This window comes from Hemitrygon akajei, chromosome 3 (assembly GCF_048418815.1).
Source record: "Hemitrygon akajei chromosome 3, sHemAka1.3, whole genome shotgun sequence".
Classification (NCBI taxonomy): Eukaryota; Metazoa; Chordata; class Chondrichthyes; order Myliobatiformes; family Dasyatidae; genus Hemitrygon; species Hemitrygon akajei.
This window is the reverse complement of record NC_133126.1, coordinates 100,067,594-100,644,309: the sequence shown is the minus strand read 5'-3', so window position 1 is coordinate 100,644,309 and position 576,716 is coordinate 100,067,594. Positions and strand designations below refer to the sequence as shown.

Here is a 576,716-nt window from a genome sequence, read left to right as displayed (position 1 = left end):
CACATTGCATATTTAGACAGAGACATAACGTAAAGATTTTTACTCATGTATGTGAAGGATGTAAGAAATAAAATAAATTCAATACAATTCTGAGATTCTTCTCCAGATAGCCACAGAACAAAGAAATCCATGGAGGTCAGATTCAAAGAGAAACAACAAACCCAACCCCACCCCCTGCACAACTAAAAGATCCCCACCACCCAGGACAAGCACTCTTCTCATTACTGCCATCAGGGAGAAGGTACAGGAGCCTGAAGGCACACACTCAAACATTCAGGAACAGCTGTTTACCCTCTGCCATCAGATTTCTGAATTAACATTGAACCCATGAGCACCACCTCACTATTTTTTCCTTTTTTTACACTAGTTTAATTTAATGCACTACTTAATTTAACTTCCCAATGTTCCTGTTTGGCTGAGCACTAAATTATGATAACCCTAGATGAGTATTGCTTATGAAAGTTGGCATTCTCGCTGCTTAGTCACATGGCTGTAAGCAGAGTCAGCTAACAAGTGAAGATGGTGTACAAGAGCCGGTGAGAGGGTTACATTTGTGGGGGCTCATCTGGGATTTTGGATGCTGTGTGAATGCTGTTTAAGAATTGATTAAGCTGTATACTGTGTTACGTACCCCATAACTGGGTGTCTTACCAGCAAAAATAGAAGTATCCGTTGGAGTCTGGTACTATTTTCAAAACAGTGTTTATTAGTAAAATATACAAATCAGTATCAACAATGCAAATATACAGATAATACACGTTAGCAATACTAAACCTAAAAGTGTGGGTATAATAATAATCAATAATAAACAAGCTCTATCGTTGTCTAGGGGATAAGGAATTATCATGGGAAAGTATAAAATTCAGTTCAGTTCATGTAGGCTGAGGTAGTTGTTGGTCGATGTGTTGTAATCGTTGGGGAGAGAGAGAGAGAGAGAGAGAGAGCGAGCAAACAGTAACAACTATTGTCTTGCAAACCTTCCTTTACGATCTTAATCCGTCGATGTGTTGTTGTGGCCATTCAGGTATGACCCCTCTGTCCTTTAGCTAGACCGTTCTTCTATGGTGGACTCGTCACCCAGGCAAGGGTGGACACACACACATGCCCCCACCGGCCTCGCTATAAACACTGAGAGTTAAAATTGAGCGATCCTTCGTTCGGTCTCCGATGCCCCACACTTTTCTCATGGATTCCAACACTTAAACAGTGCTCACTAGTGTGTCTCTTGGTGCATCTCCTGGTGTGTGAGGGGTGTCTCCCCAGACCTCACTTTTATTCCTACTCACGGGGTCTCAGGTGTCAATCAGTTTTGAATGGCTTAGCCCATCAAACCAGCCCACTCCGGCTGTCCACTGAGGAATTTTAATGAACAGAATAGTACCAAGTAAACAGCCCTCTCTGGAGCTGTGGGTCTTACAGGAGTCATAATATGGTCTCTCTCCCCCGGTGTTATCAGCAGTAGATGTTCCCACTTGTTTTCCTCTCATCTGTGTCTCTCTCTCTCATGAGCAGCGTGGTAACAGTAACAGTTTGTGATTCTCCCAGGGGAGGGGGACATGGGCAACTTTGCACCCTTCTGCCCATCAGAGCTGTTCATCCTTCGTAACAATTGTGTGTTTATTTATGTGTTTAAGCAGTGTTTAAACTAGCGGTTGGGGAAAAAGAGGTGTGTCATAATTAAGGTAATTTATTATGGATGTCACAGGGATTAAGGTTTGGTGTGATTCAAAGCCGTTATCCACAAGTCATGCCTGTATTTTGAGTGGGATGGATATTAGAATTCCTGACCAACTGCTACTTAGAGTGCTGAGTTCTGTAAAAGGATTGGGGAAAGTTATACTGGTTGAACAGCATTTTGACCAAACAGCATGTTAGTTCAGGCTACCAGTAACAAAACTGAAGTCTCGCTGCCTGATAAGATGGGGCACCCGGAGGGGTGGTTCATATCTTTAGAAAAAGAGGGGGAATGTAGTTGAGGGTGAAGACTTTAAATACAAGTTGTTATTGTTTCTGCAAAGTGAGGGAAAGAAATTGTCTGATGTGAAGTTCAGCAGCTGATTTAAATTCTTTGGAGTCAAGCCCACCCCCAATGGGGAAGAAGAATGAGGCTTAGGTGGAGCAGGTATCTCAGTTACTAGATGAGAGGCAATGCTCAGATAATATAAAAATACAGTGACTGGTAGAAAGTTTAAGAGGTCAGGCTGCTGAGGCGGTGAGGTTCTTAAAGGCAGTAAACCCATTGGTCACGTCCATGGGCTACATGCAAGTGTTAGAAAATGTTTTTGGCATGACAGACAGCCCCGCTGATCTTATGATGGAGTTTAAGTATACATTCCAAGAGAAACTTTCTGCCTACATTTTCAGGCTAGAGAGTCAACTGCATTGCTTGTGCCATAAAAGGGCCATTCAGTTGGCTACGATAAATCAATTAAAGGAAAGTGGTAAAAATTGTGCTGTCAGTCACATGATATGATTGCTTTAAGCATTCAAATGACTTACAAGATGCTCCCTCATTTGTTAAGCTAATCAGAGGAGCAAGAGGAGGACAATATGATGGAGGAATGAGAGGCCTCCGCCGGTCAGCAATGTCCTTAGTCGTAGCCTCTGTTGCTGAAGCAATCCCTGATGCCACACAGTAGGTGTTTTGCCAAATGAAGTGAAAACCCTGCAAGCCAAGGTATCTCAATTGATATCAATTAGTGCTGCCACCAAGTGTAATGAGTCCAATAGGAAATCTGACCCACCAGAAGGTTGTACGAAGTAGAGGAATGCTGCTGAAAGGGGTCTTCTGATGAAGGAAGCGACTAGTATTTTCTGTTACAATTCTGGAGAGGATGGTAGTTTCAAATGGGACAAGAAAACCTTCGGAAAGTAAGGTTGCTTAAACAGAAAAGAAAATCGGGAACTTTGGAGGGACACAGTTAGGGAGTGGGCTGAGAGAGAACACATTTCATCAAGGGAAACACTAAAGTGCAAAATCCTATTCTTGGAGGCCTAGTGGGACTCCAGAGATCCTTTTACAACCGGTACCTGATGCATTTACCATTGACATCACTTAGTGCCCTAGAATTTGGGGCATTAATATTGATGATTACTTATATAATAGCTCATTGAAGCTGGAGTTTTCACAAGATGTTGGAGTAGCTGAGACCCTTGACATATTTAGTGTTGGTCCGTTAGAATCCAGTTGAAAAAGGAGAAGCTTCCATTATTGTGGGGACAAATAATGCTATTGTGAGAAAGCTCATGGGGGCATGCAAGGAGAGAAATGGGGGAAAAAAATTTAAAAACCTTGTCCATTCTCCTGGTGCTCAGAGTAGCTTTTGAGAAAGTGCAAGTTCCTCCTAAGCAGAATAATGAGCATAAATAAGGAAGTGTGTGGTACACCCAGTCCAAACCCATCATGCTACGTCCTGTGGAGGTAGCTAGAGTGACAGGAAACTCCAAATTCCCAGAAATGTCAAATGCAGAGGCCCTCTTGGTGGATGCTCCGGATGATCACAAAGTAAAGTCACACTTACCTGCTAAAGTGCTGGTGAGACCTGAACTGCAGAAACCTTCAGCAGTCCATGCAAATATGATATAAGTGATTGTCAGGAACATCTCAGGGAGAGAGGGTACCCTCAGATGTGAGATGTCCATGACACATCTTTTCCCTGCAAGGGTAATGTCTAGTTTACCAATGAGAAAACCAAGAGAAGGACAGACAGTCTCCTGGATTGGGAAAGTTAACAGCAAAGTCATTCAACTTTGGTGACTCCCCAAAAACCAGAGGAATGGGAATGGGAAAGGAGACTAGCTGAGAAGATATTGAAGCTCAAAGATGTCTTTTCCACTAACAAATTTGATGTAGGTTGCTCCAAGAGTACTCGCCATGCTACAGTGATGGAGGATACCCCTTTCAGAGAGGGATTTTGATGGTTAGCAACTCTGGCAAGGTCTGCAAGACATTGCTTCCTACAAAGCGAAATCCAATAGCATAAATGGCAGTGACTTTGAAAGGGAGAACACAACTACAGCTGTGAAGATCCCTGCTGCACTTGATAACCCTGTGATCTCCATCACAGAGGTTGATGTTAGGCTGTCTTTAAAGATAGTGAAACTTCGTAAGGCGGAAGGTGGCAATGGAGTACCTGGTAAGGCTCTAAAAACCTGTGCCAACCAACTAGCGAGAGTATTCAAGGACACTTTCAACCTCTCACTATGGGTGGAAGCTGCTACTTGCTTAAAAAAAAATGCAACAATTATACCAGTACCTAAGAAGAATAATGTAGGCTGCCTTAATGACTATCGCCCGGTAGCACTCACACTGACAGTGATGAAATGCTTTGAGAGGTTGATCATGACTAGACTGAACTCCTGCCTCAGCAACGACCTGGACCCATTGCAATTTGCCTGTCACCACAATAGGTCAATGGCAGATGCAACCTCAATGCTCTCCACACAGCTTTAGACCACCTGGACAACACGAACACCAACATCAGAATACCGTTCATTGACAATAGCTCAGCATTTAATACCATCATTCCCACAATCCTGATTGAAAAGTTGCAGAACTTGGGCCTCTGTACCCCCCTCTGCAATTGAAACCTTGACTTCCTAACCAGAAGACCACAGCCTATGCGGGTTGATGATAACATATCCTCCTCACTGATGATCAACACTGGCGCACCTCGGGGGGGTGGGGGGTGTGCTTATCCCACTGCTCTACTCTCTATATACCCATGACTGTCTGGCTAGGCATAGCTCAAATACCAACTACAAATTTGCTGATGATACAACCATTGTTGGTAAAGTCTCAGGTGGTGACGAGAGGGCATACAAGACTGAGATGTGTCAACTAGTGGAATGGTGCCGCAGCAACAACCTGGCACTCAACATCAATAAGACGAAACAGCTGATTGGGGACTTCAGGAAGGGCAAGACAAAGCAACACATACCAATCTTCATAGAGGGATCAGAAGTGGCAAGAGTAAGCAGCTTCAAGTTCCTGGGTGTCACAATTTCTGAGGATCTAACCTGGTCCCAACACATCAATATAATTATAAAGAAGGCAAGACAGCGACTATACTTTATTAGGAGTTTGAAGAGATCTGGCATGTCAACAAATACGCTCAAAAACTTCTATCGTTGTACCGTGGAGAGCATTCTGACAGGCTGCATCACTGTCTAGTATGGGGGGGGGGGGGGGGGGGACTACTGCACAGGACTGAAAGAAGCTGCAGAATGTGCAGGATAATTTTTTGCAGCAATACACAGAGGTACCAACTAGAGAAGGGGCAGTGTTGGCTCTCCTGTTAGGGAATGAGATAGGTCAGGTGACAGAGGTATGTGTTGGGGAGCACCGGGTCCAGTGATCTCAATGCCATCAGTTTCAATATAATTATGGAGAAGGATAGGACTGGACCCAGGGTTGAGATTTTTGATTGGAGAAAGGCTAACTTTGATGAGATGCAAAAGGATTTAGAAGGAGTGCATTGGGACAATTTGTTTTATGGGAAGGATGTAATAGAGAAATGGAGGTCATTCAAAGGTGAAATTTTGAGGGTACAGAATCTTTATGTTCCTGTTAGGTTGAAAGGAAAGGTTAAAAGTTTGAGAGAGCCATGGTTTTCAAGGGATTTTGGAAACTTGGTTCGGAAAAAGAGGGAGATCTACAATAAATATAGGCAGCATGAAGTAAATGAGGTGCTTGAGGAATATAAAGAATGTAAAAAGAATCAAGTGAGAGAATTCTTTTAAATGTTGAAAGAATCTTTAACACTTTAAGTGAGACAAGCGGATATGACATGTGACATTATTACACAATAAATTATTTAAACAAAGGATGTTTAATCAAACAACATTACAAGATTCACACACAAAATGCTGGTGGAACACAGCAGGCCAGGCAGCACCTATAGGGAGAAGCGCTGTCGACGTTTCAGGCCGAGACCCTTCGTCAGGAAAGTGTAGTTGGGATGTAATGTTAAAATTGTACAAGACATTGGTAAGGCCAAATTTGGAGTATTGTGTATTGTTCTGGTCAACGAATTATAGGAAAGATAACAAAATAGAGAGAGTACAGAGGAGATTTACTACGATGTTACCTGGGTTTCAGCACCTAAGTTACAGGGAAAGGCTGAATAAGTTAAGTCTTTATTCTTTGGAGTGTAGAAGGCTGAGGGGGTACTTGATAGAGGTATTTAAAATTATGAGGGGGATAGATAGAATTGACGTGGATAGGCTTTTTCCATTGAGAGTAGGGGAGATTCAAACAAGAGGACACGAGTTGAGAGTTAAGGGGCAAAAGTTTAGGGGTAACACGAGGGGGAACTTCTTTACTCAGACAGTGGTAGCTGTGTGGAATGAGCTTCCAGTAGAAGTGGTAGAGGCAAGTTCGGTATTGTCATTTAAAGTAAAATTGGATAGGTATATGGACAGGAAAGGAATGGAGGGTTATGGGCTGAGTGCGGGTCAGTGGGACTAGGTGACAGTAAGTGTTCAGCACGGACTAGAAGGGCCGAGATGGCCTGTTTCCGTGCTGTAATTGTTATGTGGTTGTAAGGTTGTAAATCTAGTCAGCTCCACCTACAAAGTACCCAGATCATCTTCCAAGAGCAGTGTCTCAGAAAGGCAGCATTCATTATTAAGGACCTCCAGCACCCAGGGTATGCTCTTTTCTCACTGTTACCATCAGGTAGGAGGTACAGAAGCCTGAAGGCACACACTCAGCAATTCAGGAACAGCTGCTTCCCCTCTGCCATCCGATTCCTAAATGGACATTGAATCCTCGGACACGACCTCATTTTTAAAAAAATATACAGTATTTCTGTTTTTGCACGTTTTTTTAATCTATTCAATAAATGTAATTGATTTACTTGTTTATTTATTATTATTTTTCCCTCTGCTAGATTATGTATTGCATTGAACTGCTGCTGCTAAGTTAACAAATTTCACGTCACATGCCGGTGATAATAAACCCGATTCTGATTCTGAGGTGGAAGATGTTCAACAGCACCTGCTAAAACCCAAGGAAGCTGGAATTTTCAGTGAGTTGAGAAGTACCTATGCATCACCCACATTCGTGGTGAGTAAGAAGAATGAGAAGGTACAAATGTGCATTGATTATCGGACACTGAACAGGCGTACAGTCTAATACCAATATGGTGCTCTGCAGGGGTCAGTGTTGGGATCGCTTCTTTTTATTTTGTACATCAATTATTTAGATGATGGAACAGATGGCTTTGTTGCCAAGTTTGCAGATCATACGAAGATTGGTGGAGGGGCAGGTAGTGTGGAAACAGGTAAGCTGCAGAAGGCTTAGACATGTTAGGAGAAAGGGCAAGAAAGTGGCAAATGAAATACAATGTTGGAATATACATGGTCATACACTTTGGTAATAGAAATAAATGTGCAGACTATTTTTTTTTTAAAACAGTGAGAAAATCCAAAACTCTGAGATGCAAAGGGACTTGGGAGTCCTTGCACAGAACACCCTAAAGGTTAACTTGCAGGTAGAGTTGGTGGTGAGGAACGCACATGCAATGTTAGCATCCATTTCAAGAGGTCTATAATACAAGAACGGGAACGTGATGCTGAGGCTTTATAAGGCTGGTGAGGCATCACCTTGAGTATTGTGAACAGTTTTCAGCTCTTCATCTGAGAAAAGACGTGCTGGCATTGAAAGGGGTTCAGAGGAGGTTCATAAAGATTATTCCAGAAATGAACGGGTTATCATACAAGGAACATTTGATAGTTCTAGGTCTGTACTTGCTGGAATTTAGAAGGATGGGGAGGATCTCACTGAAACCTTTTGAATGTTGAAAGGCCTAGATAGAGTAGATATGGAAAGGATGGTCTAGGACAAGAGGGCACAGCCTCAGGGTAGAGGGGTATCCATTTAAAACAGTTGTGGAGAAATTTCTTTAGCCAGAGGGTGGAGAATTTTTGATATTTGTTACCACAAGCAGCTGTGGAGGCCAGAGGTTGGGTGTATTTAAGGCAGAGCTTGATAGGTTCTTGATTGGACACAGCATTACAATTTATGAGGAGAAGGCCGGGAGTGGGGCTGAGAAGTGGAAAAAAGGATTAGCCATAATTGAATGGCGGAGCAGACTCAATGGGCCAAATGGCCTAATTCTGCTCCTATGTCTCACGGTCAATACACTGTCCCCCGGATCAAGGATGATCTAGCCTGCCTGAGTGGAGCAATATGATTCAGTGTGTTGGATCTGAAGAGCAGGTATTATCAGATATACATGACTGAAGCTGATAAAGGGAAGATGGCATTCATATGTCCACTTCGATTCTTTCAGTTTGCCCCAGCTACTTGGACATGAATTTGCTTGAGGTAATTGTGTTCTTGGATGATCTCATAGTGCTAAGAGTCCACACTGGAGGAGCACAAGACAGGCTAGCCCCTATTAACAACAATGGGTGTGGGGTTGAGAGGGTGAACAGCTTCAAGGTCCTCGCCATAAACATCACCGAGGACTTCACATGGTCTGCACATACTGGCTGTGTGGTGAAAAAGGCACAACAGTGCCTCTTCAGAGGGTGCTGTGGACAGCCCAGTGCATCTGTAGATATGAACTTCCCATTATTCAGGACAGGTGTGTAAAAAGGGCCCAAAGGATCATTGGGGACCCAAGTCACCCCACCCACAAACTGTTCCAGCTGCTACCAACTGCAAAACTGTACTGCAGTATAAAAGCCTGGACCAACAGTCTCCGGGACAGCTTCTTCCACCAGACCATCAAACTGCTTAATTCATGCTGACATAACTGTATTTCTGTTATATTGACTATCCTGTTGTATATATTTATTATAAATTACTATAAATTGCACATTTAGACAGAGACATAATGTAAAGATTTTTACTCCTCATGTATATGAAGGTTGTAGGTAGTAAAAGTCAATTCAATAGGATATTGAAGGTGCCAGACCTCCTGAAAGGTTAAAATTGTCACTGAACAAGTGCCAGTTCTGTAAGACATCAGTCAACTATGTCGGACACAGTTTCACAGGATGGAGTGGCTACAGATCCGTCCAAGATAGAGGTGGTGACCACATGACCAAGGCCCAAGAATTTGAGTGCCCTACATTCATTCCTTGGATTCTATGGGTACTACCAGAGATTTATGTCAGACTACTCTGGAGTAAGCTACCCTCTGAATCAGCTTCTGTGTGGTTATCCACTCTTGGGGAAGAAAGGGAGGAGAACAAAAGTTGAAGGTGGTAAGGTTTATCTTGGCCCTTTGTAACCTTTCAGAGTAATATGGGATGTAAAATGTGAAGAGGCCTTTCAGCTGCTGAAATAGTTGCCGACTGAAGCACCTGTGCTGGGCTTTGCAAACCCCCAGTTGCTGAATGTAATGCATACAGATGCCAGCTGTGAGGACTTAGGCTGTGTTCTATATCAGGACCAAAGTAAAGGGTTGAGACCTGTTGCTTTCATCAGCCGGAGTCTGTCACCACCCTACACACAAACTGGAGTTTCTGGCATAGAAATGGGTCGTGGTGTACAAGTTAACTAACTGTCTATATGGTGCCAAGGATTGACAGCAATTCACTGACTTATATCCAGACCTCAGCAAAGCTGGATATCACGGGTCATCGTTGGTTGGCAGCATCGTCTGTTTATGATTTCAGCCTCAAATATCAGTCGAGGAGTCAGACATGCTTGGAATCTGGATGTCAACAAAAAGAACAGGTGGAGCCAGCATACTGGATATTTGGTATAATGCTACAACTGTAGACAGAATGAAGCCACTGGCTACCCACCATACTATCTGATATTTGGACATGAAGTGAGATCACCTGTAGATCTCTGTTTTGGAACCAGTGGTGAAGACTTTCTGCAGAAGATGCATCTGAAGTATTATCTGACAATAGACAGTAGGTGCAGGCGTAGGCCATTTGGCCCTTCTAGCCAGCACTGCCATTCACTGTGATCATGGCTGATCATACATAATCAGTACCCCGTTCCTGCCCTCTCCCCATATCCCTTGACCCCACTATCTATAAGAGCTCTATCTAACTCTCTCTTGAATGCATCCAGAGACTTGGCCTCCACTGCTTCCTAGGGCAGAGCATTCCACATATCCACCACTCTCTGGGTGAAAAAGTTTTTCCGCATCTCTGTTCTAAATGGCCTACCCCTTATTCTTAAACTGTGGCCTCTAGTTCTGGACTCACCCATCAGCAGGAACATGCTTCCTGCCTCCAGCGTGTCCAATCCCTTAATAATTTTATATGTTTCAATCAGATCCCCTCTCATCCTTCTAAATTCCAGTGTATACAAGCCCAGTCGCTCCAATCTTTCAACATATGACTGTCCCGCCATTCCTGGAATTAACCTTGTGAACCTATGTTGCACTCCCTCAATAGCAAGAATGTCCTTCCTCAAATTTGGAGACCAAAACTGCACACAATACTCCAGGTGGGGTCTCACCAGGGCCCTGTACAGCTGCAGAAGGACCTCTTTACTCCTATACTCAATTCCTCTTGTTATAAAAGCCAGCATGCCATTAGCTTTCTTCACTGCCTGTTGTACCTGCATGCTTGCTTTCATTGACTGATGTACAAGAACACCTAGATCTCGTTGTACTTCCCCTTTTCCTAACTTGACTCCATTTAGATAGTAATCTGCCTTCCTGTTCTTGCCACCAAAGTGGATAACCTCACATTTATCCACATTAAACTGCACCTGCCAAACATTTGCCCACTCACCCAACTTGTCCAAGTCACCCTGCATTCTCATAACATCCTCCAGACATTTCACACTGCCACCCAGCTTTTTGTCATCAGCAAATTTGCTAATGTTACTTTTAATCCCTTCATCCAAATCATTAATGTATATTGTAAACAGCTGAGGTCCCAGCACCGATACTTGCGGTACCCCACTGGTCACAGCCTGCCATTCCAAAAGGGACCCGTTAATCACTACTCTTTGTTTCCTGTCAGCCAGCCAATTTTCAATCCATGTCAGTACTCTGCCCCCAATACTATGTGCTCTAATTTTGCCCACTAATCTCCTATGTGGGACTTTATCAAAAGCTTTCTGGAAGTCCAGGTACACTACATCCACTGGCTCTCCCTTGTCCATTTTCATAGTTACATCCTCAAAAAACTCCAGAAGATTAGTCAAGCATGATTTTCCCTTCATAAATCAACATGAGGAAGGAACTATCACAAGGCTTATGAGCTTTCAGTGGTCTCTGCTACCAAGCAAAACAAAGGAAACGAGAGATGATCAAAAGATTAGGTTCTCTCAACTGATGCCTGGAGACAGAGTTTTAGTAAGAAATATGGAGCTACCAAAAAAGCACGTTGGACGACCACTATACCTTATGGATGTCTATACCTTACATAGTGGACAGCCAGATGCCAAATTTGCCGGTTTTCTGGGTGAAGCTACATGATGGGAATGGTCCTGTCAAAATTCTCCATCAGAATCATCTTCTACCTAGGGTAGGAAGTACGTGTTGACCCAGACCTAGCATCAAACCTACACCTAGTAAAACTCTATACAGGAGGAGGAGAACAGAAAGGCAACTCGCTGACAATAGTGTGATTTCACTGGAAAGACACAAAGAGGGACCAACCGAGTACTGTACAGACTCAGTGTATAAAGAAATGGGAGTATAGTATGCTTTGTCTTACACAAACTCCCCAAGAATTGAAGAGATTTCTGAATCTCCCAGCCCTGTCTCAGATGTAAAGGACAGAACTACCAGTGGACAAGCATACATGATAATAGACAATGAGGGAAAAACTGGGCTCCAATAAAAATGGGGATAAAGATGAGTTCAGTCAGGTGGCCAGGGGACCCGAGTCACCAGAAGATACAAGTGATAGACAAGGAGAAGCATCCCCAAGTAAACGGGAACAATCACAAGTACCACCTCAGGCTGAAGAACCTGACAATGACATAAGAAAGCCTGAGAGTCAGGAAACGCCCAGATGGGCTGGCATATCATGCACAAGAGAAACAGTGTTGCGTCCATCCCAATGGTGAGATATATTACTGGCATGGGTGGGAAGAGTTTTCTGTAGGACAGTAGTTTGCTTTGGGGTCTTTTGGCAGGAGAAGAGCACCAGGGAAGGTGCCTGGAGGATCCCATCCAAAGGGGAGACCCTATTACAAGGAGTGCTTCGTGAAGTGGAAGATTCCAAGGAGGAATTGAGAATTATGCAGGGGGATATCATTGAAACCTATCGAATGTTGAAAGGACTAGATAAGGTAGACATGGAGGTGGGGGTGTCCAAAACTAGAGGGCACAGCCTCAAAGCTGAAGGGCAACCCTTTAGAACAGATGTATGGAGGTTTTTTTTTACTAAGACTCTTGACTAAATACTCTACCTCTTGTCAACTATGGCTTCTTTACCCTATCATCACTTCTCTAACTCAATAAAACAAACCTATGAGGAATGCTATGCGAGTGCTTCCTAAAGACCTTTCAAATTTCCATTGTGCATTTTCCTGAGAAAATCTGCTCCCAAGTTCCTATCTTATAGCATCATAATTAGGCCTCCCCCACTTAAGTACTCTCCTATACTATATGCTCCTAACCTTGTCCAAGGCAATGTTGAAGATCAGGGAGTTGTGGTCATTGTTTCCAAAATGCTCACCTGCCAAGAGAGCTGTCACCAGAATAGGTTCATTACATAGTACTAGATCGAGTATGGTCTCACTTCTCATCAGCCTGTCTGCACACTGTGAAAGGAATCAACCTTAGACACACCTAACAATTTCCACCCAATCTAAACCTTTTGCACCAAAAAGGTGTAATCAATTTACAACCCTGTTATTTTTGCACCATTCCAAAATCTGCCGACATATACGTTCTTCAGTGCACCTGTTGCTTTGGGGGGTGGGGGTGGGGAAAGAAGGAAAGTGATATCATACTCCGAATAGAGTGATTGCTCCCTTCTTGCTTCTGACTTCATCCATACTGATTCAAATGATTAACTTACCATTCCTTCAGCTGGGTTACTATCTCTGATTAGCAATGCCCCTCCCCCATCTATTTTGAAACATTTACACCCCAGAACATGGGCAAACAATTCCATCCTTGTGACAGCCAAGTCATCGTAATGTCTACAATAGGCCAGGAAAAGGCTAGGAATCCTGCAGCATGTAACTCACCTCCTGACTCCCTAAAGCCTGTCCACCATTTACAAGGTTCAGATCAGGAGCGTAATGGAATGCTTGCCACTCACCTGGATAAGTGCAGCTCCATCAACACTCAAGAAGCTTGACACCATCCAGTACAAGGCAGCCCACTTGATTGCTACCCCTTCCACAAGCTTCCAATCCCTCCACCACCAATGCAGCAGTGTGTACTACCTTCAAGATGCACTGCAACAACACACCAAATTGCCCAAGGCAAACACGAGGAAATCTGCAGATGCTGGAAATTCAAGCAACACACACAAAATGCTGGTGTAACACAGCAGGCCAGCCAGCATCTATAAGGAGAAGCACTGTCGACGTTTCGGGCCGAGACCCTTCATCAGGACTAACTGAAAGGAAAGATAGTAAGAGATTTGAAAGTAGTGGGGGGAGGGGGAAATGCAAAATGATAGGAGAAGACCGGAGGGGGGTGAGATGAAGCTGAGAGCCAGAAAGGTGATTGACAAAAGGGATACAGAGCTGGAGAAGGGAAAGGATCATGGGACGGGAGGCCTAGGGAGAAAGAAAGGGGGAGGGGAGCACCAGAGGGAGATGGAGAACAGGCAGAGTGATGGGCAGAAAGGAGGGGGGGAAAACTAAATATATCAGGGATGGGGTAATTGAGACGTGGAATTAAAATATGTGGCCATGGGATATCCTGCTTTCTCTGGCGGACAGAGCGTAGGTGTTCAGTGAAACAGTCTCCCAGTCTGCGTTGGGTCTCACCAATATATAAAAGGCCACACCAGAAGCACTGGACGCAGCATACCACACCAGCCGACTCACAGGTGAAGTGTCACCTCACATGGAAGGACTGTCTGGGGCCCTGAATGGTGGTGAGGGAGGAAGTGTAAGGGCAGGTGTAACCGCACTTGTTCTGCTTGCAAGGATAAGTGCCAGGAGGGAGATCAGTGGGAAGGGATGGGGGGGATGAATGGACAAGGGAGTCGCGTAGGGAGCGATCTCTGCGGAAAGCGGGGGGGGGGGGGTAGAGAAGATGTGCTTGGAAGTGGAATCCCGTTGGAGGTGGCAGAAGTTAAGGCGAATAGTACGTTGAATCCGGAGGCTGGTGCAGTGGTAGGTGAGGACAAGGGGGACCCAATCCCAAGTGGGGTGGTGGGCGGATGGGGTGAAGGCAGAAGCGCGGGAAATGGGAGAGATGCGTTTGAGAGCAGAGTTGATGGTGGAAGAAGGGAAGCCCCTTTCTTTAAAAAAGGAAGACATCTCCTTCGTCCTGGAATGAAAAGCCTCATCCTGAGAGCAGATGCGGCGGAGACAGGGGAATTGTAAGAAGGGGATAGCATTTTTGCAAGAGACAGGGTGGGAAGTGGAATAGTCCAGGTAGCTGTGAGAGTCTGTAGGCTTATAGTAGATATCAGTAGATAGGCTGTCTCCAGAGGTGGAGACAGAAAGATCAAGAAAGGGGAGGGAGGTGTCAGAAATAGAACAGGTAAATTTGAGGGCAGGGTGAAAGTTGGAGGCAAAGTTAATGAAGTCAACGAGCCCAGCATGCGTGCAGGAGGCAGCGCCAATGCAGTCGTCGATGTAGCGAAGGAAAAGTGGGAGACAGATACCCGTATAGGCTTGGAACATGGACTGTTCCACAAAGCCAACAAAAAGGCAGGCATAACTGGGACCCATGCGGGTGCCCATAGCTACACCTTTGGTTTGGAGGAAGTGGGAGGAGCTAAAGGAAAAATTATTGAGATTAAGAACTAATTCCACTAGACGGAGGAGAGTGGTGGTAGAGGGGAATTGGTTAGGTCTGGAATCCAAAAAGAAGCAGAGAGCTTTGAGACCTTCCTGGTGAGGGATGGAGGTATATAGGGACTGGACGTCCATGGTGAAAATAGGCGGTGGGGGCCAGGGAAGTAAAATCATTGAAAAAATTCAAAGCGTGAGAAGTGTCACGAACATAGGTGGGAAGGGATTGAACAAGGGGGATAAAACAGTGTCAAGGTATGCAGAAATGAGTTTGGTGGGGCAGGAGCAAGCTGAGACAATGGGTCTACCTGTACAGGCAGGTTTGTGGATCTTGGGTAGAAGGCAGAAACGGGAAGTGCGGGGTGTGGGAACAATGAGGTTGGTGGCAGTGGATGGGAGATCCCCAGAGCTGATAAAGTTGGTGATGGTATAGGAGACAGCGGCCTGGTGCTCCTTAGTGGGGTCATGATCAAGGGGTAAATAAGAGGAAGTATCAGAGAGTTGTCGCTGTGCCTCGGCCAGGTACAGGTCAGTACGCCAGACTACAACAGCTCCCCCCTTATCAGCAGGTTTTATAGTAAGGTTGGGATTGGTGTGGAGGGAGCGGAGAGCAGTGCATTATGAAGGAGAGAGGTTGGAATTGGAACACGGTGTGGTGAAGTCAAGACGGTTGATGTCCCATCGGCAATTAGCAATAAAGAGATCCAGAGTAGGCAGAAGACCAGAGCGGCAGGACCTTTCAGACCCACAACCACTACCATCTAGAAGGACGAGAACAACAGATACCTGGGAACACCACCCCTTGGAAATCCCCCTCCAAGTTACTCACCATCCTGACTTCGAAATATATCGCCATTCCCTCATTGTCGCTGGGTCCAAGTCATGGAATTCTCTCCCTAAAAGCACTGTGAGTGTACTACACCTCAGGCACTGCAGCTCATTACCACCTTCTCAAGAACAACTAGGGATGGGCAATAAATCCTGACATCCACATCCCATAAATGAATAAATTTTAAAAATGTATCATAATTCCATGTTCTAATTCATGATATTCGAGTTTTCCCTCACTTGCCACATGCTGCAAGAACAGCATACCACTGTCCCAGCTGTCATTCCAACTTCTCTAACCGCAATAAAAAAGAATGAAAAATTTACTAGAACCTCATCTTAGCGTCTGCCTCTTCTCACTAAAGCTTCGAGCTACAACTTCAGCTCCCTACTCCAACACTGGAAATTTCTCTTCATGCTAACTTTCTACTGACTACTGCCAATTAACCAATCAATTTTCACTTATTTGCAAATGTGCTTTTTTTTTTAAGCTCCTAGCTGAAATTGCACAGAAAGCCCCGAAATTCACCTTTTAGAAACTCCTGCCTCTCACTCCAAGTCCCAGTTCCCACTAACTGAAATTGACAAGAAAGCCCAATGACTCATTAAAAACTCCAGCTTCGAACCTGACCACAGCCTCCACATCCTGCAATAATTCCCAACCTGGTGACTTAGCAACCACATTCGGTCATGGCTATCAGATCAAAACTATTTGTGTTGTTCTATTCTGAGGTTATGCTTCTGATCTGAGACTCTCTACTATTGAAAACATCCACTGCCCTGAGCCAAATGCTGATATGTTAACTCTTTTGTTCCTGGAATCATTCTTGTAAACCTCCTTTGGGCCCTCTCCAATGCCCGCAAATCTTTTCTAAGATAAGGGACACAAAACTGCTCACAATACTCCAAATGCAGTCTATAAATCCTCAGCAGTATATTCTTTGATTTTCTATTCTTGAAATGAATGCTAACATTGCATTTGCCCTCCTCACTATGTGCTCAACCTGCAAGTTAATCTTTAGGAAATCTGGCATCAGTCCCTTTGTACTTCCGATTTCTGAATTTGCTCTGTTTAGAAAATAGTCTGCACCTTTATTTCTTCTATTAAAGGATATTAACATACACTTCTCTACACTGTATTCCATCTGCCACTTCCTTGACCATTTTCTGAATCTGTCCCAGTCTTTCTGCAGACACCCTGCTTCCTCAACATTACCCGCTCCTCCACCTATCTTTGCATCATTTGCAAACTTGGCCACAAGGCCAATAATTCCATCATGCAGATTATTAACATATAACATAAAAATTGGACACAGCTGCAACCCCCGAGGAATACCACTAGCCAACCAAAAAGGACCCCTTTATTCCCACTGCTTGCCTTCTGCCCATCAGCCAATCTTCTCCCTGTACTAGTATCTTTCTTGTAATACCATAGGCCTTTATCTAGTTTAGCAGCCTCAAAACACCTTCTGAAAATCCAACTGAACAACATCCATTGATTCTTCTTTATCTATCCTGCCTGTTATTTCCTCAAAGAATTCCAACAGATTTGTCAGGCAAGAGTTCCCTTTTAAGAAACTGTGTGAACTTCAGCCCATTTTATCATGTGTCTCCAAGTACTCCAAAACCTCATCCTTAATAATGGACTCTAACATCTTGCCAACTACTGATCAGGATAACTGACCTATAATTTCCTGTCATTTGCCTCCCCCTCTTAAGAGTAGAGTGATATTAAAGATTTTTGAGTCCTTGGGTGGTCGTAGGTGCTTGCTGAAGAACGCCAGGGGTTGCCAGCGCCCCTCGATGAGTTGCTCCAGCACCCCACCGACTGCTGTGTCAGATGCATTCACTGTGAGGCGGTTGGAACATCCATTCTGGGGTGCACCAGCATCGCGGCATCTGCCAAGGCTTCCTTGGCTTTAACGAAAGCGGCTGCGGCCTCATCGTCCCAAGTAATGTCCTTGCCTTTACCCAACATCAGGGTGTACAAAGGGCACATGATACGGGCTGCCGAGGGGAGGAAACGGTGGTAGAAATTCACCGTACCAACGAACTCCTGCAGGCCTTTGACTGTGTTGGACCGGGCAAAGTGGCAGATCATGTTTACCTTGGCGGGCAGAGGTGTTGCTCCGTCTTTGGTAATCCTGTGGCCCAGGAAGTCGATGGTGTTGAGACCGAACTGGCATTTGGCCGGGTTGATAGTGGGGCCGAAATCACTCAGGTGGGGTAGAGCTGGCGGAGGTGGGACAGATGCTCCTGACGACTACTGCTGGCTATTAAGATGTCGTCCAAATAGATGAATGCAAAGTCCAGGTCGCGTCCCACCACGTCCATTAGCCGCTGGAACGTCTGTGCAGCATTCTTCAGGCCGATCGGCATTTGGAGGAATTCAAACAGGCTGAACGGGGTGATGAGTGCTGTTTTGGGGATGTCTTCAGGGTGTACCTGGATTTGATGGTATCCCTGGACGAGGTCTACTTTAGAAAAGAATCTTGCCCCGTGCAGGTTTGCTGCAAAGTCCTGTATGTGTGGCATGGGGTAGCGGTCTGGAGTTGTAGCCTCGTTCACCACCGCATGGTCTCCAGCCCCTGGCTGCTTTGGGCACCATGTGCAGGGGGAGACCCATGGGCTGTCAGATCACCGTACGATCCCCAATTCCTCCATCCTCTTGAACTCCTCCTTCGCCAGGCGGAGCTCTTCCGGGGGGAGCCTTCATGCGCAGGCGTGGAGGGGTGGTCCCTGGGTCGGGAGGTGGTGCTGTACCCCGTGTCTGGGCATGGCTGCCGTGAACTACGGTGCCAGAATCGATGGAAAGTCCACCAGGATTCTAGTGAATTCGTTGTCCGACAGCGTGATGGAGTCCAGGTGCGGGGCCGGCAACTTGGCTTCACCCAGGGAGAACGTCTGGAAAGTCTCGGCATGTACCAGTCTTTTCCCTTGCAAGTTGACCAGCAGACTGTGAGCTCGCAAGAAGTCTGCACCCAGGAGTGGATGGGCCACGGCGGCTAGTGTGAAGTCCCACGTGAACCGGCTGGCGCCAAACTGCAGCTGCACTGCGCGGGTGCCCTAGGTCCGTATCGTGCTGCCGTTTGCGGCCCTCGGGGTGGGTCCTGGCTTCCTGTTGTGGGTGTCGTACCCCATCAGGGGTAAGACGCTGATTTCCGCTCCGGTGTCGACCAAGAAGTATCCCGACTGTTTATCCCAGACGTACGAGAGGCTGTCCTTATGGCCAGCCGCCATAGCCATTAGCGACAGCTGGCCCTGGCCCTTGCAGGGTGGGCGACAACAGCGGGCTTCTGTGCCCCACCGCTGGTAGTAGGAACACCACTGTTCACTGTCCTCCTCACTCCTGCCTCTGGGTTATGTGCGCCCCCTTGCCGGGCCTAGTCTGGTCTGCCGTGGGGCGCCTGGCTCGGTAATCTGACCGACGGACGCCACGCTCTCCCTCTTGGCTTTCCACAGCACGTCTGCCCAGGCCGCCACCTTCCGGGGGTCACTGAAATCTGCATCGGCCAGCAGCAGATGTATGTCCTCGAGCAGTTGCTCCAGGAATGCTTGCTCAAACATGAGGCAGGGCTTGTGTCCGTCAGCCAGGGCCAGCATCTCGTTCATTAATGCTGACGGCAGCCTGTCTCCCAAACCGTCCAGGTGCAACAGGCGGGCACCTCGCTCATGCCGTGAGAGGCCAAAGGTCCCAATGAGCAGCGCATTGAGCGCTTCATATTTCCCTTCTTCCGGGGGCGACTGTATGAAATCCGCAACTTGGGCAGCTGTCTCTTGGTCAAGGGAGCTCACCATGTAATAGTAACGCATGGAATCAGAAGAAATCTGCCGATTCTGGAACTGGGCTTCTGCTTGGCTAAACCACACGCGTGGTCGCAGCGTCCAGAAAGTCGGCAGTTTTAGCGAAACTGCGTGAACAGATGAAGAGTCGGTCATCTTTGGTTCAAATCCCGTTTGGACCATCGGGGTCACCAATGTAGCGATGTACTACATACAGAGCTAGAAACAATGACACGCAGTCGGTACGTCGTTTTGAGACTAGTTTATTCAAACTTTGCGGCGCTGGCTTTTAATCCCTAGTTCCCACCCTCTCCGGGCGGAAATGACGTCAGAGGTGCACTACCAAAGTCTCTTCCCACGCGCAGGCTATTCGTGAGCCGGTTTGCCTGCGCAGAAAGTGGGTCGCCACAGTGTTTCTTTTGTTCCATGGGTGCCTGCAAGAAGATGAATCTCAAGGTTGGATGTGGTATACATACTCGGGTAATAAATTTGGTTTGAACTTAAATTGGATTCGACACTGTCTGGCGGGAGAAGCCAGACAGTGATTGTAGATGGTTGCTGCAGGAAATAGGTGCTGTCCCATTGTTGATTGTCATCTATATTAACAATCTGGGTAATAATGTGAATCAGCAAATTTACAGATGACACCAAGGTTGATGGTGTGGTAGACAGGGAGCTTGCAGCTGGATCTAGACCAACTGGAAAAATGGGCTGATATATGGCTGATGGTATGAAATGCATACAAGTGTGAAGTGTTGCGCTTTAGGAGGACAAAGCAGTGTGAGGCTTATACAGTCAATGGTGGCACTGAGAAGTACAGTACAGATCCATAATTCCTTTAAAGTGGTGTCACAATAGATAGGATCATAAAGGGAGCTTTTGGTACATTGGCTTTCATAAATCAAAGTATTTAGTACAGGAGTTAGGATGTTATGTTGAAGCTGTATAAGACAGTGAAACCTAATTTGGAGTATTTTGTGCAGTTTTTGGTCACCTACCTACATGAAAAATATCAATAAAATTAAAAGAGTAAAGAGAAAGTTTACAAGGATGTTGCCAGGACTTGAGGGCCTGAGTTATAAGGAAAGACTGAATAGGTTAGGACTTTATTCCCTAGAACATAGAAGTCTGAGGGGAGATTTGATAGAGATATACAAAATTATGAGGAATATAGGTAGGATAAATGCAAACAGACTTTTTCCATAGGGGTTGGGTGAGACTACAACTAGAGCTCATAGGTTCAGGGTGAAAGGTGAAATATTTAAGAGGAGCACAAGAGTGAGCTTCACTCAGAGGTGGATCGAGCTGACAGAAGTGGTGGATGGATGTGGTTTCTATTTCAGTATTTAAGAGAAATTTGTATGAGTACATGGATAGGAGGGGTATGGAGGGCTACGTTCAGGTGCAGGTCGATATGGCTAGGCATAATAACCAAGCACAGACTAGATGGGATGAAGGGTCTTTTTCTGGACTGACCCTCTCCATAACTTCCTGACCCCCCCCCCCCCCCGCCTGTCCCCATGACTCAGAGATATGGAGAAATTGAGGGGAGATTTCTCTGATAGGATGAGTGCATTCAGAATTTACTTTTGGATTTACAGCACTTGCATCTTTTTTGTTCTATTTAATACTATCTCACCATTATTTTATTTTTAAGTCAACTCTGGGAGTTGACTTAATAAAATTGCCACTACATTCCTCATGTTACAAGTTAATATATTTTCCAAGTGTTTTGGATCAGCTTGTCCAAGATTGAGAGATGCACAAATTTAAATGCAAGTTAATAGATACAGACAGATATCACAATAGATGTAACTGTCATATATAAACATAGTAATAAGAATCAGACGCTCAAGATTGGAAGTGAAAGAAAATCCAAAATATCCCAGTCACACAGCAGTAAAATGTGAATACAAGTTCACCCACACGGAAGGATGAATTGTTCAGCTTCATTACAAAACTGAATGATACAATATCAGACAGTTTCATGATGTCTATACTTCAAAAAAAATCCGAAATTAATCAACATTCATAGAAAATGATAGCCCTTGCATCAGCAACACCTTAGAGCTTTATATTGATTTTAGTCAAAAACATCTGTATAGTTACTGCTTTTCTTCCTACGTTATACAGCAATCAATCTCAACTGTCACTGTGCTAGTGAAAGGAAATAGAATTTATAAACTGTGCTCCATTCTGGCATCAAAAAGTAGCTTGTTGAGGCCTGGATAGATATCCCTGTGCCTCTAGCTTCAGGCAATGTCACAGGACTGGAGAATAACCATTGTTTCTTTGTTCAAGGGCAATAGGGATCATTCAACATTTTATAGCCCAGCAAGCCTGCCAACAGTGGTAAGGAAATTATTACCCAAGAGCATTAGGGATAGAATATACTCACATCTGGAAAAGCATTGACTTAAAGGGACATTCAGCTCAGCGTGGCTGTATAGGAGAGGTCCTGTTTTATAAACTTAGTCAAAGCTTTTGAGAAAGTAACAATAATTGATGAGGGAGGGGCAGTGAACATTGTCCCTGATGAAGATGGCAGAGTTTGTCATCGAAGCATCGGTTATAATCGATACTTGTACTGGGCTAGAAGCTAGAGGAGAGTTTATTCACCATATACGCCTAGAAAGCACAAGTTCCTTTTTCAAGATCTCTCATAAGACAAATGGTGACATGGTAGATTAGATTCAAAATCACTGTGGCCAAGGAGGACAGTGGGCAGTGGGCAGTGGTACAGAGATGTTATTGTGACTGGATGTTTGTGACCAGATCAGTGCAGGGACCTTATATTTAATTTGGATGGAAATATATGTGGACTGATTAGTAAGTTTACAGCCAACACAAAATGTGAGAGAACTGTGGACAGTGCAGAAAGTTGTCAAAGGATTTAGGAGGATACAGATCAGCTGGAAATACAGATGAAGAAATGGAAGGTGGAGTATACAGTATGTAGCAGAAACCTGGGGAAGCACTGATATTCGGAGGAACCTTGGTATGTAAATCCATAGCTCCCTGAAAGTGACAATAGGGTGATAAAGGTGGTGTACAGAATTGTTATTGTTCAAGTGCCTTGCCGTTTGGCATGGGCAATCATCTCTCTCCATCTCATGTCCCTCTCATGTCCCTGACCCTCCGAATTGTAGTTGTTGCCTCCCCTGTTTCTAACCATGATGTTAATCCATCTATCATTTTCATTCTCTGACTGCCTCTGCTTCTTTTCCTTCCAGTTTTCCAGTTGTAACTAAATGTTCTAATGTCTCTCTTTTCATGTGTCCAAAGAATTTTGATTGCTGTTTTCTGATTTTTTTTTAAAGTAATGTACGTTTTGTTTTCGTTCTCTGTAGAACTTCTTCATTGGTTATCCTGTCTACATATGATATGCATAGCATTCTTCTGAGGTACCACATCTCTGCTGCATTGATTCTTTTTTCCATTGAATTTGTGATGGTCCATGACTCGCAGCCATACATCAATATAGAAAGAATGTAGCAGCTGAGAGTTCTAAGGCGGATGTCAATTGCTACTTTCTTGTTCGTTAGGATGTTTCTCATTTCTGTAAATGCTGTTCTTGCTTTTATGTCTGTTTCGCATTTGCCATCAGATGTTACCCATAATCCAAGGTACTTGAAGCTGTGAACTTGCTTCAGGATTTCATTTCCCAATACAATCCTACAGTTTGGGATATCAGGTTTCTTTGATATTACCATTACTTCAGTGTTCTTTTTGTTTAAGGTTGCAAAATCAATAAAAGGCTATTGGACAATATCAGACTGAACGTTACTTGTGAAACTACATGCAAAACCTTTTGACGTTAACATAGTTCAAGTTTATGTCCCAACAGCAGACAGCCATGAAGAAAACATCGAACAATTTTAAGACAAACTAGAAACAGGATTAAGACAATGTAAAAGCTCAGAAAATACCATTATTCAAGGTGAATTCAACACAGAAGTAGGCAAGACCAGGGACGAGGACAATATTGGGCATTACGGCCTAGGTGAGAGAAATGAGAGAGGTGAACATAGGTCACAGAAAAGGATTCTATAATTGGTAATACCATCTCCAAGCAATACCCAAGAAAACTATGGACATGGAAGAGCCCAGGGGATAACACCAGAAACAAGACTGATTATGTGCTTATAAGGAGAAGGTATAGAAATGCTCTGAAATCATGCAAAACATGTCCGGGTGCAGACTGCTACAGTAATCATGTACCAATAATCAGCATGGTGTACCTGAGACTCAGAAAGCTTAAAAGACTAAGAGTAGAGCCAAAGCTGAATTTAGGACTTTTTTTTTGAGAAAAAACAGTGATATCAAAATTGAATTCCAAATAACAGTGAAGAACAAATTTGAGGCTCTACAAAACATCGCTATTATAGAACAGCAATGGGAAAACCTCACAGTCAGCACAGAATTAGTCAAGTACAAAAGCAGCAATTCATGTTGCAGCTGTATAAAACTTGGCAAGGCCAAATTTGAAATATCATGTGTCAGAGCTGAGAATCAACCTGGTAAAAAATGTATAAGCAGCATAGATTGGGTAAGTAGTCAGAGTCTTTTACCCAGATTGGAAGTGCCAAATACTCTACAGCTTAATTTTGAGAGGAGGAGCAAGTTTAAAGATTTACATTGCAAGCTTAATATACACACACACACACACACACACACTTGTAGGTGCCTGGGATATAGTTCCAGGGAGATAGGGGAAGTGGATACAATAGGAATAAGCAGCATTTGGACAAACACATAAACAGGTCAAGAACAGAGGGTTGTGGCTATACAAACTGATGGGATTAGTTTAAATAGGCACCATTGGTGTCAGAGGCATCATGGGCAATGAGCCCATTCCTGGACACTCTATCCATTGCATTGTGTCAAATTTATTCAGTTTGTTCCGCTAAATTTTCTAGAAGCAGCACAATTCTCCGTTGAAGTCAAAAGGTTCCAAGATTGGGTAGACACAACTGGCAGACTTGTGTTTACAACCTAAACATTTAGTACTATGACTAGATTACAAAGAGTTAATAGGCATTCTACCATCAGGTAGGAGATACAGAAGCCTGAAGGCACACATTCAGTGATTCAGGAACAGCTTCTTCCCCTCTGCCATCCAATTCTTAAATAGACTTCCAAGCTTTGGACACTACCTAACTTTTTTTAAATATACAGTATTTCTTTTTCTTTTTTCAATCTTTTTATTGATTTTATTTAAAATGTATACAAGAGGAGAATATCTCTGGTATAGATGTCAATAGCAGTACATACAGAGGGTAAAATAAACAATATCAGAATCACACAATGTTAATCTACAAAGTATAATTTTGATATAGAATGCATAGTTCTCGTCTTATCAATTTATGAAGAAAGGAAGGACTATTACAATTTTTTTATATAGAGGGAAAAGAACACTATTCTAAACAGAAAAAAAAAGGACTGGGCAGTCCATCCTGAGAGAGAAACCAAGAGAAGAGAAACTCTCCGATCAAATCCAAAGTTCTGAAAAAATAGCTGGATGAGAATCAGTACAAAAAAAATCAGATATGAAAATATTGAATAAAAGGGCACCAGATTTCTTCAAATTTAAAGGATGTATCCAATGTCCGATTTCTTATTTTCTCTAGACTTAAACAGGACATGATAGAGGAAAGCCAATAAAAGGCGCTAGGAGGGTTAGAGTCCTTCCATTTAAGTAAAATGGCTTTCCTTTTCCTTGAAAAAGCTATCATCCGCTGAGCGGAGGCAGGAATATATCCTGCTTCCCATGGAATAATCCCAAAAATAGCTATAAATAAGTTTGGTTTTAAATCCAGCTCCAGCACTTTAGATAAAGATTTTAAAAACACCTTTCCAGAAATTCTCCAACTTTATGCAAGACCAAAACATGAGTTAAAGTGGCCATCTAACTATTATATCTATAACAAATAGGATTAATATTGGGAAAAATATGTGCTAGTTTATCCTTTGACATATGTGCCTGATGCACTACCCTGAACTGTATCAAGTTCTGTATCAAGATGGGCACAAATAGATGAAGTATTTACCAGATCATAAATTTTACTCCATTGATTATCTGAAAGTAACTCTTGAAATTCCAATTCCCAGGTGGCTTTAATTTTATTGTTAGATATCATTTGTAAATTCAATAACCATTTATAAACTGTAGCTATTGATCCTTTTTGGAGTGGTTTAACCTGGAAGAGGATATCTATTATATTAGATGGATAAGCAGAGGGATAATTTGGAAGCAAAGTAAGTAAAAAATTCCTAATTTGTAAAACCTAAAAAAATGTACATAGGATAAGTCAAATTTATCCGCTAGCTGAGCATAAGACATTAAACAATCCCCTATAAACAAAACCGAAAAAGTTATTATACCTTTTGTTTTCCAAATTTAAAAAAGCCTGATCTAACATTGATGGTTTTTTAAAAATAGTTAACTACATACTTAACTAGAAAGGACAAAATTATTTAATTCAAAAAATCTGCAAAACTGAAACCAAATTCTTAATATATGTTTAATATTAGGATTAAGGTCTTGTCTACCAAACCTAGAGAGCAGAAAAGGAAGAGGAGATCCCAGTAAAGAGGTGAGTTTTTCTCCAATTCCACCCATAAAGGACCGTCATATATGTCTGAATAATGAATCCAACAGGTAATATATCAAAGATTAATTACCCAATAGTATAGTCTAAGATTTGGCAAAACCATACCATTGTCCTTTTTTAATTTCTGCAATAAAGGTTTACTCAATCTAGGACTTTTATTGTCCCAAATATAGGATAAAATTCTAGAGACTATTCTGTCAAAAAACCGTTTAGGAACAAATGAAAGAACTGGTTGAAATATATATAAGAATTTCAGTAGAACTATCGTTTTAATAGCATTAATTTGACCAGTTAATGATAGTGTCATAGCAGACCATTTAGAAAGTGTTTGTTGAGTATAATCAATTAATGGGAGAAAATTATATTTATACAGATCTTTAAAATTCTTAGTAACTTTAATATCAAGATAAGTAAATTGATTTTTAGCAATACTAAAGGGTAATTGGTCATACTGATCCAAATGATTATTAATAGGAAATAATTCACTTTTGTATAAATTTAACTTGTATCCAGAAAAACTACTGAATTTGGAGAATATGGATAACATGGAAGGAATAGATTTCTTAGGATCCGAAATGTAGACTAACAAATCGTCTGCATACAACGAAACCTTATGCATTTTATCCCCTCTCTTAATACCCTGAATACTACTGGCATTCCGAAGAACAATAGCAAGAGGTTCTAGAGCCAAGTTAAATAACAAAGGACTAAGAGGACAGCCCTGCCGGGTACCTCTGTGTAGTCTAAAATAGGGAGATTTTTGATTGTTAGTTATAATCGCAGCCATAGGAGCTTGATAGATCCATTTGATCCAGGAAATGAAACCCGGACCAAAATTAAATCTTTCTAAAATTTCAAATAAATAAAACCACTCCACCTTATCAAAGGCTTTCTCTGCATCAAGGGAAACAACACATTCAGGTTAGAACATAGAATATTACAGAACAGAAACAGGCCTTTTGGCCCTTCTTGGCTGTTCTTTGCATGGAGAGGAATAAATAATGTTCAATAGTCTCCAAATATTACAGTATGAATATCTATTCTTCATAAACCCAGTTTGACAGACAGACATACTTTATTGATCCCGAGGGAAACTGGGTTTCGTTACAGTCACACCAACCAAGAATAGTGTAGAAATATAGCAATATAAAACCATAAATAATGAAATAATAGTAAGTTAATCATGCCAAGTGGAATTAAGTCCAGGACCAGCCTATTGGCTCAGGGTGTCTGACACTCCGAGGGAGGAGTTGTAAAGTTTGATGGCCACAGACAGGAATGACTTCCTATGACGCTCAGTGTTGCATCTCGGTGGAATGAGTCTCTGGCTGAACGTACTCCTGTGTCTAACCAGTACAGTATGGAGTGGATGGGAGACATTGTCCAAGATGGCATGCAACTTGGACAGCATCCTCTTTTCAGACACCACCATCAGAGAGTCCAGTTCCACCTCCACAACATCACTGGCCTTACGAATGAGTTTGTTGATTCTGTTGGTGTCCGCTACCCTCAGCCTGCTGCCCCAGCACACAACAGCAAACATGATAGCACTGGCCACCACAGACTCGTAGAACATCCTCAGCATCGTCCAGCAGATGTTAAAGGACCTCAGTCTCCTCAGGAAGTAGAGACAGCTCTGACCCTTCTTGTAGACAGCCTCAGTGTTCTTTGACCACTCCAGATCGTTAGAAATAACTTTAGGTAAAATATTCTCGATCCTATTAGCCAAAATTTTTGGAAGGATTTTAGAATCCACATTAAGTAAAGAAATTGGTCTATAAGAGGCACATTCAGATAAATCTTTTCCTTTTTTAGGAAGTAGTGAAATTAATGCCTCATAAAAAGCTTTCGGGAGAGTCCCAGAGGATATAGAATCAGTGAAAACTTGACATAAATGAGGTGCAAGTAAAAGTCTTTAAAAATTCCACTGTATATCCATCTGGTCCCGGAGCCTTACCTGATTGAAGAGAGGATATAGCCCTTATTATTACCTCTTGTTTAATAGGCGCATCTAATGTATTCATATCTTGAGTAGAAATTTTTGATATATTCAGCTTTTGCAAAAATCTATTCATAGAAGTAGTATTGTCTGAAAAGTCAGATTTATGAAGGTTAGAGTAGAAATCCAGAAATACCTTATTAATTTCCTGAACATCTGACATTTCAATTCTATCAGCTCTTCGTATTTTCAAAATCTGACTTCTAGCCATACCTGCTTTTAATTGACCAGCCAACAATTTGCCTGACTTATCCCCATGTATGTAAAATTGACTTTTAGATTTGAGAAGTTGCTGCTCAATGGGATAGGTCAAAAGCAAATCATGCTGTGCTTGAAGTTCCACGCTTTCCTTATAAAGACCTTCATTAGGTGTTGCTGAATAAACTTTACCTATTTCTTTAATCCTATTAGTAATCACTAAAAGTTCCACTTTGGTTTTCCTGCTTAAACCTACTGAATAAGAAATTATCTGTCCCCTGACAAAAGATTTCATTGTACCCCAAATAACCAAATTTGACATTCCCTCAGTTGTATTTAATTCAAAAAAATAAAGAAATTTGTTCTTTAATAAAACTTACAAAAGCTAAGCCCTGTAATAATGCAGTATTAAATCTCCACTAAGAATTTAAAATGTCATCAGGAAATCTAAATGTTAATTTCATGGGTGCGTGGACCGACGTGATGACATCATACATGCAATCAGCAACAAAAGGCACCAATTGCGTGTCCAGCAAAAAATAATCAATTCTTGAGTATTTATGATAAACATGAGAAAAGAAAGAAAGTTCCCTATCTTTAGAATGTATAAATCTCCAGATATCAACCAAAGTGTATTCCAATAAAAAAGAGTTAATACAAGTTGCCAGCTTATTAGGAAGCAACGGGTTGGTTGCTGACCTATCAAAGGATTTAACCAACAATTGAAGTCACCACCCATAATCAACTTGTATTCATTTAAATTTGGAAACGCAGAAAATAGTTCCTTAAAAAATTCAGGACTATCTATATTAGGTGCATAAACACACACTAAAGCCACCTTTTGACCACATAATAGACCAGTAACAATTAAATATCTTCCAATTGGATCAGTAACAGTATTAAAATGTATGAAAGGGATTTTAGATTTAATAAAAATAGACACCCCTCTAATTTTAGTTACTGATAAAGAATGAAATTGATAACCTCTCCAAAATTAAAAACAATTTTCATCTTCCCTACAAATTTGGGTCTCCTGCGCAAAAATAATGTCAGCCTGAAGTGTTTTTAATTTCTTAAAAATCTTTTTCCGCTTAATAGGTTGGTTCATACCATTCAAATTCCAAGATATTATATTAATTTTATTGACATCCATATTTAAACTTTAATATAAGATTTTGTAAAGTAAGTTATTGCATAAGCACAAATCAAATCCAGCAGGAAAATCAAAGCATGAACTCAAAGATAAAAAAAACCCAACATGATTGACAGAAAAACCTCAAGATTGCCCAGTCGGAAAACACCTAATCTAATAACCCCACCCCCCTCCCCCAGAGCCCGAAAACCGTCCAATAGGCAGACAGCATGCTAAACTACTATCCCCGATCCCGTCTCTGATTGGCAGGCTCTTCTCAGACAGTTATGTATTGACACCACTAGCTAAAGACAAAACAAAAGAAAAATGAAGTAAACAATTTCAAATATTTTGATATTAAGTCTAACAAAGGTTAGAACCTAACTAACGTTGGCCATCTTAAATTCATTTAAAATAAGTTAGTCATATATTCAAAAAAGAATAAATCCAACCAATTAATGTGTTATGACTAGTGCTAGCCACTTACAAGTCAATAAAAAAGTAAGTAAATGTGTATATTAAATCCAAAACTATATTAAGTATTAAAGTTTTCTCATTTCAACGACTCCCAGCTAAGGATTAATTGTTCAAATTGCTTGCAAGATGGTTTTGAACTCCTTTATGAATTTCCAACCTTCTTCTGGAGAGTCAATCCATTTGCGGCGATCATTAGGTGGAGAGATTCTCAAACGAGCTGGGAAGCGCAAAGAAGGACGACAATTATTCTTACAAAGTTCAGCCATCATTTCCCAATATTTAACTCTTTCAGCATAAACCTCTGGAGCAAAATCTTCAATTATGCAAATGGCTGCCCATTAAAGATTAGCTTCCCTCGCTTCCTTGCATCTGGGAAAATCGCTTCTTTAGTTGTAAAATAATGCAGGGTTAGTATCACATGGTGAGGTTTCATCTCAGGTGAAGGCTTTGGGCAGAGGGAGCGATAGGCTCTATCTATCATTGGAGGGGCTTCAAGTATCTCACTAAAAAGTGAATGTAACATATCTGTAAAATATTTTAATGGCTCACCAGATTCCGTATTTTCAGGCAAACCCAGTATGCGTAAATTCACCCTGCGGTTTCTACTTTACAGATCAACCGTTTTCTTAATTCTCTATATTTCCAAAGTAGCCTCACTAATTTTCTTTTCCATAGCCGATATCTTTAATTCTTGTTGTTTAATAACTTGATTCATTGCCTCCTATTCTCTTTGGATTCTGTTCATAGTCTTCTTGAGCACCTCGGATTGGATTTCCAGATTGCCACAAGATTCCTGGACCACGGAGATAATTTTTTCAAACTTTTCATTAGCCTTCACCAAGCTATCAATCTTAGAATTCATATCTTCCATTAAAGAGAGCATTCTTTCTGAAGTAAGGACTTCCACTGGTTGCTCTGTTGGGTCGGTTTCAGCAACAGTTTTTCCAGGTTTTTTTAAAAATCCCTGCCATTGTAAAACCTTCAGTAAAATTAATAAATCTTCAAACTTTAAACGAATCTAGCAATGTGAAGTAGGTTATCAACCTTAGGAGCAGCGCACACACGTCTTATTCCATGGACTGTCAACGGTTTGACTGCACAGTATTTTTGTTTTTGCACCTTTTAATAATCTATTCAATATACCTAATTGATTTACTTGTTTATATATTGTTTTATTTTATTATTTCCCTCTCTCTGCTAGATTATGTATTGCATTGAACTGTTGCTGCTGCTAAGTTAACAAATTTCATGTCACATGCCGGTGATAATAAACCTGATTCTGATTAACTATAGTACGTGTAACTATTGAGCTGTTTCTCAGAAAGGTTTTTTTTAAGTTTTCTTTTTAATCTTTCTTTTTATCCTCTTTCAATTCTGCTTCCGAAAAACTTCCACTCAAAAGTGAAGAACATAAGAGTAGACGAAAATTAAAAATTTCAGCAAAGCAGCCTTAATCCCCTTGTATAGAGAATTCCCAGAACCCAGTAGTCAATGGGTGAAGAAAATTCTCACATCACCATCCAATATAGCTGACCGCTTAATTTGTGACTGTGATCTCCGTCTCTTAGGAAACAACTCTTATCCTTCTAAATTCAACATTATATGACCAATATTATTAAAATCGCTTCTTATATAACAATTCTCCCATCCTAGGTGGGGTCAGCCTTGTGGAAGTTCACTGCACAGCTCTATTGCAAGTATACCCTTCCTGAGGAAGGGAGAACTCTGCACGATCATCTGGTTGCAACCTCATCAAGGCCCTAGACAATCATAGTAGCTGATTTCCTTTTATAAAAGCCATGTAACGTCTGCCTTCTAATTTGCTTGAGGACCTGTCCGTTAACTTCCAAATCCCTGCGAATACCAGCACAGATAAATTCTTTAGCACTTTGCTTTTTTTCTCTACTAAATTAGATTAATTTTATTTATGCTCTTCATTTAGCTTATCTATATTCATCCAAGACCTTCACTGCACCTTCTAATAACCCACACCAGCTCCTAGCTTTGCATCATCAGCAACCTTAATATATTACATGGAATTTCTTAATCATTGATAATACATTACAAAATCCTGGAGCCCCAGCACTTACCCGTACGGCACCCCACTAATCAAAGCCTCTAATCTTTAAAAAAAATGGCCTATTTATTCCAACAGTTTCTGTTCACTAATAATCAGTACAAACATTTATATTATACACACTAACTTCTAATAACTTATGCTGTAACACCTTTTCAAAACTCATCTGAAAGCTCAAGTGTACTATAACAAAAGGCTTCCCATCTTTTCCTATGATTAGTAGGTTATCAAATGACTTATTTTTCATAAATAGATGTTAATAGTAACAGAAACAAAAACACAAAATGCTGGCAGAACTCAGCAGGCTAGACAGCATCTATGGGAGGAGGTAGTGACAATGTTTCGGGCTGAAGCCCTTCATCAGGAGTGAAGTAACATGGGATGGTCGAGGGGGGGATAAGAAGTGGGGGGAGGGATAAAGTAGAGAGCTGGGAAGTAATAGGCTGGAGGGAAATGGGCTAGGGGGAAGGTGGAGAATTATGGGAAATAAAAGAGAAAGAAAGGTAGGGCTGGGGGGAAATTATAGTGAGGGGGGAAAAAGAGAGAGAAAGAGAACCAGACTAAAATAATAGATAGGGATGGGGGTAAGGGGGGGGCAGGGGTATCAACGGAGGTCTGTGAGTTGGATGTTCATGCTGGCAGGTAGGAGGCTACCTAGGCGGGAGATAAGGTATTGCTCCATCGACCTGCGTGTGGCCTCATCTTGATGGTAGAGGAGGCCATGGACAGACATGTCGGAGTGGGAGTGGTCTGTGGAATTGAAGTGTGTGGCCACAGGGAGATCCCGCCACTGCTGGAGGACTGAGCGCCGGTGTTCAGCGAAACAGTCTCCCAGTCGGCGGCGGGTCTCCCCAATGTATAAATGGCCACATCAGGAGCACTGGATACAGTATATCACCCCAGTTGACTTGCGGGTGAAGTGGTGCCTCACCTGAAGCAACTGTCTGGGGCCTGGGATGGTGGTGAGGGAAGAAGTGTGGGGGCAGGTGTAGCACTTCTTCCGTTTGCAGGGATGAGTGCCCGGAGGGAGGTCGGTGGGGAGGGGTGGGGATGAATGGACAAGGTAGTCGCATAGGGAGAAATCCCTGCGGAAAGCCGAGATTGGGGGGGAGGGGAAGATGTGGCTGGTGGTGGGATCACGTAGGAGGTGGCAGAAGTTACGGAGGATTATACATTGGATCTGTAGGCTGGTAAGGTGATAGGTGAGGACCAGGGGGACTCTATCCCTGGTGGGCTGGCGGGGGAATGGGGTGAGAGCAGAGGTGCGTGAAATACGGGAGACGCGATGGAGGGCAGAGTTGATAGTGGATGCAGGGAAGCCCCTTTCTTTAAAAAAGGAAGACATCTCCTTTGTCCTAGAATGAAAGGCATCATCCTGAGAGCAGATGCGGCGGAGGCGGAGGAATTGAGAGAAAGGGATAGCATTTTTGCAGGAGACAGGGTGGGAGGAGGAATAGTCTAGGTAGCTGTGGGAGTTAATAGTAACAGAATTGAGTAGAGTCAAAATGCCCCATTACCACTTAATAATAAAATCAGTTTTTTCTTACCACTAACAACAGGTTTACTGACATATCCAATTTTCTTTCACCCTCTTCTCAAAACAGTGGGTAAATTCATCCCTTTCCAATTGGTGGAAACCATTCGAGAATCTATAGAACTTTGTAAACTGACAACCAATGCACTCAGTATTTCCATTGCTGCTGCTTTTAAAACTGAGACACAAGGCCCAATTTATCACCTTTCAGTCCTGTTAATTGCTTCAATATATTTCTTTAATCAAATTTATTTTAGCTCCTCATCGACATTTTCCTTCACAGAAACAGACAAAATACAGTGGATACCGGTTAATTGGGTAGCCACTTATTTGGGATAACTCAAAGAACAAAATCTAATCAAGAGAACTGGTATCTTTTCATTTATTTGGGACACTACTCCACTTAACTGGGACAAGAGACTGTTGCCAAAATGTCTGACTACAGTCAGATGCATGCACTTGTGGGGCTGTGAAACACTATACCATGATTAGAGCAAACTGTTTTTAAAAACAGCGTGAGTTGTGTGTGTCTGTTCAAAAAGCAGTGAGTTTTGTCACTGATAGTTGGTGAGAACTATACAGTAAGACAATTCTGAACTGTCTTGCTCACTGCAGTTCCAAGCATTCAGGTTTGGAGATGCGAGAAACAGGCGGGTGTGAAAAGGAAACAAATCCCCTACTTCAACAAGTTAGGGACCACAAAGAATTAAGATATCAACAGTCATCTTGAATGTTACAATGAAAATGAGGATTTGGAAGATGCAATTGTCAAAAGCATTGCATGAAGACAGTCCATTTTCTGCACTAGGTCTCTGGCTGGTTTTGTTCATTTACAGTTAATCAAAAACACACAGCATACACTCTGCCAATATCCACAGCGGCATGCAAAAGTTTGGGCACCCCTGGTCAATATTTCTGTTACTGTGAATAAAAGATGACCCGATTTCCAAAAGGCATAAAGTTAAAGATGACACATTTCTTTAATATTTTAAGATTACTTTCTTATTTCCATCTTTTACAGTTACAAAAAAGGAAAAGAGCCCGAAGCAAAAGCTTGGGCACCCTGCGTGGTCAGTACTTAGTAACACTCCCTTTGGCAAGTATCACAGCTTGCAAACACTTTCTGTAGTCAGCTAAGAGTCTTTCAATTCTTGTTTGGGAGATTTTTGCCTATTCTTCTTTGCAAAAGGCTTCTAGTGCTGTGAGATTCTTGGGCCGTCTTGCATGCACTGCTCTTCTGAGGTCCACAGATTTTTGATGATGTTTAGGTCGGGTACTGTGAAGGTCATGGCAAAACCTTCAGGCTGCGCCTCTTGAGGTAGTCCATTGTGGATTTTGAGGTGTGTTTAGGATCAATATCCTGTTGTAGAAGCCATCCTCTTTTCACCTTCAGCTTTTTTTTTTAAACAGATGGTGTGATGTTTGCTTCCAGAATTTGCTGGTATTTAATTGAATTCATTCTTCCCTCTACCAGTGAAAAGTTCCCCGTGCCACTGGCTGCAACACAAGCCCAAAGCATGATCGATCCACCCTCGTGCTTAACAATTGGAGAGGTGTTCTTTTCATGAAATTCTGCACCCTTTTTTCTCCAAACATACCTTTGCTCATTGCAGCCAAAAGTTCTATTTTAACTTCATCAGTCCACAGGACTTGTTTCCAAAATGCATCAGGCTTGTTTAGATGTTCCTTTGCAAACCTCTGACGCTGAATTTTGTGGTGAGGACACAGGAAAGATTTTCTTCTGACGACTCTTCCATGAAGGTCATATTTGCGCAGGTGTCACTGCACAGTATAACAGTGCACCACCACTCCAGAGTCTGCTAAATCTTCCTGAAGGTCTTTTGCAGTCAAATGGGAGTTTTGATTTGCCTTTCTAGCAATCCTACAAGCAGTTCTCTCAGAAAGTTTTCTTGGTCCAGACCTCAACTTGACCTCTACTGTCCCTGTTAACTGCCATTTCTTAATTACACCACGAACTGAGGAAACAGCTATCTGAAAACACTTTGCTACTTCTTATAGCCTTCTCCTGCTTTGTGGGCATCATTTATTTTAATTTTCAGAGTGCTAGGCAGCTGCTTAGAGGAGTCCATGGCTGTTGATTGTTGGGACAAGGTTTGAGGAGTCAGGGTATTTATAAAGCTTTGAAATTTGCATCACCTGGCCTTTCCGAACGATGACTGTGAACAAGCCATAGCCCTAACAAGCTAATTAAGGTCTGAGACCGCGGTAAAAGTTATCTGAGAGCTCAAATCTCTTGGGATGCCCAAACTTCTGCATGGTGCTCCTTTCCTTTTTTCAATCTAAAATTGTACAAAACAAAAATAATACTTGCTTAAAATGTTGAAAAGAATGCTTCATCTTTAACTTTGTCTTTTTGAGATCAGTTCATCTTTCACAGTGACAGAAATTTTGACCAGGGGTGCCCAAACTTTTGCATGCCACTGTTTTAGGAAATAATACAGTTTTATTGTATTGCTAGTGTTCGATTTGTTCTGTATTCCATTGCTTACTGAGTTTAATAGTAGTTTGTCCTTTTTTTAAAATGCATTTTTAACCAATCCTATTAAACTTTAGCTAATTGGGGCAGCTGCTTAATTGGCCCAAAATGTACTGGTGCCAATTATCCGGAATCCATTGTATTTATCTGCCACTTCCTTACTTCCCAATATATTTTTTCTATCTCAGTCTGCATTAACTTTTGTTAATTTTTCCTTTTACATATCTATGGATACATGCTTGCTATTCCATTTCCTTTCCTATTTGTCTCTCCTTTACCAAATTCTAAACTTTTCTCAACCTTTAGGCGTGCTGCATTTTCCTCTGATTAGCTTCTCTTATTAGCTACAGCCAAGTCATATTTCCTCAGATATCTGAGCCTTAAATGTTTCCAATTCTTTAAAGTTTAGCTACTACCTGTTTACTACCTTATCTTTTCATGAAATTTTCTAATCTATCAGGCCAATTCACAACTCATGCTTCTGTATTTTGTTTATTTAAAGTCCTGGTTTCAGATTGAACAAAATAATCTTTAATTGTTTTATGAACTTCTATCATATTATGATCACTATTCCCTAAAGACCTCTTGTATCCAAGTTATGAATTATCCTCTTCTCATTGTATGATACTAGATATAACATAGCACTTCCCTGGTTGGTTTTCAACAAAAAGATCTACAAAACCATTTCTTGTAGCCTATGAATTTACCCGTCACATAATTTCATTTACTCAGTCTATATATATGTATGTTGGTGCGTGGCCAAGTGGTTAAAGCTTTCACTTAGTATTCTGAAGGTTGCTAGTTCGAGCCTTGGCTGAGGCTGCGTGTGTGTCCTTGAGCAAGGCACTTAACCACACATTGCTCTGCGACGACACCGGTGCCAAGCTGTAGGGGTCCTAATGCTCTTTTCTTGGATAACATCAGTAGCATGGAGAGGGAAGACTTGCAGCTTGGGCAACTGCCGGTCTTCTATAAAAAAACTAGGATGTCTAAGACTTTTGCATAGTACTGTAGTACTTTTATGTATTGCACAGTACAACAGAAAAACAAATTTCATGACATATGCAAGTTTTTGATAAACCTGTGTGTGCGTCTATTGTGGCTTGAAAGTGGGAAGGGATAGGGAGAGGAGAATCATGGTGCGAAAAGGAAAAGGAAGAGGGGATGGAATGGGAAGCACCAGAGAGACTTTCTGTAATAACCAATAACGATTCCAGCGAAACCCTTCCTAAAGGGTCAGCTCCCACCTCCTCCATTACTTACGCCATGCCCACTGAATCAAAACCTATTTCTCATACCAAACATAACATCATGTATTCAAATTCCCTTCTTGTGACCCTAGCTCAGAAAGTTATCTACAAATTACTCGCTTTGTGACCTGCATTTTACTTTGGATGCTGGCTGCTCCTTGAGCAGAAACTCTTTCATCCTTCCCATCACATTGCTCTAGCTCCATGGAGATACTGTTGACCTTAGTACAACTCAGGTAATAAAACCTTTGGGACTCATGCAGATGGCTGCAGGAAACAGTACTCTGCTTCCAAATATAATGTCCCCTATCACAATAACTTTTCTCACTTCTCCAACTTTTATAGCCCCTATACTATGGTCTTGTAGTCAATTTGCTCAGCCTGCTTTCAGTCTCTGCTTTTCCACCCACATTTCTTGTTGGGTTTTGCTTCAATTCTACCCTTAAATAGAACTGAAACTCCTTCACATGCAATTAAATACTATAGTCCCTTTGAACGATCAATCTGATGACTTATTAAAACAAGATATCCCAGTAATTTTCCCTTTCCCTTATGAGTCCCAGTATCCAAGTCTTGAAATCTAGCACATCAATTCCAAATAGAAGTTCTTCACATTACCTGCAATAATTTTCTGTGTGGATGCCAAAAGTCACCAGCTCCCACATACTAGTTACAACACCAGTCTTTAAATTTAAAGTAATTAAGTTTTACTATAATATAAAGAAATGGTAGAAGTCTTAATATTTACACATAACACTGCTGAATTATCACTCAACTAGGAGTCATGCTGGATATGTTGAAATCTATTTCTATTCCCTTGCACTGGGAATGTTTCCATTAGCCAGCAGTTCAAACAAGGATTTTTAATTCCAAACAACTAATCTAACAGAGAACTGAATTTCACCAAGCCACTGATTATCAGTTTAATATTTCTCACTGGATATCTGCATGCCTCAGCTCCAAAGAGATTTTGGATTGCATAGAGGGAGATGGATTTCAAAAGAAGCAAATGAGGCAGTTGAGACATTCTGTGCACTGCCATTCCTGATGAGACTTTGGATTGTGCATAATTAGGCACAAGGGCCAATAAAAAGTTAGGCATAAATGGGGCAGCCATTGTATGAGTGGGAAGTTCAGGCTTAGGCTCAGTGAGGAGAGGCAAAGACCATAGGTAGATTTTTTTTGTTTAATTTTTCTTTCTTTCTTATTGCTGTGTTAAGAGCAGTGAGGATGACAAGTAGGATAGTGGAATGCTCCTCTTGCAGGATCTGGGAAGGAAGGCAGACCTCCAGTGTCTGGGACGACTACAGCTACAAGAAATGCAGTTTCTTTCAGACTGTGTTAAGGAATTAGAGCAGGAGCTAGATGAACTTTGGATCATTTTGGAGGCTGAGGGATTGATCAACAGGTCAGACGGGGAGGTAGTTACTTCTACAGTGCAGGGCACCAGTAACTGGGTGACTGTCAGGAGGTGGAAAAGAGATAAGCAACCAGTGCAAAGTACCCATATGGTCATTCCTCTTAACAACAAGTATACTGCTTTGCATGATGTTGAGGGTGGGCTATTAGCTAGCTACATAGCCAGAATCTGTGCCAGAGACCTGATCTATGTGGCTCAGATGGAAAGAGGGGAAAGAGGCAAGCTGTAGTGATAGGGAATTTAATGCTAGGTAAACAGCTGTGTGAATGAAAGTGAGATTCTAGGATGGCATGTTGTATGCAAGGATGCCAGGATCAGGAAGATTTCAATCAAGTCCACAGCATTCTTAAGTGAAGGGGAACTGCCAAAGGTCATGGTCCACATCAGTACCAATGACATGAATAGGAAAAGTGATGAGGTCCTGCAAAGTGAGTTTGGGCAGTTAGGTGCTAAGGGACAGGACCTCCAGGGTTGTGACCCCAGGACTGTTGTACATGCCATGTTCTAGTGAGGCCAGAAATAGGAAGATCATACAGTTTAACACATAGCTAAGGAAATGGTGCTGGAGGGAAAGCTTCAGATTTTTGGATCATTAGACTCTCTTCCAGGAAAGAGAGGGGCAGGGGGAGCATTCTAAAAGTGGAAGGTGAGCAGCCAGAAGTCTTGGTACATATTGGTACTAATGACATTGGTAGGAAAAGGGAGGAGGCCCTGAAAAGAGAATTTAGGTAGTTAGGTAGAAAGCTGAAAAGAATGCCCTCCAGCATAGCGATCTCTGGATTGCTGCCTGTGCCACATGCCAGTGAGGGCAAGAATAGGATGATTTGGCAGATGAATGTGTGGCTGAGGAACTGGTTCAGGGGGCAGGGCTTCAGATCACTGGAATCCCTTCTGGGGAAGGTATGACCTGTACAAAAGGAATGGGTTACACCCGGAGCCAAGGAGCACCAATTTCCTCCAAATTAGGAGGGAGTTGGGAATCAGAGTGATGAGAATGTGGCAGTTGGCATACAAGCAGCTTCAATGAGACCGTCAGGAAGGACAGGCAGAAAATAGGGCAAATTTGCAGTCAGTGAGGATGAGTTGCCATATAACGTGGAGAAAAACCCAAAAGGGTGATGAATACTGGGCTGTGGATGTTAAATTTGAATGCACACAAAATACAGAATAAGGTAGATGATCTTGCTGCACATTTAAGAGATTGGCAGGTATGATGTCATGGGTATCTCTGAGTTGTGGCTGAAAGATTATAGGTCGGAGCTTAACATCCAAGAATACATATTGTATTGAAAGGACAGGCAAGTAGGCGGAGAGGGTGATGTAACTCTGTTGGTAAAAAATGAAATATTACACAGGTAACCATGGCTGAACAGGGGAGTCAAAGACAACATTAAAAAAAAATCAAAACAGAGGGCATATAGGTAGAGGATTGGGAAGCTTTTGAAAACCAATGGAAGAAACTAAAAAAAACCATTACGAAGGAAAAGATTAAATATGAAGGTAAACTGGCCAATAATAGCAAACAGGATACCAAAAGTGTTAAGATACATAAAGAGTGAAAGAGGGCAAGAGTAAATATCGGACCGCTAGAAATTGCACTGGAGAGGGATAAATTAACAGCAGACAAACTAAATATTTGTCATCAGTCTTCACTGTGGAAGACGCTACCAGTACACAGGAAGTTCAAGAGTGTTGGGGGCAGAAGTGAGTGTAGTTACTATTGCTATGGGGAAGGTGCTTGGACAGCTGAAAGGACTCAAGGTAGATAAGTCAACTAGACCAAATGGACTTCACCACAGTGTTCTGAAAAAGATAGCTGAAAGTGACTGTGGAGGCATTAGTAATGATCTTTCAAGAAACAAGAGATTCTGGCATGGTTCTGGAGGACTGGAAAATTCCAAATGTCACTCCACTCTTCAAGGAGGCAGGGACACAGAAGAAAGGAAATTATAGGTCAGTTAGTCTGACCTCAAGTGTTGGAAAGATGTTGGAGTCAATTGTTAAGGAGATCTCAGGGTACTTTGAAGTACATGATTTAATAGGCCAAAGTCAACACTGTTTTCTTAAGTGAAAATTTTGCCTGGCACATCTGTTGGAATTTGTTGAGGAAAAAACAGACAGGATGAACAAAGGAGAGTCAGTGGATGTTGTTTACTTAGATTTTCAAAAGGCCTTTGACAAGTTGCCACATATGAAGCTGTTTAACAAGATAAGCGCCCATGGTATTACAGGAGAGATATTAGCATGGATAGCAAATTAGCTGATTGGCAAATTAGCAGAAGGTAGAGTGGGAATAAAGTGAGCTTTTTTCTGGTTGGCTGCCAGTGACTAGTGGTGTTCCAAAGGGGTCAGTGTTAGGACCACTTCTTTTTACATTATATGCCAATGACTTAGATAATGGAATTGATAGCTTTGTGACCAAGTTTATAGATGATACGAAAATAGGTGGAGGGGCAAGTAGTGTTGAGGAAGCAGGGAGGCTGCAGGACTTAAACAAACTAGGAAAATGGGCAAAGAAGTGGCAGATGGAACACAGAAGGGAAGTGTACGGTCATGCACTCTGGTAGAAGGAATAAATGGTCTAATTCTGCTCCTAGGTCCCATGAAAGGTGGAACCTGTACAGAAGGGACAGTTTGTACCTGAACTAGAAGGGGAATGAATATGCTTGCGGGAAAATTTGCTGGTGCTGCACAGGGCTGGAAACCAGAGCCAGAGTTGTATGTGGATGGTAACCAGAGCAGATAGTGGAATGGCTGTGGAGACAGATGGTATCAAACCTACATACAAAGTCAGGAATCGAAAGGTTGAGCATGGTAAGAGTATTGTTCAGGGCTGTGTATATTTCAATGCAATCAGTATTGCCGGAAAGGCAAATGAGTTAGGGTATAGATCAGCATGTAGAAACATGACACTGTAGCCAAGCGTCAGTCGCAGGAGGTTCAGGACTGGCAGCTTATTGTTCCAGAGTTCTGTTGCTTTAGATACAGCGGGAGGGACTAAAGGGAGAGGGGTGGCATTAGTAATCAGGGAAAATGTCATGGCAGTGCTCACACAGGACTGACTGGAAAGCATAGATACTGAGGCTATATGGGTGGAATTGAGGAATAAGAAAAGGATACTATAGACCGCTCCCCCCCCCCCCCCCCCCCAATAGTCTTTGGGATATAGAGTAGCAAATTTGTATAGAGATCGCAGACTGTGGCAAGAAACACAAGGTTGTGATAATAGCTATTTTTAAACTTTCCACATGTTGCCTGGGATTCCCACACTATAAGAATAGGCTGGATGGGATAGATTCTGCCAAATATGTTCAGTAAAGTTTCCTTAATCAGTATGTATAGGCCCCAAGTAGAGAGAGTGTGATACTAGATTGATAGGGAATGAGTCAGGGCAAGTGACAGAAGTTTGTGTAGGGGAATATTTTGCATTTTGTGATCATAATGCCATTAGTTTCAAGAAAATTATGAAGGATAGGTGTGGTACTCAGTTTGAGATTTTAAATTGAAAGAAGTCAATTTTAATGGTATCAAAAAGGATTTGGCAATATGGATTGAGATGGGCTGTTTTCTGTTGATGTCTACTTGGTAAGTGGGAGGCCTTTAAAAGTGAAATTATGAGTGTACAGATTTTGTATGTTCCTGCCAGAATAAAAGGCAAGGATAAGAGGTTATTGAATGAGTCCCTGGGTAATGAAAAGGAGCTGCAGGTATAAGCAAGGAACAAACGAGGCACTTGAGAATAAGAAATGCAAGAGGCACTTAAGGAAATCAAGAGGACTAAAAGGTAAAAGGCTACTCTAGCAGACAAGGTGAAAGAGAATTCCGAGGGCTTCTACAAATATATTAAGAGCAAAAGGATAGCAAGGGCCAGAACTTGACATCAGGAAGATCAGAATGGTAATCTATACATGGAGCCAAAAGTGATGGGCAGGATCTTAGAGAGAATGTTTGCATCTGTATTTACCTGGGAGAAAGGCACAGAGTCTATAGAAGTGAAGCAAAGAAGCAGTGAAATCATGGACCATATACAGATTTCAGAGGAGGTGGCGTTTGCTGTCTTGAGGAAAATTTAAGTGGATAAATCCTGGGCCTGGCAAGGTGTTCCCTCCAACCCTGTGGAAAGCTAGTGCAGAAACTGCAGGCGCCCTAGCATGGATATTTAAAATAACCTTAGCCACAAGTGAGGTACCAGAGGATTGGAGGACTTGGGGAAATGAGTTACAGGGAAAGGTTGAACAGATTAGGACTTAATTTGCTGGAAAATATGAGAAAGAAGAGAATTAATAGAAGTGTACAAAATTATGAGGGATGGAGATACTGTAAATGCAAGCAAACTTTTTCCACGGAGATTTGGTGAGATGACAACTAGAGTTCATGGGTTATGAATGAAAGATGTAAAGCTTAAGGGGAACATCAGGGGGAACTTCTTCACTCAGAGGCTGGTGAGAACGGAACAAGATGCAGTGGAAATGGTGGGTGTGGGTTCAACTTCAACATTCAAAGGAAATTTTGATAGGTACATGGATGGGAGGGATATGGCGGGCAGTGATCGGGGAGCAGGTTGATGGGACTAGGCAGATTAATAGTTCAGCACAGAGTAGAATGACTAGGGGCCTGTTTCTGTGCTGTCTTCCATGACTCTATGCAGTATAGAACATCTGAATTTTTTGCGGAACAAAATGAGTAATATACCTATTGTTTAATCATAGCAATTATAATAAAGAATGCTTCCAAAAAAAATCACTGTATTCTACTCAAGCCCAGTAGTATAATACGATATTAAATTTCAGTAATTGATGCAATTAAAGCCCATCATCATTACTTCCCATTCCAGTGCCATAACAACATTTTACACAAACACAAGCACTTAACTCATCAACATTGTTCAAAATTTGCAAAACATCACAAAATTATTTATGGTATATTCATGTCCTGTCTCATGGACATAGAAGAAGAAAGGGACAAGAAATGTTCACTCTTTTTAAAATCCTGTCTCATTTTCAGCTTGGCTTATTTAGTAGTATTCTTGTCAAAGCCAAATGATTACAATATGGATTTGTGCAGCTATCACTACAGCACAGTAACTGAAATCAGTGCTGCATTTTAGATGGCACATTAAACTCATGACCCCTCAAACGCACATGAAACATTTTCTAGCACCAAGGAAGAGCAGGATGCTCTCAGCACTAAATAAATCTCCCTGAACCAGCACCGAAAAGTAGGTTATTTTCCTTTGGGATTCACATGGGGTTTGTAAAACCATGTTAAGCATAAAATTTGATGCCTTTCTTTTTAAGTAATCTATCAAATGTAATTACACACACACACACTGTACATAACTATATCTACACTGCGCTGGCCTTTTATTCCCTTTAAAGTTAACAAGATTGCATCTTACAATTAATTTCCACATCACTGCATTATCCTATAACAATGTCAGTGGAACTAACAGTATGTTTATTACCAGAATCATTAAAAACCACAGTCTTGGTTTAAATTTCTATGGAACGATTACCAAATTATTTCAATAACTATTCACCTACTTCAACCAACTATTATCTTTTTTCCTTCTAGACTTCAAAATACTGATCATCCTCCACAGATTAACAACCAAAGCACATGGGTTCAATAATATTGTAATTCTGGACCTGCTGGTTACAAAGATCTTTGTAGTTAAGTTCATGAAAAATCATATTTATAGACCTTCATGAAATTAGTGAGTTGGCCCTCATTATAACTTGAGCTTTCAAAAAAGCAGCTCAGTTACAAATTGCTAGAAAACACGGCAAACCATTGAGTACTGTAAACAAATGCGGTGCAAGTCAAATCCCACTGCCAACCAACAATGATGCTGTTTCTGCCCTCAGACAGCCATCTAATTTTTGTTAAAGTACAGCTCAGTAACAATGCTCATTTGTACTTCCTATGCTCTTTGAGATTTCTAATTTATACCAACCACTGCATTAATTTCAACTTTAAGAATACGCGAATGTAAAAAATTAGTCTTCTATTAGTGTTCTTACTGCTGCCAATACACAAAAAATACATCCTAAGCACTCATGGGTACTAAATACAATGGAGGCATAATACTGAAAAAAATCTGTGAAATATCCAGTTTAAACAAAACTAAAAAAAAATCACATTTCCTGTTACCATTTTTCTTGTCAGAACAATTACATACATATGAAAACTAAAAATTTACCCATTAAAATACCCTTGTAAGAAACCACAAAAACTGTTCCAAGATCACTACATAAATCTGATCAATTAACTTCACTGTAGATTCCTGTTGATGATTCACAACAGATCTTAGCTAAAGAACAATGGATTTCATTGTAATAATAAAATCACCCTTACACTGAGGAAATTATTTTTATTTGTTTGACTAACAGTCACCTCATTTTCAAAATATACATTTTCTCTAGACCACTGTTAAAAAGTTCAGAAACCACAATGAATGTTAAAAGAATGAAAGTGAAAGCAGTTTTCTGTATTGTCCACACCTTTCAATGACCAATCAGGTTACAGTCCCTACAACAATGCTTATTTATACAATCCCTGAATCTTATAATAAAATGAAAAGAAAGTGCAAATCAATTCATCTATCTCACTAATTCACTATCACAAACAAGTTACTTGCCTCAACTCAAGTGGTTAAATGCAAATTCATTTTTTAATTTAAATTCAGTAACTATTACCCTTCAAATCCATAATTGACGTTATCTGTGCATCATTTTACATATATAGATTATCTAAATTCACAAATCCTTGAAAGCCACAAGGAAATCCCTTACCACAAAACAATACAAACCTGTGTAAATAAGACCTCGTTTTCTAAATAAAGAATCCAAGTAAAACCCACTTACTTAAAAAAACATCAGGTATTGAACACACAAAAATAAATGCCTCTGCACATATTAGTGACGCAAAGGCATGAACAGAATACACCATGAGGCAATAAATATTAGTGGGATTGCATTTTCTGCAGCATCGCCAAAAGCTGCTCTATCACTGTTATTTCGTCGATCCATTCTGTCAGAGCCAAATGATGCTCTCCAACAACAAAAAAAACCGCGCCGCTTATATCCACCGGGTTTCAAACAAATGCTTCTGCGTTCTTTCAAGGTCAATGCCATCTTCCAAAAAAAATTGTAAACTAAAACAAACCCCTAAATGGTATCTAGAAGAGGAAACAATCTTGCAAATCGTATTTCTGTGAGGCCTTCATAACATACACTGCAAATAATGCCCACGTTTGGAGATTACCATGGCCGACTGGTTCCCGAGGATGTTCAGTAAAATGCTGACTGCCTACAGCGCCTGTGTCAAAAGCAGGCGTGATGAAATTACAATCAGTCAGAAAGTGCAGATCAATCAGTCGTGTTTTTCTTCCGCGGATCCGTTCAACTATCCGGCACTATCATATAAATGATTCAGCTTAAAAGGGCCAGGTGGGAAAATGGAAATCTGCTCAGAACTTGGCCAGGCAACCAAATGAATCACACAAATCCCAATCAGTAGAGTAGAACCGGCGCCCTCCACTCTGCCCACAATCATTCCCTGCTAACGGGACGCCCCGCCTCGGCCCCCTGTCCCACCCCGACCACTGGCAGGTCGTTGCAGAACGGCTGCAGCTTCGCTCACCCACTGCCCTGGTGTGAAGAAACAGTTGTTCAGGCAGTGCCTGAGGCTTACCTGTGAAACAGCTCGACACCTCCAACACCATCACCCCTCCTCTTGCTGTAATTCACCCCTTCGACGGCTGCCCGCTTTTGCCCCCGCCGCCCGCTCCTAACGTTACAAGCGGCGGGGTCTTTTGTGCCGTCCCTGTTTCATCGCCCAGCGAGGGGGCGAAAAGAGGGTAAAGGACACCCCGGGGTAATCAGTAGATGGAAGTCCCCCTCAATCAGAAGGCGGCTCCGGCTGCAGCTCCTCCTCCCTCCATGGTTGCCGCAACCTCTTACGTCGCACTGTACCATCGCAACCGGCCGATTCAACTCAAGCCACAAAGCACGCGCCACGCCCACCCGCTCGTTTCCTAGTCTCCTTCTGCCATTGGACGGTGCCCGACACCGTAGGCGGGACACCGCCCTCCACTCGCTCTGATTGGCGTAGTTTGACGCTCGAGCTGACGAGAAAATCCTTCATTCATCACCGCGCAAGCGCGCCGCATATATTCTGGGAATTGAAGTTTCCAATGGTAAAGTTTGTTTCACTGTCTTCGCTATTTGATGCTTTGTTTCAAACCCCGCTTCAAAATTAAAGCTTAGTAGCAGGAAAGATCTATAATATAGAATGTAACAATATAATACCTCGAAAAGAATAATAGAGAACAATGGAGTTATGAAACGGGCATCAAGTTTGACTCTTTCACTGGAGTTCTTTGAGGATGTGACTAAGAGTTCATAGCTCCTTGAAAGTGGCTACGTAGGCCGATAAGGCGGTTAAGAAGGCTTGCGGAATTATTTGCTTTTATTAGTCCAAAACTTAGGAGGTTATGCTGCAACTTTATAAAACTCGGTTAGGAACACATCTGGAATATTGCATACAGTTCTGTTCGCCCCACTACAGGAAGGATGTTGAGACTTTGGAGAGAATGTCGAAGTGACTTACCAGGATGCTGCCTGGTTTAGAAAGCATGTGCAATCATGAGAGGCTGGACAAACTCGATTGTTTTCTCTAGAGGTTGAGGGGAGATCTGACAGAGGTTTGCAGTATTATGAAAGTGGACAGGGAGTATCTGTTTCCCAGGGTTGAAATATCTTATACCAGAGGGCATATAATGAAGGTGAGAGGGGGTAGGTTCAAGGGGGATGTGAGGGGTAAGTTATTTATTCAGGGAGCCGTAGATGCCTGGAATGTGCTGGTAGAGGCAAATACTTTAGAGACATTTAAGAGATGTTTAGATAGGCGCATGGATGTAAGGAAGATGGAGAAATATGGGCATGGTGTAGGTGGGAGGGATTCATGTTTGCATGTTTAACTGGTTCAGCAGAACACTGCGGGCTGAATCAACTTTTCCTGTGCTGTACTGTTCTGTGTTCTAGAAAAGATAAGGAAGAGCTGGTTGATGTGGTATATTTACATTTTCAGAGGGTTTTCTATCAGGTCTTCCATTAGAGATTGGTCAGCAAGGAACTGGGAATGATATACTGTCTTGGATTATGAACTGGTTAACAGACAGAAGGCAAAGAGTGGGGATGAAGGGATCTTTTGCAGATTTAAAACCAAAGGTTGGCTACATCAAATTGAATACTGCTATAATTGATGTTTAGGTGCAGTTATTCATAACCTGTCATAACAATTTGACTGAGAAGATTGAGTTTATCAATGATACAACACTTGGTGGCATTGTGAGCAGTGTGGAGTATGTTAAGCAGCTTCAAGAGGATATAGACATGCCAAGTGTGTTAGCAAGAATGTGATGGAGGGAATCCAAAGTAGAAGATCCAGCATATCCCATTTGGCGACAAAACAGAAAACCAGATTTTTTTTTTAATTATGAGAGATTGGGAAAAGTTTATTCCAAAGGGAACATCCTTTAGGAGGGTAAACCCACAGAAAGCATCCGGCGCAGGTGGGGTACCTGACCAAGTAATGAAGACCTGTGCTATTCAACTGGTTAGACAATCACTGATATTTCTAACCTCTTGCTTTGACAGACTGAGGTACCTATCCTCTTCAAGTAGGCTTCAACTATAGTGGTGCCCAAGAAGAACGAGGTGACATGCCTCAGTGACTATCATCCAGTAGCACTTGCATCCACTGTGACAAAATGCTTTGAGAGGTTGGTGATGAAATTTACCAACTCCTGCCTGAGGAGTGACTTGGATCCACTCCAATCTGCCTACTGTCACAATTCATCAACATCGGATGCCATTTCACTGGCTCGTCACTCAACCCTGGAACATATGGACAGTGAAGATGCATACATCGGGATGCTCTTCATTGACTACAGTTCTGCATTCAATGCTATCATCCCCCCAAAACTAATCAATAAGCTTCAAGACCTTGGTCTCAATACCTCCTTTTGCAACTGGATCCTCAATTTCCTCACTTGCAGACCCCAGTCAGTTCTGATTGGTAACAACATCTCCACCAAATCTCCATCAGCACAGGTGCACCACAAGGCTGTGTGCTTAGCCCCCTGCTCTACATGCTTTATACTTATGACTATGAGGCTAAGTACAGCTCCGATGCTATATTTATGTTTGCTGATAACACCATTGTTGTGAGCAGAATCAAAGGTGGTGATGAATCAGTATATAGGAGGGAGATTGAGAATCTGGTTGAATAACAACATCTCTCATTCAATTTCAGCAAAAACAAATTTAAATTCCTCAGTGTTATCATCTCAGAGGATCTGTCCTGGGTCCAGCGTGTATCTACCATTATGAAGGGATGCAGTAATGCCTTTACTTTCTTAGAAGTTTGTGCAGATTCGGCATGTCATCTAAAACTTTGACAAACTTCTATAGATACGCAGTAGAGAGTGTACTGATTGGTTGCATCACAGCCTTGTATGGAAAGACCAATGCCCTTGAATAGATAAAAATTATAAAAAGTAGTGAATACAGTCCAGCCCATCACAGGTAAAGCCATCCTCGTCATTGAGCAGATCTACAAGGAAAGCAGCATCCATCATTGTGGAACCCCACCATCCTTGCAGCTGCCATCAGGAAGGAGGTACAGGAGCCCCAGGTCCCACACCACCAGGTTTAGGAACAGTTGTTACACCTCAATTATCAAGCTCTTAAACTAGAGGGGATAACATCACTCACCCCAACACTGAACTGATTCCACAAACTATAGACTCACTTTTAAGGACTCTAGAACTCATGGTCTTGATATTTATTGCTTTTTTTTCTTATTGTATTTGCAGAATTTGTTGTCTTTTGCACACTGGCTGTTTGTTTCTGTCATGTATGGTTGTTTATTGATTCTATCATGTTTCTTTGTATATACTGTGAATGCCAGCAAGAAAATGAAAATCAGGGACCTACTTTTATGTACTTTGATAATAAATCTTCTTTGAACTTAGCTGTTGAACTCTAACATGCAAGCATTTGAACTCTGATGCACAGTTTCAACCCAAAACATAGATAATTCTTTCCTCCCACAGGTGTTGCTCAACCCAGTGCCTCCACCAGATTGTTTGTTGTTCCAGATTCCAGCGTCTGCAGTCCCTTCCATCCCTGTCTTTGAAATCTAATATCAAGTGATTTGGAAGAGAAATGGTATTTATGATTATTTTCTTCTTCTTCTATATTATGTATTGCTTTGAACTGCTGCTGTGAAGTTAACAAATTTCACAACACATGCCAGTGATAATAAACCTGATTCTCATTCTGATTCTGATACCAATATGTCAGATACCCTAGAGTGGAAAGCCTCGTCCTGAGGACAGTTGTAGCATACACAGAGGAACTAAGAGAGAGGAATGACATCCTTACAGGAGGCAGGGTGGGTGGAGCTATGGGCAAGATTGCTGCAGGAGCCAGTAGGTTCATAGTAGATATTGGTGGATAGTTTATCAGCTTGAATGAAACCAGAGGATCTAGAAAAGGAGGAGAAGTGTCTGAGGCAGTCCAGGTAAATTTGAGGGCTGGGTGGAAGTTGGAGGCAATTGAGAATTCCACATGAATGCAGGAAAAAGCAATAGTTCAAAGCTATGTGTAACTCTACATGTGGATAGAAGGGAGAAATTCTGACAATGTTGTTTCGCTACAGAACAGGCACAGATGAATATAAACACAGAAAACTGGAGACATTGGAAGTCAGAAGAGAAAATGCTAGGGATTATCAGCAGGTCAGACAGTATCTGCCAGAGAGAAACAGGTTTAGTGATTCAATTCTGATTAAAGATAATCGATCAGAAATATTTATCCTGTATCTCTCCCTACACAGGTGCTGAGTGACCAGCTGATCTTACATCCCATTTCAAGCATGTTCTGTTTTCATTTTGGATTTCTAGCATTTGTACAATTTTTACCCCATTTTGAATTATGCAGTGTGTTGATTTGTAACCGCACAACATTGTCAAATGCATTCAATTTGCTTTGATAGCTTAAAGACAAAGACTAAAAAGGGGTATAAATCGGATGGATAATAAGAAATTCCATCCAAGAACAGAAACCAAAGGACAGAGATTTAAGGAAAGGAGTGAGAGAGTTAGAGGAGATCTGGGGGTCAGAATCTACTTGAGAAGGTGGTGGAGGCAGGTGTTCCCACAACCTCTGAGAAGCGTATAGACAAGAACATGAATTGCCAAGGCTCTGACCAAGCGCTGATAAATGGGGTTAGTATAGAAAGGTACTTCATAGTGTAACACCATGGGAAAGGTTTCACTGCTAATGTAATGGTCTTTCTGTAGAAGCAGTGTTTGGGTTATGGTGAGAGATAACGGGTGCTTTGGAATGTGAGTCGTCCAATGACGGGAGGGTGATTTCATGCCGTGTGCCTGACACCAGGGTGACCTGGGTCTTTTGTATGGTGGGAAATAAAGATAGAAGACGTCGGAGTGGAGCCATGATCCGACGAAGGAGGATCAGCAAAGGGGAAACCGTGAGCTCTAGCCTGTGCACGTTAGATTGTTTCATTAAAATGGACCCTGTTCTTTTTGTTTTTCTTCACTAATCTGTTAGTCAAATTAAGAATTATAAAGCTAAATCGTTTAATGGCATATGGCATACTGTTTGTTATTTCGTAGTACTGTACTGATTTGTAAAAGGATAACACATCACGCAGCAGCCACACAAGCAGGAGGCTTTGCACCTCCATCTCATACATTTGGTGGGACCAAAGATCGTCTTCCTAGACTTACGCAGCCAACAGAACCTGAGGGTTACAATTGTGGGGTTTGTCCGGGATTGATTTCATTGGATGCTGTGTGACAGCCCTGAGCAGTGGGTTGTGTGTGCTAAACTATTGCCCGGTAAAGCGATTACAATGGATGCTGCCGGGGTTGAGCAGTGGTGTGCAGCCATGGGGATACCGGTAACAAAAGTGAGCGTGTTAAGTGGGGTAGATATTCGTACTCCTGATGAATTGTTAATTTGACTTTTAAGTGCTGTTAAAGCTGTAGGGAAAGTTATAATTGTGGTTTAACAAAATGGCAGGCACAGACTTTGTTTTAGTTCAGATAGCGCTAACGTAACAGCAGTGGAACTGCCTGGTACTACTGGGGCCCCAGGAGGGGGGTGGGTCTGTGGGCTATCCATACTTTCCGGGAGGAGGTGAGTGTAGGGGAGTGGGCCAAATCGCAAGTTGAGTCTGCCGTATCTGTGGACGGAGACTTCAAAGACAGGGTGCTCTCGTTTCTGTGGAGCGAGGGGAAGGAGCGGTCTGATTTGGAATGTCTAATGAGTCCCCGTCTCCCAGTGAAGAATGAGAATTCTGAGTTAGTACCTGCCCTTATTTCTCTGGTGAATAAAGGGGAAAATGCCCAGGTTCAAAATCCCAGCTATCGTAGCCTGTTCTCGGGAATGAAGTCCACCCCTAAAGGGGAAGAGGAGAATGGCACAAAATACTGGGCAGATGCTGGGGTCAAAGCAACACGCACAACATGCTGGAGGAACTCAGCAGGTTGGGCAGCATCCGTGGAAATGAACAGTTAACGTTTCGGGCCGAGACCCTTCATCAGGACTGAAGAGGGAGGCGGCAGGGGCCCTATAAAGAAGGTGGGGGGAGGGTGGGAAGGAGAAGGCTGGCAGGTGTCAGGTGAAGAACCAGTAAGGGGAAAGGTCAAGGGGTGGGGTAGGGGATAGGCAGGAAAGGTGAAGAAGGAATGTAAGGGGAAGGCACTATGGGTAATAGGAGGCGGAACCATGAGGGAGGTGATAGGCAGCTGGAGGAGGAGACAGAGTGAAACTGGGATGGGGGAAGGGAGGGGGTGTGAATTACTGGAAGATGGAGAACTCAATGTTCATACCAAGGGGCTGGAGACTACCCAGACGGTATATGAGGTGTTGCTCCTCCAACCTGAGTTTGGCCTCATCATGGCAGCAGAAGAGGCCATGTATGGACATATCCGAATGGGAATGTGAAGCAGAGCTGAAGTGGGTGGCAACCGGGAGATCCTGTCTGTTGTGGCGGATGGAGCAGAGGTGCTCGATGAAGCGGTCCCCCGATCTGCGTCGGGTCTCACCGATGTAGAGGACGCAGCACCGGGAACACCGGATGCAATAGATGACCCCAACAGACTCCCAGGTGAAGTGTTGCCTCACCTGGAAGGGCTGTTTGGGACCCTGAATGGTGGTAAGAGAGGAGGTGTAGGGACAGGTGTAGCACTTACGCTTGCAGGGATAAGTACCAGGTGGGAGATCCGTGGGGGGGGATGTGTGGACCAGGCAGTCACGAAAAGCAGAGAGGGGTAGAGAGGGAAAGATGTCCTTAGTGGTGGGGTCCTGTTGAAGGTGGCGGAAGTTGCGGAGGATAATATGCTGGATGTGGAGGCTGGTGGAGTGATAGGTGAGGACAAGGGGAACATGGTCCCTGTTGTGGTGACGGGAGGATGGGGTGAGGGCCGAAGTGCAGGAAATGGAGGAGATGCGGGTGAGGGCATCATTGATGACGACTGAAGGGAAACCACAATCCTTAAAGAAAGAGGATATTTCAGATGTCCTGAAACGGAAAGCCTCATCCTGGGAGCAGATGCTAGAATGCACAGAATGCTCACATATTAGGTGGAATGCACAGAAAATGCAAAGACTTGGGCGGAGCAGACCTTTCAGTTGTTAGACGAGTGGCAGTGCTCTGATGACGTAAAACGACAGCGATTGGTTGAGAGATTGAGGGGACTGGCTGCTGACTTAGTGACAGCCATAAAGGCACGGAACCCCCTTCCACTTCTGCAGCCTACCACATGCAAGCACTAGAGAAGGTGTTTGGAGCAACAGGAAGCCCAGTGGAACTCATGGTGGGGTTTCAGAACATGTGCCAAGAGAAGGGGGAGAAGCTTTCTGTCTCTATCTTTCAGCTGGAGAGGCAGCTAAATTGCTTGCGGTGCAGAGGGGCCATTCAGACGGCTGAGGTGGATCAGTTAAGAATGGACCAAATAGCGAAAGGCGCCCAGTCCCAGAATCTGTTCATTTGGGGTCTCCGACTGTCTCGTAAGATGTGTACCCCTCCCTCGTTTGTTGAGTTGATCAGAGAAGTACGAGAGGAGGAGAATGCGTTGGAGGTGTGGGAGGCCTCCATCAGCAGGGTACAGTCCTCGGTAGTGGTCCCCTGAGATGAAGTGACCATGGATAGCCTGCCCCAGGGAGTAGTAGAGGAGACTGTGGCAGAGTTAAGAACTGAGATGTCCCGATAGTTATCAACGATATTCCTGAAGGCTTAGTGGGGCCAAGCTCCAGTGTATCGTTAAAGATAAGAGGGTATTTATGCTAGAGCCATACTTGACACAGGGTCCCAGGTCACTTTGCTGTACCGTTCATTTTACAACCAGTATTTGACGCATTTACCATTGACACCAATCAGTGCGCTAGAGATCTGGGGTCATAGTATAGGTGATTATCTGTATGATGGTTATTTGTCAGTGAAGCTGGAGTTTTCGGAGGCCGATAAAGGTCCTTGATACATTAGCGCTAGTTTGTCCGGACCCCGTTGAGAAGGGCAGCATTTCAATTCTTGTGGGGACCAACACTCCTATTGTAAGGAAGCTCAAGGCAGCCTGCAAGGAGAAAGCTGGAGAGAGCTTCCTGAGAACATTCTCCATTCACCCGGTGTTTTGAACTGCTTTTGAGGAAGTGCGTGGCTGCATTGGGCCAGATAACAAGTTTAGATGAGGAACTGTGTGGTTCACCCAGTCAAAGCCAATCATGTTATGGCACAGGGAAGTAGAGAGAGTAATGGGAAACCAAATTTCCCAGAATGCCGGCGGCGAGGAGGCCTGTACTGCAGAAACCCTCGGTTGTACAGATGAACATGATGGCAGAGATTGTCAGGAATACTACAAAGAAGGAGATCACCTTCAAGCAGGGTTGCCCCAGCACATCTCTTCCCAGTGATGGTAATGTCTAGTGTCCCTGTGAGACAAACCGTGGAGAAACTATCTGAAAAAAGGGGGAAAGTTGACTACTGAGTCATTCAACTTTGGGGACTCCCCAGTACCTGCGGGTTGGAAGAGGAAGTTGATAGAGAAGATGTTGAAGCTGGAAGATTCTATTCCACTGACAAGTTTGACATGGGTTGATCCAAGAGCACGCGTCACGTTATCTGGGTGACTGGGGATACCCCGTTCAGAGAGAGGTTGTGGCAACTGGCCCCTGCAGAGGTGGAAGGCGTTTGGCAGCATTTGTGTAAGTTGAAGGAACCTGGGATCATCACCAAGTCCCAAAGCTCCTATGCATCCCCATTAGTAGTGGCCAGGAAGAAGAATGGAAAGGTACAGATGTGTGTGAACTATAGGACTCTGAACAGGCGCACCATCCCCGACCAGTATACAGTCCCGAGGATTGAAGACGTGCTGGCTTGTCTGATTGGTGCAAAGTGGTTCAGTGTGCTGGACTTGACGAGTGGATATTAGGAAATTCCCATGAGTGAAACTGACAAAGACAGCATTTATACGTCTACTGAGATTCTTCCAGTTCAAAAGGATGCCCTAGGGCCTATTGGGAGCCACTAGGACATTCCAGCGTGTCATGGAGAAAACGGTGGATGATAAAAACTTGCTTGAGGTATTGGTGTACCTGGATGACCTCAAGGTGTTTGGGTCAACCTCGGAGGAAGATGAAGTGAGGCTACCGAAGGTGCTGGACCACCTGAAAGCTGAAGGGTTAAAACTTTCCCTGGACAAGTGCCAGTTCTACAAGACGTCTGTCAGCTATGTTGGACACATAGTCTCATGGGATGGAGTAGCTAAAGATTTGTCTAAAGGCTGATTTATACCTCTGCATAGTAGCCTATGCTGCAGCTTTTGTAAGTGGCCTGTGCTGTTGTGAGCATTTATACCTGTGCGTTGGTGTGTCTGCGTCGCTCTGCAATTCACCGCCAAAACGCTAGCTGGCGGTGGGGTTTCTATGCCACTGTGTAGAGTTTCTTCATGTACTTCAAACAATGACAACTGAGCGCATCATGTTGGCGTTGGAGCTAATAAATGTTAAGCAAAGGTTACTTTTATTGAAATTACTGTAACGCAGAAAAGAGAGAAGACATCGGAGGAGATGGTATGTACGACCATTGAATGGATTGAGGCAGAAGGAGGGAGAATTTTCTGTGCTTATTCGGCCACTAAGAGACATGGACGAGGAAATGCATTTCAAATATTTTCAGATGTCGGCATTTGACGATTTGGTTTATCATCTCCAACCGTTTATTTTGCATCACTGTATGCATAGTATGCCTATAGACAGGAGGAAATGCGATGCTACCAAGCGGACCAATCACAAGTATTGCAGTCTGCGTCGCCACGACACGCAGTTACATCTTTGGAGAGGTGTGCATCAGGCTAGGGCGTAGGGTACAGCTTAGGTTACGCGGCTACGCTGTACCTACAGCGTTCATTTGATGCAGAAGTATAAATCAGCCTTAGGATAGAAGCGGTGACCACATGGCCAAGGCCCCAGACTGTGAGCGCCTTGTGCTCATTCCTTGGGTTCATTGGGGACTATCAGAGGTTTGTGAAGGGCTACATGAAACTGAGTCACCCTTTAAATCAGCCGCTGTGTGGTTACCCTCGGAGAAAGGAGGAGAACAAAAGGGGAGGAGGGTAAAGAATACCTTGGCCCTTCGGAGCCATTTGGACCGAGGTGGGATGCAAAATATGAGGAGGCCTTTCAGTCGCTGAAGGAGCTGCTGACCCAGGCACCGGTGCTGGCTTTTGCAGATCCTCGACTGCCGTATGTACTGCATAAGGATGCCAGCAGAGAGGGCTTCGGGGGTGTCGTGTATCAGGATTAGGGCACCGGATTGAGACCAGTTGTCAGCCAGAGTCTGTCACCCTCTAAGTAAAACTAGCCCATGCACAAGTTGGAGTTTCTGGCATTGAAATGGGCTGTGGTGGATAAGCTGAGTGACTACCTCTATGGTTCCAAGTTTGATGTGCAGATGGACAATAATCCCCTAACTTAATATCCTGACCTTGATGAAATTGGATGCCACAGGCCATTGGTGGTTGGCAGCATTGTCTGTCTATGATTTCAGCCTGAAGTACCAGCCGGGAAGTAGGAACATTGATGCTGATGCTTGAAGGGCTGGACAGGGATGAAGAGTGGGACAGCGTTCCTGTCTCAGGGGTGAAAGCCATGAGCCTGTTTGTCATCAAGGAGAAGGCAGAGGGAAGGCAAGGGCAGGATCAAGTGGTAGATCAACTGGGAGTTTCTGATGACGCCATTCCACAAGTTTACTGTAACCTGACTGCTCTGAAGACAAACCAGTTACCAGAATTGAGAGCTGCTCAGCGAGATGACCCAGGCATTGGTACCATTTGGTCAGTGGTCGAAAAGGGAGACGTGGTCAAAGTGCAGAAGACAAAACATGCTGCAGTGCATCCATTACTGAGAAAATGGCCCAGACTGGAGTTGAGGAACCGGATCCTATACTGGGTCATGTTACCTCTGGAGTGGCCTCGACATTCTCAGCTGGTTCTGCCTGAGAAATATCAGAAATATTGTGTTGAAGTCACTTCATGATGATTTTGGACATTTGGGGTATGAAAAGACCTATGGGTTGCTCAGAGACCGGTTTTACTGGCCCCGAATGAAGCTGGAGGTTGAAGAATACTGCAAGTCGTGCATTCGATACATACGGAGCAAGATGCTGCCTATGAGGGCAGCTCCCTTGTCCCACTTGCAGATTGCGGAGCCCCTTGACCTGGTGTGTATGGATTTCCTGTCAATAGAGCCAGATGCCAGCAACACGGCGAATGTCTTAGTCATCACAGACCACTACACTAGATATTCGCAAGCTTTTCTTACCAAGGATCAGAGGACATCCATGGTGCCCAAAGTGTTATGGGAGAAGTATTTCATTTATATTGGCCTTCCCAAATGGATACATAGTGATCGGGGATGGGATTTCGAGAGTAGGCTCTGTGGTGAACTACATATACCTGTCTGGACACGCCCCCCTGCTGACTGTTCCTGTGGCTCCTCCCACAGACCCCTGTATAAAGGCGATTGGAGGACTTCCGGTAAGATGGCGATTGTTTAGCTGCTCCGAACTTTTGTTCCGTTACTGTCGCTACCTTTGCACTAAATGTCTCCATTTTTTAAACCTTAGTTAGGAATTATTTCGGTATCTCTTACTTGCCTGTGAATATATCTAACTTACAATGTCTAGCAAGAGTTCTAAATCCGGGAGAAAAGAAGCTATGACCGCGTCGGACGAGACGCTGGTTGCGCTGGGAAAGCTCCGAGACGAAATCTTAAAGGAATTTAAAACCACTTTCAAACAGTTAGAAGACAAACTGGATCAGATCAACGATAAAGTGGACAAACATGCTGAACACTTATCTCGCATCGATTCGACTTCTGAAGATTTAGAAAGTCGTGTTCGATACTTGGAGACTCTCTGTTCCAGCTTAGAGGAAAAATCTAATAAACTTCTTTCCAAAATGGTGGATCTCGAAAATCGTAGCAGACGCTGCAACATCATAATTCTGGGATTACCAGAGGCGACTGAAAAGGGACCAACCGCGAAGTTTTTCACCGAGTTTCTCTGTGAGTTATTCAGGAAAGATTTGCTTCCGAAGCCGCCCGAGCTCGAACGGGCCCACAGGGTTTACGTTCCCCCCGGAATTCTGGGTTCCCGTCCGCGACCAGTAATCTTGTGTTTCCATCAATACCAGGTAAAACACAGTCTGATTGTGGAGGCACGTTGCAGAGGCTCTTTTTCTTTCCAGGATACAACCATTCGCTTTGTGGAAGATTTTGCACCCGAGACCTTAAAGATGCGCGCTGAGTTTAAAGGTGCAATGAAAGTGCTTTTTGATCGTGGTTTCAAACCTTCCCTTCGTAACCTTGCTGATCTACAAATCAAGCTTAATACCGGGGAATTCAAGTGGTTCAAATCAGCAAAGGAAGCTGAAGCGTTTGTGGCAAGTCTTCCGGCTATCCAGTCATCTTCGGAATCTGATCGGACCTCCTAAAATGGTGGATAAGTACTCCTCGTAGTAAAATTACTTTCTCTGGACTTGGAATTCACTTGAATCACTCAGACATTATTTATTGAAACTTTAAGGGCTGTTGACAATCTCTCCCGGGATTTGGTGTGTGTGTAACCTATCTTTATTCTTGTATAACTTTACCTACAGAGTTCTACAACTAATTCTAACTTGTTTTGGAGGTTCGAAGTCTTTAGTGAAAGCCTCCCTGTTTGTCGGTTCACAGTTCAACTGCTGATTTATTTTTCCTTTGCTTTAAATATTTATCTATTTTATCTTTTTCTTTTCTTCACCCCTTTTTTCTAATCTCTGAATTTTTCTCTCCCTTCTCTGTAAATGGTTGATAAATACTCGTCTTGAATTTATAATTTTCCCCTTCCCCTTCTTTTTTCTTTTTCCTTCTTACCTTTTTTTTTCCCTTTCTCTTACTTTATTCTTCTATAATTTTTCGCGGGTAGGTTAGTTTTGGTTTTCTTCCGATTTTCTCTGTATTAAGTTGTATATTTCTGCAGAAGGTGTTCTAATCTGTAGTTATGTTTTCTAGTGCGTAAACTAGTTATTATTTGCTACAGTATTTATACGGAACTGTTGTTAATGACACAGATCTGGAAGTTGTATTTGGGTTAATTTTTTTGGTAGAGCTAGCTACTTGTTTTGGTAGCTGTCTAGTTTTGGGTTGTGCAGGTGGGGTGGATTTTCCAGTTCCAACATCTCTTTATTGCTTAGGACATGTTTATATTTTGACCTTACGAATCTATGTTTACATCTCTGCTCCCAGACTGCTACTGTACTGCTTGACTTTTTATATGCCTGCTGCCTTTTATGCATTAGTAACTGATAATGGCTAGTGCACTTAAATTCGTGAGCTGGAATGTAAAGGGACTGAACCACCCTGTTAAAAGGAGGAAGGTATTCGCACATATTAAACAACTCAAAGCTGACATTGCTTTCCTCCAAGAAACTCATATTCGTTGTTTTGATAACTCCCGGCTTCTGTCAAAGTGGGTGGGTCAGCATTTTCATTCATCCTTTGCCGCTAAAGCTAGGGGAGTTTCCATTCTTATTAACTCAAATATTTCTTTTGAACTCCATAATAAAATATCTGATACAAATGGCCGTTTTATTATTGTTTCTGGTAAACTATATAACACTAAAGTTGCACTAGCAAACCTGTATGCCCCCAACTTTGATGATGTTAACTTTTTTGAACGTTTTTTTTCCTCACTACCAGACTTAAACTCATACTCTCTTATATTGGGTGGTGACTTCAACTGTTGGTTGGATCCTAAACTGGACCGATCGTCCTCTGTTACCAGATCACCTACTAAATCTGCCTTAGCTATTCAATCGTTTCTCTCTAATTTTGATATCCCTGATATATGGCGTTTCCTCCATCCTACGGAGAGAGATTATTCTTTTTTCTCACATGTTCACCATACCTTCACTAGAATTGACTATTTCTTACTCGATAACCAACTTATCCCATTTGCCCACTCTTGTGACTATCAGAGTATACTGATCTCTGACCATGCCCCAATTACCCTCTCTCTGAACTTTCCTGGTCTCCCTCAGAGGAACAAACACTGGCGGTTCGATTCAACTTTACTATCGGATGATGATTTCATAAAATTTATTAAGGACCAGATAACCTTTTATTTTAACACTAATACATCACCTGAAGTGCCATCCCAGATTGTCTGGGATGCCATGAAAGCATATCTGAGGGGTCAAATAATCTCTTACACAGCAAATCTCAATAGAAGATCCCGTGCAGATCGAGCAGACCTCATTAACCAGATTAAAGATTTGGATCAAATATATGCCCAAACTAAGAACCCTGAATTATACAAGAAGCGTGTTGAGCTCCAAACTAAATTTAACCTTCTGTCCACTCAACCTGTCGAACGCCAACTTCTCGAAAGCAAGAGCCGCTTTTACATTCATGGGGATAAGTCTGGTAAATTCCTAGCCAATCAGCTGAGGCGTTCCAAAGCCAAACAACATATTACAAAGATCCGGAAGGAGAATGGAGAGTTTACATCGGATCATTTAGAAATTAATGACGCATTTAAAAAAATTTATTCTCGGCTTTATTCCTCTGAATCCCTGAATGACAATATCTCTGTGGATCAATTTTTACAGAATCTGAATATCCCCTCATTTTCATCAGATTTCAAAGCCAAACTCAATGCGCCTATATCACCAGAAGAAATATCTTTTGCAATTTCTGCACTGTCCTCAGGGAAATCTCCTGGACCTGATGGGTTCCCTGCGGAATTTTATAAATCATTCTCCTCACTTCTTTCTCCTCAGTTACTTTCAGTATTATCTGACTCGTTTAATTACGGCAAATTGCCACCCTCTTTCAATGAGGCATCTATTATTCTTCTTTTAAAAAAGGGCAAAGATCCAACAGAGTGTTCCTCGTACAGGCCGATCTCTCTGCTCAATGTTGATGTAAAGATCTTAGCTAAAGTGTTGGCTCATAGATTAGAAACCGTTATTCCCTCCATTATCTCTGATGACCAAACAGGCTTTATTAAAAACCCTCTCCCTTTTTTTAACATTCGGCATCTATTTAATATTTTATACTCAGTTCCAACTGGGACTCCTGAATGTGTTATCTCCCTTGATGCGGAGAAAGCATTTGACCGTATAGAGTGGAACTACCTTTTTGCAGTCTTAGAAAAATTTGACCTCGGCCAAAGTTTCATCTCTTGGATCCAATTGCTGTACCTGTGTCCTACTGCTTCTGTTCTAACTAATTTTAAGAAATCCCAAGTATTTAATCTCAAACATGGCACCTGTCAGGGATGCCCCTTAAGTCCCTTTCTCTTTGATTTGGCTATAGAACCTCTGGCGATAGCATTTCGAAATTGTCCTGAATTGACCGGGATTTGGAGAGGGGGTGTTGAGCATAAAGTTTCTCTCTATGCTGATGACTTATTACTCTTTCTCTCAAATCCATCTACATCCTTACCTCTAATGTTTTCACTTCTTGACCAGTTTAGCCAGATCTCTGGCTATAAACTCAACTTACATAAGAATGAACTTTTCCCAATTAATAAAGAAGCACAAGAACTAATATTTCGTGATCTCCCTTTTAAAGTAGTCCATAATCAATTTACTTATCTTGGAATTACAGTCACAAGGAAGTTTAAAGATCTCTTTCGTGAAAACTTTGTCAATCTTTCATATGCTATAAAACAGAGTCTGGTACAATGGTCACCTCTATCTATGTCCTTGGTAGGTCGTATTAATGTTGTTAAAATGTATGTTCTCCCCAAATTTTTATACTTATTTCAATCTTTTTCAATTTTTATTCCTAAATCTTTTTTTGATTCCTTAGACTCTATTATTTTGTCATATCTGTGGCAGAATAAGCGCTCTAGAATTAATAAAATCCACCTCCAAAAATCTAAAAAAGAGGGTGGCATGGCTTTACCTAACTTTCGCTTATATTACTGGGCAGCTAATATACGTTGTGCTGCCTTCTGGTCTTTCTTCCACGGTCAACCCGAGTGCCCTAACTGGGTGGCAATGGAGTTGAGCTCCACTAAAGAATTATCTATATCTGCACTTCTTGGCTCTGCACTCCCTAGCAGCCTGCCCAGATCAATAGCTAATCCTCTGGTCAGACATACTTTGCGTATATGGGCTCAGTTCAGGAAATGCTACGGTTTCCAGGGGTTTTCCGTTTCTAGCCCTGTCGCACATAATCACCTTTTTTTTACCTACTACGTACGATTCAGCATTCCATGTTTGGTACAGGAAGGGCATTAGACATTTTGAAGATCTCTTCATTAATAATCGCTTCGCTTCTTTTCAGGAGCTCTCCGTTAAGTTCAATCTGCCTAACGCTCACTTTTTCAGATATCTCCAAATCCGACACTTTACTGCTCCTTTAATTCCTAACTTTCCTGAAATGCCTGCGAAAAATGCTATGGACCTATTTCTTTCCATTAATCCATTAGGTAAAGGTTTAATTTCAATTATCCGAGATAAACTAGCAGCCTTACGACGGGCCCCTGTGGATAAAATTAAAATGGCCTGGGAGCAGGATTTAAATATCTCCTTATCCGAGGAGAGCTGGGACTCAGTTCTCAAATCGGTCAACTCAACCTCCCTCTGTGCTCGCCATTGCCTCTTACAGTTTAAGATTGTTCATAGAGCCCATATGTCTAAATCTAAACTATCTCGATTCTACCCTGGCATTAGTCCGCTCTGTGATAAATGCAAGAGGGGCGTGGCCTCTCTCATCCACATGTACTGGTTCTGTCCTAGCTTGGAGAAATTCTGGAAAGATGTCTTCACTACATTATCGGGTATTCTGAATCAGCACCTAGAACCTAACCCCTTAATTGCTCTGTTCGGTTTTTGGGGCGAGACAGATTTATGTCTGGGTCCGACCAAATGCTGAATACTATCCTTTGCCTCTCTCCTGGCGAGACGCTTGATCCTCCTCAGATGGAGAGATGTTGCCCCGCCCACACATGCGCAATGGCTTAATGACATTATGGCCTGCTTGGACCTCGAAAAAATTCATTATTCAGTTCTTAATTCGGATCTAAAGTTCCATAAGGTCTGGGGACCTTTTATCGAGTACTTTCATAACCTTCCTCTTGACTAGGGTTTTTTTTTTCTCTTTTTTTTTCTTCTTTTCGGTCCCTTGCTTTCAGCTCCCTTTTTTTTCTGGTAGTAGGCATTATTATCCTCTGTTACTAAGTGTATTCACAGTCTGGGAGTTTGACTGTCCTGACTTATACTCTCTATATTGTGTTGTGGTTGGTCTGGAGTTGTTGTTGTTTTTTTCTTGTGTTGTGGGGATTGGGGAGGACACTAAGCTCACTTGTCTTTAATTTAGGTGCTTTTTTGTTAAATTCTCTTCGTTTGTAGCATATTGATATTGTATGCATAATCTTGCACTGTATTAATGCTCCCCACTGGGATTTGGGGTTTTTAATTTTGTAAAATGTTTTGAAAAACTAATAAAAAAATTTAAAAAAAAGGCGATTGGAGGCACTGCTCCTCCTTTAGTCTCCAGGATGTTGTGTGATGGTCTCTTGCTGCCGACAGTGCTTTCTTCCAGCTAATAAAAGCCTATCTCTCGCCTCACGTCTCCGAGAGTTATTGATGGTGCATCAGGCTCATACTTGAGTTACTGGGCATGCTTGGAGTCAAGAAGTCGAGGACTATTCTTTGTCACCCGCAGGGTGATCCCCAGCCAGAGAGGTTTAATCAGACCTTGATAGACATGCTCGGAACCTTGGAAATCAGCAAAAGAACACATGAAGTCAACATATTGGACATCTAGTCCACTGCTACAACTGTACCAGAAATGAAGCTACCAGGTACTCACCATATTACCTGATGTTTGGGTGTGAGGCGACCTTTGTTTTGGGTCTGATGAGGAAGACCTACCACTGATGACTTATCGGAAGTATATGTCTGATATGAGAAGGGAGCTGAAAAAGGCTTAAGAATTAGCTCGCAGCTGGTAAGCAGAGTCAAGGAAATAAGAGAAGGCATGATCAAAAGGATAGGTTCTCCCAACTTAGGCCAAAAGACCAAGTCCTCATAAGGAATTTGGGGCTACCTGGGAAGCATAAGTTGGCTGTCCGCTGGGCGGCTACACCCTATGTGGTGGAGAGTCAGTTGCCGGATGAAACCAGAGGATGGGAATGGGCCTGTCAATACTCTCCATCAGAACCATCTCTGCCTCTAGAACAAGAGGTGTGTGTTGGCCCAAAGCCCGACCTGGAAGGACCAGCAGCAGGAGAGATTAGACCAGCTCCCACCACTGATGGGATACGGACTCGGAGGATAAGGAAATGGAGGTGTGGTATATGCTGCCTTTTGCAAACTTCCCACTGATTGAGGAAGAGATTCTCATGCTGAGCCAGGTGAAGTCAGGGGAGCTACCTGTGGACAGACTGGGTTTCAGCAGGAGCCTGAAAAGGATGAAGTGGGGCTCAGTCAAGGGACAGAGGGGTCCGAGTTGCAGGAGGGTACGAGTGATAGACTGAGGGAGGCCTCGCAGGTAGACCAGAAGTATCCACAGTAGTGTTGACACCTGAAGAAGTAGATGAGGGGGTAAGGAGGTCTGAAAGAATCAAGAGACCACTGGATAGGCTGGCCCTTGTAGCACCAGGGTAATCGTATGTGGCACCTATCGCCTTGGGGAGATATGTCACTGCCTTTTACACCTGGGTTTGACTTTGTGCTTTGTATGAAGGGTTGGCAAATTATCTCAATGTCATGAGGGCATGGCTAAGTTTGGTGGGGGGATAGTGTAACACGCTGGGAAAGGTTTCACTGCTGATGTAATGGTCTTTCTGTAGAGCTGTCCAATGACAACAGTGTGATTTCATGCCATGTGCCTGACTCCAGGGTGATCTGGGTCTTTTGTTCAGCAGAAACGAAGAGAGGAGATGCCGGATCTGAGCCATGACCCGACCAAGGCCGGGGAGATCGAAGGAGGATCAGTGAAGGGAAACTGTGAGCTCCAACTTGTGCATGTTAGACTGTTTCATTAAATGGGCCATTTTCTATTTGTTTTTCTTTGCTAACCCTTTAGTCAAATTAAGAATTATAAAGCTAAATTGTTTCATTGCATCTAGTGTACTGTCTGTTATTTTGTGGTACTGATTAGTAACAGGGTAGCAGATCACACTGCATCCACACAAACAGAAGGTTTTGCACCTCAATTTCACACATTTGGTGGGGTCAGAGATTGTCTTCCCTAGACTTAGGCAGCTGACAGAACCTGAGGGTTACAATAGTTAGCACAAACAAGATGAGCCAAAGGACCCACTCCTGTGCTATTTGACTCTACAACTCAATATGTAATAGTCAAAGTGCTTTGTCCCAGTGTGCTTGTCATGTAATTACAAATGATTAGAAAGGGTGACATGATCTTGTCTGAGGGAAGGCTTGTGTGGGGTCTAAACACCAGGGGAGACTTTTTGTGCCGAATGGCCCATTTCTGTGATATATCACGTGAAATAAATCCCTAAATTTATTTTGCTACAAAGGCTGTAAAATGTGTTGATTTACACTTTAAAAAGGTTTGACACAACAAAGGTTTGAGGTGGAGTAATGATGATGCTAAATTACAACTCCTTTGTGTTCATTTATGAAAACAGCTTAATTTCTGCCTTTGATGTCTCTCCTTTTCACTTTCAGGGTGGATGGGATTCTGTTGAAGACCCTGACCTGGAGTTACACTCAGACTTCAGCTCTTTGCTGTGGTGGGACCTGCTCCCGAGGTTTCGTGGCCTAGTGGACAGGTTGATTCTATGTCGGTGCCACTGACTGAGGTGTCACAGAAGAAAACGGAACATTAGAAACAGCGGATCAGCTGTCAGAGACTGTGTACTTGGTGAGTTGTGCTCTCTCTTTATCTTTCTCTCTCTGTTGCCGAGAGGGTGAGATTGTTGCTGATTCTCGGGTCACAGAATTTGGGGGAGAAAAACGATGTGACAGACTTTCAACACTGTAAATCAGTGTGTTGTTTTGTTATGGCCCCCTCCTCCCCGCTGTGAAAGGGGACACCTTGTTTTCCCTTTATTAGTGAGAGAGAGCTTGTGGCAGGTTGAATTGTTGGGCAAACAATTAGTTTCTGTTGTACTGCATATCATGGTCTTTATTGGGGGCCTTGCTACTGCATGTTTGGTGGGTGGAGGTTGCTGATGCTTTTTTGCGGAAGCGGTTGCGGGTGGGAGGGGTTGTTGCTTTTCATAGGAGTGGGGGGCTTTGGGGTTCTAATATTTTAACTGTCACTCATTCTTTGGGGCACTTTTCTGTTTTTGTGGATGTCTGTGAAGAAAAAAGAATTTCAGGATATAAATTGTATACATTTCTCTGATATTAAATGGAACTATTGAACTATTGAATAGGAAACACATTCATACTACTAAGAAAACTGATGAACAGGTGGAAAAGAAATTTGCCAAAGCTCTCAAAAACTAAGTCATCAGCTAGAGAATTACTGATCCAGAGACAGCCCTGAATAAAGGTCATGTCAATAAAGGTGATTAAGTGTTCTTGGATTCTTGGATTCAAGATGAATAGAATTAATAGTTTTAGTAGAAAAGACATCTTTGCAGGGCATATTTGCAAGATGTAAAATAAAATCATGTGTTGGTGTTTTCTAAATCTCTAATGTGGAACAGTATCTTTCAATGGCAAATGTATAAATTATTGAATGGAATCAGATATCAGAGGAAACAGTGCTTTGCTTGACCATGTTCAATTCAAACAAAAAGCAGCCATCGAATCCCACATTCCCTCTTGCATCCCAATCATCTATCTTCCCATACTCTCTTGCCACCCACCTACATGACAAACAGATTTCACTAGCCAATCAGACTAACAACTAGCATAACCTTGACTATAGAGAAGACGTAAAGGCCATCAACAGCACCCATGATCAGGATGTAACCTGGGCCTTTGGTGCTCTGAGGCAAGAAACTAGCTGCAGTGCTACTATGTTGACCTGATTGTTGATGATGCAATAATTATTCAATAAGGAGACTAGGACTCTCTAACAAATCCTGTGGGAAATCTCTCTATTCCGGATTTAAAATTAACTCTGCACTTGCTGCCAATGCCCATTTGTGAGAGGAAGTTTCAACTTCCTATCATCCATCCATATTTCCCAGCTTCATTCCTGAAAGGCCCAGTCTAACTTCTAGACTGTGCTCCTTTTCCTAGATCTCTGGTCAGGCCATATGCACATAGTCACCAAGCCATATGACTGCATCCTCACTGGCAATGTGAAGCTCCTATTGCCTCAAACAGCTCTTGGCACAATGCATTGCAATTGGTGTTTTGCCACTGCTGTGTTTGGGTTAATAAAAAGACATCTAGCTCGAAGATATGGGAGCATTCTGTGGGATCTGTGATAGGGCACCTTTTTGATGACAATACAGATGATGCCAAAGACCTTTGCATCTGAATTGATTATTGATTTGGTCAGGAAATCAGCTGAATAACAGGTATAAAGCAAGCACACGGTAAGATTGTCACATAAACACTGTGTGCCCAATATTATCCTCAAGAAGCTAGGTCAAGGCCGTAACTATTCAATAACAATCAGATAATGAGGTGAAAAGCAGTCACGTGGCTGAATTTGCTGATGACGCTAAAAGGGCAACTTTGCAAGTAACTTGGATGGAAACATTCAACATATTAATAGATTTGGTGTGTAGAAGATCCAATAGCAAATGGATTTCAATGCTACAAATATGAACTGAAATGTCTGCATATACCACTAAACTGTCATGGATATTAAAGAAAAAATCATAAAGCAACTGGAACACAAGAGGGGTGGAATAGTGCGGTGGGTACATAAGACACTGGTTAGACCACACCTTGAGTGCAGATCCAGGCGCTACATCCAACAAAGGAGAGATTACCTTGGAGGGATGGCAGCACCAATTTCCAAAAATGATACTTGCACTCAGTGAATTTCAGTATATTTCTTGTACTTTGAGCAGACAAAGGTGGTTTAGATGAAGTTTTCAAGAGGGATTAGAACATAGAACATTACAGCAAAGTACAGGCCCTTCAGCCCACAATGCTGTGCTGACTCTTTAACCTACTATCAATATAGCCCTTCACTCCAACACAGCCCTTCATTTTTCTATCATCCGTGCTCTATTATCTAAAAGTCTTTTAAAAGCCACTATATATCTGCCTTTACCACCACCACCACCTCCTGGCAGGGTGTCCCACACACCCACCACTCTCTGTTTAAACAAAACGCCTCTCATATTCCTCCTATACTTTCTTCCAATCACCTTAAAATTTTGCCCCCTTGTATTAGTCATTCCTGCCTTTGGAAAAAGTCTCTAGCTATCCATATTATGTCTCTAAAGATCTTGTACAGCTCTATCAAGTCACCTCGTACCCGCCTTCATTCCAGAGAGAGTATGGCTGAGCAGACTCAGTGAGTTAAATGACCTAATTCTGCTCCTATATCTTATGTTCTTAAAAGCCTTAGCTTGCTCAAGCTAGCTTCATTAGACATGCCCTGTACTCTGGGCAGCATCCTGGTAAATCTCCTTTGCACCCTCCCCAAAGCTTCCATTGCCATTGACCAAAACTGAGCACAATATTCCAAGAGTGGTCTAAGCAGAATTTTATACAGCTGAAACATTACCTCGTGACTCTTGAACTCAGCCTCATGACTAATAAAGACCAACACACCATATGCCTTCTTAGCAACCACATCAACTTACACGACAACTTTGAGGATCTATGGGTGTGGATCCCACAATCCCTCGGTTCTTCCAGACTGCCAAAAATCCTGTCATTAACTCTGTATTCTGCCTTCAAATCCAACCTTCACACTTTTCCAGATTGAACTCCATCTGCCACTTCTCAGTCCAGCTCTGCATCCTGTCAATGTCCTGTTGTAACCTACAAGCCTCCACACTACCCACAGCTCCACCATTGTTCATTTCATATGCAAACTTACTAACCCACCCTTCCACTTCCTCATCCAAATCATTTATAAAATTGACAAAGAGCAGGGGTCCCAGAACAGATCCCTGTGGGACACCACTGGTCAGAATCTGCTCCATGTATGGGCAAATCAACTCTGCACCCACACAGCCATGTTTCCCTAGATCTCATACCGCTTGACTTTCTGAGCAAACCTACCACCGGAATGTTATCAAGCACCTTATTGAAATTCATATACACCTCATCCACTGCTCTACTTTCATCACCGTGCTTTGTCACATTCTCAAAGAATTCAATCAGGCTCTTGAGGCATGAGCTGCCCCTCATAGAGCCATGCTGGATCTTCTCTAATAATTTGTCCACCACTGAAGTAAGACTCATTCATCTATAATTCCCAGCGTTATCTGTACTCCCTTTTTTGAACAAATGAATATATTTGCCTTCCTGCAATCATCTGGTACTACTCCAAAGGCCAGTGAAGATGCAAAGATAATTCCCAAAGATGCAGCAATCTCTTCCATCACTTCCCATTGTAACCTATGGTATATCTCATCTGGCCCCGTGATCTATACATCCCAATGTTTTTCAAAAGTTCCTGCACATTCGCTTTCTTTTCATTGACATGTTCAAAACTATCAGCCTATTTTGCATTGAATTCACAAACATCATGGTCCTTCTCATTGGTGAGGGGTAACTAGAGAGAATCTACTTCAGCTGGTCTTTTAAATGCACCTGCTCCATATCAAACCCTCTGCAGTCCAGTGTGCCATATACCTTATATACTTTGTCATAAGGTGACATCATCACAGACTTCACAGTCTGCCCTCAGTAATTATATAATTAATTCAGCTTCACCTTCAGTTGGTAACATCTAATGAGGGACTTCATCAAATACCTTTTGGAAATTCATATAAGATCATCCATAGGTGTTTCCCTGTCCATTGCTTTTGTTACCTTTACAACAATTTCAACAAGTTTATCTAAAAATGCCTATCCTTTACACTTTCTTGCTGCCTTTTTCTATCCAAATCAGCTCCTTTGAGGCATTTTGATCTTAACTATCATTTAGTCTCCTCCAACAACTGATGTTAAGCTAACCGTTCAATAGTTCCTGCTTTACTATCTCCTTTCTTAAAGAGAAAATCAGTATGTGCAATTTTCCAGTCTAAAGGAGCACAACAAAAAAATAGAGAGAGCTTTGGAAAATCACAGGATGTGTAACCAAAATGTTCACCTGGAAATGAGGTCCTGGAAACTATCTCATCCTTGGGAGTTGGGGCACTATATTGCAGTTGTACAAGTCATTGGTGAGGCTGCACTTGGCATACTGTGTAGAGTTTTGGTTTTGAATTATAGGAAAGACATGGTTAAATTGAAGAGTGCAGAAAAGATTTGTGAGGATGTTGTCAGAATCAAAAAACCTGAGTTATAGGAAGAGGTTAGCCAGACTGGGTCTTTATTCCTTGGAATGTCAGACAATAAGGGGTGAACTCATAGAAGTGTTTAAAATTACAAGAGGCATGGTGGACAGTATGGCCTTTTCCCAAGGTTAGGTGAGCCCAGACCTAAGGGGCTTAGATTTATTGTGAAAGGGGAAAGATCCCAAGGGGCAACTTCTTCATGCAGAGGTTGGTGAAGAAATTGGCCAGAGGAAGAGATGGAGGTGGGTTCAATAGAATCTTTAAAGAAGTACTTGGATAAGGACATGGAGAGGCAGGGCTTGTGCTGAATGCATTCATTCCTCAACAACTAAGTACTTCTGAAAAATGGAACTTTCTTTACTCTTGGATATAAACTTGTTCTGTGTTTCACTGATATTTTTCTTGCCAATATTCCTTTAAATTTAGCAAACTTACCAGGTTTACAATGATAGTCTCTGATTTATCAAGTTTCATAGTTTTCCCTCTCAACCACTATATTGAATTCTAGTGTATTTTGAAAACTATTAGATAAATGTTCACATACTTTTGGACTGTTAACTGAAACTGTTGCACTGTTCAATTCTCCCTTATGGTTCCAGGGCAGGGCATTTGTCGCATTAAGCTACCTTGTGCACACTCCATAAATTCACTCCCTTTCAGACAATGAACTCATTGTTTATTTTCATCCATATGCTAGACAAAACTTCCTATTAAATCAGAGGGGTGAAAGATCTTGGGTTCAAGCTCCTTTCCTAAAATTAAAGGTGAAACTCCTGTGTAAAACAGATGGAGGTGCTGTCTTCCAAAGAGCTGTGAAACAAAGTTATTGTCTGCCTTCTTAATGGTGAAAGTAAAGGCTCAATGTTGAAAGTAATAACAGAAAATGCTAGAAATACTAGGTTAGTCAGGCCACAGCTGTTGGAAGGCAAAGGAAACAAGGATACTGCTTCTTAAGATCCTGAGGCTATTTTAAAGCTGAGATAGTGAGCAAAATACTCTTGAAGAAGTCTCATAAGTTCTCCTCAAAGTCTCTTATGATATTTGTCCTTCAACTAACAGCAATTAAAGCAGAGTCTTTAGTCATTGCAATTGGCTTCTTCTGTGCACAGCTTATCCCCAGAATGACGGCAGTGATTCTACTTTTTCTTCTACTTTTAAACCCACAGATACAGGAATTCTGAAATGAACTGGAAAATTCTCAGGGCTCGGGCAATATGGTGAACAAGAAATGGACTACGCATTTCAGCTCACTGATATTCTTGCCTCAACTGGAAGAGTTTAAGAACAAGAAAAATCTTTAGCAATACACACAAAATGCTGGAGGAGCTCAGCAGGCCAGGCAGCATATAGGAAAAGAGTACAGTTTATATTTCGGGTCTCGGCCCAAAACATCAACTGTACTCTTTTCCATAGATGCTGCCTGTCCTGCTGAGTTCCTCCAGCATTTTGTGTGTGTTGCTCAGATTTCCAGAATTTGCAGATTTTCTCTTGTTTGTGAAAAATCATTAGCATCTGGATTCTTGCCAGAGAGATTCCACACAGAAGAAAAACTTACAGTGAATTAAATGCTAAAATAATATCCTCCAGATGCTGGAAACTTACTGAGTGTTTCCACCCTCTCTGTCTTTACTTCTCACAGACTGCATAGACTATGAAGTGCTTTGTATTGTTCTGGAGTTGCAACTCTTGTGCTGAAATATCAGCCTTGTGCACAAGTCCCTGGCTGGATCTTGAACCAGCTAATTCAAGTAATTAGGAATTAAAATAGTGAGAGCTGATATTTGCTATCAACTGATTTATGCTGGCATACCAAGTTAATGTTACATAATCAAACATATTTTTTAGTGATAGCCCACACCACCTGTTACACACACGTGACCAATTAGCTCACTAACTCATATCGCCTTGGAGTGTGGGAGGTAACTGGAGCATCTGGAAGAAATCCATGCAGTCATAGGGAGAACATACAAACTCCTTACAGAAAGTGGCAGAATTTAATCTGGCTAACTACAATGCAGCCTTGCCACCCTAACCACTTAGAATCTCCTCTAAACAAATTTAATATAAATATTTCCATATATTTTCTTATATTCTCCTGAGGAAATATGATTCTGTACACTACCTAAGAGAACGTTCAACATTCTTGAACCCTGAACACATTGCAAATCAAAGAAAAACTACAGCTGCCAAAAATCTGAAATAGAATCTGAAAATGCTGGAAATACTCAGCAGGTCAGGCAGCATCTGCAAAAAGAGAAACAGTTAACATTTAGGGTCTGCAAACCTGCAACCATACTAGGTAAGTGAGATAAAGCTAGTATTCAATAGGAAAGAAGGCCGGGAAGGGATGTGTAGAAAATGACCATGATGTACTCAAGTCCCTAAGACTTATGCACAGTACTGTGATAATTTTATGTATTGCACTGTACTGCCGCTGCAAAATAAAACAAATGTCCTGATATATGTGAGCGATGATAAACCTGATTCTGATATGAGATTCTATTGTGGACTAAGACTGGGAAGGGGGCAGGGAGAGGGGTATCACAGTTGGGAAAAGGAGGAAGGAGAGGGAGGAAGCAGGAAGCACCGAAGAGACCTTCGGTAATGATCAGTAAACCAATTGTTTGGAATCAAATTACCTTTCCTGGTGTCTCAGGGCTGAATGTGTCTGCAACTGTGCCAACCCCACAACCCGGCATTCCTTCTCAGTCACATGCCCCACAGCCCTCCTGTGGCACACCACCTTCACCATTCCAACATCCTTTGCTCCCTCCAGATTTACAAACTTGCTCTCTGCTCCACATTGACAAAGTCACCCTAGTTATGATGTACGTACTGTACAGTACTGTGCAAAAGTCATGGACACTGTATGTATCTTCGACTCTTGCACGGTACTGTACACATGCACATCTGTAATTTCCAGCTGTGGGCCAAAGGACAGGGAGCAAACCATTTCTCAGACTATAGTATGTTGTCAGATATTGCAACTTCAGATCAATCATGACAACAACCTGCATTTATATGCAATCTTCTTTTCTTGTAGAATAATTCAATGAGCTTCAGGCAGTATGAGTTGACAAAAAATTGACACAGAGGCAAAAGAGGAAATATATTTGAGAAAGTTTGGTCCAGCAGGTAGGACAGGAGAGGCAAGAAATTTCCGGAAGGGTTTTCCAGAGTGTATGTCCCGGGCAACTGTTTGCCCTATAACAGGGCAGGGAAAATACATGCAAAGTCGGGTGATGGAATCTGGCAAAGTGATGGAGAGAGGCAATGTGGACAATGACCTGATTGTAAAAAGCACAGCGTATCAGCAGGAGCTGTGGTCACATATATAGATCTTTCAAAGTGGCAGAATTAGCGAGAGGGTAGCTGGCAGACCATATGGATTGCTGGACTTCTTAAATTAAGGTAATGTAGCAAGAAGTTATACTGAAACACCACTAATCTACCAACAGGATATTTGTTCCAGAGGTAATCTCGCACTTTGGCCCCAGCAATGAAAAAATTCAATTACAAAGATTGGTTTGAGCAACAATCACTGTCAGTAAAACTCAGTAACTGATTGTCGATGATAGGAATGGGAAGAAGAGCAAGCACACATCAATCTGTACTGGGGGATCAGGGATGAAGAGGGTCAGCAACTTTAACTTCCTGGGCATTACTACTAAGGATGATGTCCTGAGCCCAGCACAGAGACTGCAATCACAAGGAAGGCATGCCAACATCTCGACTTTCTCAGACGGTTAAAGAGGTTCAGCACGTCACCAAACACTCTAACAAACAAACATGAGGAAATCTGCAGATGCTGGAAATTCAAGCAACACACACAAAATGCTGGTGGAACTCAGCAGGCCAGGCAGCATCTATAGGAAGAAGCACTGTCGACGTTCCCACACATTTTAATTCCACGTCCCGTTCCCATTCTGATATGCCTATCCAACTGTCAAGATGAAGCCACACTCAGGTTGGAGGAACAACACCTTATATACCGGCTGGGTAGCCTCCATCCTGATGGCATGAACATTGACTTCTCGAACTTCTGTTAATGCCCCTCCTCCTTACCCCATCCCTGATATATTTAGTTTTTCTCCCCCCTCCTTTTTTTCTCTTTCTGCCCATCACTCTGCCTGCTCTCCACTCCCTCTGGTACTCCCCTCCCCCTTTCTTTCTCCCTAGGCCTCCCGTCCCATGATCCTTTCCCTTCTCCAGCTCTGTATCCCTTTTGCCAATCACCTTTCCGGTTCTCAGCTTCACCCCACCCCCCTCCGGTCTTCTCCTATCATTTTGCATTTTCCCCTCCCCCTCCTACTTTCAAATCTCTTACTACCTTTCCTTTCAGTTAGACCTGACGAAGGGTCTCGGCCCGAAACGTCGACAGTGCTTCTCCCTATAGATGCTGCCTGGCCTGCTGCGTTCCACCAGCATTTTGTGTGTGTTAATCTAACAAACAGATGTATAGTTTACAGATGTGATAGGGAGTCTGGTATGGCAGCTCAGGTGTACAGGAACATAAGAAACTGCAAAGGGCAGTGCATTCAGCCCAAAGCATCACGCCCACATCCTACCCCTCCATCTACAAAAGATGCCACCTCAAGAAGACAATATCATCAAAAACTCCCACTATCCAGGCCATGTCATCTTCTTAGAATTACCATTGATTGGGAAGAACAGAAGTCTGAGGTTTTCTATCAACAGTTTCAATTACAGCTACTTCCTTTCAACCATTTGGTTCTTGAATCAACTGGCACAACCAATGTTCCCTTGAATTTTTTCTACTGCTGTGCGGACTAACCATTGCTCTGAGCAGGAAATTTTTACACGACCTGAAAACTGTGTGGTGCTCTAAAGGTGATGTGCGCGGGAGCATTTCAGTTACTGTGCGGCTGCAGTAGAGCGGATAGCAGGCACAGCCCTCATCACTGTAGTGCAACACTTTGCACTAAAATTGACTTTTTATTTCATTCCATTTGTGTTCTTCCCTGTAAAACTTGAGTACAATTTATGTTTAACAAATCTTCTTCTTGTGAATGCTGTTTATATGATGTTATGTGCCTGTAATACTGCTGCAGGTAAGGTTCTCATCACACCTGTGCAGACGTCCTTGTAATTATGATGCTAAACTCAACTTTGACTAGAGGAACTGGGGGTGGAGAATAGAAGGTTGGGAAGAGATTTGATAGTGGTGTACAAGATTATAACATGCTTGAATGAGATGAGCAAAGTAAACGGTTTCCATCAGTTGAAGGTGTAGACTTAAGGTTTTAGGCAAGAGATATTTAGGACAGAGTGGGATAGCTAATGGCATGCTGATAGCTAGTGGCATGCTGACCTTGTGTGAAGTTTGTGTGCAGTTAATATGTTCTCCCCATGACTGTATAGGCTCTCCCGAGGTGTTCTAGTCCTTTCACATCTCACAAGTGTGCAGGTTGTGAGGTAATTGGACACTAAGTTATCCCTGTAGCATAGATGAATTAATGGGAATGTGGGGTGGTTAAAAATAGGATTAGTGAAGGATTTGTACATGTGGTGCTTGGTGTTCAGCGAGCACCTAGATTGCTGAAGAAACTGTTTCTGAGCTATGGACTGGAATTGGCAGGATTTCGCTACAGAATGACTGGCTTTGTTCTGTTCTTTATTGTGGGAGTAAAGAACAGTGGTTGTGGTGCTCTATTACTAATAAGATAGTAAGACCACGAGACATAGGAGCAGAATTAGACCATTTGGTCCATTGAGTCTGCTCCACCATTCAATAATGGCTGATCCTCCTCAATCCCACTCCCCAGCCTTCTCCTGCTTCTCCTGGTAACCTTTGATGCCATATCCAATCAAGAACCTATCAAGCTCTGCCTTAAGTACACCCAACGACGTGGCCTCCACTGTTATATGTGGCAACAAACTCCACAAATTCACCACCTTCTGGCTAAGGAAATTTCTCCACATTTCTGTTTTAAATGGATGCCGCTTATTCTTGAAGCTGTGTCCTCTGTCTAGGACCTTCAACATTCAAAAGGTTTCAATGAGATCTCTCCTCATCCTTCTGAATTCCAGTGAGTACAGGCCCAAAGCCATCAAATGATCCTCATAAGATAACCCTTTCATTCCTAGAATCATCCTTGTGAACCTCCTCTGAACCCTCTCCAATGTCAGCACACCTTTTCTAAGATAAGAGGCCTAAAATTTCACAATACTCAAGGTGAGGCCTCATCAGTGCCTTATAGTGCCTCAGCATCACATCTCTGCTCTTGTATTCTAGTCTTTTTAAAATAAATGCTAACATTGCATTTGCTTTCCTCACCACCTGCAAGTTAACCTTTAGGGTGTTCTGCACAAGGACTCCCAAGACTCTTTGCATCTCAGACTTCTGGATTTTCTCACCGTTTAGAAAATAGTCTGCACATTTATTTCCACTACCGAAGTGCATGACAGTGTATTTTCCAACATTGTATTTCATTTGCCATTTGCCCATTCCTCTAATCTGTCTAAGTTCTTCTGCAGCCTACCTGTTTCCTCAACACTACCTGCCCCTCCACCAGTCTTTGTGTCATTAACATTCTGGGCAACGACTTCTGGTAAGATGGTGATTGTTTAGCTGCTCCAAACTTTTGTTCCGTTACTGTCGCTACCTTTGCACTAAATGTCTCCATTTTTTTAAACCTTAGTTAGGAATTATTTCGGTATCTCTTACTTGCCTGTGAATATATCTAACTTACAATGTCTAGCAAGAGTTCTAAATCCGGGAGAAAAGAAGCTATGACCGCGTCGGACGAGACGCTGGTTGCGCTGGGAAAGCTCCGAGACGAAATCTTAAAGGAATTTAAAACCACTTTCAAACAGTTAGAAGACGAACTAGATCGGATCAACGATAAAGTGGACAAACATGCTGAACACTTATCTCGCATCGATTCGACTTCTGAAGATTTAGAAAGTCGTGTTCGATACTTGGAGACTCTCTGTTCCAGCTTAGAGGAAAAATCTAATAAACTTCTTTCCAAAATGGTGGATCTCGAAAATCGCAGCAGATGCTGCAACCTCAGAATTCTGGGACTACCAGAGGCGACTGAAAAGGGATCAACCGTAAAGATTTTTCGCCGAGTTTCTCTGTGAGTTATTCGGGAAAGATTTGCTTCCGAAGCCACCCGAGCTCGAACGGGCACACAGAGTTTACGTTCCCCCCGGAATTCTGGGCTCCCATCCGCGACCAGTAGTCTTGTGTTTCCATCAATACCAGGTAAAACACAGTCTGATTGTGGAGGCACGTCGCAGAGGTTCTTTTTCTTACCAGGATACAACCATTCGCTTTGTGGAAGATTTTGCACCCCAGACCTTAAAGATGTGCGCTGAGTTTAAAGGCGTAATGAAAGTGCTTTTTGATCGTGGTTTCAAACCTTCCCTTCGTAATCCTGCTGATCTACGAATCAAGCTTAATACCGGGGAATTCAAGTGGTTCAAATCAGTAAAGGAAGCTGAAGCGTTTGTGGCAAGTCTTCCGGCTATCCAGTCATCTTCGGAATCTGATCGGACCTCCTAAAATGGTGGATAAGTACTCCTCATAGTAAAATTACTTTCTGTGGACTCGGAATTCACTTGAATCACTCAGACATTATTCATTGAAACTTTAAGGGCTGTTGACAATCTCTCCCGGGATTTGGTGTGTGTGTAACCTATTTTTATTCTTGTATAACTTTACCTACAGAGTTCTACAACTAACTCTAACTTGTTTTGGAGGTTCGAAGTCTTTAGTGAAGGCCTCCCTGTCTGTCGGTTTACAGTTCAACTGCTGATTTATTTTTCCTTTGCTTTAAATATTTATTTATTTTATCTTTTTCTTTTCTTCACCCTTTTTCTAATCTCTGAATTTTTCTCTCCCTTCTCTGTAAATGGTTGATAAATACTCGTCTTGAATTTATAATTTTCCCCTTCCTCTTCTTTTTTCTTTTTCCTTCTTACCTTTTTTTCCCTTTCTCTTACTTTATTCTTATATAATTTTTTCGCGGGTAGGTTAGTTTTGGTTTTCTTCCGATTTTCTCTGTATTAAGTGGTATATTTCTGCAGAAGGTGTTCTAATCTGTAGTTATGTTTTCTAGTGCATAAACTAGTTATTATTTGCTATAGTATTTATACGGAACTGTTGTTAATGACACAGATCTGGAAGTTGTATTTGGGTTAATTTTTTTTGGTAGAGCTAGCTACTTGTTTTGGTAGCTGTCTAGTTTTGGGTTGTGCAGGTGGGGTGGATTTTCCAGTTCCAACATCTCTTTATTGCTTAGGACATGTTTATATTTTGACCTTACGAATCTATGTTTACATCTCTGCTTCCAGACTGCTATTGTACTGCTTGATTTTTTATATGCCTGCTGCCTTTTATGCACTAGTATTTGACAATGGCTGGTGCACTTAAATTCGTGAGCTGGAATGTAAAGGGACTGAACCACCCTGTTAAAAGGAGGAAGGTATTCGCACATATTAAACAACTCAAAGCTGACATTGCTTTCCTCCAAGAAACTCATATTCGTTGTTTTGATAACTCCCGGCTTCTGTCAAAGTGGGCAGGTCAGCATTTTCATTCATCCTTTGCCGCTAAAGCTAGGGGAGTTTCCATTCTTATTAACTCAAATATTCCTTTTGAACTCCATAATAAAATATCTGATACAAATGGCCGTTTTATGCGCAATGGCTTAACGACATTATGGCCTGCTTGGACCGCGAAAAAATTCATTATTCAGTTCTGAATTCAGATCTAAAGTTCCATAAGGTCTGGGGACCTTTTATCGAGTACTTTCATAACCTTCCTCTTGACTAGGGTTTTTTTTTCTTTTTTTTTCTTCTTTTCGGTCCCTTGCTTTCAGCTCCTTTTTTTTTCTGGTAGTAGGCATTATTATCCTCTGTTACTAAGTGTATTTACAGTCTGGGAGTTTGACTGTCTGGACTTATACTCTTTATACTGTGTGGTGGTTGGTCTGGAGTTGTTTTTTTCTTGTGTTGTGGAGCTTGGGGAGGACACTAAGCTCACTTGTCTTCAATTTAGGTGCTTTTTTGTTAAACTCTCTTCCTTTGTAGCATATTGTTATTGTATACTTAATCTTGCACAGTATTAATGCTCCTCATTGGGATTTGGGGTTTTTAATTTTGTAAAATGTTTTGAAAAACTAATTAAAAAATTTAAAAAAAAACAACAAAAAAAAAAACATTCTGGGCAACAAAGACATCTATTCCATCATCTAAATCATTAATATACAGAATAAAAAGAAGTGGTCCCAATACTGACCCCTGTGGGACCCCACTATTCACTGGCGGCCAACCAGAAAATGATCCTTTTATTGCCACTTGCTGCTTCCTACCAATCAGCCAATGCTCTAACCATGTTAGTAACTTTACTGTAATACCATGGGCTCTTGTGATTGTCTAATCACAAGTTATGAGAAAAACAATCTGGAGATATGTGTTGAAATAGAGCAAAGTTATGATGGCATTAAGGGCGACTCCTTTGCTTGCATCTTCGGAAACAGCTCTATTTCTGTCCTTTGTATCTCTTACACCCTGACTTTGGTTCTTTGCAGGAATGGGACCCGCTCTCGGTGCCTCACAACTGGCTGCTTTTTGATATGCCAAGGACACAACCTGGATAACTAGGGTGCCTTCAGGGTGCCGGATTTCTGTGGCTCTGGAGTCGGGCTGATTCAATGCCAGTGTCCCTGACTAAAGTGTCGTAGGAGAACACGGAAAATTGGGAGCAGCGGGTAAGCTGCCATGGGCCGTGTGCCCAGAGACCTGAGCCTTTCCGATGCCGATTCTCTGGGCACAGAGCTCGGGAAAAGCGACGCAACAGACTTTTAACGTCATAAATCAACGAGTTGTTTGTTATGTCTCCCCTCTCGCTATGAAACAGGGCACCTCTTTTTCCCTTATTAGGGGGAAAAGAGAGCCTGTGGTATGTCGAATACTGGGTGAACGAGTAGTCTTTGGGTACTGCAGGTCTGTGTCTTCATTGATGCTTTGCTGCACACTTGAGTGCTCGGTGGAGGTCATTGATGCTGTTTTGCTGGTGGGGGAGGGATTGTTGCCTTGCTGCTGGCATTACATTACATGTACCTCCTTAAACCTATTGAGACAGCTGAGGAGTTAATGTTAAATCATGAAAAAAAATCTGGGCTAACATGCTGGCATCTATAAGGGAGACAATGACTGTGGTTGATGAGTTACTGTTTAAAAACCCACCCAATTTATTTTGGGCACAGGAGGTACTGCAGATGCTGGAAATCTAGAGCAATACACCTAGTGTGCTGGAGGAGCTCAACGGGTCAGGCTGCATCTATGGATGAGAATATACAGTCTACGTTTTGGGCCAAGACCCTTCATCAGGACTTTATTTACTTCGGATCCTGAAGCGTATATGACATTAGTTATGAACTTTCATTACTTTAAGGCTGTCTCCTTTTAAGGACTGCAGTACAGGACTAAAGGCTCATTAACTTGCATCAATGTTTTGTAGAAAGCTTCAGAGTGGCAATTTTTAAAATCTCTTAAATAAACGAGCTCCTTGTGCCTCCCGTGTAACGCTACACATTCTACAGAGGTTTAGAGTGCACTGAAGGTTCATTGCTCACCGCTGTAGACCCACAGTAGTCTTTGGTTGATCTCCAAGTTCTGAAGTTGTTGAGCAAACTATTTGGCACTATGGCATTTAGGGAGAGACGGTTAAAATGAGCATGCCTGGTGTATTTCAGGCTAACTGTCTAGATTGGCAAGTTACTAGTTTTCACAAGTTCCCGTGGCCTGCAAATCCATGTTCATCATTATACAATGGTGTAAAGCAGTTTTCTCCACTGATGTGCTCCATTTCAGTATTTCAATTGCACAAAAGTTGCAGCTTTGTCTCTGGTTGGTTTGATTCCACTGAACTATACTGTTCACTGCTTGGGAATCTTCATTTTTGGCTCTCTAGAAGTTTTCAGGTGGATAGTTGCTCCTTGGCACGTGGTTCCACGCCAGTGGACTTGGACTTCCTTTGTCCAGACAAATGATGCTCAGCTGTTGGATATCCAGGGAGTTTTCTGGATGAAATGTTGAACCAAGGTCCTCTCTGCTCTGTTAGTTGACATCATTTTGGAGAACAAGATAGTTGTTCAGACCACCAAATAAAAACAAAGAATCTTGTAAATACTCAGCAGGTAAGATGGCATCAGTGAAGGGAGAAAGAAAGTTAATGTTTCAGGTGATGGCTTTCAGGGATGTTCTTAGTATCCTTGTTGATATTCATCCCAAACTCAACATCATTGAGGAATGTTCTAGTTGTTAACATTTTGCTGTGTGTAAATTGGCTACTGTGTTCATACATTAGCTTCAATAATGTCTGGTAACATTAGCTATGTTACACCAAAGTCTACACTAAGGGGCTTTGGTATGTTATAGAGTCATACAGCATGAAAATAGGTTCTTTGACTCAATTCGTCCATCTAGACACCTCCTACCTTCTCAACTGGAATGCAAACATCTGCAAACATTCTGCCAAGCTCTGTGGTCAACCAAACTTCCAAATAGTCAACTGGAGCTTCTAACATTCCTCAATATTTCAAACCTCCTATCCATATACTCATCCAGTTGGCTTTTAAATGTTGGTAATGTGCTCATTCCAACTACATACCACTCTTCTCATGAAGAAGCTGCCCATGATGGCTCTCTTAAATCTCTCGCTTCTGATCTTAAACCTATACCCTCTTGTTTTTAGCATTCCATTGCCCCTCCCCCGGAAAAGAGTTATAAGCTCAATCACTTAGTGTCAGGAGTGGACATGGAATGGACCCAAATGCAGGACGCAGGCAGAGCAGGATTCCAGAGTTCTGGCGAGGCAGACGGAGCAGGTAGGCAGAGCAGGATTCCAGAGTTCAGGCAGGGCAGGAGGATCCCAGAGTTCGTGGCAGGCAGAAGAGCCCCCTGGGGTGGGCGCATAACTCCTGGGCAGGGCCGCCTCCCAGACAGGAACACGGAGGCCCGGGCAAGACGCGGAACCCTGGGCAGGTGCAGGCACAACCCGTAGGGAGCAATGGGTGGAAAGGGTCGGAGTCCTCAGGGCGGGCCGCATCCTGGGCAGGACCGCCTCCCAGGCAGAGACACGGAGGCCTAGGCAAGGCGCGGACACCTGTGCAGGTGCGGGGCGCAACCCATCTGAGGTGAGGGGTAGGAAGGGAATGGAGTCCCTCCGCCGGGCAACGGCGGACGGCCTGTCTTCCCCGACAGAGGCAAGGGACAGAACCACTCGAGAGGTAATGGCGACGGCCTGGCTTGCCTGACTGAGGCGAGGGAACAGAAGGGAGCTGGGTCCAGGGTGAGCAGCAGGACTACCGTGATACACCAGTAAATTGGGAAAGGCAACCGACAGCGTGACATCGCAGGCAAGGAGAATAAGGCAGAACAGCGGGACGAGAGAAGCAGGGGAACAAGACCAACCAGACAGAACAGATACAGAGCAGGGCGGCAACTGGGGCAGAACCGGATACGGAGCAGGGCGGCAACTGGGGCAGAACCGGATACGGAGCAGGGCGGCAACTGGGGCAGAACCGGATACGGAGCAGGGCTGCAACTGGGGCAGAACCGGATACAAAGCAGGGCGGCAACTGGGGCAGAACCGGATACGGAGCAGGCCGGCAACTGGGGCAGAACCGGATCCGGAGCGGGCGGACCAGGTACGGACAGGATTCAGAGCCGGCGGACCAGGTATGGAGCAGGATTCAGAGCCGGCGGACCAGGTACGGACAGGATTCAGAGCCGGCGGACCAGGTACGGACAGGATTCAGAGCCGGCGGACCAGATATGGAGCAGGATTCAGAGCCGGCGGACCAGGTACGGACAGGATTCAGAGCCGGCGGACCAGGTACAGAGCAGGATTCAGAGCCGGCGGGCCAGGTACGGACAGGATTCAGAGCCGGCGGACCAGGTACGGACAGGATTCAGAGCCGGCGGACCAGGTACGGACAGGATTCAGAGCCGGGGGACCAGGTATGGAGCAGGATTCAGAGCCGGCGGACCAGGTACGGACAGGATTCAGAGCGGGCGGACCAATACGGACAGGATTCAGAGCGGGCGGACCAATACGGACAGGATTCAGAGCGGGCGGACCAGGTACGGAGCAGGATTCAGAGCCGGCGGACCAGGTACGGAGCAGGATTCAGAGCCGGCGGACCAGGTACGGACAGGATTCAGAGCCGGCGGACCAGGTACGGACAGGATTCAGAGCCGGCGGACCAGGTACGGACAGGATTCAGAGCCGGCGGACCAGGTACGGACAGCAGGTACGGACAGGATTCAGAGCCGGCGGACCAGGTACGGAGCAGGATTCAGAGCCGGCGGACCAGGTACGGACAGGATTCTGAGCCGGCGGACCAGGTACGGAGCAGGATTCAGAGCCGGCGGACCAGGTACGGAGCAGGATTCAGAGCCGGCGGACCAGGTACGGAGCAGGATTCTGAGCCGGCGGACCAGGTACGGAGCAGGATTCAGAGCCGGCGGACCAGGTACGGAGCAGGATTCAGAGCCGGCGGACCAGGTACGGACAGGATTCAGAGCCGGCGGGCCAGGTACACAGCAGGATTCAGAGCCGGCGGACCAGGTACGGAGCAGGATTCAGAGCCGGCGGGCCGGGTACGGACAGGATTCAGAGCCGGGGGACCAGGTATGGAGCAGGATTCAGAGCCGGCGGACCAGGTACGGACAGGATTCAGAGCCGGCGGGCCAGGTACGGACAGGATTCAGAGCGGGCGGACCAATACGGACAGGATTCAGAGCGGGCGGACCAGGTACGGAGCAGGATTCAGAGCCGGCGGACCAGGTACGGACAGGATTCAGAGCCGGCGGACCAGGTACGGACAGGATTCAGAGCCGGGGGACCAGGTATGGAGCAGGATTCAGAGCCGGCGGACCAGGTACGGACAGGATTCAGAGCCGGCGGGCCAGGTACGGACAGGATTCAGAGCGGGCGGACCAATACGGACAGGATTCAGAGCGGGCGGACCAGGTACGGAGCAGGATTCAGAGCCGGCGGACCAGGTACGGAGCAGGATTCAGAGCCGGCGGACCAGGTACGGACAGGATTCAGAGCCGGCGGACCAGGTACGGACAGGATTCAGAGCCGGCGGACCAGGTACGGACAGGATTCAGAGCCGGCGGACCAGGTACGGACAGGATTCAGAGCCGGCGGGCCAGGTACGGACAGGATTCAGAGCCGGCGGACCAGGTACGGACAGGATTCAGAGCCGGCGGACCAGGTACGGACAGGATTCAGAGCCGGCGGACCAGGTACGGACAGGATTCAGAGCCGGCGGACCAGGTACGGACAGGATTCAGAGCCGGCGGACCAGGTACGGACAGGATTCAGAGCCGGCGGACCAGGTACGGACAGGATTCAGAGCCGGCGGACCAGGTACGGACAGGATTCAGAGCCGGCGGACCAGGTACGGAGCAGGATTCAGAGCCGGCGGACCAGGTACGGACAGGATTCTGAGCCGGCGGACCAGGTACGGAGCAGGATTCAGAGCCGGCGGACCAGGTACGGAGCAGGATTCAGAGCCGGCGGACCAGGTACGGAGCAGGATTCTGAGCCGGCGGACCAGGTACGGAGCAGGATTCAGAGCCGGCGGACCAGGTACGGAGCAGGATTCAGAGCCGGCGGACCAGGTACGGACAGGATTCAGAGCCGGCGGGCCAGGTACACAGCAGGATTCAGAGCCGGCGGACCAGGTACGGACAGGATTCAGAGCCGGCGGACCAGGTACGGACAGGATTCAGAGCCGGCGGACCAGGTATGGAGCAGGATTCAGAGCCGGCGGACCAGGTACGGACAGGATTCAGAGCCGGCGGACCAGGTACAGAGCAGGATTCAGAGCCGGCGGGCCAGGTACGGACAGGATTCAGAGCCGGCGGACCAGGTACGGACAGGATTCAGAGCCGGCGGACCAGGTACGGACAGGATTCAGAGCCGGGGGACCAGGTATGGAGCAGGATTCAGAGCCGGCGGACCAGGTACGGACAGGATTCAGAGCCGGCGGGCCAGGTACGGACAGGATTCAGAGCGGGCGGACCAATACGGACAGGATTCAGAGCGGGCGGACCAGGTACGGAGCAGGATTCAGAGCGGGCGGACCAGGTACGGAGCAGGATTCAGAGCCGGCGGACCAGGTACGGACAGGATTCAGAGCCGGCGGACCAGGTACGGACAGGATTCAGAGCCGGCGGACCAGGTACGGACAGGATTCAGAGCCGGCGGACCAGGTACGGACAGGATTCAGAGCCGGCGGGCCAGGTACGGACAGGATTCAGAGCGGGCGGACCAATACGGACAGGATTCAGAGCGGGCGGACCAGGTACGGAGCAGGATTCAGAGCCGGCGGACCAGGTACGGAGCAGGATTCAGAGCCGGCGGACCAGGTACGGACAGGATTCAGAGCCGGCGGACCAGGTACGGACAGGATTCAGAGCCGGCGGACCAGGTACGGAGCAGGATTCAGAGCCGGCGGGCCAGGTACGGACAGGATTCAGAGCCGGCGGACCAGGTACGGAGCAGGATTCAGAGCCGGCGGACCAGGTACGGACAGGATTCAGAGCCGGCGGGCCAGGTACACAGCAGGATTCAGAGCCGGCGGACCAGGTACGGAGCAGGATTCAGAGCCGGCGGGCCAGGTACGGACAGGATTCAGAGCCGGGGGACCAGGTATGGAGCAGGATTCAGAGCCGGCGGACCAGGTACGGACAGGATTCAGAGCCGGCGGACCAGGTACGGACAGGATTCAGAGCCGGCGGACCAGGTACGGACAGGATTCAGAGCCGGCGGACCAGGTACGGAGCAGGATTCAGAGCCGGCGGGCCAGGTACGGACAGGATTCAGAGCCGGCGGACCAGGTACGGAGCAGGATTCAGAGCCGGCGGACCAGGTACGGACAGGATTCAGAGCCGGCGGGCCAGGTACACAGCAGGATTCAGAGCCGGCGGACCAGGTACGGAGCAGGATTCAGAGCCGGCGGGCCAGGTACGGACAGGATTCAGAGCCGGCGGACCAGGTACGGACAGGATTCAGAGCCGGCGGACCAGGTACGGACAGGATTCAGAGCCGGCGGGCCAGGTACGGACAGGATTCAGAGCGGGCGGACCAATACGGACAGGATTCAGAGCGGGCGGACCAGGTACGGAGCAGGATTCAGAGCCGGCGGACCAGGTACGGAGCAGGATTCAGAGCCGGCGGACCAGGTACGGACAGGATTCAGAGCCGGCGGACCAGGTACGGACAGGATTCAGAGCCGGCGGACCAGGTACGGAGCAGGATTCAGAGCCGGCGGGCCAGGTACGGACAGGATTCAGAGCCGGCGGACCAGGTACGGAGCAGGATTCAGAGCCGGCGGACCAGGTACGGACAGGATTCAGAGCCGGCGGGCCAGGTACACAGCAGGATTCAGAGCCGGCGGACCAGGTACGGAGCAGGATTCAGAGCCGGCGGGCCAGGTACGGACAGGATTCAGAGCCGGGGGACCAGGTATGGAGCAGGATTCAGAGCCGGCGGACCAGGTACGGACAGGATTCAGAGCCGGCGGACCAGGTACGGACAGGATTCAGAGTCGGCGGACCAGGTACGGACAGGATTCAGAGCCGGCGGACCAGGTACGGAGCAGGATTCAGAGCCGGCGGGCCAGGTACGGACAGGATTCAGAGCCGGCGGACCAGGTACGGAGCAGGATTCAGAGCCGGCGGACCAGGTACGGACAGGATTCAGAGCCGGCGGGCCAGGTACACAGCAGGATTCAGAGCCGGCGGACCAGGTACGGAGCAGGATTCAGAGCCGGCGGGCCAGGTACGGACAGGATTCAGAGCCGGGGGACCAGGTATGGAGCAGGATTCAGAGCCGGCGGACCAGGTACGGACAGGATTCAGAGCCGGCGGGCCAGGTACGGACAGGATTCAGAGCGGGCGGACCAATACGGACAGGATTCAGAGCGGGCGGACCAGGTACGGAGCAGGATTCAGAGCCGGCGGACCAGGTACGGACAGGATTCAGAGCCGGCGGACCAGGTACGGACAGGATTCAGAGCCGGGGGACCAGGTATGGAGCAGGATTCAGAGCCGGCGGACCAGGTACGGACAGGATTCAGAGCCGGCGGGCCAGGTACGGACAGGATTCAGAGCGGGCGGACCAATACGGACAGGATTCAGAGCGGGCGGACCAGGTACGGAGCAGGATTCAGAGCCGGCGGACCAGGTACGGAGCAGGATTCAGAGCCGGCGGACCAGGTACGGACAGGATTCAGAGCCGGCGGACCAGGTACGGACAGGATTCAGAGCCGGCGGACCAGGTACGGACAGGATTCAGAGCCGGCGGGCCAGGTACACAGCAGGATTCAGAGCCGGCGGACCAGGTACGGAGCAGGATTCAGAGCCGGCGGGCCAGGTACGGACAGGATTCAGAGCCGGGGGACCAGGTATGGAGCAGGATTCAGAGCCGGCGAACAAGGTACGGACAGGATTCAGAGCCGGCGGGCCAGGTACGGACAGGATTCAGAGCGGGCGGACCAATACGGACAGGATTCAGAGCGGGCGGACCAGGTACGGAGCAGGATTCAGAGCCGGCGGACCAGGTACGGACAGGATTCAGAGCCGGCGGACCAGGTACGGACAGGATTCAGAGCCGGGGGACCAGGTATGGAGCAGGATTCAGAGCCGGCGGACCAGGTACGGACAGGATTCAGAGCCGGCGGGCCAGGTACGGACAGGATTCAGAGCCGGCGGACCAATACGGACAGGATTCAGAGCGGGCGGACCAGGTACGGAGCAGGATTCAGAGCCGGCGGACCAGGTACGGAGCAGGATTCAGAGCCGGCGGACCAGGTACGGACAGGATTCAGAGCCGGCGGACCAGGTACGGACAGGATTCAGAGCCGGCGGACCAGGTACGGACAGGATTCAGAGCCGGCGGACCAGGTACGGACAGGATTCAGAGCCGGCGGACCAATACGGACAGGATTCAGAGCGGGCGGACCAGGTACGGAGCAGGATTCAGAGCCGGCGGACCAGGTACGGAGCAGGATTCAGAGCCGGCGGACCAGGTACGGACAGGATTCAGAGCCGGCGGACCAGGTACGGACAGGATTCAGAGCCGGCGGACCAGGTACGGACAGGATTCAGAGCCGGCGGACCAGGTACGGACAGGATTCAGAGCCGGCGGACCAGGTACGGACAGGATTCAGAGCCGGCGGACCAGGTACGGACAGGATTCAGAGCCGGCGGACCAGGTACGGAGCAGGATTCAGAGCCGGCGGACCAGGTACGGACAGGATTCTGAGCCGGCGGACCAGGTACGGAGCAGGATTCAGAGCCGGCGGACCAGGTACGGAGCAGGATTCAGAGCCGGCGGACCAGGTACGGAGCAGGATTCTGAGCCGGCGGACCAGGTACGGAGCAGGATTCAGAGCCGGCGGACCAGGTACGGAGCAGGATTCAGAGCCGGCGGACCAGGTACGGACAGGATTCAGAGCCGGCGGGCCAGGTACACAGCAGGATTCAGAGCCGGCGGGCCAGGTACGGACAGGATTCAGAGCGGGCGGACCAATACGGACAGGATTCAGAGCGGGCGGACCAATACGGACAGGATTCAGAGCGGGCGGACCAATACGGACAGGATTCAGAGCCGGCGGACCAGGTACGGAGCAGGATTCAGAGCCGGCGGACCAGGTACGGAGCAGGATTCAGAGCCGGCGGGCCAGGTACGGACAGGATTCAGAGCCGGCGGACCAGGTATGGAGCAGGATTCAGAGCCGGCGGACCAGGTACGGACAGGATTCAGAGCCGGCGGGCCAGGTACGGACAGGATTCAGAGCGGGCGGACCAATACGGACAGGATTCAGAGCGGGCGGACCAGGTACGGAGCAGGATTCAGAGCCGGCGGACCAGGTACGGACAGGATTCAGAGCCGGCGGACCAGGTACGGACAGGATTCAGAGCCGGCGGACCAGGTATGGAGCAGGATTCAGAGCCGGCGGACCAGGTACGGACAGGATTCAGAGCCGGCGGACCAGGTACGGACAGGATTCAGAGCCGGCGGACCAGGTACGGACAGGATTCAGAGCCGGCGGACCAGGTACGGAGCAGGATTCAGAGCCGGCGGACCAGGTACGGACAGGATTCTGAGCCGGCGGACCAGGTACGGAGCAGGATTCAGAGCCGGCGGACCAGGTACGGAGCAGGATTCTGAGCCGGCGGACCAGGTACGGAGCAGGATTCAGAGCCGGCGGACCAGGTACGGAGCAGGATTCAGAGCCGGCGGACCAGGTACGGAGCAGGATTCAGAGCCGGCGGACCAGGTACGGACAGGATTCAGAGCCGGCGGGCCAGGTACGCAGCAGGATTCAGAGCCGGCGGACCAGGTACGGAGCAGGATTCAGAGCCGGCGGGCCAGGTACGGACAGGATTCAGAGCCGGGGGACCAGGTATGGAGCAGGATTCAGAGCCGGCGGACCAGGTACGGACAGGATTCAGAGCCGGCGGGCCAGGTACGGACAGGATTCAGAGCGGGCGGACCAATACGGACAGGATTCAGAGCGGGCGGACCAGGTACGGACAGGATTCAGAGCCGGCGGACCAGGTACGGACAGGATTCAGAGCCGGCGGACCAGGTACGGACAGGATTCAGAGCCGGGGGACCAGGTATGGAGCAGGATTCAGAGCCGGCGGACCAGGTACGGACAGGATTCAGAGCCGGCGGGCCAGGTACGGACAGGATTCAGAGCGGGCGGACCAATAAGGACAGGATTCAGAGCGGGCGGACCAGGTACGGAGCAGGATTCAGAGCCGGCGGACCAGGTACGGAGCAGGATTCAGAGCCGGCGGACCAGGTACGGACAGGATTCAGAGCCGGCGGACCAGGTACGGACAGGATTCAGAGCCGGCGGACCAGGTACGGACAGGATTCAGAGCCGGCGGACCAGGTACGGACAGGATTCAGAGCCGGCGGACCAGGTACGGACAGGATTCAGAGCCGGCGGACCAGGTACGGGCAGGATTCAGAGCCGGCGGACCAGGTACGGAGCAGGATTCTGAGCCGGCGGACCAGGTACGGAGCAGGATTCTGAGCCGGCGGACCAGGTACGGAGCAGGATTCAGAGCCGGCGGACCAGGTACGGAGCAGGATTCTGAGCCGGCGGACCAGGTACGGAGCAGGATTCTGAGCCGGCGGACCAGGTACGGAGCAGGATTCAGAGCCGGCGGACCAGGTACGGACAGGATTCAGAGCCGGCGGGCCAGGTACGGACAGGATTCAGAGCCGGCGGGCCAGGTACACAGCAGGATTCAGAGCCGGCGGACCAGGTACACAGCAGGATTCAGAGCCGGCGGACCAGGTACGGAGCAGGATTCTGAGCCGGCGGACCAGGTACGGAGCAGGATTCTGAGCCGGCGGACCAGGTACGGAGCAGGATTCAGAGCCGGCGGACCAGGTACGGACAGGATTCAGAGCCGGCGGGCCAGGTACACAGCAGGATTCAGAGCCGGCGGACCAGGTACGGAGCAGGATTCAGAGCCGGCGGGCCAGGTACGGACAGGATTCAGAGCCGGGGGACCAGGTATGGAGCAGGATTCAGAGCCGGCGGACCAGGTACGGACAGGATTCAGAGCCGGCGGGCCAGGTACGGACAGGATTCAGAGCGGGCGGACCAATACGGACAGGATTCAGAGCGGGCGGACCAGGTACGGAGCAGGATTCAGAGCCGGCGGACCAGGTACGGACAGGATTCAGAGCCGGCGGACCAGGTACGGACAGGATTCAGAGCCGGCGGACCAGGTATGGAGCAGGATTCAGAGCCGGCGGACCAGGTATGGAGCAGGATTCAGAGCCGGCGGACCAGGTACGGACAGGATTCAGAGCCGGCGGACCAGGTACGGACAGGATTCAGAGCCGGCGGACCAGGTACGGACAGGATTCAGAGCCGGGGGACCAGGTATGGAGCAGGATTCAGAGCCGGCGGACCAGGTACGGACAGGATTCAGAGCCGGCGGGCCAGGTACGGACAGGATTCAGAGCGGGCGGACCAATACGGACAGGATTCAGAGCGGGCGGACCAGGTACGGAGCAGGATTCAGAGCCGGCGGACCAGGTACGGAGCAGGATTCAGAGCCGGCGGACCAGGTACGGACAGGATTCAGAGCTGGCGGACCAGGTACGGACAGGATTCAGAGCCGGCGGACCAGGTACGGACAGGATTCAGAGCCGGCGGACCAGGTACGGACAGGATTCAGAGCCGGCGGACCAGGTACGGACAGGATTCAGAGCCGGCGGACCAGGTACGGACAGGATTCAGAGCCGGCGGACCAGGTACGGAGCAGGATTCAGAGCCGGCGGACCAGGTACGGACAGGATTCTGAGCCGGCGGACCAGGTACGGAGCAGGATTCAGAGCCGGCGGACCAGGTACGGAGCAGGATTCAGAGCCGGCGGACCAGGTACGGAGCAGGATTCTGAGCCGGCGGACCAGGTACGGAGCAGGATTCAGAGCCGGCGGACCAGGTACGGAGCAGGATTCAGAGCCGGCGGACCAGGTACGGACAGGATTCAGAGCCGGCGGGCCAGGTACACAGCAGGATTCAGAGCCGGCGGACCAGGTACGGAGCAGGATTCAGAGCCGGCGGGCCAGGTACGGACAGGATTCAGAGCCGGCGGACCAGGTACGGACAGGATTCAGAGCCGGCGGACCAGGTACGGACAGGATTCAGAGCCGGCGGACCAGGTACGGAGCAGGATTCAGAGCCGGCGGACCAGGTACGGACAGGATTCAGAGCTGGCGGACCAGGTACGGACAGGATTCAGAGCCGGCGGACCAGGTACGGAGCAGGATTCAGAGCGGGCGGACCAATACGGACAGGATTCAGAGCGGGCGGACCAGGTATGGAGCAGGATTCAGAGCCGGCGGACCAGGTACGGACAGGATTCAGAGCCGGCGGGCCAGGTACGGACAGGATTCAGAGCCGGCGGACCAGGTACGGACAGGATTCAGAGCCGGCGGACCAGGTATGGAGCAGGATTCAGAGCCGGCGGACCAGGTACGGACAGGATTCAGAGCCGGCGGACCAGGTACGGACAGGATTCAGAGCCGGCGGGCCAGGTACACAGCAGGATTCAGAGCCGGCGGACCAGGTACGGACAGGATTCAGAGCCGGCGGACCAGGTACGGACAGGATTCAGAGCCGGCGGACCAGGTACGGAGCAGGATTCAGAGCCGGCGGACCAGGTACGGACAGGATTCAGAGCCGGGGGACCAGGTATGGAGCAGGATTCAGAGCCGGCGAACAAGGTACGGACAGGATTCAGAGCCGGCGGGCCAGGTACGGACAGGATTCAGAGCGGGCGGACCAATACGGACAGGATTCAGAGCGGGCGGACCAGGTACGGAGCAGGATTCAGAGCCGGCGGACCAGGTACGGACAGGATTCAGAGCCGGCGGACCAGGTACGGACAGGATTCAGAGCCGGGGGACCAGGTATGGAGCAGGATTCAGAGCCGGCGGACCAGGTACGGACAGGATTCAGAGCCGGCGGACCAGGTACGGAGCAGGATTCAGAGCCGGCGGACCAGGTACCTTCGTAACCTTGCTGATCTACAAATCAAGCTTAATACCGGGGAATTCAAGTGGTTCAAATCAGCAAAGGAAGCTGAAGCGTTTGTGGCAAGTCTTCCGGCTATCCAGTCATCTTCGGAATCTGATCGGACCTCCTAAAATGGTGGATAAGTACTCCTCGTAGTAAAATTACTTTCTCTGGACTTGGAATTCACTTGAATCACTCAGACATTATTTATTGAAACTTTAAGGGCTGTTGACAATCTCTCCCGGGATTTGGTGTGTGTGTAACCTATCTTTATTCTTGTATAACTTTACCTACAGAGTTCTACAACTAATTCTAACTTGTTTTGGAGGTTCGAAGTCTTTAGTGAAAGCCTCCCTGTTTGTCGGTTCACAGTTCAACTGCTGATTTATTTTTCCTTTGCTTTAAATATTTATCTATTTTATCTTTTTCTTTTCTTCACCCCTTTTTTCTAATCTCTGAATTTTTCTCTCCCTTCTCTGTAAATGGTTGATAAATACTCGTCTTGAATTTATAATTTTCCCCTTCCCCTTCTTTTTTCTTTTTCCTTCTTACCTTTTTTTTTCCCTTTCTCTTACTTTATTCTTCTATAATTTTTCGCGGGTAGGTTAGTTTTGGTTTTCTTCCGATTTTCTCTGTATTAAGTTGTATATTTCTGCAGAAGGTGTTCTAATCTGTAGTTATGTTTTCTAGTGCGTAAACTAGTTATTATTTGCTACAGTATTTATACGGAACTGTTGTTAATGACACAGATCTGGAAGTTGTATTTGGGTTAATTTTTTTGGTAGAGCTAGCTACTTGTTTTGGTAGCTGTCTAGTTTTGGGTTGTGCAGGTGGGGTGGATTTTCCAGTTCCAACATCTCTTTATTGCTTAGGACATGTTTATATTTTGACCTTACGAATCTATGTTTACATCTCTGCTCCCAGACTGCTACTGTACTGCTTGACTTTTTATATGCCTGCTGCCTTTTATGCATTAGTAACTGATAATGGCTAGTGCACTTAAATTCGTGAGCTGGAATGTAAAGGGACTGAACCACCCTGTTAAAAGGAGGAAGGTATTCGCACATATTAAACAACTCAAAGCTGACATTGCTTTCCTCCAAGAAACTCATATTCGTTGTTTTGATAACTCCCGGCTTCTGTCAAAGTGGGTGGGTCAGCATTTTCATTCATCCTTTGCCGCTAAAGCTAGGGGAGTTTCCATTCTTATTAACTCAAATATTTCTTTTGAACTCCATAATAAAATATCTGATACAAATGGCCGTTTTATTATTGTTTCTGGTAAACTATATAACACTAAAGTTGCACTAGCAAACCTGTATGCCCCCAACTTTGATGATGTTAACTTTTTTGAACGTTTTTTTTCCTCACTACCAGACTTAAACTCATACTCTCTTATATTGGGTGGTGACTTCAACTGTTGGTTGGATCCTAAACTGGACCGATCGTCCTCTGTTACCAGATCACCTACTAAATCTGCCTTAGCTATTCAATCGTTTCTCTCTAATTTTGATATCCCTGATATATGGCGTTTCCTCCATCCTACGGAGAGAGATTATTCTTTTTTCTCACATGTTCACCATACCTTCACTAGAATTGACTATTTCTTACTCGATAACCAACTTATCCCATTTGCCCACTCTTGTGACTATCAGAGTATACTGATCTCTGACCATGCCCCAATTACCCTCTCTCTGAACTTTCCTGGTCTCCCTCAGAGGAACAAACACTGGCGGTTCGATTCAACTTTACTATCGGATGATGATTTCATAAAATTTATTAAGGACCAGATAACCTTTTATTTTAACACTAATACATCACCTGAAGTGCCATCCCAGATTGTCTGGGATGCCATGAAAGCATATCTGAGGGGTCAAATAATCTCTTACACAGCAAATCTCAATAGAAGATCCCGTGCAGATCGAGCAGACCTCATTAACCAGATTAAAGATTTGGATCAAATATATGCCCAAACTAAGAACCCTGAATTATACAAGAAGCGTGTTGAGCTCCAAACTAAATTTAACCTTCTGTCCACTCAACCTGTCGAACGCCAACTTCTCGAAAGCAAGAGCCGCTTTTACATTCATGGGGATAAGTCTGGTAAATTCCTAGCCAATCAGCTGAGGCGTTCCAAAGCCAAACAACATATTACAAAGATCCGGAAGGAGAATGGAGAGTTTACATCGGATCATTTAGAAATTAATGACGCATTTAAAAAAATTTATTCTCGGCTTTATTCCTCTGAATCCCTGAATGACAATATCTCTGTGGATCAATTTTTACAGAATCTGAATATCCCCTCATTTTCATCAGATTTCAAAGCCAAACTCAATGCGCCTATATCACCAGAAGAAATATCTTTTGCAATTTCTGCACTGTCCTCAGGGAAATCTCCTGGACCTGATGGGTTCCCTGCGGAATTTTATAAATCATTCTCCTCACTTCTTTCTCCTCAGTTACTTTCAGTATTATCTGACTCGTTTAATTACGGCAAATTGCCACCCTCTTTCAATGAGGCATCTATTATTCTTCTTTTAAAAAAGGGCAAAGATCCAACAGAGTGTTCCTCGTACAGGCCGATCTCTCTGCTCAATGTTGATGTAAAGATCTTAGCTAAAGTGTTGGCTCATAGATTAGAAACCGTTATTCCCTCCATTATCTCTGATGACCAAACAGGCTTTATTAAAAACCCTCTCCCTTTTTTTAACATTCGGCATCTATTTAATATTTTATACTCAGTTCCAACTGGGACTCCTGAATGTGTTATCTCCCTTGATGCGGAGAAAGCATTTGACCGTATAGAGTGGAACTACCTTTTTGCAGTCTTAGAAAAATTTGACCTCGGCCAAAGTTTCATCTCTTGGATCCAATTGCTGTACCTGTGTCCTACTGCTTCTGTTCTAACTAATTTTAAGAAATCCCAAGTATTTAATCTCAAACATGGCACCTGTCAGGGATGCCCCTTAAGTCCCTTTCTCTTTGATTTGGCTATAGAACCTCTGGCGATAGCATTTCGAAATTGTCCTGAATTGACCGGGATTTGGAGAGGGGGTGTTGAGCATAAAGTTTCTCTCTATGCTGATGACTTATTACTCTTTCTCTCAAATCCATCTACATCCTTACCTCTAATGTTTTCACTTCTTGACCAGTTTAGCCAGATCTCTGGCTATAAACTCAACTTACATAAGAATGAACTTTTCCCAATTAATAAAGAAGCACAAGAACTAATATTTCGTGATCTCCCTTTTAAAGTAGTCCATAATCAATTTACTTATCTTGGAATTACAGTCACAAGGAAGTTTAAAGATCTCTTTCGTGAAAACTTTGTCAATCTTTCATATGCTATAAAACAGAGTCTGGTACAATGGTCACCTCTATCTATGTCCTTGGTAGGTCGTATTAATGTTGTTAAAATGTATGTTCTCCCCAAATTTTTATACTTATTTCAATCTTTTTCAATTTTTATTCCTAAATCTTTTTTTGATTCCTTAGACTCTATTATTTTGTCATATCTGTGGCAGAATAAGCGCTCTAGAATTAATAAAATCCACCTCCAAAAATCTAAAAAAGAGGGTGGCATGGCTTTACCTAACTTTCGCTTATATTACTGGGCAGCTAATATACGTTGTGCTGCCTTCTGGTCTTTCTTCCACGGTCAACCCGAGTGCCCTAACTGGGTGGCAATGGAGTTGAGCTCCACTAAAGAATTATCTATATCTGCACTTCTTGGCTCTGCACTCCCTAGCAGCCTGCCCAGATCAATAGCTAATCCTCTGGTCAGACATACTTTGCGTATATGGGCTCAGTTCAGGAAATGCTACGGTTTCCAGGGGTTTTCCGTTTCTAGCCCTGTCGCACATAATCACCTTTTTTTTACCTACTACGTACGATTCAGCATTCCATGTTTGGTACAGGAAGGGCATTAGACATTTTGAAGATCTCTTCATTAATAATCGCTTCGCTTCTTTTCAGGAGCTCTCCGTTAAGTTCAATCTGCCTAACGCTCACTTTTTCAGATATCTCCAAATCCGACACTTTACTGCTCCTTTAATTCCTAACTTTCCTGAAATGCCTGCGAAAAATGCTATGGACCTATTTCTTTCCATTAATCCATTAGGTAAAGGTTTAATTTCAATTATCCGAGATAAACTAGCAGCCTTACGACGGGCCCCTGTGGATAAAATTAAAATGGCCTGGGAGCAGGATTTAAATATCTCCTTATCCGAGGAGAGCTGGGACTCAGTTCTCAAATCGGTCAACTCAACCTCCCTCTGTGCTCGCCATTGCCTCTTACAGTTTAAGATTGTTCATAGAGCCCATATGTCTAAATCTAAACTATCTCGATTCTACCCTGGCATTAGTCCGCTCTGTGATAAATGCAAGAGGGGCGTGGCCTCTCTCATCCACATGTACTGGTTCTGTCCTAGCTTGGAGAAATTCTGGAAAGATGTCTTCACTACATTATCGGGTATTCTGAATCAGCACCTAGAACCTAACCCCTTAATTGCTCTGTTCGGTTTTTGGGGCGAGACAGATTTATGTCTGGGTCCGACCAAATGCTGAATACTATCCTTTGCCTCTCTCCTGGCGAGACGCTTGATCCTCCTCAGATGGAGAGATGTTGCCCCGCCCACACATGCGCAATGGCTTAATGACATTATGGCCTGCTTGGACCTCGAAAAAATTCATTATTCAGTTCTTAATTCGGATCTAAAGTTCCATAAGGTCTGGGGACCTTTTATCGAGTACTTTCATAACCTTCCTCTTGACTAGGGTTTTTTTTTTCTCTTTTTTTTTCTTCTTTTCGGTCCCTTGCTTTCAGCTCCCTTTTTTTTCTGGTAGTAGGCATTATTATCCTCTGTTACTAAGTGTATTCACAGTCTGGGAGTTTGACTGTCCTGACTTATACTCTCTATATTGTGTTGTGGTTGGTCTGGAGTTGTTGTTGTTTTTTTCTTGTGTTGTGGGGATTGGGGAGGACACTAAGCTCACTTGTCTTTAATTTAGGTGCTTTTTTGTTAAATTCTCTTCGTTTGTAGCATATTGATATTGTATGCATAATCTTGCACTGTATTAATGCTCCCCACTGGGATTTGGGGTTTTTAATTTTGTAAAATGTTTTGAAAAACTAATAAAAAAATTTAAAAAAAAGGCGATTGGAGGCACTGCTCCTCCTTTAGTCTCCAGGATGTTGTGTGATGGTCTCTTGCTGCCGACAGTGCTTTCTTCCAGCTAATAAAAGCCTATCTCTCGCCTCACGTCTCCGAGAGTTATTGATGGTGCATCAGGCTCATACTTGAGTTACTGGGCATGCTTGGAGTCAAGAAGTCGAGGACTATTCTTTGTCACCCGCAGGGTGATCCCCAGCCAGAGAGGTTTAATCAGACCTTGATAGACATGCTCGGAACCTTGGAAATCAGCAAAAGAACACATGAAGTCAACATATTGGACATCTAGTCCACTGCTACAACTGTACCAGAAATGAAGCTACCAGGTACTCACCATATTACCTGATGTTTGGGTGTGAGGCGACCTTTGTTTTGGGTCTGATGAGGAAGACCTACCACTGATGACTTATCGGAAGTATATGTCTGATATGAGAAGGGAGCTGAAAAAGGCTTAAGAATTAGCTCGCAGCTGGTAAGCAGAGTCAAGGAAATAAGAGAAGGCATGATCAAAAGGATAGGTTCTCCCAACTTAGGCCAAAAGACCAAGTCCTCATAAGGAATTTGGGGCTACCTGGGAAGCATAAGTTGGCTGTCCGCTGGGCGGCTACACCCTATGTGGTGGAGAGTCAGTTGCCGGATGAAACCAGAGGATGGGAATGGGCCTGTCAATACTCTCCATCAGAACCATCTCTGCCTCTAGAACAAGAGGTGTGTGTTGGCCCAAAGCCCGACCTGGAAGGACCAGCAGCAGGAGAGATTAGACCAGCTCCCACCACTGATGGGATACGGACTCAGAGGATAAGGAAATGGAGGTGTGGTATATGCTGCCTTTTGCAAACTTCCCACTGATTGAGGAAGAGATTCTCATGCTGAGCCAGGTGAAGTCAGGGGAGCTACCTGTGGACAGACTGGGTTTCAGCAGGAGCCTGAAAAGGATGAAGTGGGGCTCAGTCAAGGGACAGAGGGGTCCGAGTTGCAGGAGGGTACGAGTGATAGACTGAGGGAGGCCTCGCAGGTAGACCAGAAGTATCCACAGTAGTGTTGACACCTGAAGAAGTAGATGAGGGGGTAAGGAGGTCTGAAAGAATCAAGAGACCACTGGATAGGCTGGCCCTTGTAGCACCAGGGTAATCGTATGTGGCACCTATCGCCTTGGGGAGATATGTCACTGCCTTTTACACCTGGGTTTGACTTTGTGCTTTGTATGAAGGGTTGGCAAATTATCTCAATGTCATGAGGGCATGGCTAAGTTTGGTGGGGGGATAGTGTAACACGCTGGGAAAGGTTTCACTGCTGATGTAATGGTCTTTCTGTAGAGCTGTCCAATGACAACAGTGTGATTTCATGCCATGTGCCTGACTCCAGGGTGATCTGGGTCTTTTGTTCAGCAGAAACGAAGAGAGGAGATGCCGGATCTGAGCCATGACCCGACCAAGGCCGGGGAGATCGAAGGAGGATCAGTGAAGGGAAACTGTGAGCTCCAACTTGTGCATGTTAGACTGTTTCATTAAATGGGCCATTTTCTATTTGTTTTTCTTTGCTAACCCTTTAGTCAAATTAAGAATTATAAAGCTAAATTGTTTCATTGCATCTAGTGTACTGTCTGTTATTTTGTGGTACTGATTAGTAACAGGGTAGCAGATCACACTGCATCCACACAAACAGAAGGTTTTGCACCTCAATTTCACACATTTGGTGGGGTCAGAGATTGTCTTCCCTAGACTTAGGCAGCTGACAGAACCTGAGGGTTACAATAGTTAGCACAAACAAGATGAGCCAAAGGACCCACTCCTGTGCTATTTGACTCTACAACTCAATATGTAATAGTCAAAGTGCTTTGTCCCAGTGTGCTTGTCATGTAATTACAAATGATTAGAAAGGGTGACATGATCTTGTCTGAGGGAAGGCTTGTGTGGGGTCTAAACACCAGGGGAGACTTTTTGTGCCGAATGGCCCATTTCTGTGATATATCACGTGAAATAAATCCCTAAATTTATTTTGCTACAAAGGCTGTAAAATGTGTTGATTTACACTTTAAAAAGGTTTGACACAACAAAGGTTTGAGGTGGAGTAATGATGATGCTAAATTACAACTCCTTTGTGTTCATTTATGAAAACAGCTTAATTTCTGCCTTTGATGTCTCTCCTTTTCACTTTCAGGGTGGATGGGATTCTGTTGAAGACCCTGACCTGGAGTTACACTCAGACTTCAGCTCTTTGCTGTGGTGGGACCTGCTCCCGAGGTTTCGTGGCCTAGTGGACAGGTTGATTCTATGTCGGTGCCACTGACTGAGGTGTCACAGAAGAAAACGGAACATTAGAAACAGCGGATCAGCTGTCAGAGACTGTGTACTTGGTGAGTTGTGCTCTCTCTTTATCTTTCTCTCTCTGTTGCCGAGAGGGTGAGATTGTTGCTGATTCTCGGGTCACAGAATTTGGGGGAGAAAAACGATGTGACAGACTTTCAACACTGTAAATCAGTGTGTTGTTTTGTTATGGCCCCCTCCTCCCCGCTGTGAAAGGGGACACCTTGTTTTCCCTTTATTAGTGAGAGAGAGCTTGTGGCAGGTTGAATTGTTGGGCAAACAATTAGTTTCTGTTGTACTGCATATCATGGTCTTTATTGGGGGCCTTGCTACTGCATGTTTGGTGGGTGGAGGTTGCTGATGCTTTTTTGCGGAAGCGGTTGCGGGTGGGAGGGGTTGTTGCTTTTCATAGGAGTGGGGGGCTTTGGGGTTCTAATATTTTAACTGTCACTCATTCTTTGGGGCACTTTTCTGTTTTTGTGGATGTCTGTGAAGAAAAAAGAATTTCAGGATATAAATTGTATACATTTCTCTGATATTAAATGGAACTATTGAACTATTGAATAGGAAACACATTCATACTACTAAGAAAACTGATGAACAGGTGGAAAAGAAATTTGCCAAAGCTCTCAAAAACTAAGTCATCAGCTAGAGAATTACTGATCCAGAGACAGCCCTGAATAAAGGTCATGTCAATAAAGGTGATTAAGTGTTCTTGGATTCTTGGATTCAAGATGAATAGAATTAATAGTTTTAGTAGAAAAGACATCTTTGCAGGGCATATTTGCAAGATGTAAAATAAAATCATGTGTTGGTGTTTTCTAAATCTCTAATGTGGAACAGTATCTTTCAATGGCAAATGTATAAATTATTGAATGGAATCAGATATCAGAGGAAACAGTGCTTTGCTTGACCATGTTCAATTCAAACAAAAAGCAGCCATCGAATCCCACATTCCCTCTTGCATCCCAATCATCTATCTTCCCATACTCTCTTGCCACCCACCTACATGACAAACAGATTTCACTAGCCAATCAGACTAACAACTAGCATAACCTTGACTATAGAGAAGACGTAAAGGCCATCAACAGCACCCATGATCAGGATGTAACCTGGGCCTTTGGTGCTCTGAGGCAAGAAACTAGCTGCAGTGCTACTATGTTGACCTGATTGTTGATGATGCAATAATTATTCAATAAGGAGACTAGGACTCTCTAACAAATCCTGTGGGAAATCTCTCTATTCCGGATTTAAAATTAACTCTGCACTTGCTGCCAATGCCCATTTGTGAGAGGAAGTTTCAACTTCCTATCATCCATCCATATTTCCCAGCTTCATTCCTGAAAGGCCCAGTCTAACTTCTAGACTGTGCTCCTTTTCCTAGATCTCTGGTCAGGCCATATGCACATAGTCACCAAGCCATATGACTGCATCCTCACTGGCAATGTGAAGCTCCTATTGCCTCAAACAGCTCTTGGCACAATGCATTGCAATTGGTGTTTTGCCACTGCTGTGTTTGGGTTAATAAAAAGACATCTAGCTCGAAGATATGGGAGCATTCTGTGGGATCTGTGATAGGGCACCTTTTTGATGACAATACAGATGATGCCAAAGACCTTTGCATCTGAATTGATTATTGATTTGGTCAGGAAATCAGCTGAATAACAGGTATAAAGCAAGCACACGGTAAGATTGTCACATAAACACTGTGTGCCCAATATTATCCTCAAGAAGCTAGGTCAAGGCCGTAACTATTCAATAACAATCAGATAATGAGGTGAAAAGCAGTCACGTGGCTGAATTTGCTGATGACGCTAAAAGGGCAACTTTGCAAGTAACTTGGATGGAAACATTCAACATATTAATAGATTTGGTGTGTAGAAGATCCAATAGCAAATGGATTTCAATGCTACAAATATGAACTGAAATGTCTGCATATACCACTAAACTGTCATGGATATTAAAGAAAAAATCATAAAGCAACTGGAACACAAGAGGGGTGGAATAGTGCGGTGGGTACATAAGACACTGGTTAGACCACACCTTGAGTGCAGATCCAGGCGCTACATCCAACAAAGGAGAGATTACCTTGGAGGGATGGCAGCACCAATTTCCAAAAATGATACTTGCACTCAGTGAATTTCAGTATATTTCTTGTACTTTGAGCAGACAAAGGTGGTTTAGATGAAGTTTTCAAGAGGGATTAGAACATAGAACATTACAGCAAAGTACAGGCCCTTCAGCCCACAATGCTGTGCTGACTCTTTAACCTACTATCAATATAGCCCTTCACTCCAACACAGCCCTTCATTTTTCTATCATCCGTGCTCTATTATCTAAAAGTCTTTTAAAAGCCACTATATATCTGCCTTTACCACCACCACCACCTCCTGGCAGGGTGTCCCACACACCCACCACTCTCTGTTTAAACAAAACGCCTCTCATATTCCTCCTATACTTTCTTCCAATCACCTTAAAATTTTGCCCCCTTGTATTAGTCATTCCTGCCTTTGGAAAAAGTCTCTAGCTATCCATATTATGTCTCTAAAGATCTTGTACAGCTCTATCAAGTCACCTCGTACCCGCCTTCATTCCAGAGAGAGTATGGCTGAGCAGACTCAGTGAGTTAAATGACCTAATTCTGCTCCTATATCTTATGTTCTTAAAAGCCTTAGCTTGCTCAAGCTAGCTTCATTAGACATGCCCTGTACTCTGGGCAGCATCCTGGTAAATCTCCTTTGCACCCTCCCCAAAGCTTCCATTGCCATTGACCAAAACTGAGCACAATATTCCAAGAGTGGTCTAAGCAGAATTTTATACAGCTGAAACATTACCTCGTGACTCTTGAACTCAGCCTCATGACTAATAAAGACCAACACACCATATGCCTTCTTAGCAACCACATCAACTTACACGACAACTTTGAGGATCTATGGGTGTGGATCCCACAATCCCTCGGTTCTTCCAGACTGCCAAAAATCCTGTCATTAACTCTGTATTCTGCCTTCAAATCCAACCTTCACACTTTTCCAGATTGAACTCCATCTGCCACTTCTCAGTCCAGCTCTGCATCCTGTCAATGTCCTGTTGTAACCTACAAGCCTCCACACTACCCACAGCTCCACCATTGTTCATTTCATATGCAAACTTACTAACCCACCCTTCCACTTCCTCATCCAAATCATTTATAAAATTGACAAAGAGCAGGGGTCCCAGAACAGATCCCTGTGGGACACCACTGGTCAGAATCTGCTCCATGTATGGGCAAATCAACTCTGCACCCACACAGCCATGTTTCCCTAGATCTCATACCGCTTGACTTTCTGAGCAAACCTACCACCGGAATGTTATCAAGCACCTTATTGAAATTCATATACACCTCATCCACTGCTCTACTTTCATCACCGTGCTTTGTCACATTCTCAAAGAATTCAATCAGGCTCTTGAGGCATGAGCTGCCCCTCATAGAGCCATGCTGGATCTTCTCTAATAATTTGTCCACCACTGAAGTAAGACTCATTCATCTATAATTCCCAGCGTTATCTGTACTCCCTTTTTTGAACAAATGAATATATTTGCCTTCCTGCAATCATCTGGTACTACTCCAAAGGCCAGTGAAGATGCAAAGATAATTCCCAAAGATGCAGCAATCTCTTCCATCACTTCCCATTGTAACCTATGGTATATCTCATCTGGCCCCGTGATCTATACATCCCAATGTTTTTCAAAAGTTCCTGCACATTCGCTTTCTTTTCATTGACATGTTCAAAACTATCAGCCTATTTTGCATTGAATTCACAAACATCATGGTCCTTCTCATTGGTGAGGGGTAACTAGAGAGAATCTACTTCAGCTGGTCTTTTAAATGCACCTGCTCCATATCAAACCCTCTGCAGTCCAGTGTGCCATATACCTTATATACTTTGTCATAAGGTGACATCATCACAGACTTCACAGTCTGCCCTCAGTAATTATATAATTAATTCAGCTTCACCTTCAGTTGGTAACATCTAATGAGGGACTTCATCAAATACCTTTTGGAAATTCATATAAGATCATCCATAGGTGTTTCCCTGTCCATTGCTTTTGTTACCTTTACAACAATTTCAACAAGTTTATCTAAAAATGCCTATCCTTTACACTTTCTTGCTGCCTTTTTCTATCCAAATCAGCTCCTTTGAGGCATTTTGATCTTAACTATCATTTAGTCTCCTCCAACAACTGATGTTAAGCTAACCGTTCAATAGTTCCTGCTTTACTATCTCCTTTCTTAAAGAGAAAATCAGTATGTGCAATTTTCCAGTCTAAAGGAGCACAACAAAAAAATAGAGAGAGCTTTGGAAAATCACAGGATGTGTAACCAAAATGTTCACCTGGAAATGAGGTCCTGGAAACTATCTCATCCTTGGGAGTTGGGGCACTATATTGCAGTTGTACAAGTCATTGGTGAGGCTGCACTTGGCATACTGTGTAGAGTTTTGGTTTTGAATTATAGGAAAGACATGGTTAAATTGAAGAGTGCAGAAAAGATTTGTGAGGATGTTGTCAGAATCAAAAAACCTGAGTTATAGGAAGAGGTTAGCCAGACTGGGTCTTTATTCCTTGGAATGTCAGACAATAAGGGGTGAACTCATAGAAGTGTTTAAAATTACAAGAGGCATGGTGGACAGTATGGCCTTTTCCCAAGGTTAGGTGAGCCCAGACCTAAGGGGCTTAGATTTATTGTGAAAGGGGAAAGATCCCAAGGGGCAACTTCTTCATGCAGAGGTTGGTGAAGAAATTGGCCAGAGGAAGAGATGGAGGTGGGTTCAATAGAATCTTTAAAGAAGTACTTGGATAAGGACATGGAGAGGCAGGGCTTGTGCTGAATGCATTCATTCCTCAACAACTAAGTACTTCTGAAAAATGGAACTTTCTTTACTCTTGGATATAAACTTGTTCTGTGTTTCACTGATATTTTTCTTGCCAATATTCCTTTAAATTTAGCAAACTTACCAGGTTTACAATGATAGTCTCTGATTTATCAAGTTTCATAGTTTTCCCTCTCAACCACTATATTGAATTCTAGTGTATTTTGAAAACTATTAGATAAATGTTCACATACTTTTGGACTGTTAACTGAAACTGTTGCACTGTTCAATTCTCCCTTATGGTTCCAGGGCAGGGCATTTGTCGCATTAAGCTACCTTGTGCACACTCCATAAATTCACTCCCTTTCAGACAATGAACTCATTGTTTATTTTCATCCATATGCTAGACAAAACTTCCTATTAAATCAGAGGGGTGAAAGATCTTGGGTTCAAGCTCCTTTCCTAAAATTAAAGGTGAAACTCCTGTGTAAAACAGATGGAGGTGCTGTCTTCCAAAGAGCTGTGAAACAAAGTTATTGTCTGCCTTCTTAATGGTGAAAGTAAAGGCTCAATGTTGAAAGTAATAACAGAAAATGCTAGAAATACTAGGTTAGTCAGGCCACAGCTGTTGGAAGGCAAAGGAAACAAGGATACTGCTTCTTAAGATCCTGAGGCTATTTTAAAGCTGAGATAGTGAGCAAAATACTCTTGAAGAAGTCTCATAAGTTCTCCTCAAAGTCTCTTATGATATTTGTCCTTCAACTAACAGCAATTAAAGCAGAGTCTTTAGTCATTGCAATTGGCTTCTTCTGTGCACAGCTTATCCCCAGAATGACGGCAGTGATTCTACTTTTTCTTCTACTTTTAAACCCACAGATACAGGAATTCTGAAATGAACTGGAAAATTCTCAGGGCTCGGGCAATATGGTGAACAAGAAATGGACTACGCATTTCAGCTCACTGATATTCTTGCCTCAACTGGAAGAGTTTAAGAACAAGAAAAATCTTTAGCAATACACACAAAATGCTGGAGGAGCTCAGCAGGCCAGGCAGCATATAGGAAAAGAGTACAGTTTATATTTCGGGTCTCGGCCCAAAACATCAACTGTACTCTTTTCCATAGATGCTGCCTGTCCTGCTGAGTTCCTCCAGCATTTTGTGTGTGTTGCTCAGATTTCCAGAATTTGCAGATTTTCTCTTGTTTGTGAAAAATCATTAGCATCTGGATTCTTGCCAGAGAGATTCCACACAGAAGAAAAACTTACAGTGAATTAAATGCTAAAATAATATCCTCCAGATGCTGGAAACTTACTGAGTGTTTCCACCCTCTCTGTCTTTACTTCTCACAGACTGCATAGACTATGAAGTGCTTTGTATTGTTCTGGAGTTGCAACTCTTGTGCTGAAATATCAGCCTTGTGCACAAGTCCCTGGCTGGATCTTGAACCAGCTAATTCAAGTAATTAGGAATTAAAATAGTGAGAGCTGATATTTGCTATCAACTGATTTATGCTGGCATACCAAGTTAATGTTACATAATCAAACATATTTTTTAGTGATAGCCCACACCACCTGTTACACACACGTGACCAATTAGCTCACTAACTCATATCGCCTTGGAGTGTGGGAGGTAACTGGAGCATCTGGAAGAAATCCATGCAGTCATAGGGAGAACATACAAACTCCTTACAGAAAGTGGCAGAATTTAATCTGGCTAACTACAATGCAGCCTTGCCACCCTAACCACTTAGAATCTCCTCTAAACAAATTTAATATAAATATTTCCATATATTTTCTTATATTCTCCTGAGGAAATATGATTCTGTACACTACCTAAGAGAACGTTCAACATTCTTGAACCCTGAACACATTGCAAATCAAAGAAAAACTACAGCTGCCAAAAATCTGAAATAGAATCTGAAAATGCTGGAAATACTCAGCAGGTCAGGCAGCATCTGCAAAAAGAGAAACAGTTAACATTTAGGGTCTGCAAACCTGCAACCATACTAGGTAAGTGAGATAAAGCTAGTATTCAATAGGAAAGAAGGCCGGGAAGGGATGTGTAGAAAATGACCATGATGTACTCAAGTCCCTAAGACTTATGCACAGTACTGTGATAATTTTATGTATTGCACTGTACTGCCGCTGCAAAATAAAACAAATGTCCTGATATATGTGAGCGATGATAAACCTGATTCTGATATGAGATTCTATTGTGGACTAAGACTGGGAAGGGGGCAGGGAGAGGGGTATCACAGTTGGGAAAAGGAGGAAGGAGAGGGAGGAAGCAGGAAGCACCGAAGAGACCTTCGGTAATGATCAGTAAACCAATTGTTTGGAATCAAATTACCTTTCCTGGTGTCTCAGGGCTGAATGTGTCTGCAACTGTGCCAACCCCACAACCCGGCATTCCTTCTCAGTCACATGCCCCACAGCCCTCCTGTGGCACACCACCTTCACCATTCCAACATCCTTTGCTCCCTCCAGATTTACAAACTTGCTCTCTGCTCCACATTGACAAAGTCACCCTAGTTATGATGTACGTACTGTACAGTACTGTGCAAAAGTCATGGACACTGTATGTATCTTCGACTCTTGCACGGTACTGTACACATGCACATCTGTAATTTCCAGCTGTGGGCCAAAGGACAGGGAGCAAACCATTTCTCAGACTATAGTATGTTGTCAGATATTGCAACTTCAGATCAATCATGACAACAACCTGCATTTATATGCAATCTTCTTTTCTTGTAGAATAATTCAATGAGCTTCAGGCAGTATGAGTTGACAAAAAATTGACACAGAGGCAAAAGAGGAAATATATTTGAGAAAGTTTGGTCCAGCAGGTAGGACAGGAGAGGCAAGAAATTTCCGGAAGGGTTTTCCAGAGTGTATGTCCCGGGCAACTGTTTGCCCTATAACAGGGCAGGGAAAATACATGCAAAGTCGGGTGATGGAATCTGGCAAAGTGATGGAGAGAGGCAATGTGGACAATGACCTGATTGTAAAAAGCACAGCGTATCAGCAGGAGCTGTGGTCACATATATAGATCTTTCAAAGTGGCAGAATTAGCGAGAGGGTAGCTGGCAGACCATATGGATTGCTGGACTTCTTAAATTAAGGTAATGTAGCAAGAAGTTATACTGAAACACCACTAATCTACCAACAGGATATTTGTTCCAGAGGTAATCTCGCACTTTGGCCCCAGCAATGAAAAAATTCAATTACAAAGATTGGTTTGAGCAACAATCACTGTCAGTAAAACTCAGTAACTGATTGTCGATGATAGGAATGGGAAGAAGAGCAAGCACACATCAATCTGTACTGGGGGATCAGGGATGAAGAGGGTCAGCAACTTTAACTTCCTGGGCATTACTACTAAGGATGATGTCCTGAGCCCAGCACAGAGACTGCAATCACAAGGAAGGCATGCCAACATCTCGACTTTCTCAGACGGTTAAAGAGGTTCAGCACGTCACCAAACACTCTAACAAACAAACATGAGGAAATCTGCAGATGCTGGAAATTCAAGCAACACACACAAAATGCTGGTGGAACTCAGCAGGCCAGGCAGCATCTATAGGAAGAAGCACTGTCGACGTTCCCACACATTTTAATTCCACGTCCCGTTCCCATTCTGATATGCCTATCCAACTGTCAAGATGAAGCCACACTCAGGTTGGAGGAACAACACCTTATATACCGGCTGGGTAGCCTCCATCCTGATGGCATGAACATTGACTTCTCGAACTTCTGTTAATGCCCCTCCTCCTTACCCCATCCCTGATATATTTAGTTTTTCTCCCCCCTCCTTTTTTTCTCTTTCTGCCCATCACTCTGCCTGCTCTCCACTCCCTCTGGTACTCCCCTCCCCCTTTCTTTCTCCCTAGGCCTCCCGTCCCATGATCCTTTCCCTTCTCCAGCTCTGTATCCCTTTTGCCAATCACCTTTCCGGTTCTCAGCTTCACCCCACCCCCCTCCGGTCTTCTCCTATCATTTTGCATTTTCCCCTCCCCCTCCTACTTTCAAATCTCTTACTACCTTTCCTTTCAGTTAGACCTGACGAAGGGTCTCGGCCCGAAACGTCGACAGTGCTTCTCCCTATAGATGCTGCCTGGCCTGCTGCGTTCCACCAGCATTTTGTGTGTGTTAATCTAACAAACAGATGTATAGTTTACAGATGTGATAGGGAGTCTGGTATGGCAGCTCAGGTGTACAGGAACATAAGAAACTGCAAAGGGCAGTGCATTCAGCCCAAAGCATCACGCCCACATCCTACCCCTCCATCTACAAAAGATGCCACCTCAAGAAGACAATATCATCAAAAACTCCCACTATCCAGGCCATGTCATCTTCTTAGAATTACCATTGATTGGGAAGAACAGAAGTCTGAGGTTTTCTATCAACAGTTTCAATTACAGCTACTTCCTTTCAACCATTTGGTTCTTGAATCAACTGGCACAACCAATGTTCCCTTGAATTTTTTCTACTGCTGTGCGGACTAACCATTGCTCTGAGCAGGAAATTTTTACACGACCTGAAAACTGTGTGGTGCTCTAAAGGTGATGTGCGCGGGAGCATTTCAGTTACTGTGCGGCTGCAGTAGAGCGGATAGCAGGCACAGCCCTCATCACTGTAGTGCAACACTTTGCACTAAAATTGACTTTTTATTTCATTCCATTTGTGTTCTTCCCTGTAAAACTTGAGTACAATTTATGTTTAACAAATCTTCTTCTTGTGAATGCTGTTTATATGATGTTATGTGCCTGTAATACTGCTGCAGGTAAGGTTCTCATCACACCTGTGCAGACGTCCTTGTAATTATGATGCTAAACTCAACTTTGACTAGAGGAACTGGGGGTGGAGAATAGAAGGTTGGGAAGAGATTTGATAGTGGTGTACAAGATTATAACATGCTTGAATGAGATGAGCAAAGTAAACGGTTTCCATCAGTTGAAGGTGTAGACTTAAGGTTTTAGGCAAGAGATATTTAGGACAGAGTGGGATAGCTAATGGCATGCTGATAGCTAGTGGCATGCTGACCTTGTGTGAAGTTTGTGTGCAGTTAATATGTTCTCCCCATGACTGTATAGGCTCTCCCGAGGTGTTCTAGTCCTTTCACATCTCACAAGTGTGCAGGTTGTGAGGTAATTGGACACTAAGTTATCCCTGTAGCATAGATGAATTAATGGGAATGTGGGGTGGTTAAAAATAGGATTAGTGAAGGATTTGTACATGTGGTGCTTGGTGTTCAGCGAGCACCTAGATTGCTGAAGAAACTGTTTCTGAGCTATGGACTGGAATTGGCAGGATTTCGCTACAGAATGACTGGCTTTGTTCTGTTCTTTATTGTGGGAGTAAAGAACAGTGGTTGTGGTGCTCTATTACTAATAAGATAGTAAGACCACGAGACATAGGAGCAGAATTAGACCATTTGGTCCATTGAGTCTGCTCCACCATTCAATAATGGCTGATCCTCCTCAATCCCACTCCCCAGCCTTCTCCTGCTTCTCCTGGTAACCTTTGATGCCATATCCAATCAAGAACCTATCAAGCTCTGCCTTAAGTACACCCAACGACGTGGCCTCCACTGTTATATGTGGCAACAAACTCCACAAATTCACCACCTTCTGGCTAAGGAAATTTCTCCACATTTCTGTTTTAAATGGATGCCGCTTATTCTTGAAGCTGTGTCCTCTGTCTAGGACCTTCAACATTCAAAAGGTTTCAATGAGATCTCTCCTCATCCTTCTGAATTCCAGTGAGTACAGGCCCAAAGCCATCAAATGATCCTCATAAGATAACCCTTTCATTCCTAGAATCATCCTTGTGAACCTCCTCTGAACCCTCTCCAATGTCAGCACACCTTTTCTAAGATAAGAGGCCTAAAATTTCACAATACTCAAGGTGAGGCCTCATCAGTGCCTTATAGTGCCTCAGCATCACATCTCTGCTCTTGTATTCTAGTCTTTTTAAAATAAATGCTAACATTGCATTTGCTTTCCTCACCACCTGCAAGTTAACCTTTAGGGTGTTCTGCACAAGGACTCCCAAGACTCTTTGCATCTCAGACTTCTGGATTTTCTCACCGTTTAGAAAATAGTCTGCACATTTATTTCCACTACCGAAGTGCATGACAGTGTATTTTCCAACATTGTATTTCATTTGCCATTTGCCCATTCCTCTAATCTGTCTAAGTTCTTCTGCAGCCTACCTGTTTCCTCAACACTACCTGCCCCTCCACCAGTCTTTGTGTCATTAACATTCTGGGCAACGACTTCTGGTAAGATGGTGATTGTTTAGCTGCTCCAAACTTTTGTTCCGTTACTGTCGCTACCTTTGCACTAAATGTCTCCATTTTTTTAAACCTTAGTTAGGAATTATTTCGGTATCTCTTACTTGCCTGTGAATATATCTAACTTACAATGTCTAGCAAGAGTTCTAAATCCGGGAGAAAAGAAGCTATGACCGCGTCGGACGAGACGCTGGTTGCGCTGGGAAAGCTCCGAGACGAAATCTTAAAGGAATTTAAAACCACTTTCAAACAGTTAGAAGACGAACTAGATCGGATCAACGATAAAGTGGACAAACATGCTGAACACTTATCTCGCATCGATTCGACTTCTGAAGATTTAGAAAGTCGTGTTCGATACTTGGAGACTCTCTGTTCCAGCTTAGAGGAAAAATCTAATAAACTTCTTTCCAAAATGGTGGATCTCGAAAATCGCAGCAGATGCTGCAACCTCAGAATTCTGGGACTACCAGAGGCGACTGAAAAGGGATCAACCGTAAAGATTTTTCGCCGAGTTTCTCTGTGAGTTATTCGGGAAAGATTTGCTTCCGAAGCCACCCGAGCTCGAACGGGCACACAGAGTTTACGTTCCCCCCGGAATTCTGGGCTCCCATCCGCGACCAGTAGTCTTGTGTTTCCATCAATACCAGGTAAAACACAGTCTGATTGTGGAGGCACGTCGCAGAGGTTCTTTTTCTTACCAGGATACAACCATTCGCTTTGTGGAAGATTTTGCACCCCAGACCTTAAAGATGTGCGCTGAGTTTAAAGGCGTAATGAAAGTGCTTTTTGATCGTGGTTTCAAACCTTCCCTTCGTAATCCTGCTGATCTACGAATCAAGCTTAATACCGGGGAATTCAAGTGGTTCAAATCAGTAAAGGAAGCTGAAGCGTTTGTGGCAAGTCTTCCGGCTATCCAGTCATCTTCGGAATCTGATCGGACCTCCTAAAATGGTGGATAAGTACTCCTCATAGTAAAATTACTTTCTGTGGACTCGGAATTCACTTGAATCACTCAGACATTATTCATTGAAACTTTAAGGGCTGTTGACAATCTCTCCCGGGATTTGGTGTGTGTGTAACCTATTTTTATTCTTGTATAACTTTACCTACAGAGTTCTACAACTAACTCTAACTTGTTTTGGAGGTTCGAAGTCTTTAGTGAAGGCCTCCCTGTCTGTCGGTTTACAGTTCAACTGCTGATTTATTTTTCCTTTGCTTTAAATATTTATTTATTTTATCTTTTTCTTTTCTTCACCCTTTTTCTAATCTCTGAATTTTTCTCTCCCTTCTCTGTAAATGGTTGATAAATACTCGTCTTGAATTTATAATTTTCCCCTTCCTCTTCTTTTTTCTTTTTCCTTCTTACCTTTTTTTCCCTTTCTCTTACTTTATTCTTATATAATTTTTTCGCGGGTAGGTTAGTTTTGGTTTTCTTCCGATTTTCTCTGTATTAAGTGGTATATTTCTGCAGAAGGTGTTCTAATCTGTAGTTATGTTTTCTAGTGCATAAACTAGTTATTATTTGCTATAGTATTTATACGGAACTGTTGTTAATGACACAGATCTGGAAGTTGTATTTGGGTTAATTTTTTTTGGTAGAGCTAGCTACTTGTTTTGGTAGCTGTCTAGTTTTGGGTTGTGCAGGTGGGGTGGATTTTCCAGTTCCAACATCTCTTTATTGCTTAGGACATGTTTATATTTTGACCTTACGAATCTATGTTTACATCTCTGCTTCCAGACTGCTATTGTACTGCTTGATTTTTTATATGCCTGCTGCCTTTTATGCACTAGTATTTGACAATGGCTGGTGCACTTAAATTCGTGAGCTGGAATGTAAAGGGACTGAACCACCCTGTTAAAAGGAGGAAGGTATTCGCACATATTAAACAACTCAAAGCTGACATTGCTTTCCTCCAAGAAACTCATATTCGTTGTTTTGATAACTCCCGGCTTCTGTCAAAGTGGGCAGGTCAGCATTTTCATTCATCCTTTGCCGCTAAAGCTAGGGGAGTTTCCATTCTTATTAACTCAAATATTCCTTTTGAACTCCATAATAAAATATCTGATACAAATGGCCGTTTTATGCGCAATGGCTTAACGACATTATGGCCTGCTTGGACCGCGAAAAAATTCATTATTCAGTTCTGAATTCAGATCTAAAGTTCCATAAGGTCTGGGGACCTTTTATCGAGTACTTTCATAACCTTCCTCTTGACTAGGGTTTTTTTTTCTTTTTTTTTCTTCTTTTCGGTCCCTTGCTTTCAGCTCCTTTTTTTTTCTGGTAGTAGGCATTATTATCCTCTGTTACTAAGTGTATTTACAGTCTGGGAGTTTGACTGTCTGGACTTATACTCTTTATACTGTGTGGTGGTTGGTCTGGAGTTGTTTTTTTCTTGTGTTGTGGAGCTTGGGGAGGACACTAAGCTCACTTGTCTTCAATTTAGGTGCTTTTTTGTTAAACTCTCTTCCTTTGTAGCATATTGTTATTGTATACTTAATCTTGCACAGTATTAATGCTCCTCATTGGGATTTGGGGTTTTTAATTTTGTAAAATGTTTTGAAAAACTAATTAAAAAATTTAAAAAAAAACAACAAAAAAAAAAAAACATTCTGGGCAACAAAGACATCTATTCCATCATCTAAATCATTAATATACAGAATAAAAAGAAGTGGTCCCAATACTGACCCCTGTGGGACCCCACTATTCACTGGCGGCCAACCAGAAAATGATCCTTTTATTGCCACTTGCTGCTTCCTACCAATCAGCCAATGCTCTAACCATGTTAGTAACTTTACTGTAATACCATGGGCTCTTGTGATTGTCTAATCACAAGTTATGAGAAAAACAATCTGGAGATATGTGTTGAAATAGAGCAAAGTTATGATGGCATTAAGGGCGACTCCTTTGCTTGCATCTTCGGAAACAGCTCTATTTCTGTCCTTTGTATCTCTTACACCCTGACTTTGGTTCTTTGCAGGAATGGGACCCGCTCTCGGTGCCTCACAACTGGCTGCTTTTTGATATGCCAAGGACACAACCTGGATAACTAGGGTGCCTTCAGGGTGCCGGATTTCTGTGGCTCTGGAGTCGGGCTGATTCAATGCCAGTGTCCCTGACTAAAGTGTCGTAGGAGAACACGGAAAATTGGGAGCAGCGGGTAAGCTGCCATGGGCCGTGTGCCCAGAGACCTGAGCCTTTCCGATGCCGATTCTCTGGGCACAGAGCTCGGGAAAAGCGACGCAACAGACTTTTAACGTCATAAATCAACGAGTTGTTTGTTATGTCTCCCCTCTCGCTATGAAACAGGGCACCTCTTTTTCCCTTATTAGGGGGAAAAGAGAGCCTGTGGTATGTCGAATACTGGGTGAACGAGTAGTCTTTGGGTACTGCAGGTCTGTGTCTTCATTGATGCTTTGCTGCACACTTGAGTGCTCGGTGGAGGTCATTGATGCTGTTTTGCTGGTGGGGGAGGGATTGTTGCCTTGCTGCTGGCATTACATTACATGTACCTCCTTAAACCTATTGAGACAGCTGAGGAGTTAATGTTAAATCATGAAAAAAAATCTGGGCTAACATGCTGGCATCTATAAGGGAGACAATGACTGTGGTTGATGAGTTACTGTTTAAAAACCCACCCAATTTATTTTGGGCACAGGAGGTACTGCAGATGCTGGAAATCTAGAGCAATACACCTAGTGTGCTGGAGGAGCTCAACGGGTCAGGCTGCATCTATGGATGAGAATATACAGTCTACGTTTTGGGCCAAGACCCTTCATCAGGACTTTATTTACTTCGGATCCTGAAGCGTATATGACATTAGTTATGAACTTTCATTACTTTAAGGCTGTCTCCTTTTAAGGACTGCAGTACAGGACTAAAGGCTCATTAACTTGCATCAATGTTTTGTAGAAAGCTTCAGAGTGGCAATTTTTAAAATCTCTTAAATAAACGAGCTCCTTGTGCCTCCCGTGTAACGCTACACATTCTACAGAGGTTTAGAGTGCACTGAAGGTTCATTGCTCACCGCTGTAGACCCACAGTAGTCTTTGGTTGATCTCCAAGTTCTGAAGTTGTTGAGCAAACTATTTGGCACTATGGCATTTAGGGAGAGACGGTTAAAATGAGCATGCCTGGTGTATTTCAGGCTAACTGTCTAGATTGGCAAGTTACTAGTTTTCACAAGTTCCCGTGGCCTGCAAATCCATGTTCATCATTATACAATGGTGTAAAGCAGTTTTCTCCACTGATGTGCTCCATTTCAGTATTTCAATTGCACAAAAGTTGCAGCTTTGTCTCTGGTTGGTTTGATTCCACTGAACTATACTGTTCACTGCTTGGGAATCTTCATTTTTGGCTCTCTAGAAGTTTTCAGGTGGATAGTTGCTCCTTGGCACGTGGTTCCACGCCAGTGGACTTGGACTTCCTTTGTCCAGACAAATGATGCTCAGCTGTTGGATATCCAGGGAGTTTTCTGGATGAAATGTTGAACCAAGGTCCTCTCTGCTCTGTTAGTTGACATCATTTTGGAGAACAAGATAGTTGTTCAGACCACCAAATAAAAACAAAGAATCTTGTAAATACTCAGCAGGTAAGATGGCATCAGTGAAGGGAGAAAGAAAGTTAATGTTTCAGGTGATGGCTTTCAGGGATGTTCTTAGTATCCTTGTTGATATTCATCCCAAACTCAACATCATTGAGGAATGTTCTAGTTGTTAACATTTTGCTGTGTGTAAATTGGCTACTGTGTTCATACATTAGCTTCAATAATGTCTGGTAACATTAGCTATGTTACACCAAAGTCTACACTAAGGGGCTTTGGTATGTTATAGAGTCATACAGCATGAAAATAGGTTCTTTGACTCAATTCGTCCATCTAGACACCTCCTACCTTCTCAACTGGAATGCAAACATCTGCAAACATTCTGCCAAGCTCTGTGGTCAACCAAACTTCCAAATAGTCAACTGGAGCTTCTAACATTCCTCAATATTTCAAACCTCCTATCCATATACTCATCCAGTTGGCTTTTAAATGTTGGTAATGTGCTCATTCCAACTACATACCACTCTTCTCATGAAGAAGCTGCCCATGATGGCTCTCTTAAATCTCTCGCTTCTGATCTTAAACCTATACCCTCTTGTTTTTAGCATTCCATTGCCCCTCCCCCGGAAAAGAGTTATAAGCTCAATCACTTAGTGTCAGGAGTGGACATGGAATGGACCCAAATGCAGGACGCAGGCAGAGCAGGATTCCAGAGTTCTGGCGAGGCAGACGGAGCAGGTAGGCAGAGCAGGATTCCAGAGTTCAGGCAGGGCAGGAGGATCCCAGAGTTCGTGGCAGGCAGAAGAGCCCCCTGGGGTGGGCGCATAACTCCTGGGCAGGGCCGCCTCCCAGACAGGAACACGGAGGCCCGGGCAAGACGCGGAACCCTGGGCAGGTGCAGGCACAACCCGTAGGGAGCAATGGGTGGAAAGGGTCGGAGTCCTCAGGGCGGGCCGCATCCTGGGCAGGACCGCCTCCCAGGCAGAGACACGGAGGCCTAGGCAAGGCGCGGACACCTGTGCAGGTGCGGGGCGCAACCCATCTGAGGTGAGGGGTAGGAAGGGAATGGAGTCCCTCCGCCGGGCAACGGCGGACGGCCTGTCTTCCCCGACAGAGGCAAGGGACAGAACCACTCGAGAGGTAATGGCGACGGCCTGGCTTGCCTGACTGAGGCGAGGGAACAGAAGGGAGCTGGGTCCAGGGTGAGCAGCAGGACTACCGTGATACACCAGTAAATTGGGAAAGGCAACCGACAGCGTGACATCGCAGGCAAGGAGAATAAGGCAGAACAGCGGGACGAGAGAAGCAGGGGAACAAGACCAACCAGACAGAACAGATACAGAGCAGGGCGGCAACTGGGGCAGAACCGGATACGGAGCAGGGCGGCAACTGGGGCAGAACCGGATACGGAGCAGGGCGGCAACTGGGGCAGAACCGGATACGGAGCAGGGCTGCAACTGGGGCAGAACCGGATACAAAGCAGGGCGGCAACTGGGGCAGAACCGGATACGGAGCAGGCCGGCAACTGGGGCAGAACCGGATCCGGAGCGGGCGGACCAGGTACGGACAGGATTCAGAGCCGGCGGACCAGGTATGGAGCAGGATTCAGAGCCGGCGGACCAGGTACGGACAGGATTCAGAGCCGGCGGACCAGGTACGGACAGGATTCAGAGCCGGCGGACCAGATATGGAGCAGGATTCAGAGCCGGCGGACCAGGTACGGACAGGATTCAGAGCCGGCGGACCAGGTACAGAGCAGGATTCAGAGCCGGCGGGCCAGGTACGGACAGGATTCAGAGCCGGCGGACCAGGTACGGACAGGATTCAGAGCCGGCGGACCAGGTACGGACAGGATTCAGAGCCGGGGGACCAGGTATGGAGCAGGATTCAGAGCCGGCGGACCAGGTACGGACAGGATTCAGAGCCGGCGGGCCAGGTACGGACAGGATTCAGAGCGGGCGGACCAATACGGACAGGATTCAGAGCGGGCGGACCAGGTACGGAGCAGGATTCAGAGCCGGCGGACCAGGTACGGAGCAGGATTCAGAGCCGGCGGACCAGGTACGGACAGGATTCAGAGCCGGCGGACCAGGTACGGACAGGATTCAGAGCCGGCGGACCAGGTACGGACAGGATTCAGAGCCGGCGGACCAGGTACGGACAGCAGGTACGGACAGGATTCAGAGCCGGCGGACCAGGTACGGAGCAGGATTCAGAGCCGGCGGACCAGGTACGGACAGGATTCTGAGCCGGCGGACCAGGTACGGAGCAGGATTCAGAGCCGGCGGACCAGGTACGGAGCAGGATTCAGAGCCGGCGGACCAGGTACGGAGCAGGATTCTGAGCCGGCGGACCAGGTACGGAGCAGGATTCAGAGCCGGCGGACCAGGTACGGAGCAGGATTCAGAGCCGGCGGACCAGGTACGGACAGGATTCAGAGCCGGCGGGCCAGGTACACAGCAGGATTCAGAGCCGGCGGACCAGGTACGGAGCAGGATTCAGAGCCGGCGGGCCGGGTACGGACAGGATTCAGAGCCGGGGGACCAGGTATGGAGCAGGATTCAGAGCCGGCGGACCAGGTACGGACAGGATTCAGAGCCGGCGGGCCAGGTACGGACAGGATTCAGAGCGGGCGGACCAATACGGACAGGATTCAGAGCGGGCGGACCAGGTACGGAGCAGGATTCAGAGCCGGCGGACCAGGTACGGACAGGATTCAGAGCCGGCGGACCAGGTACGGACAGGATTCAGAGCCGGGGGACCAGGTATGGAGCAGGATTCAGAGCCGGCGGACCAGGTACGGACAGGATTCAGAGCCGGCGGGCCAGGTACGGACAGGATTCAGAGCGGGCGGACCAATACGGACAGGATTCAGAGCGGGCGGACCAGGTACGGAGCAGGATTCAGAGCCGGCGGACCAGGTACGGAGCAGGATTCAGAGCCGGCGGACCAGGTACGGACAGGATTCAGAGCCGGCGGACCAGGTACGGACAGGATTCAGAGCCGGCGGACCAGGTACGGACAGGATTCAGAGCCGGCGGACCAGGTACGGACAGGATTCAGAGCCGGCGGGCCAGGTACGGACAGGATTCAGAGCCGGCGGACCAGGTACGGACAGGATTCAGAGCCGGCGGACCAGGTACGGACAGGATTCAGAGCCGGCGGACCAGGTACGGACAGGATTCAGAGCCGGCGGACCAGGTACGGACAGGATTCAGAGCCGGCGGACCAGGTACGGACAGGATTCAGAGCCGGCGGACCAGGAACGGACAGGATTCAGAGCCGGCGGACCAGGTACGGACAGGATTCAGAGCCGGCGGACCAGGTACGGACAGGATTCAGAGCCGGCGGACCAGGTACGGAGCAGGATTCAGAGCCGGCGGACCAGGTACGGACAGGATTCTGAGCCGGCGGACCAGGTACGGAGCAGGATTCAGAGCCGGCGGACCAGGTACGGAGCAGGATTCAGAGCCGGCGGACCAGGTACGGAGCAGGATTCTGAGCCGGCGGACCAGGTACGGAGCAGGATTCAGAGCCGGCGGACCAGGTACGGAGCAGGATTCAGAGCCGGCGGACCAGGTACGGACAGGATTCAGAGCCGGCGGGCCAGGTACACAGCAGGATTCAGAGCCGGCGGACCAGGTACGGACAGGATTCAGAGCCGGCGGACCAGGTACGGACAGGATTCAGAGCCGGCGGACCAGGTATGGAGCAGGATTCAGAGCCGGCGGACCAGGTACGGACAGGATTCAGAGCCGGCGGACCAGGTACAGAGCAGGATTCAGAGCCGGCGGGCCAGGTACGGACAGGATTCAGAGCCGGCGGACCAGGTACGGACAGGATTCAGAGCCGGCGGACCAGGTACGGACAGGATTCAGAGCCGGGGGACCAGGTATGGAGCAGGATTCAGAGCCGGCGGACCAGGTACGGACAGGATTCAGAGCCGGCGGGCCAGGTACGGACAGGATTCAGAGCGGGCGGACCAATACGGACAGGATTCAGAGCGGGCGGACCAGGTACGGAGCAGGATTCAGAGCCGGCGGACCAGGTACGGAGCAGGATTCAGAGCCGGCGGACCAGGTACGGACAGGATTCAGAGCCGGCGGACCAGGTACGGACAGGATTCAGAGCCGGCGGACCAGGTACGGACAGGATTCAGAGCCGGCGGACCAGGTACGGACAGGATTCAGAGCCGGCGGGCCAGGTACGGACAGGATTCAGAGCGGGCGGACCAATACGGACAGGATTCAGAGCGGGCGGACCAGGTACGGAGCAGGATTCAGAGCCGGCGGACCAGGTACGGAGCAGGATTCAGAGCCGGCGGACCAGGTACGGACAGGATTCAGAGCCGGCGGACCAGGTACGGACAGGATTCAGAGCCGGCGGACCAGGTACGGAGCAGGATTCAGAGCCGGCGGGCCAGGTACAGACAGGATTCAGAGCCGGCGGACCAGGTACGGAGCAGGATTCAGAGCCGGCGGACCAGGTACGGACAGGATTCAGAGCCGGCGGGCCAGGTACACAGCAGGATTCAGAGCCGGCGGACCAGGTACGGAGCAGGATTCAGAGCCGGCGGGCCAGGTACGGACAGGATTCAGAGCCGGGGGACCAGGTATGGAGCAGGATTCAGAGCCGGCGGACCAGGTACGGACAGGATTCAGAGCCGGCGGACCAGGTACGGACAGGATTCAGAGCCGGCGGACCAGGTACGGACAGGATTCAGAGCCGGCGGACCAGGTACGGAGCAGGATTCAGAGCCGGCGGGCCAGGTACGGACAGGATTCAGAGCCGGCGGACCAGGTACGGAGCAGGATTCTGAGCCGGCGGACCAGGTACGGACAGGATTCAGAGCCGGCGGGCCAGGTACACAGCAGGATTCAGAGCCGGCGGACCAGGTACGGAGCAGGATTCAGAGCCGGCGGGCCAGGTACGGACAGGATTCAGAGCCGGCGGACCAGGTACGGACAGGATTCAGAGCCGGCGGACCAGGTACGGACAGGATTCAGAGCCGGCGGGCCAGGTACGGACAGGATTCAGAGCGGGCGGACCAATACGGACAGGATTCAGAGCGGGCGGACCAGGTACGGAGCAGGATTCAGAGCCGGCGGACCAGGTACGGAGCAGGATTCAGAGCCGGCGGACCAGGTACGGACAGGATTCAGAGCCGGCGGACCAGGTACGGACAGGATTCAGAGCCGGCGGACCAGGTACGGAGCAGGATTCAGAGCCGGCGGGCCAGGTACGGACAGGATTCAGAGCCGGCGGACCAGGTACGGAGCAGGATTCAGAGCCGGCGGACCAGGTACGGACAGGATTCAGAGCCGGCGGGCCAGGTACACAGCAGGATTCAGAGCCGGCGGACCAGGTACGGAGCAGGATTCAGAGCCGGCGGGCCAGGTACGGACAGGATTCAGAGCCGGGGGACCAGGTATGGAGCAGGATTCAGAGCCGGCGGACCAGGTACGGACAGGATTCAGAGCCGGCGGGCCAGGTACGGACAGGATTCAGAGCGGGCGGACCAATACGGACAGGATTCAGAGCGGGCGGACCAGGTACGGAGCAGGATTCAGAGCCGGCGGACCAGGTACGGACAGGATTCAGAGCCGGCGGACCAGGTACGGACAGGATTCAGAGCCGGGGGACCAGGTATGGAGCAGGATTCAGAGCCGGCGGACCAGGTACGGACAGGATTCAGAGCCGGCGGGCCAGGTACGGACAGGATTCAGAGCGGGCGGACCAATACGGACAGGATTCAGAGCGGGCGGACCAGGTACGGAGCAGGATTCAGAGCCGGCGGACCAGGTACGGAGCAGGATTCAGAGCCGGCGGACCAGGTACGGACAGGATTCAGAGCCGGCGGACCAGGTACGGACAGGATTCAGAGCCGGCGGACCAGGTACGGACAGGATTCAGAGCCGGCGGGCCAGGTACACAGCAGGATTCAGAGCCGGCGGACCAGGTACGGAGCAGGATTCAGAGCCGGCGGGCCAGGTACGGACAGGATTCAGAGCCGGGGGACCAGGTATGGAGCAGGATTCAGAGCCGGCGAACAAGGTACGGACAGGATTCAGAGCCGGCGGGCCAGGTACGGACAGGATTCAGAGCGGGCGGACCAATACGGACAGGATTCAGAGCGGGCGGACCAGGTACGGAGCAGGATTCAGAGCCGGCGGACCAGGTACGGACAGGATTCAGAGCCGGCGGACCAGGTACGGACAGGATTCAGAGCCGGGGGACCAGGTATGGAGCAGGATTCAGAGCCGGCGGACCAGGTACGGACAGGATTCAGAGCCGGCGGGCCAGGTACGGACAGGATTCAGAGCCGGCGGACCAATACGGACAGGATTCAGAGCGGGCGGACCAGGTACGGAGCAGGATTCAGAGCCGGCGGACCAGGTACGGAGCAGGATTCAGAGCCGGCGGACCAGGTACGGACAGGATTCAGAGCCGGCGGACCAGGTACGGACAGGATTCAGAGCCGGCGGACCAGGTACGGACAGGATTCAGAGCCGGCGGACCAGGTACGGACAGGATTCAGAGCCGGCGGACCAATACGGACAGGATTCAGAGCGGGCGGACCAGGTACGGAGCAGGATTCAGAGCCGGCGGACCAGGTACGGAGCAGGATTCAGAGCCGGCGGACCAGGTACGGACAGGATTCAGAGCCGGCGGACCAGGTACGGACAGGATTCAGAGCCGGCGGACCAGGTACGGACAGGATTCAGAGCCGGCGGACCAGGTACGGACAGGATTCAGAGCCGGCGGACCAGGTACGGACAGGATTCAGAGCCGGCGGACCAGGTACGGAGCAGGATTCAGAGCCGGCGGACCAGGTACGGACAGGATTCTGAGCCGGCGGACCAGGTACGGAGCAGGATTCAGAGCCGGCGGACCAGGTACGGAGCAGGATTCAGAGCCGGCGGACCAGGTACGGAGCAGGATTCTGAGCCGGCGGACCAGGTACGGAGCAGGATTCAGAGCCGGCGGACCAGGTACGGAGCAGGATTCAGAGCCGGCGGACCAGGTACGGACAGGATTCAGAGCCGGCGGGCCAGGTACACAGCAGGATTCAGAGCCGGCGGGCCAGGTACGGACAGGATTCAGAGCGGGCGGACCAATACGGACAGGATTCAGAGCGGGCGGACCAATACGGACAGGATTCAGAGCGGGCGGACCAATACGGACAGGATTCAGAGCCGGCGGACCAGGTACGGAGCAGGATTCAGAGCCGGCGGACCAGGTACGGAGCAGGATTCAGAGCCGGCGGGCCAGGTACGGACAGGATTCAGAGCCGGCGGACCAGGTATGGAGCAGGATTCAGAGCCGGCGGACCAGGTACGGACAGGATTCAGAGCCGGCGGGCCAGGTACGGACAGGATTCAGAGCGGGCGGACCAATACGGACAGGATTCAGAGCGGGCGGACCAGGTACGGAGCAGGATTCAGAGCCGGCGGACCAGGTACGGACAGGATTCAGAGCCGGCGGACCAGGTACGGACAGGATTCAGAGCCGGCAGACCAGGTATGGAGCAGGATTCAGAGCCGGCGGACCAGGTACGGACAGGATTCAGAGCCGGCGGACCAGGTACGGACAGGATTCAGAGCCGGCGGACCAGGTACGGACAGGATTCAGAGCCGGCGGACCAGGTACGGAGCAGGATTCAGAGCCGGCGGACCAGGTACGGACAGGATTCTGAGCCGGCGGACCAGGTACGGAGCAGGATTCAGAGCCGGCGGACCAGGTACGGAGCAGGATTCTGAGCCGGCGGACCAGGTACGGAGCAGGATTCAGAGCCGGCGGACCAGGTACGGAGCAGGATTCAGAGCCGGCGGACCAGGTACGGAGCAGGATTCAGAGCCGGCGGACCAGGTACGGACAGGATTCAGAGCCGGCGGGCCAGGTACGCAGCAGGATTCAGAGCCGGCGGACCAGGTACGGAGCAGGATTCAGAGCCGGCGGGCCAGGTACGGACAGGATTCAGAGCCGGGGGACCAGGTATGGAGCAGGATTCAGAGCCGGCGGACCAGGTACGGACAGGATTCAGAGCCGGCGGGCCAGGTACGGACAGGATTCAGAGCGGGCGGACCAATACGGACAGGATTCAGAGCGGGCGGACCAGGTACGGACAGGATTCAGAGCCGGCGGACCAGGTACGGACAGGATTCAGAGCCGGCGGACCAGGTACGGACAGGATTCAGAGCCGGGGGACCAGGTATGGAGCAGGATTCAGAGCCGGCGGACCAGGTACGGACAGGATTCAGAGCCGGCGGGCCAGGTACGGACAGGATTCAGAGCGGGCGGACCAATACGGACAGGATTCAGAGCGGGCGGACCAGGTACGGAGCAGGATTCAGAGCCGGCGGACCAGGTACGGAGCAGGATTCAGAGCCGGCGGACCAGGTACGGACAGGATTCAGAGCCGGCGGACCAGGTACGGACAGGATTCAGAGCCGGCGGACCAGGTACGGACAGGATTCAGAGCCGGCGGACCAGGTACGGACAGGATTCAGAGCCGGCGGACCAGGTACGGACAGGATTCAGAGCCGGCGGACCAGGTACGGACAGGATTCAGAGCCGGCGGACCAGGTACGGACAGGATTCAGAGCCGGCGGACCAGGTACGGACAGGATTCAGAGCCGGCGGACCAGGTACGGAGCAGGATTCAGAGCCGGCGGACCAGGTACGGACAGGATTCTGAGCCGGCGGACCAGGTACGGAGCAGGATTCAGAGCCGGCGGACCAGGTACGGAGCAGGATTCAGAGCCGGCGGACCAGGTACGGAGCAGGATTCTGAGCCGGCGGACCAGGTACGGAGCAGGATTCAGAGCCGGCGGACCAGGTACGGAGCAGGATTCAGAGCCGGCGGACCAGGTACGGACAGGATTCAGAGCCGGCGGGCCAGGTACACAGCAGGATTCAGAGCCGGCGGACCAGGTACGGAGCAGGATTCAGAGCCGGCGGGCCAGGTACGGACAGGATTCAGAGCCGGCGGACCAGGTACGGACAGGATTCAGAGCCGGCGGACCAGGTACGGACAGGATTCAGAGCCGGCGGACCAGGTACGGACAGGATTCAGAGCCGGCGGACCAGGTACGGGCAGGATTCAGAGCCGGCGGACCAGGTACGGAGCAGGATTCTGAGCCGGCGGACCAGGTACGGAGCAGGATTCAGAGCCGGCGGACCAGGTACGGAGCAGGATTCTGAGCCGGCGGACCAGGTACGGAGCAGGATTCTGAGCCGGCGGACCAGGTACGGAGCAGGATTCAGAGCCGGCGGACCAGGTACGGACAGGATTCAGAGCCGGCGGGCCAGGTACGGACAGGATTCAGAGCCGGCGGGCCAGGTACACAGCAGGATTCAGAGCCGGCGGACCAGGTACACAGCAGGATTCAGAGCCGGCGGACCAGGTACGGAGCAGGATTCTGAGCCGGCGGACCAGGTACGGAGCAGGATTCTGAGCCGGCGGACCAGGTACGGAGCAGGATTCAGAGCCGGCGGACCAGGTACGGACAGGATTCAGAGCCGGCGGGCCAGGTACACAGCAGGATTCAGAGCCGGCGGACCAGGTACGGAGCAGGATTCAGAGCCGGCGGGCCAGGTACGGACAGGATTCAGAGCCGGCGGGCCAGGTACGGACAGGATTCAGAGCGGGCGGACCAATACGGACAGGATTCAGAGCGGGCGGACCAGGTACGGACAGGATTCAGAGCCGGCGGACCAGGTACGGACAGGATTCAGAGCCGGCGGACCAGGTACGGACAGGATTCAGAGCCGGGGGACCAGGTATGGAGCAGGATTCAGAGCCGGGGGACCAGGTACGGACAGGATTCAGAGCCGGCGGGCCAGGTACGGACAGGATTCAGAGCCGGCGGGCCAGGTACGGACAGGATTCAGAGCGGGCGGACCAGGTACGGAGCAGGATTCAGAGCGGGCGGACCAGGTACGGAGCAGGATTCAGAGCCGGCGGACCAGGTACGGACAGGATTCAGAGCCGGCGGACCAGGTACGGACAGGATTCAGAGCCGGCGGACCAGGTATGGAGCAGGATTCAGAGCCGGCGGACCAGGTACGGACAGGATTCAGAGCCGGCGGACCAGGTACGGACAGGATTCAGAGCCGGCGGACCAGGTACGGAGCAGGATTCAGAGCCGGCGGGCCAGGTACGGACAGGATTCAGAGCCGGGGGACCAGGTATGGAGCAGGATTCAGAGCCGGCGGACCAGGTACGGACAGGATTCAGAGCCGGCGGGCCAGGTACGGACAGGATTCAGAGCGGGCGGACCAATACGGACAGGATTCAGAGCGGGCGGACCAGGTACGGAGCAGGATTCAGAGCCGGCGGACCAGGTACGGACAGGATTCAGAGCCGGCGGACCAGGTACGGACAGGATTCAGAGCCGGGGGACCAGGTATGGAGCAGGATTCAGAGCCGGCGGACCAGGTACGGACAGGATTCAGAGCCGGCGGGCCAGGTACGGACAGGATTCAGAGCGGGCGGACCAATACGGACAGGATTCAGAGCGGGCGGACCAGGTACGGAGCAGGATTCAGAGCCGGCGGACCAGGTACGGAGCAGGATTCAGAGCCGGCGGACCAGGTACGGACAGGATTCAGAGCCGGCGGACCAGGTACGGACAGGATTCAGAGCCGGCGGACCAGGTACGGACAGGATTCAGAGCCGGCGGGCCAGGTACACAGCAGGATTCAGAGCCGGCGGACCAGGTACGGAGCAGGATTCAGAGCCGGCGGGCCAGGTACGGACAGGATTCAGAGCCGGGGGACCAGGTATGGAGCAGGATTCAGAGCCGGCGAACAAGGTACGGACAGGATTCAGAGCCGGCGGGCCAGGTACGGACAGGATTCAGAGCGGGCGGACCAATACGGACAGGATTCAGAGCGGGCGGACCAGGTACGGAGCAGGATTCAGAGCCGGCGGACCAGGTACGGACAGGATTCAGAGCCGGCGGACCAGGTACGGACAGGATTCAGAGCCGGGGGACCAGGTATGGAGCAGGATTCAGAGCCGGCGGACCAGGTACGGACAGGATTCAGAGCCGGCGGGCCAGGTACGGACAGGATTCAGAGCCGGCGGACCAATACGGACAGGATTCAGAGCGGGCGGACCAGGTACGGAGCAGGATTCAGAGCCGGCGGACCAGGTACGGAGCAGGATTCAGAGCCGGCGGACCAGGTACGGACAGGATTCAGAGCCGGCGGACCAGGTACGGACAGGATTCAGAGCCGGCGGACCAGGTACGGACAGGATTCAGAGCCGGCGGACCAGGTACGGACAGGATTCAGAGCCGGCGGACCAATACGGACAGGATTCAGAGCGGGCGGACCAGGTACGGAGCAGGATTCAGAGCCGGCGGACCAGGTACGGAGCAGGATTCAGAGCCGGCGGACCAGGTACGGAGCAGGATTCAGAGCCGGCGGACCAGGTACGGACAGGATTCAGAGCCGGCGGACCAGGTACGGACAGGATTCAGAGCCGGCGGACCAGGTACGGACAGGATTCAGAGCCGGCGGACCAGGTACGGACAGGATTCAGAGCCGGCGGACCAGGTACGGAGCAGGATTCAGAGCCGGCGGACCAGGTACGGACAGGATTCTGAGCCGGCGGACCAGGTACGGAGCAGGATTCAGAGCCGGCGGACCAGGTACGGAGCAGGATTCAGAGCCGGCGGACCAGGTACGGAGCAGGATTCTGAGCCGGCGGACCAGGTACGGAGCAGGATTCAGAGCCGGCGGACCAGGTACGGAGCAGGATTCAGAGCCGGCGGACCAGGTACGGACAGGATTCAGAGCCGGCGGGCCAGGTACACAGCAGGATTCAGAGCCGGCGGGCCAGGTACGGACAGGATTCAGAGCGGGCGGACCAATACGGACAGGATTCAGAGCGGGCGGACCAATACGGACAGGATTCAGAGCGGGCGGACCAATACGGACAGGATTCAGAGCCGGCGGACCAGGTACGGAGCAGGATTCAGAGCCGGCGGACCAGGTACGGAGCAGGATTCAGAGCCGGCGGGCCAGGTACGGACAGGATTCAGAGCCGGCGGACCAGGTATGGAGCAGGATTCAGAGCCGGCGGACCAGGTACGGACAGGATTCAGAGCCGGCGGGCCAGGTACGGACAGGATTCAGAGCGGGCGGACCAATACGGACAGGATTCAGAGCGGGCGGACCAGGTACGGAGCAGGATTCAGAGCCGGCGGACCAGGTACGGACAGGATTCAGAGCCGGCGGACCAGGTACGGACAGGATTCAGAGCCGGCAGACCAGGTATGGAGCAGGATTCAGAGCCGGCGGACCAGGTACGGACAGGATTCAGAGCCGGCGGACCAGGTACGGACAGGATTCAGAGCCGGCGGACCAGGTACGGACAGGATTCAGAGCCGGCGGACCAGGTACGGAGCAGGATTCAGAGCCGGCGGACCAGGTACGGACAGGATTCTGAGCCGGCGGACCAGGTACGGAGCAGGATTCAGAGCCGGCGGACCAGGTACGGAGCAGGATTCTGAGCCGGCGGACCAGGTACGGAGCAGGATTCAGAGCCGGCGGACCAGGTACGGAGCAGGATTCAGAGCCGGCGGACCAGGTACGGACAGGATTCAGAGCCGGCGGGCCAGGTACACAGCAGGATTCAGAGCCGGCGGACCAGGTACGGACAGGATTCAGAGCCGGCGGACCAGGTACGGAGCAGGATTCAGAGCCGGCGGACCAGGTACGGACAGGATTCAGAGCCGGCGGACCAGGTACGGAACAGGATTCAGAGCCGGCGGACCAGGTACGGACAGGATTCAGAGCGGGCGGACCAATACGGACAGGATTCAGAGCGGGCGGACCAATACGGACAGGATTCAGAGCGGGCGGACCAATACGGACAGGATTCAGAGCCGGCGGACCAGGTACGGAGCAGGATTCAGAGCCGGCGGACCAGGTACGGAGCAGGATTCAGAGCCGGCGGACCAGGTACGGACAGGATTCAGAGCCGGCGGGCCAGGTACACAGCAGGATTCAGAGCCGGCGGACCAGGTACGGACAGGATTCAGAGCCGGCGGACCAGGTACGGACAGGATTCAGAGCCGGCGGACCAGGTATGGAGCAGGATTCAGAGCCGGCGGACCAGGTACGGACAGGATTCAGAGCCGGCGGACCAGGTACAGAGCAGGATTCAGAGCCGGCGGGCCAGGTACGGACAGGATTCAGAGCCGGCGGACCAGGTACGGACAGGATTCAGAGCCGGCGGACCAGGTACGGACAGGATTCAGAGCCGGGGGACCAGGTATGGAGCAGGATTCAGAGCCGGCGGACCAGGTACGGACAGGATTCAGAGCCGGCGGGCCAGGTACGGACAGGATTCAGAGCGGGCGGACCAATACGGACAGGATTCAGAGCGGGCGGACCAGGTACGGAGCAGGATTCAGAGCCGGCGGACCAGGTACGGAGCAGGATTCAGAGCCGGCGGACCAGGTACGGACAGGATTCAGAGCCGGCGGACCAGGTACGGACAGGATTCAGAGCCGGCGGACCAGGTACGGACAGGATTCAGAGCCGGCGGACCAGGTACGGACAGGATTCAGAGCCGGCGGGCCAGGTACGGACAGGATTCAGAGCGGGCGGACCAATACGGACAGGATTCAGAGCGGGCGGACCAGGTACGGAGCAGGATTCAGAGCCGGCGGACCAGGTACGGAGCAGGATTCAGAGCCGGCGGACCAGGTACGGACAGGATTCAGAGCCGGCGGACCAGGTACGGACAGGATTCAGAGCCGGCGGACCAGGTACGGAGCAGGATTCAGAGCCGGCGGGCCAGGTACAGACAGGATTCAGAGCCGGCGGACCAGGTACGGAGCAGGATTCAGAGCCGGCGGACCAGGTACGGACAGGATTCAGAGCCGGCGGGCCAGGTACACAGCAGGATTCAGAGCCGGCGGACCAGGTACGGAGCAGGATTCAGAGCCGGCGGGCCAGGTACGGACAGGATTCAGAGCCGGGGGACCAGGTATGGAGCAGGATTCAGAGCCGGCGGACCAGGTACGGACAGGATTCAGAGCCGGCGGACCAGGTACGGACAGGATTCAGAGCCGGCGGACCAGGTACGGACAGGATTCAGAGCCGGCGGACCAGGTACGGAGCAGGATTCAGAGCCGGCGGGCCAGGTACGGACAGGATTCAGAGCCGGCGGACCAGGTACGGAGCAGGATTCTGAGCCGGCGGACCAGGTACGGACAGGATTCAGAGCCGGCGGGCCAGGTACACAGCAGGATTCAGAGCCGGCGGACCAGGTACGGAGCAGGATTCAGAGCCGGCGGGCCAGGTACGGACAGGATTCAGAGCCGGCGGACCAGGTACGGACAGGATTCAGAGCCGGCGGACCAGGTACGGACAGGATTCAGAGCCGGCGGGCCAGGTACGGACAGGATTCAGAGCGGGCGGACCAATACGGACAGGATTCAGAGCGGGCGGACCAGGTACGGAGCAGGATTCAGAGCCGGCGGACCAGGTACGGAGCAGGATTCAGAGCCGGCGGACCAGGTACGGACAGGATTCAGAGCCGGCGGACCAGGTACGGACAGGATTCAGAGCCGGCGGACCAGGTACGGAGCAGGATTCAGAGCCGGCGGGCCAGGTACGGACAGGATTCAGAGCCGGCGGACCAGGTACGGAGCAGGATTCAGAGCCGGCGGACCAGGTACGGACAGGATTCAGAGCCGGCGGGCCAGGTACACAGCAGGATTCAGAGCCGGCGGACCAGGTACGGAGCAGGATTCAGAGCCGGCGGGCCAGGTACGGACAGGATTCAGAGCCGGGGGACCAGGTATGGAGCAGGATTCAGAGCCGGCGGACCAGGTACGGACAGGATTCAGAGCCGGCGGGCCAGGTACGGACAGGATTCAGAGCGGGCGGACCAATACGGACAGGATTCAGAGCGGGCGGACCAGGTACGGAGCAGGATTCAGAGCCGGCGGACCAGGTACGGACAGGATTCAGAGCCGGCGGACCAGGTACGGACAGGATTCAGAGCCGGGGGACCAGGTATGGAGCAGGATTCAGAGCCGGCGGACCAGGTACGGACAGGATTCAGAGCCGGCGGGCCAGGTACGGACAGGATTCAGAGCGGGCGGACCAATACGGACAGGATTCAGAGCGGGCGGACCAGGTACGGAGCAGGATTCAGAGCCGGCGGACCAGGTACGGAGCAGGATTCAGAGCCGGCGGACCAGGTACGGACAGGATTCAGAGCCGGCGGACCAGGTACGGACAGGATTCAGAGCCGGCGGACCAGGTACGGACAGGATTCAGAGCCGGCGGGCCAGGTACACAGCAGGATTCAGAGCCGGCGGACCAGGTACGGAGCAGGATTCAGAGCCGGCGGGCCAGGTACGGACAGGATTCAGAGCCGGGGGACCAGGTATGGAGCAGGATTCAGAGCCGGCGAACAAGGTACGGACAGGATTCAGAGCCGGCGGGCCAGGTACGGACAGGATTCAGAGCGGGCGGACCAATACGGACAGGATTCAGAGCGGGCGGACCAGGTACGGAGCAGGATTCAGAGCCGGCGGACCAGGTACGGACAGGATTCAGAGCCGGCGGACCAGGTACGGACAGGATTCAGAGCCGGGGGACCAGGTATGGAGCAGGATTCAGAGCCGGCGGACCAGGTACGGACAGGATTCAGAGCCGGCGGGCCAGGTACGGACAGGATTCAGAGCCGGCGGACCAATACGGACAGGATTCAGAGCGGGCGGACCAGGTACGGAGCAGGATTCAGAGCCGGCGGACCAGGTACGGAGCAGGATTCAGAGCCGGCGGACCAGGTACGGACAGGATTCAGAGCCGGCGGACCAGGTACGGACAGGATTCAGAGCCGGCGGACCAGGTACGGACAGGATTCAGAGCCGGCGGACCAGGTACGGACAGGATTCAGAGCCGGCGGACCAATACGGACAGGATTCAGAGCGGGCGGACCAGGTACGGAGCAGGATTCAGAGCCGGCGGACCAGGTACGGAGCAGGATTCAGAGCCGGCGGACCAGGTACGGACAGGATTCAGAGCCGGCGGACCAGGTACGGACAGGATTCAGAGCCGGCGGACCAGGTACGGACAGGATTCAGAGCCGGCGGACCAGGTACGGACAGGATTCAGAGCCGGCGGACCAGGTACGGACAGGATTCAGAGCCGGCGGACCAGGTACGGAGCAGGATTCAGAGCCGGCGGACCAGGTACGGACAGGATTCTGAGCCGGCGGACCAGGTACGGAGCAGGATTCAGAGCCGGCGGACCAGGTACGGAGCAGGATTCAGAGCCGGCGGACCAGGTACGGAGCAGGATTCTGAGCCGGCGGACCAGGTACGGAGCAGGATTCAGAGCCGGCGGACCAGGTACGGAGCAGGATTCAGAGCCGGCGGACCAGGTACGGACAGGATTCAGAGCCGGCGGGCCAGGTACACAGCAGGATTCAGAGCCGGCGGGCCAGGTACGGACAGGATTCAGAGCGGGCGGACCAATACGGACAGGATTCAGAGCGGGCGGACCAATACGGACAGGATTCAGAGCGGGCGGACCAATACGGACAGGATTCAGAGCCGGCGGACCAGGTACGGAGCAGGATTCAGAGCCGGCGGACCAGGTACGGAGCAGGATTCAGAGCCGGCGGGCCAGGTACGGACAGGATTCAGAGCCGGCGGACCAGGTATGGAGCAGGATTCAGAGCCGGCGGACCAGGTACGGACAGGATTCAGAGCCGGCGGGCCAGGTACGGACAGGATTCAGAGCGGGCGGACCAATACGGACAGGATTCAGAGCGGGCGGACCAGGTACGGAGCAGGATTCAGAGCCGGCGGACCAGGTACGGACAGGATTCAGAGCCGGCGGACCAGGTACGGACAGGATTCAGAGCCGGCAGACCAGGTATGGAGCAGGATTCAGAGCCGGCGGACCAGGTACGGACAGGATTCAGAGCCGGCGGACCAGGTACGGACAGGATTCAGAGCCGGCGGACCAGGTACGGACAGGATTCAGAGCCGGCGGACCAGGTACGGAGCAGGATTCAGAGCCGGCGGACCAGGTACGGACAGGATTCTGAGCCGGCGGACCAGGTACGGAGCAGGATTCAGAGCCGGCGGACCAGGTACGGAGCAGGATTCTGAGCCGGCGGACCAGGTACGGAGCAGGATTCAGAGCCGGCGGACCAGGTACGGAGCAGGATTCAGAGCCGGCGGACCAGGTACGGAGCAGGATTCAGAGCCGGCGGACCAGGTACGGACAGGATTCAGAGCCGGCGGGCCAGGTACGCAGCAGGATTCAGAGCCGGCGGACCAGGTACGGAGCAGGATTCAGAGCCGGCGGGCCAGGTACGGACAGGATTCAGAGCCGGGGGACCAGGTATGGAGCAGGATTCAGAGCCGGCGGACCAGGTACGGACAGGATTCAGAGCCGGCGGGCCAGGTACGGACAGGATTCAGAGCGGGCGGACCAATACGGACAGGATTCAGAGCGGGCGGACCAGGTACGGACAGGATTCAGAGCCGGCGGACCAGGTACGGACAGGATTCAGAGCCGGCGGACCAGGTACGGACAGGATTCAGAGCCGGGGGACCAGGTATGGAGCAGGATTCAGAGCCGGCGGACCAGGTACGGACAGGATTCAGAGCCGGCGGGCCAGGTACGGACAGGATTCAGAGCGGGCGGACCAATACGGACAGGATTCAGAGCGGGCGGACCAGGTACGGAGCAGGATTCAGAGCCGGCGGACCAGGTACGGAGCAGGATTCAGAGCCGGCGGACCAGGTACGGACAGGATTCAGAGCCGGCGGACCAGGTACGGACAGGATTCAGAGCCGGCGGACCAGGTACGGACAGGATTCAGAGCCGGCGGACCAGGTACGGACAGGATTCAGAGCCGGCGGACCAGGTACGGACAGGATTCAGAGCCGGCGGACCAGGTACGGGCAGGATTCAGAGCCGGCGGACCAGGTACGGAGCAGGATTCTGAGCCGGCGGACCAGGTACGGAGCAGGATTCTGAGCCGGCGGACCAGGTACGGAGCAGGATTCAGAGCCGGCGGACCAGGTACGGAGCAGGATTCTGAGCCGGCGGACCAGGTACGGAGCAGGATTCTGAGCCGGCGGACCAGGTACGGAGCAGGATTCAGAGCCGGCGGACCAGGTACGGACAGGATTCAGAGCCGGCGGGCCAGGTACGGACAGGATTCAGAGCCGGCGGGCCAGGTACACAGCAGGATTCAGAGCCGGCGGACCAGGTACACAGCAGGATTCAGAGCCGGCGGACCAGGTACGGAGCAGGATTCTGAGCCGGCGGACCAGGTACGGAGCAGGATTCTGAGCCGGCGGACCAGGTACGGAGCAGGATTCAGAGCCGGCGGACCAGGTACGGACAGGATTCAGAGCCGGCGGGCCAGGTACACAGCAGGATTCAGAGCCGGCGGACCAGGTACGGAGCAGGATTCAGAGCCGGCGGGCCAGGTACGGACAGGATTCAGAGCCGGGGGACCAGGTATGGAGCAGGATTCAGAGCCGGCGGACCAGGTACGGACAGGATTCAGAGCCGGCGGGCCAGGTACGGACAGGATTCAGAGCGGGCGGACCAATACGGACAGGATTCAGAGCGGGCGGACCAGGTACGGAGCAGGATTCAGAGCCGGCGGACCAGGTACGGACAGGATTCAGAGCCGGCGGACCAGGTACGGACAGGATTCAGAGCCGGCGGACCAGGTATGGAGCAGGATTCAGAGCCGGCGGACCAGGTATGGAGCAGGATTCAGAGCCGGCGGACCAGGTACGGACAGGATTCAGAGCCGGCGGACCAGGTACGGACAGGATTCAGAGCCGGCGGACCAGGTACGGACAGGATTCAGAGCCGGGGGACCAGGTATGGAGCAGGATTCAGAGCCGGCGGACCAGGTACGGACAGGATTCAGAGCCGGCGGGCCAGGTACGGACAGGATTCAGAGCGGGCGGACCAATACGGACAGGATTCAGAGCGGGCAGACCAGGTACGGAGCAGGATTCAGAGCCGGCGGACCAGGTACGGAGCAGGATTCAGAGCCGGCGGACCAGGTACGGACAGGATTCAGAGCCGGCGGACCAGGTACGGACAGGATTCAGAGCCGGCGGACCAGGTACGGACAGGATTCAGAGCCGGCGGACCAGGTACGGACAGGATTCAGAGCCGGCGGACCAGGTACGGACAGGATTCAGAGCCGGCGGACCAGGTACGGACAGGATTCAGAGCCGGCGGACCAGGTACGGAGCAGGATTCAGAGCCGGCGGACCAGGTACGGACAGGATTCTGAGCCGGCGGACCAGGTACGGAGCAGGATTCAGAGCCGGCGGACCAGGTACGGAGCAGGATTCAGAGCCGGCGGACCAGGTACGGAGCAGGATTCTGAGCCGGCGGACCAGGTACGGAGCAGGATTCAGAGCCGGCGGACCAGGTACGGAGCAGGATTCAGAGCCGGCGGACCAGGTACGGACAGGATTCAGAGCCGGCGGGCCAGGTACACAGCAGGATTCAGAGCCGGCGGACCAGGTACGGAGCAGGATTCAGAGCCGGCGGGCCAGGTACGGACAGGATTCAGAGCCGGCGGACCAGGTACGGACAGGATTCAGAGCCGGCGGACCAGGTACGGACAGGATTCAGAGCCGGCGGACCAGGTACGGACAGGATTCAGAGCCGGCGGACCAGGTACGGAGCAGGATTCAGAGCCGGCGGACCAGGTACGGACAGGATTCAGAGCTGGCGGACCAGGTACGGACAGGATTCAGAGCCGGCGGACCAGGTACGGAGCAGGATTCAGAGCCGGCGGACCAGGTACACAGCAGGATTCAGAGCCGGCGGACCAGGTACGGACAGGATTCAGAGCCGGCGGACCAGGTACGGAGCAGGATTCAGAGCCGGCGGACCAGGTACGGACAGGATTCAGAGCCGGCGGACCAGGTACGGAACAGGATTCAGAGCCGGCGGACCAGGTACGGACAGGATTCAGAGCCGGCGGACCAGGTACGGACAGGATTCAGAGCCGGCGGACCAGGTACGGACAGGATTCAGAGCCGGCGGACCAGGTACGGACAGGATTCAGAGCCGGCGGACCAGGTACGGACAGGATTCAGAGCCGGCGGACCAGGTACGGACAGGATTCAGAGCCGGTGGACCAGGTACGGACAGGATTCAGAGCCGGCGGACCAGGTACGGACAGGATTCAGAGCCGGCGGGCCAGGTACACAGCAGGATTCAGAGCCGGCGGACCAGGTACGGACAGGATTCAGAGCCGGCGGACCAGGTACGGAGCAGGATTCAGAGCCGGCGGACCAGGTACGGACAGGATTCAGAGCCGGCGGACCAGGTACGGAACAGGATTCAGAGCCGGCGGACCAGGTACGGACAGGATTCAGAGCCGGCGGACCAGGTACGGACAGGATTCAGAGCCGGCGGACCAGGTACGGACAGGATTCAGAGCCGGCGGACCAGGTACGGACAGGATTCAGAGCCGGCGGACCAGGTACGGACAGGATTCAGAGCCGGCGGACCAGGTACGGACAGGATTCAGAGCCGGTGGACCAGGTACGGACAGGATTCAGAGCCGGCGGACCAGGTACGGAGCAGGATTCAGAGCCGGCGGACCAGGTACGGACAGGATTCAGAGCCGGCGGACCAGGTATGGAGCAGGATTCAGAGCCGGCGGACCAGGTACGGACAGGATTCAGAGCCGGCGGACCAGGTACGGACAGGATTCAGAGCCGGAGAACCAAGTACGGACAGGATTCAGAGCCGGCGGACCAGGTACGGACAGGATTCAGAGCCGGCGGACCAGGTACGGACAGGATTCAGAGCCGGCGGACCAGGTACGGAGCAGGATTCAGAGCCGGCGGACCAGGTACGGACAGGATTCAGAGCCGGCGGACCAGGTACGGACAGGATTCAGAGCCGGCGGACCAGGTACGGACAGGATTCAGAGCCGGCGGACCAGGTACGGACAGGATTCAGAGCCGGCGGGCCAGGTACACAGCAGATTCAGAGCCGGCGGACCAGGTACGGACAGGATTCAGAGCCGGCGGACCAGGTACGGACAGGATTCAGAGCCGGCGGACCAGGTACAGACAGGATTCAGAGCCGGCGGACCAGGTACGGACAGTATTCAGAGCCGGCGGACCAGGTACGGACAGGATTCAGAGCCGGCGGGCCAGGTACACAGCAGATTCAGAGCCGGCGGACCAGGTACGGACAGGATTCAGAGCCGGCGGAGCAGGTACGGACAGGATTCAGAGCCGGCGGACCAGGTACGGACAGGATTCAGAGCCGGCGGGCCAGGTACGGACAGGATTCAGAGCCGGCGGACCAGGTATGGACAGGATTCAGAGCCGGCGGACCAGGTACGGACAGGATTCAGAGCCGGCGGGCCAGGTACACAGCAGATTCAGAGCCGGCGGACCAGGTACGGACAGGATTCAGAGCCGGCGGAGCAGGTACGGACAGGATTCAGAGCCGGCGGACCAGGTACGGACAGGATTCAGAGCCGGCGGACCAGGTACGGACAGGATTCAGAGCCGGCGGACCAGGTACGGACAGGATTCAGAGCCTGCGGACCCGGTACGGACAGGATTCAGAGCCGGCGGGCTAGGTACAGAGCAGGATTCAGAGCCGGCAGACCAGGTACGGACAGGATTCAGAGCCGGCGGACCAGGTACAGAGCAGGATTCAGAGCCGGCAGACCAGGTACGGACAGGATTCAGAGCAGGCAGACTAGGTACGGACAGGATTCAGAGCCGGCGGACCAGGTACGGACAGGATTCAGAGCCGGCGGACCAGGTACGGACAGGATTCAGAGCCGGCGGACCAGGTACGGACAGGATTCAGAGCCGGCGGACCAGGTACGGACAGGATTCAGAGCCGGCGGGCCAGGTACGGACAGGATTCAGAGCCGGCGGACCAGGTACGGACAGGATTCAGATCCGGCGGACCAGGTACGGACAGGATTCAGAGCCGGCGGACCAGGTACGGACAGGATTCAGAGCCGGCGGGCCAGGTACACAGCAGATTCAGAGCCGGCGGACCAGGTACGGACAGGATTCAGAGCCGGCGGAGCAGGTACGGACAGGATTCAGAGCCGGCGGACCAGGTACGGACAGGATTCAGAGCCGGCGGACCAGGTACGGACAAGATTCAGAGCCGGCGGACCAGGTACGGACAGGATTCAGAGCCTGCGGACCCAGTACGGACAGGATTCAGAGCCGGCGGGCTAGGTACAGAGCAGGATTCAGAGCCGGCAGACCAGGTACGGACAGGATTCAGAGCCGGCGGACCAGGTACAGAGCAGGATTCAGAGCCGGCAGACCAGGTACGGACAGGATTCAGAGCAGGCAGACTAGGTACGGACAGAATTCAGAGCCGGGGGACCAGGTACGGACTGGATTCAGAGCGGGCAGACCAGGTACGGACAGGATTCAGAGCCGGCGGACCAGGTACGGACAGGATTCAGAGCCGGCGGACCAGGTACGGACAGGATTCAGAGCCGGCGGACCAGGTACGGACAGGATTCAGAGCCGGCGGACCAGGTACGGACAGGATTCAGAGCCGGCGGACCAGGTACGGACAGGATTCAGAGCCGGCGGACCAGGTACGGACAGGATTCAGAGCCGGCGGACCAGGTACGGACAGGATTCAGAGCCGGCGGACCAGGTACGGACAGGATTCAGAGCCGGCGGACCAGGTACGGACAGGATTCAGAGCCGGCGGACCAGGTAAGGACAGGATTCAGAGCCGGCGGACCAGGTACGGACAGGATTCAGAGCCGGCGGACCAGGTACGGACAGGATTCAGAGCCGGCGGGCCAGGTACACAGCAGGATTCAGAGCCGGCGGGCCAGGTACACAGCAGGATTCAGAGCCGGCGGACCAGGTACGGACAGGATTCAGAGCCGGCGGACCAGGTACGGACAGGATTCAGAGCCGGCGGACCAGGTACGGACAGGATTCAGAGCCGGCGGACCAGGTACGGACAGGATTCAGAGCCGGCGGACCAGGTACGGACAGGATTCAGAGCCTGCGGACCCGGTACGGACAGGATTCAGAGCCGGCGGGCCAGGTACGGACAGGATTCAGAGCCGGCGGACCAGGTACGGATAGGATTCAGAGCCGGCGGACCAGGTACGGATAGGATTCAGAGCCGGCGGACCAGGTACAGAGCAGGATTCAGAGCCGGCGGACCAGGTACGGACAGGATTTAGAGCCGGCGGACCAGGTACGGACAGGATTCAGAGCGGGTAGACTAGGTACGGACAGGATTCAGAGCAGGCAGACTAGGTACGGACAGGATTCAGAGCGGGCAGACTAGGTACGGACAGGATTCAGAGCCGGCGGACCAGGTACGGACAGGATTCAGAGCCGGCGGACTAGGTACGGACAGGATTCAGTGCCGGGGGACCAGGTACGGAGCAGGATTCAGAGCCGGCGGACCAGGTACGGAGCAGGATTCAGAGCCGGCGGACCAGGTACGGACAGGATTCAGAGCCGGCGGACCAGGTACAGAGCAGGATTCAGAGCCGGCGGACCAGGTACGGACAGGATTCAGAGCCGGCGGACCAGGTACGGACAGGATTCAGAGCCGGCGGACCAGGTACGGACAGGATTCAGAGCCGGCGGACCAGGTATGGAGCAGGATTCAGAGCCGGCGGACCAGGTACAGAGCAGGATTCAGAGCCGGGGGACCAGGTACAGAGCAGGATTCAGAGCCGGCAGACCAGGTACGGACAGGATTCAGAGCCGGCGGACCAGGTACGGACAGGATTCAGAGCCGGCGGACCAGGTACAGAGCAGGATTCAGAGCCGGCAGACCAGGTACGGACAGGATTCCGAGCCGGCGGACCAGGTACGGACAGGATTCAGAGCCGGCGGACCAGGTACGGAGCAGGATTCAGAGCCGGCGGACCAGGTACGGACAGGATTCAGAGCCGGCGGACCAGGTACGGACAGGATTCAGAGCCGGCGGACTAGGTATGGACAGGATTCAGAGCCGGGGGACCAGGTACGGAGCAGGATTCAGAGCCGGCGGACCAGGTACGGACAGGATTCAGAGCCGGCGGACCAGGTACGGACAGGATTCAGAGCCGGCAGACCAGGTACGGACAGGATTCAGAGTGGGCAGACTAGGTACAGAGCGCATTAAACCAGCTTCAGAGCAGGACAACCCCCCAACTAGGCTCAGTCCCCGAGCCCCTTATAAACACCTGCCCCCTAATAGGCGGCAGGTGTACCTCCTTAAGCCAAGATGATCCAAAGGCTCTGGGTGACAGGAGGGCTGGCTGCAAGGCCTGGAGACAGCGGACCAGAGCAAGACCCGGAAGGTGGGCTCCGGACAGGAGTTACACTTAGGGACCAGTGACATTGCTCCCACAGCTCTCACCACCCTCAGCTGCATTACTCGTCTGTTCCATGCATGCGTAATGCACTCCCAAGCTTCTTCTATCTGTTCTCTCTGTCCAGCCTTTTCAGGTGTGCTGAGCCACTATCGATTTCCATTTAGAGAGCTGCCTGATATGTTGCTTCCCGACACCAACAATGGGGCCTAATGGGCCCTTTTCCTGTGTTTCCCCAGACCTATTAGTCATAGTCAGAGTTTTACAGTGTGGAAACAGGTCTGTCAGCCCAATTCAGCCATGCTGAAGGTGCTGCCCAGCTACCTATGCCATTCTGCCGTTTTTGGCCCATAGTCTACTAATCATCCCCTACCCCAGTAATTATCTAGCTGTCCTTCTATGTTCCATCTCAACTATTATTTCTAGAACTCAATCCAGATACACACCATTCTTTGCATGAAGAAGATGCCCTGATCTGAAACCCATGACCTCTTAGTTTTAGCAAACCCTAGCTGGGGAAAAAGGATTATGTGCTTTGCTCTGGACTGTGTTCTGGTTTCATTTTAATTTCATGATTCTTTTAATTTGCACATGCAGACTGTTTGTCCTAAGATGAAAGAATAGACTGTCTTTTGTTTTATCTCACAGTACACTGACTTGTAGAGGAGAAGCAAAAATGCTGGGGATGTGATGGGTGGATGGAATGGACAAATCTGAAACTCAAAACGAAAATACAGATGTGGTCCTGCTGAAGACTCTCTATTTAAAATCAGAGAATGTATATAGTATGTAACCTGAAATTCTTACTCTTCACAGACATCCACGAAACAGAAGAAAAAAACCAAAGGATGAATGACAGAAAAACGCAGAACCCCAAACCCTCCTCCCTGCACAAGAAGCAGCAAAGCACTGACCCCTCCCTTCCCCCTTCCTCCACTTACTCCAGCACAAAGCACTGGCCCTTCTCCTGGCAAAGAAAAGAAGATATGATACTTCAATATTTCAGGCACAGAGAAACAAAGACTAAAAGATTCAGCCAAGTTAAGAGTGCAAGTACTGTCTCAATGGGGAAGAGGGTGTGAGTGACCTCAGGGTGAGATGCACCATCTGTCAACCCAGGGTGGGTGACTATCGTGAGTGTCAACCGCACAGGCCTGGGGCAGACACCCGCTTCTACCCTGTACTGCTTCAGCAAATTGAACACTTTTAAATGCTGGAATAAACAAATATAATGTTTTCTGTGCTCCTTGGAGTCACGGTTCCTTGATGACTGGAGTTGTTAGGTAGTAATTCAGTGATGATTTTTACTGGCCTATCTCTTCACCAAATATATTGAAGAACAATGAAATTTTGCACATGTACAAAAAGGGTGAATCTAACATTAAGTTGGATGTAGTAAGAGAAACAAAGAGGTGTACAGAAAAATTGGAATAAAGATCACAGAAAAAGAGGTGAGGTGCAATTAAAAGTAGGATGTCACTCGGGACTAGTAATATTTCACTTCCAGGGCAAGTCCACTTGACTGATTATAACGCACTCATGTAGTCGGCAGGGTGACTAGACGAGAAAGGGAAAGTTTAGTCCAAATCTGTTGGATGCATTCAATTCATATCATTCATTGCACGTCAGTAGTGAGGCCGAAATGCTATTTCCACAAAGCAAATGGCAGGGTGGTGCATCACGGGAGCTAGGCACTTTAATGCTTGCCGTTACTGCACCATCTGTGCATAAACAATAATGAAAAACATTAGTCTCCTCCTTGTTTGCCAAAACATTCTGGGCTATTAAGCAACATTTTTCTCATCGATGGAATACTGCAGCAGGAGCAAAGATAGACTGAAGGTCACCATCAGTCTCCAAAGCTGAGTGGTATTGATCCTACAACTTATGGTAACACTTGAGCGGTGTGCTGATCATTGCTGAAATATTATAACCTGAAACATGATATGAGGACAGGAACACAATTGACAAGATGGATTGTGAGTGGCTTAGTTTTCAATAATTTACGAAGAATTAGAAAATGGAGTATTCTGTAAGAGAGAAGTCTGCGGCCATTTTAGGAGTTACTGGGAAACTGTGCTCAGACATTATCGCAGCCAGAGCATCTTCCAAGTACCATAGGACCCATGCTATTTTGCCAGACAAACTTAAATACATACTTCACTCCTGTTTGAATCATTTCTTTTAGGACGCAGGGCCCAATTAACTGAGGAATAGCCATTTAAAATCTGGTACCATCCATCAAGAATTGGACTCCTGAGCAAAAAAAAACAAACTGCTAGAAGACACAGAAAATGCTGGAGGAACTCAGCAGGCCAGGCAACATCTATGTCAAAGAGTACAGTCGATGTTTCAGGTCGAGACCCTTCATCAGCACTAGAAAGAAAGAGGAGAAATCAGGGTAGGGTAGAGAGAGGATGAGGAAGTACAAAGTGATAGATGAAACCTGGAGAGAGGGTGGGGGTGAAGTAAGGGGATGGGAAGTTGATTGGTGGAAGAGATAAAGGGCTGGAGAAGAGATAATCTGATAGGAGAGGACAGAAGACCTCACAGTTCCTCTGTCTCCACCACATCTGCTGTCTTGAAGAGGCTTTTCATTCCAGAACTACTGAGATGCTCCTCTTCAACAAAAGGGGCTTCCCTTCCTCCACCATCAAAGCTGCCCTCACTTACATCCATTTCATGCATGACTGCCCTCACCTCATCCTCCTACCCCCCCCCCCACCAGGGAGAGGGTTCCTCTTGTCCTCACCTACCACCCCACTAGCCTCTGTGTCCAGCACATAAGTCTCCGTAACTTCTGCCATCTCCTATGGAATCCCACCATGAAACATGTCTTTCCCTCCCCCACACTTTCTGCTTTAGAAACATAGAAAACCTACAGCACAATACAGGCCCTTCGGCCTACAAAGTTGTGCTGAACATGTCCCTACCTTAGAACTACCCATAGCCCTCTATTTTTCTAAGCTCCATGTACCTATCTAAAAGTCTCTTAAAAGACCCTATTGTATCCGTCTCCACCACTGCTGTTGGCAGCCCATTCCATGCACTCACCACTCGCTGAGTAAAAAACTTACCCCTGACATCTCCTCTGTACCTACTCTCCAGCACCTTAAACCTGTGTCCTCTTGTGGCAACCATTTCAGCCCTGGGAAAAAGCCTCCGACTATCCACATGATCAATGCCTCTCATCATCTTATACACCTCTATCAGGTCACCTCTCATTCTCTGTCGCTCCAAGGAGAAAAGGCCGAGTTCACTCAACCTATTATAAAAAGGCATGCTCCCCAATCCAGGCAATATCCCTGTAATTCCGTAGGGATCGTGTCCGTATATGTCTTCCTTTTTCACTCGTCCCTCCCTCCTGGAACTTATCCTTGCAGGTGGAACAAGGGCCCTGCCTGCCCCTACACCTCCTCCCTCACTACCACTCAGGATCCCAAACTGTCCTTCCAGGTGAAGAGACACTTCACCCGTGAGTCCATTGGGTTCATCTACTGTTTCTGGTGTGGCTTCCTGTATATCGGTGAAACCTGCTGTAGATTGGGTGACCGCTTCGCCAAGCACCTACACTCTGTACACCAGAATAAGCAGGATCTACCAGTAGCTACCCATTTCAATTCTACTTCCCATTTCCACTCCCATTCCAGCATATCCTCTACTGCTGTGATGAGGCCACACTCAGGTTGGAGGAGCACCACCTTATACTCCGTCTGGGTAGCCTCCAACCTGATGGCACGTACATCGATTTCTTAAACTTCCTGTAATTACTCCCTCTCCTTTCCTGCCCATCACCTCTCTCTAGTGCTCTTCCTCTTTCCCTTTCTTCAATGGTCTCCTGTCCTCTCACCAATCAACTTCCCAGCTCTTTACTTCGGCCCTCCCTCTCCCAGTTCACCTATCACCTTGTTTCTTCCTCCCCTCACTCCACCTTCTTGTTCTAACTTCTCCCTTTCATTCGTGTTGCTTTGGATTTCCAACATCTGCAGATTTCCTCGTGTTTGTGAGACTGCTAGAGAAACTCAGCATCTGTGAAGGGAAGTGAACAGTCTACATTCGGGTCTCAGGTCAAGACTCTTCTAGACTGAAAGATAGCAGGGAGATAGCCAATAAAGAGGTGGAGGCAATGAATGGAGAAAGAACTGGACAGGTGGATGGGTAGCAGGCATGCAGAGGAGAAGAGAGTGGAAATACCAACAGAGGCTGGGAGGTGACAAAGGACTGAAGATCATGGAATCTGATAGGAGAGAAAGGTGGAACAGGGAACCAAGGGCACACACCAAATGCTGGAGGAACTCAGCAGGCCAGGCAGCATCAATGGAAAAGAGTAAACAGTCATCGATTCAGGCTGAGACCCTTCAGCAGGACTGGAGAAAGAGATATATGAGGAGAAGGGTTAAAAGGTGGGAGGAGAGGAGGATGAAACACAAGGTGATAGGTAAAATCAGAGCGGGGTGGTGCAGTGAAGTAAAGAGCTGGGAAGTGGATTGGTGAAAAAGATATACAGGGCTGGAGACGGGGGAACCTAACAGAAGAGGACAGAAGGCATTGGAGCACTGCGCAGATGCAATAGGAGGGTTCCTGCGCAGGTCCGACAAAGCTTGAAAGAGAGGTACCGTCTGGTGGAGCGGTCTTCGTCGGAGCAGTCTTGAGTCAGAGTAGTAAGGCTTTGGCTCAAGCAGGTCTTTGGTGAGAACAAGTGGAGGCAAGGTAAGTAAGTGAATCCATTCCTTATTTCTTATTTAACTCTTCAGAGAATAGGGGATAGGTCTACAGAGCCAGTGTTCTGTTCTGGGTGTCAGATGTGCGATTTTCAGGAGACTCCCAGCCACATCTGCACCAGTTGCATCAAGATGTAGCACCTTGGAGACCATGTTAGGAAACTGGAGCTGCAACTTGATAGGGAAAGTGAGGCAGTAACAAGCAACGTGGACAAAGGAGAGGCAGTGGATATCATTTACTTGGATTTTCAGAAGTTGTTTGATAAGGTGCCACACATGAGGCTGCTTAACAATATAAAATCCAATGGAATTACAGGAAAGATACTGGCATGGACAGAATAATGGCTGACAGGCAGGAGGCAGGAGGCAGTGAGTGGGAATAAAAGGAGCCTTTTCTGGTTGGCTGCCATTGACTAGTGGTGTTCCACAGGAGTCAGTATTGGGACCACCACTTTTCACATTGTTTGTCAATGATTAAGATAATGGTATTGATAGCTTTGTGGCAGAGTTTGCAGATGATACAAAGATAGGTGGAGGGGTAGGTAGTGCTGAGGAAGCAATGCAATTGCAGCAGGACTTAGACAAATTGCAAGAATGAGCAAAATAATGGCAGATGGAATACAATGTTGGAAATGTATGATAATGCATTTTAGTAAAAGGAACAATAGTGCAGACTGTTATCAAAATGGGGAGAAGGTTCAAACATCAGAGGTGCAGAGGGACTTAGGAGTCCTCATGCAAGCCTCCCAGAAGGTTAATTGACAGGTTGAGTCTGTGGTAAAGAAGGCAAATGCAATGTTGGCATTTATTTCATGGGGAATAGAATACAAAAGTAAGGAGATAATGCTGAGCCTTTATAAGACACTAGTCAGGCCACATTTGGAGTACTGCCAACAGTTTTGGGCCCCATATCTTAGAAAGGATGTGTTATCACTGGAGAAAAACCAAAGGAGGTTCACGAGGATGATTCCGGAATGAAGCGGTTAATGAGTGTGTGGGGATCTCATTGAAACCTATCAAATGTTGAATGGACTAGATAGGGTGTGGAGTGGGTGTTTCCTATGGTGGGGGTATCCAAAACTAGAAGGCACATCCTCAAAAATTGAGGGATGACCCTTTAGAACAGAGATAAAGAGGGATTTTTTTTAGCCAGAAAGTAGTAAATCTGTGGAATGCTCTGCCATAGACCATGGTGGAGGTCAAGTCCATGGAAATATTTAAGGTGGAAATTGATTGTTTCCTGATAGGTCAAGGCATCAAAAGATGTGACAAGAAGGCAGGTGTATGAGGTTGAGTGGGATCCGGGATCAGCCATGGTGGAATGGTAGAGCAGACTTGAAGGGCTGGATGACCCAATCCCACTCCTATGTCTTATGGTCTAAAGAAAAGGGGGAGGAGCACCAGTGGAGGCATTGGGCAGGTAAGGAGATAAGGTGAGAGAGGGAAAAGGGAATGGGAAATAGTGAAAATGGGGTGAGGCCATTCCCAGAGGTCAAAGAAATTGATGTTCATGCTCTCAGGTTGGAGGCTACCCAGATGGAATACAAGGTATTGTTCCTCCAACCTGAGTGTGGCCTCATTGCAACAGTAGAGGGGGCCATGGATAGACATATGGGAATGGGAATGGGAAGTGGAATTAAAATGGATGGCCACCGAGTGATCCTGCTCTTCTGGCAGATGGAGTGTAGGTGCTCAGCGAAGCAGTCTCCCAATCTACATCAGGTCTCACCAATATACTGGAGGCCACACCAGGAGCACCGGACACAGTAAATGACCCCAACAGACTCACAGGTGAAGTGTCGCCTCACCTGGAAGGACAGTTTAGACCCCTGAATGGTAGTGAGGGAGGAGGTGTAGCATTTATTCTGCTTGCAAGGATAAGTGCCAGGAGGGAGATCAGTGGGGAGGGATGAATGGACAAGGGAGTTGTGAGTTGCATAGGGAGCAATCCCTGCAGAAAGCAGAGAGTGGTGGGGGGGGGGGGAGTAGGAAGAGAAAGGTGTGTTTGGTGGTGGGATCCAGTTGGAAATGGCGGAGGTTACGGAGAATTATGTGCTAGATGCGGAGGCTGGTGGGGTGGTAAGTGAGGACAAGAGGAACCCTATCCTTGGTAGGGTGGCAGGAGGATGGGGTAAGAGCAGATGTGTGTAATATAGAGCGATGCAGTTGAGGGCAGCGTTGATGGAGGAAGGGAAGCCCATTTCTTTGAAAAAGGAAGATATCTCCTTTGTTCTGGAATGAAAAGCCTCATCCTGAGAGCAGATGCAGCAGAGACGGAATAATTGAGAGAAAGGGATGGCGTTTTTACGAGTAGTAGGGTGGGACGAGGTGTAGTCTAGGTAACTGAGAGTTCAGTGGGGCAGGAACAAGCTGAAATTATGGGTCTACCTAGACAAGCGTGTTTGTGGATCTTGGAAAGTAGGAGATGGGAAGAGTAGATGAGAAAACTATGGAGAGACTGATCTCAGTGGAAAGCAGAGAGGGGTGGGAGGTGAAGATGTGGATGGTGGTATGATCATACAATACTACTGATCATGTTTTATTTTGCTTTACCATAAATCTCCAATTTTCCATTAAAGTATCCATCATAAAATATATAAAAAACCACCATTTCACTCTGTTGAAGGTTATCTATTAACATCTTTACTTCAGGACTCCTCCCCCCCCCCCCCCCATTCGAACCTCGTGCCCTCTGTGCAATGCCCTCCAATTTCTGCACTAATCCCAGCCTCATTTTTGCAGACAAAGGGTTGCTGTTGTAGTCTGGCAAGCTAACCTCTACCTTGCTGAGACCAGGCAGCAACTCTCAGACACCTCTTCTTACTTACCCCTTGAACAGGACCCCACTAAGGAGCATTAGGCCACTGCTTTCCACACTTTCACCAATCTCATCAATTCTGGAGATCTCCCATCTGCTGTCACCAATCTCATAGTTCCCTTAACCCAAACTGCTTATTTCGACCTCCTATTCAACTTGAGTGTCTGGGTAGGCCCATTGTTTCTGCCTGCTCCTGCACAGCTGAACTTGGAGTCAACAGACCTCTACTCCATTCTGTCCCCCTTTGGTTCAGTCCTTCCTATCTACATCTGTGACAGTCACACCCTCTCGCTCACTTCAATCACTTTTAAGTTCCCTGGCCCTGTTGCCTCATTTTCACTATGGATGTGCAGTCCCTATACACTTCTCTTCCCTCATCAGAAAGACTTTTAAAACTCTTTGCTTCTTTCTGGACAACAGAGGTAACCAGTTCCCTTGCACCACCACCCTCCTCTGTATGATGGAACCGGTCCTGACACTCAACAATTCCTCCCACTTACTCCAACCCCATACTTTTGTATAGATCATACCTTCCACAGAAGAGATCCCAATGATACAGAAAACGGAAATCCTGAGCCCTGAACCAATTCCTCTGCCAGACATTCATCTGGCAAATCATCCTATTCTTACTCTCATTGACACATGGCACGGGCAGTGATTGAACCTGCATCCACCATTCCCATTGGCTGCTCATTCAACACTCTCACTAACCTCTGAGTGAAGAAGTTTTCCCTCAGGTTCCTGTTAAATATTCCCTCTTTCACCCTAAACCTAGAGGTCATAGGTTAAGGTTAAAGGTGAAATATTTAAGAGGAACTTCATCTTCACTTAGAAGCTGGTGAAAGTGTGAAACGAGCTGCCAGTGGTATTCATGGATGTGGGTTCATCTGCAAGTGAAGAGAATTTTGTATAGATACAGTACATGGATGCGAGTGGTATGAAGTGCAATAGTCCAGGTACAGAATGATAGGATTAGGCAGAATACCAGTTGGCATGGACAGAATGGGTCAAAGGGCCTGTTTCTGTGCTGTAATGTTCTATGACTTTATGACCGAATGGCCCAATGCTTCTCCTATATTTTATGGTCTTATGGACTTTAGGTAGCAACTATAGAGGAAATTGGACACTCAGTGTTTCAAAGTTCAAAGTAAAATTTTTAATCAAAGAACTATGTCACCATTCTACAACACTGAAATACAAAGAAATATAATAGAATCAATGGAAGACTACACCCAACAGGATGGACAAACAACCACTGTGCAAATACAAAAGGAAAAACAAACAAACAAGTAAATAAATAAATAAATAAATAAATAAGAAAACTATAAATATCAAGAACGTGAGATGAAGAATCCTTGAAGGTGAGTCCATAGGTTGTGGGAACAGCTTAGTGCTAGGGTGAGTTAGTTCAGGAGCCTGATGGTTGAGGGGTAAGAACTGTTCTTGAGCCTGGGGCTCCTGTACCTCCTTTCTGATGGCAGCAAAAAGAGAGCATGGCCTAGATGATGGGTGGAGGGCTTTACCCATGATGGACAGGGCTGTATCTACTACTTTTTGTAGGCTTTTCCATTCAAGGGTATTGGTGTTTCCATACCAGGCCATGATGCAACCTGTCAATATACTCTCCAATGTATATTTACAGTACAGAAGTTTGTCAAAGTTTAGATGACATGCCGAATCTTTGCAAACTTTTAAGAAAGTAGAGGCACTGCCTTGCTTTCCTTGTAATGGCACTTATGTGCTGGACCCCGGACAGATCCTCTGAAATGATAACACTAAGGAATTTGAATTTGATGACCCTCTCCACCTCTGGACCCCAAAGAGGACTGGTTCCGCTTTCCTCCTTCTGAAGTCAATAATCAGCTCCTTGGCCTCCTTTGCATTGAGTGAGAGATTGTTGTTGTGGCACCATTCAACCAGATTTTCATTCTCACTTCTATATTCTAACTTGTCACCACTTTTGAAATGGCCAACAACTGTGGTGTCATCATCAAACTTAAGTATAGCATTGAAGCTGTGTTTTGCCTCCCAGTCATAAGTACAATGAGTAGAGCAGAGGGCAAAGCACACAGTCTCATGACGTACCTGTGCTGATGGGGATTGTGTAGATGATGTAGTTGCCAATCTAAATTGACTGGGGTCTGCAAATTGAGGATCCAGTTGTACAAGAAGTTACTGATGCCTAGGTCTTAGAGCTTATTGATTAGTTTTGAGGGGATGATAATTTTGAACACCAATCTGTAGTTGATGAAGAGCATTCTGATTTATGCATCTTTGGAGTCCAGATGTTACACGGTTGAGTGTACTGCCATTGAAATGGCACCTGCTGTTGATCTGCTGTGATGGTAGGCAAATTGGTGTGGATTCAAGTTGTTTCTCTGGCTGGAGTTGATATTTTTCATCACCCACTTCTCAAAACATTTCATTTCTGTGGATGTATAATTAAAGCCTGCTTGAAGAAGTTGGGTAACTCAGACTGCCCACTTGGATCAAGACCCATCATTAGGCCTTTGAATATTGCTCCAAGTTTCCAGGATGTGCAGTCTCTAAAGTCTCTGAGATAAACTCTCGTCCTGGTAAGAGTGGAAAGACCAGTATCAGACTGACATTAACAGAGACTGGGGGGGAGATGAAATGTTCATTTATGCAGTGGACTGCTGTGATCTGGAATCCACTGCTTTGGGATACTAGAGCAGCAATTGTGATAATAACTTGCCTGAGGAGGTGAAATGAGAGGAGGGTTGGGTATTTGAAAAAGGGTGGGTGGGTTTAACTTCACAAATTTGGAGCAATAAAACTAAACTGAATCATTTTTTTCAGCTGAACTTACAGTGTGCTGAAACTGGAAAATGACAGGAATACTCAATAGGTTAGGCAGCATACATAGTGAGAGACCCGTCATGGTTTTTAATTACACTGTGAGCTGATGACATTAATATCTTGTTATAAATATACAAGTCACTTAGTCCCAGTAGAACTAAAAGAAATTCCCCCTCATCTCCGTTTTAAAAGGACGTCCCTCTATTCTGAGGCTGTGTCCTCTGGTCTTAGACTCTCCCACCATAGGAAACATCCTCTCCATATTCACTCTATCAAAACCTTTCACCAATCGATAGGTTTCAATGATGTCACCTCTCATTCTTCTGAATTCTACTGAATACAGGCCCAGACCATCAGACATTCTTCATATGACAAGTTATTCAATCCTGGAAACATTTTCGTGCATTTCCTTTGAACCCTCTCCAGTTTCAGCACATCCTTTCCAAGATAAGGAGCCCAAAACTGTTCACAATACTCCAAGTGAGGCCTCACCAGTGCTTTATAAAGTCTCAACATTACATCCTTGCTTTCATATTCTAGTCCTCTTGAAATGATTGCTAACAATGCATTTGCCTTCTTCACCACAGACTCAACCTGAAAATTAAACTTTAGGAAATCCTGCACAAGGACTCCCAAGTGCATTTACACCTCAGTTTTTTTATATTTTCTTTCCATTTAGAAGATAGTCAACCCTTTCTTTTCTTCTACCACAGTGTATGACCGTACACTTCCCAACACTGCCATTTCCCACCTGCCATTTCTTTGCCCATTCCACATCCAAATCATTGACATATAACATAAAAAGAATTGGTTCCTACACAGACCCCTGTAGAACAGCACCAGTCACTGGCAGCCAATCGGAAAAGGTTCCCTTTATTCCCTCTTTGCCTCTTGCCAATCAGCCACTGCTTTATCTATTCTAGAATATTTCCTGTAATACCATGTGCTCTTAGCTTGTTAAGCAGCCTCATGTGTGGCACCTTGCAAAGGCCTTCTGAAAATCCAAGTACACAACATCAATTGATTTTCCTTTGTCTATCCTGCTTGTTATTTCTTCAAAGAATTCCAACAGGTTTGTCAGACAAGATTTCCCTTGAGGAAACCATGCTGACTACAACCTATGTGCCTCCAAGTACCTTGAGACCTCATTCTTAATAATCGACTTCAACATCTTCCCAACCACTGAGATTAAACTAACTGGCCAATAGTCTCCGTTCTTCTGCCTCTCTCCCTTCTTGAAGAGTGGAATGACATTTGCAATTTTCTAGTCTTCCAGAGCCATTCTAGAATGGAAAAATCATTACTAATGCCGTTATAACCCTAAGAGAAGACAAACTCTGGCTCTGCCAAACGGGTGAGATTGAGATGCTAGTCCAGCCCGAAAACCCCCTTGTGTGGAAGGTGCGTGATTTGGTACCCTGTTAGCCTGTGAGAATGGTTGGAAATCTCTTCCTCAATCAGTGGGAAGTTTGTGTGGCAGCATAGCCACATCCCCATTTCCTCATCCTACAAGTCAGTATCCCATTCAGGGGTGGGGGCTGATTTAATCTTCCCTGCTGTGGTCCTTCAGTCTCCCCGTGTTGTCGCAGAGTCCTCTTACCAGGGATAGGCTCCAGGTTGGGCTCTGGGTCAACCTGCACCTCTTGTCCCAGAGGCAGAAGGTGATTCCGATGGAGAATCTTGACAGGCCCATTCCCATCCTTTGGTTTCACCCCGAAACCTTTGGCATCTGACTCTCCACTACATAGGGCGTAGCTGCCCAGCGAACAGCTAATTTATCCTTCCCAGGTAGCCCCAAATTCTGTATGAGGACTCAGTTGCCTGGCAGGAGTTGGAAGAACCTCACCTTTTGATCATACCTCTTTTTATTCCCTTGATTCTGCTTGGCAGCCATGACCCCAGCTAATTCATAAGCCTTTTTCAGCTCCCTTCTCATATCAGACACATACTTCCGATAAGTCTTCGGTGGTAGGTCTTCCTTGACAGCCCTAAAACAAAGGTCAATGGGCAACCTCGCCTGATACCCAAACTTAAGGTGATATGGCAAGTACCCGGTAGCTTTGTTTCATCTACAGTTGTAGCAGTGGACCAGATGTCCAATATGTTGACTCCATTTGTTCTTGCTGATTTCCAAGGTTCTGAGTGTGTCTAGCAAGGACTGATTAAACCTTTCTGGCTGCAGATCACCCTGCACGTAATAAGGCATAGTCCTCGACTTCTCGACTCCAAGCATGGCCAGTAACTCACATATGAGCCTACTCTCGAAATCCCATCCCTGATCATTATGTATCCATCTGGGGAGGCATAATAAATTAAATACTTCTCCCATAACACTTTGGTCAAGGACACCCTCTGGATCTTGGTAGGGAAAGCCTGTGCATATCTGGTGTAGTGATCCATGATGACTAAGACATTCGCCATGTTGCAGGCATCTGCCTTTATTGACAGGAAATCCATACACACCAAGTCAAGGGGCCCTGCACTCTGCAAGTGGGACAATGGAATGGCCCTCGTAGGCAGTATCTTCCTTCATATGCATCGAATGGACAACTTGCAGTATTCTTCAAGTTCCAGCTTCATTCGGAGCCAGTAGAACCAGACTCCGAGCAGTCCATAGGTCTTTTCAACTCTCAAATGTCCAGAATCATCATGAAATGACTTCAACACAATCCTCCAATAATTCTCAGGCAGAACCAACTGGGAACGGCAAGGTTGGTCCAGAGGTGATGTAACCCGGTAAGAGATCTGGTTCCTCAACTCCAACCTGGTCCATTCTCTCTGTAATGGAGGCACCGCAGTGTGTTTTGTCTTCACCACCTGAGTGATGGCTCCCTTTTTGATCGCTGATCAAATTGTACCGATGCCGGGGTCATCTCGCTGAGCAGCTGCCACTTCCCCAGGACTCAATTCTGGCAACTGGTTTGTCTTCAAAGCAGTCAGGGTACAGTAAACTTGTGGAATAGCGTCATCAGAAGTTCCCAATTGATCTACTGCTCAATCCTGCCCTTGCTTTCCATCTGCCTTCACCATGATGGCGAACTGGCACATGGCTTTCACCCCCAAGACAGTAATGCTCTCCCACTCTTTGTCTCTGTCCAGCCCTTCATGTGCACATTGGGACAAAGCATCAGTGTTCCTCCTTCCTGGCTGGTACTTCAGGCTAAAACCATAGGCAGACAACACCACCAACCACAGATGGCCTGAGGCAATCATTTTCGCCGAGGTCAGGGTATAAGTTAGGGGATTGTTGTCCGTCCTCACCTCAAACTTGGCACCATAGAGGTAGTCACTCAACATCCACCATTGCCCATTTCAATGCCAGAAACTCCAACTTGTGCATGGGATAGTTTTTCTCGGAGGGCGACAGACCCCAGCTAACAAACGCAACAGGTCTCAACCCGGTGCCCTGATCCTGATACAGGGTACCCCCTAAGCCCTCTCTCCTGGCATCCATATGCAGTACATATGGCAATCAGGGGTCTGCAAAAGCCAGCACTGGCACCCGGGTCAGCAGCTCCTTCAGCGACTGAAAGGCCTCTTCACATTTTGCATCCCACCTCAGTCCAAAAGGGTCCAAAGTGCTAAGATACTCTCTACCCTCCTCTCCTTTTGTCCTCCTCCCTTTTTTCCCCAAGGGAAGGACACCACACAGAAACTGATTTAAAGGGTGATTCACTTTCACATAGCCCTTCACAAACTTCCGATAGTAACCACAGAACCCAAGGAATGAGCGCAGAGCGCTTACAATCTGGGGCCTTGGCCATGTGGTCACTGTCTCCATCATAGACGGATCTGTAGCTATTCCATTCCGTGAGACTATGTGGCCAACATAGCTGGCAGATGTCTTGCAGAACTGGCACTTGTCCAGGGAAAGTTTTAACCCTTCAGCTTTCAGGCGGCCCAGCACTTTCAGAAACTTTGCTTCATGTTCCTCCAAGGTGGACCCAAACACTATGAGGTCATCCAGATACCCCAATACCTCAAGCAAGTTCATACCCCCCCACTGTTTTCACCATGACACACTGGAAGGTCGCATAGGCTCCTGATATGCCCTGGGGCATCCTTTTGGACTGGAAGAATCCCAGCGGACATATAAATGCTGTCTTTTCTTTGTCAACCTCACTCATGGGGATCTGGTAATATCCACTCCTCAAGTCCAGCATACTGAACCACTTCACACTAATCAGAAAGGCCAGCACATCTTCAATAGTTGGGGCCGTATACTGATTGGGGACAGACACCTGTTTAGAGTCCTATAGTCCACACACATCTGTACCTTCCCATTCTTCTTCCTGGCCACGACTATTGTGGATGCAATAGGGGCTTCTGTACTCAGTGATGACCCCAGCTTCCTTCAACTTACACAAATGCTGCCGAACGCCTTCCACCTCTGCAGGGGCCAGTCGCCACAACCTCTCTCTGAACGTGGTGTCCTCGGTCATCTGGGTAGTGTGATGAGCGCTCTTGAAACAACCCACATCAAACTCATCAGTAGAAAAGACACCTTCCAGCTTCAACATCTTCTCTACCAACCTCCTCTTCCAACCCACAGGAACCAGGGAGTCCCCAAAGTTGAATGATTCAGCAGACAACTTTCTGCCTTTTGCAGATAGTTTCTCCATGGCTTGTCTCACAGGGACACTAGACATTAACGTTACTGGGAAGAGATGCACCAGGGAAACTCCCTGCTTGAAGGTGACCTCCCTCTTCGTAATGTTCCTGACAATCACTGCCATCCTGTTCGTCTGTACAACTGAGGGTTTCTGCAATTCCGGCCTCACCAGAATTCCGGCCTCACCAGCAGCCATTCCCAACTCCTCTTCGTGTTCTTCCGGAGCATCCACCAAGAGGGCCTCAGCCTCTGGCATTCTGGGAAATTTGTGGTTTACCATTACTCTCGCTACTAGCACTAATGTATCAAGGACCTCAGCCACTCCCACATCAGCCTCGGAAAACTCAAGCTTCACTGAGAAATAACCTTCATGTGAATAATCACCCACACAAAGACCCCAGATCTCTCATGCACTTAATGGCATCATTGGTAAATGTGTCAAATAATGTTTGTGAAATGAACAGTATAGCAAAGTGACCTGCCACCCTGTGTCAAGTATGGCTCTAGCATAAATACCCTCTATCTGTAGCGATACACTGGAGCTTGGCCCCACTAAGCCTTCAGGAATATGGTTCCTTGCTTTAGGGTGTGCCTTGATATATTGCTGGGAATGTGTTCCCCCATTACACCAGTCCGTCCCCTCACTGGGTCTCTTTTTAAGTTTTCCCCCTTTTTTGAAATGTCTTTAAAACTTTATCAAAAGTCTTGGATCTGGACCCACAACCAAATTTACTTAGAGCAATTTTTGGGATTATTCGATCGGAAGCAGGATACATTCCTGTTTCCGCTCAGCGGATGATAGCCTTTGCAACTTTATTGGCTAGAAGAGCCATTGGAAGGATCCTAATCCACCTACTGTTTTTATTGGCTTCCCTCTATCATGTCCTGTTAAGTTTAGAGAAAATAAGAAGTTGGACATTTGATAAATCCTTTAAATTTGAAGAAATCTGGTGACCTTTTATTCAATATTTTCATATGACTTGATTTATGGCGGTCAGCAAGAGAAGCTCATGGAGTGAGCACTGTTTCAGATTTGCTCCATAACCTTTACTTTTTTTAACCTATGATCACCCTTATTTAACTTACTTTTACCTACACCAAAAGATTCTTGCTACTTTTTTGGACTTACCTTTAAGAGTCTATTGTGAATTTTGAAGAAATGAGTACAGAAACGGCTTTGAGATCTAAAGGGCGAGACTCTGGGAAAGATTCTAACGGGAATGGAAGGAAAAAAAAGACCGATCCTAAACGCACTGAATTGACTTATGAAATGTTATTGGAGCTTTTAAATGAAAAATTCGAAGAACAACAACAAATTTTCAAACAAGATATAAAGGCTTTTCAGGATTATATGGATAAGACTGATTCAGTAGTTAACCAGCAGTAAGCTCTAATCACAACTTTGCAAGAGGACGCTCAGAAGCGAGACTTGATAATCAAAAAACTGGAGCAGAAATTATCTTCGACGATTAAACAGGTGGAAACACTTAAAGCCAAGAGTGTCGACTTCAAAAATCGGTCCAGAAGACAGAACTTACGCATACTCGGTCTCCCAGAAGGTATTGAACAAGGGGGCCCCTCGAAGTATTTTGCTCAACTTTTAAAGGATGTGTTCCCTTCTGTATTCCCAGACAGTCCTCTGTTACTTGATCGCGCCCACAGAATTATGCGCTGATCACCAAGTTCTTCATCTAAACCACTGGTTGTAATTGTCCGATTTCACTATGTGCATGTCAAAGAGCAACTTATTCGTGTGGCTCGGCATTTAGGGATGGTCTGTTACGTACCCCGTAACTGGGTCACTTACCAGCAAAGATAGAGAGGTCCGGTGAAGTCTGATGGTACTGTTTTTAACAGTATTTATTGATAAAAATACACAAAAATAACATCGATGCAAACATACAGATAATATACATCATCAATACTAAATCTAAAAGCGCGGGTATAATCATAATCAGTAAGAAATAAGCTCTATCGTTGTCTAGGGGATAATGTATTGTCCGATGGAAATATAAAAGTCACTCAAGTTCATTCAAGATGCAGCTTTTGGTTGGAGAGAGAGACAGATTAAAACTTGCCCATTCCTTTTATGATGTCAATCCTTCGAGAGTCGTTGGGGCTAATTTCTCCTTTGTTGTTAGCTAAAGCCGTTCTTCTGCGGCAAGGCCCACCAATTCCGAGGCAAATGGAAAAGGACGCACGTGGCTTTCCACCGGCTTTCGCTATTACGCTGTTACAGGATTTCTAGCGTTTCTTCTGGTGCATCTGAGGGGCTGTTCCCACAGACCCTCTTTTATTCCCACTCATGGAGTCTCAGATGTCAATCAGGGTGGAATGATGCCATCCCCCAACCAGCCCACGTTGCCTGAGGGCTTCCACGAAGCACAGTACTCAATACACAATTCCGTCTCCAAGAGACAATGGCCGTTTCCCGTAGCTTTATATCGCCGAGGGGCCAAGACATTCCAAACGTCTCTCTCTCATTTCCTGGGTCTCCTGACCTGACTTAATAGCGATCTTGCGATTCTCAAAAAGGAGGGGGCACAGGCGTAACAGGTCAAATTCCAAGAATTCGACTTTCGATTAGTGGAGGATTTTAGCCCAGAAGTAATGAAGGCAAGGCTTCTTTTGAAACCTCTGATGTCCGAATGTTATGAGAAAAATCTAAACCCTGCGCTCTTATACCCTGCGTAGCTCAGAATCTCGCCTCCGAATGCACCACGGCGTGTTTTTCTCTCCACATCTGAAGCTCGAAGCTTTCTGGATGAGCATTATTCTACTGTTTGACTCTCGTTTTTAATAAATGAGTGATTTTGATCGTTACAAAACAGTTTTTGTTTCCAAAACCAGATTTTGTTTCTGGCTATTGGTGTAGGTTTACTCTATATTTTATATTCTAATTAAAGTTTTTTTTTCGATGTATTAATCTTTTTATTTTACTTACTTTAACCACTGTACTTTATCTTTGGTCATTATTATTAATCCTTCGAAGGTGAATTTTTTTTACTAAGATGGCGGTTTCTTCTCTAAAATATTTTTTGCTTTTTTTTTATTTCACCATTTTTTTCTCTCTCGTCTTCTTCCTATAATGCATTTCTTACCATAGTTTAAATTTTTTTTGGTTTGTTTGGGTTTTAACCCAATTTATAAGTTACTAGTGATTATATTCTTTTGGGGTTTTTTTTACTAGCAATTATATAAAGAAGTTTGTTTTAGTATAGTGATCATTATTTTTTTGGCATTTGGGTGGATCTTTTTTTTTTCCTTTATATACGGAGTTGCCTTCTGCCAATATGGGGGTAGATTTAGTTTCATTCCTCTTTCTTCCCTGCCTTCTCCTGGCTTGGGAGAACCTTTCTCTTCTTGGGTGGGGCTGGTTTTTTTTTTCCTAAATCTATTGTTCTTTTTATCAGTTTTTTTTAGTTTTTTCATTTGGGCTGATTTTAAACTACTAAAATGTCCCCGATGTCATCACTTCTGGGTCCGCCCCTTATTTTTTGTTCCTCTTCCGGGTGCATGAGTTCATAAATTGGTTAACCCTTTATATACTAAAGGGTTGATTTCAGAAATATGGCTCAGACCATTAATTTTGTCTCTTGGAATACTAATGGCTTAAACCATCCGATTAAACGGAAAAAGATTTTCAAAGTATTCCGAAGACTGAATGCACATATTATTTTTGTACAAGAAACTCATGTGATGAAAGAGGATAATCATCATTTTTTTAGGTTTTGGAAGGATCAACAGTACCATTCGAATTTGAATGCTAAAGTAAAGGGAGTTTCAATTTTTATTGACTCCTCTATTGCATTTGTCCAACACGATATTATTTTGGATCCGAATGGTAGATTTTTGTTAATTACTGGGTTACTTTTTAACAAAAAGGTTGCTATGGTTAATGTTTATGCTCCAAATGTGGATTATCCCAATTTTTTTAAGTCCTTATTTACTTCTCTACCTCTACCTATAATGAATATAGGTTAATAATGGGTGGTGACTTTAATTGTTGTTTAAATCCTTTGTTGGACAGATCTATATCTACTCAGATATAATAAGTCGGCCACTTATATTAATTCTTTTTTGACTGATAATGGAATTTTTGATATTTGGAGATTTCGGCATTCTAAGGACAAAGAGTTTTCATTTTTCTCACATGTTTATCATTTTTACTTGAGAATTGATTATTTTTTATTGACTCTTGTTTTATTCCATTGGTAATTGGTTGTAATTATGATATTATAGCCATTTCTGACCATGCTCCACTAAAACTTTCTATTAAATTTATGGATACAGCTTCTAGTGCTAGACAATGGCGATTTGATTCTACCTTACTGCAAGATCCGGATTTCATTAAATTTATGAAGGAACAGATCGATTTCTTCTATTCAACTAATTCCATGGATGATATTTCTTGTGGAACACTTTGGAACACTTTTAAAGCATATATACATGGACAGATTATCTCCTATTCCGTTGGTTTGAGAAAACGCATTAAGAAGGAAACTCTGTTATTGGTTGATAAAATTAAAGAGATTGACAAGAAATATTCGACTGCTCCTAGTAAGGAGCTTTACAAACAAAGGGTTGAACTTCAAATGGAACATAGTTTATTACTTACATCTTTGATTGAAAATCAATTAATGAAAACCAGATCTGATTTTTATATACATAGTGATAAATTGGGTAAACTGTTAGCTAATCAATTGAAGAATGCTTTGGTTAAACGCCAAATTATTAAGATTCGTCAGCAAAATGGTGATTTGACAGTTAACCATGATGAGATAAACAAATCTTTTCAAGATTTTTATACCTCCCTGTATCATTCTGAATTCCCTCATGATTATAATATCATGTATGATTTTCTTGGGAAATTGAATTTTCCAAAATTATCATCAGATGATCTTTCAATATTAGAAACTCCTATTACGGATGCAGAAATTAAAGGGGTTATTTCCTCTATGAATTCTGGGAAAGCACCAGGTCCAGATGGGTATACAGTAGAATTTTTAAAATGTTTTTCCTCTACTCTTTCTCCTTGGTTATGCAGGGATTTTGAAGAAGCAATTAGATTGGGTAATCTGCCACAATCTTTTTAAAGAGCTTCCATTTCTTTGATATTGAAGAAAGATAAAGACCCTACTGACTGTGCATCCTATAGACCAATATCCTTATTGAATGTAGATTCCAAGATCTCGACTTCCGGTAAGATGGCGACTGCTTAGCTGCTTCGAACTTTTGTTCCGTCATTCTTCCTATCTTTGCACTACATGTCTCCATTCTTAAACCTTAGTTAGGTATTTTATTGGGTTTCTTTTACTTCCCTGCGAACACATCTATCTTATAATGTCTAGCAAAAGTGCTAAAACCAAGAAAAAAGAAATTTCTACGACTTTGCTGGTTGACATTCTCGCTGCTTTGGAACAGCATCAACAAGATATTTTAAAGGAATTTAGAACTTATTTCAACCAGCTGGATGCCAAATTGGATCGGATCAACGCTAGAGTGGACGAACATGCTGAACATTTATCTCGCATCGACTCAACTTCTGAAGATTTAAAACGCCGTGCTCAATATCTGGAAACTCTCTGCTCCAGTCTAGAGGAAAAGCATTGTAAACTTTTTTTCCAAAATGGTGGATCTTGAAAACCGTAGCAGACGTTGTAATCTACGAATTCTTGGTTTGCCAGAGGCCACCAAACAGGGCTCTCCCGTGGAATTTTTTTCCGATTTTCTCTGTGAGATTTTTGGGAAAGAATTTCTTCCGGTCCATCTGAGCTTGAAAGGGCACACAGGATCTATGTTCCCCGTGCAAATCTGGGTTCCCGCCCATGGCCGGTAATTTTGTGCTTTCATCAATACCAGGTGAAAAACCGTTTGATTATGGAGGCACGCCGCAGAGGTACTTCTGCGTTTCAAAATACAGTCATTTGTTTTGTGGAGGATTTTGCCCCCCAGGTTCTGAAGATGCGTGCTGAGTTTAAAGGTGTAATGAAAGTGCTTTTTGATCGTGGTTTCAGACCCTCCCTTCGTAATCCAGCCGACCTGCGAATTACGCTTACTACTGGAGAATATAAGTGGTTTAAATCAGTGAAGGATGCTGAGGCATTTGTTGGAAGTCTTCCGGCCAGCCCGTCTCATTAGGAACCCGGTCTGACCTTCTAAAATGGTGGATAAGTACTTCTCGTAGTAAAGCTATTTTTTCCGGACTCAGACTTTTTTTGAATAATTCAGACATTATTTTTTGAAATTCTAAGGGCTGTAGACAATCTCTCCCTGGACTTGGTGCGTTTTTTCTAAATAGATAATCCGAGTTTAATGTTCCCCTGCGGACGTTTAGATTGTACGTGTGTAATCCATTTTATTAACCATATAACCATATAACAATCACAGCCGGAAAACAGGCCATTCCGGCCCTCCTAGTCCATGCCGAACTCTTAATCTCACCTAGTCCCACCTACCCGCACTCAGCCCATAACCCTCCACTCCTTTCCTGTCCATATACCTATCCAATTTTACCTTAAATGACACAACTGAACTGGCCTCTACTACTTCTACAGGAAGCTCATTCCACACAGCTATCACTCTCTGAGTAAAGAAATATCCCCTCGTGTTTCCCTTAAACTTTTGCCCCCTAACTCTCAAATCATGTCCTCTCATTTGAATCTCCCCTACTCTCAATGGAAACAGCCTATTCACGTCAACTCTATCTATCCCTCTCAACATTTTAAATACCTCGATCAAATCCCCCCTCAACCTTCTACGCTCCAATGAATAGAGACCTAACTTGTTCAACCTTTCTCTGTAACTTAAGTGCTGAAACCCAGGTAACATCCTAGTAAATCGTCTCTGCACTCTCTCTAATTTATTGATATCAAAGTTATTCTTGTATAACTTTATCTATAGAGATCTACAAGCGACTTTAACTTGTTTTGGAGGTTTGGAGTTTTTATTGAAGGCCTCCCTGTTGGTTGATTCATAGTTTAAGTTTTGCTCCCTTTTTTTTCTGTAAATGGTTGATAAGTACTCTCTTCGAATCTACAATTTCCCCCTTTTCTCCCTCTTTTTTTTCTTTTAATCTTTTATAATTTTTCGCGGGTAGGTTAGTTTTGGTTTTCTTTTGATTTTCTTTGTATTAAGTCTTATACTTCTGTTGAAGTTGTTCCTATTTGTAATTATGTTTTCTAGTGCATAAACTAGCTACCATTTGCTATAGTATTTATACGGAACTGTTGTTAATGACACAGAACTGGAAGTCATATTTGGGTTAATTTTTTTGGTAGAGCTAGCTGCTTTTTTTGGTAGCCGTCTAGTTTTGGGTTGCGAGGGTGGGGCGGGGCGGGTTCTCCAGTTCCAACACTACTCACTGTTTCCTTTGCTTTCCTTTGTAACTCAGGACATGTTTCTGTTTTGATTCTACGAATCTATGTTTACATTTTTGCTCCCAGACTGTTATTGTACTGCTTGACTTTTTATATGCCTGCTGCCTTCTACGCACTAACAATTGATAATGGTTAATACACTTAAATTTGTGAGCTGGAATGTAAAGGGATTGAATCACCCTGTTAAAAGAAGGAAGGTCTTCTCACATATCAAACAACTCAAAGCGGACATTGCTTTCCTTCAAGAAACTCATATTCGTTGTTTTGATAACTCCCGGCTTTTGTCAAAGTGGGCAGGTCAGCATTTTCATTCATCCTTTGCCGCCAAAGCTAGGGGGGTCTCCATCCTTATTAATTCAAATATTCCTTTTGAACTTCATAATAAGATATCTGATACAAATGGCCGTTTTATTATTGTTTCTGGTAAACTATATAATACTAAAGTTGTACTAGCAAACCTGTATGCCCCCAATTTCGATGATGTTAATTTTTTTGAACGTTTTTTCTCCTCACTACCAGACTTAAACTCATACTCTCTTATACTGGGTGGTGATTTCAATTGTTGGTTAGATCCTAATTTGGATTTATCGTCCTCTGTTACTAGACCACCTACTAAATCTGCCTCAGCTATTCAATCGTTTCTCTCTAATTATGGTATCTCTGATATATGGCGTTTCCTTCATCCTACTGAGAGAGATTATTCTTTTTTTTCACATGTTCACCATACCTTTACTAGAATTGACTACTTCTTACTCGATAATCAACTCATTCCATTTGTCTATTCTTGTGATTATCAGAGTATACTGATTTCTGACCATGCCCCAATTACTCTGTCTTTAAATTTTCCTGGTCTCCCTCAGAGGAATAAACACTGGCGGTTTGATTCGACTTTATTATCGGATGATGATTTTCTAAAATTTATTAAGGATCAGATAACCTTTTATTTTAACACCAATAGATCACCTGAAGTGTCATCCCAGATTGTCTGGGATGCCATGAAAGCATATTTGAGGGGCCAAATAATCTCCTATACAGCAAATCTTAATAGAAAGTCCTGTGCAGATCGATTAGACCTCATTAATTAGATTAAAGATTTGGAATGTAAGTATTTAATTAAAGTATTTACATGCTTTCTCAATTATCTTTCTTTGTATCATATTATTATTGTATGTTTATTTTTGCACTGTATTAATGTTCATTTTGATCTGGGGTTTTTTTTTATCTGTAGCTATGTAGAAAATGTATAAAAAAACTAATAAAAAAAAAGATTCCAAGATCTTAGTTCTCAAACTAAGAACCCTGAACTATACAAGAAGTGTGTAGAACTTCAAGCTAAATTTAACCTCCTGTCTACTCAACCTGTCGAACGCCAACTTCTTGAAAGTAAGAGTCGCTTTTATATCCATGGCGACAAATCTGGTAAATTTCTAGCCAATCAGTTGAGGCGTTCCAAAGCCAAACAACATATTACAAAGATCCGGAAGGAGAATGGTGACCTTACATCGGATCACCTAGAAATCAATGACGCATTTAAAAATTTCTACTCTCGACTTTATTCTTCTGAATCTTTGAATGACAATATCTCTGTTGACCATTTTTTAAATAATCTGAATATTCCTTCGCTTTCATCTGATTTTAAAGCCAAACTTAATGCGCTTATATAACCTTCCTCTTGACTAAGGTTTTTTTTCGGTCCCTTGCTTTCAGCTCCTTTTTTTTGCTGGTAGTAGGCATTAATATCTTCTGTTACTAAGTGTATTTACAGTTTTGGGGGTTTGATTGTCCTGATTTATATTCTCTATATTGTGTTGTGGTTGGTCTGGAGTTTTTTTTGTTGCGGGGCTTGGGGAGGATACTAATTTTACATGTCTTCAATCTGGGTGCTTTCTCAATTATCTTTCTTTGTATCTGATGCACCATCAATAACTCACGCTGAGACTTAGGAAGCGAGATATCGGCTTTTATTGACTGGAAGAATAAACAACACTACATCCTGGGGAAAATGAGGGAGAGCAGCAGCCCACAGTCGCCTTTATACAGGGGTCTGTGGGAGGAGCCACAGGAGCAGTCAGCAGGGTCTGTGGGAGGAGCCACAGGAGCAGTCAGACAGGTATTTCTAGTTCACCACATTCACCCCCCCCTTTGTTTTAAAAGAGTCCCCAAGTATATTTACAGGTTAAGTCTATCAGGTGGTCGAATCGTTCGCTGCGATCTACGTAGCTCCGGCTGCAATTGCACAGGTGCCGGAGGTGATGATGGCACAGGTGCCGGAGGTGGTGTTTGCACCGGAGGCGGAGAGTGGGTTGGTTCTGTCCCAACTGGAGGTGTCAGGGATCCCTCACGTGTGTGCGAGGTCCCCGGAATAGACGCGTACGAGATGCCCGGTACATGAGCGTCGTGAGGAGTCTGGGTGTGGCACGGTGTGTGCGGTGTCACCTCGGGTACAGGGTTCATAGTTACCGTGGAATGCTCGGGGTAGTGGTCTGCTGCTCCGGCGGGCGCCAGGTCGCGGACAGAGACCGTGTCCTCCCACCCATCAGGCAAGACCACGTAGGCATACTGGGGATTAGCATGCAGGAGGTGAACCCTCTCGACCAGCGGGGAGTACTTATTACTCCTCGCATGTTTACGTAGCAGCACTGGCCCCGGGGACGTCAGCCAAACTGGTAGGGTTGTCCCAGTGACAGACTTCCTGGGAAAAGAGAATAGGCGTTCGTGAGGGGTGGCATTAGTGGACGTACACAACAGGGAGCGGATAGAGTGGAGTGCCTCAGGGAGGACCTCCTGCCATTGGGAGACCGGCAACCCTTTTGACTTAAGGGCTAAAAGTGTGGCCTTCCACACTGTGGCATTCTCCCTCTCCACCTGGCCATTCCCCCGGGGATTATAACTCGTGGTTCGACTAGTAGCAATGCCCCTAGCTAGCAGGAACCGGCGCAACTCGTCACTCATAAAGGAGGACCCTCTATCACTGTGGACATAGCAGGGATATCCGAACAGAGTGAAGAGCTGGCGCAGGGCTTTTATGACCGACGTGGTAGTAGTGTCGGGGCAGGGAACGGCAAAGGGGAATCGCGAGTACTCGTCAATAATACTGAGAAAATAGACATTGCGGTCGGTGGAGGGAAGGGGGCCCTTAAAGTCAACACTCAGTCGCTCAAAAGGGCGGGTGGCCTTGACAAGCTGCGCAGTGTCAGGACGGTAGAAGTGCGGTTTGCACTCAGCGCAGATCTGGCAGACCCTGGTCATCGTCCTGATGTCCTCCAGGGAGTACGGCAGGTTCCGGGCTTTAATGAAATGGTAAAATCGGGTGACCCCCGGATGGCAAAGATGGGCATGAAGGGCATACAGCTGGTCGAGCTGTGCACTAGCACACGATCCCCGGGATAGGGCATCAGAGGGTTCATTGAGTCTGCCAGGCCGGTACAGGATATCATAAGTGTAGGTGGAGAGTTCTATTCTCCATCGCAAAATTTTATCATTTTTGATTTTGCCCCGCTGTTGGTTGCTGAACATGAATGCAACCGAGCGCTGGTCGGTCAGCAAGGTGAACCTTTTGCCGGCGAGATAGTGCCTCCAGTGCCGAATAGCTTCCACTATGGCTTGGGCTTCTTTCTCCACCGTGGAGTGCCGAAGTTCAGAGCCTTGAAGGGTACGAGAAAAAAACGCCACTGGTCTGCCTTCCTGATTGAGGGTAGCAGCCAGCGCGACGTCAGAGGCGTCACTCTCTACTTGGAAGGGAATGGTCTTGTCCACCGCATGCATCGTTGCTTTGGCAATGTCCCCTTTAATGCAGCTGAAGGCCGCGCAGGCCTCGGCAGAGAGGGGAAAAGTGGTAGACTTGACCAGGGGGCGGGCCTTGTCTGCGTAATGGGGGACCCATTGGGCGTAATAGGAAAAAAAACCCAGGCACCGCCGGAGGGCCTTGAGAGTGGTGGGAATAGGGAGTTCTAACAGGGGGCGCATACGGTCAGGGTCAGGGCCAATGACCCCGTTCTCCACGACATACCCAAGGATAGCGAGTCGTGTGGTTCTGAACACACACTTGTCCCTGTTATAAGTGAGGTTCAAAGCTTCGGCCACTTGGAAAAATCGTTGGAGGTTGGCGTCGTGATCCGACCAGTCGCGACCACAGATGGTGATGTTATCTAGATAGGGAAATGTGGCCTTCAGTTTGTACTGGTCCACCATCTGGTCCATCTCCCTCTGGAAGACTGAGACCCCATTTGTGACACCAAATGGGACGCGCAGGAAGTGATAGAGCCTGCCACCCGCCTCGAAGGCGGTGTAGGGGCAGTCCTCTGGGCGGATGGGGAGCTGGTGATAAGCGGATTTTAGATCTATTGTCGAGTACACCTTGTACTGAGCTATCTGGTTGACCATATCTGCGATGCGGGGTAGGGGGTACGCGTCAAGCTGCGTGAATCTATTGATGGTCTGGCTATAGTCCACAACCATCCTATTTTTCTGCCCAGTCCGAACAACAACCACCTGGGACCGCCATGGGCTTGTGCTCGGCTCAATGATTCCCTCCCCGAGCAGCCGCTGCACCTCTGAATGAATAAAGGCCCTGTCCCCTGCGCTGTACCTCCTGCTTTTAGTCGCCACCGGTTTACAGTCGGGGGTCAGGTTGGTGAACAGCGATGGGGGAGGGATCTTGAGGGTGGAGAGGCTGCAAGTAGTGTCAGTAGCACAGCTATCGGCATGGTGCTGGGCGGGATGTGTGGTTCGGTGTGTATGTGCGTGTGGTAACGGAGTATATGGCGAAGTCCCACCAAACTGAGGATTCCTGACAGTGAGTGGTGGGAGGGGTCCGTCATATGCCATAGTCACACTTTTGAGATGGCTCTGGAAGTCGAGCCCTAACAGCACAGGTGCGCACAGTCGAGGCATGACCAGGAACGCAAAGTTCCGATATTCTGTGCCCTGCACCACCAATGTCACTACACAACCCACCCGGATGTCTGTGGAATGCGACCCAGAAGCCAAGGTGATCTTCTGACGTACCAGCCATGTCACGAGTCCACAGCGTTGCACTGTGGCCGGGTCAATAAAACTCTCAGTGCTGCCCGTGTCAAACAGGCAGCTAGTCCTGTGTCCCTGCACCAGGATGTCCATCATCGACCTTGCGAGCTGGTGCGGAGCGCTTTGATCGAGGGTCATGGTAGCCAGCGTTGAACGGGGCGAGTCAGGGGCGGGGCCTGGTGACGCCGGCAAAGATGGCCGCTCACATCCGGGCATACAAGATGGCGGCTCCCAGGTCGCACACGGGTAGGTAGGGGCGGGGCATGGCGACGCCGGCAAAGATGGTTGTCCACATCTGGGCATGCAAAATGGCGGCCCCCAGGTCTCAGACGCAGCGCTGCTTGACCCCGGGCGCGGTTTAGATTTACAGACCTTGGCGAAATGGCCCTTCTTCCCGCAGCTGGAACAAGTCGCTTCGCGAGCCGGGCAGCTGTTTCTGGAATGTTTCCGAAGCCCACAAAAGTAACAGAGTTTTATGCCTGGCGAGTTCGAGGAGTTCATGATACCGCGACTGGCAGCGGCGTTGGCGAATTCGCTCGGAACCGGGGAATCGCGCGGCTGGACCGCCTCGGCGTACAGCTGTGCAGCCTCCAACGTATCAGCCGTCTCTATCGCTGAGCGTAAGGTCAGATCAGCTTTTTCCAGCAACCGCTGGCGCAAATACACTGACTTGACTCCGGTCACAAAGGCGTCTCGGACCAAGAGTTCCGCATGCTGTTCCGCTGTGAGCGTTTTGCAGTCACAAGTCCGCACGAGTGCCTGTAGAGCTCGGAGAAATTCAGCAGTCGACTCCGTAGGCCGCTGTTTTCGTGTTGCCAAGCGATGCCGGGCATAAACTGCGTTCACCGGCCGCAGGTACTGTCTTTTGAGGGCGTCAAGCGCCCCCTCGTAGGTCGAGAGGTCCCTGATGAATGAATAAACTTTTGGGGCGACCCTCGAGAGGAGAAGTCTGAGCCTAACAGCTGGGTCGGTGGCACGAACCTCCTCCAAGTATGATTGGAAGCATACAAGCCAGTGTTCAAAGGCAAGAGCTGCTTCAGGGTCTTGGGGGTCCAAATCTAAACGTTCTGGGTGTAAAACGGTTTCCATGTTTTAACTTCCAGTCAATAAAATTGATGCACCATCAATAACTCACGCTGAGACTTAGGAAGCGAGATATCGGCTTTTATTGACTGGAAGAATAAACAACACTACATCCTGGGGAAAATGAGGGAGAGCAGCAGCCCACAGTCGCCTTTATACAGGGGTCTGTGGGAGGAGCCACAGGAGCAGTCAGACAGGTATATCTAGTTCACCACATTATCATATTATTATTGTATGTTTATTTTTGCACTGTATTAATGTTCATTTTGATCTGGGTTTTTTTTATCTGTAGCTATGTAGAAAATAGTAAACTAGTAAAAAAAAAGATTCCAAGATCTTTTCCAAGTTACTGGCATCCAGGCTGGAGAAGGTATTACCTCAAATAATCTCGGAAGATCAAACTGGTTTTATTAAAAATTGCTATTCTTTTTTCAATGTTAGGAGATTATTGAATATTGTTTATACTCCTTCACATAGCACCTCAGAATGTGTCATTTCATTAGATGCAGAGAAAGCATTTGATAGAGTTGAATAGCCATACTTATTTACTGGCTTGAGAAGTTTAATTTTAGTCCGACATTCATTTCCTGGATTAAACTGATATATCATACTCCTGTAGCCTCGGTTTTTACTAACAATCAAAGATCTCCCTTTTTTCGTTTATTTCGGGGTACTAGACAAGGCTGTCCTCTTAGTCCATTATTATTTGATATTGCTTTAGAACCTTTGGCAATTGCTATTAGAGAATCACCGAACATTTTTGGCATTACTTGTGGTACGGATATACATAAGTTATCATTATATGCAGATGATTTATTATTATTTATTTCTGATACTGAGAAATCCATTCCTGCAGTTATATCATTGTTGGCTCAATTTAGTAATTTTTCTGGGTATAAATTAAATCTTAATAAGAGTGAATTGTTTCCTTTAAATAGACAGGTTCCAATTTAGGGAAATTTACCTTTTAAATTAGTTAATGACTGTTTTATATACTTAGGGATTAAAATCACAAAAAATTATAAGGACTTATTTAAGGTTAATTTTTTACCCTTAATCGATCAGTTTAAATGTTTGTTCACTAAATGGTCACCATTATCTTTATCTCTGATAGGTCGGATTAATGCTATTAAGATGATTATTTTACCCAAGTTTTTATATATATTTCAAGCGGTACCAATTTTTATTCCGAAATCTTTTTTTGCTAACGTTGATTCAAAAATTTCCTCATATATATGACAGAATAAAAATCCTAGATTAGGTAAAAAATGTTTACAGAAGGTGTGCTGCCTTTATGGCAGTTAGTTAGTTTATAATATTTTTGCTTAGTAATTTGTTAGCATTTTTTTTAGTTAAAGTTAGGATTGTTTAAATCAATTTATTTGTCTGTAATACATCGCGGCTGTGATGACGTCACATCCGGGTTCACCGCGTCTTGTGGGAAAATACTGGTTTGAGATAAACGCAAGGGTGGGGGTCGCTCACATGTGCCGCCACAGCGCTGGTTAAGTTTTCTCTACGCACCAAAGACACAGTGAAAGCAACGCTGTAAGTCATTAGATAATCGATATGTTGAGTTAAAATGTTAACGCCGATTCTGTTAAAAGTAACGACGGTCGGTAAGGTTTATGTTTTCGTTAGTTAAAGAGTCGGGATAGTTTGTATTGAAGTGTATTTAAAGCAGTCAATGGAGCAGCTAGATTCTGACTGTATGCTGCACTTTAATGTAATGTAGTTATTGTAGTTTTACCTTTGCAAGTATTCACAATGTAAATGTGATATTTAGAAGGAAACACTGTACCAATCTTGTATTGTTTTATCAACAGTTTTCACCATACGTTAATGTGAAGAGTGAACAGTAAATGGTTAATCTTACTGCGACCTTGTTTTCATTGACTCCGGTTTATCTCGACATTTACCTCGGCGTTACGTCACACCCGAGCGAGAATGTTACAGAAGGCAAGGAAGGAAGGTAGATTGGCATTGCCTAATTTTAGATTTTATGATTGGGCAGTTAATATCCGATATTTGATATGTTGGTTAAAGGATTGGGATTTATCTTTTAGCCCTCATTGGGTAAACCTGGAAATTAAATCTGTACAAGGATTTTCATTGGGTTCTATTTTAGGGTCTTCTCTTCCCTTTGCTCTTTCTAAATTGCAGAAACGAATTGACAATCCGATAGTTAAACATACTTTACGTATATGGTTTCAATTTCGGAAATTTTTTGGGTTGACTCAGTTTGTTTTAAATATTCCTATTGTATCCAATTTCTTTTTTTATCCTTCTATTATAGACCAAGCTTATTCAGCTTGGAAGACTAAAGGATTACTACGATTTTCCGATTTATTTTTGGATAATTGTTTTATGTCTTTTGAACAATTATCTAATAAATATAATTTGCCTAGATTTCTTTTTTTTTAGATATTTACAGATTAGGAATTTCTTAAATACTGTACTTCCTACCTTTCCAAATCTTGAGTCTTCGGGTATTTTGGAGAATTTGCTAGAACTAAATCCTTCTCAGAAAGGGGTAATATCAAAACTCTACAATATAATTATGAAGATACGTTCAGAGCCCTTCCATAAGATTAAAAATGATTGGGAAAGAGAACTTAACCTTACTATCCCTATTGAGAATTGGGATAAAATTCTTCAATTAGTCAATTTATCATCTATATGTGCTAAACATTCATTAATACAGTTTAAAGTTGTGCATAGGGCTCATATGTCCAAGGATAAATTGGCTCATTTTTATTCCTATATAAATCCTATTTGTGACAGATGTCATTCTGAGATAGCGTCTTTAACTCATATATTTTGGTCTTGTCCGCTTTTGAAAAAATATTGGAAAGACATTTTTGATATTATTTCCACGGTATTGAACATTGCTTTACAACCTCATCCTATTACTGCAATTTTTGGTTTACCAATAATGGACTCAGTCCATTTATCTTCTTCTGCTTGTCGAATGATTGCATTTCTTACATTAATGGCTAGAAGATCTATTTTGTTGAATTGGAAAGAAATTAATCCCCCTACCGTATTTCATTGGTTTTCTCAAATTATGTTATGTCTAAATTTAGAAAAAATTAGAAGTGTTGTATTTGACCCTTCTATTAAATTTGAAAAGATATGGAGACCATTTATTCAATATTTTCATATGATGTAATGTGACCCTGTTCCAAGCCTATTTGTTTTTCCAGTTTTGATTTTACATACGTTGAGAGGATCGGAGTTGACGACACTGATGATTTTGTATTTTTGTTAGATATTATAAATAGCCCATTTTTTTCATCATTATTTTTTTCCTTTTTATTTCTTTTTTCTTTTTTTTCTTTTTTTTTCCTTATTAGTTATTAGGTTGTTAGATTAGTTTTTCTAGCATAATGTTTTTTTCTTTTTCTCTTTTCTTTTTTTTAATATATATTATGATATACCTAGTTTTGCTTTGTTTATATGTTACTTGTATCGTCCATGATTTGGGAAGACTCATTTATATTGTAACTATTGCTTATGTATCCTTTCATGTTCAGTTTAAATTTGTATGTTTGTAATCCCATTACCTATGTATTAATCTTATTATGTTGATATTAATAATAATAATAATAATAATAATAATAATAATAATAAAAAGATTGGAAAAGAAAAAAGAAAGAGTTGATTTATTGATTTTTGTACTGATTCTCTTCCAGTTATTTTTTCAAAGTTTTGGATTTGATCAGAAAGTCTTTCTTTTCTTGGTTTTACTCTCAGGATGGACTGCCTAGTCCTTTTTTTATTCCTTTTTGTTTTTGTTTGTATAGAATAGTGGGGTTTTTTTCATATAAAAAATTCAAAGTCTTTTTTCTTTTTATGAATTTATAAGAGGGGAACTAATTATCCTTTTCATTATTATACATTCTACATCAGATTAATAATTTGTATGATTTTGATCATGTTTATTTCACCTTCTGTATTTATTGTTATTGATATATATGTATTTGAGATAATTCTCCTCTTGTTTGTATGTATGTTCTTTTTAAATCAATAAACAGATTGATAAAGAAGAAGAAGAAAGAAAGTTTTCCCCACGACTCTCTCTGCTTAGGAACCTGAAGGTTCACTCTCAGAGGGGTTTCCCATCGTTCACACTCCCATCTGAGGCGTTCCTCTTCACCACAGTTGTAACAGTCAATACTGACCACTCCCCTTCTCGTGTGACACTGGCTGTTAGCAGCCCTCCACATAGTCTGTCCCCTTAGAGCATATATGTCAAACTCAAGGCCCGCGGGCCAAATCCGGCCCGCGGTGGAATTATCTTTGGCCCGCGAGATAATATCTAATTACTATTAAAGCTGGCCCCAGTAATCGAAGCGCCTATGGTGTATGATATGGCTAATGCTGAGTTTATTCAGGTACCAGGTTTTCAGGGTTTTTAGTGTTTATTCGGCAGTCTTGTTCGGCAGTCTTCTTCATAAGAAACGGAATTTGTAAAGTGAAACACTTTGTAGTTATAGCAGAGACTGAGACACATGAGAGCAGGCTGAAAAAACGGAGGCAACGAAAGCTGCGTTCACACGCGTCTGACTGATCCAGCCCGCATGAAGCTGCATTTTGCTCAATCCGGCCCGTGACCTAAAATGACTTTGACACCCCTGCCTTAGAGGATCCACCTCCCTATCAGCTCCATCATATGGGGGGGGCACTCCCACTGATAACAACTGGGACATCTCAGTTCTCAACTCTGCCACAATCTCCTCTACTACTCCCTGGGGCAGGCTATCCATGGTCACTTCATCTCAGGGGACCACTACCGAGGACTGTACCCTGCTGATGGAGGCCTCCCACACCTCCGACACATTCTCCTCCTCTCGTACTTCTCTGATCAACTCAACAAACAAGGGAGAGTGTGTGTCTTATGAGACTGTTGGAGACCCCAAATAAACAGATTCTGGGACTGGGTGCCTTTCACTATTTGGTCCATTCTTAACTGATCCACCTCAGCCGTCTGAATGACCCCTCGACACCGCAAGCAATTTAGCTGCCTCTCCAGCTGAAAAATGTAGGCAAAAAGCTCCTCCCCCTCCTCCTGACACATGTTCTGAAACCCTGTCTTGAGCTCCATTGGGTTTCCTGTTGCACCAAACACCTTTTCCAGTGCTTGCATGTAGGGTGCAGAAGTAGCAAGGGGTTTCTGTGCCTGTACAATTCTCACTAAGTCAGCAGCCCGCCTTCTCAAACATTCAACCAATCGCTGTCACTCTATGTCATCGGAGCACTGCCACTCATTTAACAAATGAGAGGTCTGCTCCGCCCAAGTCTCGTACTCCTCTTCCCCTTTAGGGGTGGGCTTCGTTCCTGAGAACAGGCTGAGCCTACGATAGCTGGGACTTTGAACCTGGGTATTTTTCCATTTATTCACCAGAGAGGTAAGGGCCGCTACTAATGCGCCCTATGCTGGGGAACTAATTAGACATTCCAAATCAGACCACTCCTTCCCCTTGCTATGCAGAAACGAGAGCACACTATCTTTGAAGTCTCCGCCCCCAGCTATGGGAAACCCGACTTACGATTCAGCCTGCCCTCCTACACTCGCCCCCACCTGAAAGGTATGGACAGTTCATGGCCCCCCCTCTCCTGGGGCCCCAAGATTACCAGGCAGTTCCACTGCCATTACGTCAGTGCTAGTCTGAATTAAAACAAAGTCTGTGCCCACCATTTTATCAAACCTCCGCCCCATAATCGTAACTTTCCCTACTGCTTTAACAGCACTTAAAAGTCAAATTAACAATTCATCAGGAGTACAAATACACACACGCATTTGTTACCAGTAACCCTGTGGATTCACACCACTAGTCATCCGGCAGCATCCATCCCCATGTATTGTAATCACTTTATCAGACAATAGTTTGGCACAGACTTGAGCACACAACCCACTGGTTCAATGCTCAGGTCAATCACACAGCAGGCAATGAAATCAATCCCGGATGAGCCCCCTCAATTGTAACCCTCAGGTTCTGTCGGCTGCGTAAGTCTAGGGAAGACAATCTCTGGCCCTACTAAATGGGTGAGATTAAGATGTGAGTCCACCCTGTAACCCCCGTTTGTGTGGATGTTGCGTGATTCGTTACCCTGTTACAAATCAGTACCATGAAATAACAGACAGTATACCACATACAATTAAACAATTTAGCTATATAATTCTTAATTTGACTACAGGGTTAGTGAAGAAAAAGCAAAAAAAAAGAAAAAAGTCCATTTTCATGAAGCTGTCTAGTTTGCTCAAGTTGGAGCTCACGGTTTCCCCTTCACTGATCCTCCTTCGATCTCCCTGGCCTTCATCGGGTCATGGTCCCGTTCCAGCATCTTCTCTCTTCATCTCCACTGAACAAAAGACCCAGATCACCCTGGAGTCAGGCACACGGCATGAAAACATCCTCCCGTCATTGGACGGCTCACATTCCAAAGCACCCAAATATCTCTAAACATAACCCAAACTCTGCTTCTACAGAAAGATCATTACATTAGCAGTGGATCCTTTCCCAGGTGGTTCCTGACACCCCCACAATCTCTTCAGCCACCTTTTTCAGAACTCTGGGGTGTACACCATCTTGTCCAGTTGACTTACCTACCTTCTGACCTTTCAGTTTCCCAAGAACCTTCTCTCTAGTTGTGGTAACTTCAGTGGAGTAGAGACATTTGGGATGGAACTGAGCTGGGGAGCATACAGAGGCCCTTGAGCAAGTGATAGGAGGAGTGCAGCAGTTCACCAACAATCCCCAGCCCTGCAGAGTTGCTGTTCCCGCTTTGGCCTCGTCAGAGCTTGCATGGAAGCAGATGATCTCAGGACAACCTAAGGGTTACGCTAAGTGGCAGCAGGAAGTCAGAGTTTGCATGGAATGCATGTCAACCGTTTAGATGTAGCTGCTGCAGAAACCCTCTTCCCAGTGATCACACAATGGGTCAATATGTGGAAGCAAGATGGCAACATTCTCCTCTAAAATGGAGTCCCTTGTAGGACTGGGGCTTTAGGGAATTTGTGACATTAAACAGTTCCTGTGAGGATACTCCTTTCACGTCACCATTGCTGGTTGTTGGCAGGAATGGGACTCGGAGTCCAGGGTCAGCGGGATGTGGACAGACGGAAGGTGCCATGTGTTGTGTGTTTAATGTTTCAGTAATATTTGAATAATACTGTGAATATGTTGTTTGATTAAGCTTTTTTTGGTTAATTAATACATTACAGTACATATGTAATAGTATGTGAATTGTATATGTCATCACACCCCCACATCACATGCATGTGCCTAAAGTAAAAACGAAGGTGTAAGTTCTCCCAGTTTCCCCCTGTCCTTATCCCAATTAGTTTTATGTTTTGGACTTACAAAACATAGCAGTGATGAGGAAGTTTTAAATGAACCCGAGATGACTACTTACCTGTTGAAGCGCAATAAGATATTAGAGTTTTTGAAAAAGCAGAAACGGGATCAATTCAAGGGTTCCATATAATCATAAATAAAACAAAAGATTAGAGATAGCTGGCCTCATTGGAAAGATTACTGCCAGTGTCTTCCACAGTGAAGACTGATGCAAAATATTCAGTTTGTCTGCCATTTTATTGTTCCCCCCCATTACTACCTCTCCAGCATCATTTTTCAGTGGTCCGATATCCACACTCGTCTCTCTTTTACACTTTATGTATCTGAAGAAACTTTTGGTATCCTCTTTAATATCATTGGCTAGCTTACTTTTATATTCCATCTTTTCCTTCTTAATTACTTTTTTAGTTGCCTTCTGTTGATTCTTAAAAGCTTCCCAACCCTTTAACTCCCCACTAATTTTTGCTCTATTATATGCCCTCTCTTTGGCTTTTATGTTGGCTTTGACTTCTCTTGTTAGCCACAGTGTGTCATCTTGTCTTTAGAATACTTCTTCCTTTTTGGATGTATATATCCTGTGCCTTCCAAATTGCTTCCAGAAATTTCAGATCCCTGCCATTGTTCTTTTCCAATCAATTTTGGCCAACTCTTTTCTCGTTCCTCTGGAATTTCCTTTACCCCACTGTAATACTGATACATTTGACTATCTTCTCCTTCTCAAATATCAGGGTGAATTTGATCATGTTATAAGAACTAGAACTAGAACTAGAACACTACAGCACAGTACAGTCCCTTCAGCCCTCGATGTTGTGCCGACCCATATATTCCTTAAAAAAAGTACTAAACCCACACTACCCCATAACCCTCTATTTTCCTTTCATCCTTTCATCCATGTGCTTGTCCAAGAGGCTTGTAAATACCCCTAACATTTTAGCCTCCACCAGCATCCCTGGCAAATCATTCCAGGCACCCACAACCCTCTGTGTAAAGAAACTTACCCCTGATGACCCCCTTAAATTTCCCTCCCTTAACTTTGCACATATGCTCTCTGGTGTCTGCTATTGGTGCCCTGGGAAACAGGTACTGACTATCCACCCTATCTATGCCTCTCATAATCTTGTAGACCTCTATCGAGTCCCCGCTCATCCTTCTACGTTCCAAAGAGAAAAGTCCCAGCTGTGCTAACCTTACCTCATAAGACTTGTTTTCCAATCCAGGCAACATCCTGGTAAATCTTCTCTGCACCCTCTCCATAGCTTCCACATCCTTCCTATAGTGAGGCGACCAGAACTGAACACAATACTCTTGAAGAGTTACCTCACGTGTTTCATCAGCCACAGTTCCCTTTTCCTACCATTTTTTCCTTGTCTCAGTGGGACAAACCTATCCTGAACCCAGCTCAAGTGGTTCCTAAACTTCTTCCACATTACTTCTGTGCTTTCACCCTTGACAATCTGTTTCCAATTTACTCTCACTAGTTCCTGGCTCATCCCTTCAAAGTTAGCCTTTTCCCAGTTAAGCACTTTCCCATTTTGTCTGTTTTTATCCTTTTCCATAGCTATGCTGAAGCTAAGGGAGTTGTAGTCACTCTCACCAAAATGCTCCCCCACCAAGAGGTCTGTCACCTGACCAGGTTCATTACCCAGCACTAGATCCAGTATGGCCTCTCCTATTCCTTTCAACACACCTAAACCCCGGTTCCTGCATCAGCCAATCTTGCCCTTCCTCCAGCCAAGTTTCAGTAACGGCCACAACATCATAGGTCCACGTACTGATCCATGGTCTAAGTTCATCCCCTTTATTCCTAATATAGCACTGAAATAGACACATTTCGACCCCTCTAACTGGTTACATTTATGTTTTGTCCCCTGCCTGTCTTTCCTCAGAACACATAGCATCATGCCCTTGTCCTTCTACCCTAATCTCTGCACTCACATTCTGATTCCCACACCCATGCCAAACTAGTTTAAACCCTCCCCAACAGCTCTAGCAAACCTACCCGCCAGGATATTGGTCCCTTTCCAGTTCAGGTGCAGCCCGTCCATTTTGTACAGGTCAGACCTTCCCCAGAAGAGATCCCAATGATCCAGAAATCTGAACGCCTGCCCCCTGCACCAACTCTTCAGCCACACATTCATCTGCCATAACTTCCTGTTCCTACCCTCTCTGTCTCGTGGCACAGGCAGCAATCCCGAGATTATCACCTTGAGGTCCTGCTTTTTAACTTCTTTCCTAACTCCCTATATTCCTTCTTCAGGACCTCATCCCTACTCCTATCTATGTCATTGGTCCCAACAAGGACCACGACATCTGGCTGCTCACCTCTCTCCTGAGAATACTGAGAACTCGATTTGAGATATCGCGGACCCTGGCACCAGGGAGGCAACAGACCATTCAGGGTTCTCAATCTCTCTCACAGAACCTCTTATCTGTCCCCCAACTATCGAATCCCCTATCACTACTGCTCTCCTCTTTTCCCTCCTTTCTTTCTGAGCTGAGGGTCCAGTCTCAGTGCCAGAGACGCGACCACTACAACTTGTCCCTGGTAGGTCGTCCCCACCAACAGTATCCAAAACAGTATACTTATTGTTGATGGGAACGGCCACAGGGGTGCTCTGCTCTTCCTGTCTATTTCCCTTCCCTCTCCTGACAGTCACCCAGTTACTTGTCTCCTGACTTTTAGAGGTGAACTGTCTCCCTGAAACTTCGATCTATTACTGCCTCTGCCTCCCGAATGATTCGAAGTTCATCCAGCTCCAGTTCCCTAACACGGTTTGTCAGGAGCTGCAGCTGGATGCACCTTTTGCAGGTGTAGTCATCAGGGACAATTGTGCTCACCCTGACTTCCCACATACTACAATCGGAGCACCCGACTGCCCTAACTGCAGCCTCCATTACATACTTCTGTTAATTAAATTAATTTTGATTGCCCAATCAACTGCTTTCTGCTGAGTCTGAGCTATTCAAATCTTGATTAACTTGATTGCACAATCCAACTGCCAAAACCTCTCGAGCCAAAGCCAAAGCCAAAGACTCCTTCACTGGCCCACTCACTCACTGGCCACTCTCCACTGGCTGCTCCGCTTGAGTGATCTTATGATCACTCTCCCCTACAGGTTCTTTTACCTTAAGCTCTCTAACCATTTCAGCTTGACTGCACAACACCCGATCCAGAATAGCTGATCCCTTAGCCACAGCCACGAACTGCTCTAAAAAGCCATTTCATAGGCATTCTAGAAAATCCCCCTCTTGGGATCCAGCACCAACCTGGTTTTCCTACTCTATCTACATATTGAAGTCCCCCATGACTATTGTAACATTGCCCCTTTGGCATACATTTTCTGCCTCCCATTGTAATTTGCAGGCCACATCCTTACTACTGTTTGGGTGTCTGTATACAACTCCCATCAGGGTCTTTTTACTCTTGGCTCTGTTCACAATCATACAACATCTTCCGATCCTATGTCACCTCTTTCTAATGATTTGATTTCATTTTTTACCAACAGACCCACACCACCCCTCTGTCTGTCTGCCTGTCCTTTCAATACAGTGTGTGTCCTTGGACATTAAGCTCCCAGCTATAATCGTCTTTCAGCCAGGATTCAGTGATGTCTAAAACATCATACATACCAATCTGTAACTGCGCTACAAATTCATCTACCTTATTCCGTATACTGCACACATTCAATTATAACACCTTCAGTCCTATATTCACCCTTTTCGATTTTGTTTGCCTTTTACATTGCAACTCATTCTGTTGACTGTAAGTTTGCCCTATCATCAGCCTCTCCTTGTTAGGAGTCTCATTACAGGTTGCCTTTGTCTGTAAACCAACTATCTCATCCTCAGCACTATCACTCTGGTTCCTACCCCCCTGCCAAATTAGTTTAAAACCTTCCAAATATTACAGATTCAGCAACAACAAATATATATGTGAGGCAGGGTTTTTTTTATAACAAATAAAACATTTATTAAACACTGAAAAACAAACCCCCAAAAGTAAACAAACCACTAACGCAACCGGAAATCAGCTGCTGTGCGGTAGCTTAAACAGTTCTTAAAGGAATAAAGCGAAAACAGTTCTTAAAGCGATGTTGCAAAAACAGTTCTTCAAAGTAGTACTGCGAAAGTTCAAAATGCATATAGTCCATTAAAGGAGAGACTTTTTAGACGATTTAAATTCTCTTTCACGTCGTGTTGTTGCGGTTCCCAGTCGAACTATACCTTTCCCGGAGAATTTACGAAGATGAAAATGAAATGGCTTAAAGGCACTGACCTTTCCTTGACGAAACTGTGCAGCAAACCCTTTCTGCTCTCAGCGCAGGGGCTAACGCGGGCACAGCCAACGAATTCCTTCCAAATGAGGATCAAACAAGGTCAAACCTGTTTCACCGTCGAAATCGACTTTCCTCGATATTTTAGCTCCCGAACTCCGATCTTCACTCTCCACTGATTCTTAACTGGCAGTATTATAAACAAACTGCTGGCAATGACCTTTTAAACTTGGCATTAAATAAAACTCCATCTTTCAATGGAACTGCGTCATAATATTGGACCACGCAGTAGCATGGAGTCAGAATGGCAAATCCAGCCACAAACTGCCCCTCCACACAGGGAGGGGTCCTCCTTTTATACCCTGTAAAAAAAAACTGTCACATGACCTCTACTGGCAGGAAAATGACGTCACTCCACCATCACAAGACCATTACCTTAAGTCCAGTATAGCTTCAACACCACTGTTCCGTGACAAGTACAAGATACCCACGGGTACGTAACACGAACAACTCTAGCAAATCTACCCACAAGGATATTGATCCCTCTCAGGTTCGGATGTAACTTGTTCCTTTTGTACTGATCGTACTTTCCCCAGAAGAGATCCCAATGATCCAGAAATCTGAACCCCTGTCCCCTGCACCAGTTCCTCAGCCACGCATTCACTTGTCAAATCATCCTATTCTTACCCTCACTGGCACACGGCACAGGCAGCAATCCAGAGATTACTACGCTGGAGGTCCTGTTTCTCAGCTTTCTGCCTAGCTCCCTAAAATCTCTTTTCAGGATCTCCTCTCCTTGCCTGTCTATGTCATTGGTGCCAATATGCTCCAAGTCCTCTGGCTGCTCACCCTTGTCTTTAAGAATGCCTCAGACCCGATCCGAGATATCCCTGACTCTGGCACCAGGGAGGCAACATACCATCCTGGTGTCTCTATCACAGAATCTTGTCTCTATTCCTCTGACTAAGGAATCTCCTGTCTACACTGCAGCCCTCTTCACCTCTCTGCTCTACCGAGCCACTGCACTACGGTTACTGTGGCTCCCCTCGGTAGGTCTACCCTACAACAGTATCTAAAGTTATATACCTATTATTGAGGGGACCAGCCCCAGGGGCACTCTGTACTGGCTGTGCATTTCCCCTGCTTCTCCTGATAGTCACCCAGTTACCTGTCTCCCTCAATCTAGGGGTGACTACCTCCCTGTAGCTCCTGTCTATCACCTCCTTATGAGTCAAAGGTCATTGAGCTGCAGCTCCAGTTCCTTAATACATTCTCTCAGAAGCTGCAGGGTAGTAATCTCTGGATTTCTGCCTTTGATACGTGCCTGTGAGGGTAAGAATAGGATGATTTGGCAGGTGAACATGAGGCTGAGGAACTGGTACAGCAGTCAGGAGTTAAGAACAAAAGAGAAAGTTACCTCACCCAAGCCTGATGAGCCAAAGCCACTCTAAATACCGGTACATACTGGTACATACCGGTACACGCAAAAGAATGGCCACTCCGCTTGCACCTGCATTACTTTTATTTGCCCTTTCAAATGAATCCCTCTCTGTTGATTGGTTGCCACATAACTCAGAGAAACTGCTGTGAAGCTCTGCCTGTTAAACCTTGATCACAAAATTAAGAAAGGTACTGGATGATCTTCAAGTATGTCATTGAAAAACTCAAACATTTCAAGGGTAAAATAGGGAAATGAAAATGCCACAAAGTTTTACAAGGTCTGTCTGGTTCCTGATACCATCTGTGATAAAGTAGCCAGTGAGCCAGATCACATGGAGGCTGAAGGAATTATTTCCGAGGTTGACTGGAGCCCACGGGCAATGCCAATGACGATCTGTGGTGTGGCATCTGTTAGTCTTGTGAGACCATCGATCTGCACCCTCTCCAGGACGCAGGCCTGGGCAAGGTTTTTGTGTGGAAAACCGGCAGTTGCCCATGCAGTGAGTCTCCCCTCTCTGTTGTCCAAGGGAAGGGCAAGGGCCGATACTGTCAGGATCTGTGGTAATTTTGTGGTAATCAACTAATTAACAAAGGTAGATCAATACCCTCTGCCTACGGTAGAGGATACCTTGGCAAACCTTTTTGGAGGAAAACTCTTTGACAAAGTGGACTTAGCTGAGACCTATGTACAGATGGAGATGGAATAATACTCCAAAGTGTTTCTCACCATCAACACTCACAAAGGGCTTTATTGCTATAATTGGCTTATTTCTGGAGTAACATCTGCACCTGCACTCCGGCAGAAAGCTATGGACCAGGTGCTGCAAGGCTGCCCAGGAACTCAGTGTTACCTGGATGACATCATTGTTACTGGAAAGATGACAAGAAACTTCTCCACAATCTCGAAACAGTGTTAAAAAGATTAGAAGATTATGTAATCAGAACACTTTGCAACAAGTGTTAATTCTTTAAACCAAACATCACTTACTGTGGTCACACCATTGTAGCACAAGGATTGCACAAGACTTCTCAGAAAATTCAAGCAGTGGTGGATGCCCCTAGGGCAAAATATGTGTCACAGTTGTATTCCTTTTTATTATTTATCAATTACTACAACAGGTTTCAGCCAGACCTGGCCACTGTGCTCCTCTTCTTGAACTCATTACTACAGGTCAGGAACAAATAGCAATGGACGAAGCTGTGTGAGGTGGTTTCCAAAAGGTAAAGGAAATGATGTTGTACTTAACTTGTCCTGTAAGGTTTGCTCTGCACTGTTCTGGATGCCAATGGATCCAGAAGAAAGAACCACTTCCTGCAGTCCCAGAGTCAACACCTACAACCCAGGAGGAGGTCCCAGAGCCTGAGGGTGTTTCACAAGTCTCACCTGCCATCAGTGTGGTCCTCTTGTCAGGAAAGGCATTACCCCACGAGAATAAGAAATCCTCCACGATGAGTAGATCTCGAGGCCTGAATGGGACAATTTAAAGTTTAATATGCTGTGGATGTCTGTATAGTAGTTGAATTACTGAATATATACTGAATGTACATAGGTTGACAATCCTGATAAAGGATCTAGCCCAAAACATCCACTGTTTATTCATTTCCATAGCCACTGCCTGACCTGCTGAGTTCTTACAGCAATTTTTGTATGTGTTGCTTCAGATTTCCAGCATCTGCAGATTTTAAAAACAAGAATCGAGCAATACACACAAAATGCTGGAGGAACTCTACTGACGTGATGAGGACACCCTCAGGTTGGAGGAACAACACCTTTTATTCCATCTGGGTAGCCTCCAACCAGATGGCACGAACATCATTTTGCAAACTTCAGGTAATGCCCCCTCCCCCTTCACCAGTCCTCATCCCTTTTGTTTTTCTCACCTTATCTCTTTGCCTGCCCTTTGCCTCCCTCTGGTACTTCCCTCCCCCCTCTTTCTTCCATGGCCTTCTATGCATATCAGACCTGTATCTCTTTCACCAATCAACCTCCCAGCTCTTTACATCATCCCTCCCCCCTCCCGGTTTCACCTGTCACCTGGTGTTTCTCTCTCATCTCCCCCCACCTTTCAAATCTACTCCTCAGCTTTTTTTCTCCAGTCCTGCCAAACTGTCTCAGCCCCAAGCATGGACTGTACCTTTCTTCCATAGATGCTGCCTGGCCTGCTGAGTTCCTCTAGCAAAATATTATCTGCAGATTTTCTCGTTTTTCTGCATTCTATGTTGAGTTGGAGTTTATAGCTAAGCAAGGGGGAGTGTTGTGTATTTAATATTTCAGTAATATTTGAGTAATCTTGTAAATACACAAACACGAGGAAATCTGCAGATGCTGGAAATTCAAGCCACACACACAAAATGCTGGTGGAACTCAGCAGGTCAGGCAACATCTATAGCAGTGGTTCCCAATGTGGGGCGTATGCCCCACAGGGGGGTAATTTGATTTTTAAGGGGGGCAATTCGAGAATGAGTTATTAACAGTGAATTTTTTCTAGTAAGTCTGTGTGAGTATGAGTGTGTGTGCGAGTTAATACATGTGTGTATATACAGTATGCATACATAAAAATACTTGTGTATGTACATGTGTAATTGCATATGTACTGTATATATAGTGTATCACCATCATTACAACCATCAAATGGCTTTCATAATTAAATTAATGAATTGACTGATGTAGGAAGGAACGAATGAACAAGTCCAAACGCGTAAGAAACTCGTACGAGGTCGCGCCAATGCTGCTTTTTGCAGTAGCTTTCGGTTCTTGGTGGTGTGAAGGTGTGTACATTGTGTCATCTCTTTTAAACGGTGTATCTGTCTTTGTATGCTGTAGAAACAAATCGGCATTGTTTTATTTATTTATTATTATTATTATTTTAATATCACTTAATGTTCTTTTTTTTACAATTTCTTAGTAATTTCTTCCTTAGAACTTTAACAGTCCTTTGGTTCTTTTATTTTTCTCTTTCATGAATGCCATGTTCTTTGGAAGCTTGTTTAAACCAAGTTAATGGTCTTTTAGGCTTCCTCCAGGTGAATAGGAGTTCACTTTTTGAATAATAAGAATTATATATCACCACAGAGGGCATCAGGATTTTAGAGGTGATTAGGTGGGGCATGGCCAAAAAAAGGTTGGGAACCACTGATCTATAGGGAGAAGCACAGTTAGTCCTGACGAAGGGTCTCTGCCTGAAACATCGACAGTGCTTCTCCCTATAGATGCTGCCTGGCCTGCTGTGTTCCACCAGCATTTTGTGTGTGAATCTTGTAAATATGTTGTTTGATTAAACATCCTTTGTTTAAATAATTCATTGTGTAATAATGTCACACGTCATATGCGCGCGTCTCACTGAAAGTGTAAAGGAAGCTCACAAGTTCTCCCATGTTTTTCTTCCAGTTAGTTTGATGTTGTAGAGTCACATCGCTGAGGCGCGGCACCCGAACGGGTAAAACGTTAAAGGCACTTCCAGGGAAGCGGCAGTATCGTCATCGCAATTGAAACTTGCATTTATGAGCCGGGAGACCAAACGTTCAAAGCTTCTCCTGAAATTCCGCAGCCCGTCACTTAAGAAAATCACGGGGGAGGGGGTGGCATTACGGGAAAGGAGGGAAGGGCAGGTAAATGTGAGAGGAAAGGACGGGAGAATTGTGAGTGGGAATGGATAGGAGGGAGGAGGAATTTCAGTAGGGAAGGGGAACAAGAATATGCGGAAACTGGTAGGAGAGGGGCAGGATGCGGAATAACTGCGGTTGGGGAGGGGTGGGATGCAGGGGAACTGCGGTTGGGGAGGGACGGGATGCAGGGGAACTGCGGTTGGGGAGGGGTGGGATGCAGGGGAACTGGGGTTGGGGAGGGACGGGATGCAGGGGAACTGGGGTTGGGGAGGGGTGGGATGCAGGGGAACTGGGGTTGGGGAGGGGTGGGATGCAGGGGAACTGGGGTTGGGGAGGGGTGGGATAGCGGGGGAACTGGGGTTGGGGAGGGACGGGATGCAGGGGAACTGGGGTTGGGGAGGGACGGGATGCGGGGAAACTGCGGTTGGGGAGGGGTGGGATGCAGGGGAACTGGGGTTGGGGAGGGACGGGATGCGGGGGAACTGGGGTTGGGGAGGGACGGGATGCGGGGAAACTGCGGTTGGGGAGGGGTGGGATAGCGGGGGAACTGGGGTTGGGGAGGGACGGGATGCAGGGGAACTGGGGTTGGGGAGGGGTGGGATAGCGGGGGAACTGGGGTTGGGGAGGGACGGGATGCGGGGGAACTGGGGTTGGGGAGGGACGGGATGCGGGGGAACTGGGGTTGGGGAGGGACGGGATGCGGGGGAACTGGGGTTGGGGAGGGACGGGATGCGGGGGAACTGGGGTTGGGGAGGGGTGGGATAGCGGGGGAACTGGGGTTGGGGAGGGACGGGATGCGGGGGAACTGGGGTTGGGGAGGGACGGGATGCGGGGGAACTGGGGTTGGGGAGGGACGGGATGCGGGGGAACTGGGGTTGGGGAGGGGTGGGATAGCGGGGGAACTGGGGTTGGGGAGGGACGGGATGCGGGGAAACTGCGGTTGGGGAGGGGTGGGATAGCGGGGGAACTGGGGTTGGGGAGGGACGGGATGCGGGGGAACTGGGGTTGGGGAGGGGTGGGATAGCGGGGGAACTGGGGTTGGGGAGGGACGGGATGCGGGGGAACTGGGGTTGGGGAGGGGTGGGATAGCGGGGGAACTGGGGTTGGGGAGGGGTGGGATGCAGGGGAACTGGGGTTGGGGAGGGGTGGGATAGCGGGGGAACTGGGGTTGGGGAGGGGTGGGATGCAGGGGAACTGGGGTTGGGGAGGGACGGGATGCAGGGGAACTGGGGTTGGGGAGGGGTGGGATGCGGGGGAACTGGGGTTGGGGAGGGGTGGGATAGCGGGGGAACTGGGGTTGGGGAGGGGTGGGATAGCGGGGGAACTGGGGTTGGGGAGGGACGGGATGCGGGGGAACTGGGGTTGGGGAGGGACGGGATGCGGGGGAACTGGGGTTGGGGAGGGACGGGATGCGGGGGAACTGGGGTTGGGGAGGGACGGGATGCGGGGGAACTGGGGTTGGGGAGGGACGGGATGCGGGGGAACTGGGGTTGGGGAGGGGTGGGATAGCGGGGGAACTGGGGTTGGGGAGGGACGGGATAGCGGGGGAACTGGGGTTGGGGAGGGACGGGATGCGGGGGAACTGGGGTTGGGGAGGGACGGGATGCGGGGGAACTGGGGTTGGGGAGGGACGGGATAGCGGGGGGAACTGGGGTTGGGGAGGGGTGGGATAGCGGGGGAACTGGGGTTGGGGAGGGGTGGGATAGCGGGGGAACTGGGGTTGGGGAGGGGTGGGATAGCGGGGGAACTGGGGTTGGGGAGGGGTGGGATAGCGGGGGAACTGGGGTTGGGGAGGGGTGGGATAGCGGGGGAACTGGGGTTGGGGAGGGACGGGATGCAGGGGAACTGGGGTTGGGGAGGGGTGGGATAGCGGGGGAACTGGGGTTGGGGAGGGGTGGGATAGCGGGGGAACTGGGGTTGGGGAGGGGTGGGATAGCGGGGGAACTGGGGTTGGGGAGGGGTGGGATAGCGGGGGAACTGGGGTTGGGGAGGGGTGGGATAGCGGGGGAACTGGGGTTGGGGAGGGGTGGGATAGCGGGGGAACTGGGGTTGGGGAGGGACGGGATGCAGGGGAACTGGGGTTGGGGAGGGGTGGGATAGCGGGGGAACTGGGGTTGGGGAGGGACGGGATGCAGGGGAACTGGGGTTGGGGAGGGACGGGATGCGGGGAAACTGCGGTTGGGGAGGGGTGGGATAGCGGGGGAACTGGGGTTGGGGAGGGACGGGATGCAGGGGAACTGGGGTTGGGGAGGGGTGGGATAGCGGGGGAACTGGGGTTGGGGAGGGACGGGATGCAGGGGAACTGGGGTTGGGGAGGGGTGGGATAGCGGGGGAACTGGGGTTGGGGAGGGACGGGATGCAGGGGAACTGGGGTTGGGGAGGGACGGGATGCGGGGAAACTGCGGTTGGGGAGGGGTGGGATAGCGGGGGAACTGGGGTTGGGGAGGGACGGGATGCAGGGGAACTGGGGTTGGGGAGGGGTGGGATAGCGGGGGAACTGGGGTTAGGGAGGGACGGGATGCAGGGGAACTGCGGTTGGGGAGGAGTGGGATAGCGAAAGGGACCCCAGAGTCCCACGAAGTGAAAAATAAAAACTGAAATTCCGAAACAAAAACGGAAAAGTCCTGATGAAAGTTCTCCGGGTGAGACGTCTGTTGATACCATCTAACTTGCTGAGTTCCTCCAGTATTTTGTTTGTGTTGGTCAAAACCGGAAAATATCCTCGACCTGAAACGTTGATGCAGTTTTTCGAGGCCTGACCTGAGTACTGCCGACATTTTCTGTTCATTTCCGGCTGGATACAACTGCATAACAATTGAATTTAGGACTTGAACGTGTTCCCCTAATGCCGCCAGTAATACAGTGTGTATGTAAACGAGAGATATCCTGTCCCCGTTGGTGTCTCCTCTCGGGGTGAAGACGGGATGTTGCCTGCTTCGCTCTTTAAAACCCAGGGATTTGAAGCCTCTGGGTTCATACGGATTCTGTCCAAATTAATATTAGTAAGATTAGTTTAACGCTTTTGATTTTCTATACTCAGTGAACGAATATATCACCTTAAATACAATAATGATAGAGTCAACTCTTCTATTAAGCGCGGTTACAGTACGTTTGAAAGGAAGTCAGGAATCTTCCGAATCACATGTGGTTCCGCGTTTGTTTCTGGAGGATTACGGCAGTGGCAGAAGGCGTTCCATTTTAATCCATTAACCCTAGGGCCGGCCAGGAGACCAACTCCGTCCGCTTGACAAATGCCACTGCCAACGGCTTCATCCGCAGCCGTTCCGGAGCAGCCCCGCAGCAGCGGAACCGCCGTTCCCCCTCGAAGGTTTGTGCTTTAAAGTATTGGAATGGCTCCAGGAGCGACGCACTTCGGTGGGCGGACGGATGGGCCGCCCAGTCCGTAACCGGAGAACATTCGACCAAAGTACGGTTTTCATTCGCGACCGGAATGTGATAGCAAGAAAGAAGCCGGGAGGTTAGATGACGATGACATGTTATGATTCGTCCCAGATACATTGTTCGTAGCAGTTTTGTTCCTTGTCGTGAGCTGCTGTTAGGTTTTAGGAAAGATGCAGTTAAACTGAAAAGACGTACAAGAATGTTGCCAGGATTCGAGGGTTGGGTCCTTGGAGCAGAAGAGTCCTATAGGCGATCTTAGAAGTGTTTAAGATCACGGGAGGGGCATAAGTAAGTTTGATGCACGCAGTCTTTTTCTCCAGGATTTGGAGAAACAAAAAACGAGAGGACATAGGCTGAAGATGAGACTTACTGGAAAGCTGAAGGGCAAGTTGTTCATGCAGAAGCTGGAACAAGCTGCCAGAGGAAGTGGATAGGAGAGGTTTATGGTGTGCAGGGACGGCCATCTTGATCGGTGTGGACTGGTCTGAACTGAGATAGAACAAAGTTTGGTCAGACCCAATGCAAACAGCTCACAGAAATGTTGGGAACACAGCAGGTCAGGCAGTGTCTGGGGTGGGGGGAGAGGGATAAGTAAGCCATATCCTACCTGCAGATCTGGGTGGAGGTGGAGAGCTGCCAGCGGGCTGCAGCATTTGGGTTGGGATGGGTACCCTTGCCCACACTCCCTGCACCCACTGTCCTTAATCACCACCTTCCTTTGCTCCACTAACCTTGGCCACTGAAACACTGCTGCCTCCCACCCCCTTGGCTGTAAACCCTTTCATGGGCCTGGAAAGGAACTACCCGCACCCCCTCCACAGTGGCTGCCCAACCTACTGAGTGTTTATTGTGGACGTTCTGCTAAAGTTTAAGCATTTGAGGTGGTTCTTGGGGTGTGTCAGTGATGAATGTGCCTTTTACAGGAAGGTCTTCCCGTGATCTGCACTGGGGCCAAGTCTTCATGTGGTGTCAGCCATGGCTGTTCTGGGAGTGCGGTTCACCAGGAGACAGAGAGACAAACTGGCCCAGACGCTGCGGATGTTGAACTGGGTGTTGGTGCTGATGGGGATGGTTTTGATCAGCCTAGGGATCTACCTGACCCTGGAGATGAGGAAACGCAGTGAGGTAATGGTGATCAGTGGAGCAATCTCTCTCCCCAACATGCTGGTGGCGGTGGGAGCCATCGCCTGTGGCATCAACCTGCTGGGGAGCAAAATCTGCCATGACTGCTGGGACAACAAATTCTCCCACTGGAGGCTGCTCATGCTTCCCTACATCACCTGCACCACCTTCTTAACCTTCTTCATCCTGGTGGGGGCTTTGATGTGCTACAGCATGAGGAGCACACTGGAGGAATCCCTCTTCTTGGGCCTCCAGCATGCCATGAGGTTCTACAGGGACACCGACACCCCGGGCCACTGCTTCCTCAAGAAGACCATGGATGAGCTGCACATGGAGTTCCGTTGCTGTGGCAACAACGGCTTCAGGGACTGGTTTGCGATCCAGTGGATCAGCTCACGCTATCTGGACATGAACTCCAAAGAGGTCCAAGAGTAAGTGGAAGGGAGGGGTGGGATATGATAGGATAGAAAAGAGAAGCTGGGTTGCAGCATCAACAATATCAACCCTGCTCCCCATATCCTGTGATTTCCCCCTTGGCATTAATGTATCTACCCTCATCTCTAATATATTTATTGAATGTGGCTGCTTGGAGATTCAATTGAAACCAATAAATCAAGACATTTCCATTTTCTCTCCCCGCCCCCACCCCAATCCTAATATTTGACTCAATATACTAACCCGCAAATACCCTTCTTCCTGCTCCATTCTATCTTCAGTCCAGTTTATGTTCGGTTTAATTCAAGAATCTCAAATCCCTCATTCCCAAACCATTGTGAATTCTTAGATGAATGCACTTTGCCTCACGGGACCGGGTTACAGAACTTGGGCCCAAACTCTCAAAAAGCCATCACTTGCCGTTCTCACCGGCTGCCCTCCCAATGCAACATCTGTTGTAAGCAGTTCTGGCTGCTGTGGGTATGAATTCTTCAGACTCAGAGGCTTTCCCAGGACACCACACTGAGAAGGAAGTGGGCAAAGATAGTTGTACAAATGGTCTACTGTTGCAAAATCTTTCCATCTGCAATAGATTAGGTTACTGTTGCTAAATAGAAATTTTTAAAGAACCGATGCTGAAAATCTTGAATAAAAACAGGAAATGCTGGAGATGCTCAGCAGCTTAGGCAGTATCTTTGGAGAGAGGCGTTCACTTAGACAATGAGTCTTCAACTTGAAAGGTTAACCCTGTCTCAGTCTGCCTGTCATTTACTGAACGTTGAAATATGGATGGAGTGGGGCAGGTTAACAGGAGCAACAAAGCTGTGATGACATTGTAAGTGGAGCCACAACTGGATTCTTGAGTTAAATGTACTGGCGGTGAGAAGGGCGTGGGGAAATGCATACGAAGGGTTTGAGGAAGCACGAGCAAGGAAGGAGTGAAAGTGGTGTTCGAACAAAAACAGAACACAACTAGTGAATGGCCACCTTTGACACGTTGGGTGATGAGCTAAACATCCACTCTTCACATGTCTGAACTCCAGCAAGGTCATTCACATTACTTGATGAGATTACTGATACAAGGTGGAGAAGCTGGGGGAAGGAAGGGGTTAATGAAGGAGGACCTGGAGGGGTGGAAGAGGGAGAGGACAAGGGTGGGGATCTGAGGAAGGTGGTATGGGAGAAAGTGGGATCGATGTGTGTGTGGTTAGTACAGGGTGGCATTGTGCAGTCGGCATCTGTGTGCACAGGGGGAGTGGGGGGGGGTGTGTGCAGAGATTGGAAACGTCTGTGGGGGTTTGGATGTCTGTGCGTAACATACTGTAATAAAATGAATGTGAATAAAACCAATGAGTAAATAAGGTAGAGTTATAAGGATCGGTGTTAAGTTCTTGTCCTCTGTATGCTGCAGCATGTCTCCCAGAAACATAGCTCAACAAGAAACACAGTATAGCTTAAAAATATAATGACATTCTAACACTGTGTAGAAATCAGAATAATTAATTTTTGTTAAACTTATTGCTCATTATCAAAGAAGTGTCTCATAAACTGCTTCTGTCAGTATCACACAAAGCTCTGAAGGAACTTGGTCAGGCAGCATCTGTGGAGGAAAGTGGACAGTGAATATTTAGAGTCAATCCTTGACCTGGTCCAGATGAATCTTCAAAGGTGGGATAAACTGGGAGTGTGAAATGTTCACTAATTATGAACCATTGTTATTACTGAAAATGTGCAATCCCCATTAAAATATCAAATAATTCATACCATACTAAATATATTTATATTTTTCCTGTAAAAAGCAGCACTTTGATAATTGATCCCACAGTTGGTGGGGGGGGGGGGGGGGCAAATATAATTGGCAGCACTTGATTGATGCCCGGACAAGAGTGACTCTGTGCCCATCGTAGCTCAACATGTTTGGGAGTCTAACTTGCACTATTACACATTCTAAGAGCGTGGTTCTCTTGGCTTGTTTGTATATTTAGCGATACAGCGCTGAGTAGGCCGTTCCAGTCCTTCGAGCCACCCCGCCCCTGCAAACCCTGATTAATCCTAATCCTAATGCCCTGACTGGTAATAGCATCTGAAATTTGAATGGAGTAAAGCTGCAGGGAACTCTGGAGGAAGCAGAGAGCAAGAATGGTCTCTGGCACTTATTGCTCTGTGGGTCTGTAGGATAGAGGCAGTGTCCTGAATGCAGGAAAAGATTAACCATAAATGCATCGGGTTCTTCAGCTGCTAATTACAATGTAATTTAATGGAATCATCTGCAAGCCAAGTAGCAAGACACAATCAAAGGGAATAATATCACTACCAACTGGCTTCAGAGTTCTTTGCATTTTGGTCTGATCAGTAATCCTAACAGTTGTCAATCAAAAGATTAAGAAACACGTTAGTGCCCCAAGGATGCAGATGTCACATTGACAGAACACACATGGGAAATAAAGATGGCAATTTGGAAAAATGTTACAAAAGCCATAGAGCTGTGGAGGCAGATTGGTTCTTGCCTTTCAAAAGCATATTAGATATACAAAAAGTATTTCCAGCCATGAGGAAGGAGAAAGGAATGGGTCTAATGGAATAAGTCTTTCAAAGAACTTGTCTGGTTAACTGGCTGAATGGGTTGTCTCTGAGAGTCCATTGACTTATTCTTTGGGTTAACTGAAGTTAAATCAGTGTTGTATTATGTTCACGTGTGAGCTGTTCTCCCACTGTAGTCGCCTGAGGAGTAACGTGGATGGGAAGTATTTGTTGGATGGCATTCCCTTCAGCTGCTGCAACCTCAACTCGCCCCGTCCTTGTATCCAATTACAACTCACCAACAATTCAGCCCATTACAACTACGACTACCTGACTGAAGAGATGAACCAGTGGATGACAGGCTGTCGACAGGCACTATTGGATCATTACACCCCGATTATGCAGTCTATCGGGCTCTGCATGCTGTTCATCTGGCTCTTTGAGGTAAGCCATCACAGCAGAGTATGCGGTAACTCCCTTCCTCCCCTTTCTGTCATTGCTGGCTGCACTAAGCTGCAAACTTAGAACTATTTTTTGAAGACTCCAGCTTCTCAGTCAGAAAGTTGTGGGGAAAAGCCTATTCATGGAATTGAGTACGAAACCCTGAGCTGATGGCCTAAGGGCACACTGTAACTCTGTACGCTGTAACAAATGCTTCTTTCAGGTGAGATGATAAACTGAGGCCTTACCTGGCCTCTCAGTCTGTGGAGGAGGAAATGTTAAGTTCCACTCTGTCTGAGCTAATATTTTCTTCTGACTTACAGAGAGTCCCCGGTTATGACAAAGTTCTGTTTCTGAGCAGAAATGAATAGAAACAGTGTGTGGGAGAGGATCATAGAAACAGCTGTGGTGGAGAGCAAGATCCATCTTCTTGCATCCAACATTAATTTGTATGTAGAGGGTTGTACATGTGTGACCCAGGGAGAATCTGTACCCATCAGTGTGAAATCCTACTATGTGCAGATTTTCTCAGTCCATGTCACCATAGTTTCAAAAATACCTAACGGATTGCAGTGTGCATTTATGTTGGCTATAGAGATGCGTCTGTCTGTCTTTGCTAACAAAATAATTACTGTTTGGCTGCAGATTTTGGTTCTGATTGGTGTCAGGTATCTACAGACTGCAATGGAGAACACTCAGATCCAGGGTGACCCAGACAGTGCGTCGGAGGGTTGGCTACTGCAGAACAACTTTGTGGAAAAAGCCACAACAAACTTCAACATCGTTAAAAACCTGCACAAAGTTGATCAGATATCCACGATCTCAGGAGTGGAAGATCTCAATAACATTGCCAAGTATGGACCGGACAATATTCTGCCCCAAATTATCACCACCAGTTAACATTGGTGGCACCTCTCTTGGCTCTTTAAGCTCCTGCTTCAGAATGATGTGAATTTTAGTTTCAATGTGATTGAGTGTATGGCTGTGGAGAGGTAACTACTCTAACAATGCTGTGACTGAGTATTTATAATGGACATCTTTGAGTAATATACCTTTAATACAGCCTTCAACTAATGATCAACCATTGATATTGTGGGAACTTAGGTTAGTTTCAGTAGAAATCTCAGCACCCTCTGGTAGAGAAATAGATAAACCTATTTTCCTTTAAAGAATTAACATTTAAGGATTGAAATCCAAAATCATTATAGACCATCACAGGAAATCTATAGTGTCGACTGGAATCTGTTTTTGTTCAAAAAATTGCATTAATTAGGACGATTTTAAGTTGGAAATATGGAAACAACAGCAAGCTGCACGACATTTCTCTTCCCCCTTAGAGAGAGAGAGAGAGAGAGAGAGAGAGACTGGCATGTCAAGTTTGCTGTGGCGAATGATTTGTTTTTGTTGGATTGCAGATCACAGTCCCTCTTTGGGGGCTTTGCTGTTGCTTCCTTTGTGAGTGATGAGTGCTGATGCTTCCTGTTGAAATAAGTGTGGAGGAGGAGAGGGGTTGTTAAAGCTTTGCTGCTGTTTGTGCATGGGAAGGGGGAGAAGAGGGCTTTGGGGTTCTAATGTTTTACAGTTGCTCATTCTTTGGGGTGCTCTTCTGTTTTTCGTGGATGCCTGTGAAGAGCAGGGAATTCCAGTTGTATAATGCATATGTTCTCTGATATTAGATGGAACCTCTAGAACCATTTTGAACATTGGTCTACCAGGCAGAATCCTAGTCCACTGATTCAGATCCAGGAGTTCAAATCCCAACAAGGCAGTGGGGAGATAATCAAAATCACATTAAAAATATGGAAATACAAAGTAAACCCAGATCAGCGAATAGACATGCACAAATACCTCAATAATGGACATCCAAATGATTTACTACCTAGTACCTTGTGCATGCACAACTGAAATCCTTAAAAAAAATCTTTTTATTCCACTCCTCTCCCTGGTGAAATTGGAGACAGAACCAAACTGTTGCAACTTTGGCCTATGGCTGTGCGACGTGTGAGCTATTGAGGATACATTAGGGTTAAGATCACAAGTTATGTTACCAATTCTGTCTAGAATCAGAAGTCCAGGCTGGGAGTGACAATTAGTTTTAAGGACTGAAACGACTTACTAAAATTTAATAAGTGGAGATATAACTGGCCAATTAAATTCAATATATAAATGTGATGTGAGACATTTGCCAAAGAAAAGCAAGGATGTCTATTATTTAGGAAAAAAAACATCTAAATAGAGAAGGAAAGGCACCTGAGAGAACAAATTTGGATGGAATTCACTAAGGCCACAACAAAATTGGATTTATTTTGTGAAAGCCCTTTTTACTGGGTGTCTATAGAAACTCAGCTTGTTAGCCTCTCGGTAAAGTCACTGGACTCAGTGGTGAGAAAACCACCTTTCTTGATCTCTGTGCATCTAGGGTCAGCACGACTTGGGGTTCCACCAAAACCATGAAGTTAGGATGTTTCAACAATCCAAACCCCGGTCTGTGTAAATACTGCCCCCGTACAATTAGCCGTCAGCAAGAAATAACAGATTATATACTATTGAATTATAAACAAAGTATATTTACAAATTTCAGCTTTATTGAACAGTTAGCAGGAAAAAAAGAAGAGAAAAAATAAATAAAAGGGCCCATTACTGTTAACCCAGTCCAAATGTGCACATAAAGTTGGAGATCTTGTTGAAGTTGTCTTTAACTCACACACTGGACCCATGGTCACACACCATCTTCTGGACATCACTCAAAATCCATCTCAAACAAATGGGCTCTCCCATGAGAGTATTGGCCCTTCCTCCTTGTAGCCATTCATCAGCAAAAAAGGACCGTGTGCAATCGAAATGGCATCCTCAGCCATCTTCTCACCAGTCTTCTCCCAGCTCCTGCCAAAAAGACTTCAATTCACTCTAGTGTCCATCACAAAACCTCTCTGCCCAGCTTTCTCTAGAACCTTCTCTCAATTCCACCATCCTGATTAGCTGAGCTAACATTCTTAAGTTGAACATCACAACCCCTTATCTCAAACTGAAACCCAAACAATCAGCAGACTCTACACAAACTCTATTAAATGAAATACCCTGCAGCATTAGCAATAAGATATTAACCAGGGCTCTGCACTTGTAAGAGGGGTGGGTTAGAGATGGAGGTTACACCGTATTTGAACTTTGGATGAACCTCACTTCTGATGGCTGTGCCATGTAAAGAGGATATCAGTTCTCTAGAGGAGGTGACATCTGCAAAGGAAGCACAAATCCGCTGGGTCTGGAGTTCAGCCCTTGGAATAGTGCTGAGAAAACCAAAAAGGGTCTTTAAAATGGTGGTAGTGTAGACAGTGATTTCACAAGGGAAAGAGGAAACAACTAGTGAACTAGGCAAGGTAGTCATCCATGAAATCAAGTCAGAAATGTAAGAAAGCTTAAAATATGGTGCCTGGAATTGGACAGTACACAGCAGCTGAGGCTTAGTGTTTTACAGATGGTTACCATAGCTTCCTCCTATACTGCCTATTCATCAATCTGTCATTCCAATAAGCAACTTGGCCAACCACTTGCAAAGTCCAAAACATGAGATTCTGCAGATGTTGGAAATCTTGAACAACACACAGGAATGCAGAGGAGCTCAGCAAATCAGGCAGCATCTGTGAGAGGGAATAAACAGGAGATATTTCAGAATGAGACCCATCATCAGGATAAAGTCTCCAGTATATTATGTGTGGTGCTGCTGGAGTCTTTACTTGTCTTGTGTTGATATAGACAAGGAGCAGATTGATGTTAGTCACTGTCTCTTCACAGGCAATAAATTATGACCTTGAAAGTGATACCATATCCTAAAACTTCACTAGGTAAAAACAAATGACAACAGAAATACCAAGAATGAGAGATGCCCAAACTGATAATCTTGTATTTTACAGAAAGAAGGTGAAGTTTTTCCACTCATGGAAATGGTTTCTATGGTATGTTAAATGGTGAATTAGGCTTTGAACGGTGCAAGAATCAAATCAGGACTTGAATTGACACTAATCTCCCATTCAGTTAAATGCAAGATGTTGTAGGGACTCCTTAATTTCATTAGGCAAAATTTGCTCAGGCTGAATGGCCTAATTCTGCAACTATGTCTTAGGGTCTTATAAAGAAAGGTTGAATAAGTTAGGACTTTATTTCCTAGAACATAGGAGAATGAAGGGAGATTTGATAGAGGCATACAAAATTATCAGGGCTATAGACTGGGTAAATGCAAGCAGGCTTTGGGTGAGACTAGAACTAGAGGTCATGGGTTGAGGGTGAAAAGTGAAATGTTTAAGGGGAACCTGAGGGAGAACTTTTGCTCAGAGGGTGGTGAGAGTGTGGTCCAAGTTGCCAGTGAAAGTGGTGCATGCAGGTTTGATTTCAACATTTAAGAGAACATGGATAAGTACATGGATGGGACGGGTGTGGAGGTTTAAGGTCCGAGTGCAGGTTGATGGGACTAGGCGGAGTGATAGTTTGCCATGAACCAGATGGGCTGAAGGGCCTGTTTCAGTGCTATAGTGTTTATGACTAGTTACTATCCCAGTAGGTTTCTTATTCTTCCATCAGCACCTTTCCCTTGATTCTTGGGACTTCACCTCGACTGAGGAATCACGATCGATAGATGCTGAGGACGATCCAGGGTGATCTCTTGAGTCAGAATTTGGAATTTCTTCCAACAACAGCGGCATTCGAGTGGTGGCTGAGAATTGTGAACACTGGAATCTTTGTAACTTACTATGTAGTATTTAGTGTGGTGTATTTGTGCTTTCTGTTTTATGAAAATAAATTAGGCTTCTTACTTTATTGTGCTTGTGTTCTTATTATAGCATTTCATTGAAAACTCCAATTGGTTTGGGTCTTCTGGACCTAATTGCCCAAGCCCAGTACAAAGAAGCAGAATTAGGCCATTCAGCCCATTGAGTCTGCTCTGCCATTCTATTATGTTTGATCCTGGATCCCACTCAACCCCATACACCTGCCTTCTCACCATATCCTGTGATGCCCTGACCAATCAGGAAACAATCAACTTTCGCCATGGACTTGGCCTCCACTTGAGCCTGTGGCAGAGCATTCCACAGATTTGCTACTCTCTGGCTAAAGAAATTCCTCCTTTCCTCTGTTTTAAAGGATGACCCCTCAATTTTGAGGCTGTGCCCTCTAGTACTGGATACCCCCACCATAGGAAACATCCTTTCCACATCCACCCTACCTAGTCCATTCAACATTCAGGAGGTTTCAATGAGATCCCCCGCATTCTTCTAAATTCCAGTGAGTACAAGCCGAAAGCTGCCAAATGCTCCTCATATGTTAACCCCTTCATTCCTGGAATTATCCTTGTGAACCTCCTCTGGACTCATCCTTTCTGAGAATTGGAGCCCAAAACTGTTGACAATACTCCAAGTGTGGCCTGACTAGTGTCTTATAAAGCCTCAGCATTATCTCCTTGAAATTCCCTTGAAATAAATGCCAACTTCATTTGCCTTTTTTTACCACAGACTCAACCTGTAAATTAACCTCCTGGGAGTCTTGCATGATGAGGATTCCTAAGTCCCTCTGCACCTCTGATGTTTCAACCTCCTCCCCTTTAAGATAATAATTCACACTATTACTCCTTTTACCAAAATATATTATCATACATTTCCCAACACTGTCAAAATCTGTAAATTTTTTGCCCATTCTTCCAATTTGTCCTGTTGTAATCACATTGCTTCCTCAGCACTACCTACCCCATCCACCCTTCTTTGTATCATCTGCAAACTTTGCCACAAGGCCACCAATTCAATTATCTAAATCATTGACAAAGTAAAGTAGCGGTTCCTGTAACACCATAGGATTTTATCTTGTTAAGCAGCCTCATATGAAGCACTTTATCAAATGCCTTCTTAAAATCTAAGTATATGACATGAACAGCCTCTCCTTTGTCCACCCTGCTTGTTACTTCATCGAAGAGCTCTAACAGATTTGTCAGGCAAGATTTCCCTTAAAAACCATGCTGTCTTTGACTTATTGTATCATTAGTCTCCAAGTACCCTGAAACCTCATCCTTAGCACTGGACTCCAACATTTTTCCAACCACTGAGGTTAGGCTAACTGGCCCAAAAATTCCTCTCTTTTGTCTTCCTCCCTTCTTAAGGAGTGGAGTGCCATTTGCAATTTTACAGTTCTCTGGGACTATGCCAGAATCAAGTGATACTTGAAAAATCATGACCAATGCATCCATTCTCTCTTCAGTAACCTCTTTCAGGACATTAGGATGTAGTCTGTGGTAGAAATGGTTAAAACTAGTGTATGCTGGCATACTTGACCATTCTAGTACAGCTGGGCTTAAAGACAGCTGATGTGGGTCAAGAATAACCTTGGATGATAAGCTCAGTACCAGGAACTCCAATTAATAAGATAATAGGCCCCTGGAACCAGGAGGTAGGATGTGTCTGGGGGTAAGTTATGAGTCCTGAAACAGGAAGCAAGACGTACTGTTAGACTCATGCTGAGAGATAATTGATATGTCTTTTGGACGATTGATCATATACTGACCATGGGATGCCAAACAAAGTTATGTGAAGTTGTTTGTCTTGCTGTATAAATATGAGCTCTATATAACCTAAAAATCAGGGTTCTGGTGGCAGTGGAGACTGTTGCAGACTCTCTATGATATCATGTTAATAAACTCTTAAAATGAAACTCAAAGTCACTCTGGTGTTCTTAGTGTTTCCATGACAAGTCCATCTGGTCCAGGTGACTTATCCTGCTTAAGACCTTTGAGTTTGCCTAGCACTTTTTCCTTTGTAATAACAATGACACTCACAGACCTCTGCCATACATTTAGTGTCTTCCACAGTAAAGACTGAAACAAAGTACTTATTAAGTTGATCTGCCATTTCTTTGTCCCTCATTGCTACCTCACCAGTGTCATTTTGCAGTGATCCAATATCAACTTTCACTTCCCTCTTACTCTTCATATAACTAAAAAAACTGCTGGCATCCTGCTTTATATTATTGGCTAGATTGCCCTCATATTACATCTTTTCCCTCCTTATAGCTTTTTAGTTGCCTTTTGTTGGATTTTAAAAGCTTCCCAATCATTCAACTTCTCACTCATTTTTGCTACCTTATATGCCCTTTCCTTAGCTTTTATGCAGTCCTTAACTTCCCTTGTCAGCCATGGTTGCCTAGCCCTGCAGTTTGAGAATTACTTCTGTGGGACATATCTATCCTGCATCACTGGCATGTGACATGAAATTTGTTAACATAGCAGCAGCAGTTCAATGCAATACATAATCTAACAGAGAGAGAAAAAATATTAATAAATAAAATAAAACAATAGTAAATAAACAAGTAAATCAATTATATATATTGAATAGATTATTAAAAAATGTGCAAAAATAGAAATACTGTATATTAAAAAAGTGAGGTAGAGTCCAAAGCTTGAAAGTCCATTCAGGAATTGGATGGCAGAGGGGAAGAAGCTGTTCCTGAATTGCTGAGTGTGTCCCTTCAGGCTTCTGTATCTCCTACCTGATGGTAACAGTGAGATCTCCTGGGTGCTGGAGGTCTTTAATAATGGATGCTGCCTTTCTGAGACACCACTCCCTAAAGATGTCCTGGGTACTTTGTAGGCTAGTGCCCAAGATGGAGCTGACTAGATTTAAACTTCTGCAGCTACTTTTGGTCCTGTGCAGTAGCCCCTCCATACCAGACAGTGATTCAGGCTGTCAGAATGCTCTCCACGGTACAACTATAGAACTATAGCCTTTCCTCTAGTAGGCTTTAGCACAAGCTGCTCTAAAAAGCCATCTCATAGGCATTCAACAAGTTCCCTCTCTTGCAATCCAACACCAACCTGATTTTCCCTATTCCCTTGCATATTGAATTCCACATTACTGTGAGTTGCTGCCTCACCCTCCACTCTATCATACTGGTTCTCATCATGCTGCCATATTAGTTTAAACCACTCCAACAACTTGAGTAAATCTGCCCGCAAGAATATTGGTCCCCCTCAGATTAAAGTACAAACTGGCCCTTTTGTACAGGTTATGCCTGCCCCCAGTGACGTATCTAAGGTATGGCAGGTATGGCACATGCCCTGGGTGCCAATTAAAGGGGGGGGGGGTGCCACTGAGCAGTTTCTATTAAAGTCAGACAAACCATCCTCGGATAGTGAAAAAAGAATTTTCTTCAGAAGTATGATCTGTCTTTGATTATCATGGGTGAGAAGCACTAGGATGGCCTTATTTCAGAGCATTGTGTAGGAAGACCATGAAACGTTTCTTCACGAAGAAGGAAAGTGGAGCTGAAGGACGGAAGAGATGAAAGTTGGAGGCGGAGGAAGCCAAGAAGTTGAGCAAGTTCTTCATGCCCTTCTTTGAAAAGCCCAAAACAAGTATTTCGACACGTTCCATGGAGTCGCCTGCACTAGCTACAAGTTTGTTAGAATCCGATGGTGGATCAAATACAAATGTGTCATAAGTCGAGGAGGAAGTCAAGTCAGATAAATCCGAGTGTGACGAGATTAAGAGTGAGGCTGCCACAGAGAACATGGACATGACAGGAGGGGAAGACGATGGTGATGGTGGTGGTGGTGATGTTGAGTTTATTGATGAGATTTTACCTGACGAGATTGAACCTGACGACACTGAACCTAGTGAACTAGATGGTGTCAAAGAGCCTCAAACTGTCAGACCAGAAGTGATTGAACAGCATGACATTGGACTTCTGAAGTTCGACAAGGATACTGGAAAAGCAATTCTGCCTGACGTGTTGAGAACAGAAATAATAAAGCTGGGTTTGAAGTATTTCCAGAACAGTGAGGGGCCTTTCCTACCAACAAATAACCACTCAATGAACAAAACTTGGTTAAAGAGAATATTGGGAAATGGTCATGGTGAGGAAGTGACTCGCTCATGGCTGGTCTATTCCCCTTCTAAAAAGTCTGCATTTTGTATCTGTTGTCTTCTCTATTCTCGGTCAGACCATCAATCCTCATTGGAGCAGGAAAGTGGATTCAACCAGTGGAAAGCACCTGAAAGGATTAGTGTTCATGAAAATGCCAAGAATCATCGGGAATGCTTCACACAGTGGAAAAAAATGGAAAGAAATTTAGCTGAAAACAGAGGAGTTATTGATGTGGTATTTCAGTCACAGATTGAGAAGGACAAGCAGAAGTGGTGTGATATCTTGACGAGAATCCTTCACTGCATAGAATTCCTTGCGACTCAGAACCTGGCTTTGCGAGGACACAGAGTCACTTCAGCTAGACGATGACTCCAATGTGGGAAATTTCCTTGGCTCACTGAAACTACTGGCTATCTTTAACCCTGTCATAAAAGAACACCTCACTCATTTGGGAAGTCATCCTGGATCCACGTCTTACCTTTCACCAGGTGTCCAGAATGAATTCATCCGCATAATGGCATCCACTGTTTGCCAGAGTTTACCGAGAAGCATTCGTAAAGCCAAATACTATGGCCTCACGTTCGACTCGACTGCTGATCAGGCACACTGTGTGAACAGATGTCAGAAGTAGTGAGGTATGTGGAAGTTGATTTTGAGAGGAAAACAGTCCATGTAAGAGAGTCCTTCCTTGGTTTTATCCAGATAAGCCTGAAGGATGCTGAAAGCTTAGTTGAAGACCTCTTGAAACAGCTAGAGAAGGAAGAAATGGAGCTACAAGATTGTTGGTCACAGTGTTATGATAATTCTGCTGTGATGGCTGGACACAGAAGTGGTGTTTATCAAAGAATAAGTGAGAAGAACAACCTGGCAGTGTTTGTGAATTGCAACAATCACTCACTCAACTTGGTGGGTGTACGTGCAGCCAAGTAGGATGGTCACGTTTTTTGGAACCATTGAAGCTCCCTACATTTTTTTCTCTTGTTCAACACAGTATTGGGAAAAACTCAAAAACACCGTGCCTGTGGTTGTTAAGTCGGAGTCTGAAACCAGGTGGAGTGCAAAGACAGAAGCAGTGAAGCCTGTCAACAAGTGCCTTGAGGAGATGCTTCAAGTTCTCCAGGACATGATAGACAATGAAAATGAGCTCAGTGAAACAAGAAGTGATGCAAGGCAGATGTACAACCGCATGTTGATTTACGATTTTCTGATTTTGCTAAGATTTTGGAACAAAGTACTCATTCACATTGATCATATTCAAAAGAGGCTGCAGGATCCTAGCATGAACTTCCACGATGCTGCCCTGGATTTGAAAGCCCTCCAAGATCATTTTTATGATGAAAGAGAAGTGTTGGTCAGTGAGTCACTCAAAGAAGGAGTCGGTCTCTGTCAAGAATGGAATACTGAAGTTGAAAGGCATCAGAGATGAAAGAAATGAATAGTTGATGAGAACTCGAGAGACACAGAGTTAACAGCTAAGGAAGAAATGGAAAGAGTCATGAAGGGAACACTCGACCATCTTCACAGAGAAATGGATGAAAGGTTCATTCGTTTGCACGACACTGACGCCAAGTTTGGGTTCCTTCTCGATGTCAAGGGACTGTGTTACAGCGCTGACAGTAACGACCTAAAGAAGAAGTGCAAAAATTTGGGCAAATTGTACAGCTCTGAGGTTGATGGGCAGCAGCTATACGAAGAAATTTTGGATTGCAGAACGTTGTTAACAAGGCCGATTAGCATATATATTAGCATGAAAATATCAAGACCTGAAGAGCTTCTTGAATTTATTGTTTAGTATGGAGATGAGAGCATCTTCCCCAATCTTCGCATTGCTATTCAGATAATGCTAACTATTGCAGTTTCCATCGCCAGCTGTGAGAGATTATGCAGCAAGTTAAAACTAATACTTCCATATTTGAGAGCCTCCATGGGTAGTCTCAAGGCAGACTCTGTGATCTTGCTCTGCTGAGTGTAGAAAGAGAAGAAACTGAAAAAACTGACTTTGATCACATCATAGACCGATTTGTCTCAGTGAAAGCAAGGAAGGTGCAGTTATAATTTTTGTGTAGTGCCATAATTTGTTAATTAAAAGATTAACGAGCTTGACTCGTGTTTTTGAGCTGATATTATGGTAAAGTTATCTAAAAGATGGGTGTCAGATGTTTGGACAGGGGCGCAGTTTCAGAGCTTGCCATAGGCGCTATTTTCCATAGATACACCCCTGCTTTCCCCAGAAGAGGCCCCATTGATCCAGAAATCTGAATCCCAGCCCCCTGATCCAATTCTTCAGACACCCATTTATCTGTCACCTCATTCTAGATTCTAGAACATAACATAAGAAATAGGAGCAGGATTAGGCCATCTGGCCCATTGAGCCTGCTCCACCATTCAATAAGGCCATGTCTGATCTGGCCATGGACTCATCCTCATAACCCTCAATTCCCCTACTATGCAAACATCTATCCAATCTTGTCTTAAATATATTTACTGAGGTACCCTCCACTGCTTCATTGGGCAGAGAGTTCCACAGATTCACCACTCTCTGGGAAAAGAGTTCCTTCTTATCTCTGTCCTAAATCTACTCCCCTGAATCTTGAGGCTATGTTCTCTGGTTCTAGTCTCACCTACCAGTGGAAACAACTTTCCTGACTCTAACTGACCCTTTCATTATTTTATATGTTTCTGTAAGATCACCTCTCATTCTTCTGAATTCCAGCGAGTACAGTCCCAGGCGATTCAATCTCTCCTCATAGTCTAACTCCCTCATCTCTGGAATCAACTGGATGAACCTCCCCTGCACCACCTCCAAAGCCAGTATATCCTTCCTCAAGTGCGGCCTCACCAGTACCCTGTACAGTTGCAGCATAACCTCCCTGCTCTTAAATTCAATCCCTCTAGCAATGAAGGCCAACAGTCCATTTGCCTTCTTGATAGCCTGCTGCACCTGCAAACTAACCTTTTGTGATTCATGCACAAGCACTCCCAAATCCCTCTGCATAGCAGCATGTTGCAATCTTTTACCATTTAAATAACAATAATCTGTGCTTTTAATTTTCCTGGCATTTACCAACATTGTATTCCATCTGCTAGATCCTTGCCCATTCATTTAACCTATTTATAGCTTTCTGCAGACTCTCCGTATCTTCTCTGCAATTTGCTTTACCACCCAATTTACACATTTGTAGTATCATCAGCAAACTTAGATACAGTACACCCGGTCTCCTCTTCCAGATTGTTAACGTATATTCTGAACAGTTGCGGGCCCAGCACTGACCCCTGAAGCACACCACTCACCTCTGATTGTCAACCAGAGTAACACCCATGTCTCCCAACTCTCTGCTTTCTATTAGTTAACCAATCCTCTATCCATGCTAATACATCACCCCTAACTCTATATATCCTTATCTTATCAATAAGTCTTTTATGCGCCACCTTATCAAATCCTTCTGTAAATCCAAGTAAATAATGTCCATCTGTTCCCCTCTATCCACTGTGCTTGTTATATACAAATGTGTAGAACCATAGAACCATAGAACATTACAGCACAGAAACAGGCCTTTTGGCCCTTCTTGGCTGTGCCAAACCATTTTTCTGCCTAGTCCCACTGACCTGCACCTGGCCCATATCCCTCCATACACCTCTCATCCATGTACCTGTCCAAGTTTTTCTCAAATGTTAAAAGTGAGCCTGCATTTACAACTTCATCTGGCAGCTCATTCCACACTCCCACCACTCTCTGTGTGAAGAAGCCCCCCTTTATGTTCTTTTTAAACTTTTCTCCCTTCACACTTAACCCATGTCCTCTGGTATTTTTCTCCCCTGGCCTCAGTGGAAAAAGCCTGTTTGCATTCACTCTATCTATACCTATCATAATTTTATATACCTCTATCAATTCTCCCCTCATTCTTCTACGCTCCAGGGAATAAAGTCCTAACCTATTCAACCTTTCCCTGTAACTTTGTTTCTCAAGCCCCGGCAACATCTTTGTAAACCTTCTCTGCACTCTTTCAACCTTATTAATATCCTTCCTGTATTTTGGTGACCAAAACTGTGCACAATGCTCCAAATTCAGCCTCACCAATGCCTTATACAACCTCACCATAACATTCCAACTCTTATACTCAATACTTTGATTTATAAAGGCCAATGTACCAAAAGCTCTCTTTACTACCCTATCTACCTGTGACACCACTTTTAGGGAATTTTGTATTTGTATTCCTAGATCCCTCTGTTCTAATGCACTCCTCAGTGCCCTACCATTTACCTTGTATGTTCTACCTTGGTTTGTCCTTGCGAAGTGTAATACCTCACACTTGTCTGTATTAAACTCCATCTGCCATTTTTCAGCCCATTTTTCCAGCTGGTCCAGATCCCTCTGCAAGCTTTGAAAACCTTCCTCACTGTCCACTACACCTCCAATCTTTGTATCATCAGCAAATTTGCTGATCCAATTTGCCACATTATCATCCAGATCATTGATATAGATGACAAATAACAATGGACCCAGCACTGATCCCAATGGCACACCACTAGTCACAGGCCTCCACTCAGAGAAGCAATCCTCCACTACCACTCTCTGACTTCTCCCATTGAGCCAATGTCTAATCCAATTTACTACCTCACCATGTATACCTAGCAACTGAATCTTCCTAACTAACCTCCCATGCGGGACATTGTCAAAGGCCTTACTGAAGTCCATGTAGACAACATCCACTGCCTTCCCTTCATCCACTTTCCTAGTAAACTCTTCGAAAAACTCTAATAGATTTGTTAAACATGACCTACCTTACACAAAGCCGTGTTGACTCTCCCCAATAAGTCCCTGTCCATCCAAATACTTGTAGATCCTATCTCTTAGTACTCCTTCCAATAATTTATCTACTACCGATGTCAAACTTACCAGCCTATAATTTCCTGGATTACTTTTAGAGCCTTGTTTAAACAACAGAACAACATGAGCTATCCTCCAATCCTCTGGCACCTCACCCGTAGATACTGACATTTTAAATATGGGCCCCTGCAATTTCAACACTAGTCTCCTTCAAGGTCTGAGGGGATTTATCTACTCTGATTTGCCTCAAGATAGCAAGCACCTCCTCCTCTTCAATCTGTATAAGTTCTATGACCTAACTACTTGTTTGCCTCATTTCCATTGACTCTATGCCAGTTTCCTTAGTAAATACAGACGTAAAAAACCCATTTAAGATCTCCCCCATTTCTTTTGGTTCCATACATAGCCGACCACTCTGATCTTTAAGAGGACCAATTTTATCCCTTACTATCCTTTTGCTCTTAATATACCTGTAGAAGCTCCTTGGATTATCCTTCACCTTGACTGCCAAGGCTACCTCATGTATTCTTTTAGCCCTCCTGATTTCTTTCTTAAGTATTTTTTTGCACATTTTATACTCCTCAAGTACCTTATTTTCTCCCTGTTTCCTATACATGTCATACATCTCTCTCTTCTTCTTTATCAGAGTTCCAATATCCCTTGAGAACCAAGGTTCCTTATTCTTATTCATTTTGCCTTTAACCCTGACAGGAACATACAAACTCTGCACTCTCAAAATTTCTCCTTTGAAGGCCTCCCACTTACCAATCACATCCTTGCCAGAGAACAACCTGTCCCAATCCACGCTTTTTAGATCCTTTCTCATTTCTTCAAATTTGGCCTTTTTCCAGTTTAGTACCTCAACCTGAGGACCAGATCTATCTTTATCCATGATCAAGTTGAAACTAATGGTGTTATGATCACTGGAACCAAAGTGTTCCCCTACACACACTTCCGTCATCTGTCCTAACTGGTTTCCTAATATTGCAGAGGATCCTAATATAGAGAGGATCTAATATTGTCTTTCCTTTCAGTTAGTCCTGACGAAGGGTCTCGGCCCGAAACGTCGACAGTGCTTCTCTCTATAGATGCTGCCTGGCCTGCTGTGTTCCACCAGCATTTTGTGTGTATTGTTTCAATTTCCAGCATTTGCAGATTTCCTCGTGTTTACAAACTCTAACCCGTCTAGACCTTTAACAGTATGGGAGTCCCAATCAATACGCAGAAAATTAAAATTGCCTATTATCACAACTTTATGTTTCCTGCAGTTGTCTGTTATCTCTCTGCAGATTTGTTCAATGAACTCCAGAAAGTTTGTCAAACAGGAGCTGCCTTTGTTGAATCCATGCTGTGTCTGCCTGATAAATCCATTTCTTTCCAGATGCCTCGCTATTTCTTCTTTAATGATAGCTTCAAGCATTTTCCCAACTACAGATTACAAAGTTTTTAGTTTGATGCCTTCCTTTATTTCCTTAGTTATCCAAGGCTGGCTCTCCCCACTCTTACTGTCCTTGCTTTCAACTGGAATATACCTTTGTTGAGCACTGTGAAAAATCTGTTTGAAAGTCTTCCACTGTTCCTCAACTGTCCCACCAAATAGCCTGTGTTCCCAGTTCACAGTAGCCAAATCTTCCCTCATCCCATTGTAGTCTCCATTGTTTAGGTACAATACACTGGTTTTAAGTCGAACTATTGCACCCTATATTTGTATGAGAAACTCATTCATACTGTATCACTCTTTCCAAGAGGATCCCTAACTACAAGATCACTAATTTTACCTGTCTCATTGCACAGGACCAGATCTAAGATAACAGTTCCCTTGTAGGTATAGTAACATGCTGTTCAAGAAAGCCATCACAGCCATTCTATGAAGTCCTCCTTGAGACTGCCTCAACCAACTTGATTCACCCAATCTATGTCCAAGTTAAAGTCCCCCGTGGTAACGGCTGTTCCATTCTTACATGCCTCAGATATTTCTCTGTTTATTGCCTGTGCCACTGTAATGTTATTATTCAGTGGCCGATAACCAGATGGATTCAACATTCTGCTCCTTAGATCTTATATGGTCTCTCACTATCGCCCTGATCTCATCTTTAATTAAGAGCGCTATGCCACCTCCCTTACCTTCCTGCCTATCCTTCTGTATTACTTGATATCCTTGGATATTGCCAATCCTCTCCACCCTGCAACCACGTCTCTGTAATGGCCACTAAATCATACCCATTTGTACTGATTTGTGTCACAAGTTCACTGACCTTCTTTCGAATACTATGGGCATTCAAATAAATTGCCCTTATACTCACTGTGCTTTTAAAATCATGTAATCTTTTACTCTTTTGCACTTGACTTTTCTTCACCACTCTTACTTTTCTCTTTTTATCTTTTGTTTTTTTCCTTTATCTTTATCCACACCTTTCTTTTTTACTTTATCCAGACTTGGGAGGGAAAAAATAAAACCCAATGTGTCGGTTTTTCAGTGGTAGAAAGGAAATTACAATGGCAAGAGAGAGGAACTGTCTGAAGTTGACTGGAAAGGGACATTTGCAGGAAGGACAGCAGAGCAGCAATGGCTGGAGTTTCTGCAGAAAATGAGGGAAGTGAAAGACAGATATATTCCAAATAAGAAGAAATTTTCAAAGGGAAGAAGGAACTACCGTGGCTGACAAGTGAAGTCAGAGACAAAGTGAAAGCAAAAGAGAGGGCATACAACAAATCCAGAGCCAGAGGGAAGATAGAGGATTGGGAAGCTTTTAAAAACTTGCAAAAGGAAACTAAGGAGGTCATTAGGAAGGAAAAGAAGAATTATGAAAGGAAGCTGGTGACTAATATCAAAGAAGATATTAAAAGCTTTTTTAAGTATATAAAAGGTAAAAGGGAGTCGAGGGTAGATACAAAATGACACTGGAGATATTGTAATGAGAGATGCAGAGATGGCAGAGGAACTGAATGTGTATTTTGCATCAGTCTTCACAGTGGAAGATGTCTGCTGTATACCGAACATTCAAGAGTGTCAGGAAAGTGAAGTTTGTGTAGTGAAAATTACAACCGAGAAGGTGCTCAGGAAGCTTAATGATCTGAGGGTGGACAAATCTCCTGGACCTGATGGAATGCACCCTTGGGTTCTGAAGGAAGTAGCTGGAGAGATTGTGGAGGCATTAACGATGATCTTTCAAGAATCGATAGATTCTGGCATTATACCGGCTGACTGGAAAATTGCAAATGTTATTCCGCTATTTAAGAAGGGTGGGAGGCTGCAAAAAGGAAACTATAGACCTTTTAGCCTGACATCAGTGGCTGGGAAGTGGTTGGAATTGATTGTTAGGGATGAGATTACGGAGTACCTGGAGGTACATGACAAGATAGGCCAAAGCCAGCATGGTTTCCTGAAAGAAAAATCCTGCCTGACTAACCTACTGCAATATTTGGAGGAAATTACAAGCAGGGTAGACAAAGGAGATGTAGTAGCTGTGGTGTACTTAGATTTTCGGAAGGACTTTGACGAGGTACCGCACATGAGGCTGCTTAGCAAGATAAGAGCCCATGGAATTACAGGGAAGTTACGAGCATAGGTGGGGCATTGGCTGATCAGCAGAAAAGGAGTTCCACAGGGGTCGGTGTTGGGACCGCTGCTTTTTACGAAGAATGTCAATGATTTGGACTAGGGGATTAATGGATTTGTGGCTAAATTTGCCAATGATACCAAGATAGGTGGAGGAGCAGGTAATGTTGAGGGAACAGAGAGCCTGCAGAGAGACTCAGATAGTTTAGGGGAATGGGCAAAGAAGTGGCAAATGAAATACATAGAACATAGTACAGCACCATACAGGCCCTTCAGCCCACAATGTTGTGCCCACCCTTAAACCCTGCCTCCCATATAACCTTCCACCTTAAATTCCTGCATATACCTGTATAGTAGTCTCTTAAACTTCACTAGTGTATCTGCCTCCACCACTGACTCAGGCAGTGCATTCCACACACCAACCACTCTCCATCGAAGGCTGCCACCATCGTCCCCATGCCAAAGAAGTCTTCAGTGTCCTGCCTAAATGACTACCACTCACATCCATCATCATGAAGTGGTTCGAGAGGCTCGTCATGAGGCATATCAAGACCCTGCTGCCCCCCCTCACTGGACCCCCTGCAGTTTGCATACCGTCCCAACCGCTCAACAGATGACGCCATTGCCATCACCCTCCACCTGGCCCTAACCCACCTGGACAAAAAAGACACATACATTCGGATGATGTTCATAGACTTTAGTTCATCATTCAACACAATTATCCATCAGAAACTGATTGGAAAGCTGAGCCTTCTGGGCCTGAACACCTCCCTCTGCAACTGGATCCTAGACTTCCTGACTGGGAGATCTCAGTCAGTCCAGATCGGGAGCAGCATCTCCAACACCATCACACTGAGCACAGGGGCTCCCCAGGGTTGTGTGCTCAGTCCACTGCTGTTCACTCTGTTGACCCATGACTGTGCCGCAACACACAGCTCGAACCACATCATCAAGTTCGCCGATGACACAACTGTGGTGGGTCTCATCAGCAAGAATGATGAGTCAGCTTACAGAGAGGAGGTGCAGTGGCTAACGGACTGGTGCAGAGTCAACAACCTGTCTCTTAATGTGAACGAAACAAAAGAGATGGTTGTTGACTTCAGGAGGGCACAGAGCGACCACTCCCCACTGAACATCGACGGCTCCTCAGTAGAGATCGTAAAAAGCACCAAATTTCTTGGTGTTCACCTGACGGAGAATCTCACCTGGTCCCTCAACACCAGCTCCATAGCAAAGAAAGCCCAGCAGCGTCTCTATTTTCTGTGAAGGCTGAGGAAAGTCCATCTCCCATCCCCCATCCTCATCACATTCTACAGGGGTTGTATTGAGAGCATCCTGAGCAGCTGCATCACTGCCTGGTTCGGAAATTGTACCATCTCGGATCGCAATAGTGAGGTTGGCTGAGAAGATCATCGGGGTCTCTCTTCCTGCCATCACGGACATTTACACTACACGCTACATCCGCAAAGGAAACAGCATTATGAAGGACCCCATGCACCCCTCATACAATCTCTTCTCCCTCCTGTTGTCTGGGAAAAGGCTCCGAAGCATTTGGGCTCTCACGACCAGATTATGTAACAGTTTCTTCCCCCAAGCTATCAGACTCCTCAATACCCGAAGCCTGGACTGACACCAACTTACTGCCCTACTGTCCTGTTTATTATTTATTGTAATGCCAGTACTTTATGCACTTTATGCAGTCCAGTGTAGGTCTGTAGTCTAGTGTAGCTTCCTCTGTGTTTTTTTAAATTATGTAGTTCAGTCTAGTTTTTGCACTGTGTCATGTAAACCATGGTCCTGAAAAATGTTGTCTCATTTTTACTATGCACTGTACCAGCAGCTATGGTCGAAATAACAATAAAAGTTGACTTGACTTGACTTGACTCTGAGTAAAAAACCTTCCTTTAATATCCCCCTTGAACTTCCCACCCCTTATCTTAAAGCCATGTCCTCTTGTATTGAGCAATGGTGCCCTGGGGAAGAGGCACTGGCTGTCCACTCTATCTATTCCTCTTAATATCTTGTATACCTCTATCATGTCTTCTCTCATTCTCCTTCTCTCCAAAGAGTAAAGCCCTAGCTCCCTTAATCTCTGATCATAATCCATACTCTCTAAACCAGGCAGCATCCTGATAAATCTCCTCTGTACCCTTTCCAATGCTTCCACATCCTTCCTATACTGAGGCGACCAGAACTGGACACAGTACTCCAAGTGTGGCCAAACCAGAGATTTATAGAGCTGCATCATTACCCCGCGACTCTTAAACTCTATCCCTCGACTTATGAAAGCTAACACCCCATAAGCTTTCTTAACTACCCCATCTACCTGTGAGGTAACTTTCAGGGATCTGTGGACATGTACTCCCAGATCCCTCTGCTCCTCCACATTACCAAGTATCCTGCCATTTACTTTGTACTCTGCCTTGGAGTTTGTCTTTCCAAAGTGTACGACCTCACACTTCTCCGAGTTGAACTCCATCTGCCACTGCTCAGCCCACTTCTGCATCCTATCAACATCTTTCTGCAATCTTCGACAATCCTCTACACTATCCATAGCACCACCAACCTTTGTGTCGTCTGCAAACTTGCCAACCCACCCTTCTACCCCCACATCCAGGTCGTTAATAAAAATCATGAAAAGTAGAGGTCCCAGAATCAATCCTTGTGAGACACCACGAGTCACAACCCTCCAATCTGAATGTACTCCCTCCACCACGACCCTCTGCTTTCTGCAGGCAGGCCAATTCTGAATCCACCTGGCCAAACTTCCCTGGATCCCATGCCTTCTGACTTTCTGAATAAGCCTACCGTGTGGTACCTTGTCAAATGCCTTACTGAAATCCATGTAGATCACTTCCACTGCACTACCCTCATCTATATGCCTGGTCACCTCCTCAAAGAACTCTATCAGGCTTGTTAGACGTGATCTGCCCTTCGCAAAGCCATGCTGACTGTCCCTGATCAGACCATGATTCTCCAAATGCCCATAGATCCTATTTCTAAGAATCTTTTCCAACAGCTTTCCCACCACAGACGTAAAGCTCACTGGTCTATAATTACACGGACTATCTCTACTACCTTTTTTGAACAAGGGGACAACATTCGCCTCCCTCCAATCCTCTGGTACCATTCCTGTGGACAACAAGGACATAAAGATCCTGGCCAGAGGCTCAGCAATCTCTTCCCTCACCTCGTGGAACAGCTTGGGGAATATTCCGTCGGGCCCCGGGGACTTACTTATCCTAATGTATACAATGTTGGAAAGTGTATGGTCATGCACTTTGGTGGAAGAAATAAACGGGCAGACTATTATTTAGATGGGGAGTGATGCACCATCAATAACTCTCTGAGATGTGAGGCGAGATATTGGCTATTATTGACTGGAAGAAAGAACAAGCAGTAATTGACCACCATGCTACATCCTGGAGACTGAGGGCAGGGCTCAGGCCTCAATTGCCTTTATACCGGGGTCTGTGGGAGGAGCCACAGGAGCTGTCAGTGGGGGGGGGGGGGCGTGTCCAGACAGGTATATGTAGTTCACCACAGGGAGAGAATTCAAAATGCAGAGATGCAAAGAGACTTGGGAGTCCTTGTGCAAGATACCCTAAAGGTTAACCTGTAGGTTGAATCATTTGTGAAGAAGGTGAATGTAATGTTGGCATTCATTTCTGGAGGTATAGAATACAAGAGCAGGGATGTGATGTTGAGGCTCTATAAGGCACTCGTGAGACCTCAGTTAGAGTATTGTGTGCATTTTTGGGCTCCTTATTTTAAAAAGGATATACTAACATTGGAGAGGGTTCAGAGAAGATTCACAAGAATAATTCCAGGAATGAAAGGCTTACCATATGAGGTACGTTTGGCAGCTCTTGGGCTGTATTCCCTGGAGTTCAGGAGAATGAGGGAGGATCTCATAGAAACATTCTGAATATTAAAAGGCCTGAACAAATTAGATATGGCAAAGTTATTTCCTGTGGTAGGGGATGCTAGGACAAGAGGGCATGACTTCAGGATTGAAGGACGCCCATTTAGAACAGAGATGCAGAGAAATTACTTTAGTCAGAGGGTGGTAAATCTGTGGAATTTGTTGTCATGAGCAGCTGTGGAGGCCAAGTCATTGAGTGCATTTAAGGCAGAGATGGATAGGTTCTTGATTAGCCAGGGCATCAAAGGCTATGGGGTGAAGGCAGAGGAGTGGGGATGACTGGAAGAATTGGATCAGCCCATGATTGAATGGCAGAGCAAACTTGATGGGCCAAATGGCCTGTCTATGCTCCTATATCTTATGATCTTCTGGTCTTCTCCAATCTGTTGTACCTTCCCCCCTACTATTTAGTTTAAAGCCCTATCCACAGCCCTTGTCGAGCAATTCGCCAGGATCCAGGTCCCATCACAGTTCAGACAGAGCCTGTCGCATGGGTACGCTCCCTCCTTCCCCAATACAAGTGCCAATTTCCCATGAATTAAACCCACTTCTCTCACACCAATCCTTGAGCCATGCATTTAACTCTCTAATCTTCTTAATCCAGTGCTAATTTGGATGTGGCTCGGGTAGTAATCCAGAGATTACCAGCTTTTTGGTTCTGCTTTTTAATTTAGTCCCTAGTTGCTCAAATTCCCTCAGCAGAACCTCTTTCCTCATTCTACCAATGTTGTTGGTACCCACATGGACCACAACAACTGGATCTTTCCCCTCCCAGGCACCAGGCAGGTAACACAGCCTTTGGGATGCTCTATCCTCATGAGAGAGAACTCTCTCTATTCCCTGACTATACTATCCCCAACTACAACTACACTTCTCTTTTCTCCCCCCTCTTGAATGGCTCCCTGAACTACAGTGCCACAGTATTCTATTCCTGGCCTCACTGTCACATGGCACAGGCAGCAATCCCAAGATCACTACCCTCAAGTTCCTCGCTTCTCAGCTTCCTTCTTAACTCCCTGTATTTTGTCTTCAGGATGTCTCCCTGTTTCTACCTACCATGACTTCTGGCTGCTCACCCTCCCTTTGCAGGATATTGTGAACATCAGTTCTTCCTTTCTCCACATACACTAAGAGAGCTGCTGAGTATTTCCAGCACTCTATCTTTTTCCAGATTTTCAGCAGCAGTTTTCACTTTTCCTTGTTTTAGAGAATTTATTTTCAAATGGCTCAAGTGATTGATCACCATCAAATAAGCAGAATTCCTTCATGATTAACAGTGACAAGGAATACTGACAAGTTCTGATCTTTATCACCAGCTGCATTGACTGAACTGTAAATGTCTACATAGCAATTAACTAAATTAACCTTACATGAGATTTTCATTTAACCAGATGCTTGGTTAAAGTATTGGCCAAAATTGAGCTGCCACTCTGCACATTTATCAAGCTGCCTATTGTCTCTAGCAAAACAGCACATGCAACATGCCCGTGAACTGCATTAATGCAATTAATTTAATTGGTCTATTAAGTTGCAGCCATTAACTAGATTGAATTTTGAGCCGGATCTCTGTCTGCCCCCTATCCAGCATTGACTGCTTGACCCTTCCTCTTTCTCTAATCATTATTCTTTTCCAATATTTTTATTAAATTTCATATACACAAATATAGAATTCATAAGGATACTTCTTATCAATCGAAATAAGATAGCACAAAATGCACAATATATAAATCACACTGATACAATCACGGTATCCCATATTCATGATCAATCAAATAAAATAAATTGAATAATGAGGTACAATAATACGGTTAATTATATTGTAAAAAAAATCTACACCCACTACCAAGACAAAGCCGGTTGGTAAAAAAAACAAGAGAAAAAAAAGAGTACTTTACCATATAGTGTTTTATAATAATAGCCCAGGTCTATATTTTAATAACAATAACAACTTATAGATTTTTTACATAGGTCAGAAAAGGTCCCCATAGCATTTGAACATCTTGGTTAGAATCAGAAATCGAACAACGAATTTTCCCTAAATTTAAACATGACATAATGACATCATGACATGACATCATGAGTCTCATGAGAGACTCATCCAGAAAGTCATGAGGCATGGGATAAGTGAAACCTTGGCTGTTTAGATAAAAAATTGGCTTAAAGGAAGAAAGCAGAGGGTAGTTGTGGAAGGAAAGTATTCTGCCTGGAGGTCGGTGACTAGTGGAGTGCCGCAGGGATCTGTCCTGGTACCCCTGCTATTTGTGATTTTTATAAATGACCTGGATGTAGAGGCGGAAGGATGGGTGAGCAAGTTTGCAGATGACTCGAAGATTGGAGGAGTTGGGGATGGAGCTGTAGGTTGTCAAAGGTTACAAGAGGATATAGACAGGCTGTAGAGTTGGGCAGAAAAATGGCAGATGGAGTTCAATCCGGACAAGTGTGAGGTGATGCATTTTGGAAGGACAAACCAGAAGACTGAGTACAGGATTAATGGTCAGTTATTTTAGAGTGTGGATGAACAAAGGGACCTTGGGGTTCAAATCTATACATCCATCAAGGTCGCTGCGTAGGTTGATAGGGTAGTTAAGAAGGCCCATGGGATGCTAGGCTTCATTAACAGGGGGATTGAGTTTAAGAGTAGAGAGGTCATGTTGCAACTCTACAAATCTCTGGTGAGACTGCACTTATAGTATTGTGTTCAATTCTGGTCACCTCATTATAGGAAGGATGTGGAAGCTATGGAGAGGGTGCAGAGGAGATTTACGAGGATGTTGCCTGGTTTGGAGAACAAGTCATATGAAGCAAGGTTAGCAGAGCTGGGACTTTTCCCTTTGGAGCGTAGAAGAATGAGAGGGGACTTGATAGAGGTCTACAAGATTATGAGAGGCATAGATAGGGTAGATAGTCAGTACCTGTTTCCCAGGGCACCAATAGCAAATGCCAGAGGGCATATGTACAAAATTAAGGGAGGGAAGTTTAGGGGAGACATCAGGGGTAAGTTTTTTACACAGAGGGTTGTGAGTGCCTGGAATTACTTGCCAGGGATGGTGGTGGAGGCTAAAACATTAGGAGTATTTAAGAGCTTCTTGGATAGGCATATGGATGAAAGAAAAATGGAGGGTTACGGGGTAGTGTGGGTTTAGTAATTTTTTTAAAGGAATATATGGGTTGACACAACATGGAGGGCTGAAGGGCCTGTACTGTGCTGTAGTGTTCTATGGTTCTATGGTTCTATAACATCACATAACCATTGAGCATGTGTGGGGGGGGGGGGCAACCTCCTTCCATTTAAGCAAAGTTGCCCTCTTAGCCATAAGAGAAATAAAAGCCAGTACCCGCAAATGAGAAGGGCTCCAAAATTATAGCTCTTTCCTCAACAATACCAAATAAGGCAGTCAAAGGATTGGGCTTAAAATTAACTTTAAAAATACAGAAAAGGTTTGGAATACATCTTTCCAATATTTTTCAAGGCTCGAACATGACCAAAACATATGAATTAATGAAGCCTCCCCATTATTACATCTGCCACAATAAAGAGATATATCTGCAAAAAAATGAGAGATCTTGCCTTTAGATATATGAGCCCTATGTACCACTGTAAATTGTAGGAGGGAATGACAAGCACATAATGATGAAGAATTAACCATTTTTAAAATAGCCCTCCAGGTCTCATCAGATAATGAAGTCTGTAAATCCTTTTCCCAATCTTTTTTAATTTTGTCTAAAGGAGCCATTCTCAATCCCAACAACAGACCATAAATATAAGATATTGAGCCATTATCAAAAAGTTTCAAATTAAAAATGACATCTATTATGTTCTTATCTGGGCTGGTAGGAAATATATGTCCTTTAGATGTTAAAAAATATCTAATCCGTAGATATAGAAAAAAGTGGTTATTTGATAGGTTGTATTTCACCGAGAGCTGCTTGAAAGAAGAAAGATTCCCTCCAACAAACAGATCCTGAAATCATTTAATGCTTAATCTATCCCATTCTCTAAAAAACATCGGTTGTAGATGGCTTAAAAATTTAGAAAAAATAGGACTAGAAAGGGAAAATCTCAATAAACTGAAATGTTTTCTAAATTGTAGCCAGATCCTCAAAGTGTGTTTAACCACCAAACTGTCAGTTAATTTATTTAAAGATAAAGGAAGAGAGGATACAAGAAGATAAATAATAGAAAATTTCGTTACAGAGTTAGAAACATAGAAAATAGATGCAGGAGTAGGCCATTTGGCCCTTCGAGCCTGCATCACCATCCAGTATGATCATGGCTGATCATCCAACTCAGAACCCTGTACTTGCTTTCTCTCCAAACCCCCTGATCCCTTTAGCCACAAGGGCCATATCTAACTCCCTCTTAAATATAGCCAATGAACCGGCCTCAACTGTTTCCTGTGACAGAAAATTCCACAGATTCTCCACTCTCTGTGTGAAGAAGTTTCTTCTCGTCTCGGTCCTAAAAGGCTTCCTCTTTATCCTTAAACTGTGACCCCTCGTTCTGGACTCCCCCAACATTGGGAACAATCTTCCTGCATCTAGCCTGTCCAATCCCTTTAGAATTTTATATGTTTCAATAAGATCCCCCCTCAATCTTCTAAATTCCAGCGTATAAGCCCAGTCGATCCAATCTTTCTTCATATGACAGTCCTGCCATCCCAGGATTCAATCTGGTGAACCTTCTTTGTACTCCCTCTATGGCAAGAATGTCTTTCCTCAGATTAGGGGACCAAAATTGCACATAATACTCCAGGTGTGGTCTCACCAAGGCCTTGTACAACTGCAGTAGAACCTCCCTGCTCCTGTACTCGAATCCTCTTGCTATGAATGCCAACATACCATTCGTCTTTTTCACCGCCTGCTGTACCTGCATGCCCACTTTCAATGACTGGTGTACAATGACACCCAGGTCTCGTTGCACCATTCAGATAATAATCTGTTTTCCTGTTCTTGCCACCAAAATGGATAACCTCACATTTATCCACATTAAATTGCATCTGCCATGAATTTGCCCACTCACCTAACCTAACCAAGTCACCCTGCATCCTCTTAGCATCCTCCTCACAGCTAACACCTCCGCCCAGTTTCGTGTCATCCGCAAACTTGGAGAAGCTGCATTTAATTCCCTCGTCTAAATCATTAATATATATTGTAAACAACTGGGGTCCCAGCACTGAGCCTTGTGGTACCCCACTAGTCACTGCCTGCCATTCTGAAAAGTCCCGTTTATTCCCACTCTTTGCTTCCTGTCTGCCAACCAATTCTCTATCCACATCAATACCATACCCCCAATACCGTGTGCTTTAAGTTTGCACACTAATCTCCTGTGTTGGACCTTGTCAAAAGCCTTTTGAAAATCTAAATATACCACATCCACTGGTTCCTCCATCTTACTAGACCCTCAGTCCCTTACTATTTCCAGAAGATTATTTATGTCCTCCTTAGTGAAGACAGAACCAAAGTAGTTATTCAATTGGTCTGCCATGTCCTTGTTCCCCATGATCAATTCACCTGTTTCTGACTGTAAGGGACCTAACATTTGTCTTAACCAATCTTTTTCTTTTCACATATTGTTATGTACCCCGTAACTGGGTCACTTACCAGCAAAGATAGAGAGGTCCATTGAAGTCTGATGGTACTATTGTTAACAGTATTTATTGGTAAAAATACACAAAAATAATATCAATGCAAACATACAGATAATATACGTTGTCAATACTAACTCTAAAAGTGCGGGTATAATAATAATCAATAAGAAATAAGCTCTATCGTTGCCTAGGGGATAATGTATTGTCCGATGGAAATATAAAAGTCACTTTAGTTCATTCAGGCTGCAGCTTTTGGTTGGAGTCAAGAGAGGGATTTTTGAAACTTGCCAGCTTTTCCTTTTTATGATGTTGATCCTTCGAAATTTCGTTGGTGGTGGTCTCTTCTTTAGCTAAACCGTCTTCAGTGGTAAGGCCCGCCAATTCCGAGGCAACTGGAAAAGGACGCATGCGGGCCCCCCACCGGCTGTCGCTATTAAACGCTGTCACGGGATTTCTAGTGTTTCTCCTGGTGCGTCTAAAGGGGTTGTTCCCCAGACCCTCTTTTATCCTTACTCACGGGGTCTCAGATGTCAATCAGGTTGGGATGATGCAATCCCTCAACCAGCCCACTCTGGTCATTCCCTGAGGGCTTCAATGCATAGTACAGTACTCAATACACAATTCCGTCTCCAAGAGACAATGGCCGTTATCCGTGGCTTTATCTCGCTGAGGGCAGGACACACATTCCAAACCCTTGAGGATTCTCTCTCATTTCCTGGGTCCCCAGACCTGAATTAATAACGATCTTGCGATTCTCAAAAAGGAGGGGGCTACTTTGTACCCTTCGGCCCCTCAGAGTTGTGGCACATTCGTAACACCCCCTTTCTTCAAAGCGTTTTTACCAGCGGTGAAAACGAAGTAATACAGAGTCTTACAGGATTTTAGAATCTAACACAATACAAAAGTTTTTTTTCTACAGAGTAATACAGTTATACATTCAATTCAGCATCTAAATAGTTAACGATTATATTGTCACTTCCTTTAATATCTTAACATCTTGTACCTTACTAAAGTCTTGTAGCATCAGACTCCAATTTAATAACCACCTATTTTTATTTCTTTCCTTCAGCAAACAAAAACTAAAGAGTTGTGATCTTAGCTTATGTGTATACTACAAAAGTTCAGGCAACTACTAATCTTTATGTTACTTTCAAACTTAACAGTCAGTCTTCCATGGGTGTTGTCTTTATTATTCACATCCTTTGTCGAAATCCCTTAAAACCGGCTTCTGCTATTTACAAATGGTATCCCATCAACCCTCGCCTCTTTTCCAGTTAACTCCCACGTGGTGAGCTTGTGCCCCATGGCAAAATAGGCTTTCGCCCGCTCCTTTCATAGGAGTTATTTTATCAGCAATGTGTTCCAAACTTAGACCATTTTCCGAATCTCCGCACAATTCTTTAATTTTACGCAAGTTGCTAGTTTTCTCTTCAGGACCCTTCATGCGATTAATTCTCAATTTAAAATCTGAAAGTGATCCCTCTTTGTTCAAACAGCATTCCGAATTCTGCTTTTTCACACCCACCACACTCTTGAATAACAATAGCGTGTGGGGCACCTTTACATTCCAAATCAAACTGTAATTGATTCGCAGGCACCGTGTTAACAAGCCATTGTCCCTTCAGCCTGGTTACTGCTTCTGACACCAGTCCAGACTTTAAATTTTCTTCATTCAATTTTGGAACTACACTTTTCCCTTTCCCGTCAATAATAATATTCACCTCACCACTTTTTATCTCCTCACTAACCTTTAACACACCTTCGAGCACAAACAACTGGGAATTCTCACTTCCCACTATTACCAAGGTTAACCCTTTCTTCACTGAACCAAGTCCATCTGACCCACAAGGACTGCATTCGTTTTCAACTGAATCAAATACCTCAGACTTTTTCTGAGCTCCCTTACTAGGTTCAGTACCACATGCATCCACATCTTGGACACACTCAAATGGGACATTTGCCTCTTCCAGGCTTTCAATACCCTTTTCAAATTCTAAATTCCCTTGATCCTCCCAGCTACTCTCTGGGCAACTCCCTTCCGGAGTAAACTCAACCCCGCGGGCTGAAACAACCTCGTCTGCCAACTCAGCAGACTTCTTCAAGGTAATGGCATCCTTTTCATCTAGGACTGCCCTCATTTCATTATCGGGAACACCTTTTGAATTTTCAACTTCTTCAAACAGTTCTGCCAAACCAGACAGATCATCCATGTCCAACTCTGGACCTTTTAACAGCCTTAGCTGTTTCTCATCTTTATTTTGTGCCTCTATAACTTTTCTCCTCGCTAAGGGAAGGTCTACCTCCTCTCCCTTACTCTCTTTCACTTTACTACTCTCCGGTTTACCACCCTCTAAACCCTCGTGGTATAGGGTCGGTAAAAACGTCTCGGCCAAATCGATACTGGCCGGATTTAAACTGCTCTCTGTCTCAGCTGCCTTTCTCGACATGCTGTGAGTGATCGCGCATGCGGGATAGATCTTGGAATCTAGGGGTGGGACCTCAACACTCACAGGCTGGCTCGTCAGCTTCATTGTTGACCAAACCTTACCACCGGCTAAATCATTACCCAGAAGGACGTCCGCGTCAGTTCTCGGGAATTCTGATGGCACCCCCATTTCAACTGGTCCAGATACTAGCTCACAATTTATAATGATCCTATGCAAGGGCACCGTTTCTGTCCCTTTTCCTATTCCTTTCAAAGCTACCATTCCCATCTTGCGACCAAAATCCAGTACCTTACTGCCAATCAATGACAGTTCAGCTCCCGTGTCTCTCCAGATCGACACAGGAACTGATGGGTACCCCTCTCTTAGGGACACGGTTCCATTTGACATACATGCCTCAGACCCTTCTCGTACTCTGTCTACCCGGGGCTCTCTTGTCGATTTACTGATCACCACGACACATCCTATAGGGACTGCTGCTTTCCATTTTCCTGTCTCCTTCCTCGGAGCAAGGCACCTAGATGCAATATGTCCCCCCTTTCCACAATTAAAACAGGTCAAGTCTGGAAATCTCTGGCCGTCTTGCCTCTCCTCCTCAATCTTACCACTAGCTCCCGGCGGGACCTCTGCCTCAGCCAGCGGGCTTTCTCTATCGTTCCCACGGTCTCTCTGGTAACTTTTATTCGAGGAAAACTTTGTCTTGTGGGTTAGGGCAAATTCATCTGCGAACCTAGCAAATTCGGAGATGGCCTTATTCGGCTTCTCATTCAAATACATCCGGATATCCTCTGAAACACAACCTTTAAATTCCTCAATCAGAATTAACTCCCTGAGATGCCAAAAAATCCTCTTCCACTATTTCTGCTGTACACCAGCGATCCAAGAGCACACCCTTCTCATAGGCAAACTCAGTATACATCTGATTCCACCCTTTCTTTAAATTTCTGAACTTTTGTCTATACGCTTCAGGTACCAATTCGTACGTCCGGAGAATGGCCTCCTTTACTTTGGCATAATTCTCCGCCTCTTCCTCCTCCATGGACAACGCCGCATATGCTCGTTGTGCCTTCCCTTTTAACACACTTTGTAACAACGCCACCCACTGCTCTTTGGGCCACTTCTGATTCACTGCCACCTTTTCAAAAAGCAAGAAATAACTATCAACATCCGTCTCCTCGAACGGAGGTACTACCCTCAACTCCCGACTAACATTAAACCGCCCCTCTCGGTCTGACCCTTGAACTCTTCGCTCTTGCCTTAACTTCTCCATATCCAAGTCATGTTGCCTCTGTTTCTCTGCCTCCCTCTCCTTCTCGGCTCTTTCCCTCTCTTTTTCAGCTGCTTCCAGCTGTTTTAACTGAATTTCATGCTCCCTTTGTTTCTCAGCTCTTTCCTGCTCCTTTTCCTTTAGCTGGAGCTCATGCTCCCTTTGTTTCTCAGCTCTGTCCTGCTCTCTCTTCACCTCCAACTCCTTTAGCTGGAGTGCATGCTCCTGCTGCTTTTCAGCTCTTTGCTGCTCTTTTTCCTTTTTGGCTCTCTGCTTTTCTCTCTCGGCCCTTTCTTTTTCTTTCTCGGCTCTGTCTTTTTCTTTCTCCTTCTCAGCTGCTTCCAGCTGCTTTAATTTAATTTCATGTTCCAACCTTAATTTCTCCAACTCTAACTGAGCTGTCCCACTAGCTGGTACCTTTTCAGGGATATTTTCCAATACCTCAGCTGAAAACACATTCTTCACAATATAATACTGAGTTATGGCCCTCTGCACCTCCCGCTTTTTCATCGACAACCTCACCTCTGCGAGGCTTAGTCCTTTCACAATATTTATTAATTCCGACTTGATGGCCGCCTCTAGCACTTCCAGAGTCGGGTTTTCTATAAATTCATCCACGTCCATCTTTGCTGGTTTCCCGTCTGGCTACCCACGTAACTAGATCCAAGTTTGGACTTACAAGCCCGATTCACTGGCCCCCCAATTTGGTATCAAATCCCGAGATGAGAACCCCAAGTTGTTACGTACCCCGTAACTGGGTCATCTACCAGCAAAGATAGAGAGGTCCATTGAAGTCTGATGGTACTATTTTTAACAGTATTTATTGGTAAAAATACACAAAAATAATATCAATGCAAATATACAGATAATATACGTTGTCAATACTAACTCTAAAAGTGCGGGTATAATAATAATCAATAAGAAATAAGCTCTATCGTTGCCTAGGGGATAATGTATTGTCCGATGGAAATATAAAAGTCACTTTAGTTCATTCAGGCTGCAGCTTTTGGTTGGAGTCAAGAGAGGGATTTTTGAAACTTGCCAGCTTTTCCTTTTTATGATGTCGATCCTTCGAAATTTCGTTGGTGGTGGTCTCTTCTTTAGCTAATCCATCTTCAGTGGTAATTCCGAGGCAACTGGAAAAGGACGCATGCGGGCCCCCCACCGGCTGTCGCTATTAAACGCTGTCACGGGATTTCTATTGTTTCTCCTGGTGCGTCTAAAGGGGTTGTTCCCCAGACCCTCTTTTATCCTTACTCACGGGGTCTCAGATGTCAATCAGGTTGGGATGATGCAATCCCTCAATCAGCCCACTCTGGTCATTCCCTGAGGGCTTCAATGCATAGTACAGTACTCAATACACAATTCCATCTCCAAGAGACAATGGCCGTTATCCGTGGCTTTATCTCGCTGAGGGCAGGACACACATTCCAAACCCTTGAGGATTCTCTCTCATTTCCTGGGTCCCCAGACCTGAATTAATAGCGATCTTGCGATTCTCAAAAAGGAGGGGGCTACTTTGTATCCTTCAGAGTTGTGGCACATTCGTAACAATATCTATAAAAGCTTTCACAGTCAGTTTTTATGTTCCCTGCCAGCTTTCTCTCATAATCTTTTTTTCCTTTCCTAATTAAGCACTTTGTCCTCCTCTGCTGGACTCTGAATTTCTCCCAGTCCTCAGGTGTGCCGCTTTTTCTGGCTAATTTGTATGTTTCTTCTTTGGACTTGATACTATCCCTAATTTCCCTTGTCAGCCACGGGTGCACTACCTTCCCTGGTTTACTCTTTTGCCAAACTGGGATGAACAATTGTTGTAGTTCATCCATGCAATCTTTAAAAGCTTGCCATTGCATATCCACCATCAACCCTTTAAGTATCATTTGCCAGTCTATCTTAGCTAATTCACGTCTCATACCTTCAAAGTTACCCTTCTTTAAGTTCAGAACCTTTGTTTCTGAATTAACTATGACACTCTCCATCTTAATGAAGAATTCTACCATATTACGGTCACTCTTACCCAAGGGGCCTCGCACGACAAGATTGTTAACTAATCCTTCCTCATTACTCAATACCCAATCTAGAATGGCCTGCTCTCTAGTTGGTTCCTCAACATGTTGGTTCAGAAAACCATCCCGCATACATTCCAAGAAATCCTCTTCCTCAGCACCCTTACCAATTTGGTTCACCCAATCTATATGTAGATTGAAGTCACCCATTATAACTACTGTTCCTTTATTGCACGCATTTCTAGTTACATGTTTAATGCCATCTCCAACCTCACTACTACTGTTAGGTGGCCTGTACACAACTCCCACCAGCGTTTTCTGCCCCTTAATGTTATGCAGCTCTACCCATATTGATTCTACATCCTCCAGGCTAATGTCCTTCCTTTCTATTGCGTTAATCTCCTCTCTAACCAGCAATGCTACCCCACCTCTTTTTCTTTCCTGTCTATCCCTCCTGAATATTGAATATCCCTGGATGTTGAGCTCCCATCCTTGGTCACCCTGGAGCCATGTCTCAGTGATCCCAACTATATCATATTCATTAATAACTATCTGCACATTCAAATCATCCACCTTGTCATCCACCAAATCATACACCCTTCTGTCTCTCTGCACTTGTTCCCATCCCCCTGCCACATTAGTTCAAATCCTCCTGAACAGCAGGACCTCCTTGACTTATTTCTATTTTCCTCTTCCTCGACCCTAACATCCTGGTTTCCTTCCCCTTGCCAACTCAGTTTAAACCCTCCCTAACAGGTATATTAAACAATCCCACCAGGATATTAGTACCCTTTGAGTTCAGGTGTAACCCATTGTTTCTGTATAAGTCTTGCCTTCCCCAAAATAGATCCCAGTGATCTAAGAGTTTGAAGCCCTGTCCTCTGCACCAGTTACTTAGCCACACATTCATCTGCTTAATTCTGCTATTCTTACCATCATTAGCGCGTGGCTCAGGCAGTAATCCTGAGATTATTACTCTGGAGGTCCTGCTTTTCAACTTCCTTCCTAGCTCCCAGTAATCTTCCTTCAGGACCTCCTCTCTTTTTCTGTCTATGTCATTGGTACCAACATGTACCAAGACTTCTGGTTGCTCGCCCTCTCTCCTCAGAATACTCTGGACCTGATCCGAGATATCTCGTACCCTGGCACCAGGGAGGTAAGACACCATCTGGGTATCCTTGTCCAGCTCGCAGAATCTCTTGTCTGTTCCCCTCACGATGGAATCCCCTATAACGATGGCATTTCTCCTTGCCCTCTTGATCATGGCACTGGGCAGAGTGCCAGAGTCCCGTTCGTTGTGGTCTTCTTCTGTCTGGTCAACCTCTCCAACAGTATCTAAAACTATATATCGATTCCTGAGGGGGACTGTCACAGAGGTGCTGTCAACTATTTCTCTATAGGTACTATCGATCACCTCCTCACTTTCTCTAATTAGCTGAAGGCCATCAAGTTGTTGCTGCAGATCCCTCGCACGATCCCTAAGGAGCTTCATCTCATTGCATCTGGAGCAGATGTATTCCTGGGGGAGGCTGGGAGTCTCCCAAGATCCCCACATCTGGCACTCCAGGCACAACACTAATCCTAAATGCATAATCCTAATGCTACTGTTAGCTCTAAATAAATAAACCTGTAACCTACCACTTAACTGTAAGACTCAATGGTCGCAGAAAGCCTCTTCCCGTTTTCACCTAAGCCTGTCGAGCCAAAGCCCTATCACTCTGTACCCGTTCACTCCGCTGCCCGCTACGACGCTGCCCGTTGGATATGGCGGTGTTCTTTTTAAATCTTCCGCACTCTGAGGTCACGCGGCTGTGCAGTCGTGCCTCTTTTATCCCAAGTAGTTTGAAAAAAAATCTGAACTTTTGCCCGAAAACCGGCGACTTACTCCTCTGCCTGCTTGCTGTGATTCAGAGTTGTCTTCCATAAAGACCAATATTGGACAATCCTCACAATTAATATAATATAACCAGAATGTAAGATTTTGTGTGTTAATTGCCCAATGATATAACCTAAAATTGGGTAGAGCAAGGCCTCCATTCTTTGTAATTTTTTGAAGGTGGGCTTTATTTAATCGGGGTTTTCTGTTCTTCCATATATATATGAAGAAGGAATCAAATCTAAAGGATCTAATCACTATTAACTGAATTGTAATTTTCTGTAGCTTATGCCTGAATCAATTACTCCCATAGAGCTGTGGAGTTGTAAAGGATGAAGAAAGGTCCTACTTGTCCATTCCAACCAGAATGTGCATTCAAGCTCATCCCATTTTGCAGTATTCGGCCCACATTCCTCCAAACTAAACTCTTGTTATCCATGTAGATGTTTGTGTGCTTCTTAAATGTATCCCATGCAGCTGCCTCCACTACTTCCTTTGGCAGTTGGTTCCTTGCACTATGTAATAGTAGTGTCCCTCAGGTTCTTAACAAACCTTTCACCTCTAACCTTAAAACTATGTCCTCTAGTTTTTGATTCCCAACCCTGGAAAAATGACTGCTCACCCTGTCTATGCTCCATGTGATCTTATACACTTTCACGAGATGTATATACCTCAGTCTCCTAAACTCCAACATGTAAAGGCCCAGCTAGTCCAACATTCAGTCCCTCGAGTCCTGACAACATGCTGGTAAACATTGTTGCACTCTTTTCCAGTCTAATCACATCCTTCCAAGAACAGAGTGACCAAAATCGAACACGATATTCCATGTACAACGAACTACTGGCAGAAATCACTCACAACAACCTCAGTATCAACGAACTTCTAATCTCCTTCCACAGTTAGGATTTTTCCATCCATCCATCTATATATGAAGTTATGAATATATATTCCAAACTGCAGCATTACACCATTTCAGCAAATCTGTACAAAAGATGTTCTCTACATTGCTTGAAATAGCCATATAATTTGATTTTAAATGCTTGTTGAAGGATTGACCAGGAGATGATGAGAACATGTCTGGTTTTCCTGAAACGTATACTGGGCCACACCTCAAGTTCTCATTCCAAAATATTCTCAATTGTGCTGAAACCCTCCTCCCCCATGAGCCACAAAGGAGTTGTAAGACTTGAGTCCATTGCATTCAGCTTAGGAACAACAGAAGAAGGAGGAAAGATACTGAAGAGGGACAATGGGTCTGCTTAGAGAAGTATTGGATATGCAGCATGTTAATACATTTTAAGTTTTATAAACCAGCTTAACATCTATAACTTAAGGCTGCAGCTTCCCGATCTTACAAGGGTGTTCTGTCAGAACAGCAAACTTTGCAACTTTAGGTTTTTGCAGGTAAAATGGCGGAGGTATTTTATGTTTCAGAAAAGCCATAGCTACTCATTTATTGAACACTAACATCCTGAACTCAAAGCATGCTAGAACTCCTTATGTAATTACATCACCACGTCTGACCAGCTTCTTAAAGTGAAACTCCAACTCAGTGTCGGTGGTTGTGAATTATGTTCATTTCTCCCATTTACGTAACCCTACACAAGACACCCCCCACCCCCCCCCCCCCCAGAATTCACTAAAACTGACAATGTGAGCCAGTCTGAAGCTCAGACGAGTCACCCAGCTCAGGTCCTATGTTCCATGGGTGGAGGAACAACAGGAGCCTCTGGCTTGTTCAGAGGTGTGTTCACATGCACATGGTCATGTTGTGACGTCAGGGGCATGGTCGCGGAATTCTTCAAATCTTGGTGGGCTGGTTTAAGGTGAACTACCGAAATACATTCAGGTTTACCCCTCGTATCTATGATAAAAGTCAAATACAGAACAGGCCATTGTAAGCGGGCCTAAGGGGATGTTGGTGTGCATCATGGTGGACAAAAGGCATGAAGTGGAATGCAGGTCAACAGGAACCCAAGAATGCTGATGGGAGGTAGGAATTGAATTTACTGAGGAGGGTGGAGCGCTGTAGAGGCGGTCATGGTGGGAAATCATCTGACACTCATAATTGTTAACTGTATACCAATTCAGCCACTGACAACTACAGGTTCTCTTCTGGAGCAGTTCTGAGCCCCAGCAGGACTCACGAGAGATAACCATGCCAACGCTCATCGGTCAGAGAAATCCTCAGAACAGTCTTTAAGGAGTGATGAAGCTACTTGCATAGACCATTGGGCTGCAGCCTTGGACTGTGCTGTGATGTATCTTAATGCTGAGGTTCTGGACCACCACAGCCCAGAGGTCTGATATGAATTGGGGACCATGGTCAGAGGAAATATCAAATGGGGCACCAAATTGAGCAACCCAGGTGCTGATGACTGCCCGAGACACGTCTGTGGCCATCGTCGATGCTGGAGACACAACCTCTTGACGCCTGGTGGTGTGGTCCACCGTGGTAAGGAGGTGTGTGAAACCACGGGAGGGGAGAAGAGGACCAACTAGGTCCACATTGACATGGTCAAACCATTGCTCAGGAACCTCAAAAGGCACAAACATGACAGTTAATATTTGCCCACTGGCACTCTACACAGGCTGCAGTCCAATCGTGCACATTTTTTTGGGCCAAACTTCAGCGCAACCAGTTTCTGTGAGGCCTTCAGGCCTGAATACAAAAGGCCATGTATAGAGTTGAAAACAGTCTGTTTCCATTTTGGGGTGAGGGCGACTGTGGAGACATCGCACAGGAGTGGAACCCCACCTTAATGTCAGCCAACCTCAAGTCTGTGACTGCTCTTTGGTAAGCCTGGTAAGTAACCACATCAGCAGAATCAACCCACATGTGTACTGCCTCAATGGCTGGCTGTGAGAGGCAATCAGTCACGGCATTATTTTTGCTCTTGTTGTGAACTCGGATATGTAGGTCAGGTGGCATTGCTGCTCTGCAGACTGATGGTCTGATATTTTGGCCACCGTGTGCACGAAGGGTTTATGGTCAACGAATGATATGAAATGTGACCGTCTAGAAGAAAACAAAAATGAGGGACAGCAAGATACAGACCGAGAAGCTCACAGTCATCGTGCTGTACTTCATTTTGGGGGGATGGAGCCTCCGGCTGAAGAAGACGAGCTGCTGCCTCACGCCTCCAAACAACTGTTGATGCATAGCACCCACGGCGCAGTCTGAGGCATCAATAGCAATGGCTATGGGTGTGTTGGAGAGTGGGAGCGGCCATCGGGTTGCATTGGAAAGAGATCGCTTGGTGTCATCAAATGCCCTGGTCATGTCCGCTGACCAGTCAAGCACGTGATGGGGGTATTACCTTTAAGCGCACTCTACAGGGGGAGCATAAGTTCAGCATCTTGCAGAGTGAAGTTGTGAAAGGTATTCACTGTGCCTAAAAGCTCCTGTCGTTTTTCAGTAGTGTGGGGCAGTGGGAAATTTATAATAACGTCTGCTTTGAAAGGAGGTGTTTCACACCTTCTGTAGAGATGCGATGGCTGAGACAATCAATGGTTGACAACCCAAACTGGATGTTCAACCCATGTTGGCTGAAGCGCTTGAAAAGTGTGCGGAGTTGAGATACATGTACAGAATTATGTCATGTGAGTAAACAAAAAGAACATCTAAGTCCATTAATACAGAGTCCATCAGCCGTTGGAAAGTCTGTGCTGCATTTTTCAGTCCAAATGGCATGCACAGAAACTGAACAAGGCTGAATGGGATTGGTTCCCTTTGTGCACACAGCCACCTCATGGTAGCCTTTATCTAGATCAACTCTGGAATACTAACTTTCCAGCTAAATGTGTCAAAAGGTCTTGGATGTGTGGAACTGGGTGACAACTGGAGGAGGTGGTCTTGTTAAGGTGTAGGGAACAACCGCCATCGGACTTCGGGATCGTATGGAGGGGTGAAGCCTGGGGCTATTCGACTGGTATACAATGCCAAGTCTGTCCATGTTGGCAAACTCAGCCTTTGTGGTTGCCAGCTTTTCTGGGTCCAGTCTATGCACACGGGCATGGACTGGTGGGCCAATTGTAGAAATGTGGTGCTCGACTCCATTATTTGCGACTGTAGTGGAGAAAGTGGGCTTGCTGAGGTCTGGGAGTTCACCCAGCAGTTGTGTAAACTCACATGCAGTGGTGCATGTGCTTGACAGAGTCATTGTGGGGAACAAACTGGAGGAGCAGGGTAATGACCCAAGGTCCTTGACACCCACAAGCTTAAGATCGAACAACAGTCCTTGGGCACACAGGAAATCTGCACCAAGCAGAGGTCTGGCCACTTTAGCCACAACGAAGTTCCATGTGTAATGTTACCCACTGAAGCAAAGCATCACCCATTGTGTCCCGTAAGTCTGGATCCTGCTGCTGTTGGTGGCCTCCAACAAGGTTTCCTCACTCTTTGCCTGTCCATCAACAGGATGCTGGCAGCTCAGTCACTTGAGCACCTGTGGTACACAGGAAGCATCACCCTGAAAGGGTGTCCATAATGAACAGTAGACAACCCTGGCAGCTGGAACCCACGGTGTTCACAGACCTCTGATGTCCCGATGTGGTGGCACTGTCGAAGCTGCAAGGTGGTCAGCATTTTCTAGCATTTCTACCAAAGCACGTGTGGTAAAAACACAGACTTAGCATGGTCTGTTTCTCAGACACTTCATCCTTATGTTGTGGGACCTTACTGATCAGGCTTACTGAGGTAGAGAAAGGAGGAGGAATGATGCATCACAGCCTGGTGGGATGCAGACTATCAGCCATCTTAGCAAGCCCCCTATAGTCCATCACGGGTACATTAGTGAGGGCTATGCGAACTTGATCAGGCACTTGCTACATGAAGAGTTCTTATTGGTGTTGTGTTCTGAGGCATGGCAGAAGCAGAAACATCGAAGACAGCGAGAATGGCTCAGTACTCGGTAACTGATTTGCCAATTCTTGAGTCGGGGATCTCGAAATAAAAAGCAATGCTTCAGACTGACTTTAACATCAGAATAGGTACTGTTGTTTCCCTGTTGCTGTGGAAGGAGGGATATCCATCTCTCCCTTGTTAGTGAGAGAGAGGGAGAGCCGGTGGGAAGTCGAAATGTTGGAGTGAACAATTAGTTCTGATGGACTGTAGACCATGGTCTCTCTTTGGGGGCTTTGCTTTTGCTGGCATGGTGGGTGGTGGGAACGCTGACGCTTTCTGCTAGAATAAGTGGGGGTGGGTTGATGCTGCTTGAGCACGGGAGGGAGATAGGGAGCTTCGGAGTTCTTATGTTTTTTTCTGCTATTCATTCTTTGGGGGGGGGGGTTTCTGTTTTGTGGATGTCTGTGGAGAGTAAGAGTTTCAGGCTCTGTATTGTATACATCCTCTGATATTAAATGGAACCATTGAACTATTCAACAACAACACACACAAAGTGCTGGAGGAACTCAGCAGGCCAGGCAACATCAGTGGAAAAGAGTACAGTCGGCATTTCAGGCTGAGACCCTTCATCAGGACTGGAAAGGAAAGGGAGAATTCAGAATAATAAGGTGGGAGGAGGGGACAAAGGTGGGTAGGTGATAGGTGAAACCAGGAGAGGAGGAGGAAGTGAAGTAAAGAGCTGGGAAGTTGTTTGGTGAAAGAAATAAAGGGCTGGAAAAGGGGGAATCTGTTATTTAACCACACACAGTACTTAAAATTTTAATTATAATGGAACTGTAATTAAATAATTCCCTCAATTATTTTGAGATTCCATATTTTAAATTAAATATTTTGTGTTGTTTCATATTTCATAATCCATTTATTGGTATTTTTCATTTTCTCTAAATTCAGTTAGTTGAGAATTAGAAAGAAAGGTGCAAAAGCGCGAACTGAAAATTCTTCCGTGTGATTGCTTGCTCAGCCTCTATGATGTCGACAGTCATTCTGCACACCAGGGATTCTCCACAACAACAACTGATATTACATGTTCAAAGTTCCAGGTAAAGTTATTATCAAGGCATGTATATATTACCAGGTATGTACTTTGAGATTCATTTTCTTTCAGGTATTTACAGGGGAGAAAAGAAGTACAATAGAAATTTATGAAATTTTATAAATAAACAAAGGCTGACAAACACCAACATGCAAAAGAAGGCAAACTGGACAAATAAATATAATACTTACAATGCATATGGAGTTGTAAAGAGTTCTTAAAAATTAGTCTGTAGATCATAGAATAAGTTTGTGAACTTGTTTTATGATTTACAGACTCATTTTCAAGAAATGATGGTCAGTGGTGGTCAATGAAATTGTCCAGGCCAGTTCAGGAGCTGTAGGGTTATAGGGTCATCACTGATCCTGAACCTGATGATGTGGGACCTGAGGCTTCAGTACCTCCTACCCAACGGCAGTAGCAAGAAGAGAACGTGACCTGGATGATGGAGGCTGCTATCTTGTGACAATGCTCCATGTAAACGAACTGAATGGTGGGGAGGGCTTTGCTGGTAATGAACTAGATTATTTCTACCATTTTCTGCAGCCTTTTCTGTTCCTGGGCATTGGTATTTTCATTCCAGGCAGTGATGCAACCAGTTAGGATACTCTCTACTGCACATCTATAGAAGTTTGTCAAAGGTTTTGGTGACATGTCAAATCGATGCAAACTTCTAAGAAAGTGGAGGTGCTGATATGGTTTCTTTGTGATGGTACTTGTGCTGGGCCCAGGAAAGATCCTCTCATATGTTAACTGAAAGGAATTTAATGCTACTGACCCTAAAGTGAACTGGCTCATGGACCTCTGGCTTCTTCTTGCTGTAATCAATAATCAGCTCTTTGGTTTTGCTGACATGGAGTGAGAGGTTGTTGTTGTGACACCACTCAATCAGATTTTCAATCTGCTTCAATATTAGGATGTGAACTTATTCTTTCTGTGTTCGCTAGATGTTTCTAAGAACAGCAACACGGCACCCTTAAAGACATATTGCTTCTTGAAATGTCAATTAATTGATTTGCTATTAGGGTCAGGGTCGACTGTGGATGTTGCGTCCTAGTTGTCTAGGTACATAAGCCCGGGCAGTACAATATGGAGAGTATTCTCAAACACGAGGAAATCTGCAGATGCTGGAAATTCAAACAACAGACACAAAATGCTGGTGGAACACAGCAGGCCAGGCAGCATCTATAGGGAGAAGCTCTGTCGAAGGGTCTCGGCCCGAAACGTCGACAGTGCTTCTCCCTATAGATGCTGCCTGGCCTGCTGTGTTCCACCAGCATTTTGTGTGTGTTGTTGGAGAGTAAGCTGTTGCCCATGTAGCAGGTTGCCCCTCTCCATGCAGCTGTTAAACCAAAGGACTGGCAGAGACTGATGCTGTTTGGTACCAGCAGAGTTGCAGGAGTTGCCAGTCAGCTTTGAACTCAATGTAGAACTGTCTTAGGGACTCCAGTTCTGGATTTTCCCTCTGGATTTACTCCCAAAGCCTTCCCCATGAGTGGGTATAGCCGCAAGGCAGCAGAGATTTGAGATCAGAGATTTCCTTCTCCTAGATTGGCTGCCAACCATGGCTGACGAGCCCCATCTGCCTAAAGGTGTCAGTAACCCACCTTTGCCCCTTCTTCTGACAGTAGAAATGGTTCTGCTGGGTTTAGTAACTAAGCCAGGAGTTGGACTTGGTTGTCAGAGTCTAGTTGAGCTGCAAGTCACTGGGAGCATTTAATAAGTAGAGGGAGTTTATCCCCACTGCCACCCCTGGCTATAACTGCCTTAAGGAAGCAATTAGCAGCTTAATCAGACAGAGATCAAGACTATCATGAATTTCAAAGCAAACGTTGATACCTGCATGATGCTTAAAATGGGCTGTCTGGAGTCACGACATACATTTTAAAAATGTAATTAACATTTTGCAGCACTTTGTGATCGGGACAGAGCTTTGGTTTTGAGGACAGCAGCATTATCGTGAGCAAAACAAAATGCAAGTGTTAATCTGTGGTTTCAGAGGTCTTTGAAAATAAATTATATATGGAAGGTAACGCAGTGGAGGCAGGTCATTCTAGTCACATTTTTGAAGAATGATCTTGCTACAGATCACTGGGTTAAAGATTATACACAAGACTGAGGAAAACAATTCAGCTTGCACTTGTCTTTTGAAATACAATTGTAAAAACTCAAAGCCCAAAATACAAAAAGACAAAGTCCCTGAATTAACTGCCCACTCAAGGAGATGTGATTGTAAATGCAAGTTTCTGTTTGTTCTTGCAATAATATGAGACTCTACTCTTACTCACTTTAGTGGAAGTGAAGCCATAGGTGGAGATCAACACATATCAGAATCAGGTTTATTATCACCGGCATGTGACCTGAAATCTGTTAACTTCACAGCCGCAGTTCAAAGCAATACCTCAACTATCAGAGAGAGAAAAAATAAATAAAATTTAAAAAATAATAAATAAACAAGTAAATCAATTACATATATTGAATAGATTTTTAAAAATGTGCAAAAACAGAAATAAGTGAGGTAGTGTCCAAAGATTCAATGTCCCTTTAGGAATCAGATGGCAGAGGGGAAGAAGCTGTTCCTGAATTGCTGAGTGTGTGCCTTCAGGCACCTTCATCTTCTCCTAACTGATGGTAACAGTGAGAAAAGAGCATGCCCTGGGTGCTGGAGGTCTTTAAGGACACTGCCTTTCTGAGACACCGCTCCCTAAAGATGTCCTGGGTACTTTGTAGGCTAGTGCCCAAAATAGAACTGACTAGATAGTATTTCCAGATAGCATTAGTGGAGCAGATTTCAGAGTGATGAAAGAGGGGATTTTCAGACAATACTGTACCCATTTCTCACAATAAATAGCAAGCTGAAAAGCAATGTAACTAGCATCCACTTCACATTTACCTTACAAATGGTCAGGCTACAATATAAATTGTGATGAAATATGATCTCAATTGCTAGGAAAGTTGATGTGAACACTGGTTATTGAACTTCACAGGCAAAACTGAAATCATCTTGCAGTAGGGTTTTCTTGAATAGTAACCAGAGGTGAGGTTTCATTTTCTCTACCCTCACTCCAGTGAAATCTGACAGACTGGAATTGTACCTAACTAGACTACAACAGCAGGACAGGCCCTTCAGCCCATGATGCCAATCCTACCCAATCCCATCTGACTGCGTATGATCCCTCCATTCCCCATGTGCCTGTGTATCACACCATATTGTTATTTTTTCTTTCAGCAGTGAGCGCAGAACCTTGACGTTTGCAAGGACAGAGTAAAACAGGCTGATATGCTGGAACCTGTCAACGTTACGAAAGAGGATGTGCTGGAACTTTTGGAAAACTTTAGAATAGATAAGTCACAAACAAGAGAAAATCTGCAGATGCTGGAAGTCCAAGTAACACACACAAAATACTGGAGGAATTCAGCAGGCCAGGCAGCATCTCTGGAAAAGAGTACAGTCGACGTTTTAGGCTGAGACCCTTCAGCAGGACCAATATATTCTTATTGCAAGAGGACTTGAGACAGGAGCAAAGATGTCTTACTGCAATACTACGGAGTCTTAATGAGTGGGAATGCAGATTCAGTCTCCTTACCTAAAGCAAAGGATATATGTGGAATAGAGGAAGTGTAGCAAAGATTTGCTTTACTGCTATCAGGGACAGCAGCTTTACTGTACAAGATAAAGTACAAAATGAGTAGTGTACCAACCAGAGTTTAGAAGAGTGAGGATATCTCATTGAGACTCAGCAAATTCTTATTGGACTTAACAGGCTGGATGCAGGGAAGATACTTCTCCTGCCTGAGAAGTCCAGGACCAAGATAATAATTGTAGAATAAATTAGAACTGTTTGTGATTGAGGCAAGGATGAAAATCATCAATCAGGCAGTGGTTAAATAACAACACTGGCTAAGCAACATTATGACCACTTTGCTCTACAATGGAATTTGTGTTTTTATGGATCTAATTATGCTCTTTCTTGTACAATTTTGCTTTGTAATTTATCATTTTCTTGTGAATGCTGCGTACCTTGAGCAAAGTATTTGTGATGCTGCTGTAAGGAAGTTTTTAATTGCATCTGTGCATACATGTAAATAAGCTAAATTGTCCAGTTGGTACAGTGAAAAATCTGTCTTGCACACTGCTCATACAGATCAATTCATTACAACAGTTTGTTGAGGCAATAGAAGTTAAAACAACAATGGATTACAGGATGAAGTGTTACAGTACAGTGCAGATAGACAGTAAGGTGCAAGGCCAAAGCAAGATTGGAAGGTCAAGAGTCCATCCAATCATACTGTGGAACCATTCAGTTGTCTTTTAACTGTGGGGAGTTGTCCTTGAGCCTGATATAACATACTTTCAGGCTTTTGCCCAATGGAGGTGAGAAGAGAGAATGTCTTGGATGGGTGAAATATTTCATTATGCTGGTTGCTTTACTGAGGCAGTAAGAAATGCAGATTGAGTACATAGAAGGAAAAGAGTAAAATGCAGCTTTGTGGGGCACCAGTGTTGAGAATAATATGGTGGAGGTATTGTTACCAATCCTTACAAATTGCTGTTCTTGGTTAGGAAATCAAGGGTCTAGGTACAAAGGGAAGTGTTGAGCCTCAGGTGGAGGAGTTTGGAGATGAGTATGCATGATTTTATCAATTTTGAAGGCGGAGCTACAGGCAATAAACTATAGTCTACCGTCAGATACTGCAGAGATGAATGTAGGCCCAGTGAGATGTCCTGCTATAGACCTGTTTCGGCAGTAGGTCAAGATTATGAGAGGCTGGAACTAATATGGGCCATGACAACCCTGTCATGTCACTTCACGATGATGGGTGTCAGAGCCACCAGGTGGTAATATTTAAGCAGGTTATCTTGTCTTTCCTGGGCAATGATTTTTTTAAATGCAGCTGAGAATCTTAGAATAAAGTATAGAGAAGATAAAAATTATCTGCAAATATCACCAGCAGCAGATTGGCGCAGGGTTGAAGAGCAGAGTCAGGGACACCATCCTTCTGCAAGTTGACTCAACAGAAGATTGACACAATGGTGATAGATTGAAAGCTGTAATAGAAGGTTACAGGAACATGGATCATTGTAGTAGACCAGCATCATCTCAAAGAACGTCTGAAGGGCTTGATGACCCTCTTCTTCTAAATATAACCTTTCATGTCAACTGGGGAATCACATCCACTGGTTTAACAAAAGTTCCTACATCTAACCAATTACTGAAGATAAAGGAAAATTCATTGCTAATGGAGAAACAAGAGACCGTTGGTTGCTCCAGATTCCAGCAAATGCAGTCTTAGTGGATCCAGCAGCATCCATGGGAGGAAAGTTGCAAGAACCCTGATGCAGGAGATTTGACCTAAAATGTTAACAGTTCCTTTCCTCATAAATGCAGCTTGACCCTCTGAGTTCCTCCAGCAGATTGTTTGTTGCTCCAAATTAAGATGATGTTTGTTAACAGAACAATGTAATCTACATGATCAGTGTTGGGGAGGCATACGTGTGCTCATGACAAATTTGGTCATTAACTTCCAGAAGTACTTGACTTCTGGCACACTTTTCCTGTGAGAAAATGTTTTGTTCACTATGTCAAATCCTCCACAGATGTTGAACACCTGCTGGGCTTCCCCATCATTTTTTTCTGCTTTTATTTCACAACCTCTGGGTAGCTCTGCAGTTTACTAGGCACTAGGACATTGTATCAAAACACTGTGCACGTAGGCTGCTCCACACAATATGACCCTGGTAACTTTTATTAAAAGATACATAACCAGATTCTGGTTGGTGACAATACTGTTAAACTCCTTTTCCCCAATAGTGACTAACCTCAAATATGAGTTGTATTTGCTACACGAAGCAGCCAAATGAAAAAGTAGGCCATTGGGTGAGGTGGTCACTTTACAGGACTGTGATCCAAATGTGAACTGTCAGTAACTACTATCACACTGGTTGTCAACAATTCACTTTCACATCATCTGCATTTGCACAATTCACTTTTTACTTCACTAGTTCCTGAAACACCAATTCCAGTTTTAAATCGGTGTGCAATGTCTTAAAGCACAGCTCACCGTATTCTTGCTAATGTCCCTATTCCTGATACGAGGGTATACATACATACATACATAAATGCAAGCAGGCCTTTTCCACTGAGGTATGGTGAGATGAGAACTAGAAGCCATGGGTTAGGGGTGAAAGGTGAAACATTTAAGGGGAGCATGAAGGGGAACTTCACTTTGATGGTGGTGAGAGTGTGGAATGAGCCAGCAGAATTGTTGGATGAGTGATCAATTGCAACACTTGAGAAATTTGTATAGGTACATGATGGGAGGTGTATGGAAGGCTATAGTCTGATTGTAGGTTCGGCATGGACTAGATGGGCCAAAGGACCAATTTCTGAGCTGTATTGTTCGATGACTCTGACTTCCTAATAGTCCCGAGGAGAACTGAATTGTTGTAGGATAAACAAAAATCACAGTGGCACTGAATGAACTACAACAAATGGTCCATGCCATGTGTGTGAAATGTAACAAGCCATTGCAACTTACAACAGCATGATTGTTGAAACACAAATGTTAGTGATCATCACCAGCAATTCACCAATAAACAATTCAGAAATACACAGTGTTTTATTTATTTAGTAACCATGTCATTTATTACACAGTCCCACTCCAAAAATAAAAACAGAAAATACACTACATTTGGTATATTCTTTATTTGTAATTAACTTTATAAAATATTTGTTTAAACTTGGTAGACCTATTACTAGGTCACATAGCTCTATTAAGACAGAAACAGAATTAAGTGAAAAATCAGATACCTACAATGGAGCTCAGAGAAGATAAAAATCTTCCTTGTTCCAACAATTCTGTTTTCACCATGCTAAAGAGCATCACAATTCACTGTAAAGCATTATATGAAACAGGGCAGGCACATACAGATCCCACAACTTCCATTGTATTCTAATCACCAAATGTCCTTTTACATGAACTTTCAGCAATTACGCACATTTTCAGCTCTCTCAAGTTCAATATTGCAGTGTCTCCACTGAAAGTTTTCACATTTAATATTCAAGGATAAGATAAAAATTTGCTTCTCTTCAAAAGAAAACACACACAAAATGCTGGTGGAACACAGCAGGCCAGGCAGCATCTATAGGGAGAAGCACTGTCGACGTTTCGGGCCGACGTCAGGACGAAGGGTCTCGGCCCGAAATGTCGACAGCGCTTCTCCCTATAGATGCTGCCTGGCCTGCTGTGTTCCACCAGCATTTTGTGTGTGTTGTTGTTTGAATTTCCTGCATCTGCAGATCTCGTGTTTTCTCTTCAAAAGCTTTTTTTCCCATCATTACTACTCACACTTAAACCCTTGACTGATTGAAGACATTTGCATTGTTTCGAACTAGAAGACACAGGGTCAGTCATGACATTATGAATGAGGCGGCAAACTTGGGAGGTGGGGCAGATGGTAAACTTCTGCGATTACATATAATTTTCATATAAACTTCATACATTCAAGTGTGGATAATAATTTCTGCATTCATAAAACAATGTTATTTACAGATAGAGATTAAGCAAAAACAAAACAGAATCTGTCAAGTACTGTTAATTCCTGGCTGATGTCAAATACATTGACTAAAATTATGGAACAAAGCAAATTTTATGGAGATAAATGTGTTTTTTAAATCCCTATGACCAAAATGTGTATATCTGGATCCCTGATGCATCCCGAACATGGTTAAGGGCAGTAATTCTGTAAAAAATATTTAGCGCAAGCAAGGTAGAGTGGTATATAGATGAATGGCCATGATCACAGCTCACTAAATGTTTATCCGCCAACTGTTCTTCAAATGGGTACGGCTACACCAATTCAAATATCAGTGCTTGGACTGATCTGACCTCTTGAGGGCTGGAAAATTACTTACACAACAAAGGTGGCGGTGCTGGGGAAGAACTCAGGTTGGAAGAAATATAACCATCAAGTTGAGTTTCTAACTTCCCTCTCCAATTAGTTTTCCTTTTCTACTCCAAGGTCTCCATGTAAGACATATGGTCGAAAGGCATTTTAAGAAAATGTGGAGGCCTGAAACTACAAGTTATTGGCTTCCTTGCTGGTATGAGCTGGCTGCACTGTAACCAGATTATAGCCACAGCCGATCAGAAACAGCGCTCTTCAACTTAATCAGCTCCGAGAAACTAACCGCTGATGTGATACAAATAGCAAGGTGCAGTGATATTGCTGATCAACAGTGTTCAAAGCTGCTCCCAATCAAAGATGATTTGATTTACATCTTGGTTCCTCGTGATTTCTTCGAGAATGCGGTGCTGCAGCCAAAGCTGTTGGAATTTCTTGTATCGCTCAGTGCACAGATGCAGTGGGTTGCCTCTCCTTTTAAAAAATGTAACAAAATTCAGTATGCAGTTGGAAATATTAACCACACAAGGTTTCAGGTGGTAAATGCAATTAGCTCACAGAGATAATGTCTGTAAATACAAAGGGATTTGAAAAACCCAACATGACTGTGGAAAAAGGAAACATGTTGATGGAAATATAAATATGCAAGCTATCAATGAATCAGGTTCATAAATTTAAAAAAATCCTTCCCATTCGTCAACCACAGTCGTAAACAATTCATTCCTCTTTATAGGGGTAGAACTCTTACACCACATTCAATCACCATGCAGTACATTTTCGAGTAAACTTGGAAAATTAAATTCCCTGGAAATCAGACATCCTTTTGGTTAACCCCATCACATTTAGTAAACTGCCCCATTGTGCTTCTCAGAGCAAAGAATGGGGAGTGAAAGCAGAAATTTACCATAACTTTAAAAATGGGGAAGAGAAAGAACAGATCAGGCACAAATAAAACTGAAGGCTTCAGGTGGATTTGAAAGGCAAGGGAGCAGTAAGATCAGAAAGTGAGTACAGTATTCGATATACCATCTATGGACACAATTAATCACAATGGAAAATTTAGGTAGCAAAAGCATAGGTAAGTTGTAAAGACGGTTCCACAAACAATATCTTCAACCAGCAAGACAGGGCTTTTGCGATCTAAGGATGAAGCAAATGTGATCCTTTAAAAGTTGCCAGGAAGGAGGATGGATCCTGTACCTGATATTCTTTAGCGGTTTGTTGTCTTGTATGTGTGAGAACTGGGCCTCTAGTCACAGTGTCACCTGACTGGGGAGGGGCACTGGCATGTGGCATGGTGTCCAGGTAGGAGCTGTGCTGCCCCCCCAAGGCTCACTTGGTGGGAGACTGGATCTATTGTGGTCAACAGTGGACTGATGGTGCGAATTTTGAAGTCTTTTATTGTGTGATTGTGATACCGTTTGGGCTTGCTATTTTGTGTGTGCTTCTGCTATGTGTGACTGTTGGTACTGTGTTTTGCACCTTGGCCGCAGAGGAACGCTGTTTCATTTGGCTGTTTTCATGGGTGTTCATGTATGGTTGAATGACAATTAAACTTGGATTGCATTAGTTTGAATTGAAAAGGCAGTGTTTGTGAGACTGTCTGTCGATAATGGCTTGATTCTAAACATGAAGAACAAAATTTCATCTCAAGTACTAGATTGCTCAAAGTAGCAGATGCAGATTAACAGAAATTTATATCAGAGATACCAAACAACACTTTCCAACTCTCCTTCCTTAGTCCTGTTACTGGTGTTCAAGTTCTCTTCAGAAGGGTTTCTGCCAACTCAGTATTGCCAGTCTTTCCATGTAACTCACTCCCTGTCCTAGGTTACAGCTCTTGAGGACAGTATGATTACAGCAGTAAACTAGGATTCAGTGCAGAGGTAACTTGGAGTAATTTGCACTGGAATACTGATACAGACACACTGTTCTGAGCACTGTCATAGGAAGGGAAATTACAAAGAGAACAAGTACACAATATGAAGTCAGTCAGACCATTAAACTTGCTCTAATATGATCATGGTTGATCTATGGTGGCTTCAACTTCTCTTCAAAGCTAATTCCACATAACACTTACTCAGGAAATGGAAACAAAATCTAGAGAAGAGATGAAAAGCAGCAGCAATGTCATGGACCATATACAGATTACAGAAGAGAAGGTGGACAAATCCTCACGTTCTTCTGTTGTTTAAGAAAGGCTCCAAAGGTAAGACAGAAATTAGGCTGGCGAGCCTGACATCAGTGGTGGATAAGTTATTGACAGGTATTCTAAGGGATCTGATATATAAGTATTTGGATAGACAAGAACCAATTATGAATAGTCAGCATGGCTTTGTGCATTGTAAGTTATATCTAACCAATCTTTTAGAATTTCTTGAGGTTGCTAGGAAAGTTGAAGGAAAGGCAGTGGATGTTGTCTACATGGACTTTAACAAGGTCTTTGACAATATCCCACATGGGAGAGTAGTCAAGAAATTTCAGTTGCTTGGCATCCAGTAGAAGGTAATACATTGGCTTTGTGGGACTAATCCAAAAAAGAAAGCCAGAGATAGTTGGAGGCCTGTGACAAATGGTGTACCACAGTGATTGATGTGATGTCCATTGTTGGTTGTAATCAGTATCAATTATCTGAATGATAATGTGGTAAACTGGATCAGCAAATTTGTGGATGACACCAAGGTTGGAGCATAGTGGACAGTGAGGAAAACTTTCAAAGCTTGCAGTGGGATTGGGATCAGCTGGAGAAATAGGTTGAAAAATGGCAGATGGAATTTAATGCAGTCAAGTGTGAGGCATTGCACTTTGGGAGGACAAACTAGAGTAGGACTTTAAAAGGTAAGTGGCAGGGAACTGAGGAGTGTGGTAGGACAAAGGGATCTGGGAGTACCAGTACATAATTCCTTGAAAGTGGTGTCACAGGGTCATAACAAACTTTTGGCGCACTGGCCTTCACAGATCAAAAAATTGTGGTGGGATGTTATGTTTAAGTTGTCTAAGACATTGGCGACGCCTAATTTGTAGTAGTGTGTCCAGTTCTGGTTAAGAATATCAATAAGATTGAAAGAGTACAGAGAAAATTGCTCTAATGGAACATTTGTGTGCAAATAAGCTGCAATGTTTCATGAATTACAACAGAGCCCACGCTTCAGAAATAATTCAATAGCCAAGGAATCCTTCAGACATTCCAAGATTGCGAGAAACATTATATAAACTTTTCTATGTACATCTAATACTTGAGATGAATAAACGGTCTACCTTTGGTGTATCAAACCTTCACTGATTATAAACTCTCTAGTCTCAGTATTCTTACTTTGCTTTCTCACTGAAACACAGCATTCATTGAAGAATTTTTACAGAATCTAGTTATTCTGTAAGATTCATGCAATCCTTAATAACTCAGTTTTAAATTGGATGCTATTCAGGCTATACATTAACTATTCTATCATAGCACGGAAAGAAATTTCTTTGAAATAATCATACCTGAGATTCTGATCTGTCTCTCCGTAATCATCCAAGTATGGCGCAGGTATGAAACATCCTCTGTTTTTTCCTGCCAGCAACAGGACATCACACTCCCGTATCCTGGTGGTAAATTGGTTTATTACTTACATGCACTGATGTATAGTGAAAAGTTTTGTTTTGCATATAGATCTTTTCTCATGAGTACATTGAGGCAGTACAAAGGGAAACAATGGAAGGAATGCCAATGGTGGAACAGCAACAAATTTTCTGATGATTTACTACGGTATCATGTTTGCTAAGGTGAATTTTCCAACTAGCTTTAAATATTGCAGTGGATAAAATAAATTCACATTTACTATTTCTTTGTAGTAGAGTTTAAACTTTACATCTGCTATCTTAAGGCTTAAAAGAATAGATTTTTTACTGAACTGTTATATTAGGGAAGAGTTGTTGAAGTCTAGGTTTTTGTTTATTGTTCGAATGGTTCCTAGGATCCTTGGAAGTGCTACAACTCCAAGATGTTGGAGTCTGCCTTCTTCTGGTGCCGCCTGAGCACTGAACCCTCAACCCACAAGCGAGTCAGTATGTGGACTGAATTGCAAGTGTAAGCAGGCAACTGGGAATTCAGCTCTGAAAACACATTAGGTCTGGGTCACTAGACCCCAAGATGATTGTTCACTATAACATACAAGATGTTGAAGGAACTCAGCGTGTTAGGCAGCATCAGTGAAGGGAAATGGATAATTGATGTAAAGGGGAAGCAAAAATTTGTAAGCAATGGGTGGATCCATGTGAAAGGGGTGTGTGATAAGGGATGGGAAACTGGCAAGAACACCAGAAGCTGGGATGTGATAGGTGGAAGTGACACAAGGACTGAAGGTGATGGAATCTCATAGGAGGGGAAGGAGGAGCATGGAATAAAGAGAGCGAGGTGGGGAGGGCAGAGAGGAACCAGTGGGAGGAGTATATGAGTAATGGGCAGATGAAGAAGGTTGGAGAGGGGAAAGAGATCTGGATCACGAAGAGAGAGAAGGGAACAGAGCTGGAGCAGTTAACCAGAGGTTGGAGAATTCAAAGCTTATGCCACCAGGTTATAGACTCCCCAGGCTGAATACAAGGTGCTGTTCCTCTAGTTTGCATTTAGCCTGATCTTGGCAGTAGAGGCAGCTGAGGAAAGATGTGTCAGTGTAGTAACGAGAAGTTATCTCCAGATTCCAGCATGGGGAGGAACTGCTGAAGAAGCTGCAGTCCCCTGTTTTTGTTCTGACTGTCAGATATAGCTGTAACATTGGAATCACTGCCCAGAGCAGTGAACCTGTGGAGTTCGTCACTTATCAAGCTTACTGGTTATCATTAACTCACCCAACTGAATGGAATGAATGATTATCATAGTGCTGAATACAGCATCTGAAGAATAAATTTATCAGACATAATTAAAAATGGATTTAAATCCCCAAAAAAGGTGAGGAAATTGAAATGTGTTGAAGGAACAGTGAAGTATGCCTCTTTCAAAGGGGCATACTTGCAAAAAGAAAGCTCTTTCAGACATACAAAACCAATTCCTCATGACATGATTCCATGATATGTTTGTGTTTAATTAACTAATCAAATCAATCATGGTGCTATGCACCTGTGATACAGCTACAATTTTTTTTATTGCATACATGTAATTGTGTATCTGACAAAAGAAAACTTGACTTTGGCTTTGATCACAAATTAGTTTGCAGAAGATACCTGAGGAACATTCCCAATCCGGACCCATAGTTCATAGTGTGAGCTACACATGCACCGAACTCTTCTCCATTCACTTCTTCCCTGCAACACTGACTCTGTGAACACAGCATCACTCCACAGAACATGCAAAGGGCAAGGTTCTTGGGTTCATCATCTGACGATCTGGGGCAACTGAAGAAAGTGCTGAAATTAGCTCTAGGTTCTGGCACTTAATTTTACATACACATTGTTTAGCATACAGTACTGTGCACAAATCTTATTTGTCAATGCAGAGTGGAAAGTGAGTTTGTAAATCTGGCAGGAGCAAAGGATGCTGTGAATAGAATCAGAATCACCAGAATGTGCCATGAAATTTGTCAACTTACATAGAAAAAAAATAAAATATAAGCAAATCAATTACAGTATACATATAGTGAATAGATTAAAAATCATGCAAAAAACCAGAAATAATATATACTGAAAAAGTGAGGTAGTGTCCAAGGGTTCAATGTTCACTTAGGAATCAGATGGCAGAGGAGAAGAAGTTGAATCACTGAGTGTATATCTTCAGGTTTCTGTACCTCCTGCCTGATGGTAACAGTGAGAAAAGGGCATGCCCTGGGTGCTGGGGGTTTTTAATAATGGACGCTGCCTTTCTGAGACACTGCTCCTTGAAGATGTCCTGGGTACTTTGTAGGCTAGTGTCCAAGATGGAGCCAAATAAATTTACAACTCTCTGCAGCATCTTTTGGTCCTGTGCAGTAGTTCCCCCATACCAGACAGTGATGAAGCCGGTCAGAATGCTCTCCACGGTACATCTATAGAAGTTTGAGTGCATTTGTTGACATACCAAATCTCTTTAAACCCCTAATGAAGTATAGTTGCTGTCTTGCCTTCTGCATCGATATGTTTGGACCAGGTTAGCTCCTCAGAGATGCTGACACTCAGGAACTTGAAACTGTTCACTCTCTCCACTTCTGATCTCTCTATGATGATTGTTCCTTCGTCTTACCCTTCCTGAAGTCCACAATCAGCTCTTTCATCTTACTGACATTGAGTACAAGGTTGTTGCTGTGACACCACTCCACTAGTTGGCCTATCTCGCTCCTGTACGCCTTCTCATTACTATCTGAGATTCTACCAACAATGATTGTATCATCAGCAAATTTATAGATGGTGTTTGAGCTATGCCTCGCCACATAGTCATGTGTATATAAAGAGTAGAACAGTGGGCTAAACACACACCCGAGGTACACCAGTGTTGAATCGTCAGCGAGGAGATATCACCAATTCACACAGATTGTGGTCTTCCATTATGAAGTCGAGGATCCAATTGCAGAGGGAGGTACAGAGGCTCAGATTCTGCAACTTCTCAAACAGGATTGTGGGAATGATGGTATTAAATGCTGAGCTATAGTCGATGAACAGCATCCTGACATAGGTGTTTGTATTGTCCACGTGATCTAAAGCTGTGTGAAGAGCCATTGAAATTGCATGTGCCATTGACCTATCTGCGAGGGTGAGTGCTGCGAGATGGTGTGGGACAGGTGGCAAAGGAGGAGTGCCAGGATGGGGGTGGTGGGTTGCAGACATACCCAGTGAAACACCAGGCAAAGTCATTTGATTACAATCAATTGGTTTATTGAGCTTGTCATACTCTCTGGTGTTTTCCACTCTCTCTCACTTCTCCCTTCCCCCTTTCCCAAACATTATTCCCCTTTCTCTGCCCTCTTTCTATTCTCAGTCTACAAAAGAGAATCAGGTTTATCATCACTCACATATGAAATTAAATTTGTTTATTTGAGACAGCAAAACAGAAAATTACTACAGTACTATAATTGGCAAGAACATGGGAAAAGTGCTTTTTAATATAGTGACCAGTTTTGATTTGGAATGTCTAATAACATGAAAGCATTTTGAACAGTAATGAACTGATGAATAGATTTTGTTCTTATTCTTGAACAGCTGCATGAGTGGTAAGTGCTCTGATATGCTCCTGTAAAGGAATCTGATAATAACACAGGGCCAAAAGAGACCAACTGGTCAATCTCCCTTCAGATGAACATTTGCTAGTTATGGTAATTTCCCTTAAAATCTACATCATTCATACCAAAGGGCTGGAGACTAACCAGACAGTATATGAGGTGTTGTTTTAAAAAAAAAGAGGCGGAGATCACAGAGGGCGAGCAGTGAGAAAGGGTCTCACTGAACTCCTGTCAAAGAGAAGATTTAAACTTCTTCAGGGTAGGCATACCTCGAAGAGACTTCGCAGCAGAGTAATGAATAGTAAACACAAAGTACACTGCAGATGCTGTAGTCTCCAACCCCCTGGTATGAACATTGAATTCTCCAACTTCCGGTAATTCCCTCCCCCTCCCTTCCCCCATCCCACTTTCACTCTGCCTCCTCTTCTAGCTGCCTATCACCTCTCTCATGATTCTGCCTTCTACTACCCATAGTGCTTTCCCCTTACATTCCTTCTTCACCTTTCCTGCCTGTCCCGTCCCCCACCCCTTGATTTTTCCTGATTGATTTTTCATCTGGCACCTACCAGCCTTCTCCTTCCTACCCTCCCCCCATCTTCTTCAGTCCTGACGAAGGGTCTCGGCCCGAAACGTTGACTGCTCGTTTCCACGGATGCTGCCCAACCTGCTGAGTTCCTCCAGTGTGTTGTACGTGTTGCAGGTGAAGTGTTGCCTCATCTCGAAGGACTGTTTGGGGCTCTGAATGGTGGTGAGGGAGGAAGTATAGGGGCAGGTGTAGCATTATCCCACTTGCAGGGTTAAGTGCCAGAAGGGAGTTCAATGGGGAAGGAGGAGTGGACAAGGGAGCTACATTGAGTATGATCCCTGTGGAAAGTGGAGATCGGGTGGGGGAGAGTGGTAGAGGAGGGAAAATGTGCTCAGTGGTAGGATTGCACTGTAGATGGTGAAGTTACGGAGGCTGATGTGCTGGTTACAGAGGTTTGTGGGTGGAAGGCAAGGACAAGGTGGACATCTGATATGTTCTAGAATGGAAAGCCCCATTCGGAGAACAGATGCGGCAGAGCTGCTGGAATGAGAAAAGGGAATAGCATTTTTACAAGAGACAGGATGGGAAGAGGTATAGTCAAGATAGCTGTGGGAGTCTGTAAGTTTATAAAAGACATCAGTGGATAGTCTATCTTCAGATATGGAGACGGAGATTGAGAAAGGGGAGGAAGTGTTAGAGATGGACCAAGGGCACGGTGGAAGTTGGAGGCAAAATTGATGAAATTAATGAGCTCAGCATGGGTGCATGAAGCAGTTATCAGCTCTACTTGCTTCATACTTATGACTGTGAGGCTAAGTACAGCTTCAATGCCATAGTTAAGTTTGCTGATGACACCACTGTTGCTAGTAGAATCAAATGTGACGTAACAGCATATAGAAAGGAGATTGAAATCCTGGATGAGTGGTGCCACAACAACAACCTCTCACTCAATATCAGCAAGACCAAGGTTCAAGAGGAGGAAATCTGGAGGTCCATGAGTCAGTCCTCATCTTAGAATCAGAGGTGGAGAAGGTCAGCAACTTTAAATTCCTTTATCATTTCAGACTATCTGTCCTCGGTCCAGCATGCTAAGCACCATTACAAAGAAATCATGGCAGTGTCACTACTTTCTTAGAAGTTTGTGAAGATTTGGCATGTCATCTAAAGTTTTGACAAACTTCTATAGATGTAAAGTGGAGAGTATATTGCATCTGGTTGCATCATGGCCTGGTATGGAAACACCAATGCCCTTGAAGGAAAATGCCACAAGAAGTAGTGAATACAGCCCAGCACTTTGCAGAAAAGTAGCATCCATTATCAAAGACCCCCACCATCCAGGCCATGCTCTCTTCTAGCTGCTGCCTTCAGGAAAAAGATACAGCAGCCACAGGACCCACACCATCAGGTTCAGGAACAGGTACTACCCCTCAACCATCAGGCTCTTGAACCAAAGACGATAACTTCACTTGTCCCATCACTGAACTCTTACCAAAACCTATGGACTCACTGTCATGTTCTTGATATTTATTGCTTACTTCTTATTATTTATTTTTTCTTTCTTTTTGTATTTGCAGTTTGTTGTCTTTTGCCCACTGGTTGTTTGTCTGTCCTGTTGGGTGCGGTCTTTCATAGATTCTATTGCGTTTCCTATACTTACTGTGAATGCCCACAAGAAAATGAATCTCAGGGTTGTACATGATGACAAACATGTACTTTGGTAATAAATTGAATTTAAACTTTGAAATGGAGGGAGCCAAAAGAGAAATCATTGAGGCCGAGAACCAGTTCCACCAGACAGAGGAGGAAGGTGGTGGAGTGGAACGGGTTAGGTCGGTTGTCCAGAAAGAAGCAGAGAGGCCTAAATCCTACCTAATGGGGGACAGGTGTTTATAGGGACTGGACATCCAAGGTAGTGGGATCTTGTCTCATGCTATTGGCAAAGCCAGTAATTGCACTTGCCGCTTCTGGTCACAGATCTCTTCTGATGAGAGGATATAGATAGGTCAGCAGCACGCCAGAGGATGACTTCTTTGAGCTTCGAGCTTTTTTGCGAAACAATGCTTCAATTCCTTTCTTTAATGTATCTTTTCTCACTTTCAAGGTGCCTGGAGTCCTGTCATAGACCATGATCTACAGCTGCACTCAAACTGTGGTTGCTCATGGCGGTGCATTCCTGCTTGTGGAGCTCACCAAATGGCCATTTTTGATGTACCCAGGAGTGGACTGGAAGACGTGCACCTTCAGGGTGCAGCCCCTGTGGACCGAATTCCTCGCCAGTGTTGTCAACTGAGACATCACGAGAGATCAGAACACTAAGACAGTGGTTGCGGCTGTCAGTGGCCTCTGCACTTGAGAGTTAACTCTCTCTCTCAGTGGGGTGAGGGGAAGTCTGCTGGCTCTTGAGTCAGGCGAGCTCGAATAAGGGTCACTTCAGACTGTAACATCAAAACAGCAATCTGTCGGTGTCCTCTCCTGCTGTGGAAGGGTTGACACCTCTTTGTCCCTTGTTAGTGAGAGAGTCTGTGGCTTGCTGAAGTGCTGAGTTATGGACTGTAGTTTTTTATATACCACGATCATGGACTCTTTGGGGGATTTGTTATTGCTTGCTTGGGGATTGCTTCCTGCTGGAACAAGTGAGGGGAGGGGAAGGGTTGATGCTTTGCTGTTGCTTGTGCATGGAAGGGGTGGGGGGCTTTGGGGTTTCTAATGTTTTTCTGTCATTCATTCTTTGCGGTTTTCTTCTGTTTTGTGGATGTCTGTGAAGAGCAAAAATTTCAGGTTGTATACTGTATACATTCTGATATTAAATAGACCAACTGAACATGAAGCACAAAAAATGGAATAAAATGAGGATATTGTGATCCAGGTCCATTTCTATCCAGGTTGTCCTGCTTGGTTTGAATTGAAAGTTGTTTTGGGTTATATTGTTCTTTGCAATTAGAGGTACATACACCTGTAGCTTTGCTCTCCCTCAACTTCTATTACAGCACATTCCAAAGGAAGTGCACAATATAGAGTACCTATAAAACGTATTCGCCCCATTTGGAAGTTTTCATGTTTTATTGTTTTACAACATTGAATCATAGTGGATTCAATTTGGCTTTTTTGACACAGGTCAACAGAAAAAGACTTTTGTGTCAAAGTGAAAACAGATCTCTACAAAGTGATCTAAATTAATTATAAATGTAAAACACCAAATAATTGATTGCATAAGTATTCAATTCCTTTAATATGATACACCAAATCATCACTGGTGTAGCCAAATTGGTTTTAGAAGTCACATAATTAGTTAAATGGAGATCACCTGTGTACAGTCAAGGTGTTTCAATTGATTGTAGTAAAATAGACCTGTATCTGGAAGGTCCAACTGCTGGTGAGTCAATATCCTGGTAGAAACTATGCCATGAAGACAAAAGAACACTCCAAGCAACTCCACAAAAAGGTTATTGAAAAGCACAAGTCAGGAGATGCATACAAGAAAATTTCAAAGTCACTGAATATCCTTGGAGTACAGTTAAGCCAATCATCAAGAAATGGAAAGATTATAGCACAGCTGTAAATCTGCCTAGAGTAGGCCGTCCTCAAAAACTGAGTGACCATGCAAGAAGGGAACTAGTGAGGGAGGCCACCAATAGATCTATGACAACTCTGGAGAAGTTACAAGCTTCAGTGTGTGAGATGGGAGAGATAGCACATATAACAGCTGTTGCCCGGGTGCTTCAGCAGTCACAGCTTTATAGGAGAGTGGCAAAGAGAAAGCCGCTGTTGGAAAAAAAACTTCACTTGATCAGAGTTTGGCCGGAAAGCATGTGGGACACTCTGAAGTCAGCTGGAAGAAGGTTGTATGGTCTGATATCAAAATTGAACTTTTTGGCCATCAGACTAAACAGTGCGTTTGGTATGATTCAAACACCACACATCATCAAAAACACACCATCCCTATCGTGAAGCATGGTGGTGGTTGCATCATACTATGGGGACCTTCACTGTAGCAGGCCCTGGAAGGCTTATGAAGATAGATAATAAAATGAATGAAGCAAAATACAGGGAGGTTCTAGAGGAAAACCTGGAGGAGAAAAACAAGAGAACTGCAACTTGGGAGATTTGTTTTCCACAACACAATGACCCTAAGCACAAAGCCAAAGCTACACACAGGAATGGATTAAAAAAATATAAAGTTAATGTCCTGGAGTGGCCAGGACAGAATCCAGACCTCAATCCAATTGAGAATTTGTGGCTGGACTTGAAAAGGACTGTTCACTCACAATCCCCATGCAATCTGACAGAGCTTGAGCAGTTTTATAAAGAAGAATTGGGAAAAATTGCAGTGTCCAGATATGCAAAGCTGGTAAAGACCAATCCACACAGACTCAAGGCTATAATTGCTGCCAAAGGTGAATCTACTAAATACTGACTTGAAGGGGGTGAATACTAATGCAATCAATTATTTTGTGTTTTATATTTGTATTTAATGTTGATCAGTGTCAAAAAAGCCAAATTAAATCCACAGTGATATAATGTTGTAAAACAATAAAACATGAAAACTCTTGGGGGGGAGGGGGGGGTGTGAATACTTTTTATAGGCACTGTGAGCCCTTGTGATGTCATCATATCTAGTAGTTTCCAAATATCAGCTCAAGAATCAAACTGTAGAAATGCCAATTTTAAAAATTCATTTTAAAAACCCCACCCCAGACACACTGTTCCAGTAACATCAAAGTACACAATAAGATAAATTAGAAATATTGCTGAATGAACTCACCTGTGCTGACTACCCTGATTCAGAAGTGAACTGTAATCCTCCGGGAGATGTATTAACTGATTTCTTTCCCTAGGATATCTTTAAGAAAGTATTTGTCAAGCATCAAAGGATATTGTTTGAAGAACATAATTTTAAATGTACAATGACACAGCTTTAGTAGGAGTCCTATACTGTGTTTAATTCATCCTCCAAAGAAAGGCTAATTTTTCACTGGTTCTTGCAAACTCCAATACAGAAAAATGGAGGGCTATGAGGGAGGAAAGGATTAGATTGTTCTCAGAATAAGTTAAAAAGGTTAGTAGAACATCACAGGCAAAGGGCCTGTACTCTGCTGTACAATGTGTGTATGCTCTAGCTGGATAGAGATACAGCATCAGATGTGCTAGTCGTTGCTTAGGATCCTGTTGAGATTCATAGAGCTATACAAGACAGAAACAGGCACTTCAGCTCAACTTATCCATGCTGTGCAAGATGCCTATTTATGCTAATCCTGTTTGCCTGTGTTTGGCCCGGAACCCTCTCTACACCTTCTCTATGCAAGTGCCTGCCCAAATGTCTTTTAAACATTCTAACTGCATCCTCCTCCATCACCTCCTCGAGTAGGTCATTCCATATTCTCACTACCCTGTCTGTGGGAAAAATGTGCCCCTCGGATTTCCTTTAAATCTTTACCCTTGCACCTTAAACGTAGTTTTAGGTTCCTCTACCATGGGGGCAAAAGGTCATCTACCTGATCTATGCTCCACATAGAAACCATGTGAGGTCACATTTTAGTTGCCTCCACTCTCAGCTTATGCAACCTCTCTTAGAACTCGAGTCCAAACAACATTGCTGTGAATTACTTCTGCACTTGTTCCAGCTTACTCACATCCTTCCTACAGTGTGGTAACCTGAGCTGTGCACAATACTCCTAGTGCCCTTTAACCAATAATTTGTACATCTATCACCATGGCTTGGTCAATGAAAGCAAGAACACTTTAAAGCCTTCTTCATCACAATCTACCAATATTGCCACTTTCAGGCGAGTTGATTATGAAATTTGAACTGAAGTTTAATTGACTTTCTGAAAATCCACATTGGCAGCAACATACCTTCCCTGTCTCAAATGATTTAAGAAAACCCACTAGATTGGTATTATAGAACAAAATACAACTGGGTGATACAACCCTTCGAGCCTGTTCCATCATTCAATATGATCATGGGTGATCATCCAAATTCAGTCTCTATACCTGCTTTCTCAGAACATTTAACATATCTTTAAATATATTTAATGATTTGACCTCAACTGATTTCTGTGGTGGTGAATCTTGTAGGGATCACAGAGGAATGGCTTCCCCCTTATCCTTTACTCTGACCCTGGCTTACCTGGCCATTGGGAACATCTTTCCTGCATCTCATCTGTTCAGTCACGTTTGACGTTTTGTAGAATTCTTTGAATTCCAATGCTCATTCTTTTAAATATAGTAAAACTTAAAAGGCATGATTAAGTGAAAAACCATTGATGGCCCATTCGAAATCCTCTTCAGCCTCTACCTCGCTATAAAACTTGCTGTTTTTTCCACTAATCCTTTTATTCAAACATTTCTACAGAAGCTTTCAGTCAGCTTTTATGTTCTACGCAGACTTACTTTCATACAGTACTTTCCCCTTCTTAATCAATTCTTTGTCATCTTTGCTGAATTCTAAACAGCTCCAAATCTGGTTTGATATTTTGACTAACCATTTTATCTTTCTCCTCTTTGGATCCAATACGATCCCCAACTTCTTTTGTAAAGCACAGTTAAATCACATTCAAAAGAGTTGCTAATGCATGCATCAACTAGTTAATAGTAGAAACCTTTCCATCTCCCACTGGCTTCCTTTAGTTCAAGTAAAGGACTGTTCATTGTTGATCAAGCCAGAACTGGGTTCAGACAGACAACCTCAATGCAAGCAGTCTCAGTTACTTACTATTAGGTGTAAGAGCTACAATGCCTTACTGTTCTCAGTGTGGTACCACATTTTATAAAAACCCAATCCTTCATGACACTATATGTACATAGGTTACTCCTCCAGTGATTTCCCATCTGCCCATCTTTATAACTACCTGCACAATCCTCCAAGATCTCAATCACATTCCCACCCAATTATGGATTGTGAATGCCATGTCAAAGAGAAAACACAACAAATTAAGTTTTAAGACATACTGACCGGACTGATGTTCTCTGCCCCTTGAGAAAACTTTGCACTGAAGAATCAGAACACCATCTGTAATAAAAGAAAAAAATCAAGAGAATGTTTAGTTTTAACAAGTGTAGTCAGGTGCTTATGCTCCGAAATAAGGGAAGTTGTTTTTTCATTTAAATAGATCTAAAGGCCCAAGCCACTATGTCTATCTTACACTTATTTTAACCCAGAAGATGTTGTGCAGTAATCAAAGGACTCAATAAATTTTTAGTGTGCTAAATATAATGTTAATTTGACACAAATCTATGCAACTAATTGTGTTTGTTGTCATATATATATATATGAATTTCACTTCTGAAATTTTACTTTATCAGGACAACAGATTGTAAAAGCCCAAATAATTTGAACAAGTCATAGAAATTTGGAAGTGTAACATGATTAGAAAAGGAAAGGTGGACATGACTGTACAGAAGCATCTCTGAGTCTCATCAAAGCCCCGCACAATGGTAGCAAGACTCCTTTACCGCTCTATTCAATTTCATTTCAGTGAAAGATGCAAGGTCCTAAAATATCTTGATAGGTTAGATGTGACCGGATATTTGCTGTTATAGGAGCCACTGTTTAAAAAATATTCAGCCATTTAAAGCTGACATATGGGAAAACGTTTACTCCCTGAGGGTTGAGAGTCGTTTGAATTCTCACCGTCGAAGTCAGTGGGAGCAGAGTCTTCAATCATTTTTAAGGAAATGATTGTGGTAAAGCAAAGGTGAGTTGAGGTTAAATCAGATTAGTCATAAGCTTGTTAAATAGTAAAGCATACTCAAGAGGCTGAATGGTCTACTCCAGTGCCCAATTGATTAGTTTGGTCTATTTCTGTTCCTACAGGTCCTCCTCAGATTAAGGCAGAACTTCATTCTCGTGAACTGTTCATATCTTGAATGGATTGTAAGTTGGCCAGAAAATCCATCCCTCCGATCTCTCAAACACTCACTTCTGTACAGCATAAGCTGAACACAAGTCAGGCATTTAGAAGATCATAAGATATAGGAGCAGAATTAGGAGATTTGGCCCAGCGAGTCTGCTCTGCCATTTCATCATAGCTGATCCATTTTCTCGCTCAGTTCCAATCTCCTGCCTTGTACCTATATCCCTTCCATGCCTTGACCAATCAAGAATCAATCAATTTCTGCCTTAAATATACATAAAAGAATGGCCTCCATAGCTGTCTGTGACAATGAATTCCACAGATTCACCACTCTCTGGCTAAAGTAGTTCCTCCTTATCTCCATTCTAAAAGGATGCCCCTTCAATACTACGGCTGTGTCCTCTGACCTTAGACTCTTCTCATCGTAGGAAACATCCTCTTTACATGCACTCTATCAAGGCCTTTCACTATTTGATATGCTTCAATGAGTTCTAGTGAATACTGGCCTAGAGCTATCAAACGTTCTTCATATGACAAGCCATTCAATCCTGGAAACATTTTCGTGAACCTCCTTTTAACCCTGCCCAGTTTCAAATTCTTTCTAAGATAAGGGACCCAAACCTGCTCACTATACTCCAAGTGAGGCCTCACCAGTGCTTTGTAATTTGTCAGCATTTCATCCTTCCTTTTATATTCTAGCCCTCTTGAAATGAATGCTAACATTGCATTTGCTTTCCTCACCACAGGCTCAACTTGCAAATTAACATTTATGGAATCATGCACAAGGATTCCCAAGTCCCTTTATACCTCAGATCTTTGTATTTTCTCTCCAGTTAGAAAATAGAAAATATTTCTTATACCCAAGTACGTGACCATACACTTCACAACACTGTATTCCAACTGCCATTTCTTTAACCATTCTACTAATTAAAGTCCTTCTGGAACCTCTCTACCACCCCCTCCACCTATCTTCATATTGTCTGAAAACTTTACAACAAAGCCATCAATTCCATAGTCCAAATCATTAATATATAACGTAAAACACAGATCCCTGTGGAACACCACTACTCAGTGGCACCAACCAGAAAAGGCTCCCTTTATTCCCACTATTTGTCTCCTGCCAATCAGCCACTGCCTTATCCATGCCAGAATCTTTCCTGTAATACCATGGGCTCATTACTTGTTAAGCAGCCTCATGTGTAGCACCTTGTCAAAGCCTTCTGAAAATCTCCTTTGTCTATCCTGCTTGTTATTTCTTCAAAGAATTCCAAAAGTTTTGTGAGACAAGATTTTCCCTTGAGGAAAGCATGCTGACTACAGCCTATTTTGACATGTAGCCCCAAGTACCCCAAAACCACATCCTAACAATCAACTCCAACATCTTCCCAGCCACTGAGGTAAGACTAACTGGGCTATAGTTTCCTTTATTCTGCCTCTCTCCCTTCTTTCCAGAACCATTCCAGAATCTAGTGATTCTTGAAAGATCATTACTAATGCCTCCACAATCTCTTCAGCCACCTCTTTCACAATCCTGCGGTGCACACCATCTAGTCCAGGTGACTTACCTACCTTCAGACCTTTCAGTTTTCCAAGAGTCTTCTCCCTAGTAATGGTAACTTCATATACTTCATGACCCCTGACAGCTAGAACTTCCATCATACTGCTAGTGAAGATTGTCGCAAATTACTTATTCTGTTTGTTCACCATTTCCTTGTCCTTCATTACTACCTCTCCAGCATCGTTTTCTATCAGACAATACTCACTCGCACGTCTCTTTTACACTATATGTAAAACTGTGACCAGTGGTGTGCCTCAGGGATCTGTTCTAGGACCCTTACTCTTCATGATTTTTATAAATGGCCTGGATGAGGGATGGGTTAGCAAGTTTGCTGATGACACAAAGGTTGGAGATGTTGTGGATAATGTGGAGGGCTGTCAGAGGTTACAGTGGGACATTGATAGGATGCAAAACTGGGCTGAGAAGTGTCAGATGGAGTTCAACCCACATAAGTGTGAAGTGGTTCATTTTAGTAGGTCAAATATGATGGCAGAATATAGTATTAATAGTAAGACTCTTGGCAGTGTGGAGGATTAAAGGGATCTTGGGGTCTGAGTCCATAGGACTCTCAAAGCAGCTGCGCAGGTTGACTCTGTGGTTAAGAAGCCGTACGGTGTATTGGTCTTCATCAATCATGGAATTGAATTTAAGAGCCGAGAGGTAATGTTGCAGCTATATAGGACCCTGGTCAGACCCCACTTGGAGTACTGTGCTCAGTTCTGGTTGCCTCACTACAGGAAGGATGTGGAAGCCATAGAAAGGGTGCAGAGGAGATTTACAAGGATGTTGCCTGGATTGGGGAGCATGCCTTACGAGAATAGGTTGAGTGAACTCGGCCTTTTCTCCTTGGAGCGAAGCAGGATGAGAGGTGACCTGATAGAGGTGTACAAGATGATGAGAGGCATTGATAGTGTGATAGTCAGAGGCTTTTTCCCAGGACTGAAATGGTTGCCACAAGGTGCTGGGGAGTAGGTACAGAGGAGATGTCAAGGGTAAGTTTTTTACTCAGAGAGCGGTGAGTGTGTGGAATGGGCTGCCGGCAACGGTGGTGGAGGTGGATATGATAGGGTCTTTTCAGAGACTTATGGATAGGTACATGGAGCTTAGTAAAATAGAGGGCTAAAGGTAAGCCTAGTAATTTCTAAGGCAGGGACATATTCGGCACAACTTTGTGGGCCTAAGGGCCTGTATTGTGCTGTAGGCTTTCTATACTTCTATGTATCTAAAGAAACTTTTGGTATCCTCTTTAATATTACAAGCTGGCTTATTTTCATATTCCATCTTTACCTTCTTAATGATTTTTTGTTGTTGACTGCAGTTGATTTTTAAAAGCTTCCCAATCCTCTACTTCCCACTAATTTTTGCTCTATTATATGCACTCTGGCTTTTATGTTGGCTTTGAATTCTGATGGCCACAGTTGCATCATCTTGCCTTCAGAATACTTCTTCCTCTATGGGATGTATATATCCTGTGCCTTCCGTATTACTTCCAGAAATTCCAGCCATTGCTGCTCTGCTGTCATCCCTATCAGCGTTCTTTTCCAATCATTTCTGGCCAACTCCTCTCTCTTGCCTCTGTAATTCCCGTTACTCCTTTGTAAATCTGCTACATCTGACTTAAACTTCTCCTTCTCAAATTTCAGCGTGAATTCAATCATATTATGATCACTTGCTCCCAGGGTTTTTTTTATCTTAAGGTCTTTAACAAGATAAAATCCTATGATGTTACAGAAAGATACTGGCCTGGATAGAGGAATGTCTGACAGGCAGGAGGCAGCGAGTGGGAATAAAAGGAGCCTTTTCTGGTTGGGTGCCATTGACTACTGGTGTTCCTCGGGGGTCAGTATTGGGACCACCACTTTTCACATTGTTTCTCAATGATTTGGATAATGGAATTGATGGCTTTTTGGCAAAGTTTGCAGATGATATAAAGATAGGTAGAGGGATAGGTAGTGCTAAGAAAGCAATGCGATTACAGCAGACTTGGACAAATTGGAAGAATGGGCAAAAAGGTGGCAGATGGAATACAGTATTGGGAAATGTATGATGATGCATTTTGGTAAAAGGAACAATAGTGTGGACTATCATCTAATAGGAGAAGGTTCAGACATCAGAGGTGCAGAGGGACTTATAACTCCTTGTGGAAGGTTAATTTACAGGTTGTGTCTGTGGTAAAGAAGGCAAATGCAATGTTGGCATTTCTTTCAAGGGTAATGGAACATAAAAGCAAGGAGAGACTGCTGAGCCTTTTTAAGACACTAAGGACACACTTGGAGTACTGTCAACAGTTTTGGGCCCCATATCTCAGAGAGGATGTGTTGTCATAGGAGACAGTCCAGAGGAGGTTCACAAGGCTGATTCCAGGAATGAAGAGGTTAATATATGAAGTGTGTTTGGTAGCTTTGGGCCTGTACTCACTGGAATTTAGAAGGTTGTGGGGGGGGGGATCTCATTGAAATCTACCAAATGTTGAAAGGACTGGCTAGGGTAGATGTGGAGAGAATGTTTTCTGTGGTAGGGTATCCAGAACCAGAGGGCACAGCGCCCTCTGGTTGATGAGGGATGACCTTTTAGAACAGAGGTAAGGAGGACATTTTTTTTAGCTAGAGAGTAGTGTATCTGTGGAATGCTCTGCCACAGACTGTGATGGAGGATATGTTTGTGAGTATATTTAAGGCAGAAGTTGATAGTTTCCTGATTGGTCAGGGCATCAAAGGATATGGTGAGAAGGCAGGTGTATGGGGTTGAGTGGGATCCAGGATTGGCCATGATAGAATGGTGGAGTAGACTTGATGGCCTCATTCTGCTCCTATGTCTTATGGTCTCCAATCAATTCCATTCATTGCACAACAACCAATCCAGCTGATTGTAGGCTCAACCACAAGCTGCTCTGAAAAGCCATCTCATAGGCATTCTAGAAAGACCCCCTTGGGATCCACCACCTGATTTTCCCAATCTATATGGATATTGAAATCCCCGTAACTATTGTAACATTGCTCCTTTAGCATGCATTTTCTATCTCCCATTGTAATTTGTGGACTACATCTTTACTAGTGTTTGGGGGTATGACTCCCACCAGAGTCTTGTTACTCTTGCAGTTCCTTAGGTCCAACCACAATGATTCAACACCTTCTGACCCTATGTCAGCTCTTTTAGTGATTTGATGTAATTTTTACCAACAGAGCAATGCCACCATCTCTGCTTACCTACCTGTCCTTTCGATACAATATGTATCCTTGGACTTTAAGCTCTCAGCTATAATCTTATTTCAGCCATGATTCAGTGATGACTACAACATCATACATGCCAATCTTTAACTGTACTACAAATTCATCTACCTTATTCTGTATACTGTGCATATCCAAATAGCACCTTCAGTCTTACATTCATCCTTTTCGATTTTGTCTGCTTTTTACATAGCAACTCATTCTGTTGACTGTAATTTTGCCCTATCATCAGCCTCTGCTTGCAAGGAGTCTCACTACATAATGCCTTTGTTTGTAAACCAAATACCTCATCCTCAGCAGAATCACTCAGTTCCCATCCCCCTGCCAAGTTAGCCTAAACCCTCCCAAACAACTCTAGTCAACCTGCCTGCAAGGATATTGGACCTCTCAGGTTCAGATGTAACCTGTTCCTTTTGTACAGGCCATACCTTCCTAGAAGAGATCCCAATGATCCATAAATCTGAACCCCTGCCCCCTGCACCAGTTCCTCAGTCACACATTCACCTGCCAAATCATCCTATTTGTACCCTCACTGGCATGTGGCACAGGCAGCAGTCCAGAGATTACTACCCTGCAGGTCCTATTTCTCAGCTTTCTACCCAGCTCCCTGACATCTCTCTTCAGGACCTCCTCACCTTGTCTACCTATGTCATTGGTGTCAATATATACCAAGACCTCTGGCTGCTGACAAGCCAGAGAGGACAATAATTGATTTGTTATGTTTAATCCTGCCCCTTGCGTATAATCATATGTTTAGATTAGCCATGGAACTGTCAATTTAGGCATATCCTGGGAAAGACACATTTTCAGTTGCCAAAGGTCTATGGCTAGGAATTGAAGGCCCAGGTTGAAGGAGTTGGGCCTCCAGGCTTCTGATAAGAGAGACTTCATAATAGAAAGAAAATACATGAAGATGCATTTTGATCTTAAAAATGTATCAAAATGTTTTTCTTTGTAAACTGATGATTTTTAGTTGGCACTAATTGGAGGCCTGATCAGATAATTCTAGTCTCATTACCCTCCTTACTGAATTAAAGTAGAAACACAAGAAACATAGTAGATTAGGCAGCATCTGTGGAGTGAGAAAAGCAGGTTTTAATATTTCCAAGTCAATAGTTCAGATAAAGTTAAAAATAAAACAAGTGGGTGGGTGGGGTGGGTGGAGGAGGGAGGGAGAGGGAGAGGGAGAGAGGGAGAGGGAGAGGGAGAGGGAGAGGGAGAGGGAGGGAGAGGGAGAGGGAGAGGGAGAGGGAGAGGGAGAGGGAGAGGGAGAGGGAGAGGGGGAGAGGGAGAGGGAGAGAGAGAGAGAGAGAGAATCATTCTGAATTGTTTTCTCTGCTCCTCTCTGCAGATGCTACCTAAGCTGCTGATCACCTCCAGAATCCAGGCCATGCTCAATTCTCACTGAGGAGGAAAGCAGAGGGGCCACAAGACCCATACCACCAGGTTCAGGAACAGCTATTAGGGCCATCAGGGCCTTGAACTAGAAGGGATAACTTCACTCACTTCATCAGTGAACTGTTCCTACAAATGAAGGACTTTTCATCTCAAGCTCTCAGTAAGCATTGCTTATTTATTATTTTTCTTTTTTCTTTCTTTTGTATTTGCAGTTTGTTGTCTTTTGCACATTGATTGTTTGTTCATCCTATTGAACATGGTCTTTTAGTGATTTTATTGTGTTTCTTTTACTTACTGTGAATGTCTGCAAGTAACTGCATCTCAGGTTTTTTATAAGGTGGCAAATATGTACTTTGGTTAAAAAAACTGAACTTTCGAACTTTGAGCTGAACTTCAAAACTGAAAAAAATCTCAATTACCAGAATTTCATTTGAGTTGCTATAATAACAGAAACAATACCTTTGCAGTAAAGGGTTCACTATGTCCTTATAATCATGAAAAAGCTTGAAAAGATTGGTAGGCAAAGCCAGATAATAACACAAGGCCTCAAAATGCCCTTCTGAAGTACCTAGGAAGAAAGGGAAAACTGATGAGATGCTAGATTAGTACTTTTAAAAATTAAACAGCAGGTTTATACAGAAGTTGCTTGCTGATAATTGGAAGGGATTTAACTAATTTTAAGCAAAAATGTTTACCATAATCTCACAAAGGGGCAGGAGTTTCGGCTCGAAACGTTGTCACTACCTCCTCCCATAGATGCTGTCTGGCCTGCTGAGTTCTGCAGGCATTTTGTGTTTTTAATTAAAATTGTGTTTTTGTAAAAGGGCAATTAAAATAATGTACACTTTTTGGTTACTGATCCTCAATTAATGCTACAACTATATAAAAAAGTCATAACAATTAACAAAAAGTTAACCAGTTGCTAAATTTAAAGTTGGTAGTTTTATAATTATGGGGACTTCCACCACAGTATACATCCATAGTCACTTGGGGACTTCAGGATGCACAACCATATTTGCTGATGCCTTTGTGGTGGACCCAAGATTCAAAATGTGAACCCTTGGGGGGGGGGGGGGGCTGTCATTCCACAGCTGAAGAACATGCAGGTAATAGGTAATGAGACAAGACAAGCTACACAGAAATCCACAGAGCATTTTACTCTCAAATTGGTACTCAACTTTGAATACTGAAGATAGTAATTCTCTGCCAATAGGAGTCCAATGCACTATGGAAAGCTCTGCTGTCAAAGGAGGGTGCAGGTACATATGCATTTCAGCAACGGCAGGCACATTACCTGCCCAGTCAAAGATGTCACTGAATGGCTGCAGAACATTCTGATGTTGTGGTGGGAGTAGTGCAGAGAGGTGAACATAGGTTGTGGAATATGTTAGAATCAATGACATCGACTGAAAGAGTCATTAGATCTTTTTTTTTGTAATTTACTTTTTACTGAAGTTCATCATCAAACAAACATTTCGATAAGATGTATTTCAGATATTGTACATATATATCATAGTCATATATGCCCCAAATCTCCAGATAATATTTATCTGAGGTATACACTTATAGAAAAGAGAGGAAAGAAAGAACAAGTGAAAGAAAAAAACTTCGTACAAGTAGGGAGTGATCTTTTTTTTTTACAACATATTCATTGATTTGTGAAGATAAAATCAGGCCTATGAGATGTAATGTAGTTAAACCATTTTTCCCAGTATGAATCAAATTGTTCCAGCTTATGATTAACAGATGCTGTTATCTTCTCCATTTTGTAAAAGTCATTGTAATATCCATCCATGCATTTAACGTTGGGCTCTCCTGTGATAACCATTTCCTAGTAAGAGTATTTTTACCAGCAACCAGCAGTACATTCATTAAATGTTTATCTCTTTTCAACCAATCTTGAAGTATATACCCAAAATATATGGTCTTACTTTCTAAGCGTATTTCACATTTAAAAATGTCTTGTAGGGCATAGTGTATCCCACTCCAATAGTCTTTGATAATGGGCCATTCCCAGAAAATATGATAATGGTTTGCATTTTGGTTTCCACAATTTCTCAGGCAAGCAGGGAGGTTACTATCATAATGGGATTTCTGAGAAGGTGTAATAAAATATCAAGTTTTTCCACCCGAACTTCCTCCATTTCTGTGAACTGGTACACTTTCATTGATACTCCATACTATTGTCCGTTCTTCCTCAGATATAATTATCCCTCTTTCCTTCTCCCATTTTGTTTTAATGTATGAAGTCAAATGTATTTTAAGATTTGACAAACCTTTATACATGCTTGAAATGATTCTATTACCGTTATTTGAATTATATGCTTTTCTAAATAGCTCTATCAAACATGTTCTTGCCTTAGTTACATTTTTAACTGTCCTATTAACATATTGTCACTTCTGTAAATACCGATAAAAGTCTTGTTTTTCTAACAAGCGTTGCTCTTTAATAACTTCAAAACTGAACGGTGTTCCTTCTTTCATTATGTAGCAAAGAACTGTTATTCCTTTAGCTGACCAGTCCTTAAATCTAGCATCCAGTTTATTCGGAGTAAAATCCGAGTCATATGCACACCATTTAAGAATTGCAATATCTCCCTCTAGTTTATATTCTTTTATAATACTTTCCCATATTTTAAGAGTCCATTTCACCCATGGGTTATCAATAGTATTTATGTACCTTTGCAGGTTGTTATCAGCCAGAATTGCTTGTATGGGGATAGAAAGTATCCGCTCCTCAATGTTTTTCCATTGAGTGTCATATGATGGGTTGCACCAACATATCACAGCTCTCAACTGTGCTGCAAAATAATAATCTCTAAGAGAAGCTAGGCCCCATCCCCCCCTTTCCTCGGCTAATTGCAAAGTTTTGAGATGAACTCTAGGCCTTTTACCTTGCCAAATATACCTCGATAACATTTTGTTCCATTCATTGAATTAATTTTGATTAATCTCTATTGATAGGGTCTGAAAGAGATATAATAGTCTGGGCAGTATATTTATTTTAATAGATTCAATCCTTGAACTGAGACTAAAAAAGGAATTAGGTTCCATCTTGTTATATCTTCCTTAATTTTTTTATATATAGGCTGATAATTGCAATCTGATCATTTTGCAAAATCTTTTGGCATAATGATGCCCAAATATTTGAAAGACTCTGTTTGCCATGCCCAGGTTTATCTACTTTTAATTTCTTTTGGTGGGCTATAGTTATATGAAAGTAATTGGGTTTTATCAATATTAATCTTGTATCCTGATAATTGACCATATTGTTCAAAGGACTGCATCAATTTAAGTAAAGAGTATGTTGGTTGCCCTAGATAGATCAAAATGTCATCCGCATAACAAGCCAATTTATGCTCTGTCCCTTTAACAGTAATTCCCGATCACTTCATTTTGTCTGATGTATTAAGTTAATGGTTCCAGATATAATGCAAAGAGTAGTGGTGACCATGCACAACCTTGTCTCGTGCCCCTTTCTAGGGTAAAATGATTTGATAAATATCCATTGATTTTAATCCAAGCAGTAGGATTGTCATATAGTGCCAGTATAGTTTTAATAATTGTGTCATGGACACCAAATCTATGTAAAACTCTGTAAAGAAAATTCCAATCAATCAATTCCAATTGTCCTTCATATATTGTCTTGTGTTTGACGTTGTGGTATAAAACCTGTCTGATCATTATGTATCAGTAGGGGTAGAAACTCTTCTAATTGTTTAGCCATGATGGAGGTAAATAAACTATAATCTACATTAAGAATGGATTTTGGTCTAAATGACCCACATTCCATTTTATCCTTGCCTTCTTTCGGTATAGCTGAGATTATCGCTTCCTTCCAGCTGGGTGGCATTTGTGCCTTTTTTAGAGCCCAGTTCAGTGTGGGGAGTAAAATAGGAATGAACTCATTTTTAAATTCTTTGTACCACTCTGCCGTATACCCATCTAATCCTGGTGACTTGCTTAATTTAAGCCTACTAATTGCAGCTTTTAGTTCAACTTCAGTTATGTCAGCAGTCATCGTTCTATTTTGTTCTTCGCTTAAAGTGGGTAACTCTAGAGAATTCAAGAAGGTGTCAATTTGGGTTATGCTTCTCCCTGGAACTTTGGAATATAGAGTTTTGTAAAAAACTTCAAAAGCTTCTTGAATTTCACTTAGCTTAGTTTTTTAAAATCATTTTAGTTCTTGGATCTCTAATTCTATGAATTGTATTTTCTGCTATCTTTTTTTTTCAGTTTCCACGCCAGTATATTCATAGACTTAGATCCACTTTCAGAATGTCCGTTTCAGAAACATTAAATTTTTCCTGATTTCTTTATAGCCAAACTATTAATTTCATTACTAATTTTTAAATTTCCTCTAATGTATCCTGTGCCAAATTCAATTTCTGTTTTTTTCTCTAGTTCCTTCAGCCTATTTTGTAATTCCTGTAATATTTTATTCCTTATTTTTTTCTTATATGAAGATATCGCTATAAGTTTCCCTCTTAAAACAGCCTTCAGAGTATCTCATAGAATGGGAGGTAAAACCTCTCCATTATCATTGAATTCTAAGTAAAGACCAATTTCTTTTTTAATTTGTTTCTTAAAGTCTTTGTTTCCACATTGAGTAGACTTGAATTTAGTTTCCAAATAGTATTCTTTGGTTGTAGGTCAAAATCAACAGATAAATATATAGGTGCATGGTCACTTACACCTACTGTCCCAATTCCACAGGTGTTTATTCTGTCTTTGTCTTTTCCAAATGTTATGAAATAGTCTATTCTTGTATATACAGAATGGGGGACAGAATAATGAGTGTAATCCCTTCTGTTAGGGAAAAGGTCCCTCCATATATCAATTAGACCAACATCCTCAAAAAGTGTATTAACTTTCTTATGGAAAGATTTTGTTTCATAGGTTTCTCTATTGGAAGAGTCTAACTTTGGTTGTAATTGTAAATTTAAGTCTCCCCCACATATCAGGAGACCTTCTGTTTCCGCTACCATAATATTAGTAATTTTCTGGAAGAAACCAATATCACTTCCTGGGGGTGCGTATATATTCAATAGAGTAACTGATTTTCCGTCTATATTCCCCCTTACCAAAATATATCTGCCCTCATCTCCCATTTTGAATACTTTTTCAAAATTTAGCTTGCTTGAGATAAGAATAGCAACTCCTCTCCTATGTCCTGATTTATATGAGGAGAAAAACAGATTAGTGAAGCCCATTCTCTTTAGTTTCCCATGCTCATTATCACTTAAGTGAGTTTCCTGTAAATATACTACATGGGCTTGTTCTTTTTTCATTTTGGATAGAATTCTACTACGTTTGATTGGATTTAACAGCCCATTGACATTAAAAGAAATGAATTTTACTTTGTCCTTAGCCATGTGTATTTATCTGTCAATATATCATTGAAATTAGCAGAATAAAACTTAATCTACTCCCTGAACAAATAAGAACAAAGAAATGCAAATAATAAAAAAGGCAACAAAGGCTGAGGTCTCTAGTAGATGACCCTGGGTTGAGCTAGAGGAAATGTCTAGCTGTGAGGGATAGCCCCTCCTACCTGTGAGTTGAGGGCCCCCATTGCAGTACCCATAAAAGTAAGTGATAAAGTAATATCCATTACACAGAAAAGATTTCCTTGTGTATTCCTCCTTTATATATATATTCTCATTTAGAGTGAATGAATGAATAAGTGAAGGAGTGAATGAATGAATAAAAATGAATAATTGAGTAATATAACATCCACATTATAATAAGTATTTCTTGAGATAGGTATAGCACCGTCTATTTTTGCTTCAGTTTAGGTTATCAACATTTTTAAAGTTAGCCAAACCTTATGGCTCTTCTGATGGCTGTCTTCGGAAAACTCACAGTTTCTTCCTGATACATTTCTCTCACCCTCCTCCTGTCCCCTGCTTTCATAATCCTCTTACTATTTCCCAAGCAGAGTGGGATAACTGCTCAGCCAGGCTTTCCCTCAGATTGATCACGCTGACGGGTGACCCTCTGGCCTTCATGTCTGTAGTCGCCTCTTCCACTGTCTAATATAGTTGCATCCCATCTTCATAAAACACCCACAGTTTAGCAGGGTATGGAGTTTGGAATCTAATCCTCCCTTGCTTTAATATTCGCTTTACTTCAGAGTATTCTTTACATTTCTGCAGGACCGCTGGGGGGTAATCTTGATTGAAATATATTAATTTACCATTCATAAAACACCCTCTTCTTTCTCCAGGCCCTTTGTAGAATCTCCACCTTGGTATTGTATCGAAGGGATCTAATTACTATTGAGCGTGGCTTACCTTCTCTGTCTCCAGTAGGCCGCAGGGCGAGCGCACAATATGTCCTCTCAGTTTCAAGCTCCATAGTCAAAGGAATCTCTAGTGTGTCCCGCAGCAACTTTCATACAAACTCCATCATAGACAAACCCTCTGCTCCTTCAGGAACATTGTATATCCTGATATTTTTCCACCGTGATCTTCCCTCCTGGTCAAGCAGCTTACTTTGTTGATTTAATATTTTTATCATCTTACTTAGTATCCGTTTCACGTTTTGCACGCAATCTTCCACCTTCTCAGTTTGCATCTCTGCCACCGTTATTTTTTGATTTTTTTTGAGCTCTGACTTGATATCATTTAGTTGCTGTTTTATATCCTTTTGGAATCCCCATATCTCTTCCAGAATTTTTATCATATTTGCCGCTTCACCTGAATGAAGCTCATCGTCAGCCTTGCTACCACACGTTTGGATAGGAGAGCTGCTCGCTGCGCCCCTCTTGTCCACAGGCTCCGCAGTGATGCTTTTTTTACCTCCATTCTTTTTCCGCATTCTTGCCCCTCTTATCAATTCAAATATTTTCGAAAGATCTTATATTTGATGGATTAACAGGGCAAAATACGTGTTTTTCCAGAGAAGCTATTGACTTAAGCTGCCATTCTGGAAGATGACGTCACTGGAACCTCGTCATTAGATCTTGTTGACGTTTTATAAAGTGTTAGGAAATCAACTGAAAAGCAAGTCCTCACTAACTATCTCTGAATAATTTGTGGTGCTAGGGAATAGTAAATATGGAAACAGGAGAACACATGGCTGAAGGTGCAAGAGGGAGAGCTTTAGGTTCCTAGGTATTGGGAGTGGTTCTGCTGAAGGTGTGCAATTAGGGCAGATTAATGTGCAAACTTAAAGCACATGGTATTGGGGGTATGGTATTGTATGGTATGTGGACAGAGAATTGGTTGGCAGACAGGAAGCAAAGAGTGGGAGTAAATGGGACCTTTTCAGAATGGCAGGTGGTGACTAGTGGGGTACCGCAAGGCTCAGTGCTGGGACCCCAGTTGTTTACAATATATATTAATGATTTAGACGAGGGAATTAAATGCAGCATCTCCAAGTTTGCGGATGACACGAAGCTGGGCGGAGGTGTTAGCTGTGAAGAGGATGCTAGGAGGATGCAGGGTGACTTGGATAGGTTAGGTGAGAGGGCAAATTCATGGCAGATGCAATTTAATGTGGATAAATGTGAGGTTATCCGCTTTGGTTGCAAGAACAGGAAAACAGATTATTATCTGAATGGTGGCCGATTAGGAAAAGGGGAGGTGCAACAAGACCTGGGTGTCATTGAAGGTGGGCATGCAGGTACAGCAGGCGGTGAAAAAGGCAAATGGTATGTTGGCATTCATAGCAAAAGGATTTGAGTACAGGAGCAGGGAGGTTCTACTGCAGTTGTACAAGGCCTTGGTGAGACTGCACCTAGAGTATTGTGTGCAGTTTTGGTCCCCTAATCTGAGGAAAGACATTCTTGCCATTGAGGGAGTACAGAGAAGGTTCACCAGATTGATTCCTGGGATGGCAGGACTTTTATATGAAGAGAGACTGGATCGACTAGGCTTATACTCACTAGAATTTAGAAGATTGAGGGGGGATCTTATTGAAACGTATAAAATTCTAAAGGGATTGGACAGGCTAGATGCAGGAAGATTGTTCCCGATGTTGGGGAAGTCCAGAACGAGGGGTCACAGTTTAAGGATAAAGGGGAAGCCTTTTAGGACCGAGATGAGGAGAAACTTCTTCACACAGAGAGTGGTGAACCTGTGGAATTCTCTGCCACAGGAAACAGTTGAGGCTGGTTCATTGGCTATATTTAAGAGGAAGTTAGATATGGCCCTTGTGTTAAAGGGATCAGGAGGTATGGAGAGAAAGCAGGTACAGGGTTTTGAGTTGGATGATCAGCCATGATCATACTGAATGGCGGTGCAGGCTCAAAGGGCCGAATGGCCTACTCCTGCACCTATTTTCTATGTTTCTATGTTTCTAAGGTGGTACTTGAACTAGCTGGATGGGTTGCATCACTGGGATCAATAACGTTACAGGGATATTTATTTGTGCTGTCAAAGAGGGTTCTAACTAGTTTTGCACAAGGCATTGCAGAAGTATCAAAAGGGAGAAAGGCAAAATTAGATACAGAAGCTGGAATTTAGTAAATGTTTGAAGAAAAAGGTCCAAAAACAAACTGTTGTAGGAACTCAGAGGCTCAGGCAGCATCTGTGAAGGGAAATGGACCATCAATATTTCAGACTGAAACCCTTCATCTGAATTCTAACCCAGTGAGTTCCACTAGCAATTTTTTTTATAACAAAGGACAGTGCAGCATAGTATGGGGCCTATCGGTCCCTAGCGTTGTGCTGAACTATTAAACTGCTCTAAGACCTAATCTAACCATTCCTTCCTACTTAGCCTATAACCCTCCATTTCTCTTCTATTGAAGTTGTCATCATCATCCCTAAATCTTCCTCTATGCACCTTAAAAGGATGGCCCGTAATAGTCACTGGCTGCCCCTATATCTATCTCTCTATCAAGCTGCCTCTCATCCTCCATCACTTTAAAGAGAAAAGCTCTAGCTAGCTCGACCTTTCCTTATAAGACATGTTCTCTAATCCAGGTAGCGTCCTGGTAAATCTCCTCTGCACCCTCTCTAATGCTTCCACATCCTTCCTATAGTGAGGTGACCAGAACTGAACAAAATACTCAAAGTGTGGTCTATAGAACTGCAACATTACCTCATGGCTCTTGAATTAAACCGCTTCTAATGCAGACCAATACACGTGCACCTTTTTAACCACCCTGTCAACTTGCACAGCGACTTTGAGGGATCTACTGACTTGGACCCGAAGATCTCTCTGTCCGTCCATACTTCTGAGAATCCTGCAATTAACCTTGTACTTTGCCCTCAAGTTCGAACTTCAAAGGTGTATCACTTTGCACATTTCCAGGTTTAACTTTGTCTGCCACTTAGCTCTACATAGTGTTTATGTCCTCTTGCAACCTACAACAATCTTCTATCCACAACACCACCAACTCTTGTGCCATCTACAAACCTACTAATTCACCCTTGCACTTCCTCAATGAAGCCCTGCAAAAAGTATGAAAAGTGGAGGGTTATGGGCAGTATAGTGCAGTAGGGTCAGATTGATCTTGGAGTAGGTTAAAGGGTCAGCACAACATCGTGATCTGAAGGGTACGTACTTTACAGTTCTATGTTCTAAAACAAACTGCTGGAGGAACTCAGAGCAAGGGTTTCAATCTGAGAGTCAGCAGGTTTTGCTGCAGATTCCAGCAGCTGCCATCTCTTGTGGCTCTATTTGAAGAATTAGTTTGGAAGGCAGAGAAACAAAGAGTAGAAGAAAAATAAAAACATAACCACTCTGATATTTATCGACACAGGAATAGTATAGAATTCTTAATTTTTTAAAAACCATTTTTACAATGCAAGACCAACAAGGGAGGGATGAAAGAAAATCAACAGAATGCAGAAGCAAAAAAATAATGCTGAAAACATTCCACCGAGGAGTTGGCATTTGTGAGAAGAGAAGCAGTTACTACATTTCAAGTCCAGGAGTCTTCATCACAACACTTGAAATGTGTATAAAGAAATCACAGGATCATTATAAGTACTCAGCCCATTGAGTTTATGCCAGTCCTGTACAGCAAACCAATCCTCAATGGTTCACAATAGCCCTGCAATTTTATTTCCCTCAAGTATTTATTTAATTGTCACAACTGAACTAACAAATCCCAGTTTCAAGCACTTCACAAAAAAAAGCCTAAAATCACATGAAAGCCTGTTACTATAAATCTATGTATTCTGTTGCTTGGACCATCTATTAATGGTAAGTTACTGAATAGTTTTCTTTTCTAAAACACCACTACTTTCTTCTCAGCTTCTCATTTAATGACTGAAGACTAATAGAATCAGAGTCACAGAGGAGTCAAGCACAAAAACCAGCTCATCTAGTCCATGCTGAAACCTTTAAAACTGCTTGCTCCCATCAGCCTCCACAGGAACCATAGTCCTCCATACGCCTACCATCCATGTACCTATTCAAATTTCTCTTAAATATTGAAATCGAGCTTGTATGCACCACTTGTGCTGGCAGCTCATCCCACATACTCACAACTCTCTGAGTGAAGTGTTTTCCTCTCATGTTCTCATTAAATTTTTCACTTTTCACCTTTCACCCTTAATTAATGACCTCCGGTTGTAGTCCCAGCTAAACTGAGTGGAAAAAGCCTGCTTGCATTAACCCTCATAATTTTGTACACCTAGCAAGTATAAGTGAAACCATTCCAGAAACTCCTTTCTGCACTCTTTCTGGGACCTTCACAGCTTTCTGAAAGGGCAGAACCAATACAATTCTTCAAGCAGCCCACATTTTGATGACAGTAAACATAATATAAATTGATTGAGCAAAGTTATAGAAGGGGACAATGATAATCATCACTGGAGCCAAGCCCAAATTTATTAGACTAAGATTTGAGTTTGCAAAAGCAGACTGGAATGAGTGACTTGACGTGTCACAGTGGTGAAAGGGGTTCACAGAGAAGCCAGTGAAGATTCAGAGCAAAGATGCTTCTATTAAGAAAAAAGGTGAAATCCAAAGCTAGACATCTCTTGGATATGTTAGACTACCACCTAGGATTTGATGATGTGAATGAGGGAAGCTTATTTTAGCTATGAAGGCCTCAAAATCTGTAGAAAATGCAGGTGCAGCTTCTAACACTCCATGTCCACAATATCCTGAACGGGAGGGTGAGCAGCCAGAAGTCATGGTACATATTGACATAGGAAGAAAAAGGGAGGAAATCCTGAAAAAATGGAGTTAGGAAGGAAGCTGAGAAACAGGACCTCAAAAGGTAGTAATCTCGGGATTACTATCTGTGCCATGTGACAGTGAGGATAGGAATAGAATAAGGTGACAGATAAATGCATGGCTAAAGAATTGGAGAAGGGGGCAGGGATTCAGATTTCTGAATAATTGGGGCCTCTTCTGGGGCAGGTGGGACTTGTACAAAAGGGACAGATTGCATTTGAATCTCAGGGGGACCAATATTCTTGTGGGCAGACTTACTAGAACCGTTGCAAGTGGTTTAAACTAATATGGCATGGTGATGGGAACCAGTACAATAGAGCTGAGGATGAACCAGTAGGTTTACAAGTAGTTGATGCAATATGTAATATGAATGTAAGGAAGGACAAGCCAATGATTGGGTACAATGAATGGGTAACTATGATGTTGTTGGGATAACGAAGACATGGCTGCAGGGAGATCAGACCTGGGAAATGAATGTACAAGGGTATACGTGCCATCGTAGGGACAGAAATGTGGGCAGAGGGGGTGGGGTGGCCCTGTTGGTGAGGAATGAGATTCAGTCCTTTGCAAGGGGGGACATAGGATCAGGAGAAGTAGAGTCTGTGTGGATAGAACTGAGCAACAGTAAGGGCAAAAGAACCCTAATGGGTGTTGTCTACAGACCACAAACAGTAGCATGGATATTGGGTGCAAGTTGAATAGGGAGTTAACATTGGCATGTGGCAAAGGTAATGTAGTTATGGGGGATTTCAACATGCAGGTGAACTGGGAGAATCAGGTTGGTGCTGGACCCCAGGATAGGGAGTTTGTAGAGTGCCTACGGGATGCATTCTTGGAACAGCTTGTACGAGAGCCGACCAGGGACAAGGCTATTCTGGATTTAGTGTTATGTAATGAACAGGATTTGATAGGCGATCTTGAAGTAAAGGAGCCATTAGGAGGTAGTGATCATAATATGATGTTTTTATCTGCAATTTGAGAAGGATAAGGGCAGCTCAGAGGTGTCAGTGTTGCAGTTGAACAAAGGAGACTATGGAGCCAAGAGGGAGGAGCTGGCCAAAGTTAACTGGACGAATATCCTAGCAGAAAAGACAGTGGAACAGCAATGGCAGGTATTCTTGGGAATAATGCACAAGGTGCAAAATCAGTTCATCCCCCAGAGAAGGAAGAATTCAAAGGGGATAAAGGGGCCACAGTGGTTGACAAAGGAAGTCAGAGATTGCATAGCATTAAAAAAAAGGAAGTATGACAGAGCTAAGGTGAGTGGGAGGACAGATGATTGGGAAGTTTTTAAGGAACAACAGAACTTAACTAAAAAGGCAATACGGGGAGAAAAAATGAGGTACGAACGCAAGCTAGCCAGGAATATAAAGGAGGATAGCAAAAGCTTTTTTAGGTATGTGAAGAGAAAGAAGATAGTTAAGAACAATGTTGGGCCCTTGAAGAATGAATTGGGTGAAATTGTTATGGGAAACAGAGAAATGGCAGAAGAATTTAATAAGTACTTTAGATCTGTCTTCACTAGGGAAGACACAAGCAATCTCCCAGATGTATGGATGGGCCAAGGACATAGGGTAACAGAGGAAATGAAACAGATTGACATTAGGAAGGAAACGGTGGTGAGTAGACTGATGGGACTGAAGGCTGACAAATCCCCAGGTCCAGATGGTCGCATCCTAGGGTACTAAAGGAGGTGGCCCGGGAAATTGCGGATGCATTGGTAATCATTTTCCAATGTTCCTTAGATTCAGGATCAGTTCCTGAGGATTGTAGAATAGCTAATGTTATTCCACTTTTTAAGAAAGGAGGGAGGGAGAAAACAGAGAACTATCGACCTGTCAGCCTAACATCAGTAGTGGGGAAGATGCCAGAGTCCATTATTAAAGATGAAATAGTGGCATATCTAGATAGCAGTGATAGGATTGGGCCGAGCCAGCATGGATTTACCAAGGGCAAATCATGCTTGACTAATCTATTGGAGTTTTTCGAGGATGTAACCAGGAAGTTAGACAAGTGGATGTAGTGTACCTCGATTTTCAGAAGGCATTTGATAAGGTCCCACATAGGAGATTGGTAGGTAAAATCAAAGCTCATGGCATTGGGGGGAAGACATTGACATGGATAGAAAACTGGTTGGCAGATAGAAAGCAAAGGCTGGCGGTGAATGGGTGTTTCTCGGAATGGCAGGTGGTGACTAGTGGGGTGCCACAGGGCTCGGTATTGGGACCACAGCTGTTTACGATTTACGTCAACGATTTAGATGAAGGCATTGAGAATAACATCAGCAAGTTTGCTGATGATACTAAACTGGGTGGCAGTGTGACATGTGATGAGGATGTTAGGAGAATTCAGGGTGACTTGGATAGGCTGGGTGAGTGGGCAGATACTTGGTAGATGATGTTTAATGTGAATAAATGTGAGGTTATCCACTTTGGGAGTAAGAACAGGAAGGCAGATTATTATCTGAACGGTGTAGAGTTAGGTAAGGGAGAAATACAAAGAGATCTAGGAATCCTTGTTCATCAGTCACTGAAGGTGAATGAGCAAATGCAGCAAGCAGTGAAGAAGGCTAATGGAATGTTGGCCTTTATTACAAAGGGAATTGAGTAATACTCTTGCATTTGTACAGAGCCCTGGTGAGACCACACCTGGAGTATTGTGTACAGTTTTAGTCTCCAGGGTTAAGGAAGGACATCCTGGCTGTAGAGGAAGTGCAGCGTAGATTCACAAGGTTAATTCCTGGGATGTCTGGACTGTCTTACGCAGAGAGGTTAGAGAGACTGGGCTTGTACACGCTGGAATTAAGGAGATTGAGAGGGGATCTGATTGCAACATATAAGATTATTAAGGGATTGGACAAGATAGAGGCAGGAAATATGTTCCAGATGCTGGGAGAGTCCAGTACCAGAGGGCATGCTTAGAGAATAAGGGGTAGGTCATTTAGGACAGAGTTAAGGAAAAACTTCTTCTCCCAGAGAGTTGTGGGGGTCTGGAATGCACTGCCTCGGAAGGCAGTGGAGGCCAATTCTCTGGATGCTTTCAAGAAGGAGCTAGATAGGTATCTTATGGATAGGGGAATCAAGGGATATGGGGACAAGGCAGGAACCGGGTATTGATAGTAGATGATCAGCCATGATCTCAAAATGGCGGTGCAGGTTCAAAGGGCCGAATGGTCTACTTCTGCACCTATTGTCTACAAATGTAAACACAGAAAAGAGTTAAGTTGTACCACAGAGGCAAAATTCAAAAGGGTTAAGAATGCAGGTGCTGTACTTAAATGAGTGTAGCTTTCGGGTAAAGGTGGAAAAATTTGTGGTACAATTAGAGATTGGTCAATATGATGTTGTGGGCATCACTGAGTCATGGTTGAAAGACAACCATAGTTGAGACCTTAACGTCAAAGGATAGACTTTGTACTGAAAGGCCAGGCAGAAACATATAGGTGGTGGTGTGGCTCTGTTGGTAAGAGATGGAATTACATTTTTATAAAGAGGTGACATAGGGTCAGAGAATGTCAACTCTTTGTGGGTGGAATTGCAAGGGTTAAAAAACCGTTATGGGAATCATATATAGGCCTCCAAATAGTAGCCAAGATGTGGGGTTGAGATTGCAAAGGGGGGCTGGAAAAAGCATGTAGTAAGGGTAATGACTCAATTGACGTGGGAGACTTCAATATGCAAGGGGTTTGGGAAAATCAGGTTGGTGTCAGATCTCAGAGGGAATTTGTTAAATGCCTATGAGATTACTTTTAAGAGCAACTTGTGCTTGAGCCTACTCAGGGAAAGGTCATCTTAGATTGGGTGTTGAGTGATTACCTAGATCTTATTAGGGAACTTAACGTAAAGGAACCCTTAGGAGGCAGTGATCATAAAGTGATTGAATTCATACTGCAATTTGAGGGGGAGAAGCATAGCTCACATGTATCAGTATCAGAATGGAATAAAGGGAATTAGAGGCATGAGAGAAGAGCTCGCCCAAGTGGATTGGAGAAGGATACTGACGAGGATGACGGCAGAGCAGAGATGGCTGAAGTTTCTGGGAATAGTTCACAAGGTGCTGGATAAATATATTCCCACAAAAGAAGTTTCTCTTATATGGATGGGGTAGGCAACCATGGATGACAAAGGTCATTAAAGGCTGCATAAAAGCCAAGGAAAGGGCATATTATGTAGCAATGGTGAATGGGAAGTTGGAAGATTGAGAATCTTTTAAAGTCCAACAAAAGGCAACTAGAAAAGCTATAAGAAGGGTAAAGATGAAATATAGAGCAAACTAGCCAATAATATAAAGCAGGATACCAAAAGTTTTTTCAGTTCTATAAAGAGTAAAAGAGAGGACAGTTATTATTGGACCACTGGAAAATGGTGCTGGTGAGGTAGTAACGGGGGACAAAGATATGGCAGAAAAACTTAATTGGTACTTTGCACCTGTCTTCACTGTGGAAGACACTGGCAGTGTGCCAGAGGTCCATGAGTGTCAGGGAACAGGAGTGAGTGCCATTGCTATTACAAAGGAAAAAGTGCGGGGCAAGCTCGAAGGTTTTAAGGTGGATAAGTTACCTGGACCAGATGGGCTACATCCCAGACTCCTGATAGAGTTTGCTTAAGAGACAACAGATGCATCAGTTATGATCTTTCAAGAATCACTTGATTCTGGCATGATCCCGGAGGACTGGAGTATTGCAAATTTCACTCCATTCTTTAAGAAGTGAGGAAGGCAAAAGATAGGAAATTATAGGCCAGCTAGCCTAACCTCAGTGGTTGGGGAAGTGTTGGAGCTTATTATTAAAGATGAAGTTTCAAGGTACTTAGAGACTAATGATAAAATAAGTCAAAGTCAATATGGTTTCTGTAAAGGGAAATCTTGCCTAACAAATCTGTTGCAGTTCTTTGAGGAAGTAACAAGTAGGATGGTCAAAGGAGATGCAGTGGATGTCACTTACTTGGATTTTCAGAAGGCATTTGATAAAGTGCCACTGCTTACAAGATAAAATCCTATGGCTTTACAGGAAAGATATTGGCGTGGACAGACAGGAGGCAGCAACTGGGAATAAAAGGGACCTTTTCTGGTTGGCTGCCAGTGAATAGTGTTGTTCCTCAGGGGTCAATATTGGGACTGCTACTAGTAGAATTGATGACTGTGGCAAAGTTTACGGATGATATGAAGATAGGTGGTGGGCAAGGTAGTGCTGAGGAAGCAATGCGATTGCAGCAGGACTTAGACAAATTTGAAGAGTGGGAAACATGTGGCAGATGGAACACAGTGCTGGGAAATGTACAATAATGAACTTTGGTAAAAGGAACAACAAGGCGAACTATTATCCAAATAGGGAGAAAGTTCAAGGGTTCAAAGGTACATTTAATGTCAGAGAAATTATACAATATGCATCCTGAAATGCTTTTTCTTCGCAATCATTCATGAAAACAGAGAAGTGCCCCAAACAGCAGAGGTACAGAGGGACTCAGGAATCCTCATGTAAGACTCCCAGAAGGTTAATTTACAGTTTGAGTCTGTGGTAAAGAAGGCAAATACAATGTTGGCATTTATTGCAAAAGAAAATAGAATATAAAAGCAAAGAGATAATGCTGAACCTTTATAAGACCCTAGTCAGGCCACACTTGTCAACAGTGTTGGGCCCCATATCTCAGAAAGGATGTGTTGTCATTGGAGAAAGTCCAGAGAAGGTTCACAAGGAAGATTCCGGGAATGAAGGCAGAACAGACTTGGAACCATAGAATATTACAGCACAGAAACAGGCCTTTTGGCCCCTCTTGGCTGTGCCAAACCATTTTTCTGCCTAATCCCACTGACCTGCACCTGGACCATATCCCTCCATACACCTCTCATCCATGTACCTGTCCAAGTTTTTCTTAAATGTTAAAAATGAGCCTACATTTATCACTTCATCTGGCAGCTCATTCCACACTCCCACCACTCTCTGTATGAAGAAGCTCTCCCAATGTTCCCTTTAAACTTTCCCCCCTTCACCCTTAACCCTTGTCCTCTGGTTTTTTTCCTCCCCTAACCTCAGTGGAAAAACCCTGCTTGCATTCACTCTATCTATATCCATCATAATGTTATATACCTCTATCAAATATCCCCTCATTCTTCTATGCTCCAGGGAATAAAGTCCTAACCTATTCAACCTTTCTCTGCAACTCAGTTTTTCAAGTCCTGGCAACATCCTTGTAAACCTTCTCTGCACTCTTTCAACCTTATTAATATCCTTCCTGTATTTCGGTGACCAAAACTGTATACAATACTCCAAATTCAGCCTCACCAATGCCTTATACAACCTCACCATAACATTCCAACTCTTATACTCAATACTTTGGTTTATAAAGGCCAATGTACCAAAAGCTCTCTTTACGACCCTATCTACCTGTGACACCACTTTTAGGGAATTTTGTATCTGTATTCCCAGATCCCTCTGTGATCCCACTGCTCTCCTCAGTGCCCTACCATTTACCTTGTATGTTCTACCTTGGTTTTTCCTTCCAAAGTGCAATACCTCACACTTGTCTGTATTAAACTCCATCTGTCATTTTTCAGCCCATTTTTCTAGCTGGTCCAAATCCCTCTGCAAGCTTTGAAAACTTTCCTCACTGTCCACTACACTTCCAATTTTTGTGTCATTAGCAAATTTGCTGATCCAGTTTACCACATTATCATCCAGATAATTGATATAGATGACAAATAACAATGGACCCAGCACTGATCCCTGTGGCACACCACTGGTCACAGGCCTCCACTCAGAGAAGCAATCCTCCACTACCACTCTCTGACATCTCCCATTGAGTCAATGTCTAATTCAATTTACTACCTCACCATGTATACCTAGTGATTGAATCTTTCTAACTGACCTCCCATGCAGGACCTTGTTAAAGGCCTTACTGAAGTCCATGTAGACAACATCCACTGCCTTCCCTTCATCCACTTAACTCGTAAATTCCTCAAAAAAACTCTAATAGATTTGTTAAACATGACCTACCACACACAAAGCCATGTTGACTCTCCCTAATAATAACTTGATGGGCTGAATAGCCTAATTCTGCTCCTCTGTCTTACGGTTAAGGAGTTGGAGCTGGAACTGGAATAACTCTGTTGTTAAATCCAAGGTGCAGGACACAGGAAACTAGGTGACAAAGTCAAACAGCCAGTGTAGAGCAACTCTGTGGCCATCCCCGTCAATAACAGGTATAACAATTTGGATACTGTTTTTGGGGGGACGGTTGCAGGGGAATGCCCAAGCAGAGGAAAGTCACAGCTGTCAGTTCTCAGATACTGAGTCTGGCCCCGTAACTCAGTGGGAATGGAGGACAAGAGGCAAGCTGTGGTGATAGGGGATTTATTAGCTAGGGGAACAGGAAGGAGGTTCTGTGGACGAGAACAAAATTCCAGTATGCTATGTTGCCAGGGCACAGGACATCTCAGATCAAGTCTTTAGCATTCTGAAGTGGGCGGTTGAGCAGCAAGAGATCATGGTCCATGTATGTACCAGTGACATACTAGGGAGAGTGATGAGGTTCTGCAAAGTGGATTCAGGAAGTTAGCTGCTAAGTTAAAGGACAGGACCTCCGGGGTTGTGATCTCAGGATTGCTACCCATGCCATGTGCTAGTGAGGCCAGAAGTAGGAAGATTATACAATTTAACAAATGGCTAATGAGTTGGTATAGGAGGGAGGGCATAAGATTTTTTGATCATTGGGCTCTCTTCCAGGGAAGGTGGGACCTGTACAGAAGAGACAGTTTGCATCTGAACTGGAAGAGGACTAATATCCTAGTGGGAAGGTTTGCTATTGCTGCACAGTGGGGTTTAAACTAGAGTTGCAGCGGGATGGGAACCAGATTACCAGAACAGTTAATGGAGAGGTTGTGGAGACAGATGTTGCTAAGACCTCAGACAAAGTTGGGAACCAAAATGTTGAGCATGGTGTGACTAGTGTCATGAGCTGTGTATATTTCAATGCAAGAAGTATTGTAGGAAAGATAGATGAACTCAGGGCATGGATCAACACCTGGAATTATGATATTGTAGCCTTTACCGAGACTTGGTTGCAGGAGGGGCAGGACTGGCAGCTCAATATTCCGAGATTCCACTGTTTTCGAAGCAAAAGTGTGGGAAGGATTAAAAGTAAGAGGGATGGTGTTACTAGTCAGGAAAAAAAATCATGGCAGTGCTCAGTCAGGACAGACTGGAGAACTTATCTAGTGAGGCATTATGGGTGGAACTAAGCAATAAAAAAGGTATGACCATATTAGTGGAGCTATATTCCAGTCTGAGGGATTTAGAGGAACAAATTTACAGAGATCGCAAAGTGTTTTAAGAAACATAAGGTTTAGTATGTGATTTTAACTTTCCACATATTGACTGGGACTCCTATACTGTGAAGGGACTAGATGGGATAGAGTTTGTTAACTGTGTTCAGGAAAATTTCCTTAATCAGTATAATTGAAGTCCCAATGACAGAGTGTGTGATACTTGAACTGCTTTTCAGGAATGAGACAGGGCAGATGATAGAAGCTTGTGCAGGGAAACACTTTGCATCTGGTGATCACAAAGCCATTAATTTCAAAGTAAATATGGAAAAAAGATAGGTCGGGTCTGTGGCTTGAGGATTTGTCAAGTGTGGATTGGGACAGGCTGTTTTCTGGCAAAGATGTACATGGTAAATGGGAGGCCTTCAAAAGTAAAATACCAGAGTACAAAGCTTGTATGTGCTTGTCAGAATAAAAAGTAAAGATAACAGGATAGGGAACTTTGGTTTTCAAGATATATTGAGGCCCTGGTAAAGGGAGAAAAAGAAGGTGCATAGCAGGTATAGATAAGTAGGAACAAATGGCGTACTTATGGTGCATAAGAAATACAAGAAAACACTTAGGAAAGAAATCAGGAGGGCTAAAAGAAGCAATGAGGTTGCCCAAGCAGACAAGATGAAGGAGAATCCTCAGGGATTCTACAGATAACATTAAGAGCAAAAGGATTGCAAGGGATAAAACTGGTCCTTCGGAAGATCAGAATGGTAATCCATCAGAATGTGTGGAGCCGAAAGAGACGAGGGAGATCTTAAGTAAATCTTTTGCATCTGTATTTACTCAGACAATGAACACAGAGTCTACAGAAGTGAGGCAAAGTGGCATTCACTTCATGGACCCTGTACAGATTACAGAGGAGGAAGTGCTTGCTGTCCTAAGGCAAATCAGGGTGGATAAATCCCCAGGGTCAAACAAAGTGTTCCTTCAGACCCTGTGGGAGGCAAGTACAGAAATTGCTGGAACCCTAGCAGAGATATTTAAATCATCCTTCATGACGTTGAGGTACCAGAGGATTGGAGGATAGCCAATGTTGTACTGCTGTTCAAGGAAGGATCTAAAAATAAACCAGGAAATTATAGGCCAGTGAGCCTGGCATCAGTAGTGGGAAAGGTATAGAAAGTATACTGAGTCACTGGATATACAAGTACTTAGATAGACATGAACTGATTAGGGCGATTCAGCACAGCTTCGTTGATGGTAGGTCATGTCTAACCAATCTTACGAAGTTTTTCAAGGAAGTTACCAGGAAAGGTGATGAGGCAAGGCAGTGGAAGTTATCTACATGGACTTCAGTAAGGTATTTAACAAGGTCTCACATGGGAGGTTGATCGAGAAGGTCAGTCACTCAGCATTCAAGATGATGTAGTAAATTAGATTAGGCATTGGCTTTGTGGGAGCTGTGAGAGAGTGGTAGCACAGATGGTTGCCTCTTGACTGGAGGCCTGTGACTTGTGGAGTGCCACAGGGATTGGTGTTGGGACCGTTGTTTGTTATCTATATCAACAATCTGGATGATAATGTTGTTAACTGTATCAGCAAATTTGCAGATGACACCATAATTGGAGGTGTAGTGGACAATGAGGAAGACTATTAGAACTCTCAGCAGGATCAGGACCAGCTGGTAAAATGGCAGATGGAATTTAATCCAGATGTGCGAGATGTTACAGTTCAGTAGGACCAATCAGGGTAGGTCTTGCACAGTGAACGTTAGACCTGATTGTGATTGTGGCAGAATGAAGGGATCTATGAATACAGGTCCATAATTCATTGAAAGTGATGTCTCAGGTAGATGGGGTCATAAAGAAAGCTTTTGGCATATTGGCCTTCATAAATCCAAGTTTTGAGTACAGGAGCTGGGATGTAATGTTGAAGTTGTAAAAGACATTGGTGAGGCCTAACTTGGAATATTGTGTGGGGCTTTGGTCACTTATCTACAGGAAAGATGCCAATAAGGTTGAAAGAGTACAGAGAAAATTCACAAGGATGTTACAGAGTCTGGGAGTCTGGAAGAGCTGGGTTATAAGGAAAGATTGAATCTGTTACTTTATTCCTTGGAACGTGGAAGATTGAGAGGAGATTGACAAAGGTATATACAAAATTATGCGGGGTACAGTTAGGTCAAATGCAAGCAGACTTTTTCACTGAGGTTGGGTGGTACTATAACTAGAGGTTATGGGTTAAGGGTGAAAAGTGAAAAGTGTAAGGGGAACATGAAGGAAATTTCTTTACTCAGAGAGTCTTGAGAGTGTGGAACGACCTGCCAATGGAATTCAAGCTTGATTTCAACGTTTAAGAAGAATTTGGGATAGGTACATGGATAGTTGGGGTATGGTCATGGAGCAGTGTAAATGGTTTTGCATGGACTAGAGGGGCCAAAGGGCCTGTTTCCTTACTGTACTTTTCTATGACTCCATGCAAAATTAGAAGGGAAATGAAACACTTAAAAAACAAAGGCACATAAAATCAGTGAAAGACTTGGCTCCAGTAAAATCCAAAAAGCTGTATGTGATGTGGAGGACCAGTTGTGCTGATGAGGTGTGTTCTGCACAGAGGTGCTCCATCCTCTCCCATTTGTGGGCAAGCCATTTCTGAATCCTTGCAGCCATCCCCATGGATCCCATCACTTTCAAATGAGCCTACCATGGGGAACCTTGTCAAATACCCTACTAAAATCCATATACTTCATTTCAACATTTTGTCACCTCTTTGACAAACTCAATTAGGCTCATGAAGCACAACCTAACCTTCAACAAAACTATGTTAATTATCCCTCATAAACCTATGCTTCTTCAAATGCTTGAAAATTATGCACCTAAGAATCCTATTGAATAGTTTGCCCACTAGTGATGTCAGAATCACTGGTCTGTAATTCCCAGTATTATCCTCATTAACTTTATTACAACAGAACAACATTTGCCATCCTCCAATCCTTTGGTACCACTCCTGTGGCCAGGGAGGATGCAAATATCAAGGTCCACCAAATTTTATTCCTTGCTTCCCATAGTAACCTGCGGTAAATATCTCATCTGGCCCCATTAACTCGTTTATCCTAATGTTTTTCAGAAGTTCCAACACTGACTCGTTCTCAACTGCGACATATTCCAGCACAATAGCTTGTTCTCACATTTGTCCAAGTCCTCCTCCTTTGATGAACACAGAAACAAAGTATTCATTAAGGACCTCCCTTACCTCTTCTGCCTTCAGGTGTTTCCCCATTTTATTCCCGACAGTTCAAACCTCACTCTAATCATCCTCTTGTTCTTCATGTACATGAAAAATACTGCCTTGGGGTTTTCCTTAATCTTTCTTGTATCTCTTTCTGGTTTTCCTAAGTCCCTAGATCTCTTCTTAAGCTTCTTTCCAGCTACCTTATAATTCTCAGGAGCCCTGCCTGACCTTTGCTTCTGAAATCTTAAGTCGGCCATCTTCTTTCTCTTGACTAAATATCCCACTCTTCATGTCAATCATGGTTCTTAACTCTACCATCATTCTCCTATGAGTGGGAAAAATCTGTTTCAAAATCTGTTCTCCCATCTTTAAAGCTATGCCTTCCTCCCCTCTAAAGGACTTAAAAACAACAGTTGTGACCAAACATTGGGTCGCCTACCTCTTAAGGTGATTTAGGTGGGATATTTTGTTTGGCAGTTCACATAAAATTGCTGGGGATTAGTTAACAAGTTTAAAAATAGTTATTGCTTATGAAACCCCACTGGTTTCCTTGGCTGTGTACGTCTAGGGAATACACACTCCAGTCCTGCCAAACCCGTGAGATTGAGATGGCTCTCCCACCCCAAACCTAGGTTTGTGTGGATGCTCTTTAATTAACAACCCTGTTACAACACTGTGCCAAGAAATAACAGACAACACACTGCATATGATTAAAGGAATTATAATTATGTATCTTAACTTAATTAAAGGGTTAGTGAAGAAAGAATACAGAAAATGGCCCATTATAATTAAACAGTCAAATGTGCACAAGTTGGAGCTCAACTCTTCCAAACGTCATACATATTCACCGATCCTCAGTAGACCCTGACACCTTGCTCCATTGAATCATGTTCCCCATCCTACAACCGGTTCTCTCCAGTGTCGTCTCTCTTTATCTTCCCTCACTGGAAGGCTCACATTCCAAAGCACCCGTTATCTCTACCACAACCCAAACACTGCTTCTACAGAAAGACCATTAGATTAGCAGTGAAACCTTTCCCAGGTGTTACACTTCGCTTTCAGATTGGGATTTTGTGTGTGTTTTTGCCCTTTCTTTTTTCTTACACAAATGTATGTTAATCAAAATGGCTTCTTTGTTTGTTAAAAGTAAAAATGTTTCTTTGTTATGCTAACTGGTGAGAGAGTGCTTTTTCTTGCAGAGCACTCTTGAAGCTTGTTTGGGTTATAGTTACTGATAACGAGAATTGTATTCATTTGTTAACCAATTGGGATAGATGTTATTCTCTCTTGTGGATCTGTGAGCTGTTATTGTGCGGGTCTTTTGGGGAGTCGGAAAGGAGACCACGAGGAAGGTGGGCGGGTGCTGGAGGCGCTGCTGGTCGATCACCGAGGGTGGTCCCAGTGCGCGGGTCGTGGAGGTCAGAGAAGATCGAAGAGTGGACGTAAGAATCAATGGTTGAGCTCCAATGATGTGCACTAATTGACTGAACCCTGACAAGTTCTGGCACCTTTTTCTTTACTTTCATATATATTGTATTGTTATTAATCACTTAGTTCTAGTAAGATTTATAAAGTGTATTCTGTAAACGTACATGGTGAGTGCGAATTTGTATTAGTGTGCATTTCACAGCATCCACGTATACGGGAGGCGCAGTTTGGCGGGTGGACGAATCTTCCCCTAGACATACGCCAGCTGATCATGTAAGCGTTACACAAACTAGACTTCCTATTCACTAAAACAGTGGTCCCCAACCACCGGACTGAGGAAATGATATGATTTGGCGATATGAAACAATATGATTCAGCTGCACCTTTCCTCGTTCCCTGTCACGCCCACTGTTGAACACACGCGAGGCCATTATGCATGCGAGGTCATTACCCACGCGAGGTCATCAATCTGTCATTAACCTACAACTACTCAATGAGTAAAAAACGAACGTCGCTTGAGAGTTTCTTTGGAAGAGGTGGTAGGGGACATAAAAGGCCTGATGATGATGATAATGCAGAGACAGCTGAGGCCGAGACTGCAAAAAAAAGCTTCCTTCAACAGAAAATACGATGAATTGTACCTAAAATATGGCTTTATTGCGACCGATGACTCGCACGCTCCAAGCCCCCTGTGTATGATATATGAAGACAAGTTGTCTAATGAGGCAATGAAGCCCTCAAAACTGCTTTGGCACCTTGAGTCCAAGCACCATGCACTTAAAGACAATCCCATTGAATTTTTTGAGCGGAAAAAACATGAGCAAGCAAGACAGAAGCAAGTGCTAAGAGCCACCATCTCCATAAATGCTGCTGCTCTGAGAGTGTCATACTTAGTGGCTAGCCGTATTGCTAAGGCTAAGAAGCCTTTCACTGTTGGTGAAGAATTGATTCTGCCTGCTGCCAAGGACATGTGACGTGAACTGTAGGGAGAAGCTGCAGCTAACAAGATGCACAGGTTTCTCTTTCAGCTACCACAATTTCAAGAAGAATCAATGACATAGTGGAGGACATCAAAGCACAGCTGTTGGAATGGCTTAACGAGTCACCATGGTATACTATCCAGGTCGACAAGTCTACCGATGTTGACAACAAGGCAATTCTGCTGGTTTCTATGCAATATATATTTCAAGACGATGTGCACGAGGATATGTTGTGTGCAGTGCTGCTGCCAACTAACACAACTGGGCAGAACTATTCAAGTCTTTGAATGACTACATGTCAGGCAAAGTGGACTGGTCATTCTGTGTTGACCACAGCATCTGCAGTGCACTTTGTGGTTAACATTCTGTGTTGGAATATGCATAGACGGGCTGCAGCTATGACTGGACTGCTGTCTGGTTTCACTACCCGAGTCAAAGAGGTTGCTCTTGAATGCCAGTCTACACACTGTGTCATACACAGGGAAATGCTGGCCAGACAAAAAATGTCACCTGATCTTAACAGTGTATTGAGTGACGTCGTTGAAGTTATCAATCACATCAAAGCAAAAGCCCTTAACTCACGTCTGTTTGAGCAGCTTTGTGAGGAACTGGATACAGAGCACAAACGCCTTCTCTTACACACTGAAGTCAGGTGGCTTTCAAGGGAGAGAGCCCTGGCCAGGGTTTTTGAGTTAAGAGAGCCGTTACAGAGATTTCTTTCAGGAAAAAAGTCACCACTGGCAGCACACTTCAGTGACGAGGAGTGGATAGCAAACTTGCTTATCTGTGTGACATCTTCAACCTGTTCAATGAACTCAATTTGTCACTTCAGGGGAGAATGACAACTGTCTTCAAGTTGGCAGGTAAAGTGTCTGCTTTCAAAGCCAAACTGGAACTGTGGGGATGGCGAGTAGACAGGGGCATATTTGACATGTTCCCAACATTAGCTGGGATTTTGGGAGAGACTGAGGCTGCACTGTCCTTCTCACAGCTAGTGCGTGATCATCTATCTTTGCTGTTGACAGAATTCGAGCGTTACTTCCCAACCGCAAATGACCCAAGATGTGCAAAGGAATGGATCCGTGACCCATTTGTGAATGTCCCCGGTGAATCATCCATGTCAGCACGAGAAGAAGATCAACTCCTCCAGCTTGCAAATGACAGTGGGCTGAAAAGTATGTTTGACATTAACATCTCTGCCAGCATTCTGGATCAAAGTCAAGGCTGAATATCCTGAGATACCCACAAAAGCACTGAAAACATTGCTTCCATTTCCAACATCATATCTCTGCGAAGCGGGGTTTTCTGCAATGAATGCAACGAAAACTAAATTGTGGAATAGACTAGACATAGGGAACCCCCTTTGAGTATCGCTGTTTCTCATCACCCCTTGATGGGACCGTCTTGTTGCAGGGAAACAAGCCCAGGGCTCCCACTGATTCAGCGATATTGGTGTGTTGCAATGATTTTATATGTTCATATGAGGAAAATATGTGCTGTGTGTTTAATATCCAAACGTTACTTAAAATGTTATGATGCTATTGACTTATGAGTTATAATTGACTTATCACTATATTCATGTAAGGAAAATATGCCCTGTGTGTTTAATATTAAATTCGTTAGATAAACCCATTTAGAAATTAAATTAAGTGTATTAGGCACTTATAAGTGAATTATAGTTGACTTATCACCTATATTCTGGTCATGATTAACACCACCTCACTCCCGTCGGCTGGTTTGCAAGAATTTTGCAGTGCAAAAAAGGTTGGTGACCCCTGCACTAAAACATACTTCCCCAAACTTGTAATAGTCTTTCACTTACCTTTTGAAAGATCCCCAGGTGGTGGCACACCAAGCAGGTAGTTGAAGAACAAGGCAGAACAGCGGAGGAATGGAGTGATGCCACACTTCACACAATTCCACAAGTACCAGCCATGGGGCTTACTTTCTAAACATCTATTAATAAGTGCAAGTTATTCCAATGTATTTAGCACAAAGTAAACAAAACCTTTGCTTTGCTGCACAAACAATAGAAAATCTGCAGATGCTGGAAATCTGAGCAACATACACAAAATACTGGAGGAACTCTGTAGGCCAGGCAGTATCTAGTGTCCTGCCGAAGGGTTCTGGCCTGAAACATCAACTATACTCTTTTCCTAGATGCTGCCTGGCCTGCTGAGTTCCTCCAGCATTTTGTGTACATTGCTTTGCTGCAACCTGAATTCCAAGAGAGAATAAGCAAAATTACAGTAATTCACATTAAAATATTAAGTGACTCAAACACTGCACTGAATTCCCCTTTCAATAAATGAAATGACAGATATAAAAGGAGAACAGTTTTATGCTAATAAAACATGGCAGAGTGCTACGATAAAAGTAGACCTTAAGAGAGAGAAGTCTTATGAAACCAAGACCAAATTTAGAAGGCATGGAATTTGTTGTTGTGGCAGCAGTACAGTACAAATGAAGGAGACTGGGGCTGGCCACATTTTGACCTGGAGTTAAACAGACTGGGGCTGGCTACAAGGAGAATGGCAATGATCGAATGAAGGTGACTGAAGGGCACCAATGAAAGAGATCAAGGTGATTTAGCCCATGCTCCATCTTAGTTCAATTTTTTTTAATTGACTTCAATTCTCCTCCAAGGTTAAGATATTATCTCACATATTCAAACAAAATAAAAGGCATGCTGCTTCTGGTAAGAGATTCCAACTTCTAATACATTCAAATTTCTCCTCGGTGACTAGTAGAAGTAAATTTCAAAGACTAAGATTGACTGACATTATTATTAATCTTCATACACTGGATGAAGATTCCTAAAACATTGCGCTGATGATTTAATACCTTGGTTGGTTATTGATTAAGTCCCGTCAGGAACACCATGCCTGCTGAAAGTTATACAGATCAAGAAGCCATTCGACCACAATCATTTTTTCCTCCTGATGTTGCATACCTGCCTGTGTATTCTTGAAGAGTTTCATAAAGTTCTGCTGCTGAATGGGTCTCCTCACTTTCCTCTCCTTCCTTCTCCATGGGACAGTCTGTTCATTAAAAATGTGCCATTACATTTCATACTAGTGTCTTCAATTGTCATCAGGTAAATTATTTGGTTTAGAAAGGGATCCAAATAAAATGGACAAACAAAATCTTGGTGAGTTTATATGCCAATACACGTTGCATCATGTGCTTCAAGAACTTGTGACACCTAAAGGCCGATAAGCAGAAAGGTCAAACAATTCCAACCAAATGAGAATTCAATTCTCAGAACCCTACTATCGGCGATTTGGACAGAGCACAGATATTGCTTGCCAAGATATTATGGTATTTGGAACTATAGTTCTCACAGATCAAATCTTTTATTCAGGTCAAATACTCCCATATTGAATGAAAAACACTCATCTGGAGTATGCAGGACACACTAGTCCTACACTCTCTCAAAAAAACTAGCAACATCACCACTCTTTTGCACTTATACCCATTAATTCAAAGGCTGTTGTATATCTAGTCAAGAAGAAAAGACAAGCTTACAAATGGTTCAAAAAACTAGATAACGATAGAGATCTAGAAGGGGCCATGAGAAGGTCTTGGCAGATAGGATTAAGGAAAACCCCCAGGCATTCTACAGGTATGTGAAGAGCAAGAGGATAAGATGTGAGAGAATAGGACCAATCAAGTGTGACAGTAGAAAAGTGTTTATGGAACTGGAGGAGATAGCAAAGGTAACTTAATGAGTACTTTGCTTCAGTATTTACTATGGAAAAGGATCTTAGCAATTGTTGGGATGAACTACAGCAGACTGAAAAGCTTGAGCATATAGATATTAAGAAAGAGGATGTGCTGGAGCTTTTGGAAAGCATCAACTTGGATCATCCGCCCTGCTCTGCTGGGTGAGAAGCTGATAGTGATGCAGGTGGATGCTTCCCTGGTGTCATGGATTACTGACTACCTTACTGGCAGACCACAGTACGTGCGCTTGCAACAGTGTGTGTCAGACAGAGTAGTCAGCAGCACTGGGGCTCCACAGGGGACCGTCCTGTCTCCCTTTCTCTTCACCATCTACACCTCGGACTTCAACTACTGAACAGTCTTGCCATCTTCAGAAGTTTTCTGATGACTCTGCCATAGTTGGATGCATCAGCAAGGGAGATGAGGCGGAGTACAGGGCTACAGTGGGAAACTTTGTCACATGGTGCAAGCAGAATCATCTGCAGCTTAATGTGAAAAAGACTAAGGAGCTGGTGGTGGACCTGAGGGGGGCTAAGGCACCGGTGACCCCTGTTTCCATCCAAGGGGTCAGTGTGGACATGGTGGAGGATTACAAATACCTGGGAATACGAATGGACAATAAACTGAACTGGTCAAAGAACACTGAGGTTGTCTACAAGCAGGGTCAGAGCCGTCTCTACTTCCTGAGGAGACTGAGGTTCTTTAATATCTGCTGAACGATGCTGAGGATGTTCTACGAGTCTGTGGTGGCCAGTGCTATCATGTTTGCTGTTGTGTGTTAGCGCAGCAGGCTGCAGGTAGCAGACACCAACAGAATCAACAAACTCATTCGTAAGGCCAGTGATGTTGTGGGGGTGGAACTGGATTCTCTGACGGTGGTGTCTGAAAAGAGGATGCTGTCCAAGTTGCATGCCATCTTGGACAATGTCTCCCATCCACTCCATAATGTACTGGTCAGGCACAGGAGTACATTCAGCCAGAGACTCATTCCACTGAGATGCAACACTGAGCGTCATAGGAAGTCATTCCTGCCTGTGGCCATCAAACTTTGCAACTCCTCCCTCAGAGTGTCAGACACCCTGAGCCAGTAGGCTGGTCCTGGACTTATTTCCACTTGGCATAATTTACTTATTATTATTTAATTGTTTATGGTTTATATTGCTATATTTCTACACTATTCTTGGTTGGTGCGACTGTAACGAAAACCAGTTTCCCTCGGGATCAATAAAGTATGTCTGTCTGAATAAGTCACCGGGACCAGATGAGATGTACTCCAGGCTACTGTGGGAGGCGAGGGAGGAGATTGCTGAGCCTCTGGCGACGATCTTTGCATCATCAGTGGGGACGGGAGAGGTTCCGGATGTTGCTCCATTATTCAAGAAAGGGAGTAGAGATAGCCCAGGAAATTATAGACCAGTGAGTCTTACTTCAGTGGTTGGTAAGCTGATGGAGAAGATCCTGACAGGCAGGATTTATGAACATTTGGAGAGGCATAATATAATTGGAATAGTCAGCATGGCTTTGTGAAAGGCAGGTTGTGCCTTACGAGCCTGACTGAATTTTTTGAGGATGTGACTAAACACATCGATGAAGTTAGAGCAGTAGATGTAGTGTATATGGATTTCAGCAAGGCATTTGACAAGGCACCCCATGCAAGGCTTTTTGAGAAAGTAAGGAGGCATGGGATCCAAGGGGACATTGCTTTGTGGATCCAGAACTGGCTTGCCCACAGAAGGCAAAGAGTGGTTGTAGACGGGTCATATTCTACATGGAGGTTGGTGACCAGTGGTGTGCCTCAGGGATCTGTTCTGAGACCCCTTCTCTTCATGATTTTTATAAATGACCTGGATGAAGAAGTGGAGGGATGGGTTAGTAAATTTGCTGATGACACAAAGCTTGGAGGTGTTGTGGATAGTGTGGAGAGCTGTCAGAGGTTACAGCGGGACATCGATAAGATGCAAAACTGGGCTGAGAAGTGGCAGATGGAGTTCAACCCAGATAAGTGTGAGGTGGTTCATTTTTGTAGGTCAAATATGATGGCAGAATATAGTGTAAATGGTAAGACTCTTGGCAGTGTGGAGGATCAGAGGGATCTTGGGGTCTGAGTCCATAAGACAGTCAAAGCTGCTGTGCAGGTTGACTGCATGTTAAGAAAGCATATGTACAGGCCGATCTCTCTGCTCAATGTTGATGTAAAGATCTTAGCTAAAGTGTTGGCTCATAGATTAGAAACCATTATTCCCTCCATTATCTCTGATGACCAAACAGGCTTTATTAAAAACCGTCTCCCTTTTTTTAACATTCGGCGTCTATTTAATATTTTATACTCAGTTCCAACTGGGACTCCTGAATGTGTTATCTCCCTTGATGCGGAGAAAGCATTTGATCGTATAGAGTGGAACTACCTTTTTGCAGTCTTAGAAAAATTTGACCTCGGCCAAAGTTTCATCTCTTGGATCCAATTGCTGTACCTGTGTCCTACTGCTTCTGTTCTAACTAATTTTCAGAAATCCCAAGTATTTAATCTCAAACATGGCACCCGTCAGGGAAGCCCCTTAAGTCCCTTTCTCTTTGATTTGGCTATAGAACCTCTGGCGATAGCATTTCGAAATTGTCCTGAATTGACCGGGATTTGGAGAGGGGGTGTTGAGCATAAAGTTTCTCTCTATGCTGATGACTTATTACTCTTTCTCTCAAATCCGTCTACATCCTTACCTCTAATGTTTTCACTTCTTGACCAGTTTAGCCAGATCTCTGGCTATAAACTCAACTTACATAAGAGTGAACTTTTTCCAATTAATAAAGAAGCACAAGAACTAATATTTCGTGATCTCCCTTTTAAAGTAGTCCATAATCAATTTACTTATCTTGGAATTACAGTCACAAGGAAGTTTAAAGATTTCTTTCGTGAAAACTTTGTCAATCTTTCATATACTATAAAACAGAGTCTGGTACAATGGTCACCTCTATCTATGTCCTTGGTAGGTCGTATTAATGTTGTTAAAATGTATGTTCTCCCCAAATTTTTATACTTATTTCAATCTATCCCAATTTTTATTCCTAAATCCTTTTTTGATTCCTTAGACTCTATTATTTTGTCATATCTGTGGCAGAATAAGTGCTCTAGAATTAATAAAATCCACCTCCAGAAATCTAAAAAAAGAGGGTGGCATGGCTTTACCTAACTTTCGCTTATATTACTGGGCAGCTAATATACGTTGTGCTGCTTTCTGGTCTTTCTTCCACGGTCAACCCGAGTGCCCTAACTGGGTGGCAATGGAGTTGAGCTCCACTAAAGAATTATCTATATCTGCACTTCTTGGCTCTGCACTCCCTAGCAGTCTGCCCAGATCAATAGCTAACCCTCTGGTTAGACACACTTTGCGTATATGGGCTCAGTTCAGGAAATGCTATGGTTTCCAGGGGTTTTCCGTTTCTAGCCCTGTCGCACATAATCACCTTTTTTTACCTACTACGTACGATTCAGCATTCCATGTTTGGTACAGGAAGGGCATTAGACATTTTGAAGATCTCTTCATTGATAATCGCTTCGCTTCTTTTCAGCAGCTCTCCGTTAAGTTCAACCTGCCTAATGCTCACTTTTTCAGATATCTCCAAATCCGACACTTTACTGCTCCTTTAATTCCTAACTTTTCTGAAATGCCTGCGAAAAATGCTATGGACCTATTTCTTACCATTAATCCACTAGGTAAAGGTTTAATTTCAATTATCCGAGATAAACGAGCAGCCTTACGACGGGCCCCTGTGGATAAAATTAAAATGGCCTGGGAGCAGGATTTAAATATCTCCTTATCCGAGGAGAGCTGGGACTCAGTTCTCAAATCAGTCAACTCAACCTCCCTTTGTGCTCGCCATTGCCTCTTACAGTTTAAGATTGTTCATAGAGTCCATATGTCTAAATCTAAACTATCTCGATTCTACCCTGGCATTAGTCCGCTCTGTGATAAATGCAAGAGGGGCGTGGCCTCTCTCATCCATATGTACTGGTTCTGTCCTAGCTTGGAGAAATTTTGGAAAGATGTCTTCACTACATTATCGGGTATTCTGAATCAGCACCTAGAACCTAACCCCTTAATTGCTCTGTTCGGTTTTTGGGGCGAGACAGATTTATGTCTGGGTCCGACCAAATGCCGAATACTATCCTTTGCCTCTCTCCTGGCGAGACGCTTGATCCTCCTCAGATGGAGAGATGTTGCCCCGCCCACTCATGCACAATGGCTTAACGGCATTATGGCCTGCTTGGACCTCGAAAAAATTCATTATTCAGTTCTTAATTCGGATCTAAAGTTCCATAAGGTCTGGGGACCTTTTATCGAGTACTTTCATAACCTTCCTCCTGACTAGGGTTTTTTTTTCTTTTTTTTTCTTCTTTTCGGTCCCTTGCTTTCAGCTCCCTTTTTTTTTCTGGTAGTAGGCATTATTATCCTCTGTTGCTAAGTGTATTCACAGTCTGGGAATTTGACTGTCCGGACTTATACTCTTTATACTGTGTGGTGGTTGGTCTGGAGTTGTTATTGTTTTTTTTCTTGTGTTGTGGGGCTTGGGGAGGACACTAAGCTCACTTGTCTTTAATTTAGGTGCTTTTTTGTTAAATTCTCTTCCTTTGTAGCACATTGTTATTGTATGCTTAATCTTGCACTGTATTAATGCTCCTCATTGGGATTTGGGGTTTTTAATTTTGTAAAATGTTTTGAAAAATTAATAAAAAAATTTAAAAAAAAGAAAAAAAAAAAAAAGCATATGGTGCACTGGCCTTCAGCAAATTTAGGAGCCGAGAGGTAATGTTGCAGCTATATAGGACCCTGGTCAGACCCCACTTGGAGCACTGTGCTCAGTTCTGGTCTCCTCACTATAGGAAGGATGTGGAAACCACAGAAAGGGTGCAGAGATTTACAAGGATGTTGCCTAGATTGGGGAGCATGCCTTATGAGAATAGGTAGAGTGAACTCAGCCTTTTTTCCTTGCAGCGACAAAGGATGAGAGATGACCTGATAGAGGTTTATAAGATGATGAGAGGCATTGCTCATGTGGATAATCAGAGGCTTTTTCCCCAAGGCTGAAATGGCTAGTACGAGAGGGCACAGTTTTAAGGTGCCTGGAAGCAGGGACAGAGGAGATGTCAGGGTTAAGATCTTTTTTTACGCAGAGGGTGGTGGGTGCGTGGAATGGGCTGCTGGCGACGGTGGTGGAGGCATGTACGATAGGGCCTTTTAAGAGACTCCTGGACAGGTACATGGACCTCAGAAAAATAGAGGGCTATGGGCAACCCTAGGTAATTTCTAAGATAAGGACATGTTCAGAAAAGCTTTGTAGGCCGAAGGATCTGTATTGTGTTGTAGGTTTTCTATGTTTCTAATTCAAACCCTCTGAGCTAAATCACAAAGAACATTCTTCCACCCATCATCTTATGGCCAACCAACATGTTTCTCTGAGTAAACATATCAACTTAGTGACCTGCACTGATTCCTGGTTCTAAAACACACCCCTCTTAAAATTCTCCTTCTCAAGTCCATGGCCTCATTATATCCCGTCATTAAACTCTCCAATTTCTCCACCCCCCCGAAGTGTTTCCATCTGGTCCATAATCTCCTACTTGTTTGCCTCCACTTTATACCTTCTTAATTAGACTCCAGCATTTGTAGCATCTTGTGTCTCTACTTCACACTTTCAATCCAATCCTCTACCTTCACCCTCCCCTTCCCCCCTCCCCCTGCATCTATCTCTACCCTATCACCCACCATTTCCCAACTCCAGTGCTTGCCCTTCTGGCTCCGTCAGCCTTTCATCCCCCTCCTCACCTGGTTCTACCCATCACCTACCAGGTCCCATTTCACAACCCTCTCAATCTCTTTATAATGGACGTCTCCTATCTAAACTCTCTTTGATGCAGAGTCTTGTCCCAAAACATTGAGTATCTTTTTGCCTCCCAGGAAGTTCCTCTAGCAGTTGTTTTCTTTTTGCTCTAAACTCTTCCAGATTTGGAAATACTCTAAGAATGTGAAATTCTTTGGATTCTTCTTGGAACAATATTCACCTGGTCCCATCAATGTTTGTCCATAAGGTCTTGGTTTTGTATTCCAAAACTTATACCCCACTTCTTCTTTGTTTCACTCTACTAATATTGCTGCCTTTAGCATTAATTTTTGTTAGCTTGCACTTTTGTCTATTGTCTTTGCATATTGTGCCACATCAAAAGGTATTACATAAATCCATGAGCACCATGGTAGTTTAGCAGTTAGCATGATGATATTACAGCTCAGGGTGTTGGAGTTAAATCATGGTGTCCTCTATAAGGAGTAAATCCTCCCTGTGGAATGCATGGATTTTCTCCAGGTCCTCTCGTTTCCTCCCACAGTCCAAAGACATACTGGGTCAATTAAATGGTTATTGTAAATTGTCCTGTGATTAGGTTATTGTTACACTGGGGTTGTCAGAGGTTGCTGGGTAGTGGTTGCTGTGATATTTCTCAAAATAAATAAGTGCAGTAGCAGTAGCTAAGCATGTTTTAGCGTGGGTAGGGAGTAAAATTTGTTGATGCAATTACTCCAAAAGTTATTTTGAGGTGTTCCAACAATTAGTGGCCATCTCTAATTGTTTAGATATTAACTCCAACAACTAGACATTGAAATGAGAAAAAACAAGAATGCTGATACTAGTTTAGTTTCATTCACATTAGAGGAACACAGGAAATTCTCTTAAAGGTAGGTATGACCCACATTTGTTTAAATGTATAAAAATGTAAGTGTCTTCTAGGTTTCAACCTGTATATTGGCTGAAAAAACTACAGAATGTGTCTGAGGGATTTAAGATTTTAAAAATATAATGCAGTCAAAGACAAAATTTATGTTGAGATGCTAAATGTTAAGAATATCAGAAGACTTCATTTAATACACTGCCCTGACGATTTTCCACAATCACTCAACTATGTAGATGAAGGAAAGAGCAGGCATGAAACTTAGGAAATATCCATTATTACCCTCCTTCACCTTTAGTGTTCAGGAACACTAAAGGATTTACAGAAATGGGAGTTAACTCTTATTTTATTTACTATCAATTTACTCCACCATTCTTTCCAATTTAATGGTTAATAACTTATTTGCTGCTAGTATTGATGAGTCGTAGAATCCAGAGGGGAATGTAGAGAGAATAAAAAGGAATAGGTGTAGACTGATTATAGACTAGGTGTGAATGCATGCTTCATGGTTGGCACAGATTCAATGGACCTGTTTCTGTGCTGGATGACTATGAATTTCTAAACACTACAAAAGTATGTCTCATTCTGTGGGGGAGAAAAAGACATTGAGATAATTCTATGTTTATAATCCCATTTATGTTGACAGTAACGCTTGGATTATAGTGACTCTTGTAGTATTTGTATTTGTAAGTCTCACCTGTTGTTGAGGTAAAAAGTATCTGCACGATATGTGCCATGGTAACCAGATGGAAGAGGTAGAGGTTGTTGAAAGCACAGCTAATATCCGAGGGTTGCAGCTCCACAGTCTCTTCCCAATACAATGAAGGAAATGCTAAGACTAGACTTACCTTGAAAAAAAAAAATCACATGAAACAAACCCTTTAGAATTAAACTAATAGATTCTTTAAAAAAAAAGCATATCATTAAACATACAAACCAAGCAACTACTTGCAGCTTAAGCATGGAACTCATTCACATATTTGAAGAGAAAACTCCAAGACTTTTGGCACTGAGATGAGATGAGATTAGATTAGATTCAACTTTATTGTCATTGTGCTGAGTACAGATACAAAGCCAATAAAATGCAATTAGCATCTGACCAGAAGTGCAAAAGAATAGAGTTATTTACAAAATATTTGTGAATAAAAAGTAAGTGCTACAGCATACAAATATAAAAGTACTGAGACAGTACAATGAGGGTGCAATACTGCTTAGTGCTGTGATGTGAGGTTCAGCAGGGTCACAGCCTCAGGGAAGAAGCTCTTCCTGAGCAGAAGCAGAGGCTCCTGAAGCGCCTACCGGATGGGAGGAGAGTAAAAAGTCCATGGTTAGGGCGAGATGCATCCTTGATAATGCTTTTCGCCCTGCCCAGGCAGCATTTATGATAAATGTTCTTAATGGTGGGCAATTGGGTGCCGATAATCTGCTGGGCAGTTTTCACCACCCGCTGGAGTGTTTGCGGTCCGATACAGGACAATTACCATACCATACTGAGATGCAGTTGGTGAGTATGCTCTCAACTGTACAGCGGTAAAAGTCCGTCAGTATCCTGGGAGAGTGGTGAGCTTTCTTGATGCTCCATAGGATGGAGGAGTTCAGGGACCAGGTGAGATTATTGGAAATGTGGACACCAAGAAATTTGAAGCTTGATGCAAGCTCCACTACAGCTCCATTAATGTAGATGGGGACATGAGTGTGGCTCCTTGCATGCCTGAAGTCCACAATGATCTCCTTGGTCTTCTGGGTGTTAAGGGCCAGGTTGCTGTTGGCACATCACCCGGCCAGGTGCTGAATCTCAACCCTGTAGGCTGGTCAGAGATGTGGTCAAAGAAAACCAATCATAAGAATAGTGTTGGATGACCTCCTTTGTCTCAATCTGTGACCAGGATTTAGTTAAAAACCTTTAAAATGTCAAGGTCAGGTACACAGGCTGAGGAAAGAAATGAATGTTATATATTATGTTTGAACTGCTTACACAGTTCTTCCCACCAGCACTTGAGGTAAAAGGCATGAATTTTTGGTTAAGTCACCAGAACAAGAGATCAATTCCTAATGGATAAGCTCCATAAAATATGTAGAATTGTAAAAATATTTGGTCAGCGTGGACATATTGGGCCGATGAGCTTGCTTCCATGCCATGTAATTCTATAACTCTCAAGAAAAGGCTGAGAACAATGAATTTAGAGGTTCAAAACCTCCTGATTGATTCTGCATTTGAGGTATTTAAAGTACTGTATCATCCTATTAATTCTATAAATCCTATTCATTTGATTAATTCTTAAAACAAACACTAGTTTTATCAACATTCAATGATCAGACCATATTGCATTCACATTCCTTCACAGCATACACAAGGTTCCAATGTCACCTCTGGCAGCTGACATCAAAAACAAAGAGTTAATCAGACCATAGATGACAGATGGATTTGTGCTTCAGAACATGATATTTATAGTTTCACTATAATTAGGGAGAAGGATAGGACTGGACCAAGGGTTGAGAATTTTGATTGGAGAAAGGCTAACTTTGAGGAGATGAGAAAGGATTTAGAAGGAGTCGATTGGGACAATTTGTTTTATGGGAAAGATGTAATAGAGAAATGGAGGTCATTTAAAGGTGAGATTTTGAGGGTACAGAATTTTTATGTTCCTGTTAGGTTGAAAGGAAAGGTTAAAAGTTTGAGAGAACCATGGTTGAAAACTTGGTTCAAAAAAATAGAGAGATCTATAATAAATATAGGCAGCATGGCTGGACTTCTGGTAAGATGGCGATTGTTTAGTTGCTCCGAACTTTTGCTCCATTATTCTTCTTACCTTTGCACTATGTGTCTCCCTTTTTAAACCTTAGTTAGGTATTTTATTAGTTCTCTTCTACCTGCTTGCGAACACATCTATCTTATAATGGCTACCAAAAGTACTAAAACCGGGAAAAAGGAAATTTCTACGGCTTTGCCGGCTGACATTCTCGCTATTCTGGAACAACATCGACAAGATACTTTAATGGATTTTAGAACTGAATTTAGAACTTCTTTCAACCAGCTGAATGTCAAACTGGATCAGATTAATGCTGGAGTGGATGATCATGCTGAACATTTATCTCGCATTGACGTAACTTCTGAAGATTTAAAACACTGTGTTCAATAACTTGAAACTCTCTGCTCCAACCTAAAGGAAAAGAATAGTAAACTTTTTTCCAAAATGGTGGATCTTGAAAATCGGAGCAGATGTTGCAATCTACGAATTCTTGGTTTGCCAGAGGCCACCGAAAAGGGCTCTCCCGTTGAATTTTTTTCCAAGTTTCTCTGTGAGATTTTCAGGAAAGAATTTTTTCCGACTCCACCTGAGCTTGAAAGGGCACACAGGATCTATGTTCCTCGAGCAATTCTGGGTTCCCGCCCACGGCCGATTATTTTATGCTTTCATCAATACCAGGTGAAAAACCGTTTGTTGATGGAGGCACGCCACAGAGGTACTTTTGCCTTTCAAAATACGGTCATTCGTTTTGTGGAGGATTTTGCCCCCAGGTTCTGAAGATGCGTGCTGAGTTTAAAGGTGTAATGAAAGTGCTTTTTGATAGCGGATTCAGACCCTCTCTCCGAAACCCAGCCGATCTTCGAATTACGCTTACTACTGGAGAATATAAGTGGTTTAAATCAGTGAAGGAGGCTGAGGCGTTTGTTGGAAGTCTTCCAGCCACCTTGTCTTCTTCGGAACCGGCCTGACCTTCTAAAATGGTTGATAAGTACTTTTCGAAGTAAAACAATTTTTTCCGAACTCAGACTTTACTTGAATAATTCAGTCATTATCTATTGAAACTCTAAGGGCTGTAGTCAATCTCTCCCTGGACTTGGTGCGTTTTTTCTAAATAGATAACTTAAGTTTAATGTTTCCCTGCGAACTTTTAGATTTTACCTGTGTAATCTATTTTATTTTTGTAGAACCTTATCTATAGAGAACTACAATTGTCTTTAACTTGTTTTGGAGGTTTGGAGTTTTTATTGAAGGCCTCCCTGTTGGTTGATTCATAGTTTAAGTTTTGCTCCCTTTTTTTTCTGTAAATGGTTGATAAGTACTCTCTTCGAATCTACAATTTCCCCCTTTTCTCCCTCTCTTTTTTTTCTTTTAATCTTTTATAATTTTTCGCGGGTAGGTTAGCTTTGGTTTTCTTTTGATTTTCTTTGTATTAAGTCTTATACTTCTGTTGAAGTTGTTCCTATTTGTAATTATGTTTTCTAGTGCATAAACTAGCTACCATTTGCTATAGTATTTATACAGAACTGTTGTTAATGACACAGAACTGGAAGTCATATTTGGGTTAATTTTTTTGGTAGAGCTAGCTGCTTTTTTTGGTAGCCGTCTAGTTTTGGGTTGCGAGGGTGGGGCGGAGCGGGTTCTCCAGTTCCAACACTACTCACTGTTTCCTTTGCTTTCCTTTGTTATTCAGGACATGTCTCTGTTTTGATTCTACGGATCTATGTTTACATTTTTGCTCCCAGACTGTTATTGTACTGCTTGATTTTCTATATGCCTGCTACCTTCTATGCACTAACAATTGATAATGGTTAATTCACTTAAATTTGTGAGCTGGAATGTAAAGGGATTGAATCACCCTGTTAAAAGAAGGAAGGTCTTCTCGCATATTAAACAACTCAAAGCTGACATTGCTTTCCTTCAAGAAACTCATATTCGTTGTTTTGATAATTCTCGGCTTCTGTCAAAGTGGGCAGGTCAGCATTTTCACTCATCCTTTGCTGCCAAAGCTAAGGGGGGGGTTTCCATCCTTATTAATTCAAATATTCCTTTTGAACTCCATAATAAGATATCTGATACAAATGGCCGTTTTATTATTGTTTCTGGTAAATTATACAATACTAAAGTTGTACTAGCAAACCTGTATGCTCCCAATTTTGATGATGATAATTTTTTTGAACGTTTTTTCTCCTCGCTACCAGATTTAAACTCATACTCTCTTATACTGGGTGGCGATTTCAATTGTTGGTTAGATCCTAATTTGGATCGATCGTCCTCTGTTACTAGACTACTTACTAAATCTGCCTTCGCTATTCACTCTTTTCTCTCTAATTATGGTATCTCTGATATATGGCGTTTCCTTGATCCCACTGAGAGAGACGATTCTTTTTTTTCACATGTTCACCATACTTTTACTAGAATTGACTACTTTTTACTCGATAATCAACTTATTCCATTTGTCTATTCTTGTGATTATCAGAGTATACTGATTTCTGACCATGCCCCAATTACTTTGTCTTTAAATTTTCCTGGTCTCCCTCAGAGGAATAAACACTGGCGTTTTGACTCGACTTTATTATCGGATGATGATTTTCTAAAATTTATTAAGGATCAGATAACCTTTTATTTTAACACCAATACATCATCTGAAATGTCATCCCAGATTGTCTGGGATGCCATGAAAGCATATTTGAGGGGTCACATAATCTCCTATACAGCAAATCTTAATAGAAAGTCCTGTGCAGATCGATTAGACCTCATTAATCAGATTAAAGAATTGGATCAACTGTATGCTCAAACTAAGAATCCTGAATTATACAAGAAGCGTGTAGAACTTCAAACTAAATTTAATCTTCTGTCTACTCAACCTGTCGAACGCCAACTTCTTGAAAGTAAGAGTCACTTCTATATTCATGGTGACAAATCTGGTAAATTTCTAGCCAATCAGCTGAGACGTTCCAAAGCCAAACAACATATTACAAAGATCCAGAAGGAGAATGGAGACTTTACATCGGATCACTTAGAAATCAATGACGCATTTAAAAATTTCTATTCTCGACTTTATTCCTCTGAATCTTTGAATGACAATATCTCTGTTGATCACTTTCTAAATAATCTGAATATTCCTTCGCTTTCATCTGATTTCAAAGCCAAACTTAATGTGCCTATTTCATCAGAAGAAATATCTTTTGCAATTTCTGCATTGTCTTCAGGGAAATCTCCTGGACCTGATGGGTTCCCCGTAGAATTTTATAAATCATTCTCTTCACTTCTTTCCCCTCAGTTATTCTCAGTATTATCTGACTCGTTTAATTACGGTAAATTGCCATCCTCTTTTAATGAGGCATCTATTATTCTTTTATTAAAAAAGGGTAAAGACCCAACAGAGTGTTCCTCGTATAGGCCGATTTCTTTGCTCAATGTTGATGTTAAAATCTTGGCCAAAGTTTTGGCTTATAGATTAGAAACTGTTATTCCCTCTATTATTTCTGATGATCAAACTGGTTTTATTAAAAACCGTCTTCCTTTTTTTAACATTTGGCATTTATTTCACATTTTATATTCACCTCCAACTGGGATTCCTGAATGTGTTATTTCCCTCGATGCGGAGAAAGCATTTGATCGTATAGAATGGAACTACCTTTTTGCAGTTTTAGAAAAATTTGACTTCGGTCAAAGTTTTATCTCTTGGATCCAATTGCTGTATTTGTGTCCTACTGCCTCTGTTTTGACCAATTTTCAGAAATCCATTATTTAACCTCAAACGTGGCACCCACCAGGGATGCCCTTTAAGTCCCCTTCTCTTTGATTTGGCTATAGAACCTCTGGCGATAGCATTTCGAAATTGTCCTGAATTGACCGGGATTTGGAGAGGGGGTGTCGAGCATAAAGTTTCTCTTTATGCTGATGACTTATTACTTTTTCTTTCAAATCCGTCTACATCCTTACCTCCAATGTTTTCACTTCTTGATCAGTTTAGCCAGTTCTTTGGCTATAAACTTAATTTACATAAGAGCGAACTTTTCTCAATTAATAAAGAAGCACAAGAATTAACATTTCGTGATCTCCCTTTTAAAGTAGTTCATAATCAATTTACTTATCTTGGGATTACAGTCACAAGGAAGTTTAAAGATCTCTTTTGTGAAAATTTTGCCAATCTTTCATATACTATAAAACAGAGTCTGTTACAATGGTCACCTCTATCTATGTCTTTGGTAGGTCATATCAATGTTGTTAAAATGTATGTTCTCCCTAAACTTTTATATTTATTTCAATCAATCCCAATTTTTATTCCTAAATCTTTTTTTGATTCCTTAGACTCTATTATTTTGTCATATCTGTGGAAGAATAAGCGCTCTAGAATTAATAAAGTTTATCTCCAAAAATCTAAAAAAGAGGGTGGCATGGCTTTACCTAACTTTCGTTTATATTATTGGGCAGCCAATATACGTTGTGCTACCTTTTGGTCTTTTTTCCATGGCCAACCCGAGTGCCCTAATTGGGTGGCAATGGAGTTGAGTTCCACTAAAGATTTATCTATCTCTGCACTTCTTGGCTCTGTACTCCCTAGTAGTTTGTCCAGATTAATTGTTAATCCTTTTGTTAGACACACTTTGCGTATATGGGCTCAGTTTAGGAAGTTTTATGGTTTCCATGGTTTTTCCTTTTCTAGCCCTATCTTACATAATCACCTTTTTTTACCTACTACGTATGATTCAGCATTCCATGATTGGTATAGGAAAGGCATTAGACATTTTGAAGATCTTTTTATTGATAATCGCTTCGCATCTTTTCAACAGCTCTCTGCTAAGTTCAATCTGCCCAATGCTCATTTTTTTAGATATCTCCAAATTAGACACTTTATTAATCCTTTAATTCCTAACTTCCCTGAAATGCCTGAGAAAAATGTTATGGATTTCTTTCTTTCTATTAATCCACTAGGTAAAGGTTTAATATCATTTATTCGTGATAAATTAGCATCCTAAATTAGCCCGTGGATAAAATTAGATTGGCTTGGGAGCATGATTTAAATATCTCCTTATCTGACGAGACTTGGGATTCGATTCTCAAATCGGTTAATTCAACCTCTCTTTGTGCTCGCCATTGCCTTTTACAGTTTAAGATTGTTCATAGAGCCCATATGTCTAAATCTAAACTATCTCGATTTTACCCTAACATTAGTCCTCTCTGTGATAAATTCAAAAGGGGCGAGGCCTCTCTCATTCATATGTACTGGTTTTGTCCTAGCTTGGAGAAATTTTGGAAAGACGTCTTCATAACATTATCTTGTATTCTGAATCATCACCTAGAACCTAACCCTTTAATTGTTTTGTTCGGTTTTTTGGGTGAGACAGATTTACCTCTGAGTTCGACTAACTGTCGAATATTATCTTTTGCTTCTCTCCTGGCTAGATGTTTAATCCTCCTTAGATAGAGGGATGTTGCCCCGCCCACGCATGCTCAATGGCTTAATGATATTATGTCCTGCTTAGACCTTGAAAAAATTCATTATTCAGTTCTTAATTCGGATTAAGTTCCATAAGGTCTGGGGACCTTTTACTGAGTATTTTCATAACCTTCCTCTTAACTAAGGTTTTTTTTTCGGTCCCTTGCTTTCAGCTCCTTTTTTGTTGGTAGTAGGCATTAATACCTTCTGTTGCTAAGTGTATTTACAGTTTTGGGGGTTTGAATGTCCTGATGTATACTCTCTAGATTGTGTTGTGGTTGGTCTGGAGTTCTTTTTTGTTGCGGGGCTTGGGAAGGATACTAATTTTACATATCTTCAATTTCGGTGCTTTCTCAATTATCTTCTTTTGTATTATATTATTATTGTATGTTTATTTTTGCACTGTATTAATGTTCTTCATTTCGATCTGGGTTTTTAAAAATCTGTAGCGATGTAGAAAATGTATAAAAAAAAACTAATTAAAAAAATAAATATAGGCAGCATGGAGTAAATGCGGTGCTCGAGGAATATAAAGAAAGTAAAAAGAATCTTAAGAAAGAAATTAGAAAAGCTAAAAGAAGATACGAGGTTTCTTTGGCAAGTAAGGTGAAAATAAATCCAAAGGGTTTCTACAGTTATATTAATAGCAAAAGGATAGTGAGGGATAAAATTGGTCCCTTAGAGAATTAGAGTGGACAGCTATGTGTGGAGCCAAAAGAGATGGGGGAGATTTTGAACAATTTCTTTTCTTATCCAGATATTCACTAAGGAGAAGGATATTGAATCGTGTAAGGTAAGGGAAACAAGTAGGGAAGTTATGGAAACTAGAATGATTAAAGAGGAGGAAGTACTGGCGCTTTTAAGGAATATAAAAGCGGATAAGTCTCCGGATCCTGACAGGATATTCCCTAGGACCTTGAGGGAAGTTAGTGTAGAAATAGCAGTGGCTCTGTCAGAAATATTTCAAATGTCATTAGAAACGGGGACAGTGCTGGAGGATTGGCGTATTGCTCATGTTGTTCCATTGTTTAAAAAGGGTTCTAACAGTAAACCTGCCAATTATAGGCTTGTAAGTTTGACATCAGTGGTGGGTAAATTAATGGAAAGTATTCTTAGAGATGATATATATAATTATCTGGATAGACAGGGTCTGATTAGCAACGGTCAACACGGATTTGTGCGTGGAAGGTCATGTTTGACAAATCTTAGTGAATTTTTTGAAGAGGTTACTACGAAAGTTGAGGAGGGTAAAGCAGTGGATGTTGTCTATATGGACTTCAGTCAGGCCTTTGACAGGGTTCCACATGGAAGGTTCATTAGGAAGGTTCAATCGTTAGGTATTAATATTGAAGTAGTAAAATGGATTCAACAGTGGCTGGATGGGAGATGCCAGAGAGTAGTGGGGGATAACTGTTTGTCAGGTTGGAGGCCGGTGACTAGTGGTGTGCCTCAGGGATCTGTACTGGGTCCAATGTTGTTTTGTCATATACATTAATGATCTAGATGATGGGGTGGTAAATTGGATTAGTAGGAATGCAGATGATACTAAGATAGGTGGTATTGTGGATAATGAAGTAGGTTTTCAAAGCTTGCAGAGAGATTTAGGCCAGTTAGAAGAGTGGGCTGAAAGATGGCAGATGGAGTTTAAAGCTGATAAGTGTGAGGTGCTACATTTTGGTAGGACTAATCAAAATAGGACATAGATGGCAAATGGTAGGGCATTGAAGAATGCAGTAGAACAGAGTGATCTAGGAATAATGGTGCATAGTTCCCTGAAGGTGGAATCTCATGTGGATAGGGTGGTGAAGAAAGCTTTTGGTATGCTGGCCTTTATAAATCAGAGCATTGAGTATAGGAGTTGGGATGTAATGTTAAAATTGTACAAGGCATTGGTAAAGCTAAATTTGGAGTATTTGTGTACAGTTCTGGTCACCGAATTATAGGAAAAATGTCAACAAAATAGAGAGAGTACAGATAAGATTTACTAGAATGTTACCTGGGTTTCAGCACCTAAGTTACAGAGAAAGGCTGAACAAGTTAGGTCTTTATTCTTTAGAGTGTAGAAGGTTGAAAGGGGACTTGATAGAGGTATTTAAAATTATGAGGGGGATAGATAGAGTTGATGTGGATAGGCTTTTTCCATTGAGGGTAGGGGAGATTCAAACAAGAGGCCATGAGTTGAGAGTTAGGGGGCAAAAGTTTAAGGGTAACATGAGGGGAAATTTCATTACTCAGAGTGTGGAAGCTGTGTGGAACAAGCTTCCAGTAGAACTCATAGAGGCAGGTTCAGTATTGTCATTTAAAGTAAAATTGGATAGGTATATGGACAGGAAAGGAATGGAGAGTTATGGGCTGAGTGCGGGTCAGTGGGACTAGGTGAGAGTAAGCGTTCAGCATGGACTAGAAGGGCTGAGATGGCCTGTTTCCATGCTGTAATTGTTATATGGTTATAGGCACAAAACTCCAAGTTTAACCCATTAGAATAGAAGGAAGTTATTTAATGCTCCCAACCCTATTAAGGCATTCAATTAGATCATGGTCAAACAACATCATAACTCCATAATCCAATTTTGCTCCATAACTATATTCTATAATAAAATAATTATAAATAAAATATATCAACTCAGTTTTGAGGTAAGAGATTTCTGCCCCCTTCTGTGTGAAATCTTCCTATACAAGATGAAGTTCATAAATTTACCAAAGAAACATACCATGAGGTGGAAGAAGTCAATATCCAAAAAAGACCAATTGTCTTCAACATCCAAGTGGGGCACAAAAACTAAAAGTAAAAGACAAACCATATGATATAAAAACACTTTTCTTGGCAAGGTTGATCATCAAAAGTGAATGAATATGAATGCAATTGAATATGAAGTTACTCTCAATAAAATAATATTCATAAAACCAAACTACCTAACACTCCACTGAATTAGTTTCAACATGCAGGCATACATATGCACAATTCCTTTGCTGGAATCCTTTACTGAACATGACTGAGAAGGCATTGATGTGCCAGGTTTGAGGAAAACCAGGAAGGAAGATAACTTGCCTTCAGCTAGCTGTGTAATACATGTCAGCATCATTTCTATTCAAAGTCCCAGCCATGATCATGATAATCACAATGCTGGTGGGGAAAACGGCAATCAGTTGAGTACATCATTTCAGATTAGGGAACAGACAACTTTTCCTTTTGACACAACCTCCAATTTACCAAACAAAGGTTGCTGTGTGTGGATTATGAGATTGGTGTCTCACAAACTGTTTCCCATTTACCATGAATGACACAATAACCTTTAACTTTATATTTCATGTTATATTTATAGAAGGCTATGCCATGTAATTGTAACTGAAGTCTTGCCTGAATCTTCATTTACAATGGCAATGGTGCTTTAGTTGTTGACTTAACATTGCAGTATAATAATAATAGTACAAATTCTACTGGAACTTCCAATTTTGATTTGATAATTTCTCTACCTACTTCTGAGTAGGCACTGCTACAAGCTATCATGGACTTTAGAAGCAAATGTGTTATGACTGATGAATACTAGCATGATATATAAAATAAAGTGTCAGATATCAGCAAGGTCAAAGTACATAGAATTTCCCATTCTGACATGTCAGTCCTCTACTGTCATGATGAGGGCACACTCAGGTTGAAGCACCAACACTTTGTATTCTGTCTGGATAGCCTCCAACTTGATGGCATGAACATCGATCTCTTGAACTTCAGGGAAATGTACCCCCCTCACTCCTTCACTTTTCCCCATTCCAATTTCCCTCTCTCACCTTATCTCCTTACCTGCCCATCACCTCTGGTGCTCCTCCCCCCTTTTTTTCTTCCATGGCCTTCTGTCTTCTCCTATCAGACTCCCCCTTCTCCAGCCATGTATCTCTTTCATCAATCAACTTCCCAGCCCTTTACTTCAAACCCCCCCCCCCCCCAGTTTCATTCATCACCTACCATCTTGTACTTTTTCCTTCCCTCCCCCACCTTCTTACTCTGACTGCATCTTTTTTCTAGTCCTGATGAAGGGTCTCAGCCCAAAACGTCGACTGTTTACTCTGTTCCATAGATGCTGTCTGGCCTGCTGAGTTCCTCCAGCAATTTGTGAATTGCTCCCTCTACAACTCCATTTTCTAAGACTCTATCCTTCTCCCTGTAACTAACCAGACTACCACGTACACGGAGTTCGGTTCACACATCATCCATGAACCCCAATTTTAACTAACCTCTTATTAAGCAACATATAGATTACAAAATTCTAAACCTTCTTTCAATCCTCTCCACAGCCTCCTTCCTCCTGACTTCTAGCCTCCTCCAGGACTACGATCTTTAGTTCTTGTCTGAATTTACCCAATTGGTATTATGTTGTGAAGTGTCAAGGACCAAGTGGTCGTCTCACTATAGGAAGGATGTGGAAGCATTGGAAAAGGTACAGAGGAGATTTACCAGGATGCTGCCTGGTTTAAAGAGTATGCATTATGATCAGAGATTAAGGGAGCTAGGGCTTTACTCTCTGGAGGAGGAGGATGAGAGGAGACATGATAGAGGTATACGATATTAAGAGGAACAGATAGAGTGGACAGCCAGCGCCTCTTCCCTAGGGCACCACTGCTCAATACAAGAGGACATGGCTTTAAGGTAAAGGGTGGGAAGTTCAAGAGGGATATTAGAGGAAGGTTTTTTAATCAGAGAGTGGTTGGTGCGTGAAATGCACTGCCTGAATCAGTGGTGAAGGCAGATACACTAGTGAAATTTAAGAGACTACTAGACAAGTATATAGAGGAATTTAAGGTGGGAGTTATATGGGAGGCAAGGTTTAAGGGTTGGTACAACATTGTGGGCTGAAAGGCCTGTACCGTGCTGTATTGTTCTATGTTCTAATACAACTTCATATCCCATGACATACTTGGTGGAACTGCTATTGTACTGTAAAAGAAATGTAACAATGACCCTTAACAATTTTTATTGATGCAACTTAGAAAGCAGAAAATTCAGTTCTCAGCCTATTGGAAGTTTGCAATTCTGCCCACATTCAAGAATCCTGAGGTTTGGTCCTGTTAAGTGCTTAAAATTTAGCAGGTCAGAGCAGAATTGCTAGCTTTTAAATTAGGGGGTGTGTTGCCCTTAAGGTATTTGTTTAGCTTTACTACATTTTTGCTTTAGTAATTCATTTGTAATTATTTTCTAGTTAAAGTTAAAGTTGTTGAAAGTAAATTCATTGTCTGTGATGTATCGCGGCATGCGATGACATCACACCTGGTTTCGCCACATCTTGTGGCAAAATACCGGTTTGGAGAAACGGGAAGGAGGGGGCTTGTGTGTGCAGGATCAGCGCGAGAAAAGATTTTATTCTACGCACTAAGAAACATCATAGAAGCAACGCCATAAGTTTAGTAGATAATCGATATGTTGAAGTAAAAATGTTCATGCTGATTCTGTTAAAAGTAATGATGGTTGATAAAGTTTATTTTCTTTGTTATTGAAAGCATTGCTGGATAGTTGTGTGGTGTATTTAAAGCCAGTTGATGGCGTAGGTAGATTCTGACTGTATGTTGTACTTTAATGTAATACAGTTTGTTGTAGTTTTACTTTTACAAGTATTTATGATGTAAATGTGATGTCAAGAAGGAAACTGTATATATTTTGTATTGTTTTATCAACAGTTTTCACCATACATTAATGTGGAAGAGTGTACAGTAAACGGTTAATCTTACTGTGATCGTGCCCTCATTGACTACGGTTTAAACTTGGTGTTTAGTTCAGAGTTCTTACACCTGTACGAGAACACTACAGGGGCTTTTGCTTTCTTGCTCAGGAAATTAAAACAGTTAATGACAGAACAAAGAACCTGTAGTTAGCTAAATTCACAATGAAGCATTCACAATATGCAGGGCCAGTATGACATTTCACTCATTATACTGGAATGGACCAGCAATCAAGTTCATAGACTACAACCTCTCAACTGTGCCATATTTCCCTTGTATAAGATTTAAGGCAGAACCCTTTCTACAATACTCAAAAATAAACCAGGATTCTTCCTAGTGCCTGTTCGATATTGATGCCTCACCTATGAGGCAGTAAAACAAATATTCTGACCAGTTTCATTGTTGTTCATTGAACCTTACTGTGCTAATCAGCTGCCATTACAACAATCACTACAGGACAGATGTATTTAGTGCCTATGTAGTACACTACAGTACTTAGACAAGCTAGGTTGTGAATGGTTCCATTTAATACGTCTTTCTTTTCCAAGGATAGTTTGTACCACTTAGAACTAGGCTGATATCTTAATTAATATATAATGTGCAGAGACACCAAAGCGTCATCTTTAACCAATATTTCCAACCTGAAATCACATGTACTCCTTCAGTACCAATCTTCCATCCTGTTTTGCAACAAGCAGTGCATTTCCAAGAAAAAAAGTTAACATAAGCAATGTTATGAGAGTGACTAGCATCAGTATAAAAACTCTCCACTAGAAACCTGAGAATGTAAATGGAAACCAGACCCTTTCACATAGAGGATATTATTGAAAGGTTATTATTGAGATATTATTGACCCTTTCACATAGAGGTTTATTATTGTCACATGTACTCAGATATAATGGAAAAGCTCAGCTTAATGTCATCCATACAAAATCAATAACAGAATGTAGAATAGAATGTTACAGAGTGAGTGGCCTTGAAATTATATCGAATACACAATTGATTTGGACATACAACCATGAAAATTGTTCACATCGCAACTAAAAATTTCATCTTTACTTGTCACTCATGCCATACTCACCAGACAGTAAGCGAGTTAGGTGCTTCTGGATAACTTTGGCTGAGGTCACCACTCTCTGAGAAGCAGCAAATTGTAGAACTGCCTTCAGGCTTATACCCTAAAATAAACATAACTAGTCATTGTTCAAATTCTGTTCATCAACAGCAACACCACTTCTAAAGTTATAGATCAAGAAAATAAAATGCCCAACGTACTATTTCTCATATCTTCCTGCACTATCAGTGGATATTTTCAGCTTCTTTGGAGAATTGGTGACAATTCATTAACTGAGCAGCTGTCCTTTTAGGACACCTTCCTGCAAGGAAGGTATTAACTCATCTAGAAAGTTGATCTTGGGTTTCTCCAATTAAGAACTTAGAACCTTATTTTCTTGTGAAATTACATACAGAATGTGGAATAATATTGAACTTGCCAGCAGGACGTGAAGGTGAGATGAAAGGAAAGTTGCAGCTGAGAATGTGCTTTGAGAAAATAGTACATAATGTGAAAAGCTGTTAGGAAAGTCTCAATAGACAAGGTGTAATGAAAGCTGAAGAAAGTAGTTAGAGAGGTCTGGTTGGAGGTGTGAAATGTAAACAGCAATACCACAGCAACGAATGCCAAAAACCCTGCTCTTTTATAAAATGATCAGCTAAAGAGGCTGTAGAGTGATGGGGGTTAAAAATATAATTTAATTGAACTGAATATAAATCTCCGCTTCTTTTTAGATTCCAGACCTAACCAATTCCCCTCTACCACCACTCTCCTCCGTCTAGCGGAATTAGTTCTTACTCTCAATAATTTCTCCTTTGGCTCCTCCCACTTCCTCCAAACTAAAGGTATAACCATGGACACCCATATGGGTCCCAGCTATGCCTGCCTTCTTGTTGGCTTTGTGGAACAGTCCATGCTCCAAGCCTGTACAGGTATCCGTCCCCCACTTTTCCTTCGCTACATCGATGACTGCATTGGCGCTGCCTCCTGCACACATGCTGAGCTCGTTGACTTCATTAACTTTGCCTCCAACTTTCACCCTGCCCTCAAATTTACCTGGTCCATTTCCAACACCTCCCTCCCCTTTCTTGATCTTTCTGTGTCCATCTCTGGAGACGGCTTATCTACTGATATCTACTATAAGCCTATGGACTCTCACAGCTACCTGGACTATTCCTCTTCCCACCCTGTCTCTTGCAAAAATGCCATCCCCTTCTTGCAATTCCTCCGTCTCCACCGCATCTGCTCTCGGGATTAAGCTTTTCATTCCAGGATGAAGGAGATGTCTTCCTTTTTTTAAAGAAAGGGGCTTCCCTTCTTCCACCATCAACTCTGCTCTCAAACGCATCTCTCCCATTTCACGCACATCTGCTCTCACCCCATCCTCCCACCACCCCACTAGGGATATGGTTCCCCTTGTCCTCACCTACCACCCCACCAGCCTCCAGGTCCAACACATAATTCTCCGTAACTTCCGCCACCTCCAACGGGATCCCACTACCAAGCACATCTTTCCCTCCCCCCTCTTTCTGCTTTCTGCAGGGATTGCTCCCTATACAACTCCCTTGTCTATTCGTCCCCCCCATCCCTTCCCACCAATTTCCCTTCTGGCACTTATCCTTGTAAGTGGAACAAGTGCTACACCTGCCCTACACTTCCTCCCTCACCACCATTCAGGGCCCCAGACAGTCCTTCCAGGTCCAAGTTGCATGCCATCTTGGACAATGTCTCCCATCCACTTTATAATATATTGGTTAGGCACAGGAGTACGTTCAGCCAGAGGCTCATTCCACCAAGATGCAATACTGAGCATCACCTCCTCCCTCAGAGTGTCAGACACCCTGAGCCAATAGGCTGGTCCTGGACTTATTTCCACTTGGAATAACTTACTTATTATTATTTAATTATTTATGGTTTTATATTGCTATATTTCTACACTATTCTTGGGTGGTGCAACTGTAACAAAACCCAATTTCCCTTGGGATCAATAAATATGTCTGATTCTGAGGCGACACTGCACCTGTGAGTCGGCTGGTGTGATATACTGTGTCTGATGCTCCCGGTGCGGCCTTCTATATATTGGTGAGTCCCAACGCAGACTGGGAGACTGTTTCGCTCAACACCTACGCTCTGTCTGCCAGAGAAAGCAGGATCTTCCAGTAGCCACACATTTTAATTCCATGTCCTATTTCCATTCTGATATGTCTATCTATGGCCTCCTCTACTGCCAAGATGAAGCCACACTCAGATTGAAGGAATAACACCTAATATTCTGTCTGGGTAGCCTCCAACCTGGTGGCATGAACATCGATTTCTCTAACTTCTGTTAATGCCCCTCCTCCCTTTCTTACCCTTTATTTGTAATCCCCCCCCACTTTTTTCTCCCCTTTTTCTTCTCTCTGCCCCTCTCACAATCACTCCTTGCCTGTCCTCCATCTCCCTCTGGTGCTCCCCTCCCCCTTTCTTTCTCCCTAGGCCTCCCGTACCATGATCTTTCCCCTTCTCCAGCTCTGTATCCCTTTTGCCAATCAACTTTCCAGCTCTTAGCTTTATCACTCCCCCTCCTGTCTTCTATCATTTTGGATTTCCCCCTCACCCTCCTACTTTCAAATCTCTTACTATCTTTTCTTTCAGTTAGCCCTGACAAAGGGTCTCAGCCCGAAACATCGACTGTACTTCTTCCTATAGATGCTGCCTGGCCTGCTGCGTTCCACCAGCATTTTGTGTGTGTTGCTTGAATATAAATCTTGGTGTTTTGAGAAAATGGCAAAATGAGTAGATTAACAAACTTTTTTAAAGGTTGAAAATACATACTTTTTAAAATTCAATAAATTCAATGCAACTTGATGCTGCCCATCTAGCTCCTAATTTGAGCTGTAATGAACAGGGAGACAGAAGTGACTAAAGGCTTCATTAAGGGCTAGTCAGTAAATTTCATACTGGTTACTAAACTACATAAACTAAAGAAATACAAAAGCTTAGCTAACCACTGTACAAACTGTTACCAATCTGCAGTTAACTGTGAAACAAAATTAAATCCAGCGCAGGGCAACAGGTGACACAAAACAGACTCAGCGGAATTATTCCAAGATTCAAAGCTTACTTCAAGAGTTCTTTAGTTAGTACACAGAGTGGTAAGGTGAAGGGTGCTAGAGGAATAAAAAGGTTAGAAAAATTTCAGAAGAACAAGGCTTTAGGGATTGATGTTCCTGGTATAAGAAGGTCTTGTTGTTTATACACAGACACACACGAGGTTTATTCAACAACTGTTAAGAGAGAATGGAATACACAGTCCTACCTGTCTGTCTGGCAATGATCCAAATAAAACTTTGTCCTCTTCATGAAGTATGTTCTCTATAGAAAGTGAAAGTTTTGTTAAAATAATTGATTTCTTCACATTCAAATATTGATCAATGTAGGCTGAAAAGTTCAAATTTATTATCAAAGCACCTACATGTCACTATATTCTACCCTGATATTCACTTTCTTGCAGACATTCATGATAGAACAAAGAAACACAATGGAATCAATGAAAAGCTACACTTAAAGATCGACAACTAACCTTTGTGCAAAAGAGACAAAATCTGCAAACAAATATATAACCTCACAACCTAGAGACTCACTTTCAAGGATAGTGTGAGAACGGGGGGTGGTGGAGAGGCATAGCAGAAATGGGGGTGGTGGAGTAGCAGGGCACTAACTCATAATAAGAAATAGGAGCAGGAGTAGGGCATCTGGCTCATTGAGCCAGCTCTGCCATTCGATAAGACCATGGCTGATCTGGCCATGGACTCATCTCCACCCACCTGCCTTTTCCTCATAACCCTTAATTCCCTGACTATGCAAAAATCTATCCAACCTTGTCTTAAATATATTTACTGAGGAAGCCTCCACTGTTTCATTGGGCAGAAAATTCCACAGATTCACCACCCTCTGGGAAAAGCAGTTTCTCTTCATCTCTGTCCTAAATCTACTCCCCCTGAATCTTGAAGGTATGTCCCCTAGTTGTAGTCTCACCTATCAATGGAAACAACTTTCCTGTTTCTATCTTATCTATCTATCCCTTTAATTATTTTGTATGTTTCTATAAGATCTCCTCTCATTCTTCTGAATTCCAGTGGGTACAGTCCCAGACTCAATCTCTCATGTCTAACCCCCTCATGTCTGGAATCAACCTCGTGAACCTCCTCTGCACCACCTCCAAAACCAGTATATCCTTCCTCAAATAAGGAGAACAGAATTGCAAGCAGTACTCCAGGTATGGCCTCATCAGTACCCTGTACAATTCAATCCCTCTAGCAATGAAGGCCAACATTCCACTTGCCTTCCTGATAGCCTGCTGCACCTGCAAACCAACCCTGGCAGCTAAAGCATGGAACAATTACCTTAACCCAAGAAATTTTCAATTGTGATTAGTGTGCTGTGGCTGTTGAAATCTGGCCCGTATCTATGACACATAGGAGTTAACACTTAAAAATTATGAAAGTTTGGATAAGTTGATGTTCTAAGCACAACCCGAGGCAGTGAAACAGAGTGGGATTATGTGGGGTAAAAGAATAAAGGACAGGTGTGTGTTAAGGTGGAAGACTGGAGATTTATGAAATGATTAATCTTTTATTATCTCTTACTCCACTTCTGTGACCCTTATTTTACCTTGTATCATAACTCTTCCTGTTTTAAACCCCTTGCACATTTTAAAACTACTTTATCCTCAATTTTCCAACCTATAATGAACATCAAACTGGAGTATTATTTTTCATGTCTTTGACATTGCTATCACCTCCTGAGCACTCTGCCAACATCTTCTGTTTGTTTGTCCATATCAGCAAAGAGCTTTCATCAATTCAGGCACAAGTTGGGCTGTTAAGTTGCAATGTATAAGATACAGTTAGGCTCTATTTGGTTGTTGAGGTTTTATGTTCAGTTTTGGTCACCCTTCTATATAAATCATGTCATTAAACTGGAAAGAATGCAGAGGATGTTGCAGCTACCTAAGGGACTGAGTTATGGAAAGAGATTGAGTAGGGTTATCTTATAGAGCAGCATAGTTAAAGTTAACATGCATACCCTTTTTCCCAGTGCTGGGGAATCAAGAACTAGGAGCAATAGGTTTAAGGTGAGGGGAGAGATTTAATAGTTCTTCTTTTACACCTAGAGAATGGTCAGTATATGGAATGATCTGCCAGAGGAAGTAGTCAAAACAGGTATATTCACAACATTTAAGAGGTACTTAGATAGGTTCAATTATAGCTTAGAGGAATATGGAGCCAGTTGGGAAGAGCTCTGATGGGAATCATAGTCAGCTTGGACCTGCTGGCCCTAAGGACCTCTTTCCTTGCTTTATGACTCTATAAACCCAAGTAATTTCAAGATAATGCATACCTGTGGATTGAATTGTAAAGGCACAGGCACTCCACGCCATTAGTGGAACTCGAGGATCAGCTTCATTCGGGTCAACTTTCAATCCTACCCGGTACACAGCGGTAGCAAACAGCAGCAGCATTTCCACAATGCTCTTCGAATACTTGACTCTATCAAAACAGCAGAAGGACATCTTAGAAATCAATTTAATTTTTAGGATTAACGTACCACAAGAAATGGAGTAGGCCATATGCTCCTTGTGTCTGTTCTGTCATTGAGGAAGATCTTTTTCTCCAATGCCTCTAGTCTATCCTGTTTCATATGCCTTGATTATCTCATTATCCACATTTTTAATCCGACTGTCTTTTAACTTCTAAATCTCCCTTAAACATGTGCTGGAATTCAGCTCCACAAGTAGAACTTCTGCCTCAGTACCAGCGACCAAAGTGGACCTGTGATCTGGGCAGTCTATAATCCAATGGTATAAACATTGTATTTTCCAGTTTCAGAAAACCCATGCTCCCTGTGCTTTTTTCTTGTTTCTCCCGATCCACAGAGGTTCTCACATCCATCTGTCACAGAAGTTTCATACCACTCCCTTATTTTGTTCTACTTTTCACCTTCCTTATCAGATTCCAGCGTTTGTACCTCGTCTCCACAGCACCTTGCAGCCTCTGCTTTTAACTTCACTCTCCCTCTACTTCCATTTGCCTTTTCTTTTTACTCTTATCTGTCTCTACCAGCCACCACGTCCCGACTCCACCTCTCCCCATCTGTCCATCATCTCCCTCCTTACCTTAGTCCACCTATCATCTATCAACGCTTACCTCACACTTCCCTGTGACTGTGGCCTGTAGTCATCGGGATCCTGGACCAGCTTCACTCACCTCAGCAGTGAACTGGCTCCGTGGATGTGGTCCGTAGTCATCGGGCTCCTGTACCAGCTTCACTCACCTCAGCAGTGAACTGGCTCCGTGACTGTGGCCTGCAGCCATCGGGCCCTGGACCAGCTTCACTCACCTCAGCAGTGAACTGGCTCCGTGGCTGTGGCCTGTAGTCATCGGGATCCTGGACCGGCTTCACTCACCTCAGCAGTGAACTGGCTCTGTGGATGTGGTCCGTAGTCATCGGGCTCCTGTACCAGCTTCACTCACCTCAGCAGTGAACTGGCTCCGTGACTGTGGCCTGCAGCCATCGGGCCCTGGACCAGCTTCACTCACCTCAGCAGTGAACTGGCTCCGTGGCTGTGGCCTGCAGCCATCGGGCCCTGGACCAGCTTCACTCACCTCAGCAGTGAACTGGCTCCGTGGCTGTGGCCTGTAGTCATCGGGTTCCTGTACCAGCTTGACTCACCTCAGCAGTGAACTGGCTCCATGACTGTGGCCTGTAGTCATCGGGTTCCTGTACCTCTTTATACTAGCTACTTCCCCTCTACACTCTCAGTCCTGATGCAGGGTCTGAAACCAGAGGTGTCAGCTATCCACAGATATTGCCCAACCCATTGACTTTCTCCAGTGACCACAGTTTTATCTGGATCTCTGTGTCATCTCTGTGACATGTGCATATGTGTCTGCATGGAAGAGGAGTGGAAGTCAGCATGTTTCAAGCCATGAGCACACAGAATGGGGGAATAATTGTGGGACCTTGTGGCCTACTCCCACTTCTATTTCTCGTGTTTATGTTTTGCCTGGGTACTGCAGTTTCTTCCCACATATCCTTGTGGGCAGATGAACTGGCAAATAACTTCCAATGCCGGCAGGTAGGAGGGTTGTATAAGATGCAGAAGGGTGTTAATGGATATACAAGGGATACAAGCGCAGGAATGACGTGCCAAGAAAGCATCACAAGGAAGTATGAGAAATACAAGCTGCTCCAAGAACTCCATCTTTCAGGGTCTTTCCTTACTGCAGCTGGACTGGAACCCACCTCAGCCAATCATTGCACAATTTTTCAATCTTTCATTCTCAGGATCTGAGCACAACGGGCCCAAGCAGCCATTTTCATTTATCTCTCACTGTGCTTAAGGTGGTGATGTTGGAATGCTTTCTAAAAGTAGTTGCTTTAAGGGAACTTCAGGACTTTGAACAATTTTGCAAGCTAAAGTTAGAAAGCAGGATGTCTCAGGTCTTTTTATGCTTTTTCAGCTGATGAATGCTGATCTCAATCAATAAAGACCGCATCAGCACTTTGCCAAAACTGAACTAGTTCCAAGATCCAAGAGCTGTCTTAGAACAGCCCAGATATTTACCTCAACCCTTTTTCATTCTTCCCTTTAAAGCAGGGGCAAATATATATTGAGCAAATTTTCTGAAACAGACTAGATTGGAACTCAAGGCAGTAATCTAATTAAGTCTGTTGTTACTCCAAGCCATAGTTACTGCATGCGCGAATAGTATAGCACTGATTTTAGTATTTTTATAATTTTCCATAAATATTCATGAGAAAACAAAAATGCTGGATTACGTACGGTGACTGGACTCCAAAGCTGAGGATGGACCTAAAGTCCACTGGACTTTTCCACAGAACTGGGTTCACTTGAATGAGACTGGTTTCCTCCTCTAGATAAAAAACAAACAACCACTGACTGCTGCAAAACTCATTAGGTGGAACAGCACATAGACACTTCAAATAAAAGAGTAGCTCAGCTCAGAGGTAAACTTTTGGACTGATTAACTGACAGTAAATTATAAAACATATCTTACAGCTTTGTGGAATATCCTACAGCAGAAACATTGACCTTTGAAAGAATTAGGTTAAAAGGTGCTTAGGAAAACTTAAACTGGAATCCAATCTCTTTGCTCTGGTCTCCTTTGCTGGATGTTAATACAGTAAAACGTGCATCACTTTGGATTTTGGCAGTGCTGAGCTTGTAGATTTTGTGGTCTATTGGATAGTATTCTTTTTAACATTTCAATGTACTTTCAATCACACAATTTTTATCAATTTTTATGCAGACAATGTTTAAAGTAAGTGTGGCAGACATTTCCTTCTTCCATGAGTCTGAAGAGCATGAGAAACATTCCTCCTTCTCCCCTTTGAGTTTTAAGGAAGTATTGGAAGCACTCCTCCCACTCCACCACGAGTTTAAAGGGAACATGGAAAACATGCCAAATCAGCAAGGTTCCCAACAATGGGATGGAAAATTGTCTAAGTTTTACTATAATCCCAAAGCTATACATTTCCAACATTTTGTTTTTGTTTTGGGTTTTCAGCATCAATGGTATTTTGCTTTTCAAGTATTTTCAAATTTTATTTAGAAATACAGCCCTTCTGGCCCAATGAGCCTGTGACACCCAATTACACCTATTGAATCTATTAACCTACTAACCCATATGTCTTTATGGAAGGAAACGAGCCCAGAGAAAACACACACGGGTAAGGGAAGAATGTCCAGACATCAGCAAAATTAAACCAAGAAAAACTATGTAATAGTTGTGTGTTAATTGTGCAACCCTAATAGCCCCACTTCTGTGTCACTCATGTACACTGTGGTGATCATCAGTATGTGACAGTGTCTGACAGTGCCTGACAACTCTTTCCTTCCCACTCCTACCACATTCCACCAAAGCTCTAATCAAGCACCAGAATGCCAAACTCCTGTCTCATACTGAGTAATTTAGTCTGATCAGATATCAGACCGTGTCTGGATTGCTTTCCAAACATATCCTTTCTCATTAAAATCAATTTCCCTCACATACGTACCTTTTGTGCCCGAAGCATTCAATCCCATAATTCTTGCTAAGACATTTTCTAGCCAGCGAGATATTGTGAGTGTACGTGCTATTGTTTCTGTATCTTTGCTGCAATACAGAACAGATTGAACGTTACAAAGAGAATTCTCATACTATATACATTTTCTAAAATTGTGAAGCTGGTCAGTTGGTTGCCTTTCCAATACTAGACTTGCACTCCGCTCAGTTTAAACTCATCTCATCTGAACCTAGTTGACATTTTTGAGAGTGCAGTACTGGAATATCAGTGACAAGCCTCTGGAATAGAGCACAGATAGGAATAGATCAGGGTAACAGCAAGGAAGCCAGAATAAAACAAAAAAAAAAAAATCAGAAGATTTAAGTGGGAAAGTGGAAACACCTTTTGAACACTTCTTGAAATGTTTTTTTAAAATCAACAGTAGTGAGGTTATTAATTGAAAAGCAATTAACTACAAATGTTGGAAACAAAACACATATGACCAGTGGACTGTTCAAGCACCAATCTATTTACCACATAAGCTTTTATACAGCAATGAAGAATTAGACTGCTAAGAGACATACCTGTCTAGACTATGTGCTTGCAGTGGAATGATTGGGATGACAGTATTACAAAGAGTCTTGCACAAAGGGCAGAGGAACTCTCCATCTTCCAGACCAAACGGAAGCTCAGTGTGAACACGGTTGCGTGTTGAGTTCTGCATAGATCCAAAACATCTAGAAATGACAAAAAAAAATCTAAACATTGTGACCCATCTTGGAAAATGTGGGTTTTAGGTTTATATGTACAATATGATTCCTGATCCGACTCAACATTCCTGTCATTAACCAGAATATTAACATTTTCCATGTCAGGACTACCACCATAGGGAGTGGGTGACAAATATGACTGGAATGAAATTATGGCTTGAATGACTGAAGATATTTCATAGTAACCAGAAATCATGTTGTAAACCTCTAGGTACATGAAGGTTAACCAGCTTAAGTCAGTTTGAGATCAGAATCAATACTCAATACATAACGGGCACATACCTCCCCACATCAGTATTATCTACAGAAGGTGCTGCCTCAAGAGTAACAAAATCCATCATCAAAGATACCCACCATCTGAGCCATGCCATCTTCTCTTTGCCACTGTCAGCAGGAGGTACAGAAACCAGGGGTTCCATACAATAAGGTTTAAGAACAGCTATTTCACTTCAAACATTTGGCTGTTGAACCAACTGGCACAACCTAATCACTGCAGTTTAGCAACAGTATGACCACTATGATGACCCTGCACTAATATGGACTTAATTTGTTTTTAATTGTGCTCTTTAAAAGTTGTATACAATTACTGTTTTCTCATGATGCTACTGCATATAGTTCTGTCACTGCACCTGTGCACACATGTATTTGTACATATAACAAGAAACTCGACTTTGAATACCTTGCTACACCACTCAAATGTACTCCTGCTGCCTCTGTGATATTAATTTCGACCTGTGACATTTTCCCCCTTTAATTCTCTATCCTTCCAAGGCATATATTGCAGATGACAACATCTGCTCAACTTAATCTCATTTTTCATGGACTCCTGACTTCCATTTCATTGTATTCTTCAAGTAAAGACAGTACAAATTGCGGCTTTTCTTTAGCACACCATTCTCACTCTCTGCCAAATACCTATTTCACCCAAGATATCAAGTTTCTGCCATCCATTTTATGCACTATGAATACACGTCCTCCCAAAGTTATCACAGCTTCCACTACTGAGAAAAGCTCTAACCCAAACAGTTTGGCTGCTGGCAATGTAGTTAAATAAGAACATAGGCCAACCAAGGGTAACAAGTAGTTAAGCCAGAGAGTTCAACCCAACTATTTATATATTGTCATAAACTGAGGTCCCACACAGTAGAAGAAACTTGTAGCTCAGCAGCAGCTGGCAAATCCATTTTATCAGCCTCCTAAAGTGCTCATTTATATGCATACACTGTACATGTCGGGAGCTCAGAATTTTGTGAGGCCTTGTAACTTAAACCCAATAAATAATGCTTGTGAAACAAGAGTTAGAGATTAAGACAATGGAATATCTCCTTCACAAAGTATAGTTACTTCCTGTTAATTCTTATAGCTGGAATGAAAGAACAGAAATACAGTGGTATGGTATCCATACTGCATCTGCTACTAGACAAGTTCTATCTTAAGCATGTTATTTATAACTCCAAATCTTTAAACCATGGACCTCAGCCAGAAAAGTGATTAGATTCATTCTTCAGAATCAGTCTAATCTTCAGTAGCCCCGTCCTGCTCAAGGGTCTCGAACTGAAACATTGACTGTACTCTTTTCCATAGATGCTGCCTGACCTGCTGAGCTCCTCCAGAATTTTGTGTGTTGCTTGAATTTCCAGCATCTCCAGATTTTCTCTTGTTAATGATAAGACTCAGTTATGTCTTGAGAATTTGTGTAAAGTAATTATTTCACAAGATCTTGAATGTAAAGTAAAAAGATACAATCCAGAAATATAATGCCATGTTAAAAGGAGAAGAGCAGAACCGTGTGGCATGCTCTGACTACGGCTTCATTCTCAGCAGACACTCGGGAGGACTGCAGCTCTGGACATATTCAAGTTTAGAGCGCACTCTGTGGCTTTTTATAAAATCAACTCACGCACAATAATCGTTCCTTTAATGTTGTCACCTCTTAAAGGATTGTGTCTGATTCAGAGACAAACAGTTTAAAAGAAAGAATGCCTGTTGCTGCCGTTGACTGTTCATGAATGAAGTACAGTGCTTTAGTTAGCAGCAGGGGCCATGCCCTGAGCTCCAACCTGACTGAATTTCAGACCTACAGAGGCGCCTGATGCTGATGCCCCTACAAATCTAAAGCTGGCATCTACAGAGCACCTGGAGCCAAGTCCTGATGCCAAGGCTCCTGGAGATGCCCCAACTTAACTGGTGGGACAGCTCACTCCTTGCCTGGTCTTTTAGGCCAGTATGTGAATCTGACAGGCAAGCTTAATCCACTCCAAGTCTTCCCTTCAGCAGTCATTTACCTTCCAGTCCAGATGGCTCTATTTCAGGACCAACCAGATGTGGTCACTTATCTTGAAAGTGTGGTAAGAGGGCTGGGCTGCAAGTGAGGTTGAAACAAATTCTCCTTCTCCAGCATACTACTAGCTAAACTAACTGGGACGATTAAAAAATATGGAGAGCTATCTAGGGAAAAATGGAGGGAAGGGTTATTAATCTAAGAGTAGGTTAAAGGTCTGTACTATATCGTGGACCGAAGGGCTTGTATTACACTGTAATGATCTGTGTTCTAAAGTCCAGGCCATTAAGAACAGAGTTAATGAATTAAGAGCGAGACTGACCTATCAAACAGAACTGAAGGGCTGCTATGTGCTAAACACACAAAATACTGGAGGAACTCAGCAGGTTCAGCAGCATCTATGAGAATGAATAAACAGTCAACATTTCAGGCTGAGATCCTTTATTAGGACTGGAAAGGAAGTAGGAAGAAGCCAGGAAAAATAGGTGGGTGAGGGGATGGAGTGAAAGCTAGAAGATGACAGATAAAGCCACATAGGTGGGAAAGGTAAAGCACTGGAGAAGTAGGAATCTGATAAGAGAAGGGAGTGGACCACGAGAGAAAGGGAAGAACAGGGGACTGGGGCGGGGTGAAAGACAGCTGAAGTGAAGTTGTAAAAGACATGAGTGGGAAATAGAAGAGGGAAAGGGTAAAAGTAAAGAAAAGATACTGGCATAGATAGAGGAATGGCTGACAGGCAGGAGGTAGTGAATGGGAATAAAAGGGGCCTTTTCTGGTTGCCTGCCAGTGACTAGTGGTGTTTTTCAAGGGTCAGTATGGGGACCACTACTTTTCATAATGTTTGCCAGTTATCTAGATAGTGGAATTGATGCCTTTATGGCAAAGTTTGCGGATGATACGAAGATAGGTGGAAGAGTAAGTAGAGCTGAGGAAGCAATACAATTGTAGCAGGGCTTAGGCAAATTGGAAGAATGGGCAAAAATGTGGCAACTGGAATACAATGTTGGGAAATATATGATAATGCATTTGGGTAAAAGGAGCAATAGTGTGGACTAGTATCTAAATGGGGAGAAGGTTCAAATATCAGAGGTGCAGAGGGACTTGGGAGAGCTCATGGAAGACTCCCAGAAGGTTAATTTACAGGTTGAGTCCCGTAAAGAAGGCAAATGCAATGTTGGCATTTATTTCAAGGGAAATAGAATACAAAAACAAGGAGATAATGCTGAAGCTTTATAAGACACTAGTCAGGCTGCACTTGGAACACTGTCAAGTTTTGTGTCAGAAAGGATGTGTTGTCATTGGAGAGAGTCCAGGGGAGGTTCATGACGATGATTCTGGGAATTAATGGGTAAACATATGAGGAGTGTTTGGCAGCTTTGTGCTTGTACTTACTGGAATTTAGAAAAATGCACTGAAACCTACCGAATGTTGAAAGGACTAGATAAGGTGGATGTGAAGAGGATGCCTCCAATGGTGGGGACATCCAGAACTAGAGGGCACAGCCACAAAATTGAGGGGCGACCCTTTAGAACAGAAGTAAGGAGGAATTTTTTTTTAAGCCAAAGAATTGTGAATATGTGGAATGTTCTGCCACAGACTGCAGTGGAGGGCAAGTCCATGGGTATATTTAGAGCGGAAACTGATGATTCCTGATTGGCTGGGGTTTCAAGGGATATGTGAGAAGGAAGGTATATGGGTATCAGCCATGATGAAATGGCAGAGTGGACTCAATGGGCTGAATGGCCCAATTCTGCTATGTTTTACGGTCAAACAAATGACCCTAACAGATTTGCAGGTGAAGCCCTGAATGGAGGTAGCCATTCCTGAATAGTTAGTAGGTTCTAACCTGATGGCATTAATATCAATTTTTCCTTCCAGTAGTTTTTTGCTCTTCCCCTCCCCCTTTCCTCTTCTACTTGCACTCTGGCCTCTTGCCACTTCTCCGAAACTATCTGTTTAATTTAGTGGATGGACCATTCAACATCCTCCAGCAAAGCTAGAGGTGGAAGTCTGCTTCCTAATCAACAAATCATGGTGCTTGGATAAATTGATTCCAGCAAGGTTCTGCTTACACAGCCTGGAATATCCAATGGTGATAAATTGTCCATAGGAGTTCACTTCAGAATCAGGATCAAGTTTAATATCACCGCATATGTCGTGAAATTTGCTAAGCAGCAGTAGTACAATGTAATACATAATAATAAAAAGTGAATTACGGTAAGTATATACAAGTTAAGTTATATTAAACTAGTGCAAAAAAAGTGAGCTAGTGTTCGTGGATTCAATGTCCATACAGAAATCGGATGGCAGAGGGGAAGAAGCTGTTCCTGAATTGTTGAATATGCCTTCAGGCTTCTGTACCTCCTTCCTGATGGTAATGATGAGAAGAGAGCATGTCCTAGTTAATGGGGGTCCTTAATGATGGACACCACCTTTTTGAGGTACAGCTCCTTGAATATGTTCTGGGTGCTGTGGAGGCAAGTACCCATGATGGAGCTGACTGAGTTTACAACTAACTACAGCTTATCTTGATTCTGTACAGTGCCCCCCTCCCATACCAAACAGTGATGCAGCCAGTTAGAATGTTCTCCACAGTACATCTGTAGAAATTTGAAAGCATCTTTAATGACTACCAAATCTCCTCAAACTCCTAATGAAATATAGCCACTGTCGTGCCTTCTTTGTAACTGTATCTATATATCGGGCCTAGGACATACCCTCAGAGATGATGACACCCAGGAACTTGAAATTGCTCGCTCCTTCCGCAGCTGATCCCTCTATGAGCACTGCTGTGCATTCCCTCATCTTACCCTTTCTAAAGTCCAAAATCAATTCTTTGGTCTTACTGACATTGAATGCAAGGTTGTTGCTCCGACATCACTCAACTAGCTGATCTACCTCACTCCTGTATGCCTTCTTGTCACCATCTGAAATTCTGCCAACAATAGTTGTTTCTTCAGCAAATTTATAGATGGCATTTGAGCTGTATCTAGCCACACAGTCATGGGTATAGAAAGAGAGTAGAGCAGTGGGCTAAGTACACACCCTTGAGGTGCATTAGTGTTAATTATCAGTGAAGTGGAGGTGTTATTTTCAATCTGCACGACTGTGGTCTTCCAGTGAGGAATCTGAAAATCCAGTTGTAGAGTGAGGTACTGAGGCCCAGGGTTTTGAGCTTTTTGACCAACCCTTTAAGAATGATTGTATTAGATGCTGAGCTGTAGTCAATAAACAGCAACCTGGCATACAGTTACCAGAAAAATATTGTTAATCCTTTGCAATTACAAGTCACAATTATAGATAAACACAACCTACCTAAATAAATAACACAAACAATTGTACATTTCATGTCTTTATTGAACAGATTATTTAATCATTCACAGTCCAGGCTGGAACAAGTATATGAACCCTTGCATTTAATAACTGGTAGAACCTCCTTTAGCAGCAATAACTTCCACAAAAATGTTTTCTGTAGCTGCTGATCAGACTTGCACAATGATGAGGTGGAATTTTAGACTAATCCTCCATACAAAACTGTTTCAGATCATCAATATTTCTGGGATACCTTGTATGAACAGCCCTCTTCAGGTCATGCCACAGCATCTCAATTGGGTTGAAATCTTGACTCTGACTTGGCCATTCCAAAACATGACCAATCATTGTCTTATTGTATCTTTCAACTTCTAATAAGCTTCAGGTGACAGACCACCACATTGACATTCTCATGTAAAATGTCTTGATACAGTTTTGAATTAAGTGTTCCCTCAATGATCACAAGCTGTCCAAGCCCTGAAGCAGCAAAGCAACCCCAAACAATGATGCTCCTTCCACAATGCATCATAATTTATTAAGGTTTTGATGTTGGTGTGCAGTGCCCTTTTCCCTCAAAACATAGCCATTTATCAGAAGATCAGAATCAGAATTATTATCACCAGCATGTGACTTGAAATTTGTTAACTTAGCAGTAGCAGTTCAATATAATACATAATCTAGCAGAGAAAAAAATAAAATAAAAAATAATATTAAACAAGTAAACCAATTACTTATATTAAATAGATCTAAAAAAATGTGCAAAATCAGAAATGCTGCATGTTTAAAAAAAAGTGAGGTAGTGTCAAACGCTTCAATGTCCATTTAGGAATCGGATGGCAGAGGGGAAGAAGCTGTTTCTGAATCGCTGAGTATGTACCTTCAGGCTTCTGTACCTCCTACCTGATGGTAACAATGAGAAAAGGGCATGCCCTAGGTGCTGAAGGTCCTTAATAATGGACGCTACCTTTCTGAGACACCACCCCCTGAAGATGTCCTGGGTACGTTCTAGGCTAGTGTCCAGGATGGAGCTGACTAGATTTACAACCTTCTGCAGCTTCTTTCGGTCCTGTGCAGTAGCTCCTCTGTACCAGACAGTGATGCAGCCTGTCAGAATGCTCTCCATGGTACAACTATTTCTGTCAGAAGTTCAACTTTTGTCTCATTTGTCACAGAACATTGCCCTAGAAGTGTGTGGAACATCCAGGTGGTCTTTTGCAAACTTGAGATGAGCAGCAATGTTTTTTGTTTGGAAAGCTGTGGTGTCCTTCCATGAACACCATTCTTGTTCAGTGCGTTTCTTATAGTGGACACATGAATAGAGACTTCAGCTAGTTCTAGAGATTCCTGCAAGTCTTTTTCTGTTACCCTTGGGTTCTATTTCAGCTGCTTCAGCATTGCTTGTTGACCTTTGCAGGGCGCAACCCCTAGAGAGATGGCAGTACTGCATTTTATCCATTTGTAGACTATTTCTCTTACTGTAGACCGATGAACACTCAGGTCTTTCGAATTAATAAGGACTTTTGCAGCCTTTTCCAGCTTCATTTATCTCTTCAATTCTTCTTCTAAAGTCCTCTGAAAGTTCTTTTGATCAAGGCATGGTGCACATAAACATCTTTCTTGAGAAGAGCTGGCTCTGTCAGTAACTTGATTTTGTGTCTCTTTTTTACATGTCAGCGCACCTCTACAAACCCACACCTCCAATCTCATCTCATTGATTGGAGTGCCTGTCTCCAAATAGCTTTTGTAGTAGGCATTACCCCAGAGATTCACATACTTTTTTGAATCTAGACTGTGATTGTTTAAATGGTGTACTTGGTATTGACAAGAAGAACAATTGTTTGTGTTATTAGTTTATGCAGATTGTGTGTGTCTATTATTGTGACTTAGATGAAGATCACAAACCTTTTCTTGCAATTTTAAGCATTAGCATTGTCCAGGTGATCCAAGGCCACATGAAGAGCTCATAACATAGAAACATAGAAATCTACTGCAATTTACAGGCCCTTCAGCCCACAATGTTGTACTGACCATGTAGCCTATTCTAGAAATTGCCTAGAATTTCCCTACCACATAGCCCTCTATTTTTCTAAACTCCATGTACCTATCTAAGAGTCTATTGTATTCTATCGGCCTGTGCCACCTTTGCTGGCAGTGCATTCCATGCACCTAACACTCTCTGTGTGAAAACCTTTCCCCTGATATCCCCTCAGTACCTATTTCCAAGCACCTTAAAACTATGACCCCTCATGTTAGCCATTTCAGCCCTGGAAAGAAGTCTCTGTTAGCCACAGGATCAATGCCCCTCATCATCTTATACACCTCTATCAGGACACCTCATATCCTCTGTTGCTCCAAGGAGAAAAGCCAAGTTTACTCAAGCTATTCTCATATTGGCACTCTCTCCAATCCAGGCAACATCCTCGTAAATTTCCTCTGCACTCTCTCTATAGTATCCACATCCTTCCTGTAATGAGGTGGCCAGAACTGAACACAGTACTCCAAGTGGGGTTTAACTAAGGTCTTACAAGGCTGTAACATTACCTCATGGCTCTTGAACTTACGATGAAGGCCAACACACCATACACTTTCTTAACAACGTCAACTTGTGCAGCAGCTTTGAGTGTCCTATGGACATGAACCCCACGATCTCGTTGATCCTCCACACTGCCAAGAGTCTTACCATTAATATTATATTGTCTCTTCAAATTTGACCTACTGAAATGAATCACTTCACACTTATCTGGGTTGAACTCCATCTGCCACTTCTCATCCTGGTTCTGCAACCCATTGATGTTGTGCTGTAACCTCTGACAACCCTCCAGACTATCCACAACACCCCCAATCTTTATGTCATCAGAAAACTTACTAACCCACCCTTCTACTTCCTCATCAAAGTCATTTATAAATATCACAAAGAAGACGGGTCCCAGTAACACCACCGGTCACCATCCTCCATGCAGAACATGAACCATCCACAACCACCCTTTGCCCTCAGTGGGCAAGCCAATTCTGGATCTACAAAGCAAGGTACCCTTGGATCCCATGTCTCATTAGTTTGTGAATGAGCCTCACATGGGGAATCTTATCACATGACTTACTGAAATCCATATACACTACATCTACTGCTCTACCTTCATCAATGTGTTTTGTTACATCCTCAAATAATTCAATCAAGTTCATAAGACATGACCTGCCCTGCCTTTGACAAAGCCGTGCTGACCATCCCTAATCAGATTATGTCTCTCTAAATACTCATAAATCCTGCCTCTCAAGATCTTCTTCAACAACTTGCCCACTACTGAAGTAAGACTCGCTGGTCTATAATTTCCTGGGTTATCTCTACTCGCTTTCTTGAACAAGGACACATTTGCTGCCTTCCAACCCTCTGGTACTTCTTCTGTCCCTATTGATGATGCAAAGATCATATCCAGAGCTCAGCAATCTCCTCCCTCGCTTCCCACAGCAGCCTGGGGTTTATCTATTCCGGTCTCGGCGACGTATCTAACTTAATAACTTTCAAAAACTCCTTCACATCCTCTTTCTTGATGTCTATACACTTAAGCGTTTCAGTCCGCTGTAAGTCATCCCCACAATTGCTAAGGTCCTTTATGCTGGTGAATACTGAAGTATTAAGTACCTCCACTACCTCCTCCGGCTCCATGCACGTTCCCACTCTCACTCCTGATAGGTCCTATTCTCACACAGCTCATCCTCTTGCACAGCTCTAACAGTACCTAGTTTCTTGAACCTTTCATAAGTTTTTCTTTTCATCTTAACTAGATTTTCTACACCCTTTGTACACCATGGTTCTTTCACCCTACCATCCTTTGCCTGCCTCAATGGAACATACCAATGCCGTACACCATTCAAATGCTCCCTGAACATTTACCGCATTTCTGCTGTACATTTCCCTGGAAAACATCTGCTCAAAACTTATGTTCCCAAGTTCCTGTTGAACAGCATCATATTTCTCCCTACCCCAATTAAAATGTTTTCCCAAATCGTCTGTTCCTATCCCTCTCCAGCACTATGGTAAAGGTAGATAGAGTTGTGATCACTACTTCCAAAATGCTCTTGCACTGAGAGATCTGACACTGGATTTCCCAAAACCAGATCAAGTACAGCCTCTCTAGCTGGCTTATCTACATATTGTGTCAGGAAACCTTCCTGAACACACCCAAATCTCCACCACATCTAAACCCCTTGCTCTAAGGAGATGTCAGTCAATATTGGCAAAGTTAAATTCACCCATCACAACAACCCTATTATTTTTGCATCATTTCAGAATCTGCCTCCCTATCTGCTTCTCGATGTCTTTGTTACTGGGGGGGGGGTGCAGGTGGCTATAAAAACACCCAGTTGAGTTATTGCCCCCTTCCTGTTTCTCAACTTCCATCCACAATGACTCAGTGGACAATCCCTCCTTGACTTCCTCCTTATCTGTAGACATGACACTACCCCTAATCAGCAGTGCCACTCTCCCACCTCTTTTGCCTCCCTCCCCATCCTTTCTGAAACAATTAAAGGCTGGCACACTCAGCACCCATTCCTGCTGAGTGCAGAGTGTTCCAAGACTCTGTAATGGCCACAACATCATAGTTCCAAGTATTGAACCATGCTCTAAGTTCATCCACCTTGCTCATGATAGACACAACTCAAACCATCTGGCTGAGTGCTTCTTTGCTCCGTTATCTGCCTATCCTTCCTCAAACTCCCTACAAGCTGTCACTACTTGTGCACCAACGACCCCATCCTCTGCCTCTTCACTTCGGTTCCCAACCCCTTGCAAATCTAGTTTCAATCCTCCCCAACAACCTTAACAAACCTCCCTCCCATATATTGGTTGCCCTCCAGTTCAGGTGTAACCTGTCCCACTTGTGCAGATCACCCCTTCCCCAGAAAAGGTTCCAATGATCCAAGAACTTTGCCCCCTGCACCATCTCTTCAGCCACTCATTAATCTGTGCCATCTTCCTGTTCTGACCTTCACTAGCTCGTGGCACTGGGAGTAATCTGGAGATTACCACCCTGAAGGTCCTGCTCTTCGGCCTCCTTCCTAACTCCCTAAACTTACAGTGCAGGACCTCTACCCCTTTCCTGTCTACATCATTGGTACCAACATGTACAACCTCTTAGATGCTCACCCTCCCCTTCCAGAATATTCTGCAACCACTCAGACATCCTGGACTCTAGCACTCAGGAGGCAACAGACCATCCTGGTGTCCCTTTTGCTGCCGCAGAATTTCCTAAATGTCCCCCTAACTATCGAGTCCCCTGTGATTACTGCTCCACCTGACTTCATTCCTCCCCTCTGAGGCTCAGAGCCGACCACAGTACTACTAGTCTGGCTGCTGCTGCCTTGCCCAGATAGGTCATCCCCCTCAGCAGTATCCAAAGGGTACCTGTTGCTGAGGGAAATGATCACGGGAGACCTTGTACTGACCTTTACCTCTCTCTACTCCCCGAATTCTGCATTATGGGTGTAACCACCTGCTCAAAAGTCATATCCATCAATTGCTCTGCTACCCGGATGATCCTAAGTTCATCCAATTCCTTTAAAACAAGCTTCGCCAACTTGTGAGTAATCTCCTCGAAGTGCTCAGCTCCCTATGCTGGTTGGACCTTGTTGTGTATGTGGCCTGCTTTGGAGACTGGAACTAAGTTTCATGGTTCTTTACTGGTAGAGTCCAAACTTGAACACGAACACGAACGAACGAACACACACACACAGATCAATACGTGCCTAACAGTGCATGCAATTACATGTTACTACAACATAAAGTAGTCCCTTATTACAATGTAGGCTATACGGTACACTCCTCCCCTTTTATTTTAATAGTGTATCAATTTTTTTTTCTTCTTCTTCTCTGGGGCACTATGCTAAACAAATTTTTATCCTTAACATACAAACGCCTAACATTTGTTTACAAATTATAACAAAGTAACTTAATAATTTCAAATTATAACAAGCCTTTTCTTTTTTTTTCCTTTTGGTCTGAGACCCATTTAGAGCTCAAGCGTCTGGGGAGGTCTTCTCTGAAACTCTGAGTAACGTCTGTCCTGAAATGTTTGCTTTGGGGAATGAGTATTACTACTATGAATAGTACTACTAGACAGGTATACAGAGGAATTTAAGGTGGGGGGTTCTATGGGAAGCAGGCTTTAAGGGTCAGCACAACATTGTGGGCTGAAGGGCCTGTACTGTGCTGTATTACTCTATATTCTATGAGTCTCCACAGGTACATCAGGTGAGTCATCAGCACTGATGACAGGCTTATCTATAGATGAGGCTGATGTGGTCACATCAGGAGTGTTTGCTTCTATGTCAGGGGAGTCCAGGCAAGGTGTTGTTGTGTTTTTCAGCTGAGCATCCATGATTTGGTCCACATGACGTCTTCATACGATCTCTCCCATCTCCACTGTATATATCTGTGGCCCGTCTATGGCAGAAATTGTACCCAGCTGCCACTTTTCAGTCCAGTAACCACATGCCAGAACTGACTGTCCTACACTGAAGCTTCGTGTTGACTTAGCATTCAAGTGTTTGAACTGTCTGTTCTCCACATCATGCCGTACATCTGGTTTGAGAAGATCCATGCAGGACCTCAGGTTCCTGTTCAGAAATCACTGGAGTCTGGTTAGTGGTTAGATAGATAGATAGATAGATAGATACTTTATTCATCCCCATGGGGAAATTCAACTTTTTTCCAATGTCCCATACACTTGTTGTAGCAAAACTAATTACATACAATACTTAACTCAGTAAAAAAAATATGATATGCATCTAAATCACCATCTTAAAAAGCATTAATAATAGCTTTAAAAAGTTCTTAAGTCCTGGCGGTAGAATTGTAAAGCCTAATGGCATTGGGGAGTATTGACCTCTTCATCCTGTCTGAGGAGCATTGCATCGATAGTAACCTGTCGCTGAAACTGCTTCTCTGTCTCTGGATGGTGCTATGTAGAGGATGTTCAGAGTTATCCATAATTGACCGTAGCCTACTCAGCGCCCTTCGCTCAGCTACCGATGTTAAACTCTCCAGTACTTTGCCCACGACAGAAGTTGCATGTACTACATTATGATAGGCAATGAGGAAGTTGTCTATCTTGTGTTGCAGTGGTCGATTTTCACTGTCCATTGCCTTGATGGCTTTCTTGAATGTCTGCACAAATCTTTCTGCCAAGCCATTTGTGGATGGATGGCAAGGGGCAGATGTAAAGTACTTGATTCTATTGTTCTTCACAAAACTTTGGAATTCTTCAGAGACAAATTGTCATCCATTGCCTGTGCAGATTTCTTCTGGTATGCCATTCCTGGCGAACATAGTCCTCAGAATTGTAATGGTCTTTTCCAATGTGTTTGTCTTCATTTTGATGACCTCTGGCCATTTGGAATGTGCATTACAGCAATTAAAAAGATAGAGTCCATGAATGGTCCAGCAAAGTCGATGTGCACTCGTTGCCATGGTGATGAGGGCCACTCCCATGGATGGAGAGGGGTTTGCGATGGTGTGTTCTGGATCTTTTGACATCCAGAGCAGTTCTTGGTCAAGTTCTCAATCTGTTTATCGATTCCTGACCACCACACATAGGCATGGGCAAGACTTTTCATCTTCACGGTACCCAGGTGCCCCTTGTGCAGTTCCTCCAGCACTATGGTGTGTAGCTTGGGAGGAATCACAACTCATGAACCACGCATTAGTGTTCCCCAACACACTGACAACTGCTCCTTCCTCGCTGAGAAGGCTGGAAACAGTGTGTTACCACACATTGGCCATCCCTTTACCGGGATGTCATACACTTTTGACAACATAGGGTCATTGTGTGTTTTTCTTTCAATGAGTCTGTTTGTCACTGGTAATTGTTTAACTATTGTTGTGTGAAAGACCCCTGCTGAATCCATTTGTGTAGTTATCTCTGAAGTCGGCAGTAATAAACGTGACAAACCATCTGCGTTGCCAGGGTGCTTGGTCCCCTTGTGTTCAATGTCATACCTGTGACCTCCTATGAAGAGACCATCGCTGCAGCCTTTGTGCTGTCATCACTGGAACACCTTTCCTTGGGTTGAAGATTGATACAAGAAGCCGATGGTCAGTCAACAGGGTAAAACATTTGACTATACAGGTAGTGACCGAATTTCTTGACTCCCCATGAGGCTTAGGGCCTCACTGTCAATCTGTGCGTAGTTGCATTCAGCTGAAGTTAGCGTTCTTGAGGCAAAGGCTGTTGGTCTTTCTGAGCTATCTGGAAACATGCAAAAACACAGCTCCTATCCCATGGGCTGAGGCATCACAAGTCAGTCGGACTGGCAAGGAGGGGTCAAAGTGCGCAAGCACCCATTCTGAAGTTGGGTCTTTTAGTTTCTTGAAACTCTTTCTCACAGCTCTCAGTCCACTTCCATTGTGTCTCTGTCTGTAATAGTGCATTTAGTGAGTGTAGGACTGTGGATAGGTTAGGCAAGAACTTGCGGTAATAGTTCACTAGTCCAAGATATGCTCTCAGCTGAGACACATTTTCAGGTGGTGGTGCCTTAAGCACCGCTTCTATCTTGAGACATGTGTAAGCCATCCTTGTTGATCACATGCCCACAGTATGAAATTTCCTTTTTAAAAAATTCACATTTCTGTCGATCAGCTCTGAGTCCATATTCTCGTAACCTGGTGAGCACTTGTTCAAGGTTAGAAAGATGTTCGTCGTCATCTTTGCCGGTGATAATGATGTCATCCAGGTAACACTGAGTCCCTGGAATCCCCTGCAGGACCTGGTCCATTGCTCTTTGCTAGATTGTAGACACTGATGCTATTGCAAACACCAACCTGTTGTACTGATAAAGTCCTTTGTGTATATTTATTGTCAGGTATTTCTTGGATGCATCACCGATTTCCATTTGGAGATAAGACTGGGTCAAATTGATTTTTGTGCAATGTTCCCCTCCTGACAGGGAAGCAAAGATGTCCTCAATACGAGGTAGAGGATACAGTACCGTGCAAAGAACTGGGTTAACACTCACTTTAAAGTCTCCACATATGTGCACCTTGCTTGGTTTTCCTGGTTTTGTGCTGGAGGTTTTCTTCATCACTGGAACAATAGGCGTGGCCCATTCACTCCAAGCCACCTTTGACAGGACCCCAGTCTGCTCCAGATTTTTCAGCTCTGCCTCTATTGTAGGATGGATTGTATATGGCACTGGTCTGGCTTTGTGAAATTTTGGACATGCATTTTCCTCAATCTCAATCTTAGCCTTCATGCCCTGAAGTGTTCCTATTCCTTTCATGAACACTTCCTCAGAGTCAGCAAGTATTTGTGACAGTCTCTCAGATGTAGTCTTGCTGCCCTCCTTTGCTGACACAACTAGTGCCATGATGGTGTGTCAATCCAACTGAATGTTCCTGAGCCATTCACGTCCCTGAACGTTCCTGAGCCATTCACATCTATTCAGTACATAGAGGTTCAGCTGCTGTGTTTTGTCTCCGTAGGTCACTGTCACTTTAATTTTACCTTTGGGACACACTCTCTGTCATGTGTAAGCCTTTAGCAGTAGTTTAGTTCGTTTCAGAGGTATGTGAGAAAACAGTCATTTGTAGTCATGTACAGAGTTTACTGTTAAAGCAGAGCCTGTGTCCAACTCCATTTTCAGTCTCACACTGCCACTTGTGGAGTGATCTATATTACTCTTTGATTATCTGTCTCTTTCATGCTGTGAAGTTGCAGACAAGACACTTCACTTTTGACTGAGTTGTTTTCATCAGAACTACTTTCTTTCATTTTGTGTACATTGTTGTGTTTTCCTTTCTGGGGTTTCTTGTTTCTGTGTATTTTGTCCTTTTTCTGCTGTTTACTAGCTTTGCATACTCTGCCAGTGTGGCCCTGTTTGCCAGTTTCTGCATTCTTTGTGTTTAAACCAATGGTCACCAGGGTCATGTGACATGCCCCCACAATGGTAACATTTCTTTCCTTCATTTCTGTTCAGTTACATTTTATTTGTAGCATATCCCAGAGATTTTTGTTGTATATCTGAAGAACTCTGTGCTGCTGTTCCCAATGATATTGCAATATTCAGCGCCTTCTCTAATGTACGGTCTTTTTCCACACAGGAGCTTCTTTTGTGTGGTTTCACAGTGCATGCCACACACTAACCTGTCCCTCAATGCGTCCGATAAACCCACTCCAAATTGACAATGTTCTGATAATTTGTGCAATTCAGCACAATATTCAGAAATGCTTTCATTTTTGCTCTGATTCAGTTTGTGAAATTTATATCTTTCAGCAATGACCAGCAGTTTGGGGTTTAAATGCTGTTGGAGAGTGCCTACTATTTGCTTGAATGTTTTGTCAGCTGGCTTTTCAGGGGTTAACAAGCTCCGTAGCAGCCTGTATGTTTCACTCCCATAACACTGAGTAAGACGCTAGCTTTCTTTTCATCATTAACACCATTAGCATCACAATATAACTCCACTCTTTCAATGTAAGTTACCCAGTTTTCAATGCTGCTATCAAATGCTGTAATGGTTCCAATCATCGCCATTTTTGTTATATTAATTTAGTTCTGTTTTTCCTTGTTTTCTTTTTAGCTAGCTCCTTGCAGTCACTGCACGTTCCACTTGACTCACGTGTCCTTTTTGCTAGCGCCACGAGCGCACTCCCTCTAGATGTGCATGTCACTCATTTTCATCTTCCTTCTCTCTCTTCTCCTCCAAGTGTTGTTGTCAACTAAAACACGGCGTTCCGATAAGATGACGGTTCATAATTCATGTCGCCAGTTTGTTGTGTATGTGGCCTGTTTACACAACTATGTTATTAATAAAGACGTTGGAGATGGGAACTAAGTTTCATGGTTCTTAATGGTAGAGTCTGAACTTGAACACACACATACAGATGAAAATGCGCCTAATAGCACATGCAATGACGTGTTACTACAACATAAAGTAGTCCCTTATTATAATGTAGGCTATACGGTACAGACCTCATAAGATTGCAACTATCCTGATGAAGGGTCTCACACCGAAACGTCGACTGTTTACTCTTTTCCATAGATGCTGCCTGGCCTGCTCAGTTCTTCCAGCATTTTGTGTGTGTTACTTGCTATAATACTTCCATTGGAATGTGTGCAGCATCCAGTTATTAATGGATACCATAAAACATTTTTGTATTACCATCAGCTTGAAAAGCACTTTGAAATGCGTGGGAGAATTGTCATGAAGTTGAATTTTCAAAAATCAGATCATTTGTAACTTGGGGAACCATTATATTTAATAGGATCTTTGAAGCATTGAAATTTTACCACTACACATTTGTAGAATAGTATATGGTGACATACACATTCACATTCCTCCACAGACTAAACATGAGAATTCAGAAAATATTTGAGGATGCAAACGTACAATGTCAAGTCTGTGGAAAGGCAGAGCTGACACAGTTAACAGACCTTATTTCAAGTATACAAGGGATGACACGGATATTCAGCTCAAGCATATCACCAAAAGACATATTCTAATCTTCTAAAATTCTAACCAACTCACTGACCTCCGTTGATACCCCTGCCCCCCACCCTTACCCCCATACCTATTATTTTAGTCTGGTTCTCTTTCTCTCTCTTTTTCCCCCCTCACCATAATCTCTCCCCCCAGCCCTACCTTTCTTTCTCTTTTATTTCCCATAATCCTCCACCTTCCCCCTAGCCCATTTCCCTCCAGCCTATCACTTCCCAGCTCTCTACTTTATCCCTCCCCCCACTTCTTATCCCCCCTCGACCATCCCATGTTACTTCACTACTGATGAAGGGTTTTGACCCGAAACATCGTCACTACCTCCTCCCGTAGATGCTGTCTGGCCTGCTGAGTTCTGCCAGCATTTTGTGTTTTTTATATTCTAATCTTCCTCTGCTATTGATGCACGAGATTGATGAAGCTACCAGACTCAATGATGCAGATTGGGAAACAGCCAATATGACTCCCTTGCTCAAAATTGTTGGAAGGCAGAAGGATAGCATGGTGTGGGGGGGGGGGGGGGGGGTTAGGGGTTGCTTTAAGCCACTTAGTGTAACATCTTCTTCTGTAAAGATGCTAGAATTAATAATCAAAAAATAAATTTCTGCAAAGCTAAACCTCAAATTTTGTCTACATGGTATTAATGAAAGGTTTGCTTAAATTCTGAGGGTATGGCAGGGAGTGTCGATAGAAGGGAACCTGGTAGAGGGAAATCTGGATTTCTAAAAAGGCATTTGATAGGTCAGGTGCCACACAAGAGGTTGGTGCATCGACTAAGAGCTCAAGGTAAAGCAGGAAAACCAGAAAATTATAAGACATAGGAGCAGAATTAGGCTATTTGGCCCATCAAATCCACTGACATTCCATCATGGCTGATTTATTATCCCTCTCAACCTCTTTCTCCCTTTGATACCCTTACTAAATAAGAACCTATGAAGCACTGCTTTAAGTATACCTGGGATGAAAAGTGTGTTGACAAGAACTGAAAATTGGTTGTCACCTAGAAATAAAATTTGGAATAAATGTGTGCTTTTCAAGCCAGAGATGCAATGCTTCCAAGTATATCAATGATATGAAAATACCGTAAATTCTGGTGTATAAGCCGAGAACTTGGCCCTAAAATTAGGGGGTCGGCTTATACAGAGGGTGCCAACTTTGGAAAAACGAATACACAGAAGACAGGTCGTATTTATTGGCTGTTTTTGAGTCAAACTCGTTCCACTGTCGACGCATGAATTCTTTGAACGGTTTGTTTAAACTCACATCTCGTGGCTGGAGCACGGACTTCAAACCACTGGGGATGACTGCAATGTCCGTTTTTTTTCAGCTTTCAATGCTGCTTTTGTCTCACTTGACAAATGCACTTTGGACATCTCCCAAACAAATAGCGACTTTTCCTTCCCGAAACCTTCGGGACGTCGACACCACACCTCTTTAACCCACTTTAAGCAACCTGCTTCGTCCATCCAGTTCTTGAATGTAAACAACAACACCCTGCTGGAATTTTCTGAACAATCTTTGTTTTTTGTCTCTACACAAGATCACGTCTATTCATAAATTGGGTGCACCAACTTCGCGTAGCTTTCAAATTTTCGCTGACCTCACGGTGTTTCTCTGCCCATTTCAACCCTTGAATTTGAATCATTTCTCTGGTGACGATGTATCCAGACAATCGCTGGTGATTCACCTACTCTAAAACCTTTTCTTCCAGTTCCGGCCACTGGTATGTTTTCCTGTGGTTTGCACTTTTTGTCTTTGGAGTTTCCCTCAGCATGTCCTCTACCTTTCTCCACTCCCTCACTTGTTTCTCATTTCCACTAAACTTCTTAGCAGCTGCAGGATTATTCGTTCCTTTAGCAAAATCAACAACCTTCAGCTTGAAGCCAGCATCATATCACATTCGTTTTAATCTTTTGTACATGGTGGCTGCAAACTCAATACTGAGTACACATACTGATCCAGCCCCGTGTTATGTTTTAACGAGATTATGGTGGGTGCTAAATGGTTTCACGGGGGTTACATTTCAGAGGATTCTTTGCCATTTGAGACCTAATCCAAAATTTCCCTCCCTGATTTATTTATTAAGAATTTGTTTATAACGCTCTACAATGTGTAGGCCTGTTTTCTTAGCAGATACTGGTTCACAAAATTTCCAGGTTCCGGATCCGGCAAAGCTGAGTACCAGCATGTGATATCTTGTGATCTTTTCTGGTTAAATCAAAAACCTCTACAGAAAGAGTCGGCTTATACAAAGGTAACATGAAAAAGTCACTTTTTTAACCTTGAAAATGGGGGGTTGGCTTACATGTACCCTATCTATACGCCTCACAATTTTGTATACCTCTATCAAATCTCCTCTCAATCTTCTACATTCCAAGGAATAAAGTCCTAACCTATTCAATCTTTCCTTATACTCAGGTCCTCCAGACCCGGCAACATCTTTGTGAATTTTCTCTGCATTCTTTCAATCTTGTTTACATATTTCCTGTAGGTAAGTGACCAAAACTGCAGACGGTACTCCAAATTAGGCTCATCAACACCTTATACAACTTCAGCATAACATCCCATCTCCTATACTCAATGCACTGATCTATGAGGCTACTGTGCCAAAAGATTTCTTTACAACCCTATCTACCTGTGATGCCGCTTTCAACAAATTATGCATCTGTATTCCCAGATCCCTTTGTTCTACCACACTCCTCAGTGTCCTATGGTTCACTGTGTAAGACCTACCCTGGTTGGTCCTACTGAAACGCAAAACCTCGCACTTGGCTGCACTCGATTCCATCTGCCATTATCCTTCCTCACTGTCCACAACACCCCGAATCTTAGTGTCATCCGCAAATCTGCTGATCCAGTTTTCCACATTATCATCTAGATCATTGATATAGACGAGAAACAGCAATGGACCCAATGTGGCAACCCACTTCCCAGCGCACTCGAACCGGCTCACAAAGTGGCGTTGAGGCCGGTCCCAAAAAGGGCGCCGGGGCTTCTTCACCAGCAAGGGGAAAAGCCCGCGCACCGGACGGGAGCCCGGGAACAGGAAGGCTTTAAAGCGAGGCTGCGAAGTTTGAACAAATCTCTTTTGCAATTGCAACTCACCGACTGCGTGTCGTTATTTCAGCACTGTGTGTAGCACACCGCTACAATTGGTGACCCCGACGGCCCAAACGATACTTGGACCGGAGATGAACGACGCCACATCTGTTCATGCAGTTTCATTAAAACTGCCAAGCTTCTGGATGCTGCGACCTCACCTATGGTTCCAGCAAGCAGAAGCCCAATTCCACATTCGGCAGATAACCGTGGATTCCACATGTTACTACTACATGGTGAGCTCCCTCGACCAGGAGACGGCCGCCCATGTTGAGGAGTTCATACAGTCGCCCCCAGAGGACAGCAAATACACAGAATTCAAAGCCTTGCTCATAAGGGTTTTCGGACTCCCACGGCGCGAGCGAGCTGCCCGTTTACTGCACCTGGATGGTTTAGGAGACAGGCCGCCGTCGGCTTTGATGAACGAGATGCTCTCCCTGGCTGGAGGTCACAAGCCCTGCCTCATGTTTGAGCAGGCATTCCTGGAGCAGCTGCCAGAGGACATACGCCTGCTGCTGTCCGACGTGGATTTCAGCGACCCCCGGAAGGTGGCGGCCCGGGCAGACGTGCTGTGGAAAGCCAAGAAGGAGAGTGGGGCGTCCGTCGCACAGATCACCAAGCCACGCTCCCAGCAGCAGACCAGACCAGGCCCGACTGCAGAGCCCACTAACCCCAGAGGCAGGAAGGAGTGAGGAGAGCAACGAACAATGGTGCTTCTACCACCAGCGGTGGGGCGCAGAAGCCCACCGCTGTAGCCCGCCCTGCAAGTTCCTGAGAAACGCCAGGGCCAGCTGCCGCTGATGGCTACGGCGGCTGGCCATCGGGATAACCTCCTGAATGTCTGGGACAAGCAGTCGGGACGCCGCTTTTTGATCGACACCGGAGCCGAGATCAGCGTCTTACCTCCGATGAGTTATGACACCCGCAACAGAGCACCGGGTCCCACCCTCAGGGTCGCGAATGGCAGCACAGTAAGGACCTATGGCACCTGTACGGTGCGGCTACAGTTTGGCTCCAGCTGGTTCACATGGGACTTCACACTGGCCGCCGTAGCCCAACCGCTCCTGGGGGCGGATTTTTTGCGAGCTCACAGCCTACTGGTCGACCTGCAAGGGAAGAGACTGGTCCACGCCGAGACCTTTCAAACGTTCTCCCAGGGTGAAGCCCAGTTGCCGGCCCCACACCTAGACTCCATCACGCTGTCCGACAACGACTTCACCAGAGTCCTGGCGGATTTCCCATCGGTTCTGGCACTGCAGTTCACGGCAGCCATGCCCAGACACGGAGTACAGCACCACATCCCGACCCAGGGACCACCCCTCCACACCCGTGCTCGAAGGCTTCCCCCAGACAAGCTTCGACTGGCGAAGGAGGAGTTCAAAAGGATGGAGGAATTAGGGATCATACGGCGGTCCAACAGCCCATGGGCACCCCCCCTGCACATGGTGCCCAAAGCAACAGGGAGCTGGAGACCATGCGGTGACTACCGCAGGCTGAACGAGACTACAATACCAGACCGCTACCCTGTGCCGTACATTCAGGACTTTGCAGCAAACCTGCACGGCACACGGATCTTCTCCAAGGTATACTTCGTCTGGGGATACCATCAAATCCCGATGTATCTGGACAACGTTCCCGAAACAACACTCATCACCCCGTTTGGCCTTTTTGAGTTCCTCCGCACGCCGTTCGGCCTAAAGAATGCCGCACAGACGTTCCAGCGGTTAATGGACGCAGTGGGATGCGACCTGGACTTCGCTTTCATCTATTTGGACGACATCCTCATTGCCAGCAGTAGTCGTCAGGAGCATCTGTCCCACCTCCGTCAACTCTACGCCTGACTGAGTGAATACGGCCTAACAATCAACCCGGCCAAATGCCAGTTTGGACTCGACACCATCAACTTCCTGGGCCACAGGATTACTAAAGATGGGGCAACCCCTCTACCCGCCAAGGTAGAGGCGGTCCGCCACTTCCCCCGACCCAACACAATCAAAGGCCTGCAGGAATTTGTGGGTATGGTGAATTTCTACCACCGCTTCCTCCCCTCAGCAGCCCAAATCATGCGCCCCGTTCGCCCTGATGTCGGGTATGGGCAAGGACATTACCTGGGACGAGGAGGCCGCAGCCGCTTTCGTTAAAACCAAAGAAGCCTTGGCGAACGCCACGATGCTAGTGCACCCCAGAACAGACATCCCTACTGCCCTCACAGTGGACGCATCCAACACGGCAGTCGGTGGAGTGCTGGAACAACTCATCGAGGGTCGCTGGCAACCCCCTGGCATTCTTCAGCAAACACCTACGACCACCCAAACTCAAATACAGTGCTTTCGACAGGGAACTGTTGGCGCTGTACCCGGCAATCCGGCATTTCAGGTACTTCTTAGAAGGTAGGCCCTTCACCGCGTTCACTGACCACAAACCGCTCACCTTTGCGTTCACGAAAGAGTCCAACCCCTGGTCGTCCTGCCAGCAGCGACATCTGTCCTACATCTCCGAATACACGACGGATGTCCGGCATGTCTTGGGAAAGGACAATATCATGGTGGATGCTCCCTCCAGACCTACCATCCAGGCCCTGTCCCAGGGGGTGGACTATGCAGTGCTGTCGGAGGCGCAGCAGGCAGACGAGGAGATCCCTAGTTACAGAACTGCAGTCTCCAGTTTGCAGCTCCAGGACCTCCCCGTAGGCCCAGGTGAGAGGACTCTACTCTGTTACGTAACCAACAGCCAACCCCGCCCCATCGTCCTGGCAGCCTGGCAGCCTCGCATTTTCAACTCCATTCACAACTTAGCGCATCCCTCCATCAGGACAACCGTCCGGATGGTAGCCAACAGGTTCGTTTGGCACGGACTCCGCAAGCAGGTCAGTGAATTGGCTAAAGCGTGCATGCACTGCCAAACAGCCAAGGTGCAGCGGCACACCAAAGCCCTGCCGCAGCAGTTCCACCCCACCCGCCGGCGTTTCAACCACATTCATGTGGATATAGTGGGCCCCCTGCCAGTGTCACGAGGAGCGCAGCACCTCCTAACTATTGTAGACCTGTTCACAAGATGGCCAGAGGCAGTCCCGCTCACCGACACTACCTCCGAATCCTGTGCCCGGGCACTGATTGCAACCTGGGTATCTCGCTTTGGTGTACCGGCCCACATTACCTCCGACAGAGGCGCCCAGTTCACCTCCAGCCTGTGGTCAGCTATGGCCAGCCTTTTGGGAACACAGCTGCACCACACAACTGCCTACCACCCACAGTCGAACGGACTAGTGGAGTGTTTCCACCGTCACCTGAAGTCGGCTCTCATGGCCCACCTCAAAGGCCCTAACTGGACGGACGAACTTCCCTGGGTCCTGCTCGGAATCCACACAGCACCCAAAGAGGATCTGCACACCTCGCCGGCTGAGTTGGTGTACGGCGCACCCCTGGTCGTCCAAGGAGAGTTCATACCAGCCCCAAGGGGGCAAGAGGAAGAACCCGCAGCAGTCCTGGGCAGACTACGTGAGAGGGTCAGCAACCTGGCCCTCATACCCACTTCATAGCATGGGCAGAGCCCGACCTGTGTACCCAAAGACCTGCAGAACTGTAAGTTTGTTTTTGTATGATGGGGCGGACACCGGACACCGCTACAACGGCCCTACGAGGGGCCGTTTACTGTGATCAGAAACAACGGGTCCACATTCGTGCTGGACATTGGGGGAGAGAGGAGGTTTTCACAGTGGACCGACTCAAACTGGCCCATGTGGACTTGGCGCAGCCGGTCGAGATTCCGGCACCGCGGCGCAGAGGCAGACCTCCCAAATAGAGACCGACCCAGACTGAGGACATTGGGGGGTGTATCGCCGGTTGGGGGGGGGGGGGGGTTATGTGGCAACCCACTTCCCAACGCACTCGAACCGGCTCACAAAGTGGTGCGTGCCGGCATTGAGGCCGGTCCCAAAAAGGGCGCCAGGCCTTCTTCACCAGAAAGGGGAAAAGCCCGTGTGCGGGAGGGGACTGTGAATATGCGCCCCCTACAGCATTCCTGCCTGGGGAGGGCGGGGAACAGGAAGGCTTTAAAGCGAGGCCGCGAAGTTTGAATAAATCTCTTTTGCAACTGCAACTCACCGACTGCATGTTGTTATTTCAGCACTGTGTGTAGCACACCGCTACACCAGCACCAATCCCTGCGGCATTCCACTAGTTACAGGTCTCCAGTCAAAGAGGCAACCTCTACTACCACTCTCAGGCTTCTCTCACAAAGCCAACGTCTAACCCAATTTACTACCACATCCTGAACGTCCAGTGACTGAACCTTCTTGACCAGCCACCCAGGCAGGACCTTGTCAAATGCCTTACTTTTCAGAAAAGGATCCTTTTTTGGTTGAGTGCCAGTGACTAGTGGTGTTTCGCACGATTCGGTGTTGGGATCACTTCTTTTTTATGCTATATATCATTGATTTAGATGATAGAATAGGTGGCTTGGTTCCCAAGTTTGCAGATGATACGAAGATTGGTGGAGGAACAGGTAGTGTTGAAGAAGCAGGAAGGCTTCAGAAGGGCTTAAAACAGATCAGGAAAACGCGCAAGAAAGTGGCAAATGAAATACAAAGTTGGAAAATGCATGGTCATGCATTTTGGTAGAAGAAATAAATGTGCAAACTATTTTCTGAATGGGAAGAAAATCCAAAAATCTGAGATGCAAAGGGACTTGGGAGACCTTGTGCAGAACACCCTAAAAGGTTAATTTGTAGGTAGAGTTGGTGGTGTGGAAGGAAAATGCAATGTTAGCATTCATTTCAAGAGGTCTAGAATACAAGAGCAGAAATGTGATCCTGAGGCTTTATAAGGCTGGTGAGGCCTCACCTTGAGTATTATGAACAGTTTTGGGTTCCCATCTAAGAAAAAATGCACTGGCATTGGAGAGGGTTCAGAGGAGATTCACAAGGATGATTCTGGGAGTAAAACTTATCATATGAGAAACGTTTGATAGTCCTGGGTCTGTATTTGTTGGAATTTAGAAGGATGGGGGGGGGGGGGGGAGAGCTCATTGAAACCTTTCTAATGTTGAAAGGCCTAGATATAGTAGATGTGGAAAGGATGTTTCCTTTGGTGGGGGAGAATAGGACAAGAAGGCACAGCATCTGGATAGAGGGATGTCCATTTAAAACAGAGACACAGAGAAATTTCTTTAGCCAGAGGGTGGTGGATTTGTGGTTTTTGTTACCATAGGCAGCTGGAGGCCAGGTCGCTGGGTGTATTTAAGGCAGAGCTTGCTAGGTTCTTGATTGGACACAGTATCAAATGTTAAGGGGAGAAGGCTGAGAATGGGGCTGAGGAGGGGAAAAAGGATCAGCCATAATTGAATGGTGGAGCAGACTCAATGGGCCAGATGGCCTAATTCTGCTCCTATGTCTTATGGTCTACGGTCTTACTGAAGTCCATGTAGACAACATTCACAGCCTTGCCTTCATCCATTTTCCTGGTAAGGGCAGCAATATGGCATGATATCATTTATTGTGAAGAAGTTGAAGTTCAAGTACAGCGAGGTTTTGTTTCAGTTGTACAAGGTGTCGGTAATGTCAAACCTCATATCCTGTGCATAAGTTTGATCTATTATCTTAAAAAGGATGCAGTGTGTACTTGGAGTACTGTGTGCAGTTTTGGGCTTCTTATTTTAGAAAGGATATACTGACATTGGACAGAGTTTAGAGAAGATTGACGAGAATGATTCCAGGAATGAAAGGATTACCGTATGAGGACCATCTGGCAGCTTTTGGGCTGTATTCCCTGGAGTCAGGAAAATGAGGGGGGATCTTATAGAAACATTCAGAATGTTAAAAGGCCTGAATAGATTAGATATGGTGAAGTTATTTCCCATGGTAGGGGATTCTAGGACAAGAGGGCATGACTTCAGGATTGAAGAACGTTCATTTAGAACTAAGATGCAGAGAAATTACTTTAGTCAGAGGGTAGTAAATCTGTGGAATTTGTTGCCATGAACGGCTGGGGAGCCCAAGTCATTGGGTGCATTTAAGGCAGAGATAGATAGGTTCTCAATTAGCCAGGGCATCAAAAGGTATGGGCTGAAAGCAGGGGAGTGGGGATGACTGGAAGAATTGGATTAGCCCATGACTGAATGCTGGAGCAGACTTAATGGGCCGAATGGACTACATCTGCTCCTATATCTTGAGGTCTTATTCACCAGGCTAATTCCTGAAACGATTCAGGATTCATTCCTGAAATGATTCAGGCTATATCCTGAGGAAATTCACCAGGCTAATTCCTGAAATGAGAAAGTTGTCCTATCAAAACGAGCTAGGTAGTTTGGCTCTGTATTCACCAAGATTAGAATAATAGGCAACTTTATTTAAACACAAGATATGAAAGAGTGCTTTACAGGGTAGATGTTGATGTGTTTCCACCCTTTAGAAGAATCACAAACAAGAGGACATAGCTACAAAATAAGGGGCCATCCATTTAAAACTGAAATGCAGATTTGTTAAGTTGCTGCTCTCAGACAGTAATGAGTCTCTGGAATTCTCTGCACCCCCCCCTCCCAAGGATAGTAAAGGCCTAGTCATCAGATACATTTAAGGTGGAGTCACATAAATATGCAAAAGGTAGAAGAATTAATGTTATGGAAAACTGGTACAGAAGAGGATTTGAGGCCAGCATGGATCAGCCATAATCATATAGAATGGTGGGGCCTACTCCTGTATCTATTGAGGAACAGAATACAGAAATGGGCTTCAGCCCACCATGCCCATGCTGATCTTTTGGCCATCTCCACTTTTTTTTTCTAACGGATTGCTGCAAATGTGCTTGGGGACGGAGAGTTTCAGGTGGCGGTTCCTGGAAAGAAAATGTCAGTAAAGATTGTAGCTGGCTCTATAAGCTATTTTATAACAGAAGTACAGTTGTTAATAGTTAAAAACCACCACTATTTTTAGTAGCTCAGCACATGAACATGGGAGATGCTGAGATACGTTTGGCCTTAATTTTAGATATGAATTCTGGAAGTGGTTTCAGTACTCTGACACAAAGGTGAACATTAATGACAAATCAAAACTCATCCCCAGCACTGGATCTGAAAGATGCACAGCACAGTCTTGTACTAACTTACTTTTGCCAGCAGGTGGCATGCATCACATGCCCACAGCTTCCTACATGAGTGCCACAGCTGAGGTCAGGATGCATAATGATTGGATCGTAATTGTCTAAAGAAAACAAGGAAAAAGGAAAACTGATCAGCATGATGTCAGAGATACGCAGCACAGAAAGAAACAAGCCCTTTGCAACCACCATGGAATTCCCTCCATGCCCATCAGCTACGATACATTTACAACAATCCTTGATAAATGCCACTTTGTTCTCCCCACACTCTCATCAACTCACACCAGATTCTACTATTCATACACAAAGGGGCAATTTATAGCAGCCAGATAATCAACCAATCTGCATGATTTTGGGATGTGGGAAGTAGCCAGAGCACCCATGGAAGCCCATGAAATCACATGGAGAATGTGCAAATTCAACAAATGTTGAACTGGGGTCTCTGATGCTATGAGTTAACAGCTCTAACCACTGAACTGTTCTTTAAAAAATACCACATTAAACAAAATGATAACAAAAGTCTGGTACAACTGAAACAACAGTTGGACCTTGTTCTGTCAATAAGTGATATTAGGGGTGATGTGAAGCTCAAATCTTTGCTTCAAACAGATTGTCAGGCATACCCAATGGAATACAACTGATCACAGATTTAGATTGTTTTTACTCCTCAGCAGCCATTGTATGAGATGAGTTTTCCAGATGCTATTAAACTGTGAAAGTATGAATCCATAACCACTTGATACCCTTCTCCGATAAAAGATCTTGATTTTGATCAGTTTCTCCCCACCCCATAATAGGCAATATGATTGGCTTTGTGTCAATGGATATTCTGAAGAAAGCCATAAAAAAAGGCAAACATAACTAATACTGGAAGTGAACACAGCAATGAGAAGTAAATTTGTTACCTATAAGCAAACAAGGGAATATGTTTTGTCAATACTAAATAAATGTACAGTCTAAAACCAATGATTTCAAATCCCCTCAGAAAGCACCTTCACTTGGAATGCATGACATAGAAATTAAATGTTGTTAGATGGGTAATAGGTGGAACCAAAAAATTAAATCAATCTCAGTTGCTTTTGGTCAAACATTCCTAAACAAAAGCTGTGGTAACTGATTTGTCACATCAGTAAGTTTAACTAAAACAACTGAATTAAAATCTGGAGCAATTCTGTACTGTGATCCAAACCAAATCGAATACAAATTCCTTCCAATAGCTCTGTGTTGTTTCAATGTGAATACAAACACATGGCAATGTTACAAACAACGCTATTTGACCACAGATTTTCCATAATTTCCAATGATGATCTTTCAGTGGCAGGTTTGCAGTAATTGTTAAAGCCACAGCAAGTCCCTTCACCCAAAGTGAACAATTATGACTGAGAAAGACAAAGTTCATAATAGGATAAACTATCACTTTAAACATAACCAAAAACTAAAATAGAGAGAAAAATGAAGTCAATAAAAATCTTTTCAACTCTACATTAATTTTCTTTGAGGAAATCAGATTCCACACTTTTCAGTGCCATAGAGAGACTTCAGCAGTGGTTGTTTCCTTAATTTTACCCATTAAGTTCCTATTCTCAAATGTAACAATCCTCATTTTAGCAGGAAATTTTAATCAAATACACCAAATTCACACTGTTGCAGTAATTTCAAAAACTGTATCGTATAGAAACAGATGTATTAGATTCCTGCATTTTAACATTGTCAGCAGTAAGCTGACAGCACATTTTAGATTCCAGCTCCACTCCAGAGATTTCACAATATTCTCAGCTGATACTCCACCAGCTTACTACAGAGATGCTACCATTAAATCAACCTATCATTTACTCTCTTAGGGACACATAAAAACTCTCCTGTCACTACTTCTAAAAGGTAAGTTATCTCCAATGTTGCTATCAATCCTTAACAAAATTATTAAATCATTATTTACAGGATATTGCTGAGTACAAATTAGCTGTTGTATTTCCAAAAGGAGCATAGAGACCATATTACAAAAGTAATACTTTAATATAAAGCACTAAGGCTATCTCATTGCCACACCTCTTCACCAGGATGTTGCCTGAAATGAAGGCTTATAGATAAAACGAGAGATTGGATAGGCTGGCCTCACTACAGTGTATGAGGCTGAGGGCTAACCTTATAGAGGTTTACAAATTATGAACACATAGATAGGATAGATAATCAGTCTTTCTGCCAGGACAGGGCATTCCAAAACTAAAGTTCTAAGATGAGAGGGGAGAAATTTAAAGACCCAAGGGGGAAGTTTTTTAAAAAACACAGAAAGTGATGAATTTTGGTATGAGCTGACAGAAGTAGTTGTGGAAGCAGAATACCTCTGCAAAACTTAAAAGGCATTTGATAGGCACTTGGAGTGGGATTTAAGAGAGTAGAAGGATATGGACCTGATGTGGGTAAATGAGAATGGATTTTATAGGCATTATGGATGGTATGATGAGGTAGGCCCAAAAGATCAATTTCTGTGCTGTACAATTCTGATTCTGTGATCTGAAAGAAATATAATAGCATAACAGTGCAAACATTCACATTGTTGTTAGTTTCAGATTACAATAGTACCAATGGTTGATGGTTCTGCTATTATTAAAGAAATACAGAGGCTATGATTTGATCAGGAAATACCATGCATACCAAGGACTAAATAAGAAAGATTGAGATATCAAATACAGGTATACTTTGTACTCATGGACAACAATAATCACAACCATGCTCTGCTTTGACAATGAATGTAAATGCAATGGACAGAATACCACCTCATATACAGTGCTAACTCAATGTGGGTGCATGAAGGAAACAAAAAGGTGGAGTGCTTCCAACCACGTATCCAGCCACAGGGGTAATTTGTGGGCCCAAAACCCACCAGACTGAAGCCAGTGAGAGAGTACAGAGAAGATTTACTAGAATGTTACCTGGGTTTCAGCACCTAAGTTACAGGGAAAGGTTGAACAAGTTAGGTCTTTATTCTTTGGAACGTAGAAGGTTGAGGGGGAACTTAATTATGAGGGGGATGGATAGAGTTGACGTGGATAGGCTTTTTCCATTGAGAGTAGGGGAGATTCAAACAAGAGGACATGAGTTGAGAGTTGGGGGCAAAAGTTTAAGGGTAACACGAGGGGGAATTTCTTTACTCAGAGAGTGGTAGCTGTGTGGAATGAGCTTCCAGTAGAAGTGGTAGAGGCAGGTTCAGTATTGTCATTTAAAGTAAAATTGGATAGGTATATGGACAGGAAAGGAATGGAGGGTTATGGGCTGAGTGTGGATCAGTGGAACTAGGTGAGAGTAAGTGTTCGGCACGGACTAGAAGGGCCGAGATGGCCTGTTTCCATGCTGTAATTGTTATATGGTTATAGTGTAAAATTTCTGGTTAACTTGTCATCTGTTACTTTTGGGATAGAGTGTGTTGATTACTCAGCAGAGTAAATTATGGACAGGAATGGTGTGGGAAGAAAAGAAGTTGGGACTGGTTAGAAGAATAAACCTTATTTAGAATTCCCATTTAATGATTAATGCTCACAAGTGTACACCAGGTGGCCAGAGGCTTTGTGACTTAATCAAAAATTCCCCTAGCATTTCAGATTAAAAGTTGAGGGAACATTTTTTTTCCAAAGAACGTGGCTTTACCTCCTATATTTGTTATGATTTGACACCTATTTTTTGTCAAGGCGGTTGATCTCTGAACACAAGCTGCTAGTACCATGGCCATTTCATCTGTTTTCACTTCCTGCTCTTCCTGACACAAGATGCAGGTCAGTATTATTTTCTCGGTCGCTGTTGCACCTTGCATCGGTCCCAGCGCTATACCAGAACCTTCCACCAGAGGAATGCTGAGGAAAAACAAAGTGCATATGGCTTTTAAAAAGCAGCTTTATTACATGGGAAAAATAATTTTTTGTGTTTAATGCAATTCTCTTCATGCACTTAAAAAATCCATGAATTTATTGGAAAATACATTGTCTCTTTCACTTGGGACTTGTATATCAGTAGTACTGCACAGCAAAAGGCCCTTCAGCACATCTAGTCCTGCACCTGGATCATAGCCCACCATACCCCTCTTATCCATGTACTTATCCAAACTTCTTTTAAATGTTGCAATCAAAACCCCATCCACCACTTCTGCTGGCAGCTCCTTCCACATTCTCACCATCCTGAGTGAAGAAGTTCCCCCTCAGGTTTCCTTTAAATATTTCACCTTTCACCCTTAACCTAATATCTCTTTAGAACATTTTAGTTTCACTCCTCAGTGGAAAAAGCCTACTTCAAATTACCCTCTCTATACCTCTCTCAATTTTATTTACCTGCAAAAGATCTCCTCTCCTTCTCCTGCACTCCAGGAAATAAATTCCTAATTTATTCAACCTTTTCCTACAACTCAGGTCTTCAACACCTTTGTAAATTTTCTCTGTACTCTTTCAATCTTATTGATATCTTTCCTGCACGTAGGTGATCAGATTTGAACACAATACTCCAAATTTACTTTCACCAATGAATTATAAACTCCCAACATAACATCCCAACTCCTGTACTCAATACTTTGACTTATGAAAGAATGTGACACAAGCCAAAAGGAATTATGGATCTGTATTCCCAGATTCCGTTGTTCTATCGCACTCCTCAGTACCGTACTATAACTGTCTATTCCTACCTGGTTTGTCCTCCCAAAGTGCAACATCTCACAATAAATTCCATCTAATTTTTTTCAGCCCTTTTTTCCAGCTGGTCCAGATCCCACTGTAAGCTTTGATAATCTTCTTCGCTGTCCACTATGCCCCATTTTCTTGGTGTCATCAGCAAGTTTGCTGAATCAAATTAGTACATTATCATCCAAATCATTAATATAGATGACAAACAACAATGGACCCTGCACCGATCCCTGCAGCACACCACTAGACACAGCCTTCAGTCAGATAGGCAACCATCTCTCTGACTTGTCCCATGAAGCCAATGTCGAATCTAATTTACTATTTCATCCTGAATGCCAAACAATGGAACATTCTTGACAACCTCCCATGCAGGCCTTGTCAGAAACTTTGCTAAAGTGTATGTGGACAACATCAACTGCCTTTCCTTCACTTTCTTGGTAACCTTCGCAAAAAACTCTAAAATTGGTAAGACATGACCTAACATGCACATAGCCGCATTGACTAAGCATGTCCTGACTATCCAAATACAGTGGATTTCAGTTAATTGGGCCATCAATTAATCAGTGTAGCCACTTATTTGGGACAGCTCACAAAAAAACAAAATCTAATTGAGATGATAGCTGGAATTCCCTTTGTTTATTTGGGACACTTATTCCACTTAATTGGGACAGAAGACAGTTGTTGAACATTTTTTAACTAGTGCCAGTTACATGCAATTCATCTGGCTGTTAGACACTAAATCATGCTTAGAGTGAACAGTTTTTAAATAGTGTCATTTGCGTGTTTGTGTTCAAAAAGCAATGATTATTGTTACTGATAATTGGCAAGTAATGAACAGTAAGACAATTCAGAACTGTTTTGCTCACTGCAGTTTCAAAGATACTAGAAATGGGCAGGAGTGAAAATGAAACAGTTTTGCTACCTCGTTAGTGACTACGAAGAATTTAAAGGTATTGTCAACTATCTTGAATGTTACAATGAAAATGAAGATTTGAAGGACACAATCAGCAATAGCACTGTATGCATTAGGTCAATCATTTACAGTCAAAAGTACATGGCAGTGTACATTGTATGAATTCTTCTGTCGATAACTATTACGAACTAACACAGTTTTTAGTGTTGTAGTAGTTTTGGTGATGTTACAAGTTATTCTGTATTTCACTTAAGTACATGGCTACCACAGTAGTGTAATGGTTAGTGAGATGCTGGGTGTCGGAGTTCAATTCCCATGTTATCTGTAAGGAGTCATTACACCTTTGCCAAGGAATGCATAGCTCTCCCTCGGGTGCTCTGCCTTCCTCTCACAGACCAAAGACGTAGGGGTTGGTAGGTTAAATGGTCCTGGTAAATTGCCCTGCGATTAGGCTCAGATTAAATTGGGAGTGGTTGGCTCAAAGGGTGGAAGGACCTATTCTGCGCTGTACCTCAAAAATATAACAACAGTTATTTGTAACTAAGTTAGATGTACTTTGTCAATTTTTATACTTCTAAAAATTTTCATGAAACTTTGGCTAATTGGGGAAGCCACTTAATTGGGCCAAAATATACTGGTTACAGTGTATCCCAATTAACCAGAATCCACTGTAACTTCACTTGTAAAATATCTTTCAGTAATTTACTCATGACTGACATCATGCCTCACGGAAATATCAGATGATAGTAACTATCTGTGGACTGGAAGGAATTGAATAGAAGTACAGTGCTGAACCCCTAAGTTGTAAGAAGTGATTTAGACTTGAGAAATGAATTTGCAAATATTATGAAAATTTTACAGTACAGTGCAAAGGTCTTAAGACTATATATATATATACACACACACATATATACATACACACAAACATATACACACCCACCACACACAAGATTTTTGCACAGTAATTTACACACATGCAATTGATGAAAAAAGGCATAAAAATGGTAAATCTTGCAAATAATAAATAAGATTGAACAACACACACGAAATGCTGTATGTCATTAGCATCAGCTTGCAATGTTCAAATTATAATGGTTCTGCATAACTTTAACAACAGTTGCCTGCTTTTGCATCACATTTACCAGAAAATTAAGCTTAATACCTCACTTGCACACTCATGGCCATGCATTAGTATTTCTGGAGTATTTCATCTGTATTTCCAGATTTGTTCTTCTTTTCCATGTACATTATAAAAATAAGTGGCTTCTTATTTGTATGAAAACGTACATTCAATCTTATTTGCAAACACAAGGAAATCTGCAGATGCTGGAAATTCAAGCAACACACACAAAATGCTGGTGGAACGCAGCAGGCCAGGCAGCATCTATAGGAATAGTACAGTCGAAGTTTCAGGCTGAGATGCTTCGTCAGGACTAACTGAAAGAAAAAATAGTAAGAGATTTGAAAGTAGGAGGGGGAGGGGGAAATCCGAAATGATAGGAAAAGACCAGAGGGGGGTGGGGTGAAGCTAAGAGCTGGAAAGGTGATTGGCAAAAGGGGATACACAGCTGGAGAAGAGAAAGGATCATGGGATGGGAGGCCTAGGGAGAAAGAAAGGGGCAGGGGAGCACCAGAGGGAGATGGAGAACAGGCAAGGAGTGACTGTGAGAGGGGCAGAGAGAGAGCAAAATAAGGGAGAGAGAAGAAAAAAAGGGGTAGGAAATAAATAATTAAGGGATGGGGTAAGAAGGTGAGGAGGGGCATTAATGGAAGTTAGAGAAATCAACGTTCATGCCATCAGGTTGGAGGCTACCCAGATGGAATACACAGAGGAAGCTACCCAGGCGGAAGTTACGGAGAATTATATGCTGGACCCGGAGGCTGGTGGGGTGGTGAGCAGATGTGCGTGAAACCGGAGAGATGCGTTAGAGAGCAGAGTTGATGGTGGAGGAAAGGAAGCGCCTTTCTTTAAAAAAGGAAGACATCTCCTTCACCCTAGAATGAAAAGCCTCATCCTGAGAGCAGATGCGGCGGAGTTAATGAAGTTCACGAGCTCCTCCCACTTCCTCCAAACCAAAGGTGTAGCCATGGCAACTCGTATGGGTCCCAGCTAACCCTGCCTTTTTGTTGGCTTTGTGGAACAGTCCATGTTCCAAGCCTATATGGGTATCCGTTCCCCACTTTCCCTTCGCTACATCGACGACTGCATTGGCGCTGCCTCCTGCACACATGCTGAGCTTGTTGATTTCATTAACTTTGCCTCCAACTTTCACCCTGCCCTCAAATTTACCTGGTCTATTTCCAACACTTCCCTCCCCTTTCTTGTCTCCATCTCTGGAGATGGCTTATCTACTGATATCTACTATAAGCCTACAGACTCGCACAGCTACCTGGACTATTCCTCTTCCCACCCTGTCTCTTGCAAAAATGCCACCCCCTTCTCGCAATTCCCCCGTCTCCACCGCATCTGCTCTCAGGATGAGGCTTTTCCTTCCAGGATGAAGGAGATGTCTTCCTTATTTAAAGAAAGGGGCTTCCCTTCCTCCACCATCAACTCTGCTCTCAAATGCATCTCTCCTATTTCACGCACATCTGCTCTCATCCCATCCTCCCATCACCCCACTCGGGATAGGGTTCTCCTTGTCCTCACTTAACACCCCACCAGCCTCCGGGTCCAACATATAATTCTCTGTAACTTTCACCACCTCCAACAGGATCCCACTACCAAGCACATCTTTCCCTCCCCTCCCCTTTCTGCAGGGATCGCTCCCTAAGCGACTCCCTTGTCCATTCGCCACCCCCCCCCATCCCTTCCCACCGATCTCCCTCCTGGCACTTAGCCTTGTAAGCAGAACCAGTGCTACATCTGCCCTTACACTTCCTCCCTCACCACCATTCAGGGCCCCAGACAGTCCTTCTAGGTGAGGCGACACTTTACCTGTGAGTCGGCTGGTGTGGTATACTGCGTCCGGTGCTCTCGGTGCGGTCTTTTATATATTGGTGAGACCCAACGCAGTCTGGGAGACCATTTCGCTGAACACCTACGCTCTGTCCGCTAGAGGAAGCAGGATCTCCCAGTGGCCACACATTTTAATTCCGCATCCCAATCCCATTGTGACATGTCTATCCATGTCCTCCTCTACTGTCAAGATGAAGCCACACTCATGTTGAAGGACCAACACCTTATATTCCATCTGGGTAGCCTCCAACCTGATGGCATGAACATTGATTTCTCTAACTTCCGTTAATGCCCTTCCTCCCCTTCTTACTCCATCCCTTAATTATTTCCTACCCCTTTTTTTCTTCTCTCTCCCTTATTTTGCTCTCTCTCTGCCCCTCTCACAGTCACTCCTTACCTGTTCTCCATCTCCCTCTGGTGCTCCCCTCCCCCTTTCTTTCTCCCTAGGCCTCCCGTCCCATGATCCTTTCCCTTCTCCAGCTCTGTATCCCTTTTTCCAATGACCTTTCCAGCTCTTAGCTCCACACCTCCCCCTCCTGTCTTCTATCATTTCGGATTTCCCCCTCCCCCTCCTACTTTCAAATCTCTTACTATCTTTTCTTTCAGTTAGTCCTGACGAAGCGTCTCAGCCTGAAACTTCGACTGTACTATTCCTATAGATGCTGCCTGGCCTGCTGCGTTCCATCAGCATTTTGTGTGTGTTGCTTGAACTTCCAGCATCTGCAGATTTCCTTGTGTTTGTGAATAAGATTGAATGTATGCTTTCATACAAATAAGAAGCCACTTGTTTTTATAATGTACATGGAAAAGAAGAACAAATCTGGAAATACAGATGAAATACTCCAGAAATACTAATGCATGGCCATGAGTGTGCAAGTGAGGTATTAAGCTTAATTTTCTGGTAAATGTGATGCAAAAGCAGGCAACTGTTGTTAAAGTTATGTAGAACCATTATAATTTGAGCACTGCAAGCTGATGCTAAATTACAAAATGAATGTTTAATTACTGCAGGAAGACTAAGAATATCACTTGAATTGGGTAGTACATAATAACTATCCAGGCAGAATCTTAGACTGAAGCTTTTCCCTACAAGAATATACTGAAAGGAAGCTTTTAAAATTATGACAGGGATGTGGAGAAACTAAGCAGAATGCTGAGTTTTCCAGGGCCATTGTACTGTTGACTATCTATTTCTTCATCTTTCCTTTGCATCACATAGCAGAATTGGAATGGCTGCTTGTCCTTTTGTGTCACATACCTTTCACTCTCAGCTATGATTGCTCCTTGTTTTTGAACTTCTGTCACCTTTTCATATAGGTGTTTGTTTGATTCAATGAAGTTTTTCTGCATTGCAGACATCTGTGCCATGATCTTCTGTCGATATAATTTGGCAGCATCTGCTTTCCGTTTTCTCTCAGCCTTATCTTTGTCCTGTGTGGACTGGAGTGCAAAAAAGAACTTCATGCAACAACGTGCACAACTTGCATTTTACAGTCAAAGTAGTAACTCTGAAGCATAATCACAATCACAAAAAGGAAACACTGCAATTTGTACATAACAACATATTGTGCTGATGACCAGATTATCTTTTTTACACATGTTGGACATGGGATAAACATTCACTCTGATTTCCTGGACAGGTCCCTTAAGCTTCTTTGAATATTTGCATTGTAATGGTTAGTGGGGTCTCAGTTTAATGTTTCATCCACGAGACACGAACCTCACAATGCAGCAACTCCACCAACACTGCTCTAGATTGTCAACCTAGATTGTGAACTTGAATTCATAACCTTGGCCTTACTACCTCTGAGTTACATCAATTGCTTTAGCCACTACTCAAACCATCCATTGATGGTTTCATTGATGGTCTCAAACTAAGATAAGTAGCCTCAGTTACTTTGTTCAGCTGCCATTAACATGTTGAAAGGATTGTTTTAAACTACAAAGTTAACTGGCTTTAGCTTGGCAGAATCAAAGCTGAGACAGGAAACCAGCAGACCATTCAGCTTTGTTTTCCTACTTATAACAAAATAAAGTCAAAATAGCATTACCTCATTTGCCCTTTGGATGTCAATGTCTGCTGAACTGGGGCTTGATTTCTCTCTCAGCCTTTTCACAACATCAAACATCTGGAAATATATAGATGTACATTTATTCCTTCAAATGTTCTATTTGGAGAGCACGTGGTGCAAATGTCTCATCTTTCATTCACATTAACCATACTATAGTTTTGAAAGCTACCTGAGACTATCAAAAGTATAAAGTTTTCTTACAAGTTAACCATTTTTCCCAGGTGCCCAAGGAGTGAAATAATTTTTTTGAAAAAAGTCCATTGATTTTAAGGAAAGGTTCTGCAATTATTCCGGATGCTGAGATTGCTGAACCTCTGGTGATGATCAATAGGGATGGAAGAGGTTCCAGAGGATTGGAGGGTTGTGAAAGTTGTTCCTTTATTCAAGAAAGGAAGTAGAGATAGACCAGGAAATTAATGACCAGTGAGTCTTACCTCAGTGGTTGGTAAGTTGATGGAGAAGACCCTGAGAGGCAGGATCTATGAACATTTGGAGAGGTATAGTATGATTAGGTATAGTCAGCATGGCTTTGTCAAGGATAGGTTGTGCCTTACGAGCCTGATTGAATTTCTTGAGGATGTGACTAAACACATTGATGAAGGAAGAGCAATAGATGTGGCATATATGGATTTCAGCAAGGCATTTGATAAGGTACCCCATGCAAGGCTTATTGAGAAAGTAAGGAGGCATGGGATCCAAGGGGACATTGCTTTGTGGATTGAGAACTGGCTTGCCCACAGAAGGCAAAGAGTGGTTGTATATGGGTCATATTCTGCATGGAGGTCGGTCAACAGCGGAGTGCCTCAGGGATCTGTTCTTGGACCCTTACTCTTTGTGATTTTTATAAATGACCTGGATGAGGAAGTGGAACGATGGGTTAGTAAGTTTGCTGATGACACAGAGGTTGGAGGTGTTGTGGATAGAGTGGAGGGTTGTCAGAGGTTACAGTGGGACATTGATAGGATGCAAAACTGGGCTAAGAAGTGGCAGATGGAGTTCAACCCAGATAAGTGTGAAGTGGTTCATTTTGGTAGGTCAAATACGATGGCAGGATATAGTATTAATGGTAAGGCTCTTGGCAATATGGAGGATCAGAGGGATCTTGGGGACCGAGTCCATAGGACGCTCAAAGCAGCTGCGCAGGTTGACTCAGTGGTTAAGAAGGCGTACGGTGTATTGGCCTTAATCAATCATGGGATTGCGTTTAGGAGCCAAGAGGTAATGTTGCAGCTATATAGGACCCTGGTCAGACCCCACTTGGGAGTACTGTGCTCAGTTATGGTCGCCTCACTACAGGAAGGATGTGGAAGCCATAGAAAGGGTGCAGAGGAAATTTACAAGGATGTTGTCTGGATTGGGGAGCATGTCTTATGAGAATAGGTTGAGTGAACTCAGCCTTTTGTCCTTGGAGCGACAGAGGATGAGAGGTGACCTGATAGAGGTGTACAAGATGTTGCGAGGCGTTGATCGTGTGGATAGTCAGAGGCTTTTTCCCAGGGCTGAAATGGTTGCCACAAGAGGACACTGGTATAAGGTGCTGGGGAGTAGGTACAGAGGAGATGTCAGGGATAAGTTTTTTACTCAGAGAGTGGTGAGTGCGTGGAGTGGACCGCCGGCAAAGCTGGTGGAGGCAGATACGATAGGGTCTTTAAGGAGACTTTTGGATAGGTACATGGAGCTTAGAAAAATAGAGGGCTATAGGTAAGCCTAGTAATTTCTAGGGTAGGGATATGTTCGGCACAACCTTGTGGGTTGTGAAGTTGTGCTGTACGTTTTCTATGTTTCTGTGTAACCCAAATAGCTGTCAATTCATTGCAAAGTTTAGATAATAAAATAAAAACAGAAGATTATGGAAATACTCAGCATGTCAAACTGCATCTGTGACAAAAATAATTTTTCTGACGAAGGATCTTTGATATGAAATGTTGGGTTCATTTCTTTTCCCGACAGTTGGACATGCTGAATATTTCCTCCAGTATTGATTTTCACTTGTATTAGATTTCATAATGACAACATTTGCCAAACCTAATTCCATGAATTTCATAATAGCTTTTAACAAAGTACATTAGAAAATGTTGTAGATTTGCAGTTCTAAGAACTGAAAGACAGCAAACTGATTTAAGCGCCTGGAATCTCTCCATTTCAAATGAACTGACCCATTTCCCAAACAGTGGTCAATCAGGCCCATGCTCAAATGCTCACCAGAACTACCTTAGGCTGCAGGGCTAATTACCATTAAGTTTGTGTCACAAATCAAAGTAAGTCTTGTTGTATACAATGTTACAGTTCTAAGTCTTTAAAAATCAGGAAATAATACAAAGAAAATAAATGTCAGTTATTTATTTGGCAATTCGAGGAAATGTGCAGATGCTGGAAATTCAAGCAACACACACAAAATGCTGGTGGAACGCAGCAGGCCAGGCAGCATCTATAGGGAGAAGCAATGTCGACGTTTTGGGCCGAGACCCTTCATCAGGACTAACTGAAAGGAAAGATAGTAAGAGATTTGAAAGTAGGAGGGGGAGGGGAAAATGCGAAATGATAGGAGAAGACCGGAGGGGGTGGGGTGAAGCTGAGAGCCAGAAAGGTGATTGGCAAAAGGGATACAGAGCTAGAGAAGGGAAAGGATCATGGGACGGGAGGCCTAGGGAGAAAGAAAGGGGGAGGGGAGCACCAGAGGGAGATGGAGAACAGGCAGAGTGATGGGCAGAGAGAGAAAGAAAAAGGAAAAAAGGGGATGGGGAAAAAAAACAAAACTAAATATATCAGGGATGGGGTAAGAAGGGGAGGAGGGGCATTAACGGAAGTTAGATAAGTCAATGTTCATGCCATCAGGTTGGAGGCTACCCAGCCGGTATATAAGGTGTTGTTCCTCCAACCTGAGTGTGGCTTCATCTTGACAGTAGAGGAGGCCATGGATAGACATATCAGAATGGGAATGGGACGTGGAATTAAAATGTGTGGCCACTGGGAGATCCTGCTTTCTCTGGCGGACAGAGCGTAGGTGTACAGCGAAACGGTCTCCCAGTCTGCGTTGGGTCTCGCTAATATATAAAAGGCCACACTGGGAGCACCGGACGCAGTATACCACACCAGCCGACTCACAGGTGAAGTGTCGCCTCACCTGGAAGGACTGTCTGGGACCCTGAATGGTGGTGAAGGAGGAAGTGTAAGGGCAGGTGTAGCACTTGTTCCGCTTACAAGGGTAAGTGCCAGGAGGGAGATCGGTGGGAAGGGATGGGGGGGGGAATGAATGGACAAGGGAGTCACGTAGGGAGCGATTCCTGCGGAAAGCAGAAGGGGGGGGGGAGGGAAAGATGTACTTGGTAGTGGGATCCCGTTGGAGGTGGCGGAGGTTATGGAGAATTATATGTTGGATCCGGAGGCTGGTGGGGTGGTAGGTGAGGACAAGGGGGACCCTATCCTGAGTGGGGTGGTGGGCGGATGGGGTGAGGGCAGATGTGCCGGAAATGGGAGAGATGCGTTTGAGAGCAGAGTTGATGTTGGAAGAAGGGAAGCCCCTTTGTTTAAAAAAGGAGGACATCTCCTTCGTCCTGGAATGAAAAGCCTCATCCTGAGAGCAGATGCGGTGGAGATGGAGGAATTGTGAGAAGGGGATAACATTTTTGCATCATTCTGATCACATTTACTCAAATCTGGTCTGTATTTCTCATCAGAAACAAAAACCAACAAATTTTAGTCTGGCAAATTCTCTATCATTTACAAGAAAATACTTTCTGGTTTCAGTCATAAATGGAGTATCTCTAATTTAAGAATAATGCACTCTTTCTCCTTCTCATCTGAGGAAATATCTGTAAGCAGTTCCGGAAAATTTTACCAAAATGTTTGTCCAGTCACAAAAAAGTTTGGGCAAGACTGCAGAATTTATTTTCCATGAAAGAAATAGGAGTGTACAGGTCTTTTAACTTACAGCCCAGGTGTAGAAACGCTAACATTCAACGACTAAATCACTGTGCAATGAAAGAACATGGTAACAGAAGGAAGCTTCTCAGGTATACAAGGTATACATTCTGTCATTGTGTTATGAGTGAGCTCTTTAACTCTTACTTGCTTGCTTAATTCCATTATCTCTCAATCTTGTTTCTGAAACTTTCAAAACCAGAAAATCAATATTACAGTTTAATTTCTATGAATACAGGGTTTTGTGATTGTAACTGTATTTTTAATACAATGTATTTGGTACTACTTTATTTTTTTCTTTTGACTTATATATCTTCTTGTACTCTGTATTCCTTTATGCAGAAACTAATAAAAATATTGAAAGAGGAAAATCAGAAAACACCAGAAGTAGTCTAGTACGTTATCAGCTTTACCTGTAAGGTATAAGTAATCATGTCCTTCTGGGCATCTAATTGATGTACATGTTTTAGTTTCTCCAGGAGTGACAGGATGCTCTCAGCATTCACGGCAGAACTACCCATCCCTTCAAAATACCAAACAATGATTTTAAGAAAACCAAATGCACACCTAGAAGAATAGAAGTAAACTGGTCTTGTACTATATATTGACAAAGATATTTTCACATGAAATGCTGTGTAAAGTCACATAATTTTTAAAAATCATTTAAAAATTCTGATTCACTTTACAGTAAGAGCAGCAAGGCTATATATCTGGCAACGTACTGTGTGTGGATGGCATTTGTAAGCAAATGAAAAGGCAGTCAAAATTCAAATGTTAAATGCTTTAAAAGTTAACAAATTCAAGAAAAATAGTATCATGGCATTAAATTCGAAACTCCCTTAATACAAAAATAATTAGAAGGAATCATGTAAGGAATTTTAATTTTAACAATTGATGGAAGAGACAACTTTAGATAAGATGTTATATACCAACAAAATACAGAACACCCAAGGGAAGGGAAGATCTGTGCCATGTACTAACAAAGATGGCTAACAGGATGACAGTAGCATGCTCATCAGACTGTGGGAACTTCATTTCGGGGTGTGAAGGGAAGGGGGTGCACAAGTTCAAATCCCTTGGATAGAAATCAAGACAGTTGACTACAGTCACAAAACAGTGTGACCCAGTTTAGCTGGAACCCATCCAAAACATCAAAATGTAACTTTGAGTTGGTGGAGACATTGGTCTACTATGATCTCAGTTTTAAAGTGTGAATGCAGTTTCTATGCAGCGTGATTTTGATTTAACTGCAAAGGAACATTATAAGCCATTAGCATAGAAGCAGATTCCAAATGCCAAAGCAGCCAACTTACTTGTTGCTTTGAGATACACATCAAATGTCACATCCTCCTCTGCAGTGACTCCTTCGAGCTGTCTCTGTTCTTCTTGCAAAGCTAAGCAGATGAGATGAAGGGTCTACATAATGATGAAAAGCACAATCTGATGTCGCAAGCCACACAAAATATGTAATTAACAAAGTAACCATTAGAACTACTCAACTCATTTAAAAATCAACTTGGAAGTGCTTTGGTATTTGATCTACCATTCTCCCCTACTCCACATTCTGGGATTTCTACTTTCAGCAAGTACCATTAATGGAAGTGGTTCAACTGAATTTGAATTTCATGCCACAACAATTTAGACTTCAAGCTGGTATGTGACTTTTCACATGGAACTGCACTTTAAGAGGAATTGCATTTGGGCACATTTTGCAGTATCTGTATGCAGGATTTGTGGCAACCGAACAAATAAAAATAAAGGTGAAAAGTAGATCAACAAGACTGTCCTTTTTGTAAAACTCCTATTTAGCACTCAGTTTTAACATGAAAAATCCAACAATCTCCAGCAATTAGGATACAGCTTTACTTTTTACACAGCTGAAAGCCGATAGTTGACAGATTAAAATGAAAAGCTGAAGGAACATGGAATACAAAATAAATGTACTGACAAATGCAATATAAAAGACAAGAGTCTCCATTTCTTTGTTCTCAAAATGCAAGTTAATAGTTGCATTACACTGTTTTTGAATTACTGTAAAGTACATTAAAACCATTCTATTTTTTCAAAATTAACTTGGAGGTAATCAACACGTTCCAAGTCCATACCTTCTGCACCATTGCTTCATTGCACAATTGCCCAATGGAATCTACAGCTCGTTGAAGAACTGTTCTGATGATCAGCATAAAAACGTCAGATTTCAAAATGTTTGCAACTTTTGCAAATGTTGTGTAGAACTGAGGAGGCACAGGAGGTGGAAGAGCTGCAAAACAAATTATCGTCATTTAAGAGGTTGAAGAGAGTGAAAACAATTGGTGCACAAAACCCATAGTCATCCAAACATTGGTATAAGACTTTAGTTGCTAAGGATCCTCATCAAGTAAATTCCTACACTATAAGCTCTCTCATTTTCTAAATGAATGGGGCAAAACTTCCACTGATGGACAGTGAGGAAGTAATGTGTCAGTTATGAAAGCCAGGAGTAGCTGAGGTAGTCTTCTGAGCAAAGACAGCAGAGGAGCAGCCTGAAAGGATTAACACCATTATGAAAAACATAGACTGGGTACATGGTAGAGAAACTTCTCCCCATGGCAGAAATAGCCAAAGTACAGAAAGGATAGGTTAAAGTGAGGAGTAAGAGCTTAACGAGAATTTGAGAAACTTTTTGCTGCAGGTAGAGGGTGGATGGAATCAGGGATGTGCTGCCCGAAAAGGTGCAGATCATCCACATATAAGCATATACAAGGAATAATTACAGAGTTCAGTTTTGGCCATCCTGTATAGGAAGGATCTGATTAAATTAGAAAGAGGTCAAAAAAGGTTTACAAGGATGTTGAGGGACTGAGTTACAGAGAGGTCAGACTTTGCTCCTTAGAGCACAGGAGACTGAATGATGATCTCAGGAGATAAATAAAACTGAGGGCAGAGACAGGGTAAGCAGTCTTTTTCCAAGGTTGGGAAATTGAAAACCAGAGAACATAGTTTTAAGATTAGAGGTGAAAGGTTTGGAAGGACACTTCTTAAAAAAAAACTACAGGTGATCGATATACGGAACCTGCTGCTAGAAGTGGTGGAGACAAGTATATTAGTAGTTTGTGGATAGATATATGGATGTCTAGAGTTTAGAGCGATAATAGATGGGATTAGTTTTTGAATATTTACCTTGGTTGATGTAGACAAGTGTGGGCCGAAAGGCCCTTTTCCATGCTGCACAACTCAATGAATAAGTGTTCATGCTTCTTAATTTAATTTTTTAATTGCTTTCCTTTTCCAGAGCAACTGCTTCAGGCAGAAAATTTAAATTCCATCTGGATTTGCAGTTGACTGCTGTAGAGTAAATGCTGGTAACAGTTTGGCATGATGGTTGACATGAACGTGGCAAGCTGAAGAGCTCATTTTTGTGTCAATGATAATAAGATACATTATCTCCTCTTCAGGACGTTATAGTTCACAGTGTGTGGAGCGGCTGCCTCTCTCTTTCACTGACCAGGCTGTGCCTTGACACCAGGCACTGTGTGGGGTTTACACATTCCCTGTGACTAGACAGGTCTTTTTTCCCCACATCCCAAAAATATGCGAGTTGCCAAGCTATTTGACCACTATTAATTGCCTCCAATGTGTAAGTGAGTAATAGAACAACAGAAAATGATTGGAATGTCAGGAGAATAAAATGCATTAAAGTATCATTATTGTAAAACTGGGTATGATAGTTGGCACAGGGTGAAGTCAGTTTTGGTGTTATCTCTCCAAGACTTGTGTCACCCAACTCAGTGCAGGCTTTCTCCCCAGAAGAATTATTAGAAAGGCTTCAGAAGATGATGAAGCCCACTCTAAGGCTTCCTGGTTATCCAAGCAACCAAAATTTAAATAGAACACTTGCGGATCTCCAAGTAATCAAAGCAGACATCCAAGCAATCAAAAACACCAAGTATTAAAATGTAAAAAAGTTAGAAAACTATATTTAAAATAAAAATTAAAAATCCAGAATATGTTTATATCTATTTAATTAAATAATAGTAAAGATTATTTATTGGAGACACAAAATTTAGCAGATGTTGGAAACGTGGAGTAACACACAAAATACTGAAAGAACACAGGTCAGGCATGATCATTGGCCATAAAATACAGGAGCAGAATTAATGCCGTGAGGATTGGCATGAATATGGTGATAGACCCTTCAGCAGAACATGGAACAGTACTGCACTGGACAGGCCATTTGACCCACGATGTAGTGCTGAACTTGTCGCCAATTTGTACTAAATGAATTCCTCCTGGTTATCATCATATTCCTCCATTCCCTTCATATTCATGTGTCTAAAAGCCTCTTAAACTCCACCAAATTGCATGCTTCCACTTCTACCCCTTGTAATCCTTTCCAGGCAATTACCACTCTATCTTAAAAAAAAATCTTCCTTCAACTTTAAAAGTATGTCCTCTGGTTGTCAGTTCTACTCTGGGGAACAGAATCTGACTGGCTAACCTATCTATGCTGCTCAATTTTAAAAACACTTGTCAGGTCTCACAATGGTGTGACCAGAATCACACTGAATAGTCCAGGACTTCACAGCAAACCTGCACGGAGCGACCATCTTCTCGAAAATCGACCTGGTCAAGGGATACCATCAGATCCCAGTGCACCCCGACAACATGCCCAAGACAGCCCTCATCACCCTGTTTGGCTTGTTCGAATTCCTGAGGATGCCCTTCAGTCTCAAGAATGCAGCCCAAACTTTCCAAAGGCGCATGGACTCAGTGGGGCGCGGCCTGGATTTCGTTTTCATTTACTTGGACAATACCCTGGTCAGCAGTTCGCATCAAGAGCATGTGATACATTTGCACCAGGTCTGCCAACGCCTGAGCGACCACAGACTGGCAATCAATCCGGCGAAGCACCAGTTCAGGCTGACGGAGATCGACTTCTTGGGCCACAGAGTCAACCGACGTGGCGCCGTTCCCCTACCGGACAAGGTCCAGGCCATCTGCCAGTTCCCCAAGCCCAGAACGGTCAAGGGCCTGCAGGAGTTTGTAGGGATGGTCAACTTTTATCATCGGTTCGTGCTGACGACGGCATGCATCATGAGACCCTTGTTCAGCCTGAAGAAGTGGCGTGGGACGTGGAGTCCACGGAGGTGTTCGAGCAGGCCAAGGAGGCACTGGCAAAGGCGGCCCTCCTAGTGAACCCGAGAGTCGATGTACCCACGGCACTCACAGTCGACGCTTCTGACACGGCAGACGGCAGAATCCTGGAGCAGCTCGTCGAGGGCCAGTGGCGACCACTCGCTTTCTTCAGCCGGCACCTATGGCCACCAGAGGTGAAGTACAGCGCTTTCGACAGAGAGTTGCTAGCGCTCTACCTGGCTGTCCGGCATTTCCGGTACTTCCTCGAGGGAAGGGAGTTCACCGTGTATACGGACCACAAGCCCCTCACCTACGCACTGGCCAAGCTATCGGACCCATGGTTGGCTCGGCAGCAGAGGCACCTGTCCTTTATTTCAGAATTCACCACGGACGTCCGCCACATCGCAGGGAAGAACAACGTTGTCGCCGACACACTGTCTCGCCCCTGCCTCCACTCAGTAGGCATATCGTCCTCAGGAATAGACAATGCTGCACTGGCGGAAGCACAACGGTCGGTCACCGAGATCCTGGCTTACCGCACCGTCATTTTGGGGCTCTAGTTGGAGGACGTCTCCATCGGCCCAGCAGTGAATCGACTCCTGTGCAACGTGTCTACCGGCAAACCCCGGCCCGTGGTACCAGCAGCATGGAGGCGTCGGGTGTTCGACACGCTGTACGACCTGGCCCACCCGTCCATCCGGGCGTCCATCAAGCTGGTATCGGACAGATTCATCAGGCACAGTTTGTGCAAACAGGTTGGACACTGGGCCAGGACCTGCGTACACTGCCAGACCGCCAAAGTCCAGCGGCACGTGAAGGCTCCCCTCCAGCAGTTCCAGCCGACGCAAAGGAGGTTCCAACACATCCACGTGGACATCGTCGGCCCCCTGCCAGTCTCCCGGGGTGCCGGGTATATCTTTACCATGGTAGACAGGTTCACCAGATGGCCGGAAGCCGTACCGCTCGCAGACACGTCCACTGAGTCCTGCGCTAGGACGCTCATTGCAAACTGGATCGCCAGGTTCAGCCTCCCAACGGACATCACCTCTGACAGAGGGGCGCAGTTCACATCTGGTTTGTGGACAGCACTGGTGCAGCTCCTGGGCACCCAACTACATCACACCACAGCGTACCATCTCCAGTCCAACGGTTTGGTAGAGCGATTCCACTGGCATCTCAAGTCGGCCCTGATGGCACGCCTCAGGGGCCCCAACTGGACTGATGAGTTTCCCTGAGTCCTACTGAGGGACTGAAAGTCCGCACAGCCCCCAAGGAGGACCTGGACACCTCAGCGGAATTGGTCTATGGCGCCCCCCCCGACGGTCCCAGGCGGGTTCGTACCAGAGACATTGCGGGTTCGTACCAGAGACATTCCAGGTTCGGTTCAGAAAAAACTCCAGCAGCGGTGCTAACGAGGCTGTGGGACAAGGTAAGGACCCTGGCACCGGTCCCGACCTTCAGGCATGGCCCCACGCCATCCTTCACCCCTAAAGACCTCCGAGACTGTGAGTATGTTTTTATTCGCAGGGGCATGCACAGGTCACCTCTACAGTAGCTTTACGAGGGACCCTTCAAGGTGATCTGGCACAACAGAACCATGTATGTCGTGGAGGTGGGTGGCCGGGAAGAGACTTTTACAGTGGACCGCCTCAAACTGGCGCACTTGGAAATTGAGTAACCAGTGAGGGTACCTGCACCGCGTCGGCAAGGCCGGCTACCCAGGCAAGCCACACAGACTGGGGGCTCCACTCCCCCGATGGACGTTTCTGGTGGGGGTGGTGTGGCAGTCCGCACATGTGGGACTGGAACTGCCATCGGGAGCTGCGGGCAGACACGTGGTAGCACGTTTGGAACTACCCACTCAGGGCCGACCTTCCAGGGACAGTCTGTCCCACGGGTTGCAGGGGCCCCATGGGAGGGGAAATTTAAGCGTGCGATTTTGAATCAGTAAAGGCATTCTGAATTCAGCTCTCTCTGCCTCCGTGTGTTTCTTTAGTAGTGCGTTGCACGTGACTACAATAGCAAAGTTATTTCCCATGGTAGGGGAGTCTAGGACAAGAGGGTATGACTTCAGGATTGAAGGATGTCTACTTGAACAGAGATGTGGAGAAATTTCTTTAGTCAGAGGGTGGTAAATCTGTGGAATATGCTGCCATGAGCGTCTGTGGAGGCCAAGTCATTGGGTTCATTTAAGGCAGAGATAGATAGGTTCTTGATTAGTCAGGGCATCAAAGGGTATGGGGGGAAGGGAAGGCATGGGAGTGGGGAAGACTGGAAGAATTGGACCAGCCCATGATTGAATAGCGGAGCAGACTCGATGGGCCGAACAGCCTACTTCCACTCCAAACCTTATGGTCTTAATAATGAAAAGCCTTGATAGAGTGTTTGTGGACAGCATGTTTCCTATGATGGGAGAGTCTAAGTCCAGAGGAGACAGCCTCAGAATAGATGAGCATCCTTTTAGAACAGAGATGAAGAGGAATTTCTTTAGCCAGAGGCTGATGAATCTGTGGAATTCTTTCCCACAGGAAGCCATGGAGGCCAAGTCTTTTTGTATATTTAAGGCAGAGGTTGATAGTTTATTGATTGGTCAGGGTATGATGGAATACGGGGGGGGGGGGGGGGGGGAGGGAAGGCAGGAGATTTGGTCTGAGAGGAAAACTGGATCAGCCATGATTAAATGACCAATGGGCCAAATTACCGAATTCTGCTCCTATATCTATGGTCTTAATTGAGACAGAAAACAGTTGCCAAATAGTTTTTAATTATCATCAGTCACATTCACCTGTGTGTTCCCTTTAGACACTACACTTGGCTTAGAATGAACAGTTTTTAAATAGTGTCAGTTTGTTTTTAAAGAGCATTAGCTTTTGTCATTGATAGTTGGTGAGAAACAAGTAGTAGAACAATCTGAAACTGTTTTGCTCACTGTAGTTTCAAGCATTCAGGCTTGGAGATGTCATAAACGGCCGGGAGTGAAAATGAAATGATTTCACTACTTCAACAAGATAGGCACTATGAAAAATTAAGTTAACAATAATCATCTTGAATGTTACAATGAAAACAAAGATTTGGAGGATGCAACTACTAAAACATTGTACGAAGAAAGTCTATTATCTGCACTAGGTGTCCGCACTAATTTTGTTCATTTAGTCAACCAAAGGAACATCGCAGCATGCACTGGGTGAATTTCTCCGTCGATAATTATTAAAGTTGAAAGTACATTTATTATCAAAGTACGTATACTTTATACAACCTTGAGATTTGTCTCCTTACAGGCAGCCATAAAACAAAGAATCCCAATAAACCCATTAAAAAAAAAACAAGACCATCAAACACCCAATGTGCAGAGGGATAAAATACAAATTGTGCAAACAACACTCAGAACTGAAGTTCACAACGACAGACATCACTGCAGCCGATTCAGAAGTCCACAGAAGCCGGTTTAGAAGGCCTCAGTCCAGCACAAAGTCGAACAAACCCTGCAGAACAGCAAGCCGAACTGGCCTGTCTTCGCCTCTAACCCCAATCATTTCAATCTGGCCTGGCGTTTAAATTGTCCAAACCCTGGGTAGTTCCTTGCCCTCAGGCTCATGCTCCGTGGCCATGTTAAGGCCAGAACTTGATCTCATCGAATTGGCTCCAAATCTAATCCAGCAACTCCAGCCTGGACATACTGCAAAAGTTTTGCCCTAGTGAGACTCTAGTCACACTGCAAAAAGCCAGATCGTGCGGGTGATTCTATTCAACTCCGACAGGGAAGCCACTGGCCACTTTTTGCAGAGATAATTTACCAGAAAGAGTGTGAATAACCTCTTTTTTTAGTTACTTTTTAGTTTAGTTTCTATTTAGTTACTTTTTTTGTTTCATTGGCCACCAGCAAGTTGTCGCTCAAACCAGTAAGTAGTGCCAAGTTAAACCAGAACTAATTCAGTTTTACAGTACTGTAGCAGTATTGTTAGTGTTCTAATATATTCTGTATTTCATTTACATACACGATTTGTGACTCACTGGCCATTCTAATCACTTGGTTGAGCTGGACTCTTGACTCGCAATCTACCTTTATGGCCTTGCATTTTCCTGTCAGCCCACACCGCTCTTTCTCTGTAATTATACATTATTCTGCATTCTGTTACTGTTTTCCTCTTCATTATCCTCTATACATTGGTGTAATGAAATGATCTGTATGCATGGCATGCAAAGTAGTTTTTCACTATACCTCAGTATACAGTCTGTGTCAACAGTAAATTACCAAAATTCACTCTCATGCTGAAGCACCAAAGTTTATAAAAGACTTATAAAATGTAAATATGAGCAGGAAAGATTGCTGGGGAAGACAGCCAGGCAAACATCAGTGAGAAAGTACTGCATTTCAGATGCATTAACTGTAATTTTAAATATTAAGATTATTATGGTGAATGGCAAGGATAAGACAGGACCTGGCAGAGAAATAATGGGAGGAGATACTTGCAAGTGAGTGGTAGTCCCACAAAAATCAAAGTGGGAGTTCATGATGAGTTTATTCTTGTAAGGCTAAAAGATATGGTCAACAGGTTCAAGGAACTCTGGATATCAAGGGAAGAATGAGAAAGGAAGATACCTAGGATACAGATAACTGAAAACAGAACACGAGTATAAGTGTACGGGAGGGGTCATGAAACAGTACAGGGAGACAAAGGGAAAAAAATAAGATTTTTATATACAAAGAACAAGATAGAAACCAGGGAAACAGTGGGGTCCGCTGGGGCTCAAGCTGGCAATCACAGCTACACTCATCCCACTTGCCTGCATATCCTGCTAAGCTTTGCCTTTGTAAGTACACACACACACAAAATGCTGGAGGAACTCAGCATCAATAGAACTAAATTTCATCTTTTCCCTCCTAATGATTTTTTAGTTGCTTTCTGTAGGCGTTTAAAAGATTCCCAATATTCTGTCTTGCCACTAATTTTTGTGTTGTTGTATGCCCTCTCTTTTGCTTTTACAGTACCTTTGGCTTCCCTTGTCAGCCATGGTTGAACTATTTTGCCATTTGAGTAATTATTTGTTTTTGGAATACATTTACCCTGCACCTTCCTTATTCTTCCCAGAAACTCATACCATTGCTGCTCTGGTGTCATCCCTGCCAGCATCTCCTTCCACTTTCTTCCTATCCAATTTCAAGTTGAACTCAATCATATTGCAATCACTGTCTCCTAAGGGTTCTTTTACCTTAAGCTACCTAATCACTCACTACATAACACTTTCCTATCCCTCTGATACAATGTGTAACCCTGGACATTCAGCTCCCAGCTACAACCATCCTTCAGCCATGTTTCAGTGATCGTCACATCATACCTGACAATCTGTAACAGTGCAACAAGATCAACCACCTTATTTCTTATACTCCGTGCATTGAGATATAACACTTTGAGTGCTGTACTTGTTATCCTTTTTGATTCTGCCTCCCTAGAGGCTGTAATTATGTCCTATCATCTGCCTGCCCTTCCTGACAGTCTGAATGTGCGTTATCTTTGGGGTTTTTTTAACCACCCGTCCTATCCTGAGTCCTTTCACTCTGGTTCCCACCCTCCTGCTAAATTAGTTTAAACCCTCCCCAATAGCTCTAACAAACCTGCCTGTGAGAATATTGGTTCCTCCGTCCCCGGTTCAGGTGCAACCCGTTAGTTTTGTACAGGTCATACCTCCTCCAGAAGAGATCCCATTGATCCAAGAACCTGAAGCCCTGCCTCCTGCACCGGCTTCTCAGCAATAATCTGCCAAATCATCCTGTTTCTACCCTCACTGACACGTGGCATAGGCAGCAATTTAGAAAATTCTACCCTGGAGTTATTGCTTCTCAGTTTTTGCATAGCTCTCTGAATTCTCTTTTCAGGACCTCTTTGCTTTTCCTTCCTATGTCATTGTACCAATATGTGCTGCTCTTTCTCCCTCTCCAAAATACTGTGTTCACAAGCCGAGACTGCCCTGACCCTGGCACCAGGGATGCAACATACCATTTGGGTGTTCCGTTGACATCCACAGAATCTCATGTCTGTTCTCCTGACTATTAAGTCCCCTATTACTACTGCTCCCATCTTCTGCCTCTTTCCCTTCTGCACCACGGACCTATGCTCAGTGCCAGTAACCTGGTCTCAGTGGCATTCCCCTGGGAGATCATCCCCCACAACAGTATCCAAAGTGGTATATTTTTGAAGGGAATGGGCATAGGGGTGCTCTGTGCTAACTGCCTATTTACATTTCCATTTCTCCTGATAGTCACCCAGCTACGCGACTCCTACAACTTCAGAAGACTACTTCCCTGTGACTCTGATCAATTGTCTCCTCACTCTCCTGTACAAGCCGAAGGTCATCCAGCACGGTCATCAAGGAGCTGCAGGAGGATTGCACAGATGCAGTTTCCTGAGAGACTCTGGGTCTCCCAGTACCCTAACATCTGGCATGAAGAACATACCACAGCCATTTACTACATACGGTACATACAGTAAGAGAGAAATTATAGACCAGTTAGCCTGATGTCAGTGGCTGGGAAGATTTTGGAGTCCACTATTAAGGGTGAGGTTTCAGGGTATAGAGAAACATACTAAGATTGACCAAAATCAGCATGGCTTCCTTAAAGGGAGATTTTACCTGACAAATCTGTTAGAATTCTTTGAGAAAATAACAAGCAGGATAGATAAATGAGAGTCAGTGGAAGTTATTTACTTGGATTTTCAGAAGGTCTTTGACAAGATGCCGCACGAGAGGCTGCTTAACGAATAATAGTCCATGGTCTTACAGGAAAGATACTAGTATGGATTGGGCATTGTCTGACTGACAGGAGGGAAATTTGGGAACAAAGGGGTGGTTTCTGTTTGGCTGCCAGTGACTAGTGATGTTCTGCAGGGTTTGGTGTTGGGACTGCTTCTTTTCATGTTATACATGACTGTGCAAAAGTCTGAGGCACCATAGCTATGTATATGTGCACAGTATACATACTATACATATTTTTTACAAAAACAATCAATCAGTAGCCACTTTATTAGGTACACCTATACACCTGCTCATTACTGAGAATACAGTATAGTGCTAAAGTCTTAGACACCCTGGCTATATATATGTGCTTAAGACTTTCGCACTGGACTATCTAAGACCATAAGATATAGGAGGATAATTTGGTCATTGGACTCATTGAGACAGCTCCACCATTTCATCAACCCCAATCTCTTGCCCTCTTCCCAAATCCTTTTATGCATTGATAAGAATCGATCATCCTCTGTCTTACATATACCCAATGACTTGGCTTCCACAGCTGCCTGTGGCATCAAATTAACAGATGCACCACTTTCTGGCTAAAGAAAGTCCTCTTCATCTCTGTTGTGAATGAACACCCCTCTATTTTGAGGCTGCATTCTATGGTTTTAGACACCCGTACCACAGGAAACACCACCACTTTATTGAGGCCTGACAACATTTGACAGGTTTCAATAATATTACCAGTCATTCCTCTGAATTCCAGTGAGTAAAGGCCGAGAGCCATCAAACATTCCTTATATGACAAGCCTTTCAATCCCGGAGTCATATTCGTGAACCTCCTTTAAACCCTCTCCAAAATTAGAACATCCTCCCTTAGATAAGGGACCCAAAACTGTTCACAATACTCCAAGTGAGCCTTCACCACAACATTACATCCTTGCTTTTATAATCCAGTCCTTTCATAATCCAGAAAAGAATGCTAACATCGCATTTGACTTTCTCAGCACTGACTCAAACTACAATTCAACCTTTCAGGAATTCTATATAAGGACTCCCGAGTCCCTTTATACTTCAGATTTTTGAATTTTCTCTCCATTGAGAAAATAGTCTACCCTTTTATTTCTTCTACTAAAGTGCACAACCATACACTTCCTGACACTGTATTTCATCTGCCACTTTGCCCATTCTCCTGATCTGTCTAAATCCTTCTGTAACCTCTCTATTTCCTCAAAGCTACCTGCCCTTACCTATCTTTGTATTGCCTGCAAACTTGGCCACAAAGCCATCAATTATGTCATCCAGGTCACTGACATATAACGTTGAAAGAATCAGTCTCAACACAAACCCCTTTGGAACACTGACAGCCAATCAGAAAAGGCTCCCACTTTGCCTCCTGCCAGTCAGCCAATGTTCTATCCAGGCTAGTATCTTTTCTGTAATACCGCTGGTTCTAACTTGTCTGGCACTTTGCCAAAGGCCTTCTGAAACTCCAGGTACACAGCACCTACCAATTCTTCTTTGTCAACCCTGCTTGTTATTTCTTCAGAGAATTCCAACAGATCTGTCAGGCAAAAAAACTTTCCCACAAAAAAAAAACATGCTGACTACAGCCTATTTTATCATGCATCTCCAAGTACCTTGAAACCACATCCTTAACAATCGGCTCCAACATCTTCCCAACCACTGAGGTCAGACTAATTGGTTATCATTTCCTTTCTCCTGCCTCTCTCCCTTCTTGAAGAGTGAAATGACATTCACAATTTTCCAGTCCCCTGGAACCATGCCAGAATCACTTGATTCTTGAAAGATCACTACTAACGTCTCCACAATTTCATCAGCAACCTCTTTCAGAACCCTGGGCTGCATAGCATCTGGTCCAGATGACTTGCCTACCTTTAGACCTTTCAGTTCTCCAAGAGCCTTCTTCTTGGTAAAGGCAACTTCACACACTTCTGCCCGCTGACACATTCGAACTTCCGGCATACTGCTAGTGTCTTCCACAGTGAAGACTAATGCAAGATACTTATTCAGTTGGTCTGCAATTACCTTACCCCCATTACCTCTTCAGATTCTTTTTCCAGCAGTCTGATATCTACTCTCATCTCTCTTTTACACTTAATGTATCTGAAAAAACTTTTGGTATCCTCTAATTTTATTGGCTAGTTTACCTTAGTATTCCATCTTTTCCTTCTTAATGACTTTTTTTTAAAATCACCCACTGTTCATTTTTTAAAGCTTTCCAATCCTCTAACTTCCCACATATTTATGCACTATTATATGCCCTCTCTTAGGCTCTTATGTTGGTTTTGACTTCTCTTGTCAGCCATGGTTGTTTCATCCTGTCTTTGGAATACTTCTTCCTCTTTGAGATGTATATATCCTGCATCTTCGGTATTGCTCCCAGTAAGTTCAGCCATTGTTGCTCTGCCAGTGTTTTTTTTTCCAATTATTTTTGGCCAGTTTCTCTTTCAAGCTTCTGTAATTTCCTTTATTCCACTGTAATACTCATACATCTGACTTTAGCTTCTCCTTTTCAAATTGCAGAGTGAATTTTATCATATTGTGATCACTTGCCTTTAAGGTTTCTTTACTTTAAGCTCTCTAATTAATTCTGGTTTATTGCACAACACCCAATACAGAATAGCTGATCCTTTATTGGGCTCAACCATGAGCTGCTATAGAAAGTCAACTCACAGGCTTTCTACAAATTCCCCCCCCCCTCCCCTGACTATCATAACACTGCCCTTTTGGCATAGATTTTGTATTTCCTGTTGTAATTTGTAGACCACATCTTTACTACTGTTTGGGGGTCTATATACAACTCCTATTAAGGTCTTTTTACCCTTGCAGTTCATCTATCCACAACAATTCAACACCTTCTGATCCCATGTTACTTCTTTCTTATGATTTGATCTCATTTTTTAACCAACAGAGCCATGTCACTCCCTCTGCCTACCTGAGTATTCTTTCAATACAATGCGTATCCTTGGACATTAAGCTCTCAGCTATAATCTTCTTTCAGCCACGATTCAGTGATACCCATGATGTCATACATGCCAATCTGTAACTGTGCTGCAAGATCATCCAGCTTATTGCATATACTGTGCACATTCAAGTATAACCTCTTCAGTCCTGTATTCACACTTTCCAATTCTGTCAGATTTTTATGTTGCAACTCATTCTGTTCAGTGCAATTTTGCCATCATCAGGTTCTCCTTGCTAACAGTCTTACTACACACACCTTCTGTTTGTAAACTACCTCATCCTCAGCACTATCACTTTGGTCCCCATTCCCCTGCCAAATTAGCTTAAACTTTCCGAACAGCTCCAGCAAACCTGCCTGCAAGGATATTGGTCCCCTGTGGGTTCAGGTGTAACCCATCCCTTTTGTACAGATCGTAACGTCCCCAGAAGAGATCCCTATGATCCATAAATCAGAACCCCTGCCCCCTGCACCAGTTCGTCAACCACATATGTCAATGATTTGCATGACAGGATTGATGGCTTTGAGGCAAAATTTGAGGACAATAAGAAGATAGGTACAAGGACAGGAGGAATCAGGAAGTCTGTTGAAGGACTTGGACAGATTCAGAGCATGGGCAAAGAAGTGGTAGGTGGAATATAACATAAGGAAGAGTCTGGTCATGCATTTTGGTAGAAGGAATTGTTATGACCCCAGCCCACTCCTTTGTGAGATTCGCAAGAGCCCTAGTCAAGGGGGGGTCAAATGACCCAAGAGAGAGAGGGAGACGTGCTGAAGACCACGTTCCCCGGGGAAGCAGAATAAAGCGACTCTTTGACTATTGTCTCATGAAAACCACGTGTAAAGCCCTCGGGCAAAGTGGGCTGGTCGCTCAACAAGACAAAAGCCTTGGACATAGCTATTGTCTTGGGAGACACCTTTGTGGGATAAGGAATTGGCCTACGTGCAAAATCTCAGGGCAATGTGAGATGGGTGATGGGGGAACGATTGCCTCGCCCCCCGACCCTGATGGACATCTACAACCCTGCCAGTCCAGATAAAAGGTGGGCTGTCGAGGCGGGGCGCCAGACGCACCAGAAGATACGCGAGAATTCCTGCGACAGCGTTTAGAGAGCGACAGCCGGTGGTGGGGTTCGTGTGCGTCCTTCCCTTGCCTGGGATTGGCGACCTCACCACGGAAGAACAGCCTAGCTACAGGGGAAGCCACAGATGAGAGTCCATTCCCCAACAAGACTTCCGACTACCTCCTACAGGTTGGAAAACCTGTCAGGTAAATGTTTCATTCTCTCTCTCTTTCTAACAAAAGTGCACCAACGCGACACCACAACCGACGGCGGCTGGTGGAACTGCAGTGACCGCAAAAAGACTTTTAAATATCCAGTAAACAATATATATCTACATTACCCCTAGACAACTGTAGAGCTTATTTGATTGATTATTACTATACCTGTGCTTTAGATTGAGTTGTGACGATGTATATGATCTGAATGTTTTGTATTAACCATACGTTTGTGCCCCTTTATAAATAAAAACGTTTGAAAATAGTAGCATCAGGCTTCGGTGGATCCATCTATCTTTGCTGGAAAACTACCCGGTTACTGGGGAACGTAACAGATTAAAAGCATAGACATTTCTAAACAACTCAAGGTGCAAATTGATTTGGGAGTCCTTGTACAGGATTCCCTAAAGGTTAAATTGAAGGTTATGCCAATGGTAAAGACAAATGTAATGTTTGCATTGATTTTGAGAGGACTGAAATATAAAAGCAAGGATGTAATGTTGAAGGTTTATAAAGGCATTGGTCAGACCACACGTGAGTATTGTAAGCAAGTTTGGGTGCCTTATCTAAGAAAAAATGTGCTGGCATTGGAGAGGGTCTAGAGGAGGTTCACAAGAATGATTCTGAGAACTGAAGATATATTCTGAGGAGCGTTCATTGGCTCTGGAGCTGTACCTGCTGGAGCTTGGAGGGATGTGGGGGAGGGGATCTCATTGAAACCTATCAAATATTGAATGACATAATTAGCGTACATATGGAGAGGTTGTAGGGGACATCTCGAACCAGATAGCACATCCTCAGAATCGAAGGATGTCCATTTGGAACAGAAGTGAGGAGGAATTTCTTTAGCCAGAGGGTAGTGAATCTGTGGAATTCATTGCCATAGAAGACTGTGCAGGCTAAGACATTGGGTATATTTAAAGCAAAGATTGATAGGTTCTGATTAGTCAGGATGGGGAGAAGGAAGGAGAATCGGTTTGAGAGGGATAATAAATTAGCCATGATGGAATGACAGAGCAGACTCAATGGGTCAAATGGCCTAATTCTAGTGCTATGTCTTATGGTCTTATTGTCAAAGGATGCAAGTTTTTAAAAAGGTGACTGAATGTAGATAGCTATTTTAAATAAAAACTTACATTACTGTGGTGCTTGCAACATATTAACTCATCATTGAGTTCTTCATGAGAAAGTTTTAATTCAGAAGCAGGTAATGCATCGTTGCCATGGGTGGAATGATTAAAGTAGAAGAGTAGTTAAAATTGGAGGAACCCAAAGATCAGAGGTTTCCAGGATAAAGTGAGAAAGGTCCTGCCCTGATGAAAGTTACAATTATTACTAAGCAATGCAGTGGTTTAATTATTGGGCTTTGGGGTTTTGAGTTTTTGATCCAACATCAACCAGGCACGGATGAAGAGCGCGCTTGGAAGTAGTCTGTCACTGGATCAAACTCAGGAACTTCTGTTCCCGAGCCCAGCGCTGAAATATACGTTCTTAAGTGTTTTATATGCATAGAAAGGTAAAATATATACTATATACTAAGACTAACGTTTGACTAACTAACACTAAATAATACCGGATGTATCTGTTCCAACTTACATAGTAAGAGAATTCCGATTTTTTTCAATTCCGATCCACAGTAACCTACACACATCCTCCCGTATACTTTAAATCATCTCTAGATTATTTATAATACCTAATACAATGTAAATGCTATGTAAACTAGTTGTTATACTGTATTGCTTAGGGAATAATGACAAGAAAAAATGTCTATACATGCTCGTACAACGTGCTGGGAGAGCACTTCTGGGTTTTCTGGATTTGCGGTTGGTTGAATTCACGCATGCGGAACTCGCGGATAAGGAGGGCCGACTGTATTAGTAATTTTCTGAACGTAACTAATGTCACTTCCTGGGGGTGCACATATATTCAATGGAGTAACTGAATTTCTGTCTATATTCCCCCTTACCAGAATATATCTGCCCTCTTGATCTCCCATTTCGAATACTTTTTCAAAATTTACCAAACTAAATTTTCATCTGTCAAGGTCCTGCTCATTTCCTCAATCCCTATCCTGCTGAACCATCATGAACTGTGCAATGTCAACCAATGTCAATGGTGCTTGAGTTCATTTCACTACGTCATTTATTCTGTTATTCTTTGTGCTGCAGATCAACTGTACTCCAAATCCTCAGACCATCCAACAATATTGGGTAAACCCACCTATATAACCAAGAATTTTTATTTGTTTGCAGCAGTCGTTCAGAACAAGCTTGCTTGATTAAATAATGCATCCCACAATTGTGGTAAACAAGAAGGAAATATTAGATTCAGTATTCAACTATTATTTAATTGAAGTCCCTTACAGTATTATGTTCACGTGAACTGCAAAGAGCAGTTGCACCTGCGATTGAACTGCTACTCTATGATGTTTGCCCATTTCTCCTGGAGCTAAACTATTATAATATTTAACCTCAACAACTTTACTGATGCTGGCTACCACAATGTATAATATAAAACTACAAGCTTCAAATGGCATCCTTAAATAGAAATTTAAACCTGAATTACCTTCATCGCTGTTGGTTTGTTTTTTCTTTTTTTTCTGCTCTTCCTCAGCCTTTAATAAATAGACAAATAATGAAACTTAGTACTGGAATATTGAAATAACAATTTTTATATCTCTCAATAATAAAATTTGTAATCATATTAAATTTTGGCAGCCTTTGTCAGGCTGGAAAGGTCCATTGGAATAGTTTGTGATTTTAAGCATCTTAATTGTGATTGTTCAATTAATCGTTCGAAAGCCAAAGAGTGAAGAATCTGCGGAATTTGTTGCCACAGTCAGCTGTGGAGGCCAAGTGTCTATTTAAGGCAGAGGTAGATAGATTCTTGATTGGTCAAGGCATGAAGTGATACCAAAGGTAAGGCAGGAGATTGGGGCTGAGAGGAAAATGGATCAGCCATGATGAAATAGTGGAGCAGACTCAGTGGGCCAAATGGCCTAATTCTGCTCCCACATCTTATGGCCTTATGGAAAGGTTTGCTTTCAATTAAGACTAACATACTGAGCAAGAAATTGCAACTCCTTTCTGAGCATATTGAATGTTACTTTATCAATAAGTCACAATTGTGTAACATCAAGAGGTGGAAACAATACAAGGTGCATCTAATAACCTTAACATACATGGGCAGTACATCAAGCACAGTGGTGCAGAAGTTAAATTCACACTTTACAGATTGATCTTGGCCTTGGGGACTGTTTATGCAGTGTTTGTACATTTCCTTGGTGTTTCAGTTTCGTTCACTATCTCAAAGGCGCTACCATGCTAATTACTATGATTTAATGTGACTGTAAATTACCCAAGTCAGTTTGAGGAGCGGAGAGCTAAACGGAGAGCACAGCAGACAGCAATTCCACGACGCCCTACACATGCAGCAACTGTGGCAGAGCCTGCAATTCCAGGATCGGCCACAAGAGCCACAGTCAATGCTGCTCGATGAACCAGTGACTACCAGAGGCGCAGTACCCATGGTCAACCACGACCGACGAAGGCCACATAAATTACCCCAATAATTAAGTATGGGTTTTGAGTTTTTGACTAGCATGCAACTTGAAGATGATGCCTCCACAGGAAATCGGTGTGTTGGGGGAGACGGAAGATCGAAAGCAGCAAGCTGGCTGCTGGCTGTATGCCCAGAGATCCAAGTTCTTTGGGCACAGAGCTAGGAAAAAGTGACACAACAGAATTTTAACATCGTAAATCAGCGAGTTGTTTGTTTTGTCTCCCCTCTTGCTGTGAAACGGGGACACCTCTTTTTCCCTTATTAGGGAGAGAGAGAGAGCCTGTAGTATGTTGAATTACTGGGTGAACGAGTAGTCCTTGGGGTTCTGCAAGTCTGTGACATTACTGATGCTTTGCCACATGCTTGAGTGCTTGGTGGGGGGGCGCCGATGCTTTTTTGCTGGTGGGGGAGGAGGATCATTGTTTTGCTGCTGCTTATGCAGGGGAGGGGGGAGCTGGGGAGGGGCTTTGGGTTTCTAACATTTAACAGTCATTCATTCTTTGGGACACCACTCTGTTTTTGTGGATGGTTGCGAAGAAAGAAGTTCAAGATGTATATTGTATACATTTCTCTGACATTAAATATAACTTTGAAACCTCTGAGATAAAGAAACTTAGTAAAAACAAATGCTTTCACAAATGCACAAATTTATCCAAAGAATCATACATTTATTCATCATTCCTGTTTCAGAAAGATCCATTTACTTCATTAATCTTCCCTTGTAAAGAACTCTTTACTGCTTTCACCACTCTTTTGGATATAATGCGACATTCTTAGGTCAACTTGTTGATATTTTTTGCCATTATCTTTATTCTAATATACTTACTTAAACTGTACTTTGGCTAAATTAATTAATCCTTTATTCATGGACAGTTATGAAAACTTAAGTTCACTCAATTAGAATACTTAAATTATCCAATGGAATACTGGTAACAATTTTTAACCTTCAAGCAAACTATAACCAAAGAGAACTTACCTTCGTTTGTTGTGACTTGTAGTAATGGTAGAAAAACAGATTGAAATGCTTCAGACATTCTGGCTTCAGCTCATAAACACCATGCCCAGTTAACCCTGGTTTTCTAGAGAGAGAACAGCAGTCATGAAACTCTTTCTGTGGAGTGTGTGTACAGTCAGTCCTCCAATACCCATAACAGTTACAAGCACTTTGAGGATGCAAATGTGAGTTGACTTTGCTTTTGGGAATTCTGAGCAGAAATTGATTCCAATCAGTCACCTCAACAAAGGTCACTCTGTAAAGCTGAAACTTTGCAGATCCAATCTGACATGCTGGAGAAGATTTTAAAAAATCTATAAAGGTCAACTACATTGTGTTTTAGTGATAGGAAGGAACTTTCTCAAACCTGAGCTCAAATTTGCATTGAAAGCAATAGAACAGCTCCATATAAATTTCTAGCCTATGGATTATAACAAACAGTTGGAAGCTGGTTGATGAGATGCACCCACAGCATAATTACTCTGAAAGGAACTGTCTCTGGTGACCTTTCTTCTATTGATCAAGAACATATCTTAATGAGGGAGTTGAAAGTCCTAAAGTATGTGGAAGCAACATTTTAGAGTACCTGTGAATGAAAATATTTCTAATTTTCCAAAAAGAAAATGACTTTTAACTGAGAAAATTTAATTTTTCAATAACTAAAACAGCACATTAGACCAAAACAATTAGTCTTTGCTCAAATAATTATACTAGTATATTGTACGGAAGTTTCGACTTACTTAAATGTAGCAACTTGATGTATAACTTTTTCCAAACCAGTTTCATTGTTCTCCTGTAAAAACATTTTGAACACAGAAATGGCATTTTTGAATGCTTCCCCCAAAAGGTGGTTGATAATAATTACATTTTCACGATGATGATCATTTACATCACTCACAGAATTTAAAATTGTACCTAATATTCTCCCAAAACAGTGTCATCACACAGGACAGTAACAGATACAAAAAACATATAGATTGGAGATACAGTCACATCAAACTGGCTTACATTTCTACCCTAATACACAAAACGCTGGAGGAACTCATCAGGTCAAACAATATCTATGAATGAAAATGGACAGTCAACTTTTTGGGCTGAAACCCTTTATCAGGACTCTAACAAATTCCTATTTCCTTCATTAAAGCAGCCGGCAATGAGTAACATTGGCACCGATTTACATCCAAAGCCAAAAAAAAAACACCAAACGTAACAGGTATTAAGTACAATAATAAACTGGAATTTTAATTCAGGGTGCGATTACAATTGCAACAGATTTGACAGGTGAGATTTCCCCTTCAGGAAACAATGATGACTTTGACCTACTTCATTATGTGCCACCAAGAAATCTGAAACATCATTGTTTATCATGGATTTCCAACCACTGAGGTTAGGCTAAGTGGCCTATGTTTTTTCTTCTGCCTGCCTCCCTCACCTCTTAAAGAGTGGAGTAACATTTGCAAGGGACCATTCCAGAATCTGGTGGTTCTTGAAAGATAACTACTAATGTCTCCTGCAATCTCTTCAGCTACCTCTTTCAGAACCCTGGGGTGTAGTTCACTACCCTTTCCGATCTTTTAGCTTCACAACTGCACTCACTGCCTCGACACTCTCGAATATCTGGCATATTGCTAGTCTTCCAGTGAAAACTGACACAAAATACTTAAGTTCATCCATCATGTCTTTGTTCCCCCATTACTACCTCTGATGGTGTCACACTTCATTATCACGTGTGGTAAGTGTGCCTGACAAGGGTCACCAGTTGAAAATAAAACAGCTCATAAGCCATAAAAGCATGTTAGTGCAAGGGGTTTTATTTAATGCTAAAGAGCAAAACCTGCCCAAAAATGAAGAAAATAAATGTTTACAGACAAATGAAAACAAACATGTCAACAAATATACTCAGACTTCTATAGTTGTACCGTGGAGAGCATTCTGACAGGCTGTATCACTGTCTGGTATGGAGGGGCTACTTACTGCACAGGACCAAAAGAAGCTGCAGAAGGTTGTAAATCTAGTCAGCTCCATCTTGGGCATTAGCCTACAAAGTACCCAGGACATCTTTAGGGAGCGGTGCCTCAGAAAGGCAGTGTCCATTATTAAGGACCTCCAGCACCCAGGGCATGCCCTTTTTTTCACTGTTACCATCAGGTAGGAGATACAGAAGCCTGAAGGCACACACTCAGCGATTCAGGAACAGCTTCTTGCCCTCTGTCATCTGATTCCTAAATGGACTTTGAATCTTTGGACACTACCTACTTTTTAAAAAATATACACTATTTTTGTTTCTGCACTTTTTTTGTAATCAATATACGTAATTGATTTACTTGTTTATTTATTACTGTTATTTTTTTCTCTGCTAGATTATGTATTGCATTGAACTGCTGCTGCTGAGTTAACAAATTTCACAACACATGCCGGTTATAATAAACCTAATTCTGATTTTGATGTACAAAATTTACAAATATACTTTTTCCATGACACACTTTGTTGTTAACTTTCAAATATAACTATTCACCATCAACAGCTCTCAGCAAAGCCAAACTGAGTGTTTACATTGGCTCCCACTAACCCAGGCATTATTTTAGGACACCCCAAACTGTCCCTCGGGTCTTTTGGGATCGTTCTGTTGTCTACAAACCGATGTAACAGTGTGTGAAAATAAACTAAGCTGTTTGGAATGTCTGTGAATCTTTATTTTTTTTTTTGTAATTTATTTTTTTATTGAAGTTCATCAAACAAACATTTCCATAAGATGTATTTCAGACATTGTACATATATATCATATAATCATATATATCACAAAATCTCCACAAAGTATTTATCTGGGGTATACACTTATAGAAAAGAGTGGAAAGAAAAAACAAGCAAAAGGAAAGAACTATGTACAAGTAGGGAGTGATCTTTTTTTTACAACAGATTCATTGATTTGTGAGAATCAAATCAGGCCTATGAGGCATTATGTAGTTAAACCAAATTTTCCCAGCATGAATCAAATTGTTCCAGCTTATGATTAACAGATGCTGTTATCTTCTCCATTTTGTAAATGTCCATTGTAATTTCCATCCATGTATTTAAAGTTGGGCTCTCCTGTGATAACCATTTCCTAGTAAGTCTTTTTACCAGCCACCAACAGTATATTCATTAAATATTTATCTCTTTTCAACCATTCTTGAGGTATATATCCAAAATATATGGTCTTACTTTCCAAGGGTATTTCACATTTAAAGATGTCTTGTAGGGCAATGTGTATCCTCCTCCAATAGTTCTTGATAACAGGGCAGTCCCAAAAAATATGATAATGATCTGCATTTTGATTTCCACAATTTCTCCAGCAAACAGGGAGGTTACTATCATAATGGGAATTCTGAGAGGGTGTAATAAAATATCTTATCAAGTTTTTCCCATCCAAACTCCCTCCATTTCTGTGAATTGGTACACTTCCATTGATATCTCCATATTGTTGTCCTTTCTTCCTCAGATATAATTATCCTTCTTTCATTACGTTGCAAAGAACTGTTATTCCTTTAGCTGTCCAGTCCTTAAATCTAGCATCCAATTTATTTGGTGTATGAATTATAAACCAGTAGAGCACATTAACTGAAGGGATTGTTTTTATTAACCAAGCTAGTGATTGTTTTACTGTTGGGGTGTGTAAATGGTGAACTCCCAAGAACTGCAGAATAGGAGGGCAAACTGTGTGAACTACGGGAGAAACTGGACCAGGATAGAACAAGGAGGAGTGACAAAGGGGCAAGGTTAGTGGGAGAATTAGCAATGTCAAATCTGTTCTGTTTAAGATGGCTTTGTGGCCATGTGTGCAGACAATATGAAGATATCTGGAGGGACAGGCAATGTTGAGGAAGTAGTGAGTCTACAGAAGGACTGAGTCTGCAGAAGGACTTAAAATAGATTAGGAGAATGGGCAAAGAAGTGGCAGATGGAATATAGTGTAGAGAAGTGTATAGTCATGCACTTTGGTAGAAGAAATGAAGGAATAGACAATTTTCAAAATGAGGAAAAATTTCAACAAAAAAAAATCAGGGGTGCAAAGGGACTTGGGTGTCCTTGTGCAGGATTCCCTGAAAGTTAACTTGCAGGTTGAGTCAGTGGTGGGGAAGGAAAATGCAATGCCAGCATTCATTTCGAGAGGACTAGAATATAAAAGCAAGCTTTATAAGGCACTGGTGAGGCCTCACTTGCAGTATTGTGAGCAGTTTTGGGCCCCTTATCTAAAACAAGATGTGTTGGCATTGGAGAGGGTCTAGAAGAGGTTCACAGAATCATTCTGCAAATAAGAGAGTAAATGCATGAAAAGCATTTGATGGCTCTAGGCATGTACTTGCTGGAGTTTAGAAAAATGAAGGGAGATCTCATCGAAATCTACTGAATATTGAAAGGCTTAGATGGAGTGGATGTTGAGAAGATGTCTCCTATATTGGGGAAGACTAGGACCAGAGGGCACAGATTCAGAATAAAGGGACCCCATTTAGACCAGTGATGAGTAAGAATTTATTTAACCAGAGGGTAGTGAATCTGTGGAATTCAATGCAGCAGATAGTTGCGGAGGCCAAGTCATTGGGTGTACCTAAAGTGGAGGTTGATAGGTTCTTGATTAGCCAGGACATCAAAGGTAGGAAAACATGATTGAGAGGGATAATATATCAGCCATGGAATGGTGGAGCAGACTCAATGGGCCGAATAGCCTAATTATCAGAATCAAGTTTAATATCATCAGCATATGTCGTGAAATTTGCTGATTTTGCGGCAGCAATAAAATGTAATACATAGTAGAGAGAAAAATGAACCACAGTATCACTATATTAAATAGTTAAATGAGTGCAAAAAAAGTAATAATGTGGTAGTGTTCATGGGATCAATGACACACCACTCAGAAATCCATTGGCAGAGGGGAAGAAGCTGTTTCTGAATTGTTGAGTGTGTACCTCCTTCCTGATGGTAGCAATGAGAAGAGGGCATGTCCTGGCTAATGGGGGTCTTTAATGTTGGACACCACCTTTTTGAGGCACTACCCCTTGAAGAAGTCCTGGATATTACAGAGGTTACTGCCCAGGATACAGCTGACTAAGTTTATAACTCTCTGCAGCTTACTTCGCTCTTGTGCAGTAGCCCCCACACTTCCCCCCATACCAGACGGTGATGCAGCCAGTTAGAATGCTCTCCACAGTTAGATTTATATAAATTTGCAAGTGCCTTTGGTGACAAACCAAATCTCCTCAAACCCCTAATGAAATATAGATGCCGTCTTGCCTTCTTTATAGCTGCATCGATATGATGGGTCCAGGTCAGCTCCTTGGACATATTGACAACCAAGAATTTGAAATTGCCCACTATTTTCACTTCTGATGCCTCTACGAGGAACGGTGCATTCCCTCATCCTAACCCTTCTGAAGTCCACAATCAGCTCTTTGGTCTTACTGATGTTGACTGCAACACCACTCAACTATCTGGTGTATCTTGCTCCTTCACATCCTCCTGTCGCCATTTGAGATTCTGCCAACAATAGCTTTTGTCAGCAAACTTATAGATGGCATTTGAGAGGTGCCTAACCATACACTCTTGGGTATAGAGCAGTGGTCCCCAACCACCAGGCCGCGAGGAAACGATATGATTTGGCGATTTGAAACGATATGAGTTAGCTGCACTTTTCCTCATTCCCTGTCACTGTTGAACTTGAATGCACTTGAGGTTATTATGCATGCGAGGTCATTACCCATGTGAGGTCATCAGTCGGTCATTAACCTACAACTACTTGATGAGTAAAAAAAAACGTCGCTTGAGAGTTTCTTTGGAAAAGGCCTAACGAAGATAATGCAGAGACAGCTGAGGCCGACTGCAAAAAAAAGCTTCCTTCAACAGAAAATACGATGAATTGTACATAAAATATGGCTTTAATGTGACCGGTGACTTGTATGCTCCAAGCCCCCTGTATGTGATATGTGGAGACAAGCTGTCTAATGAGACAATGAAGCCCTCAAAACTGCTTCAGCGCCTTGAGTCCAAGCACCCTGTACTTAAAGACAAACCCATTGAGTTTTTTGAGCAGAAAAAATGTGAGCAAGCAAGGAAATGGATGCAGAGCACAAACGCCTTCTCTTACACACTGAAGTCAGGTGGCTTTCAAGGAGGAGAGCCCTGGCCAGGGTTTTTGAACTAAAAGAGCCACTACAGAGATTTCTTTCAGGAAAAAAGTCACCACTGGCAGCACACTTCAGCGACGAGGAGTGGATACAAAACTCGATTATCTGTGTGACATCTTCCAACCTGCTCAATTAACTCAATTTGTCACTTCAGGGGAGAATGACAACTGTCTTCAAGTTGGCAGATAAGGTGTCTGCTTTCAAAGCCAAACTGGAACTGTGGGGACGGCAAGTGGACTGGGGTATATTTGACATGTTCCCAACATTAGCTGGGATTTTGGGAGAGACTGAGGCTGCATAGTCCTTCTCACAGCTGGTGCGTGATCACCTATCTTAGCTGGCGACAGAATTCGAGCATTACTTCCCAACCACAAATGACCCAAGACGTGCAAAGGAATGGGTCCGTGACCCATTTGTGAATGTCCCCGGTGAATCATCCATGTCAGCACGAGAAGAAGATCAACTCCTCGAGCTTGCAAATGACGGTGGGCTGAAAAGTATGTTTGACATAACATCTCTGCCGACATTCTGGATCAAAGTCAAGGCTGAATATCCTGAGATAGCCACAAAAGCACTGAAAACATTGCTTCCATTTCCAACACCATATCTCTGCGAAACAGGGTTTTCAGCAATGAATGCAACGAAAACTAAATTGCGGAATAGACTAGACATAGAGAACCCCCTTCGAGTATCGCTGTCTTCCATCATCCCTCGATGGGACCGTCTTGTTGCAGGGAAACAAGCCCAGGGCTCCCACTGATTCAGTGATATTGGTGTGTTGCAATGATTTTATATGTTCATACGAGGAAAATATGCGCTGTGTGTTTAATATCCAAACATTACTTAAAATGCTATGATGCTATTGACTTATAAGTGACTTATAATTGACTTATCACTATATATTCATGAGAGGAAAATATGCGCTGTGTGTTTAATATTAAATTCATTAGATAAATCCTTTTAGAAACTAAATTAAGTGTATTAGCCACTTATAAATGACTTATAGTTGACTTATCACCTATATTCTGGTCGTGATTAACACCCCCCCCCCCCCCCCCCAGGTCCGCAAGAATATTGTCAATATTAAACCGGTCCATGGTGCAAAAAAAGTTGGTGACTCCTGGTGTAGACTAAGCAATGGACTAAGCAGACATCCCTGAAGTGCTCAGTGTTGATTTCAGTGAGATGGAGATGTTATTTCCAATCAGCACAGACTGTGGACTTCCAATTTGCAGTGTGTCCAGGTCTTTACTGAGGCAGGAGTTGATTCTAGCCATAACCAACATCTCAAAGCACTTCATCACAGTATATGTGAGAGCTACTGGACGATAGTCATTAAGGCAGCTCACACTACTCTTCTGGTATAATTACTGCAGGTCAAAACTTCCGACTGTTGCAATGAGAGATTGTAATTGTCTTTGAAGACCACCGCCAGACGGTTGGATAGGTTCTCAGAGCCTTACCAGGTACTCCGGTCAGGGCCTGTTGCATTGCAAGGGTTCACCCTCTTGAAAGAGGGCCTCCGAGATAAAGATCACAGGGTCACCGGGTGCTGTAAGGACTTGCATAGGCGTAGTTTTATTCTCCCTTGCAAAGTATGCAAAAAAGGTGTTGAGTTTGCTTGGGAGTGAAACACTGCTGCCATTCATGATGTTGGGTTTTGCTTTGTAGGAAGTAATGGCCAGCAAACTCTGCCAGAGTTGATGTCATTTCCAACCTTGCTCAGAATTGTTCCTTAGCTCTTGAATAACCCTCTGCAAATCATACCTGGTTTTCTTATAGAGACCTAGGTTGCCAGACTTCAGTGCCACAGATCTATTCCTCAGTAGACTATGAACTTTCTGCTTCATCCATGGCTTTTGATTTGGGTATGTACAGTACATTCTTGTAGGCACATAATTATCCAAGGAAGACAGTGACAGCTGTGGCGTACTTATTCAGACTCGAAAATGAATCCCTGAGTATTGTCCAGTTCACCGATTCAAAGCAGTCTGTAAATGCTCCTGTGCCTTCCTTGTCCATACTTTTTTGGTCCTGACTACCGGTGCTACAGTCTTCAGTTTTTGCCTATACTCAGCCAGGTGTTTAGACTATCCAAAGTGTGGGCATGGAATAGCATGGTAAGCACTCTTTGATGGTGATATAACAGTGTATTGTTTCCGCTGGTACTACAAGTGATTTGTTGGTAACAGAGACTTCTTCAAGTTGGCCCAGTTGAAGACCCAAAAAGATGGGTAAGGCATCAGGATGTGCTCTTTCATTGCTCAGTTTGTCTAGAGACTGTTTTTCATTAGCCTAAGGTGGAATGTACACTACAACCAGAATGATTGCTGAAATCTCACATGGAGGTAAAATGGACTACACTTGATTGTGAGGTTTTCCAGGTATGGTGAACAGGTCTGGGATACCACTGCCACATTTATATACCACAAAGAGTTGATCATGAAGCACAGTCCTCCTCCCCTGCTTTTCAAAGACTCAGCAGTCCTATCTTGGTGGTGTATTGTGAACCCATTGATCTCAATCGCTGCATTCAGAATGCAAAGGGTTAACCAAGATTCAGTGAAACAAAAGAGGCAAGTGGTCCTAATGTTCCTCTGATACAGCACCTTAGCTGAGAACTTCAATTTCATTTACCAAAGACTGTACACTTGCAAACGAGATGGTTGGTATTGGAAATCAAAAGATGTGCTTCTTTAAATGAACTATTAGTTCAACTTGGCATCCCCTCTTCTACTATCTGAAAGGGAATCCATGACCAGAGTCTGTTCAAGTTCTGTCAATTTTAAGTAATGATCAATTTTTTAAAGTCACATTAAAATGATGTTACTACCTGTACAGACCTTAGATGTAGTTGTGGTTCTCAGCTGTAGCAGACTGAAACAGAAGTACTTGATGGTATCCATTACATCTGCAAGCACAAGTTGCCTTGTCGGTGGCGCCCCAGAAGCAACAATTATGCTCCAATGTCATATGGTCTGATAGGAATTCAACTGCTTTCAAATACTCTGAAGCAGCATGAGTTGACAAATGGTCAATATCAATGGAAGTACTATCTTTGCCCTACTTTAAATACACAGCTCTAAGTGTCAAGAAAAATATTTGATGAGCTGGGTACACTCACATTCTCAGGTAATAATTTTGCCAGTTCACTGTGAGGCATTGGTTCAATACACAGTAAATGGATCACCTCTCTTAGAGTGACATCATCTTTCATCACATGGCCTACTCCAGGCACATACCTCTCCCCTGCATGGAAACAAGATGCAAACTTATTAGTCTATGATGGTGGAAGGTTGGTATTCAAACTGATATGCCAACAGGTTAAAAGAATAGAATATCAATTAGAGGCATAGTTAAGATGAAAGCATACAGTCTTAACATAGAATCACACAGCAAGATACAGGCCCTTTGGCCCATGATTTTTGTGTTGATCTTATAACGTACCCTAGATCAATCTAACCCTTCCCTCCTACAAAGCCCTACATTTTTTTCCATCATAAATGTGCCTCTTTAAGATTATATTTAATGTCCCTAATTTACCTGCCTCTACCTACACCCTTGTCAAGTCACCACTCATTTTTGTTTGGCCCAAAGAGAAAAGCCCCAGACAGATCCCTACAGAACACCTTGCTCACTTAAAACACTCTGCCTTCTATGGGCAAGCCATTTGTAAATCATCCAATCAAGTGGAACTGGTCCGGTGATCAGTGAGGACACAAAGATCATTGCCAAAGGTGCAGCAGTCTCTTCCCTCACTTCCCATAGCAACCTGAGGTATATTCCATCCAGCCCCAGGGTCTTGTCTCTCCGAATGTTTTTCTAAGGTTCCAGCTTATCCTCCTTCTTAACACTGACATGTTCCAGCACGGTAGCCTGTTTTACACTGTACTCACAAACGTCATGGCCCCTCTCACTAGTTAATATCTAAGCAAAATATTCATAAAGGACATTCCCTACCTCCTCCAACACCAGGCACATTTTCTTTTCTTTCCCTGAACGATCCTACCCTCACTCTGCTCATCCTCTTGCTCTTGATATACTTGTCGAACACAGTGGTTTTCCTTAATCTTACTCACCAAGACCATCTTATGCACCCTTCTAGCTCTCCTTTGCCATTTTTAAGCTTGTTCCTGATGACATTGTAACTCTCCTGTGTCTTGTCTGATCTTTGCTTACTAAATCTTAAGGAAGCTTTCTCCTTCTTCCTGACAAGATGTCCCACATCTCTTGTCAACCATGGTTCCTTCACCCTACCGTATTTTCCCTGCTTGAAGGGAACAAAGCTATCTCAAACCCCATACAAGCGCTCTCTAAACAACTTCCACATTTTAGGTGTTTGCAATTTATGCTCCCAAGTTCCTGCCTAATCACATCATAATTTCCTCTCCCTTAATTAAATATGTTCCCATACTGTCTGCTCCTATCCCTGTCCAACCACATGGTAAAGGTCAGGGAGTTGTAGTTAGTGTCTCTGAGAGAGATCTGATACCTGATCAGGTTTGTTGCCTAGAACCAGATCCAATTTGATCTTTTCTCTAGTCAGCACGTCTACATACTGTGTCCGGAATCCTTCCTGCACACAGCTACCAAATTCTACCCCATCTAAATCCTTTGCACGAAAGAGGTGCCAATTACTATCAGGGAAGTTAAGGTCACTCACGAGAACAACCCTGATATTTTTGCACCTTTCCAAATTCTACTCACCAATCTGTCCTATAGTGTTCCTTCTGTTATTGTGGGGGGGGGGGGGCAGGGGGGGTTACAGAATACTCCTAATAGAGTGAACACTTCCTTCCTGTTTCTGACTTCTATCCACAATGATTCAATAGAAAACCCCTCCATTACCTCCAGGATGTCCTCCCTTTGTGCAGCTGTGTTACCATTCCTGATTAGCTGTGTCATTCTCCCACCTTTTTTACTTCCTTCCCTGTCCCTTTTGCAACAACTAAAACCCAGAACATCCAGCAGCCTTGTGACAGGTAAATCTCCGTAATGGCCACAATCCTATAGTCCCGTGCACTGAACCATGTTGCAAGTTGATCATACTTGTTCCTGATACTTCCTGCACAAAAATAGACAAAACTTCAACCCTTTCCATTGACAGCAATTTTATTCCATTAACTGCCTGCCATTACTCATAAGCTACAACTACAAGTAGCTGTACACCAAATGCCCCATCCTCTGCCCTGTCACTGATTCCCATCTCCCTGCCAAACTAGTTTAAACCTTGTCCAACAGCTCTGGCAAACCTGCCCACAAGGATATTACTCCCTCTCAAGTTCAGGAGTAACCCATCCTTTGTGCACATGTCATACTTCCCCAGAAGAGATCCCAATGATCCACAAATCCAAAACCATGCCCCTGCACAAATTCCTCAGTCACATATTCATTTACCACATCATCTTGTTCTAACCTTCATTGGCACGTGGCACAGGCAGCAATCCTGAGATTACTAGCATTGAGTTCTGCTTTTCAGCTTCCTACTTAGCTCCCAATATTCTCTTTTCAGAACCTCATTCTCTTTCCTGTCTATGTCGGTAAGTCACAACTTCTGGCTGCTTACCCTCTCCCTTTAGAATGCTGTGGACCTGATCTGAAACATCCCTGACCCTAGCACCTGGGAGACAACATACCATCCAAGAGTCTTGTTCACGTCCACAGAACTTCCAGTCTGCTCCCCTAACTACTAAATGTCCTATCACCACTAACACTCCTCTTCTCCCCCATTCCTTTCTGAACCAGGCTCAGTTCTAGTTACCTGGTCACTGTGGCTTTCCTCGATAGGTTAATCACCCACCCCCACCAAAAAGTACCCAAAGTGTTATACCTGTTATTGAAGGGAACAGCCATAGGGGTACTCTGCACAATCTGCCTATTCCCTTTCCCTCTCCCTGTCCTGACAGTCACCCAGCTACCTGCCTCCTGCAAGTTAGAGGTGACTAGCTCACTGTAGCTTTTATTTATCACTTCCTTATTTGGACATATGAGCTGAAGGTCATCCAACTTCAGCTCCAGTTCCCTGAGTAATGAGTTCACGCAGATTTAGCTATCAGGCAGACTGGAGGTCTCTCACTTTTTTAGCTAGGCAAAGAAAGGAAGCTTACCAGAAAGTACGAGCAAATCTGCAGATGCTGGAAATTCAAACAACACACACAAAATGCTGGTGGAACACAGCAGGACAGGCAGCATCTATAAGGAGAAGCACTGTCGACGTTTCAGGCCGAGACCCTTCGTCCTGACAGTGCTTTTCCTTATAGATGCTGCCTGGCCTGCTGTGTTCCACCAGCATTTTGTGTGTGAAGCTTACCAGAACTTACCTTTGCCTCCACCTCTTCTTGCCAAAGTCCTGGGGGGCTCCTCTCTGACACTGCTCACTCACACAATGATCACTTCGCTTAAACCCAACTTCTTTTTATAGAACTTTGCCAAATCCCTAATAAACTACAGTATTTCAAGCCCACTAAAAAGTTCCAAAATCTCAGAGCTTGTGCTCACCTCCCTCACCTCCAAACAAGTAACTTCGCAACACCTCAAGTCTGTCAGAAGTTCTGAAAAGCCCCATTCACATTTCAAACGTTGAGCTCAGCTCACTCACCTCCAAACAATTTCCCAGGATGTGGAAACAACAACCAGAGTCATCACAAACAAGAGAAAATCTGCAGATGCTGGAAATCGAAGCAACACACACAAAATGTTGGCCAGGCAGCATCATGAAAAAGAGTACAGTCAATGTTTCGGGCCAAGGCCTTTCATCAGAACTGGGGAAATAAGATGAGGAGTCAGAGTAAGAAGGGTGGGGTAGAAGAGGAAGAATCACAAGGTGATAGGTGAAACAGGAGTGGGGGTGAGGGGTGAAGTAAAGAGCTGGGAAGTTGATTGGTGAAGGAGATACAGGGCTGGAGAAGGGTATCTGATAGGACAGGACAGAAGATCATGGAAGAAAGAAAAGGGGGAGCAGCACCAGAGGGAGGTGATGGGCAGGTAAGGGGATAAGGTGACAGAGAGAAATATTAATAAGAATGGTGAAGGTGGGGGGGACGGGGGCATGACCGGAAGTTCAAGAATTTGATGTTTATGCCATCAGGTTAGAGGCTGCCCAGAAGAATATAAGGCATTGCTCCTCCAACATATAAGGCATTGCTGATCCCTGCGGAAAGCAGAAAATTGGGGGGGGGGGGGGGGGGGGGAGAGAGGAAAGATGTGCTTGGTGAGGGGATCCTATTGGAAATGGCACAATTCCAATTGAAAACAAGGGAAAATCTGCAGATGCTGGAAATCCAACCATTCCAATCACAAACAATATTGCCCTCAACTGCATCACTTCCATTTCGCACACATCTGCCTTAGTCCATCCTCCCGCACCCCACCAGAGATAGGGCTCCTCTTGTTCTCACCTACCACCCCACCAGCTTCCATGTCCAGCACATAATTCACTGTAACTTCCACCATCTCCAATAGGTTCCCACCACCAAGCACATTCCCCCCCACCCCCCGTCTACTTTCTGCTTTCTGCAGAATCACTTCCCACGTAACTCCCTTGTCCATTCGTCCATGGCCTCCTCTACTGTCATGATGAGGCCACACTCAGGTTGGAGGAGCAACACCTTATATTCTGTCTGGGCAGCCTCCAACCTCATGGCATGAACATCGAATTTCCAGTAATTCCCCCTCCCCCAACCCTTCACCATTCCCCTTTTCCCTCTCTCACCTTATCTCCTTGCCTGCCCATTACCGACCTCTGGTGCTCCTCCCCCTTTTCTTTCTTCCATGGCCTTCTGTCCTCTCCTATCAGATTCCCCCTTCTCCAGTCCTGTATCTCTTTCACATATCAACTTCCTAGCTCTTTACTTCACCCCTCCCCCTGGCCTCCTGGTTTCACCTATCACTTTGTGTTTTTTTCCTCCCATCACCCCACCTTCTTACACTGACTCCTCAACTTTTTTCCTCCAGACCTGATGAAGTGGCTTGGTCCAAAACATCAACTGAACTCTTTTCCATAGATTCTGCCTGGCCGGCTGAGTTCCTCCAGCATGTGTTGCAAGAATTAGAGTGCAAAGGTTTAAGGAGAAAAGGAAAGCTTTAATAGAAACCTGAAGAGCAACTTTTTCACCCAGAGAGTGGTTAGTACATGGACTAAGCTGCCCGAGAAAGTGGTTGAGGCAGGTACATTAACAACATTTAAAAGGTATGCAGGAAAGGATCAGAAGGATAAGGGCAAATGAGACCAGCTTAGATGTTGACCTTGGTTAGTATGGACCAGTTGGGACAAAGGGCCCATTTTCACTGTTTATGATTCAGTATAGAAAACTTGGACTGCAATTAAAATGTTACATAAATTCTGCATCTAACACATTAGAGCCTACACCAAATAGTTCTGCAGGCCAAGAGTCATCTGCCTCTCAAGTGTATGCTAATTGATTAAAAAAGAGGCTAAAAAAATCTTGCAGATTGAATATAATCTGGGGAAATGTGGGAGTCTTGAAAGAATATAAAACCAGAAGTCTGTTTACAGAGATTGTAGATTGTTGATGAACACAGGGATCTCAGCATCTTCACTCAGGAAACAAAATCAGAACACTATTCCCTCGTTACCTACAAACAAGCCAAAAGAAATATTGACACAAAGGGATTTAACAAAAAATAAAATAGGGTAGTCTTACAGGCCTACATAGCTCTGGTAAGACTAATCCTCGAGTTCAATTTTCGTGCCCTTAACTGAGGATGAAATATCTGCGATACCGACAATTCACAACAGATTTTTATGTATTTATTTATCTTTTAAATTTAGCGATACAGCACAGAGTAGGCCCTTCGCTGTCCCAACAACCTCCCGACAAACCTGATAAACCCCAACTTAATCGTGGGACAATTTACAATGACTAATTAATCACCCAGTAAGTCTTTGGACTATGGGAGGAAACCAGAGCACCCAGGGGAAACCCACACATTCAATGGCAAGGACTCCTTATAGAATTGCATCAGAATTGAAATCCAAACTCCGGAACGTCTGGAGCTGTAATAGCAGCAGTGCCAGGGTTAATTAAGTTAATTGAAGGGGTGGGACTGTAGTTGTGTTAGAAGAATTAACAGCTTCTTAATGAAAAATTTAAGATTCTTGAGGGCACTAACAGTCAAGACCTAAGAGGATCTTTCACTCATGATGGATGCAAGAACAGACTGGCATAGTTAGGTTTGTCCGTTTAAGCTGATGAGTTAGAATGAGGATGGAGAACCTGGAAATATGTAGCTTAGAGTATGGTGGTGGATGAGCTTATATATCCAATGCTAGCAATTCCTAATGCAAGTAAAGGTTATTGAAACCAGGCAGCAAAGTAGCGTTGATGTCACTGATCAGATATTAAAAAATTTAATGACACAGTAGGCTCAAGGGAGAGACCACTTAGCAAACTCTATTTAATGTTCTACAGCATCAGCATAAGAGGGCTGTTGAGTATAGTAAGTCCTGCTCAATTTCTTATATTCTAATGCCGGTTTACAGTCTGCTATTGTTTTTCCTATCAGATATATTTAAACAAGTTGTTAATCTGAAGCATTAGGATGAGCCATCATCTATTTGTTTGAATTTATGCGACACATGCTTTGTGCGTCATCTTGCTTTTCACTAAATTGGATTCAGCTGGAACTCTAAATGGACTCATTTGTACATTACATTCAGCCTTTAATTAATAAAATGAAGTCTTACCAACAACCATAATAATGAGGTGGAGTAATTCGTCGATTAAAATATTAGTTTGTTGGATTACATCCTGCAATATATAAAAGGCAATTAAAAACTCATTAACAGATTGGACAATTTTAAATTAAAGCTGTTTCATTGTTTTAAAATATTAAATGACTCTCATGCAAAAATTGAGATAAAATACAAAAGTAAAACAGCAACTTTAAATTTAAGCCAACTTCTTCCATTAAGCTGAGCATGTTGCCGAGTCAGATACTGACAGAATTGCAAGTTACAGCTACTTGTTTTCTCCTTTATCTACTCCACTTGATACTGTGCACAAAGGAAGATGGCTGTGGTTGCTGGAGATGAATCATCCCAGCCCCAGAATGTCACTGGAGAAGTTCACAGGGCAATGCCTTAAAGGTCCAATCATCCTCAGCAGTTCTGGAGTGAAATGTTCTCTGATGATTGCAATGTACAACCCCATTCATGCTTTCTAAATGTAGCATGGTGCAAGGCAAGAACAACACTCATGGTAACAGCAAGTGACATCCACTGCCATACTAATACCAGGTAACAACCGCCAACAATAGAATCTAACTAAAACCATACAGAGGAGCAGAATTAGGTCATTTGGCCCATTGAGTCATTATGCATCATGGCTGATTTATTATCCCTCTCAACCCCGTTTTGCCTTCTCCCTGTAACCTCTGACATCCCAATTTATCACGAAACTGCGTTAAATACCAAACCTCTGCATTAAATATCCCAAATAACTTGGCTCTCAAAGATGTCTATGGCAAGGACTTCCACAGATTCACTGCCCTCTCCTTAAATAAATTTTCCCTGATCTTGGTTCTAAATGGATGTCAATCTATTCTGAGTCTGTGCGACTCCCCCACTGTAAGAAATATCCTTGTCATATCCACTCTAACTAGGGATTTCAATATTCAATATTCTCCATTCTTCTAAATTCCAACAAGCACAGGCTCAGAGCCATCAAGTGCTCATGTTAATCTTTCATTCCCAGAATTATTCTTGTGAACCTCCTCTAGACCTTCTCCAATGCCAGCACATCTTTTCTTGTACAAGGGGCCCAAAACTGCTCACAATACTCCAAGTACAGTCTGACCAGTATCTTATAAAGCCTCAGCATTACATTCTTGTTTTTGTATTCCAGTTCTCCCAAAATGAACACTAACTTTGCATTTGTCTTCCTTGCCAGTGACTAAACTGCACTGATTTCTCTTCCTTCACACTCCTCAGCATCTGGCACACTGCTAGTGTCTTCCACAGTGAAGACTGATGCATAATACTTATTTACTTTTTCTGCCATTCCCTTGTCTCTCATTATTATTTCTCTGGCCTCATTTCTTCCCGCTAATTTTTGCGTTGTTGTATGCCCTCTCTTTTGCTTTTACATTAGCTTTGACTTCCCTTGTCAGCCATGGTTGTACTATTTTGACATTTGAATGTTTCCTTGCTTTGAAATGCATCTGTCCTGCACCTTCCTCATAGTTTCCAGAAACTCACGCCAATGCTGCTCTGTTGTCACCTCTGTTAGCATCTCCTTCCAATTTACTTTAGCCAACTCCTCTATCGTATCACTGTAATTTCTGTTACTCCACTGAAATACTGCTACATCAGTCTTTACTTTCTCCCTATCAAATTTCAAGTTGAACTCAATCCTATTGTGATCACTGCCATTCTAGTATTCATGGATCTTCTATTCATGCTTGTATCTTCCCTGTTAAACAACCTCATGTGTATAAGATGATGAGAAGCATTAATTGTGTGGATAGTCAGAGGCTTTTTCCCAGGGCTGAAATGGCTAGCATGAGAGGGCACAGTTTTGAGGTGCTTGAAAGTAGGTACAGATGAGATGTCAGGGGTAAGTTGTTTTTTTTTTTACGCAGAGAGTGGTGATTGCGTGGAATGAGCTGCCAGCGATGATGTTGGAGGCAGACACGATGGGGTCTTTTAAGAGACTCCTGGATAGGTACATGGAACTCAGAAAAATAGAGGGCTATAGGTAACCCTAGGTAACTTCTAAGGTAAGGACATGCTCAGCACAGCTTTGTGGGCCGAAGGGCCTGTATTGTGCTGTAGGTTTTCTATGTTTCTATGTTTTATCAAAGGCCTTCTGAAAATCCAAATAAACTTCCACTGACTCTCCTTTGTCTATCCTGCTTGTTACAAGTACCCCAAAACTGCATCCTTAATAGTAGACTCCAACATCTTTCCCATCAGCTAACTTTCCCATAATTTCCGTTTTTCTGCCCTTCTTAAAGAGTAGTGATAATTGCAATATTCCAGTCCTCCAGAACCATCCAGTCTTGAAAGATCATTAATCATGCCTCCCCCAAAAATCTTCAGCTTACTCTTTCAGAAGTCTGGGGTGTAGTTCCATCAGATCTTGGTGTCTGATCTACCTTCGTATTTTTCAGTTTCTGAAGCACCTTCTTCTTAGTAATAGCAAAAACGCTCACTCCTGCCACTCTCACATTTCCAGCATTCTGCTGGTGTCTTTCACAGTGAAGACTGATGCAAAATACTTGCATTCATTCACAATTTCTATGTCCCCCATTATTACATCTCCAGTGTAATTTTCCAGCTGTCCACACCTACTCATCTCTCATTTACTCTTTATATATCTGAAAAACTTCTTGTATCCTCTTTTATATTATTGGCCAGCTTACCCTCATCTTTCCTCTCTTTTGGCTTTTTAGTTGTTTTCTGTTGGTTTTGTAAAGTTTCCCAATCCTTTACCTTCCAACTAATTTTTGAGATATTCTATACCCTCTCTTTTGCTTTTATGGAAACTTAAGCCTTCCCTTGTTAGCCTCATCCCTCTTTAGAATACTCCTTCATCTTTTGGAAGTATTTTGCCTGCGCCTCCAAATTGCTCTCAGAAACTCCAGCCATTGCTGTGCTGTTGTCATCCCTGCTCACGTCCCCTTCCAATCAACATTGGCCAGCTTTTCTCTCATGCCTCAGTAATTCCCTTTACTCCATTTAGTACAGATACATTTGATTTTAGCTTCTCCTTCTCAAACTGCATGGTGAATTCTACTTCCTTTTGACATCTGATGGTGTTATTATTCTCAAATTCTCAACCTTCCATGACCTGGAAGTCATCACTTCACAAAACTGGATTAATTGGAGCATTGACTGGTCGGCAGAAAACAGAGTGGGAATAAAGGGATCCTATCCTGGCTCGCTGCCTGTTACCAGTGGAATTCCACATGGGTTGGAGATGGGAACACTGCTTTTTAAAATGTACGTCAATGATTTGGTCTACGTTATTAATGGATTTGTGGCTAAGTTTGCCGATGATAGAAAGAAAGGTAGAGGAGCGGGTAGTGTTGAGGAAATAGAGACTTAGATAGTTTAGGGGAATGGCAAAGAAGTGGCAAATGAAATACGATGTTGCAAAATGTATGGTCATGCACTTTGGTGGAAGAAATAAACAGGCAGACAATTATTTAGACAGGGAGAGAATTCAAAATGCAGATATTCAAAGGGACTTGGGAGTCCTTGTGCAAGATACCCTAAAGGTTAACCTTCAGGTTGAATCGGTTGTGAAGAAAATGAATGCAATGTTGGCATTCATTTCTAGAAGTATAGAATATAAGAGCAGAGATATGATGTTGAGGCTCTATAAGGCAATCGTGAGTATTGTTAGTATTGTGTACAGTTTTGGGCTCCTTATTTTAGAAAGGATATACTGACATTGGAGAGGGTTCAGAGCAGATTCACAAGAATAATTCCAGGAATGAAAGGCTTACTGTATGAGGAACGTCTGCCAGCTCTTAGGCTGTATTCCCTGGAGTTCAGGAGAATAAGGGAGGGATCTCATAGAAACATTCCGAATGTTAAAAAGCCCGAACAGATTAGATATGGCAAAGGTATTTCCCATGGTAGGGGGTTCTAGGACAAAAAGGTATGGCTTCAGGATTGAAGGGCGTCCATTTAGAACAGAGATGCAGAGAAATTACTTTAGTCAGAAGGTGGTAAATGGAGTAAAGGGAATTACTGAGGCATGAGAGAAAAGCTGGCCAATGTTGATTGGAAGGGGACGTGAGCAGGGATGTTGTCACAAGCAGCTGTGGAGGCCAAGTCATTGAGTGCATTTAAGGCAGAGATAGATAGGTTCTTGATTAGCCAGAGCATCAAAGGGTATGGGGTGAAGGCAGGGGAGTGGGGATGACTGGATGAAGTGGATCAGCCCATGATTGAATGGCGGAGTCGACTCGAAGGGCTGAATGGCTTACTTCTGCTCCTATATCTTAATTCTGAGGCTGGAGGAACGCAGCAGGTGATTTATTAGTTTCACTTTTATAGTTGGTGGGTCAAATTTCTGGGAACTCCTACATAACAGCACTGAGGAAGAACACTGACAGTACAGACTGGACAACTATGGATGAGCAATAAATGCTGAGTTTGCTGTTAACATTGATATCCCATGAATGATTAAAATAAGGGAAGAAGGGAGCTTTAAGAAAGCCAGGTTCATGTCTTTTTCGCCTACAGAAGTGGAATGCAGTATATTCAGCAATAAACCTGAGTTCCTCGTGTTCACAACATATTGCTTACAAATGGGTTTCAAAACAGAACAAGGACAAGTTAAAAAAAAATCACTGGACATGTTGAACAATGATGTAGTTAGTTGGAATGGTTGAACATCAGTTACTGTCCTGTAAATTGTGAAGATGGTAGAGGGAAACTGCAAAGTGATACAGACAGTTAAAGTAATTGGGAAAAATTGCATAAAAGTAGCACTCTGAAGAAATTCATGACATTGCCCATGTTGGCATGAAAAATAAAACAAGAGCATTTGTGCTGAAAGACTGGATAGCTGACAGGTAGAGCAATCTAGTTGACCAAGCTATGTGTGAATTGAAGACGACGCCTAACATAAATACTGGAACTGATAAGAAAAGCTAACAGAATGTTAATTGCTAATGGAATTGAATACAAATGTTGACTATATTTGTGTATATAGACATTGGTGAGCACCACATTATATCATATGGAAATGGGTTGGAAGAAGTACAGAGATAGTTTACTGGATCAACACCTGGAACGACAGGGCTGTCTTACAAGGCTGAACTGGCTAAGCTTTTGTTTATTGGAGTTCACTTGATTGAAATATACATGACCATGATAGGTCTTGACACAGTGATGTGCAAGAGATGCTTTATTTGTGGGAGAATCTACAACTAGGGGTCACTATTTCCAATCAAAGATTGACTACTTAAAACAGATCTGGTGAAATAATTCTCTCAAAGGGCCATGAAACTTCAGAACTTTCTTTGTCAGAGTAGTGGAAGTAGGGCTTTCACTTTTAAGGCAGAGTTTGATACATTTCTGTTAAGTAGGAATGTGGAGATAAGCTCACATTTAGATTAGTCATGATCTTATTAAACAGTGGAGCAGGGTTGAGAGTCCAAGTTGCCTATTCCTGCTAATTTATTTGGCATATTCAAAGCTATATTCAATCTGTAGATACTTAGACCTTACCTTATTTCGAGCAAATGCAGGCTTAGAAAAAACTTCAAATAACTCATATCTATTGAGTACAAATATTAGGAACCGATTTGGATCCATAATAGAGGCTGCGATCTGTAATATAAAAATAGTTTTCATTGATACCACAGTTAATAAGCAGAGTGAAAGTGGCTTGTGGCAGTCAACACCCATTATTTATATTGTCTGTATTCATCCAGCTATACAATTTCTGAAGAAACTGGATAAACAATTCCTGGTTTAATTTAGACAGTAACAGAAATTGCAAAAATTCGAAAGAACACCTTCAGGCTATATCTGAATCTATTTCACAGCAGCAAATCCATGTGATGAATAGCCTTTTGCAAAATTGCAGATCAGCTCAGCAATACCTATCAATGAAGAAAACATGCTTTTAAATTAATCCAACTCAATCCCAATTTGTAACCTACTGTACATGCAGTTTTTTAATGTAGATTTTGAACACAACTTAGAGGAAAGATGCATAATCAACCATAGTATTCCAATCTATACCAGGTAGGTCCAAGTTCCACTTTGTCACTACTCTATAGTTAGTAGACCTCTTGGTAATTTTTCTGATCTATATACCCTTCCTGGCAGCTGGTGGTGAAAATTTGGTGACCTAGCAGTGAAACAGCACTTTAATTGTTTCTGAACCCTAACCATTACCTTTCTATGCAAACATAGGGATACTACATCTAGACTTACACTTTAGCCTTGTCAACTATAAAAGGACACAAACAATTATTTCTGGCAAAGCAGCAATTTACATAGGCACTTCTTTCAATTTAGTGCAGTATCTCTGATGCAAGTAACTGGAGAAACCGAATGCAGACCATCTCTATTCAGTCTGCAAGAGTGATGCAGTGCTTCTAGTTACCTGTCAAGTTAATTCTTCATCCCACCCTGACTAGCATCTCTAGCTTTCTACACTGTTCCAACAAAGCCCAATGGAAACTCATGATTAGTATCTGATCTTCTGTCCAACCTCAAGGACTACATATTCAATTATAAACAAACAGTCTTTGCTGTTTGTTTTACAAGTTGCCAGCTAATGTAAAGTCAAGCAACACACTTGACTTGAGGGGTGAAATAAGAGTTGGGAAGTTGATTGGTGAAAGAGATACAAAGCTGGAGAAGGGGGAATCTGACAGAGAGGACAGAAGATCTTAGAAGAAAGAAAAGGAGGAGGAGCATCAGAAGGAGGTGATGGGCAGGTAAGGAGATAATGTGAGAGAGAGAAATTGGAATAGAGAATGGTGAAGGAGATGTAGGGGTGTTACCAGAAGTTCAAGAAATCAATGTTCATGCCATCAGGTTGGAGGCTACCCAGATGGAATATAAGGTATTGTTCCTTTAGTCTGAGTGTGGCCTCATTGCAACGGTAGAGGAAGCCATGGATTGATGTATCAGAATGGGAATGGGAAGTAGAATTAAAAACGGGTTGCCATTTGGAAATCCTGCTTTTCCTAGTGGATGGATCATAGGCGCATGGTGAAGTGGTCTCCCAATCCATATTGGGTATCACTACTATACAGGAAACCACATCGGGAGCACCAGATACAGTAGATGATTTCTGTGTGATTTCCAGCATCTGGAAATTTTCTTGTATTTGTAATGTATGGTCAATATGTGATACTGACAAGGAAGATCACTCAACACAGATACAAACTGTCCTGCTGAATACTTCCAGCAATCTTTTCTATTCTAGGATTCGAGGGAAAGTGGTGTTTTGTATCTCAGAATTCCAGCATGCTTATTTCTTTCCACTCTTTTCCTCTGCTCTCATTCACCTCCAGTCAGATCAGTTATCATTAACATTCATCTGACATCAACAGCATTTGTTACGTCAGATTTTCTTGCTCTTCACTCTATTAAATACATGTTGCCTCCATTCTCCATTCATATCTTTCCTTTGCAAATTAAAACACATTTCTCACTTCCCCTGTCTGGTAAAAGATCACCAGCTCAAACTTCACTTCTCTCCCCACAACTGTTCCTGATCTACTGAGTACTTCCAGCATGATCTGTTTTTTAAAAAAAAATCATATTTCAGCATCTACAGTTTTATTGCTTTTTCTCATAGATTGTGCCCTTAACCCCTCAAGTACCTTGGCTCCCTCCAGCTCCTGAATCAATCCTGTCACATCTACTGTCTTCTTTAATTCCTGATTTTCTTTAACACCTTGTACCCAAGTATATTTATACTCAATCTTGCACTTCAGCTGGGGTCTATTACCACAACATATGGTTCTTTTGACTAACTATATATGCAATTCATCCACCATAATTCATCACCATACTGGTAAATTCCTGTATTGAATAAATAGGAATGCATAGTTTGCAAGTGACCACTGTACCTGTAACATAATTATGTCTTTGTCAAACATCTCTTCCCTCCACTTTACATTATGGTAGTGATACACCTTGAAGGGAAAGGAACATCAGCAATTACAGATTCTTCCATTAACGCAATTTAATATAATCATAACTTAACCAACTGATGAAAATCACTATAGCTCTTTTGAGAGATATAATATTTACTACATTAATTTTGCACTGTAGTATAGGTTTAGCAAACCCTTATTTTACTTTAAAGTTTTGTTATATTCATTTACAGTTTACATAAATTAATCTCATGGAACTCCATACTTCCTACTGGTGACATCTCCCAAATGAAAATTTGAATTAATTCCTAAGCTCTGACAGACTCAAAGATATAAAAGTTGAATCCTTTTTGTTACCAGTTATTTCACGGATTGAAGTATATTTAAGTATAAAATAGCATAACTAATTAGACAAGATTTGCTGCAATTATTTGCTGAAATTTACCTTGCCAAATTAAACTTGAAAAGAATCTCATTTGCATTTTGTAATTTGATACCACAGACGGCTTCAATCTCTTCATTCTCAGATTTCTATGATTTCACACTTTCAAAATGACCTCTGCCTCACTTATTCCTGGTAGTCAAGTCATTTGATTCCATCTGAAAATTCCTCACAAATACTCTCAAGATTTGAAACAGAGTGTAGTGGAATAATTAATAATATGTAATGAAGATACATCCACACATGGCCAAGCATGGATTGGTCTTTTGAGCCGTGCTTGGCCCAGCATCCCCAATTTAATCCTAGCCTAATCACAGCACAATTTACAATGACCAATTAACTTATCAACTGGTACATCTTTGGACTGTGGGAGGAAACTAGAGCATCTGGAGGAAACCCATGCAGTCACCGGGAGAATGTACAAATTCCTTACTGATAGCAGTGGGAATTGAACACTAGTCGCTGGTACTGTATAGCATGCTAACCACTACACTACCATGCCATCCCTTACAATGTCCTTACTTGATTTCTTTTCTTGTAAGTAGAATCTACCATCTGACATGCTCAGTAATTGTTGTCACACAAGTAACAAGCCAACACATGACAATACCTGATATACTAAGGAAAATCCATTTCTTCTCCACATTTCAGCCGTGACTTGAGACATCAGCACTAAGCAACGCAATGGGTAATCCATCAGTTTTTCTACATGAAATTCCGACTGCAAGAATTGGTACATTATATCATCATCATCACCAAGAACATGCTTCAAGATATAACTTCCACTAAGTGAATTAAGGTGTCAGATTTTGGGCAATGGGTTTAATTATCTCTTGTACTTTTTATTTTCTTTACTGAAGATTCCATCTAATTGGCCTCTGCCACTTTGATCTCGGCCACACTTTCATCAGCCTGGTCCAACTGCACTTGACTTTATTAGAGTTTCCTGCTTAGGGAAGGATAGGTGGAGAGGTGAAGGGACAAAAAGAGAGGCAGAAAGGTAGAGAGACAGAGGGTGTATGTACTCTCTGGGTGGGGGTGGGGGAGAATGAGTGGGTATCTGTTCAACTTTGTACATGCAAGGGTTTGTCAACCAAGAAGGGAGGGAGTTCTTAAGTCCGGGTCAGGCCCAGTGTCAAGGACATTTGGAGGAGTATTAGGGGTAGGGATAGAATGGGTTTGAGGGGCAGAGTTGAGAACACGAGGGCTAGGGGTTGGGAGTAAGGGAGGGGGGAGGGACTCCAAGCCAGGATTAGGAATATTAGGATAAGGGGTTGAAGGGGAGGGCAACCTTCATGGTGAGGAACATTAGGATTAGGGTTATACATTCTACCAACTATCCCACTAGTGCTAACATGAACAATATCAATGCTGTACAAGTTTACGTTCATACAATTTATTCTGACATTTTAATAAATCAAAGTTCATAACTCAAACATTGCTTAGAGATAGTAAATATATTGGGGTAGGTGTTACCATGTTACATAGTATCCTTCCTCATTATCAGCTAGGGAAGGTATTTTTGTTTGAGGAGGTGCATTTAAATGACAAACCCTGCCAGTGCTCTAAAGGTTACAAAACATTTTTGAATTTCTCAAGTGTCTAGCATAAATACCAGAATAAAATGACTGAAATTCCAAAAAAAGAGAGAATTATAGATAATGGCTATTGCTCTTTACTTACTGGTGGTACAAGCTCCTCGAGCTTGTTAATTGCCCCACTCTTGCTTAGGTGTACATGCAAACCTAAAACACAAAGCAATGTTTAAGAAACTGCAGACGAATAGTTGTGAACAAAGAAGCTTTGCACCCTGTTAGATCAATGCAGATATTAATTTGCCCAAATATTAAACAATACTCAACATGTTCCTGATGTAAGGTGCTTCAGTAATTAGACTTTGAACTAAGTTCTTGTGGGCATACTCAAATCTATAGAACAATAATAACCATAACAGAATCAATTAAAAGCACACTAACAGGGCATTCAACCTGTGTGCAAAAGACAACAATCAAAAAGAAAGAATTAATAATAATAATAAATAAGTAATAGCTATCAAGACATGAGATGAAGAGCCCTTTAGAGTGAGTCCATTGATTGTGGGAATGTTTTAATGATAGGCAAGTGAAGCTGACTGAAGTTATCCTCCATGGTCAAGAGCCTGATGGTTGAGGGGTTTAAAAACTGTTTCTCAACTTAGGCTCCTGAGACAGAAGTTTGAATCTTACAATAGCTGGTGGGGAATTTAAAATTCACAGAACTATTTGCAGCTGGTATCAAAATCTAGCATCAGTAAAGTTATACAAAACAATTCGGCTTCATCAATGCTTATTTTGTCTGGTTTGTATGCAACTCCAGACCCACCACTGTGGCTACTCTTAAATGTCCTACCAAGATACAAATTCCATTTTGGTTGCCACCATTTATTTCACATCCCTAACGATCTGACTGAAACATACAAAACTGTCAACTGGGTGGATGCAGGGAAAAGTGTTCTCTGGCTGGGTAATCCGAAGCTAAGAGGCCATGCCTCAGACTAGGGGAAAACCATTTAGGACTGAGATGAAGAATAACAACTTCTTACAGTGGGTGGGATTTTCGATTTTCTATTGCGGTAACTGCGAAGGCCGAGTCATTCATGGATTGGTTTAAAACTAAAACTGAAATTAACGGGTTTCTACATATCAAGGAAATTAATAGGTAGCAAGGAAAATAGTGTTCTGAGAGACATTGAGATCAATGGCCCATCTCGATACAAGAGGCCCGTTCAATAGACTTATAACAGCAGAAGAGAAGCTGTCCTTGAGCATAGTGGTACATGATTTCAGGCTTTTATTATCTTCTGCCCAATAGTGGGTGGGTGGGGGGAGGTGGGGAGAGCAGAGCAGAGAGAATCTCCAGGATGGGCTGGGTCTTTGATTACATTAGCTGCTTTATAAAGGCAGCAAGAAGTGTACACAAAAGTCAGTGGAAAAGAGGCTGGTCTGCATGATGTACTGAGCTGCATCCACAGCTCCCTGCAATTTCTTGCAGTCTCCGGCAGAGCCTAAACAAGCCATGATCCAGCCTGCATATTATAAAAATTGGTGAGGGTCAACAGGGGCATGCTGAATTGTTTTAGCCTCCTGAGGAAGCCAAGACTTTCTTGGTCGCCGTGTCTACATGACTGGACCCAGGACAGACTATTGGTGATGTTTACTCCTAAGAACTTGACGTTCTCAACCTCTGCACCATTGATCTAAACAGTGTCACCCCTGTTCCTAAAGTCAACAACCAGCTTTTTGCTTTGTTGACATTGAGGGAAAGGTTGTTTGCATGACACTGAGCTCTATCTCCTTCTTGAGCTCAGACACTTATTTGAGATTTGGCCCATTACAGTGGTGTCACCTACAAACTCGTGGACAGAGCACAACAGTGATGATTGTATGGGGAGTAAAGAATGGCACTGAAGATACAGCCTTGTGGGGCACCAATGTTGAGGATAATCATGGCAAAGGTATTGCTGTCTAACCTTACTGATTGAACACTGTTGGGCAGGAAGTCAAGGATCCAGTTGCAAAAGGAGGTGCCAAATCATAGGTCAAGGAGTTTGGAGATGAATTTGCTTTGAGTTATTGTACTAAAGGCAGAACAGTAGATAAGAGTTTGACTTTGGTGACTTTATTATCCAGATCCTCTACGAGTTTAGGGCCAGTACCTCATAAGGTGGTGTCCACTATGTACCTGTTTCAGTGGTAGGCAAATTGCAGTTGGTCAAGGTTGCTTGGGAGGCTGGAGTGTGCTTTGACCGCCTCTTGAAGCAATTCATAATGGCGAACATCAGAGTTACAGAGTGATAGTCATTAATGGCATATTACATTGGTACCAGGGTGACAGTAGTCTTCTTAAAGCAGGTGGGAACTTCAGATTGAAGCAAGTGAGGTTAAAAGTGTCTGCAAATATCATCATCAGCTGATCTGCAAAGGATCTAAAGGCATGGCTAGGACTTCAACAGGGTCAGATACTGACTGGCTGCTGGTTCACTCTCTGGAAGAATGATCTGATGACTGTCACTATTACTATGAGTACAGCTGCACTGGAGGTTGTCAGGGAGGGTGATGACACAGGAAATGATGCATTGTTGTCAGTGATGTTGCTTAATTTAGCTTCATAGCTCATTATAGCCTTGTTACAAGTTATGGCTGGTGTAGGATTTGATTTTGAACTAGTATCATCTCTTGGCATTCCTGATAGATTTACAAGGGTCATAACTCAATCTTTTGTATGCATCAGGGTCATCCATTTAGAATGCCACAGACCTGATCTTCAATAGGAAATGGATCTCCCAATTAACCAATGTTTTTTGCTTGGAAACATCCAGGCTGACCTCTTTTGAATGGTTTACTCTTGCACAAATAGGAAACACTCTTATGTTCTAATTGGAGGAGTGTAGTGTTTCACCTTCAAGAACTGCCGTAGTCCTATCGGTGATGGCAGTGCTGCTGGGTAGAAGTTCTGGATTTAGACCTAGCAGTGATGAAGAAATCTTCGCAGCTTGGCTAAAATCTTACACGTGGTGCTTTCTATTTATTTAGAGGTGCAGCGCAAAATAGCCCCATCCAGCCTTGTCCCCAGTAATTTAACCCCAGCCTAATTCATGAGACAATTTAGAAAGACCAATTAACCAACTACCTGGTATTCTTTGGACTGTGGGAGGATACCCATGCATTCCACAGGGAGGACGCAAAAACTCCTTGCAAAAGATACCAGGATTGAACTCCGAACTCGAATGTTCTGAGCAATAATAGTGTCGTGCTAATGGCTATGCTACCATGGCGCTATCGTGCTGTTCCTACTTGACTGCTGCTCTTGTTGTTTTAATTGGTAAAGGTTATTGGTTTCAGAGGTACTGTCAACGAAGCTTCAGCAAGAAATTTCAGCACATTTTGTAGACAGCGCACTATGTCTGATTTGGGGAATGAATGAATGTTGAGGGGATGTTTAGGGATGAACAATAAATGCCAGTCTGTCCAGTATTGCCCACACTCTGAGTTTTATTAATCAATACCACTCCCACCAGAACCAGCAGCTATAATCCTGTAAAAGCCAATATCGCTCCCCAAACAGCACCAGTTAGTTGGGTAAAACACAGGGAAAAGTTAAATCTTGAATCTAGTGTGTATTTTCTCATATCTTAAAGGGCTTATGATACTGCATGTCCAGCATCATCCTTGGTTATAACCCCATTGATGAAACTTATATTATTGATTTCCTAGAATTTAATATGGAAAGCAGCCATGATATAGTGCAAATCATACAGACAACTTCAGTGAACAAAATGTACACTGGTGTAAGACTGCTTCCATAACAAGTTATTACCTTAGCTTGCATCATAAATAATTGTTAATTAGATTACTGTATTGTAATTAGTCCACGTACTCCACATCACTTGAGATTTTGTTTATGTAAATCATTTACATATCTACCTACTATTTATACCTAGAACACTCAAAACACAAATAAAAAGACACTCACAGTCACTATAGCTAAGACGTTAATAAAAAATAAATCAGTCTTTCCAAAACTGATCTGCATCTCAAAGTGCCAGAATTAATACTTGGTTAAATTTTCAAATCAAGAGTTTAGTGTTCCATCACAAGCACAGGTCATAAAGATGATATAAGCCACATACAAGATTCCTAGTGTAGTTTTGTCTCTTGTGAGTCGGCTAATCTCAGTCAAGATATAGTAGTATGTTATAGCTATTTTGGGAAAAGGCAAAGAATAGAGAAAAAAAATCTCAATGAGGATACTTCTTTAAAATTTGTTCAGAAAATTTATTAAGAGGAATGCCAAGTGGGGAAGGTATTACTAGGAATCAGCTCTAAATAACAATTTCAATAAGTCAAGGTGGTGTCGACTGTTTGTAACTTTGTTCATTATAAAGGGCCCTCTTCCCATCTCTTATCTAATGTGCACCCCCGTCCATTAGTAGAAAATAATTCTAATGCTAATAAAAAAGTACAGTCGGCCCTCCATATCCGCGGGTTCTGCATCCGCAGATTCAACCAACCGCAGATCAAAAATACTGTACAAGTATCCCCCGCTATCCAAAAGTAGAGCATTCCTATGAAACCTTTCATAAGCCGAACCCAAAAAATAACCTACCAAATCATACCAAATAACACATAAAACCTAAAATAATACTAACATATAGTAAAAGCAGGAATGATATGCTACTAGCAGAACCAATAATTAACATCGGCAGCTTTCAAGATTCTTTCTCTCTGCGTGTAAATAATATGAATGGTGGACACAGGCAAGTTCTTTATTTCGTTCACCACGATCAAAATGCTTAATTACATTCAGTTTTACACTAAGCATAACACCCTTACAAGATCTCTTAGGCTTTTCTGATACCTTAGGACACATCTTGCTAATGGATACACAAAATAAATTCAGATAAAGCACTCTTGCTACTCGTGGTGCGCGCCTCTATAACAACTCACTGCAAAGCAAACGCTGAACGCTATTTTCACTTTTCGTAACACCCTTACAAGGTCTCTTAGGCTTTTCTGATACCTTAGGACACATCTTGCTAACGGATACACAAAATAAATCGAGATAAAGCATTCTTGCTGCTCGGGGTGCGTGCTGCCTCTATAACGGCTCGCTGCAAAACAAACGCTGAACGCTATTTTCGCTTTTCGTAACACCCTTATGGGTCTTGGGACTTGAGCATCTGCGGATTTTGGTATTTGCAGGGGGGGGGGGGGGGTCCCGGAACCAATCCCCCGCGGATACAGAGGGCCGACTATAGAGCATTTGTTTTGATTTGTTTTGTCACTTGCTAGACAGTTGTATTAGCCTATCATCTAAACTATCCAATTACACTTCCCTTTATTGCATTTTTTAATAAAAAGGGTCTGGGAACAACAAATCAGAGATATGACCATAAATTGGTTGTTTAGGCTGAAAATAATTAGAAAAGCAATTAAGGACCAATTTCAATAAATAGGCATTTTTTCACCCAAGGGTTGGGACAATAACAATATTTGTATTAATTGCCTTGTTACTGCATTCAATAAGTTGCAAATAATTCAAAACATCAGTGCCATCATAGTCTTCTGTGGAATTATTAGATAATTAATATCAATTTACTTGCATGTAAAAATCAGTATAGAACAACACAGTGGACTGCCTCAGCTAATCAGGGTTCTGGTGAATGGTCTCCATTTGAAAGAGGCACAGTGGATTTTAGTCCATGTTACTGGGAACTGGATAGTCCCCTTCACCTTGTTGCCATATCACAGCAGTATCCAGAGTACTCAATCTTGCTGCACTCAAGCCTGTGAGGCAGTTTCCTTAAACCAACCTGCAAGGAGCCTGGATAAGGGAAGGTGAATACTGACAGACTCTCGTGATACCAAATAGCGTTTCAAGCTGATGGAGTGACCACACATAGTCAGAGTGTTGTACTGCTTCCTTGCATTGCGTTGACTGCACTCATTAGAACACTGGGACAAAACGCGGTGGCACTCCTTGTAAGCTTGAAGTAGAACTTGTTCCTGCATGTAGACATAAGAAATAATATAAATAGGAGCAGGCGTAACCTTCCAGCTCATTAAAGTCTCCTCTATTTCATGTAATTTTGATCTCAACTCTACTTTCCCTTTCTATCCAATTCATATACCCTTTTACCTCTGTTTTACATTTAAATTTTACACTCTATAATGTACCTGTTAGGCACAGGAGTACCTTCAGCCAGAGACTCATTCCACCGAGATGTAACACTGAGCGACATAGGAAGTCATTCCTACCAGTGGCCATCAAACTTTACAACTCCTCCCTCGGAGTGTCAGACACCCTGTGCCAATAGGCTGGTCCTGGACTTATTCCACTTGGCATGATTAACTTATTATTTAATTAGTTATGGTTTTATATTGCTATATTTCTTCACTATTCTTGGTCGGTGTGGCTGTAATGAAACCCAATTTCCCTTGGGATCAATAAAGTATGTCTGTCTGTCTGTCTGTGATATAGCAGTGTAAAATGCAAGCAGTTTCAAACTCGTTGGATTGCACATCACACACAACCGCTCATGGTTCCAGAACACATCTGACATAGTCAAGAAAGCTCAACAAAGCCTCTACTTTCTGAGGAGGCTGAAGAGACCCGAACTTTGTACATCCATACTCATGTCACTCTAGTGTTGAGCATTTGGACAAGCTGCATCACTGTTTGGTCCGGAAGCTGCACTGTAGCAGCCAGGAAGGCTCTGCAATTGGTAGTCAAAACTGCCCAACACATTATTAGCACCCACCATCAAGAAATATGCCGGACAAGGGTCAGTAACATCATGAAGGATCCCACCCACCCTGGTTGTCCAACTCCCATCAAGTTCAGTTCATTGTCATCCAACCATACACATGTACAGTCGGCCCTCCTTATCCATGAATTCCGCATGCGCAAATTCAACCAACCATGAAACGCGAAAATCCGGAAGTGCTCTTCCAGCACTTGTTGTTCGAGCATGTACAGACTTTTTTTCTTGTCATTAATCCCTAAACAATGCAGTATAACAACTATTTTACATAGCATTTACATTGTATTAGGTATTATAAGTAATCTAGAGATGACTTAAAGTATACGAGAGGATTGCCTGGGTTATCGTGGATCGGAATCAAAAAAAATCGGAAGTTCTCTTACTCAGTAAGTCAGAACAGGTATATCCGGTATTATTTAGTGTCAGTTAGTCAAATGTTTGTCTTAGTATATAGTATATATTTTACCTTTCTATGCGTATAAAACACTTAAGAACGCATGTTTCAGCGCCGGGCTCGGGAACTTCTTCCCGAGTTCGATCCAGTGACAGACCGCTATCGAGTGCACTCTCCACCGTGCCGGGTTGATGTGAGGATCAAAAACCCAAAACCCCAAAACCCAATAATTAAACCACTGCATTGCTTAGTAATAATTGTAGCTTTCACTGGGGCACAGCCTTTCTCACTTTATCCATTAAAATTGTTCCGATCGTTGACCGACTGTAGCCTAACGCTTTTTCAATGACCGATAGCGTTTCACTTCTTTCCAATGCTTTATTATTTCCACTTTATTTTCAATCGCTATCGTGATTATTTTCGTGAACAGAAATGCTGCGGATTCAGATCTCTACCGCTGGGTCCTAATGTCCACCACACTGAGACGGGTTAAATAAGGTCTGGAGTTCCGCTGGGTCCTAACATCCACCGCATTGAGACAGGTTGAATAAGGGACTTGAGCATCCGCGAAGTTTGGTATCCGCGAGGGGTCCCGGAACCAATCCCTCGCGGATAAGGAGAGCTGACTGTATATCGCCAAATAACATTCCTTCAGACCAAGGTGCACAACATAGCACATATAACTCACACACATAACACAAAGTAACATTACCACAAATAAATTAACAAATAGTAAAGTGCATAAATAATACAAATTAAAAAAATAAACTGTATAACGCTACTGGCACTGTATACCTGATGAGACCTGAGTGGTGGCAGGAGGTTCAGTAGTCTTACAATTTGGGATAGGAAGCAATTTCCCTTCTTAAAGTTCTTGCCCTAATGCTACAGCCCCTCCTGCCTGATGGTAGGGGGTCAAAGAGATTATTGGACAGATGGGAGGGATCATTGACAATACCAAGGGCCCTACGTACACAGTACTGCTGATAAATATCTCTGATGGGTGAAAGGGAGACTCTGATGATCCTCTCAGTAGCTCTTGCAATCCTCTGCAGGGACTTATGGTCAGATGCCTTGCAATTCCAGTACCTGACAATGATGCAGCTGGTCAGGAACTTTTGATGGTGCTCCTGTGAAAATTGCTTAAAATAGGGTGGGAGGGGAGCCTTACTCGCTTCAGTCTCCTCAGGCATTGGACAATGCTGTGCTTTTTTGACCAAAGAGCTGATGTTGAGGTACCAGGTGAGATCATCCGTTATGTGCACTCCCAGAAACTTGGTGCTGCTAGCTCTCTCCATGGAGGATCCAGGTATGTGCAATGAGGAGAGACCAGCCTCCTCAGTCCCAAAACAGACTCCTGTGGAAAACCACTAGTCACGGCTGCGAGTTGCCTCCTGCCAATCAGACACTCCATGCCAATCCATGCTAGAATCTTTCCTGTAATACCATGAGCTCATAACTTATTAAGGAGCCTCATGTGTGACACCTTGTCAAAGGCCATCTGAAAATCCAAGTACTAACACCAACCAGTTCTCCTTTGTTTATCTTGCTTGTTATTTCTTCAAAGAATTCCAACAGATTTGTCAGGCAAGATTTTCCCTTGCGGAAATCATGCTGACTACAACCTACTTTATCATGTGCCTGCAAATACCCTGAGACTTTATCCTTAATAATTGACTCCAACATCTTTCCAACCACTGAGGTCAGTCTAACTGGCCTATGGTTTCCTTTCTTCTGTCTATCTCCCTTTGTGAAGAGTGGAGTAACATTTGCAATTTTCCAGTCTTCCAGGATCTAGTGATTCTTCAAAGATCATTACTAATGCCTCCACTATCTCTTCACGGTTATTAGGGAGATCTGGGCTGGAATAATTTTAATGAGATAACTGATACCACTCATAAGAATAACGTTCCAATTCCTACTTGTCTAAAATTTTTAAGAGGCTATAAGCAACTTTGGAGCAATATGAAATTGTGTCAAGTATAACAAATACCTGTTTTCCTTCAAATTCTTTCAAGGCCCTTAAAATCTAATCTCCCTTTAACAATAATAGCAGAGGAGAGGAGTGTGCAAGGGATTTAAAAGATTTCTCATGGTAATAACCACACAAGTCTTACGATGGACATATGAATCCAAAATAAAACTACAATAGAAGTAACAAGAGCTGGAGGGACTCAGTGGTCAGGCAGCATCTGTGGAGGTACAATAGATGATGTTCTGGGTTGAGACCTTTCATCTAAAGTGGTTTACATTTCACGTAAAGTGAGAGGAAGGAATTTTAAAAGGGATTTCTGGAGATTTTTATTTAAATAGGTAGTGTTTTTGATAACTGAAGCATATTGCCAGAGGTGGTAAAATCACTATGTTTTAGATTATTTAGCATATACTTAAATAAGGCATAAAAGGATATGGTCTTAACACTGGCAAGTGGGAACAGTGCTGTTGAGCAAAAAAGTTTAGCATGGATGTGGTGCCGCTCTGCTGAAAACCTGCAAACATCATCTGATCTCCACACTAACCTTTAATTTTGTTCTCTGCTCCACCCTTTTCTTTCCAACTTCACACTCATCTCACTTCTCATTTCTCCTGGTTCTGTTTAAGGATCACCAAACGAAGGGCTAATTGTTTCTCTCTCTAGAGATGCTGCCTGACCTACAGAGCGTTTACAGCATTAAAAAAATTCATGCCCATATTCGTGGGAAATATTCCTGTGATCAACTAATTTCCCTCTACTGGTATAATTTCAAGATGATCGGTAAATCTAATATGGAAAATATCAGTTCAGAAGTACTTCTCCAACCACTGCATATCCTCTCGAAAATGTAAAAAAGAAAATCTGCAACAATGTATGTCAAATATATGGGGCAAAAGAAGAACACAGTCATATAAAATTGACTATCGATTAACATGACCCATTAGAACAGCACAGCTATCGAGTACAGTTTGTAAAGAGTTAAACAGTGAGATAATATTCTAAAGGCAGCCTTGCATACTGGGGCTAGATCTGTTTATGTACCTTGTACCTCCCTGATTAGATCAGTGCCTCATTATCACGGTATCTGAAAATCAGCCTCTGTTTAATCTAATCTCAGGAAGCATGTTGTCAATTAGCTTTACTGCAGCAGATGGAGCTTTGAATATTTATTGTGGAATATAGATAGTCAACCTAATTATATTCTATAATGGGTAGCTGACATTTTCTCAGAACTTAGCCAGTTCTGGATGGAGGAGGACAGCTTACATTTGTTTTTTCTTTCAACTACAGTGGCACAGTAAATGGGAAGCTTATGAACACAGACAGAATCACAGTACTTACATCAGATGCACACCACTCCTGAATCATGGACAGAATACATTTTAGAAGCATTTGGATATTGAATGCTTGTTCCCACTCTGGCTCTATCTCAAGGTGTTGCCCAATCTGGCGGCTCACTGGCTCCATGTTCTGCATAAAATTAACCATTTTACTTTTTGTTCCAAAACAAAATGAATTAATTCCTTCAAAAATGAAACCACCTTATTAATGCATACAAACAAAGCAAAGGTTACTGACAAAACAACAATCTTCTTTCTCAATCTTGAATCACATTGATTAAGATAAATATTAAAAAGTTACCAAAGTTGCTTTTATTATTCTTAGAACTGAGCATAAAGTGTGAATAATCATTTGAAGTTACAACTTTATCCCACTGTAAAGTATATCAGAGCAATAAGTAAAAGAACAATTAGTTCTGTCCTATTAAACAGTCAGGCATGTTCTCTGTAATCAAATGTGTGGCTGGGAAGGGCTTTTTGACTTGCTGCTCCAAGTGGAATATTCCATAAAACAAAGGGACAACATCATGCAATTAACCTTTACCGGAAATAAAGAAAGTAGTAATAGGTTTAAAAACATTTGATCAAAAACAAGTATGCTTCCCAGAAATAATGTCTAACAGGTGCAAGTGACTGATTGACTGGTTGAATGAAAGTTCTATTATGATCCGATACTGGCCAGAAGCAAATGGCTCTCTGATCTCTGGGGAGCGAGAAGGTAGTCTTCAAATGCTTGATGATTAGTCAAGAAATCCTACAGTGCGTAACCTCAGCAACAAATACAAAATGCTGGAGGAACTCAGCTAGCTAGGCAGCATTGAGTAAACTCGGTGCTTCGAGCTGAGACCCTTCATCAGGACTCCAATAACATCAAAGTTTATAGCTTTTTATGAACACTGTACTTCACCTCCATCAAATTTTATTTAATATTTGACAAAATAACATTACTCTCCTGAAATCCCTTACTCTCAATTTTCCTTACTAGTCATACAGTAGAAAAGCTGGTCATTCAGCCTATCACATCCACAATGACCAGTGGGCATCCATCTGTTATTGATCCCATCTGACAGCATCTCGCCCGTGACTACGCAACTTAAGTACTCATTTTAGACACTTAAATGCTGTCACTGACTCTGCTTCCACCTCTGCCTCTTGCTATACATTCCAGGCACATACCAGTCTTAATCCCTCTTAATCTCTCACCCCTTAACCCCCAAATCCATGTCTTCCAGTTTTATACACCTCTGATAAGAGTGAAAACATTCCTGCACTCTACACTATGATTAATTTTTATACCTCAATTATACCCCCTCTTCATCTCCTCAGCTCCAGGGAAAATCTCCCCTCCTAAATACAATACTCTATTCCAGCAAATGTCCTGGTGAATCTCCAATACGGATCATCTTTTTCCTATCGTGTGCTGACCAAAACTGCACAAAGTACTCTAGCCGAGGTCTGACAATGTTTTATAAAGTTGGAGCATAACCTCCCTGTCCTTGTGTTCAATGTATTGCTTCATGAAGGCAAGTATCCCATATACCTTTTTAACTACATTACCCACCACTTCTAAGGATTGACTTACACACTAACATCCCTCTGTTCTTCAGTATTCTCTAGGACCTACCATTATGGTAAATAACTTAGGATTGGTAGTACTTCCAAACTGCATTAGCTGATTTTTCTAGTTTAAACTCCACCTGCCATTTCTCAGCCCATTTCACCAACAGATTAATGTCACCTTGCAGCCTCTAACTATCCTCAACTTCTCCACAAGTCTTAGTGTCAGCTAAGAGCTAAGTGATCAAGCCTCCTACATCCACATCAAAATCATTCATGAATATAACGAACAGCAAGGACTCTACACCAATCCCTGAGGATGTCATAGACATCCAACAAAAACCTAAAACAAGAAAAAATCTGCAGATGCTGGAAAACAAAGTAATACACACAAAATGCTGACGAAACTCAGCAGACCAGGCAGCATCTATGTAAAAGTTATCAGTCGACATTTCGGGCCGAGATCCTTCATCAGGACTGGAAAAAAGAGATGAGAAGTTAGAGTAAGAAGGTAGGGGGAGGAGAGGAAGGAATACAAGTTATAAGTGATAGGTGAAACTAGGTGAGGCTAGGAGTGAAGTAGAGAACTGGGAAGTCAATTGGTAAAAGAGGTACAGAAACATAGAAATCTACAGCACATTACAGGCCCTTCGGCCTAAAATTTCCCTTCCACATAGCCCTTTATTTTTCTAAGCCATGGGGCTGGAGAAGGGGTAAATTGATAGAAGAGACAGAAAGCCAGGGAAGAAAGGGAAACTAGAAACTAGGGAAACCAGACTATCCAAATACATTGACAATCTTATCTGGCCCTGGAGATTTATGCACCCTTTAAGCCCATTATGGCATCAAGCACCTCCTCTTCATGCAGATACCACAGAATTTCACTTTCCCTTTCATCAACTTATCCAATTACAAATTCCATTTCCTTTGTGAAGATCAATGAAAAATATTAATTTTTCACCTCATTTATACTGCTGGCTCCACATAGAGCAACTTAACGGGCCCTACTCTTGCTCTGGTTATTATTTGTTCTTAATCTATTAAAATGCCTTCATATTTGCCTTACATCTGTACACTGGTGACCACTCTTTGCTTTCCTAACTTTATTAACCATTTGCCTATACTTTGTATTTTCTTAAGGGACTCCCATGTCTGTAGTTCTGCCCTTTGCTTCCATGTTCCTATTTATTCAACATGTGACATCCCTTGGCATCCAGGCTCGCTATACATTTTATGTAGTCACCATCTCAAAAATACCTCCCCCAACACTCCCTGCAACAAGATATGCTCCTTGTTGGTTTATCCATATACTGTGTCAAAAAAGCCCTCATAAAATTCCCTAAGCCATTTATGTTAAGTCTTAACTTTTTATGTAAGCCTTATATTAAGGTTAATAATTGAGAAAGTGAAATTCCCTAAAGCTATAACCCTACATTTGTTACCACTTTCTTCTGTTGATTGTTGGCAGATCAGTAATAAAGACCCAGCAAAGTGAGGAGATCCTTTTTAATCCTAATCTTGACCCATATGTTGCTACTTGAGGAGCCTTCTTGGATATTCTCCCTCAGCACTGAATAAATGCAGTTCCTAATAGTGCATTGCTACCACTTTCTTACAAACACCACACAGCCCCCACAACATCACATGAAAAGTCTGTACTTCAGAATACCTAACTGACAGTCCTGCCCATATTTCAACCATGTCTCAGTGATGGCAACAAATCTTTGATAATTAGAACTTCCAGTTCTTATACCTCATTATTTAAGACTTATCATATTAAAATAATATAAGTCAGGGTGACAGTACATCTATTCTGATTGCCTGCCAGCGCAAATTGAATCTTCCCACAGGAAGCTGATCTCATTCTGATTTAGGTGCAATACACCCCTCTCATAAAGGTCCCAATGAACCAACCAAAAAGCCAATTCCCTTTCATCATCACATTTTTTAAATGCATTTAAACCCCTACGAATGGAGTAATTGCAGTTATTTTCTGTTGACGATGGAAATCCAGAGACATTCTTGTTCTCTAATGGCAGAACACAGCTTACCCTGTTATCTCCTTTGGTACTTGTTTACTGATAGCCTGAAGTAAAATTAACCTGTTTACATTAATTAAAATTAGGAAAGCAATAGAAGCCAAAATTATATTATACACATTTCCAAGGGCTGTAGGGTGGAAGGAACTTTTGATCATGATATCTAAGAAAAATATTGAAATTAACTTCTTAAAACCGCTAACACTCATAACAGTGTATTTGATTTGTAGTTTTACACACCTGCATTGATTTTAACAGCGTCAAAAAGGTTCTAAAACCATCTAGGAAATGTTCTCTCTGCCGGTCTGTCCAAAGAGGTGGTTTACTGATTAACACATATCTGCAAAAAAGAAACAGACACTGGAAGAGAAATTACAGTGCTCTTTTCTATCATATTACAAACTATTTGTCCACATCTTCCCACTGTATTTTATACAATTCCTACTTTTTTCACCCTTGGGGTTATCTACTTTAATTTTTTCCTCAGCATTGCTGTTAAGATGAATATTTATCACCACCCCTAATTGGCCAGAAGAGGTGGTGATCTACCTTTCTGAACTGCTGTAATCCTTCTGGTGAAGACAATCCTCAGATTTAAAGCCCATTAATGTGAAGGCAGTGACGTACAGTTGCAAGAAAAAGTTTGTGAACCCTTTGCAATTACCCGGTTTTCTACATTAATTACTCATAAAATGTGGTCTGATCTTCACTCAAGTCACGATAAAGGAAAAACACTATCTACCTAAACTAATAACACACAAACAATTGTACTTTTCATGTCCTTATTTTACACAATGTTTAATTATTCACAGTGCAGGCTGATGCATTTAATAACAGGTAGAACCTTTTTTAGCAGCAATAACCTTCAAGTGTTTCATGCAGCTGCTGATCAGACTTGCACAATGGCAAGGAGGAACGTTAGACTATTCCTCCATTCAAAACTGTTTCAGTTCATTAATATTTCTGGGATACCATGCATGAACAGCCCACTTCAGGTCATGTCACAGCAGCTCAATCATGATAAGGTCTGCACTCTGACCTGACCATTCCAAAACATGATTTATCTTCTTTTTAAACCTTTCTGTTGTTGATTTACTCTTCTATTTCAGGTCACCATCACGTTGCATCATCCAACTTCTATTAAGTTTCAGGTGACAGACCGCTACCCTGACATTCCAATGTAAAATGTCTTGATACAATTTTGAATTCATTATTCTCTCAACAACTGCAAGCTGTCCAGGCTCCGAGGCAGCAAAGCAGCCCCAAACCTTGATGCTCCTTTCACCATGTTTCACAGTTGGGATGAGGTTTTGATGATGGTGTGCAGTGCCCTTTTTCCTCTAAACATAGCAGTGTGCATTTCTGCCAAAAAGTTCAACTTTTGTCTCATCTATCCACAGAACATTGCCCCAGAAGTAATGTGAAACATCCAGGTGGTATTATGCAAACTTGAGACAGGCAGCAATGTATATTTTTGGACAGCAGAGCTTTCCTCCGTGGAGTCCATCCATGAACACCATTGTTCAGTATTTTTCTTACAGTGAACACATGAACAGAGACTTCCGCAAGTTCTGGAGATCTCTGCAGGTCTTTTGCTGTTACCTTTGGGTTCTCTTTCACCTCCTTCAGCATTGCACATTGAGCTCTTGGTGTAATCTTTGCAGGATGTTAACTCCTAAGTGAGAGTAGCAACAGTACTGAATTTCCTCTATTAGTAGACAATTTCTCTTGGTGTGGACTGATAAACACTCAGGTCTTTTATAAATTCACCTGCAGCCTTTTCCAGCTTCATGTATCTCTACAATTCTTCTAAGGTCACCTGATAGTTGTTTTGATCGTGGCATAGTGCACATAAACAGATCTTTCTTGAGAAAAACAGTCCCTGTCAGTAACCTGACTTTGTGGGGACCTCTACAACCCACACCTCCAATCTCATCTCATTGACTGGATCTCCTGACTCCATATAGCTTTTATAGAAGGCATTACCCCAGAGGTTCATATACTTTTTTTGAACCTGGACTGTGATTGTTTAAATTGTGAACTCAGTATTGACAAGAAGTAGTAAAATTGTTTGTGTGTTATTAGTTTAAACAGATTGTGCTTGTCTATCATTGTGAGTTAGATGAAGATCAGGCCACATTTTATGAGTTATTAATGCAGAAAACCAAGCAATTGCAAAGGGCTCGCAAACTTTTTTTGTGCAACTGTACATTTTGAAGTATTGTCAAGTAGTTGTGATTCCCTATGCCCGCTGCCCTTAATTGTTTTGGTGATAGTAGTCACAGGTTACAATTTGGAAAGTGCTTTCAGAGAAGCTAGGCAAATAACTTCTACACATTTTGTAAATGGTACACAGTACAGTGCTTGTGTGATGGTGGATAGAAGAAATGTTTAGAGTTGATGACAGGTACCAATCAAGTGGTGTTAGGTTTAGAGTGCTGTTGGAATTGCACTCATCCAGGCAAGTGTGGAGTATTCTATTACAGTCCTAAGACACTTTGGAAATTATGAATAAGCATTGGGTGTCAATGAACTGGGCATTGTAGGTGAATTGTCTTTCTACCTTGAAAACTCCTTTTGAAACCCAAAGGGATAGATGGAAAATGCCCACAGCTAAGTACAGGACTGTGGAGGTCTTGGTTATCTGAGTTCACCAATGACATTCACATGCCAATGTGATCATCAGTACCTAGTTTGGGTTCAGCCAGGACCAACTGGCTTGACTTCAATCACAATTTTGGTCAGCAGCTGAGCTGAGAGCACCAAGACGCCAGTCGACAGTGTGGAATCAAGGAGTTATCCAGAACAAAGTAACCAACTCCATTGATATGCCATCTACAAGTTTAAATATTTATTTCCAAACATATGACCTTTATTCTCAACAACCAAGACAGGAAGTGCATGGGAACACCTCTGAAGTTGCATACCACAGTGACTTGGTCCTTCATCGCCCAGGACCTAAATCCTGGAAGTGCCTCTCTAACATCCCCTCTCCATTAAAGTATTGTGACCACAACGAGGTCCATCATCAAAGACAATTAGGAAAGGGCAATAAAAACAACCCTTGTCAGTGACATCAATATTCTCAATCACGTTATCAGTGTAAACTGCAATTCACCACAAACAAGAGATTCATTCTGCTACTAGACTCCTGTGTGAATGGAATAAGTACACATTGGTCAATAATAACACAGACTGGTCAGCTTAAAAATGTTGTTTTCTGTAGAGTGGCTCCAAACTGTGAGCTAGTTCAGATTATCCCTGTTCCCCCACACCCCCCTTGAGTTTGCAATTTGGGGCATCACAATAGCATAGCAGTTAGCGTAATGCTATTATGGAGCCAACAATCCAGATTCAATTCAATCACTGTCTGTAAGGAGCTTGTACGTTCTCCCTATGACTGCCTTGGTTTCCTCTGGATGCTCAGCTTTCCTTCCACATTAGCCACATGGCCACAATTGGAAGGCACAGACTCCTTTGGCCAAAAGAGTATGTGTTGCATCTCTAAATTTAAAAAAATAAATAAATCCTATGTTGCATTTAATTATCTCTGACACAAAGTGACCAAAGTGGAAAAGTACTTCAAACAAAGTCGGTCACTTCTGAAGAGCAATGAACAAAGTAAGATTTCACTGGCAAATCAGAGCAAATGTATTATATTGTGTGGCAAAGACCAATAAACTACAAAGGCATAAATCAACATGAAAAAAAATTCTCCTGAATTAATTATTTCTAAAATGTCATTCTTCCTCAAAAAGCATTTCATACCAAACCACTTCATAACTTTAAAAGACAATTTTTATAATTAATTTTTTGAAGTCCCTTAACATTTCGAGGTAATGGAGGTTCATCACAGACTACTCTCACTGGAGCAATAAAGGAACAGAATAATAAAGGAACTGCTGGGGGAGCTCAGAAGGTCAGTCAACAATTGTTGAGGGAAACAGACAGTTGATGTTTTGGGTTGAGACCCTTCATTACATACAAGTTTGAGGTGGAAGGGAAGAGTAAAGCAACTAACAATTCGGGAATGATGGAAGTGATGGAAAGGTTTGCAAATGGCCACTCAGTGAAGTACCACAGACAAATCAAGGGAGTCATAAAAATGACCTACATGCACATCTATATTTCTGCAGTACCTTTCCTTAAGTACAAGAATCACAAGGTTTTTGTCAGCAATTAAGTATTTTTTTTAAGTATAGTTGTTATAGCTGTAGTTGTTACATCACAAATGTATCTGTCAATTTGTACCAGATCACCTATTTGATGTTAAAGGAAAAAAAAGTGGGCTGATTCAAGAGTTCATGGATTCATACTTTTTTTCCTTTGCTTATACAAAAGCAGCCTGCACACAAGATTAATTTATTTGCTTCATGCTTTGTTGATTTTATCACTCCACATTATGCAGTTCAAGTCCTTCGAAATAAAAACTCGGGAAGTTAAACAATCCAATCAAACTGAGAAGTGCGGTTGAGCAACTGTGCCATTGCACCAGAACTCCAAATAGTTGGGTTTGAGGATGCACTTACTTAAGATCATAAAAGACCATTTGTTTCCTGAGTGATTTTTCCTGGTAGTTACTCTGAAAATGAAGCTTGCCATTATCCATGTGCTCAGAAAACAGCTCAATTATGGTCTCGATGATGATTCTTAGTGCACCATGTTCTTCAATCAAATAACGAGCCTAACAAAAAGTAAAAGTTCACTGTAATATTCAATCAAGATTGATGATTATAGAGAAATTAAATTAGAACCATTTCACTTTTTGCTACAATTTTTCCAATGAGGCTGAGGAACAGATAAACTGGTGAGAAAAAAGAACAAAGATCATAGCATCTCTGAGAAACAAAGATTCTCTCAAAGCTGGTGCCAGATCATTGATTAACAAACTGCTCTTCATTACCAATGTAATTTATCTAATGTCAATCATTAACCCCCAATGGTCTTTGGAGAACGCAAGTTCTAACCTGCAGCACCTTAGGTTCACAGAACGTGCACACAGTACTTGTCCTACTTACCAGTGTTGGAACAGTAAATATTTGCACAGACTGCGCAGTCACAGATATGTTTCGATCATGATCATCCTCCACAAAATTAAGCTGCAATTGCTTGTAATGCTGTTGGGAACAAACAGATAATCTTTAAATCACAAAGCACATTGAGAAAAACTTGCTGGCCCAGCCACCAAGGTGAAAAATTTGTAGAATGTATTGCACAGGAACAGGTTACTTGGCTCAAAATATTCATACTGATGTTGACACTCCATATAAGGTTTCTCTCCCCAGTTACTTTATCTTACCTACAGAAACAAGGAATATGCTATTTAGCCCCGAGAGTATAAATTTGCCAATGCTAACCTTTATTCTTTGATACAAGCTCTCTGTAACCTTGATTACAGCATGGACCAAAAGCAATTTTTGGTCCATGCTGCAATCAAGTTTATAGTACAAGAGAAAAGGAATGGTGGATGAAGGATCAGGGACAAATTCCCCTTCTTCAAGAGCATATTAATGTTTTGTAAAACTTACCTAGGTTTTAAATACACCTACGACTTAGCTCCACAGCCCTCCATGACAGTGAATCTACAGATTTCAACCCAACCCCCCACCCACTTTTACCTAAAGAAATGTGTCCTCTTACCAGTTTTGAAGGGACTGGTAATTATGAGTCCTTAATTATGAGGACTGTACTCTTAGATCCTAAACTTTCCTACAAATGGAAACGCCCTTTCTATGTCCTTATCCCGACCGGTTCTTCCTCATGCACTAAGCTTCATGGTAAATGCATCTGTTGTAGTCACCTCAACTCTTTCATGGAGTTTCAGGTTCTACATTCCAACCACAAACTTAGTAAAGAAATTCCTTTGGAATACTTATTGTATTTATTAATGATCATGCTATACTTGCTATCTTTGGTTCTGGGTTTCCTCTCCAGTAGCAATATCACATTAACATCTATATTATCAAATACCACTGTGTTTACCAAAAATCTGGCATCTTTGTCTAAGATGTCTAACTATTTGACTAAGCCAGGGAATGTTATTTTGTTGTTCTTATGCTTTGCTATTACAACCAAAATATTATGATTTGACCCTCTCTACTTGTTCTCTGTTCTGAACACAGGGCAAACATGATAGGAACCCACATCCAAATCTCATCAACTGTGAAGTACAGCAGGGATGTCTGACAAACAATAAGACAAATGGTCTCCTGTGATGTAAATTTCCTTTAATTCATTGAACGATAACACTTACTGTGATAAATTCAACAGCAAAGAGTCGCTTGTATTCCGTTTCCATCAGCAAAATGCACACTATTAATTCATGGAAGATTTTGCGAGCTCCTGCATTCAAAAAATTGCAGATTCACATCCTATTTTTATTTTTCTGCTTTTGCAAATGTTATTTTTGTTCTCAACAATTAAAAAATTACAGCTCAATGAAATTAATTTACTTCTGCAGTCATGGGCAGAGAGCTCATTTTCTGATTGCCAAATGCATCCAAACACTCAAAACGTTTTCCATTCAGAGCATTTCAGAATACTAAAGGTCCCTCCAGCCTTTTAAGCCGCGCTGCCCAGAACCCACCTATTTAACCCTGGCCTATCACAGGACAATTTACAATGACTAATTAATCTACTAACTTGCATGTGTTTGGATTGTGGGAGGAAACCCATGTGCACATGGGAAAGAACATACAAACTAGCTAACAGAGTGTTAGTGCATATTCTAGAATTAAGATATATAGCAAATATTAACCTCAGCAACTAACTTCAATAGCCAATCATTAGACCTGAATGGAGACTGTAGATTAAATTTTAAATGTACAATAGTTTCCTGGAGCTGTGAACACTAGTTAATTGAAAACCAGTCAATGCTGATTAATATTCATTTTGGGTGTCTGGAGCATGGATATGAAGGAAGAGATGTGAAAATTATATGTAATTCAAAGAAAGCATTGTAGCTACAGTACACTAAAACTACAGAATTGTCTTTTTTATATGCTAAAGATCAATGTCATGTAAAATTGGGTCAAACGGGCCTCTTCCTCCAAGAGTCACTTTTTTGAATAAAGCACTTCTGTATTCATTAGCTTCAGTGTCTCTCTGGTGGCTATGTTCATGTTACAACACAAGATGACATCAAAATTGAACTCTGACCATCCTGAGCAGTAATAATATCGCACTACTAACCACTGCATTATGATGGTGCCCCATAATAAGGAAATAGCATAGCTAGAGTTGTAAATTTTCTAGGTTTCTGTTCATGCAAACAGAAGGGAGAACTATTACAGCACCAACAAAAAACAGATAGCATTTAACAGATCAGTAAATGGGTTAACCAACAATTCTACTATGAAGGTTTCCACGAAGTACCATCAAGATTTGGTGGTGAATGAAATAATGAAATGAATCTGTTTCAATAGATGCTGATTCAACTGCCCTCTTCAGTAAATCAGCTGTCAATCAAGTGAAAAAAACACACAGAAATCAAAAAGCTGAAGATGCAGTACATCTGAAAAAATAGGGAAAGCTGGAAACACTTAGCATGCAAGGCAATAAATTGGTAAATTGTTTTTCTTTGTCACATATACTTTGCCTGACATGCCATCCATACTTATCTTTTGTTTCATACAGAGAGCAAATCTGCATGGAGTACTGCAGGTACATTCTCAAAAATACCCTCTAAAGTGCTATCCTTAAGTGAGAACTCAATCAGAAGTGCTCAATTAAGTGGAGAAAAGTTAAGAATGGAACTTACTGTCAGATACAATCCTGCATTAAGATGGCATATTCATTTTCAGATTATTGAGCATCAGAAAAACCAAAGCGCACCATAGTAGTGAAGCAGTTAGCGCCACGCTATTAAAGCTCAGGATATTCCAGAGATCAGAGATCAATTCCAGCACTATTCTATAAGGAGTCTCTGTACATCCTCCCCATGGAATGTGTGGATTTTCAATGGGTGCTCCAGTTTCTTCCCACAGTCCAATGATATACTGGGTAAGTTAGTCGGTCATTGTAAATTGTCCCATGATTAGGTTGTGGTTAATCGAGGTTATGAGGTTGCTGGGAAGGCATGGCTCAAATGGTAGAAATGGCCTACTCCACTCTACATCACAAAATAAAATCATGTCAAATCCAGTCTTCTGAATGAGAAAGAAAAATTCTTTTAAGAACACAGGAAACAGTATGGTATAAACATATTTGTGGATCTCTTGTGCCTAATCAATTAGAATTTGATGTTTAAGACTCAATTAGAAAATACCAAAATATTGACTAACTCACCTTTCCACAATTTGGTGTCAGCTAACATCAATTTGCTGACCAGGCAAGGCTGATTCGAGTCTGGAGGATGGTGAAGTACAACTTCACAGAAAATTTGACGCAATCCAGCTATACAAAAGAAGAACAAACTTTTTGTATCTACTCAAACAGACTCCCAAAAGGCTTTCTATTTACAGACTATGGACCAATGGAATAATTGCACTTGCCAAGATGAACGCTGTTGCAACAACATTCATGGTTTGATCCCATAAAGCATATTGCTTGATTGACATACCTTTAAAAATTCACTACTACCTCATCCTTGATGTTGTGTATACCATCTAAAAGGTCCAGCTCAACAGTTTACGATGACTTTTTCTGTAACACTTTACAACCTATTACCCGCTTCTGCATGCAGAGGGACAAAAGCACCTAGCAGAATCGATACCACTGTCTGCAAGTTACCCCCTAGATCTCACACAACCATGATATGCAAAGACTCCAAAGTTCCTTCATTGCTGCTGGGTTGAAAGAGTGGAACTTCCTATAGTGGCAATAAAAGCTGGCCCTGCTGGTGACACCCACAACTTATGAGCACGTTATAAAAATTTTTAAATGATGCAAATTTATCCTAACAAGGCAGTCAAGCTTATTAAATTTACGCATTTCTGCATTTCCATGTAGCCTTGAGCAATGGAGAAAAGTGCTATTTGCATTAAGTCAACAGCTCATCCAGTTAATAAGGACTGGAGATATACATATCCAAGCAGGTGAAGACAGTAAACTCCAGGAAGTTAACCTGCATGAACAATTAACTACAATAAAAAGGAAAGTATTGTGAAGGAGGTGATACTTGAATTGATGCTGCTTTAAAATACATACAGACCTTGTCTCTCTAACTTGATCAAGTTAATTTAGAAAAGAAAGATTAAATAGATTAGTGGATAATATATACTCCAATAAAGTTTCATACAGCCAGATAAAAGATTTTGGACTAGGTGCAACTTTGAGTACATAAACTTATCACAAAGTTTCAGACTGAAGCTATTTATTAACAGAAATAGGCAGACATTTCTAAAGATATTCATGTCAGTCTGGCAGTGCATTGTGTTGGGCCTAAACTATTCACCAGTGATGGTCTAAGAGAGTATTAATAGAAATACAAGTTCCCTCTCTCACACACACGTCATTATAAAGGTCATGGAATCTTGCAAGTGTTTGAGGACAACAGACACAACACACACAAAATGCTGGAGGAACTCATCAAGTCAGGCAGCATCTATAGAAAAGAGTACAGTCGACGTATCAGGCCGAGACCCTTCATCCTGATACATCAAAATACCCTTGAGCATGTTCCACCATTGAATAAAATGGTAAGTGATCTGACTTTGACTTCAGCCCCACATCTATGGTAAAAATCTCCAAAGACTCACAGATCCTCTGAGAGGAGGAAATCCTCCTCATCCTCTTTTCCTAAATGGGTGATCTCTTATTCTGAAGCTTCGTCCTAGTCCCAGATTCCCTCTTGAATGGAGAAAACATCCTCTTCATTTCAACTAAGTCCTTTAGGATAAGAGGTGTCAATAAGAGGTGTCTGATTCCTCTCAAACCTGATGAACAAAAGCCCAACCTGCTCAATTACCGTAGATTCCGGATTATAAGCCGCTACTTTTTTCCCACATTTTGAACAGCTTTGAACTCTGCGGCCTTTAATCCAGAGCGGCTAATACATGGTTTTTTTTCATGCCGCCTCGTAAACATTTTGCCTCGTAACAGTAGACCAATAAAATTGATGAGTAGTTCACAGAGGTCCAATGAAATTGTACGATAAATCAAGCGCACTTTCACAATTAAATTATTGTAAATCAGTCATTTGTACTCACCCTCATCAACATGGAAAACACTCGAAGAAAAGCATTGTGCTGCCTTTATGGCAGTTACTTAGTTTATAATATTTTCGCTTAGTAATTCATTTGTTAGTTAAAGTTAGAAGTGTTTTAACTATATTTGTTTTCTGTACTACATCCCGGGATGCTATGACGTCACACCCGGTTTCGCCGCGTCTTGTGGGATACCGGTTTGCGATATACGGGAAGGTGGGGGCATTACGTGAGCACATCAGACCCGAGCGCATCGGACCCGAGCGCATCAGACCCGATTAGACCCGATCGCGTTACGCGAGCTCATCAGACCCGAGCGAAAACGCTGCTTTTAAGTTAAAGGCGATCAATAACTTTTCCTGGTAGGCTGCAGTATATATATTTTTACCAGTCGCTAGGAGATATTGGAATGTTGTTCGTGCTGTTCAGTAAAAAAGTATATGCAACGTAATTTGTGTTACCGATACGTACGTATATTTAAAAGTAGCCGTATTACAGGCACGGTTCGAAAAAAAGCATTTGCAATATATATTTGTTTGTTACCATATGGATTTAATTAAAAGTTAAAAAATCCTCACGTGTAATATCTTTCTGTGTAAATATCTCATATTACAATGTGGGACACCTGCGGCCGAAAATCCGGTGCGGCCTAAAATCCGGTGCAGCCTTTACAATTAAAAAATTGATTTTATTTCTAAAATTAGAGCCAGCGGCTTTTAATCAGGTGCGCTCTGTAGTCCGGAATCTACGGTAAATATCCATTACAAACAAGCCCATTCTCCCACATCTAATTTGACAATCCCATCCTTCTCCTGTAATGATTCCACTGTGGTCATTCAGTTCTTCTGCCTATCTACTCCAAATATTAGACTTTCCCGTAGGTACCTCTAAAATACCTTCCTTCATGAACATAAACAACAGAATCTGCAGATGCTGGAAATCCAAGCAACACATGGTCATACCATGTTGGTATGTTGATATCAACTGTACTTTTTTTCATAGATGCTGCTTGGCCTGCTGAGTTCCTTCATGAACTTTGGTTTCCCTTCTACCACAGTTGACAGGAAACTCGATCATATCTCATCTATTTCCACACTTCTATTTCAGATTGCACTTATACTTGCACAACTTCCAGATGTACCTTTACTATGCTCTGCTGGTCTGTGATATCACTTACTGTCTCTCCAGTTCCCCACACTATCATAGACCTACCCTTTTATTCTTCCCACATTCCCAACCCACCTCTCAGCCCATTTTGCTCTACTTAAAAAGTGCTTCTAATTTTTCCCAGTTCTGATTAAAGACTATCATATGTTAACTGTTTCTCCCTCTACAAATGCTGCCTGTTCAGTATTTCCAATATTTTCTGTACTTGTTCTAAACTGACCTTTCTTTACAATGGTTCAACATTATTCAAGAGATACACTTGGAATTTTCCATTCCAGTTTGAGCTTTCCAGAATTAAGGAACTTTGTAAAATCACAAGTGCACCTATCATTGTGGCAGCCACTTCTGAGGTTAACAGTCTGTAGTCCCTTTCTTAAGTAACTTTCTTAATAACAATTTGTCTATTTTTGTGATTGCTGTTCTTATTCCTCCCTTTTGCCCTGATTTTATTCAGGAAGAAGAGTCTTCCACCATGAAGACAGATACATAGGATTTGTTTAAAATCTCCATTTCCTTATTTCCCACCATTATCTATTCAGTCTTGCTCTCAAAGCATCCAATATTTATCAGAGCTACCATTTGTTATCTACTCTTGCAGGCAGTTTTTTTTTCTTCTAAATGTAACAAAACACATTGATGAAGGTACAGCTGTGGATGTAGTAAGGCATTTGATAAGGTTCCCCATGTGGGCCTCAGAAAGTAATGACACATGGGATCCACGGAGACCTTGCTTTGTAGATTCAGAATTGGCTTGACCACAGAAGGCAAAGATTGGTTGTGGATGATTCGTATTCTGCATGGAGGTCGGTGACCAGTGGTGTTCTGCAGGGATCTATTCTGAGATCCCTCCTCTTTGTGATTTTTATAAATGACTTGGATGAGGAAGTAGAAGGATGGGCTGTAAGTTTGTTGACAATACAAAAGTTGGGAGTGTTATGGATAGACTGGAGGATTGTCAAATGTTACAGCGTGACATTGATAAAATGCAGAACTGGGCTGAGAAGTGGCAGATGGAGTTCAACACAGATAAGCGTGAAGTGGCTCATTTTGGTAGGTCAAATTTGAAGACAGAATATAATATTGATGGTAAGACTCTTGGGAGTGTGAAAGATCAGCAAGATTTTGGGGTCCGTGTATATAGGACACTCAAAGCTGCTGTGCAGGTTGACAGTGTTGTTAAGAAGGTGTCTGGTGTGTTGGCTTTCAGCAGCCGTGAGGTAATGTTACAGCTATATAAGACCTTAGTTACTGGAGTACTGTGTTCAGTTTTGATCACTTCATTACAGGAAGGATGTGGATGCTATAGAGAGCGCAGAGGAATTTTACAAGGCTGTTGCCTGGATTGGAGAGCATGCCTTATGAGAATAGGTTGAACTTGGCCTTCTCTTCTTGGAGTGATGAAGGATGAGAGATGATCTGATAGAGGTGTTTAAGATGATGAGAGGCATTGATCATATAAGTAGTCAAAGGCTTTTTTCCAGGGCTGAAATGGCTAACACAAGGGAGCATAGTTTTAAGGTGCTTGGAAGTAGGTACAGGGGGGATGTCAGAGGTAAGTTTTTCCACACAGAGAGTGGTGGGTTGTGTGGAATGCACTGCCAGTGAAGGTGGTAGAGGCAGATTAAATAAAGTATTTTAAGAGATTCTTAGATAGATACATGGAGCTTAGAAAAATAAAGAATTATGCGGTAGGAAAATTCTAGCATTGTGGGACTGTAACGTGCTGTAGATTTTCTATGTTCTATGTTCCAGGTTATTCTGATAATCTACTTTAACTCTCTACTTTCTGCAAGACCAAGGGTTCTCAATCTTTTTTATGTCATGGACCCCTAACATTAACTGAGGGGTCCGTGGACCCCAGGTTAGGAACTCCTTTGTTAGGTATTCTTTATTGGTTTTTAAGCATTCCCATTTTTCTGTAAGATCATTAATTAATTAACCAACCCTGTTTAATTGCAGATGAACTAATTTAAAGTATTCTGTTGTCTGGTTGATTGAACAGCATATTCTAAAAAAAATCTACACTGAATATACAAACAAGAGAAAACCTGCAGAAGCTGGAAATCCGAGCAACACACACAAAATGCTGGAGGAACTCAGCAGGCCCGGCAGCATCTTTGGAAAAATATACTGTTGACGTTTCAGGCCAAAACCCTTCAACAGGACTCATCAACTGTTCTTTTTTGTATAGATGCTGTTTGGCCTGCTGAGTTTTTTCAGCATTGTGTGTTACACTGAAGACATATATGCCAACTTGATGTAATCTATGTAAATATTAAAATTACCCATAATTATTGCAACACCTTTCTTTAAAAAAAGAAGATTCAGCTGAAGTTTTGTACTTGCCCGAATGACCAATAAGGTGGTTGAGCCAGGAGAGAAGACGTAAAGCAAATGCCTGATGGGATACAACACTTGAGTGAAGAATCTCAACATGAAGAGGTGACTGGAAGACACTGTTTGAAATATTCTGGAAGAAAATTTAGCAATAAACATTGTAATACTTTCTTCAGATTGCCCAAAAACATTTTAAAGAATTTATTAGTTGTATCAGTGCTATTGTTACAATGGCAGTAACTACTCAGCAATTCATTCATATATCAAATGTCACCAATCTGAAGTATCAACCTACCTCTTCCTTCAACTGCTGCTTGATCTGAGTACAGACAACATTTTCTCCATAAGATTATGAATCAGCCTATTTGGTTTACATGAGCTTTTTTCATTTTCTCACCTCTTTTCATTTAGCAAATTATGTTTAACTTTACACCCATATGCATCCCTCCAGCTTCTCCTTAAATGTGTCTCCCTGCCTCATTTATTCCTTGTGATAATTCATTCCATACGTCATAGCATCTTGCAGAATTCTTCCTGGGATTCATTAGTGACCACTTCATGTCTTTTTCTCTTCACAGAAAACCAAAGGGCAACTGGGTATTTGTCAAAGGAGCTGATCAGTCAAAAAATATTATGATAATTTTGTTTCATGGCATACATCACGGATTTCTTTTAAATCATTGCCATGTTGCAAAATAGGGTTGTTTCTACAGCTGTTGAACAGTTATCTTCAACAATGTGTGTTGGATGCATAGTGCAAAAAAATGGTATTACTTACAAAAATTTCAAGCTTTGTTTCTTGACACGAAAGCAATGTTCCATGTTTTACAGCTCTACGACCCTAAAGAAGAAAGGCAAAACTGCCAAATTTAAAAGATCTATATTGCAATGAAACAAAAAAAATAAATACACATGACTCAATATAGAAACAAACTTGCAGTACACAATTATTTGCTAGTTTACTAATGATACAAACAGCTCATTCCAAATTAAGTTATACTTGATTGATCAGATCTCTCTCAAGGTAATACAGTCGACCCTTCTTATCCGCAGGGGATTGGTTCCGAGACCCCCCGCAGATACCAAAAATCGCGGATGCTCAAGTCCCTTATTTAACTTGGCTAGTGCTGTGGTCTTTAGGACCCAGCAGTACCCCGGACTTTATTTAACATGCTCAGCACAGTGGACATTAGGACCTGGCGGTGCAGCTCTGAATCTGCAGTGTTTCTGTTCACGAAAATAATCACGATCACAATTGAAAATAAGGTGGAAGTAATAAAGTGATCAGAAAGAGGTAAAACACCATCAGTCATTGGAAAAGCATTAGCCTACAGTCGGTCAGTGATTGGAACAATTTTAATGGAGCATGTGAAAGGCCCTGCCCCGATAAAAGCTACAATTACTACTAAGCAACGCAGTGGTTTAATTATTGAAATATGTTTCTTAAGTGTTTTATATGCATAGAAAGGTAAAATATGTACTATATACTAAGAAAAACGTTTGACTAACTGACGCTAAATACCGGATGTACCTGTTCCGACTTCAAATCCGACTTACAGACGGACTCAGAATGGAACTCGTTCATAACCCGGGGACTGCCTGTACCTTTAAGTCATTTCTAGATTACTTATAATACCTAATACAATGTAAATACTATGTAAATAGTTGTTATACTGCATGGTTTAGGGATAAATAACAATAAAAAAGTCTGTAAATGCTCAAATAACGAGTGCTGGAGAGTGAACTTCCAGGTTTTCCCAATCTGCGGTTGGTTGAATCCGTGCTTGCGGACTGCACCTCTTAAGCTGCTGGCTAATGTTTGGGCTTATGTGCATTATTTTACACAAGCATGCAGAAATCTGCTATCATGGTAGATACTTAATATTTCGAGTAAAGGAGACTTGAAAAGTATAACAAAAATTACATGCAGACAAGGAAGGCAAGTGTGTATAAAGTGTGTCACAAGGGTCAGATCAGAAGTCTTCATCCAGAGATAAAAACAGAAATGCTGGAAAACCTAAGCACATCAGATTGCATTTCTGAAAAGGGAAACTAATATTTCAGTCCAAAGACTCCTCATCAGACTTCCTCAGTTATATTATTGGACCCAATAAACTATTTCTCTTTCCTCAGATGCTGCCTGACCTGAGATTTTCAGGTATTTCCTATCTTACATATTTCCAGCAGTTTTTAAAAGAATTTTCCTATTCAAGATACAAGCTTTTTTGCTTTTCTGCACAAGAAAAGAATGCAAAGAATATAACCTAGTCTTGTGCTTGTATTTTTTTGGTATTGACACCCCAACTAAATCTCTAAACTGTGAGAATTCTGCAGTCTTTTAAATCTAGTCAATAGTACATTTTTGACCCCACATTGACGGCCAAGTCTTCAGTTTTAAAGCCTATGCAGTAGAATTATCATTCTAAGCTTCAATGTGCACTCTCTTTCCCAACCTTTGCTAACTTTAAGCTTTTTTGGTATGAATATTTTTTTCATGTTAATATAGAGAAAGTTCTATACAAATTCATGCTTACAAGAGCCCACAACAACGAACAGCACTTACCTCTCTATCTATCAAGGTTGTGTAATTCTGTGCTTCTTTTTGTGAACAGTCTAATGCCCGCTGGAGCAAGTAAATTACGTGGTCAAATGAAGGCTGCTTATCATTAAACAGCAAACAGAAATAGGAGTCCGACTTCTCCCTTTGGGGGATAAAAGCATAAGGGTAAAACTTTGCATCAATACATTTTATTCAGATTATCATCAATTATCACTACCAGACAAAATTGGCAAGCACAATACAAGATGTTAACTGACTTCTCTGCCCAAAACTATGGAATCCTCCACCACTGACAGCACATTCAAATTCCCAGACTCATCAGTTAGATTAGCACTAATCAGAGAATCAGATGTCACCCACTGCATTTTTTAATTAATAAACAATAAATACTTCTGTGGTTCTGAGATCTTAATACTTGCATTTGAAAGAAAAACAACTGAACCCTACAGTTTTTATGAACTTATTTATAGAATGGAAGATGGGGGCAGCATGGTAGTGTAGGGGTTAACACAATACTATTACACAGCCAGGCCTAGGGATTTAGTAAAGTAAAGATTACTAAATCACTAGTAAAGATTTAGTAAATTTGTAAAGAGATCGTAGCTGGGAACATTTTGCATCTAGTGATCATAATGCCATCAATTTCAAAATAAGGAAAAAGGTAAGTCTGGTCCATGGGTTGAGGTTCTAAATTGGAGAAAGACCCATTTTAATTGTATCCAAAATGGAGGTGGTTTAAACTTCTATGGTACAGAATGGGAATCAGTATGATAAGAGTTGCGGATGTGCCAGCAGTTTTACAAGTAGATGATGGGTGTAACATGAACGCAAGGAAGAACAAGCCAATGATTGGGTACAAATGCAAACAGAGCAAAGAGTTAAACTGTACCATGGAGACAAAAGTCAAAAAGGTGAAGAACGCAGGACTGAAGGTGCTGTATATAAATGCACGTAGTATTCGGAATAAGGTGGACGAACTCATGGAGCAATTACAGATTGGATGGTATGACGTTGTAGGCATCACTGAGCCCTGGCTGAAAGAAGGCCATTGTTGAGAGCTTAACATCAAAGGATATACGTTGTATTGAAAGGACAGGCAGGAGGGCATAGGCGGTGGTGTGGCTCTGTTGGTAAGAGATGGAATTACATCTTTAGAAAGGTGACATAGGGCCAGAGAATGTTGAATCTTTGTAGGTGGAGTTAAGAAACTGCAAGGTTAAAAATATCCTTCATGGGAAATCAAATATAGGCCTCCAAATAGTAGCCAAGATGTAGGATTGAGATTGCAAAGGAAGCTGGAAAACGCATGTAATAAGGGTAATGTCACAATTGTAATGGGGACTTCATTTTGCAAGGAGATGGGGAAAATCAGATTGGTGTCGGATCACAAGTGAAGGAATTTGTTGAATGCCGATCAGATGGCTTTTTAGAGCCACTTGGAGCAAGGCCATCTTAGATTGGGTGTTGTGTAATAACCCAGATTCTTTTAGGGAGCTTAATGTAAAGGAACCCTTGGGAGACAGTCACCATAAGATTGAATTCATACTGCACTTTGAGAAGGAGAAGCACAACTCACATGTTTCAGTATTGCAATGGGATAAAGGGAGTAACAGAGGCATGAGAGAGAAGCTTGCCCAAGTGGACTGGAGGAAGGTACTGGTGGGGATAACAGCAGAGCAGAGGTGGCTGGAGTTTCTAGTAGTAGTTAACAAGGTGCAAAATAGATACGTCCCACAGAAATAGTTGTTCTCAAATGACAAGGCAACCGCGATTGACAAGGGTACTGCATAAGACTGCATAAAAGCCAAGGAAAGGACATATAAGGTAGCAAAAGTGAGTGGGAAGTTGGATGATTGGGAAGCTTATAAAATTCAACAAAAAGCAACTAAAAAAGCTATACTGGAAAAGATGAAATATGAGGGCAATCTATCCAATAATATAAAGCAGGATACTAACAGTATTTTCAGTTCTATAAGGAGTAAAAGGGGGGCAAAAGTTGATATCGGACCCCTGTAAAATGATGCTAGTGAGGTAGTAATGGGGGAAAAAGATGAACTTAATCAGTCTTCACTGTGAAAGACACTAGCAGTGTTCCAAAGGTCAGTGAGTGTCAGGGAGCAGGAGTGAGTGCCATTGCTATTACAAAGGAAAACATGCAGGGCAAACTCAAAGGTCCTATGGTGGACAAGTCAGCTGGACCAGACAGACTACATTCCAGAGTCCTGAAACAGGTTGCTGAAGAGATTATGGATTCTTTGGTCATGATCTTTCAAGAATCACTTGATTCTGGCATGCTCCCAGAAGACTGGAAGATTGCAAATATCACTCCACTCTTTAAGAAGGGAGGAAGGCAAAAGAAAGGAAATTATAGGCCAGTTAACCTAATCTCAGTGGTTGGGAAAGTGTTAGAATCTATTATTAAGAATGAGGTTTCAAGGTACTTGGAGACTAGTGATAAAACAAGTCAAAATCAGCATAGATTCTATAAAAGGAAATCTTGACTGACAAATCTGTTACAGTTCTTTGAGGAAGTTACAAGTAGGGTAACCAAAGGAGAGGCAGTATATGTCATTTACTTGGATTTTCAGAAGGCACTTGATAAGATGCCACACGAGGCTGCTTGTTACAGGAAATATAGCGGCATGGATAAAGGAATGGCTGACAGGCAGGTTGTAGTGAGAAGGAATAAAAGAGGCCTTTTCTGGTTGGTTGCAAGTGACTAGTGGTGATCCTCAGGGGTCAGTATTGGGACCACTACTTATTACATTGTTGTCACTGATTTAGATGATGGAACAATAGTGCAGACTATTATATAAATGGGGAGAAATTTCAAACATCAGAGGTGCAGAGCGACTTATGTATCCTCGTGCAAGACTCCCAGAAAGTTAATTCACAGGCTGAGACTGTGGTAAAGAAGGCAAATACAATGTTAGCATTTATTTCAAGGGAATAGAACAAGGAGACAATGCTGAGGCTTTATAAGACACTAGACAAACCACACTTGCAGCACTGTCAACAGTTTTGGGCCCCATATTTCAGAGTGGATATGTTGTCATTGGAGAGTGTCCAGGGGAGGTTCACAAGGATAATTCTGGAAATGAAGGGGTTAACATATGAGCATTTGGCAGCTTTGGGCCTTTACTCACTGGAATTTAGAAGAATGTGGGGCAGGGGAAGGAGATCTCATTGAAACCTACCAAATGTTGAAAGGACTAGATAAGGTGGATATGGAGAAGATATTTATTATGGTGGGGGTACCCAGAACTGGAGGGTACATCCTCAAAATTAAGGGGTGACTTTTTAAGAACAGAGGTAAGGAGGAATATTTTTAGCCAGAGAGTAGAGAATCTGTGGAATGCTCTGCCAGACTGCGGTGGAGGTCAAGTTCGTGAGTATATTTAATGTGGAAGTTGATAGTTTCCTGATTGCTCAGGGCATCAAAGGATATAGCAAGAAGGCGGGTGTATGGGGTTGAGTGAGATCTGGGATCAGCCATGATAAAATGGCGGAGCAGACTCAATGAGATGAATGGCCTAATTCTGCTCCCATGTCTTATAGCCTTAGGGTCTTTATCTGTCAAGTGTGGATTGAGACAGGCCATTTTCTGGCAAAGGTGTACTTGGTAAGTGGGAGACCTTCAAAAACGAAATTTTGAGAATACAAAACTTGCATGTGCTTGTCAGAATAAAAGATAAAGATAATAGGTGTAAGGAAACTTGGTTTTCAAGCAATGTTGAGAAGTTTAGAGAAAAAAGATGCATAGCAGGTCTAGGCAAGTAGGAACAAATGAGCTGCTTACGTATTACAAGAAATGCAAGAGAGCACTTAAAAAAGTAAACAGGAAGTCTAAAAGAAGGCATTAAGTTGCTCTAGCAGACAAGGTAACAGAGAATCCCAAGGGATTCTACAGATACGTTACGAGCAATAGGATTGCGAGGTACAAAATTGGTCCTCTGGAAGACCAGAATGGTAGTCCATATGTGAAGTCAAAACAAATGGGGGAGATCTTAAATGTACACTTTGCATTTGTATTTACTCGGGAGACAAATACAGAGTCTATAGAATTGAAGCAAAACGTCATCAACTTCATGGACCCTGTACCAATTACAGAGGAGGAGATGTTTGCTACCCTGAGGCAAATCAGGATGGATAAATCCCCAGGGCCTGACAAGATTTTCCCTCAGACCCTACAGGAAGCAAGTGTAGAAATTAAAGATAGCCAATGTTATTCTGCTGTTTGAAAAAGGCTCTAAACAGAAACCATGAAATTATAGGCTAGTAAATCTGACAGCAGTAGTGGGAAAGTAATTGAAAGGTTATTCTAAAGGACAGAATACACAAGTATTTGGATAGACATGGACTGATTAAGGATAGTCAGCATGGTTTTGTGTATGATAGGACATGTTTAAATAATCTTAGGTTTCTTTTTCAAGAAAGTTACCAGGAAAGTGTATGAAGACAAGGCAGTGGGTGTTGTCTACATGAACTTTAGTAAGCAATTTGACGAGGTCCCGCATGGGAGGCTGGTCAAGGAAGTTCAGTCACTTGGCATTTAGGATGAGGTAGTAAATTGGATTAGACTGTGGCTTTGTGGGAGAAGCCAGAGAGTGGTCGTAGAGGGTTGCCTCTCTGCCTGGAGGCCTCTAACTAGTGGTGTACCAGACGGATCAGTGCTGGGCTCTTTGTTATTTGTAACCTGTAACAATTATCTGGTTGACAATGTGGTTAACTAGATCAGCAAATTTGCAGTTGACACCAAGATTGGGGATGCAGTGGACAGTGAGGAAGGCTGGAAAAATGGGCTGAGAAATGGCAGGCAGAATTTAATGCAGACCAGTGTGAGGTTTTGCACGTCGGTGGGACCAACCAGGATAGGTCTTACACAGTGAACAGTAGGTCACTGAGGAATGTGGTAGAACAAAGGGACCTGGGAATACAGGTACATAATTTGTTGGAAGTGGTAGATGGTTCATAAAGAAAGCTTTTGGCACAATGGTTCTCATTAATCAATGTACTGCATACAGAAGATGGGATATTATGAAGTTGTATAAGACATTGGTGAGGCCTAATTTGGAGTACTGTGTGTAGTTTGGTCACCTACCTACAGGAAAAATGAAAACAACATTGAAAGAGTGCAGAGAAAATTTACATGGATGCTGCCAGGTCTGGAGAACCTGAGTTATAAGCAAAAATTGAATAGGTTAGGACTGTATTCTTTAGAATGTAGAAGATTGAGAGGAGCTTTGATAGAGCTATACAAAATTATGAGGGGTACAGACAGGGTAAACATCAGAAGGCTTTTTCCACTGAGGTTTTGTAGGACAACAACCAGAGATCATGGGTCAAGGCTAAAAGGTGAAAAGATTAAGGGGAATATGAGTGGAAACTTCTTCACTCAAGAGTCACGAGAGTGTGGACTGAGCTGCCACAAATGGTCCATGTGAGCTTGATTTCAATGTATAAGAAAAATTTGGATAGGTACATAAAAAGTATGGATATGGAGGGCTATGGTCCTGGTGCAGACTGTTGGGAGTAGGCAGTTTAAATGGCTTTGGCATAGTCTAGATGGGCCAAAGGGCCTGTTTCTATGTCATACTTCTCTATGACTGATTCGATAAAATGCTCCTGATACCGCCTCCTCTACATTGATGAAACCCATTGAAAATCTGGGGGACTACTTCATCGAGCTCCTCCACTCCATCTGTCAAAAGCAGAATTTCCCGATGGCCAAACATTTTAATTCCAATCCCCATTACAACATGTCTGTCCGTGGCCTCCTGTATCACAATGAAGCTACGCTCAGGGTGAAGGAACAACACCTTGGTTTCATCTATGTAGCATCCAACCTTACACATGAAAACTGATTTTTTCATTCCAGGAAAATCATTTATCCCTGCCCTCTCCTCTTCTTCTATTCCCCACTCAGGCCTTTTACCTCTTCTCAACTGCCTATCATCTCCGCTGGGTCCTCTCCTCGTTCCCATTCTCCTATAGTCCACTCTCCTCTCCTATCAGATTCCTTCCTCTCCAGCCGTTTACCTTTCCCCACCTCCTGGTTTCTCCCAAGACCTTCTCACTATCCTCCTTCCCTTGACCCCACCACTTTATTCTGGGGTCTTTCTCCTTTCCAGCCCTGAAGGTAGGTCTTGACCTGAAAGGTCAGCTGTTCATTTCCAGAGATGCTGGCCTGACCACCCGAGTTCCTCCAGCATTTTGTGTGAGTTACTTGGATTTCCAGTATCTGCAGAATTTGTCTTTAAAATTTTATTTGTGTACTTTTATTGTGTGCATGAGTTGTTTATCCCCCTGCACATTGGGTGCTTGACAGTCTTTAATGGGTTCTGTTGGGTTTCTTTGTTTTGCGGATTCCTGTAAGTAGATGACTCTCAAATCTATATATAGTATACATATTTTGATAATAAATGTACTTTTAAATTTGACCTTTTGAACTTCAAATTACTGATGTTTGTTCAACTTTGAAATAAATTGCTTTTCAGTATTGATCAAGATTCTTATGCATAAAATCAAGATTTCACTAGGATGCCCTTTCTTGGGGAGTCCCTCAGGATCCTGTCTCCACTTCAGCCTTGTGGGTTCTGAGGTAGCTGATGAGATCAAAGTGGAATCTGCAAACTACCACAGATGGGTTTGATAAAGTTTACAACATTCAAGCTGGACTGTACGTAAAAATTAACTTAGCAAGAATAATTTTAAAAATAGTTTTATGAGCTTTAAAATATAAATTTTGGTTAAAAAAAGAATCACTCATTCACTGTACATCTTGGAAAGGCTGGTATTTTTTATCATTCTCATTTTCCCCAAACAATCAGTTCCCTCCTAAACAGATAATTAACTTCTAGCATAGATATTCCCACAGTCTTAATAGAGTTAATGTCAACAAAACAAAGGAGATGGTTATCGACTCCAGCAAAACCACACCCTCCTTCACATTGGCAGCACAGCAGGGAAGACAGCAAGAAGTTTCAGACTCTAGGAAATCTCCCACAACATCTCAGTCCCAGAACACAAACTGCACAGTCAAGAAAGCACACCAACGCCTCCACTTTCTCAGGAAGCCAAAGAGAGTTGGAGTATGCACACCAATACTCACCATCTTCTTCAGATCCAGTAGAGAACATCCTGACAAGCTACAAAGCTACACTGTAGTGGACAGGAGTGCTCTAGAAACAGGGAGTTGAAACTGCCCAATGCACCTCTGGCACCAACCTACCCGCCATCAAGGACACATGATAAGATAGATAGATAGATAGATACTTTATTCATCCCCATGGGGAAATTCAACTTTTTTTCCAATGTCCCATACACTTGTTGTAGCAAAACTAATTACATACAATACTTAACTCAGTAAAAAATATGATATGCATCTAAATCACTATCTCAAAAAGCATTAATAATAGCTTTTAAAAAGTTCTTAAGTCCTGGCGGTTGAATTGTAAAGCCTAATGGCATTGGGGAGTATTGACCTCTTCATCCTGTCTGAGGAGCATTGCATCGATAGTAACCTGTCGCTGAAACTGCTTCTCTGTCTCTGGATGGTGCTATGTAGAGGATGTTCAGAGTTTTCCATAATTGACCGTAGCCTACCCAGCGCCCTTCGCTCAGCTACCGATGTTAAACTCTCCAGTACTTTGCCCATGACAGAGCCCGCCTTCCTTACCAGCTTATTAAGACGTGAGGCGTCCCTCTTCTTAATGCTTCCTCCCCAACACGCCACCACAAAGAAGAGGGCGCTCTCCACAACTGACCTATAGAACATCTTCAGCATCTCACTACAGACATTGAATGACGCCAACCTTCTAAGGAAGTACAGTCGACTCTGTGCCTTCCTGCACAAGGCATCTGTGTTGGCAGTCCAGTCTAGCTTCTCGTCTAACTGTACTCCCAGATACTTGTAGGTCTTAACCTGCTCCACACATTCTCCATTAATGATCACTGGCTCCATATGAGGCCTAGATCTCCTAAAGTCCACCACCATCTCCTTGGTCTTGGTGATATTGAGACGCAGGTAGTTTGAGTTGCACCATATCACAAAGTCCTGTATCAGTTTCCTATACTCTTCCTCCTGTCCATTCCTGACACACCCCACTATGGCCGTGTCATCAGCGAACTTCTGCACATGGCAGGACTCCGAGTTATATTGGAAGTCTGATGTGTACAGGGTGAACAGGACCGGAGAGAGTACGGTTCCCTGCGGCGCTCCTGTGCTGCTGACCACCGTGTCAGACCTACAGTCTCCCAACCGCACATACTGAGGTCTATCTGTCAAGTAGTCCACTATCCAATCCACCATGTGAGAGTCTACTCCCATCTCCGTTAGTTTGTGCCTTAAGATCTTGGGCTGGATGGTGTTAAAGGCACTAGAGAAGTCAAGGAATGTAATCCTCACAGCACAACTGACCCCATCTAGGTGAGAGAGTGATTTGTGCAGCAAATACGTGATAGCATCCTCCACTCCCACCTTCTCCTTATACGCAAACTGAAGAGGATCCTGGGCGTGCCTGGTTTGTGGCCTCAGATTTAAATGACTGATTTACAATAATTTAATTGTGAAAGTGCGCTTGATTTATCATACAATTTCATTGGACCTCTGTGAACTACTCATCAATTTTATTGGTCTACTGTTACGAGGCAAAATGTTTTTGGCGGCATGAAAAAAAACCATGCATTAGCCGCACCGTAGTACAGGCCGCAGTGTTCAAAGCTGTTCAAAGCGTGGGAAAAAAGTAGCGGCTTATAATCCGGAATCTACGGTAAGATAAAAAATTGTGTTTGCCTTCATGAGAGGATTTGAGTTTAGCGGTAAAGAACTGTTGAGCAACAAACAACCTGATGAAAGAATAGGGCGAGCAGCATCTGCATCTATTGTCAACTCCAATAATTATGTGTACAGCAGGTCTACTGCATCAGTGGGCTGCTCACTGTTCAGAGTAGCCAGCCGGGTTGTCATGAGAGCTGGCCAGCAGTTCAGAGGTGGTGTGTCAGCCCTTCGGGCTGAGGGATTCAGGACGGGCTGTTGGGCCGTAGGACAGTGATTGCATTCACAAGAGCTGACTTGGGTGCAGAACAGCCTGCTGCCTACTACTACTCAGAAGCACCGGAGTTGGCACAAAAGCAGTGTGTAATGAAACTGTGAGTGACTGTCCTGGACATTTCTTTTGCAATTGCAAGACCTTGCTGGACATTGATTGCCACAGGCCTGCTTCCCTTGTTTGGTGGTAAGACAGGCGCGAGGCAACAGCATAATCTTGGTTGTAGCAAGGACTAGGTCTCAAGCCATCAATTTGCGTTGTAGCACTGCCCTCCAGTATTGGATTGGTGGAATTACAAGCTGGACTGCTGGGAACTGTCAACTTGCAGGGTTTGCCACTCAGGGTCTTGGATTAAAAAAGTGTTTTCTTACGTGATCATGATCTCTTTTTTTTCCTTTCTTGTTATTGAATGCACATGTTACATTTTTGCACCTTGGCTCCAGAGGAACATTGTCTCGTTTGGCTGAATTCACAAATAGTATGAATGACAATTAAACTTGATTTGAGTTTATTTTGATTGATCTGTGGGAGGAACGGAAATGCTGATGTTTTCCGTTGAAATCCTGCATCCGGACTCATCTACAACTCTTTACTTCCCACAGATGCAGCTTTACCTGCTGAGTTCTTCCAGCAGATAGTCTGTTATTCCAAATTCCAGTATCTTCAGCCTCCTATCTCCAGTAAAAAAAATTACCTCTTATTGCAATTGTATATGGCATTGGTCATACAGCACATGGAATATTGTGCATAATATTTTTCTCCATGGCAATACTAAAGAAAGAATGAGGTGAAGATTCACTACGCTGATTCTACAGATGCCCTTAGAAACTTGCCTTTTGAGAACCTGAACAAACAGACCTATATTCTCTCGAATTTAGAAGAAGAAATCTCATTGAACCTTACAGGACACAATGGACAGGTTGCAGGGAGAACAATCCTAGTAATTGAGGAAACTAGAGTTAGAAGTCACAGTCAGATGAAGAGAGATTCCTTCACTCAGAGGGTGGTGAACCTTTGGCATTCTCTACTTGGAAGGCTGTTGAAGTTCAGTTATTAGGTTCATTCAGGTCAGATTTCTTGACATTAAGGAATAAAGAATATGGGGATAGGACATGATCTTGATAAACAGCACAAGCAGAAAGGGCTGGATGGCCAACTCCTATTCATTATTCTCCTATTCTTGTATTTTCAATTATTATTAGCATATTAGTGCGAAAATAGACATTTCACATCATTTACCTTGGTTGCAGTCTTGAAGGCAGCTCTTTGTCCTCTGTCCAAATCAGCATGTCCACAATATACATGAATATAATAGTGAACAAGTCTTGGGCTCGTTCAGCTACACCTACAGGTAACTGGCTTGCAGGATTCTATGGAAACACAAATCCAGTATTTATAATGAACATAGATTGCAATTTTCTTTTTACTTTTGTACAAGAATTCCAACACAAATCATTTTCCATGACAAAACAGTTTTAAGTGGACCAGTTGATTGCATAACTGTTAAAATACATTACAGTTATCATAAGCCTTGAAATATGCTCCCACTCTAATTCATCCTGGGGCTCACTGCCACATGATGGTATTTTTCTTTCAGCACCTATCTGCTGCACAATTACCGTAGATTCCGTACTACAGAGCGCACCTGATTAAAAGCCGCAGGCTCTAATTTTAGAAAGAAAATCAATTTTTTACTTGTACAAGCTGCACCGGATTTTAAGCCGCAGGTGTCCCACGTTGTAATATGAGATATTTACACAAAAAGATATTACACGTGAGGATTTTTTAACTTTTAATTAAATCCGTATGGTAACATAAACAAATACATATTGTAAATGCTTTTTTTCGAACCGTGCCTGTAACACGGCTACTTTTAAATATACATACATATCGGTAACACACAAATTACGTTGCGTATACTTTTTTACTGAACAGTGCACGAACAACATTCCAATATCTCCTAACGACTGGTAAAAAAATATATACTGCAGCCTACCAGGAAAAGTTATTGATCGCCTTTAACTTAAAAGCTGCATCATCGCGCGGGTCCAATGCGCTCGCCCCCACCTTTCCGTTTATCACAAACCGGTATTTCCCACAAGACGCGGCGAAACCGGATGTGACGTCATAGCATCCCGGGATGTAGTACAGAAAACAAATATAGTTAAAACACTTCTAACTTTAACTAACAAATGAATTACTAAGCGAAAATATTATAAACTAAGTAACTGCCATAAAGGCAGCACAATGCTTTTCTTCGAGTGTTTTCCATGTTGATGAGGGTGAGTACAAATGACTGATTTACAATAATTTAATTGTGAAAGTGCGCTTGATTTATCGTACAATTTCATTGGACCTCTGTGAACTACTCATCAATTTTATTGGTCTACTGTTACGAGGCAAAATGTTTTTGGCGGCATGAAAAAAAATCATGTATTAGCCGCACCGTAGTAAAGGCCACACTGTTCAAAGCTGTTCAAAGTGTGGGAAAAAAGTAGCGGCTTATAATCCGGCATCTACGGTACATTGATACTTGGGTTGATTCATACTAGTTTATCTTTTCATTCACACTTTTGCTCTCTTCTGATTACACACCACTAACATTTGCTGCTCACACTTCCAACTGTCCTCCCCTGTCAATAGCTTACCAGTGTTGTTGTCATATAAATCAAGGATTCCCAAGCTTCTTTATGCCAAGGACCCTTACCGTTAACCGAGGGGTCTATGGACCCCAGGTTGGGAACCCCTGATCTAAATGAACATTTTTTTTCCTGACGCTTAGCACTGATGCTGCAGCTGCTACACCTCTTCCAAATGCACTTTGGTCTTAGCTGCACTACATGTCCTCTGTAACTGTAACACTATATTCTGCGTGATTTTACTATCTCAACATACTGTGTCTCAAATGACCGATCTGAATTGCACATGAACTAAAGCTTTTCATTGTACCTTGGTACATATGTCAATTATTATGGAGAACACTTGGTACACACACTCTGTACACATGTGCATTTACACACACACACAAATATTGCCTTGTCATTCTGCTGTCACTGCGCTGAGTGTGCGCACTTCAATGCCTTCATATTCTTCGAATGCGCTGGCTTTATGGTGCTTTCCCACCACACATGGCAGAATATTCCATTAGTAATAGGGATGTGTAAAAGTGTGTAGATTATACATTGTTTAAAGATACTCTATTTTGTAATATGATTGTAACTACACTGTGGGTTGCATCATATTTTAATTCATGTGCAGTCTTAAATTAACTTTGTGGGTAATTAAAGATGGTATGTCCTGGTGCCTTCTGGTTTAAAATAGTGCTACTCTCTGGTGGTCCATGAAACAAAGAAAGCAACTAAGTACTTTACTATTCACACTTTTTCTGGTAAACAATTGCTGCAAACTGTGACCTGTAGCTTCCTGTCAAGAGTTGAGCTGTCACCTTTATGATCTGGCTTTTTTGTGCTGTGGTTGCCGCCTTGCTGGGGCAGGATGGTCACAGCACGTCCAGGCTAGAGGTGCTGGAACAGACAGAAGCAACGTGAAGTGTGGAAAGGTCCAAGGTTGTAGTAAGAATCCTACAGTATCAGTCAGAGAGCACAAGGAACAATTGCTGGGATCAAATGTGTGATGTGCTGGGGAAGGGTGACCTGAGTTCTGGGTGACCAAGGTATTGTTTCTGCAGACCTGAGCCTGTAGTGCCTGAGGCAATGGTCACATGACGGGTTGAACTAGACAAAGGATCAACCCAGGTAGGGGACGGAGAGAAGTGACCAGAGTATATTTTTTAAAATGAGCACACCAGTGGTGAGGTCTCTTGCATTTAGATTAACCACAGGTTAGGTCACAACTGACGTGGAATGGGGCACTGCAGTTAAAGGAACTCAGGTGTGCTTCCAAGACAAGTACCACTTTTAGTAATTTTGCAATTAACTGAGTTTTTGCCATTGTTTATTTCTATCAGATCTGTGAACAGTCCTTAACTTTTGGCACAAAGGTTTGATTGATTTAAGAGCTGAGCTGAATTGGAAAGGTCAGGTACTGAGCAAGTCCATGGGCAAGAAACAACCCACTGTATGGATGACTTAAGCATTTAGCCTGGTTGAATTAGTTGGAGAGTCATGTTTAAGTTTGCTCAACTCTGCTAGGTCAGCAGCAGTGACACCTGGTGTTGTGAACTTCAGTTATGAATGTTGTTTGCTTGCTTTATTGTTTGCAGAATTTGTTTTTTTCTCTCTGCACATTGGCTGTTTGACGGTCTTCTCTTGTTTTTAACGGGTTCTATTGGTGTTCTTTGTTTCATAGCTGCCAGTAAGGAAATTAATCTCAAGGTTGTATAAAGTATATGTACCGTAGATTCCGGATTATAAGCCGCTACTTTTTTCCCACATTTTGAACAGCTTTGAACTCTGCGGCCTTTAATCCAGAGCGGCTAATACATGGTTTTTTTTCATGCCGCCTCGTAAACATTTTGCCTCGTAACAGTAGACCAATAAAATTGATGAGTAGTTCACAGAGGTCCAATGAAATTGTACGATAAATCAAGCGCACTTTCACAATTAAATTATTGTAAATCAGTCATTTGTACTCACCCTCATCAACATGGAAAACACTCGAAGAAAAGCATTGTGCTGCCTTTATGGCAGTTACTTAGTTTATAATATTTTCGCTTAGTAATTCATTTGTTAGTTAAAGTTAGAAGTGTTTTAACTATATTTGTTTTCTGTACTACATCCCGGGATGCTATGACGTCACACCCGGTTTCGCCGCGTCTTGTGGGATATATACGGGAAGGTGGGGGCATTACGCGAGCGCGTCAGACCCGATTAGACCCGATCGCGTTACGCGAGCTCATCAGACCCGAGCACGTCAGACCCGAGCTCATCAGACCCGAGCGCGTCAGACCCGAGCACATCAGACCCGATTAGACCCGATCGCGTTACGCGAGCTCATCTGACCCGAGCGCGTCAGACCCGAGCGCGTCAGACCCGAGCTCATCTGACCCGAGCGCGTCAGACCCGAGCTCATCAGACCCGAGCTCGTCAGACCCGAGCGCGTCAGACCCGAGCACATCAGACCCGAGCTCATCAGACCCGAGCGCGTCAGACCCGAGCACATCAGACCCGATTAGACCCGATCGCGTTACGCGAGCTCATCAGACCCGAGCGAAAACGCTGCTTTTAAGTTAAAGGCGATCAATAACTTTTCCTGGTAGGCTGCAGTATATATATTTTTACCAGTCGCTAGGAGATATTGGAATGTTGTTCGTGCTGTTCAGTAAAAAAGTATATGCAACGTAATTTGTGTTACCGATACGTATGTATATTTAAAAGTAGCGGTGCGGCCTAAAATCCGGTGCGGCCTTTACAATTAAAAAATTGATTTTATTTCTAAAATTAGAGCCAGCGGCTTTTAATCAGGTGCGCTCTGTAGTCCGGAATCTACGGTACTTTGAACCTTGGATGATTTTGATTACCAATTATTAGCTGGGATAGTCAGTGCAAAGGTGCAGTAGGCACACAATTCTAGCATTGCATACAGGAACGCAGAATATAGAAAAACCTTTCTTTTGGACAGGAAAGGCAATGCAATTATGTACTTAATTTTAGGATATGAAGCTTTTGGCAGATGGAGCTGAGATGCTTGGCAAAGCAGTTACCAATTTATGTTGGGTTTCACCAATACAAGAAAGCTGCATTAGGAGCACCAGATATAATAGATAACCCCCAGAGATGTGTATGTAAAGTGTTGCCTCACCTGCAAGGACTGATTTGGACCATGAATGGGGGTAAGGGAGGAGGTGTAACATTTCTGTCGTTTGCAGGGAAATGGGCCTGGAGGGACATTAGTGGGGAAGGATAAATGGACAAGGAAATCATGAAAAGGGTGTAGAAAGTAGAGAGTAGCTGGTGTGGGGGGGGGGTAAAGATGTGTCTGGTGGCAAGACCCTGTTGAAGAACTGATGAAAGTTGTGAAGGATGATGCAGATGCTCTTGGGGTAGTAGATCAGGACAAGTAGAACTCTATCCCTATTAAGGCAATGGGAAGATGGTGTGAGCACACGTCTAGGAAATGGAGGAGATGGGTGAGGTGAGAAGGGAAACGCTATTCTTTGAAGGAGGAGGACACCTTTATGTCCTGGAAAGAAAAGCCTCATCAAGGAACAGACGCAGTGGAGATAAAGGAATCAAGGAAAGGGAATAGCATTTTACAGGAGACAGGGTGGAAAGAGGTATAGTCAAAATAAACATGGAAACCTGTAGGTTAATAAAAGATGGCAGTAGAGAGACTGTCTCCAGAGATGGAGGCAGAGAGATTGAGAAAGGAGAGACAGAAATGGATCAAGTGAATTTTAGGGCAGGGTCAAAGTTGGAAATCAGATAAAATCTGACATCCAGCTCACTATTTGGGATCTGCACTGTATTTGTACCTCATGAGATGATTTGCATGGCCATAGCGAGGATATTTTTTTGAAGCATGAAGTTCAATTAGCTAGATAAAAAACAGCAGCCATGTCACATTGCACACAAAATAAGAACAAAGTAGATCAGTTCTGCAATCTCAGCTCAACATTTACCAGGCTAATTAGTTAGCAATTTGATGGGATAATTTGCACACGCATCATGTCCCATGATAAACTGCTAACCCCAAAACAAAAATAACCACTGACTCTCAGCATTAACCATTTCTCATAGCACAAATGCTCCCTGAGTTACAATAAGTACTTTCGGCAACTGAAGTACTGCAGTCCGAAGCACGAGAACAAAGTTCAAAGTTAATTTCTTATCAAAGTACATGTCGCCATACACTACCCTGTGATTCATTTTCTTGCATTCATAGAACAAAGAAATACAGTAGAATCAATGAAAAACTACAAAGAATGACAAACTGAGCAAATACAATAAACAACCAACATTACACTGAAAATGCGAGTTGCAGAGTCCTTGAAAGTGAGTCCACAGGTTCAGTGTTTAGGTGAGTGAAGTTACCACACTGGTTCAGGAGCCTGATGGTGCTAGGGTTGGTGTGGAACCTAAGGCTACTGTACCTCCTTCCTGATGGTAACCAGAAGACAGCATGGCCTGGGTGGTAGCTCTCCTTGAGGACAGATATTGCTTTGTGGCAGAGCTCCTTGTTAAGTTTTCTCAATGGTGGGAGGGCAATTCCTGTGATGGTCTGGGCTGTAACCAGCATTTTTGTAGGCTTTTCTGTTTTTGAGTGTTGCCGTTTCCACACCAGGCAGTGATGTAACCAGTTAGAACATTCCACTGTGCATCTATAGAGGTTTGTCAAAGTTTTTAATGATAGCCAAATCTGCACAAACTTTAGAAGCTATTGTGTCTTCTTTGAAATGGTACTTAATGGGCTGGTCCTAGGACGGATCTCTGATTTGATAATGCCAAGTAGTATAAAATTACTTATCCTCTCCACCTCTGATGTCTAATGAGGACTGGCTCATGGACCAGTAAGTTCTCTCTCCTGCAGTCAATAAAAAGCTAGTTTTGCTGATGTTGAGTGAGATGTTAACAGGTGGAAATCTGCAGATGCTGGAAGTTCAAGCAACACACATGAAATGCTGGTGGAATGCAGCAGGCCAGGCAGCAGCTATAGGAAAAAGTACAGTCAAGGTTTCAGGCCGAGACCCTTTGTCAGGACTAACTGAAAGAAGAGATAGTAAGAGATTTGAAAGTGGGAGAGGGAGGTCCGAAATGATAGGAGAAAACAGGAAGGTGAGGGATGAAGCTAAGAGCTGGAAAGGTGATTGGCAAAAGGGATACACAGCTGGAGAAGGTAAAGGATCATGGGACAGGAGGCCTAGGGAGAAAGAAAGGGGGAGGGGAGCACCAGAGCGAGATGGAGAGCAGGCAGGGAGTGATTGTGAGAGGGACAGAGAGAGAAAAAGAAAAAAAGGAAAAAATAATGCCCCTCCTCTCCTTCTTATCCCATCCCTTATTTATTTATTTCCCCCCTCCTTTTTTTCTCTCTCTCTGCCCATCACTCTTTGCCTGTTCTCCATCTCCCTCTGGTGCTCCCCTCCCTCATTCTTTCTCCCTAGACCTCTCATCCCATGATCCTCTCCCTTCAGCTCTGTATCCCTTTTGCCAATCAACTTTCCAGCTCTTAGCTTTATATAAGCCTTATATCCTCTCCTATATCCTGGTGATTGCACCTGCCATCTCCGTGAAGTTTCCCACTTACACTTTGGGTTCTTCTACACCATTGATCTTGCTGCAAACCCTTTCTGTCAAAATGTTGACTTTCTGAAGTCCATTGACTATATCCTGCTCTACATCACAAACCTTTTTTCAATTCCTCCAATGGTTTAATATGATCACACTACTTCTCCAATGGATAATGTAGAACAGAAATTCCCTCTTGATACCCGGAAGACTTCATCACCAACTGTCTTATCGACCAACTCCATCCACCCATCTGACAACTACCTGAAACTGAATCACTGGATATTCACAATTATGTACAGTTGCAGACATATCATCTTTTGTTAGGGTAGTTATTTATTCTTCATGATGTGAGTATTGCTGGCAAGGTTAGCATTTATTTGCCCAACTCCTACTCCCCTAAAGGTGGTGGTGATGACCCACCCTCTTGAATAGTTGCGGATTTTCTCATAAAAGTGTTCCAATGGTGCTATTGACTAAACAGTTCTAGGATTCAGAACCAATGACTATAGAGGAACAGCTATTTGTTTACAAGTCAAGATGGACTGACTTGGAGGGGAACCTGCAGGTGGTTTTCCTTTCTGCTTACTGACTTTGCCCTTCCAGGTACAGAATTCATGGGTTTAAGAGATTATGTCACAGTAGCCAAGGTCAGAGTAATACAGCATAAATACAGGCCTTTCAGACCAATTAGACCAATTGATCACAGTTCTCCAATTTCCTGCATTCAGCCCATATTTCTTTTAAGCACTTCCCTTCTGTGCATCTAGTAAATGATGCTGTTGTACCTGTCTCAACCTCTTCCTCTGGAAGCTTATTCATATATTCACCATTGTGTGAAAAAGGTCCCCTTTAAATCTTTCTCCACTCACTATAAAAGCTATGTTTTGGTTCTCAAATCCAGGGGAAAAGACTGTTACAATTCACCTTAACCATGCCCCTCACAAGTTTAAACTCTTCTACAAGGTTGCCCTTCATTCTCCAACATCCCAGGAAATGATGACCTAGCCTAGCCAAATTCCCTCTATAATTCAGTATGTTCTTATCCTAGCAACATACTTGTAATTATTTTTCTATACTATTTCCAGTATACCATCTTCCCTATAACAGAATGACTAAAATTGTACATAGTACCTCAAGTGCAGCCACACCAATGACTTACATAACTACAACATGTATCCCAACTCCTATAATCAATACCCTGACTGATAAAATACAGTGAGCTAAACACCCTTTTCACCAATTTGACTACCTGTGACACTTTCAAATATACACCTGTACTCATAGGCCCTTTTTCCATAATACTCTTGTCCTACCATTCATAATTTAAGTCCTATGCTTGATTGACTTTCTAAAATGTATACTTAGCTGCATTGAAATATATTTTCCACTCAATTCCCACCTGCTAGATCCTGCTTTTTCCCCTGAATTAGCCCTGCTCCAATTTAAGAAGCCTACAGCACAATGCAGGCTCTTTGGCCCACAAATAATCATAAAATACTTTATTGATTCCCAGAGGGAAATTTAGGAACATAACTTGTCCTATCCTTTTCCATTCCATCTTAAAACAAATAGAATATGGTTACCAGAGCAAAAGTGCTCCTTAAGTGCCATTTCAGTTATTTGGCCTGCTCATTCACTAAGAGGTAGTCTGGTATTCCACCCTTCCAAGTAGTGCCCTCCAAATTTTGAACTCAGGAGACTTTCCTGAATACATTTCAAAATTCTACCCCATCCACTGGAGCTACCCTTCCCTTCGTGCTTATACATTCCTCCACATTGGCTCACGTTGTCCTGCTGTTACTTCTTCCCTTATGAAAAAGGCAATACGGCCCCTTCGCTTACCTGTATCTCTGTCATGGCTGTAGAATCTGCATCTCAGAACAATGAGCTGCCAATCCTGCCCTTCCCTCAGATATGTTTCTGTTTTGGCTATAACACGCCAGTCACCAGAGCCAATTACTCTCAGAGATTTTGCTCCAAGTTCATCAAACTTACTTGCTAAGCTTTGTGTATTGAAATAAGTGAAGTTTAACTGAGTATTCTTTCCCTGGCTTCACTGAGCCCCGCCTAATATAACGACCGTACATTTGTTGGCTACTGCGTTATCCCATGACTTGTTCCTGCACATAATCCCAGCCCCACACACACCAATCTAGCTTAAACCCTCCCATATAACACTAACAAATTTCCTTGCAAGAATATTGATCCATCTCTGGTTCAAGTGCAACACGACTGCCTTGTACAAATCACCTCTAACCCAGAAGAAGTCCAAGAACCTGAGTTCCTGCTTCCTGCACCAGCTTCTCAGACATGCATTTATCTGGCTAATCGTAGTATTTTTGACCTTGTTAACACATGGCACCATGAGCAATTGCAAGATCACCCTTGAAGACCCACTTCTTACCTTCTTACTTAACTCCCTAAACTCATCCCTTGAGGAAACCTGTATTACTTGTACCAATATGCAAAATGACCTCTGACTTCACCCTTCTTAAGAATACTTTGCATTCACTTAAGACACGTGCTTGACCCACACACCCAGAAGGCAACACACCATCCTGGATTTCGTCTGTAGCCACAGGATCTCCTGTCTGTTCTCCTCAGTACTGAGCTAGCAATCATCAGTGATCACTCGTATTCGAGTATGATTCTTCTCCTGGTCACTTGAGGGTCTTGAGATGACTAAAGAGGCTGATCTGTGATCCACAAGTCCTATTGCAGTGTTGGCAGGTGTATGTCATAGAAGTGGTGGTGGATGTACCTGGTTGGGCCTTTCCCCGTCTCTCCTTATGTTGAAGTCGCTTAGTCTCAGTGCTCAAAGAAAGTCCTTCTCCAGCTTTCCCAGTCCTGTGCTAATTTCTCCCATCCATTCAGGATGATGTGGCACTTCCTCAGGTGGGTCTTGATATTGTCTTTGAACCGCTTTTGCTGCCCTTTAGGAGTGTGCTTTGCATCCTTGAGTTGGCCGAACAGGTGTGTTTTAGGGAGGCGGGAGTCAGGCATACAGAGCTGTGGCCAGCTCATCGCAATGGGTGTTAAGTCACAATTGTGGCTCTGGAGTTAATGTTAGTTTTCTACAGAAGGTTGAGTTAGTACACATATGTTCTTCCAGTTAACTCTCAATCTTTCAGAAGCATCTTTGATGGCAATTTTCTAGGGATTTAATGTGCCTGGTGTATGTTGTCCATTATTATGCTCCATATAGTTTTGGGGGGGGGGGGGGGGGCAGGGATGGACTACAGCTTTATAGACCAGAAGCTTGGTGTTGGTCTCGATATCCTGATCTTCAAAAACACACTCTCAGTCTGGCAAAAGTTCCATTCGCACAGCCTATTCTGCAATTTATTTCAAGTTCGATATTGGCTCTTGAAGAAAGAAGGGTGCCAAGATATGTGAATTTATCAGTGTTCTCCAGAGGGATTCTGTCAACTTGGATGGTTGGAGGTTTAGGAGCTCGATATGGAGCAGATTGGTGCAGGGCTTTGGTTTTCTTGATATTTAGATCAAGTCCCAGGAGTTTGTATGTTCTAGCAAAAGCATCCATTATGTACTGCAGATCCTCCTCAGGGTGAGCTATAATGGTGTTATCATCTGCATACTGGAGCTCCATGATGGAAGTAGTTGACACCTTGCTCTTTGCCTTGAACCCGTTAAGGTTAAGAGCCCTCCCCCTTCTGCCCTATAGAGAATCTGGACTCCTTGTGGGATGTCTTGGCCTGTGAGGTGAAGAATGGTTGCAATGAAAGTGGCGGAGTTGGGATAATGATGCACCCATTAGCAATATTATCGTTTGACTGCACACCTCCCCTCGAAGCCACTCATAGTACAAGAGACCTGATTGCTGTTGCTAACTCCTGAAAGGTCATTCTCCCTCCACGGCCACACCCCAACAGTATCTAAAAAGGTATATACCTGTTAATAGAGTGGAATAGCCACAGGGGAACTCTGCACTGTCTGCCGATTCCTATTACTCTTCCTGATGATCACCCATCTTTCTGAAACATTCACAATGGGCTTGACCAGCTCGGTAAAAGTTTCATCAATGATGCTCTCATCACAGTGTACCTGTAACTGGTACACACATGACAACCGTTGCACACTGGTAGTGAAGAGAAGAGTATTTAGCATGAAGGGGTAGCAATCAAGTGGACTGCTTTGACTGGTTGATGTCAAGTTAGTGTTGGAGCTGCACTCATCCAAACACATCCACATCACTGACTTGTGTCTTCTAGATGTTGGAAAGGCTTGGAAGTGCTAGGTGGATAGTTACACTCATAGCATATACAGCATTTATATGGCTGGGTTAGCTGAATTTCTGCTCAGTGGTGATCCCCAGGATGATGATAATGATACAGTGCAAATGCCATTGAAAATTTATGGCCGGTTGTTACTCTTGCTTGTTGGAGATGATCACAACCACCTCATGGTACTAATATTAGTTGCTGCTTGATCTTGACTACTTTACCGCACACTGATATGGGCTGCTTCATTTGTAAATAGAATCAAACTTTATGCAGTTAGTGAATTTCCCACCTTCTGGACTTGGGCTGGATGAAAAATAATTGGTTAAGCAACCAAAAAGGATTGAGCCTTTGAAACCGATTCCAGGGAATATGATATTTAACCTATGCCTACAAATATCAGGTAGTATTTTGAATGTAGAAAAGGCCTGTCGAGTACTTTCAGCATGCTGCATTTTAATTTTAAACTCAGCAACTTATTGCTTTAATTGGACCACATCATTTCTCTGGTCATCTTTTGAATACAGTAAGGTAAATTAACTATATTTATTTGAAAATGGTAAGCATTTCATTAAATTCTTCAGAACATACAAATCTGAAAAAATTGCATCAAGACTGATAACTGATGAAAGAAAGATTGCCATTGCTACCCATTCACATAACATGACCTGCATGAACTCAAATGTTTACTTCACATTTTCACTCTGGGAAATACTCCAGGAAAATCTGATTCAAGTGTTTACAGTACATGTCTCCAGTTGATTTCAGAGCTGTGTTTAACTCATTTTCTATGGAACACTGCCAATTTCTCACGAAGAAAGCAAGGGAAAAAACCTAAAGCTACATGAACACACCAAAGATGAAACCATACGAAATCTTGGTTATTGTCAATTAATATTTCTATCATTCTACTTTACCAATTTATCATTGTAGATTAAGCTTCAATCCAAACTCAAAGCCATGAGTAGAATTCAAAGAAAATGTAGTTACCAGACAGCACCAACCAGCAATATCCCTTTCTATCATCCATCACAATTTATTCCTCATCTCTACAGAATTTCTTCAATTATTACACTTGTTTGAGGTGTGATAAAAATGTACATTCTTGCACGTCAGAGAGGAATTCAATGCAATAGCTTTGAGAGATTGAGGTAAGGTGATAACAGCTGTTGAATTGGATGCAAGTTGAATGGGACTTCATGTGTAGAATTGCCAGTTTTCATTTTAGCTATTTCAGTAATCTGGGAAGAAGCATCCAAATTGTTAAATTGGAAAACTAATACTGATAGAGGGGCTCGTGAGGTGCTTGGAAGTTTTGCACACATCAGATACATGAGGAATTTCCCTCCAGGTAGTTCCAACTACAGAAGCACTTGCCCATCTGCAATCACCAACTTAATCTTATCTGCAACACACAGTAGCAAAAGTATATCCTGTCTATTGATATATAGACAGCTATAAGTTGTGTATTTAACTTGATATTTTTCAGGATTTTGCAATGTTAACACTTAGTCATAGGTAGGTTTTAAGCTGCATTTTACAAGAGACAGATCTGGTGACAGGCTTCCAGGGCTGACAGAAAGACTTAAGGAACAATCACTGGGGGTGGGAATTGACAAAGGCGAGAATTAGTAAAAAAAAACTATCTGATAAATTCATTCACACACTAGTCTTTCCTGCTGCACCTACATCATTTAATGTGTAGTCTTAAAACTGCTTGAGAATAACTGCAATTTAAGTGGAGAAATTGGTTCCATGTTTTGACAAGACAACCTTGGAATAAGATTTCAAATCTGAATAGATGTGATTTGCAATTTCGAGACAGTCTTCTTCCCACATGCATTGTCTTTATTTTGCACTTGTGAAACTACACGATGCTGTCTATAAGCAAGAAACAGCTCATCCCAATGCATTTCAAATTATAGTTGGTGACTTTAACAAGGCCTGTTTGAAGAAAACCCTACCCAATTATCACCAACACGTAATATGTTGCATTAGAGGTCCCAACACACTAGACCACTGCTACACTACAATAAGGAATGCCTATCGTTCTTCCCAAGACAATATTTTGGCAAGTTGGATCATTTGGCTGTACTCCTACTACCTGCATATAGACAGAGTCTAAAGAGCAAGGCTCCAGAAATCAAGACAACTATGAGGTGCTTGCAGGAAGCAGAGGAACGGTTGCAGGCAACACACACAAAATGCTGGAGGAACTCAGCAGGCCAGGCAGCAACTATGAAAAAGAAAATAGTCGACATTTTGGGACGAGACCCCTCATCAGGACTGGAGTGAAAGAGAGTCAGAGTTGGAAGGTGGGGGGGGGGGAAGGACGGATGAAACACAAGGTGATAGGTGAAATCAGAGAGGGGTGGTGTGATGAAGTAAAGAGCTGGGAAGTTGATTGGTGAAAGAGATACAGGGCTAGAGAAGGGGGAATCTGATAGGAGAGGATATAAGGACATGGAAGAAAGAAAAGGGGGAGGAGCACCAGAGATAGGTAATGGGCAGGCAAGGAGACAAGGTGAGAGAGGGAAAAGGAAATGGAGGATAGTGGAGAGGAGGAAATTACCAGAAGTTTGAGCAATCCATGTCCATGCCAAAAGGTCGGAGGTTGCCCAGACCAAATACAAGGTGTTGCTCCTCCAACCTGTGGGTGACCTCATCATGGCAGTACAGAATGCCATGGACTGACATGTTGGAATGGGAATGGGAAGTGGAATTAAAATATGTGGCCACTAGGAGACGCCACTTTTTCGCTCAGCGAAGTAGTCTCCCAATCTACGTTAGGTCTCACTGATATTCAGGACGCCCCACCAGGATGTTAGATGACCCCAACAGACTCACAGATGAATAATAGACAATAGACAGTAGGGGAGTAGGGAGTAGGCCATTTGGCCCTTCTAGCCAGCACCGCCATTCACTGTGATCATGGCTGATCATACACAATCAGTACCCAGTTCCTGCCCTCTCCCCATATCCCTTGACCTCACTATCTATAAGAGCTCTATCTAACTCTCTCTTGAATGCATCCAGAGACTTGGCCTCCACTGCCTTCTGGGGCAGAGCCTTCCACATATCCACCACTCTCTGGGTGAAAAAGTTTTTCCGCAACTCTGTTCTAAATGGCCTACCACTTATTCTTAAACTGTGGCCTCTAGTTCTGGACTCACCCATCAGCGGGAATATGCTTCCTGCCTCCAGTGTGTCCAATCTCTTAATAATGTTATATGTTTCAATCAGATCCCCTCTCATCCTTCACCTAGCACCAGTGTAGGCTTGGAACATAAACTGTTCCATGTAGCTGAACAAAAAGGCAAGCATAGCTGGGACCCATGCAAGTACCCATAGCTGCACTTTTTGTTTGAAGGGAGAGAAGCCAAAGGATAAATTATTGAGAGTGAGAACATTCCCCCAGATAGAGGTGGTTACAGGATTGCCTGTGGACTAGGCTGTATTCAATAACTGATCTGAGGACCTGAATGACGACACCAGGGTCATTACAGACTTTATTTAAACAGTCACGGATGAGTATGTCCCCATGAAATCATTCATGGGTTTTCCCCAATCAGAAGTCCTGGATGAACAATGAAGTCTGGAATCTGCTGAGAGGCAGATCAGAGGCATTTAAGTCTGGAGATCAAGAATGCTACAAGAGGTACAGGTATGATCTCCGGAAAGCCATTTCTCACGCGGTGTGAAGATTCTGGACTAAACTGGAATCAATGAGGGATGCTGTGGCAGGATTTTAATGCCATAACCTCCTACAAAGTTAAATCTTGCAACATAAGGGACAGCAGAGCTTCGCTTCCAGATCACCAAAACAGGGAGCAACCAACAGAGACAAGAGAAAATCTGCAGGTGCTGGAAATCCAAGCAACACACATAGCAGGCCAGGCAGCATCTATGGAAAATAGTACAGTTGATGTTTCGGGCTGAGACTCTTCAGCAGGACTGGAGGAAAAAAAGATGAGGAGTCAGAGTTAGGTGGGGGAGGGGAGGGAGAAACACAAGGTGATAGGTGAAACCAGGAGGAAGGGAGTTCCTCTAGTATTTTTGTGTAAGGAAACAGCAGAGCACACACCCCTGTCTCTGATGATCCTTTGGTCTCACTATCTGAAAATGATGTGTGGGCTGCCTTCAAGAGAGTGAATCCAAGGAAAGCATCTGGTCCAGATGGAGTACCTGGCCGAGTACCGAAGACCTGTGCCAACCAACCACTGGTGTATTCACAGATATCTTCAACCTTTCGCTCCAGCAGTGTGAGATACCCACCTGCTTCAAGCAGGCTTCATTCATACTCAAGAAGAGTATGGCAACCTGTCTCAATGACTATCGCCCAGTGGCACTTACATCCACAGTGATGAAGTATTTTGAGATGCTGCTGTTGAAGCACATCAGCTCCTGTCTTAGTGGTGGCATGGATCTGTTCCAATTTGCCTACCCCAAGAGGTCTAGAGCAGATGTTATCTTGTTGGCTCTTCTCAACCCTGGAAAATCTGGACAGCAAAGATGCATTCATCAGGATGCCCTTTATCGATTATAATTACAGCTTTCATTTAACACCATCATCCCCTCAAAACTAATGAGTAAACTTCAAGATCTGGGCCTCAATAACCCACTGGGCAATTTGATCCTGGATTTCCTCACTTGTAGACAGACCCCAGTCAGTATGGATTGGCAAAATCATCTCCTCTACAAACTCCATAAGCAGAGGAGCACGCCAGGGATGTGCACTTAGCCCCCTGCTCTACATTCTTTATACCAATGGCTTGTTTGTAAGTACAGCTCCAACAAGTTAGCTGATGACACCATTGTTGTGGGCTGTATCAAAGGGGGTGATGTATTAGCATACAAGAGGGATACTGAAAATTTTGCCGAGTGGTGTAATAACAACCTCTCACTCAATGTCACTAAGACTAAGGAACTAATTGTAGACTTCAGGAGAAGGAAACTAGAGGTCCACGAGCCAGTAATCATCAGAGGATCATAGACGAAGAAGGTCAGTAACTTCAAATTCCTGGGTGTTACTATCTCAGGGGACCTGTCCTGGACCCATCACATAAATATAATTGAAAGAAAGGACAACAGCACCTATACTTTATCAGGAGCCTGTGGAGGTTCAGCATGTCATCAAAAACCCTGGCAAACTTCTATAGATGTGAGGTGAAAAGTGTGTTGTTCGTTATGGGAACACCAATGCCTTGAGTAGAAAATCCTACAAAAGGTACTGGAAATGACCCAGTACATCACGGGTAAAAAAAACCCCTGTGCATCCACATGAAGAGGCCATACAGGAGTGAGATATGCCAACTAGTGGAGTGATGTCACAGCAACAACCTGGCACTGTGGAAATCATCCTGACAGGCTACATCACTGTCTGGTATGGGGGGGGGGGGGAGGGGGGCAGCTACTACACAGGACAGGAAGATGCTGCAGAGGGTTGTAAATCTAGGCAATTCCATCTTGGGTACTAGCCTACAAAGTCTCCAGGGTCTGTGAGGAAGAGCTGGGAGTAGAAATTACAGCTAAAACATGGAAAAACATCTGTGACAATGCAAAGAAAATTTCAGTTTCTAATAGAACTAAAGCATTGCAACTCAAAATTCTGCATAGAGCCCATCTGACTCCAGATCGCCTCTCGAAATTTAAGACGGAGGTTTCTCCAATGTGTTCTAAATGTAAAGTAAATACTGGAACTTCCACCCACTGTTTTTGGACTTGTCCCAAACTTCAGGCATACTGGAGTGATATTTTGGGGGAAATGGAAAAGATTCTGAGGATGGAGCTTGAACTGGACCCAGAGACTTTTCTCTTAGGCTTATCCAGTAGTTGTCTGATTAATGCACATCAGAAAAAAAATTTTAACATCCTGACTTTTTGTGTGAGGAAGACATTTTACTTTGTTGGATATCCAATAAGTCCCTGGACTTTTTGGTTGGTATAAATTAATCATGGAATACATTCCTTTGGAATTTTTGACATGTATGGTACACTCAAAAACAAATAGCTTTCATAAAACACGGCAACTTTTTCTGCAGTATGTAGATGCAAACCAGTCTACTATACTAATAAGGGATTTTGTATAGGATGCTGTGGTGATGTCTATATTTTAATGGATGTGTTCTGATAGTTGATATCTGTGAGGGGAAGAAATGTAAATGTATCTGGAAATTGAAAGTTTTGTTGTGTTGAGCAAAACAAATTTTTTAAAAGATGCCTTTTCAGGATTCAATGGCATTTTTATTGATTACTTACATAAAAGAATACAGAGTACAGTTGGATATCTAATATAATAATTGGAATCACAAATATAGTCTCATTACAGATTTTTCCTCATGCCTTTTCATGGTACAGGCTAAAACAGGTTTTTGTTCCTGGAGAACTATGCATAAACTGATCTTTTCAAACATTGGAAATGAACAGTGTGTGGCAAAGGAAGAAGAAAAAGCTGAGACAAAAATGCAAGCTGGTTCAGGAAGACCAGATGCTGGCTGGCTTCAGTGAATGAGTCTACTCAACCAAGCCCAACTGCTGTGGCTCAAGATGGATCTTCATGACATTCTCTTGTTTGATTGATAATCAACATTGCTTAATGAAAGAAATTTCTAATTTCTTAGATGTTGTTCAATTTGTTTAACATGTACCAGGGAGCCAGAAATTGACTCGTTGTTGGACTCACTGCTTGTGGTTCCTATACACAAGTTTATTTATTTATTTACAGATGAGGCGTGTTATGAGTGATGAACAGACCTGATGGACAATGGGGTGCAGAGTTAACCATTCACAACCTCCCTCCTGAGAACTACGAACTATTGCTGTTGCTATGCTGCTCATGAGAGAGAGATAAAACCTAGGCAAGAACATCTGCTACAGATAAGAGGGGGAGAGAGACTGTTAATTTACTGTATTTTGACTCTTCCTGGATTATTTACCTTCCACTACTTTACTTTGCTTGTTAACATTCCTCAGGAGACAGCAGGAGTGGCCTGATTTGATAGACACAGTCATTCAGAGTTGATGGATAGCTGAGACCCCGTGAGTGGGGATAAAAGACAGGTCTGGAGAGACACCCTTCAGACACACCAGTGGACACTGACTGAGTGTTGGGAACCCACAGAAAGGTGGGGGCTTCAGAGACCGAACCAGGAGATCGGTCAGTAAAGCAAAGAGTGTTACAGCAGGGCCGGTGGGGACTTGTGGGTGTGTCCACTCATGCCAGAGTGACGAGTCCACCACAGAAGAACGGCCTAGCTAAAGAACAGAAGGGTCATAACTGAATGACCACAACGATATGACGGATTAAGAAAGCCACAAAAGGTTTGCCTGCCGCAGCTGTTGCTGTTACATCTCACTTGCTCTCTCTCTCTCCCCAACAATTTCAATACAACAACCATAACCACCTCAGCATTTATGAACTGAACTCTATGACAATTCATTTACCCCTAGACATCGATAGAGCTTGTTTATTATTGATTATTATTATTCCTACACTTTTAGGTTTATTACTGCTAACTTGTTTTATATGTATATTTGCATTTTTGATATTGTATTGTGTAGTTTACTAATAAACACCTTTAGTTTGGGTACCACCAGACTCCAATGGATTCTTCTTTCTCTGCTGGTCAGACACCCAGTTATGGGGTACGTGACAGGCGGCTAAATGATCTGATCTCCTGCACTCAACAGGATACAAGGTTCTGCAGGCTCCCACAGAGTAGGTCTCAGACACAGTAAAGTCTTGTATCTGAGCCCTTAATAAGTTAAGGAGGTTCAGCTTGTAACCGAACAGCAACAAACATCTATGGGTGTACTGTTAAAAGTAGCTTGACTAGTTGCATTATGGTCTGGTATGGTTATTCAAATGTATAAACTATCCTGTGATTAGGCAAGGGTTAAATTGGGGGTAGTTGGGCCATGCAGATTGAAGGGCCTATTCCACGCTATATCTCAATAAACAAATAAGAAGACTCCATGGAGTGCTGGACTTAGTCAATATATCACAAACACATCTCTCAACACCATTTGTAGTAGCTACAGGAGACACTGCCTCGAGCAGGCAATATCCAAAGATCTCTACTATTTGGGCCACACAATCTCCATGCAGCTACCATTTGAAAAGGAAGAACGGAAGCCTCAAGTCCTACAACACCTGGTTCAAGAACTGCAAAACTCCCTTCGATTATTCAATTTTAGAACTAACTAGCACAACTTAGATAAGAAAAGGGATGAGGTCCTGAAGAGAGAATATAGAAAACTGAAAAGCAGGACCACAGGGGTAGCAATCTCTGGACTGCTGCCTGTACCAAGTGCCACTGAAGATAAGAATAAGATGATTTGGCAGTTAAATGCATGGCTGAGGAATTGGCGCAGGGTTTCAGATTTTTGGATCATTGGGATCTCTTCTCTGGAAATCAAGTCCTATACAAAAAGCAAACACTAGGAAATCTGCAGATGCTGGAAATTCAAACAACACACACAAAAAATTCAAACAACACACACAGCATCCTGACGAAGGGTCTCGGTCCGAAACATCTACAGTGCTTCTCCTTATAGATAATGCCTGGCCTGCTGTGTTCCACCAGCATTTTGTGTGTGTTGTTCCTATACAAAAAGGATGGATTAACATCGGTAGCTGAGCGAAGGGCGCTGAGTAGGCTACGATCAATTATGGAAAACTCTGAACATCCTCTACATAGCACCATCCAGAGACAGAGAAGCAGTTTCAGCGACAGGTTACTATCGATGCAATGCTCCTCAGACAGGATGAAGAGGTCAATACTCCCCAATGCCATTAGGCTTTACAATTCTACCGCCAGGACTTAAGAACTTTTTTAAAAGCTATTATTAATGCTTTTTGAGATAGTGATTTAGATGCATATCATATTTTTTACTGAGTTAAGTATTGTATGTAATTAGTTTTGCTACAACAAGTGTATGGGACATTGGAAAAAAGTTGAATTTCCCCATGGGGATGAATAAAGTATCTATCTATCTATCTATCTATCTAACCTGAATGGGAATAATATCCTTATGGGCATGTTTGCTTGAGATTTTAGGAAAGATATAAACAAATTTGGCAGGGAGATGAGAACTGGAGTCATAGAGCAGTGGATGGTGCACAAGAATATGAATTATGTAGTGAGACTGAAGAATGATGGGTTTAACCACAAGCCTCTCTCTTACATTTAGACTGAAGAATGAGTGAGGATAGGCAAGTGATAGAGAAGGGGAGCGCTCAGACCCAAGATGTAGGGGAGAAGGAAGAAAAAGACAGTAAAGTTGTTGGCACTATTAGGGATAAACAGAGAGTAAGAGGTGGAGAATTCTTAAATGCATTTATTTTAATGTTAGGAGCACTGTAAGAAAGGTGGATGAGCTTGGATTAATACCTGGAAACATGATGTTATAGCTATTAGTGAAACACGGTTGCAGAAGGGGTGTCACTGGCAACTAAATATTCCTGGATTTTGTTGCTTCAGGTGTGATAGAATCCGATGGATAAGAGGGGGAGGAGTTGCATTGCTTGTCAGAGAAAATATTACAGCGGTACTTTGGCAGGATAGATTAGAGGGCTCATCTAGGGAGGCTACTTGGGTGGAATTGAGGAATGGGAAAGATGTAGTAACACTTATAGGGGTATATTATAGACCACCCAATGGAGAGCGAGAATTGGAGGGGAAAATTTGTAAGGAGATAGCAGATATTTGTAGTAAGCACAAGGTTGTGATTGTGGGAGATTTTAATTTTCCACACACAGACTGGGAAGCCCATTCTGTAAAAGGACTGGATGGTTTGGAGTTTGTAAAATGTGTGCAGGATAGTTTTTTCTAGCAATACATAGAGGTACCAACTAGAGAAAGGGCAGTGTTGGATCTCCTGTTAGGGAATGAGATGGGTCAGGTGACGGAGGTAAGTTTTCGGAAGCACTTCGGGTCCAGTGATCACAATGCCGTTAGTTTCAATATACAGTCCTTATCCGCGGGTGATTGGTTCCGGGATCCCCCGTGGATACCAAAATTCGCGGACGCTCAAGTCCCTTATTCAACATGTATGTGGTGGTCTTTAGGACCAAGTGGAACCCCAGACTTTATTTAACATGTCTCCGTGCGGTGGACATTAGGACCTGGCAGCGCAGCTCTGAATCCACAGTGTTTCTGTTCATGAAAATAATCACGATCGCGATTGAAAATAAGATGGAAGTAATAAAGCGATCGGAAAGAGGTGAAACGCTATCAGTCATTAGAAAAGTGTTAGGCTACAGTCGGTCAACGATCGGAACAATTTTAATGGAGAATGTGAAAGGCCCTGCCCTGATGAAAGCTACAATTATTACTAATCAACGAGATGGTTTATTTATTGAAATATCTATGTTTAAGTGTTTTATATGCATAGAAAAGTAAAATATACACTATATACTAAGAAAAACGTTTGACTGACGCTAAATAATACCAGATGTACCTGTTTCAACTTCAAATCTGACTTAAAGATGGACTCAGGAATGGAACTCATTCATAACCCGGGGACTGCCCGTACTTTTAAGTCATTTCTAGATTATTTATAATACCTAATACAACGTAAATGCTATGTAAATAGTTGTTATACTGTATTGTTTAGGGATTAATGACAAGAAAAAATAGTCTGTACATGCTCAAGCAACGAGTGCTGGAGAGAGAACTTCTGGGTTTTCCTGATCCGCGGTTGGTTGAATCCGCGGATAAGGAGGGCCAACTGTAATTATGGAGAAGGATAGGTCTGGACCCAGGGTTGAGATTTCTGATTGAATAAAGGCTAACTTTGAGGAGATGCGAAAGGATTTAGGAGTGGATTGGGACAATTTGTTTAATGGAAAGGATGTAATAGAGAAATGGAGGTCATTTAAAGGTGAAATTTTGAGGGTACAGAATCTTTATGTTCCTGTTAGGTTGAAAGGAAAGGTGAAAAGTTTGAGAGAGCCATGGTTTTCAAGGGATATTGGAAACTTGGTTCGAAAAAATAGAGAGATCTACAATAAATATAGGCAGCATGGAGTAAATGCGGTGCTCAAGGAATATAAAGAATGTAAAAAGAATCTTAAGAAAGAAATTAGAAAAGCTAAAAGAAGATATGACGTTGCTTTGGCGAGTAAGGTGAAAATAAATCCAAAAGGTTTCTACAGTTATATTAATAGCAAAAGGATAGTGAGGGATAAAATTGGTCCCTTAGAAAATCAGAGTGGACAGCTATGTGTGGAGCCAAAAGAGATGGGGGAGATTTTGAACAATTTCTTTTCTTCGGTATTCACTAAGGAGAAGGATATTGAATTGTGTAAGGTAAGGGAAACAAGTAGGGAAGTTATGGAAACTATGATGATTAAAGAGGAGGAAGTACTGGCACTTTTAAGGAATATAAAAGTGGATGCTTCCGGGTCCCGACAGGATATTCCCTAGGACCTTGAGGGAAGTTAGTATAGAAATAGCAGGGGCTCTGACAGAAATATTTCAAATGTCATTAGAAATGGGGATGGTGCCGGAGGATTGGCGTATTGCTCATGTGGTTCCATTGTTTAAAAAGGATTCTAAGAGTAAACCTAGCAATTATCGGCCTGTAAGTTTGACGTCAGTGGTGGGTAAATTAATGGAAAGTATTCTTAGAGATGGTATATATAATTATCTGGATGGACAGGGTCTGATTAGGAACAGTCAACATGGATTTGTGCGTGGAAGGTCATGTTTGACAAATCTTACTGAATTTTTTGAAGAGGTTACTAGGAAAATTGACGAGGGTAAAGCAGTGGATGTTGTCTATATGGACTTCAGTAAGCCCTTTGACAAGGTTCCACACAGAAGGTTAGTTAGGAAGGTTCAATCGTTAGGTATTAATATTGAAGTAGTAAAATGGACTCAACAGTGGCTGGATGGGAGATGCCAGAGAGTAGTGGTGGATAACTGTTTGTCAGGTTGGAGACCGGTGACTAGTGGTGTGCCTCAGGGATCTGTACTGGGTCCAAAGTTGTTTGTCATATACATTAATGATCTGGATGATAGGGTGGTAAATTGGATTAGTAAGTATGCAGATGATAATAAGACAGGTGACGTTGTGATTAATGAAGTTTTCAAAGCTTGCAGAGAGATTTAGGACAGTTAGAAGAGTGGGCTGAAAGATGGCAGATGAAGTTTAATGCTGATAAGTGTAAGGTGCTACATTTTGGTAGGACTAATCAAAATAGGACATACATGGTAAATGGTAGGGCATTGAAGAATGCAGTAGAACAGATTCATCTAGGAATAATGGTGCATAGTTCCCTGAAGGTGGAATCTCATGTGGATAGGGTGGTGAAGAAAGCTTTTGGTATGCTGGCCTTTACAAATCAGAGCATTGAGTAGAACAGATTCATCTAGGAATAATGGTGCATAGTTCCCTGAAGGTGGAATCTCATGTGGATAGGGTGGTGAAGAAAGCTTTTGGTATGCTGGCCTTTACAAATCAGAGCATTGAGTATAGGAGTTGGGATGTAATGTTAAAATTGTACAAGGCATTGGTAAGGCAAAATTTGGAGTATTGTGTACAGTTCTAGTCACTGAATTATAGGAAAGATGTCAACAAAATAGAGAGAGTACAGAAGAGATTTACTAGAATGTTACCTGGGTTTCAGCACCTAAGTTACAGAGAAGGGTTGAGCAAGTTAGATCTTTATTCTTTGGAGTGTAGAAGGTTGAGGGGGGACTTGATAGAGGTACTTAAAATTATGAGAGGATAGATAAAGTTGACGTGGATAGGCTTTTTCCCATTGAGAGTAAGGGAGATTCACGAGGACACGAGTTGAGAGTTAAGGGGCAAAAGTTTAGGGGTAACATGAGGGGGAACTTCTTTACTCAGAGAGTGGTAGCTGTATGGAACCAGCTTCCAGTAGAAGTGGTAGAGGCAGGTTCGACATTGTCATTTAAAAAAAACTGGATAGGTATATGGACAGGAAAGGAATGTTATGGGCTGAGTGCAGGTCAGTGGGACTAAGTGAGGTTAAGCATTCGGCACTGTCTAGAAGGGCCGAGATGGCCTGTTTCCGTGCTGTTATGGTTATAAGATCCCACCACTAAGCACATCTTTTCCGCCCACACCCAACTTTCTGCAGTAATCGCTCCCTACACAACTCCCTTATCCATACAATGGTTGTATCATCAGCAAATTTATAGATAGCATTTGAGCCACGTCTAGCCACACAGTCATGGATGTAGAGAGAGAAGAGCAGTGGGCCCTCTACAATTCCTGTGGTGTACTAGTGTTGATTATCAGTAAGGTGGAGATGTTATTTCCAATCCACACAAATTGTGGTCTTCCAGTTAGGAAGTTGAGGATCCAGTTGCAGAAGGAGGTACAGAGACACAGGTTCTGTAGCTTTTTGATCAGGACTGTAGAAATGATGATGTTGAACGCTTGGCTATAGTCAATATACAGCATCCTGACATATGCTTTTGTATTGTCCAGGTGATCCAAGGATGTATGGAGAGCCACTGAGATTGTGTCTGCCGTAGAACTATTGTGGCAATAGGCAAATTGAAGAGGTCCAGGTCCTTACTGAGACAAGAGTTGATTCTAGCTGTGACCAACATCAAAGCATTTCATCACCATAGACGTGAGTGCTACTGGACAATAGCCGTTAAGGCAGCTTACCCTGCTATTCTTGAGCACCGGTATAATTGTGGGAACTTATGATTGTAGCAATGAGATTGAAAATGTCTTTGAATACCCCCAGCAGTTGGGTGGCATATTAGGGGAAATGTCATGGTAGCGCTCATCGTGACACTATTACAGCTCAGAGCACTGGAGTTCAGATTTCAGTTCCTGTGTCCACTGTAAAAAGTTAGTACATCCTTCCCATGAGTGCGTGGCTTTCTGCCGGGTGCTCCAGTTTCCTTCCACAGTCCAAAGAATTACCAGTTAGTAGGTTTATTGATGTGAACATGAGGAAATCTGCAGATGCTGGAAATTCAAGCAACACACACAAAATGCTGGTGGAACGCAGAAGGCTAGGCAGCGTCTATAGAAAGAAGCACTGTCGACATTTCGGGCCGAGACCCTTCGTCAGGACTAACTGAAAGGAAAGATAGTAAGAGATTTGAAAGTAGGAGGGGGAGGGGGAAATGCAAACTGATAGGAGAAGACCGGAGGGGGTGGGGTGAAGCTGAGAGCTGGAAAAGTGATTGGCAAGAGGGATACAAAGGATCATGGGACAGGCCTGACAGTGCAGCTTTTTGGGCTTGAAGGGTTTGTTCCACGCTGTAGCTCTAAAGTTTAAAAAAAGTAAAGATTTTGCTCCCAAGTGAGCACAATGCCTTTTATGTGTGCTTTAACCAACAAATCAGGGAGGAACCTCTAGAAACACACACAGCCCGCAACAACCTATGATTTTAGCTTGAGGTCGATGGGAGAGCATTCTTCAAGAAGGTGAACCCACAGAAAGCATCAAGCCAAGTTTATGTCCCTGGCCAAGTACTAAAGACTGCGCTAATCAACTGGCTGGAGTATTTACTGACATCTTTAACCTCACTTCAAAAGTCTGAGATACCCACCTGCTTCAAGCAGGCTTCAATTGCATTAGTGCCTAAGAAGATGGTAACCTGCTTCAATGATTATCCTGTAGCACTTTCATCCATTGTGATAAAGTGCTTTAAGTTAGTCATAAAACATACCAACACCTGCCTAAGGAATGATGAATCTGCTTCAATTTGCCTACTCTCACTACAGCAAATGGCATTACATTTGCTCTTCACTCAGCTTTGGAACATTTGAATGGTGACAATGACAACATCAGGATGCTCTTCATTAACTACACCTCAGCATTCAAGACTATCATCTCCTCAAAGCTAATCAATAATCTCTAATACCTAGACCTCAATATCACCTTGTACAACTAAATCCTCAACTTCTGTCATGCAGAACCCAGTCTGATTAGATTGGCAACATCTCCTCCACAATAACCATCTGCCACAAGGCAGTATGCTTAGCCCTCTGCTCTTCATGCTTAATACTTAGGACTGAGAGGCCAGGTGTTAGTGATTTTTGGGTTTAGGTCATTTACATTTAGCAAATGGCTTTGGGTACCAGTCTTCTGTTCCTTGACAACATATTGTGAATTTAATTTGGAACAATGGATTCCAGAAAGCCCAGTTCAGATGCTGCTGGCACCTGTGGGATGGATGTAAATCAGAAGGTGTGAAGTTTGTATGCAGCTTCAAAAGAAAGCACTTGTAAATGAGGAATTGTCCTTTGTGTTTGGCAAATAAATATCAAGCCCCACATTGGGCCAGTAGACCTTTCCACCGCAAGCATCTCTGTGTGATGCCTGCTGTACATTGTTTCATCGAATAAAGAAGCTGCTTTGTATCTACCAGTAACTCTCTCCGGTGATTTCATTCATGCAACAAAACCAAGTACAGCTCTAATGCCATATTTAAGTTTGCAGACAACAGTTCTGTTGACTCCCAATGTCAGTATAGCCAAAGAACTTATTATTGACTCTAAGAGAAAACAAGAAGTCCATGAGCCAGTCCACATTTGGGGATCAGAGGTGGAGACAGTCAGCAACTTTAAATTCCTCAGTGTTATTATTTTCAGGATGTCCTGGGGCCAGCAGGTAAGTGCCATTACAAAAAAAACATGGCAGTGCTGCTTCTTTCTTAGAAGTTTGTTCTGATTTGGCATGTCATTTGGAACTTTGACCAGTGGACAGTATCCTGATTGGTTGCATTGCAGCCTAAAATGGGAATGCCAATGCCCGAAAACAGGAAAGCTTTCAAACAGTACAGCCCAGTCCATCACAGGAAAAGCCCTCCCCACCATTGAGCACATCAACAAGGAGCACTGGCACAAGCAGAATCATCATGAAGGATCTTCACCATACAGGCCATACTCTCTTCTTGCTACTGCCATTGGGAAGGAAGCACAAGAGACTAAGGTCCCATACCACCAGGTTCAGGAACAGTTATTACCCTTCAAACGAGTTTCTGAACCAACATAGATAACTTTGTTTACCTCAACACTAAACTGATTCCACAACCTATGGACTCACTTTCAAGGACTCTACAACTCATGTTCTCAGATTAATCACTTTTTTTGTACAAAAGAAACTATATTTAGTAGGTAAATATTGGAAGGAGTACTGAGAGATAGGATTTACAAGTATTTAGATAGACAAGGACTTATTAGGGCGAGTCAACACAGCTTTGTTTGTGGTAGGTCATGTTTAACAAATCTATTAGTTTTTCGAGGAGGTTACAAGGAAAGTGGATGAAGGGAAGGCAGTGGATGTGGTTACATGGACTTCAGTAAGGCCTTTGACAAGGTCCCGCATGGGAGGTTAGTTAGGAAGATTCAGTCACTAGGTATACATGGTGAGGTAGTAAATTGGATTAGACTTTGGCTCAATGGGAGAAGTCAGAGAGTGGTAGTGGAGGATTGCTTCTCTGAGTGGAGGCCTGTGACTAGTGGTGTGCCATTGGGATCAGTGCTGTGTACATTGTTATTTGTCATCTATATTAATGATCTGGATGATAATGTGGTAAATTGGATCAGCAAATTTGCTGATGATACAAAGATTGGAGGTGTAGTGGACAGTGAGGAAGGTTTTTCAAAGCTTGCAGAGGGATTTGGACCAGCTGGAAAACTGGGCTGAAAAATGGCAGATGGAGTTTAATACAGACAAATGTGAGGTATTGCAATTTGGAAGGAAAAACCAAGGTAGAACATACAAGGTAAATGGTAGGACACTGAGGACTGCAGTAGAACAGAGGGATCTGGGAATACAGATATACAATTCCCTAAACGTGGTGTCACAAGTAGATAGGGTAGTAAATAGAGCTTCTGGATACTTTGACCTTTTTCAATCAAAGTATTGAGTATGAGTTGGAATGTTATGGCAAGGTTGTAGAAAGCATTGGTGAGGCCAAATTTGGAGTATTGTGTGCAGTTTTGGTCACTGAATTACAGGAAGGATATTAATAAGGTTGAAAAGAGTGCAGAGAAGGTTTACAAGGATGTTGCCGGGACTTGAGAAATTGAGTTACAGAGAAAGGTTGACTAGGTTTCTACTTTATTCCCTGGAGCATAGAAGAATATGGGGAGATTTGACAGAGGTATATAAAATTATGATAGGTACAGATAGAGTGAATGCAAGCAGGCTTTTTCCACTGAGGTTAGGGGAGAAATAAACGAGAGGACATGGGTTAAGGGTGAAGGGAGATAAGTTTACAGGGAACATTAGGGGGGACTTCTTCACACAGAGAGTGGTGAGAGTGTGGAATGAGCTGCCAGATGAAGTGGTAAATGCAGGCTCACTTTTAACATTTAAGAAAAACTTGGACAGGTACATGGATGAGAGGTGTATGGAGGGATATGGGCCAGGTGCAGGTCAGAGGGACTAGGCCAGGGGTGGGCAAACTTTTTGACTTGTGGGCCACAAAGGGTTCTAAAATTTGACAGGGGGGCCGGACCAGGAGCAGATGGACGGAGTGTTTTGGTAATACACCTCATAAGAGAAAATAAAATATCATGGGATATGTAGAAAACATGTGCTTTAATTTCAATTGAAAATGAACAAATGCATTACAACAAAATATCTGTCTTTGAAGTCCCATGGTATTTAGCTATTTATTGAAATGACTTTTAAAACACTGAAAATTAAATGAATAAAATACAGCTTTTTTAAATAGTAACAGTTATTATTTTAAAGCACTGAAAATTCTGTTATCCTTCAAGATATTATCATCATCACTCTCCTCCTGACTGTCTTTATTTCAAAAACGGTAGGAGATGCAGGTCTACTTGTCCTGCTCCTTCTTATTCAATTGTCCCCTGTGCCAAAACTCAACAACGACCAGCACAAGGACAGAACAGTGACAGCGTGCCAGTATGTGGAGCGCGTTATTTGATCTGGAGCGCATTTTTTATTTTGAGAACGTACGTGCACCTGCGCACTACTCATGTCCATCACTTAACAGAAATGACATGTAACATGTAAGGCTTATTGAAAAAAAAATTTCAAATGCATTTTTTACATAACACAACGAAGAAACTTATTTTTAATTTCAGTGGGAACAGTGTTGTTGGTCTCCCTTTTTAGCCAGCGCATCAAAGTCTGGATTTAGTTTTGTTGTGGCGATTCTCAGGATGGATCTGAGGTGTTGGTCAGTTAACTTGGATCTGTGGCTGGCTTTGTTGATGTTCATGACGCTGAACGCCTGTTCACACAAATAGGTCGAGCCGAACAACGCCAGCATCTTCTGTGCCGTCCTCCGGAGGTTTGGAAACACCTCTTTACCAAGTGAAGCATAAAAGTCATTCAGTTTAAGAGAGTTGAACTTCTCTTTTAAGATGGGGTCAGACTGAAGGTCGATCCGTTCCAGCTGTAGCTCCTCTGGTGCTGTTTCAGGATCTTGTGACAGGGGACAGGCCACCAACTGAAGTGACTTGTCAATTTTTTCAAAATCAGAAAAGCGACGGCAGAATTCTCTGTGCAGCACATCCAGTGACTCGCTGTATTTTTTCACATTTGCGCCGGCCTCTTCCAGCATGGCTAGTGTGGGAAAATGAGTGAATAACTTATTCAAAATTTGCCTGGAGAAAAAAGCCAGCTTGGATTTAAAGGCTTTCACATTTGTGTACATGTCATGCACAAACTGATCCTTCCCCTGTAGCTTCATGTTCAGTTCATTCATGTGTGAAAATATATCCACAGCAAACGCAAAGTCACAAAGCCAGCTCTTGTTGCTCAGCTCAGGAAATTCGCCGGCCTTCCTCAGTAACTCCAAAAATGCACCGATCTCCTCTTTGAGCTCCCATACTCGTTGAAACACTTTGCCCAAACTTAACCAGCGGACACGGGAGTGATATAGTAGGTCCTGGTGATCCGCATCAGTTTCCTCCAGGAACGTGATGAACTGACGGTGCTGAAGTCCCCTTGCACGTATAAAGTTGACAAGTTTTACGACAGGATTCACAACATGGTTCAGCTGTAATACCGATTTACATAGCGATTCCTGGTGGATGATGCAGTGAAGGAAAATAACATCCTGGTCAGGATTTTCATCTTTCACTTTATTCTGTATTCTCCTCAGCAGGCCGACATTTTTCCCTGTCAAATTAGGAGATCCATCTGTGGTGACGTTGATAAGTTTACTCCAAGGGAGCTTCATATTTTCGATGACAGCAGACACCCGGTCATACAAGTCCTCTCCCCATCTTTTTCCTTTCAGAGACTCCATTGTCAAAAACTCCTCCGTTATTTCAAAAGTATTGTTAATTCCTCGGATAAAAATGAGGAGCTGAGCAGTGTCTTTTACATCGTTGCTTTCATCCAGTGCTAATGAATATAACATGAACGACTCTGCCTTTTTATTTAAGTCGCTGGTTATATCTTCATCTATCAGTTCCACACGGCGAGTCTCTGTCCTGCGTGATAAACTGATTTTTTCAAATTTGTCTTTGCTCTCCGGACACAATACACCTGCTGTCTCCACCATACATTCTTTTAAAAACTCGCCTTCAGACAGAGGCTTGCTGGCCTTTGCTAATTTGAATGACAGCATAAAACTCGCCTTGGTACTTGACTCATGAATGGCAGTTTGACGGTGAAAAAAATGTTGTTGAGCCTGTAAATTAGCTGCCAACCTCTGAGCATTAGCTTCCCATTCTTTCGTTGACTGGTTACTAGCATAGTTGGCATGTTTTGTGGCAAAGTGACGGCTGATATTATATTCTTTAAAAACCGCCACAGTCTCTTGGCATATCAGGCATACAGCAGTTGATCGGTGTTTGGTAAAAAGATATTTAGTTGTCCACTCCTTATTAAACACACGACATTCTCTATCCACTTTTCTTTTCTTAGCTCCACTCATCTTTACAGAAGGGGTGAGAGGTCAAAGAGTAAAGCGCAAATGTGGAATAATACGCTGCACCTCAACAAAGGTCAATGTATATAGAGTGCGTCATCTATTGGGAAAACGCCAGAATTGCAGGGAAAAAACGTTAACAAGGTTTATTAATATAATTTCATCAAGTTCTGCGGGCCGGATTAAAAAGCTTAACGGGCCGCATATGGCCCCCGGGCCGTAGTTTGCCCATGCCTGGACTAGGCAGAAAAATGGTTCGGCACAGCCAACAAGGGCCAAAAGGCCTGTTTCTGTGCTGTAATGTTCTATAGTTCTGTTTATCTTTGTGTTTTTCATTGATTCTATTGTATTTCTTTGTTCTGCTTGTGAATGCCTGCAAGAAAATGAATTTCAGTGTAGTATATAGTGACATACTATACAGAACTTTTATTTGAACATTTATTTGAACTGCTCTGCCCATAACTGCAAGAAGCTGCAGTGTTGTGGACATACCTTGGCACTTCACAGAAGCCAGCTTCCCTTCCATGCACTGTTTGTACTTTTGACTGTGTCAGTAAACCAGCCTCACCCACCACAGTAATTCTCTTTTCTCCTCTTTACCATCATGCAGAAGACACAAAAGCCTGAAAGCATGTACCACCATGCTCAAGGGCAGCTTCTGCCCAGCTACAAGACTACTGAATGCTTACCTAGTGCAGTAAGATGGACTCTTGTCCTAACAATCTACCTCATTGTGACCTTTCATCTTAGTCTTCATGCACTGCAGTTGCTCTGCTGTAATACTTTATCCTGCATTCTTATTGTTTTATCTTGAACAACATCAATGCACCATTGTAATGAAACTATCCGTATGGACAATATGCAAGTTTTTTCACCGTACCTCAATATGTGACAATAACAAATCAATTTACTAATAAAGGAGTCAATTTTGGATTGGGAGACTAAGTAGCTAGGGACTTCAGATGCACTGAGTGATCCAACAAACGGAAATTATTGCCTTGGATGTTTTTATTGAGATCACAAGACCCTGTTGGACATCGGTAATGTAAAATGTTCCAAGTTTGATTCACTACTTCATTAGCGTCACTGACGGCAGGGGAGCAACGTAGCTTTGGTTGTGACACAGAACAGGCCTGTTGCAAACGCCAGGTAAGGAGACGCCAGAGCTGACGGTGTGCCACCGAATTCTGTACTGGGTTGGGGTTGGCCCCTCCAGTGTTCAGTTGGTGGAAGACAAGCTGGGTTGTGTTTCTCTGTGTCTGCATGAGTATGTGATGGCAACTGCTGCAGGCTTGTGTTTAGGGAAACATGGATCCATGACAACATCCATACACCAATCCACAGGCCATGACACGCAAGGATTTGGATGTATTTTCTGTAACTATGCTTTACTGCTTTCATAATTACATGTTCTTTATGTACTGTGTGTTACTGTGCTTCTGTAATATCCACCTTGGCCCCTGAGGAACACTGTCTCATTTGGCTTTATTCATGTGTACAGTTGAATGACAATCAAACTTGAACTTAAGAATTCCTAGTTTTGCTGCTGATACCAAACTGCAGCTGTGAGGATGCAGAGACTTTCGGGAGATATGGATAGATTAAATGTGTGGACTCAGAACATGCAAAATAGTAAATAATGCAGGAAAGTATGATGTCATCCACTTTGAGGGAAAAAAATGTATATTTAAATGCTTAAAGTTTGAAAGGTGTTCTGAGGGTTTGGAGTACCCTTATACTTGAAACACTGTAAATTACCATGCAGATGTAACAAGCAATTAGAAAGGCCAATGGTATTTTGGCTTTTACTGTCAAAGGACGAAATTACATGAATAGGTATGTCTGACTCCAATTGTATCAGACTCTCGTGAGATATTATATAGTGCTACAATCTCCCCACCAAAGCATGAATACATTTGCAACAGAGTGTCATCAATATTCATTGAATTGATTCTGGGGAGAAATGAAACATCCTGTAAATTCTATAGTGTTTAAGAGAACAGGGTGAGCTCAATGAAATAGTCAAATGGGGCTTGACAGGCAAGATGCTGGGTGTGTCTAGAATCAGAAAACAGTCTCAACGTAGTCATTCAAGTCTAATGAAAGGAAATGTCTTAATCCAGATGGTGGTGAATCTTTAGCACTTTCTACCCATGAATGGAGGCTTGGTCATCAATTATATTGAAGACAGATCAATACACTAAGATATTGAAGAAATAAGGAATTGGTGGTTACTGAAGTAAAATGGTGCCGAGATAAAATGTCACCCATAGTCTTACTGAATGGCAGAACAGTCAGGCAGACATCAATGTATGTCCTTCTGTTAATACTCCTGTGCTTGATTGCTCGATTGCTATTTAAACTCAGGTGTTGGTGAGTTGGTAATAGATCCTAGGAGTGCTATCAAGTTACCATCAAAGTCAAGTAATTTATTTTGTTTCTCTGACCACTTCTACTCCATTATCATATCCTAATCTGCTGAGCACGTCCAATAGGTTAGTATTTTGCATTTTTTATCTTCCTTTGTGTTCTTACTCGTCAACTTCATAGCTTTTGTTCATAGTCTCCCTCTTACTATCCCCTTAACAACTGGCCAGATGATCTCTTCAATTTACCCCCATGGTAATCCCAGCTTCACCACATCACAACTATTCCATTTGTTCTATCTATCCTTTGTCCTACCTTCTCAGCATCTTAAATACAAACAAGAGACAATCTGCAGATGCTGGAAATCCAAGCAACATATACAAAATGCTAGAGGAACTCAGAAGGCCAGGCAGCATCTATGGAAAATCATACCGTTGACATTTTGGGCAGAGACTTCAGCAGGACCAGAGAGAAAAAGATGAAAAGTCCGTAAGAAGGTGGGGGTGGGGGGAGGAGAGAAAGCAGTACAAGGTAGTAAACAATAGGTGAAACCAGGTGAGGGGGGAGGGGTGAAGTAAAGAGTTGGGAAATCGATTGGTGAAAAGAGATACAGGGTTGGTGAAGGGGGGAGTCTGACAGGAGAGGACAGGGAAGGCCATGGAAGAAAGGGAAGGGATAGGAGTACCAGAGGCGGTCAGGTAAGGAGATAATGTGAGAGGAGGACAAAAAAATGGGAATGGTGGAGGGGGGGTGGGGGAGAGAGGAGAATTACCAGAGTTTTGAGAAATGCTTATGCCATCACGTTAGAGGCTATCCAGACAGAATACAAGATTTTGGTCCCCCAACCTGAGTGTGGCCTCATCATGACTGTACAGGAGGCCACTGGGAGATCCCACTTATGGAGCATAGGTGCTCAGTGAAGCGGTCTCCCAATCTACATCTGGTCTCACTGATATACAGGAGGCCATACTGGGATCACCGGATATGGTAGATCAGGGGTCACCAAACTTTTTTGCACCGCGGGCCGGTTTAATATTGACAACGTCTTGCAGACCAGCCGATGAGGAGGAGTGTTAAACACGACCAGAATACAGTAATACTCAAAGGAGGTTCCTTATGTCCAGTCTATTCCGCAATTTAGTTTACGTGGCTATCAGCACTTGCTTCTGTCCTGCTTGCTCACGTTTTTTCTGCTCAAAAAACTCACTGGGTTTCTCTTTAAGTGTTGGGTGCTTGGACTCAAGGTGCCGAAGCAGTTTTGAGGGCTTCATTGCCTCATTAGACAGCCTCCGGGCCCGAACTCCAGCCTCCCGCCCGCCCACTGCCAGACACCTTGGCCAGGTGGGGTGAGAGGACAAAGTCAGGGCCAGAAGTCCCCATGCCGGAGCTGCGGTGGTCGCAGTCTGAAGAGAGCAACCGACTGAGCGAGGAATGCGACAAGGCACCCACCCCCCCCTTGTAGGATCTATTGGCTGACAAAAGTTTGGCTCGAGGGGACTTCCGGTAAGATGGCGATTGCTTAGCTGCTCCGAACTTTTGTTCCGTTACTGTCGCTACCTTTGCACTAAATGTCTCCACTTTATAAAGCTTAGTTAGGAATTATTTCGGTATCTCTTACTTGCCTGTGAATATATCTAACCTACAATGTCTAGCAAGAGTTCTAAATCCGGGAGAAAAGAAACTACGACCTCGTCGGACGTGACTATGGAGGCGCTTGCAAATCTCCGAGACGAAATCTTAAAGGAAATTAAAACCGCTTTCAAACAGTTAGAAGAGAAACTGGATCGGATCAACGATAAAGTGGACAAACATGCTGAACACTTATCTCGCATCGATTCGACTTCTGAAGCTTTAGAAAGTCGGGTTCGATACTTGGAGACTCTCTGTTCCAGCTTAGAGGAAAAATCTAATAAACTTCTTTCCAAAATGGTGGATCTCAAAAATCGCAGCAGACGCTGCAACATCAGAATTCTGGGATTACCAGAGGCAACTGAGAAGGGGTCAACCGTGAAGTTTTTCACCGAGTTTCTCTGTGAGATATTCGGGAAGGATCTGCTTCCAAACCCGCCCGAGCTCGAACGGGCACACAGAGTCTATGTTTCCCCCGGAATTCTGGGCTCCCGTCCGCGACCAGTAATCTTGTGTTTCCATCAATACCAGGTAAAACACAGTCTGATTGTGGAGGCACGTCGCAGAGGCTTTTTCTTTCCAGGATAAAACCATTTGCTTTGTGGAAGATTTTGCACCCCAGACCTTAAAGATGCGCGCTGAGTATAAAGGCGTAATGAAAGTGCTTTTTGATCGTGGTTTCAAACCTTCCTTTCGTAATCTTGCTGACCTAAGAATCAAGTTTAATACCGGGGAATTCAAGTGGTTCAAATCAGCGAGGGAAGCTGAAGCGTTTGTGGCAAGTCTTCCGGCTATCCAGTCATCTTCGGAATTTGATCGGACCTCCTAAAATGGTGGATAAGTACTCCTCGTAGTAAAATTACTTTCTCTGGACTCGGAATTCACTTGAATCACTCAGACATTATTCACTGAAACTCTAAAGGCAGTTGACAATCTCTCCCGGGATTTGGTGTGTGTGTAATCTATTTTTACCTCCGTATAACTTTACCTACAGAGTTCTACAACCAAATCTAACTTGTTTTGGAGGTTTGAAGTCTTTAGTGAAGGCCTCCCTGTTTGTCGGTTCACAGTTCAACTGCTGATTTATTTTTCCTCTGTTTTAAATACTTATTTATTTTATCTTTTTCTTTTCTGCACCCCTTTTTTTTCCATTCTCTGAATGTTTTTTTCTCCCTTCTCGGTAAACGGTTGATAAAAACTCGTCTTGAATTTACAATTTTCCCCTTCCTCTTTTTTTCTTTTTCCTTCTTACCTTTTTTTTTCCCTTTCTCTTACCTTATTCTTCTATAATATTTCGCGGGTAGGTTAGTTTTGGTTTTCTTCCGATTTTCTCTGTATTAAGTTTTATATCTCGGCAGAAGGTGTTCTAATCTGTAGTTATGTTTTCTAGTGCATAAACTAGTTACTGTTTGTTATAGCATTTATACGGAACTGCTGTCAATGACACAGATCTGGAAGTTGTATTTGGGTTAATTTTTTTGGTAGAGCTAGCTACTTGTTTTGGTAGCCGTCTAGTTTTGGGTTGTGTGGGTGGGGTGGATTTTCCAGTTCCAACATTTCTTTATTGTTTAGGACATGTTTATATTTTGACCTTATGAATCTATGTTTACATCTCTGCTCCCAGACTGCTATTGTACCGCTTGATTTTTTATATGCCTGATGCCTTTTATGCATTAGTAATTGATAATGGCTAGTGCACTTAAATTTGTGAGCTGGAATGTAAAGGGACTGAACCACCCTGTTAAAAGGAGGAAGGTATTCTCACATATTAAACAACTCAAAGCTGACATTGCTTTCCTCCAAGAAACTCATATTCGTTGTTTCGATAACTCCCGGCTTCTGTCCAAGTGGGCGGGTCAGCATTTTCATTCATCCTTTGCCGCTAAAGCTAGGGGAGTCTCCATTCTTATTAACTCAAATATTCCTTTTGAAATCCATAATAAAATATCAGACACAAATGGCCGTTTTATTATTGTTTCTGGTAAACTATATAACACTAAAGTTGCACTAGCAAACCTGTATGCCCCCAACTTTGATGATGTTAACTTTTTTGAACGGTTTTTTTCCTCACTACCAGACTTAAATTCATACTCTCTTATATTGGGTGGTGACTTTAACTGTTGGTTGGATCCTAAACTGGACCGATCGTCCTCTGGTACCAGATCACCTACCAAATCTGCCTTAGCTATTCAGTCGTTTCTCTCTAATTTTGGTATCTCTGATATATGGCGTTTCCTCCATCCTACGGAGAGAGATTATTCCTTTTTCTCACATGTTCACCATACCTTCACTAGAATTGACTATTTCCTACTCGATAACCAACTTATCCCATTTGCCCACACTTGTGACTATCAGAGTATACTGATCTCTGACCATGCCCCAATTACCCTCTCTCTGAACTTTCCCGGTCTCCCTCAGAGGAACAAACACTGGCGGTTCGATTCAACTTTACTATCAGATGATGATTTTGTAAAATTTATTAAAGACCAGATAACCTTCTATTTTAACACTAATACATCACCTGAAGTGCCATCCCAGATTGTCTGGGATGCCATGAAAGCATATTTGAGGGGTCAAATAATCTCTTACACAGCAAATCTCAATAGAAGATCCCGTGCAGATCGAGCAGACCTCATTAACCAGATTAAAGATGTGGATCAATTATATGCCCAAACTAAGAACCCTGAATTATACAAGAAGCGCGTTGAACTCCAAACTAAATTTAACCTTCTGTCCACTCAACCTGTTGAACGCCAACTTCTCAAAAGCAAGAGCCGCTTTTACATTCATGGGGATAAGTCTGGTAAATTCCTAGCCAATCAGCTGAGGCATTCTAAAGCCAAACAACATATTACAAAGATCCAGAAGGAGAACGGAGACTTTACATCGGATCATTTAGAAATTAATGACGCATTTAAAAATTTTTATTCTCGGCTTTATTCCTCTGAATCCCTGAATGACAATACCTCTGTGGATCAATTTTTACAGAATCTGAATATCCCCTCACTTTCATCTGATTTCAAAGCCAAACTTAATGCGCCTATATCACTAGAAGAAATATCTTTTGCAATTTCTGCACTGTCCTCAGGGAAATCTCCTGGACCTGATGGGTTCCCTGTGGAATTTTATAAATCATTCTCCTCACTTCTTTCTCCTCAGTTACTTTCAGTATTATCTGACTCGTTTAACTACGGCAAATTGCCACCCTCTTTCAATGAGGCATCTATTATTCTTCTTTTAAAAAAGGGCAAAGACCCAACAGAGTGTTCCTCGTACAGGCCGATCTCTCTGCTCAATGTTGATGTAAAGATCTTAGCTAAAGTGTTGGCTCATAGATTAGAAACCGTTATTCCCTCCATTATCTCTGATGACCAAACAGGCTTTATTAAAAACCCTCTCCCTTTTTTTAACATTCGGCGTCTATTTAATATTTTATACTCAGTTCCAACTGGGACTCCTGAATGTGTTATCTCCCTTGATGTGGAGAAAGCATTTGATCGTATAGAATGGAACTACCTTTTTGCAGTCTTAGAAAAATTTGACCTCGGCCAAAGTTTCATCTCTTGGATCCAATTGCTGTACCTGTGTCCTACTGCTTCTGTTCTAACTAACTTTCAGAAATCCCAAGTATTCAATCTCAAACGTGGCACCCGTCAGGGATGCCCCTTAAGTCCCTTTCTCTTTGATTTGGCTATAGCATTTCGAAAATGTCCTTAACTGACCGGGATTTGGAGAGGGGGTGTTGAGCATAAAGTCTCTCTCTATGCTGATGACTTACTACTCTTTCTCTCATATCCGTCTACATCCTTACCTCTAATGTTTTCACTTCTTGACCAGTTTAGCCAGATCTCTGGCTATAAACTCAACTTACATAAGAGTGAACTTTTCCCAATTAATAAAGAAGCACAAGAACTAATATTTCGTGATCTCCCTTTTAAAGTAGTCCATAATCAATTTACTTATCTTGGAATTACAGTCACAAGGAAGTTTAAAGATCTCTTTCGTGAAAACTTTGTCAATCTTTCATATGCTACAAAACAGAGTCTGGTACAATAGTCACCTCTATCTATGTCCTTGGTAGGTCGTATCAATGTTGTCAAAATGTATGTTCTCCCCAAATTTTTATACTTATTTCAATCTATCCCAATTTTTATTCCTAAATCTTTTTTTGATTCCTTAGACTCTATTATTTTGTCATATCTGTGGCAGAATAAGCGCTCTAGAATTAATAAAATCCACCTCCAAAAATCTAAAAAAGAGGGTGGCATGGTTTTACCTAACTTTCGCTTATATTACTGGGCAGCTAATATACGTTGTGCTGCCTTCTGGTCTTTCTTCCACGGTCAACCTGAGTGCCCTAACTGGGTGGCAATGGAGTTGAGCTCCACTAAAGAAGTATCTATATCTGCATTTCTTGGCTCTGCACTCCCTAGCAGTCTGCCCAGATCAATAGCTAATCCTCTGGTTAGACACACTTTGCGTATATGGGCTCAGTTCAGGAAATGTTACGGTTTCCAGGGGGTTTCCATTTCTAGCCCTGTCGCACATAATCACCTTTTTTTACCTACCACGTTCGTCTCAGCATTCCATGTTTGGTACAGGAAGGGCATTAGACATTTTGAAGATCTCTTCATTGATAACCGCTTCGCTTCTTTTCAACAGCTCTCTGTTAAGTTCAACCTGCCTAATGCTCACTTTTTCAGATATCTCCAAATCCGACACTTTACTGCTCCTTTAATTCCTAACTTTCCTGAAATGCCTGCGAAAAATGCTATGGAGCTATTTCTCTCCATTAATCCACTAGGTAAAGGTTTAATTTCAATTATCCGAGATAAACTAGCAGCCTTACGACGGGCCCCTGTGGATAAAATTAAAATGGCCTGGGAGCAGGATTTAAATATCTCCTTATCCAAGGAGAGCTGGGACTCAGTTCTCAAATCGGTTAACTCAACCTCTCTTTGTGCTCGCCATTGTCTCTTACAGTTTAAAATTGTTCATAGAGCCCATATGTCTAAATCTAAACTATCTCGATTCTACCCTGGCATTAGTCCGCTCTGTGATAAATGCAAGAGGGGCGTGGCCTCTCTCATCCATATGTACTGGCTCTGTCCTAGCTTGGAGAAATTCTGGAAAGATGTCTTCACTACACTATCGGGTATTCTGAATCAGCACCTAGAACCTAACCCCTTAATTGTTCTGTTCGGTTTTTGGGGCGAGACAGATTTATATCTGGGTCCGACCAAATGCCGAATACTATCCTTTGCCTCTCTCCTGGCGAGACGCTTGATCCTCCTTAGATGGAGAGATGTTGCCCCGCCCACTCATGCGCAATGGCTTAACGACATTATGGCCTGCTTGGACCTCGAAAAAATTCATTATTCAGTTCTCAATTCGGATTTAAAGTTCCATAAGATCTGGGGGCCTTTTATCGAGTACTTTCATAACCTTCCTCTTGACTAGGGTTTTTTTTTTCTTTTCGGTCCCTTGCTTTCAGCTCCCTTTTTTTTCTGGTAGTAGGCATTATTATCCTCTGTTGCTAAGTGTATTCACAGTCTGGGAGTTTGACTGTCCGGACTTATACTCTCTATATTGTGTGGTGGTTGGTCTGGAATTGTTGTTTTTTTTCTTGTGTTGTGGGGTTTGGGGAGGACACTAAGCTCACTTGTCTTTGATTTAGGTGCTTTTTTGTTAAATTCTCTTCCTCTGTAGCATATTGTTATTGTATGCTTAACCTTGCTCTGTATTAATGCTCCTCATTGGGATTTGGGGTTTTTAATTTTGTAAAATGTTTTGAAAAACTAATAAAAAAATTTTTAAAAAAAGTTTGGCTCGAGGGATGACTTTCAGTAGATCGCAGCGAGGTAGCTGCTCTGCTACTTACAAAACGCTGAGCCCGAATTAGGTCATCTGCAAATATTTTAGCACCGGGTTCCCCACGAACATTCAGTGTGCTAAACAGGTTTAGAGGCTGTCTGTCTGTGCTCCAGGCCAGTAGCAACGGCACTTCTCGCCAGCCGTGCGAGGCCAACCAGTGATCCCTGGCGCGAGGGTATCACTGCATTTAGGCAACTGGTGACCTCACGTGGGTTTAAGTTCAACAGTGGGTTGAGAAAAGGTGCAGCTGACTCATATCATTTCCTCGCGGCCTGGTAGCACATGCTTTGTGGCCCGGTACCGGTCCGTGGCCTGGTGGTTGGGGACTACTGCAGTAGGTGACTTCAACAGACTCACAGGTGAAGTGTCACCTCACCTAGGAGGACTGTTTGGGGCTCTGAATGGTAATGAGGGAGGTAGTGTAGGGGCAGGTGTGGCACTTGTTCCGCTTACAAGGACAAGTGCCTAAAGGGTGATCAGTGGGGAGGAACGAATGGACAAGGGAGCTGCGTAGGGAGCAGTCCCTAAGGAAAATAGGGCGGGAGGGAAACATGCCTGGTGGTGGGATCCCACTGGAGACAGTGGAAGTAACAGAGAATTATGTACTACATGCCAAGGCTTGTGGGTGGTCGGTGAGGACAAAAGGTACCCTATTCCTGGTGGGGTGGCAGGTGGATGGGGGTGAGGGCAGGCATGCACGAAATGGAAGAGATGTGGGTCAGGGCAGAGTTGTTGGAAAGCCCCTTTCTTTGGAGGAGGACAGACATCTCATGAGTTCTGGAATAAAGCCTCGTCTTGAGAGCAGATGAGGCGGCACACAGGAATTGAGAGAATGGGGATGGCATCTTTACAAGTGGCAAGGTAGGAAAAGGTATAGTCCAAAAGCTGTGAGAATCAGAGAGTTTAAAAAAGATATCAGTAGATAAGACATCTTCAAAGATGAAGACAGAGATCAAGAAAGGGGAGGGAAATGGACCAGGTAAATTTGAGGGCAGGGAGCAAGTTGGAGGCAAAGTTGATGACGTTGAAGAGCTCAGCATGGGTGCAGGATGCAGCACCAATACAGTCATCAATGTAGCATAGGAACAGTTAGGGAGTGATACCAGTGTCGGCTTGGAACATGAACATAGCTGGGACCCATGCAAAATGCCTACACCATTATCTACAAAGGAAATGGGAGGAGCTGAAGGAGAAATTATTGAGTGTGAGGACAGTTCCACCAGATGGAGGAGAGTGGTGGTTAAGGGGAACTACTTGGTTCTGGTGTCCTGAAAGCAGAGAGCTTTGAGGCATTTTTGATGGGGAGATAGAGGTATGTAGGGACTGGACATCCATAGTGAAAATAAGACAATCAGGGCCAAGAAACTTGAAATCATTAAAAAGATCAAGATTGTGTGACGTGGCATGGATGTAGGTAGGAAAGAACTGAATCAGGGAAGATAAAACTGGGTTGAGGCAGCTTAAAATACACTTGTTTTTCTTCTGTCCTAGTTCAAATGAAGGGTCTTTCATCCAAAACATTAACACTGCATTAAGATGCTGTTGAACTGCTGACTGGTTTCCAGTGTTTTCCATTTTTCATGCTAAGGGCAACATGGTAGTGTAGCGATTAGCACATTACTTTACAGCACCAGCTTTCACCAACTGGGGTTTAATTCCCAATGCCGCTGCCTGTAAGGAGTCTGTATGTTCTCCCTGTGACTGTGTGGATTTCCTCCTGGTGCTCTGGTTTCTTCCCACATTCCAAACGATGTTCAATTAGCATCATTGAGTTGTGGTCATGCTATGAATATGGCGATATTTGCGAGCTACCCAGCACAACCCTTGCCGATTTGATGCAAATAACGCATTTCACTATGTTTCAATGTACACGTAATAAATAAAATTAATCTTAAAAATTGTCTAACTGAATCACAATATTGAAAAACTTGGGAAGTAATTTTCCTATGCCCTTTACTTTGCTACCAGCACATCCCTTTGAAGTGATCTACTTAACACGGTCCATACAAGAAAAGCCCTATAACATTATACCTGCTAGTGAATGTGTGAATTCTTTTTTTATTTTATTACACATCATTCACTAGACCCTCCTTTATTCCTCAGCTTTAAACTGAAGTGAAGAGTTCTGATTCCAATTACATGGCAAGTTTTGCTATTTGCAAATCAGAGGGCAGTAATCTCAATGGTTCTATTTAATATCACAATGTATATAGTATACAACCAGAAATTCTTAAAATTCGCAGACATCCACTAAACAGAAAAAAGAATGAACGACAGAAATGTCAGAACCCCAAAGCCTTAAAATACTTAAGTCTTAAAATCTCAAAGCCTGATGTTAATGTTGCTAAATCAGTCCTGGAGGCAGAGGTCACTGGACAGAGATTCCTCAAACTTAATAAGTGGTCTGCTTTGATACTTGTGATGTATTTTCCCCTGTCCACTTAACTCACTGAGATGTGATTTGATATCCTACTGATGTGCTTAAAATTATGGTCTTCTGATGTGTTGTCTGTGGATACTTTTGCAATTTGATGAAATCTTGCAAAATTTGGTGCAACTATGGTTCATGACTGATTTCATCTAGTAGTAGTCAGTACAGCAGTTACTTATTCAAACATTAAAGTCTCTGATCTTTACTTGTTACATTAATAGTTCAAGAGATGTTGGTAAAAACAATTTATCCAAGTTATTTTATATTCTTTGCTTCAAATGAAGATCATGTTTGCGATTACAAGGCTCTGCTTTACAAATTAACAAGAGACCATTAAAATTGTACTTGTGAAAGGAAAACAGGTGGCCCCCGCTTTTCGAACGTTAGATTTACGACAACTCGCTGTTACGAAAGACTTACATTAGTACCTGTTTTCGCTAACCAAAGCGGATTTTCGCTTTTACGATAAAAAGATACCCGCTTTATACGTGTGTTTACCCTGAGAAAGACTACAATGACCGTGAAGCCTTGTGCAGGCAGTTGTTTGCGTACGCACGTGCATACGTATGCGTGTACGTGCTGATTTTTTTTCCTCCAAATCGATTTCGGCTCACTTCCTTCCCAAGTTTGATAAGTGAAACTACACCGTACCTACAATATTTCTACTTTATACAGGGTGTAAATTTATCATATCATTCCTGCTTTTACTATACATTAGTGTTATTTTAGGTTTTATATGTTATTTGCTTTGATTTGGTAGGTTATTTTTTTGGGTCTGGGAACGCTCAAAAATTTTTCTCATATAAATTAATGATAATTGCTTCTTCGCTTTACGACATTTTGGATTACAAACGGGTTCATAGGAACGCTCTACCTTCAGATTGCAGGGGAAACCTGTATGTTGACAAATTAGAAACGTAACCAATCTGAGTTTTCAAATGGAAGATCCTATCTGTGACTGAATGACTAAATTGTGTAATAAAGGCAAATTCAATTGGCCCCATTTCAGCAAATAAGATATACAAAGTTCTCTTCTAAAATATGTGCAAGTGGTGCTGAGAAAAGAATTTTGCATGGTCTTTGTTTTATGAGTTTCAGTTCTGTTATCAGACAGGAGGCAGCCAGTCTATTGCATCCATACTACCAGATGAAAGCTTATCTTATGTTTCCTTTCACCTATATTCTTGTTAATTACAGCACAAATTGGAAAATTTGTAAGTGTCTTGTAAATTCTCAGACCACTCTCCAGGAATTTAAAAAAAGTTCTGCTGCAGGTAAAGCAGATTTACAAGTAACATCTTTTGTTAAGACCATAAGAGATAGGAACAGAATTAGACCATTCAGCCCATTGAGTCTGTTCTGCCATTTCATCATGGCTGAGCCAGTTTCCCTCTCAACCTCATTCTCCTGCCTTCTCCATATAACCTTTCTCGCCCTGACTAACCAACAACCTATCAAGATACGCCCTAAATACACCCAATGACCTGACCACCACAGCAACAAATTCCACAGATTCACCATCATCTGGCTAAAGAAACTCCTCATATCTCAGTTCTAAATGGATGTCTCACTATTCTGAGGCTGTGCCAAGTGTAACATAAAACTCCCCCACCATATGAAACATCCATTACCTAAGCTTTTCAACATTAAATAGGTTTCAATGCAATCTCCCCCTTTCATTCTTTTAAATTCCCAGAGCCATCAAATGCTCCTCAATGTTAACCCTTTCTTTTCCAGAATATTTTATGTGAAAACTTCTGGACCCCCTACAATGCCATCACATCATTTCTTAAATAAAGGGGCCAAAATTGCTCACAATATTCCATGTGAGGCCTCATCAGTGCCTTATAAAGCCTCAGTATTACATTCTAGTCCTCGTGAAATGAAGGCTACCATTACATTTGCTTCCCTCACCACAAACCCAACCTGCAAGTTAGCATTTAGGGAATCCTGCACAAGGACTCCCAAATCCCTTTGCACCTCAGTTTTTTGCATTTTCTCTCAATTTAGAAAATAGTCAACCCTTTCATTTCTTCTACCAAAGTGCATGACCATACACTTCCCTGCATTATATTCCATCTACCATTTCTTTGTCCATTCTCCTGATCTATCTAAGTCCTTCTGCAGCCTCTCTATTTCCTCAGAACTATTTGCCCCTCCACCTAGCTTCATATCATCTGCAAACTTTGCAACAAAGCCATCAATTCCATCATCCAAATCACGGAGATAAAGTAAAAAGCGGAACACTACTTGTCACTGGCAGCCAACCAGAAATCCAAGTAAACAACATTCACTGATCCTTCTTGTCCCCTGTTGTGGGCCAAATCAAAGATGGTGATGAAGAATAATGAAAAATATAGGAGGAAGAATGAAAATTTGGCTGAGTGGTGTCATAACCCCTCACTCAATGTCAGCAAGACAAAGGAGCTGATTATTGACTTCAGGAGAGGGAAGCCAGAGGTCCATGAGCGAGTTGTCATTGGAAGATCAGAGGTGGAGAGGGTTAGCAACTTTAATTTCCTGGGTGTTACCATTTCAGAGGACCTGTCCTGGACCCAGCACACAAGTACAATTGCGAAGAAAGCATGGCAGCGCCTCAACTTCCTTAGGTGTCTGTGGAGATTTGGCATGATATCGAAAACTTTGACAAACTTCCACAGATGTGTAGTAGAGAATATACTGACTGACTGCATCACGGCCTGGTATGTAAACACTAATGCCTTTGAACGGAAAATCCTAGAAAAGGTAGTGGATTCGACCCAGTACATCACAAGTAAAGCCCTATGCAGCATTGAGCACAGGAGCGCTATCACAGAAAAGCAGCATTCACCATCAGGGACACCTATCACCCAGACCATGCTCTCTTCTCGCTGCTGCTATCAGGTACAAGGGCCTCAGTACTCACACCACCAGGTTCAAGAACAGTTACTGCCCTTCAACCATCAGACTCTTGAATAAAAAGGAATAACTACACTCACTTGCCCCATCCAGTGGTTTCCACAACCAATGATCTCACTTTAAGGACCCTTTCATTATCTCCTGTTCTCATTATTTATTGCTATTTATATTTGCATTTGTTGTCTTCTGCACTCTGATTGATCTTTCACTGATCCTGTTATAGTTACTATTCTATAGATTTGCTGAGTATGCCCACAGGAAAATGAATCTCAGTGTTATATAATGGTGACATATGCAATTTGATAAAATTTGCTTTGAACTCTTCTGCTTGTTATTTCTTCAAAGAATATACAGATTTGTCAGGCAAGATTTCCCCTCAAGGAAACCATCCTGTCTTTGACCTCCTTTATCATGTGCCTCCAAGTACCCTGAGATCTCATTCTTAACAATCGACTCCAATATCTTCCCAACAACTGAGGTCAGGCTAACTGGCCTGTAGGTTAACAACTTCTTTAAGATGGGATGGAGGCAGAGTACAGTGACGTTTGCAATTTTCCAGTCCTCCAGAACCATGCATGAATCAAGTGATTCTTGAAAGGTTATTACTAATGCTTCCATTATCTCTTCAGCTATGCCTTTCAGAATCACAGGGTGTAGTCCATCTGGTCCAAGAGTTTTATCTAACTTCAGACCTTTCAGCTTCCCATGTACCTTCTCCTTTGTAATAGCAATTGCACTCACTTGTGCCCTGACACGCTTGAACTTCCAGCATACTAGTATCTTCCACAATGAAATACACCCTATCCTCGCTATATGCTGGGGGTACGTTCCTCGCAGTCGACACATAGCATGGAAAACACATAATGTGAATAATTATTTAAATGGAGAAAGTAGGGATGCGTTCCAGAGGGCTTCCTAAATATGTTTTATCTGTAATTTATTCACATTTTCATACCAATATGACACAAAAGCAGTACCACAAGGCAACATTCATATTTTATTTCATCAATTTAAGGTAATAGTCAACATAATAAATCATAGAAAGTTAACATACTAGGGTGTCCAGTATGTTAGGATGAATGTAGTCCAAATGTTTAGGATGGGCTGGCGCATTGTCAAGCAACAAAAGAACTTTAAAGGCAAGATTCTGTTCCTGGCAGTAACGTTCAGCCTCAACAGCAAAATGATTATCAAACCAATCTTCAAAGATTTGACCGGTGACCCATGCTTTCTCGTTAGCTGCCCAGTGAACAGGAAGCTTATTCTTACTCAAACCCTTAAGAGCATGGGGGTTCAGTGAATGGTAAACTAAGAGAGGCTTCGTCTTACAGTCTCCTTCAGCATTGGAACACATATCCTTTGTTGCCTTGATGCATTTCGGCATAAGCTTCCAAAAAAGCCCAGTCTCGTCTGCATTAAGCACCTTCTTTGGTATGATGCCTAACTCAGCTATCACAGCCCGCAACTGCAAAGGGCAGTGTTCAGCAGCTTTGTGGTCGGCACTAGCTTGCTCACCACGCACAGCTAAGTTGTGAACCCTGTGACGATTAACAAACTTACTAAACCATCCCCTACTTGTGTTAAAGCTAACAATATCATTCGACACTTCCTCACTGGCCTCTGAACAAAGGCAACCATAAATTTCCAAAGCTTTCACATGAAGATGATCGGAACTGAGTGTTGGTTTTTTCTTTCTTTCATGCTCAATGTACAAACTCAACATTTTCTCCATTTTTGTCATAATCGGGTTACGCACTTTGGTAACAATCTTTGAAGACACGTGATGAATCAATCACTGCACTTTTTATTTTCTCAACATTTTTCTTTTGTTTCTTTTAAAAGGTTACAGAAGGAAAAAAAATTATTAAAAAAATTATCAACCCTTCCCCCCTCCCCCTAACATATCCCTATAAAAAGAGAGAAAAAAAGGAAGAAAAAAGAAAGAAAGAAAGAATGCCTGGATATCGGAAGATCCCCACATGCTCCATGGAGTTCATAATAACTCATAATATATGTAACTTATACTAAGTATATATATTATGAAATAAGTATATATATATTTATTTCTTTCCCCAGATAACCAATAATTGGAAATAACCAAATAAATTTTTAAAAAACCAATAACCAATAATTTCCAATTACTTGGAAATCGGATTCATACTTAAGTATAGATCGTTGGAAGAATGAAATTTTTAGCTGCATTCCACTTGAAAAAATTACTTATAATTTAAGAGATAAATATGAAATATTTCTGAAAATTTGGCGCCCTTATTTACAAAAGATAGGATTAAATATATAGGTGCTCCGAAGATAAAATTTTTCTTTGTTTCTGATGGTGGACTCACCCAGGCCGAAGTAGTGTCCCAGAGCTGTGTTACCTTCACCTAACGCAGCCCTGTTTATAATTTCCAACTTTTTTTCAAGTGTTAAAGCAGTTCTCTGTCACTTGGCTGATGGCCCAGGACTTGACATAAAAAACTTAGGAGGCATAGGTAATAACAACAAAAGGTTAAGAATGCAATATCGCACATCCACATGCTGCCAAAACCAATGCAAGACTAGCGGGAGTGAGACTGTAAGGCGTGCACACGTGACTTGTATTGGTGGGAAAGTGGAGCTTCTCATCCCAACAGTCTCATAACTGAGAGCTCTGGACGCATATAAGAAGTTGGTAGAAATAGGTTCGATGCATAACTGTGAATCCGCAATGTCTGAAGACGCATATAACGAGGACAGGTTATACGTATTCAGTTCATCCTCATTTTCCTTGTCCCCCAATACTACCTCTCCAGCATCATTTTCCAGCTGTCCAATATCTACTCTCATCTGACTTTTTACTCTTCATATATTTGAAAAAAATTTGGTATTCTCGAATAACATTGGCTAGTTTCCCTTCATATTTCAGATTTCCTCTCCTTATGGCTTTCTTTAGACGCCTTCTGTTTGTTTTTAAAACCCAAATCTCTATTTATATGCCCTCTCTTTTCCTTTTTTCAGCTACAGTTGTGTCGTCCTACCTTTAGAATACTATTTCTTCTTTGAGATGTATCTATCGTGCACACTCACCCAGAAACTCCAGACATTGCTGTTTTGCCACCAACCCTGCTAGTGTCCCCTTGCAACCAACTTTCGCCAACTCCTCTCTCATACCACAAATTCTCTTTATTTCACTGTAATACTGATACATCTGACTTTAGCTTCTCCCTCTCAAATTGCAGGGAGAATCATTTTATGATCACTGCCTCTTAAGGGTTCCTTCACCTTAAACCCCCCTAATCAAATTCAGTTTGTTACACATCCAATCCAGAATAACCTTTCCCCTTGTGGGCTTAACCACAAGCTGCTCTGAAAAGCCACCCCGTAGCCAGTCTACAACTTATCTCATGATCCAGCAGCAACCTTTTCCCAATCTACTTGCATAGTGAAATCCCCCATAATTATTGTAACGTTGTCCTTTTGGTGTGCATTTTTTATCTCCCATTGTAATCTGTGGCCCACATCCTGGCTACCATTCGGAGGCCTGTATGTAACGCCCATAAGGGTCTTTTTACCCTTGCAGTTTTTTAAAAACTTTACTCAAGATGCTACATCTTACAATCCTATGTCACCTCTAAGGATTTGATTTCATTTTTTACCAACAGAATCATCCTACCCCCCCTTGACTACCTGCCTGTCTTTTTGATACAGTATGTATCCTTGAACGTTACACTGCAACTCATCCCACTGACTGCAATTTTGCCCCATCGCCTGCTTGCCCTTCCTGACAGTCTCACAGCACACTCCATCTAGTTGCAGTCATTTAAACCCTCCCAATAGCTCCAACAAACCTGCCCACAAGGATATTGGATCAGGTGTAACCAGACCGTTTTGTATAGGTCATACTTTCCCCAGAAGAGATCCAATAATCTATAAATTTGAAGCCCTGCCCCCTACACCAGTTAATCTGCCAAATCGTCCTATTCTTATCCTCAATGGTGTGTTGCACAGGCAGCAATCCAGATATTATTACCCTGGAAGTCCTACTTTTCAGCATTCTACCCAACTCCCTAAATTTTCTCTTCTCTTTTCCTACCCATGTCATTTGGTGCCAATATTTACCAAGAATACTTTCAAGGGATACTTTCAATCAGTAACCATTCAGTCTTACTTAATCACCATCAACAGACAAGCACCAATTAATGAAGACCAAATACTGTACAAATAATCTTACCTTTATGTCCTCAGATGGACTGCGTTCATGCTTTATACACGTTGGTCCAGTCTTCCAGGCTTCAATATCACCACAGTCACAAAAACCTCCTCCAGGGGAAGAATTCATCTAAACACAAAACCATACCATGTACTGACTACTGTAATAATGCCTGCTTCAAGAAAACTGGTTAGAACAATGGCAGGATCTTACTGATATTAACATATTTCAACATAAATAGGATACCAAAAAAGGAATGACTACGTCTGCACAAACTCAGAGCCTGAGATCCCTTTGTTCCTTATTCTATGGTTATATATGGTTTACTTGAGAATTAGAATCCAATAATTGCAGCAAGGCTGGTAATCCCACACCTTCAGACTTTGTTGGTACAGGTTAAGTACCAGTTTTCCAAAATGTTTGGGGCCAAAAGTGTTTTGGATTCCAGATTTTTTCAGATTTTGAAATATTTGCATCTATATAATGAGACAGTTTGGGGATGGGACACAAGTCATGGCATCCATTTATGAACAGCTTATACATATAGCATGAAGGTAGTTTATATTATTTTAAAAAATAATTTTGTGCATGAAATATGTACAATGAACCATCAGAAAAGCCATCTCTAACTCACAGCCTAGGTGAACAGTCAGTGGCTGTTTGGCACCACCATCATGCCTGACTGAATTTATGTGCTACCTGTAAGCGGTCTTTGTCTTAGACTTGTTCACCACACGTACGAACTAACAGTAAAAATTGTTACACACCATTAATATAATGATGATATAATGTGTACAGGGCAGCATCGGGAGAATACCTGAATCAGCTGTTGAACAACAACGACAGGCTTTCAGCCTCCGCCAATGATGCAGTCAGTGTTTGATTAAAAAGTACACTGTATCCCTATTTTACTTTTTTTTTAAAAAAGGTTTTATGTATGGTGTAAATACAAAAAATTACATTTACCTGTAATTAAATTCAATGAAGACTGTGGAGAAAAGTCAACATTTTATTTTTAATGTAATAATGATGCTGGTCATGTTACACTCAAACATGGGATTTTTTCTGGAAATGAAATTCAGATTTTATGCAAAAATGTTTTGTAATTACCAAAAAAAGATAAATGCAGCACCAAACACTACAACTACATCAGTTCTAAGAAACTTGAGGGAGAGGATACATCATCGTGAAGAGGACATCAGAAGTGGTTGAGGGACCTGAAAGCAGATCTTCTCACAATGAGGAGCCACTGTGCTGGATTATTTTATTTCCCCCAAATGTTTCTTCCAGTCTTACGTTTCATTAAAAAGGTTATTGTCATAACAATCTTTCTTTTATTTTATAAACTGACATGATTTCTTGTTCTATATGAATGCACACTGCTCTAACCCTTCAATTTCTCTGCTGCTTCATGATACACGGCTTTCCTTAAATTTCTGCAACAACCTGCTGAATATTCACAATTACCTCAAATTTCAGTTAATCATGATAGATCTTTACTTGTTTCATGACTGTTAAGAGGCATATGTTCACGGCAACGCTGACAAATCCACTCTTACAATACACGATCAAGATCATTTTTCACTATATGCAGTGTTTTTCTATTTTTCCTTAAATTCTGTATATTACTTTCAGCATAAAACTAACAGTTTTTTTCTTTGAGTTCCTTCCGGTTGTAGATGGTGGTCAATCCAGCACTATACTCTGTCAGATGCTTCACGCTTACACAACTGTCAAGTTTTTCCAACAACTTGACTTTGTGTTATAACCATAAATGCTTCCTTTTTTTACTATTACCCATAAGGGTAAATGCAGGCCTTTTTTGACATTTTCAGTAACTTTACAGCACAGACAGGGAATAGGTATAAAACACATGGTAATCATTGAGTGATGTATGAAAATCAGGCTGTGATGACTACTGAAAACAAACTGACATTAACAAGGTGTATGTAAGGTCACTTCTCAGAACCTGCACAGCGCCTGGGAACCTTACCAGCGCCTTGTGGAATTTTCATATGTGGCATCATGTCAGCACTCAAAATAGTTTTGGATTCTGAGGTTTGCAGAAAGGTTAGCTCAACCTGTACTGGACAATGTGATATTCCAGACAATGGGATGTTACTATTAATACCTCAGCACATGTTCAAAACTTAGTCAGCAACGATAATGTAATAAATTTTGCAATGAATTCAGGATGCTTAGAGTTCTGGAGACAATAGAATCCTGGTGAGCAGGGGAAACAGCTCAGTGAAACCACTGCCATTCCATGGGATTTTTCAAATGTATTTTATCAAAGTTTTCTGGTGTGTATTTATCATGCCATTTTGGCTTTCTGAAATTGACTCATGGATTTTTTTTATATTGAAAGCTTTTTGCAAAAAGAAAATATTTTCTATAAAGACTAAAGTAAAGACTAAAGCCCCACCTGCCTTCAAATGGATACAAAAGATCTCTATTCCACCACAAAATCTCCAGTCTCAATTCCTTGTGCCCCAAACAGGATTTGTTGTTTTATACAACAACACCAATATTTGACAAACAGTAGGCATTTGTAATGCACTGCCATGGGTGGTAGGGGGAGGCAAATACGATTGAGGAATTCAAAAGGTTCTCATGGGCCGAAGGGACTGTTCCTCTGATCAGGAGCCACTAGGTAATGTTGTATCTCTATAAAATGCTGGTTAGACCACACTTGGATTGTGTTCAGTTCAGTTACGTCACTATAGGAAGAATGTGGAAGCTTGACAGAGTGCAGAGGAGATTCACCATGATATTCTTTGGATTAGAGAGTATGTCATGAGGATAGATTGAAAGTGCTAGGACTTTTCTCTGGAGAGGAGGATGAGAAGTGGCTTAATAGAGTGTAAGAGGCAAAAACGTGCTTCAAGGCCGCCACCATCGTCCCCGTACCAAAGAAGTCTTCAGTGTCCTGCCTAAATGACTACCGTCCCGTTGCACTCACATCCATCATCATGAAGTGTTTCGAGAGGCTCATCATGAGGCATATCAAGACCCTGCTTCCCCCCTCACTGGACCCCCTGCAGTTTGCATACTGTCCCAACCGCTCAACAAATAACGCCATTGCCATCACCCTCCACCTGGCCCTAACCCACCTGGACAAAAAAGAAAAATGTTCGGATGCTGTTCATAGACTTCAGTTCAGCATTCAACACAATCATCCCTCAGAAACTGATTGGAAAACTGAGCCTACTGGACCTGAACACCTCCCTCTGCAACTGGATCCTAGGCTTCCTGACTGGGAGACCTCAGTCAGTCCGGATCGGGAGCAGCATCTCCAACACCATCAGACTGAGCACAGGGGCCCCCTAGGGCTGTGTGCTCAGTCCACTGGAGAGAGGGAGAGGGAGAGGGAGAGGGAGAGGGAGAGGGAGAGGGAGAGGGAGAGGGAGAGGGAGAGGGAGAGGGAGAGGGAGAGGGAGAGGGAGAGGGAGAGGGAGAGGGAGAGGGAGAGGGAGAGGGAGAGGGAGAGGGAGAGGGAGAGGGAGAGGGAGAGGGAGAGGGAGAGGGAGAGGGAGAGGGAGAGGGAGAGGGAGAGGGAGAGGGAGAGGGAGAGAGAGAGAGAGAGAGAGAGAGAGAGAGAGAGAGAGAGATACTTTATTCATCCCCATGGGGGTTCACTCTGCTGACCCATGACTGTGCTGCAACACACAGCTCGAACCACAGTATCAAGTTCGCCGATGACACGACCGTGGTGGGTCTCATCAGCAAGATCAACAAGTCAGTTTACAGAGAGGAGGTGTAGCAGCTAACGGACTGGTGCAGAGCCAACAACCTGTCTCTGAATGTGAACAAAACAAAAGAGATGGTTGTTGACTTCAGAAGGGCATGGAGCGACCACTCCCCACTGAACATCGACGGCTCCTCAGTAGAGATCGTTAAAGAGCACAAAATTTCTTGGTGTTCACCTGGTGGAAAATCGCACCCGGTCCCTCAAAACCAGCTCCATAGCAAAGAAAGCCCAGCAGCGTCTCTACTTTCTGCGAAGGCTGAGGAAAGTCCATCTCCCCCCCCCCCATCCTCATCACATTCTACAGGGGTTGTATTGAGAGCATCCTGAGCAGCTGCATCAGTGCCTGGTTCAGAAATTGCACCATCTCGGATCGCAAGACCCTGCAGCGGATAGTGAGGTCAGCTGAGATCATTGGGGTCTCTCTTCTCACCATCATGGACATTTACACTACACGCTGCATCCTCAAAGCAAACTGCATTACGAAGGACTCCATGCACCCCTCATGCAATCTCTTCTCCCTCCTGCCGTCCGGGAAAAGGCACCAAAGCATTCGGGCTCTCACGACCAGACTATGTAACAGTTTCTTCCCCCAAGCTATCAGACTCCTCAATACCCAGAGCCTGGACTGACACCTGCCCTATTACCTTGTTTATTATTTATTGTAATGCCTGCACTGTTTTGTGCACTTAATGCAGTCCTGGGTAGGTCTGTAGTCTAGTGTAGTTGTTGAGTGCTTTTTTTTTTCTCTGTGTTGTTTTTTTTTACGTAGTTCAGTCTAGTTTTTGTACTGTGTCATGTAACACCATGGTCCTGAAAAATGTTCTCATTTTTACTATGTACTGTACCAGCAGTTATGGTCAAAATGACAATAAAAGTGACTTGACTTGAAATAAGAGTGGACAGCCAAAGACTTTTCCCCAGGGCAAAAATGACTAATACAAGGGGCATAACTAAACTGTTTGGTGGTAAGTACAGGAGGGATGTCAGAGAGAAGTTTTTTTTGTAGGGATGGGTAGGTTTGTGGAATGAGCTGCCAAGATTGGTGGTAGAGGTAGATATATTAGAGACATTTAAGAAACTTAGCTAGGTACATAGATGAAATAGAGATGAAGAGCTACGGGGGAGGGAAAAGTCAGATTGATCTTGGAGTAGGTTAGAGGATCAGCACAACATTGTAGGCCAAAGGACTCTGTACTGTATGCAACTGTTCTATGTTCTATATACTTAACTAAACCTTCGTCATATCCATTCCTAATAAGATCAATTTCAGTAACAATGCAAACATTTGATTTTCAAATTGAACTGAAGATCATTAACTACATTGAGATAAAAGGTGGGACTTAAGATCCCTTTTAATTCTTCACCTTAAACCAATGCCCTCTATTTCCAGATGCGTGCATTAGGATAAATTGTATATCCCTCATATTTTCACCCTTCAGATTTTTGTACACCTCATTCAGGTGCCTTTCCGCTCCTCTGCTCCAATTAAAACAAAACCAACCTATCGAATCTCTCTTCACAAATAAAATAATCCAGCCCAGGCAACAGACCGGAAAATCACATCTAAAATCTTCTTCTGAGTAATCTCATCCTTTTTACCATGCAGCAATCAGAATTGCACACAATACTCCAAATGAAGCCTAATTGAAGTTTTATGAAGTTTACCATGACCTTGATATTCTCTCCACTGGCCAATGATGTCTATTAGCCTACCTGCCCTCTTCACCATTAACTGCTGCCACATTTAGGGGCCCTTTGATTTGTACAAGGTTCCTCTGCTCAACTCTCTAGAAGCCTACAAATTACTGTTTACCCTACTCTTATTTGGTTCCTCAAAATACATCAGATTGGATTCCATCTGCCGATACTCTACTCAATTTATCAACTGACCGATAATATGTAACCCAAGATGATCTTCCTCAATATCAACATCACCTCAGTCTACCTGGCAGTAGAAAACTGAGTGTTCTTGACATGTCACCTGTCCAATAATACATCACAACTTTTCAAGTGTGGCACAGATTCAACATATAACTCATTACTACAAAACAAGGAAATTCATTTTTGTCATTTGTCCAATCCAAAGCACTGCTTACTACATAACAGCATGGTCAGTCTCTAAATCTCTGTTGTAATAATATACTAAACAGATTTTTCCTTCCTATACTATCCTTGCCACAAAAAATCAATGGGTTATGGACAGGTCAGGTGCTGTTTGCCTGGTATGTAGCAGGCAGTATTAATATTCACTAATAATTCTCAGTAATAACAGATCAGAGGCAGAAAGCCAAGGAGATATGAAACTACTCAGACATGCCATTGAAAATTCCTGCAAGTCTTAGTCTGCAATGCCCAGCTCTTACCCTTTACCACCCAGAAGGCAAGTGATATCAAATCACCAAGTTCCTCTCCAATTACACAGCTTTCTGATTAGGACAGAGCAACAAGAAACAAAGTCTATACTCTGAAACTAGCAACTTTACAAGGCCTGAAGCAATGCTAGCATAGGTACCAATGCATAAGCAACCTTGTGCACAAAACCTACGTGATGATTCCTACCGCCCACTCCTCATTCAAATAATTCCACTAAGTAAAAAAAAGAACTGCAAAATTTTCTAAAAATGGCCATCATTCAAGTATAAAAACAATAAAACAAAAAAGACAGGACAAATACCTTGTACCGATGATTTCGGTGAACACTGTTTTGGAAACAGTCCATGCATAGTACACAAGTAAGATCTATTGCACAGTCTCTGTAACAAAAAAAAGATACAAGCCTAGTGTTAAAATATGGTCATGTGTCACACATCATAATCAATCATACAACCACAGCATGTGGCCCTGATCCATATTCAGATCCTTGATGCTGCTCAATTACTCCCATAATCCTATCCCTACAGCGTGTAACTGCTCAAGCATTTATTCAATACCACTTTAGAAGATGCAACTGAAACTGCTTCTACCCAGTCTTTCAGACCATAAGGCAAAAACAATTTCCTCTAATTTTACCAATTACTTAAATTTTATTAACCTTGGTCATCTATATCCTTGCCACTAAATGTTTCTCCTCCCTTCAACTTTGAACACTTCCATTAAATTTTATTTTGCTCTCACTTAACCTCTAGTCAAAGATTCTATTGAAGCATGTAATTCTGCTATTTGTATTCTTCAGTTTACTTGTCATAATTTTTATATTTGTCTCAGCTCTTATTTGCAATACTCAAAATACATTACAAAATACCCTAGGTTCTGGTGGCTTGACTACACATAACAGATTAAGTTGCACACACTATAATTAGCATCATTGGAATGGCACAGTTCAAGCTTTAGTCAGCTTCAATTAATTTCATGCAAATTCAGAAAGTGTAATGTCCATTTTTGGAACATGAAAAATAGACTATTAAAAAGATTACATTTGTGTACCATTTTTGACTGAGATCTTTGCTTACCATTCAAACAATAAAAAGCCAAAACATAAGCAATGAAATGATCATTGTCAAATGAACAAAATCTTGTTTTTCAGAGTGGAAACACTGCAGAGGTACCTGTGACTCTGCAATGGTAGTACTTAGCTTGGTACGTACATTGCCAATCTCCTGGCTGCATCACTGCAATAAAGAGTCATACTGGAGACCAGTACAGTACAGGTTTAGGCCACATCATTGTGCTAAGCTACCTAATGCCTTCTGCCTGCATGTGAACTGCATATTCTCATACCTATCGAAGACACTCAAATACCTCTATCTGGTTCTACCTTCACCATGGGCAGCACATTTCACATACCCACCACTCTTAAAAAAAAAACATACCTTGCACATCTCTGAACTTTACTACTTTCACATTAAATGCATTAGGTATTTCATTAGGCATTAGGTATTTCAACCCTGGGAAAAAGATACCAACTGTCTAACTTGTCTATGCCTCTAACTTTTATAAACTCATCAGGTCTTCCCTCAACCTCCACTAGTTTGTCCAACCTATATTGAAAGCACCTATCCTTTAATACAGGCAGCATTTTGGTACACCTCTTCCATGTCCTTCCTGTAATGAAGCAAACAGAATTGAAGACAATGCAGCCTGAAGTTTTATAAAACTGCAACACAACGTCAAGTCTGAACTCAATGCCTCAATAAAAGCAAACATGCCTTTCACCACCTTTACCACACTATCAACTTTCATGGAGATATAGAGTTCAACTCCAAGATCCTTCTATACATCATTGTTGCTGAGAGCCCCCTTTACATTTCATCTCCCCAAGTGCAATACCAAAGGGATTAAACTGCCTCTCCACCCACATCTGCAACTGATCTATATCCCACTGTATTCTTTAGCAACCTTCTACACCATCTACAATGCCACAACCATCCTGTCAACTGCAAACTTGCTCATACACCCATCCACATTTTCATCAAGTCATTTCTATCTCAAACAGCAGCAGTCTCAGTACAAATCCCTGCAGAACGCCACTAGTCAAACATCCAATTAATCAAACCTTTTAGCTAGCATATAAACTATCAAGCACTACCCTGTCTACTATGGGCAGGTCAATTCTGAATCCAAAAATGGCTATCACTGTGAATCCCATGCACCTTTATCTTCTGGATGAGCCTGCATGGAGGCACTTTCAAATGCCTTACCAAAATCCACATAGACAACTTTTACTGTTCTACCTACATTGATCACCTCTTTAAAAAAACTCATTAGTAAGGCACAAACTTATCCCACAACAAAGTCATGCCGACTGCCGCTAACTGGGCCATGGTTTTCTCAATGCTCATAAATCCTACTTTAAAGAATTCTCTCCAATAGCTTCCCACTGATGTGTGACTAACTGGTCTATGATTTCTAGAATTATCCCCATTTCCCTTCTTGAACAAAGGAACATTAGGGTACTTCACCAGTCTTCTGGGACCTCACTGTAGATAGAGAAGACAGATTTTAGTTAAAATCCTAGCAATCTCACCTCTTGCTTCTCTGACTATCTTGGGGTATAATCACATCAGGCACAGGAGAATTATCCACTTTAACATTCTTCAAGAGACCCAACACTACTACATTCTACAGGAGAAACTCTGTAGGTGCTGGAAATTCAAGCAACATACGCAAAATGCTGATGGAATGCAGCAGGCCAGACAACATCTATAGGAAGAAGTACAGTTAACGTTTCGGGTCGAGACACTTTGTCAGGACTAACGGAAAAAAGAGACAGTAAAAGATTTGAAAGTGGGAGGGGGAGGGATGAAGCCTAGAGCTGGGAAGTTGATTGGCTAAAGGGATACAAGGCTGGAGAAGGGGCAGTATAATAGGACGCAAGGCCTTGGAAGAAAATAAGGGGAGGGGAGCACCAGAGGAAGATGGAGAACAGGTAAGGAGTTATTGTGAGAGGGAAAGAGAGGAGAAAAAAGTATTAAAAATTAGGGATGGGGTAAGAAGGGGAGGAGGGGCATTAACAGAAGTTAGAGAAATTAATATTCATGCCATCAGGTTGGAGGCTACCTAGACGGAATATAAGGTGTTGCTCCTCCAACCTGAGTGTGGCTTCATCTCAACAGTAGAGGAGGCCATGGATTGACATATCGTAATGGGAATGAGATGTGGAATTAAAATGTGTGGCCACTGGGAGATGCTGCTTTCTCTGGCGGACAGAGCGTAGGTGTTCAGCGAAATGGTCTCCCAGACTGCGTCAGGTCTCACCAATATATAGAAAGCCACACCGGGAGCACCAGATACAATATATCATCCCAGCAGACTTATAGGTGAAGTGTCACCTCACCTGAAAGGACTATCTGGGGCCCGAAATGATGGTGAGGGAGGAAGTGTAAGGGTAGGTGTAGCACTTGCTCCACCTACAAGGATAAGTGCCAGGAGGGATTTCGGTGGGAAGGAATGGGGGGGTACGAATGGACAAGTAAGTCGCATAGGGAGCGATCCCTGCAGAAAGCGGGGGGGGAGGGAAAGATGTGCTTGGTGGTGGGGATCACTCCCTAAGCAACTCCCTTGTCCATTCGTCCCCCCCATCTCTTCCCACCGATCTCCCTCCCAGCACTTATCCTTGCAAACGGAACAAGTGCTACACCTGCCCTTACACTTCCTCCCTCACCACCATTCAGGGCTCCTGATAGTCCTTCCAGGTGAGGCGACACTTCACCTGTGAGTCTGCTGGGGTGATATACTGTGTCCAGTGCTCCCAGTGTGGCCTTTTATATATTGGTGAGACCCAACGCAGACTGGGAGACTGTTTCGCTCCACGTCCACGTTCCATTCCTATTCCGATATGTCAATCCTTAACTCCTCTACTGTCAAGATGAAGCCACACTCAGGTTGGAGGAACAACACCTTATATTCTGTCTGGGTATCCTCCAACCTGATGGCACAAAGATTGATTTCTCTAACTTCCGTTAATGCCCCTCCTCCCCTTCTTACCCCATCCCTATTTCTTTTTCTCTCTTTCCCTCTCAAAATAACTCCTTGCCTGTTCTCCATCTTCCTCTGGTGCTCCCCTCCCCCTTTCTTTCTTCCAAGGCCTTCCGTCCTATGATACTGCCCCTTCTCCAGCCTTGTATCCCTTTTGCCAATCAATTTCTCAGCTCTTAGCTTCATTGTTCCCCCTCCTGTTGTCTCCTATCATCTTGGGTCTCCCTCTCCCCCTCCCACTTTCAAATCTCTTACTATCTCTTTTTTCCATTAGTCCTGATGAAGGGTCTTGACCCGAAACTTCATCTGTACTTCTTCCTATAGATGCTGCCTGGCCTGCTGCATTCCACCAGCATTTTGTGTGTACTACTACATTCTACATCTCAAAATGCCCTAGCATATTATCATGCTCCACAGTGATTTCACTAAGTGATGAAAAGCACTTGTGAAGTACATTTCATAACTTCACAATATTGTTTGGAAAGGAGGATGAAGTTTTCAAATGTATTTATTTGCAGCCTCAAAATTGAGTTGGGTACCCAAGGCTGGAGGAACTCAGCTACTCAAACCACAGCCTGCCGTGCGAGTGCCTCTAGATTCCAGCACCTGCGGTTTTGTGCCATAGACAACACAACCACCTTCAAATAGATTAATCATCTGTTTCCCCCTAAGTGTGATGGAACACTACCCATTTACTTTTAAGAAAGCATCCCTAAAACAACATACTCCCAGCACCACCAAGGAAAAACCAGCCTACTTGGCTGTCCATTAACTTAAGAATTACTCAAATACAAGAGATACTGGAAATCCAAAGCAACACACACAAAATACTGGAAGAACTTGGCAAGTCAGGCATTATCTGTGGACAGAAATAAACTGCTGGCATTTCAGGCCTAGACCCTTCATCAGGACTGGGAAGAAAGAGGACAGAAGCTTAATAAGATGGTGGGGGGGGGGGGGGGAAGAGACAAAGAGGAAGAAGTGCAAATTGGAAAGGTGATAGGTGAGACCAGGAGAGGGGGAAGGTGAGTGGGTGGGGGACTGCGGATGAAGAAGCTGTAAAGGAATAGGTGAAAGAGGTAAAGTACTGAAGGAATCTAATAAGAGGGGACTGCCCAGCAACCCATGGAATGGGAACCAGGGAAGGGAACCACAGTTCTAACAGTAGGATACCCATATTTGACATACTGACATACTTGGCAACGTTTCACTTTTCCTACATCAACACGATCTAAATCCTGGAGCTTTCTAACCCAACACCTGGGTGCCATTGTAACGTAGCAGTTAGCACAACACCATTACAGCTTATGTTGTTGGAATTCAGAGTTCAATTCTGGCATTCTCTGTAAGCAAATTTACATGTCCTTTCCCAGTTGCACGTGGGTTTCCTCCAGGTGCTCTGGTTTCCTACCTCAGTCCAAAGACACTCTGTTTAGTAGGTTAATTAGTCATTGTAAATTGCCCAGTGATTAGGCTACATGCGTTGCTGGGTGGTGCAGCTTGGTGAGCCAGGAGGGCCTGTTCAAAGTTGCAATCCTAAATAAATAAATAAACAAACCTCCTTTAAAATTCAAGAGTGCAGCTCCCATAACCCTTTCAACAGCAAAGGGGTTGTGAGCAGAGCTACAATGGCACTAGATAGCTTCTTTGAGCTCATCCGCGGAAGCAGCTTAATTTTTACATTTAATGCCTCTTTTTTTTAACCTTTTCAAGGTGGATGGGTTCTGTCAGTGCCCTTGACGTACAGCTGTACTCAAACTGTGGTTCTTTATGGTAACGGTTCCTGCTGCTGGGGCTCACCAAGTGGCCTTTTTTCAATATCCCAAGTGCGTGGCCTAGAAGATGAGCGCGCCTTCATGGTCCGAGGCTCTGCAGCCCTGTGCATAAGCCAGTTCTATGCCAGTGCTGCCAAATGAGACATTGCAGGAGAAAGTGGAATATCGGGAACAGAGGATCAACCAGAAGCCCCTGTACTCGGCGAATTGCTCTCTCTTTCTCTCTCTCATTGGTAAGGGAAGGGTTTGCTGCCGATCCACGAGTCGCAGCACTCGATCACTGCAAATGATTTCAGTAGCATAGCCCCACTTTTGGTTTTAAAGTACAAGTTTTAAGAGTGGCAGTGTCCAGTTATTCACTCACATCTATCCCACTTGAATGTTCCTGACTTGTGAAGGAAAGCTATTCAATTTGTTCATCATCTGATATGTCCCAATTGCTCTACATCGCTGACTCATCTCCTTGCTTTGAAATGTTAAATTGAGACCTATGGGATGCTCAGGTACATTAAAAAGTCCCAAGACAAACTTCAAAATAACAAAGGTCACCCCAGTGATTGAGCAAATCATAAAAACAGATTATCATTTTGCCGATCTTTATAGAATCTTACTCATGCAAATTCATTGGCATTGTTCCCAAAACACAACAGTGACTACACTTCTGGTGTGGCAAAGGATATCATTTGCCCTGAAATATAAAAGCAAAGTCTCCTTATTCACATTACTCTTTACCATCAACATGTGTTATGTACTCAAGTTGCTACATCAGCAAAGCAGATGAACAAGATCATACAGAGGCACATTGACATTGATATGTTAAGAATTGATTATGGTAGCTCTACATTATTTATGGAATTACTATCCTGATGGTAAACGCACGGAATATACATCTTCCTGAGACATGGCTCCATATTCATTCCCAAAACTATTTTAAATTTACTATCTACGGAATATCTTAAACAATGGTTATACTTCTAAATTACTTCCTTCATACTTGTGATAACAATAAGTCAATATAATAGATAACCTATTTCTTTTTCCAAATTAATGGTACCGCAGCTTCTTTCAAATTGTTGGAATAAACACAAATGTTAAAAGAGTTGGCCAAAAGATGGTTAAAACCATATGTAAATCAACATGAAAAGTAATCAGGGTAAAGTGAGGTGCTAAATTTACATGACTTCTCACCGACAGGAATATGTGGTTTCTCCTCCTTTGAAAACTCGGCCACATAGTTGTGAAGTATTATTTTGTTCCAGCTTTGCAAAACCAGCTTCGGGGGACTCTCCAAAGAGAAACCATTCCAGGGTTTGGAGTATCACATGATAGGCCTGTTCCTCCTCAGGTAACTTGGCTTCCGATCCTGAATAGCGTACTGGAGGGACATATTCCATAAAGTATCGGTATATTCCAGAACACAGATCAACTCCTTCCTGCCAAATCTGCAAGACAAAATAAAATTGTCAGCTGTAGTGAAAACTTTCCACTGCCATCATTTATACCAAGTACTCACTCAGGTTTCATGTTCATCAACTGAATATTCCAACCTCATTTGTTGAATATATTCTTGCTGAATAAATCCAATAATTAATCCATCAAATTGCCATTAATAGCAGATTCAACATAGACAAATTTTTTAAAATATTTATCATTGCCTACTTTAACTATCATAACAAAAAATATAAGCACATGTGGGCTGGTGTTATGTGTGTTTAAGTGTCAACAGCACATCCATAACCCACAGCCAAATACTCAAGCTAAATGGTAAACAGGTATGCATTTACCTTCAACTCACATATTTGGTCCGAGTTCATTTCTCCTTCAATACTCTTGAACTCAAATCGAAGAAAACCATATCCTATTTTATCTGTGCCATCTTATTTCCCTGTAATTTGTTTTCTTTTGCATACCTGCCCCCGACTCACCAGCAACACTCCTATACTAAGGGATGAACTACAGTGGCTAGTTAAGCAATCAGCACATATCTGAGATATGGAGAAAACCTTACCTGACCTAGTCAGGCTAATATGTGACACCAAGTGTACCAGCAGTTGACCGAAGTGACCCACCAAGCTACTTAGCTCAAAGACTATAAGGATAGGTAATAAATGCTGGCTTTACCAGCAACACTCAATTCCTGAAAATGAAATGCATTAGAACTTGAAAATTCAAAAGACTACAGATGCTGGAAATCCAAAGTAAAAACAAAAAAACTTGCTAACATCAGGCAACATCTAAGGAAAGAGAAACAGTTAATGCTTCAGATCAAATACTCTTCATCAGAATGCGAGCTCATCCAAAACATTGTTATTAATCTCTACCTAACATTAATGGTCAATCAACTGAGTGCCCCTGAAACATACTCACTCTCCACTAACAAAAATGGATATGTTCGTCTCTCACCAGAAACATTCAAAAAAATCAAAACAAGATGAAGTCGTACAGGAAGAAAAAGAATCAGTTTAACTTCCAAAATATTAAGGTGTAGAGTGAGAAAAGGATTTAATAGCTGAGATTTTGCAGAAAAAATTGGGGAGAACACAGACCAGGCCTCCGTTGGGCCCAACATCCCCTGAGGTGTTGTAGCTGCACATCCTTTCCACTGCTAACCCATCAATGTTGCTATCACAAAGGAGGCATACCAGAAGCCACTTTTGTCAAGAATTTCATATTTGGTATTTCAAAGATTCTTGCAAATTTCTATAAATGCACTGTTGAGAGTATTCTGACTGCTTTATCACCACCTGGTATGGAGGCTCCAATTTACAGAATCAAAAGAGACTGTAGAGAGTTGCACACTTAACCAGTCCATCATATACACAACCCTCCCTACCACTGAGGACAACTTCAAGAGGCAGCAGCTCAAGAAACTGGCATCCATCACTAAGGACTATCACCAACCAGGCCACACCCTTTTCTCATTATTACAGGTGGTGGTACAGGAGTCTGAATACCAACACTCAACATTTTATGAATAATTTCTTCCCCTCACCATCAAATTTCTGAACAGTCCATGAACACTACCTCATGGACTCTCTTGCACTATTCATTTTTCTAATTGTAATTTATTTAGCACTATACTCCTGCAACAAAACAAATTTCACAACACATCAACGATAATATGATTCTGAGACAAAAGGATTGGGATGAGGAGAGATCTTGGTGGGTAGACCATTCAAGAACATGATCAGGAATGGTTCTCCATGAATGAGGCAATGGATATAATAAGGTCAAATGGGCAGCCATTAATATGCAATGGTATATGTCGGGAGAGATTAATCATAAACATGATAGTAACAAACTTGGGGAGGCAGGGAGCATGATGAATTTAGGACAGCAGGTGGTATAGAGGCTGAGAGGGAAAGACAGCCAGAAACTGAGAAAAATTAATGATATTTGGGTAGGTGACAAATAACAAGAAATTTAAGAGGCAAGTGGAGGTAAGCTAGAAAAATGATGAAAGGTAATATATTGCCAAAGGATTTCCAAGGGGCAGTGTGTCTGGGAGGAAAAAACTGATCAAGGTGTGTTTTTGTGGCAAGAGCAACAGTACAACCTTGATCACTGCAAACTGCCTGTTGTGGGAGAGGCAGAAGACATCAGCGAATCCATCTCTGAAATTGCTGTCAGTTGGAATGTAGGACCAAGGACGAGGGAGACTGAAACATTGAGGCAAATGCGGAAGGTGACTATCGGCTACCTGCCTTTGGATCACTGGTGGGATCGCTTTGCTATAGAGGGGGAAAAGCCTGCCACTGGGCCCAGAGAATGTTATCCAGATTTTCTGTGTTTTTGATAGGGACTAAAGACTCTTTAGTCTTTTTTTTAATATATTCTACATTTTTCACATGATCATTCTCATTTTTATGTGTGCAGGCGAGGGGGATTTCATGGTCGATGTGGCTGTTCAGTTTGAGTTTATTTTTTTGTGCTAGGGAGAAAGAATTTGGGGTTGATGATTTTCTTTTCTTTCATGGTTTCATGGCTACCTGGAGAAGAATAATTTCAGATTTGTATACTGACAATACACGAGCCTTTGAAATCATGTAATTTCACTTTGAAAGACAGAGGATTAACAATAAAACTATTAAACAAGGGAGGAAAGTGAATGAAAACATAAGTGATAGGATCAGGTTTACAACAACACAAGTACCACAATATATAAAAGAGCAGCAACCTACATGAGCTAGTTATACAGAAAATCTATAATATTAATACCCTACAAGTGTTTGAGGACAGAATAAATAAAATAGTTGACAAGTGAGGGATCTTAAGGCTAGATAAAGATGAAGCCAATGTCAATCAACTCTGCCCAAGTTCAGAAATCAACAAAGAAATGGAATGAAATTGGGAAGCAATTTGAAAGAGAATAGAAAGGCAATAGGATCTGAGATAAGACAAGACATAGGAGCAGAATTAGGCCATTCAGCCCATTGAGTCTGCTCCGCCATACCATCATGGCTGATCCCAGATCCCACTCAACCCCATGCACCTGCCTTCTTGCCATATCCTTTGATGCCCTGACCGATCAGGAAACAATCAACTTCTGCATTAAATATACCCATGGACTTGGCCTCCACCGCAATCTGTGGCACAGCATTTCAGATTCACTGCTCTCTGGCTAAAAGAATTCCTCCTTACCTCTGTTCTAAAAGGTTGCCCCTCAATTTTGAGGCTGTGCCCCCTAGTTCTGGATACCCCCACCATAGGAAACATCTTCTCCACATCTACCCTATCTAGTCCTTTCAACATTCAGGTGTCAATGAGATCCCCCTGCAATCTTCCAAATTCCAGTGAGGACAGGACCAAAGCTGCCAAACACTCTTCATATGTAAACCCCATTCATTCCCAGAATCATCCTCGTCAACCTCTTCCGGACTCACTCCAATGCCAACACATCCTTTCTGAGATAGGAGATCCAAAACTGTTGACAATACTCCAAGTGCAGCCTGACTAGTGTCTTATAAAGCCTCAGCATCATCTCCTTATTTTTAATATTCTATTCCCCTTGAAATATTTGTCAACATTGCATTTACCTTCTTTACTACAAATTCAACTTGTAAATTAACCTTCTGCGAGTCTTGCACAAGGATCCAAGTCCCTCTTCACCTCTGATGTTTGAACCTTCTCCCCATTTAGATAATAGTTCCTTTTACCAAAATGCATCATACATTTCCCAAAATCTGCCACCTTTTTACCCATTTTCCAACTTGTCTAAGACATCCAGAAGACATGCCAAATTAGTAAAAGAGCAATAAAGAAAATGTTTAGTGTGATGGGTCATCACAAGATTTACAAGTTTGCCTAGTTTAGAGCAAGTAGTGAACAATCAGATAAGTAGAAATGTTACAATCATCACAAGCACAGTAGCAGTATCAACAGGATGAAGAATATTGCCATGATTTAAGAATCTGAACAGGAGTAAAGAGATACAGCAGCTAGTTCATGGTATAGAAATCCAGGCTTTTGATATGCTGATTTGGGAGAAGCTCCAGTGCTCACGTTAAACTAGTTTTAAAATAGCAAGCAACACACACAAAATGCTGGTGGACTGCAGCAGGCCAGGCAGCATCTATGAGGAGAAGTACAGTCGACGTTTCGGGCTGAGACCCTTCGTCAGGACTAACTGAAAGAAAAGATAGTAAGAGATTTGAAAGTGAGAGGGGGAAATCCGAAATGATGGGAGAAGGCAGAAGGGGGCGGGATGAAGCTAAGAGCTAGAAAGTACATTGGCAAAAGGGATACAGAGCTGGAGAAGGGAAAGGATCATGGAGACCAAGGGAGAAAGAAAGGGGGAGAGGAGCACCAGCGGGAGATGGAGAACAGGCAGAGAGTGATGGACAGAGAGAGAAAAAAACAGAAAGGGAGAGGCAGAGGGATTAATAAATAAATAAGGGATGGGGTAAGAAGGGGAGGAGGGGCATTAACGGAAGTTAGAGAAATCAATGTTCATGCCATCAGATTGGAGGCAACCCAGACGGAATATAAGGTGTTGTTCCCCCAACCTGAGTGTGGCTTCATCTTAATAGTAGAGGAGGCCATGGATAGACATATCAGAATGGGAATGGGATGTGGAATTAAAATGTGTGGCCACTGGGAGATCCTGCTTTCTCTGGCGGACAGAGCGTAGGTGTTCAGCAGAACGGTCTCCCAGTCTGCATCGAGTCTCACCAATATATAGAAAGCTGCACCAGGAGCACCAGAGCAGTATATCACACCACCTGACTCACAGGTGAAGTGTCACCTCACCTGGAAGGACTATCAGGAGCCCTGAATGGTGGTGAGGAGGGAAGTGTAAGGGCAGGTGTAGCACTTGTTCCATTTACAAGGATAAGTGCCAGGAGGGAGATTGGTGGGAAGGGATGGGGAACAAATGGACAAGGGAGTCACGTAGGGAGTGATCCCTGCTCCCTGCAGAAAGCAGAAAGGGGGAGGGGAGGGAAAGATGTGCTTGGTGGTGGGATCCCGTTGGAAGTTACAGAGAATTATATGTTGGACCCAGAGACTGGTAGGATGGTAGGTAAGGACAAGGGGAACCCTATCCCTAGTGGGGTGGCGGGAGGATGGGGTGAGAGCAGATGTGCATGAAATAGCAGATTTAATTAAAATAGCAAATTCATATCAAGTGTATAGATATGGAACTTAATGAATGTAGGGGGTGTATGGGATGTCAAGGGAGGGGTAGCACATCTGATGAAGGGGCTTGTCTTGTCCATTCTGGGGAAGTTCACTCACCTTTGGTCCCCACTGGACACTCAGCTCTCACCTGTGGCTCCAAGTAGCTGTTTGCATGCAACCCAGTACACCGCTTCTGCAGGTAGGCTAAACCAGCTGGCCTCATCCCCCAGTGAGAAAGGAATATGTCTGTCCTAGCATGTGAGGTCAGCTCTGGCAGACTGGGCGGATGAGATAAACAATGAGATCCAACTGGCAGGAAGGCAATTCTGCAACATTTCGTGGAGAGCAAAGGACATGACAAGGCACAGAAGATGCCATGGTCATCTACTGCAACCAAGTCCCGTTTTGTGACGACTATTTTGTACCAGTGGACTTGGACCTCCAAGTTAGAGAGAGCGGAAATGCCCCAGTGCAATAGCTTTTCCACTTTAAAAACTCTCTCGCACAGGTCTGTCACCCCACCCAGGGTTGTTGGCGTTGCTGGGAAGAATGATTTCAATACCCACAACTAAACTGCATCACCATTTGAACCACTTATAGTAAAGATTACACCACACTAGTGCAAGTCATTGCCATTTTTAACCAGCAACAATAAAAAATCAGTGATAAGTTTCCATCAGACATTGAAGCAGAGAGTTACCTGCCCAGTTCTGTGTCTGTTGGCCTTATACTCTGTGGTGCACAGAAGTAGGCCCTTTGGTTCAACTGGTCTGTGCTGACCAAGTTGCCCATTCAGGCTAGTGTTTGGCTTGCATCCTTCTGAACCTTTCTTATCCACGTCCCATCCAACTGTCTTTTAAGTGTTGCATACTTCCCTCAGCCACTTCCCATAACAGTTTATTCCATATATACATATTCATTTTTAAAATTACTTAAAGTTCCTATTAATTATTTCTAGTCTCCTTAAACTTCTACGTCTTATTCTTGATTCGTCTTCACCGGGACTAAGACTGAGTATTCACCCTGTCTATACCCCTCATGATTTTTTACACTTCTATCAGTTCCAATGAATAAAGTCCTAGCCTACTGAACCTCTCCCTGTAACTTAGGCCCTCAAGTCCTGACAACATTCTCGTATCTTCTCTGCATTACTTCTAGTTTAATTGTGTCTTTCTTAAAACAGAGTGACAAAAGTTAAACACAGTACTCTGTGTGTTCGCAGCACACTGTAATGAGTTTATATGTTCCCTCCATGACCACGTGGATTTTCTCTCCGGTTGCTCTTGTTTCTTCCCATAGTCCAAAAACCTACTAGTTAGTAGGTTAATTGGTCATTGTAAATTGCCCTGTGATTAGGCTAGTGCCTAATAGGTGGGTTGCTGTGTGGTACAGCTCGTTGAGTCAGAAAAGCCTGTTCTGTGCTGTTTCTCTAAATAAAATAATGTCCCAACTTGTATACTCAGTACCCTGACCAATAAAGGCCAGTTTGCCTATTGCAAACTTCACCACCCTGTCAACTGTGATACTGCTTTCTGAAAACCTTGTACAGTACTTGAACTCCTCTGTTCCATAACACTTCTCCGGGGCCAACTGTTCACTGTACAAGTTTTATTCTGGTTTGATTTCCCAAACTGCAACATATCTGAAAAATAAACTTTCATATGGCATTTTTCAATAATAAGGGTAAAGATGCTGTAAAGTATTCACGGACCACTGTAGCAGTTTTGGAGCCATTGATTAGGCAATTATTCCACAATTAATCCCTCTGAAAATGTGGTCCGCTGTGCTAATAGAAGCTGACATGCTGACCCAGGCTTTCTACTTCGAAAGCTCAACATCCACAATAATCCAAAAGTCAGTCAAACCTATTGACAGTATTCTAGTAAGCAATTTTTTTTAAAAATAGATGATCTAAGATACAGTATGCATATGCAAAAACAAATTAACACAGTACGTTTTACCAATGAACCCCATGAGTTTAAGTTTAATTATCATTCAACCATGCATGAATATCACCAAACAAAACAGTGTTCCTCCAGGGCCAAGGTGCAAAATAAATTACCAACAGCACATCGCACAAATAGCACATATGGTTATAATTTCAGAAAAACAGTCAAAGAACAACCAAAATATAGCCCAAGTCCCTGAATGCATGACTGTAGAATAGATGGCAAGTTGTCCAGTTCCAGCTTGGTTCAGTGCACCAAAGAGTGGCCACTGCATTCAAGTGCACCGCCATAATACCACAATGTACCTACCATCACAGCTCTGAGTGCCAGAATCAGCCCTTCTGAGCAGAAAAATAATGGCAGTCTCCAAACAAGAATGGGCCTGTCACAGGCTTATTTACTGGCAATGCCATGCAAATCTCAGAAGATCAGTCTGATTATCTTGCTGGCTTAACCGAGTTTGTTGGACCACTTTGTATGGCAATATAATAGAACTAGAGTCTCAGATACATCATAAGTGAACAGCAAGATTATTTTGTTCAAACGGCATGAGCAAAACTTAATTTGTTCATTATTTACATAATGTTGATGTCAATAAATAAACAATTTTGATCATTTTACATATCAAATTCTTTTAAATTCTCACTCTGGATTGAGCTCAATTCCTTCATTTATCATAATGACAAAGCTAGCCAAGTCATTCCTTAGGCAAATCCTTTTCTTCTGATCAATTTCCCATGATGCACATCCTACAGCTACTGTTACACAAATCCCCTCTGCATTCTCAGTGCTGATGCAGGGTCTCAACTCGAAATGTCAGCTATCCTTTTGCCTCCACAGATGCTGCTTGATCCACCGAGTTCCTCCAGCAGTTTAATTTTTGTTCCAGATTCCAGCAACTGCAGTCTTGTGTCTTCAAACACTGTTTTTGCTTTATTTCCACACAACCAATGACTGATCAATTCAGTAATGACTAATCATTTGGACCTGAACCCACATTTCAAAGATGAACAATCAAACCCAGTGGGAACTTAAATGTTTCCCATTATCCAAACTGTTGTATTTGCCCTGCAAACTCCTGCTTGTTTCTACACTCTCTTCTTAATAAAACAATGCGAATGATGACAGAAAGGTTAAAGTGTTGGGGTCCCATACAGGAGGCTGATCAACAAGGACAGGCTACAAGAAGCTTTGTATAATTTACTAACTTGGATTTAGAAGTTGTTTTGAAACAAAGTGGGAATAAGCAGATGTTTCTCAGGAATCAGTGCTTGTGCCTTAACTCTTACAATTTTTATCAACAGTTTGACTGCTAAACTATTATAGTTCTTGCAGAGTTCAATTCCAGCACTGCCTGTCCCTGTGAACACTGAGTTTCCTCCAGGTACTCTGGTTTCCTCCCACAATCAAAGACATACCAGGCAGTAAGCTAATTGGTCATTGTAAATTGTCCTGTGATTAGACCAAGGTTAAATTGGTGGGTTGCTGGGCAGCAGAGCTCAGTGGGCTAGAAGGGCATGGTCCACACTATATTACAAAATATTTGCACCCCACATCCCAGCTACTGTTTGGGGGCCTGTATATATCTCCCATCAGGGCCTTTGTACCTTTGCAGTTTCTTAATTCTACCCAACAAGGAATCACATTTTCTGATCAGATTTCATTTCTTTCTAAAGATTGGATTTCTTTGTCTACTTCTCATTGCTACCATCAAGGTGGTAGTCTAGGAGCCTGAAGGCACAAACTCAATGTTTTATAAACAGCTTCTTTCCTTCTGCATCAGATTTCTGATGTTACCTCACTTTTTAAAAAAATTATAAATTAGTGCAAAAAATGCAAAATAAAGGAAAAAATTGAGGTATCCTTAATGTATATTTTTCTCCAGTTCTCACCATTGAGGGGGACCTTGTGTTTTTGAGGACAACATAAAACAGGTTGATACTTGAAAAAAAAGAGGATATGCAGGAACTTCTGAAAAACTTTAGGATAGTTAAGCCTCTGGAGCCAAATGGGATATACCCCTGGTTACTACAGGAAGCAGGGAAGAGATTGCTATATGTTTGGCGATTATCTTTGCTTCTTCACTGGCCACAGTGATACCAGATGATTGGAGAATTGCAAATATTATGACTTTGTTCAAGAAAGGAAGAAGGACTAACCCTAGGAAACCCCTAGAACAGAGTCCTACTTCAGTGGTGGGCAAATTTTTGAAGACAAGAATTACAGGCACTTTAAGAAATATTGTCCGATTAGGGATTGTAAGTGATGCATCATGAGGGGCCACAAGACATGAAGCAGAATTAGGCCATTTGGCCTATCAAGTTTTCTCCACCATTCACTCATGGCTGATTATCCCTCTCAACCCCATTCTCCTGCTTTCTCCATGTAACCTTTGACCCCCTTAATCAAGAACCTATCAATCTCCACTTCAAATATATTCAATGACTTGACCTCCTCACCCATAGATTTACTATCTTCTGGCTAAAGAAATTCCTAATCTGTTCTAAAAGGATTTCCCTCTGGTCTTAGAATCACCCACTACAGGAAATATCCTCTTCACATTCACTGTCTAGGCCTTTCAAAATTCAACCTTCTAACCTCCAGCAAGTACAAGCCCAGAGCCATCAAATGCTCAAACATGCATAACCCTTTTATTCCTGCAATCATTCCCAGAACCTCCTCAGGACCCTCCCCAATGCTAGCACATCTTTTCTTAGATAAGGGGCTCACAACCATCTTACAACAGTCCAAGTACGATCTGATCAATGCATTATTATAAAACCTCAGCATCACATCCATCTCTTGTAATCTAATCCTCTCGAAATGAATGCTGATATTGTATTTGCCTTCCTTACCACCAACTCACCCTGCAAGTTAACCTTCAGATAATCCTGCACAAGGACTCCCAAGTTACTTTGCACTCAGATTTTTGAATCCTCCCCCATTTAGAAAATAGCTTACGCCTTTATTCCTTCCACCAGTCAATGACCGTACACTTCCATTTACTATATTCCATCTGCCACTTCTTTGCCCATTCTCCTAATCTGTCAAAGACTTCTGCAGACTCCCTGCTTCCTCAACACTACTTGTCCCTCCACTCATCTTTGTATCATCTTCAAAATTGGCCACAAAGCCAACAATTCCGTCATTTGACATACGTGAAGAGAAACTGTCCCAATACCAACACCTGAGCAACACCATCATGAGGCTACTTTAAGAGCAAAAAAAATTCCAACTGAAGTTAGAGATGGAATCAGACAGAATCCCGGATGTCACCATTCAGCTGTTTATTTATGTAACAGATTTTCCCCCAAGCCATCGGACTACCAACCTACTGACCTCTGCTGTGCCTATTGTCTTGTTTATTATTTATTGAAATGCTTGCACTGTTCTGTGTACTTTATGCAGTCCTGGGTAGGTCTGTAGTCTAGTGTAGTTTTTGTGTTGGTTTACATAGTTCAGTGTAGTTTTTGTATTGTTCATGTAGCACCATGGTCCTGAAAAACGTTGTCTCGTTTTTACTATGTACTGTACCAGCAATTATGGCTGAAACGACAATAAAAAGCAACTTGACTTGACTTGAAGCATGGTAACTCTGGCGGGGTTTACACGCTGTTTCTTCCTACAAGGTTAAACCTATCATAAATGGCTGTGATGCTTCATTCCAGATAAGGTTTACACCTTTTATGCACACTTTGAAAGGGAGATTAAAACTGCACATGCAAATCCCTGCAGGATCTGGTAGCCCTGTGACCCCTGTCTCATAGGCCTATACCAGAACATCTATGATGAGGGTGAACCCTCGCAAGTCATAAGGCTCCAATGGTGTATCTGCTTGGGCACTGAAAATCTGTGCCAGCCAGAAAGTGAGTGCATGCAGTTGGATGTTCACACCTGCTTCAAAAGGGTATCAATTACACCAGTACCCAAGAACAGGGCAAGGTGCCTCAACGACTATCACCCAGTTGCACTCACATCTACAGTGATGTAGTTCTCTAGAGCCTTGTCTGATCCTTACTTCCTAAACATTTCTTGTCAACCATAGCTCCTCCACCTACCATCCTTTCCCTGCCTCAATGAGACAAATCTAACCATACCCTATACAAGTGCTTCCTAAACTTCCATATTTCCATTGTGCATTCCTTTGGAGCATAAATTGTGAATATGTATGCAAATTTCCTGCCCAATATCGTAAATCCCCCTCCTCCAATTACCTTCCCATATCATCTACTCCTATCCCTCTCAAAGACTATGGTAAAGGTCAGGGAACTGTGGTCACTATCTCCAAGTGCTCACCCATCAAGAGATCTGACACCCAACCTGGCTCATTACCTCATACCAGATCCAGTATGGCCTCTCCTCTTCACAAATGATATGGAGATATCTGGAAATTAAGGAATAGAGGATAGCACAGGAAACAGTAAAAAGATTAATGTATTTGGTTGTCAAAGCGTGCATTTTGAAATCAGCACATTACATAGAAACATAGAAAACCTACAGAATACAGGCCCTTCGGCCCACAAACCTATGCCAAACATGTACTTACTTTAGAAATTACCTAGGGTTACCCATAGCCCTCTATTTTTCTAAGCTCCATGTACCTATCCAAGAGTCTCTTAAAAGATCCTATTGTATCCGCCCCCACCACAGCTGCCGGCAGCCCATTCCACGCACTCACCACTCTGCGTAAATAATTTACTCCTGACATCCCCTCTGTACCTACTTCCAAGCACCTTAAAACTGTGCCCTCTCATTTTAGCCATTTCAGCCCTGGGAAAAAGCCTCTGACTATCCACACGATCAATGCCTCTCATCATCTTATACACCTCTGTCAGGTCACCTCTCATCCTCTGTCGCTCCAAGGAGAAAAGGCCAAGTTCACTCAACCTATTCTTGTAAGGGATGCTCCCCAATCCAGGCAACATCCTTGTAAATCTCTCCGGCACCCTTTCTATAGTTTCCACATCCTTCCTGTAGTGAGGTGACCAGAAATGAGCACAGTACAACAAGCGGGGTCTGACCAGGGTCCTATATAGCTGTATAACCCTCTCGGCTCTTGAACTCAATCCCATGCCTGATGAAGGCCTTCTTAACCACAGTCAACCTGTGCAACAGCTTTTAACCCCACTCTGCCATTCTGCCATCATCCTTAGCTACAGGTCATCATGTAAATAAAAGTGAATATATGTGTGTTAGTATGTCTACATGAAAAATCAATGTAAAAAGTAGAAGGGAAGTTAACAAAATAGTTATTTTATTCTGAACATGACTTTTAAGGATTTCAGCTTGGACTTAGGAGATTGGACACTGATTTCTAATTATCACATGTTTTCTGTAGGCAGCAACCATGAAGATATGAGCCAGACTACTAGGGTTGTTCAAACTCATTCCTATAGGAGCTGCGAACCTGTTGAAATATCATATCAATCTGCTATATGAGTAGCAGACTGACTGCAACACATCACACAGATGAAATGTGGCAAGGGCTATGGCTTTAAAGAGTATGAGGTAAGTCCAAACTCATATTCATCACAATTCATTCTTTTAAACTCATTCTTAAAATGAAAGACCCTAAAATTAGACTCCATGAGGGTTTAGTACCTCTGTGAAAAGAAAAAAAAAGAGGAGGAATTTATAGTGGAGATATTAATATTGGTTTGCCTTCAGGGACAGATCTGGCAAAGATTCAAAAATGATAAAATCAGAGTTCTGTGCAATATCTCTCACAGGAGTACTGCAGCTCAAAATTATCTTTGCAATGTTATGATTCTATCATGATAGTTATGAAATCACACGACGCATGTGGAAAACAAAGACTGCAGCTTCACAACAGGGCATGGCCAGTGAAGAATGTGACATGCATGGGCAGCATCTGAGTCCATTGCTTCTGTCTGTGTCACATATGAGATATGCAACAGAAACACAGAAAACCTACAGCACAATACAGGCCCTTCGGCCCACAAAGTTGTGCTGAACATGTCCCCAGGCCCGTTGTTTGTCTTCCTCCCTCTTCAAAGGAAATCATTTGACAAAAGCCCCCTCAGCCCTGTTCCCTCTTCTTTTACTCCCAATTACAATCTCTTGTTCCAAGCCCCCTTTCTCTCAGTCCTCTCCCCAAACCACCCCTCCAACCAAAGGTTGCCTTCCCATACCCATGGTCTCCAAATCCCTCCCCACCCTCTACAAGTCCCACCTTTCAAAACCCCTCCCATTTGAGTCCCCTCTCTTCTATTGCTCCCTGATTTTCCTCCCCAAAAACCTGTCACTAGCCACATCAAGAAGTTAGAACAGTGATTCCCAAGGGGGCAGTTACATGTCCTAAGGACATGTCCTAAGGGGGAAATAGAAGTTGCCGGGCGGAAGGGGGCTTTCAGGATTCCTGGGGGGTGGGGACGACAGTAAGTAGCACCCTAACTTGAGGCACGAGACCTGACCGATTGCTAGTAAGTAAAAGGATGAGGCACTGGAACAACCATAGCTCTGCAGGCGGTGTGCATTCGTTGTCACAATGTGTCTGAAACTCTGCAATCCGACCTTACCAACCAGACAGACATTATTGGGTGCCCAACAGTTCCCCTTTACTCGTGGCACAGAACGATTTCATGCAATTTAACAGTTGGTAAGTCAAATATACCCCCTCAACTTTCTCTACAGATCTACGGAAAACACGTCACACAACTATACAGCACTGGCCAGAACCAAACGGTGAAATAAAGCCAGTGAACCTGCCAACCCCAGCTTCATACGATCAAGAACCATCTTTGTCATATTGAGACCTTAGGTCAATTGCGCCAACTGAAATAGTACACAGGTAACTTGTCAAACACCAGCTCTATCCTGACTAATTCAGATTCCAATCTGAATCCTTGCCAATGTAATTTTCACTGTTACGACCATTTCATTTTCATTTTTGCCTCACTGCTATCATTGTTTCATCTGTGTCAACTCACTGCTATTTTCAACATCCATTAGGCATTCCCAGTTTGTGTTAATTTAGCCCTGTTAATGATGGATATATATGTATGGCACAATCTCTTTTAGACTGAAGCCTTGAATTTTAATCCTGCTAAGAAACTACAGTAAGTGTGTCAATACAATGTTACATACCTGGAGTATGGTTTTACTCTGCTGCAATCAGTGACACCCCATGTGTCTTTTGTAATACTGTAATGTCTAATGAAACCATGAAACCAAGACTGCAGGAACACTTCGGTAAAAGACACCCCGAAAAGGCTACTCAGGGCATTGGAGAATCAATCTACGATGAACTCAAAACGTACACTGAGGATAAAAGTATTCCAATTAGGAACATGATTTCCTGTGCAACAAGTGGAGCATCACATATGACAGGGTACCATGTACCAGGGTACCAGGGTAGCATTTATTTAAAAAAATTTCATGTCTGTTTGCAATCCATTATGTAACTCATCATCACGCAGCCAAAAATCACAGCCAGCAACTTTTTTTCAAGCTTGATTCTTGTAGTATCTGCTATCAACAAAATTAAAGTTCATCCATTAAACAGCAGAATATTTTGCTAGTTATGTCAGGATAACAATGAAGAGCTTGAACACTTCTTCACATTGAAGTGCACTGGCCGTCAAAAGGCTGCTTAAAATGTTTCTTTGATCTTTTTGACACTGCGGTTGAATTTTTGCTCAAAGTCAACAAGAGCTTGGGAAACAAGATTGAACATCCACATGGAGATGTGGCATACCTAGCTGATCTGTATGACATAATGAACATTCTAAATAAGAAACTGAAGGGTCAGAATTTCAATTTAGTCCAGGCAAAAAGTGCAGTGTCCACTTCTGGTGAAGCATTGGAGAAGAATGCACTCTTTCACAATGGTGATTTGCAAGAGAACTGCTTATACCTGCAGTTACTGAAGGAATTTCAGAATCAATTCAATGGTTTGAGCGAAATTCCAGTCTGGGTAATTAACCCATTTCTTTGTAAGGCAGAAGAACAGGAAGGCTTGCAAGAAAAAGTTATCAACATTCAGAATGATGAAGCAAAAATGCTTTTCAAAAACTATGGCTTTTGTGGTACGTGGCTACACTGTCATACAAAGTGTCCTGGTCTTTGAAGAAGAGCCAAATTACTCTTCATTGTATTTCCATCCTCCTACCTGGTTTAAAGAGGCTTCAGTGCAGTGAACCAGATACTCACAAAAAAACAGAAACCGCTTGGACATTGTTACATGTGGGGACTTGAGACTTTTGCTGTCACAACTTGAACCACATGTTTCAACTCTTGCTAAAAACCATCAAGCTCAAGGATCACATTGATAGAAGGTATTGTGTTGGCTAGGGTTAAAGACAAAAATTTTAAGCAGATTAATTTTTCTCCTGTTAACATATGGTAGGTATGTTCTTACACTATGGGGAGCTGGAAAGTATAAGAGGTGTGTTGGCAAGTATGAAGGTGTTTGGACTAAAAACATTAGGGTACACTGAGTTAGAAGAATCTCACTGGAACTCAAAAGCTGCGAATTGCAAAAATGAACAAAAGGATTATACCCATAGTCAATCACAAACAAGAGAAAATTTGCAGATGCTGGAAATCTGAGCGACACGCACAAAATGCTGGAGGAACTCAGCAGGCCTGGCGGCATCTAGGAAAAATGTATAGTCAACATTTCGGTCCTGCCAAAGGGTTCCGGCTTGAAACGTCAACTGTCTTCTTTTCCTAGATGCTGCCTGGTCTGCTGAGTTTCTCCAGTATTTTGTGTGTGATACCCACGTGGTCAAATAGCTAAGCATTTCTCCTCCTCCCTTTACCCACTAAAAATAAGAAAATTGCCCATCTTGAAGGGTGAGCACTACAAACATGAAAAGACTGAATTCAATGCAGAATTTCTGCTCCACACGATGAATGATGCAGTACCAGTCAATATATCATTCTGTAAGGTGGTCTGAATTCAGTACCCAAAAATCCATCCCATGGATGAAACCGTTATTGTAGGTTTCATTATCATTAAAGGTGGATAGACATCCAACTTTCTGCATTAGCTGGGCTTGAATACAATTAATCCTTTATAATCAATTATTTATTAACATAACTAAAATACAGTATACGTCACCAATCACTAACTATTACATTTGCTTCTATTGAATGTGATTGAAATAAGAAAACACGAAGACAAAATTGTGTGTTGTGGGCTGAATTTTCACCATAAGCAAATGGACTGTAGCCCTCAAAATTATGGCTCAAAGCTCCTAACCATATATCAGAGGATATAAGCCAAAGCAACAACCCACTGCAGTACTGAAGAATTGCTTTGAGCCAAGATTAAGACAACATCTGCCACTGAGGTGGAGTTACATGATTAGGACACAAGAAACATAATTAGGAGAAAGCAAAACAATTTCTTAGGTGTGCATAGATAAGATACCCGATTGTGCCCAATCTGAATGAGGCCCTCAAAGCTATTAACTATTACCTTTGTATTATCAATTAACTTAAACAATGCTCTACATCTAAATTAATGCAGATAGTTAGTAATTGAGACCTAAACCATTTCACATTATAGTTTACCAATTTAACCCTTCTTTCATCTAAAAATACAAATGGATCATCTTTGCCACGGTATTTATTTTTTCACTTGTGTAAATTCCTCCATAATATAAACATGGGAATTTCCATAGGTCCTGACTTTATTCCTTAAAATGAGGAAGTATTGTTTATGGGAGCCTCTGTACACCATATTTCAAAACTACCCAGCAGAATGAGTACAGGATTAATGGTCAGTTACTTAAGAGTGTGGATGAACAAAGGGATCTTGGGGTTCAAATCCATACATCCCTCAAGGTCGCTGCACAGGTTGATAGGGTGGTTAAGAAGGCCTATGGGATGCTAGGTTTCATTAACAGGGGGATTCAGTTCAAGAGTAGAGAGGTCATGTTGAAACTCTACAAATCTCTGGTGAGACCGCACTTAAGAGTATTGTGTTCAATTCTGGTCACCTCATTATAGAAAGGATATGGAAGCTATGGAGAGGGTGCAGAGGAGATTTATCAGGATGCTGCCTGGTTTGGAGAACAAGTCATATGAAGCAAGGTTAGCAAAGCTGGGACTTTTCTCTTTGGAGAGTAGAAGAATGAGAGGGGACTTGATAGAGGTCTACAAGATTATGAGAGGCATAGATAGGGTGGATAGTCAGTACCTGTTTCCCAGGGCACCATTAGCAAACACCAGAGGGCATATGTACAAAATTAAGGGAGGGAAGTTTAGGGGAGACATCAGGGGTAAGTTTTTTTTTTACACAGAGGGTTGTGAGTGCCTGGAATGACGCCAGGGATGGTGGTGGAGGCTAAACATTAGGGGTATTTAAGAGCCTCTTGGACAGGTACATGGATGAAAGAAAAATGGAGGGTTATGAGGTTGTGTGGGTTTAGTACTTTTTTTTTAAGGATTATATGGGTTGGCACAACATGGAGGGCTGAAGGGCCTGTACTGTGCTATAGTGTTCTATGACTTGTTTCCACACATAAACAACTGCTGACTTGTGACATGTTTTAAAATAACCTGTAATTTAAATATGTCATATGAATGCAACATTACCCAACCTCAACGGTTTCACAGCATTAGCCTTTATTCATTCGCTATTTTAAAACTAAAAACTATTAATCAGTGTATTTGAGATACAGTTCCTTACAAAATAAAATGGATTAATCCTCATCCGTTCGCACACCCCCAAAACAATGAGCAGAGTTTACCCATTTAAAATTCACCAATCAACTGTTAACAGTCAAAATAAAATGTAACATAACTTAAGTTCCCACATAATTGATGAAGTTACCAGAACAAATTATTTGCCCAGGACTAAGCAATGAACCTCTATTCACTAATTCAGAGAAAGCAGGCAATTCTTACAATCAATCCAAAATTTCTTTCAAAAAATTGAATCAAAATATGCCTTCAAAATTCCAAGTCAGGCTTAACAGGACAAATATTCCCCTCTAAAACCCAATCTGTTTTGAACTGCCTTGATATCATTGTTTTGAAGGAAGTTGGCCAAATGCTTGAAAGAAGAAACATTCTGAGGTTAACAGGTAAAGAGAAGGGGAGAGTTGCTACAGAAGACACTCAAATGGAGTGAAATGTCAACTGAGTTCATATACAAAAATAATGATCCAGCTGGGAAATAGATGCAGGATATTCTTGGATTGTACTTACAAAACATTACATAACTTACAGTATTTCAAATTTAAGCTAATGCTTAGTGGTTACAAAATCAAAAGAAACGCCTAATAAACTGCACTTTCATAACTTTCAGTAATCTTACAGACTATCAAATAAATCAAATCATTGTGAATATAGAAAACAAAACTTCCTGCCATGTGTTGATGTGAGCAAAGGATATCAGAGACTAGTTCGGAATAAAAAATACTAAGAAAAAGAATATCTACAATAGACACTTCCTTGAGAGGAAGGTCGAAATGACCACATCGTCTTGCTGGTGCCAATGTTAAAGAAATATTCCTTTACATGCTTGCTGCTATTTACCCATGACATAAGTGGGCTGGAATGGAAGGATGGGAGAGTGAAGCAGAGTTTACACATTCTCTTTGTTACTGTACCAGTTTGCTGTCGGTGTTCGAGTTTCCTCACATATCCCAAGAATTCACTGTGTGGGTTAATGGCAAAAAGAATCAAAGTGGAATTGATCAGCCTCAGATAACGGGCTGCAAGATTATAAGGAAATGAGGGAAAGGAATGGAAATAAAAGCTTGCTCCCTGACAGCTAGGTAGGCAGAATGGTTTCTTCCTCTGTCATTGAAGGATCCTATTGTCAAGGTCAATGTAGAAATCAACAATATAGATAAAATCAAGAATGAGATTCCTCAAGATATATCTTGAAGCTTGGGCTGAAATTTAAAAAGTCTCACTGACAGTAATGTCAGTATTGTTAATTTAACAGCATGGAGATTGGTACAAGTTTGAATGAAAGAATAACAACTTGGGAGAAGGATTTCAATTCACAGGACACTAACATAAAGTACTGGAAGAGTGCTGCTACACTAGAACAGAGACTCTACGTATTTTGGTAAATTGTTTAATAAAGGTTGTAGATGACACTTTAAAGGGTTTCGAGTATGGGAAAACTTACAGATTTAAATGATAAAGCAGCAATATGTTAACCAGATTAAGTTAAGGAGAGTTTCAGTAACAGCAGTTAATTAAAAATAAAGAAAAAAGTTCAAATTAAAGGTACTATATTTGAATGGAAAGATATGGGAAGCCTTGGAGTTAACATAGTATCAAATTACTGAAGTGATTCCTTTGGGAAAGAGGTTGTCCTATGAGGAAAGATTAATAAAAGCACCCTATAACCACAGAAGAGTTTAGATGAACAAGAGATGACCTCATTGATACAAGAAAAAAAAACTGAGAAAAGGATCAACAGGGTAAATATCAATAGGCCCACTTCTTCTCAAGAGATTCTAGAACCATTGAGGTTGTGGGGGGGGGGGGGGGGGAGAGGGAGGGACACAAACTCTTCCTGTTATGAATTGCTATGAGAAATGTACTCACTCCATAGATTACAAACTTTCAGAATTCTTTACTTGAGAGCAATGCATTTTTGGATATTATAGGAATCAGAGGATAAGAGATCAGGCAATGGAGTGAATGCTGAGATACAGGAACTGATTAAAAGTACAGTCGGCCCTCCTTATCCGCGAGGGATTGGTTCCAGGACCCCTCGCGTATACCAAAAAAACGCAGATGCTCAAGTCCCTTATTCAACCTGTCTTAATCGAGTGGACCTTAGGACCCAGCGGAACCCCAGACCTTATTTGAACCTGTCTCAGTGCGGTGGACATTAGGACCCGGCAGCCGAGCTCTGAATCGCAGCGTTTCTGTTCACGAAAATAATCACAATTGAAAATAAAGTGGAAATAATAAAGCGATCGGAAAGAGGTGAAACACCATCGGTCCTTGGAAAAGCATTAGGCTACATCGGTCAACAATCGGAACAATTTTAAAGGATAAAGCGAGAAAGACTCTGCCCCAATGAAAGCTACAATTGTTACTAAGCAACGCAGTGGTTTAATTATGGGGTTTTGGGTTTTTGATCCTCCACATCAACCAGGCACGGAAGGAGAGCGCACTCGGAAGTGGTCTGTCACCGGATCAAACTCAGGAACTTCCCGAGCCCGGCGCTGAAACATACGTTCTTAAATGTTTTATATGCATAGAATGGTAAAATATATATTATATATATATATTATTAACTAAGACAAACGTTTGACTAACTGATGCTAAATAATACCGGATGTACCTGTTCAGGCTTACATTGTAAGAGAACTTCTGATTTTTTCCCGATCCCGATCCACGGTAACCTACGCACATCTTCCCGTATACTTCAAATCATCTCTAGATTACTTATAATACCTAATACAATGTAAATGCTATGTAAAATAGTTGTTATACTGCATTGTTTAGGGAACAATGACAAGAAAAAAAGTCCATACATGCTCAAACAACAAGTGCTGGAAAAGCACTTCCGGGTTTTCTCGATTCGCGGTTGGTTGAATTCGCGCATGCGGAACTCACGGATAAGGAGGGCCGACTGTATATCCAAATGCCAAAAGTCAGAGTAACTTGCCCTTCACACCTCTCTTGAACTTTCTTCCTCTCATTTTTAATGCACACCCTCCATTATTGGACATTTCAACCCTGGGAAAACACTGTCTGTATACTTTATCTATGCCTCTCAGAATCTTGTAAATCTCGATCAGATCTTCCCTCAGCCTCTGCTGCTACCAAGAAAACAACCCAAGTTTTTCCAGCTTCTTGTTATATATAGCACATGCATTCTAATTCTTAGAGTGCATGTGCTGGTAAACCCCTTCTCATACTTAAACAAAGTCACCCCCTCAAACTTCGATACTCCAAGTAATAAAGTCCCAGTCTACCCAAAACATTACGATATTCCTTAATTCCTTAGCTTCCATTACCTTCTCCAGGAGATATCAGGTGAGATTTATTCATTGAACATCTCAATCATATCATGAGGTTCCAAACGCAGCCACATTGATCTTCAAGATCTATTGATTCCCTAATCTTGGAAACATCCTTGTGAATCATTTCGGCACCCTTTCCATTTTAATGATATCCTTCCTATAGCTGAGTGATCAGTACTGTATTAAGCATAATCTTCCATGTGGTCACATCAATGACTTGTCCAGTTTCAAGATGATGCCCCAACTCCTGGATTCAACACCCCAATCAATGAAAGCAAGCATGCCAGACACCTTCTCTACCTATCTGTGTATGACATTAAGGGAATTATGTACCTGTATCCTCGATCTTTCTTTTCTACATCAATTTTCAGGAACCAAGTGCTGCCCTGGTTCAACTTTTCAAAATACAATGCCTATCACTTGCCTGAGTTCTACTTGCCATTTTTGGCCCACTTCCCCAGTTCAGCCTGTTGTAATCTTTCTCACTGTGAATTAGACCAACAATTGTGGTGTCAGCTGCAAATGTACTAATCATATTAACACTCATCCAAATCATTAATACAAATGTCAAACAACAGGCCTAGCATTGGTCCCTGTAGCACATCACTGGTAACAGGCCTCCAATGTGATTAACAATCCTGCGTTACCAGACTCTGTCTTTCTATCAAGCTAAGTTGAAACTAACGGGAGCACTTATCCTGGATCCCATGAATCCTTACATTACAGAATAGACTTGTGTGGCCTTGCTAAAATATATACTGTCCTGTATCAATGCTCTGTTACCTTTTCAAAACAAACTGAATTAAAACAGCTCCTATGCTGCAGAATCCCTGCAGTAACATTCTCGCTGATGTTAGGTTGCACAGCCTGTTCCCTGGCTTATCTTTGCAGCCCTTCTGAAATAAAAGCACACCCCTCACCACTCTCCAATCTTCTGGAACCTCATCAATGCTGCAAGTATCTCTGTCAGGGACACAGTATTTTTTTTCCTCTCTGGAATTTATTTGATCAGGCCCTGAGGATTTATCCACCAGCTCCTCCTCTGTTGAAATATGGATATGCTCCAAAACATTAATATATTCCTTAATTCCTTACCTTCTCCAAGAGTTATCAGATGAGATTTATCCATTGAACACCTCTACCATCTCTTGGGACTCCAAATGCAACCACATTGATCATCAAGGTCTATTTATTCCCCAGTTAATCTTTTACTCTTAATATACTTGCAGAATTTTTTACCTGTCTCCTTTACTTTATCTGACAAAGCTATCGTATGCCCACTTGTCCTCTTGGTTTCCCTCTTAAGGGTACTCATAGCTTTAGGTGACCCCAGCCACCTGACACACATACACTGTCATATGTGTAAGTGAAAAATTCTTAGATTATCAAATTCACATACACATTAATCTGTTTGAAAGTGTTGAGTTTTGGAATTACAAGGTGAAATTAACCCACACATTCTAATCCACAGAATGTCCTCTATTTTAATAAACCACAGTTAACTAGACGACGACAGTCTGCAACATTAAACCTTGCTCAGCATTGCTCCCCTCCACCCAGTCCAGAGTCTTCTGCCACCCCTCCCCTCCACACAGTCCCAATCCTTCTACATCCCCTCCCATTCCCAACCGCTCTTCCTCATCCTCCCCTCCATCAGGTCTCGACCCTCCTGCCACCCCTCCCTTTCCCACGGTCCCAACCCTCGCCCCACTCCCATCTCTTCCGCGCAATCCCAATTCCTCTACCTCCCCTCCATTCCCAACCCCACTTCCTCACCCTCCCCTCTCCATTAGGTCCCGACCCTCCTGCCACCCCATGGTCCTGACACTCCCCCCCCCTCCCCATCACCTCCTTTCTCCACGGTCCCGACCCCCTCCCCCACAACTTCCTGGTTCCGACCCTCTTGTCCTCTCTCCACTGCCCAGCCTCGACCTTCCGATCCTTCCTCCCCCCTGCCCGTCCGCCTAGCCCCGACCCTACCATTACCTTCCCCGCAAACCCTCTCTGCCCGTCCCCCGGATGATTTTCTACTCCCAATCCCAGCAACCAGTCGCTGCCAACACTTCTGAGTCGTTAACAACCATCATGCCCGCTGGTTTCTTTCGCTTGCTCACCCTGACTACTTGCTCGGGCTCCAGCCAAACGCCGGCTAACTCCCCTCGGCCGTCACTCGGCTCCTTCACCACCTCCTCATCCGCCATCTTTCCCCCTCCAGTGCGCAAGCCCTCGGCTCAGGCCGCTGACGTTCGACGGCAACTCACAGGAAGCGCGGCTGCGGTGTCTAGCGCCACCTTTCGGCGCTCGTCGGCATCAAATCAAATCAATGCCAGCTGATAGCCCGAAACGTCGACTGGAGATGCTGCCTGGCCTGCTGCGTTCCACCAGCATTTTGTGTGCGTTGCTTGAACTTCCAGCATCTGCAGATTTCCTCGTGTTTGTGATTTGTATGATTGATCATTGCACAGAGTAGAAAAGCAACGGTCTACAGGTAATGAAAATCTGACCTATAGGGAGAAAATGCTGGAGATACTTAGCAAGTCCTGTAGCATTTGTGGAGTGGGAGGAATGGTTGCCGTTTCATGTTCTTCCAGCAGCGGAGTTACTGTTTCAGGTTAATGACCTTTCATCAGATCTAAATCTGTGGCTTGTTGATCTGGTCTCTAAGACGTTTTCCAAAGGTATGGTGCAGAGAGAGTAGAGTTGCTGTTTCACAGCTCTAGTAACAACAGTTCAATCCTGACCTCAGGAGCTGTTCGACTGGAGTTTGTACATTCTCCTTGAGTTATGGGTTTCCTCCGACTGCTCTGGTTTCCTCCAACATTCCAAAGATACTGCAGGTAGGTCCGCATGTTCACTATAAAATTTCCTTAGTATGTAAGTAGATGGTAAATTTGTTGGGAAAATAGCTTAACAGAAAAAAAAAGTGAAGAAGATACCATTCTGTACTAAGTGGCCAGTATCCTGTACCCTAACCCACCTCTAATTCATTGAGATACAGCGTGAAATGCCCTACAAGCCACGCTGCCCAGCAACTCCTGATTTAACCCTAGACTAACCACGGGACAACTTACCTACCAACCAGTAGGTCTTTGGACTGTGGGAGGAAACCAGAGAACCCGCAGGAAACCCATGCAGTCATGTGGAGAAGGTACTGGCAGTGGCAGGAATTGAACCTTGGTCTTCACTGGTAAATACTGTGCAAGATCTATAAAAGTGAATTAAAATTGTATTGAGGTATTACTAGGGATAAAATTCAGTAATTTGGAAAATCTGCTCTTCTGACACCACCAAAGTCCCAGCATTATCAGAGTTACCAGTAAGTTGATTTACAAGACACAGCTGTGTAGGTTATGAGGAAGCTTTGCGGTAAAATATGGGCAGGTTAATTCAATGAAGTTGAGATATAACAGACACACAATGCTGGAGGAACTCAGCAGGCCAGGTAGCATCTATGGAAAAGAGTACAGTCAATGTTTTGGGCTGAGAAGCTTCATCAGGAACATAGTGTTGAAAAAAATGCAGTCACCACTTCATTAGAAAAATAGAAAATGGAATATTTTTAAAAATAGAGTGGTAGAGTTAAACAGCATGGAGACAGGTCCGATTCACCTATGCCAACCAAGATAACTACTTGAGCTTGTCCTATTTGCCTGCATATCCTTTAAACATTTCCTATCATGTCTTTCAAAGTTGTAGTTTACCTGCCCCATCACTTCCCCTGGCAGTTTGTCTCATATACCCAGCTCCCTCCATGTGGAAAATTTGCCCCTCAGATGCCCTTTAAATTTTGGCTTGCTCGACACTTCTTGCATCATCCTGCTGTTTTGCATTTGTCATGATATTTATTGTTGTATTTGTTCTGACTTTGTATACTGCTGCTCAGTGATCCTCACACCAGCAAGCACCCAGTCTGTATGACAATAAGCTAATTTAATCACCTTAAAACAATATCTTTAGATTTAAATGGAAGAAAAATGTCTGTGACATTCACCTTATCAATGCCCCTGATGGCTATATATGTCTTTACTCACAGTAACATCCTGGTAAATTGTTTCAGCACCCTTTCAAGCTTAATGACATTCTTGTTATCGTTTGGCAGCCAGAGCTCTACACAATACTTCAAGTAGTAGTCTCACCAATGGCTTGTACATTTGTAACACAACGACTAATTCTTGTACTCAGTGCCCTGACAGAGAAAGAGAGATGTACCCCCAAACATCTTCAGCACCACCCATGGTTACAGATTGAAAGTGTTGGTATTTACGGAGACCCATGTGGTCTTATACAAGAATCACTGAAAATTACCACTGATATCTCACAACTCCAGCTTCGATGTTGACCTCTGTGGAGTTTGTACATACTCCTGGTGTCCAGTTCCTCTCCCCATATCCCAAAGATGGGCTGATCATAGGTTAATTGTATGCTGTAAGGTACTTCAGCATAAGTGGGTCATAGGAGAACAAGCAGATGTAACCAAGCTAACCCAGTGAGCTATACCCTACAATATCCATCAGTGGATTGTGAACTCCCCAACAGGAAGGAAACAGTATGTAAGGCTGGGCTCCTACTTGTCTGATCCAATGTCTACAAGCACAGGCTCTCCCTGGGGCTGTGTTCTTTCAAAGGTGCATTTAATTTCCGACTCTGTGCCCAAAGATCTCTGGTCTCTGGGCACACAGCCTTAGATCTTCCATCTCCCGCAACACACCGATCTCCTGCCGGGACACCGACCTTCAATCCGCCCATCTCCACAAGATCTCAGCCCTCTGAAGGTGAGCTGACCTCTTGGGCCAAGCCCTTGGCATGCCAAATAACGACCGGTCATGAAACCCCAAGAGCGGGTCCCATTCCCCCAAAGAACCATAGTCAGCGTGTAACTCCAGGTCAGGGTCTTCAAAAGAAACATGAAAGGGAAAATAGAGATATTAAAGATGGAAATAGAGCTGTTTCCGAAGATGCAAGCAAAGGAGACGCTGTTCCTTTATTCCTCCTAAGCTCCTTCACCCCTCCTGTTCTCACTTTGTACAAATGACTGTACCTCCCCAGGCAAAACCATTCAACCCTGAAGTTGGTAGATGACACCACTGTAGTTGGTCTCATCTCTATCAAAAAGGGGTAGGCCGTCTTGCAGTATGATGGAGATTAATGCTATTAAGACAGTGAAAATTAGATTGACTTATGCTGACAACATCTACCAGCCCCCCCCCCCCCACCCCCCGGAGATTAATGGTCAGGCTGCGTCTGTGGTTGAGTCATTCAAATTCCTGGGGACCACCATTGGACAAGCACGTTATGCTCATCACCAGGAAAGCCCAGCAGAACAGGTTCCTCCGACAGCAGCTTAGGAAACGTAACATCTCCATGTATCCTGATGAATTTTTACTCAGCCATCAGTGAGAGTGTTGTGACCACTTCTGTCACCATTTGATTTCCTGCCACCTCCTCCCTCTCCAAGTCCACGTTGCAGCAAGTGGTCCACACAATGGGGAAGATCATTGGCTATCAGCTACCAACATTAGAAGACCTGCTCATCGCCGGAGTGAAGAAAAGAGCGGAAAAAATCACTGCTGGCTCCAAACACCCTAGCAGTCATCTGTTCACCAAATTGCCATCGGGGAGATGCTACAAGTCCGTCACCACCAGGACTACACGTCACCTCTGAAGCTGCTTTCCTGTAGCTATCCAGCTTCTCAACAAAACACACTCAGGTGTAATACCCTAACTGTCCCTGCACAATATCCGTTAAATGGTCTTTGCTCTTCTCCTTGTTCTGTTGATAATTATTTAATCTGTTCATAAAGAGTCATAGAAAACTACAACACAGAAACAGGCCCTTTGGACCATCTAATCTGTGCTGAACCATTTATACTGCCTACTCTCATCAGCCTGCACTGGAACCACAGCCCTTCATACATCTGCCATCCATGTACCTGTCCAAACTTCTCTTAAGCTTTGAAGTCAAGTTCACATGAACCACATGTGTTGGCAGCTCATTCCACGCTCTTGTCATACTCTGAGTGAAGAAGTTTCCCCTCATGTTACCCTTAAACTTTTCACCCTGACATCACCTTTCACCCTTAACCCAACACATCTGTATTGGAGGGGTTGCGACTGTCACGTGACAGCACTGCCCATTAGCTGGTCGGAAGGCATGCCACCTGCCAATCAAGGTTTGACCCCTCCTCGCCCATCAATGTACACCTGACCATTGGCCCCTTTAATTAGCCTTGTACTTGGCCTCGGCAGTTGGCCTTCATAATCAGCTTAACTCTGCTGGCACTGAGACATTGAATTACCTGGGCGGGACCCTCCAGCCCTGCTGCACTAAAAGGTACCATGTGTGCTGGACCCTCTCTCTTTTTGCAATCCCCAAGGGACCACCTTGCTTCACTCCAGGCTGAGAACCGTGGAACGGCACTGGAGAAATTGTTGGTGAGCGGTGCATTGAATAGGGTTGGAAGCGTTGATTATTGTCCCTAATAACATAGAGCCATGCCTGCACGGAGTCAAGGGGTGGCGGGTATTGTATTGACTTTTTCTGTGTGTGTGTGTGTGTGTGTGTGTGTGTGTGTGTGTGTGTGTGTGTGTGTGTGTGTGTGTGTGTGTGTGTGTGTGTGTGTGTGTGTGTGTGTGTGTGTGTGTGTGTGTGTGTGTGTGTGTGTGTGTGTGTGTGTACTTTGTTCCCATGCGATTTTCTCACATTCGTTAGTAATTGTCCGCTTGTGTTTTATTGCCAATCCGACTGCTGTAAACTGTGCATGTTGCTTCTGTTGCCATTTTCCCATGTTTGCCTTCTGCAAATAAAATCCTTTACTACCAAGGCTGTGTGCCCAGAGTCCTTGTCGTTGAGACGTATCGAATCTGTTTCCTCACTTACAACAATTGGCGCTGCAAGCAGGGTCTCAGAGGCCTTAGCTGGACACAGGCGTGGGAAAATGTTCTGGAATGGGTGAGCCCTGGTCCAGCGCGGTGACAAGCTGGACATGTGGCTGGGGGACAGGGATATATAGCTAAACTGTGATGAGGAGGGGGTGCCTGAGGAGCCTAGGTCCCACAACCGCCCTCCCCCCTACGCAACCAAACCTCTGCACGCTCGACCCGTCACCACGTGGTCCCAGGTCCACCGCAGGGGGTGGGGGAATGAAGATGACCAAGCCACAAAGAGGAAGGCCGGTGGTCCCTTCAAGACCACTGAGACCTGGGATTTCTCCCCAAATAAGCTGAGCCAGCTGGTGGATCGGTACCACCAATGGCCAGGCGAGCACCTGGCCGCGTGGCAGCTCCAGCTGTGGGATGAGGGGGCCCCCAACTTGAGCCTCTCTCATCAAGAGGCAAGCATGCCTCTCTGACCAGCAAAGCATCAACAATGACCTACGGGCGCCACAGCCAGAGAACCGGGAAGGCACTACCCTGTGGGATCGGGTGGTGACCGCTGTGAGGGTCCGATACCCCACTGTCCTGGAGTGGGATCTGCACAGGCGTCCGCGATGAGGTACGGTCAGTGAGGGCACCCATGTTAGAGAGTGGGCGCTGGTCAGCGGCATCTACCAGGGAGCCTGTGACCGTAACTTTTTAGAAAATACCCAGGTGATTGATGCCCTAACATGATACCTGGTCACCACCGTGCGCTCCGATTTAAAGTCAGTGATCCTACCCCTCGTGGCACCAGCTAACGGGAGAACCGTGCGGGATGCCATCACCCTCCTGGAAGGGCTTGAATATATGCAGCGAGGGGCACTCACCCAGGTCTGTAGAACAGAGGCAAGGGCTGGAAAGACAATCCCTCCCCGCTTTACGTGGAGGCAGCAGTACATGGACCTGGTGCGCACAAGGGTAGACCACATAGTCAGGATCCCCAACACTGACCTCTACACCCTGTGGAAGGAGCTTTGTGGGGGAAAACAGGCCAGGGAAAAACCAACGCCCACCCTGGGATCAAGCCTGAGAGAGGGGGCGCCCCAACCTCCGGACCATGCGGCCCACACACACCGGCACCAACTCGCCCTCTCTCCCACCCTCAAGGCAGAGTTCAGAGAGCTGCCAAGACAGGAAATGTCCCATCTTCACCAGCAGGGCAATTCACCCACGGGGTGACAGACCTCCCATCAGATGAAGTCCAGGGCCCCCGGCGCATTTACTCCATCGCCCTCTCCCACCCGGGGGACATGAGGCTACATATACACATTGCTGTATATTGAGGAAAGGGAAACACACAGAGGTGGATGGCCCTTGTCAACACGGGTGCCCAACACACCATCATCCCCTGCAATCCCACCAGATGGAAGGACACCGAGATGCAGGTAGAGGGCTTAGGGGGTTCCCTTTTACCTGCCAAGGAGGTCACACTCCACCTAGCCATTGGGTACCAACCTGTAAAGGCTGATTTATACTTCTGCATCGAATGTACGCCATAGCTGGCTACCCTACGCCATAGCCTGATGTGCAGAAACGTAACTGCGCATCGTGGAGACGCAGACTGCAACGACTGTGATTGGTCGGCTTGGTAGCATCGCATTTCAGGTTGCTGCTTCTCTGCTATTTTCAAATTGAGAGAGAAGAGAGAGGAAGAACGTGAGTTGAGCGTGAAAATGGACAAAACCGAGGAGAGGTTAAGTGAGGAAGTCTGAAAATATGTACATTTGTTCGACTCTTCATCACCAGACTATAAAGACTGCCAAATGGCATCAAATTCATGGAAATAAATTTCCTAAACCATCAGTTTGGACGTCATGGAATGCAGATAGTACGTGTGCATCCGGAAAAGACTCTCCAAGAGGAGCAGGGACCCAGGCGGGAAAAAAAGTGCCTGTGTTTTATTTTTTTTCTGTCCTGGCTGGCACTACACATTAAGCGCCGGGAAACAGAGTCAAATTATGACCACAACAAGGTAAATACAACATGTTCTTTGTATCATAAACCTCTTTGTTGTAGTAAGTGTTTAGGCGAGCTAGCAATACTGTCTAGTTGTAAACACAGCATATTGATTTGTGCAAAGATAATGCTTCCATGAAACAAAAATATAATACGTAATAGGCTTTAATTGTATCTGGCTTGCTCATAATGCAAACACAATAACCAGTGCTCTGTCAATGTAGCCATATGCCATTTTCTTGTTTTCATAGTTCTGCCAATCTGTGTACAGACACTGAATGCATATATTACCTGTATGTATAAATACAAAGACTAACTTAAACTATTTGCAATTTCTTTCATAATCACAGGATGGAAATGATGCGACCTCAGGGTTGTCCATCTTTTCAGTTGCTGAGGAAAACCAACCCCCAGACAATCCATCTTCATGTGCAGAATCATCATCAAGACATGAGTCACCTCCTCTGCCCCCCAGCCCAAGGATAGCTCAGAAGAGGAAGAGGAAACAACATGATGAATGGTTTGAGAAGCAGGTCGCCCAGTGGGATGAATGTAGGATGGAACTGCAGCATAGACTGTTGCAGGAGAACGCTGAGCTCTCCAGGTTTGGGCAAACAGTTGCAGACGTGCTGCAGAGGCTGTCAGAGGAGCACAAGTCACAGGCAATGTTCAATGTCCACAAACTGCTATTGGAGAGGCAGCAGCAGAAACAATGAACAATTGCGTACTTTATTTTGTTTTATTTATATAAAACTTTGCACCTTGTATAATATTGTGCACGTTACTGCAAATGAATAACAACTTGATGTTATAACATGCCTTTTTTTTTATTCGAACAGCTACATGTTATTTATAGGTTCATTTATTTTATGTCCTTACAATTTACTGATTAAGTTGGCCACGACACACTATGTTGTTCTGCCATGGTAAAATTCCATGGGGTGATTGAAAGAAGGCCATCAGGTCATTCCGTACACCAATGGCACCTTGAAAGGTAATGAGCATCAGAGGTTCCAAAAGATTAGTGTCCACTGCCACCACTCTTCGCCAATCGCCTGGCTGAGGTGACCCTGTAGCGTCAAGAGTCTGCAAAATTAGCAGGAATGTATCTGCTCACAGGAGTGTTGACTTCATCAGTGTAGGCCAGGAGGTTGTGTAGAGTGAAACGAGCTTTGACAATGTCCACTGCTTTGTCAGGCAGAAATTCCGGTGGTCGCCCGAGGATTCTCCACCTTGCCACCAAAATGCCAAATGTGTTCTCAATCACCCGCTTGGCTCTGGAGTGACGGTAGTTATAAACCTGCTTCTCCATGGTCATGTTCATCCCTATTCAGCAAAACGTAAAACATAAAACATAGAGTATTAATGTATAGGAAATCTTTATGTGCCAATGCAGCTGTGAGCACTACAAACATTTAGAGAAACATATATATATATATAAAATCACACAAAGCAAGCAGTATTACATGAAATTAATTTTCATTGAATTCAATGTCTGTGACATACCTGGAAAAGGATGCATGAGATTGCTGTGTAGCATCACTAACGATTACATGTGGGATTTTGACTCCTGTTGCAAGAAGATTGGCTGTTGGGGGCAGGTTCAGTTTGTGCTCAAGCAGCATAAAACCAGATCTGCTCTCCTTGTCACTTTGCTGTCCGTATCCCCCTACATCCACCACGGTAAACCGATATCTGGTGCCGCAGGTGGCCATCGGGACAATGGAGTGTGCACCCTTGTAGTTGTAGTAGTCACTCCCGGCATGCAGCGGTGCCTTGATGTTCACATTTTCTACCTATGCTGCCGACACAGTTCAGAAAGTTCAATAGTCGCCAAAAGTCAGCTGCAGTAGCTTCCCACTGGGCAGCGGAAGGGCAGGAAAGGAACTCCAGCTGCAATGTTTTCCATAAAACTTTACAGACCTCCGAAATTATGGAGGACACTGTGCTTGACGCCAGTTTGTAACCAGCTGCTACAGCCTGCTGACTTCCACCTGAAGCTAAAACTCGAATGGTGATTGCCAGTCTCTGAGTAATGTCTATAGGCATACTGTGCGTACACTGATGTGAAATAAACGGTTGGAGACGATGAACCAAATCGTCAAATCTGACTGCCGACATCCGAAAATATTTGAAATGCAGTTCCTCGAACATGTCTCTCAGTGGCCTGACAACCACAGAAAATTCACCCTCCTTCTGCCTCAATCCATTCAATGGTCGTACATACCATCTCCTCCGACGTCCTCTCTCTTTTCTGTGTTGCAGTAATTTCAATAAAAGTAACCCTTGTTCAACCATTATTATCTCCAACTCCAACATGATGTGCTCAGTCGTCACTGTTTGAAGTACACGAAGAAACTCTACACAGTGGCATAGAAACTCCACCGCTAGTTACTGTTTTGGCGGTGAATCGCAGAGCGACACAGACACAGCAACGCACAGGTGTAAATGCTCACAACAGCGCAAGCCACTTACAAAGGCTGCAGCATAGGCTACTATGCAGAGGTATAAATCAACCTTAAAAGTCCTTATAACCACTTTGCCTGAGTGCATACTCAGCATTAATGTTCTAAAGGACAGACCCTCGTCACTAACAGAGCCTGGTTCACCTTCAGGGTTATTTGGGCCACTATTGTAGTTGGAGTGCCCAAGTGGGAACCTATCGTCCACCTCTCTCAGTGGCCTATCGCTCCCCCCCAACCCCTACAAAGATCATCTGTAACCGTCAGTACAGAGTGACAGAGGGACAGCCCCCCCAAGATCATCTGTAACCGTCAGTACAGAGTGACAGAGGGACAGCCCCCCCAAGATCATCTGTAACCGTCAGTACAGAGTGTCAGGGGAACTCCCCCCCCCCACAAGATCATCTGTAACTGTCAGTACAGAGTGTCAGGGGAACCCCCCCCCCCAAGATCATCTGTAACCGTCAGTACAGAGTGTCAGGGGGACCCCCCCCCCCAAGATCATCTGTAACTGTCAGTACAGAGTGTCAGGGGGAACCCCCCCCCCCAAGATCATCTGTAACCGTCAGTACAGAGTGTCAGGGGAACCCCCCCCCCCAAGATCATCTGTAACCTTCAGTACAGAGTGTCAGGGGAACCCCCCCCCAAGATCATCTGTAACCGTCAGTACAGAGTGTCAGGGGGAACCCCCCCCCCCCAAGATCATCTGTAACTGTCAGTACAGAGTGTCAGGGGGAACCCCCCCCCCCCAAGATCATCTGTAACCGTCAGTACAGAGTGTCAGGGGAACCCCCCCCCCAAGATCATCTGTAACCTTCAGTACAGAGTGTCAGGGGAACCCCCCCCCAAGATCATCTGTAACCGTCAGTACAGAGTGTCAGGGGAACCCCCCCCCCCCAAGATCATCTGTAACCGTCAGTACAGAGTGTCAGGGGAAACCCCCCCCCCAAGATCATCTGTAACTGTCAGTACAGAGTGTCAGGGGAACCGCCCCCCAAGATCATCTGTAACCGTAAGTACAGAGTGTCAGGGGAAACCCCCCCCCCCCAAGATCATCTGTAACCGTCAGTACAGAGTGTCAGGGGAACCCCCCCCCCCCCAAGATCATCTGTAACCGTCAGTACAGAGTGTCAGGGGAACCCCCCCCCCCCCAAGATCATCTGTAACCGTCAGTACAGAGTGTCAGGGGAACTCCCCCCCCCCCAAGATCATCTGTAACCGTCAGTACAGAGTGTCAGGGGAACCCCCCCCCCCCCAAGATCATCTGTAACCGTCAGTACAGAGTGTCAGGGGAACCCCCCCCCCCCCCCAAGATCATCTGTAACCGTCAGTACAGAGTGTCAGGGGAAACCCCCCCCCCCCCACCCAAGATCATCTGTACCGTCAGTACAGAGTGTCAGGGGAAACCCCCCCCCCCCAAGATCATCTGTAACCGTCAGTACAGAGTGTCAGGGGAAACCCCCCCCAAGAACATCTGTAACCGTCGTACAGAGTTGTCAGGGGAAACCCCCCCCCCCCAAGATCATCTGTAACTGTCAGTACAGAGTGTCAGGGGAAACCCCCCCCCCCCAAGATCATCTGTAACCGACAGTACAGAGTGTGTCAGGGGAAACCCCCCCCCCCCAAGATCTTCTGTAACCGTCAGTACAGAGTGTCAGGGGAAACCCCCCCCCCCAAGATCATCTGTAACCGTCAGTACAGAGTGTCAGGGGAAACCCCCCCCCAAGAACATCTGTAACCGTCAGTACAGAGTGTCAGGGGAACCCCCCCCCCAAGATCATCTGTAACTGTCAGTACAGAGTGTCAGGGGAAACCCCCCCCCCCCAAGATCATCTGTAACCGTCAGTACAGAGTGTCAGGGGGAACCCCCCCCCCAGGATCATCTGTAACCGTCAGTACAGAGTGTCAGGGGAACCCCCCCCCAAGATCATCTGTAACTGTCAGTACAGAGTGTCAGGGGAAACCCCCCCCCCCAAGATCATCTGTAACCGTCAGTACAGAGTGTCAGGGGGAACCCCCCCCCCAGGATCATCTGTAACTGTCAGTACAGAGTGTCAGGGGAACCCCCCCCCCCAAGATCATCTGTAACCGTCAGTACAGAGTGTCAGGGGAACCCCCCCCCCAAGATCATCTGTAACTGTCAGTACAGAGTGTCAGGGGAAACCCCCCCCCCCCAAGATCATCTGTAACCGTCAGTACAGAGTGTCGGGGGAACCCCCCCCCCCCAAGATCATCTGTAACCGTCAGTACAGAGTGTCAGGGGAAACCCCCCCCCCAAGATCATCTGTAACTCAGGGGAACCCCCCCCCCAAGATCATCTGTAACCGTCAGTACAGAGTGTCAGGGGAACCCCCCCCCCCCCCAAGATCATCTGTAACTGTCAGTACAGAGTGTCAGGGGAAACCCCCCCCCAAGAACATCTGTAACCGGTCAGTACAGAGTGTCAGGGGAAACCCCCCCCCCCCCAAGATCATCTGTAACCGTCAGTACAGAGTGTCAGGGGGACACCCCCCCAAGATCATCTGTAACCGTCAGTACAGAGTGTCAGGGGAAACCCCCCCCCCCCCAAGATCATCTGTAACCGTCAGTACAGAGTTGTCAGGGGAAACCCCCCCCCCCCAAGATCATCTGTAACCGTCAGTACAGAGTGTCAGGGGAACCCCCCCCCCCCCCCCAAGATCATCTGTAACCAGTCAGTAACAGAGTGTCAGGGGAACCCCCCCCCAAGATCATCTGTAACCGTCAGTACAGAGTGTTCGGGGAACCCCCCCCCCCCCAAGATTCATCTGTAACTGTCAGTACAGAGTGTTCGGGGAACCCCCCCCCCCCCCAAGATCATCTGTAACTGTCAGTACAGAGTGTCAGGGGAACTCCCCCCAAGATCATCTGTAACCGTCAGTACAGAGTGTCAGCGGAACCCCCCCCCCCAAGATCATCTGTAAACCGTCAGTACAGAGTGTCCGGGGAACACCCCCCCCCCAAGATCATCTGTAACCGTCAGTACAGAGTGTCAGCGGAACCCCCCCCCCAAGATCATCTGTAACCGTCAGTACAGAGTGTCCGGGGAACACCCCCCCCCCCAAGATCATCTGTAACCGTCAGTACAGAGTGTTCGGGGAACCCCCCCCCCCCCCAAGATCATCTGTAACTGTCAGTACAGAGTGTCAGGGGAACCCCCCCCCAAGATCATCTGTAACTGTCAGTACAGAGTGTTCGGGGAACCCCCCCCCCCCCCCCAAGATCTTCTGTAACTGTCAGTACAGAGTGTCAGGGGAACCCCCCCCCCCCCGAAGATCATCTGTAACTGTCAGTACAGAGTGTCAGGGGAAACCCCCCCCAAGAACATCTGTAACCGTCAGTACAGAGTGTCAGGGGAAACCCCCCCCCCAAGAACATCTGTAACCGTCAGTACAGAGTGTCAGGGGAAACCCCCCCCCCCCAAGATCATCTGTAACAGTCAGTACAGAGTGTCAGGGGAACCCCCCCCCCCCAAGATCATCTGTAACCGTCAGACAGAGTGTCAGGGGAACCCCCCCCCAAGATCATCTGTAACCGTCAGTACAGAGTGTCAGGGGAACCCCCCCCCAAGATCATCTGTAACCGTCAGTACAGAGTGTCAGGGGAACCCCCCCCCCCCAAGATCATCTGTAACCGTCAGTACAGAGTGTCAGGGGAACCCCCCCCCCAAGATCATCTGTAACCGTCAGTACAGAGTGTCAGGGGAACCCCCCCCCCCAAGATCATCTGTAACCGTCAGTACAGAGTGTCAGGGGAACCCCCCCCCCAAGATCATCTGTAACCGTCAGTACAGAGTGTCAGGGGAACCCCCCCCCCCCAATATAATCTGTAACCGTCAGTACAGAGTGTCAGGGGAACCCCCCCCCCCAATATAATCTGTAACCGTCAGTACAGAGTGTCAGGGGAACCCCCCCCCCAAGATCATCTGTAACCGTCAGTACAGAGTGTCAGGGGAACCCCCCCCCCCCAATATAATCTGTAACCGTCAGTACAGAGTGTCAGGGGAACCCACCCCCCCCAATATAATCTGTAACCGTCAGTACAGAGTGTCAGGGGAACCCCCCCCCCCCAAGATCATCTGTAACCGACAGTACAGAGTGTCAGGGGAACCCCCCCCCCCCAAGATCATCTGTAACCGTCAGTACAGAGTGTCAGGGGAACCCCCCACCCCCACAAGATCATCTGTAACCGTCAGTACAGAGTGTCAGGGGAACCCCCCCCCCCCAAGGATCATCTGTAACCGTCAGTACAGAGTGTCAGGGGAACCTCCCCCCCCCAAGATCATCTGTAACCGTCTGTACAGAGTGTCAGGGGGACCCCCCCCTAGATAATCTGTAACCGTCAGTACAGAGTGTCAGGGGACCCCCCCCCCCCAAGATGATCTGTAACCGTCAGTACAGAGTGTCAGGGGAACCCCCCCCAAGATCATCTGTAAACCGTCAGTACAGAGTGTCAGGGGAACCCCCCCCCCAAGATCATCTGTAACCGTCAGTACAAAGTGTCAGGGGAACCCCCCCCCCCAAGATCATCTGTAACCGTCAGTACAGAGTGTCAGGGGAACCCCCCCCAAGATCATCTGTAACCGTCAGTACAGAGTGTCAGGGGAACTCCCCCCCCCCACCCAAGTTCATCTGTAACCGTCAGTACAGAGTGTCAGGGGAACCTCCCCCCCCAAGATCATCTGTAACCGTCAGTACAGAGTGTCAGGGGAACCCCCCCCCCAAGATCATCTGTAACCGTCAGTACAGCGTGTCAGGGGAACTCCCCCCCAAGATCATCTGTAACCGTCAGTACAGCGTGTCAGGGGAAACCCCCCCCCCCAAGATCACCTGTAACCGTCAGTACAGAGTGTCAGGGGAAACCCCCCCCCCCAAGATCTATCTGTAACCGTCAGTACAGAGTGTCAGGGGAACCCCCCCCCCAAATCATCTGTAACCGTCAGTACAGAGTGTCAGGGGAACCCCCCCCCCCCCAAGATCATCTGTAACCGTCAGTACAGAGTGTCAGGGGGACCCCCCCCCTAGATAATCTGTAACCGTCAGTACAGAGTGTCAGGGGAACCCCCCCCCCCCCCAAGATCATCTGTAACCGTCAGTACAGAGTGTCAGGGGAACCCCCCCCCCCAAGATCATCTGTAACCGTCAGTACAGAGTGTCAGGGGAAACCCCCCCCCCCCCAAGATCATCTGTAACCGTCAGTACAGAGTGTCAGGGGAACCCCCCCCCCCAAGATCATCTGTAACCGTCAGTACAGAGTGTCAGGGGAACCCCCCCCCCCCCAAGATCATCTGTAACCGTCAGTACAGAGTGTCAGGGGAACGCCCCCCCCAAGATCATCTGTAACCGTCAGTACAGAGTGTCAGGGAACCCCCCCCCCAAGATCATCTGTAACCGTCAGTACAGAGTGTCAGGGGAACCCCCCCCCCCAAGATCATCTGTAACCGTCAGTACAGAGTGTCAGGGGGACCACTCCCCCCAAGATCATCTGTAACCGTCAGTGCAGAGTGTCAGGGGGATACCCCCCCTAGATAATCTGTAACCGTCAGTGCAGAGTGTCAGGGGAACCCCCCCCCCCCCAAGATCATCTGTAACCGTCAGTACAGAGTGTCAGGGGAACCCCCCCCCCCAATATAATCTGTAACCGTCAGTACAGAGTGTCAGGGGGAACACCCCCCCCCCAAGATCATCTGTAACTGTCAGTGCAGAGTGTCAGGGGGACACCCCCCAAGATCATCTGTAACCGTCAGTGCAGAGTGTCAGGGAACCCCCCCCCCAAGATCATCTGTAACCGTCAGTACAGAGTGTCAGGGGAACCCCCCCCCCAAGATCATCTGTAACCGTCAGTACAGAGTGTCAGGGGAACCCCCCAACCCACAGATCATCTGTAACCGTCAGTACAGAGTGTCAGGGGAACCCCCCCCCCCCAAGATCATCTGTAACCGTCAGTACAGGAGTGTCAGGGGAACCCCCCCCCCCAAGATCATCTGTAACCGTCAGTGCAGAGTGTCAGGGGGGACACCCCCCAAGATCACCTGTAACCGTCAGTACAGAGTGTCAGGGGAACCCCCCCCCCCAAGATCATCTGTAACAGTCAGTACAGAGTGTCAGGGGAACCCCCCCCCCCCACAAGATCACCTGTAAACCGTCAGTACAGAGTGTCAGGGGAACCCCCCACCACAAGATCATCTGTAACCGTCAGTGCAGAGTGTCAGGGGGATACCCCCCTAGATAATCTGTAACCGTCAGTGCAGAGTGTCAGGGGAACCCCCCCCCAAGATCATCTGTAACCGTCAGTACAGAGTGTCAGGGGAACCCCCCCCCCCCCCAAGATCATCTGTAACCCGTCAGTACAGAGTGTCAGGGGAACCCCCCCCCCCCCCAGATCATCTGTAACCGTCAGTACAGAGTGTCAGGGGGAGACCCCCCCCCTAGATAATCTGTAACCGTCGGTACAGAGTGTCAGGGGAACCCCCCCCCCCAAAGATCATCTGTAACCGTCAGTACAGAGTGTCAGGGGAGACCCCCCCTATATAATCTGTAACCTTCAGTACAGAGTGTCAGGGGAAACCCCCCCCCCCCCAAGATCATCTGTAACCGTCTGTACAGAGTGTCAGGGGAAACCCCCCCTAGATAATCTGTAACCGTCGGTACAGAGTGTCAGGGGAACCCCCCCCCCAAGATCATCTGCAACCATCGAGTACAGAGTGTCAGGGGGAGACCCCCCCTAGATAATCTGTAACCGTCAGTACAGAGTGTCAGGGGAAACCCCCCCTAGATAATCTGTAAACCGTCGGTACAGAGTGGTCAGGGGAACCCCCCCACCCAAGATCATCTGCAACCGTCAGTACAGAGTGTCAGGGGGAGACCCCCCCCTATATAATCTGTAACCGTCAGTACAGAGTGTCCGGGGAAACCCCCCCTATATAATCTGTAACCGTCAGTACAGAGTGTCAGGGGGACACCCCCCCCAAGATCATCTGTAACCGTCAGTACAGAGTGTCAGGGGAACCCCCTCCCCAAGATCATCTGTAACCGTCAGTACAGAGTGTCAGGGGAACCCCCTCCCCAAGATAATCTGTAACCGTCAGTACAGAGTGTCAGGGGAAACCCCCCCTAGATAATCTGTAACCGTCGGTACAGAGTGTCAGGGGAACCCCCCCACCCAAGATCATCTGCAACCGTCAGTACAGAGTGTCAGGGGGAGACCCCCCCTATATAATCTGTAACCTTCAGTACAGAGTGTCAGGGGAACCCCCCCCCCCAAGATCATCTGTAACCGTCAGTACAGAATGTCAGTGGAAACCCCCCCCCCCCCAAGATCATCTGTAACCGTCAGTACAGAGTGTCAGGGGGAGACCCCCCCCCACCCAAGATCATCTGTAACCGTCAGTACAGAGTGTCAGGTGAAACCCCCCCTATATAATCTGTAACCGTCAGTACAGAGTGTCAGTGGAACCCCCCCCCCCAAGATCATCTGTAACCGTCAGTACAGAGTGTCAGGTGAAACCCCCCCTATATAATCTGTAACCGACAGTACAGAGTGTCAGGGGAACCCCCCACCCAAGATCATCTGTAACCGTCAGTACAGAGTGTCAGGTGAAACCCCCCCTATATAATCTGTAACCGTCAGTACAGAGTGTCAGGGGGAGACCCCCCCTATATAATCTGTAACCTTCAGTACAGAGTGTCAGGGGAACCCCCCCCCCCCCCAAGATCATCTGTAACCGTCAGTACAGAATGTCAGTGGAACCCCCCCCCCCAAGATCATCTGTAACCGTCAGTACAGAGTGTCAGGGGGAGACCCCCCCCCCACCCAAGATCATCTGTAACCGTCAGTACAGAGTGTCAGGTGAAACCCCCCCTATATAATCTGTAACCGTCAGTACAGAGTGTCAGGGGACCCCCCCCCCAAGATCATCTGTAACCGTCAGTACAGAGTGTCAGTGGAACCCCCCCCCCCCCCCACAAGATCATCTGTAACTGTCAGTACAGAGTGTCAGGGGAAACCCCCCCTAGATAATCTGTAACCGTCAGTACAGAGTGTCAGGGGACCCCCCCCCCCCCAAGATCATCTGTAACCGTCAGTACAGAGTGTCAGGGGAACCCCCCCCCCCCCAAGATCATCTGTAACCGTCAGTACAGAGTGTCAGGGGAACCCCCCCCAAGATCATCTGTAACCGTCAGTACAGAGTGTCAGGGGAAACCCCCCCACCCAAGATCATCTGTAACCGTCAGTACAGAGTGTCAGGGGAACGCCCCCCCCAAGATCATCTGTAACCGTCAGTACAGAGTGTCAGGGGAACCCCCCCCCCCAAGATAATCTGTAACCGTCAATACAGAGTGTCAGGGAAACCCCCCCCCCAAGATCATCTGTAACCGTCAGTACAGAGTGTCAGGGGAACCCCCCCCCAAGATCATCTGTAACTGTCAGTACAGAGTGTCAGGGGAAACCCCCCCCAAGATCATCTGTAACTGTCAGTGCAGAGTGTCAGGGGAACCCCCCCCCAAGATCATCTGTAACTGTCAGTGCAGAGTGTCAGGGGGACACCCCCCAAGATCATCTGTAACCGTCAGTACAGAGTGTCCGGGAACCCCCCCCAATATAATCTGTAACCGTCAGTAGAGAGTGTCAGGGGAACCCCCCCCAAGATCATCTGTAACTGTCAGTACAGAGTGTCAGGGGAACCCCCCCCCAAGATCATCTGTAACTGTCAGTACAGAGTGTCAGGGGAAACCCCCCCCAAGATCATCTGTAACTGTCAGTGCAGAGTGTCAGGGGAACCCCCCCCCAAGATCATCTGTAACTGTCAGTGCAGAGTGTCAGGGGGACACCCCCCAAGATCATCTGTAACCGTCAGTACAGAGTGTCCGGGAACCCCCCCCAATATAATCTGTAACCGTCAGTAGAGAGTGTCAGGGGAACCCCCCCCAAGATCATCTGTAACTGTCAGTACAGAGTGTCAGGGGAACCCCCCCCAAGATCATCTGTAACTGTCAGTACAGAGTGTCAGGGGAACCCCCCCCAAGATCATCTGTAACCGTCAGTACAGAGTGTCAGGGGAACCCCCCCCCAAGATCATCTGTAACTGTCAGTAGAGTGTCAGGGGAAACCCCCCCCCCCCAAGATCATCTGTAACCGTCAGTACAGAGTGTCAGGGGAACCCCCCCCCCCAAGATCATCTGTAACCGTCAGTACAGAGTGTCAGGGGGACCCCCCCCAAGATCATCTGTAACCGTCAGTACAGAGTGTCAGGGGAACCCCCCCCCCCAAGAACATCTGTAACCTTCAGTACAGAGTGTCAGGGGAACCCCCCCCCCCCAAGATAATCTGTAACCGTCAGTACAGAGTGTCAGGGGGACACCCCCCCAAGATCATCTGTAACCGTCTGTACAGAGTGTCAGGGGGACCCCCCCCCCAAGAACATCTGTAACCGTCAGTACAGAGTGTCAGGGGAACCTCCCCTCCCCAAGATCATCTGTAACCGTCAGTACAGAGTGTCAGGGGGACCCCCCCCCCAAGAACATCTGTAACCGTCAGTACAGAGTGTCAGGGGAACCCCCCCCCAAGATCATCTGTAACCGTCAGTACAGAGTGTCAGGGGACCCCCCCCCCTAGATAATCTGTAACCGTCAGTACAGAGTGTCAGGGGAACCCCCCCCCAAGATCATCTGTAACCGTCAGTACAGAGTGTCAGGGGAAACCCCCCCCCCAAGATCATCTGTAACCGTCAGTACAGAGTGTCAGGGGAACCCCCCCCCAAGATCATCTGTAACTGTCAGTACAGAGTGTCAGGGGAACCCCCCCCCCCCCAAGATCATCTGTAACCGTCAGTACAGAGTGTCAGGGGAACCCCCCCCCAAGATCATCTGTAACTGTCAGTACAGAGTGTCAGGGGAACCCCCCCCCCCCAAGATCATCTGTAACCGTCAGTACAGAGTGTCAGGGGAACCCCCTCCCCAAGATCATCTGTAACCGTCAGTACAGAGTGTCAGGGGAACCCCCCCCCCCAAGATCATCTGTAACTGTCAGTACAGAGTGTTAGGGGAACCCCCCCCCCCCCCAAGATCATCTGTAACCGTCAGTACAGAGTGTCAGGGGAACCCCCCCCCCCCAAGATAATCTGTAACCGTCAGTACAGAGTGTCGGGGGAACCCCCCCCCCCAAGATCATCTGTAACCGTCAGTACAGAGTGTCAGGGGAACACCAGCCATTGCTGAGGCCATCCTCTGTGGGAGTGTGTCATTAGTCCCACAGTCCCGTCTGGCCTGTTTGCAAAAAGGATGGGTCGTGGCGTCATGTTGGACTACCGACACTTAAACAAGGCAGCCCCCCCGCCCCCCACTCCAGCTACCGCAGTACCTGACAAAGTCTCCCTTGCAAAAGCCATGGTGGGTCGCCCAGATAATCCCTGGTATGCAGTAGTGCACTTGGCCAACGCATTCTTCTCCTTCCCCCTCCATCAAGATTGCCAGGAGCAACTGGCATTTGGGAAACAATACACTTTCTGTCGTTTGCCCCAGGGCTAACCTCCCATGATTTACATCAAATTCAACTTCCCCCAGAATTGTCAATCGACCATTATATAGATGATATCCTCCTGCATATCATCTATATAATACCGTTATCATATATCATATATGGTTATCCATATCATACCGTTGTCTCAGAGGCACCTGATATGTTAATCTCATACCTCAGGGGACGTGGCTGGGCAATTAACCCTGAAAAGGTACAGGGCTCCAGCCAGAATGTCCTGTTCCTCGTGGCTCAATGGCACTCAGGCCAAAGAGGCATCCCCGAGACTGCCAAAAATAAGATTTTAAACTTTGCAGTTCCCTCAGATAAAACGGACACCCAGAGATTCGTCGGCCTCCTAGGCTACTGGCGGCAGCATATACCTCACCTTACCATGCTTCTCAGACCACTCTATAGGATATCCCGCAAGAAAGCCACATTCCTTTGGGGACCCAAGCAACAAGCTGCCTTCAATACAGCTAAGCAAGCTCTGGAACAAGCACTGCCACTTGCTCCCTGCCAGGCACGTGTCCCTTTTGAATTGCTGGTTTCGGCCAGTGAGACGGTCGCCGAATGGAGCCTCTGGCAGTAGACCCAAGGGCGCAGAGTCCTGCTTGGTTTCTGGACAAGTCTCTTCCTGAAGCTGCCGTGTGCTGCAGCCCATTCGAGTACCAGCTGCTGGCCTGTTACCATCGTCACCGGACACCAAACAGGCACCAACCCTGTCGTTCTTCACCCCCACCTGCCCATCATGCGGTGGGTCAAGTCCCCCGATTCCACCCACAAAGAGGGTCGTGCCCAGAAGTCAAAGTGGAAGTGGGCCGAACCTGTCCAGAAGGGGTCAGCCGCCTTCACAAACAGATTATGTAATTCCCGCAGTCCCAGGACCCAGCCCCAGACATACCTGAAATGCAGCCTTCCCCTGTGTCCAGGCTGCCCACAGAACAATTCTGTCCATCATGTGGATGCCCATACCCAGAGAAACACTGACGAAGCAATACATAACGCCGCAGTGGACCAGGCTGCCCAAATATGCTGCGCCACCACAAACCGACCTCTGCACTAGCTGCGTGGGCACAAAGGTGGCCATCTAGGGGACGACAGAACACAGCGTTGGGCAGAGTGATTTGGGGTCACCCTCATGCCAGATCAATGTCAGACCTCTGTTGCCAACTGCCCCATCTGTCAACAGGTGAGACCACGGGGCTGACCGACAGGGCCGCCCGGTCACATTCATCGCGGCACAGGAGCGGGTTGTATATGGCAGGTTGACTATATTGGACTGCTCCCACGCCAAAGTAAAAAGCAGTACACCCTGACGTTGGTAGACACGTATTCCAGTGTCCTGGTGTGGTGCCCTGTGAGAGGGCTGACCAGAACAATACCATCAAAGGATTACAGTTCCTCTCCTCCATCTATGGGGAGTGCCGTGGGAAGTACAATCCGATCAGGGGTCACACTTCGCTGGGGCCCAAGTTCAGAGCTGGTCTGCTGAAGCGGCGTTCTCGTGGCTGTTCCATATACCCCATCACCCACAGGCATCGGGATTAATTGAGAGGATGAACGGCCTACTTAAAGAAAGACATGCCCTCTCGCACACTGCAGGGGTGGTTGAGCGTGCTGCAGCTGGCTGTTGACCAGTTAAATACACGGCCCACCTGCCGGGGGGTCCCCACTGTCCCACCATCCGGCACACTCCCCATCCCCCAACTTAGAAAACACCGAACCCCCCCGAGACCGAGGACTCAGGGAGAGTATGGTTACGACAGCCATAAGGTCCCCGCCCCAGAAGGGAGAAGTTGTCGCGCGCGGTCCAGGTGACACCCGTTGGGTCGAGATTCCAGGTAAAACTGACTTGTCTTGTCTACATACCTGACGAGAATGAGTCTGATCCACCCCCACCCCATCCCCCATCCCCCACAGGACAATGGTATTACTCCGGTCGTCCCTCCTGGTCGCTGCGATGCTCGGCTCCGTGACAGCTGCCAACACCTTCCCCAGGGTCGCTTACGAGTTTGCCAGCAACACCAACAGATCGGACTGCTGGATCTGCTTGCGGGCCCCAGCACACGCTGATGATGCGCTGCCACTCACGCCGATCCCGCTGGATGACATTGAGATGAACTGTTTACACAGACTGTTTGCTCCTGCTGGTTTTGGTATATCTGTTTGGGGGGGGGCCCTGCTGGCAGTCCCCCACCACTCTCCTCCCCACTACACAACATCTCTTCCCTTGACCCCCGATGGGGTGGGTGCTTCAGGAACTGGTATTTCCCTCCCTACAATTTGACCTCCACCCGAGTCCCCACCCTCTGAGTTATCCCTCAGCCAATGAGCAGACCCAGGGAATGTTAGTGCAGGCTCTGAAATGAGCACAGTTCCAGCCTTTCAGCTGGCCACAGCAACTGTGAGTGAGACTGGTATCCGGGCGCTCCAGTGACCACTGCCGATGGTGCTGCTAAGCTGGGGGCTCCCTGGACCCCGAACGGGACCCACTGGATCTGCGGCCACCGCGCCTACCCGTGGCTCCCCACGAGCTGGTGTGGCTGCTGCTTTCCAGCATATGTGGTGCCCCTCATCCACCCCCTGAACGACCTTGGGGAGCATCCGGCGTACAGCGGCCACTGGGACAGGAGGGCCATTACAGAGGCGGAGAGGTTCTGGCTGATAGCCTTTCCCAGATATGGCACGGCCTAATTGTCCTGTGAGGTGATCCAGATGACCGGTGTGCTTGAGACACTGGCCAACGAAATGGCAGCGGCACTGCAACACACCAAGATGCCCTCACCCAAACGGCAGCAGAGCTGGCAGCCGCCAGGATGTTCGCCCTGCAGAACCGACTGGCCCTGCATTACCTACTCATGGCTGATGGTGGCACCTGTGCAGTGACTGGTAAGGAATGCTGCACGTTTATCCCTGATGAGTCGAATAACATCACCCACTTGGCTGCTCACATTCGGGACTCAGTGGCTAAAATTCAAAAATCGAGGGACCAGCTCCTCCAGCACGACACCTCATGGGGAAACTGATAACCATTTGGGTCCCTGGGGAGGAGGTGGTGGGCAACTGTCACCCACTGGTCGATTGCTCTCATTCTCATTATCATCACTGTGTGTATATTACGTTGTGCCTGCCAAATTATTAAGAGCAAGGTCCTTGTCCTTGAGCCCTATTGAATCTGCTTCCTCACTTACAACAACATCTGAAATCCTGTCTGCTCACTAACCTGGACCCCCATCAATTTGCCTCTCGCACCAACAGATCAACAGAGGACGCCATTTCCACGGCACTTCATTCTGCCCTGACCCACCTGGACAACCTCAACTCTTACATCAGAATGCTGTTCATTGACTTTAGTTCAGTATTCAATACAGTGATCCCCTCCAAGCCTATTGCCAAACTTCGCCAGCTTGGTATCAGCTCATCCCTCTGCAATTGAACCTTGGACTCCCTGACTAACAGACCTCAAACTGTTAAGTTAAACAACCTCTCCTCCTTCACTCTCACCCTGAACACAGGCATGCCTCAAGGCTGTGTGCTGAGCCCTCTTCTGTACACCCTGTTCACCTATGACTGCATTCCTGTACATGGTTCTAATTCCATAATCAAGTTCACAGATGACACCACAGTGGTTGGCTTGATCAGAGGAGATGACGAGACAGCCTACAGGCACGAGGTCCAGCACCTGGCCGCATGATGTGCCAATAACAACCTGGCCCTTAAACCAGGGCCGAGATGGCCTGTTTCTGTGCTGTAATTGTTATATGGTTAACACCCAGAAGACCAAGGAGATCATTGTGGACTTTAGGCATGCTAGGAGCCACACTCATGTCCCCATCTACATTAGCGGAGCTGTAGTGGAGCGTGTATCAAGCTTCAAATTCCTTGGTGTCCACATTTCCGATGATCTTACCTGGTCCCTGAACTCCTCCATCCTGATCAAAAAGGCGCAACAGTGCCTTTATTTCCTGAGGAGCATCAAGAAAGCTCACCTTTGCCCGGGATACTGACAGACTTTTACCACTGTACCATTGAGAGCATACTCACCAACTACATCTCAGTGTAGTATGGCAATTGACCCATATTGGACCACAAAGCACTCCAGCTGGTGGTGAAAACTGCCCAGCGGATTATCGGCACCCAATTGTCCACCATTGAGAACTTCTACCATAAATGCTGCCTGGGCAGGGTGAAAAGCATTATCAAGGATGCATCTCACCCTAACTGTGGACTTTTTACTCTCCTCTCATCCGGTAGGCGCTTCAGAAGCCTCTGCTCCTGCACCAGCAGGCACAGGAAGAGCTTCTTCCCTGAGGCTGTGACCCTGCTGAACCTCACATCACAGCACTAAGCAGTATTGCACCCTCATTGTACTGTCTCAGTACTTTTATATCTGTGTGCTGTAGCACTTACTTTTTATTCACAGTTATTTTGTGAGTAACACTATTCTTTTGCACTTCTGGTCAGATGCTAAGTGCATTTCATTGGCTTTGTATCTGTACTCAGCACAATGACAATAGAGTTGAATCTAATCTAATCTAATGACCTCTGGTTATAGTCCCACCCAACCTCAGTGAAAAATCTGCTTGCATTTACCCTATCTGTACCCCTCATAATTCAGTATATTTCTATCAAATCTCCTCTTAATTGTTTATGTTCCCAGGAATACAGTCCTAACCTATTCAATCTTTCCATTCAACTCCGGTCCTCCAGACTTGGAAACATCCTCGTAAACTTTCTCGCTACTCTTTCAACCTTACTTACATCTTTCCTGTAGGTAGGTGACAAGAACTGCACACACTACTCCAAATTAGACCTCACCAATGTCTTATGCAGCTTCAATGTAACATTTCATTTCCTGTACTATTTTGATATACGAAGGCTAATGTGCCAAAAGCTTTCTTTATGGCCCTATCTACCTGTGACTCAACTTTCAATGAATTATAAATCTGTATTCCTAGCTCCCTTTGTTCTACCACACTCCTCAGTGCCCTACCGTTCAGCGTGTAAGACCTACCCTGGTTGGTCCTCCCAAAGTGCAACACCTTGCACTCACCTGCACTAAATTCCATCTGCCATTTTTCAGCCATTTTTCCATCTGGTCCAGATCCTGCGGCAAGCCTTCCTCGCTGTTCACTACACCCCCAGTCTTGGTGTCATTCACAACTTTGCTGATCGAGTTAACCACATTATCATCCAGATCATTGATATAGATGACAGACGACAGTGGACCCAGCACCAATCCCTGCAGCACACCACTAGTCACAGGTGTCCAGGCAGAAAGGCAACCAATTAGTACCACTCTCTGGCTTCTCTCACAAAACCAATGTACTACCTTACCTTGAATGCCAAGCAACTGAACCTTCTTGACCAAATTCCCATGCAAGACCTTGTTAAAGTCCATGTAGACAACATTGGTAACTTCCTCGAAAAGCTCTAAGGTTAGTTAGACATGAGCTATGCTGACTATCCTTAATCAGTCCATGTTTATCCAAATACTTATATATCCAGTCCCTTAGAATACCTCCCAATAACTTTCCCACCATTGATGTCAGGCTTACCGGCCTAAATTTCCTTGTTTATTTTTAGAGCTTTTCTTAAACAGGAGACAACATTGGATGTCCTCCAATCCTCTGGTACCACACCTGTTGCGAAGAATGATTTAAATATCTCTGCTAGTGCCTGGGCAATTTCTGCAGATGTCCCCCACAGGGTCTGAGGGAACACCTTGCAAACCCTGGGGATTTATCCACCCTCATTTGCATCAGGACAGCAAACAGCTCCTCCTCTGTAATCTGTGTAGAATCCATGAAGTTGATGCCACTTTGCCTCAATTCTACAGACTCTGTGTCTGTAGACTACTGAGTAAATACAGATGCAAAAAATTGATTTAAGATACCCCCCCATCTCTTTTGGCTCCACACATGGGTTACCATTCTGATCTTCCAGTGGACTAATTTTGTCCCTTGCAATCCTTTTGCTCTTAACTTATCTGTAGAATCTCTGAGGATTTTCCTTCATCTTGTCTACTAGGGTAACTTCATGCCTTCTTTTAGCCATCCTGATTTCTTTCTTAAGTTTCTCTTGCATTCCCTCTACTCCTTAAGCACCCCAATTGTTCCTACCTGCCTATACCTGCTGTGCACACATTTTTTCTTAACCAAGGCCTCAATAAATCTTGAAAACCAACACCTATTATACTTAACTTTTATTTTGATGTGCACATACTCTCAAAATTTCACTTTTGAAGGCCTCCCATTACCATATACATCTCTGTCAGAAAACATCCTGTCCCAATCCATACTTGCTGATACCATCAAAAGTGGCCTTTATCCAAATTAGAACCTCAACCTGCAGACTAGACCTATCTTTTAGCATATTTACTTTGAAACTAATGGTGTAGGTTTTCGCAAATAAAATGAAGTGAGGCATATTATGTTTAATGAAACCTGTAACACATTTTATCAAACTCCAAAACCTAAACACCAAAACACACAAAAAATCCTTATGTAACAACATCATCATGTCAGACCAGCCTCTGAAAGAGAAACTTCAGCTCAATGTTGGAGGTTGTGAATTACATTCCCCTACACAAGCCCTCTCAGGGTTCACTAGAACTGGTATTGTGAGCCTGTCTAGAGCTCAAATGAGCCAGCTCGTTCAGGTCCAGTGTTCCATGGGTGGAGCAACAGTAGGTGCCTTTGGCTTGTCCGGAGGAGTGTTGATACGCACATGGTCACGTTGTGATGCCAGGGACATGGCAGCGGAATACTCCAAATCTTGGTGGGTCTGTTTAAGGAAATCTACCAAAATATGTTCAGGTTTACCCCTCTTATCTTTGACAAAAGTATTTTCTCCCCATTCAAAAGCATGGAACAAGTCTAAGGGGATGTTGGTATGCGTCATGAAAACAAATGTGGTGGAGTGTAGGTCAACAAAAACCCAAGAGTGTTGTACGCCATGGGAGGTAGGAATAGGTGAAAAGGAATTGAATTTACTGAGGAAGGTGGAACACCTTTGAGAGGCTGACCAGACTGACCATGGTGTCAGGACTGAAATCACCTGGCACTAGTAACAGCTGCCGGTATACCAACTCAGCCGCGGACAACTGCAGGTCCTTTTTCAAAGCTGTTCTGAGCCCCAGCAAGACCCATGGGAGACGATCATGCCAACTCTCATCGGTCAGGGAAGCCCTCAGAGCAGCCTTTAAGGAGCAGTGAAACTGCTCATGCAGGCCACTAGACTGTGGGTGATACACCGTGTTATGATGTAGCCTAACACCAAAGTTCTGGGCCACCACAGCCCAGAAGTCTGAAATGAATTGGCAACCATGGTCAGAGGAAATATCAAATGGGGCACCAAACTGAGCAACCCAGGTGTTGATGACTGCCCGAGACACGTCTGTGGCCATTGTCGATGCTGGAGGCACAACCTCTTGACGCCTGGTGGTGTGGTCCACCATGGTAAGGAGGTGTGTGAAACCACGGGAGAGGAGAAGAGGACCAACTAGGTCCACATTGACATGGTCAAACCATCACTCAGGCACCTCAAAACATGCCAACACCCTTTCTGAGGCCGTGCCAAACAAACTTTAGTGCAAACCTTGTGTGCATGAGCAGTTCATGGTCAATGAAATCTGTGAAATGGTAACCCTCTAGAAGAGAGCAAAAATGGCGGACAGCCAGACAGAGACCGAGGAGCTCACGGTCAAACATGCCGTACTTCCTTTCGGAGGGGACTGAGCAGCCGGCTCAAGAAGACAAGCTGCTGCCACACGCCTCCAATCAATTGTTCATGCACAGCACCCACAGTATAGTCTGAGGCATTGGTAGGGAGCAGATGCATCGGTCGGGTTGCGTTTGAACGAGATCGTTTGGTGTCATCGAATGCCTTGGTCATGTCCGCTGACCAGTCAAGCCTATGATTGAGGGTATTGTCTTTAAGCGCACTACACAGGGAGAGCATACGTTCAGCAGTTTGCCAAATGAAGCAGTGATACTCACCGTGCCTAAAAACTCCTGTCATTTTTTGGTAGTACGGGGTGGTGGGAAATTTATAATAACGTCTACCTTTGAAAGGCTGAGAAAATCAATGGTTGACAACCCGGACTGGAATTTAGCAGGGTTAATAATCAACCCATGTTGGCTTAAGTGTTTGAAAATTGTGCGGAGATGAGATAAGTGTTCGGATTTGGATGCTCTGGCAACAAGTATGTCATGTGGGTAAAGAAAAAGAACATCTAAGTCTTTTAATAGAGAGTCCATCAGCTGTTGGAAAGTCTGTGCTGAATTTTTCAATCCAAATGGCATGCACAGAAACTGAACAAGGCCAAACGGGGTTATCACAGTTGTTTTGTGAATATACTCCGAGCCAACAGGCACCTGAGGGTAGTCTCTAACTAGATCGACTTTGTAAAAAATTAACTTTCTGGTTAAACATGGAGTAAAGTCTTGAATGTGTGGGATTGGGTGACAATCGGGGGTGGTGGACTTGTTAAAGCATCAGTGATCACCACATAGGCAACAACCACCATCAGACTTGGGGACCATGCGGAGGGGTAAAGCCCAGGGGCTATTCAACTGGCGTACAATCCCAGGTCTTCCCATGCTGGCAAACTCAGCCTTCGTGGCTTCCAGCTTTTCTGGGCCCAGTCTACGCACGTAGGCAAGGACTGGTGGACCAGTTGTGGAAATGTGGTGCTGGACCCCATGTTTTGCGACTGTAGTGGAGAAAGTGGGCTTGCTGAGGACTGGGAGTTCACCCAGCTCTCGAGTAAACTCACATACAGTGGTGCATGCGCTTGACAGAGTCATTGTGGGGAACTTACTGGGGGAGCAGGGTGACGACCCAAAGTCCTTGACATCCACAAGCCGGCAGTTCTTAAGATCGAACAACAGTCCTTGGGCACACAGGAAATCTGCACCGAGAGGTCAAGTCAGTTTAGCCAGGATGAAGCCCCATGTGTAATGTTACCCACTGAAGCAGAGCATCACCCATTTGTCCCGTAAGTCTGGATTCTGCTGCTGTTGGTGGCCTCCAGCAAGGTTTCCTCACTCTTTGCCTTCTCATCAATAGGCGATGCTGGCAGCACACTCACTTAAGCACCTGTGTCACACAGGAAGAGTTGCCCTGAAAGGGTGTCCGTAATGAACAGTAGACAATCCTAGCAGCTGAAATCCCCAGTGTTCACAGACCTCTGATGCCCCAATGCGGTAGCACTGTTTGTGCATGGTTTTTAAAAAAGGCATTGTCTGTTTCACAGATGTGAATGTCCTATGTAGACTGGGCTTATTGAGGTAGAGAAAGGAGGAGGAATGATGCACCACAGCCTGGCTGAGTGCAGACTATCAGCCATCTTAACAAGCCCCCTATAGTCCATCACTGGTGCACTAGTGAGGGCTATGCGAACTTGATCAGGCATTTGCTGCATGAAGAGTTCTTTAAAATAAAACAAGGATGGTGATTTCCCAGCAGAGGCAGCATGTGGTCCATTTGCTCTGAAGGCCCAGCATCACCGAGACTGGGTAGGGAGAGTAACTGTTTAGCACGCTCAGACTCTGATAGTCCAACAGTCTGTAAAAGGTGAGTGTTCAGCAGTTGGTATTTATCATGTTCAGGCGGATGTCCAAGCAGACCCCCACTCACCATGTGGAATTGCTGAGCACATGGCAGAATTTGGTGTCATTGGCCTCAGCTTGTATGAACCAAGAGAGGGCATTTTGCTCCCAAATCTCCAGCAGTTTCAAAGTGACTGTGTTGGCTGATATGTTTAATAAGTCTGGAATTGCCTGAGAGCTTCAGGGCTATCAATGCAGGTTTTCACAAATACGATGAATTGAAGCATTTTATGTTTAATGAAATCCATACTCATTTTATTAAACTCCAAAACCTACACAATAAAGGTAAGCTAAAAATCCGTATATAACAATGTCATCATGTCAGACCATGACATGAAAGGAAATGATATGTTGGCCTTGAATGCAAGATCTGAACAAAGAATAGAGACTTCTTGCTGAAATTATATAGCGTCTCGGTAAAATCACATCTGAAATATTGTGTACAAGTCTGGTCTTTTTTGAGGAAGGAAATATATGAGATAGGGGAGTGCTGTGATTGATTCCTGATGTGGGAAGTGGAAGCTAGATAGTTGTCATCTGAGGAAAGATTAAGCAGACTCTCATGAGCATTGGAAAGTGTCTAGATCTGGGGATTACAAGCACCACTCTGCCACCTATGGCAATAGAGGCTTCTGGTGAATGCAGTACATATGGGTACAATGAACACTGTGGGCCAAAGGAATGTTTCTGATTGTACAACTCTATGAAGTTCACAGGGGCTCTCAAATCAAAGTCTACAGATCTTTCAGGTATAGGTGTTACTGCTGTTGTTGCTGGCTTGAGGTGAAGTGGACAGCATTCTCAACTCTGACTGAGAAGATTGAGAATTTCAGTTTTCCATAGGACAAACTCCAGCTGAATTACAGAGAGATGGCTGTACTGTTGGAGGTTCTGTCTGTCTGATGAAACAGATAACCAATCCTTCTTTGCTGACAGACAGAGAAGACCCTGTATTTGCCACATTCAATCAAGAGCAAAGGGGTTTCTGTCAGCTTCCTGACTCTCAATCAACTTTACTAAAGCAAACTACTTTATAGCCATCACGGCAAAGAGATCACAGATATTGTTTTACTTTATCGTTAGTCTCCAAGTCCCCCAAAACCTTAACCTTAATAATAGGCTCCAACATTTTCCCAGCCACTGAGGAAGGGCTATCTGGCCTATAAGTTCCTTTCTTTTGACTTCCTCCCATTTTAAAGAGATTTGCAATCCTCCAGTCCTCCGGGACTATGCCAGAATCGAGTGATTCTTGAAAGATCATGACCAATACATCCGTTATCTCTTCAGCAACCTCTATCACGACTGTGGGATGTTGTCCATCTGGTCCAGGTGACCTATTCACCTTAAGACCTTGGAGTTTGCCTAGCACTCTTTCCTTCATTATAGCAATGACACTCACTCCTGCTCCCTGACACTCACTCCTGCTCCCTGGCACTCACTCCTGCTCCCTGACACTCACTCCTGCTCCCTGGCACTCACTCCTGCTCCCTGGCACTCACTCCTGCTCCCTGACACTCACGGATCTCTGACACACTGCTAGTGTCTTCCACAGTGAAGAGAGATTGCAAGTACCTATTAAGTTTACCTGCCATTTCTTCGTCCTCCATTACTACCTCACCAGCATCATTTTCCAGTGGTCCAATATCAACTCTCATCTCCATTTTACTTTTTATAGAACTGAAAAAACTTTTAGTGTCCTGCTTTATATTATTGAATAGTTTCCCCCATATTTTGTCTTTTCCCTCCTTATGGCTTTTTTAGTGGTCTTTTGTTAGATTTTGAAAGCTTCCCAATCATCCAACTTCCCACTCACTTTTGCTACTTTATATGCTCTTTCCTTGGCGTTTGCGCAGTCCTTAGCTTCCCTTGTCAGCAACCATGGCTGCCTGCCCCCGCCACTTGAGAACTTCTGTGGGACATATCTATTCTGTGCCTTGTGAAATATTCCCAGAAACTTCAGCCACCTCTGCTCTGCCGTCATCCTGCCAGTATCCTCCTCCAATCCACCTGGGCAAGCTCAACTCTCATGTCTCTGTAATTCCCTTTATTCCATTCCGACACTGATACATGTGACTTGTGCTTCTCCCTCTCAAACCGCCGTATGAATTCAATCATATTATGATCACTGCCTCCTAAGGGTACCTTTATGTTAAACTCTCTATTGAGGGGCAACCCTTTAGAACAGAGGTAAGGAGGAATTTTTTGCCAGAGTGTAATGAATCTGTGGAATGCTCTGCCACAGACTGCGGTGGAGGCAAAGTCTGTGGGTATATTTAAGATAGTTTCCTGATCGGTCAGGTCATCAAAGGATATGGTGAGAAGGTAGGTGTCTGGGATCAGCCATGATGAAATGGTGGAGCAAACTCAAAAGGCTGAATGGCCTAGTTCTGCTCCTGTGTCTTATGGTCTTTCCTGCCACCTCTTTGCCCATTCTCAAAATCTGTCTAAGTCTTTCTGCAAACCCCCTGGTTCTTGAACACCACCTGCCCCTCCACCAATCTTCGTATCATCCACAAATTTGGTCATAAAGCCATCAATTCCATCATCCAAATCATTGACACAGAACATGAAAAGAGGCAGCCACAATACTGATCCCTGCGGACCACTAATTAGTGACAGCCAACCAAAAAATGCCCCTTTATTCTTTTTTTTTTAAATTTTTTAATTAGTTTTTCAAAACATTTTACAAAATTAAAAACCCCAAATCCCAATGAGGAGCATTAATACAGAGCAAGGTTAAGCATACAATATCAATATGCTACACAGGAAGAGAATTTAACAAAAAAGCACCTAAATTAAAGACAAGTGAGCTTAGTGTCCTCCCCAAACCCCACAACACAAGAAAAAAAAAACAATTCCAGACCAACCACCACACAGTATAGAGAGTATAAGTCCGGACAGTCAAACTCCCAGACTGTGCAACTTAGCAACAGAGGATAATAATGCCTACTACCAGAAAAAAAAAGGGAGCTGAAAGCAAGGGACTGAAAAGAAAAAAAAACCCTAGTCAAGAGGAAGGTTATGAAAGTACTCGATAAAAGGCCCCCAGATCTTATGGAACTTTAAATCCGAATTGAGAACTGAATAATGAATTTTTTCGAGGTCCAAGCAGGCCATAATGTCGTTAAGCCATTGCGCATGAGTGGGCGGGGCAACATCTCTCCATCTAAGGAGGATCAAGCGTCTCGCCAAGAGAGAGGCAAAGGATAGTATTCGGCATTTGGTCGGACCCAGACATAAATCTGTCTCGCCCCAAAAACCGAACAGAGCAATTAAGGGGTTAGGTTCTAGGTGCTGATTCAGAATACCCGATAGTGTAGTAAAGACATCTTTCCAGAATTTCTCCAAGCTAGGACAGAGCCAGTACATATGGATGAGAGAGGCCACACCCCCCTTGCATTTATCACAGAGCGGACTAATGCCAGGGTAGAATCGAGATAGTTTAGATTTAGACATATGGGCTCTATGAACAATCTTAAACTGTAAGAGACAATGGCGAGCACAAAGAGAGGTTGAGTTGACCGATTTGAGAACTGAGTCCCAGCTCTCCTCGGATAAGGAGATATTTAAATCCTGCTCCCAGGCCATTTTAATTTTATTCACAGGGGCCCGTCGTAAGGCTGCTAGTTTATCTTGGATAATTGAAATTAAACCTTTACCTAGTGGATTAATGGAGAGAAATAGGTCCATAGCATTTTTCGCAGGCATTTCAGGAAAGTTAGGAATTAAAGGAGCAGTAAAGTGTCGGATTTGGAGATATCTGAAAAAGTGAGCGTTAGGCAGGTTGAACTTAACAGAGAGCTGTTGAAAAGAAGCGAAGCGGTTATCAATGAAGAGATCTTCAAAATGTCTAATGCCCTTCCTATACCAAACATGGAATGCTGAATCGAACGTGGTAGGTAAAAAAAGGTGATTATGTGCGACAGGGCTAGAAATGGAAAACCCCTGGAAACCATAGCATTTCCTGAACTGAGCCCATATACGCAAAGTGTGTCTAACCAGAGGATTAGCTATTGATCTGGGCAGACTGCTAGGGAGTGCAGAGCCAAGAAGTGCAGATATAGATAATTCTTTAGTGGAGCACAACTCCATTGCCACCCAGTTAGGGCACTCAGGTTGACCGTGGAAGAAAGACCAGAAGGCAGCACAACGTATATTAGCTACCCAGTAATATAAGCGAAAGTTAGGTAAAGCCATGCCACCCTCTTTTTTAGATTTTTGGAGGTGGATTTTATTAATTCTAGAGCGCTTATTCTGCCACAGATATGACAAAATAATAGAGTCTAAAGAATCAAAAAAAGATTTAGGAATAAAAATTGGGATAGATTGAAATAAGTATAAGAATTTGGGGAGAACATACATTTTGACGACATTGATACGACCTACCAAGGACATAGATAGAGGTGACCATTGTACCAGACTCTGTTTTGTAGCATATGAAAGGTTGACAAAGTTTTCATGAAAGAGATCTTTAAACTTCCTTGTGACTGTAATTCCAAGATAAGTAAATTGATTATGGACTACTTTAAAAGGGAGATCTTGAAATATTAGTTCTTGTGCTTCTTTATTAATTGGGAAAAGTTCACTCTTATGTAAGTTGAGTTTATAGCCAGAGATCTGGCTAAACTGGTCAAGAAGTAAAAACATTAGAGGTAAGGATGTAGACGGATATGAGAGAAAGAGTAGTAAGTCATCAGCATAGAGAGAGACTTTATGTTCAACACCCCCTCTCCAAATCCCGGTCAGTTCAGGACATTTTCGAAATGCTATCGCCAGAGGTTCTATAGCCAAATCAAAGAGAAAGGGACTTAAGGGGCATCCCTGACGGGTGCCACGTTTGAGATTGAATACTTGGGATTTCTGAAAGTTAGTTAGAACAGAAGCAGTAGGACACAGGTACAGCAATTGGATCCAAGAGATGAAACTTTGGCCGAGGTCAAATTTTTCTAAGACTGCTAAAAGGTAGTTCCACTCTATACAATCAAATGCTTTCTCCGCATCAAGGGAGATAACACATTCTGGAGTCCCAGTTGGAGCTGAGTATAAAATATTAAATAGACGCCGAATGTTAAAAAAAGGGAGACGGTTGAAATGCCCCTTTATTCTGACTCTTTGCCTCCTACCAATCAGCCACTGATTTATGCATGCTAGAATCTTTCCTGTAATACCACAGGTTCTTAAATTTTTAAGCAGAAGGATTTGAATAATGAATCAAAGGGAAGGCATTTCTTTTCTAGTCACCCACTAGTTAAAAAAGCCTCAGACTGTTACTCTTAAAATTGTAGAGATATTGTGAAATTAACAAAACTTAAGTTGGGGCATTGTGGGCTAAACTATTACTTAAAGATAATAGGAAACATCCTACTGGATTATGTGACTGTGGTAGTCCAGAGACAGTTCAGCATGTTTTGCTGAGTTGTAATCGATATAAAATTCAGAGAAGCATATTGTTCAAGAGGCTGTTTGACTTATATGTATTTTGTTTTACTGTTAAATCTTTGTTTGGCCACCAAGAGAACCACCAACTGATTGAAAAGTTTTGAAAAGTTGGGAAGAGGAAGAGGAAGAGGAAGAGAAGAGGAAGCCCCATGTGTGGTACCTTGTCAAAGGCCTTCTGAATATCTGCTGATTCTCCTTTGTCTATCCTGATAGTTATTTTTTCGAAGAATTCCAATAGATTTGTCAAACAAGATGTTCCCTTGAGGAAATCATACTGAATATGGCCTATCATATCAGGTGCCTTCCAGTACCCCAAAACTAAATACTTAATAATCAATTCCAACATCTTCCCAGCCACTGAGGTCAGATAAACTGGCTTATAATTTCCTTTCTTCTGCCTCTCTCCCTTCTTGAAGAGCGGAGTGACATTTGTTATTTTCTGGTCTTCTGGAACCATATTTCTTGTGGCTTTCACTATGAAGATTGATGCAAAATACTTTTTCAGTTCGTCCGTCATTTTCTTGTCCACTATTATTACTTCTCCAGCGTCATTTTCCTGTGTTCAATATTCACTCTTGCCTCTCTTTTGCAATTTATGTATCTGAAGAAACTTTCAGTATCCCTCTTTAATATTATTGGCTAGCTTACTTTTGTATTCCATCTTTAAGACTTTTTTAGTTGCCTTCTTTTGGTTTTTGAAAGCTTCCCAATCCTCCCACTAATTTTTGCTCTATTATATGCCCTTTCTTTGACTTTTATGTTGGCTTTGACTCCTCTTGTTAGACATGGTTGTGTTATATCACCTTTAGAATACTTCTTCCTTTTTGGGATGTACATATCCTGTGCCTTTGGAATTGCTTCCAGAAATTCCAGCCATTTCAGTTCTGCCATCATCCATGCCAGTGTTCTTTTCCTATCAATCTGGCCAGCTCCTCTCTCATGCCTCTGTAATTTCCTTTACTCCACTGTAATACTGATACATAAGAATCAGATTTATTATTACTGGCGTGTGACGTGAAATTTGTTAACTTAGCAGTAGCAGTTCAATACAATACATAATCTAGCAGAGCGGGAAACATAATAATAAAACAAAACATAATAATAAATAAACAAGTGACTTTAGCTCCTCCTTCTCAAATATTAGGGTGAATTCAATCAAATGTAGCATCCGTGCCCCCAATTTACCCCCGTTCGCCTAGGGTGAACCGCCGTCGCCCCGCCAACAGTGCAATACTTTGGTGTAAATATGGTGTAATGCCCCCCAGCACACATTCGCAACACAAATACCAGACAATACACCAAAGGCAAGTAAATAATTGCAACTTTATAGTTATTTCTTAGTGATGGGTTAGTAGAAACAGATAACATAAAGGCGTCAAATCAGTAAGTTTATCAGTTTGTGCACATAATATTTTAATGCATTGGAGCTCACACCTCCTGTTCCAAACACAACTACCTTCCGAGCCTTCGGCCACCGTCCGAACCACTGACATTCAGTATCCGCTACCATGGAACCGCTGTCCACTCCTCACACGTCCGTTCTCCTTGCTCGCCTCCCAATAAAAGACCGTGAACTGCCGCTCAGCTCACAGATACAAGGTAGCATAACAATTCTCCATTGGTTAGTTCCCCCCTTTATCTGCAGTCATAAACCAAACATTCCAGATACAGTAACCCATTACAGCATTAAATAGCATTACAGGGAAGCCATTTCATTATAACAATATAGTGAAGCCATTTTGTTAGCCTGAACAGTAAACACCACAGTTACTGGTACTGAGAGTCCTACACCTACTATGATTACTTTCCCCTAAGGTTTCTTTCACCTTACGCTCTCTAATCAATTCCAGTTTATTGCACAACACTTCATCCAGAATAGCTGGTCCCCTAGTGGGTTAAACTATGAGTTGCTCTAAAAAGCCATCTCATAGGCATTCTAGAAATTCCCTCTCTTGGGATCCAGCATCAACCTGATTTTCCCAGACTACCTGCATATTGAAATCCCCCATGACT

At 43.8% G+C, this 576,716-nt stretch overlaps 3 protein-coding genes and 3 long non-coding RNA genes across 15 annotated transcripts in view; 3 read left to right on the top strand and 3 right to left on the bottom strand.

Moving 5' to 3' along the window:
• The window catches only part of LOC140725256 (tau-tubulin kinase 2-like), a 363,522-nt gene extending 316,877 nt beyond the window's left edge, over positions 1-46,645 (bottom strand). For 2 of the 4 annotated variants that reach the window (XM_073040487.1, XM_073040490.1), the window contains exon 1: positions 46,368-46,645. The gene's annotated coding sequence lies outside the window, so the exon portion shown is untranslated. The other 2 variants (XM_073040489.1, XM_073040488.1) reach the window with 2 other exon arrangements.
• An 18,366-nt stretch (positions 46,646-65,011) lies between these two features.
• LOC140723548 (uncharacterized) lies at positions 65,012-80,621 on the top strand. The gene is made up of 3 exons (XR_012097921.1): positions 65,012-65,274; positions 65,962-66,157; positions 80,228-80,621. It is a non-coding gene; the product is annotated as an uncharacterized lncRNA (long non-coding RNA).
• Positions 80,622-99,658: 19,037 nt separating this feature from the next.
• On the top strand, positions 99,659-141,991 carry LOC140723540 (uncharacterized). The gene is made up of 4 exons (XR_012097917.1): positions 99,659-99,921; positions 100,609-100,804; positions 114,877-115,056; positions 141,635-141,991. It is a non-coding gene; the product is annotated as an uncharacterized lncRNA (long non-coding RNA).
• Positions 141,992-175,511: 33,520 nt separating this feature from the next.
• LOC140725252 (uncharacterized) lies at positions 175,512-186,044 on the bottom strand. Its single transcript, XR_012098308.1, has 3 exons — positions 185,715-186,044; positions 183,736-183,818; positions 175,512-175,642 (listed from the first exon to the last, which is right to left on the bottom strand). It is a non-coding gene; the product is annotated as an uncharacterized lncRNA (long non-coding RNA).
• A 3,083-nt stretch (positions 186,045-189,127) lies between these two features.
• On the top strand, positions 189,128-198,689 carry prph2la (peripherin 2-like a). 3 transcript variants are annotated; one of them, XM_073040478.1, is made up of 4 exons: positions 189,128-189,285; positions 190,283-190,912; positions 193,634-193,880; positions 194,523-198,689. In XM_073040478.1, exons 2-4 carry the CDS (start codon positions 190,335-190,337, stop codon positions 194,775-194,777), a joined length of 1,080 nt encoding a protein of 359 aa, XP_072896579.1. In that variant the 5' UTR covers positions 189,128-189,285; positions 190,283-190,334; the 3' UTR covers positions 194,778-198,689. The 3 variants fall into 3 exon arrangements, with proteins under 3 accessions (XP_072896579.1, XP_072896580.1, XP_072896581.1); XM_073040479.1 differs by lacking the exon at positions 189,128-189,285 and adding an exon at positions 189,354-189,435; XM_073040480.1 differs by lacking the exon at positions 189,128-189,285 and adding an exon at positions 189,608-189,647.
• Positions 198,690-240,898: 42,209 nt separating this feature from the next.
• On the bottom strand, positions 240,899-540,010 carry ubr1 (ubiquitin protein ligase E3 component n-recognin 1). Of its 5 annotated transcripts, none has more exons than XM_073040481.1 (47): positions 539,896-540,010; positions 516,430-516,683; positions 509,727-509,805; positions 503,323-503,430; positions 452,861-452,991; positions 442,575-442,713; positions 440,790-440,852; positions 440,021-440,144; positions 434,649-434,756; positions 432,616-432,704; positions 431,381-431,479; positions 430,892-431,046; positions 426,603-426,702; positions 422,768-422,896; positions 418,107-418,299; positions 412,439-412,500; positions 411,366-411,476; positions 410,287-410,352; positions 407,921-408,022; positions 402,419-402,482; positions 395,837-395,961; positions 387,295-387,347; positions 386,537-386,639; positions 384,565-384,613; positions 367,993-368,147; positions 367,201-367,303; positions 366,301-366,410; positions 361,946-362,023; positions 361,153-361,334; positions 355,004-355,206; positions 351,372-351,465; positions 323,908-324,060; positions 323,336-323,433; positions 322,101-322,191; positions 319,655-319,803; positions 317,571-317,626; positions 314,300-314,396; positions 310,221-310,288; positions 300,014-300,164; positions 291,829-291,916; positions 290,698-290,831; positions 264,301-264,409; positions 256,758-256,814; positions 254,568-254,645; positions 247,316-247,486; positions 245,600-245,701; positions 240,899-242,590 (listed from the first exon to the last, which is right to left on the bottom strand). In XM_073040481.1, the coding sequence occupies exons 1-47, from the start codon at positions 539,980-539,982 to the stop codon at positions 242,455-242,457; spliced, it is 5,256 nt and encodes a 1,751-aa protein (XP_072896582.1). In that variant the 5' UTR covers positions 539,983-540,010; the 3' UTR covers positions 240,899-242,454. The 5 variants fall into 5 exon arrangements, with proteins under 5 accessions (XP_072896582.1, XP_072896583.1, XP_072896585.1 ...); XM_073040482.1 differs by having other exon boundaries at positions 395,903-395,961; XM_073040484.1 differs by having other exon boundaries at positions 516,430-516,616; positions 539,896-539,994.
• Positions 540,011-576,716: the final 36,706 nt, after the last annotated feature.

Coding starts and splice junctions, on each gene's coding strand:
- prph2la (XM_073040478.1), top strand. CDS start 190,335: ATGGCTGTTCTGGGAGTGCGGTTCACCAGGAGACAGAGAGACAAACTG. Junction 190,913..193,633: donor AACTCCAAAGAGGTCCAAGA/GTAAGTGGAAGG, acceptor CTCCCACTGTAG/TCGCCTGAGGAGTAACGTGG. Junction 193,881..194,522: donor TGTTCATCTGGCTCTTTGAG/GTAAGCCATCAC, acceptor GTTTGGCTGCAG/ATTTTGGTTCTGATTGGTGT.
- ubr1 (XM_073040481.1), bottom strand. CDS start 539,982: ATGGCGGATGAGGAGGTGGTGAAGGAGCCGAGTGACGGCCGAGGGGAG. Junction 431,047..431,380: donor TATTTACTGTTCCAACACTG/GTAAGTAGGACA, acceptor ACTTTTTGTTAG/GCTCGTTATTTGATTGAAGA. Junction 300,165..310,220: donor TTGACTTCTTCCACCTCATG/GTATGTTTCTTT, acceptor TTTTTTTTCAAG/GTAAGTCTAGTCTTAGCATT.